This window comes from Serinus canaria, chromosome 2, assembly GCF_022539315.1.
Source record: "Serinus canaria isolate serCan28SL12 chromosome 2, serCan2020, whole genome shotgun sequence".
Taxonomy (NCBI): Eukaryota; Metazoa; Chordata; class Aves; order Passeriformes; family Fringillidae; genus Serinus; species Serinus canaria.
This window is the reverse complement of record NC_066315.1, coordinates 95,719,223-96,175,329: the sequence shown is the minus strand read 5'-3', so window position 1 is coordinate 96,175,329 and position 456,107 is coordinate 95,719,223. Positions and strand designations below refer to the sequence as shown.

Below are 456,107 nucleotides of genomic sequence, written 5' to 3'. Positions count from 1 at the left end.
AGCCTAATTAATGGTCAGTATTTTTGATGTATTCTCAAACAGCAGACTTATACTATGACAATTTTGTTTAAATGTCAGGAAAATCTCATACAGAAGTCAACACAATTATCCCTTTCCTAGAACCCATCATTATCTCATGCATAACAGGTTTGACATCATCTTAGCAATGGTTACCACATGATTTCATCTGAGATGAGCAGGGTCTGCTTTACAGTTAGAATATCTAGACTGCATAGTGAAGTTTATCATAGCAATTAATATGATTTAAAGAGGATATGAGTAAAGAATAAGAAAAGTCTCATTGCTATGATGCACTTTGGTTCATACCATAATATTTATAGCCAAAATTAATAATCCTAAGCTCAAAACATAGCCAAAATTCCATGATTCCCAAATGTCATGAAAATAAAGTTTTCCTCAGATAAAAATTTAAGTGCAAGCATGAATAAAATAACTTCAATTTTTAATACATTTCTAACATTAATGGTTTTGTCATAGCCCCTAAGACTTCCAGCTTATCTCTTTCATTTAAGGGTCTCAGAGCTCATTACTAGTTTAAGAACCCAGGCATCTTTACAAGGTGAACAAATGTTATCTTCATTTTGCAATAGGAATAGTGACAGAAAATTATCTCCCAGGAAAGTCACTGAAATCTGTTTCAGGCTCTGTTCCTTCCTTCCTATTCTAGATTTCTGCATATTTTAACTATCCCAGCACTATTGCTTCAAAATTGGAAATGTTTCAGCCAGTAAGAATCCAGGAATGCTGCTGCAGTTTTGACTGCTTCACCCTTGCAGCTTAGTAGTATACTTCTCAGTCAGTCATTTTCTTGCACTTCTATTTGCACAATGATAGAAGAGTTCTATCTTTGTAACTTAGCATAGTATGTAAATTCCCATGTTCTGACATCCAGGCAGCTACTATTAGTCAGCCAAAGTACAGGGATTTACATTAATCAATGTATTGCTCTTTCCCAGTTACTTTATTGCAATTATCTAATCTCATCGGGAAGGAAGAAAGACCTTTGAGAAAACTGAGTTGAAGTGAACAGAATTTTTGAAATCACCATGTTGTTTATTAAAAACGGCTTTGTGGACCACACATTCTCATCATAAAATTTACACAGGTGGGAAAACTCCTAATAGTAAAGACTACAAAAATCTGTGTGAGGGCACCATTTTATAAATATCTATAAGATAAAATGCATTGCATCAATCTCTAACTCACCTTAGTGGGTTATGTAAAGCAAGCATTATCCCCCATATCTATTTTGTTGATAACTATACCCTTTGCAAATACTTTGATGCCTAAAGAGGCTGACCTGGAACAGAGGCTAGACAAAATCAAAGGATGTATTTATTAAAAGGCCTTCAAAAGGTTCACCTTGGGCAGCACAAGAGCCCTGCCATGGCTTGGCCCAAGATGGACACAAGATGGATACAAGATGGATGACCAGTCATGAGTTTTCACACTTTTATAAGTTTTGGTCCATTTACATATTGGGGTTAATTGCTCAATTACTGCTTCAGGTTATGAAGTCCCGGTCTGCTCAGATTGATTTCCTCAATTTGCTGTTGATTATGCTTCTTGAGCCTAAAGCTGCAGTGGTGTCCTTGGTCCTCAGGCTGGAAAAAGATTGTTTTGTCTAACTGTGAGGAGAACTTGCTAACACTTTATATGAATTTCAGAGTCACACACTAGGGCAGTACAGAATCTAAAAATATGAAAGCTAAAACTTAAGGCAACAACTTGACACTTAAAATATAAAAAAATGAAAAATCTCCTCAAAGCACAAATACTTAAAAATCCTAATAATTATGCCATTAGAACAATTAGAAACATAGGGTCAAACTTCTCAATATTATGAATTATCAATACTATTTTGACTCTGAATGAAAGATGGTCTAAAGAAAATTGTCCAAGACATGTAAGTGACTTACAAGCTCAGCTGTAGAGAACTCTATCCTACTTAGTGTAGGCACATTTTCAACCCTTTGGCTTATTCCTTCTGGGGAAGATTTAAGAATAAGACATCTTTGATGATTCATCCTCCTCCTCAGGAGCACTCAGGGTGATATAATTGAGAGAAAATATTTCACATAAAATAACAGGCACAATTTTTCTTCATAAGAAGACAAATCCTCTCCTTCACCTTGTCTCCAATATGCTACAGTCTAGTGGCTGGGGCACTCCTGGGGAATTGAGATACCCTTGCCAGTGGAAGATTACAGCCAATTTATATCACCAGTTGATTTGGCCATTACCCTGCCAGATTTTTTGAGGTAGCTCTTGCTTTAGACATAGAATCATATAGAATTGTTAGGATTGGAAGGAACCTTAAAGATCAGCTAGTTCCAACCCTTCTGCCATGGGTAGGGATGCCATTAACCAGATCAAGTTGCTCATGTTCCTCACCCAACCTGGCCTTGAACACTGACAGGGATAGAACATCCACCACTTCTCTGAGCAACTTATCCCTTTGCATCACCACCCTCTGAGTACAGAACTTCCACCTATTATTTAATGCAAACCTGTCCTCTTTCAGTTTAAAACCATTGCCCCTTGTCCTGTCAGCACTATCTGGCCATATTAAAAGTGCCTCTCCACACTTTTCATAAGCCTCTTTAAGGTACTGAACTGCTTCAATGAGGTCTCCCCAAAGCCTTTTCTTTTCCAGACTGAACAACCCCATCTCTTTCAGCCTGTCTCCACTGCATGGGTATTCCAGCCCTCTGATCATCTTGGCAGCCTCCCTGGACCTGCTCTAACAGGACCATGTCTTTTGTGTAGGAAGTATCCCAGAGCTGGATGCAGCACTCCAGGTGGGGTCTTGTCAGAGCAGAGGCGAGGGACAGAATGCCTTGACCTGCTGCCCACCCAGCTTTCAATGTAACCTAGGAAGTGTTTGGATTTCTTGCCGTGAGTGCACACTGTTGACTCATGTCCATGTCTTCGTCCACGAGAACCCCTGAGTGCTTCTCCACAGGACCGGTCCCAGTGAGGTCTCCCAGTCTGGGATTACCCCAATCCAGGTGCAGCAGCTTGCACTTGGACTTGTTGAACTTCATGAGGTCCACATGGGCTGACTTCTCAAGACAGTAAGGGTCATACACACACGCACACACACACACACACACACACACACACACACACACATGCACACACACACACACACGCACACACACACCTCTCCAGCTCCTTGGGCCTTATTTCCCTCCTGCTAAGCACAGTGTGCACATGCTGCCTGCCATTGATTGATTCCATCCCCTTCTTACACAGCTGTATTTTGGGTGTGTTCTGGTTACACCCAAAGTTAGACAGGAGCACATGGCGTGACTGAACATGAGGATGGAAACAGCACAAAGTGGAAAGTTAGAAGATTCCAGCATCCTAGCTATCCTATGATTTTGAACTTGGGATGAGTGGCATAAGCCCATTATGTAACTGTGTGCTACAGCCCTCCTTATGACAGCCACAAAGAACTGTTTATTTCAGACTTAAAAATCAGGATTAGTAAATGTATTAAGAAGTTCTTGCATTTGTGTGACTGCACAGAAGCCATCACTCAGGAATTTTCTGGCTATGGCCAAGGTGTCAGGGATGACAATTTAGGCTAATCCAAAAAACAGTGCATGGGAGAAAACAGAAAGGTAACGGTGATCTAATTGTTTTGATTTCCAAAGTATTAAAACCTGATATTCTTATCTTGCTGGCATTGTCTTTAATGATTTAAACTATTGTTGCATGCAGTAGTTTTTCTTTAAATATTCTCCTTGCTGCGCACATGCAAACACATACACAAACACATCAGCTGTAAAATTCTCTAATTCCTGTTAGCAGAAAAGCATAAGAGCTGTCACTGCCTCTTGAATAAAAGGTCTGTACAACATAATTGTATACTTCAGATATAAGCTGGAATGTGTTTTTAGGGCAACTATCCATTAGCTGTGTTTAAGCTACACAAATCAACTAGAACTGGGATCCAGTCCTGTCCTCAGTGGTTTTAGTTTAATTCCCCAAACTTTGAGCTGTAAATATTTGTAATTGCCTGCAACTTTGCAGCAGCTGAAACAAGGCACTCACTAAACCTTTCCTTTCTCTCCAGTTATCTTTGCTTTTTTCTTTTTTCCTCTCAGGAATGTTTTTGCTCTTGACTAATGCCAATAGTGGGAAGTTTTTGCAAAACAATTGCTACATAAAATATACTTACATTTGATATTAATTTCCTAGTTTCTCCACAAGCTATCAGGAGTGACATGAAAGTTATTCCCTATATTCCTAGAAAATATAATTTTACAGTACTGATACATATTATTGTGAAGCTATAGAGACCTACATTTGGAATTGCTCATGCATGTGTTTATTCTTTGTGAGTGGAACCCTGGAACTAAAATATAAACACATGTAGAAACATGGTAAGATTTTGTTCTGAAGTTGAAAGCTCTGAAAGTACAACAGCTCAATTATAAAAAGAATACACCTCATAAAGAAACATATCCTCAATCTCAAATTTATAGAGTTAGAGACACTTAACAATCTCTGGAAACCAACTGAAAATAGCTTAAAGTAGTAGCAGCTCAAGAGGTGGGGTACTTAAACAATTTCCTGCTTTTTAAATCCAGAATATAAGTTTGGCATCTGATCTGTTCCTGTTATATATATATATGTATATATACATATATATATTCATATGTACAACTTACATATGTAAGTATATATTTATGCATGCGTGCCTGTGTGCATGTATAAAAGGTGCTTAAGAAAGAAAAAGAAAACCACCAGTAAGCTGTTTTCCTGCTGAAATAAATCCTGATCTACCAGAATCTTGAACACAGGAAGGCCCTTCTTTCCAACTTCAATGAACATCTTTCAAAAATAAATTTTCAGAGCTGAATTCCTAAATATGGTTCAGGCTGGCAGGAGAGATAGTTCAGATCGCAGTAGAATCTCTTTCTTCACAACAGGAAAAGACAAAATATGAAATTTACTGTAAGGTAAAACTTATGGTCCTAAAGACATTTTTAATTCTTCCCAGTTTGCTAGCTACTGATATGGAGTTTTAAACTCCCAGTTTTAAAGTACCTGAAATCCATTTTCAGCTTTTCTGTGTCTTATTGCTCTATATTCTCAACAGGATCTCAATTAAATTTTATTCAAAGCTTTTCTAAATTAGATTCTTATTACATAGAAGAAAAGTAGTATCTCTGTTTACCATTACAAATAGGAAAATGTTTGACTGAATTTGTAGTCATAGTACTTTGGTAAAGAATGAAAGACAATTAAATCTAACTGGGAGATCTGATAAATAATTCACTACCAGGGCTGAGAGATGCACTGATGCCATTTAGGTTTTGCCTTTTTTCCTATGTTTTCTGTATTCTTCACACGAATATTTGTAGCTCTGTACTCTATTGTGTTACTGACTAGTTTTCCCAGTACTTTTCCATGGGCTTTCCTTAAGCAGAAAGACAAAACAAATCCCAGAGCTCCAAGCCTCAGGGGGTACAAGGCCCCAGTGCTATCTTGGCCCTTCCTGGGAACCAAGGCTGAGAACAACTCTTGGAGAGACCTTCTCATGGACAATGTACATCTGGCTCTGAAGGGGGAATCTAGAGAAGGGCTTGGCCCGGGGGGAATTTCATCACCACTTGTCCTCCTAATTGGTGTTTTTTATCATTTATTCTAATTTCCTAAAACCTATAAGAAATATTCACCCCTGGGGGGGGGTGGTGGGGGGGTGGGTGCTTTTGTGGATGTTTTTCCATAACTGCTTCTGAAGGCCTTGAAATAAAGATCCCTTTTTATAATATTACCTCATTATTAAAATTATCTATAGTTTCGTTTCAAGATTGTGGAAAAGGCAACAGAACAATAGTTTTTCTAGTAAGAAATTCTGAAAGATTTGTTGTCTTCTGGAGCTGAACAAGCCTAGAATAAAGGTGAGCACCTGAGAAGAATTACTGCTTCTAATCTCAGCCAGTTTCTCGCAGTCAGTTTTTGCCAAGAGCTTGTGTTAGCTTTTTCTTCATGGGATTCTGAAATATTCTGTGTATTTTCTTTAGCCTCCCTATTGAGGTCTTTGAACAAACGTTATGAGATCTTCAATATAAAACTTGGGTTGATTTTCAAACTCAAAGAATATAGTGATCAGTGAGAGAATTACTGATTGAGGCTGAGTCTGTGGTAGATGTATGGTTTTTATGTCTGTCAGCTAATGCTGAGGTTTGTGTGCTACTATATCATTATTCCAAACCAAATACAAATCTCAGGGGGTACAAATTCAACCTAAACAAAACAAAAACCCATAAACCTAATAAAATCCTTTCCCACATGAAGGAAAAGAAAAATATGCTGCCATTATATTAGACAGCAAAATCACAGGTTTTTACAAATATCTGTGAAAGAAATAACAGGCTAGCATTTAATGAAAGTTTGCTTTGAGATTTAATGGAAAAGCCATGCTGTTGTTGATGAAGCTGCAATTTTAATGAACTACATTGTTTGCTAAATAGAATTAAGATGTAAAGAGACAGATTGCTAGGAGAGATGCAAAAGTGAATTTTGAGGATAATAATGCTTTCATCAGAGATATAATCCTAAATTTAGCTAGGTCTATGGAGGTTTTTCTTTTCTTTGCTGCATGTTTTATAGACACATTAACACCAAAAAAAAAAAAAAAAAAAAAAAAAAGAAGAAGAAAAAAAGGGATAGTGATTTGTAGAAAGTCTGGGGGATCTTTTCAGCTTTCTTGCCTAATGGCAAATATTTGAAGTTTCATGATACTCCCCAAAGCTTCACGTTCCTCTGTTTTCCCATGTCAAAGGATTAGTCTTGAGTCAATAAGAAACATTCTGAAATACGTAGCAATTGCAAAGATTATATGTGTTTGTTAGTTTGTCTTTTTGGACATTTTAGACACAAAAACTAGAATGAGATTACTGTTATTTGAAAAAAAAGGTGCTTTTTTATAAAACTTACATTTAAATTATCACCATTTAAGACTATCCATGGACTTCATAACTTGATCTGGTATCACTTAAAGGTGAAGACCCACCCACCCTTTTCAAAGGAGACAAGGCATAAAAGAGATGGAAAGCAGTGAGCTGGGTTTGTAGTTTATTAGCAGCAGCAAAACTGTTAATGCATTACTACATAAGAATTTAAATATTGCATGTGAGCCCAGCTGCTTATAAAATAATATTAAATTAATTCAAATGGCAACACTAGGATGCACAAAATGGTGATAGTATTCTTTCAGTCTTAGATAGATATATTGACCTGGTTTGTTAGGCAACTACATATACAACTTTTGACATGCAGAACTGCCAGTCTACTCAAAATTGCCTCAAGTGTGGTATGATATTTCTTGATAAATACAGAACACCAGTGCTATTATTCTCTCTGTTTAGCTAGAAATTTTTCTGGTAGAGATGGTGTTGGGCTTAAAGTGCTTTTGATAACTTTCCAGGGAGATAGGTTTTATTAAAGATATGCCATAGATATTTTCCCATCCTGCACCTGCTCACAATGCTGCCCTCTGTCCTATTATCCAAACTAATGAATTAACTGAGAGTTTGGGGTTCAAATTTGTATGTTCAAATCACTGTTGATTTTGATTTCAATGTTTTTATTTGTGTTTCAACTGAATATGTTTCGATTTGCATTTTGATTTCAACTTTTACTTTTTTCCTTGATATCATTTCAAGGCCCATGAATTTCAGGCAGGACATATTTTATATCTGATTTCTAAAGCTCTTTAAGGATTTCTGTGAGGTTTCAGATAAATTATCTTGTTTTGGTCTGTATTTTTGCTTGTTAATCATTACATATTGCTGTTGGCAATACTTCTTCCACAAGATTTTTGCTGGGTTTGATGCAATCCATATTCAGTTGGGTTATGTTTCCCAACCCAGGGACCATTAGCCTAGTTATGTGGATGTTAGCAGAGACATTCTCATTAGCTTCCATAAAAGCAGCCAAAGCAGAAAACTTTTGCAAAGTCAGCAAATTGCTGTTTATGGTCTCCAACAATGCTCCAGCTCCCTAAATCAGCAGAATCACTCCAACTTGTTTCAGGGGGAGTCTGGCCAGCGTGTGTGTCATCACAAAGGCTTTTGCAGAACCCAGCACTATTTAGACCAGCCTCTAGGATGCAACAAATTTGTAAGGCTTGTTAACAGCACCTGTGATAGGATCTTTGATATAATTTCTGATTAAAAGCTCCTCCTTGAATAAGACAAACTGCAATGAATTAGAAATTAATTCCAATTGATCACGTATAAGGGTTGCCAATGGTGAAGAACTCAAAAGAAGAGGGGGGAAATTGTATTAAAATGAATTCATTTTTCATAAAAAACGAATAAAACAGTTAGAATATTTATACCACTGAAGATAGATTTCAGATGCTTTCACTTACTCTGAGAAATCTCTTCTTATATAATGAAACACAGTGATGTCATAATCAATCTGGCAGATGGGAAAAAAAAGAAAAGTTAAATTTTTCTTTCCATGACAGCAAATATGCACATTAATGCATACAAAAATCACATAATTTAGAAAATATTCTCTTCATCAGATATGCTTCAACACATGGCATTCTAGTTAGAAAAGAAAAAAAAAACAAGAATAGGTGAGGAAAAATCCCTCAATGTTCTTTTCACAGAATATGATTTTCTAGTGTCTGTACTGATATTCTTTATTCTCAGTTATTACTCTTACACATTATTGTCTTGTATATAAAAGATAAATCATACCAATTCCTTTCATCAGGTATCCACTCCTATACTTCTTTTTCAATCCTTAACTGATTGCTGTGTTTAAATTTTACATAAACTTCTATCCTTCCAAACTACATTTTTTATAGAATATCAATCTTCTGTAAGGAAAGAAAGAGCTTCCCTTTTGCTAAAGAGATCTAAAATGTGCACAGCACAAGAAAAGAGGAAAAAAATTGTGTATTTATTTGCCTTATCAATTTTGAACATACATTAGTTGAGTATTCACACATTATTTATCTTCTTTTCTTTTTCTCTACAGTGTGGAACCAAAGGACAGTGTTTAAGAAAGGCAGTACTCACAGTTCAGAGAAATAATGTTGAAGGTCATAATTGCAGCACTGAAGCATTTGCTTTCTCTTTGTGCATCAAACTGACAGTTTAGACGACAGATAAGAGTTGTTGTTTCTTCCAACTTCTTTCTCAAAATAATGGGGTTTTTTTCCTTTTAAGCAACTGTCTTTCACATTTACTTAATTTAATTGTGAAAACTGTAGAATTGGACAGGAAAGAAGGTGGGGCCTAAACTTGTAATTATTCACAAAAATCTTCAAAGACAGTGAGGAGAAAGCATTTGATGGACGTGATCAATGTAGTTGTCATTTGGCAAACAAATGTCATTTTAAGAGATGCCTCTGCATAGTCCTGGTTAGTTTGCTTCTGTTAAAGACAAAGTAAGAGTATAAGATAAACAGAATATTAAGTATTTTTCTATAATTTATGAGATTGAAACTTAAAATTATTGCAATGATCTTCAACAAACTATTGTAGAAATAGTTCAAGTGTATTTCAGAAAGCCAGAAATTCTTTCTCTGATCTGAAATAATGCAAAAGCTCTAATATTGAACTTGGAAGAAAATGAAATAAGTCAGCAAAATAAAAATCTGAAATAAAATATTAGAAACTAATTTTCAAACATAAAGGTCAATTTCTCACATACGGCTATGAAAACAAGAAATGTTGTACATAGGAAAGAATTAGAACCCAAAACCTTTCTGAACATAATCATTGAATATAAAAAATTACAAATTCCAAAGCAGCAGCATATGGAAACAGCAGGGTTTTTTACACATAGTAGTGTGATGCAAAAACCTAAATGCTTTAATTCAGCCTGTACTGATCTGATTTCAAGGTCACTGAGAGGTCTGAAAAGTGTTGAGGATGGCTGCACTTATGAGAGAGCAGAGGACTCAGATGAGCATAAGCCTTTCCAGAAGCAAGGATCTGGCACCAGAGTAGCTCTTGTAAAAAAAAATCTAAGCACACAAACCAAAACCAGGGAGGTGTGCACACATGTACATGTTCAAGTACATGTACACACAGTGGCAGCTACAGCTGTGACACACCAAATGGATTTGGGGAATAATTCTCGTGATTCTCATCTCTACTTTTTATGAGTCATTTAAGAACCTTTTCACTCATTTCAGAAAAGGTAATCTCTGATTTTAGTAATGATATCTGGTTGAAACCAGGGCACCTACTTCACACTTTTGCTGCCACAGGCAATCTGGAAGACAGTCACACAAGTGAATCTCCACTGGCACAATAAATGGTCACTAGACATTCGCTGCCCTCAATATTTTGCTCTCCTTGGTGACTACCTGATCTGCCAGTGGGGTAGGACCTGCTCTACAGATTGCTGATGCCTCACAGATTTCTTCTTATCTTCCTTGTAATGTTTGACTGCACTACAGCTGACTGATGAGCTAAAATAGCCTTGGTTAGCTGGTTATCCAGCATCCCTTCCCAAATGCTTTGAGTAGCACAATATTCCTTGCTTTCTAATAACTAAGTTTCATCTGACTGCCTAGCTTGCTGCTGGATTTCATTTTTTGGAAGAGAACTCACTGTTTAGCCTTTTGACTTGATTTCTGACACTGTGCTGAACCTACATTAACCTTTCTACCATTTTTCCTCCCCTTGTATGTTCTTTAATTCACTATCTTCTTAGCGTCTCCTTCCTTTCCTTTCACCCTCTGGCAGGCTACCACATTCTTGTCACTCTGACTGCCCTGCAATAGATGGTGTGTACTCTCATAGCTCTCAAGCTACTGATAACTACCATATTTCTTTTTTTCATGTGGCAGGAAGCCAGAATTAAACATGAAACAAATAAATAGCATAAAGAATTAGAAAACTGCAAGCTCTAACATTTTTTTCTTTCTTGTTTTCATCTCCACCCTGATCCCTAGAGCAAGACTGTTACACTACTACTTAAGAAAAATGATGTAATCATTAAACCTTCAAGTGTGAACTTCTCCAAGTTCAGTGCCATTAAATTTGTAAAGGAATATAATTTTGTTTCATTAATATTGACATTTTGTCCCAGTGGTCAGAGAACAGACTCTCCTGAAAGACCTTTATTCCCTTTTATACTTTTAATCCTGATCAACTGTTATCTTATTCTAGCCCAGAAAACAACAATGAGGAATTTTTTCTTCTGCTTATAGATGGGGAATTTTAAAGAGAGAGCTAAAATGCTCATGACTGGAGAAAAATAGCATTGTATATAGTATTATCATTTGGCTCATGTTGTTTCTAATGACCCACATTTGATTTTTCAGATTTTTAAATGTTAGGATTAAAAAATATTATATTCCTATGCAAGTTATATTGTAGATTTCTTGAGCAATGTTCAGTGTAAGTAAAGTATAGACTCAGAGATTAAGTTTTTTAGTACCTTTGTTAGCTGTTCTGCAAGCCACTTGCCATCCTGGAATATCAGAACCTTTCACCCAACCCAGAATTAATCATTTCACTGTAGAAAGGTTATTTTTGGTATAAACACAAAGGGGCACATGATGGTTTAGCTGCAAGTATTTTTTCTTCCCTAATTTCAAGTACCCAAAATAATTGCTGTTCCTGAATATTTCTGAGGCCTTCTTTATATTATATACATACCATTACACTAACTAGAGCAAGAACAGGGAGAGGGGCAAAGATACTGCTGATGGTTCTTAGTACAAGAATATGGCTAGAAAGATAGTGTAGGGGAGATCGGGAAATTTAAAACTTTTTTTTTTTTTGGCAGTCACAGATTCATGAGAATCTTTAAGGTATGGGCTGACTAAAATAAGATCAGCTGGAATCAGCTGGAATCAGCTGGGATGAATGTGTTTTAACTTCTTCCCCATACTGAAATCCCCAAGACGAAATGACATAATTAAGCAATGGATGCAATCTCTATTAGAATTAAATTAAAACATGAAAATTCAAACTAAGCAGAAGAAAGTTTTGATGAACTTTACTAGTACAAACTTCAACAAATACTTTAGAAAGCCCTGTCACTTAAGAGTTTTCCTAGCTGCTGTGTGCTCCCTTCAGCAATTTCTGTTTGTGCTGCAAACTTCCAGCTCCTTGCATTAGATCTTCCTGTCTTCAAATCCGCTGTCTGAAAGACTGAGTTTATTCATTTCCTTCCAGGAAAGGAAAAAAGGGTAAAGCTCCTCCTATTTAGGGAGTTTCACCAAAACAAGTTTCTCCCATTTTAAAGGAATGTAAATATTCTGTTGCATCCTGTAGGAAGTTTTGGGTACCACAATATTAGAAAGGCATTAAGCTATTAGAGAGAATCCAGAGGAGGCCCATGAGGGTGGTGAAGGCTCTGGAGGGGAAGCCACATGAGGATCTGCTGAGGTCACTTGCACTATTCAGTCTGGAGAAGAGGAGACTGAGGGGAGATCTCCTTGTAGTTACAATTCCCTCAGGAGAGGAAGAGGAGGGGCAGACACTCATCTCTTCACTCTCATGACTGGTGACAGGACCTGAGGAAATGGCATGAAGGTGATTTGGAGGAGAATTAGGTTGGATATGACGAAAGAGTTTTCCATCCAGAGCGTGGTTGGGCATTGGGACAGGCTCCCCAGGGAAATGGCAGGTCACAACACAAGGCTGACAGAATTAAAAGAACATTTGGACACTGCTCTGAGGCACACAGTGTGATTCTTGGCTGTCCTGTGCAGTGCCAGGAGTTGGACTCGATGATCCTGGTTGGTCCCTTGCAACTCAGCATATTCTACAGAGCTATTGTCCACCAGAGATTAGAAAAGTATAATTCTATACCTTGCAGCTCTTAAGAATATGTCTCAAAATTTGGTGTGCCATGACCTGTGCACTTTAGAACTGCTGTTTATCTCCTTGTGATTACCATGAGGGAGTTCCTTGCATTCACCATTTGGGTAAGTCCAATTCATAGACAAAAATCTGTGTGTGTTTTTCCTAATCTTTCGTATTTTAGAATCAGATTCTTTTTTTTTTTTTCTTCCTTACAGTAATTAATCTCAATAAATGTTGATGAGTTGTTTATTTTTAAAGCACTATATATGCATATACATGTAAGTATGTGTATATATGCATATAAAAATGAACATACACAAATATATTCCAGTCATTTGCCTTTGCATCCCTTAGCAGCAGTACCTTTTTGAACTCCCAACCCCTTGCTGAACACTGACTGAACATTCTGCAGTTCATCTCAGTGCTACTGTGCAGTGTCAGAACACTTGGCTGCAAATCAAACATTTTCTTTTTTTCTTGGAGTTCTCAAAGAAAGTTTTAAAAGGCTGAAGGTGACACTTTGGCCTTGAGGCTTACTTCACGTCTTTGAGGTACAGAATTTTTTTCCTTTTGCCCTGAAGAAAAATTTCTGAATAAGAAGAACAGAAATAACATTCCCATGTATGCTGATCTCTATACAGGAACAGACTGGTGTAATCCACAGTGGGCACCATTACTGCCTACAGCCAGTGGTATGTTTTGGGTTCATTGAGAGGGTGTCCAGGTACCATGCTCATGATATGATTTAGCAGGTTTTCTCCACTTGTTTGGAACTTCCTTAATGTTTTTCATTTGAAACAATTGCAGGTAAAGCCCCTTACCCTCATGAATTACTGTCAGGTGTAGAAGTTTGGCAGCAGTGCTATTCTTCTCCTTCCTTCCTCTCTCTTCCCCTCCCCTCCACTCTTATCCTATTTATTAGCACTCAAAAGTACTTGTTACTCCAAGACTGGAAATTTTAAATTTAAGTTGGAAGTGAAAGAAGGAAAACACTGAAACAGAAATCAAGGAGCTCACAAAGATTTTTGTGCTGACATAAGGTCTCACGGGCCTCAAATTTTTTCAGCAGAATTAGAAAGAATTCATTATTTTGTTCAGTCAGATGCTGCAACTAACTTTAACAAAAACAACAGATTTTAAAGAGTTGATGTAAATGCAAATAGACAAATTCCCATGGTCTACCTCTTCCTCATGTACTGTCTTGACAAACCTGCTGAGCTTTCACTTCTAGGACAAAGTTGGAGTTTACCTTTCCTATCCAGTGTTTTGTATGGTTTACACAATGTCTTTAAGAAATCAGGGCTGAGGGTGTTTTCTCCCCTTTGAATTACTCCTTTTTGTACAGCCTGTTTCTTTTTGTAGATATTTTCACTGTTGTGATGTGATAAAATAAAATGCTGGTCCAGAAAGATTAATACATGCATTTATATAAATACATTTCTATTTCTTTTCATTTATAAAGCACTGATGAAAAAATGTTTGCAAAGAATTAACCAGAAGAACTATGCTGTGGTGTGAAAACAAATCTTAGAGAGCCAATCAGCACTGCATACCTATTTAGTAGGTATCTGCAAATTGGTTTTCAGCCTGAATTCCAGGATTTTAGATGAATAGGCAGGAAATTTAGTTTCCTACAGGGTTATATTGCTTCGTTTGGAATGCCTTCTGGGTTTTTAGTATTAGAAGACAGCATCTAATTAAACAGATTAGTGTTGCTGCCTTTCATTTCATAATTCTTCTTCCTGATAGTCTTCAGATGGTCCTGTGTGAACTGCAAAAACACAGAACAGTGCAATTTAGGTTCAAGATCTTCTGTCTATGGACAGCATGAAGTACCTGTCATGATAACACTAATGACAGTAATAGCAGTGGTCCCTACATCCCTGTTCAAAACTCTGTAAGCACCACCTTGGCTCACAAGAAAAAAAATTGTTCTGACTCTTTGCTCAAAAGTTGAACAAGACATGAGCTGCAGATGACTAGATGTATATTTTTTGTCTTTAACAGGTGTCAGGCTCCTTCAAATATATCTTAAGCCTGTATACTGTAAATGTGACTGCCTTAATTTCCCTGAAATCTGGAACTGCACAGTTTTACATGAAGTAAATGATGACATGCATTGGACTCTTCTCACAAATGTGAATTTTTTTCTCCCCTCCAGTATCTTATGAACAACAGAGTGATTAAAGTTACGAGTAGACAGGTTCTGAATAGACTACTAATGTATTGTTTTCACAGTAAATATCCCACAGCATGAAAGCACAAACCAATAATCTCTCCTCTTTACTTTTCCCAAAAAAGCTTTCTTGCATTCCCTTTAGCCCACTTATTTGCATCTTTATACTGAAGTGAGCAGATTGCTCATTGCAATATCTGTCTACATCCTCTCTCATCATTTATATTCAGTGTCTTTCTGTCATTTGCTACCTAGAAATTTACATTCCAATTCACTTGCTCTTGTATACCAAGCTCAGTCTGGAAAAGTCAAATTTTGCTAGCCTGGGATATACTGGTCTGCAGTTCATCCCAAAAAAGCCTTGGCACTACTCCTTCTTGCTGATTTCCTTGCCCTATTTCTGTTAGTCTAACTTAGGACATGTAGCAGGATATTACCATTACCTTAGCCTAAGGAGCACATAGTTGTTGCACCCCAGTATCAGTCTCATGGTACACAACAAAAGGATCTACATTTATCTAGGACTGAAGTCAATTTTGACTCCTAGTATATATGTGCAGTTATCTGTTCAAATGCATATTTTAAGCCTTTTTTAAAATATGCTTAATTTTTATTTTTGATACTTAGAAAGCAGTTGTTTTCTAAACCACTTTTTTTTTCCCTATATAAATGCCTTTTAATATATATTCACCAGTGAAAAAGATAAGAGTATTTCTGCTGCATAGAATTTATAAAGTGCCATATAAAATCACATAGTAAAACACTGGAAATTAAATAATTGGAGTTTTTAAAAAGTTTTCAACAAAAATATATTTTCTTTGAAAAATGCTGGTTTGTTGAATAGTTCTTCAAAAGATATTGGTTTTGATTTCTCTGGATTTTTTCTTGTATCTGAATGAAGCCAACAAAATTGATCAATGCCTTCTTTGCAGTTGTTTCTGTTCTGTTCCCCTCACAACTGAGAGCAAATGGCTGAAATCTGGATTCAAATTTCAGAGCTTGGCTCCATCTTAGAGGAAGACAGGCTTTATATTGGATGTCCCAGAGGCAATAATTTTCTCTAATTTTCTCCAGGTTAAAGGCTTGTGGGTCTCCTTGACTTCAAAGAGACCTCCAAACTCCAAAAAGTGACCACTGTAAACAAGACACAATTGCTCTTTTCCACCCAGCAGCTCACAGGAAATTGGCAGTGTTGTGCTTTCCTATCAGTATAATGGAAGTGTTTGCTCCATGCACCAGACTGTGATAAGGATAAATTAAATATTGCAGAGCTGAATATAATAGAGGAGTCTAAATTTAGTTATTCTTTTCCAAGTTGTTGTTAGAAGGCTGTGCTTGAAAAACAATACTGGATTGTAAACATTCCCTTAGGACAGTGCTGACAAACTACTATCAAACAAGGAAACACAACACCCACTATTCCAAACACCTCTGTAAGTGTGACTCAGATGCAGTCCCTGCTGATGCTAGTGCCACTGCCTTCCCTGATCTTCCAACTGGTCCCTGCTGGGAAATATGAATGAGAATTTATCACAACTTCATGACAAACTGTGTGGGCTCAGAAATACTTATTTTCTGTCACAGTGTTCATTAAGGGAATGTCACAGACAGGAATGTGTAGAGTTCCTAGTGCTAAACTATGCTTACAGTGATTGACCTAGAAAGGAGGTTACTAAACGAGCAGCAATCAGTAGAGCAATGGTGGAGTTGAAAATAGCAGTGATTTTTTCATAGAATGAATAGAGGGATACCCATTCCTCATATTTACAACCTTTCCAGGATTAACTTTTGTCTCTATATCCAAAGTATTAGGTAATTACCATTTTTCCTTGTTTGATTATCATTGTGGTAGTAATGCTCACAATCATACCAAACAGCCCAGTGGAGCTAGTAATGTTTTACAGTAGTGTTCTTAGCAAAAAATCTACATCCATTTACACACTTCAATAAGAAATCTCATTTTCCATAAAAATTTTCGAAGCATCCAACTACCTTTTCTAAGCTTTCCCAAGCCCAGCTCCCTCAGCTGCTCCTCATAGGACTTACCCTATAGACCCTCCACCAGTTTCTTTGCCCTTCTCTGGGCTTGCTCCAGCAATTCCATTCCTGAATTGGGTGGCCCAAAACTGAACGCAGGGTCTGAGGTGTGGCCTCAGCAGGGAACTATCACTTCCCCAGTTCTGCTGGCCCTACTATTGCTGATCCAAGCCAGGATGCCACTGGCCTTCTGGGCCACCTGGGCACACGCTGGCTCATGCTCAGCCAGCTGCCAACCAGCGCTCCTGGGTCCTTTTCTGCTTGGCCATTTTCCACACCTAGCTACAGACCAGCTAATCTAGATGCATTAATTTTCTTGGTTTTAACCATAATTGTATTGTATGAAGACTTGCTAAAATTGAGTAAGCTCTAAAATTTCTTTTAAACCCCCAAACTTATTTTTATTTTAGTTTTTAAGCACTAGAGGTTGAAAAGATGTCTTCCTTCTTCTATCCTCATAACATTGTGTTTGGGGGTTTTGTTACGCAGGCAAGAATTAGGAAGTAAATACAATTAACGATCATTGAAATGATTCTTCTCTTTACTAAAATTAAAATTCTATCAAGTGTCTCTTAGATCTGATTTACAATGGTAACACAAATTTCAAATTTGACACAACGTTAGTATTAACTGGCTCGTTCAGGAGAGGTGAAAAAGTCTTATTCTTCTAGTACCACACACTATAAATATATTTAACCTCAGCTGCTGCTCTTGCAGTAATAAATCACCAAAAAAAATTAAATTATTAACTCTCTTAAAGACTAGTCACTTACCTTTTTAGTTATAAAGAAGGTCTCAGGGTTTTTCCCAGGTTTCAACTCTAATTTTCCATATGTCCTTTTAGGAGAGTTTGGTTTAGAACTGATAATTGAATTTGTCTCAAAGTATTAGTCACTGACATCGCATCAGTGATGGGAAAGTTAGCACTCTTTCTCAACAATTTATTCATGCCATTGTTAACAGTTTTCTGGTCTAAATGCTATTCACTCCAGCAGTGTGACAATATATTAAAATGCTTGAAGCTCAATTTGCAATGGTGCTAACACTGAGGTAGAAAAACTCTGAAAAATTTTATGACTGAAAAATAGTAATTAAAATCAGAAAAACAGTTAGGCCCATAGCTTTAAAATTAGTGACATCTCACCATAAATCTAACTCTATGGTAAAAATTCATTCACATCCTTTCTAATTCTCAATGGAAATTCTTTGAACATTTCCTGATATAAGGGCTTCTTTCTTCACAGATGCAGCTGTAGTTCATTTATTGTTTAAGAAGCAGCCACATACGAGGCAAGTACTTCCATTGCTGCTGTATGGACAGCATAAGACTTTATTCAACAAGTAGTCAGGTAGGGCAGGTAAGATATGGCAGCATTGTGTTGAGTATGTCGAAAGACAAACACAGTATACCATTCACCAGATTATTTACTCCTTACACCAGATCCTACAGATAAATAAATGACTAGCAGTCTCTGTCCCCGCTCATTTGTTCACATGAAATATCCTCCAGAGTACAGAAATAAGGTTTGGATGACAGAGAACCATTTCCCTGTTCCTTTAACAGCGCACATCTTGCCCAGTCCTTCTGAGAAAGACTCTCATCTCCTTCTAAAGTCAAAAGATTAAGATTTTTTTTTTCTGCTTTTTTCTTTCCAGGCTGAAGAGTTTTAACATATGCAGTTAATCAGAAATTGTAGTAATGCTCATTTTAAAGCCCAGCTTGCAGGAAAACAAAAATTACCAAAGAAAGAACATTTGACCTCTGTACTTTGCTTCAAATGGAGAGAATATACATACATGCATACCTGTATACATATATGGAAAAGGAAACGATATCACAGATGTTTTGATCAGTATCTGATATCTCTGGGGAATTTAAGATGATTACCAAGGTGCCATAAATGCTGGAGAAACAAATAGTGAAAATTAATTCAGCCTGGTGGACTCAGTAGCTTAACGCACATTTTGTGCCTCAGTCTTTTTATGTCAGTTTCTACTACTGCAATGACCACAACAGGATCTTTACCATTGCTGAATGCCTGTCTGTGTTGTTATCCCCTCACAAGAGATTTGAACTTAATTTTTTTCTCACTAAAAGGAGTATCCTTAATTAAAGTACACATTCTTTGCACTTAATTGGTTCTTATCTGAACACTTTCCATTCTGCAAATGTCATCTCTCTTTATCTGTAATGGAAAATCAGAACTTTTCTATTAGCACCTAAATACTGGAATTCAGTTTACTTTCAGACTTCTGATTCTTTTGTCTTAAACAAAACAAACAAACATAAAAGAACTATTATGCTGGGCATGTTGGAGCATTTTCAATGACTGTACTTAATGAAATATGCCTCTTATCAACACATGCATATTAGGTCCTCAATGAAAATTTATACACTGTAATCTTTACATTATGATAGTTACTATACAAATAGTTCAGGTATTTCGGTTTTTCTATAAGAATATTTTTTTATTTCTATGATAATAAAATCTAAATGTGACATTTGAACATATGAGGACATGATGGTCAAATGATGCCATTTATCCACATCACAGTGCGTTTGCCTCTGTTACTATATGTTACAGAATGATCATATAAGGTCCAAAAAAGACAAACCTATCAGGAAATTATTGTGCTTTATTTTTGTCACAACAAAAATAATTTGACCTGAATTATACTTGATTTAAATATTTAGTTCAGCAGAAACTATTTTCTGCTGAATATACAGTTTAGGATGGCTACTTAAACATCTGGCTATGAATAACACAGAGTGGTACTTCAAAACATGCTTCTTAGTATTCATAAAATTTTACTCCTACCATTCAGTGCCAACCTGTCATTATTATACTTGTTATTAACAGACTATTTCAGCTTGTTTATTTTGGAGGATAATGACTTTTAAGGATATGTATTCATCCTGTTGCATGAGAATCATTCTTGTAATTCCTAATAACATTCTTGGGAGCTACTCATACAAATCCTTACTGAATTAAGAATAAAGGCCAGCAAAAATGAAAAGAGCATTGAAGGAAATGAAAACAATTGTTACAGAAGATTAAAAGTCAGATTTTGGTGCTCAGTGGCCAATTAGCTAATTTAACAGTGTCTCAATATGCACATATAAAATAGTTGTGATTTTCATTGGCATTTCATCTTGTATGCAGGACTATAAGATTGTTAAAAACATAATTAAAATAGATTTAGAATAATGCATGAAAGCTATCACCTAAAGGCCACAAGGAAAGTTTATTTGTTATTTATACTTTGGACTTTTTCTATTTTCTCATCTCTGGAAAAAAAATTCCCTCATAATTCTACATTTATCTCTCCAAAATATGAAGAGAAATCAAGTGACATTTAGCTTCTGTAAATGTCATTATGACCTGTGATGTGAACAAGAAGGAATTGAAAGTTTATTGATTAAATCCTATAAATGTCTAGCAGATGTCCAATGCAAATAAGAGAGGAGTGGAATTTCAGAGCTCCTTACAGTCAGTGACCTGACTTTTTCTCCTGTCAAAGAGACACACATATGACCAGCCCAGAGTAATTAGCAGACACAGCATCTCACTTGTCTTAAAAATGACCTTCAAATTTATTAAACATTTATACTCTTACAGGTATATTAGCAAGAAATAAGCCTTCATATATGATACCCACAACAATGCTACACCTAAATTTATCCAGTTTAAGGTGCATGTTCTTTGCACTTGTGTTTTGTCATCATCAATTGATAAATAAAAATGCTGCATGATTCATTACTTCGAGGAAGAAAAAAAAGGAAAAAAAGAACAGACTGGGATTTATTATCCTGTCTTATAATCTGTGTACTCAGTGGAAAACAGCTGGACTTTGAAAAAAAAATACTGTTCTTCTGCTGTGTATGCAATCTTTGTTTGTTACATAAATTTGTGAAATTATGCCAGTCACTAGAAAAATAAGAATTTGCTTGGAATTAAAATAAGTTTGGGTGAGAGAGAAGTTGGAAATTTTCTTTAACATTTTCAGACAGGTATATATCAATTTGTCCTATGAATTGCCTGTAAAAAGTAGTTTCATTCCATCAGGATCATTACATATCTTTTTTCACTTAATTGTTGTTAAATACTAATTGGCCTTTGGAGAAAATCCATTATCATTTGTCAAGGACAGAAATGAAATTTGTGTATTAACACTATCAAATCCAATAAGAGAAAGTTATTAATGTTTTATCATAATTAAAATTTTATTCAGTGCTTTAGAAGTCAGTATGCTAACCTTTGTATCAGTGATATCACAGACTGTGTAGCATCTCCTTGTTTTCCATTTGTTATGCAATCTGAGATGAAGACTGACTGTGGAAAGTACAGGATGCCACAGACTTTGTGTGGTTAAAAATTTAATTAATGTCAAAATGGTTAAAATGTTGGATAATGACTTTAGAATATTAATGAGTACCTCATTAGAAATATTAACAGTATACAAACTAGATTATCATTATGGTTCACTACAGAGAGCTGTAGTGAAAGCACATAGCCACGTGCTCAGTTATCATACTTCTCTTAATCATAAAATCAATTGCACGGGAAAAAAAAGGAAAGTGCTCTTTATGTACAGCAGGTAACTCATCTGGGTTAAACATCATCTGAAATAAAAAAGGGAAGCTATTGAACTCAGTAAAAATGAAGTTAAGAGAGAAGATAAATAAGAGTGGCAAGTGTGAGTGGCTAATTTGTAGATTTGGGTCTTACCAAAATTATCTGGCAGTGACAATGATCCCTAGGTGTACTATTTTCCATAGGCTTTGTTGCTGTTACTCCAGAAATACACATAATCAGATAGTGTAATACTTGCAATCTACACTCTCCTTTCTCCATTTCTTTTTGGGGTTGGAGGTAACTCAGCAAAGCATCTACTTAGACTGGTTAGATTAAACAAAGAACTTCATCCCTTAGCTTGGCTGGGAACTAGTTTCCAGAACTGCAAGGAATAAATGATCAAATTTAATGAGTAGGAGAAAAATTAGAACGCTGGTGTCAGAACATGGTGTCTTCTTCTAGATGGCAGTCCAGGGCTCATTGGACTTTAAAACTAAGATGCTTTGGTAGGGTAAAACAAAGCTGAAAATTAGAAGAGGAGATAATATATTGAATCCTATAGTTTCTAATATTGCTCTTAATTTTAAGATATCTTTCATGGCAAGGAGAAGAAGAAAAAAGGCCCCCCAGATGAAAACAACTTAACAGAGCAGGGAAAGGATACACAGAGCAACAGGAAGAAATGCAACATAACAAGTGTGACATAATTGTGGAATAAGAACAGAGAGTGGAAAAATTTTGAATGTGTGGATATTAATTAGAATGTAATTGGAATGACAGGATGATGTGATATGACGGCTTCATTGTAAGTGGTGGGAGAAGCCTTTTTAGTGAAGGCAATTTAGATACCTGGCAAATACGCGACTGAAAAGTTCAACGGTATCAAATGAAGAAGAAACCGAAGCTGTGAATCTGAATCCAGCTTGCACCAACTCAACTGTGATGACAGAGCCTCTACACCCCCCAGCTACTTCCTTCCTAACAGGGGAGCCCAGGTGAATGAGACTGGGCAGGTCCCCTGCCTCAGGCAAAGATCACCAGCCTGTTTCCAGTAATGCGTCATTCCGGCAGTGAAGTGGGTGATGAAACTCAGCTATTCTCTCCCTCCACTCCAAAATGAGACAAACCCACAGGTTAGGTATTAATCACTGCCAAAAGGACACAGGTGGGTAAGTGATTATATTGAGACAGAGGAGCACTGTCCCCACCACTTGTTACTCAGTTTAGAGACCTTTGACAACACTGATTCTCTCCATTGCTTTATGCTTCTACTTGAGGAAAATACTTTCTGCATCTTAATCATTCAGTTTTGCTTTCCTTTCTTGATGGAGTCTTGAAAACAAAACAAGCAAATATCCCATGAAAGTAGGTATCAAATAGACAATGCAAGACTGAATATGAGTGAACAGAAAAGTTAAATTGAAATTCTCCTTAATTTATTTTCTGGAGAAGAGAATGTTGTGTGATTCTCCCCCCCTATTCTACTCTTGTAAGACACCACCTGGAGACAGGTCTGGTGTCCCCAAAATAAGAAGGACAGAGAACTGTTGGAGCAACTTCAGAGAAGGGCGAAAAAGTTGATAAAAGAACTGGAGCACCTTCCCTAAGAACGTGGGCTGAGAAAGTTAGGGCTGTTCAGTCTGGAGAAGAGAATGTTACATGGAGAGCTCGTGGCAACCTTCCAGTATCTGAAGAGGTTTGCAGGTAAGCCAGAGAGGGACTCTTTATCAGGAATTGTAGTGCTAGGACAAGGAGTAATGGGTACAAGTTGAAAGTGGGGAAATTTAGATTAGATGTTAGGAAGAAATTCTTTTCTGAGAGGGTGATAAAGGGCTGGAAAAGCTTGCCCAGAAAAGTTGCGTGTTCTCCATCCCTGTCAGTGTTCAATGCCAGGTTCAAAGGGATATTGAGATTCTGGTCTAGTGGGAGATGTCCCTGTTGATGGATGTTCATTAAGATCCCTTCCAACCCAAACAGTTCTATCATTCTATGAAATTAGAGACTAACAATGTAAACTTTACATAGAAATAAAAATATTTTGTTAATTAATTTATAAGAATTGAAAGGGAGAAGGAAAATTCAAAGAGTTGTAAAGACTGGTTTGATGCTAATGAAGTAAATATCCAATTGAAAAGACAGAAATTACCAGAAGTTTAAAAAGTTTTGTAATATTTTTTTTAAAGACATAGAAAAGTATTTGGTTTGATTTGTTTGGGATTTTTTTTGCTTTTTTTTTTTATTACAGTTCTGAAATAAATTGAATTGAAAAGGCTTAGAGATAGAGAAGAAATCACTTAATCAAAATACTGTGATCTGAAGACCAAAGAAGTGAAACTAGACATGTAAGCGCTCACCAATGGAAATAAAGCAAAGAAAAAAGGAATGTTCCTGGACAAAACACTGGACACTTGATACAATGTAGCTGTCTGGGCAGTTATGATTTTAATGGGAAATCATTTAGAAGAGGTGTTGCATAGATTAGAGATGATGATAAAAATCTATGGAAAATTAAAAGGTCCTCCCTTTCAAATCTATAACATTACCAGAGTGAGATTACTAACCTTAGGAAAGAACCTAAATCAAATAGTCCCACTCAAGCTACAAGAAGAAAAGTGGGTCCAATTCAAAAGCAGATGCTTCACAAAACAGCATTTTAACAGACTGAGAGTACCTTGCTCATGATGTCAAATTCTAAAATAATCTTCTTGAAAGGAAGGGATGGAAACCCTTCCAAATGTTGTTAAAAAATCACATTCATATCAAATTGCTGTTCATCTAAGTCCCCTTTAAGTGAGGTAGTTAATGAGGTTGGGAAAACACTAAAAAAAATCATACCATCAATGCAAGTAAATGATGATTTGTGTGTACAAAATAGTTAATTCCTTGGAATGCACAAAAATGAATAAGTATAATACTTTTGGAACCTCTTTTGCATAGATATTTTCCACATCATTCTGTTCCTTTTTGCTGGCTCCTGAACTTCAGTCCTAAAAGTATTTGGTATGACTGTATCTTTCCATTTGCTTCTTCCTCCCAAGAGGGTATTTTATTACCTTCATTCCAACTCTGGGCAGAGTAATACTTTTTGAAATCTAACACCACCTCTTTAGAGGTGTATAAGCAGCATAACGTGCAGTGATATGGAGCAATGGAGTTGGCATCCATCTCTTTAAAATCTGAGGTACAATTCAGAGCCCAGAGTGCACAACAGTATCAGCAATATTGGAGCATTTCCTCCATGCAAATACTGCAGTTGCTTCTCTGACCCCAAGAAGTTGCTCAGCAGATCAAATTACTTATTTTCAAGGTTTAATTCTAACCTAACTCCTTTCTATGGCAATTATTTTCCTTATCACAACTCACAATTACTGTGAAAACATTTTTCTGAAATTGTTTTCTCTGCTGCGAAATAAGCGAAATCGCTCAATTGTTCTGAATAACAAAAACATTTTCTGAGGAAATCTTGCTATCATTTGTAAAAACATTCAAATCTGTCAATTCTCCAAATTAACTGAATGAATTTGAAACGGAACTATTCAAAGTAATTATGAAGATGTGATATGCTTGTTTTATCTTATTAAGCAGCAAGTTTTACTTTTCAATGTCATTTATATTACTCATTGAAATGAAAGTCAACTGGAGTATAGTTTAAAAAGTCTGTCGACTATTTTCAAAATGGCCAGTCTTCCATGAAGAATCAGATTTTTCTTCTGAGCAATAAAGGTTATTAATATACAACTTGGGTGTGCTTATTAGTCAAGGAGTCGTGAAAGTTTTATATTCTCATTAGAAAGATAGTCCTGTCCAGAAATATCTGCACCTTGCCTGTCCTTTCTCCTTCACTAACAGCATTGAGATCTTTCCCTAGTTAAGCAGCAGCTAGAACTCAGAGCAGACTATATGTTTCATCCTGGCCCACTGATATTTATTTCTGAGTTCTTATGCAATGTTCTCTATTCCTCTGTAGTGAAAATATTCATTCCTCCAGCATAATTTCTGAAATTTTATTTCTTTAACATTTTGCCTCATCACTATACTTGCATAAACACACATGTATGTATACTAAAAAAATTTTGATCTTTTTGATGTTTCCTTAAAACACCTGTTATCTTCAAAATATATCAATATTATACATTGCAATGAAACTGTCTTCTTCTGTTCAACACTTTTCATTATTCATATATATGGTTGAACATGACAAAAATTCTTGAACAGCCATTGCACATCTCAGTCCAGCATGCTTCTTCAGATGTGGTGAAAATATCACATTCTAAGTTTGCAAAACTATTAAAGGGAATCATTGACTTTTACTTGCAGTTCATTTGATTTCTTGTGGAAGAATATTCGGTCCAATGACATTTATCTTTTTGGTTTCAAGGAAAAATTATTCAAAATGTGACTACTCTTTATTCTTTTTTGTTCTTAGCTTGTGACTCCTTGTCCATACACATGTATTTCTCCTGAGAAGAGATGCTAGACTTAAAGCTACCTACGTGATAGACCTGTCAGCAGTCATGGATTTCCTCATCTATATCTCATGTCACAGCTCCTCCACTGGACTCTCAGAATCAAATGCAGTCATTTGCATGCACAGTTCCATCTTCATTCCAATGGCTTAAATCTGCGTGTCTGGAGTGTATGTACCTTGTGATCCTAATTATGATTAGGTGATCAGGCATTACAGAGAGTGTGGAAATAAATTCTTTTTATCCTACAAGCTTTGCTCCTCCTAAGAGCTGATGCCATTTTTTCATAACTGAATTGTTTTTCAAAGCAACACATTGCATACTTGATTATTGATCATCTTTTTCCCTTGCACTGAGAATATTCTGGCCCTGTATGACAATTAAGTATTGTCAGCAGTGTGTGGCACTGCTGTGTGTTAATTGCTACACAAAGGGATAACATCTCTTGTTTCCTGTCTTTCTTACTGACAGACCACATGCACCCGGTTGGAATAACAACAGTTGAATGAATGGCAGCTTAGTTTCCTTGAGAGTAATGAGAGAGTCCTTTGCCCACCCTGAGGGTCATGAGAGAGATTGCAAACATGCTACAATTATCTTCCCTTTCACTGGAAATTTCTGCATCCTCTATCTGTGCAAGTATTGAGTCTCTTTAGATCTTCCTGCTGTACTTTCAGCATAGGGAAATAAGTATTCCTGCTTCTTAAAATTTTTCCTCTACATTATCATTTGGTCTGTCTTTGTCCTGTGGTCCAAATTAATTCAGTTCTACTCCAGTTCCTTGTGCTGAATCATAGATATGCAATTTTTATTCCCTTTTATGGAGAAATCAACTGCTGCCTGTATCTTGGAAGCATGACACCTGAGTTAAGTCTCTGTCTTTCAGCTGAAAATTTAATTTAAAAATTTTAATTTATTTTTAATCACAGGATTTTTTCACTATCCATAAAGTAAATCAGTTCCCGACTCAAGCAAAAATGTTTTTCTGATTCTCAGTATCAGGCAACAAAACCCTTTGCATCATTTCATTTTCTAAGGGTGAAGTAATTAGAATTTTATTAGTCGTGCACATGTTTCAGATACAATTGCTGACAGTATTTTCACAGGCATGTCAATTCTTATGTGTCAGACACAGTAGTGATTCATGAGACTCCATTCTGAGTTACTTGAAGGCTCAATCTAAAGTCTCTGTTACATGCACATGTGTAACCCTCTTCTAGGTCTAGGTACCCACTGACCTATATCTACTAATATATACAAACACATTTTTATCTGTAAGTCCAGAATTCTGTTCTGTTTCTATAATTTTCTGATACCCTTTTCTCTGTGTTTTGAATTACTGCAAAATTTGCTTATTAATCAAGATCTCTTGTTCTGTGTCCTTAAACTGGTAGCTTCCATTGTATTTCACTAATTTATTGCTAGGAAAAAAGTAAGATGAGATGTTCATGAAAATTTGTGGTCTTTGTCAAGACAGACATTTATCCAAATATTAAAAGTAGGCCTAACTGCACACCCCCTAACACTTTCTCTGGAGCATTAACCAAATACATGCCTTCATAATTTTTATTTCTTCATCCAATTGTTTTCATTTTAATGACATCATTAGAGCAGGCTGGATAAGTCAGCAGTGAAGAGGTCTAAGGGATGGGAAGAAGGAAAACAGTATAAGAATTGAGTCTGAAGAATCTAGGATATCTTAGTGAGAATTTAGAGATTCAGAAAGAATTAAGTGGGAGTCAGAAAATATGGCAAGATGTGTATATTTGAGGGGAGGGTGTTTCATAAAAATAAACATCACATTTCATAAAGATAAGCATAAAAATTCCTCCCCCTGCTCGTATCTCAGTGGAAGGATTTTACAGCCCTTTCCTCAGGCTTTCCCTTCCTTCACATAAGACCCTGTGGTGACCCATCCTCTCCTCCCCATGTGTTTGTTCACCTTTCTGCAAGTGTGTATTTTCTCACACAGACTGGCTTTTCCAATTATTCATTACTAACTACAGTGTCTGCCAATGCCAGACCTTAGGATGCAGTAAAGTATTATGCATAAGAATATGGATTTCTTATAAAAATAGATTTTTCAGATGGGATACAAGGGTTTTGGAGAAGCAAGTGATGACCTAAACCGCACAAAATAAAATGTCAGATTACTAATTTCTAGCTTCTCAGTTGGACAATAGACCTTTTACCCTTTGGAAGTTGTAGTGAGAAGTCTGAATGCAAACCTAACCATGATTTTCTTAGCTGTACACTAAATCACAGGAAATGTGAAAGATAGAGTACCCAGCAGGAAGATCATTTGCTGGGCAGATTATGTTAGGGGCAAGTCAATTCTAACTGTGTTCCCTATTATTGCAAGTAGTGCATAAATAGAGCTGTGTGACCTGAGAGCGTACATCTGATTTTGTTACTGCAGAGTAACACTACTGACAGGATGTCTGTAAGAAAATGAAATTTATAGCTCAGTTGGAAAAGACAAGAAGTAGATCCTGTCTTGTTGTCCTTGCTACAGCTAATGTGATAAAAAAACCCTGCTGTCTCCTCAGCCAGGAGGCACAATCCTTCAGCCAATTTGCTTGAAGGTGTTGAAAAGCACTACCAGAAACACTGGTGAGAATAGCAGTTAAGTTTCAATAGAAATAATGTATAAAATATTCACAAGAAGCCAAATATTTGGCCATTTTTTCAAAACTGAAACTTTTGCATTAGGGTCAGACTTACAGTGGTGAATGGAAGTCCCTTCAGCAGAGTTCCCAGTTTAGGACTGGGAAAATATGTGAACTGGCCCATTCATTAAAGATCAGCTACATTACTTCACACAATTCAAATCCAGTTGGATGTTTCAAATCAGTCATGAATTAACCAAGGTGACAAAACCAGATATTTTAGCAATTGGACATAGACTCACGAATTTAAAATCAAGTTTCAGTTTTACAACACCCTTTTCTCTTTATTACATTCTCTGCCCCTCCATCTGACATATTTATGAAAGACAGTATTTATAGAAGCTTTGGAAAAAATCAAGGATAGCCTTCTCAGTGTTATAGTATTATCACGCTAAATTTTAAAGTGTGTAATGATGATAGAAAACATAGTGCTTCAAACGTAAATACCAGATTATATACCACTGTTAAATGGGCAGAGATTCCTGATGGAAAATGAAGCAGTGTTTCTGGGGTTAGATTAGATTTGGTCTGTATAATGTAGAAAGTGAACATACTTTATAGTGTAGGCTTGTTAATCTGGTTGGGTTTTTTTTCTTTGTAATATATATATGCAAGCTGAGGTAAGTAATTTTTTTATGTACCCATCTGGAACCAAAGCCCTTAATGATTCAAGAACAAAGCAGATTTGATGCACTATTGATTTTTCTACCTCAGCAATAGAAAAACAATTGCTCTATGCAAAGATCTGTTTTCCTGGGCTTCTGCCATCAGTCTTTTTAATGCTTATGTAATGTAGCATTTACATAGAAAAAGAATTTCACACAAGGTTGAAAAGGAAAAAAATACTCTTTCATAGGAACTTTAGGCAAGTCTCCACGTTGCAAAATAACTTTTAAAAGGTATTTAATGCCTTTTCCAGTATTAAGTATTTGCACTTCTCTGGAGTACCTAAATGCACTCTCACTTCCCTGGTCTCAGACCACACGCTGGTCCAGCTGCCTGCAGTGGTATGCTAGTTTCCTTTTGCAGAAGCCTTGAATAAGGGGGGCTTGCCTTAAGCTTTCCTGAACCAAACCATAGTTTGTGTGAGAGGCATCAGTCAGACAGCAGTTTGGAAAATCATTCCAAATGCCCTTAAGGAAACATAACAAGCTTATAAAGGCAACTCCTGGCTGCAATGCACCTGAGATCAGAATGAGTTTGTCTCTGTTCTAGGATTTCTTTGCCTGTGATGTGCAGACAGTTTGGAGCTCTTCAGAAGTGGAGAACAAATCACAGAAGCAGTTACAGGGTAACCTTCCCGTGATATATTGTGCTATAAGGGCTATTTTACAGCAGCATTCACAAGTCACTAAAAAGTCCAAGACAAAGCAGTGATTTAAGTGTTTATAGGTGCAGAAAACAGAACATTTAAGGCAACAATCCCATCAGTTCATAAATCATTAAAGGTGAAACTGCCTTCAGTCCATTACAAAGTTCAAGAGTAATACCCTGAAAAATAGTATATGACATCATTACAGAAACCTGAAGCATTTATGCATGCTGAAAATAATAACTACCTTTCTTCAAAAGGTCTGTTGCAAAACCCCATGGAAGATGTGTCATTGCATTCCACTGTCAGGTCTAATCTTTTTCATTTATTATGGATTGCAAACAGAAATATGTTCCTTTACAAGGCTGATCAAAATTCAAACTGAACATTTTCTAAATTATGTGTTTTATGGAAATATTAATAGGATTCAACTGACTGTTTGAGCCATGGGGTGGTGTGAGAGAATGAAAGCCTGAAATAGTTAATGTAAACCTGAAACCCTTAATGTCTCTAAACACTGGCAGAAGAGAATGTTACCATGCCAACGAGATAAGGTATGGTTTGAAAAGAGCATCTTGTGGAGGCAGAATGCTGCTTTTCTGGGACCAGCTTCCTTATTTTGGGCAACTACAGCTAAAAACAAGTTTGAGACACAGTGCATTTGAGTCTATTTTTGGGAGAGGAACTGAAATCATGGGACCCTCCAAGTCCCTTCTGAAAAGTTTGAGAATAAGAAGATGCACCTGCATGAGGACAAGTGTAAATAGCACAGCTAAGAAGGGCTGTGGATGTACCCACCATCAGGAGGAACTGGACCAGGGATGGCTTTGGACCCCCGGGTGGTGACCTGGATATTTATTCTACTTTTCTTTCTTTCTTTCTTTCTTTCTTTCTTCTTCTTTCTTTCTTTCTTTCTTTCTTTCTTCTTTCTTTCTTTCTTTCTTTCTGTCTTTCTTTCTTCTTTCTTTCTTTCTTTCTTTCTTTCTTTCTTTCTTTCTTTCTTCTTTCTTTCTTTCTTTCTTTCTTTCTTTCTTTCTTTCTTTCTTTCTTCTTTCTTTCTTTCTTCCTTCCTTTCTTTCTTTCTTTTCTTTCTTTCTTTCTTTCTTTCTTTCTTTCTTTCTTTTCTTAAAAGTTTAATTTGCTCCTGCCAGGAGCAGTTCAGAAATCTCTGTTACCATGTGCTGTTCAGAAGGTTTACTCCATGAGCTGTTCAGAAATGTTTAAATTGTTGCTGCCACAGGCTGTTTGATGTATCACAAGTTTTCAACCATTGTGCCATAATAAAAACTTTTAAATGATTGTTTGGTGTTGTTTTACCTTAGTTTAGCTCAAGGGGATCTGGAATGTCAGCTGCCTCTGAGTAGGCAGTCCAGGACAGCCCTTGAGTTGACAAGGCGGTGTTTGGCCATAGGCTGGACTTGAATTTTGCAAAGATCTTTTCCAGCCGAGCTGAGACTGTGATTCTGTGATCACAGTTCTGATTCATTCCTTCAGCAGTGGTATTGTGGTATTCTTCTACCTGAAGAGAGCTCCCATCCTATAGTCTAAAATTATAATACAATGACTTTTTCTTCCTCTTTTTCTTATTTTTATATTTTCTCACATTATACTTCTGCTATTCATATTTTTCTTTGCCCAGTCTCTACCTCTACTCTCCAATCTTGTTTAACTCTGTCTCTTCTCCATACCTTCTGTCTGACAATGCAAGACCATTTGGTAATCTCTTCTTATCAGGATTTCAACAATTTGGTCTATAACCCTTCTTCAGAAGTACTTTATCTACAGCACCAAGAAAAACCAAAACACCAGTATGTTTGTTCCTATGAAAAAGTATACTTATGATTTTTTTTTCCTTTACTCTTGGATTTCTTTCAAAGACAAAGAATGTCATTGGCAGTCTTTCTATCTATTTTCATATGCTTGGGTTTCAACATACATGAGTCCAATGAATAAAATGTGTGTCTTACGCATTCAACGTGTGTCTTACATGGTTTATTTTTTTATGAAGGATTCCACAGAAAAATATAAGATTAGGGAGAGGCAATTTATGCAAAGTACCATTATTCTACTAATTTCAATGGAACTATACTGATTCATACATTTTGAAAATGGCTTGTCCCAGAAACAAATTTAATTAACTTGGATCAAAGATCAGTGCCCCACAGAAGAAATTTGGCACCTGTTGCACCCACATTATGGGCCACATGGCTTTGAAGAAGAAGTCATCAGTAGAGTAATATAAGAGCCAGTATACTGAAGAACTAAATAATTGATTCTTTCAATTCAATTTTACAATTTCATGTTTACCATGTAACCTGGACAGTTCACAGTAGATTCTGAACCACAGAATTAGATAATAGCAACTGCTAAGTCTTTCCTCTGTTCCATATTCACATGTTTTTCATTTTATCTCCTTCCAGATAATTCTGTTTTGCAGAACTGCAAATGTGTCCTAAAAGTGCCTCATTGCAAGATTTGGCCCAAAGGACTAAGATAATAATAAATATAACCAGAAAAGGATTAAACTGATGCTGTGACCTGGAGAGAATACTAAAGTTTTTAATTGCAATCTGGTTTTACCAGACTAGTACCATTGGCTTCTTTGCAAACCTTATTTGAAGACTGATTTTCCTATGTATTTTATTCAAAGAATGACTTTCATATTCTGGAGGATGTTTATGATACTGATAGATTGTATTCACTGTCAAGAAAGCATAGCTATGGAAAAGACAGGCACAGTCAAATAGTAAAAGAAGTGTGAAGTATGTTCATGCAAAGTGTGCCAGAGACAGAGTGACTAATTGATTGAAAAGACAAAATGTTGCAGCTAAATGTTCATTTTTTTTCTTATTTAATTAAAAAAGTAAGGAACATTTTGTTATTTTTAAACTGTTAAGCTTCAGTGAGATTCCAAGAGTAAACAATTCTCATTTCTCACCTAAAAGAAGTTGAGTAAGGTCATGTCAAGAGCAAAAGCTGTGAATGAACCATAACAATTGTCTGTCAAAGTCTGTAGTTCACAGCTTAGGTGTTATAAGAGGTTACTGATAGGTTTCTTAGTATGAAACAAACTTTTTTTCTCCCTTTATTTTTGAGACATTTTTGAATTTTATAGAGTTCTCCAAAGTTTCAGCAATGTTTCGGCAAGACTGTGGTGGTTTATGCGTTTGTAAGTAAAGTCATAGTAAACCAAAAGTATCAGCAGAAATGTCCTAGAGCCTCAATGTATGAACAGAAAGTTTTCTACAGTTCAACTATAATGAATCTGTATTTGGTGGGTAGAAATTTGTTGCATCAAGCAATGACATCCACTAGGGTAAAAAAAGCAAGAATTGCACCCCTTAGGCATAAGGTAATCAGGAATCATTCTCAGCTGAGTGTGAGCAATAATGAAATATAAGTCTATTTATGAAGTATAAAATAACATAAAATTTCAAATTCCTGCATGCACATTTTTCCCATCCTCTTCTGCTTTTCTTTCATTTCAGGAGCAGAAACGAGACAGAAAAAGGTGTGAGAATTTGATTCATGCATGCTCCCTTTCTTAAAAAGGAGCAATAGCTATAAAGAAAACACTCAAAGGTTTTGAAGTTGCAACAATTTGATCAACTTTTGCGCTGAAGTTTAGGGTTTAAAAAATCAAGTTAATTTTCTAATACGCTATCAAATCCAAAACAAATATAGAAAATGCAGAACTCATTACAGAACACAGGTTTGTAACCTCAAGCATGAAAAAAGATGTCGTATATTAGTGCAATTCTAATGGATTTACACAAAGTGATGAGTCATCAGAATATCTAATACCTTTTGTTACATCTTCACAAAACCAATCTATGTTTGAAACTTTCCTGTTGCTGAGTTTTTTGTGAATCAGTCAGGTGTGTTTGATTGGGACTATACACTGCCTTGAAATGCATATGACAAATATATATTTGTCATAGCAGAAAAGCTATACCTTGATATCTTGTAAAACTCTACCTCAAAACTTCTAATGCATATTTGTGCAGTCTGAACAGCTTTGTTTATTTGGTGTTATGAAACCTGCATGCCTGCATTTTTTAGCAGCCATTAATTGCTGTCTCACACTGTTCTTTCTGCCTTCCACTTCATTAATCACAGGACAATGGTAGGCCAGGGGCTGCCTGATAGGAGCTTCTAAACTATAAGGTGTAAATTTTCTGCTTCTGCTCAGAATTGTGCAGTAAGATGCCCTTCCAAAGTTCTTTTTTTACAAAAAATGTTGTTTGAAAACCTCTTGTGGAAACTGAGCTTTCTCAAAGTCACTGTGAAAGGCACTATATTATGTCTAATATGTACCCACCTTGTCTGTGGATAATCCATGCTGGGATAGAAGCACCCCTGAATGACTGGCTTCTGGTGGGGGGGCTCAAGTATAAAATGCAACAAAACTAATGGGAGCTGGGAACCTGGGAAAATGGGGATGAAAGGCTTCCTAAATATTTATTGAACAGACTATGTCTTTTTTTGTACTGGAATCAATAAAGAAACATGGCATTAATTGCCAGTAAATTAAATTAAGTAAACTTACCCAAGTTAAGATCATTTTGCCCAAAGTAATGTGTTAACATGACCAGTTTTCCCTGGTGTTTTAAGATATATTGTGGTCATAGAAGTTTTGATTTAAATTATCCTGACTTAGTTCCTCTCTCAGTAATTTGACAATTTATGTTGCTGACCATGTGGCTATAACTAGAACCATAATCTCTTGTATTTAAACTGTGGAACAAGGTGCCAAGGACAAATGATAACAGAATAATTCCTTTTCCATCTCCGCTATTCCCTGCAGGAATATTTTGCATAATGAAAACAACATTCTAAATGAAAATGGTTGCTTTTATGCCAATCAAGATTCTTGACCTATTCAGGAGATTTTCTATACATATTCAATGTTTTTTTAATGCTATAAATTTATATTCATTTTCATTTAATGCTAAATTTCTAGTAGAAATTGAATTCCTGGAGTCAGAAAAGAGTAAAAAATGCTGAGTTCCTGCTTTCATTGGTCAAACTTCCTGTTAAACATTCTGTGCAAAGTGTGTAAAGAAGCATTGGATTTTCAGCACTTAATTACTTTAGCCAGTTGCCATCTGTTCTTTGAATTCTGACCTTTCTTTCCAAGTTGCAGCTACATGGAGTGTCCGCAGTCAAGCCAATTAGATCATGGATGTTTCACGCTGACATTACAAGAGATTTAATGTCCACCTGCAGAACCCTGGTTGATAAATTTAATAGCGATGACACAGTGGCCTTCTGCAACCTTCATCCAGCAACAAAATAATAGTTTATTCTGCTTGGCATTCTTCGTTTAAAATGCGGCACAACGAGCAGTGGCAAAATCACATTTTGATTTGTTTCTTCAGCCCATGACATTAATCATATACTGTCAAAATCTTTTCATGCTAGTTTCTCACAAAGATGATGCAGGTTAACTCTGAAAAGCAACCCCATAAAATTACCCTTTTCCGGCCTAAGAGGAATAGTCACAGACTGAAATAGCTTTAAGCCACCTATTCTCCCATAAAATTCTCAGACAGTCAAGGCTGGACTTTGTAGGAAGTCTGCCACTCTGATATCACCTGTCATCTTTGTATGAAAATTATAGACTGTCTAAGGAGTTCTCATACTGGAAGCAGAAATGCATACTAAATACTAACATATTTCCTATAGCAGTTACATTAACAAATGATTCACTATCAGCATATAATAGGAATACAATAATATTTCAATATTGTTTATTAGTAAATGGTACCAAAGACATTCAAGTCTATCTCAGCATTTAATGGGGACCAACCACTTCTGTTAACCTCAAAAATGTCATAATTTCTGAATGTAATATTATCATTGACAAGTACCATTGACAAGTCCCATTTCTATGGGACTTGTTACATAAAAGCTTCTTTACAAAGAAGCTTCTGGAAAAGCATATAGCTTCTTGTCTGAAAAAATAAGGAGAAAAAAAACCCTCTTCCTTGAAGAAAATTTTGAAGCTGATTATAAGTACAAAGGTGAGCTGTGAAGCCTATTCACATCAGTGACAGTCAGCCCTTGTATTTATTTTAATGGTCTTTGAATCAGGTCCTAAGTGTGAGATTCTGAAAACCCATTAAGGCACCCATATTTTAAAACTGAATTTCTTGTTTTGAACCTCTAACTTTGAGGACAGAAAATAAATGCTGCATGAAGAAACACAAATCCCTATCGTGGTATGAGAACACACTACTTCAGTTTTTCCTGTGCTCACAGAGCTGAGCCAGATGGCAGTATATGTAAAGCACTGTGGTACAGAGTCTCAGAAGCAATTTTGCTGAGTTTCAAGGAGCCTAATCTCTTAATAGAACTGCAGATTATCTGTGTGCTCTTAATAGGAATCTTTTGTTCCTCTCTCTGCATCCTCGACGCTGAAAAGTGCAATAAAGCCAACTGCATTTTCACCGAACAGAATCCACTCTATTTCCATGCTAGGTGGTGACGGAAATTCTAATGAGCCACTTTGCTCGTTATGTTTATTTGGCAGCATCAAACAGAAAACTCATACATCACAGAAAGAAGTCTGGCAGTTATGTCATCTTGCTGAATTTTTACTGCTAAATGAAACATTTTTAGAAGTCTCAATAAAGAACTAGGTGTTATTTCATCTTAAAAATTGAGTTGAAATACTGAATTTCTTCTGCAAAGATTCTGAGATGCTTCAACCATTTCACAACATCTGAATAAAGAGACAATTAAACTGAGTTAAACAGCATAAAACATCTTTGTCAAAAGTAAACACATTACTTTTACAGTGTCACACAGAAATTAACTGTATTTTTAAAGTGATCTGTGATGCATATACATAAATATTACATTTTTCATTTGAAATAATTAGTTATAATAATGTGCTTCTTTCCAATAAAAACTAAAAATCACAACAGTAGACAATGTCTCATTCCATAATTTACTAGAGCATAACTGCTACTTCTGTGATCCTTCTTCATTACCATTTAACCATGTCTGTGGCAAGACAATCTGGAAACCAGGAATGATGTCCTTTTGATGCTTTCAGCCATTACTTTCTACACACTTCTTTTTCAGTTAAATTTGGGCTAAGAAAGAGTAGCATGCTCCATGAATTGTGACTTTTTTTGTCCTTTGCAATAATTAACACTTAAACTTAGTTTTGTATTTTTATTCTATGAACATAGTTATCATATGTCTGTGCAAAGACACTGTCATGCATGCTCAGTATCAGTCTTGTTCAGACTTTCTACTGTCCAGAGTACAGCAGACAATATTCAAGCAAACAGAAGTACTATTGTTTTGGGTTTTTGTTTTTTAGGTTTTTTTGTGATGCCTTCATATACTTATTTATGTCCTTATTCTCACCTGCCTGACATTTTACGATTTCTTCAAAGAGCAGACTTTCTAACAGCATGGTTGCTATGGGTTGCCTATGGTGTCTACTCAAGCTTTTGTCTGCTGTTACCTTTCATTTTTGGGCTGCAGACATCACTTCCTGATGGAAGGATAAGACCAGCTCTAACCTTCTCTTTTCTCTGAATTTCTCTAGCAAGGGGATAGTTCTACCTACTACAAGGTTGTACTCACAACTGTTGCAAAGCTGTAGACTTTGGGTGAATTTCTCCAACAAATCTAAAACCCCTTTCCCTTCTCTCCTTCCCTTCGCCTCCCTCAATGTTGTCTTTCCCTTATTCCTCACCACCCCAAACTCTATAGCTCACCACCACCCTATAAGCAAATAACAAAATCTATATCAGACCTCTCTTGTCTTTACCTAGGCACCCCAATTGTCCTTCATCCTATCTGCACTCTTAGCTGTGAAGCCTGTGCCATCCTGGACTTTCACTGTCTAATATCATGCCCACTTTAACTCCTAATCCTTCTGTCCAAAGATATGGCTTGTATTAATGGCTCCCTACTTTTGTTTCTGCTCCATCTTGGTGAGGTTAATCAGCAAGGTCATTGTGCTTTCTAAAGGGCTCTAAAAGCCTTGCTCTCAATTCTGGATCCTCAGCATCTCTGGATTAGATCTCTAAATGCGAAGAAAGTCTGCCTAGCAACATCTCTGTCAATTCAGTATGTCAGCCTACAACCAAAGAGAGAAAATGTGCTGCATGAGAACAATTACCCTGTTCTTCTTGTTCCTTGTGCCACCAGGTGTGTTCTGCTCTGTCATTCATGCCATCACTCGTTAGTCCACTGTGGTACTGGCATTAGTGTGATGCAATCATCAGAGGTGACCAGGTCCCTAAACTTCCGATGTCTATTTTCCAGAGTGTGCCAGCTTGTTTTTGTCTGTTCACTTGCCATTTTTGGAAGGAATTATTCAAGTTCAATTAGAAGACCACAAAGAAACATTTGACCTCCATGGATAAGGCCAGATTCATGCCGTGTTTATAAATTTTTTATTACTCTACTCTTGAATTCACAGTGATACTACAAAGTGAATTGCCTCTAAGCAATTATGGATCCATCAAAACTAATGTTCTTGCTATTTTTGTCTTTACAAACAAGAAATAAGTACCAGGGAGCATGTAGAACAGACCATTTTTAGGAATAGATTACTACCTCATTAGAAAGCAGTTTGTGCTGTAGAGTATTAGAACATTCTTGCTCTCCATTCAGATCAGGCAATCATGGAGTTAATTGCTTGCTGCCTAGATGAGCTTTCATTAGTTCTGAAGTCAGCTCATCAGTTACAGTAGCTATGACAGTGGAAATCACTGAAGGGAAAAAATACTACATCATATTTTTAAAAAAAAAATTAAAACAAATCAAAGCACCAAAACCTGATCGATCTGTATCCTACCAGTGGCTATGAAACTCATGTCAATAATCAATGATATACTGAGATACAGCAGCAATAGTCATAACATCTAGGAATAACAGGAGATACTGAGGAAAAAGCAAGAGGCCACTGTTCCAAGAAATAATGTCAAGAAATAATAAAAACCACTTTGCTGACATTATACATTACATATTTTGATGGAAAGTGGTTTGATAAAAGTAAAGGAGATAGAGTTCATGCTGCTGCATTAAAGAGCTAACAGAATGTTATGGTCAGTGAAGACTAGGAGAATTATTGATTATGTGTACAACAACTCAACCATTAGTAAAATTCCAAAGGTATCTCTCAGTCTCAGTCCTAAAACCAGAAGCTGACATGGGCATATCTATCCTACTCCTGTAAGTCATCCATCATTGTTATAGCCAGCCAGAGAAGAACCTGAGTGATACCCACAGTCATTCCAGCTGAGCTGTGGATTTAAGGCTTGTATACTTTATATACACTACATAAATGTTACCAATGACTCCTGGGATTTAAGAAGAAACTGAGCACTCTGCAGGAACAAAGCCCTAAATAATCACCCGTATTCTATTTTAGTACAACCTGAAGCAGAAAGCTAATTCACATTTGCTCATTGATTTCATTACAATGTACAAAAAAGAAACTAGTCAGAAATAGCAGAAATATTCCATTTCACAGCTTTTTGGTATAACCACCAAATTAGACAAGAATAGCAAAGAAAATTTCCTTATTTTTAATGTCTGTGATCCTTTCAAATTTTTGAAGAAATTGATTTTGCTTTCTTGAATTAAAGATTATTTTTATCCTTTTGAAAACAGTTAATGTTGCCAATTATTTCTTTTCAGGCATGCCTGAAACATTTTAATGGGGAAAATTAATCCTGGTGACATTTTTAAGAAGCAGATTCATGCATTCTTAGTTTAAAACTATTCTTTATTTAGATTAAAGGAGCTGGGAAGTTGTTAATATTGCAAGATATTTAAGACATTTACTACAATTTAAGGCTTTAAAGTTAACTATTAGGAGAAAAGATTAAGCAGATAAATTTTATTCTCTAAAAATCTGAAAATTATCCACCCAGCAATAAATTACGTGAAGCATTTATTGAAACAATGGAAATAATTTCTAAAGATAAATTTTTTAAATTTCTTAAAATACTATTTTAATTTAATGAATTTGGGGTATTAGAAAGTGTCAGAGGATAATTTTTTTCAAATTAAAAACTAGACTAGAATTAATCTGAAGATATCAAAATTAGAGTTTTGAAGTTTTTTGGGGGATTTTTTGCATTTAGCTGGGTGGCAACAGTGTTCTTCCTGAACGCTGAATTTGATTGTGATAAATTGACATTTTCTGAGAAAAGTCATCTGACACATTTTTCCTTACAAACTAAAAAGCTGATGTTTAACCAAGTAGGGGCAAAAAGTTTGCTATTCATGATCATTGAGGACAATCAATTCCCAGCAACGAATAACTAGAGCAGCAGTATTATTCTATTTGGTCTCAGAAAACCAGAAAAAACTCTCCTAATCTTTACCTTTACGAAGACTGCTTTGTTCTTTGACACAAATCAAAGTAGCTAACAGAAGGAAAGTTGACTCCAGAGTGAAGAAATTTACTAGAATTTGTTCAATACTGAGAGAAAAAAGAATGTTTTTTACAATAGAACTGGGACAAAATTCTATGCTTGGCTAATATAATATGAACTATGTTAGAACAGGAGAGTGTTAGAATAGGTTTCCTGGTAACCAGGGTATGAGCTAGCAACCTATATCATCACAAAAACCATATAAGTGATGAGAAATTTTATTGCCCATAGTTAATTTACATGAGTCCAGCTTGAAATGTCTGGAACAATCTGTAAATTATCTGAATCTTCTTCAAAAGCTTTAATGACTGAGCAACATGAATTTCATACTAATACTTATGTTTCTAAATTACAAATTAATTTACCTGTGAACCAAACTTTATTTGTGAATTAAACATTCCAAAGCCTAGTCTAAATTATTCAGATATTTTCCATGAAACCATGGATTCCATGGAATCATAGAACGGTATGAGCAGAAAGAAACCTTAAAGATCATCTAGTTCTAAGCCCCTCCCAATGGCAGGGACACCTTCCACTAGACCAGGTTACTCAACCTGTTTTAACATCTGTAAACCACAGAAGAAGAATCTATTCCAGACTTTCTGAAAAAAAGTAGTGAGATGGGGGCTGGTTTCTTCTGCCATGTCTCACGTGAAAGGATGAGAGGAAATGGCTCTAAGTTGCATAAGAGGAGGTTCAGGTTCAATATTAGAATTTTTTTTCACTGAAAGAGTGGTTAGGCTTTGGAATAAGCTGACCAGCATGGTGGTGGAGTCACCCTCTCTGGAAGTGTTGAAGAGGTGTCCAGATGTTCAGAGAAGGGCAACAAGGCTGGTGAAGGGTCTGGAATATAAGTCCTATGTGGAGAGGCTGAAGGATCTGGGGCTGTTTAGCCTGGGAATAAAGGAGTCTCAGGGGTAAACTTTTCACTCTCCACAACTGCCTGAAAGGAGGCTGTGGCCAGATGGTGATTTAATAAAATTATGGATATTGATCTAGTACCGATATACAACTGTGACAGACAAAGACTCTCTAACAGTTTAAAGTTAGAAAGTGTATGTTCATTGTGATGCTGGGCAGCCTGCGGGATGGCTCTCAAATACACACCCCAATTTACAGGTGATTACAGAGTCCTCTTATCTATACAAGTGTTGAAAACTCAAAATACAAATGCATATTCATAACTTTGGTACATCCCATTCCCCACTCGGTTTGGTAATTAGTTCAAAAGCTATGAAGCATGTGCAGTTTGTTCCTCAAAATGGGTCAGTGGCCCTTTTCATGGGGAGGGGTCCCAAAAGGAGGAAGTAAATGAAGTCTTCCTCATTCTGACCTTACAATCCAAATATGACAAATGAACCCGTGGTAGAACTCCCATTCCCTGACTTCAATTGTTTTCAGAACAGAGGAGGCCTACAATTGTCTTATGTTCCTAAGAGCTATTTATCAGTTTCTATATTCTTCATTAAAAACCCAGCTAACCAAGCATTATGTTGACAACCAATCAATTATTAGTTAACTACTAACTCTTAACCTCATCAAAGCCTACCCATTTATTTTGATTAACTCTAATAAAGTTCATCTCCAGCTAAAACCTCAGCTCCTCTAAATTCTTTTAAAGTTTATGTCTCAATAGGTATCAGCCTCTTCTCCCAGGCAACCAGCAGCAGAATGAAAGGACATAGACTTAAGCTGCACCAGGGTAGGTTCATGTTGGACATCAGGAGGAACTTTCTCACAGAAAGGGTGCTTAGATATTGGATTATTGCCCAGGAAGATGGTGGAGCCACTATCCCTAGGGGTGTTCAAGAAAAGACTGGATGTGGCACTCATGCCACGGTCCAGTTGTCCTGGTGCTGCTCTGTCAGAGATTGGAGTTCGTGATCTCAGGGATCTTTTCCAGCCTAATTGTTTCTTTCTGCAGCCCCAAGCAAACTGCAGTCTGGGCCAAATTTCTATCACATATTTCAGAGATGAAATTTTATTATCAGAACTTCTTACAGAAATGGTTGATTAAAAGAAATTTTGCTGAAACACAGAATTTTTAAGCTTGCCAAATAGTTTAGTCATGGACCTGTAGAAAAAATAAGGTTGAAAGAGATCTAGGAGGCCCTCTAGCTAAGAATATGACTAATTTGGATGTTGGATCTAGTTAGAAAGTTAGATCAGGTTGTTCAGCCCCTCAGCCAACAGAATTTTGAGCCTCTCCAAGGAGTTAACGAAACTGTCATTATATTTTCCTGACTTTGTCACTCAGCTTCCTCTCTAGTTCCAGCATATCCACTTGGTGAGGCTCCTTAGGTTTGAAGTATTTGGATGGTGCTTCAGAAGCATTTATTTCAAGACAATATTTGTGAAAATTCTTTTGTGCCAGTTTTACATACAGGGCCTTGTCCACCAGCTGGCTGTGAATGTGGGATTTCCAAACCTTGTCAGGGTTAGGCTAAACAAAGTAAGTGGCTCCTAGCCAGCTCTGAATGAGAACAGACCTGTCTCATGTCTATCTGTAAAACTGACTTTATAGAATGAATATCCCTAGTACGGTATATCTTATTTGCCTAAGGAGCCTGAAAGAACCATCTGGTCGGTTTTGATCCTCAGAGTTATTGTGATGAGAAACTCATTCAGGCAATTCTTCCACAGCTGCAAAAAAAAGTGGTGAGACAGGCTTTATTTGTGTGAGAGGAAAAAAAAACCCTAAAAAGCTGCTAAATATGTTTCAGGATAATAGCATCAATAGCACATCTGATGAGTATTTAGAATAAGTGAATGCTGAATGCCTTATCAGTGATAACACAGACAAAGGTTATCGCCATGTGCCACACTTCAAACATTGATCCCACTGCAATTAATCTAAGTGAAAAATTGCCTCCATCAGCAAATGCTTTTGCACAACATCAAAGCCCATTTCTTTTTTGTTCCTTTTCTTTTTTAGTGGGAAGCTTCGACCTGTCCAACTCAGTTAGAAATCTGTATCTTTTAATTTATTATTTTCCCATGCTTTGCAATTACCCTCTCAACCTTGGATCTTGAATGAAATTTTCTTTCCTGAAGAAATTTTCACTGATGTTTTTGGTAAATGAAGGTTTTTTCACCTTCTGGGATTATTTTTATAGAAATGTAAGTGTTGTAATATACATATGGTCCAAATCACCTTCCGCCAGTTTTGAACATAAGAGACCTTCTACTGATTCTACTATTTACTATTAAAAAAATCACTTGAAGCCCATTTTAATGAATGTTCATACTCACTGGAATTTTGATTCTATGTTGATGCTGCTGTTAGAAGGTACTAGTAACAAGGTGAGTTTCAAAGAGACAACAAGAACCTTTTGAAACATGACAGCAACTTAGATACCACACACTGATAGAGTCAGTGTGCCTTTGCAAAGACACTGAAGAAAGCAAACTCATAATGGTAGAGAGGAAAAATTCTGTCAGCAGTTTCTCGAGCACAAATAGAAACAATGGGCCACCTTAGATATTTGTTGAAAATACCAAGTACAAAATGTGCAAAATAGAAACAGTAATTAGAGCACAGGGTAACTTCATTGTGCTCAAAATAGATTTGGGGCAAATTCTTTGAGCAACAATTATAGGCATAATAAATCAGATTTAGCGGTCACTAGAGGCACTGAACAGTGTGAACACAAAGCGTGAATTTCATACACACTTTTCATTTTACTCTGCCCAAGTCACATCATGGAACTGATTAATTGGTTCTGGTCAATGCCATAGGATTGACTACAGAAGGACTAAGGCAAAAAGTAAACAACTTTGCTGAGCAGAGCACAATCAGACAATCCAGATTGTGTTGTTACCCTTATCTTCTTTTTAAATTATGGCAGAAGAATTATTAATATAAATGAAAATCTGGCTGACTTCTCAAAAGGACAACAAAAAATATGACTAGAGGACCAACAGTAGAATTATTATAAGACATTTGCAAATTATATGTATCATATATAAAAATACAGCATTTCTGTAATTATTCTGATTAGTTCAATATTCAATTTGAAAAAAAGTTGCTCTCTTTAAAGAAAAAAATTACATTGATTTTTCAGTATCTAAGTGTTCAATACCTATATACGTATTAGCTTTTTAATACATTAAATCTTTTCATGCATTTTGCATGGAGATTGATTATATTACAGTGTTGTGAACTAATATTCTATTTTTATAGCATTCACTGGAATAAGGAATGTTTCATTTAAGTTTGCTTGACTTTATTCTAATTTGTAAGGAAACATGCAGAACCGGTGAGGAATGCAGAGTAATAAATACGCTTAATTGCAATTTATGCAGTTGACACACCATCATCCAATGTTATAAAATTACAGTTTGGCACATAAATGGATCCATAAGAAATTTTAGCAAGATGATGATGTGATTGTTGGCTGACAAGGACCCACGTAAGTGGCTGAAACAGGTATCCTGGTGAAAAGCAACTCAGCTTGCTTTTGGAGATACATGTCAGAGCCTCTGGACAGCCAGAGCAGTCCACAGTCAGAGCAGTCCACAGTCAGAGCAGTACAGATCTTGTGGGAGAATTTCTAACTGATTATTTGAAAAATTATAATTTCCATAGAGAAGAAATGCTTCTTATGCTCTGCAATACTGTGTCTCTCTTGCATTCACAGCAGATACAGGCAGAAAATCAGGATAAATAGAGACCAAGGAAAAAGGTGAACAAGGCAAATGGGAGGAGTGACTAAAATACAGGCAGATCCCTAGTCCACTAGTCACCTGACAAGAAAAACAACTGGTGTTTTCTCTGTGCTTGCATAGTTCTGTAAACTTAGAAAGCAATATCACTGTGCCTCTTTTGTCCCCTTTTCTAACTTTTCCCTGGTTTCAGAAGTCCTGCATTAGGAACAGAGATTATATATACTTGCCTGGAGACTTTATACCTTTCACTAGTGCTGTCCCTGCCACAGAAATACTGTCAGATCATTGACTTCATGACATCACACATTTCTAGCCTTGCTTGGTAGTATAGCCCATAGGAACCTGAGACAGTGTCTGCTGTGTAGTTAAACCACCTCTTTCCAAATTTATAAATCACAAATAAAAGCCAGTTTAGAAAGATTTACAGTAAGATTTAGAAGGCAAACCTAAATAACAGAGCAATAGTTATCCAGATTTATATCAGAGCCTACAAATTGTAGAGCTACTAAAATCCTTCCAGTTCCTGACATCCAAGTTATATGATTTGCTGAAATTAAAGCATCCAACTCATTTTCATAATGGCCCACAGATTTTCTCTCCCTCAAGCTTATATATCTTTAGAAGGCAAAATAGTTGTACACCTCTACCAAAGCAGTAAAACATTTATTTATTACCAGATGTGAGAGGAAGGTCTTCTGCCTTTAAAAGCAGCCGCACTGAATTAATAATAACAACATACTGTAATTTTAATATGATACAAAAAACCTAAGTAAATCACCTGATGTTGCTTTTGCAAATGTACATTTCCATGGAGATGCAGAAACTGGATTTATTTTGAGCAATACATGACATTAATTCACCTAGAAACATGGCTAGGACAAAATATGTATTTTAAATATTGCATATGAAAAAAGAAAAACATTTAAGGGTCTAGCATTCTCATAGAGAGGTTTCCTTTGTTAGAAGAACATATTCTCCTGTCATATCATCAATGAGCTATGTCCATAGAGCTGAGTACTAGCATCCTTAAATTATTCTCCTGGGTTTAGACACACTGCAATGTTACCTAGGACTAACTTGAAAGTGCAGTGTAGTATAATATTGGCCAACAGTAGACAAAAAAAGAGCAATATTTAAAGTGGATTGAATCTAAGCTCGTAACCACACTAGTGGCTGGTGGCTATTTCTGGTCTACAATAATAAAAAATATTAACGTTTCCAATTATGAAAGAATTGACAAATAAAGAATATGTCTGTAATATTCTAGAGTATCATGTAAAATATAACTTGACCACCCACCTTAGAACTCATTCTCAGCACATTTTCTTTAAACTATTTTTTAACTGATTGGGAAAAGCTTTTTGTCCTTTTTAGTGTGACGGTATCGTGCCATCCAGAGGCCAACTGAGCTCATTACAATGTTTGGCTCCTAGGATCATACAAAAGACAGCCATCTTCTGGTCATCATAAGGTTTGGTCCCTAGTTCATCATTACAAAATCTATTTTTTGCTACAAGACCTGAATTTGGACTGAAAAACCATTTATGTCTTAAATGACTCTCAACATCTTCAGAGTTGTCTGTATGCAGTGCTGTTGAGTTGGTGACAGGAAGCTCAAGAGGAAGGATTAATGTGAAGAGCTCATTAGCAGAATGAAAGTTAAGCATTAGGTAACTAATAAATTAAAGCATTTAGCTTCCCAAAATTCCCAGTTCCCTCACCTCCATTCTGTCTTGCAAATCAGTCACTGAATCTCACAAATTGGGAGCAGAACATCCTCTCAGTTTTCAATGCCGAAAGCAGAAAGTTTCTATTCAAAAATCCTTTAGAGTTCATTCTCAAACAGAATTCTGGTCACTTACTGAATATTTAACAGTAATCCAGAGCAAAACAAACACACAAAACCTCTAATGCCAGACTATTTATCTTTGGATCTAATATCAAGACAAAGTAAAGCATATAATTCTGGTAAGTTATTTTCAAGCCTACAATATAAATTCATTATAATTAGACCATAATATTTTCCTCTCCTAGATTAAAAAAAAATTGAATAATCAATTTCTTCTATGTACATAAAAGATTAATTACACTTTAAAAAAATTTGTTTAGAACAACATTTTTCTCTTTTTCCTCATAAAATATATGTTAAAAAGATTTATGTTGCTTTACACTGTGACAAAATCACTGCTTGTTCATTATAGAATTATTTTCATATGAAAAAATTAAAAATGCTTTAAGACAAGGACACAATAAAATAAATTCTCATTTCAAAGATTAGAGAAAGGAAACCGGGTACTGAAAATAATTAATAATTAAATGGGAAAAAGAAAATAAAATTAATTCAACATTTTACTTCTCAGAGTGACAATATTAGACTTGGTTCACTTTGTTGATAAACCCCGAGCAAAGATTAAAAACTTGACCTCTGTGACAAATTAGTTATTTTCCCAAAACTGGAAAAGCTATCCCCAAAGATTTCTTTAAGATATGAGAGAAGTTGATAGGAAAAATTATGACCATGCACCAGTCAACTCCTACTCACAGATTTTCTGGGAATCATCAAGTTGATTCTTTAACTGTGGATTAGGAAGTAGGTAATGAGTAGCAATAAAAGCAAAGGATAACCTGGCAGAGAGAGACTCAGCCAGCAGCAGAGAGCACCCCTGTAGGAGTTCAGGAAGTGGGTGAGTTCGAGGAGGATTATCAAGGAGTGAGAGACAGATAAAGAGACTTCTGGAACCACACCCTGCTCTCCCTGGGACAGGTCCTAGAGACAGACAGGATGCATGATATGGAAGATTCCCAGTTGTCCCATTGCCTGACTGAACACAATGAGTGACTGAAGGGACGGGGGGTAGAAGTAACAAGTTCCTTTCCATCACAAGGGACAATTGTGACAAGCTCCTTCCCAGTGCAGCATGTGTAGCTCTCCAGTGACCACTCAGGTGCCCTCACATTGTAGGTATGTGGGTCTGCAAGTGGAACCAAGGAATTGATGGCACATTTAGAATGGAGGTGTCACTGAGGTTAAGTTGGCCTATGCATTGTGTCAAAACTACTCCCATAAAGAAAATTAAATGGGTCACTCTCATAAGAAATTTCCTTCTGAAGAGAGCAGAGAGCCCAATATGCAGCCTGAACCCACTTAGGGAAGTCTGCCTCAGCAAGCTTGCAGATGACACCAACTTGGGTAGGAGTCTTGATTTGCTGGAGGGCAGAAAGAATTTTCAGAGAGATCTGGACAGGCTGGATCAATGGGCTGAGGCCAAACATAAGGGGCTCAACAAGAATTGCTGAGTTCTGCATATGGGTCACAACAACCTCATGCAGCACTACAGGCTGGGGACAGAATGGCTGGAAAATGGCCTGGCAGAGAAGGACCTGGGGGTGATGTTTGACAGCCAACTGAAGATGAGCCAGCAGTGTGTCCTGATACAGGCCAATGGCATCCTGGCCTGTATCAGAAACTGGGGGGCCAGCAGGACTGGGGAAATGATCTGTACTTGGCACTGGTGAAGCCATGCCTTGAGTACAGCATACACTTTTGGACTCTTGACTACAAGAAAGACATTGAGGTGCTGAATTTTGTCTAGGAAAAGGTGACAAAGGCTGTGAAAGGTCTGGTGCACAAATTTTATGAGAAGTGGTTAAGGATGCTGTTTAGCATGGAGAAAAGGAGGATTGGGGGAGACCTTATTGCTCTCTACAGTTACCTGAAACAAGATTGTAGAGAGGACTCTTCTCCCACGTAATAAGAGACAGAACAAGACAGAATGGACTCAAGTTGCACCAGGAGGGATTTAGAATGGATGTTAGGAAAAATATCAAAAAGAGAGGGCTGTCAAGCACTGAAACCAGCTGTCCAGTGAAGCTGTGGAGTCAGCATCCCTGGAGGTATTTAGAAGATGGGTAGACTTGGTGCTTAGGGGCATAATTTAGTGGTGGACTTGGCAGAGTAAGGTTAATGGTTGGAATCAATGATCTTGGAGGTCTTTTCCAACTTAATTCCATGATCATCACAGACTCCAGAAATGTGTACAGAGTATTGATGGCTTGCACAAATCATGTCAAAATCAGAGGTGTTCATAGTTCATGGCCATTAAATTGCTTAAGCCTTCCTGTTTTTCACTTCAGAGATTCAATGTAGAAAGGGAAGTTTGCTTCCTCAAGGGCCCATAAGAAACAACATTTTTTGGAAAAAAACTTTGGAGTCTTCCTCATATTTGCTGTTTGGACTCGGGCAAAGACTCAAGAGATATCATTTCACTATCCCAGCTCTCTTCAGACACTCCATTCCTCTTCTTCAGAAAGTTGTAATGGAAAGGTAGCTTTGAGATTAATATGTTGTTTCTGGTGAAATAATATAAAGATCAAGTGTTTACTGACATTTGCCACGTAGCACATGGTTTCCTTATGCTACAAGGGGCAAAGGCCCATATTATTTACTCCTCCATGAACAAGCAGTTGTAATCATAACCAATTGTAATCATAAGCAATTAAAGAATTTACAATTTACAAGAATTTGTTTTCTTTGCAATATTCGAAGTTCTCCATTCTCTCATATAGCAAGCTTTAAGCAGTGAAGTCAATGGAGTTTAGATCTGTGACTTACATTAAAATTTTCAGATTAGAATTTTTTTTTTACATTAGAAGAGAGAAAATTTTTAAAAATTCGAATAGAGATAATACTTTATGTGGTTTGGATAGGTAGTACTAACATTGATAAAAAAAATCTGTGGAGACTATTACATGATCTTTTATGCTGTAACAAATTCAGGAGTAAAGAGAAGAAAAAAAAATGAAATTAATAGATTATCATTATTGCAAACTCTGTCAGTCATTGAATTTTTTCCCTCTGTGTTATTCTATGAACTGAAAGACTTTAAAATGAAAATACCACTAAATTAAGCATCAATTAGAACTTCATTAAACTGGTCTTCTGTAACTAAGACAAAATTAGAATTCACAATCTGTTATGATAGATTTAAAAAAACAGCGATAATTAATCTCAATCAATCATCATACATTGTAATTTAAGTACTAGGTAAATACTGGAGCTGGTTTTGTAAAAGTATGGAAAACCTTTATCCCAGTCATCAAATAGCAAAACTCATATTATAAAATTTCATTGTCCTGTTGTCTTTGCATATATCAGTGGTTTTATTATAGTTCATTAGAATTCTTACTGTCTTTTGATGTATTCTCGTCAACTTGCCTGTGTTGGAAAGAAAAAGCTAATACCTTAAAGAAAAAGTTCATTTTCTAAATAATCTTTTTTTTCCTCTAAGTGACCATGGTGAAAACAAATCCAAAGAAATGTTATTCTGAAATTATTTTAATAAAAAAGTGGGATTTCCATTTGTAAATACTTTAGAAGGGCAGAGGTGTGGTCCTCTCTTTACTAATCTCTGGGCTATTGTGGTTATTACATTAAAAACACACTTCAGCACCCCATTCTGCAGTCTTGCTTCTGTAAAGGTTTATTCACCCACTTGATTGTGTACAACACAAATGATCAACAATGCAAGTAATCAATACAAAAGTAGGTTTTCGTAGAATTATATATTACAGGTAAGGTTATGGTTCTGGCCATTCACTAGGAAGTTAGAATATAAGTGCATCAATGAACAGTAGAACAAAAGCACTCTGGACTTCAAATGAGCATATCTATGAATTTACTATTTACAGTTTCATCCAGAATTTGAATTCTCAGGCTGGTCAAATGGCCAAATTCATAACCCTCTGTATCTGAACAAGAAGGCACGGGAAAATGTGGGGCTGAAAAGAAAACATGAACAGGATCACTTTTTAAGCACAGACTACAGCTATCCCCAAAAATTGTTATGGATAACAGGGCAAATCGTGTGGTATGCAACATGCAGTACAAAAATTGAATTTGGATACATTCTGCATCAGTTTGTACTTTTTTATACAGTGCAAATGATGTATCAGTCCTTATTTTTTAAATGGCCAGTTTTTGGGGTGGGGGGTGTTCTATATTCCTAGTTGTACTGTTGATTACCTTAAGCAATATAAAGCAAACTGGAAGTTGCTTTCTATATGAGAGCTGAGCTGCTTCCAATTATGCCGAGAATGTCAGTTTTCCTTAGAAGGGTAATCAGTCCATAATGCTGCATTGGAATGTTGACTTCACTTGCAATAAGATGCAGTTAATTAACTTGAAGCAGTATGAAGTTCATGTTAAAGAGTCATTTGAACTGAGTGAAAAAGTAAATTCAACTGAAAATCAAAAGGTAGAATTATCTTTTTATCCTATATTTTGACTTACTCCAAAGTCTTAGAAAATAATGTGTCAATGCTTTATTACCTTCTTTTAATAAATTTTCTGTCCTTCTTTAGTCTTTTCGTTTATTTAATTTTTGATAAGGTTAACTTTGTTTAGACATTTTATTTTTAATTTGAATATGCTAGAGTTGAACAAACAGAAATTTGTCAGTGAAGTCCTGAATGCCACAGCATCCCAGCTTCTGTCTCATGTTTCCAGGCTCTTCTCTGAGCCAATATTTGCATTTGAAATGCATTTTCTGTGACACACTGGTCTCGCCTTTGGTTGATCTAAATGTTAATTTGTGGCATTTTCATCAGGTAGCCTCATCTCCTGAGGAAAAAGAAGCATTCAAAATTACATCCCTGAATTTATCTTACCATTGTTATAAAAATTTCAGTGCATTAAGTAAAGGCAACCATTTTTTGAAATCCTAGAAATTAAAGAAAATATATATCTGGCATTGTATGCTCATGTGAAATGGATATCTCAATATTTGATGCCTTTGATTTTGGAATTCTGTGGACAATGACAAAATTCAATACTATTTAAGACAAAAATAAATGTTGAAGTGTTTTAATTTATTTCAGAGCAGAAAAATCCAAATTTTTAATCAGATTAATTCATAAGAGATGGTCCAGATTTCCTTTTTTTTATTTTCATATAATATCTGTCTTCTAAGTACGAACTGAAAAGACCAGCCCTAATTTATTCTAACAAACTATTTCTATGGGACAAAATTATTCCTTGTCTCATTAGCTTTCACTATTCAGTGAACTTGAACATATTTCAAGATTAATTTGAAGGATGCAATTTGTTTGGAGAAACTTGCAGGCTGGAAATTAGTTCTGTTTCTCCACATTCCTTCTTCTCAAACTGGAACTTCATTAGAAATGGTGATTTGGTCTAACAAACTATTTCAATTACTCATAGTTCAATTTAAAAGTTTTACAGTCCAAAGGGAAGTTCAGTCACATGTATCATCAGATTATGAACTCTGAAGTGTTTTTTATTTTTCCACAGCATTTCTTAGTCTCTAGGTAGAAAATGGAAAGAGCATAAAGGACATATTTTTATATCTTTTGCCTATAACTGTGATTCATACTTGGGTAAAAGTTAATATTGACTCAGATTTTAAAACAGGAGCAAAGCTAGAGCATAGTACCAAAAATGTATGGATGGCAGAACCATCATGGAGTGGGTGATGCTGGAAGGGACATCTGGAGGCTCTCTAGTTCAAACCTGCTGTTGAAGCAGGTTCACCCATACACAACACCTCCTGTGCTTCAGTATTGCCCCTGGTCCTGTGCTGGACACCACTGAACAGAACATGGCTTTGTCTTCTTTGTACCCTCCTTTCAGCTCCCTCCACCTCCCTCAGGTGTGGTTCACCACTCCTGAGTACAGGGGAAGGATCACTTACCTTGACCTGCTGGCAACACACTTCTTAATGCATCCCAGAATACCATTAGCCTTTTTTTATCACCAGCATACATATTGCAGGCTCATGCTCCTGCTGAGCACCAAGACCTCCAACATCCTTTTCTGGAAAGCTGCTTCCCAGACAATCTCCTGCATGGACCAGGGCCTGGGGTTATTCTTCCTTGGCTGCAGGACTTTTTACTCCCCCTTGTTGAACTGCACAAGGTTCCAGCCAGCCCATTTCTTTAGCCTATTGATGACATTCTGGATGGCAGCACTGCTCTCTGGTGTGTCAGGGGCTACCACCAGTTTTGTGGCATCAGCAAATTTTCAGAGGGTACCTTTTGACCCATCATCCAGGTCATTAATGAAGTAGATGAACAGGACTGGACCCAGTACTGACCCCTGGAACACACCACTGGCCTTCATCAAGACTTCATGCCACAGATCATTATGGGTTCAGAACATCTTTTTAGCCATTTTTTCAGCCTGCTTCACTGGGCTGCTCCTCCAGCCCATGCTTCACCAGCTTTTCTGTGACAATCCGATGGGTGGCATTGTCAAAAGCCTTCCTGAAGTAAAGGTAGACAATATGCAGTGCTGTGACCTCATCTACCAAGCCAGCCATAAAACACAATGGGCCAGGTAATATTGAATTTTATAGCCCCTAATAACTATGATGAGAGAACAGTAGTTTCCTCATGTTTTTACTTAACGAATGAATAATTATTTCAGCAAAAAGTTCACAACAGTGGCAGCAGTAGGAAGGAATAAAGGTACCATAAATGCAAAACCAGTATCATGATAAGTAGGCAGTTACCAATTAAGCCCTTCAGAATAGCTCCAAAGTAATGATAACTCAAAGACCATAAATAGTTAAAGGCAAAGCAGGCCATGTGGGGTTTTTTTCTGTAAGCCAGAAATAAATAGATGCATTAGTTAATACTTTTAATATCTGCAGAATTTGGAGAAACTCACCATCATCATCACCAGTCCTACATAATATCTGATTCTGTAATAACCTTTTTCATTAAATTAGATTTTTCAATTAATAAAAAATTTAAATAAATAGATGTAATGCTAATCTCCCTAAAACCTTATAAAATTCTCAAAAGCACTTATATGGAGTAATAAATTCTAGCCCAAGACCTATACAAATAGGTCACCACTATGTGTAATGTATAGATATGTATATATGTCTCACAGCTAAGTGTAAAACAGTGGTTTCTGAAGGCTGCTACAGAAGCTGAAATGCATTCATAATTGTATCTCTAAAACTAAGGCTATATTTCATATTTGTTAGTGTACATAAACCAGTGGAATTGATAAATATATTGAATTGTTAGGTATGATTTTATGAAACATATTAAATGAGTTAGTAGCACAGCTCATATTACTGTAGAAGTCAAAGACAATAAATCAGTAGCTTTTATGCAAATGCAGCATCTGAAATAATACCAGCACTTAAAAGTAAATCTGTGCTTTAAACCTGGAATATTAATGCTAGCATTCAGAATACAATGTAAATCTCTTTTTATTTGAAATGCATTCTCTCATTCCTAAAATTTCATATTATTAAACTTCCTCTAAAACAGGTAGTTCATAAAATTCAGGAGTCTCCAGGGCAATTAATTCCCTGGTGGCTTTCTAGTTTCACCATATAAGCTTATTCTCTAAATACAGCAAGATAAAGTAAAAAAAATAGATGAAATGTTATTATCAATATGTCTCATGCTGAAATACCAATAAATTCTCACGTTACAGAGTGAGGAAACATGCAATGTCCTCATTTAAGGCCACATCTGCTTACATTCCTGAGAAGACATTGGATTGAGTGTTCTTTTGTGACCTGATTTACTGAGCGATTTGTGCAGATAATTTAAAATTAAAAAGTAATGCAAAGCCTCTGGTACCTATTTTTCTTGTTTATAGAAAAGTAAGTTTGTGACTGCTTTCATCTTGTTGGAGGGAGAGTGTTTGTGTGGAAGGTACTGTGAAGCTTCTACTTCATTTATAAAACAGATAAGATTTCACAAGAGTAAAACTGTCCAAATATTGATAAAATCTTCCCAAAGGAGAGAAACCTAAAAGAGTATCTGAAACCATCTTAGAGAATTTATGAAGAGAACTGAGGAAGAATTTAAAATGAGATTTAAACTAAGCATATGTCTGAGGAGTGGCTCGTAGACAGATTGCAGAGCCACAGAGCTGGACTTAAAATATTTTTGCTCACCCAGAAAAGATGCAAAGCATCTGAAAGACCCTGAAATTCAGTTCTGTGTGCACATCAGATTGAAGAACCATCAGCAATTTCACTGTCATAGATAGGTGAGAGACAGAAAGAAAAAAAATTAAATTAGTGGAAAGCTTTGGCCATTGAAGAATGTCTTGCTAACAGGGAGCTGAGTAAAGAAAGAGAGAAAAAATTGTCAGGAGGGAGAAACAACTGTGGAAATTATCTGTCTGAATAGAAAGTGAGGGAAGCCAGAGCATTTAGGACAAGAAATATCAAAAACTTCTATTTTTCAGCTCAGATGAAGAAAATAAGACTCAGTCAATGGAAAAGTTTGCTTTTACTAGAAAGCAAAACTCATCAGATTTTCTTTAATCTCAATATCATATTTCTACTGAATAAATTGAGAAATTAATAGGAACAAATATTTCTAGTAAGGGCTTTGAGGGGTGCAATAAACAATATTATGCATTTAAAGAAAAATCTTAGTTAAACAGATCTGGCACAAACATTTGATATGTAGCTTGGATCCATAAAGCATCTTCTGTAACTCTGGTTCTTCTAATAGAAATGAACAGCTGTCTGGGGAAATAAATCTCTCTTGAACTGATAAAAGATTTGAAAAAAATCACAGAGTCACAGAATTGTTAATCTTGGAAGGGACCTCGGGGGATCATCTAGTGCAACCCCTCAGGCAAGGCAGGGTCATCTGGAGCACATTACGCAGGAACGTGTTCAGGTGGGTTTTGATTGTCCCCGGAGGGGAGACTCCACAATCTCCTGGGCAGCCCCAACCAGCCCAGCTCTGCCACCTTCAATGTGAAAAAGTTCTTCTTCATGCTGAGATGTAATTTCTAGTGTTTCAGTTTATGGCCATTTGCTTCTTGTCACTGGGCACTAATGAAAAGAGCCTGACACCACGCTCTTGGCACCCACCTCTGTGATATTTATATGCATAAGTGCAAATCCCTCTCAGACTTGTCATTTTCAGACTAAACAGGCCCAGGCCCCACAGTCCTTTCTCATAGGAGAGATGCTCCAGACCCCAAATCATCTTTGTGACCCTCTCCAGTAGCTCTTTGTCTTTCTTGTGCTGAGGAGCCAGAACTGGACACAGCACTCCAGATGTGCCCTGGCTAGGGCTGAGCAGGGGGGAAGGATCAGCTCCCTCAGCCTGCTGGCCACGCTCTCCCCAGTGCCCCCCAGGGTCCCACTGGCCCTCCTGGCCACAGTGGCACTGCTGGCTCCTGGCCAGCTTGTCACCCAGCAGGACTCCCAGGTCCTTCTCTGCAGAGCTGCTCTCCAGCAGGTCAGCCCCCACCTGCACTGCCTCTTGGGGTTGTTCCTCCCCAGGTGCAGGACCCTGGGCTTGCCCTTGTTGAACCTCATTTGGTTTCTCTCCACCCAGCTCTCCAGCCTATCAAGGTCCCACTTAATGGCAGCAGAGCCTCCAGCTGTATCAGCCACTCTCCCAGTTTTGTATCATCATCATCATCATCATCATCATCATCATCATCATCGTCATCATCATCATCATCATCAGACTTGCTGGGGGTGCATTCTCTCCACTAATCCAAGTCATTGACAAACAAGCTGAATTAAGCCAGTCCCAGTATTGATCCCTGGGCAATGCCACTGCCTGCAGGCCTCCAGCTGGGCTCTACTCCACTGACCAGAACCTCTGAGCTCTGCCATGCAGCCAGTTCTTGATTCACTGTTCATTCAACCCACATTTTCTGAGCTTACCCATGAGGATGCTATGTCAAAGTGTCAAAGCCAAGGTAGACAACATCCACTGCTCTCCCCTCCTCAGCCCATCCTGCCATGACATTGTAGAATGTATTAGAGTATAGAATAGATGCTATCAGAGCATAGAATACTATTAGAGTATAGAATGCTAATCAAGTATGATTTCCCTTTGGTGAAGAAGAAATGTATATTTCTGATTTACCCAGATAGCTATGTACTGCTTCTCAGCCAGATATCGATGCTGAGATAGTTAAATCGAAATTGCCATTTTTGCTATTCACCCACAACCAGAACAATAGAACACAAACAGACAAAGAACTAGTTGAAAACTGTCTCCATCATGTGCCCTGCAACAAAACTAGGAGAAGCTGTGGACTCCCTTGAAGGCAGAGAGGTCCTCCAGAGAAATCTCAAGAAATCAGAGGGCTCAGCAATCACCAACTGTATGAAGTTTAACAAGGGCAAGTGCCCAATTATGCACTTGGGATGGGGAAACTTGTCACCGACATAGTTTATGAAAAATCCTTTACTTAGGAATTTTCCTCTCCTGAGAGCTGAGAAGCCTCAGGAACAAACTGTAAAAAATTCTTATCTGCTGCTGTGGAATGCAACGGGGAGAAATCTGTGATTGGCCCCGTCAGACTGTTTGCAATTAAGAGCCTATCACAATTCACCTGCTCGGCCGGTCTCGGGCTGAGAAGACTTCAGTTTACACATTCTTTTCTATTCTTAGGATGGCCTTGGTAGTGAAATCTCTAGCTTTATTCTTTTAGTATAGTTTTTATATCTTATATATCATATCATAATAAATCAAGCCTTCTGATGCATGGAGTCAACTGTCTCGTCTCTTCCCTCATCCTGGGACCCCAGAAAACCATGTAACAGAAACTCTGAATATATATACAGACTGAAGAACAAGGGGCTGGAGAGCAGCTCTGTGGAAAGGGACCTGGGGGTTCTGGTTGATGGCAAGTTGGACATGAATCAGCAGTGCCCTGGCAGCCAGGAGGGCCAAGCGTGTACTGGGGAGCATCAGGCACAGCCAGGCAAGGGAGGGATTGTCCCACTCTGCTCTGCACTGGGGAGGTCTCACCTTGAGGGCTGGCGGCAGTTTTGGGAGCTGCAATATTAAACTGTTAGAGAGTGTCCAAAGGAGGGCAACAACAATCAGGAAGGGCCTTGAGGGGGAGCTGGATGGGGAATGGCTGAGGTCACTTAGTCTGTTCAGCCTGGAGAAGAGGAGTTTGAGGACAGACCTCACTGCAGTCTACAGCTTCTTTGTGAGGGGAACTGGAGGGACAGGCATTGATCTCTTCTCTGTGGTGATCAGTGACAGGAGCCAAGGGAATGGCCTGAAGTTCTGTCAGGGGAGGTTTAGGTTGGAAGTGATCACAGCACCAAGCCTGACAGAGTTCAGGAAGTGTTTGGACAATGCTCTCAGGCATGTGGTGTGACTCCTGGGGGTAGTCCTGTGCAGAGCTAGGTGTTGGACTTGATGATCCTTGAGAATCCCTTCCAACTCAGTTTATTCTGTGGTTCTGTGATGACAAACCATTGGAACTGGTTACTAATTTCCCTGTCTTGTAAGTATCAGTGCCTTGATCTCAAATAAAATGAGAGGGGACCATAGGGCTCTAACATGCAGGGTGCTCGAGTGCCCCTGTGTCATGGGAGCACCAGGCAGGTCCCCAGAGTTGGCAGCTGCTCTGAGCTTGCACACCATCCTGAGGGAGCACCGTGCAGCAGCACACCAGGGATGGGTGCATGTACAGACCCCAGGCATTAACCTCCTCTGAGGGCATCACACTGCCACCAAACCCTGGTCTGTGACTGATTGAGATCAGCCTTTGATTCACCACTGACACTGTCAATAAAATATGCCAGTTTCCCAATGATGTTTTTTTGTGCCTGGCCTAGTGGGAAAACAAATTTCTGGGCACAGCCAGGAAGACAACTATATCCTAGGCTGCATCAAAAGCAGTGCAATCAGCAGGCTGAGGAGGTGATTCTGCCCCTCTACTCTGCTCTTATGAGTCCTCATTTGGAGTACTGCTCCAGCTCTGAGGTCCTCAGCCAAGAAAGACCTGGACATGTTGGAGTGATTCCAGAAAAGAAGTGGTAAGATGATCACAGGTCTGAAGAAGATTTCTGTGAGATGTCATTGCAACATTTCAGTATCTTAGAGGGTAGATCTAAATGCAACTTCTTGCAAGGGCATGCAAAAAAAACCATTCTATGATTCTATGATGTAGTAGAATACCAGCTGCTGAAATCCTCTAGCAATTAAGTAAACAAAAGGTTTGAATTCAAAGACAAATGAAAGCCTAAACCAAAATAAGAGGATTAAAGTTTCAAGACAAACTGGGAGAAGTATCACATATGTGTAGTGCAGTATCTTAGCCTGCTAGAAAACTGCCAAAAATACCTCTCAGGAGGGACAAGATCAAACAAATATCACTTGTTAGTCTTATACAGCAATATTTGGCACCTGCTTATCTGGAACTAAAAGTAACATATCACAGACTGTTTTTAAGGGATGATTTTTCCCATCATTTGGCAAGAAATAGGGAAACTCTTGTGTATGTCTGCATGCCTTTGAGCATGTGTGAGAGCATGTGCATCTATGAGTTTGTGTGTGTGCATTCACTCACACACACGTGTTTGATAGAGGATGGGTACAGGAGCCACTTCAACATCTGCAGCTGCTTTGTAAAGATGGGCAGCTGCTGCTGTCTCAGGACATGAAACACATCTACTGCACCAGAAGGTGCTAATATCCCTTGAGCCATGTCAGACACTTCTCTCTGGCTCTGCATTTACCACCAAAGATACAGTGTTGTCATAATATAAAGGGTGCAATTACCTGGGCATTAGAGTTTTGAAGTATTTAACCACTTTAAGTGGATAATTATCCATTAATCTGAAGATAACATCTGATTGCCTACTGCTGAATTCTGCTGTAATTATATGTTTATCCATATTATAAAGTAAAATAAACCTTTTAAGATAATAGCTTGTTTCTTAATAAGTTTACAAATGCATCATCCGCTATAATTTCTCAGGCAAGATTTTAGTTTTTTTCTTTGTAGAGCAGGATAAGTTTGAATGAGCCAAAAATTTAGTGCTAATGTCACTTTTAGCACATTGCAGTAGAAAACAATCAAGGGGAAGCCCCATTCATTCATATTTTGATACACCAGGGATACTGAAAATGGTAGTCTGTGTAATGGATCTTATGGGGAATCTGCTCCTTGCTTGATCATTTTGTCAACTGCTCTGTAAGTTCCAAGGTCAGTGACAAGTTAATGTTCTATCACAGCTGTGCTATGTTTTAGTAAGAGACATAGCTCTGTGATGCAAGAATACATTTCCTGATTCTCCTTATGAAGCTTTAGCCATCATTGAGACAGAACTTATAAAATTCTACAACTGTAGGAAATTTTAGTTGTACCAAGAAAGATATCTCATAATTCACATTTGGCATTTTTACCTGCTTCAGTGTGAGAGAAAGGGTAGCTGGACACAAAGTAGATATGACATTGAACAACTCAAAAGTACAATACAAAATATGGATTATGCAAAACCATTGCTCTTATTTACACAGCTGCATGAACACACAAGTAATGGCAAGAGTAATGTTAAAAGTTTCCAGAATTTTATCATTTATGCTTCACTCAGGACAAAAAAGAAACATAGGAGGGGAAAAAATATGAGAAAAAATGTTATTAATATTTCTGAATAACTTTTCTCTTTGAAATTAAGAAAAGCTTTAAGGGAAAAGTTCATTTCATCTGTTAAATTAAAATATGTACTTTCTTAAAATAGAAAAAATCTTGAAATAAATTTCTTCCAAAAGCAGCAGTATTGATGCCTACAAACTGAGTGTACATAGAGCAACAGAATGATTTTCTGCAAGCAATTAGATCATATTATTTTTAATAATGTACTGAATTGTGTTTATGAAATTCAAAGCTGTCAGCGAGATAAGATGGACTAAAAGAAAAATAAAGATATCTAATAAAAATACCAAGAGGTCTTGACTGATAGAAGGAAAAGACAGTCTTGGGTAGGGACAAGCGTGGTGCTTTATGATGAGCACAAAGCAGCTGCATAAAGATACCATGTAAAAATCTGGATACAGGATCACAAGCCTCTATGAACCAGTAATGTCGTGCTGATGCAAAAAAGGACAAGTATGTATATATCTTCCTTGGGAGCATAAAGAATAATATGGCCACAGAGAAAGGAAAATATTCTTTATGTCTGAGGTTGATGATGGAGAAGATTTACTCACATCCTAACATGAGGATTCCAGTTCAAGGAAAGTGGTGCCTGAGAGAGAGAAACCAAAGGAAGGCATGGTTATAGGCTATAGAGCTGCAGGCTTTTCAATCAACAAGAGATATTTGGTCTGAAAAATAATCTGATGGAGATGCAACAATCTTCTCCAGGATAAAACATTGCTGAAAAGACTACTGCTCTCAGGAGTCAAAGGACAAGAAATAAGAAGTTTAAATTCCAGCAAGGGAGGTTCCAGATGGATGTGAGGGACAAGAACAATGGAGTATGGAAAAAGAGTTTGTTCAGAGAAGTTATGGACCATAGAAAACTCATGTATGGAGTCATAGAAAACTCATTAGAACTGCCTATCCTGGGTTCCTAAGGTGTTCAGTCATACGTGACAGGTCTGTTCACATGTCTCTGATCCACCAGATTTGGCTGAAGAGTATAGGTGTCCCTTCCCTTCCCTTCCCTTCCCTTCCCTTCCCTTCCCTTCCCTTCCCTTCCCTTTCCCTTCCCTTCCCTTCCCTTCTCTTCCCTTCCCTTCCCTTCCCTTCCCTTCCCTTCCCTTCCCTTCCCTTCCCTTCCCTCTTTCTTAATTTAGTTGTCAGCTATAGCTGCCTATATATATAGAAGGCTTCTCATGCTAATGTGATACATTTAGTTTTATTTCTAAATCAATAGCCTGAAATCAGAACAGGCTGAATTAGCAGTATTTTGCTCCCAAAATGTAACAGTTAATGACAGCATTACAGAAATTTTGTATTATACCAACTGAATTCTTTGTCACTTACTCTTTTATAGAAGAAAAATAAAACATACAAAATGTTGAAGGCCAAATGGGAAAAAATCAAATTCTTATGTTTAAACTAGTTTTCATCTGTATACTATTAAAAATGTTTGTTCTCACAAACAAAAATTTTCCTTTTTATTTGATAGAGGTAAGAATAACCTGCTGCATATGTGAACATGACAAGCCATTTCCTTGAACTTCTGATTTAGGCTGTTCAAAACTTGCCTTAAGCAGAAGATGTGGTGTCAAAATTTGAAGCGGCCACTGGCAGTTCAGAAGAGAATACAACATGTGCTCCAGGTCCCTCAGCCAAGTCCCAGGGCCCTGAGGTCCCTCTTGATTGTTTGAAGCCTTCTTGATGCTGCCCACCTGGAAAAGCAGTAGCAGGTAATAATCAGAGGGCCATAACAGGCTGGGACATTTCTTGGTGATGTCCCTTACCCAGACCCTAGGAAGGCAGCACACCTTCCCATGGACTGGACCTGGTTGGCATGTTGGGACCTCTGCTTGTCTCAGAATGCAATCAGCAACGACTACTCCCTTCTTTTTGCCTTAACTGAGGAGGTTGGGATGCAGGGGATAGGCTGTTCTGCCATGGGTGACGCTTCCAAAACATTCAGCCACATTCTCATTTCCCTGGTCCTCAGATTCCAGGGCCTGGCACCTACTGCATAAACTCCCTTGTGAATGTGAGGTGGGTTGGAAGGGGATGCACCTGGTAACCCAGGCAGACACCAGTTTCATTCCCCTCCATCTCTCAACGTCCCCTCTTTCTGCCTGGTGCTGAAATGGTAGAGGATCCATTGCTTCTAGTGAAGCAGATGGCAAATGAGTTTCTCTAAGGCATGGTAGAGTGTGGCTCCACCAGTCCGTCTCCTCCTCAGAGTCCCCAGTCCTTCTTAGTCTTTCTACGTCATCTCTCAGCTCCTCCACTAGGCTGAGCAGGTTGTGGACCTGGGCACACCTCACACAGCTGTGGCTCTGCTGTCCTCAGAGAGTGCTCCAGGCTCTGGCACTCTCTGCAGCCTGAGACAGAGCCTTTTCAGCTGCTTCAGAGCTGCCTCTGAGTCCTGACTCCACCTCTTTGCTCCTGGGAGCAGGGGGCTGGGACACCTCCCTCTGCTCTAGTTTCAAGGTCTTTCCATGTGGGAAAGTTTAGCTTTCTTCTTCAGCATGGTTCTTTACTCAAGAGAACTTCTGTCTGTGCAGTTCAGAGAAGAGCCTTCACTGAAATGGTCTCTTCTATTTCCTAAGCAGGAAAAAAAAAAAACAGAGACAGGATTTCCACATTGAATGAACTCATCAGCTCTGCAGGCATGGGCACAGAAGTTGTCTGGTGAAATGTCCATTGCAGCACCAGGCCTTTGGAAGCACCAGGTAACCTCAGCTCCACTGACAGGGACGTGTCATGTCACCTGAAGCACAGGTGGGTTATCAGTCCTGAGAGGTCTGGACCCACACCTGCAAAAGGGTGTCAAAATCTTTCCCTCTGCTGTTTGCAAACATAAATATGTGATTGAGGGTTTCAAGCACACTGCCTTAATTCTTGAACAAAGAGCAAGAAAAATGGATGTGATAGACAAGCTCAATTTCCTTAAATATAAATAATGCCCATCACTCACACTGTATGGCCTCAAAACTTGTTTTGTTTGTAGCAAAGGATTTCAGGCCAAAAAATTATGACTAACCCAACCTAAATTACTTAGAGAGCGCTGAAAACCAGCTTTCTTCCTGTTTAACACTTGGATAGTCTGCCTTTTTCTTCCATAAGGAGAAAAAAAAACCCAACAAAACCAAAACCTTTTGGTGGAAAATAAGAGTTAATTTATAGCTCTGTATTTAGTTCAAAGCATACCTGAGATTGATGACTAAAATATTTAATTGTACTGAAATAAGCTTGATTATATTCAGTTTTCTAAATTTAGAAAAATAAAATGTATCTTCAAGCATCCTGCACTATTTGTTCGCAGAACTGTAAGAAACATGACAAAAATAAAGACTTCTAAATATTAGGTTTCCAGAACACTATGCAGCTCCTTGTGATGTTGTTTCTCTAAAATCCCTATTCTTCCAGCCTTAAATGCCTGCCAGTTGACACCTGAAATACAATATTGCCATTGGGGATACTGGTAGGTGAAGCTACCAACAACACAGTGGAGTAACTCTTGTAGTTTCAACTGTGACAAAATTTCTGCTATCGCCATTACTTTTTTGGCAAAGCATAGAAATCCCTTGCTTGCCAAAGTACTTTCAAGGTCAATGACAAAGCATTTACTGTGAATTCCAGAAGCTGTTTTTATTTCACCAAAATTTCTTAGAAAAAAATAGCCTAGTTGCTAAGCTTAAAAAACTCACAGGTGGAAAAAGTACAGGACTAATAGTTTGGAGTGAAAAAACAAATAAAATATATTAAGAAACAAGGAAAATTTATAGAAAAAGTATTTATGACTTCACTTGTCATTTGCTCCCTCTACAATTCTCTCTAATCTGTTCAAAATATATAATTTATCTTTTTTCCAAAATTTAAAAGTCACAAAATACAATATCTATTTATAACAGTATGAGAATGAAAGAGAAGATTTACTTAGGGCTTAACATACTTTTGGGACCAAGTCTTGAACCAAGTCTTGAACGAATGCTCTGGAGGCATATAAAAACAATTTTGTAAAGCAGACATTGCTGTGTCTTAGTACTGCAGTTAGATATATAATGCAGTACTGTGCTCCTCAGAAAGTGATTAATAACAATTTTCTGATCTTTGAAACAGTACTAATTAGTACTATTGTTTTTACACACAAAAAATTGAGAATTTCTGTAGCCTGTTAGCTTGGAGACTAAAGTCTATGAGGATGTATGTGGATAACTCTATGCTTGAAAGGCAACCATACATCTATACATTTAAATTCTTTACAATTAAAAGAAAAGATAATTTTTTAAAGCAGAATACACCTCACAGAATACTTAGGGGCCTTTCCTCACTCTTCTTTTAGTAGATTCCTGCACCAGAAAATGGTGGAATTTTAAGAGCTTGACCTAATTTTGCATGACCATAACTAACCCTTCTCGGCCTCTTCACTGACATTATCTGTCTTTAGAGAGACCATTTTACTGAAGGACATGCATGCAATTGCAAGAGACAGCCTTTTCTTTAGTGGTGATCAGGGATCAGTGTAAAGGAACTTCTCTCAGTTGTTTTCTGGAAAGATTTTTATAAGCTCTGAGGTTGCACTGAAAGGCACAGTACTAGCAGGCTACAGTAGTTTAAGTGTGAGGGCTATGCCCTATGTAGAGAAATATTTACAATGTTTTTAATGTGTTTATGAAACCACCTATGAAGAACAACGTGATATGATGGAGATGCAACAATATGAGTTCTGCTTATTCAGAGACTAGAGGAGAAAGTAAGCTGTATAGGTTTTCTGAGTCTCCTGCAGGTTTGACTGAGTTTTCTTAATGAAGAAAAGGGGCCCTGTGTGAGATCTTTAAGGCAGCAATAGGGAATGAGACAGGTGATATAGCTCCCTAAGCATGAAGAGTACAGAGGTGCATGCAGAGAGAGAGACAGCCCAGACTGAATGCTGCAGCAAGCAAGAAAGCAAAAAGTACAAATTTCCTAGAGGACTCTAAGAGTAGGCAGTTATTCAGAGCTGTTGGTACAACACTAGATTATCAATGATGTTCAAAATAAAGTCAGCTGGGATATACAATGGCAAAAATCCCTTTGTTTGCAAGAAAGATCTCATATGATCACAGTATTGTATTTGCATAATGAGCCTGGATCTTGTTGGTTCACACTGTGCTTTACACTTTTCTTAACCAGGAATTATTTACTTCAGCTTCCAATAAAAGGCTGAGAATCTGAACAGAAGACCACTCAGTAATCTTGGAATGGAATAGATCTTGCAGATGAGTACGTTGTCAAAACAAAAATATCAATTTATCCGTTTTCCTACATGGAGATTTTGAGTAACATTATACTTGACTCCCAGCATAACTTCCCTACAGGGAATGAGTTACAAATGTGCTTAATGGAGTCTGGTGGCAAGAATAGTGCTGTAGGAAGCACCCTTGAAATATGTGGTGCTCCTTTGCTCTCAGTTGTGGAGGAGGAAGACAGTGTTCAAGGCTTGTCTGTACAAAAGCTAACACACTCTTGCTTTTTCACTTTTGAATACCTTCAGCATTATGGTGGAAGCTCAGTGTACTGTTCTCATTTTACACCACCTTTGTGAGCTGATAAAGGTTGAACCTGCGTGGAGTTTTAACAAAAAGAGCAGGCAGGGGTGGGAATGAGATGATTTCAGAGACTCTAATTGTGACTTTTCAACATCAGGATAATATATTTCTGAATTGTGTAAGAAAATGCTGCCTAAAACTTTCTTCTGAAAGAAGAAAATCACTACTTCCTCTAAAGGAAAATGTAGTTTCATTTTTACAATAAAATACTCCCAAACCTCATCACCAACAACATAACAAACCACATTCAGGACCTGGAAAATGTAGCAAATTTCAGATGTTTCTCCTATAACTGGTTGGGGTTTATTTTTTGTTGGTTTTTGTTTTTTTCTGTACTGCTTCTTCATGTAAAGGCAGAATTAATTATATATTTTATTTTGGAATGCTGTGAAGGGTCAGTATGTAACATGTCTGCATTCAGTGTAGCTTTCCCACTGGGCAATTCCATCCCTTTGATTGCAATTTCCTACTTCATTTCACTCAAAGCAGATTTCTCCCTCCTCCCTTTCTTTTTACTGCTATTTGGCCTCTGAACTGAAAAAAACCCCATCAATTATTTTATTTAAGTCTGTAGTTTACCCACCATTAATTTTCTTCAAGGTTCTTCTAGAAAGTGTCTTGGAGATAATCTTTCTGTCTAAAAGATTCAAATTACTTGTATAATGCATTTGGAATAGACAATACATAAACAGAGAATCACAGATGTGATATGCCTGGTGGTGTCAAAGTCCTATTGGTCAAAACAGAACAACAAAAATAGAGAAAAAGAATTAATAAAGAGAAGGTATTCCCAGCTTTCCCCTTCAACCACTCACCACTCTTCCCTCTCCCCTCACTCCTATTTCAAAGGAAAAAAAAATTAAAAAAAAAAAAAATTAGCATGTATTCTTTTTAAGCAATTACCTTCTCCAGCTGTGCTGGTCAGCCTGCCAATCACACAGGTTCTCTCATAACCTGCCACTGCTCTTATCCTATAGCCACACACTAAATCTTTCTCCAGGACAGTTTGTCTGTAGTTGAGTTACATGAAGAAATTTACAGAAGATGGTCCAATGAGAAAGAGGGAATTACATTCAATGCTTATCATCTTCTCTCAGAAATGCACTTGGCTTTCAAAAGCAGCTTCAGCCAGTACTCCCAGTAAACCTCCTTCTCCAAGCAATTTCTTTTTTTCTTGTGTCTTTGTCATCAAATTATGGGCAAAGTCCCATTCCTCTTGTCATAGAGGCTCTGGCATCACGGATTGTGCTTGAAACAAAACCAAATTACCATTCAAGAAATGCAGCACCCAAAATGTCCATCCAACACAGTAGATAATGGTACACTTATTGCATGCTTTTGCTGAAGTCTTTGCAAAGCCATTCATATTAATAAAGTTTCTGCTTAGTTCTCATTCCATGTTGGTTTGTTGAGAGTCTCTGATTAACTTGGCACTCCCTGCTTGTGTGAATACCTGGTGAGTCTGAACGTAGCAACACCTGACAGAGACAGAGAGCATATCTCCCCTGCAGCACTTCCATGTGCCTTTTCTGCTCTAGATGGATTTCACACTCACTGAGAGTTAACTCTCTCTTCTTTTGGACAAATTTGAAATGTGGGCTCTCTCAGGGTGTGGTGAGATGGTACTGATTTTCACTTCTCCTGACATTATACTCAGAATGCTTTCTAGACCATATGCCTCTATTGCAGTTTTGCATGTCTCTTCTTCTTCCATCTACTTGCTCAAAGGTTTTCTGTTCTTGCTCTCTCCAGCTCCACCACAATGTGTCCCTAAGTGGCACTATCAGGGAGCTTTCCAGGTCTACTTCCACCATTTCAGATTTAAGTCATGGCAAGATCCCTCCCACCTCCAAATGTTAAAAGGGATGTTAAAAGGGTGCAGCAATCTCAGAGACCGATGCAATTGTATTATCTACATAGAATCATTTAAATAAAAAAGTGATAGTTTATTTTTACTAAGAAAATGAACACCCTTTTTTTTGTATTATAAATGCTTATTCCTGTGGTTCTTGGCAGGCTGCTATGAATATAAGCTACGCCAGACAAAAAATAAGAACGAATCCTTATCCAAGTTTCTCAATTAACTTAATGAATCAATTTAATGTTATTTCAGTTATTGTTCTCTTTTTTCTCACCCCAACTCCCAAAAAAATTAAATACCAGTTCTTGTTTTATCCACAGACTGGAAGGGTTGTATTCTTGGGTCTGGGAAGACTGAATTTAACATTGTTTTAGTTAGTTAGGGTCTACTCAGTTTACATTTTGAAGTATCATTTTCTCAATCTTCCTTAGTATGAAGAGCACATCACCCTCCACAGGGGCTAAACCTGAAAGACTGGAAAATCTTTGGAACAAAGTGCTTTTTTAGTTAGTTGGTTAGTTGGTTGGTTCACTGGTTGTTTTGTTTGGGTTTTTTTTTTCCCTACCTCGCTATTGATGGAGCAGATTGAATGCAAAAAATAGCAAAATTTTAAAAGATTATTTGTTTTGAAAATTTTGGTTTTTTGGCTAGGGATGGTCATAACAATTTTCTTACAAGTTTTGTATTGTAAAAAGTCCAGTAGTTATTCTTAAGAGACTTTTTCCACCAAAGTGTTATTTCTATATTTAAAATAAATAATCAGAAAATATGCTTATTTTTATCAAAACTTCTAATAGCACTTTCTTGCATTACCCTCTCTGTAGGAAATAATATTGAATTATCATAGTAAATGTATATTGCATCTAAATGCAAGCTTTAAAGTCAGATACTCATAATGAACAGAGAGCAGAGCTGTCTGCCAAATTTGCATTTAAAAAGTTCTTAAAGTTTGTTATAAATTTTTTATAAATTCTTTAAAAGGTGAACTGTTCTGTTCTGACCATTCACCTTGAGAAATGAAAAGTTTTAGGCCTTGAACATGAAAGTCCATGCCCATTTTTCTGATTTATTGTACTACTGTGTAGCTAATATTAACCTACACTGCTGTGCAAGTTTCACTTTGTTCAAGGTTAGGACAGTATTAAAGTCAAAACATGTAACATGTAAGAGACACAAAAGAAGTCAAATTAAGAAATCTTCTGTTTTCACATTCCTTCATGCTACTTCAGGGAGTCTTATTCTGTGTTTAAACTGACCAATGACATATTTAAATTAAGGTTTTAGGTCAATTCTTTCACACTAGTAAGTTCAGTACATGCTAAAAAACTTCCAAAGTAATCCTCAATTGAATTATGCAGTAGGGTAATTAATGTTCCTGCTTTGATCTTCTCAAAATTAGGCAGAGGTTAAAGTAAATGCAATCTAAAATGGATGCAGTAGAGAATGAACAGAAGCTCTTAAAATCTCAACTTTTTCCCCAAATCCCTAAGTCTCAGAAAAAAATTTCTATTTCTTATGGATGCTTTAATATCCTGTTGACTTCCTTTGCACATGGATTTTTGGAAGAATAATAGTGGGCTTTTGTTCACTCATCACACTACGGGAAAAACTGGAAACAGAAGTTTCTGGAATGCTTTTTTATGGAAAATATGACTGAAAAAAAACTTAGCAGTAAAACTATAAACTATAGATCTATAAAACAATAAAACTATAAAGCAGAGGAAAAGCAGAAAAAAATTTAACCCATAATTAAATTATTTTACACCAGTATCTGATGCGCTGATTCGGAGTTCCTTTTAAAAAACCTGTTAAAAATGTGAACATAAGCCAATGCTTGCATTCATTTGCTCTGTATCAGCCTTGTGTTCTTCAGGTTACAGAGTGAAATGTTTGAAAGTTAACACAAGGTACTGTCACTGCACATAGTCCAAGGACAATCAAACCCCCCCTACAAAAATCCACAGTATGCCAAGCAACTGAAGGCTGAGTTACCAAGCACTTCAGGGAAGAGGTGGCTTGAGGACTGTGTAATCAATCTGAATTCTGTCATCTCCAAATCCATCTCTCAATTCTCTTCCTTCTCCTGCTTTTGCAGTAATGGGGTACTTCCAGGCAGCCTGGGGTGGCTGCTTTCTACATTGCTTAGCAGTAGTATAAACCTGGCCTGGGAATGTGCCAGGGTGAATTTAGCATGCAGCCAAGATTTTTTCCTGAAAAACACAAGTTAAGAGAAGATACATTTCTTTTCTTTGTACCTTCAGTCAAATGTGAATGTGATTCCACAGAAAGAGAAAATTCAGTCTTGTCAGCTTCACGGATTTCCTCCCTTCATGCTCCCCAGTCTGCAGCAAATAGCAGAAATGTGGACATTTTTAAAAACTTCAAATTGGAAAGCATCAGACATTTTGAATATATAAGCTCTAACAAGCTCTTATTATAATATTCAGGAAAAGATTTTCTGAACTCAGGCCTTGACACAAGAAAGAATATGTCATTCACTATTAAAAATCAACTAAGAAGTAAAAAAGCACTGAAAAGCTGAAAAAAATAGTGCCAATAGATTAAAAGAAGTCCTGTTTGGTCCCTCTTTCTCAAAGCATCTCTATAAAATAGGTTTATTTTTAATGCAAACATGCAAGGCAAAAAAACCCATAACCAAAAGGGAAATTTTATGAGGTAAAAATCCTCAGTAACTTCCTATATAGGACATAGATGAGGGACTGCACATTTTTCAGCATGTAAGTGGAATTATCTTTTTGTAAGTTATACATTAGACCCACTCAAAACCCTAATGCATTCAAACACCTTGGTGACAGCAGAATAGGCCTCCAACTGCACAGCTTTATTAGAAAGAGATGTGGTAGAGCACTACAGGGCTTTGGAACTGCTGTGGAACAGAGAGGGAGATTTTCACCTGCTGCTGTATGGCTGAGCTGTAGTAAGACATGATCCTTAGCAAGGTATTAACACATATAAATATATACACACTCATAAATCTATCCTTAAGTACATAGGCTGTTTAAAATGCATCAGGAAAATTATGTAAAAGCATTATATAATGGTTAAATAGAAGGAAAAAAAATGAAGAAACCATAAAATAAATGCAATCAAAAGAAGAAAGCCAGCTCACACTATTTAAAACATTTTTACAAGATTAGAGAAAAACCAGTAAAAGAGCCAGTTCATATGTTGGACCTGTTCATTCAGTTTTTTGCAAAACCCAAACTGATTATGCCTTATAAGAAAACAGGAAAGTGTGAGGAGATTCATTCCTCTGACACTACACTGTGACTACATCCTAACAAAGATTTGTTGGTTTGTTTGGTTTTTTTTTTTTTGTTGCTCTGAGGACCCCTATTGAAGTTTTCTGAGTACGTGGCTAGCTACATGTCAACGATCTTAAGTAATTTTTGGGAGTATTCAGAGGAGATCCTCTGCTGCTTTTTTTAGAGTTAGATCCAATGTCACTGTAGCCATTGAACACTTGTTAGACATTGGCTGATTTAGAAAGCCTAGAACAAAGAATGCCAGCAATTAAAACTTATGGTCACTCTCTCCAGAACACGAAGATACCTCCAGGAAGATTTTGAAATGGTGAGTTTTTCTTCTTAGCTTCGTGTAGCACTCTACATCTTTTGGATGATACATAAATAGGTTTTATATTTTTATGGTTTTCAACTGGCATTCCTAAGTCACGGGATTACATGCAATTTCTGCATGAAAACCTAATGTCATTGGTTTTGTAGGGGAATGCTGAAGAACAGACTGTGTATTTCTCACTGCTGCAGTGACCCAGCTCTATGCAGAGGCAAGAAGTTTCCTAGGACTGCTTCATCTCTGGTTGCTTCTATTTGGCTCGCTCAAGATGCTATGTTTTGCCTTTCTTCATTAAAAACAAACAAACAAACAACCAAAAAACCCCAAAACCACTACTTCTAATAGTAAGCAGTAAATGACATTATTTCAATGAGTTTCCTTTAAACAGGGTAAGAGTGAAAAAGAGACTTTGTTTTCCATTTCTCATTATTGGTTGGGATTGTTTGGTGACAATAAGAGCATGGTGTTGGGGTGAAGAAAGTGTGTGAACCTGCCTTTATCATTTACCTACTGTGGACCTAAGTTGCAAGTTTTCATATTGCAGAGGAGGGAAGATTTAGTTTCAGATGTCTATAATGTTTTATTATTAGAAGGTAATTTTCTGTAAGCATACTTATCTAGAGAAACTATTCTAAGTACCAGACTCTCTCATAATAAATACCAGTGAATTTGTTAAGTTTAAAATTTAAAAAAATTCCGAAACATAGTATTTTGTCAGAGGTAGAATGTTATTGTTTGTGAGATATGTTTTTAATTGGAAGGGAACTGCAAGACTTAGCTGTAATAATAGTAAAGCCATTACAATCAAAGCTGATCTATAGTTAATATTTTTTGTGCCAGTGTGCAGCAAGTAAAATTGATAGCTTAATGTATGAAATAAAACTCTTACAAAAGGAATATTAAATAAGATATAAAAGGTACACTGAAGGAGTTTGAAGGTCTTGCTTCAAAGGTTTCACCAAAATGATATTTCTGGGGGTTATATGACCGCTAAAGCACAGAAAGTAAACAAACAACTTTTCTGATTCTAAGGAGAGAGAATGTTGCATTTTTCACTTGATTTCTGCTAAGGTGGCTTTCTGCTGGGACTTTCCTTAATAATCTTAGTGCAACCAGTCAGGAATGGAATCAGCAAAACTATGAAGAATTCTTTAATTAGGATCTTTTCAATGTAAAGTCATCCAGTTGTTAAGGTTATTATGTCATCCACATTTAGGGTTGTTCAACTGCCCACCAGGCTCTGAAAACATCACCTAAATCTCATACTCACTATTAAAATTTATTTATTGAGTTCTGGGAAAAGATCAAGAGTGATGTAATTCAAAAGCTTTGTTTTAAGTTCCCCTTCTTTTTAATCTTGGCAGATGCTTAACCACCACTGTGCCTGTTGTCATTTCAAACTGCCATGACCTTCATAGAGAATGAAAGAAAGCTACTTGTAGCAAACTTCTTCAGTATGTTTAAAATTACCAAGTTGGGGACTATAAAAGAGTATCAAACTTTAATTAACAAATATTTTCTAGCTAAAAATGCCTTCCAGAAAAGGAGAAATTCCAGAAAGTGCTGGTCCTAGAACACAAATTTGAGGTCCATAGGAGGAAGAAAAAAAAAATCTCAGTTTTCAATAAAGATAATAGCTACTGGAATCTATGTATCAGTTGCAATTATTGCAATTTGGAAATCAGTAATAATGCTGGTTCCTGATTAAAATAGTCTGTCATATTTAAAAGGTAAAACTAGGATCATCTTCTAGCAAAAAAACTGAGAAGAAAAATAGAGGCAGCAAAGAGCAAGCATTAAAATCACCTTCTAATAAAGGATGATAGGCAAGTAACAGAATTCTCAAATTGACAGTTGCAAATAGTCAACCCAGAAACTTCTATCAAATTATTATCGTTGCCTGAAAATAAATACATTTAGTGCCTCAAACTGGTAGGTTTGTGGAGAGTGCTCTTTTAAAATTACTGTCTTTGGAACAAAAGCATGAGTTAGGTGCCCAGGTCTGTATAACTAAATTGAAGCTATAAAACAACAAACAAAAAATTGCAGTCAAATAAGTCAGATGCTGATGGATTCCTGGATGATATTTAAACATTCATAAAATGTTTAACTCCATTTTACAGACATACATAAGAGCTTTATTGCACTGTTAGGGCAAGAGAGCAGATAACAGTCCTATTATAACTTACACTTTGGACCCTATATTTATTTGTGCATGAACACATCCTAACATGCATATTTAGAGGCAAATGAATGCATGCTAGAGAAGATTTTCTCATTCAGCCTAAAATGTCATATTTTTTTTCTTTCAAATGTGATAAGAGAGCAATTTTTCAGAGAAAAATTATCTCAACTGAAAAGCCTTTTTTGAACTCTTTGACCTAGAAAAAAATTCATAAATTCCATTTTTTCAAAACAATGTCCATCCATTTCCTATTTTCTCAGGCTGCAGCTTAAACTGCTCTATACAGGGAAAAAAATACATTAAATAATAATTATTACTAATACATTAACTATTACTAATAAAATAGTAATAGATGTTAACATTAAAGGATAAAGGATTGGTAATTAGCCATGTACACAATGTTGTAGTACTTCTAAAGAGTTACAGAAAGTCTGTGATGTTAATATTGAACCATTCTGCAAAGGTATCCAGGTAAGATTAAGTGGTGAAATCCTACCCATATGTGATTGAAGATAAGTAGGGAAATATTTATGGTTTACACTGTGCATTCCCTGAAGGAGTGCCTACCGCCTACTCCACCTGATATTGCAGGCAATGGAGGGTGAGGAATGACGATTTGGTAACACATTAAAAACAGCTCCACTTCCAGTGGAAAAGCACATGGCTGTGAAGACTGAAATAGATTTTCCCTCCTGCTACTCCCCACCTACCCACGCAAAGGACCCAAGCTGGAATTGCCGGGGTTGTGCAGAGCCGAGCAAGCCAGTGTCAGCCCAGGGAAAATACAGACTGCAATCATGATTTCTACAGACTTCAAAAGAGTCATGCTTGGTTTCTCTCTATATTTGAAGGCACAGCCATTTTCAGGATTATGTAAATGCCATATAATCCCCAGATCTTGGGCTATTCCCATAAAAGTTAGAGCTCCCTATGATCTCATACTTCTGTGAGTCCCAGTCTTGTCCTGTGAAAGTTACTGACAGCAACCACAGAATGTCTCTGCAAATCTGACATCTGTTTCTTAGAGTCAGTCCAGATACACTCATACAGCAGTGGAGTATGCACAGGTTTGGGGTATGGTTACCCAGGATGTTCTCAGACCAACAAAGGTTTGTACACTCAGCCAAAGGAGGTGTCCCATCCTGCTCTCAACAGCTTCAGTACATTTTGCCATAAAGTAAGTAATGTGAGCTGTGATGCTGAGGCAAAGATTTGCCTCCTCCTCCCCTGCCACTAATACTGCAATATTCTGAAGTATGTGACCAAGACAACTCTTTGAACAAGTGAAGGCTGTGAATACCTGGAAAAGTTATGTATCCAGACACCTTTCTCTGCTGCAGGGGCTGCTTGCAGTGTTAGGGGCTGGTGTCAGTGCAGGTGGATTTTAAGTAAGCCATTTTGTGAACATAACCAGTTAACTCTCAACTGTTAGAAATCTGTGATTTTCCTCCTCTATTAGACATCCTGGCCTCAGTAATTACATCTTACCCACTGTCTCCTGCAACATCTGGACATAGGAAACTCACACTGTGTATAGTCCAGAAGCATGATGAAAAGGATTGACTGGAAGATCACAGCAATGCTGAGTAAGTGATAGCTGAACATCTATTTTCCTTCCCTTACAGAGAGGACGAGCCACAGTCTGTGCTCTTCACCTGACATCAGTTTTCACAGAATTTCTAAGCTACTACCCACCTTTCAATTTTTCTTACTCCCACCAGAGTGGTCAGCCTGCAAGGCTGTGTCAAGCTGCACAAGGATCATGTGCATGTTCTCAAGGATGGTCCCTACTTACACATGTTTCCCCGGACCTTCCTGCACACCCAAACCTTTCCTACACAACTCTGGTAAATTTCTTTCTCTTAGATCTCCACACTGGCACCTCCCAGCTGGTCTAGAGTTACAAATGGAGGCGCGTATTTGGATATTTTGGAGCACTATGGGTAAAAGCTGGATAATAAAACATTTGAAGTCCTGTGTCTTAACAAAAAACTCATGAGGGCTGTCAGAATAAAATACATTAGTTTGCATATTACCACCAAAGTCAGCCTTCTCAACAGAAAAAATTGAAGGCTATAAGAACACAGTTTTCTTAAAATATGAAGTTGCAACAATACAGCAAAAATACAGAAAAAAAAATAAAGCAACAAAATTTGTGATGATGGCTATATTTAAGAATAGTCACACTTTGTTCCTCAGAATTTTGGCTAGATTCCACCCCTCTTTTTCTTAGGTCAAGCTGAAATCTCCTTTCAATTTAAGTCAGATCTATCTTCCTTCTATTTTCGCAGGCTCTTGCTGTCTTCTCTCACAGAAATGGGTAAGAATGGGAAAGGATGGGTCAACTCTAATGCAAAAATATGCTAAGATATACTGTCCTAGCTTTCATTTGTGTTTTGGAAGACTTTGACTGTGAAATTTGACACTGAGACACTTCCTTGTGTCACTACCTTTTCTCCTCGTTCTTAAGGTTCTTCCACTGACATTTCTGTGCTCCTTCTTTATTTCCACATTCTTTGGTGTAGGCTGCTTTTTTTCCCCCTTGTGTATATTGCTGTACACACATTTGGAAAAGATTTTCTTTCTATTAAAAAAATATAAAGTGAATACACCTCTTTTCTACATTCATTCTCAATATCACAAGGTTTAGCTTGCAATGAACTTTATCTTTTTGAAGACTCTATCACAAGACCAGGTTGAAATGCAGCCTGAGAGGATAGAATTGGTGGAAAACCAGATAGGAAAATCAAATATTGTAACTTCCCTATAAGACAGGAGGGATGGTAGGAAGAGAAAATGCTTAGAATGCACTTGGTAGCTTTTGATCTTCTGCAGCTGTTTTCATTACCAGACTGTAACTCTGACTGTTTATAGACTAGAAACTCATACAAAACAGAAAGAAAGGTAATAAATAGGTGGAATATTTTTTAATGCAGGACTTCCCATGGCAGACATGCTAGAAAACTTGGATTAATTAGAATTCAAGTTTGTCTTAAGTCTTAAGTGCACTTAGCTAAGTTTTAACCTACAAGTCTTTTGAGATAATTATAATGGAAAATAATATTTTTTACACAAAATGGGATTTCATTCTCTGAAAGTTTTCATGGAGCTTATTCTGAAGATTATTGGAGTATTTTAGGTAAAATACCAAACATATTATTTTCAATAAAAAGCTTATGTGCTTTCTATTTCTATTCACCATGTTTGTTGTTTAGAAATTGGCAGAAGCCAGTCAGAAAATGAATGTTTTTATAGTTATATTTGTTTGCAAGGGGATTAGGTCTAATGGGATGCCTAAGATTTAGCTGCCTTAATTTGAAACATTACTTCTCCACAAGCAAAAACTCAACACCTTTCTCTTGGATAATTACACTTCACGGTCAAATATATCAGCCTAAGCCCTTTATGATAAAGTCAGTATTCAAATTCTTCTAATATCACTGCTGCAGGGTGTTGCTTTCCAAAACCAGACTGAGGCAGATATCTGGGGAAGGAAATGCCTCTGGCTGGTGTAGTTACCTCCAAGAGAGCACAACTGCCAAGATAAAGATAGTTTGACTACACGGTCACAGGGGCTCCCAATCACACCCACAGTACTTCTTGGTTTGGGGCAACGTGAAAAAAGCATAAAATATTATTTCTGTCCAAAGTGGGAGTCTTGGAGGAGCAGAAATTTTGACTCTTACTGGTCCTCTGATAGAAAAGCAGATGTAAAAATATTCCCTTTTCTGATCTCCAAAACCAGACTAATCAACTATAATATGTCACTCTATAAACTAGGAGATGACACATTTTAAAATTTACCTTTCTGGCACAGGTTGGGAGCAACAGGGTAAGGTCCAAACCTAGATATTAACCTTATAGTTGGGGGATAAAAAAAAAAGGTACTATTGGACTGGATAGAAAGCCAATAATAAATATGTATGTAGTTTCATGCAGGAACTAATGGCTTTGCTTTTTACAACGCCCATGGAAAACAATAGCTTTTTAATATTGTCTATCTGCCTGATTTATATTTCATGCTAGTTCACAAAGGACTCCGGTTAGTATGTGATTTATTGTTGGAGCAAAATAATTGTCTGAAGCCTAGCTGAAGGTAGGCTTTCAACACATTAATAATACATTAGCTAATGTTTCTTTCTTGGCAGTGCCTATGCAAATTTCTTATATCATAATAAAAATGATTGTTTATTTTAGATTGGAAACAGCCTTTAGGTGAGAACATGCTTTTTATCAGGTGTCTTGAATAAATACTAACTGCTATTCTCCAATAGACTTTTAACCAGAGCTTTTCCTTTAGTCTAAGCTGGTATTTGGTCAGGGGAGTAGAGGGAGAAACAGCTAGAAATTGAGAGGCCATCTCTGTGCTCCTCTTTGACAAGTGTGGCAAAAGTCCACCCTGGCTAGAAACTTCAAACACTGAAAACCATCACTGGAAAATGATTCATGAATGTGAATCGTTCCCAAACAGCGGACATATAATTTCAGATTTAAAATATATACCGCCTAAATGTGTTCATTTTGTCAAATAAGCACAGGTAAAGATAATTTAATTCAAATAAATTACTTTCTGTAATAAAGACAGCAATAATAAAATATTGCTGTAATAAAAAACAGCAATACATATTGTCTGTCCAAAATAGTATTAGATTTGATTGCGTTTATGTTAGGTAGATCAGAAATTAACTTCTCTGCTTGAAATAATTTGTGACTTGATTACCTGCTGCATCATTTCCCTTTCCAAATGATGACTTCACACTAGCAGCCATATAAAAAACCTCATATTTTTGTAAATATATAAGGCATTTATTCGTGGCAATGTATTCTTCAGAAGGAATCATATTCTGTCTTCCCTGACACTGCCCACTGACTTTGTACCTGTTGAGTTTCTGAGACCATTTGACTTCCTGGGATTTCTGAAGAGACAGAGCATTGGCATGACTGCTTTGAGGAATCTTCCCTTGTAAGTTGTGACTCTCTCAGTAAATAGAATATGTGCATGTCATGTGAACACAAGAGTGTTTCTGTGGGGGAGTAACAAGACAGTTTGTCTGTATTCCTGGGATTCAGAGAGGCCTTGCTATGCATTTGTGCCCCAAGCTGCCCATGGGACTCATATGCAAATGAATATTTGATTATTCTGTCTGGTGCTATACAAAGCAGCTGAAAATAAATATCATACTGATCATTTTATAAGCTCAGGCTGGCTAATTTACACTCTGGAGACTGTAGAATGAAAATACTTTGTATTTTACACATATTTTCCTTATCCTTTATTGTATTTTTGTTGTATTTTGTTGTAATAAAAGAATGCAATTCATGGATTTTAAAAAAAATACAGAAAAAATAATAAATAATTGGAGAAAAATCTGTTGAAAATTACTATTAGCTATACGATTATTATAAACTAAAATAAATTTCCACTTTTGTTATATAATAAAACAATATGCTTAAGAATAAATGGATGATTATCTTTGGAAATATAGCACCGTCTTCAATTTCATTGGCAAGAAATTTTCCACTGTAGAGTTCTGACAAGACATGCATGTTATGGAGGTGACACAAATTCTGCTGTCTCCTTACTGCAGAAATTGGAAAACTTAAGAGTGCCCAGGAATGCTGTGTGTTCTGAAACTGCTGCTCTTTCTGAATGATAAACAGAGCAGTCACAAGAAAAAAAAAAAAAGATTAAAAGATTACATTAGCGCTATCTCTGTTTGAGAACACATATAATTTTTCTCAGATCCTACAAGTCCTTTTTTGTGCAGCTGAGAGGTGGTGAAGAGGGGGCAGGGACTGTATGTGAAACCAGTTCTACAAACTTACAAATCATTCAGGGTTAATCTGTAAGGAAAATGTCTTTTTGTCAGTTAATTGAATAGGATTATGTACTTTTCTGGTTGGCAATTGAAAGGAAATGTTCCTCTTCTTTTTGATCCTTCAAGAGCTTTCTGTACTTTAAACAATCACTAGTCTCATCTTGAACAAAGCTTTTGTTTAAGATGTGGTAAGGTGTCTTGAAAGAATTCTCTCATAGGCATATCCCAGTTTTCTCCCTAAAAATCACTGAATATTCTGACTTGGCATATCTTTAAAAAAGAAATTAAGGAGAAAGTAATATTCTGCCCAAAAGTAGTTCAAACTCATCCTTTTGACATTTCACTAGAAATACCAAGGTAGCCACAATTATATATAGGCTAAATATTTTTCTCTATTCCTTCAGATGACCTTATCTTCTATTAAAAAATGCATAATTATATAGAAGTTTTTGTTTGGATAAAAGTAATACAGAGTCTCTATTCCTAGCAGTTGTTCCAAAATTTGCATAATTGGGAACTGAGTTGCTAGAAAATAAATGGCTAGGTAAACTTCCATGTGCTACATTAATTGCCATTAAATTAAGGAAAAAAAAAGATTGGGAACACATAATAAGGGCTATTCTAGGGAAAGGGAATTCTCTTGGCATAGTCTTGTAAATTTCACACTCATTAGACTTGAAAGTAAATCTAAAAGCAGTCAATGAAGATGCAAGATCATGATGTTAAGTTTCTGTTATCTTTTGTTATTTTTAAATGGGATACCCTACCAGTTGATAGGGAACAAGCAAAAATAATTTTGTACCCAGCAGTACTCTTTAGGTACTGGAAGAGTACTACAAGGTCACCCTGAAGCCTTCTCTTATCCAGGCTGAACAACCCCAACTGTCTCAGCCTTTCCTCATAGGAGAGATTTTCCATCCCTCTGATTGTGTTCATGGCCCTCCTCTGGTCCTTGTCTAACAGGTCCATGTCTTTTCCATGCTAAGGACTCCGGAGCTGGACACAGTACTACAGGTAGCTTTATAAAGTTACAAAGTTTTTCCTTGTAATTCCATCACCCAAGCACTGTAATAATTTTTCTAGATTGTATCTTTCCTATTTGCTGCAAGGCTAATCTCTAATGTTGTCAATTGATTTTGAAAATCAGAAATAAATCCTAACAAACTTTCAACTAGAGAGTTATATTCTATCACCCCAGCCTGCAGCACACCACACTGCAAATTCCTGTTTCAGAAAACTTCAGGGCAGTGGTGCAGTAGAAGGTAGATATCTAGCAAAAGAACACATGAAGCTTTCATTAAGCTTATCATACTAATCAAACTTTTTCCACAGAAGGTGTTTATTGAGCACAATTTTATGTAACAGTAGTCATGCACTACCCATGTCAATTCCATATATCTGTAGTTTTTCTTTCTCAAGCAGCTTGGATCCATTCTTGTCCCTCTCTACTTTACATGTAGCTGAATCAAACACAATTTCTTTCCCTTCCTAACGCCTCCTAAACATTAGGTTTTCTTCAGAAGTCATTCTTCTGCTAGGTCCACCACAGTGACAGTAATTAAATACATGGTCATCACTGCCGAGAGCCTGTGTGTGACAATTAATTTTTCAACTTCAGATGGATTTGTGCTTTTTTTTTTCTTTTTTTTTTTCTTCCTTCACTTCTGTAGCTTAGATATTGTTTCATTAAGTTTGTTGAACTGACACAACAGTTCCGCGTTTGCTGATGGGAGTCTACGCGGCTTCCCGAATGCACGAGGCTGAAAGATGCCCCCACGGGCCGTGTTCCCGATGGGATGTGCCACCGGAGCCGAGAATGCCGCGGCCACAGCCATCCGCCAGCCTGGAGAAAAGTGGGCAAAACCGGGGCGGCCGAGGAGAGCACCCGCCCTGTCATGCCCGGGCTCCCCATGTCATGCCCGGGCTCTGCCGGGCCGAGGCGCCCCGCGCCCCCTCCCCGGGGCCCCGGCGGCGGGCGGAGGGCAGCGCCGGCGCTGGGGGAGGCTCCGCGGCCGCGGCGCCGGGGGCGGTGTCCCCGCTCCGCCCCGCCCCGCCCGCCGCGCCGCTCGCTCCCGGCCCTAGGCGCGGGCAGCCGCGAAGCCGCCGCCGGGCGGAGCGGAGCTGGGCGAGGGGCGGCGGCGGAGCGGGGCAGCGAGGGGCCGGCGGAGAGCGGGGCGGAGCGGCCGCCACCCGCCCGGCGGGGCGGTGCGGAGCGGAGCGGAGCGGCCGCGGGCGGAGCGGGGCGCGGGCGGAGCGGAGCGCGGCGACTGCCGCTGCCTGGATGCCAAAAGCGCCTCTGGAGCCAGCGGCCGGCGGCACCCGGGAGGGCCCGGGAGAGGAGGAGGAGGAGGCGACGGCAGCGGCGGCGGCGGCGACTGCGGAGGACTCCGGGCGCGGAGGGGAGGAAGCAGGCAGCGCTTGCCATGGCCTCCAACTTTAACGATATAGTCAAGCAGGGCTACGTAAAAATCCGCAGCAGGAAGCTGGGGGTGAGTTCTTTTTCCTTTTGCCGGCCCTGCCCGGGGTGGGGGCGAGGCGCTGAGCATCGCCTCGTCGGCCCGGGGGGCGGTGGTGCCCCGGGCCGGGGCCGCCAGCGTGGGGCGCGGCGACCTGCTGCTGCCGGGGCTGCCTGTGGTGCTGCTACCGCTGGTGCTGCTGGTGCCGCTGCCGGGGCTTGGACTTCGCTCCCGGCTCCGGAGGGGTCGGTGGGGTGCGCTGCCATTGCGCCGCGGAGAGAGCCGGCTGCTCCCCTCTCCGGGAAGGCGCCGCTTCTCCCTTGTGTCTCGGCGATCGCCCGCCAGGGTCACTGTCCGCGAAAAGCTGCGCCCCTTGCCGCTGTTCTCATCGAGTCCCCCAGCCCAGGGATGACACTCCCCTCTGGCCGTCCCTGCGCTCCCCTGTCCTCGCCTTGCTGCCTCCGACAAGGGCTGAGGTGGGGAGAGGAAGGCGCAAGCAGGAGCTGTAAACTTTATGTACAGATTCTCCCTTTCTCTATCTCTCCCATTTCGGAGGGGGATGTTTTCACTCAGGGCAGGGTCAGAAAACACTCTGCTGATACCGGAGTAACAGAGTAACAGAGAAAAGCAGGCGTGGAGGAGTGATGGTGCTCTGCCTTAGGGCACGGGGAACTGGGGAATGGGAGCCTGCGGCGCGCCGGGGATGGACAGGGAGGCAGCGGGGTGGCAGCCTGGTGAACCTAAAGGCTGATGTAGAGGCTGGCGGTGATTAAAACTAGGGACAGTCTCTTAGGTGGGGGTGGCTATTCGCAGTGCCCTCCGGGATGCTCAGCGACGCCCCGTGTGCTGTCAGATTGGCCATGGGCACTTTCCCTGAAGGTGTGCAGCAAATCTTGAAAAGGCAGTGAAGTTGGAGCAGAGTGTGTGCAGAGGTCAGGATTTTCTAAACTTCAGTCGGTGCGGGGAACCATCGGTTTGGGCTGTCTCCTACCCTTTGTGAGTGAACAGGAATGCTTGCTTGCACAGCTACTGATGTTGCCAGTAATCCTGAAAGGTCTAAGTCCCTGTTGGCCTGAGGCTGGGAGGAGGTCTGAGGTTCTTTGTGTTCACTCTTTCAGTTTTTCCTCAGGTGTGCAGAAAAGTGCAGGGTCTCTACCAGCTCTCCCTTCCAGGGAGGTAGTCCCTGCTTCCCCTGAATCGTAACAGCAGGGACCATGTGAAATCTGCCCTCCTCCAAGTCGTGCTCTGTGAGCTTATCACAGTGCTAATATTTATCTCCTCGTCCCCCTCTCTCCCTTCCCCCCAGATGCTGTACATTGCTTGCAGACACAGTGTGCAGGATGGTGGGACACTAATCATGAATTGACCTTTGGAGCACTTTGGTGACTTGGCAGGGTTGTTAATTTCAAAAGAGCACAGGAAAGTTTGGTCCAAACCCTTAATAGCCTCAACTACAAATGTTTGAAAGGTGGTGTAAATTCAAAGAGAATGGATGCTCTTAATGATTTTGCAACCCCAAAGTTGCTCTGTGCATCAGTCAAGCATTAATCTTATCTGAAGAAGCAATTTCTAAGCCTCAGTTTGTTTCTGGCAGTCCTCTGCTTAACCTTTGTTCATCAGTTTTTCCCCTGCTCAGCAGTGTATTGGATGGGCCCAACACAAAGCAGACAGATGATGGAATCCCATCACCTTGGTGTTAGTAGCTGGAAGCAGAGTTAATTTGTTTGCTTTGCAAATCTGGCTTTGAAGCTATCTCAAGTGTCCTTTAAGTGTGAAATTATGTATATGCAAATCTCTATGTATGCAAATACTTTTATATATCTATGTCTATGTCATAAGTGCAACAAATGTAGAGTTCATATCGCAGTAATCTTGGATGATACTTGCTGACCTGTGTAAAAAAATTGTGAAGAGAGTGATATTTCATTGCAGAATATCTTATGTAGCTTGAATATTTTGTTTTGAAGATGTTATCTGATTTTTTTAAAGGGAGACACATAAAACCTTTTTTTACATAGATGCCTGCCGTGGTCATAACGATTATCGTACCTCTACACTAAGCAGAAGGGAAATTGTTCAGATGGTGTCTGTGGAGGATTTTCTCCTACTGAAGTGTGTGAGGGTGACAATTCAGACTATACAGCCTCAGGCAGGTGGTAGTATAAGCTTAAATATGACATATGGAAATGCACATCTGAATAAATCCATTAAATACAATTTAAAAGGGATTATATTTTATAGAAAATAGTATCAAAATTCAAATGAATGTGATGGTTGAAAGGTATGAATATGTGTGTATATATCCATAGCTAATTGGATCCTTGTGACTGAATATCTAAATTAATGCAATTTTTATTCACCCAGTGAAACATTAAAGGTTTGTCTTTTTTTCGTTTATGTCTGTCTCCAAGTCCAAACCTTAATGACTTACACTGGAGCCATCATTATGTAGGTGAATACATCCATTTTCAGGGATATAAATGTCTGTTAGCAAATGAATATTTTTAACCTTCAAAAATACTGAAAAGAGGGAAGAGAGTTATAGGTTCTGGAAACTAAGGCTAAGATAATTTTTAAACATGGCAATAGAATTTTATCTCTTGCTATGTTATGTTTCATTCTTATACACTGGAAGTTACTGGGTAGTTTTTTTGGGGCATAATAGTCTACATTCTTTGAATATTTCAAAGTCTCCTGAAAAGCAGATTGATTAAAACTTGGAGAGCTGAGGTGTCTAATACCAATTTTAGTGCTAGACTTGGGCAATAAAACTAGTTCTAACCTTTAGGCTGGTTGCCAGTTCGTTATGGAAATTCTTCCAATTCAGCTTTTATTCTGTTTTGTTTTGTGACTGAAGGAGCCCTGGCTATGAATCAAATGGAATATACTTCAATAGCATATTTATATTTTATTGAGAAAAAACCCACAACAACAAGCTTTCGTTTGGGGAGACCTTTCTGGTAGAATTGACTTCTTTAAGAATTTAATTTACAGAAACTGAAGTAGTAAATCTTCATCTAATTGTACAATAGAAATCTTTATGATTTTTTTTTTTTAAGAAGAGGAAGAATGTTTGCTTCTGATGTTTTACACCTATGCCTTGCTTTAAGTACTTGTTACCCTTTCTGCCTACTCTCCACGAACCTTCAATTCCCATTCATTGTATTCATGGAGCCAGGACTCAAGCTGGTTTCCCGTCAGTAATTGATTCTGTTCAGAAGAGTGATTTGAAGACAAAAATGATGCCTAAATCATGGAAATACATGGCAAGAAGAACTACGAGAATTTGTTCTTACTTTTTTGTTTAGTGATACTTGATCATTAACCTTTATTTTGCCTGCTTTTCACTGTAATCCTCACGTGCTTGTTTACAGAAATTCATTAATAAGTCAATTGAATGGTATATTCTTCCAACAGTCCATTATTTTCAAGAAGATCTCATTGTTTTGATACATTTATGATGCTAAAGTTGGTTTTGTTCTAAGGTTAGAGAGTCAGCTGAGGAGGTTTACCAGCCTCTCTGTTGTTGTATTCTGACTGGGAGTATCATGGTTTCTGCCATGGAGATGTCAGGCCACAAAGAGACATCCAGCCAGTCTGAACACTTAGTCTGTCTCCTTGCTTTTGTTAGGCATGAACTGTGCATGAAACTCTTCTCTGGTGCCTTGAAATGTCGAATATATGTTCAAGGCTATGTAGTAGGCAAGCTCATGTGTGTTTGTCACATCTTCATCAAGGTATCACGGTGACTTTGAGACTTAGAAACTGTAGTCATTGAGGATGACTGTAATTAAAACATCTTTATAAAATCTGTTTCTCTGCAGCCTAAATATGCCTTTCTTTTCAGTGCCCTGGCATTCCCACATTGTTTGATATTTTGCTTTTCTCTAATACTACATAAAGGAAATACTCATTCTAGCAGCCATTACATTTGATCTGTGTGACCCTTCTTTGAAATAAATTTGATTGTAATGTGGTGTGCTGTTCAGATCAGAATAGGTCATTTGTGTAGTGTGGAACAGGACTGTGCTGCCTTTGTTCTTTTGGAATCTTTCATACTTGTGTCACATTAAAATTCATATGATACAATTTTGTACTGTACTGGCTGTGCTTATAGGCTGAAACTTTCTTGTAGCAGATTGGAATCCCTTTGTTGCCTCCTAATAATGTAAGCTGTGAGTATTTCATGCCTTGCTGAAGTGCTGTTTCTTAGAAAAAAAACAATTTGATGTCACATTAGGAAGTCTAATTAAAAATGAATGTTGTGTCACTTTGATAGTCTTGTTTTGACCCATATCAACCTTTGAAGTCATAATCTTATTGTTTGTTTGTTTTTGTCTTTTTATTTTTTTGTCATGCCTTGGCCATAGAATGAAAGAGTCCTATGTCTTGGAAATTTTCACTCTGTTTGTAATAATTACTAATTTTTCCATGTTTCCACATACTAAGTGTAATTATTTTCTGGGCTCTTCAGTTAATACTCTAATACACCTATCCGAAGAGAAAATTGTACCTTCCAGTCAGTCTTGGTTGAGTAATAAATAGTATTGCTCTTAGTCACCAAATTAGAAGTTTTACCATATAACCTCCCCCTATTTTTAACCATATTTTTAGATCATTACAGGTAGCTTTTCTGTAAATGAACACAGTGTTTCTCCTTCTGCATTTTCAATCAATCATGACTAACAATGCTATGAATATGAACCACTGATTGTAGTGTGGTTCCTCTTGAAGTAATGCAGCATGTGCCTTATAAAATCCTAACATTCAGTTGATATTGTGTGTATATTTTGGGTGAAGAAAGAAAAGGGACCTGCAAAATTTCTTGGATTTGATATTACATTGATTGATCGCACTGGCTCAGCAAGTGGGTCATGTTGAATACAGAGGGCAAAATAAAGGGTCTTCTATTTCTTTGAGTTGCCACAGCATATCCAAAGAAACAAACAAACACATGAAAAAGTAGAAACAAGTAGTGCACCTGGAATGGATAAGCTTACCATAGATTGTTTTATATTATTATTATGGGAAAGGTGCTCAGCCTGATTGTAAGCACCCAGACTGCCATTTTTATAACGGCATCCTGACTGGTGATATAAACTCTGAGTTACATCTTGAAGTATGAAAATAATTCAAATGAAACTATCAAACCTTACTTCCTATTAATAATAAATTCATTTCCATTTTTATAAAGCTCCAGATGGACAGGATTTAGATTGCAGATTCCTTCCTTGTAAAGGAATTTTTTTTTCACCATAGTTCAAGGCAACCTGAGATATGGAATTAAAAGGATTTCACCACAATCTGTTAAAGAAGCTAGTCACGTTTGCTTCTTAATACTGAAAGTATAATTTAAAATACCAATAATTACTCCTTTCATTCTTCTTGCTGCAGTTATGTGAATGGATTTGAAGAATTAAAAGGAAAATACATGGATTTCCAATTCGGTCATTATGGAAAGAACAATCATCTTGAGCTTCTGACCAGTTTTTATTGATTAAGCCTATTGTACAGGAAATTGAAAGAAATATCTTGCAGCCATGGTAAACAAGGACAAAAAGTCCCACAACTTCATATACAAACGGTTGTGTTAAAGCAACTTGTGGGTCAGGTTTGTGGTAAGAACTTTGAAGTTGCTGTGCTTCCCAGTTATTTTCTTGATGTGCTTTTCTACCTCTAATTCCCAAGAGGTGTGATAGCCAAAGGGCTAGTAATTTTCTAATGGATAACACTTACTTAGAGTCCAAGAGTTCTCTTTTGTAGATAGCATATCACATCCATGTTATCTATGGATTATAGAAGCTTCTATTTTTACTCTTGTGTGTAATACCATTGGCCTCAGTGAGATTACACCTTAGCTATGTGAAGATTACACAAAGAAGTGTTTGTACAGACTCTCTCTCTTTCACTTGCATGTTGTGAGATGGTAGAATTTTACTGAGAATTTATTCTATCTCCTGCAAGGACCTCTGTTTTTCATTTAGGAATCTGTCATTTTTGTCTTATAATGGACATTATAACCTGCTGAAAAGACCCAGCAAAAAGACCCTGAAGTCGATTTAAGGAACCCATTAACTTTGGTGGCTTTGGTTCACTGTCCATATGGGAACATTAGCCACATGCATAGAACATGAATTTCCTTGTTGTAAAATGCCTTTCAAATACTACTCAAAGGAATTGTCCTTTTTGAAATTGGTAATTATGGAAGGAACATGCTCTATGAGTCCTTGAGATATACAAGGAATTATTCATGTAATTCCAGTAGTGAGTTTTCTTCCTAGTTTTTTAGAAATAATTTCTCTTTGAATCATTCATTCAGATTTTTGCAAGCAGTGCAAAATGCTTTATAGCTGTTGCCTGGCAACAACATATTCAGGCAACAGCGTATGTGAGTCAGTTGTTATATGTTTATATATGTGGCTGTGTATAGAGCATATATTTTAGTTAGATACTAATGAGACATTTTTAAAAAAGCGTGCTATGAAATGCTCTTTTTAAAAATAATAAAATTCAAATAAAGATTTTGGGGTCTATGTTACCCTGGAAAGTTTGTCTTTTGTTTTAGGTTATGTGAAAGATCATTTAGCTGAATAGCTTTTCACAAATGTCATGATGTAGTTCATATACTTCCATTCAGTCTGAGCAAGCAGTGTAAACTATTCTCTTTGTTGAAGGCAAGCAATGTTTTATATGTATGGATGCTAAATTATATCCCTCCCAGTTCTTTAAATTAATAATGTGTTACTGAGCCAAAAAGTGGGTCTTTTGCTGTGTACTGTAGCCTTTCATGTATACTATATTTGAAATAACAATTGCAAATGTTGCACTGCAATTTTTGTTTTAAATCTTTGCAACGTGCAGTACAACTCTAAGATTCAAAATTATTTTGGTGCATTATTGTAATGAATTATAGTTTGATTTAATTTTTTTTCCGGAAAAAATACAGACTTCAACTCTAAATACTATGACATTTCTTGAAAAAAATCTATAAAGAAAAACAAGGAAACTTTTGCTGCTGTGGAGAAAGTTTCTATGTGGTAGGACAAAATTGCAAACTCAGAAAAAAAGATTTTAGTGAGAGTAGAGTGTGTGCAGTAACTGTCTTCACACTTGGGCACATAAATGCTTACTTTCAATTAATGCTTTTTTAGTATTCAGAAAACATGTTCACACATCATGTCTGAGGAAAAAAAGTCTGTGTGATTGATAGATTCAGCTCATAAACCACTACATCTGAAAACTTTGTACAAGTCGAGAGAGTTCCAAAGAGTGAGATTTGCAGCTGGCATCAGAATTGAATCTGCTGTCTCCAGGAGTACTCTTACTGGCTAGGATAGGATAGGATAGCTTTCTTGGAAAGAGTTTTGAAGATGAGTGTTAATTTTGAAGTCTACTTCGAAATTAAGGAAAAAAAAAAAGCCTTTTGTAAGGTAGTTATGAAATATGCCTCTTCTCAAAAGTGATCTCCCCTGCAAAATAAGTCTTCCACATTCTGACGCTTTTTAACAATTGCAATGTGGGAAACATGGCATCGCTGTCATACTGAGAGGTTACAAGCCCATGCAAATGGAGCCTCACAGGAATTACTGTTCACTTAAGATGCACATAAATTAGGAAGATAATTAAGGGAAGTGTGTAAATCTTTTAAAAGATTGATCTTCTTTCTCTCTGTTGTTCAGTTGCCAAAGTGTCCCTCATCATCTCCAGCTTATCTGGGCTGAACTTTGGAAAGGCTGTATTCATTAACATGTCAGTGAGGAATTAGAAGCACACGGCATTGACTAGACCTGGAGAAAAAAGTTACACTGTGTCTGCTGGAGGAAGGGCTCTTTGGCACGTTTCCCCTACCTGTTCATTGCAAAAAGAATTAATAGCAAAGTTTAATATCGAAAGGCTGTCACCACTGTAGAACCAAATTACTGCCATTTCTGAGAAAGAAACCCTTGATACTTTCATTACTCTTTGTTTGTCCCTGGACTTTGTCTTGATTTGAGACAGTTTGCTCTGAGGTACCCTGCCCTCAGAGTGAATTGTATATTCTCATTCCCCATGCAAACACTTTTTTTCTTGCAAAGAGAAAAGAGTGCATGAAATCTTATAAAACAAGAATGCAAAAGAGTTTTCTGAATGAGTGGTCGTAATTATTGGGTTTGTACGGTGCCTAAAAAGAAGAGGAAGCTTCATTTTAGCTGAAGTTGACATGTTCAGTTATTAATTGCTAGATTAGTATGATGATAATAAGGTGTATGATGTGTATAATATATATAAAAAAGCATGACAATAAATCCCCTAACAGCAAAGGATGGAGGTTAATTTTCATAGCTGTAGCAAGTTTATAAAAATAAAAGTTATATTTCTGAGATTTATTTTCTGTAGTTCTAGTATCTTAAGCTAGAGAATGAATTCTAGAGCTTTTTGCACTGTGGGTGAAATAACCTCTCTTGAGAAGACAAAAATCTTTGTACTCATCTGTTGGACTCAGTATTAGAAAAGTTAAATTTTAGTCTTTTGTAATCTTGAGCACTTTGATTCGTTCCAGCCTTATTCTCAATTACACTAAGCCCACTGTACACGACATAAATTAAATCTAAAGCTGTGTTAAGGTCCCTTATACCAGCACAGAGAATACTTTTAGTGTAAATGGGAAACAGGCTTTCTGAGCTTAACTTTTCTGTTTGCAAAATTAGTATAATCTCTTCTCACCCATGATTGCTTTATTTTGTTTGTCTCAACTATAAATTCATGTTAAGTTCTCCTTTAAAATGAATATGTTGGCTAATGCTGACTGTGGTCATAATTTTTTAGGTGCTACAACTCTATAGAGAACATCGGAATAATTGATACTTCGTTTTTGATTTTTGAATTTCATAACTGTGGAATGGCTGAGGTTGAAGGGGACCTCTGGAGGTCACCTGATCCAACCTCTCTCTCAGGCAGGGTCACTGTCTATTTTAATATGATTTGAAGAGTTTTTGGTTGAAAAGAAACTTTTGGTTGTGTTTCATTTAATTCTTCTATGTTTTTTCTTTTTACAGTCAGGATTTGTTCTGTAATTTTTTTTAATATAAAGAAGGAAAATATTGTGCATTTTCTACCCAGATCTTACTGATAGAAATGACTGCTCATCAGTTTTCAGTTTTCTTCTTAAAAACAAGTGTCAGGAATAGGAATGCTAGAAGTCTGAAGCTGGTAACTTTGATAGGCCCTATGTTTCTTTTGCCCTGAGACAAAATTAGAGCACAAAATCTTAAGTGTTGTAGGGGGATACAATATAAGAAAATAAAGGTAGTATAGAAAGCAATCTTACCCCTAAGGACTTGCAGCTTAGCCAATTATTAGAGATTAGGAACAAGCCTGACTTTATCAGGCCACAGATGTACCCAATGAGAGGAAGAGTGTTATAAAAGAGTGGATTGGTTGGTTGAGGGGGAACTGGAGTCAGCTGGCTCCTGTGAGAAAAAGGAAAAGTCTGTGCTTAGAGGAGCTGCCTACGAGAAATATTAAGGAGGTATAAAACTCTAGCAATATGGGACCTTTGCAATATAATGATAAGAGAACCCCTGCAATATACCAAGTGTCGGTAAACTTCACTATTTAAGAAACATTTATTCAAAGGTTGCAAAAAAAAAAAAAAAAGAAGAGAAAAATCAAATTATTGTTTGCCCATAATAGTAATACTAGTCTGAAAGCTTCCAGAAGATTTGTACCATTCAATATTTTCAGGGTACTGGTTTGCCTAAACCAAAAAAATTTGGGTTGCTTTTTTTTTTCTGCAAAAAAGGAGTAATTTTGAGATCACTGAATGATTGGTATCTTCTTCAGTGTGTCATAGCTTAAAGGAAAAGGTTGAAGATGTAGTGGGTAGCCTTTGCTAATAAGAGTATTTCTTGAACCTTTTTCATTATCAACACATGTAGGTGGTGGTGTATTAAATGAAGTCAAGTTCCCTCATGTTACATTTTTCCAATTATTGAATAATCTGGATGTCTGGGGTTTTTTTGATTATGTAAATTCTAATGTAGAACCATTTTCCAAAAGAAAAAGAAGAGAAAGGAAGCTGCTTTTGGCTTTAAGTGTGAGCGTGTAGATGAATTGGATCATCTATTTCAGGTGTAGGTAATAGTTACCTTGATTAGATCTCACTGCTCAGTGTAGGCACATCTTTCGTTTCTTCTAACGAGTTGTAAGATCAAATGTTTTTACTGGGAAAGCTGTGCAACAGACAAAAAGTTTCTCAGCACTAAATCTGCATTTGCACATAAATTTTGGCCGGTGAGTATTAGTGAAAATTATTGTTGCAAAAAGCAGAGTGAAAAATTCTGAGATCTGTCTTCCCCAATGGAGCAAAATCTTGGACAGCTGTTAATTCCCAATAATGAGGTGTGATGTAGTAAATTGACAAATATTTTAAAAAATGTAGCAGAAGGAATAAATGAAAGGAAGGAAGCAGTCTGCTGTAGTCTGATGTTGTTGCAGAAAAACAAGAATAGAATTATTTTATGGTCCCAGTGGTCTTAATAAAGAAGAACACTGCAGTTTTTTGAAGGTGAAGTAGGTACATTAATGCAAAAGCTCTATTACTAGAATATAAACTAGTACACATTATAGGAGTTGTCCAAGACCCAGGGGCCAAATGGAATATTGCGGAGTCACAGCCATTTCAGAAGGTTCAGGTTGTTTTAAAGAATTAGGTCTGAATGCTTGTAGTGTTTCATTAGAGATGACTCTTTTTAGACACTTCCTAATCATTTGGGATGAAGATAATGCTTACAAATCATGAAAGGGAGCTGTAACTAATGGTAACCGCTTAGCAGCTGGCAGAGAACATTGGCTAAACTATCGGAATTAGGAATCTGAGGTACGTTGAAAATGGAAACCTCACAGTGAGACGTAAGGAGGAATATGTGGAGCAGCCATGGAATATATTTGTGAGATTTATGGCCAATGAGAGGAAAATTTATACTGGTGGACCTCATAGTGTATTTATTTGAGGATAAACTTTGCTGTAGCAGCTTTTATACAATAATATACCTATAGCGTTTAGATGTATTGCTTTGGGATTTTTTGAACTGAAGAAGAAACTGGAAAAGTAAATGCTACTTGTAAATATATTTGACATGATTTTGACATGATTATAACATAATGCAGTGTATGTTCCAAGAGACCCCAGAGGTTAAACATGTTTCAAAATGGTTTTGGAAGTGTATTTTCTAGAATTCTGCATGTCAGAAGTAATTTTTGCCTGGATTTTTTTTCTCCTCTGAAATGGAAAATCAGTACTTTCCACTGTGTTTCTGTATAACATTGTTTTATGGCTTACAGTCATTTCACTTAAAAATTGAATATCCAAGGTGAATCTATCCTATACTGCAATCTAAACAAAATGAAATTTAAAACTAGGGTGGTTGTGCCTCTTATTCAATTCTTCAGAATCATTTCTTTCTTCCACCCCTGACTTACCTAAAACATTTCTTAGATCAGCATAACTAGTTGGTCTTCAGGTAGCAAAACTAACAGTTTTTCTTTCTGTAATTTGGAAGTTACAGAAAAGAATATATTCCCATTCTCATTTAAACAAACAAGTTTAACTCAATTTACTTGTACTGATCAAAAGGGGCTGAACTAGTGGGCCAAATATCTGCTTGTGTGTAGAAAAGCATATGAAGGAATACAGTGTGCTTCTGTACATGCCAGGTTTTTAAGTTTAGGAAAATGTTAGAAGTAGTAAATGACATTGATTTTGTTGACCTGAGCTGACCTGCAGTGGTGGCACAGCAGCACTGTCGCTGGTGCTCAGGGCTGAGCCGAATGCACGATGGATGAAATGAGTTGAGCAGGAGATCTGAAATGGGGAATGATGCTAGCCACCCTTTGAAGTCAGCTTTAGAGAGCTATAAAACAAAGCAGAGCTGACTGCAGAACCATTAAGATGATCGTGACTGAAATAGTGAGAATGGAAGCTCAACTGGCAATACATAATTACCAAGAGAGTCTTGATTTTTGTCACTAGTGTTTGTTCATGAAGTTGGGCTTGCAGTGACTTTATAAACAAATACAGAGGAAAGACCTCTGGTAAAGAGGGCCAAACCTTCCCTAGTTTGTGCAAGTGTCTCTGAGAGTGTGTGTGTTTGCAGGTATCACACACCAGCCTCAGGGCTCACCATAGCAGTGCTTTGGCCAAGCTTTATTCGGTCCGTCCTTTGTTACAGCAATTTCATAAAATTCTGTCAATCCCAGCAAATGCTATTCAAACCTAAGCCAGGCAGAGCAGATCCTCATCTTCAGAATTCTTTTTCTAGGCAGGCAGGTAGTTTTAGGACTGCATCCCATGTAAATGGGATTTGTTCAGATTTCATGCCTCAGCTTTTCTTCAGAATCAGAAGGGTTAAAAAGCTCAATTTCTGAACCCAAAAATTGAAATGCTTGTGTAATATTTTGTCCTTAGGACCAGATGCCTTAGGCATAGGCCTTTAATCCCTGTGCCCTAGTTACAGCAATTAAGGTTCATGAAATATAAATTTTGTTACATATGCATCTTGGTTTCTTCTTTTTTCTTCAGTTTCAAAATCAGTCTGAAATATTAATGATCATATTAAATGGACTCCGTTATGTGAATTGCTGTTAATATTGCATTCTAGTTACCCCTAACAGATGCAGTGAATGACATTTTCTAACATTTAGACCTAAATGCACGTTCTCTTGCTGAAGGAAATCTTGTCTTTAATAAGAGTTTCTTTGTAGGCCTGCCTCTTTATCTGCATTTAAGTAAAAAGTTGCTGAAGGTATGCAGCACTTTGGAAAACCACGGCTTATAATTGTTCATGATTTCTGGTGCTGCAGTGCAAATTAATCATTGTGGAACTGTGCTGGGGAGAACAGAAATGCCCAACAGCATTGTGGTCCCTGCCTGAAAGAGCTTGTGCTCCAACATCTGAGATGTTAAACCTATCCTTCAAAGTCTCATGGCATCTTTTATTTTCACTGAAAGATTGCTCTCAACCTAAATCAATCATCCATTTCTGCTATCCTGTCTATGCAAATGGGTTTCTCAAGCTTGATTATGAGAGTTCCTTTCTCCCCCTACACTGATGAAGAAATGGTCACTCATTTGAATGAAGTGCCCATCAGGGCAGGTTTTTTTGGGACCAGTGATAAGTAATGAGGGAACAGAAGTGGAAAACCAATTTCATTTAAATGGTTCAATAAAAGAAGTGCTGCCTGCATAGCAACAGGTATAGCCATGCAAGATTATATTTCACTTATAGAGGTAGTGTAGATATGAAAGTCAGTATAGATATGAAAGCTCTCAAAAGAAAAATTCACAGCCTTCTGGGGGGTTTGTTTTTGTTTTTGAAGGCAGAGGCGTATGTCACTGTAAAACAACTATATGTACTTTAATGTGGCCAGAAAAGAGGCACTTAGCTGTTCCACTGCAAAAAGAATGAGTTAATAAACCCGGCACACAATCTGTCTCTGCTGTAGCTCTTGGCACACAACAGCACTAATTGGTGGAAGCTATTGAGGCCTTAATTGCTGATTTTGCAGTACTGCCATGTTTACTGATAAGGTTTAATGCAAGCTAAAATTTGTTAACTAGAGAGAAACAGCCACACTTGCGTGAAAAGTGTGAGGACAAACAGCAGGCTTTTCTGAAGCACCAGAGGATGACGAGGTGTTTCAGCACGTGGCATCATTAGATTTGTCCTTTGGGACTCCTGAAAGGCTTTTCTTTGAGCAGAAGAGCAGGAAAAACTTTGTGTCATGCATCTAGTGCTGAAATAAGCCTATAGTTGAAGTGATAGTATTCGTCTGCCTGATTTACATGATGTTGCTCTGTTCTGAATAGGTGGAGGACCACTGTATTTAAACATGAGGACCTTTAGTTCTTGAACTGAGATATCCTCACATTTTATTTTTAACATTATTACTACACTATAATACAATGGCCTTTTGAGCTACTAACCTGCTGTTTCATTTCTGAACTATTAAAGTTAAAAATCATTGTTACTTGTATTTGAGTTTATGTAGTAGTAATAAAAACACCAAGAAATGATGTTATATGGCTGTTTATGTCCAAAAAGCTAAAAGGGAAAATAAATGGAAATGTGTTTTGTACTTAACATAACACTCTGGAAGTGCCATTACTTTGTGTCTTAGCATGTTTTTAATACACTGCATGCATAGCTTAGAGCAGAGGAAAGTGTAAGATGCTAGCTGAGTGAAAACCAGATGCTGCTGTGAGCTCCTAATGAGTTTTTCATTCATGTTGGAAAAATTTAACAGTATTCAAAGAGATTTTGTGCTTGCATATGATTAAGATCTATTTAATACTGTTACTGGACATACTGTATCTAGGGTATATTCTCCAAGCATCTCACACAGTTCATAAAATGTGCATCTGCATGGGTATAAAAGAGCAGATATTTGAAGTACCTTAACACAGTGCCTAAATCCAATATTAATTAATGTTCAGGAGGTGAGAAATGTCATGTTTGTCAAGTGTACTGAGAAAAATAATAATAATTAGCATTATATTATTTTTTTTCTGCAGCTTAAATGGAAATTTTATCAAGCATACATTAATTATGATTGTAAATTTTCTCTTCTCCTTAGACCAATTTTGTTTCAAACCGTATTCGGTTAAGTAAGTTGTAACTCCATGTGGATCTATGACAGTATAAAATAATAAGATCTGTATTACATAGTGGTTTAGGTACATAACAAAACAGCCTTACAGCTGTTTAGACACAGAACAAGACAGGTTGGTTTTGACATTCCTCAGGGCTCTGCACTTCTGTAGTAGTCCTTGTTGGTTCAGTAGTTTTAGCCTTGAAAGGCTGTTAGACAAAACAAACCTATCATCAGCGAGGCCATGGTTAAAACTTATCTGTGCTGATGTGAGAGGAGCTCGCAAGTCCAAGTCAACAAGGGCTGTATCTTTCTGATTTTAAAAACCTTGGGGGTTTGCAAGTCTGGCTTAAAAGAACAAACCTTCTTGCCAGGTTGTTTGGCAGACTTGTGTGGATATCCATGAAATGGGTAGCACTTTGTTCTATAAGCAATCTGATTCAGAATCCACTAATGTCTGCTGATGTTCTGTTACCCACAGATGCAGCAAAATGTATCTAAATCCTGTTAGTTTTACTAAAATTAGAATAGCAATGTATTTCCAAGAAGAGTTATGGAAAATGCAAAATAATTTGCAGTAGCACAGATCCATTGTCTCTTTAACTCCAAAGCTGTGTGCTTCCTTGTGGGGTTAAAAAAAACCCAATCAAAACCAACCAAGCAGACAAAACCACCAAAAACCAAACCAAAAATAAGGAAAAAAACCAAAAAACCCTAAAAACCAGAAAAAAGCAAAAAAAAAAAAAAAAAAACAAAAAAAACCAAAAGGAAAGGAAAAAATGTCACTTTCTTTCCGTTGCCAAGAAACAGTTACAGAAATGAATCCATCTACGCCCTTACCATAGGAAAGGGTCTTCTGTCAAATACCAGTGGCAGCGAGTCATGAGCTTTTCTCTGCCTTTTCCTTTCACTTCACTGAAGTGTGAAACAAACAATCTAAGATAGTAAGTTTTTAATAAAATAAAGTGGGACATAAACTAGTACCTTCTTGAACTAGGTAACATTTTAGAAATATTAACTGTTGCACTTAATCTGGATGTGAGTGCTGGCAATATTATGTTACAGTTCTGTCTTTAATTTCTAACAGTAATTTTGAAATAGCATTTCCTGCATGGACTTAATGAATCCCACTTGTGCTAATTCCTGGATAGTGTTTTACTGTTAATGGTCATGTAAGTTTTTGTTTTATCTCCTGGTCTAATTCTTTTCTGGGATACCTTTTTCCCCTTATAAATTGTGATGCAGAATTAAAATTTGGAGGACAAAGTTTTCGATGAATAAAATGTGACTTGTTTTTATCTTTCTATGATATATATTGGCACAGACATAATGATACTTTTTCTGCCTGCCACTATGCTGAGAGACTGTAATTCCAGTGTTCTGTGTAAATAGCAAATCAAAGTTATGAAACATAAAGTATGGAGTTTAATGCACATTAAAATTGTGTGTTAATAGACATTATTATTTGCTTTATATTCTACAATAATAATTTCACAATTTGGTCAGTTATTAGGCTTTAGCTATCCAGAACTTTTATTTGCTTTACCAGAAGTAAATGAATTTCAAATAGAAAATTGCCTTTGTCAGTAATTGATACTTTCATATTTGCCTAATCTGAAATCAGTGGTGAAATAAATAGTTTGTTATTATTCCTTTCCTCTCTGTAATCAGTAGAGGGCTCTACCAAGCTAGTCAGTTTCAGGTCATGATGTTTGCATTTGATTGAGGGTATTTGAGTGATTTGAGTAAGTAGTTAAGATGTTTGCAGACGGAGAGAAGGAGGTTCTTGATAGCTGGTGGTTTTTTGGGTTTTTTTCCCCATGTAAATTAAGAAGGAAGCTCATGGATAAGACATACAATGTAGATTTTTGCCCTTAAGTGTTACACTCCTGTAATTGACAAAGTCATATCCTGGGGCATCTTGTACTCATTTACTTTGTATGTATATTTTTCAGCAAAAGAGAATTGGACTAAAGAGATTCAGAGAATTTGCTGCTTGAAAAAGCAGTGGACTAAATAGTTTAATTTGAATAAAACAGAAGATTTAATAAGAATGAAACAATTGTTATTTTCATGTCTCTATTCCAGTTGGATTCCTCAATTCCTTTAAAAAACTTTCCTGTGAGTTCTTGTCCAGTGTATTTTTCTATTTGCTGTTGTCATTTGTATAAGGCAAACAGAATGAATAATAACTTATATTCTTTTCTGTCATGTCTGGTTTCAGGGCAGACATCTGATGTGATCTAAGCAAATAGAAGTTCTTCTACTCCATGAGAAATTCTCCAAACTTTCTGTGGACAAAGGCATGCAGTCTAGGAAGAAAAAAATAAAAAAATAAAAAAGAGGAAAAAAAAAAAGGCCGAAATGAAGAAACAGTTTGTTTCCATATTTGCATTTTCCCCCAACTCTTTGATGCATCATAAATGTAGCAAGCATGGCTATTAACTTGATTCCCTCTCTTTCACAATACAATGTTGCTACTCTGGAGGGAGAATTCAGACAGTGCTGGACGAGCAGAAAATAGATGTGGTGAAACAGAAATAAGCTGTGGAAATGAGCAAATGAAGGAAACTTTAGAAACAGTCAGTATAATGTATGAAAAACATTTTCTAAATGAGGAATAAAGGAATAAAAGCTAGGTAGCTAAAATTGCAGCTTATAGTTTCCAGCATTGTTGCGCTTGTTATAATGGGACTTTTAGCCTGCAACACTTGGTAGTCTTGTGTAGGAGAGATTTTGCTGCAGGAGAAAAGGTTCTTCCTGACTCCTTACCGTGGGGCTGATTTAACTGCACATTAATATAATGGCATGTAATAACAGGATAATATATAAGCTGCACACATGTTGCAATACAGTCATTAAATTTTAAATGTTCAGCTAGATCTGCCTTTTGAATTCACTTTCTTGCAACTGCAGTGGTTACTAATGTATTATTGATGAAACTGGGAAAAAAACCCTGTAAAATTTCAGGCTGGTCACATTTGAAAACATGGCTAAACACATGATGTCAGATAGAGTTTTCAAAGAAGATAAAGCAAGCCTGTGTTCATCCAGTTCAGTGATGCTTATCATATATGGTCAGGATAAACATAAAAGGGAAAGAATAGGGAAGATAGGTTCATGTTTTAGTTCCAGGCTTCAGTTGGCCCTTTACTACCTACACTGAGGCAATTCAACAGTCATCTATGATGAATAATAGAAAATAAACAGCTACAATTTGTGTTTTGCTTTCTCAAACTCTCTGAACCTTTTTCTTTTACACATCTGCTGCCAGTGCTGTCGAGTCAGCAGCTTACTTCAATTCCAGTAATCAAAACTCTGAAAAATTTCATTCCTGCTTTTGTTTGCCCCACAAAAGCAACTTCTGTCAACATAATCTCCTTTCATTTTATAGAACCATAGAATTATTAAGGTTGAAAAAGACCTACAAGATCATCAAGTCCAACTTTTTACTAAACACCACAATGTGAACTAACCCATAGCACAAGTGCCATGTCCAATTAGTTCTTTAATGCTGCCAGGAATAGTGACCTTACTTCTTCCCTCTGCAGCCCATTCCAGTGCTTGACAATACTTCCTGTGAAAAAATTCTTCCTAATGTCCCACCTGAACCTTTGCTGGCACAGCTTGAAGCCATTTCCTCTTGTCCTGTCCCTACTTACCTCTGTTCTTCATCTTTTCCCTCGTGGAAATCTACCCATGTGTCTGCAAAGATTTAATTTCTGTCCAAGGTCACAGGACTTTGGACTTATCAAGGTTTGGCAGCTGGAAAAATTACATTTGGCAGTATGACCATTTTCTTTGGAGCCTAGTGAATGCCAGCACACTGCTCAAGCTTTGCTCTTAGCTAATATCTTCTCTACTGGAGGCCTTGAAAACTGCAGACAATTAAGATAATGTTTCTCTTTGTTCCATCTCTGCAAACAGCCATCCTACTGCCTCTTTGTCAGTTGTAAATTCCCTTTTTCATATTAGAAGCAGTAGTTGAGGTGATACACAAATCACAGCTGGTATTGCTGGTTGGGCACCTTTTATTCAGTGTACCCAGAAGCAGGGGACTGTGCAGGCATGCCTGGAGGGGCTTCTAGTTAGGTATTGAGGAAGAGCTTCAGGGGGCTGTTCACTTATCAGGTCTGCAAATGATGCCTTTGTCTGTGTGTACCAGGAGCTGCTTTCTTGGGTGGCATGAGCTGTACAACATCTTGTTGTTGTTTGTGTGTGCCTGTGGCCTTGTCCTTCTAACAAGCCCATCAGCATCATGAGTGTAGCAGCTCTTGCAGTCTCAGTGGGACAATTGGTCTCCAGAGCTTATCAGTCCTTGGGAAACTCTCACATGCTGCTTTCTCAGCAGTGTTAGAGTTCAAATGTGTTTCCTCTCTTTGCACAGTTTTTGCTCACTAGTTTCTCCAATCAAACATTTAAGAGCCTTTTGATGGCACAGGAAGTCCCATGGTTTGATTTTCTGCTATGTGATTCTTGTCTCATCAGTGATGAGAATAATCTTTTTGAAGCTCTGTGTTCATATTTCACACTCCCTTTTGTGCCTGTCATCTTGGTAATAATCATCAGTATTAGATTAAATCTGTGTGAGAAGCTTCCAGCAAGTGGAACTGATGCAAAACTAACTGCTGAGTGAGAAGACAGCCCATGCAGAGTGAAAGAATGCCAAGCTCTTCATTTGTAAAGTGCAGAAACATGTGATAAGAGTTACAGTCTCATTTATGGAATTGAGAATCAATCTCCTCTCATGTAGTTAATGTGGCTGCTCAGCAAAATTCACTCTTCTTTTTTTTTTTTTGATTGTGTGTTTATGCAATGATGCTACACTGATGGAAAAGCAAGCAGGAGGTTGATTGAACACAACATTTAAAGCCCAGCTTGTTTTGAGAAGGTATGTAAGTGCAGACATCCTCAAAACATTCACTGTTTTTCACACCAGTTCAAACACTGTGTAAGTCTGTTGATCTCTGTAGTCCTCCCTCTACAAGTTGCTAGACAGATTTCATGATACCTTAATTTAGGCTGAATTAGCTGAATGTTTCTCTTTACTGGTAATGTTGTTGGAGAGGTTGCTGCACAACCAAACATGCATTTACACTTGTGAATATAGAAGTAATTTTATCCTTTTACCTTATAGTCTGTGGCCTTTCATACCTGAATAAAATGGTGATTTATTAAATGAATACTTCTTTCAATTGTTTCATGTAACTTCTAGCAAAAGCAAAAATAATTGTAGCAATTAAAGGACAATGTTTGACATTTACAACTTCTTGTTGCCGTTGAGTTTAACAATAATAATAATTTTTTGTTGCAAAAATAAAAAAAAAGAGAAATTACCCATGTGAATAATAATAAGTTCCATTAGATAGAGTTGTTATCTGACATTTTTGTCTAAACTCCAACGTTACTTCCTATAACAGCTATGCATCTAGATTGTGAAAGAGATGGCAAAGGAGCAGGATTCAAGTAAAGGAATATATTTAATTTCACCAAAATTACTTTAGACAAATAGCTGAATGCAATTTAATTTATTTTAAAAAAAAATTCTCTAAGGTATGTCTCTGCAACTCTGCTTAGATGATCATGCATAAGTCATATAGTAAGAACTTCACCTATCTAAAGTATTTCTGAATTGTCAGTCAGTGAATAGCAAGGCATCGTACTGATTTGAAGTTATTATGATATGTACTATGACAGAAGCTTCTTCTTCCATGCGTGCTTCTGTAGTGTTTCTCAGGACTTCTATTGAAAAGTCACCTCTGGAATGACAGAAATGACAGTATTGGTAGCTTAGAGTCAGATTCCAGTATAAAAGGAAAATCTTGATTTCAGTCTGTGGGATTTTAAGCTATTTTTATCTTACATGAAATAGGATTTTCTTTCCTTATGTTATGCGGTCTTTAATCTTTCCATCAAAAATGGGATCATGTGTGGTTATCTTCTCACAGAAACTTGAATCTAAGAACTTACTAAATAACACTGTGAGAAATTGAATTATGTGGGTTTAAGACTGACAATTATGTGAATGTGTGCTGTACACTTGTAGGTCTGGATTCAATATTTTTCTGCATTTTCTTCAGGAGCATTGAGACCTCAGGCGTTTCCTGGCCTTTAGATAAAGCAGCTTCACAATTTTATGTCTGAAAGGCCTTTGAGCAATTTCTATGCAGTATTGGCCTGCAACTCTCTTGTATTATCAATGCTCTAAATTCTTGGAAGACAAGTGCTCCTGAAATGTGTCTCCTATATGGAATTGTTTTGTGGGTATTTTCCTTGAAGCTTTATGGAATGATGCAGTACAATCTTATGTCAGACTCTGGTTTTACATGCTATTTCTGGTTTCTGTACTATTTCACTACTCTTTTCTTATAAATACATTAGTCTAACACACTGACATAAAAGAGAGCTGAGCTGACTACAGTACATATCCAAGTACATGGCAAAGCACTGAGAGGACAAAGGTGTCTTTTGTTTTACGTATGATGCAATATGAGGAAGACTCTCAATGTAGAATTAATGCCACGCCACTGTTAGTGGTCCTGCAGAAACCATACAGGAAGGGAGAGAGGTTGTTCTTCCTGTACAACAGATTTGGTCACCATGAGGCTGCAGGGAGAATTTTGCACAGGATAACTAAAAGTCTTCTTGGTTTGAGAGAGCTTGGCCATCCCTTCTCTGACAGACATTTAAAGGTCCTGCAGCAGCAGCATTCAGAGACTGCTTGCACAAAGTGTTGTGCTGGAAAACGTTTTACATACGTTCTATGTGTTGTGTGTAGTACAGTGTGGCTCAGTGACAAGTCATGCAGTAAATAATGTGTGTCTGTATGCTGGAAGCTTTGCCCTAGCACTGAGCAGGTCGTCCTGCAAGGAGAATGGCATCAGATGGAAAAAGGCCCATTTTTGGGAGGCATTTTTGTCTGTGTGTATGTTGTTGCACCATCACTGTTGGAGAACTGTTGCTTGCATTGTTTCACATTCCCACGTACCTGAGGCTGCAGGGAGTGATGCCCACTGTCCTCATGGCATCAGGCTATGTATTGGGCAGGGAGCTCTGTGCTGAGGGTGCCAGTGGATGCTGGATGTAATCCTGTGTTTATCTGCCAGACAGAATTCCTTAGCATGTGCAGGTCGTGTTTCAAAGAGCTGGCAATCCTCTGCCCTGCTTTCAACAAGGGTGGCTGAGCTTAGGCATACAAAGCTATTGAGACTTCATGTTCTTTTGGGTTAAATCTCACTTTTCCTTCAGGTTTTTCAAGAGGGTCTAACCCAAATTCTAAGATCTATCGGATGTGTTTGCTCAGTATCTTTTAAAACCTGTTTTTGTGTGGAAAGCACAGCTGTATGAAACAAGTCTTCAAGTGTTGCAACTCTTTTCCTTCCTTCACACCCATAATGAAATGCCCTACCATTTCCTGAGATCTTTTAGAGCAGAGAAACCAATTTGTATAATATAAATTGGTTTCATTTTGTGATGTCTTGTTACTATTCAATAACAAGATTAAAATAATTTAGCACCTATTTTTAGCTTGGTTAGCATTCATAGGGCTGTTTTAATCTACCTGAGTTCAGAAAGATTCCATTATGTTAAGCTTATCCCTGGCTGCAGATGAAATAATTCTGGATTAATGTCATCAAGGTGTGCTTTGAAGGTGCGAGAGTGGGCCTTACATTGATAGCAACTGAATTAATAGCTGAAGGTATAATTTTTCTTGCAAAAATTGGAAAAATTTTACTTTGGTTATGCATTCACATGAAACTCATTCTTTATTTTTTAGCATGGGTTAGGTGCCCTGAGAAGAGTAAGGATGCTGACGGAAGAAAAGGAATCAAACTATCGTCTTCACACTTGAGATTCAATTTAGTATTCTACTATTTCATCTGAAATTAGTTGCCTCAATACTAATAAAAGTGGGTTATTTTAAGGGTGGTGTAGAACTTCTCTAGCAAGTCTGACTTACTTTCTCACTCTTTTTTATTTGGTTTTATCTTGACTTCTCAGTGATGCTTTAACTGATTTCATATCTTCTTTTCCAGAACTCTGTATCATTTTATCTCTGTTTTCCTCTATAATTACTCCATAAGTTATCCTGAAGCCCTTGTGGTCTACTTTATGCCTTGCTCATGATGTGTAAGATTACCAGAGTTGACCTTTCCATTTTATTTTTCATTGGTAAAATGGAGATGATGTCAGCCAAAAACCACACAACATGCCTTTTGTCTTTAACACGATTAGGACCTGTACTCACAATATGAACCTTATATCAAAAATTCTGAGTGCCTGAGATTCTTAAACCCTCTGCAGATCTTTGATTAGAAGTGTAGATTTTCATGTCTAAACTTAAGCATATAAAATTCAGTGAATAAATGTGCTATGATAGGGCAAACTCAATCTCTTTTAATAAAGAGGTGCATATGCTAATCAGTGATATAATATGTTGGATTTTTTTTTTTTTTATTGTGAAATGAAATTCTTTCATTCATGACTGCCAAAGAGTCTGGTCCAGTAGTCACATTTGGGAGTGGACATCTTCTACCAGTCTATAGTGCTTTTGTAACTACAAATTGTTTTTCATAACTTTTTGTACTGACAAAAAATGCAATTAAAATTTATCCTCCTGGGGAGAAAAATCTTCTTAGGGGATTATGCCACTTATGTCATGGTTAGACAAAGTATTTCAGCCCTGTTTATTGGTTTATTCTAGTCATTATTAGGACAATACAATTTCAGGTGTGCTAAATAGTAAGTATTTATACATTTTCACATTGTAAATGTGTTTTTCCCTTCAGAAAATACAATCTAGCGTCTTTACGTAGCTTAGGTCTTAAGTTGCACTTCCTGTAGTATGTAGAAATCCAGCTATACATACAGAGATAAAAGTGTAGAGTTATAGCATTATGACTCTAATTATTTTGTTTCAGTGATCTAATTATTTAATGGTGCAATATTCTATATATAAGCCTAAAGCAGAATTCCAGTTTTGAACTCCTGGAGTTTAGTAATTGCTCATCATTTTCAATTTCCACTTGTTCTGGACAATAGATATGTTACTCACCAAAACAAACTTTTCCATGTCTTTTGCTTCACTGTTAGAGGGCAACTGAGGAATAGTAGCAGAAATATGTTTGCATAAGGCAAAGAGATTACAAAAAGACAATAACTGGTAGTAACAAAATATTTAATAATAGTATTGATGAAAGGTTGCAAATGCAAGTCTGTGATAGGCTACAAAGTTCACAGTTGAAATATTATGCATATTATTTTCTTTAAAATGTTGCTGCCATTATTTTGTTTTAAAATGTTGCCCCAAAAAAATTTTAAAAAATAAAATCTGACATTGTGCTTGGAAACAGTCTGTGCTTCAGTTTCTGGTGAATTCTATACAGACAGATTATAAAATTACTTTTGTGGGGATGTTTTTGTTGTTCCATATCTCTTTTAAGGTGGCATAAATATAGCAAGTCTGTGGTGTAGGGGAAAAAACAAACACAAAAATAAGATTTCTAGCATACAAGATTAAAAGTAAATTATTTTAACAGAAATATCTAATGCTGGCTTGATTAACTGCAAAACATCAGAGAAAGTATAAATTAAAGCTAGGAATAAAAGCATCTGTCTAATATCTAGGCACAAAATTCAGACAACTCCATCATTTTAAGCAGCACACAAACATAATTACCTTAGTTGCAGTCTTTGTAATAGTGGGAGAGGCTTCAGACAGGTTTTTGGTTTTTTTTTGTTCTGCTTTAAACTAGGCACCCATCTTATACTATGTCTTTAAAAACTTTGCAATTAGTTACAGAGTAAAAAAAAAAAAAAAAAAAAACAAAACTAACAAACATTTTCAGCAACCCTAAACCTATTCGACCTTGGTAACAACTGGTTTCTGTGATAAAGTAACAGTATTCTACCTCCAATTAATGTTTCCACATAAATCACTGTGGTCAGAAAACCAAGACTTCTTATTTGAATGTGACAATTAAACACAGTCCTAAAATTCTCGTTGTTCTGAATTGGAATGAAAATAAAATTATCTGTTGTAAAGTGTCTGCTTAACTTTCATGTTTATCAGATGTCTATAAAAGTAGAAACCTGAATGAATATATTTTAAGAGGAAAATATGTTGGAATTGGAGAGTATAAACAATGCAGACAAATGTTTGAATAATTCTGCAGGATTTGATTCAGTAAGTTCACTTACTGAAGGGAAATATGTTATTCAACAAACACTCTTTTTACTCAGACTGCTTTTCAGATTACTGCCTGAAATTCATAAAATAAGGGAGAACGTTTATGAAATATTAAGATATCATCGTGACAGTTGAAATGCAGTGCTACAGGGCTCACTGCATAAAAATTATATCATTCTGCTGGCTTTGAAATGTTTTATGATACTTCTTGAGGGCCTCACAACATTAATTTTAAATCAAAAAATTTTTCAAAAATTAAGTGGAATAGCATGTCTTTGCAAATGACAGAATTAACTGTTAGAATAGGGATGAAGCCATACAAACCCAAATCCGTTTCAATTCCCTGGTGTAGTCAATAATGCTTATCAATATACTACTATCAGAGTGTAAGATTGTTCTTCACTTTAAATCAGAATTTCCTTTAAAGAAGAAATTATGAATATCATTGCAGCGCAATATTAATAAGTATTTCCCATCCTTAATGATCAACGAGGAGTACTTATACAGCAGTCTTTCATGATCAAATACTGTCATGTTTTCCAGTTCCTGTTCTCTCTGCCATTTCTTTTCTTCAAAAGCATCTCTCCTGAACAAGTTACTGGGGAGAAGATGTGGCGTAGTAACAATGGATGTCTGAGAGTGCCTTTAAGAAGCACAAAATTGATGGGCTTGTTATGAATCAGGGGATGGCTGTAAGAAAAACTAAATTTTTTTTCTGAAGCACAGCTTGCCCTTTCATTATGATTCATAGGTATAAGGGTAATGTCTTCTTCCACTTGATGGAGGACTTGAATGACACTTCCTGTTTGGCGGGCTGATCTTAATGTGACCGTCATGTTCTTGAGAAAGATAGCACCAGCACTGCTTCTCTTTTAGCACCGCTGTGTCAGGGATGAATCGTAGCATTCCTTATCCTTCCTTTGCACTGGTAGGTACAGTGATCATTCATTTCTGATCTTCACTTAACTCGGGACTCTAAAGCTGGGCAGAGAAAAAGCAAGCTGTCATCATTAGGAAAACAGCAGGTTCACGAGAAAAAACAATTCTTTCTTATTTGGAAGGAAGGTGGAATAGTTTTCCCTTAGGTGAGGTTAAAGAGATTGCTTGCCCCTTGAGTGAAGGTTGCACACTCCATTTCATACTCAAAAAGATTGATCCTAACTCCCCAGAAATCAATGATTTTAAAATTTTTCCCCGCCTTAATGGACACTTCCTTGTGTCATAACTTTACATCTTGAAAAATTTGATCGATTTTTTAAGCACTTTGAGTAAGTCTATAATCCTTCCTCGTTTACCATAATACATCAGGCACATTTGAGACAGGGGATATATCTTGCTTTCAATCATAAAATAACTTCTTATTTTGCTCTATAGAAGCCTAATTCTGATGTCTGTGTGGAGCAGATCCTACAGCTACTTACTTCCTGAGTAGCTGGTAGCTGTGCAACCACTTGTGTGGGGCTCTGCACGATGTCACAGGGTGGCCCCGAGTCCCACTCCGCTGGCACCCTTTGTTGAGGCAGCGGCCATCGCTTATTTCACTGAGCTGTGCAGCAAATGGCACTGGGGGCACTTACAAACCCTTCCCACAGAGGGGATGCAGGAGTTGGAGTTTGGATGCTTTGTCATCGTACGCGGCGTTTTTTCGCTGCTGACACTTTGAATGAGATTTGGATATGTGGTTGTGAGGGACACTTAAGTGAGAATTTAGAGTCTCCACTTCTCAAGAACATTTTTATAAAATTAGTGCCTGTTTTATGACTTATGCCAAGGTTATTTTTTAAAGTGTTTATTCAGTGTATTAGCTTAAATAATGGTAAGCCTTTCCTCCTCACAGCTTTGTTCAGTCTAGTTTTTTATTTAAACACTCCATGAATTGTCATGCCTATGTTTCAATATATTTGTGGAACATTTTATGCTAGGTATTATGTGATTAATCCTCAAAGATTATGATGTCCTCAAATCTGTGTATAATTCAACAAATGCAGATTAAAAAGCTTTTAGGTATTGAAAATCATGGATCTCTTGGGGACCTGAATAATTATATCATTATTTTGCCAAGGAAACCAAGCCATTAAAAATCATGTGCTGTAAGTTCTCTGAAACCAGAGGGCTGAGTGACACTATTGCCTGTTTTTAATTTGCTTGATCATTTATTTCTTTCCAGCTGGCTCCTTAGAAGCTGATTTTGAAGAGCTCTTCCCACACCAAACATACTCATTTAAATGAGAAGTATACAACCAGTTTGCACAGATACCTAAACTTTGTGAACAACAGAATAATTTATCTTTCACTTGATTGCAACCCTTCCCTTCTCATATTTTTAAAGAACATCTGTTAGAATTAAAAATGGAGTTAACAACTTTTGCCAGTTATATGGAACTTAGCAGCTGTAAAATGAGTTGTAAAAATTATGTTTGGCCTAACCAGAGATAACCATTTTCTGTTTTGAGGTATGAATTCTGAATTATGGTTATTCTGATTAGGAAGGCCTCCAAAAGGTGGGAAGTTTCAAGTAAATTCAACTGATACAAATTTATCTAATTTGGTGTGTGAGTTTTGTGGAAGTTAGATTCTTGTTACCCAAATACTGACTGGTCCAAATTTTTTTTTAATCATTCCATGTGTACAGTTCTACCTGAGTTTGCAAATGGGTTATTTCTCTCAACTTATCTATCTGTTTTAGAGGAGGCTTTTGGGTTTGGTGTTTTGCTTTGTCCTGTTTTTTGGTGGTTTTTTTGTTTTTTTTATTTTCTTTTTGAAAGGAGTATCTTCAAAATGGCTTACAGTAAGAATTGGGTTTAACACCAGTAGGCTTGGACCATGATGTAGTAATGACTTGGAGGGACAAACTGCTGTCTTTTACAGGTCACTTAGAGCCCTCCAAAGAAAGAAAAAAAACCAGTTTGATCATTAATCAGTGGTTTATCCTAGATGGTAGATCATGTGTATATATGATCACTGAAAATACTTGGAGTTATACTAACATACTAAATTAGGCAGATGCATTTTTTGTTGGCTATTCGTTGCCATAAAGGTTTCTTGCAAAATGCGAAATCGTAAGCTCTATTTATTGTCCCTGGAGACACAGAATGATACATGATTGCCCAGGTTTAGACTGAAAAGATCTGATTATTCAATCCTCTGTTCTTCTCACTGAGCTACTTGCATTTTGTTGAGATGGGTAAATCACCTGTCAGGAACTCAAGAGAATTTGGAAATGTGCAATCAAGAACTAGGGACAGATACCTCTAAAGTATAACATCCCAGATCCCGTAGAGATCTGGGATGTTGGGTCATGGTTCTGAGATGCCCCTCTGCAGGTATGGCTTAGAAGTCAAGGATGCAGAAGATAATACTGGGTGATCATGAAATCCTAGATGAAATATTGTTAATAAGACTGTGAGACAGAAAGTAAACATAGTAGGGAAAGAAAAAGTATTATTCAAAGCTTCTGATTTTCAGAACTTCATGCTTCTCTAATTCACCTAGGATTGTGATACTTGGCTGGGTGCTTCCTTACTTCTCTTCTGCTTGTTTTGTGTTACAGTAATAATTAAAGGTCATTCATTCCCCACATTATCAGGAATTCTAATGGTTGTACCAAGGAGAAAATTTGCCAAGAACAATACCCTTTGAATAACTTAAAGATAATTAGCTTTTTTTCCCCCATTCTGTTCTTGAGACTTTTTTTTTCTCTGTAGGCATTTAGAGGAAGAAAAGATTTTTGCCATTAAAGGACTAAAGGACTTTTTGGGATAAATTCAATGGTGGGCTAAGATAGTATTTCTCATGAAGTTTTGTACTTATTTAAGTGTATAGTACAGTATATGTTCTGTCTGCAAGACTTCAAACTAAAAATAAATTTTATCATCATCATAATAGTACAAGGTTTATAATTTTTCCACTCAGGTATGATACCTGACCCTAAGCACATCACTTATTCATCACCAAAGTATTTCAGTAGCAATAAGCAACAGAAATGGCAGAAATATTAATTACCTGCTTAGAAGACAGAAAACATTGGAAACTTTTTTCAAACCATTGTGGACATTTTCTTAGACCACATATACTGACTATATTTTCCATATTATCACCTTATATATTCTTTCATCTTGTCCCAGTTGTTTTGTTCTTACATTTCTCCAAGACTCCAGGAGATTTATTACATGGAACTGAAATATGCTTTTAAAAAAGCTAAAATTCTCCTGAGATTTTAGGTTTATACAAGCTCTATTTTTTTGTCTAAGAATTTAGAGGCTGACTCAGTCCAGTGTTGCTGCTTTGCTTACACAACATCTTCTCTGCTGGAGCACTCATGAGGATGAGAGTACAGGCATGTGAGCAGGTTTAAGTACTAACAGAGGGATGCTCTCATTACAAGTATTAACTGATTCCAGGAAGGAGTCTAGTAATTTATATCATAGAAACAAGGCAGCAAATATAAACACTAATTTTTCTTACACAATTAAATTGAATTCAATTAAATTGAATTCATAATGAAAGTCATTGTTGATGGCTGAGTGAAAGGCCATTCCAATTCACAATGCAAAGTCAGGATAAGAAGAAACTTAATTCAGGCAGATTTAGTGTCTCTTCTTCCTCTAGTATTTCTCTTGAAAGGAGCTATGAAAGTTTTTAGCCTGTATTAGAGAGCAACCAAACTACAGGTACAATCAAGATGATGCCAATTTTATGATGTCTTAAGTGTCTTCTGCTTTTTCTCATTTTACTGCTACTCGTCATGACTTCTGGGCTCTCAAGGCAACAGCATATTACAAAAAGGTTAAAAACTTAAGCTAAATGTGCTAAAAGCCATTCTTGGAAGTGTATTCATCCTTCTTTACGTATTCCAAAGTGTGATGTGACCCATGGGCAGCCTGAAGAGCTCTCTCTGAGTCCAGCAGAACATGCAGCTGCTTTGCATTGAGAGATATTCTAAATCCTTGGGTATGAAAGGGAACCTTTAATTAGACTACCTACCATGTCACTCGTTTTTCCTGAGTTTGACTTCTACCTGCTTGAAAAGGATGTGGCTGTACTTTTTGCAAATTCTAGCACCCGCTCTACTTATTGTGCAAGTGCATTGAATAAGGGAATGAAGGGAGAAGAAAACTCAGTGATTGGCTCTGTCATTCTTGATCATGTGTCAGACTTAGTCCTGAGGATGAAGTTCAGTGCTGTGGGGTTTTGAGGTGCAGCATGCCTCAGAAAACTGCAGCTTCTCTCATTGTGTGTCTGGATACTATTCTTGTGAATTTTCTTTGTCTGAGGCCATTCCCATTCCCAGGTACTCTCATGTATATTCTTTCTTTGGTGGCCTAGCTGGTTTTGCACTGCTGTTTATGGTTTGTCTTGGTTCATGGGTTGCTAGAAATCTATAGGAATTTTGAACAAGAATGCTGATTTGACTGCTTGTGTGACTAATCTATTAACAGCAAGTCTACTGACTTCAAACACACAAATAGAGAGACAGTCACTAAGATTTCACTATATAAAGTGAACTTTTCTAGATTGTTAGTTTTATCTCTTTAAGGAAAGTGGGATGCCTTTGTTAAGTACTTTAAATACATCTAGCCTTTTCTTTTAAGGGCCTGCATTCTCACAAGGGAACCACTCAGTGCTGTGATTGGATTAATGCAAATTGGATGGGAAGATTGGGCTGGGGTAGAAGCAATTGAATTTGGAAAGTTTATGAGAGCTGCTAGTTCAGGGTGAATAATAAAATAAAGACAGCAGTTTTGCAATTTTGAAAAGCTCTGTGCTATGTAATAGACTATAATTTAATTCTGAAAGACTTTTTTATTAGATTTTTTCCCAAGTAAAATCACAATTCCTATTGTTCCTTATCATATGTCTCATTACTGCTGCAAGTATTATCCTCTTTATATGATTAGAGTGACTCATACTTAGCTGTCTTCGTTGTTTTGTACACAATTGCAGGTAAATAATGGAAGCAATTTGATGCTTCTGAATAGACCAATAGGTACTTTGGGTTTTTTTTTTTTTCTAAACAGGGATGTATATTTTAGCAAAGGAATGATGATAAGCCTTACATTGATATCATCAACAGATGCATACCTCTGGTAAAATATCTCAGCACTGGTCAGAGTAATAAGCCTGTGCCAAGCAGTGGTTCCGAGGTTCCCAATAAAAGTGCATGGAGTTTGTCATCATTTACCCTCCTTATCCTTTGTAGATACTTCTGGAAAATATGTTATTATCATTTGTACTTTTAAACATAAAACTGTCATAAGAAATGTACCTAACAAACAAAATAATTACTCTTTGAGGGAAGTTGGCTCTGTGAAAGAAGGAACACTTTTTGTGCTCTGCTGACTACTTCCAAACCCAGACAAAGCCAAAGAGAATTGGAACAGTGAGGTTTCAGTCCACTGCATTGTGGAATTGCAGGGGTTTTGTTGGTTGGGCAGAAAAAAGCACTCGGTTCCAGTTCCTGAAGAAGCAATGGTTTAGGAAATCTAAAACCAGGGCAGTGAAAACATAAGAAATGTGGTGTTGTTGAAACTGTATGATGAGGTGAGGCTTCATTCTTACTGTTGCTCTGAGTTGTGTGTGGCTATAAATTCTGCAGGGTGGCAGTGTCTGAAATTATCTTGGTGTTGATTGCCTGGTTATTTTTTTACTTCAAAAATTTTAATTAATGCTTACCTGGGGTAAGAGATACTGCATTTTAGCTTCTGGATTTTACTTGTGGATCAGAGCACAAGTTTAAGTTCTGCTCAAAAAGTATAGTAAAACTTTCACAAAATGGATCAAAGGATATTGGGTATTACTTTTTGCCTGGCTTAGGGCATCTCAAGAAATTTGGTTTAGTTACTGCATGCCCACGTTAATTATTGTGTGATAGTGCTAGAACATTTTTTATTTATTAGCTTTTCTACCTCTTGAATTTTCAATTTTAAACTGATGATTAATACTTTACTAGAGCTACTGACTCATATTTTTACATTTCCTTCCCTCTTCACCTTCCCCTTTTCCTCTTTGGATTCAGATAGTAATTAACACAGAAGATGTCATTCAAACTAAGTGGAAAATCAGTTGAAAGCATTATACTGGGAAATGTTCTAGACTAAGTTCTAAACAGCATAATTAAAATATTGACAAATAACTGAGAAGCTGAGTTGTAAAATAAAGGAAAAATCCTACCTATATTTTCTTGTGAAAATACTAATTTTAATTTTTTGGGTATGTAAATAATTTCAAGTGATTAGTTGGCCTAAATATCTTGAGAAACCAAGTATTACATTTTTTCTGTAGAAGTCAGTGTCACCTCCTTCTTCATCATGGAAAGGTCCAAATGGCTGAATCTGCCAGACAGGTTTCCACTGTTAGATCTATTCACTAGATCCTGTAATAAGTCCACCAATTCAGGATCAATAATTTGTTGAAGTACAGAGCTCTGTTAAAAAACTAATGCTCCTTCACCTTGGAGTGTTAATTTTTTTTTACTATCAGACTATTTTTTTTTACTAGTCAACCAACAACATGTACAAATACACAAGCAAGTGTATGTATCATACTTGTTCTGAAAAATTTAGATGCTATTTGCATATTTACAATCTGAGCTACTTTCCAAGGTGGAGGTAATTTTTTTTTAGTGCTTTATAAAGCATAAGACCCAGACACTGTTGTTGTTTGTGACAGTTTTTCTCCGTATCTGCAAACATATGCTTTAAAATTCAAAACACAAACTATGGTGAAATTTAAGTGGAAGTAAAAGGAGACAGTAACAAAGGAAATATGATAATTACAGTCAGAGAAGCAAGAGTTTAGGTATCTATATATATAGGTTCAAGGTGCTCTTCTTCAGCATGTAAATAATACATTACTATCTAACTATTATTTTAATTTATTGTGTTATGTTAATTTGACTTCATTTCTTATGAAGAGCCTTCCAGGGACATTTTTCAGAATATATTATCATAATTTTTGGGTTTTAGTATTGCTTAATATTAAAATAAATATTAATTATTTTTATTAACCCAGGAAATAAATGTAATAGCAATAATGGGCTCTAATAATGGAAATAATACCTGTCAGAAACTTAGAGATCATCTTTTAACATTTGTGTAATGTCAGTTAAATGAATGTGAAAACCATGGATTGGTAAGAATGCAGTGGTACTTCTCCAAGTGGAAGTAATCTTTAAAAGCTTGTCCAAAAATGGTTACAGATGCTTTAAGTGGCATTTAATTATTTTAGCAAGTTTTATGGATGTTTCTGTTGGGTTTTATTAGCATTTCCACTTCTGAGCTGTGGCTTTTATTCAAACCCAAGATGTCATGATTTCATGATGTCTGTGTTTATGAGACTGCCACATGTTGCTGTGGAAATTATTAGAAAGTCATAAATAGAAGGCCTACTTCTGTATGAGGCTTTGCTCTCTTTGCTTCTCCTTATTTATAAATTTACTTAGCTATGCATCTACTACAAATAGTATTTATTATTCAGGATACAATTATGGAAGTAGCAGAGCCAAAAGTGCAAGAAATCACCAGATGTTTGGAGAAAAGACTGGAATAGTCAATAGGAATTTCGTATCCCTTTTCTACATGAATCCTGATGTTAAAAACAGTTGGATTAATATATTCATTCCAAATGTCTTTTGATTTGTAGCAGTTATATTAATTTTACTTGTAAGTGCTTTTCATCTGTTTCTAAGCTTTGTTTTCCCAAAGCGTTAATTAAATTAATGTTCTGATGTACAGTAGGGTAATACAATTTTCAATTTACAGATGAAGAAACTATATCTAAAAAGGTCACATTTCATTTCAGTGACAGATGGAGGTACACAGCACACTTCTGCCTTAGCCACTGAGAAAAAAAATATTTCTTCAATCTGTGTATTTGCAACTATTACCATAACCAAACAGAAATGCACAGAAATTGAACTTTTCCCTCTAAGACCACATATCTGCCTCAGGTGAAGGAGGGGAAGAGGTAATGAAAGCTTTAGGAGGTAGCCAAAGCAGAGGAATAGGTGGATCAGTCACTAGACATTGGACAAAAATATGTACATAACATATGTGTTTATGTCAATAGACATGAGTGTATGTGTTTATGAATTTACATATACTTAATGTATTTTTCAGCTAATTTTCAAAGAGCTGTGGAAAATATTTCAGGAGATTTGCAGTCTAATTTTATCTTGAGGGATATGTCAGAAAGTATCATAATTTACAGAGGTTTCTATTTCCCCAGAGTTTGAAAGGAAAGTGCTGCTCAGTACTCCAAACCAGAAACTAATAATAAGAAAAAAAAATCTGTAGTGGAAGGAACAGCTGGCATTTTTTGCAGAATTGAAATTCTCAAAGTTTAATTTTAGAAAAAAATGTTTCATTTCAAACTTGTAAATAGGCTTTTGAGACCCTCTCTTTTCTTGAAAATCCTACACATTCCTAAATCCAAGCTCCTGGGAGTTTTATCTAAAGAGCATCTTTGTCAGATTGAAGACCTGGTATCTAGGTTTTCCAGGATTTCTAGGTTGTTCCTGAGATTTTGAGATTCTAAATGTATTTCTGGGTTGAATCTGAAAGCTTTGATATCTATATCTCCTCACCAGGCTAGCTCGAGACTGAAAAAAACTGTTAACTTTGGCTTCAGGATGGTTTGAGATGCAGGTAGGATGTTTCTAGGTGACTTGGAACAGTCTTCTAAAAAAAAAAAATTATGATTTCTTATGAAGATTGAAATTTTCCATTGTAAGTCATGAACACACACTTATGGAATACACATTTTCTACCCAAGTCATTGGCAAAAGAGTAAACCTCAGCCATTTCCAGTAGGGCTATTAATGATTACTGAAGACACTAGAGATGCATGCAAAGAAAACTTGTTTTTGTAATTGAATATAGCAGGCTATTTTAGATGGTGAGTAATTTGATTACCTAGAAATGCAGTTAGATACATATTTATCCAAATTTAATTTTTAGCAAGATCCTGAGATAAGTACCATTGCTTGTAATTTTTTCTCTCTATCCAGAGTGAATGGCACCACAGCAGAAGATCTGAATAACTTCATCCTCGTGAATGCACATTCTGCTGTATTGTTGCACTTAACATTTCATTGTTCACCTGCATAGACGATCTTCTGTCCCAGTCCTATTTTCATTTATGTTGCCAGGGAAGCAAGGAGGAGCTGTTCAGCAACACGTGCACAGGACATGACAAGTCTCTCCTCTCCCGTACCTCGTCTTAGACTCCTTACCTGTGCTGTAGATGACCCCTAGAACCTCCATCTCCCCACTGCAGCTCTTGGGCCTGTGAGCCCCTGACATTCATGGTCCCACTTGAGTTGCTGCCACTCAGACCTCACCCTGTGCTTGCAGACTAGTCCAGCTCAAAGTTCAGTGGCTCCCACATGTGCATGCTCAGAGCTGAGAGTGTACCTACACAAAACAGAGGCTTAGTCAAGAGATTGGGTGGGCCATGGTGTAGCACAAGGTTCAGGCATGCTGAACCTCTTTACATGCAACCAACCTCTGTCCTTTTCTGTTTTCCCACTTTTATCCCTCCCAGATCCATCTTTATCCCTCTTTCTACTTATCTTTGGTCCTGTCCCTAAACATGTGTTTTTAAGTGTTACAGAGTATCAAATATTTTCTCTGCTTTATTCCCAAATTCTTTCATAAAAAGTCCTATACCCTGATGACCCTATTGAATGAACATGGCCTCTTGGTGAGACTTTCCTTGTTTACCTGCTTCAGTGGGTGTCTTCAATAGGGACAACCATCTCATTGTTTTCCTTCAGCGGCCTTTGGGGTGCCAGTGGTGTGCTCCATTTTCCTTTCTTAGGTTACTGAGGATCCTACACATATCACTTCTCCTTTGTATTCATGGTGGCCAGCTGTTTTTCAGAAAACCTAGCATTTGCCATAAGAAAAGATCACTGTTAGTGATGTTGTTCAGGAGGCCACATAAAAAGTTGCCTCACATTCCTAAAGCAGAGGTTGTGTAGGATTAAGGGTTCTCATGCAGAACTGTGATTTGCACTACTCCTTCTTGCAACTGCTTTGTGTGTATTCTCATGCTCTCTTATGTCCAGTAGAACTTTAGTCCTAAGGTTTCAGAAATTGAAATTGCTTCCATTTTTACCTTACCTAGATTTATGAGACATGCTCAGGTCATTTTTATTAGATTGAAGCAGAAGTTGCCAATTTCTTTTTGTAGCATAGCCACTGCACTCTATATATTTCCTGCCCTAAAGCAGTACTTCAGGCAATTAGTGTAGTTCAGATCTAGGTGGAAACTCACCTCACCTGAAAGTTGTTAACACACAGAGGGAGTGGATTTAAAGAAGAGTTCATCTCTTTTATCTTTCTGCAAGATATGCTCTGCAAGATATTTCTGGAAATATGATCAGGTAGCTTCTTGTGTATAATAACTTGGTTTAGGTTTCTTCTATACAGAAAATATAAGATTGTAACCTTCCCCCTAATTTTCTGGATAAATAGGTATTTTAGTTAGGACAGTTACTTTTTGTGGGATCAAATGTCTAAAAATAGAAAATGATGGATAGTCAGAATATCCAAGGAGTTTATTTCTTTATGGAAATAAGAGTAAAAAGGCATAATCTAAGTTACGGTTTTAAATAACCTTAATGACAGCTATTACTGTCATCTGGGAAAGAATATAGGTAATCATAGGAAAACTGAGATTTTCAACAACTACAGCTTTAAAAGCATTTATATATATATATACACATATATATATATATATATATATATATATATAGACACATATTTAATTTTTGCATGTCTTAGCTGGATTTATAGCTGGAGTTTCATTTGGAGAATGGTGAACTCCTGGAACAGTTGCTTTTTCCCAGGAATTATTTTATTCATAAAAGAATTGGTATTGTTTGGTGAACTTGCTTGATGCAGCTTTATTGGAATAAATGCAGTCATCTGTAATACTCTATTGGTTAAGCTGAACTACATTTCAAGACAAATAGTTCAAGCTCCTTTTGGAAAACTGTATTGAAATCTACAATGCCTCCCCACCTTCCCTTGAAAGTGACTTTTGTATTTTCTTAATTTAAAAAAAGACATGCAGAAAAGTAACAGTAAAGGGATTTTTACTGTTAGATGAACAGTTGTTAAGGACAGAGATATAAGGGGACATGTGCCTCAGACAGGTAAATTGTTGAGAGCTTTGTTTTGGTTTAAATATTGACGTTTACTGATTTTCTAGAGTTGGACCTATATCATGCCTTACTGGTTTTTTTGATGTTTCTTCCCTTTGGAGATTAGGAATACATTTTTCATTCTCTTTTGAATCTCTCTTAGCCAGTTTCTGTTGATGTTCTTATTAACGTGTTTTTCATTTTATGTTTTCTTGTATTGCACATTTCTTCAGAAACATTTTGTTTGTTGGGGTACAATGTAAGCTGGTGGGCTAGGTTAGTCTTGCAGAGCTCTGCTGTCTTGCCTGTTTCCGAATGATGCAGGCATTCCACATATATGGTAATGAAACCTCTGTGTCTTATGATACTGCAATTTTGTCTGTGTTCTCTGAATTCGCGTACAAGAGTAATTATAGTGTCAGATGAGATGGTAGGGTAGAAAAAGCCCCACACAACAAACAAACACAAAAGGACAGCTGATAATCATCTGGTTACTGCAAACTTCAATTTTGTGACACTTACTGAACAGCTAACGCCATTCACTGATGTGGCTTTTAAAGATGTGGTGTTTATATTGTCCATATAATGTGTTACTGAGAGAAAGAAGGGCTGATATGCTTTAATGATATCATTGAAGGAAGGAGAGGTGACAGAGTTCTTAGGAAATGATTTTGCAGTCAAGTTACTAATATCCTTGGATATGAAAAGCACAGTGTTGTTGGTTGCATGGAAATTTGCACTGTATGATTGTTATGTGATTTTCAGCTCTGTTCTGCAAACAGAGTGTGCTAAGATCCACATAATATAGGAGAGCATGTCACTGTGGGCTCTGTGGAGTAGCAGAAGGTTCTCTTAAGAGAGTTCTGCTGATGTTTTACATTAAGTATATAAATACCGTTTGAATTGATAGCTACATTTACCTAGCTTTGTGTAATGAGTTGGCCCTAACCAGGTATCCCCACAGCCACTCACTCACTCTCCTCACCCAGCAGGTTGAGGGAAATAATAAGAAAGATGAAACTGAAAAATCCATTCATTGGATAAGGACAAATTAACAGATGAAGAAAAGAAGGAGGAAACTGATTCAAAGAAATCACCTCTTATAAGCAGACTGTTTCCAGCTGTTGACCAAGCTTCAGCTGCATTTGGAGACAATCCCTTCCTCTATCTCAGTTCTTACTGCTGAACATTATGTTACATGGTATGGCTAATTTGGGTCAGCTGTTCCAGGCTGTTTTCCCTCCCAGCTTCTTGCCATCCCATGCTGGAGACAGAGTCCAAGTAGTCAGAAGAGAAAACCTTGATTCTGTTCAAACACTGTTCCAAGAATGGCCAAACCATTGCTGTGTTACTAATACGTTTGGCTACAAATCCAGAACACAGCATCATGCAGGCTGCAGTGAGGAAAATTAACTTCATCCCAGACAAAGCACACCTTTTAGAAGACCTAGGAAATGGAATATCATGTGCTATTTTTGGAATCATATCTGAAATGAAGGGAATTTACAGCAGTCGGTAGTAAGTAACACATTTGGATGGTGTGAACAGAGATGTACATGACATAGGAGTGATGGTGGTTAGAGGTATATGAAAAACTTGCAACCCTTTAAAAGTTGCTTTATTTCTGCAGACATCTTTGCTCATTCTGCACTGTTTTCCATGATTTCTGTTTGAAGTATTTGCTATCGCTTGTTCATGGCAGCTTACAATGAATGGTTTCATTTGTTTCCCAGTACAGTCAGGCATTAGATGCTGCTGACCTTCAGCAATGCAGTGTTAGTCAGCACAGTCATGATTTTAAGTCTGGATTGAATAAGGCCAAAAGTAACTGGTTTTATATGTTCTTTTTTTTTTTTTTCCTAATTCATGCTTAATCTCTTTGAAAATGTATAATTCACTGTATTAGAACTGTTCATTCTATAGCTTACAAAGGCAGATAAAAATGCAAAGATAAAGGAAAAATGAAGTACATAGTGAATATGAGATAATTGTGTTGTGCAACAGAGAGGGAAGAAATTAATTTTATTGTAAAGATTTGAGCTCTGCATTTTATTTTATTTTACTCCAATCTCCATTGTTATAATAATTTGGCTTTTTTGCCAAGCACATTGTTGAAGCAGAATTTAGGCAATAATTAGTTTGTACATCACCATACTTGAGATTTGAAGAAGTCCATTACATTCTTTATATAGCTAGTTTTATAAGTCATTAAAAAGGGATTTTTTTTATAAATCACCTTCAAAAAATTTCAAGAATACAAAAAAATAGGATCTAGCACCTAAATTTCAACATTTACCACTGTAAAAAAGAGAGCTGCCAATAAATATTCATGTCTAAGAACATGAAGTAACTGAGGACATACATTGTGTATTTTCAGGATGACTGGTAAATTGGAAGCAGATTAAGGTAAACTAAATCCTGAGGAACTGGCAAGGCATATTGCTGGTCTGTGTGGATCTTCCTGTATGTTTGCAAAAATTAGCTTTATCAAAGGTTTTGCTTGGTGGTATCTCCAGTTACATATATTAATTTAAGGATTTATTAATCCTTATAAGGTAGCCTGAAACATTCCAGTCCTCCTTTTGGATTTTTCTTTTACCTCCCCATTGGATATTTTCTCTAAATGCAGCCTTTTTTTTCTCTCTACAAAAAGTCTTACATAAATACACATTTTTAAGAAGATATTCAAATGTCCATCTGTTCCCTGAAACTAATTCTATAAAAAGCTGACAGTAGACACGTTTTTAAACAAATTTCAGATTCAATTCAGAATTTATATTTAAAACTGATTTAATGGAAAGGTTAGAGAAGTCCACTTGATGTTTCATAATATCATCCATACTATTCTTTAAAAAGTTTTTCTTCAAATAAAAGCCTATGTTTATCTGTTTCTTAATAAGAGAAATGTAGTGTTTTCAAATATTTTTGTCTTTTAGGGAAGATTCAGCTCTGTGAAAAATAACTGGGTTTACCAATGGACAAAAGATCAGGGAGTTAGCAAATTGTCATGTAAAACCTGAGTAAAAATATACTTACTTCTTTGTGGGACGTCTATTGGACTTAAACCCAATTTCTGACTCGTATGTGTCGTTAATTATTTATAATAACATACACAGAGAAAGTTTGAATCAGAACATAAATTCTAACTTCACAGTGAGGCTTAGCTTTATTTCAGCTATTGGATTTTTATCTGGTTATATATATGCATATATATCAAATGATACTGTTGCTGTATTAGAAATGTACAATGTGTTGCACTTGATGCATTCTTGATGCAGCCTGTAATAACACATACTCTCAAGTTCAGTACTAGAAAAATTGAAAAAATACAATTGTTTGAGTAGCACAGTAAAGAAAGTGTTGTTTTCTAAGTAACTAATCTTGTCCAAAACTACTATCTGTTCTTAAAAATGTCTTGGACATATGGACTAAATACTTGATAGCAATGAAGGAATCTTTGTGTATGAGTGTGTAGGAGTTTAGGAGAAGGAAGGAGCAGTAGGTGTTAAACATGACAGTAAGGTGGGAACAAGTGACAATGGGGGAATGAGAAATTTAATGCAGAAACATATCTTGTGCAAGTAATCCTTGACACTTATGTAATTTTATGTATGACTGTATCTACAAGCTATATCTGATTCAATACCTCTGCACTCTTATTCTGCTGTGTGAGGCAGCTTATTCCTTTTTAATATAAGACAATTTTTATACATAAATTTTTATGCACATTCTCTCAAAGAAAATAATCTTGGTTACTGTCTTATGTGTCTTACCAGGATGCTGGTAGCCACTGGCATAAGTTTCTTTTTATACAAGACACATAAAACTTCTGTTGTGGCTTGGTGGTCCTTGAGTACTTATAATGAAAATTTGATGTCATATCTTTACTTGTATATTTACTTGACAGAATTCATAGCTACAAAAAAGGTGACAGATTTCATATTTGTGTGGAAAAAAGTTGTATTTATCACGTACCTGATACTTTATCTTTTCAGGTTACATTCCTATCAAGTGTTTATAGAGTAATTGAAAATAATAGTTTTTTATATATTGAAATAAAATCAATTTATTTATAATGTGTATAGAATGTGGAATATAAGAAAGAAACTATTTACTCTGCTTAGGTTTGGGGAAAAGTTTTCTAACCTTTAACAGCTAATTAATTTAGTTGCTGAGTGATTAAAAGAGCAGCGGATTATATTAAGAAGTTAACAACTCTCAGTAATGACCTGTTCCCCATTGGTATGCCTCTAACTTTATTACCTCTTGTGATAATTAAATAAAAACAGACCTGTGTAAGCTCCCAGGAAACACAACAAATGTTAAATTATGATCTGTGTGTCATGCTGATTTTTGTTGCATGATTAATGGTTTTGTTTTCCTTCTGATTGATCGCAACAGGTTTTCTTCATTACAAGTGTGTGTTTTAGCATGTGGTTCGGGTTTGCATATGGAAGAACTAAAGATGAAAGGTTAGAAAGGCTGCATTAGAAGCTCATTGTCATAAAATAAACTTGACAAGGGATTAAGTTTAGTTTTATCAGTAACATAAGATTTTAAAAAATAGCTGTTGTGGCTGATGGACAGTTTACATTGTTAAGATCAATGGTTCTCTCTGTCATATTAACAAAAAAGAGCAACTAAAATGATCAAGCTCAGACTTGTGTATAGATAAGAAGGGATATTTTCAGGAAATGCAGGTTGCCTTAATATAAACACATCTCTCCTTTAAAACTCTCGTTTCTTCAGGCCAGTCTTTAAAATGTGACATTTTCAGTTGCGCTGGCACATTCCTTCTGTTGAACCCTGTGCAGGAACAGCACAGTGAGGGCTCCACTGTCTGTTTCATCAAGAAGTGACCTCATAAAGTGAACTCACAAACCTGAAAGAGCTGAGAGAACCTGTCACCAAGTACACCAAAGTATCCTGTGTAGGTTCTTAGGTCCTTTTATTTAAGGCATGTGCATCCTCTAATAGTTCATTAATTATCTGACCACCACTCAAAAAAATTTTAGACTTTTTAATGTATTTTAGTTTTTTTTTTTCAGTTGTTTTAGGTTCCAGAACAAACATGAGTAAAGTATTACAATGTTAAATCCAGACTTGTATCATGCTTTGATGAACCCACTTCCTTCAGCAGTTTATATACCTACACAGAGTATCCATTAAGTGTGAGAAATAAAACTTTTGACCTTGGTCCTATGTCCCACTGATTTATATATTCCTCTGGTGTCCAAGACCTAATTTATTTATGAACTTGTAGATGAGAAAAAAGACTGTGTCCTGTAAGCAGCCAGTGTGGGGATGTGGTATATTTTCAGTTTCTTGTATTTCTGAGTATACTCCTTGCTTTCTTGTGAAAGTGTTATATATTCCTGAGGGTTGGTGGCTTCATGCCCAGGTGTGTTGCATTCCTGGAGCTAGGAGGCAGGAAAGTATACTTTATATGCTCTCAGTCTATAATCTGCTAGGATGAAAGTAACTGTCTCAGCCAGCTGTAGATAATAGAACACCTTCTTTACATAAACTATCATCATTTTGATATCCTTAATTCAGAAGCAGTTCTACATTTTAGCCTGTGTCAAACAGTTTAAAAACATAAATTTTTAAACAAAGGAGATAACATTATAGATAAAATTCTCAACATATTTTCCTTTGCTAAATACAACCATATGAAATTTATCCCAAGCTATCATCAGCCAAATATTATTCATGCAGACAAAATATTTAACTGTAGTGAGGATTGTTTTGAATCATATTGTTTATGCAAAGAAGGTCTGCAATCAGGATATACATAACTTGAATATGTAAAGCAATACTTTGTTACCTGATACACAAGAGAGAGGTAGGGTCTATTGTGTTCTTAATTTAAGCACTAGTGTGCTCACCATTCTTATGTCTTTGTTGACCAGTCAGAAAGCCTTTTTGGAGAGGAATAGTTGGTACCTGCAAATCCCTGGAAAGGTTCTTCATGGCTCCTATGTGTCTTTCCTATACTGTCAGCACTGATGTGGATGACACAAGATATGAAATTCTCCTATGCTGGCATTTACTTCCTTAAGCCCTTGACCTACTGATAATTAATAACCCTACTTCAGTCTATAATTGCAGCTAAATTTGGTCAGCTGTTTTGTACCTTGCATCCTTGGTACACAACCAGGGGTTTGGAGCAAGGGAGGGCTGTAGTGGGTCTGGAGAAAGAAAAGGTGACAAGTTATAGATTGTGGTTAGGTATCCTTTGTATTTGTGTATATTTTTTATACATCATGCAGGTGTAATTTTCCAGACCTTACGGCTCACTTCACATGTTCGTCTGTATGTGAAATAAAATAAGAGCGGTTGCTTTAGGATTCTGAAGTTGAAGAAATTTTAACCTAGGTGATGATCCCTAGCAGAAAATTTCTGGCTTTTTGCTCAGAGCATTTATATACATTCGGTAGATTGCTCTGCCACTGTCACCAGTTGGAGTAAGAGTGTCACAGAGCAGTACAGGACAATTAAAATTAATGGATTCCCACCAACCAGTGACAGCAAAGGACTGCTAAAAGTCATCCAGTTCTGCAGACTGCCCTGAACCTGCCTTATGGCCATCTAAAACTGTGAGCAGGCCTGAGGAACAGGACTTGGTCGATGAGAAGCTGGACGTGGGCTGGCAATGTGCGCTCACAGCCCTGAAAGCTGACTGCATCCTGGGCTGCACCAACAGGAGCTCCATCAGCAGGGCGAGGGAGGGATTCTGCCCCTCTGCTCTGCTCTTGTGAGACCCACCTGGAGTGCTGCTTCCAGCTCTAGGGCCTCAAACACAAGAAGGACATTGACCAGCTGGAGCAGGTCCACAGGAGAGTCAGAAAGCCAGGGATTGTAGCTCCTGTCCTGTAAAAAACCAGTCTGAAAGAGTTGGAGTTGTTCAGTCTGGAGAAGAGAAGCTTCAGGAAGACCTCAGAGCAGCCTTTTTGTACCTAAAAGGAGATTGCTGTAGGGATTCATGCAGCATACCATGTTTATTTTAGGTCACGTGTCTCTGTGTGTATTAGTCCTTGACAAGGCCTAGCAAAGAGAGAGTTAGTCTATAGTTCCTAGGACTCAGCTGGCCAAGTGTGTAATAGAAAAATAATTACTGTTTAGAAAATGGTTTAATGTTTAGGGTGAAGTTCATCTATTTTTGTTTTATGGAATCTGACCCTAGATATTTAGGGAAGAGTTTGAAAGTCTGTGAAGAATTGCTGTGGACTTCCAGCAATAAATATGAAATAGCAGTATCTCAATAGTAAATCTGAAAATATATGTTTTTATATGTCTGAGAAAAATATAGCAGATTTAAGAGGCAATGAAAAGATAACATAAAATAGTATTGTGGCATTTAGGGATAGACTTTCCTCTGTTGTAAGCGTATTAAACTGCTATCTGCTATTTATCTTTTCTGACTTCAACAGAAAGGGCAAAACTATCATGTTTCTACAATTCTAATGCCTTTTCATTGTTTTAAACTTTTATTTCTCAATTATTATTTACGTTGTGAGTTTTCTAGTTTATTAGTCATGCAAAAATACCTTTCAGTAATAGCCTGGTCTTTTCTGCTCTTACAGTCATTTCACTATAGCATTGATTGATTTATGTTACCAATGGCAGTGTGGTGTTGCAGCAAACTAGGCTTGAGTTCAATTAGAAAGTGTAATTTTAGCTAAGTCCATGTCCAAAACTCAAGGGAAAAGATTAAAGTACTCTCATTTGGATGGATAGGATATTTTGCTACCCAGAAGGAATGTATCATGAAGAGCTACTTAAGTAATTTTTAAGTGTATTAGATTACTGTTCTACCTCAGGTACTGCTGCAGGACCACAAATAAACAGTATGTGTTATTCAGCTCGAGTTTAATGCAAGTCCCTGCTCCTTCGTAAAAGGAAAATATAGTATCAATTTCTGGAAGTTCTGCAGTTTATGGTCTATGGAAGGTCAAATGAAATGAGATCCTTTTCAAATTCTAAACATTTAAAAAAGGAGTTTCAAGGACAATGCCTAAGACATTGAACAGAGTTTCAGAGTTTCTGCTTTTGCATGGTTGTGTTTATTCAGTAAGATAATATTTTTTTACTTCAAAAGAATCAGTTCCTTTCAAACCTAACTTTTTTTTTTTTTTTTTTTGTTAGAATTTCAGTACCTATAAATAGAAGCTCTTGACATTTTGCATCATTCTCTACCCTTGCTCTTTATATAGAACTCTCATTGATTTCAATTCTGTATATTGAATTAGACTAGGGTGGATAGCTTTTCATTTGTAAAAGATGGGACAATATTAACCTCTGTGCTCATAGAAAGTCTGTTAAATCTCCTTAATTACTAAATGCTTTAAATAACATCTCAGGATTAAATGTTACAATTTCTAGGCCATCACAAATTGAGATGCCATGAATTTATGAAGGAGAGTCCAATGAGTTCTGAACATCTTTATTTAAAATTCACTGTTCCAAAAGTTGTGTGAAATTCTGCTTGTTTCTGCAATGGACATTTGGAGTCATGGTGACATTCGGTGTCCATCTAAGAGTATTTCAAATCACAAAAATGTTATAATAATCACCTTCTATGGACTCACAAGGATGTATTTTCATTTACTTCCCTCAGAAGCTTTCCCACAGTATTACTCTGGAGAGGAAGAAAATTGTCCATGCAGTTTTGTCCATGACAGAAAGGGTCAATGAATTTTTGTCAATCCAAAATCTCTACTACTGAACTCTGCTCTAGACTGATTTAAAGAGGAGTTGAACTACGAAGTCTTCCTGGACATTGATGTTCCTTAAGAGTTGTCTTAAGAGGAAGGTGACAGTGAAGGAAAAAAGTACATGGAAATATTTAATATTTTGAACTGTAATATTTTTCCTTTTTTGTTTACTTCTCTTTAAACAGCTTTTTCATAGTCTAAGCAAAACTGTCTATGATACCTTTGGATTGCTGCAAACACGATTCTTGACTATCTGAAACTTCAAGAGGATGAAATTTTTTACTGGGGAAGTTAAGGATGAGAGTGGAATGGCAAAACCCTGTGAAAATCCAATAAAAGGAGTTAATTGTTAGGAAATAAAGGGGATTAATTTCTATAATACACATTACTTCTGCATATACTATCTTGGAAGATACCAAGGCAATACATTTTATGTCCAAGCTATTTGATATATGGAAATAGAAAATATAATTTAATTCCCCTAACATAAGTAAGCTAAGTCCTTACGATGCCTCAGTGGACAAAACCCATGTTTATAAATATAGAGACACTGTAGAGGGTGGTTTTTATTACATGTAGAACTTCTGATAACAAAGGTATCAGAATTAAAGGTATCAGTGTTAAATGGCTCTTCTGTTGATTGAGTGGATATTGGATGTGCCACATGGACTCTACAAGTAGTAAAGAGAATACGTGAGTCAAAATAATTAGTAGACTGCAGAAATTGGCATTTCCATTATGTTTGAGTCTCCAAGTTCTGCAAAAGGCAAAGTGACTTGAATACAACCCTTCTCCACTATGGAAAAAATTACCCAGCTTTAAAACAAAGCATAAGATCCTTTTTTACTATTTTGCTATTGATTTTCCTGTTTTGTATTTGGCAGGTGGAAAGATATAGCTAGCATCTCTAAAAGCATTGTCTTGAAAGGAGTGTGTGTGGTTTAAATAAAACATTTTTCTGTGGTAAAAAAAAAAGAGCTGTTGTGAATATGTTGGAGGGATAATGCACTGTACTCCTTCTGAATAGTTATTTAATGTCACAAGCCTTGATTTTAAAGCTTTGAGTAGGTACAAAATGCTGAAGACTTCTTCTGCCATAGAAACTGGTTCTTTAGGAACTGCTCAGAAACTGTTTTTCAGCTACAAACCAAACTGTGTTTTCCCTACAGAAGTAATCCAGAATTTTAAAGGGATAAAGTGGAAAATACTGCAAGCCAGATACCCAGAAAATGAGGGCCTATATTTGATGTATCTGTGTTTCCTTTTGCAAGGTTGGTGATTTTTCGAACTAGAAAACTTTTAAAAATTTCTGTATTACTTCTTTGTTTGAATAGCTTTTTTAAACATTGCCTTGAGAACTAAGAATCATCTAAAATTCCTTTATTCAGATATTTCTGTGGAACAAACAGACTTATTCCTTGTTACAAGAAAACCAAAATAATAGAATTTTGCATCAAAATACTAATTGGGATTAGCGTTACAAGGAGGAAGTCTAACAAGAATATTGTTTAGTAGAGAGATGTCTTTATTAATTGCACAGGCTGTTCAGTTTTTCTTTGATATATTTTTCAAAAAGAGTTTCTCAATTAAAAGTGTGGTGGTGAAAGGTTTTATAAAAGGAATGCCGTAGGTAGGTGGATTTTTTTCTGTTATTCCTGTGAACAGAAATTATGCAAAAAAGAACAAAGAAGGAAATTAATAGAGGTCCTTATTAAAAGAATTTACCCTTATACTCAAAGTGATTTAAAAATTTGTGGCAGATAATTAGTGTCTAATTCCTTGTGTGTACAGTTTAAGAGATCAGGAACTTTGGCTACTCCGTTATTTCCTCTGCACTATGGTTGAGCAGATACAGAGTCAGAATAAAATTTGGGGTTTGTTTTGGTGGAAGAGGAAAGACGTGCTATATCTTTTCATTCAGGGACACAGGATGTCAAGATATCATTTAATTTAGAAAAGTTGGAAATATTGATCTCTAGTACATAACGCTTGAATTCATAAAGTTTTGTGGTTTGTTATTTTATCCAGGCTTCTGCTTCAGGCTTAAGGTATATTTGCTCCATTTTGTCAGGAGAGTACAGACTGACACCTGACTACCTACTGTCTGATGTGTGAATATATGTTTTTAGGAAACAGTGGAGCCTGTCTTGAGCATGGAGCCATATGAAACATTGGCCAAACAAAGCAAAACAATCCAGCATTTTAGGGTCCATCTGTTAAAAAAATATTGCAAAGCTGTTTTCTCCACTGCTGAAGGAACGTAATCTGCCCAGTATGTAGTTTCTATATTTCTACTTCAATTTATTATAATTTTGAATGCTTGCTTTTCCCTTGGGAAAGAAACATGAATTGTTTAGTTTAATCAATTACTTATCAAGAAATTCAAAAGAGACTGCATGTGATTGGAATTAAATCTGTGTTGTTAAAAGGCAGATATAAATATTAATTCAATTTTACTTTTAATTTAGCTTGGCCTGTAGTAAGAATTTTCTTTGAAGAGAAATAAACTTTTTAAACCCCTACAAATACAAATATGCAGTCAAATGATTATGGAATTATGAACAGCAAAGCAATTGTTATGTTGGCTCTGACTGAGTGAAGCAACACCATTTAACCAACCTTTTTAGCAGAACCAAAAACTGGGGTAAAATATGAGATTTTTTTCTCAAGCGAAGCCTTTCTTGCAGTCACTGATAGAATACTTTAAAAGGGTCTAAGTTGCTGGAAAGAGGACACTGAAAAAGAAATAAAGTGTGGGAATCAATAATTTAGGTTATTAGTTATTAAATAATTAATAAATGTTGCACCTGCAAAGAAGTATCAGAGTGTTTTATTATATAGACACAATTTTTTATTAGTTCTTAGTTTACTTTAGTACTTCATAGATTTTCTGACATTTCTCATTACAAAAATTGGTTTTAAATATTTGTGGCTTATAGTATTTTTTCACATCTTTTTGTAATATTGGTCAGTCTAGCATTTAGCCCTTATTTTGAATGACTTTTTTCAACATTTTCAATTCGGCCTTTTGGAAAAGATTGTTAAAGGAAAAACTTGTTCCATTAAAACAAAGAAACCGTCACAGATTACTGAGTTTGAGGAGATGTGTCCAAGGCTAATAATATGAGAAACTCTTCTGGCTTCATATTTTTAGGTGTACATTTGCTACTGGGAGCATTTCTGCCGAAAGTGCAGAGAAGTCATAGGTAGAGAAACTGAAGTTTGTAGAAGACGAAGAAGAAAATGGTTTTCCTCTGCATGGTGTTCTACAGATGCCCACTTTGTTAACCAGATAGAATTATGGATTTCTGTCATGGGGTGCTGCTATTCTAGAAATAATTTCATTTGTGAAAATAGTTAATTGGCATTTACTCATGATAGAATCACTTTTCTGACAGAATTTAAAAAGTCAGTTTCGATTTGAGGAGCAGTAATTTATCTTCTGTATTTTCAAAGCAATGTTTCTATCAGATTTTGAATCTGAAAAGACCATGTGGTATTTATTTGGATGGTTTTCGTTCTCTATTTATTTCCTTTCTTGAGTTTGGAAAATTTCTAGTAGCACAAATATTCTATGTAGCCTTTTTTAATTGGGATAACTATTGCTATGAATGCAAGTATTAAAAAAGCCGGAATCTAAACACATATGGAAGACCTAATATTGCAATACTTATAATTGACATGCATCAATTTGTTAGATAATTTTATCTTAGTAAGTGACAGTCCTGTGGATATGGTATTTTAGGAGAAAAGAAAGAAATTCAAGAACTGCTCAGAAATGTATGACAGGCTTCAGGAAAATCATGGGAGAAAAAGTATAGTATAATTTGAATATTTTTAGCAGATTAACAAGAATGAATTTCTATGTGTGCTTTTTTTCTAAAGTTTACGTAGTTTCAACAATATAAGTGAATTCTAAAAACTGTTGATCTTAACTGGCATTTGTGAAAAAATAATCATATGCTTATTTCTTCCACCATTCAGTCTGTAGAGGTGGGAGACCCTTGGGTGCTTTGAGCTGAGTATCCTTTTATTGCTGTGCAAATATTCTTTCCAATACTTTATAATAAATAAAATAACTCTGTTTTATCTGGAGTGTTAAAGCTCTGTTGCATAAACAATTCTATTTTTATTATAACTCATGGTATAGTAGTCTTTGAAAATTGAATCACATTTGAATGATACCTCACAGCCCAGAACTTTCTCTAAATAATAGTTGAAAAATATGCATAATAGTGATATTCATCTGAACATACTTTTTTCTTCTTCATTCTAATATGCTACACTTTGATTATGGAGAGCTGAGGTTATGAGACAAACATTGTTTCATTGGCTCTGCTTTTATCTTTTTGAAGCTAAGGTGGTCTTGCTATCAGACTTTAGGTTGATTTGGTGTACTGTTTTCACTAGCTACTCTGTCAGGATTAATAAGGTATGAGTAAAATAAAACGTGCCTCAAAATGAAATTGGAATTGCCAGAAATGCAACAAGAGAACTGCTGATATGGAAGAAATGCTCAGTTAATTCATTTTAATATATAAATAAGTTATACTTTCGGAGAGAAATCCAGCTATGTTTGCTGCTGTAGTTGCATGATACTGCAGATCATTAGCATATTTTCAGAAGAAGCATTCTCTCCCTTCACCATTATAAATATTTATGAATTATATTCTGATTTGATTTTGCATATATTTTATGAAACATATTTGGGTATAACTTAGTGTATTGCATCCAAGTTACAACCAAAGTTGGAGTACCAGACACAAACAAGCAGATATATGCAGATATATATAATAATAATTGGTTAAAACTTACTGTACCTGTGTATCATTTCAGGATATTAGAATGTTCAGTTCTCTATAACTGTTCTGAAGTTTCCTGTGTATATAGATGGGGTTTTTTAGCTTTATGCAGTCTAAAGACATTTCTGTTTAGGCTGTCAATCACGAGCAGCTGCACTAGTTTGTTACACAGTTCTGTACATGGTTTAATTATACCTTAAATAACCTTTCTTTGCACTTCTCGGTAACTAATCTGTTATAATTTGCATTGCTGCCATTAGACATTATGCTTTCAAGGTTTGTCCTGTCTTGTGTTGCTATTTTGTATCTTTTAATACAGTTTCTGTTTTCTTCTTAAGAAGCCTGTGAGATGTTGCTTCCTGATAGGGAATAATAAGTTACATTTATTATTACTGTGCCATTAAGATTCTACAGTTAATCCAGGGTCATTCAGTCTACAAATATAATGGGGGCATTAAGAGATTTCTCACAGATGGAGACAAAGTTCATTCATAACTGCTTGTTACTAATGTCTATTTGTTATCATGTTATCTCTAGTCCTCTATCAAAATTGTGTGGTTTCAGTGATAGAGAGATACAGTTCTTGTATTGGTGGGTGCTGTTGTTGTACAAGAAGTAGCTGATATCTTTTTAGACTTTCATAATCCTTTGATACTGTCTAATGCTTTTGATTGTGTCTCATAAGTGAGGAAAACTTACAGAATCCCACAATCATAAAATGCCAAGTCCCTGAGCACCACATCCAATTGTCTTTTAAATACCTTCAGGGATGATGACTCAGCTGCTTCTCTGGGCAGCTGGTTCCAGTGCTTCACAACCCTTTGGGTGAAGAGCTTTTTCCTAATATGCTATTTAAACCTTGCCTGACACAACCTGGGGCCATCTCCTCTTCTCCTGTTGCTATTACTTGGGAAGAGAGACTGATCCCCACCTAGCTTTCAGGTAGTTGTAGAGCAATGAGGTGTCCCCTGATCCTCCTTTTCTCCAGGGAAAATAACCCAAACTTCCCCTGTTGTTCTGCACAAGACTTGTGCTCCAGACCCTTCCCAGCCCCACTGCCCTCTGGATACACTCCAGCACCTCAAGGTCTTTCTTGCAGGAGGGGGCCCAAAACTGAATACAGAATTCAAACTGCAAATGAAGGCAAAATAATTCAGGGAACTAAATTATTAAATTATTAAATATTAAACAGTGTTTCATGGACTATATAATGAAATAAAAGTGGTTGGAATTGTTATAGATACAAACTCCCAAAGAAGTTCTCTGGTGACCTAAATGAAGTAGAAAACATGCATATTAGACTTGCAATGCAAGGTGCTACTGCAAATACCTTGTAATGTATGATTAGAATTTGATAATTTTTTTTTTAGACTGAAGAGGTATTTTAAACAAATATGAAGGATCATGTATACAAAAAAAAAAAATTAAATGTGCAAACTTACTTTGAAAGAATTGAAGAAAGCAAATATGATTTGGTAGCTCTTAACAAAGGTTTATGATGTAGTCTTTTTTAATTGCTGTGAAATTTCTGATGTGGTGTGAATGCACATTCTGGCATGAACCTGAATGGGAACTTCCTCACAGACCTCGGTTCCTAAGCCATGGTGATGACTGAAAAACTTTGGAGCTGTACGTTTTGCCGTCAACTTATAGCATCTGAGGGACTGTGAGAGCAAACCACAGATTTTATCAAGAAATAGTTTTTTACATATTTTATACTGTAAGGATTTGATAAAATTTTAAAATTGCAGTAACACAGAGCTGAGACCAGCACTTTGGAGTGGGACAGCACAAAAAAACCTTTAGGTCATTTGGAAAGTGTGTATTGAGGAACAGTGCATATCTAACAAAATATATATTTAACAAAACTTTATTTAAATAGGTTTGTATGAAAGCTAAATTCTAGTTACCTAGCATTAGAATGGTTTATGATCTTGTGAAATTGCCCATATTCAGGGAGACAGCATAGTTCTTCAAACAGATAGCTTTTTTGAAGAGGGTGGTGACACTTCATGTAATTAAGTGTTCAGCTGTTTGCCCCCAGGGCTAGGAATGTGAACACTCAGCAAAAATATGGCAATATCCAAGAGCTGGAAAACCACTTGAAAACAAAGGGAGGAGGGGATTTGTCACTAAATGGATCTATCTTTCTCTCTCTACGTTTCCGTGTTGAAATTTGTACCTCAGAAGACATTCAACCACTGAGCTGAAGTAGGGTGGCACTGAAGTATCAGATGAATATCAGCTCTAGCCAACTTGGAAATTTCCCAGAACACATTTGGTCTGGCCTACTGTTTTGGCTTCTAGAGTGTTTTATTTGCATAGTTTTGATGCACAGTACAAAGACAACAAGAGCCCAACTTTTCCATATCATAGAAAACTGTGTCCATAGATTACTTTTCAGTGAAGAGTCCAAATTCGGACTGTATTTTTATCATTTCTAAACAATATAATTCTTCCTTTTTAGCATAAAAATTACTGAATTGAGGAAAAGAATTTAAGACAGAGAGACTGATGTAGTGTGTACTGCCAGCACATCTGGAAGACAGTTATTCTCTAATTACCCAGGAGACAGAAGAGAAAACTGGCAGCTTTGCTGCTGTTATAAATCCCATCACTTCTAAAGGAGTTAATGGCTGCCCAGCTAATCAGTCTTTGTTATCTTGTAACATTCAGAGACAAAATAAAGGCCATAAAATAAAAAGCAAAGAAAACTCACTGGTCTGTTACATTAAAATGTGTGGTTTTGTCTTTCCAATGCAATCCCAACATATCTGTCTTCCAGTGTTTAATTTGGTTTTAAAATGTGCAAGCATTTAGTTGTGTGGATGAAAATTGGTTCTGTAGATGGAATGGCTGTTGTTGTTTCTAAGTTCCCATCTTTCATCTCATCTTTTGAGCTATGTGCCTGAGCTATGCTTAAAGTGGCTGTATCAATTTTACCAGCAGCTGCAGAGCAGGTCTGCCTGTAACAAGCTTGCTACTTTTATTCTAAATTTGACTGTAAAAAAAAGAGAACACATGTGAAAACCCAGAGTATTTGTCTTCCTTTTCTTTGGAGGCAAGAGCCACAAATTACTTACCTGTCAGTAGAACTAAATGAAAAAAAGACAAATTCTATTAGTGTACAGTGCTCTCACTGGGCCAGATAAGCTGAAAGATAAATTTTCTTAATGACATAAATAACAAACCAATTTGGAGAGGGTCCTGAATATCATAGGGGACATTTTAACATTGCCAGCATGTCGCCAAAGTTCACTAACAGAATAAGGAGAGAACTTCATATCCCACAAGAAAATTCTGCTTATATCACTTTCTTAGTCAGGGAGTGCTTATGAAATAAAAAATGTATGGTGCTTACAGAACATTCCTCTCTTGCTGATAGATGAAGTGAAAAATAATGTTAGATGGAGATGATCAGTGGGATTTCTTCTGTAGTTGATAAAACTGAGTGATGTCTCACTGGGTCTGAGACACATTACATTATCCCATACTTCATAAAAAGGCCACTAGTTCTTCTCTTATGTGTCCACTGAATAGCTTTCTTCAGGGGTTCCTGTGTCCTGAGCAGTACTGGGTCGTAGTAAAGTTCATTAACTATCTGATTTTTTTTTTTTATGTATGAAAAAGGTCTGATGTAAGTAGATGTAGTCACACATCCAGAGTTTAAGGAGAAGCACCTGGTTTTCTATTGGTAAAATTCAGTGCCATACCATTAGCTTCAAGCTTGTCTTCCTAGGAGTTTAGGATTTTGGGGTTCCTATGTCCTGAGCAGTAGTGGGTCACAGTGAAATTTATTAACTATCTGATTTTTTTTTTAATGTATGAAAAAGGTCTGATGTAAGTAGATGTAGTCACATGTCCATAGTTTAAGGAGAAGCACCTGGTTATCTATTGGTAAACTTCAGTTCCATACCATTAGCTGCAAGCTTGTCTTCCTTGGAGTTTAGGATTTTGTACACCCAGCTCCAGACACATGCATTTCAAGTTGTAAGGCAATATTGTAATGTGTTATTATGTATAGAATCTCCTGCTCTGAATTTCGGATTCTCAGATATTCATGAGTGAGTGCACCCTTGTGCTGAAGAATTCCCAATCATTTGCTGTAGTTCTTCTATTGGGATTTTATTTTTTTTCCCCAAACATATTTTAGCTGCCATATAGGAGTCGCCAGATTTAAGATGACAGCTATACCTGGCTTGGCCTAAGAATCCCCATCCTACAGCAAGAGACCTCTCAGTCATAGATTTTCTCAGTGCAGATACAGCAATGTATCTTCCTTCTGAGTGGCCTTGCTGCTCTGTTCTGGTGTTTTCCTGGGAAGGTGGGACTGTCAGAGCAAAGCAGCATGGCTGGGACCATAACAGATCTGCAAGTGCAGCTGAGGTTTGTCTCCCCTGTTTGTTCCTCACAGGAGTGGGATGTGAGTAATAGCCTCACGCTGCTCTGAGTCATAGCAGGGAACTTCATCAAAACAGAAAACTGCCAGGGTGTTTTCTACTGTGCACCTTGTCATCCCACCTTGTTACTGTCTCGTGGGAAGGCTGGTCTGTGAATAGATGCTTTTTGCTTGTACCCTAAAATGGTAGGAAACAGCTCTAGAAGACTCTTCCAAAATAGCTGACTGATTTTCAGTTGATCATTAACATGAAATCTGTTGATGCTACCCATCCCTACTCAAAAATAGCTAGACAAAGTAGTCCAATTGTATTTCTCTCTGCTTTGCTGTCATGGGATACTTCTGTGTTGAATTGTTTCAGGGAACCACATGGGGAGATTTGTCAAACTGCCATTTAGTGAGTGTGGCCAGACTGACTTTAAATGTTCTGTTTTCCATTTTGCAGCATTTTTGAAGTCTCCAAATCAGATTTTTTAACAAGTATTATTTATGGTCAACACATGACAAAAAGAAAGGCTTATGCTATTTGAGTTTGTAATAGAAAGCAACTTCAGGAGAAAGCAAAGGATCTAACATTTCTTTTTTGAGCTCATGCGTAGCTCAGGGACTAGCTAGGTAATTACTTGAAGTCTTAATTCATGCTAAGCACTCTCAATGCCAAAAAGAATGAGAGACTTGTCTTTGGGTTGCATTAATTGACTTAGTTCAAGAATGATTTTCCCAGATTTGTCTGTCTTAAAAATTCAGAAGTCGCCTCTCACAATCCTGGTTTACTAATCTGAGATATTTTAGCCATTGAATTCTTAATAGTTTACTTTAAATGCCTTTGGGAATGAGAAACAGAAAGAGTTCCAATTATTTTTTCTTCTCCTTTATCCACACAGTGTTCCTGTAAGAGTTTCTCATGGCAGAGAGTGCACAGAAAAAATACTGCAAAAGAATAGATAATTTTTACATATAATCTGGAATACCCTTGAGAATTTCAGTTTCTCTCTGTCCTATTTCTACTTCTATGATCATTAAAATCATGTCATAACACTATCCCCGTTTTCTTCAATTATATACTAGTCACAAAATCAGAGTCCAGACTGCTCACAGTGGAAGAGGTATTTATGAATTTTACAGAGTTCCTGCTTGTGCATCTGAATCACGTCCTTTCTTCATTTTCTACAGATTTCTAATAGAACAATTTCTTTATAGTGTCTTGCTTTTGAGCTTTTTGTTTTGGTGCTTAGTGTTATGCAAATACACTCTGAGCTATTTTCTCACATTTCTTCAGAAAAAGAAGTTAATAGTTCATTTTAGCAGTAGTAACTATTTTCTTTTAGATGGTCATCCCTGTACATCTTTTTGAATTCTAAAACAGCAGAATATTATTAGTAAGACCTCTGTATTCTTTGCCACTATAAAATAGCCTTCAATTCTATGCAAAAGGAAGGGAGATGACTGGGAGGGAACTGATAAATTACTACTAAAATGGGTGTGCAAGAACCTGTGGCTGTGGATTGATGATAGAAATGGGTCAGTGCCTTGTTGATTCTGGTCAGAAAGCCTCCTGATTTTGTTCCTTCCCTGTGTTTTCCTCCTCAGGAAGCAGTGGAACAGCCATTTAGTTGTGCCACCTGAGAGACGGCTGAGAGAGCTAATCCTGCTCTAGCAATACATAAATAAGAAATAAGTACAGTAGCCCTCCACTTTCTCTTGCCAGCCAAAATGATTTATTATAAGGCTTTAAATCTGGTTCCACAAACAAATATTCCTGTATTCTGGCACCAGCTGTGCACTGAGGTAGAGGTCACAAATAAATGGTTGGAGCCAGGGGCACCTAAAACTAGTTTTGTTGCCAAGGGCATCTTAACCTGAAAACACAGCCTTAGAATAATATCAGGAACAGAAATATTTATACTCCCTGCAGAGAGCTGGATCTGTTTTCTCTTGTGTTTGGTTAAAATAAATTCAAAAATAGAAAAATGTATGAAACCATCAATGATTCTCTCCATTTGAAACTAATGAGAGAGAAAAGAAAGCACAATTTCATCACAGTGTTTACAGATTTGAGGCTTGAATCCCAAAGCTATTTTTTTTCTCAGTCTTAATGTTTATTAGGGCATTTCATTTGAATATGTAAGATTTTAACCTCTGAAGTAACTATTTGCTTTCTTAAGACTTATATGCTTTACACCCATTCCAAGGTGGCCATACTAGAACTGTGGAGCAAAAGCAAGTCAGCATGCCCTCCTGAAAGTAAATTTCTTTTCTATAAGAAGGTCAGAGCATCCATTTTTTGTGACACTAAGTATTACATATTTTGGGCACCTGATGAGAGAGTAGAATAGAACATTTTTTCAGGTATAATCTCTAGGAATCACAATATTTTAAAATCTGATCACATTCTCAAAAAAAAAAAAAAAAAAAAAAACCAAACAAAACAACCCCAAACAGTCCTGATGTGATTTTTTTCAGATAGTTTGCTTATAGAAGATTTACTTCTTGCCAGCATAGATGCTTTAAGGATTCAACATAATTTTCCTCAGAGACACCATATTAATCCACAAATGTCTATACTCAGGCTACATAAAAGGAGCATTATTGACCAGCCAAAGGAATCAAATCGTGACTTCTTTCTTCATATATTCCATGAGGAAAGGAAGGAGCTTCCAATGAAATGCTAGGAATGCTTTGTAGAAATGCTTCTCTGTCTAGCTGTCTTTCACCTCATGGAGGCTTCAAAAGGGACAGTGAGTGAATCACACTCAGGACTTGAAATGAAGCTGAAGTTTCTCTTCCACGTAGTGAGACTGAGTCCTCATTCAGGATTTATCCTTTCTGGCTGTATTTCTGGATTCAGGAGCCCTTAGTATTACCTCTGGTTTCTAGCGTGACACTTGTGAAGGCTAACTGATCTCTTTTATTCATGAGATCCAACAGTTGCACGTAGGAAAATGTGGGTGGAAGATTTCAGTGTGGATGTTAGAGTGCAAGATTAATAGAAGCAGCTTCAATGGTTTATTTTTTCTCAGATTTTCTGCTCAAAATTTCATAAAAGAGTGCAGTTAGATTCAAAACTCAAAATCCTTTAAGAGTCAATGAAGATATTTAAAATTAATGTATAAATGTATTAGAAATGGGTAAATAAAGACAAGAAATGGCAAAGGAAATGGATACTGGGGATGGGGATGGTGGGGAAGCTGTTCTGCAATGTGCTTTCTGTAATGGCCATACTGTTTCCCCAACTCAAGTGTCCAGTGAAATTAGTAGAGGACTGCTATATTATCAGCAGTAAAGCACTGGAGCAAATTCAGAGTGATACTTCTTTCCTTAGGCTGTAATATTCAGTGTTTCCTGACCTAAGGAATTAATTAGTAGGGTCATAAGTGCTATTCCCTTGTAATCATTTCCCTTCTGAGTTTGTCTGCATTTACATGTGGTACTTATTGCTAGAGCAGTAAGTTCCATGAAACTATTTTTAAGGATATGAAGGATATCCTTTATTATTTTATTTACTGCAAAAGTTTCCCCTCATGCTAATTTTTTGCATCATGAAGTTGTGAGCACTTATTCCCTGTCCATCTTTGCCATGGCAGTCATGATTATATGTGCTTGCACAATCTCCTCAGACATGCCTTTTCCAGATTGAGGCATTTCCATTGTTTTAGTCAATCCCATTACAGAATCTGTTATACATTTTTGGTATCTATTCTTTCCCTTCTCCATGCATTTCTGCTGCTCCGTGTCTTTTCTGAGAAGCGGTAACTCTGGTTCCAAAAGCCACGTTGACATTTCACAATTTTACAATACTTATTCCTTTCCTATTCAATATGGTTTTTCTTTTGTTTTTGACTAATTTGAGTGGTATTGCAGCCAGGCTTACTGCTCTTAATTTCCACAGTCCATATCCAGTCTCTTGGAGAAAGCATTTTTTTGGTCAGAATTCCTACTTATTGCACTAGTAATAGGGCCAGTTTAAAGGCTAATTCATTCACTTCACTTACTCTTTGAATTTGCATTTGAGTTGTTCAGCTCTTGTATAACTGCTGTTGAGTTGTAGTAATCTTTTTTTATTCATTTTATTGATTATTTTCCAAAGCCTCTTTTACTAATGCTTTCACTGAGAGAGCCACTTATTTGATGCCAGGGAAAACCCAACCAAAACCAAAACAGTGGTTTAGATGTCACTCAAGCTCCTTGGTAGATTGATGCAAAGAATTAATTTAATTGCTTGTTTTATTTTTTCTCTTATAGTCTTATGTTCTTTTAGCATTTCTTTGACATGCTGATAATCTTTTGGCCCTGCAAGCTCCCACTAGCACCAGATACTCTTGTTTTTCAAGATTTTTGTGTCTCAAAATGTTCTTTGGCCTGACTTTACATTGAACATGTTGAAATTTATGCTCATCTCTGTTTTCTTTAGCTGCATACAGATTTCACTTTTTAAAGAACACATTGGAAAAATTATTTCTGCCAGTTTCCAACTGTTAAAAAGCCAGGTTTCTTTTGGTCCTTCATGTGTCATGTATATTCAAACTTATGTTTTATGACAGTGTTTATGAAAATTTAAATCATGCTTTAAAAGACAAAACATCTCCATTTAATTTCAGTTTACTAATTTAGATACATACGTAGCTGCTTTGTTTGAAGTGAATGCTACTATGTTAATGCTTTAATTTATTAACCTCAATTATCTTGTTTCTTCATTAGAACACCATGTATCTCCTCCTAGGTAGTTTTTTTCATTTCTATAGTAGAATGTATTCAACTAATTATTTTAAACACAATTTCCAAGTTGCCTAGCATTTCAGTGTCCTCGTTTGTAATGATATAATTAATTTGATTTATTTTTTAATGGTGTCACCTCAGAGGTGTCATGTTGAAAGCCTTTTATTCTTTTCTTTTTTTTTTTAAATAAGTCATCATTTTTACTGAGAAGAGAGATTGCCTGTGATAGGTAACTGTGCTTCTTTTCCTCTTTCCACTGGGACTTTGAGAGATCATTGCTCAAATACCTCCTTTCCAGATAACTTGTGCTACCATTTGCTCGCAGAAGGAGTTCCAGTTCCTTAAAACACAAAAAGATTCACTATCCTTTTCCATCTCTCTGATTTCCTTTTTACTGGAGACCTAGATCTCACATCTATGTTTCTGCTTTTATTTCTATTACCATTCATGCACCCTTGAAAGAAAAACAAATTCCTGCCTATAGGAAGTACAGATTGAATACATGGAGATTTCCAAACATGGACACACCAAGATCAAAAGGAGAAACCTAGTTCCTGATTTTATCCTGGCTTTTATATATCATCCAATCAATTACCTCAATACCATTAAGCTAAAAGTACAGCAAATAGGAGTTGAGGGAAGATGAGAGACTAATTTGGAGCAAGATATAACTCCACAGGCATGAGTTCTTCTCCTCAGATGTGGAGTAAGGAATCATTGAAAAATAAAGGTATATAAACAATAATGAAATAATTCAGCACTAAATAAGCATGCAAATACATGCTTAGTTTCTGAACTATTTCAAAGAATGCCAAAGGAAGCTCTGAGATATTTTTGGCATTCAATTTTCCTTCTTTGTATCCTGTGAAAATTAGTAAGATTTTCTGGCCAAGCCAAGCCATCTCCCCCTCTGTTCCTGTACATCCTATGTCTCATAAACAGCCAAAACTCACAACATCTGGTTAACAGTTTGTTATAAAGACATTAACAGGTTACCTGTACAGTATCTGAGCTTGTTTGCTAAAAATAATCCTAATTGCAGTGAATTTTGGAACTTTGTTATATGAATATATATTAATTTATCTTCCCAGATAATTTCAGCAAACAAGTAACATTTTAGCTTCATTAGTTGAGAGAAACTATACATAACATCTCTTATAGTTTGGAACACTTGTGATATTTTTTCCTTTTTTTTTTTGATCCCCAAGGAAGATTTTTGTCGTTTCTAATCACTTTGTTACTGTAAAGTTTTGTTTGTTTTAGATAATCACTATTTTGTTTATGCATTCAGTAGTAACACTCTCAACCGAGAAGAAATAAATAGCAGAATGTCAGCTTCCTTGCATGAACATTCCCTCATAATATATGTGTTGCACATAAATCTCCTTTTTCAAAACTCTTGAAATTTCAAATGTGCATGAATCAACACAATGTTTTGCTTTCTAGATGATGAAAAACACATTATGAAGATTGAAAGTGTAGTTTTTTGCTGGGTTTTTTTTTCACTGTAGATATTTTCTAGGATTAATTGTTGGCAAGTTGTGTTTTAAGAAGATGCACAGTGGGGTTTTTTCTGTAATTTTCTCCTGAACTTTAAAGTAGTCACATTTCTAGTCTCAACTAGGTATCAGCACTATCATTGTTCAAAAAATCTGCATTAGTTATAATATTTTATATATATATACATACACACACATATATATATATACATACACACGCACATATATATATATATATATATATATATTTATATATATTCACTGTCTGCACTTTGGATGAGAAGTTAGGAAAATATCCATGAAAATTATGATTCCATTGAAAAAAAGAAAAAGCTTTTTACCTTACTGTTTTCCAATCTGGTTTTTATCACCTTCATGTCCCTGGAAAGAGGTTTAAACCATCTATAGGGTTCTCTTTCAGGTTATTTTGTATGCAACCAGTGTATGAATACCAACTTTCTTCATTAAATACAGTGACAGTAATGAGGTACTGTTTACCTGTTTTCTCATGGCTGTCAGCTCACAAATGTTTTATTCCATGTGTTATTACTGATATTTTTCAGGATGCTATTGTTAATGGAAATTTGTGACTGTTCACTCATGCTTGTCCTTAACTTTAGCTCTTAGTAATGAAAACTTTCTCAATCAATTCACAAACTGCAGTTTTGCTGATGCTGCTCATTTCGTGCTGTGAATTTCTGCCAACGCTAAGCTTGTGAAGCCCTGAGCTAATTGACTTTCCAATTTCACAATTGAAGTAATATTGTGCCAAATTTCTTGGAACATTATTTTATAGAAGTTCGTGCACGAAATTGACCCACATCAGTTGTTTGCCATCTGTTAATAAAACCAGAGCAAACAAACCACAAACCAGAAGTAAAAGAAATTTACAATATCCTTCATGCAGAAGTTGACAAGTTGGCGTGCAAGAGCACCATAGAGAAGCTTACATTGAGAATCACACTTTTAATGACACTGTAGGCTAAGGAAGAAAGAAAAACTTGTAATAAAGGTTATGGAATAAAATATGGTAGGAAATTCTTCCTAATACACACTTTCTTCTTTCCTCACCAAATCAAACATGTCCTGTGGTTTTGTTTCATGGATGACATTGTAGATATCCCCAAAGGTTATGATGGGTGTAGCAAAGTTTTACAAACAATATTTCCAGCTGGAATAAAAATAGAAGATGCAGAGATACAATATTTTATGTGTTAGAAACATAAATGCCAATTTTGACAGGCTTTTTTAATTTAAGTCAGCTGAAGAAGAGTTTGCCACACAGGCAGGCTTACACTTTTAATGAGCATAGTAACATCTACAATACAGTGATAAATAATAGCAAATGAGAATCAGATTTTTTGCTTTGTTTTCCTGTAAAAAATATCCTGTCACTTCACTTTTACTTTGTCCTTTTTCCTTTGACATTTCCACCAAGCACTTAACAGTCTTTTTCTTTTCCTGATTTACAAGGAAATTTTCAAATGTGCCTTGCATCAGCTTGTAACAAGTCGGCATATTTGAATTTGAGAATTAAGGTTAAAACTTCTACTGTAGTATGTTTTTGAAGGCTAAATTGGGAATTTTTCTAAACAATGGAAAAGTATAATTTCATCTCTGGCTTCTGCAGTGAAATGCCAAATTTTAGAGCTAGTTTCACTGGCTTTCCCTTGGGAGGCTTGGATTGCTCAGACTGGGCTCCAAAATGTGCTGACTGAGGAATGGTCATAAGGGCTCAGAAAAGAAAATTTTAGCGTAAGAATAGTCCTTCTCAATTGAAGGGTTATTCAGAAACATAGCTTAACAGTGTTTAGTTGGAAAAAGCATTTTAAATCCTTCCAAAACAAAAATCACCCTTTTCTCTTCTAAAAAAGTCAATAGCTAGGTTTTCTGTTACAGTATCCTGAAGAAAACTTTTCTTTGAAGATCCAGTCATGGCTCTCCTGTATCATAGGTGTCCCAATATCTGCACAATCAAATGTAAGAATAGGAAAGAACAGCTCCTATAGTTTGTTCTACCTTAATTCTAAGCAAGAAAAAGGTGTACTTCTGTCTGTAGAGTTGTTAATTTTTTTCTTGTTGGAAACTGGAATGGGCCTTGAGGGTTTGTCTTGCCCAGGTCCAGTGACTCTGTAGGATCAGGTGTTCCAAGGAATTCCCTAATGTTTCTCTAAGTTGTTTAGAAACAGCCTTTTAGTCACTGTATTTTAGTACTTTATGATCAGTTATTTATTTTAGGACTGAGAAACTTACAGGATTTTTTAAGTCATAGGTGTGGATGTATGCACTCACTGCATTCAAGATTTTCAGTTGGAAACTAAGTACTTACTTGGATCTGCTTTTAATAATATTTTTTTAAATTATATTTTTTGTTTACATATCTTGATGTTGTTGATGGCATTTTCTTTTATTTTTTACAGTGTGATGTTACCTTATATTTGCTATGCCTTCCAGCTTGGTTTTAAAAGATATATGAATAGATTTGTAAGATGAGGCAGTGTCAGGAATGATATTTTATTTTTTGATGTCAGAAGAATTTATAAACAAAGCCATTTACCTACAGGAAAGTGATAAATGGTTGTCACTGACTTTTGGTTGAGAATGCACAGTATGCACAGTGGTATTCCTCAGCAACTTTCAAAAGGGAGGCTAGTCAATGAAGAAATATACTTCTGCATATTTGCATTCTCTCCTTTCAATGTCATTGCCTTCAGTCTTGTCAAATTCTGCAAAAGGTAACATTTAGCACAAGAAGGCATTTGGAGAAAAAAATAAATTACTGCACAAAACAGGATGTTGCTTCTTTAGAATTGTCATGGACACAAAACTCAGCCACTGTTTTGTCAGAAGTTGTGCTACAAATCTTGACTAAATACAAAGCCTTAAGTTTTCATTTTGTTTTAATGTCCCTTTGAAGACTTTTGCCAAGAGCAGAGAAGCAACTGCTTGAGACTGACCCAGTTTATAAACAGAAAGTGTGTTATGGGTCATAAGAATAACAAGTGCATCTACCTCAGTTGTTTTTCTCCATCAGTGCCCATAAGCTGATATGCAGTGAGCACTAAAAGCAAAACTAATTCATGTGTTTTTCACAACAAGTGTCCCAGCTTCCAGTGGTTTCTCACCCATGAGCTTTCCATGCTTTCTCTGCTTGGTGGTTCTTAACAGATCCTTCTTCCAGCGCCTGTCCAGCCTTTCCTTGAGTCCACTGCTGTATCTGCATCTGCAATACTCTTTGCCAAAAATACTTGCATGGCTTCCTCCCCACTGCCAAACAAACCATCTCCTGTGGTTAGATGGTTTAAACCTCCTGTGACTTATTTGAATCTGTATCTTGCTCTCTTCATTTCATACCCTCAGTTCCTCTGTTAGGAGAGTTGGTTAATAATTTACCCCCAGCTCTCTCACACCACATTGCTTTTTGATCTGACATCTGTGCTTCATTCACCTTCCCTGCTGGCCTCTCCACCCCTTCTCCAGGCTGAAGAGGCCTTTTTGCTCCTCTGACATGAGATGTTTTGTACTTTTTCCTCTCTGACCCTTCCTATTCTCCCTCTTCGAGAGGAATGAAAGGTGGGGAGAGCTCAAGTGTGGGTAAATCATGGTCATAGTGGCACAGAAATGCTCTCCATTTTTCTTTGTTGCTTTTGGGACCAACCTTAGCACTTGATTTACTCTTCTGACAGCTGCTGAGGACTGAGCAGGTGTTTTTAGAGAACTCTCTATACTGTGCTGAGGCATGAAGCCCCTCTTTTCCTAAAATAGATGGTCTTAATTTCCAGACTTGTGTTACCTGATGTGTTTCTGCCCTGCAATTTCCCCCTGTTTCCTTAATATCCAGCATCAAAATCGTTAGGAAACCCAAAAACGTACTAAAAATTAATTAAATATGGACAATTATACTTAGGTAAATCGCCCTTGTATTTTAGTGTCTCTGTTATCTTCTCCCTCTGTCATAATGTGAAGTCACTGTATATGCTCTTTAGTCATGCACCTCGTTTCTTCTGAAATGCAGCTTCATTACAGGGACATTAAAATGCATTAATGACATGAGCTATATGCCTATATCCAAGTTCAAACTTCTTATCTCATTAGAACTGGAAAAAATTGGCAGAAAACTTTACAATTTTAAATAAATCTTTCTATTCTTTTTAAGGGAATGGGTTGCTACTTTCATCCTCTAAGATCAATGAATTAAATATGGGTTCAGTATAAATTTTGTGCCCTCCTAATCAAATGATATTAATCTATTGCATAAGCAATTAATGCAAATTCAGTGTCTCAGGTAAAGATAGTAACCATAAATCTGTGGTTTAGATAGAATATTCTTATTTTCTCTAAATGATGTTACAATGAATTAGCTGAAAAAGTTATGTTTTTAGATTGGCCTATTGTGAACTCTTTTCTTCAGATAAAAAAAAAGTAAGATTTTTCTCCCCCAAGCAGAAATGGTTTAGATAAGCGAAATAGTATATGGGAATGTACATATTCAGCCAGCTAATAATTTTTAAAGGAAGTATCTATGCAATTCCAATAAAATTCCTTGTACTCCCAAATTCGCTATTGCAATTCAAAATTTGAATTCGGGTGCTGATTCCTACACATGAGAATATATTTTATGTATAAATAAGGTAATTGTAGCAGACTGCTCAAAAGACAGGAATTTTTTCCCTATTTCTATTGTTCAGTGAAGCAATAAGCAGCAGCAATCATGCTCTCAAGAAAGATAAAACGAGTAAAATCCTGTGTACCTTTAAAATAATTGGCTTTGTGTTTGTGCATGCACAGCAGCCAAGGACTTAATGAAAACTTTTAAATCTTTCATTCATACAGCCTCATAGAGTGTAAACAACCTGGTAGAAGACTTTGATAGACTGCCTCATTATAGTGGTGCCTGTGCCATTTAATCACAAAGCAAAGGCAAGCCAGTGGCCTCTTACAATGTAGAATGTAATTTTTCTATTTGAAAACTATTTTGCACAAGCCAAACTCAATTGCTTTAAAAATAAAAGCTGAGGCACCTATTCCAACCTACTTATATTGACCCATATCTATTTTCCTTACAACTCAGGATGGATATGCCTGGATGATACTCAAACCTGTCAAAATATTAGCATACAACACTAAGTTTATTTATAAAAAATTAGCTTTGACTATGGAAGTTTTTCATAATTCCTCTCTCTTTCTTTTCCTTCTTTATTTTATCATAATGAGCATAAACAAAATCTCCATCTTTGGTGCAGCTGTTGGGATTTTTTGTAAATTTTCTAGAACTCTGTATTTTTTCACAATACAGGCCAGAATTTCAAAATACAGGTAAAAATGTGTTAGAATCGGGGTACAATTTAAAATTCTATATTCAAAGTGTTTGGATTTTGATACAAACTGTTTTGTCATCTGCATTTTAAGAATGAAGTCTGTTTGAAGATATTAGTCAAATCCATTGTGTAATGCTGTCTTATAATAGACTTAATTTTTTTCTTTTCAATCTTCATTTAAAAGTACCTTGTTTACAGCAATATTTGAATATTTTCTAACTACTAAATAATTTGTGTCTTCCTAATCATGAACCTGCTCTATCTTAATTATAATACTTCATCTTACCAGTATAATTAAAGTGTAAGAAAATATGTAATTAAACCTTCCCTGATGGAATACAATTTGAAATTGTCCTGGTTTAGCACCAGCCAGCAGCTAAGCCACACACAACCACGCACACGCTTTTCCCAGTGGGAAGAGGGAGAGAATCAGAAGGGTAAAAGAGCAGAAACCCATGGACTGAGATAAAAATACTTTAATAGGCAAAGCAAAAGCAGTGAGGGCAAGCAAAGCAAACCAAGGGATGAATCCACAGCACCCCATGGACAGGTAGGTGTTCAGCCATCCCCTGAAACCAGGGCCCCATGGCACATAATGGTTACTGGGGAAGACAGAGACGCTCCAAGCATCTCTGTTCCCTGTTTCTCTTTCTTCTGCCTGCTCTATATGCTGAGCATGACACCATATGGTCTGGAATGTCCCTTGGGTCAGCTGGGGTCACCTGTCCTGGCTGTGTTCTCTCCCAGCTCTTGTGCACTCCAGCTGCCTCACTGGTGAGGTGGGGTGAGGAGCAGAAGAGGACATGACTCTGTGTAAATGGTGCTCAGCAGTGATGAGAGCATCAGCTGTGTGCAGCACAAACCCAAAACACAGCCCCACAGCAGCAACTGTGAAGGAAATTAGCTTTGTCCCAAAAAAAAAAAACAGCACAGCAATATAATACTTAGCAGGTAGAATCTCTCATTAAGTTGCACACCATTTTGTTAGTAGTGTAAGTGTCTTCTATGTATTTTGTCATCTTTTGGTTTTTGGGGTTTTTTAAAGAAGGATTTAAATACTGGACTACAAAGTTTACAAAGCCTGTTAGGCATAAATAACTTTATACAAATGTATGCAGTTCTTCAGACCAAGAGTGGAATTCTGTGCTATGAAAAACTGTAATGAAAGTCTGTGCAAGAACTTAACATTCCAAACTGCTTCAAAGTGAGACCAAAGAGTCTTGAACTGTCAGCTTTCTGCATAGAGATGGATTCTGCCCTACAATTACAGCAGGTTGAAGCACGAATTACTTCTGCCATGACATTTTCTTGCATTTTAGGTGAAAGTTTGAGTCAGCAGATATTTGCACAGCTCTAGCTGCTTTTTACAGTCAATCTCACTGAAACTAAATGGAGCCTGCTTATGTCTGTCAAGAGATTCTGTATGCAAATATATGTATATGAGAAGAATAAGGTAGCTAGATAGACTGAGTGATGATATTGACAGGGACCTTCTCTACGGCTTCCATTGTCTGAGGTGAAATAGGAAATACAGATACTTTTTCAGGTTTTGAAACTGTTCTACATTATTAACTTGATACTTAATATATTACTAACCATGTGTCAAAGGGAAGCAGAAAAATACAGGGCAGAAGGCCTTCATGCAGTTACAGCAGGAGAAAGAGTGCTGTGAACACTGAGGGCTGTCGGTGAGATAAACCTTCTGCTGCAGAGGTGACGAGTAAAATATGCAGAAACTACCCCAGGTCAGAGTAAATCAAATTGATGAAGTAATCAGGTTGCCATCTCTACTTTTCATTTTGACTAATTAGATGCCTAACTAAAAGCCTGTACAATTTACATAGTCATTTTTCCTTGATGTTGTCTTTGTTTTGCTGATTCTTTAAAGAAGATACCCAGTGAACTATAAATTCTATGTATTCTTCCTCAAGGCTTGTCTGTTGTGAATACTCAACATTTTTATTTCATCTCGACCTAAGTTTCACAAGACAGAGTAAGTAATTTCAAATGCAGGAAGCCAACAGTTCCTTTGCTGTATTTTACTTTCTACATATACGCATAATTTTTTAAAATTATGTGCATTTTTTATTATTTTTAATTGTATCTTAAAACTATGTAGGAAACATGATGCCTTTTTCTGGACTGGACTCACAGAACTTGGCACAGTCATTCTTTGTCCTGTCCTGGAAAAATCTGCATTTTTCAGTTTCAGTGAAGAGATTTGTGGCTTGTGTCATGATAAACCAGAGTCCTAATAGTTGTCATTTATCATCCAAAGAGGGACATGGATCTGAAGAACAAGATGATTCCTATTAACTCTTTAGAAAAATGAAACTTGACTTTTCCTTCCTTTTCTTTAGGAAACCATACTCATAAGCTCTGTAGACTAAAACTCTTGGAGAGTCAACCTTTCTTAGAAGGTTTCAGGGTTTCTACCCCCTTCTTGGAGGATTTTCTCTGCTTACAAACAATAAGGACTTGATTGTGTTCTTCTGGAATAAATGGAAAGTTGATTTAAATGGAGATCATGCAAAAATAAAAATCACATCCTTATGCAAGAGACCAAAGGAAAACTACTGAATAGTTTGAATGCTTAAAACCTATATGAAAACCCAAGAAAAACTTCAAATTTACTACTTGGAAAAAAATTAGATTTCAAATCTGGCTGGTTTTTTTTGCTTATTTACCTTATAAAAGACTGCTGAAATTAAATTATTAAAAGAAGACATTTATGGAACTGACAGATACAACAATTAGAGGTCAGCTGGAAAGTGTCTCCTAATATTAGTTTAAAAGAAATACAGTTCTTATAGGAATTATGTTTGTATAAGGAATTAAAGAATGGCTGTAAATTGATGTTTCTAATTAAAAATTTGATTGAAAAAAAATTGTTGTTTTAGGCATGGAAATAAATACTTAATTTATATTTTTTTTCCTGTCCTGTATTTCCTTTCCAAAATTTATCCCTTATAATACAAACTTCAGTTTCACAAAGAGATACCTGTTTCTGGGGAAGTCACACAACAGGCAGTGTAAAATTCTGACCTTTGGAGAAAATGGTAGCAGCCTGAAATCCAACTTAAATGCAGCAGAAGCAGCTCATCACCAGTGGGAATTAATTCTGAATGTCTCTTTGGAAAGTGCGAGATTTCCAGTTGTTTACTTCAAAATTATTTTTATATAACTTAAAAAACCTCCAGTTTTTATCTGTTTTGAAACTACACCACTTTGCTAGTCTGCTCTTTGCATAAGTTAGTGCTTATTTCACAAAACAAAGATATATCTGCAATAACTGAGATGACCAAAGGCCACAGGCCTGTTCACCCAAAGGTTAATAGTAAGAAATCTGGTTAATTAAATTTGTAACTCTCCTTGTTATTGTCTTCCTTCTTATAGTGGTTACCTGCACAGCTGCTGTAGGTATTATAGAAACTGCAATAATTTTTTTGTGCACACCAAAATGGTTCTCTCAGATTCTGAGTACAGCCATGTTAATTATTGTAACTGTATTTTAACTGTTAAAAATCCCTGTTTAAGATAAGAAAACATAAGCTTTCAGAGTTTAAAAAATGGTATTACCTTTTTACTTCCTTGGGATTTTTAGTTCTAGTGAAATTAGAGATTTAAAGTTTTATGCAGGTATGTAATCATCCATATTCAGTGATTTGGCAGAAACACAGTGAAAAGTAGGGATCATTCCACCATCCTGTATCTTCTCAAAGCATGGCTTGGGTAGACCTCTTATACCAAATTACATAAGCATCTTGGTTGTGTTTTTTAAATCTTCTGCATCTTTGCTGACATTGCTTAAAGGTGTGGTAATTACTGCCAGTTGCTGTTGTACTGGACACCTGTGAGCTTGGAATTAGGCAAAGACAACCAATTCATTTTATGTAGGGCACTGAACAGGGAGCAGATGGTAATAAGCTTCAGTCAACATCAAGCTGGGGAGGATTCACACCACCAAGCTAGATGTGGAAAACTCAAAATCCTTTGGCTAATCCCATGAGCCAGCCTTTCTCCCTAATTGTGTCTTTCCATAAGAAGATGTACTTTACATGTTCCAGTCTCAGCTGAATGAACAAACATGATTTAATGTACTGACTGTAGGATTTTACTAATCTATTTATTAGTTCCCCTTTCAAGGGAAGTTATAATGATGTGTTTTCACTTAAAGCAATTAGAATGTATTTTTAACAGGGGAAATGACTTAGATTATAATTACAGAGCATTATGCTGCACTTTTAATGATTTTGCTCTTTAGAAAAATGAACAGTGAGAAGCATTTTGCATAAAGTTATTACTTTGCTCTAACAACCTAATACTAAATTTCCTTCTCAGGCTGTTGGGTGACCACAACTGTTGGATCAGGGATATCTTAGACTGAAATAAAATAGAAGAACATGAATGAACATTTACAATTGCATCTGTAGCAGCTGAATATTTGAGTCTTTGTATAGTTTTGAGGGACAACCGAAGCTAATTTTTGAAGATTTTAGTGCTGTTTTTCACATTTATAGTTCCCATTGTTGAATGTTCTAAAATAGAAAATTAAATCTAGTGCTATAGCAGCAACAAATGTCTGAGACAGTAAAAGCAAGCATGCCTTGTCCTATATGTTCAACAGACAGCAAAAATAAAGCAAAATAAAGGACAAATGCAATTCTACCCATTTGCCAGGAAGAAATGATGTGACACAAGGGCTTGGCAAAGAGTTGGTTTAATCTCATGAGAGAAGTGTGCAATCACAAAATAGATATGGAGCATGACAGATAGTTCTGCAGCCTTCTGCATCCAGTGGTTTGCGTGCATTGTGTGATGGGGGAAGTGGCAGCTGGGAGAAGTGGAGTTTGGACCAGTAGTACAAGAAAATGTCATCCCTTTTCTTTTCAGCTGCAGTGTGGACTCTTCTCTCAGAAGGCTATTTGGCTGAGCAGTTTTTGCAATGTTTATTCTCAAAGTACATTAAGGAAGCTATATACATTTTCCTAACCCTGAGTCTTTCAGCCAGCATAGAAATTACTGAAATAATTGATAGTCAATAAAAGAGACGTCTCACATTAGTGAGGTTATCTCAATCAATCCTCTGTACAGAGACCTAACTGAAAAGTGAACTATTATTCTTCTCTTTAATTCTCTGAAACTACCTCACATCAACAAACCTTCCTAGGCCCCCTCCTGTGGAAGGTAATTTTCTAAAAGCATGCAAATAAAAAGCAGAAGTGGCACTGTGCTATAAAAGTGAGACAGAATAGGAAAAGGTTAGATTATGGGTTTACAGTCAAATGGTTGGAAACATTAGTCCTTTGACAGTATTGCTGTAATCTCTTAGGTAAATACTTACCCTTCTTAGAAATTTCACTGCACAGTGTACATCATTAAAGGGTGCTTTGGTGATTTGTGCAGCCTGAAAGGAGGGAAGTTCTAAGGACTGGGTATTTCAATTAAGAAAGGGGGGACAGCTGCTCACTGCTTTCCTAGACAGGAAATGCATTGGAAATAAGTGGGGATGAGTTGGTAAAATTTGGACCTTGAATGCATGTCTGAAATATGGGCCTGGGTGCAGTGAGAACAAAAGTAATGAAATTGAACAAGTTCTTAGTGCAGTGAAACTGGACGAAATAGGAGGCTGAGATGGTGGGGAGAAGTAGGGCTCAGCAGATAAGGGGAATAGGAAGGGTGCAATAAACAAGTTGATTCATAACGCAGCTCACATCTCTTGCAGACATGTTTCTGATAAGTTAAAAACTAATTTTAGCTTCACATAAAGTTTTTGTTGAGGTTCCATCACCATCAGATAAAACATGGGTTGTAAATTATGACCTACCTGCATCTCAAAATACTTGAGCCATCATACCAGTTCTCTTTTTCTCCACACAGGTAGATACCAGACACTGTGAATCAAAGAACTAATCAGGAGTTTGTGTGATACATAATCCTGGAAGATGATCCATGTTGTTCTTTAGCCTTCTTCGGACTGTTCTGAAATATCTTATTTTGGTTATAGACCCATCTTATAATGTTGGTCTTTCCTTCAATCACAGCAGTTTTTTAAATCCTCTGGGTGTGGGATTGGTGCTTAAGATGAACTGGCTGGGTGCCACTAGAAACATTTGGCTCTTGTAAAAGTCTATCAAATCTTAACGTTTGTGTTGTGAATCCCTGAAAGAGTTACAGGATTTGAGAAAAAAGCTGATGCTGGCCCTTGGGGTATATGGGTGAGCTGGAGTTTTTAAGATGTGAGTGAAGAACAAGGAAAGCATGGAGGTTTGATTCAGGGCAGTTCTGTCAAAGATAGGGTGACTCTGGAAGACAGAGCATGTGTTCAATGCGTTATTATTTTTTCCTCCTTTTGCTTTTTGCTTTCCTATCACAAGGCTGCTATTCTGTAGCATCTTGCCAATGTACAATATATTTGAAATAGGAGCAAAGTGACTAATTGGCTTGACTGTATTGAAGGCATAACAGTTTGTAGTCAAATTATTTCTTTTGTCAGCTTTAAGATCTGTTCTGAGAAATATACTCCATGGGGCATTCTTGGAAAAAACATTCTAAAATTTCATCAGAGTTTTGTATCTTGCTAAAAAAGACTATAATAGAGAGTTCTTTTTTTGCTTGTTTTCTCTTCATGAATTATGAGCATTACTAATGTGGTAGCTTTTTTCCAGAGCTTTTTTGTTTGTTAACCAATAGTGAAACCTATGCTGTTGTGAATATGAATTTACTATTAGTGTTGTTTAGTAAGTAATAAATGGTGGCAGTGGGCAAAAAATTTTCAATCAACTTCATGTGTAAAACATAGTGTATATTGCATTCCTCTATCTTCTAAAGGCTTTATATCGAGTACTGCTGGGGTAAGGCATGTGAAAGGCTCATTCTTTATTTAGATAATTTGTGTTTTCATACAAATGGTATAAGGAATGGGAATGGACATTAAAATCAAGTGTCTATTGTGAAGTATACATCCATTCACTGTTTGAGATTTACTGGAAGTAGCTAAGGAACTTTGATGTCATGATTGATTTAAAAAAAAAAAAAAAAGGCAACACAAACCACAGAAAAAAACCCAAGGATTTGAAGGATTTGTTGGATTGTTTGTGTTTGTGTTAGTATTCTAGCTGAACATGGTTTGATCCACTTTAAGAGGATGCTTGAAGCTAGGTCCATGTTTGAATGCTTAGCAAACATTTCCTCAGCCTTTCTTTTCTCTCAGCTTTCAGTAAGAGTAGAAGCCATGACTTGGGAAATTGGTGTGTTGCTATGGAAATAGATGTGATACCACCAGTTTATGCTTCATTGCCAGATCCAATGTGAAAATATAAATGAGAGAGAAATCTCTAGGACACTGTTTCTGTACAGGGGAAATAAAATAAAATGCACCAAATATTAACCATGAGTTAATTGAGGTGTTTTTAATACACCATGACATTCAGATTTTTTTTTTTAATAGCTGATCCGTAAAGCACTGGCCAAAATTTTGAGAACTTCAGGTTCTGTGCCTGATTCAAACTGGTTGGACCCAAACTTATTTCAGCCCAGGTATTAGGGTGCTCAACATAGATGTCAAATTGCAGCAGATCTTACATAAATACACTGTTGTTCTGCTCTCCTGGTTTCATCTGGAAGAGTTAATTTTCTTTCTAGTAGCTGGTACAGTGCTGGGTTGTAGATTTAGAATGAGAACAACGTTAATAACACATGGATGTTTTGGGTTTTGCTGAGCAGTGTTTACAAATGTCAAGGCCTTTGCTCCTCACCCCACCCCCCAGCAAGGAGGGTGGGGGTGCACACGAATTTGTGAGGGGCACAACCAGGAGAGCTGACCCCATCTGACGAGATGGATATTCCATATTTTATGGCATCCTGCTGGGTATATAAGCCAGGGATAAAGCTGGCTGGGGACCACAGCTCAGGAACTGGCTGGGCATTGGCCAACGGGTGGTGGGTGAGCAGTTGCATTCTTTGTCACTTGCTTAGGGTGTTCTAACTAATTTCTCAGATTGTTGTTCCTGCTGTAGTTTTCTCTTCCATTTCTATCCTATTTAACTGTTGTCATCTAAACCCACAAATATTACCTTTTTTCTGCCCCATCCTGCTGGCAGGAGACAGTGAGCGAGCAGGTGTGGGGTGTTTAGCTACGTGCTGGATTAAACCATGGCACCTACATTTTCAGCTCCCTGAAACAGGATCATTGTTCTCTATTAAGCTGTAAGCAAAATCTCTTTACTAAATTCAATAAATTAACCTGTTAATTGATGAAGGAACTGCCAGCAATCATGTTGAAGTTTCTGGTTGGGTATCTGTGTGCACATGCAGGGGAAAAGGTTCTGCCAGACATTTATTTTGCTGGGTTTGGAATGAGTAAGTAAAGAAATTGGCAGTAGAGTGGGGGAAGTCTGGAAGGGGAGAGAAATTGTCCTTTCGGAGACTTTCCCACTCTGCTTGTTTTACTGCAAAACAGGAAATATCTGTCCTGTGGGTCTGAGCAGGATCATTCATGTATGAGATGAGTGATTTTTAGAGGTTGTCCTTTCTTGGACCTCTCTTTCTCTTCTGTGTTTTAGTCATTGCTGTTTGAATAGGTGCAAAGTTTCAGGAGCAGAGGTGAAATTCTTGCTCATAAATGAGACAGCTGAAGTGAGAGCTTTTAAATCACAGCTGCCATTTGCACTGCTAAAATTCCCCTGTTTTCAGATTTTGACTATCCAGGAGTCTCCTTTGGAGACTAAATGCTAATTATTTCATTCTGTCTGAAAAAATGGTTCTTCAGTGACATGAGAGAGAAATTTATTTCTCCTTTCCTTCGAGTTCTCAGAAATCAAATTATTTTTTCCAGTTTGTGTTTAGCTGTGAATAGTTGCTTCCCTTAGGTGTGGTGAATACCACAGCAAGAGAAAAGAAGCAGGATAACATGAGAAGAAGGATAGTAAATTTCACTTTATTTATGTATTTGCTACTGCCATCTTTTCTTCAAGGAATCTACTATTGGGATTGGAAAATGGATTTTTTTTTTAAACTTATTGCTTCTGGTGTATCTGACTACATGTCAGTAGGTTGAAGCAACTTGTTCTGCCTGTTTTCAGCAGTACTTGCAGTTGTTTAGATAAGAATGGAAAGACATAAAGTCTAGTTATTCATCCTAGGTTTCATCACAAAGAAGTTTCTGCCCTGTTCATTCAGATAGCATTAATTACAGACGATGTGCAGAAAATCAGATTTTTTGAATACTTAGCACTATTCAAAATTACATTCTCTATTTAAGCAGTAATTTACATCTGTGGAATTACACCAGTCTCAAACACTTAGGACTCCTGGATTGGTAATGTAAAATGTGTGTAAAATATAACAGAAGAAGATTTTAAGATCAGTGGAATTTAAACAATGTCCCTTGTAGTTTGCAAGGTGGTAAATATGCTTTTGAAATTGTCAGAAAGCTGTTGATTTGAGCCTGTGGTCCCTCTAGCCTAGGTTGTGATATGATTTCATGATGGATGCTGCCATCAAAACCACTGCTGCAGCAGTGGCAGGACTTAAAACCTGATGTGGAAAAGAGGAGTCATTATGGAAAAAAAACTGCCCTTATTTAAAATCCCATATGTTGGCCACATACTAGTTCTTCTCTAAAATTTAAGAAAATTGTCATACTTAATCTGTGCAGGATGCTGGTTATCCTAGACTGGGAATAAAAAGTACAAATTCTGGACTCCCCCAAAAACATCATGGTACAAACGTCTTGATGATGTGATCAAAACTTCAAAAACTTGTGAACAAAGAGTACATTGGGTCGTGGAAAGTAAAAACACACCTTTTTACAATAGTGCAATCCCAGATACAGGGTTATTTCTGTTCCTTCTTCATTTCAGAAGAATGGAGACCACCATTCCTGTTTTTTTTCCTGTGTTTGCATTCTAATTTCTATTCAGCTTCTGTTCAGAGCCTGACATCTGCATGGATGTTTTGATCTGTGCTATGTTTTGACTGAAGGGATCAGGGCAGAGGGTTATGCAACTTGGAGGCATAAAGCCTGATGGGTTAAAAGAAAATGCATATTCTTACTCTAGACAAAGCAACACTAAACTTATCTCTAGAAATTACTGAACCTTAATCCTGAGACATTGTAATAATATTTTACCTCTATATAGTGGGCCAAAACCTTTTTTAAAAGACTCTTGCTTTCGCTAAAGTTAACATTACATAAGCTTTTTAGGAAATCCTTTATTTGGAAGGGAGAAAGTTGAGTTTCAGCTTGGAAGGAGGAAGAGCTCCCACCCTAAATTACTTGTTAAAAAATGCGAAAGAAAATTTATATTGGTTTTCTATAGCAACATAAAAAATGGGGAGGCGAAATGGGAAGAGAAGAGTAAGGAAGTGGAAAGAGAAAATTAAGGGAAAAGCACACTGTGTTAATGCTTTCTAGAGTTTCAGAAGTAGTCCTTGCCTTTGCTTGAGAACAATTGCCTTTGCTTGAGAACCCTGCTTTTAGGGTGTGTAAGTGGAAAAACCTCTCGTAGGCTCTGTGGACCAATTTTGCTTCAGCTCATTGAATTCCAGTTTTAAAAATAACAGAGGGCAGAACTGAGAAGAAGAAAAAGGCTGTGTGTTTAGAGAAAGAGATCTCCAGGTTTTTTTCTCTCAGAAATTCCTCACAGAGAAAATGATAATTCCAAGAGAAAATTTGAGCATTTATGTTGAATTTAGTCACTAATTCACTTATTCATAGAAACATGGAGGTCAGCTAGTCCAACACCTCAGAGTGGGACTGTTAACTACTGGTATGTGATTTTAAAATAATCTCAGCCATCACATGAAGTTTTCCTGTTCACAGTTTGCAGGAATTCTCTGCAGCAGTAATGAAAAGGATACTAAAATAGATTTCTTAATGTAAGCACTCTTTTAAAACACATGCACCATCTCATATGTCAGTTCTAAGAAATTCTAATCACCTGTAGCAAAATAGGGGAGGACTGCTCTAGAAATTAAGAGCTTCAGCCAGCAATGCTTGCAAGTGCTTATGTTTTTTAATAACAAGTACTTCATTTAAGTTCTCTGTGCTAATAATTTTCCTCTTGAAGTGCCTTCAAATGAGTTAAATTAGTTTAACTTTGACATCTTCTGTACTGTCATTTTCAGGGTATACATTCCCCGCTGTACACTTATATATAAATGTATAAAGGTGTGTATAAAGGTATAGACACACACACTGAGATATTTAACCGTGGGTGTATTTTTAGAACAAACACCCACTTGTATAATTGATTTGAATCTCTGGAGAAGGGGTGTAGTGTTGTTAAAAAGATCAGTGACAAGTAGAAAGACACAACATGCACAACCTTTAAGGAATTAAATATGGGTTGCATTGTGTTACTGAATTAGCTTATGGTCACTGAGGGATTTTTATTTTTATAGTTTGCCTTGGTTTTCCTGAAAAAACCATCAAAGACTTACACTTCAATAAATTAAACTATTCTTTTCTGTTTATAGGCATGGGGGAAAGGAAGAGAACTTATAACTTCTCTTTTGAAGTAATCCCATTGTAAATAAGCAGTAAGACTCTCAAAACAAAGCTGAGAACATGGACCAAAGTTTGTGCCAGACAAAGAAACCATTATCTTAACCAATTAAAAATATTCTAGTTAGTCCTAGGCAAAATTATTTAGCTAGTCCTAGGTAGAATTATGTAGCTTCAATTTTAATTGGAATTGATTTAAAGACTTCTAAAGCTAAAGATTGAAATAAAAAATGTTTGGCCTTCTTAAAATTTCTGGATGCTGTAGACCACAGAAAGACAACCTGAATATAAGTGGGCTACCTTGCATAAATTCTGTCAGGGAAATTCTAATGCTTCTAAAATATTAATAATACTGTGCCTATAGAGAGAATTTGTCGCAAAAATCAGCTCTAGTATTGATCTGTGTAGTATATCTCGTAAAAACATTTTTTCCTAATTTTCTACTATGTTTTGATTGTGATTTTTTTGTTAGCAGTGATCAAAAAAGAAAAATCTGATAAATAAACAGGAAAATATTTATGTAGACCTGTTAAGAGTACTTCTGCCCACCCAACCTAATGACAATATTTTGAAGCCTAGCTTGGCTCAGTTTTATGAAATAGGCCATTGCTCTCTTTTCTTCTGGTTTCCACCTGTGGTCAGTGGGAATATTGCTCTCTCTCCCTTTTGAGCAAGCCCTTCATCTGCAAAAGATGTCTGGAAAAGCTTCATATAAATAAGATATGAAAACCACGTAGTGAACTCTGCTATTACTTTCCACAAAGACCAAATTTTGAAGTAATAAAAAACCCCATAGACCTCCTGTCTTACAATGCTTGTACCACCAAAAACTACATTTTAGTTTCTTCAGCCTTCAGAAACAGGGATAGGAGCATCAAAAAGATCTACAAAATATTTTAAAGCACATTACACTAAATCAAGTATTGCAGGATGATGTTTGCTAACGATTAAGAATAGGAAACTTCAGCAGTGTATGCAGAAAGAATCAGACAGACTCCTCTACGGCATTGCACAGTGTATCTGGTGGAACATATCCTGTGAGACAATTACTAATGCTAATAATATTCTTCAGTTGCTGTGCTGCTAATAATAAAAGAAGAGGGACAGTTCATAGAAGAAAGGAATTCCTGTTGTATGCAACAATAGAAATAGCAGCAGAAATGTAACCATAGAGAAAGGTAGAATTCTGTGAACAAGTTAAAAAAAAATCACTGTAAATAGGGCTGATCTTTCAATTATACGCCTTCTCTGTTTATGTAATCTTTTATTAATTTATGAAGTCTTAGAGCTTAAATCTATCATAAACCAAGACTGAACTAATTTGAAGTGATTATTGAAAGATATTTAAATGTCCAGCTGGGCAGACTTAAGGAGACCATAGGGAAAACAGTAGGAACCAGGGACTCGTTAATTTGAAAGGTAGATGAGCCAAAGGAAGAATTACATATTGTGTGCTGAGAAGAGTAGAGCTAGATCCTCCTAAAGAAAAATGGAGCAAAAGCCTCTGCCGTCAAAAAATAAGATGGTGCAGCATCCTCAACTGCTGGGTGTCACAGTGACTGTCTTGCTGTGACCTGATGCTGTGAGTTCACTGGTGAATGCTGCATTGGTCTAACATGTCTTCACCTGAAAAACTCTCTGTTGATAGATTCCTTATATGTTAAAAGTACAAAAGCCAGTTGTGGAATGTACCATAACAAGTGATTTGGAGTGAAAGGCAAAAATCCATTCATGCAGATGTTAGCTGCAACAATTAGAATTTGCTCTGTGTCAAGGTTCATAAATTAAATCACTATTAACAACAAAAATCCCTCCAAAGCATGGTGGCTATGTATTAGCCACTGAACTCCTATGAAAAAGAACCATGAATGTGGAATGTCCAGTATTTTCTCTCCCTGTGGCTCCTCAGAAAAGAAATTATTTCAATCCTAGCGAGCCAGTACCATAAGGACAAGAAGAAAAACTGTCACACTTCAAATATCTCCTTAGATATAAATTGTGTGATGAGTACAGAAGGAGTAGCAGGCACCTATTGCATGGCTCTCTGCAGCTGGAGGAGGCAGGGCTCAGTGACTTGCACATTTTCTCTCATACATCTATGCCCCGCTCTTACCTAACTCTCTTTCAGTTCATATGCAAGGGTCATTTAAGTGCACACTTTAAAGCAAAAAGGAATGTGTAGCAATTGCTGCTCTGCAGTGCTGGACTTAGACCTGAATGTATAGAGGCAAGAGTTTTAATGACCACATGTGAAGAGTTGCTTAGAATAATTTCTGAGATACTTAAATATACCTGTGATTTGAGAAACCTATTTATGATATAAATCTGTTGGGGAATGGCCCTAGTCTATGTTGATTAACATGTAGGGACAGAATTTATCTGCTGCTGTCAGCATGTATTATCCGATATATAGATAATGTAAATATACACCTAATATAAAACACTTCTCAAACTCTGAATTCTTCAGTGAGGATGACTGAGATTTCCAGTGTTTTTATTAAATTTTTGCACTGAAAACTTCCTTGCCTCTCCTCCCTACCCCACTTCCAAATCAGAAACTTTAATTCTAAGGCGATAAAAAACATTTGAGAGTTCTCACCCTGACTTTGTTCTAAATAAGATCAGTCAAGAAGGTGCACTTTCTGTGGATGCTTGATGTGTAAGACAGCAACTGTGGTGACATATTCAATAGCAACCATAAATTCTTGAAGATGCTAAGGGTTGGTCATAATACTCTGCTTCTTTAGATGTTCTAATACTAAAAAATATTATAATGTTGTTAGTCTATTCTCTCACAGTATCTCAATTTAGAGAATTCTGTATCATACAGAATTTGGCAAACTTTTTGTAGTTCATGATTCATAACATGTTCTTACTCAGAGTGGTTATTAATAAAGATAATCATTCTATTAAACCTACTGGGTATTTTCCATAAAATCTGCATATTTTATATTGTAACCATAGTTTTCTGCTGACTTTTTACATAGAAAGGTTGCTTAACAAAAAGCCGACTTGCTGTGATTTGTGAGTTCACTCACTACAGTCACTATATAATAAAGCTGTATCTGTAACAAGCTACCTGTGTTTTCAGTCCTAAACTCTAACTAGGACTTCACAACTAAGATAGAAATTATTACTGCAAAACCAGATGTTGCTTCTGGTAGAAATAACACTAGTAAACACACAGCATTACCACCCTGCTTCTCTTCTATGTTAGACTGCACGCTGCAGCTTCACATCTTATATCTGAGACCATCTCAGCAGTGTCAGGAAGTGAGAAAGGAGCAACACAACTTTCTGTTCTTGTCCTGTATGCCCTTCTAACACTGCAATGAGAAAAGTTACTTGTGTTAGGTACTCTTGAACCAACATTCTAGATGCTTATGCTCTGTTAAATTTGACCAGAAATGCTGCAATGTTTTTTTTTTTTCTCTCCTTCCACCCCCTCATGCCCTCAGGTGGTCCCCAGAGCACAGAAAATCAATGTGCTTTCTATTTCTAAGCGGCTGATGAGACTATAAAAATAAATAGCATCAGTTGGGTAGACTAATAATTTTCTGCCCATGGGAAATAGTTATAGAAGGACAGTCTTATCTCCTGCAAGTTCTGGAATGCTGGTGAGAATCAGTGAAAGTAGGGGGAGGGATGGGAAACTTGTTTTGAGAGGGTTTTTCCCTCTTAGAAAAAAGAGGATTCTCTTAGTGGGATGACCATAAGTCCTTTAGCAAAGAAATTCATGTTTGCTCCATGAGACCTTGAGTGTTACCAGTTTGGGTCTGAGCCGAAGCACACTAGAGCGTGGCTTCTCTGGATTCACCTGGATGCATTTTGGGTGAATCTCTCAAACATTTCAGGACAGATTTTTTTGGACACCCATCACAGGTACAGAGCAGGGAATTCAAAGTGGTCTTTTGGATTTAGGAAATTTGGGTTTAGAAACCATCTGCTTTTCCTCTGCTTTTTTTTTTTCCTGGGGTCATAAGAACGTGGTTCCTAATCCCCTGTAGTAGCTATTTCCCCCCAGGACATGCTGTCTGAGAATGTAACATACCAGCTGCATTTGTGTTCTGAGGGAAGCTATTTCATGCTATTTTTCTTTGAGGAAAAGCTGTCTTTATCTGTTAAAAATTTGCTGTTGCAACAAAAGCTGAACAGAACTGATGTTGGTATTTACAAGAGCTAAGGGCTATAGTTTTTTCTTCCAAATCCTCTTAGTTGTGTGTAAAAGCATTTGTTTTCTCATCCTGTTCTTGCTTTGGATTACGTCTTTATTCATTACAGCATTGATGCATTGTAATAGCAGACTGGTAACATCTTTAAGCAGAGATTTTCTGGAAATACGTAGCACAAGAGTGGCAGAAAGCAAATCACTTAGAGAGATCAAGCAAAGTTTGAAATATGTATCTTTCTGTCTGCATTTGTCTGAAAGTTACAACACCCAGAGCAAGTCCTGGTTGGGGTTTTGTTGGGTGCTTGGTTTGATTTCTTTTTGTTTGCTTTGTTTTGTTTTTTACTTCAAGGTAATTCTGTGCATAAATATTGCAGGAAATTTCAGTGAATTACTCCATTTTAGTATCCATTTAATTTCTGTGACAGAGGATTCTTGCTAACTCAGAGCTTTTAACTATTTTCACTTACCACAAGCTGTGAATTCATCTTCCTCCCCTTCAGTTAATTTAAACATGAAGGTCTTTGGGGCATGACAGCATCTCTTACAACTATGATTCTTTGTCAGGAGGAGATTTAACCTGTGGGTTACAGTGATGCAGGTGATCAAATGCCAGAAAAACAGCACTGAAATTAAACATCCTCTTGAACATTACTATTTGTATGGTCCTACTCAAACCCTGCTGCAGCCTTCATTTTGCAGAACACATTATTTTCTATCTAAGATTAATTTCTCTCTAAAATCTAGTGGCCATATCATAGTACTTAAAGTGGATTCAAAGTGGAATATCTAACTACATTAAAAAATAAAAAAGGGATGAATTTGGTTTGTAGGACACCAACACAATTGAGTCATGCAACCTGGTATTTCAGATGTTTATTGAATATGCTATAGATAAATGCCATTTTTAAAATATGTTCCTGTTCTGTGGTACAGTGTATCAAAATATGTTTGAAGAGCTTTCCTTCTACACTGGCATTTGTATATTCTTTAGTCTCCCTGCATAAACATGATGCACACACTTCTTGAGTGCCTGTGTGCCAGGGGGAGTGACCAGGCATTATCAGAGTCACTGACAGATTACAGTGAGCTTTCACCCATTTGCTTCAAACCATTTGCTTTTCACCCATTTGCTTGGGTTTGCAAGGCTTGCTACATATATGCTGAAATGACAAAATGTGCCAAAGAATAAAAGGCTCTAACTTTCCTATACTTCTCTGAGGATCAATTGCTGTTAGAAATTATACTCCTACATAAATATACAGCAGCACTTACAGTCAGCTCTCAGTGTTTTTTCTTTACAAAAAATGCTTTTGACTTAGTGCTTTGCTCAGCTATGTTAAATCCCATGCAAAGCAAACTTTTCACTTATTTTATCTGTCAAAACAACAGCATCCTGAGGACTTTGATGCCTTTGCTAAGTTATTGCAGAGTTTCTCCGCAATAATGTAGAGAAAAGATAAATGATCAGAGGGCTGGAGCACCTTCCTAGGAAGATAGGCAGGGAGTTCAGGTTATTCAGCCTGAAGGAGAGACGGTTCTGGGGAGACCTTAGAGAATCTTCCAGTACCTAAAGAGGTCAAGAGGAATGGAGCAGGACTTCTTACAAGGACACATAATGATAGGACAAGGGGGAGTGCCTTTAAACTGAAAGAGAGTAGATTTAGATTAGATGTTAGGAAGAAATTCTTTATTGTGAGGATGGTGAGGCACAGTGACAGAAAAGTGGATGCCCCATTCCTGGAAGTGTTCAATGCCAGGTTGGACAGTGCTTTGAGAAAGCTGGTCAAGTTGGAGGGGTCCCTGCCCCCCATGGGGTGTGTGTGAGGAGTGGGTTGGAACTAGATGATCTTTAAGGTCCCTTCCAACCCAAACTGCTCTACAATTCCATGATGTGTTAGAAAATCTAGCTGATGTAAACCTGACGAATAATTTTGGATTCTGAAGATAAATTTGAGCTTATAACCCTCTAAATTGGAGCTGTAAAAAGTATTTGAGTTTTTCCCCTTGGTAGTATAGAACAGATGTCTGTGATTACTGTTTAATTCTGAAGCTCTGCTTCATTTTAAGGTACTCAGTTGCACGTGTTTGATTTTTTTAACACTTACTTTCACAAATCCCTTCATTCCTAACATAAAGTGCTGAGGATCTGAGGTGATCGATACCATCTTTCAGTGTGTGTAATTTCAGCTTGTGTGTAATAGTCTGAATTTTCTTTTCAAGAGACATAAATAAGAATTCTGTCTCAATAACTTGTTTGTTTCTCAGCATTAGGTTCCCTTGGTGGTACAATAAATACCTTTAATTTTTTCAAGAAGTGATGACTGTCTACGAAATATGTGTAAAAGATACCATGTTTCAGCTTAATAAGCTCATCAGTGGAAGAAAGATAGTGATATTTCTATTATTTGTATATGTATTTAGAGCAGTAAAAATAAAGGAATCCTAGTTTTCTTCTCTAAGTATTGCTTTGCATTGCAGTATATCAAACCATTCTTTGTGATTTTTAAAATTCAAGTGGGCTATGTTTACTTGTAACTAATGAGGTAAAATATTTTTTAAAAAGTGAGGTTTTCACTGGAAAAAAACCCCTTCAGATGATTTAAGTAAGGTAACTACTCCAGTTCAGTTTGAGAACTTACTTACTCAAATTTAATATTAAAATATTGCAAAACCATAACTTTCTCTGCTGGTATTTTTTTCTGATTACATTAAAAAAAGTATGTGTAGGAAGAGATATCAACATACATGGGTGCATAATTATTCCTAAGCAGGTGCTGCACATTCAGCTTAAGCTCGGTGAAATGCTTGAGATTTCTTAAAAAATATCACAAGCTCTGGGATTGTTCTGCTGGATGTGTGCTACAACTCTTGAAACCAATTTTTTTTCTTCTGGTTTCGAGGACATTTTTTTGTCATCAGCTCAGGGGCCAGACATGAAGTGAGCAGTATTAGTTTTCCTCCAAAAGGATCACTGCAGTTAGTCTTGCCAAAGCTGAGTCAGAGATGCAGAAAGCCAAAAGAAAGGGCTACTAGAATGATTTTTTGAAGTAACCATTAGATCAATTCAGATGGAAGTTATAAATTCTACTGACCTGCAGACTGCTGAGGAGTCAGAGGGTGTTATTTGTGTAGGCTGTCTTCCTGCCCTTGAATTGCCCTAATGGTACTTCAGAACAAAGCAACAGTGGTGGGGCTGTACGCTAGGGGTGCTTAAGGATTGATGGAGTCATTTAAGACTTCTCACAGGAATACAAGGTGCAGATCTGTTCAGATATGTATCCTCTGCTCTCTTTTAAACACATAAAAATAACAAGCCTTCAGATTCCATAGCTAAAGTGTTTGCACAGATTAGTTTAGCTAGTAGAGGAATAGTTGGAAAATTGCTATGGTGTACTTTGATTTCACATAAATCCCTAATAATAAAATAAATCCTTTTATGGATTACATGTATAGCCTGTGACTATAACACCATAAATTATAGTATATTATAAGCATCTATATGAATCTATAATGGCATGTTATGGCAGCAAAAAGATGACGTGTGTATACTATAACTGGGTGAATTGTCCCTAATCATCTCTCTCTAACCATCCTAATTGTCAGACTGCAATCAAGCCCACAAGGATTGATCTAATCTTAGATGAAACAGTTTGTAGCAGATGTTTCTTTATTTCTTCAATTCCTAACTTTAAATGCCAGCAGATTTGCAATGTGCAAAATATTAGTAATAAAAAAATGCTATCAGAAATTTTAGGATTTGAGCTATGATACTAAAATTAGGTGACACCTACTTGTATTGTTGCAGAAGGTCATGCTCCAAGCTCTGTAAACTAGAAGTTTAACCTTTCTCCCTAATTTGGATGATGAAATGAAGCTCAAGGGTATATGCAAGGTTATCATCTATGAGGAATGTTTCCCTGCTGGATAGCATTCACAGCATATCTACAGACAATATTTCTCATTGAAGACACTACTAGTCTTTTTTTCTGGTATATATTTGTGGGATTTCTTTAATCCTGACTTGACAGCTTAAACAGCTTTGCTTTTATTGAGGTTACTTTGTGGTAGATTGGTAACATTTACATAAAATATGTTGAAATAGGCAAGAGGAGGTGGAGAGTTATACTCAATTAAAAAAAAAAAAGAAACTAAAAATTGAAACTACCCAGGCGTATTGTATATTGTGGTAAAGTCTAAGCCCCACATCCCAGAGCTGCTGACAGGAGCAGGTAAGCTCTTGCTTCTGAGCAGAGCTATGGCCTCTCCTGTTTGGGTTCTGGATATCAGATGGCTGTGGTGTATCTCTGCCCTGCTGCTGGGAGAAAGGTGAGTTCCCAGCAGTGGGGTACAAGAGCAGGAGCTGGCCTCAATTCCCTGCCACTCTGCACCCTCTGTGCCCATTGGGGTGCTCAGTGCTGTGCAGTGGTGCTCCCCCTCTCTTGCTTCTTCATATGAGTCCAAATCTGCCACCCAAAAGGCACCCAATTAGTGCAGTGGGAACTGGATTTGATTTCTATTGTCAAAACGGTAGACAGGAAAATCAGAGCTGTTCAAATGTAGCTCAGGTAAGTGGATTGCAACCATGAGCTGTTTTGGTTTGTAGTTCAGGCTTTTTTTTTTTCTGTTGAATTGACTCAGCAGTTATCTTAGATCCTGTAACTTGTTCTTTAGGTGAGGTCTAGATCCCCATTTTCCTCCTGAGCCTTTTTACAGATAATAACTCTGTTTCAGCTTCTCCCGAATTTTACTTGAATGTGTGACAAGTGTAGTTTCATTGAAGCAGTAAGGTGTCACCTCTTGTCTCTTCTCCCTTAGCCAAATGATGCACAGAATCAAAAAATGGTGGGTGCCAAAACAATCGTTAAATATGACTTTACTGTGACAACTATTGTTATTTTGCTCATTATGAATGCCATATTTTTAAGCTGTGACTACATTTTTTAATTTAACAGTAAACTGCATTTCTCTTGCATACCCCATAGAAATATCCATTTAATGGAGATACCTAGTGAGGTAAACTTGAACACATTCATATTTTAGTGCTTTTAATGCATATGCTGCAGGTGTTGTCTTGTCAAACAGGAGAGAAATGCACATGGCAAGTCAGGGATGAGGAATCAAATAGCCTTTCCTGCAGATAATGAGATGTAAATGCTGAATGGAATATTATTAGGTTGTTGTCTTCCTGGGAGAAAATTTGATAGGTTATGCTGGCAAAAAGCTCCATGAGTGATGCTTCAGTGCCTGTCCTGGTCAGTGATGGTTTCTGTTAGTAATTAGGAGCTGACTCATTGCTGTTCCTCTCAAGAGACAAATGTTTCTACAGCTAGTGGCAGAAAATTAGATGGTTTTCCAATATACCCAAGAAAGCTGCCATTTGTACTGTCCTTTGGATAGGTGCAGGGAGATTTCAGAGCATCTAAAGTGATTTGGAAAAAAAGCTTATCGTATTGTAACTTTATTAAAAAAATAAAAGCATGGGGGATTTTTTTTGTATTGTTTTGTTTCTGTTTTCTGTTTGGTTATTTGAGTGTGAAATTTCTGGAGTAACGTGTAGAGAGTTGTCAATAAAAGTCCCTTCTCTAAATATTAGTGATGACTGGGAAAGCTTTATTTGCTACAGCTGTGGATAAATAGAAATGTGAATCTCAAAAGCATTTATTGTAAATGATGAGGAAAATGCCTTCAAAGTTTTTGGAAAATCATACGGAAAATTTCCACTATAAACCAATTATTTTAAATTATTTTTTAAAAGAGGGAAATATTTCCTTCTCTCTGAAGAAAAAACTAGCCAGTGGATTTCCTGCAATATTTATTTTACTGGATTTGTTATGAACAGCCATGGCAACAATAAAACAGAATTGTATGATGTGATCCTGAAAAGTAATGGCCCATTCAGAGGCCAAATTTTTGCACATACAAGTCAAGAATATTAAAAAATATGATCATGCTGGAAATGTGAGCTGAGCAGTATACTATATTAAGCAGAAGAAAAAGTATCAAAATAAGATTATGCAGAGATTTCCTAATTAATTGATCTGTTGCAGTGTTTCAAGTAGAATATAAAAGAAAGGATCTCTGAAGATTAATAGAAGTGTATCAGCATTAGAAGTCAAATTTCTAACTGGAAAGATTTCAGAAATCATTTGATGGGGGGGTGATAAGGTAATACTGTTCCAGGTTCTGGAATCCTCTCTGTAGCAAGATGAGGCTGCTCAGGGTCCATCCTGAGGAAAGAGGCTCCTCTCCCCTGCCAGCTCGTACATTGTAATCAAAATCATTCCCATGTGCTATCACAAGGGGCCGCCTAATCAGCTCTCACCAGACCACAAGTGTGCTGAGTTATTGCCCTGGCTTACTGAAACAAAATTGCACAACATCCTGGGTAGCAGAATCTGGAAGAATATTTTTTTTGTGCTTTGCCCATCTTGTAAAACCGAGATAGGAAGGATGTTGTTTAAAGAGGTTCAGCTATGCCTTAGGCTCTGCAGGTAATTTCAATAGAATCCTTCTCAAGATTGTAATGAACAAGTTTTTTTTCTAATTGATAGAGTAATAAAAGAAAACCTAAGCCCACCAGGTACTTAATGCCATCTTCCTGAATTTCTCCAGTAAAAAATGCAATGGCATGGGACAGACTTTGTGCTGTTTGCCCTTGATACAAAATTTTAAAATCATATTTGTTGAACAGTTGAGTGCTCATCCGAGGATGTAACCCTGATTAAATGATCAAATATTTGGCATTTCTTCAACTAAGCACATGTGGAAAACAGTCTCACTGGAAATACTAAGTATTATGGAGACAACACAGCGAGTGGTTCTAATTCTTTTAGTTCTGGAAGGGCTGATGCTGATTTCTCTCACAATGGCTTCCCCAATTATCTGAGGACTTTAGAAGTCTTTCAGAAGTTTTGCTTACAGCCAATGGCATCCTAAAGTAGGCCAGGGATAAAAGAGTATCTCACAGTTCGTGAATAATTGAGTAGGCTTTTGTATAACAATGAGGTGCCTTATGAAAGGCAAATGTTTGTTTGCTGTGTGCTCACATCTGCACCTATTTATTCATATTTATAGGTAAATTCATATGCTAATGCTTTTCCAAGCACTAAGATACAAAGTGTCTGTTGGCATAATAAGGTAAAATGCTGCTGAAATCCAGTGGAACTGTACATGTTTATACCAGTTTTAAAATTAGGTTGCAGAAAATAAAATCCAAATGCGAGGATGTATCTTGGCATAAGTACATAGAATATCAGGAGTCCTCTTTGGGCCATTTTATTCTTCAGATCTCTCCTCTTCTTAAAGGTCTGGAAAAAGCAGATGCCAATAAATTGGAGCAGTTGCAGTCTAAAGGACAAACTTATGTTTCTCTCCTCTTGCTATTCAGAGTTCTCTAAAAGCAAAGGCTGTTCATTCCTGCAGTCTGTGTGCTGAAGCCTTTGAATTTATCTCGGTTTTGAAATGTGTGAGAAGGCTGATGAGCATCCTTAAAGATGACTAGCATAGAGCTCTGGTATTTGATGGTAGTTCCCAGTAATAAGGAGGTCAAACCCTTCCTCTAGAATTTCATCAGCTTATCTGCAAAACCTCAAACTCACTTTCACACTGTCCCACATTGATATCCAGTGAAAAAAAGACTGAAGCCATCATTTGTCTGAACCTGCTCATTTGTCACTAAAGGAAGTGCTTTGGAGTGTGCATTAGATGACCTTTGATCTAGAAAATGTTCTCATCCTCACAGGGAGAGGTCTGACTCCAAGACTGGGATGTCTAGTTTGCCTTTTTTTAGGAATATTACTAATGTACTGGATCTAGCTGATACTTCTCATTGCAACAAAATATGACTCTCCCATATATGCACATACAAAAATATATTTTAAAAACCACAAACAAACAAAGAAAACAAAACAAAGACCCTCCACCAACCTTTGAAATTCTTCTGTTAATCAACACAAATTATCAATTTCATTGTCACCAGCTGTCAAAAATTCAGGTCATCTGCAAAATGCAGATTCCATGACTATGCTAAAGCCTACCACCGAGATGATGACTTGGGTTGGTATGGATTTTCTTAAGAGAATTTTTAGAGGCATATAATGAAAATAAGGAAATCAAGAAAACATTTGAAATTAAGATAGTTGTGTTCACCTTGATAAAGCACTTCCTAGGAAAAGACTTTCCTCAGAGGAAGAGAAATGAACTGAAACTACACATAGATTAAAAAGAAAAACACCCAACATCCCAGAAGAGACAGAAGTATTATTAAAAGTGACACTTTTATTAAATAAATAAATATGTCCCTTTCAGACAGTTGGTACTGCTATTTTTTTAGTAAGGTCAAAATAGTGTGAATATTCTATATCTTTGTGTGTGGAGTTTTTCACACCACAGAATTGTGTAGAGCTAATATGTTTAATCAAGGAATAACTGTGGGAGCAGTGCTGTAGTTTTGGTAAAGTCAAGTTGCAACACTGCCAAGATGTTATTTGAAGAAAGTACTATCTAATAAAGATAGTTTATGATGTCCCAAAGTGTAATGTCATTTTTTTTCAGGAAATATGATATTGTCTTTGCTTTCCCTCAGGATAGGTGAAGTAATTTCTGAGACAGAAAGTACAGTTGTACAGTTGCCACTTTACAGCCTTAGTAGAAAAAGCCTAAAAGTTTTACACTTTGCAATATGTATACTGGCAGAGGATTTAATACCATGTTTTCTTCTAAAAGTCTTCATAATTAAACATGTTGATCCTGTAGCCCAATGGTAGGCTTTTAAAAGAAATCACTTACTTTGATAACATTCATTTTAGATAGTGGCAACAGGATAGTGTCAGTTAGTATTATGTCATAATGTGGTTAATTAAGCCTAATTATTTTAATGACACTACATTTTCTGCTTGTATTCTGTTTACACAGCAGACTGAGGGGAAAACTCTTCCTGCCCTAATTTCCTTGGGGTTTTTAATTACTTTTTTTTTTTTTTTGTAATGGGAGGTATGGTTGATCCAAATTTAACAGTACTTTATTTCATGCATTGTGTCATTAAATTTTGTAGAATTTGTACTGATTTAAGGCTCTTCACATATGGCCAGTGGAATCATTGAGTAGTATTGGGTTTGGGACTTTTTTCAATGTATCCTTGAATTAATAACATAAAATTGCATATGGCATTGTTTATAGAGCTGTCCAAGTACTGGAGAGAAGAATGAAGTAAACTGCTGTCATAGATTATAAAACTAGATTGATATCTAATCTCTTACTTGCATAATATAGTCTAGAGGATTGTCATTAATCAGCTTCTCTTTGAACTGCAAATTTTACTCTTAAAGTAAACCACTGTCATTTTAAAATTTCTTGCTAAGCCAGTTCTGTAACTGAATGCATTTGTAATACTGTCCACCTTTAAAGAAAAACTGATAGAATCCATTGATTTTGTTCACAGATTTTTAGGCGTTGTTGGTTGGTTTTCAAGAAGGCTTCCAGTAAAGGACCCAGGAGGCTAGAAAAATTTCCAGATGAGAAGGCAGCATATTTCAGGAACTTCCACAAGGTAAGTCATGCCTTTCTCATGAGCTGAAGCATTGCCTGTTTACCACTCTTCCTTGGGAAGAGTTTGCTCTTGCTCTGTCTGGTTTGCAAACAATACAGTAAAAGCCTTGTTGAAAACCTAATCCTGTCAATAAAGCAGAGTAAAGCATCTGTAAGTCTCAGTGATGCAGGTGAGATATCAGACTGGTTTTTGTCCAGATGAGCACAAAACCCTCAATGTATTTGAAGCAATAGAAAGATGTTTTTCTGTTAAACACTCGTAGTTTGGAAATGTGTCAAAGTGGCTGCCTATTTAAATGTTTAATCAATAGCTAAGTATTACACAAATTCTAAAAATGCTAAATGCCTCAGTTGTAATGGTGGCACTCTTCAAATGTGTAAGGTTCTTCCCAGAACTCAAGATTTGCAAGCTCTGTCAAAAAAAAGATTTTTAGCAGTAGCAAGTCAGGATTCACTGAATGAGATACTCCCTGCTTCCTCTATCACTCACACTTCTGTGATGGGAAACAAGATATTTGAGCATGAGTTCTTCTTTCTGTCCCATAAGTTATTGTTATCAGCCCCCCCAAGTCTGTCAGGAGACTTCATGCTGCCTAATCCTAAAACAGGGTGGGGATCTGTGCTTTGACTATTGCCTTCTATCAAGTCACTGTTAGCTTTATGACATATCAGTGTTAGATATTCCATTAAACCTGTCAAGTTGGAACACAAAGATGACTTGACTTAACCAAGGGCCATGCAGCAAGCAGTGATAAAGCGTGAATGTAGATCTCTTGAAGGCAGGTGTGATTTTTTTGCCATAAAATTGCAAATTGGCCCTTAAGTTCCAGTAGTCAGACTGCTCTAGCATGGGTTCCCCTGTGGGGACACAAGTCCTCACAGCTAACCATCTCCAGCATGAGCTCCTCTCTCCATGTGTCCAGAGGCCAGGAGCCTGCTCCAGCCTGGGCTTCTGATGCAGCCACAGCTTTTTTGCAAGGCTTTGGGGAAGTTTTTTGTGCTGTTTTCTTTTCATTCTTTTTTGAGCCTGTTATGCCTATAGCATACTTAATGTGTTAAAGGACTCAGAAAGGCTTTATATGTTGCCTTTCAACTGTCCTGACTGTAGAAAAATAATATGAAATGCAGGAATTGTTTGAGAAGCTAAGAAAATGGCGTTGATACTGATGCAGCTGCATGTTGTAGTATTGATGGAAGAGTCACCATTTGCAAATGGAAAGGAGGGGTGTTACTCTTTGCTATCTGTTTTCCCCCCTCTTTTCCCCTCTGTGAGGATAGGATGAAAAGAAAAAGAAATGGATACTCTTTCCTATTTAAAAGGATAATGTGTTTCTGGCTGCAGAGAAAGAGGAATTGTATCTCTTCACTTGGATTATATCCATTTTTCAAATAAAGCCATGAAATAATTTCCGAAAGTATATTATCACAAAATAGAAACCCAGAATCTTATTCTCTGGCTTGATTTTTTCTCCCAAGGTTATTTTATTATTTCATAGTGATTATTCTCCTCACTTGCCTCCGTTCTGATAAATAAAATAGTGGTGAAGCAGATGTGCATGGGTTGTGAATAGTCAAGCGTGACTATTGAGGGAGCAGTGCAGGTTGTTACAGGATCAAATATAGTAATTTGATTGCTAGTGCTGGATGGAAATACCCTGATTTTCTTTCTTTCTTTTCTAGAGCTCTTTATTGGTTCATTATATTCTGAAGTTGTTCAAAATACATATTTATCTCTAGTCAGTGCAAACTATTAGCCCTGTCTTGAAATTCTCCATTTCCTTTCTCACCCACAAAATATAAAGAGGGTAAATGGTATAAAAAGTTGAAGATTAACTCTGAATACTAATCACCAATTAAAAAAGTAATAAATATTGAAGAACTGAGACTTAGTACTTTTAAAGAAAGATTAAAGTTGCAAGCCTGACTCCTTATGAAAGGACAGCATGCATAAAGGGACAAAAGGCTCTGTTTCTTTGCTAATATTGATCTAAGACTTTATATATCGACCCTGAGATCCTTTCCCCTATACAAATTCTTTGTAAGATTTAGAAGATGTTGGTGTAGAGGGGTGCTCAGAATGCACTGTTTCTCTAGCAACTTTTGTCCTTCAGACTTTCATATCTGTCAGGGTTACCCTGGGAGAAGGCCTAGGAGTAGCACAGAGTTAGATGGTGTTCTGCAATTTTTTTTTTTGCTTTCTTATGGAGAGATATAGAGGAAAAATTTGCATCTCAAGTGGGAATATGCCAAAAATTAATATCTTTGATTTATCTGCGTTCAAATCAATATTCAGGACAAACTGTACCCCAATACAAGTAACTCATCAAGGGCTCCACTTTTCCATGTTTGAGCTTGAAATGAGTCTCAAATGAAATTCCTCTTAAAAATAATTTACCAGGATGACTATATATATTTTCCATACCTATGTAACACACTTGTGTACTGGGCAATATGATTTATAGAAGGAGCTAAACAAAGGAAAAAACCCAGAACTGGTAACACAAAGATAAGATAATTAAAAATAGAGATGTTCTGGTTTACATATGCTAAATAAATAGTCAGTAATGAGTAAAAAAGCTGACCTCTTAAGAAAATTTATTTCCCCCCCCAAGTATACAGACTATTTATAGGGTTTTTTTGCTATTCTGTAATTCTGTAAATTGCTGTTGTGTATTGCTTTAGTGTTGGGGATTTTTGCTAATAATTTTCTTACTATAAATAACAGTAATGATCTTAGTTCTGGACAAGTCCCTCCTAACAGCAGCAGTGCATATTACATTTGTTAGCCAAAATGTGACCTCATCTGTTCCTTGCAGTTTCTGGTATCAAATTAAAACTTCTCATTACTGTAAATTTAGACCATTGCAGTATTGCTCAGGTAAGTTTATAGCTTTGCTGTTCTGTTTTCCTTTGACCATTCATTGTGGAGGTTGTGCAGAACAGCTGTGCTGACTCCCATTGCTCCCTCCAAAACAGCAATAGCTCTGCATCCATGCCAAGGGTGGGTATGTTCTTGGTAGCCACCCCTGCATTGTCAGAAAAGACCAAAAAGAGACACCACAGCTTTACCAACTTAGAAGAGAGCAAAAATAAAAATAATTTTTTGCTTCTGTAATAGAAGATAAAAGGTATATAAAAAGTGATTTTTTCATGCTTTGGAGACATACTGATCAGGCAGAACCAGTGCCTGCAATCCATTAGGAGTGGCTTTCATGAGCATTGCAGCAAATCAACACGAAGATTTCTAGAAATGAGAGATCAAACGTCTAAACCTGGACTGTATCCAAATGAACTAGGAAAAGCATTACACAGTTGGCCAATTAATTGTTAAAGCAGAATTAGAAAGAGCAAAGTAGAGCTTGAAGAGCAACTAACCAGAAGTGATTCTGACCCATCAGGATCAAAAACCTTGCCAAAGACCCCAGAGCATGAAGCAAATGTGCAAGAAAGAGAGTAGGAATGAACACTTTCACATTAGGGTTTACTGTAGAGAAAAGTGACGTGCTCTGGTGTGGATATGTGAGGAGAGGTTCTGTAGACATACCTCTTGTTATAAATTTAATCATGGGTACTTCAGGCTCAGCTACACAGAGAACAGTTACTCAAGAGCCCAAATGCCACTTAAATGAGTTACTCAAGAGCCCAAATGCCACTTAAATGATATAGCTGAATGGTAGTCCATGAAATGAGAATCAATAAACCAGGGTTCTTCCATTCCTTGTAAAATGTCCAGTTCCATTCATGCATGCTTCTTCTTCACTTATAAGCTAAATAGCCTTCACATGAAGTGAAGATGTTGGGGATTGGGTCTGTCTCTGACAAGATATAGATGTCTTGGATAAAGACTAGCTGGAATCTGTCAGTGTTAGTGTGCTTACCCTTCAAATAAATAAATAGCTGACATCTGGCATAGAGATCAAGACTTACTGATTTAATCCCCCCCAATGTGAAAGATTGTTCTGTTAAGATTGTGTAAACAACAGCTATCTCCAAGGATTTGAGTTTTAAGTGAGCAAGATTAAAGTAGAATAAGATTTTTAGATTTATGTTATTTGTTTTTCCTGTCATTATATTTGATTATGATGTGCTTTATATAAATCTGCAAATGCAAAAGGAAATAAATTGCAAAACATTTTAGCAACAACTTCTGATAGTCAAAAATGCATATGGGACAGATGGTGTTAAGCACATTATATAATATGTGTCCACAAAAATAGATAATAATCAAGAAAAAGAACAGCAGTAGCCTTCTAACTGTAGTTTACTGGATTAAATTTGTGACCCGGGCCACACAATGGTAGGTACTTTACAATTTTATTTCATAGTTTGATTGTCCTGAAGAAACTCGTGGAATGCAATCCCAGTGATTTATGCTAAGTTCTTGTATCAGCTGCAGCCGCATCTTGAACACTTCTTGGCTTTAAGGTCTCCTGTGCACATGTCCTCACAAGCACACACCCAGACAGTCCTGTTTGGTAACAGGAAGGAGGGGACAGGTTCTATCTGTGCAGTAACACACAGTATGCAGGAACAATAAGGTATTTATCCTTCTACAGCTCATTCTTCTTCTCCTGGTCTCTAACTGAGATAACCTTAAACCATGAGGTGTTTATTTGGGATACATGAATTCCTGATAACTTTGAAAACCACTGAATTTTGACACAGTCGTATATGTGCAACTCCCACAATTCTCAAATGTAATTGCAGCCCTGACATGAAAAAAAAAAAGCTTATATATGGTAGCACTATAATAATCATAATCATAAGAACTTCTCTCTCACTGATCCCACTTAGCTGCTTTTGGGTTGTTCTGGTTTGTTGTTTTCCTTCATGTTCTCTAGCCATTGCCAAGTTGCCTAAATAAAGGTTCTTATTGCTAAAGGAATGTGAACTAGACTACTTTTATTCTAGCTTAGCCCAAGAATTCTCCTTTACTGTGGAGTATTTCAGATTCTTACGTTGCTCATGTTCACTACAAAGCAGAAATTGTGCAATTTTCCTTATAATCTGGCATGTTACTATTATTTCTCATGACATTGCATGGTTTCTCAGCTGTAAAGGTGTTCTTAAAAAGAAAGGTGGACAGTCACCAAAATGTGTTAGGCCTAATTCTCTAATTCTTGTGCTTGTTATACTAAGACACTTGATTTACCTCTAAATTTAAATATTTAAATATAATTCCCCTTCTGCAGTTTTTTTTTCTTGATATAATTGTGCTGTTTTTCACAATCTCAAATGAAAACCTGCCTGGTTTTGCTCTGTTGACCATTTTGCTTCTACTATTTGTTAGTTGATCTAAAGTTCCTCAATAAGTCTTTGTTTCCTCATCTGGTTAAATTCACTCAAAAATTCGTATTTGATGAAAGCTAAACAGGAATACCTTATCAAGATCTGAAAACCACCCCAGATTTAGAACACTTTTTCCTTTCACTCTTCTCCCCTTATTAAGTATGGTAATTTTTTTTCCAGAACTTCTTTCAAAAAATTCAAAATAGTGATCTCAGTGTAGTATTTTCTAATGAGCGCAATGAGAGTGTGTGTGTCTATGATAGTTTTGAATAATATATTTTAAGTTTTTATCTGCAAATAATTAGGAATTTAACAATTTTTTTTGTAATTCTTTGCTCTTTGAGGTTGAAAGAGGTGTCCAAATGTACTTTGTATGGTTTTACATCCCTGTTTTGCAAAGTCTTCTACAGCAGAAGTAACTAAATATTCCTGAAAACTATGTTCTTATTTTTATGCATTTTGACATATAATTATCTTCAAATATTTGTTTACACCACTTTCAGGTAATATCTTGTAGCAAAATCATGTGGCTGGTATGGGAAGGTTATGAAGGACATTGCTTCCATAGGCTGCTATTACTCAGCCAATGAAATTAAAATGAGCCCTATTTAAATGAATAACTGTTAACAAAATAGCTACAGTGCTGTCACCAAACAAAAAGATTTGCAGTAATTATCAGATGCCTCTTAAAATACAGAAGTATTTGAACAACATGGTTGTTCAAAGCAAGCATTTCGTGTACTAGAAAGCAAATTGCAGGAATAGTTGGAGCTGTGCTTGTAATAAAGCCATTAATAGAGTCTGAGCACATCAAAGGGCAGCATACAAACAATATCTTTTTTTACAAAGTTTTTATCAAGGCAATAACATCTTATTTCCTTAACAATGTAATGAAGAAATCTACAAGTTGAGCATGCTGACAGGACCTTGAAATCCCACAAATATGGACCTAAAATGTATAAGTGATCCTATGAGTCCCTTCCTGTGTCCATTCATCCATCTAAACCTTTAAGTCACAATGTATTAATTTGAAGTGTAAATTCACAGGTTAAGTAAGGGTCCATGTGTGGTGTTGAATTCCTCAAAAGTGGCATCAGTGGCTGAATCTAAGTATCAAGGGAGGAAATAACAGTAGGAAAATTAAAGACGATCTTTACTTGTACCACAAAGCAACACCAAGACCTGTTAGTGGTGGCTCTTATATGAAGAGCCATGTACAGTTTAGTACAAAAATTCGTAATAATAGTTGAGTTTGTATGTACAGTTTTGCAGCAAAAGGGACACTCGGCTCTTACAAATCACTTGTTTAAATAGAAGAATATATTCCCATAATATTAAGTATTAAAAGAAGCTGTAAAACTAAACCTTTTTCTTTGAAAAAGTAATTCTGGGTAGGGGAGAAATGTTTAAACATTTCAGCAGGAGGAAAAAAAAAATGATGTAAAAAAAAATATATATAATGTAAAACTAAATGTAAAATGTCATTGGACCACAGAACAATTCAGGACCTCTGGAGCCCATCTAGTTCAATCCCCTGCTCAAAGCAGTGTCAGTCAGATCACGCTGCTCATGGCCATGTCCTGTTGTGTTTTGAGTATCTCCAGGGCTGGAGGCTCCATGACCTCTAGAAAGCTAAAGAAGAATCCTGCACCGCAGCCTGATAACTAAAGCAGTAGAAGAGGCTGGGAGCTAATTGTCTGGAGTGCAGCTCTGCTGCAAAGACCCCGAGGATCCCCCTGGGCAGTGAGCTGAGCTGAGCCAGCTGAGTGGCAGCAATGAAGGCAAACCATGCCCTGGAAAGCCTCAGGAGGAGGATGGGCAGCAGCATGAGGACTCTCTCCTGGAAGGCTTCTCCGTATTGAGCCCGACCTTTAATATTGTGTCTGGTTCTGGTCCCCTCACTGCTCTATTCAAGATAGGAAAAAATCTCCAGCGAGTGTCAGTGAGGAAGTTGGAGTTTGGAGAACCTGAGGCAAGACTGAAGGAACAAGATTTGCACTAGTGAGGAAAGGAGGCCAGTGGGCAGCTGCTCACAGCCTTCCAATTTTGAGAGGGTGGCTGAGATGTTCTCAAGGATCCTCGGGGGAAGGACAAGAGGCAATGGGCAGAGGTTGCTTCAGGGGAAATCAGCTTGATACAAGGAATAAAAAAAGAATAGCCAACTAATATTTAGAGCAACTCAATGTGAGAGCAGGCTAAGCAGAGAGGTCAGTATTTCCTCACTGGAAATCTTGAAGACATAGCTTGGCAAGGCCTTTTGTAACCTGATTGAAGAGCCTGCATTCAAGGTGGACCGGATGACCTCCAGGGTTTCCATCCAACACAGACTTTTCTGTGACCTATGAAGTTTGTGTCACTAAAGTTGCTGCTACAGTTGTTGGGATAACTCTGTGCTGCATGTATTGTGTCAAACTGGTCTTGCCCTCTCCTGAGTGTATTTCAGTGGTGGAAAAAATGTACTTAATCTTCCTAGTGTCTCTTCAAACAGTCTCAGGAGAACTTTTCTTTGATCTGTTCTAGTGTTATTGCTTTATAGTAGAGGATATGATGGTCTGCATGTCAGCTATGTATATTCTGGTTTTGCCATGGAAACCTAGCCATGTTTTGGCAAAGTTCAAAGCCTTGCAAACCTGCATTTTGTGCGTATTTTTTGAAAGCACTTCTGACTTTGACAGCTCAAATGTTTCATGTCATCTGTAAAACTTTGAATATGATGGAAATTCAGATAATTTTCTCTCTTGAGTAATGGAATATGTTTCCCCCAGTTCATTCAGGGCTAAGGACTGGTATTCATTGTAAGAACTACTTACCATTTTTATAGACTAGTACAGGGACAGGTGTTTGAGGTGAGATCATGGAGCCATTCTCTGTATGTATCTCCTGGCACTTGGTCACATGAAAAGGAAAATGGTTGAATTAAAACTTAAGAGAAGAAATAGACCAAACGTTACAGCGTGGGAGAGAAATTAAGGAATAAATGTACTGGCACTCTGTGAAGCACCTTATCCTTTGGAAAGCCGTGAGAGACTCCAAGGTCGATGGAAAGTTGGCTGCTCAAATAATTGCTATGAGAAATGCTGAGGTGAAGAATGGGATTGGGAGATTTTGGTGAAAAAATAGATATTACTAAAAGTAATAAATCTATTTTAATTGACTGCACAAAGCCAGGGAGACTGGTGAGAGATAGCAATCCCAAGAATGAGAGGGAGGTGAACAAGCAAGCAAAGAGCATGGACATGGTCTGTCACTTCAGCACAACTATACCTGGTAAAAAAGGTCTGAACAGTGGGGATGTGCACATAAACAGAAAGCAAGGAGAGATTGTTCAGGTTTTTACACCCAAGAAAATTGCTCTCCAATAACACTACCTCATTTGTTCCAGCAACTGGGAGATGTTCACTTCTCAGACATGGCCCAGGAGAGGCCAGTTCCACAATAAGAGGAGCATGTGTTTGGAAGAGAGGGTTTCAGTAGCAGAGACCCTGATGAAGCTGGGAGATAGGTACTTAGGAGGGGAGAGACTGGAATTGAGGTCTCTGAAGCAGGTCCTTATTGGTCCTTGGGGGAGAAATCAAGAAGAAAGAATGGAGCTAGAATATAAAAGAGCTGAGCTTGCTGTGGAGATTTGCACTAACCAAACTCCCCTTTTCAATGTAAGTGAAAAGCAAAATTTGGATATGTTAAATTCAAATCAAAAATGTATAGGACTTTTTTTTTTACTTTCTTTTGCTTTCACCATGCAATTCCTTGTTTTTTCCCTGCTTATATAATCCACACATCTCAGAAGCAAGGAAGGTGTGAATATTTGTGAAACTATATGTGTAAAATATACTTGTGTGATGACCATTACAGAAGAACCTTGAGAAGTCAGATCATACAATTAGGTCAGAAAAATATTATGAACTTATGACAGTCAAACAAATTTATAAAGCTTCTGCTTAGCAGAATGGTATTCACCATTTATTCTGACTGTGGTGAAAAATAGTTATGGAAAATCATATGCAATCATATCATTATGACAACGTGTATCATAATGAGTACAGAATAGATACCAATAAGCATAAAGATATTTATTTGTTGTAAAATACTGGGTGGGAAGGCCATAAATCAGACCCAGTGGGGCCCACTGTCATAAACAACAGGAAAATGGTAAACTAGGCCTATGGAACTAGCAATCAAACATTGAGATCTTCTTTTCCTAGCCCTCAGCACTCGACTCTGCATTTGTATTTTTTCCAATATTTTGTGCATCTATTTTCACTATTCAAGTGTAGAAAGTAGGTATACTACATAAATAATAAAAGTTCATGATGAAAGTTAAAGACCTAATTATCTAGACTGCAGTTTACAACACTAGTAAAAAAATGTGTTATGTGAGGGTTTTTTTTTTCCTAATGACAACATTTTCCCTTGAAGCTACTCAGAATTATGAGTCTGTGTTGCTGGGGAATGTTTACCAGATTGCTGTGGAAATGGGAAGAGGCATGGACCCTTCTGCAGTTGCTATAAAAGGAAGCAAACAGGTACAAACAGAAGGTTATGGTGTATGAGGGAGAGCCAACAGGTTTGTCTCTGTAATTTGTTTTCTATTAATAAAGGGAGATAAAATATAATAAGTCTTAGGAGTACTAAGTTTCATTTAAGGTTATGGTTTACTTGGAGTAAGGGAGGTTTTGCAATGTAAATAAAGAGCAATTTATTATGAAAATTAGCACAAAACTATCTAATTTTTTCTTCTTCATAGAGGGAAATTTGAAATTCAAATCACTGGCTGATGAAGGTTATTAAAAATGCATTAGAGTTGAAAATGTAGCTGTGTCTAATTGTCATAATAGATACTCAAAATTAATTTATCCCAAATGACAATTAAGCTAAAAGAATTTTCAAATTATCAGCTAACAAACTTCAGTAGATTTTAGAAACAAATGAAATTAAAACATTTTAAAAAGTTTGTAAAAAATCAAAACTATTTTAAAATAATCCTAAAAGAAGGGTTACATTTCTGTTTAGAATAATTCTTTTTCTTCTTGTGCAAATTACTTCACTCTTGCAATTTTCTTTCACCTCAGTTTCTATGGCATTTTTCTCTCTTTTTCTCCCAGAGATGTCTGGACCACTTTGAATGTATATATACACACACGTGTACAGACACTGTCTGAATTTAGAGTAAACTAAACTCATTCATTTTCCCTCTATACCTGGTAGTTTTTCATCTAGTTGATGCATTTTTCTGATGAGGAATCTCATAGGTAGACTGGTGCTGTTAATCCTACCTCAAGACTATCTGAAATGGCTCTAATATAGATGTTTCTATTTAAGAACAGAACCAAAATGCCAATTTTGGCATTGTTGGATTGGGATGGGAGTTGTTTTCATAGACACTGAGGCATATTTGCAACCTTTAAAAATCAACAGAGGGGAAAGCTTTTCTAGATAGTACTGCTTTTGTGGTGGGTGTGTAAGTAGTAATGTTTTCTAGAAACAAGACAAGCCAGGAGCTGTCCGCTAGTGGATATGTCTGTGGTTGAGCTTGTAGATGTACACAGATGTGCTTGCACCACTTGTTGCTGTCCATGGCCAGCAGTGTATCCAAGCCCCCAGCTGAGTCCTGTGCTTGATTGTGTATTTCTCCCCTTTGGCATAAGGTGAGAAAGCCAAGAATGAGGACTGCAAAGAAAGAGATGTCTCTTTTCCTGGCTAATGTAATTTATTTTTTTCTGAATATACCTCTTGGTAGTTCAGCAGATACTCAGCATTCTAGAGGTCCTTAAAATCTGCATCACGAGTTTATTCTCAGCTGTGATTTTTTTCCCCTGTGAGTGTTAGGTTAGAGGTGAGCCAGCCTTTGTCACCTGCTTCTGACCCCAGCCTCCCCCACGGTTTCAAGATCTGGCTAAAGGGAGCTACAGCTGAAATTAAAGGCTTGCACAGATTGAAACAGATAAGAAGAGGAATTACACCTGGGGCTCGGCCACGGGCATCCTGTACAGCACAGATACAGGCATAATAATTGATGTGCATGGAAAGCCTGCGGTTACTTGGATCCTCCAACACTCCTGACCCAGTTTGTCAATGCAGTGAGAGATTTTGTGGTTAGGGTTTTAACTTGCAGCTCAGCAGGAAGAATTATATATACACATCACTTACTGCCTTCAAGTGATTACTGCATGTAAGTGATTTGTTTTCAAATTTAGTCTATGTTAATAAACACTTATTTTTAATTGAGCTGATCTAACAAGATAATTTTGGAAACTAATGCAAGTCAGCTGATGTAAGTAAACTGAGAGGAAAATTTAGAGGAAGTTTTGGAAAAGTATGTTCCTCCTTTTCTTTCCACTCAAAGACCAGCAACACGTTCCTTTTAATTAACCAATACCTTTGGGTCAAAAATAGAACAGATCTGAACATAATCATGTACTTTGGGAATGTTAAAAGTGAAAACTCTGAAAACTGGAAAAGGTTTCTAAGTGTCCAGTGTATTTTAGTTACTCCACAAGGATATTAGCACTCATCTAATGATCTAGTGTTCATAGTGAAATATTGCATAAATATGGGTTGCATGCCTACTAACTCTAGCAGGAAGTTTGATACTGGAAGCATTTTTTTTAATTGCAGCTGAAATTTGAAAGGATAATTGTGAAACCTATTTTATTTCAGCTGTGAATCATCTTCCCCCTCTGCTATCTCTCTCTCTCTAGCATGATGTTATTTTTCAAGTGTGCACCTGGGTTGCAAATTAAAAAATTTGTGTTGTTTTAGTATTAAGGCATTAGTTTAAATTTTGGTAACACTCACTTTTACAGAAGGCTGTATTTTTCCCCTTTTATTTTAATGCATGCACAGTAGCCTGGTATTCAGTTTGCTCTTCAAAATGAAAGGTTAGATTGGAAAACATATTTCAAAGGATCTTTAGGACAGCAAGGAAATGAGATTGAGGAGAACTGGGATTTTTGTTCTGCCAATGGCTGTCTGTACAATTACTCTGTGAAGTGTGAATGCATTTTTTTCAGTATGTATTTTAAAATCCTAATTAAAATGTTTGTTAAGGGAATAGGTCCATGTGCACATGAACTGATCAGATTTCAACTATCACTTTCAAACACCAGGCTGCCAGCCAGAACCAGAATAATCCCAGCAGGCTGGTTGATTTTATGGGTTAGGCAGCAGCCCAATCCTGACAGTATTACAGTAGCATGGCTTGAGAGAAAGTAACTTGGCTTGGAAAAATCCCTACATCTTTGCCTAGTAAAGGCAGCTGACTTTAATATGCTTACTGTGCACTGGTAGGTTTGATTTACCAACACTGTCAATCAATTTAGCATTTAAAGTAGCATAACAAAAGCTAGTCAAGGAAGATTGTTTTCCATCCCTAATATTTTTAGAGCTTATTGAGACAAAATTAAGAGTTTGTAACTGCTTATGTGGTAAGTGATCAGTTATAGCACACCATGAAACTGGGTACCCAGGTTGTAGCCTATATGAAAGTCAGATGTTCTAATACTTAGAAATAGTTAAGACTTAAAGAATGGAGAGAAGTTTTCTTTATACCATTTAAAATTTTGAGTTTGCTTTCCCCTTCTTCTAATCCTAATCTCAGCCCCAGCTTTATTTTAACTGGATTTTTCCCCTCCTCTGCTCAGTTATAGCAGAGGAAGATGAGTAGATGATTTTCATGAGTGTGCTGGAGTTTGGCCAGCGTCAACCCTCTACAGTTGTAAATAGTAATAATTTTTATTTCTCTTCCATTTATTTAAATTTTGAAAAATTAAAATCATTATTTTATTTTGTATTGAGTCTAAATTTACATAATATCATCTAGGTTTTCTAAAAATGCTGAAAAATTCAAACGTGCATTTTTTTTTAAATCTCAATTTTATCTGGAGGATAAGAAGGAATTATTCATTATCCTTCTACTATCAAATCTACACATATTTCTTCCCATCAAAGTTTTCTTTTTTGCCCTGACATTTCTGCCTTATACTTAGCCTGATTTGTTTTAAATATATTCATTAATTCTACCCGGTTTTGTGTTTGGTTTTTTTTTTTTTTTATTATGTACTTTTTCAGTTAACAGACAAGTTTCTTACTGTTGTTATAGGCGTGGTTTCTTTTTAGCACTTAGAGGAATGAACGTTTACTTGGTAGAAGTTTCTTAAAGACTGACTCCTCTGAAATAGCAGCTGGAGACCTGCCCTAGAGGTGTAGTGTGGAGGTTGATATGCCACTCTTTGGCAATAGTCCTGGAGAGTGTTGTTACCATAACAACTCCTTTTCCAAGGGTAAATCCACATGCAGAGATGGGGAAAACTCTTCTGTTCTGTTTCTGAATTGTTTTTGCTCTTTTATGATCCATTTATTTCACTTCCCTGATCTTGGGATTTCTCTTCTCGCTTATTATGTTTCTCTTGTAATCTTATGCTTTAAGATTTGCTATTTTTTCATGAAATAGGGTTTTTTTTTCCTTTTTTTCTGCCTCGTAGTACATTTTAACCTTAAGTTTAACCTTAAGTCCTGTTTTCCAGTCTCTTGCATCTCCTTGTCCTATTGCTGGTTTTGTGCAATATATGCTGATGTCATGGAAATCTGTTTCATCTTAAATACTCTGAATGGCCTAATACCATAAGGGTTTGCCCAAGCCCACAAAGGTCCAAATATCCTTGCAGGTCTGTTAGCATCCCTTTCTTAGACTTAAAAGGTATTTCTTATGAAGAGTTTTCTGGTCCAACTCCTGCTCACAGCAGAGCCACCTCGGAGGTCCAAGGTCTGAGCAAACGTGGTTGCACAGGGCAATGTCCAGTTGAGTCTCCAAGGATGGAGAGTGCAGAGCCTCACTGGAGTCTCCAAGGATGGAGACTGCAGAGCCTCACTGGGCTGCCTGTCCCACTGCTGCACTGTCTTCATGGTGGGAACATCACTTCTCATATGCAGCCTGAACATCTCTTATCTCAGTTTGTGCCCATTGCTCATCTTCTCCCCCCAGGCACAGCTGTGAAGAGCCTGGCTCTGTCTCCTCAATAATCTCCCTGCTGGCACTGGAGGAACTGCATCTAGATGATCCCAAAGCCATCTCTGCTGCAGGATGGAGCAGCTACTTCCTTCAACCTCTACACCCCACAGGGCAAGAGGTGCAGCTCTGGCTGTCCTGGGGACCCTCTGCTGAACTCACTTTGTCATTGGAGTCACATTTTCATTGGAGTCCCAAAATTGGGCAAGATGTGATCTGATGAATACTGAGTAAAAAAAAAAAAAAAAAAAAAAAAAAAGTCACTTTCCTTGATTTATGGCCTGTGCTTCTTTTAATGCAGCCATTTCCCCAGTCTCAAAGGTCTTTATGCTTTTCAGACAGCACACTGCCTTTTCTTAAGAGCCCAAATCACATCCAGCTCCATCCAAAGCTGTAACAAAACTTCTGCTCTGTGGTAATTGGATTTAGCAGTGTTAAAGGAGCCACTGCTAGCTGCAGATAGTGTCACTGACAGCTGAGCTGAAAGCAGATGTTTAGGTGCTTTGAGATCCTGTCTGTGGTCCTCTGATCTGTACTGAGCCAACATGTTGTGTTCTCTTTGCAGACTGGAAGCAGCATATTGGTGCCTCCTTTGCCCTTTTCTTGCTGTGATAGTTGACATGACCCTTGCTTTTTATATCACTCTCTTATTGTTGCCTGGCTGGTTTTGGTTTGGGGTGGTTCTTTACTGTCTGGGCATCCCTCACTGGAGTCCCTGCTCCTTGCCCCTGTGTTGGCTCTTGCTCTGTCACGTTACTGCTTGTGTGGTATTACACAACAGATGGTCATAGGTGGGCCATGATTAAGAAATGAGAGGATAAATAATTGCATTTTATAACTTTCTCTTCTGCTTCTATTTTCTTCTAGTTAGAACTTAAATGACAGGAAGGTAGTGTGCAATGCAAAACAGAAACCCATTTATGTAAATTCAGACCTTTTCTTCTGCCCAGGCAATTTCCAGGACTCTGCACAGCGGAAATAACATTCAGTAGATGGAATTGCAGAATCATTTCCCTCCCCAGTTTCATATAGGAGACACATGTTTGGGAGAATTCAAATAAGATATAACCCAGAATGGGGCACTTAAGGTTTTATTCATGATTTTTGTGGTTTTCATCTCTTTTGGACCTCCTTTCTTATTTACCACGGAATTGTAATTTTTGTAGAGATGCAAATATAATAAGTGATTTGGAAGTAATATTTTTGTAATTTTGGAAGAGTTATCTCATCTATTTGAATGTACAATTCTAGCACCAGACCCCACAATGTGTTATATATGTACAAGATTTACATGTCCATGTAATACAAAAGGAAATCCTCCATCTTCAGATGCATGACTAGAACAGATTTTTAGTACAAGAAGGAAACAAAAAATGTCCACTGTTTGGCAACAATGAAGTGTTATAGATTAAAGAGAAACTGTATTGAATTGTTCCTAAAATCCTTCCTCTTTGAAAGAAATAAACATAGCTCCAAAGAAAGTAATCAGAAAAGAAGAAAAATGCATAAATACTACTAAGAAGCAATGCATCTCAGTTAATACAAGCCTTTGTTTATATTAAGTGTCTTTTGGAATTTAATAGCTTTTCACATCTAGGAATATAACTAAGATACTGAAATGATAATGGAACACCCAAACATTTTAAAGGATAGGTGTTTTAAGATGCATTGACAGTAGCAATTTCATAATATAAAATATTTTGCTAGTATAATGAAATTGTGATCTTGTAATTATTTTCTGTTATTTACCTGGGTAAAAAATGCTCTTTCAAAAAAAAGACTTAAGGTTGATAGGCAAGGGCTAAAGTATTTCAAGAGAGACCAGAAGTTTGTTACTAGGAATCTATTATCTGATCTTTTCTGGCTAGACAGATGTAACTGATCTGTGTGTGCTGTTCATTGATTTTATTTTCCATAGAAGAATCCTAAATAATTTCCTTGACCATCAGCCTATACCTGTGTATCCTGCTATATGGCTACAAGGCACTCAAGGCTTTCTTAAATTAGTAGTTTTCCTACACTTGAATTATTTACCAGATATCTGCAGCATGGCTTTACTGAAATTAAATTCCAATTGGTGTAGCTAGGGACAAGTGGAGTTAGACTTCTGAAATCTATCAGGATGCTTTTCAGACAGTTTCCTGGTCTCTTGGCACAGACATGCACGTAAACTGAAACAAACCAATCATTTAGTATTTCTTGTAACTCAGTCCCCTGGCATCTGACAATGCTTGTGCATTCTGGTAGGGAATAGGGAATTGAAAGAATTTGGTATTAGTGTCAAATTTAGGATTTTCATGCAGAAAGGTGACTTCAATTTTCTGTGAACCTCTCAGGTTAAATATTACTATCATAAGACTTCAAGGAAATGAAGATTTTTATTTTTTTTTTCAAAGTGAGGGCATAAGCTAAATACTTCCTCTGATCCTCTTGTCTTTTTGACCATATAGCATGAGATTTGTTAACTGTTGGTTCCTTCAGAGGAGTCCTTTGCAGTTTCTTCTCATGTTTTTAAGGTTGATGCACTGCTCCGTGCTGGGTTGTTGGGTTTTTTTGATGGTTGATCCACCCAGATGTGGCTAGACAGTATTTACAAGGTTTTGATAGCTATGGACTTTATTATTCCTATGTCACTTTTACTAAAGGAAGCAAGTGGAAGCTCTGAGTGTGGCTTTCTTCCAGATGAAATGTTATACCAACACAAAACAAGTTAAAGTTTTGGGATTACCTCCATACCAAGATAAAGATAAACAATAAGGATGAGAGGAAGTGCATTGCATTACTTGAATCCATATTGAAATGATTCACGAGTGACCAAGATATATGAGCAATAGTGTCAGAAACTTTATTATAGGATCTTTTGCCTTCTTGTTCAGTGCTTGATGTATCTGTAAAAAAGTATTACATTTTGGTGAACAATCCAAACATCCAAAAATGTTTGTTTCCAGATGAAGTGTGTTTCTTTTCATCTGTGCTTACAAGGAATCTTTGAGATGAAGCAAATTCCTGGCTGTGAGAGGAACCAAGCCGTAGTAGCCAACACTGATGTGCAGCCTTGAGACCCTGATGCAAGTCTAGCCTAGTATAATTTTGCAGGAGTGAGGTTATGCCTTTACCAGTCCTAGAAGTTATCCTACCTAGCAGCTCTTCAAGGCCGTGTCCTTTTATCAAATATTGATGAGAAGTAGAGGACTTGGATGCCTCTGATACAGCTATGTCAAGCCCCATCCCCCCTCCACCAAGAAAGAAAAAAACCCCTGTATAATAGATGAAAAATAAAATCTAAAAGAAAGAAAGAAACCTTGGCAAATTTTGGTAACATGTAAGCTTAGTAAGTCTTCCACATCTTTTCATCAATCAGTGTTAAATTTTCTTTCTAGAGAAAAAGCAAAAGTGGCTTTAAAGACTGATACAAAAAAAATTCAAGAAATAGGAAAAAAAAACCCCAAAAACTAGGAAATGTGTGTGTGGGCTGCTGAGTGATGGACATATGAAGCAGGAATTATTGATGAGGAGTAGGAGAACTGAGAAATGGTCCAGGTGCTAAGAGTCCCTAGCACATACCACAGTGAGCAACATATGGAGAACAGCACTATATGTCTAGGAGAGAAAAGAAAGTCTAAGCTAACATGCTAATGGTAGTGGAAATTTGTATACTACAAAATCATAGCTTCATAAAAAAGGATTTATTTCACCTACTGGAAGAAATCAAAGGATAAAAATTAAGAAAAAATCTACTTGCACGTTTGCTCACTAAGGAGGCAATATTAGGGATTTTATTCATTGTTGAAATTAATTTTGTTCTAGACAGTTACAATTGGGAGAAATAGGAAAACTGATTCACAAAGTTTTTGTTGGTTTCAGTGTTAATAAAGTTTTCAGTGAAGTAAAACCCCACAATGGAAAAATGTTCTTTTGTTTTCTTTTTTTTTTTTTGGAACATCTAGGTAAGATTGTTACATGTGTAATAGCACAGAAAATTTTCCCTTTTTTACATTTCTCTTACTGATGTAAGGTAATCAGTGGTCTAGGTAGGTTCAGAATGACATTTTGTTGTTGTGAAGAACAAAAATATTTTCAATGTAATTAACTGAATTTTGTAAACAAGTCCATTATGATACCACAGGGAGCAAATTTTGGCATAAAGCTCCTTGCTTAAAAAAGTAGATTTACCTAATGTACTACTCATAAAAAATTGGGACTTTTTTGTACTTTTAAAAAATGTTATTAGTCTTTTAAAACATTCTTAAGAACTGCTAAGTGATGTTTTAAATTATTTCAAAGTAGCATGATTTTTATAAGTTTTCTATTTGCCTTTTCAGTAGCTTTGATACTTTTCCCCTTTTAAAAATGCTTTTTTATTTTTGTGGTTTTGGGGTTTTTTTAATAATAGATAAAATTTAAGCAACGGTTTTAAAAATCCCTAAGATAAAGCAATCTGGTTGCCAAGGCAAATTTCATCTTTTCCTTCACACAAGATGATATACTCTCAGGTGTTTTTTAATTGCACATGTTCAGCAAGTAGAGAAATGACTCATGCTTAATTGGCATTAAATCCAGAATTCAGAATTTCATTAACTTAATTCTCTATCAATGGGAGGATAGACTTTCACAGTTTTGCCTCTATCTTTCTACTCTGAGCGTGGAGGGAAGCATACAATACAATTTGAAAAGATGAACATTGAAGAAAATATTCATCTCTATTAGATATTGAAAATTATATAAGCAATAGAAATACTGAGGGGCTTATTTGATAATTTGGGCCTTTCTAGTTGTTAGTGTAAATTTGTGTTCCTGAAGTGTTCTCATTTCTTTTTCTGTTAGCTTGCCTAGTAAAATTATACTTCCTAAAATCTTTATAAGTTTCCTATGTCCTCAAAATGTTGTAGCTAAAATTATTTCCTTCAGTTCCTGTAAAGCAAAGCATTCTAATGAGAATGATATGATTTTTGAAGAAAAAAAGCTTACCTGGCAGAAATGCTTTGGCCACACATGTTAAACCACTAAAGTATTTGACAAGGATATAAGTGTCTTACAATATCTCACAGTAGTTTCAAATAGGTCCATTTTTATGAAAATTGTAGACAAGAGGGATATAATTTCTGTGTCAGACTACAAATGGCTCAAAAAGTTTCTCTTAAAGAAAGAAGATAAACTCAGGGAGTTTGGAAGAGGCAATTTGTGTAGCTTTGTCACATCGGAGTTACAAGAAGTTCTGTGCTGTCTAGAGAGGTCCTGTGATTTCAGAGACAAAGGAAAATCAAAATGTGTCTAAAACAAATACCCTTTTTCCTGCATGAGACTATTTTTCTTCACTTGCCTTGCATGTTGTTCAACTTAATCTCTCATATGGGTGTCAAAAAGCAGCACATAAGAATTTGGCAGTGTTTTCATTGTCTCTTTCAGACATTAAATTCCCATCAGCAAATAAAAGGAACTCTTTTGTATGTATATTTTTTGCTGACGGTATTTTTAAGAGTGTGATGGATGTTGCATATGTGACTAAATTAAACAAGGCAGGATTAATCTACTGGTCAATAAGAGGATTCAAAAAACATCTTTACAGGTAGTTGTGTGTGTGTTAGCATTCAGGAACACATAATCACTAGAAATGATTATATGCAGGTAGTTGTATTGAAGAGCTCTGGGTGTCAGGGGTAAAGACCCAAATCTGACTCCAACTTAGGTTCGGGATGGATATGCTTTTATATTCTATCATTATATAACTTTCATGTTAATTATTAAACTTACATTGTTCTATAGTATACATAGATTTCAGCCAAGCATAGCCACCTGAGAATAGGAACATACAGTTTCTCACTGTTCTTCTTATGATTATGCAATAATTATTTTAATTACTACTACTTACACAGGTAAAACACAAGGCTTAACATTTCCGAGTTTATCTTAGCATTTTCCAGGGCGCCACTATCATGTGTACTCGAGTATGTCTGCATTTATGTTTCAAACATAAATTACTATCAAAATTTTGTAGTTTTAGTGCCAGGAATGTAAGATTTTTGGCTCTATTGTCATTATTTTCTTATAAGCATTGCAGGATCTTTCAGTAATCTGTAACACAGAAGTATTTTAAAAAAATAGACCTCTACTATATAGCAGGGACTAGAAGAAAGCTTAATATGCCTTGTTGTCACTATACAAAGCAATTCTATTTCCTTTTCTGCTATGTCAGAGAGAGAAATTTTTCTTTTAAATGCAGCAAGATGTAAGGCACTTTTATCTGCATGGTGTGCAGTGTCACGCATGCACACACTTGTGAAAATGTCACTTGCTGAATTAATTGCTTGTGTAAGAATCACTGGAGCTTTTTTCTCTTATCAGTGTTTTCCCTTTCCTTTTGCACCACCAGCAATTTTCTAAATTTTCTTTAATAATAACCTGAACTTTTTTGTGTCACAAATAATCTTAAATATTTTGGTCCTATATCTTCTTATTTAGCTATGACTAGTAGATCTGTACCCTGTCTTCAGCAATACTAGTAGATCTGGACCCCTGACTTTGGGGACTTCTGTGTCTTCAAAATTCAGTAATTACTTATGGATTTGGTATTGTTCCCTCAGGTTTTGAATTCTAGAGTCTGCTCTCTCCTCTGCCTACTAATGCTTTTTTTCCTCTCTTTTGGGGGATTTCCTTGAGATGACAAGAGCCCTCTCACACATTAGTTCATTTACCATGCATGGATCAAGGAAAATCAACAGATGTTTCAGTAACTTCTTTAATGGGACAGGGATATTTGTGATATTCAGCCCTTCTCTTTCCCCCAAGCCAAAAAGTAGTGCAATACATGGATTCTTACAAAGCCCTGAAAATGTATGACAAAAGTTAAAATTATAAGGGATTAGGAGCCAAATGGTGAGGCAAATGCACCTGTGTCCAAAAAAAGGTCAAAAGGTCAACTTGGAGAATACAGAGAGTTCTGGCAGTCAACCAAAAGTCAGCCTGGAGAATTTCTGGCAGTCTTACTTCAGCCTATAGGAAGAACTGTGGAGTAAATATAATATTTGTGAAAGGCAGCATGGATTTACCAAGGGTAAGTGATGCCTGACCAGTATGATCACCATCTATGGTATGGTATGAGAAGAGCTTTAGCAAGGCTTTTCACATTCTTTCCCGTGACATTCTCAAACTGAAGTTGGGACTTTATTATTTATGCAGGTGGATGTCTAGATGATGTAAGGATGGTCAGCTACTGAGACACAGAAAGTTGTGGTTAATGGGTTGGTTATTATGTGGTTATGTTGGTTATTAATGTGGTCAATGTGGTTACCTGCTTGGAGGGCTGTAGCCAGTGTGGAACTGCTGGGGTCTGTACTGGGACCTCTCTTGATAGTGTTATCAGGAACCTACCTGCAGGAAATAAGGGAGCTGCACCAATGTGCAGAGAGCAGACTGGGAAGGATCTGTTGATTGGGTTTTGGTAGTCAAGATGCCTTTTCAGCAGCCTGAACAGGCTGGACAAATGGGCTGACATGGACCTTGTTAAATTGAATAAGGGCAAGAACCAGGTGCCAGCCTGGGGATAGAAGAGCCCCTGCGATGGCACGGGTTTGGCATTGGCAAGCTGGGAGCCAGCCTGCAGGCAGGGCCCTGGATCTTGGTGCTTCAGCCAGCAAAGCTCCGTGGGCTGTATGGACAGAACCATGGCCAGTCAGTGCAGAGAATGAGTCTTTTCCTCAGTTCAGCACACATTAGACCATGTTTATAGGTACCACATCCATTTTTGGGCCGTCTGTTACAACAAAGATATTGACAAACTGGAGTGAGTTCTGCTGAAGGCTGTCAAGACAGACTCTAGAGCAGTCTCCAACTGGTCCCAAGTTCATCAGCACGCAACACATTCCTCTTCATGCCTTGTCTCAGTTTCTTTTGTTGGCGTGATGCCTTTCACTGCTCGTTTGCTATCATTATTTTATTGAAATGTCTTTGCCCCAGTGTGTTCCATTTTTTTAATGCACCATATAAAATCTCTTCTGCTTTAAAATTATTTTCAGCATGTGAAAAGAAATGCTGGAACTGTACACCAGGAGCATAACAATTACAAAGCAAAACAAACAAAAATCTCCACCTACATTCGGTCCATTTTTTCTGTAGTCATAGATGTCCAAACTTATAGGGTTGACATTTTTCTGGAAATTAATTCAGCCAGAGGCAAATGTCCTGCCTGAGAAAAACTAACTCTAACCAGATAAAGTTTGCCCAGAGGTCAAAGAAACGGAGAAAATATACATATTTCAGAAAATAAAGTGTTAATCAGTTTAATACAGGCTGGGCCACCAGATTGGAATAATATATTTTTCTTCCATTTTTGTTAATTGCAGTTATATGCATGCATCAAAAGAAAATGGAAATTTTATTGTTCATAAACTTTTCAAATACTTAGAAAATAAAAAGTTTGAGTTCTTTTGAGGATGACAGATACATTTTAAAGACACATGAGGATCTAGCCTTACAAATGTAGTGATGCTATTTGACATATTAGTTAAGTTACCTTCCTTAACTAATGAAACACTGTTCTTCCAAAATTAGGTTTTCTATTTGATGCAGATTCTGAAACTGATCCAAGTTGTATGAGTATAGAAATTGAAAAATAGATTATACAAAATCCCAAGGCTGAGTTGATGTCATTGTAAATTATTTCCATGTAGGACTTTTTAAAGAAACATAATTTTGTGGAAATCTATTAGAGAAATAGAGTTATTAGAGTTAAGTTTTGCAACTTAAGACTCTACCTATTTATGTGGGTTTTTTTTAACCAATTACCAAGCTTATAAATATAAATAACCCTAGGGGATTAGGAAGGGTACTCCCCAGTTTAGTTCTCCCACGGAGACTCAGAACCACACTGCTGCTCACTCTCTTCCCCCTTCCCCTCCCCTTCCCACTCCTTTGGAATGGAGTTGAGAATTGGAGGCACAAAAGCTGAACATCATGGGTTGAGATAAGAATGATTTCCTAGAAACAGCAGTGAGACAGAAAAATGAACAGTAGCAGCAGCACAAAGAAACAATTTACATGGAAAAGCCTGCAACAATATCCAGCTCTTCCCCACCATGCTTTCTCCCCAGTGGAAGAAGAGAGAGTTCCTTACTTCTGCCCCTGGCAATGAGTGAGGTGGAGTGGAATAACATCTGGGACTTGCCACACACCTCTCCTGCTTACTGTGAAAAATTAACCCTGTCCTGGCTGAAACTAGGACAGGGGAAAAACAGTTTATAGTAAAAATTGAGCAGCTAAGGTTAATATTTTTGTTTGTACTATTTTTACACTGGTCTAAAATACTTTTCTTCATTTTAAGGTAACTGAACTGCACAATATCAAAAATATAACCAGATTGCCTCGAGAGACAAAGAAGCATGCAGTGGCAATTATCTTTCATGATGAGACATCAAAGACATTTGCGTGTGAGTCAGGTAAGTAATTGGTGCTTCATCTCTAGCTTGAAGAAATCAAGTTGCACATCAAAGTCTGGCTCAGATGAATTAACTCGCAGTGCCAGGAAGAAATTCTTAGCTTCAAGAAATTTGTGGTAAACAAAAAACTTTGGAGTTTGGGGTTCAGGTCTTTTGGGGTTTGGTAGGGTTTTTTTAATATATGATGGGAGGTGTTGGGGGTGCCACAGAGCTCTTTTTCCATTATTTTTCTTTGCATGCAGATGGTTTAAAGACTGGAGGCTTCCAGCTAAACTTGTAAATCCTAGTAAAAAATAACCTGTAAGATGTTATTAAGTCAAGATGTGAAATATTCTTTTTTAACAAGCTTTGCTATAGGCAGTTACTAAACTAATAATTATCATGCCATTGCAAATAAGTAGCAAATACCAGCTAAAACCTCAGGATATTTTAAAGCAGGGTGTCAAGCAGTCTGTGGTTTGAATTACTCCATAGCATAATGACTAGGCTAGCATAGAACAAGACTTGGGCATTAGAGTGCACAATGGCAGGCAGTTACTTGTGAGACGCTGAGCACTGTACAATTAAAGTGCACTATTTTCTTATTTGAAAGTACATTTGTACACATCTGTGTCCTAGGGTATATTTTAACAGAAAAAAAATTAAAATAGTAGGAAAATCTTGAATGATAAAGTTTGTGCTTTTTTAGTGACATATTTGAAACTTTACATTTTAAAAGTATATATAGATACTAATATATATATATATATATATATATATATATGTTGGTTTTGGGTTTTTTAAATATATATGTATCATTTTGTATATATGGTGAAGGGCCTAGAAGAAAAGCCATATGAGGAGTGACTGAAGTTACTTGGTCTGGGAAGAGGAAACTGAGAGGAAACTTCAATGGAGTCTACAACTTCCTTTTGAGGGGAAGAGGAGAGGCAGACACTGATCTCTTCTCCGTGGTGATCAGTGACAGGACCCCAGGGAATGGCTTGAAGTTATATCAAGGGAGTTTTAGGTTGGAATTAGGAAAAGGTTTTTCATCCTGAGGGTAGTTTAGTTCTGGAAAAGTCTCTGCAGGGAATGATGACAGCACCAGCCTGACAGAGTTCAAGAAGCATTTGGAAAATACTTTTGGGCACATGTTGTGACTCTTGACAATGTCCTGCACAGGGCCAGGGGTTAACTCTATGATCCTTGTGGATCCCTTCCAGCTCTGGATAATCTATGATTCTATATCAATATTATCATATAAGCATTACATCATGTATGGTCTAAATAATAAATTAAATACAGTGAAACAAAATCTGAGAAATGTGGAGGAGGTTAAAAGTGTGCAAGGTCATGAATTATGTAGCTTTTAGATCAGGTATTGCTAACAGTGATATGTATATTCCATCATGAAAGATAGATTGACTTTTTTTGTTAATTAATTTAAGTTTGTGGACACATATAGAAAATCTATGTCTGTCTACAATTGGTTTAAGTGATCATTAGATAAGTAGTCCACATTAAAGATTTTGAATTCTAATCTGTAGAATTGATAGTGATTCTATATTATGATTAATAATTGAATAAAAACATTTTAATTCTATTCCAAAAGCACTGAAGTCAGTCCTGTGGAAATTTTTCCAGTTGCCTATGCATGCATTCCCCTTCTTTCCTAATGAGATCTTGTTCCTTCCCTAGAATTACTGTGGTTCAGGTATATTTGAAAAGAGTGACAGCAAGTCATGACTTCAGAACATTCTTTCACCAAAGAAGGGACAAACCTAGGAAAGTTCAGCATGTCTGGCCCACTCATCCCTTTCTCCTTAACCTTGAACCCAGTTGCAAATACAAGGCCCATGTAGTACCATAAGATGCTAGCAGGGTGTCAGTATGAGATGCTCTCCCTTTATGCCCTATATAAAATCTGTTTTGAGTGGACAGACCCCTGGGTGAAGTGACAAACAAGTGGAGAGCTTGTGGCCAGAGAGCAAAGTTCAGACCAAGATAGGTGATGTAGTAGGTGTCTGCTCTAGACCTTCTCATCAACAAGAGAAGGCAGATGAAGCAATCTCAGGGCAGGTGAAAAAAGCCTAATAGTCCCAGGCACTGGTATTCCTGGGTGACTTTAACCTCAGCAGTAACTACTGCAAGGCAAATAAGGCTGAACACAAGCAATCCAGATTTCTGAAACAGATTGAAGACAACTTCTTGATACAGATGATCAATAGTGTGATGAGGGGAGATGTTTGTTCAGGGACATGCTTGGCAGGATCCTGTGGATCCTTGAAGGGCAAAGGAGCCCAGGAGAGCTATCCAGTCTGCAAGGACAGCATCCTCTGAGCACAAGAGCTGTTCTCCCCATTCAGAAGACAAGCTGTACAGAAGATAAGTGTGAATGGGTGAGGAGCTCCTGACTTGCTCAAACACACACAAAAAAGCTACAATGAATCAGAGACTGACTCCTTGGAAGGGATACAGAAGTATTGTCTATTTACATAGGAATGGAGTTCAGCAAGCTCCAGCTCAGGGAAGTCCAAGATAGAAAAGGTTTCTTAAAGTACATCAGGAGTAAAATAAAGGCTAAGTAAGCGTGGCCCTATTGCTTGATGGAACAGTCGACGTAGTGACATGGGTCATGAGAAAGGCTAAGGTACCTTTTATACTGTGGTTTTTACTTGCAAGGCTTGTCCTCAGGCCTCCCAGGTCCCTGAGCTCCTGAACTTGATGAAGTATCCCTGGCAGAGGAAGACATAGTTAGGCATCACTTAAATCACCTGGATTTCATACAAAAGTACGTGGAGCTTGATTGTGAAGAATGACAAGAAGGAGGATCCAGATAACTGTACTCCAGTCAGCTCACCTCAGTCCCTGAGAGCACTGCTGGAGCAAATCATGGAGGACAGCAAGGTGAATGGGAGAAGAAAAAAATACTTCCCATATGCAAATCATGTTTGTCATGATGAGGTGTCTGGCAAAAGAAAGGCAGTGGTTCTTATACACCTTAATTGTAATGGTCTTTGACACCCTCTATAGCTTCCCAAAACTGGTGGGGCATGGGATGGATAAAGACACTAAAATGGACAGAAAGTAGGCTGGACTTAAAAACCCAAGGTTGTGAAGCCAAGCTTGCAGCCAGGAGGTAGTGGATCCCTCAGAGGCAGTGCTGGGACCAATGCCATTCAATGTCTTCATTGATAATCTGCATGATGGGGTGGAGGGTACTGTCAGCTGGTTTGCAGGTGACAGCAGGTGGGGGTGACCCAAATTAGGAAGGCAGGGCTGCTGTCAGAGGTACAGGCTGGAGAAATGGGCTTACATAAACCTTGTGAAGTTCAGCAAGAATAAAAGCTCTTTCCCTGGTTTGTGTTAATCCCAGCCACAAGGCAGGCTTGGTGCCAGCTGTTGGGAAGCAGCTCTGCAGAAAAGGCTCTGAGGTCGTGGTGCACAACACTCCCTGGACAGCATTAGTAAGGGCCTTCACAGCAGGTTCTAGAAACTGAGCCTTGCCTTTTACTCAGCACTTGTAGGAGCACATCTGGGCTGCCCTGTCCAGTTTTGTGTGCTCAGCACAATATTGACATACAGGAGTGAAGCCAGGGGAGGGCACCAAGAGTCAGGGGCACATGACAAATGAAAAGAGACTGAGGGCTTATTCAGCCTGGAGAAAAAATATTTCAGAGGATCTTATTGCTTATGTGATTTGAGAATGCAGAGCCATAAAAACCATAAAGCCATAAAACCATCAAATACCTTGCTGTTTCTGAATGACTACAAATCTTGGCTGTGAGCATAGTGGAGTTTCAATCAGTTTGCCTTTCTCCATGCCTTCAGTCTGTCTAAGCAGTACAGATTGCATCACATCTATCAGATGAGAAAGATACACAGTTTTGTTTCACTAAAATCTGACTCTCTTTAGCTCCAAATTTTTGTTTTCTGAACTAGGAAGATAGAGTCCAAAAACAAATTTAGTTCCCAAGTCATTTCCACAGTGAATTCTGTCTTCTCACAAGGAACTGTTACCATTTTTACTGCTGTTGAAATGTGCCAAGTACTTGGCTTTCCTGTATGAAACTTAACAAAATTTAAGGAATGTTTGAAGAACTTGCTTCTTATTTAAAATGGGTTCCTTTTCTTCTTTTGTTTAGTGGCACTTATTTATATGGAAAAATACATGGACTTTTACAGCCTTGCAGTGTATAGAGATGTACATACAATGGTGTTTATTTTGGCAAATCTCTTGCCACTTCTTTGGTTAACACAATAACTTTACTAATCCCTCTTCATTCTGGTGGCTTCAGTGTCAAAAAAACACTCAAGTGGTTTTGACTCAAGGCAAAAATCTTCTAGAATCACAACTGCTTGACCTTGAATTTTTTAGGACTCCAGAGTTTCATAATGTGAAAATTTTTTTACCATGAAGCCTCTGAATATACAGAAGCAGATACCTTGTTTCTTATCATCTTGACTTCCAGAGGCAGATGGAAGGAGAGTAATATTAAACCCTTTGCAAAAGGTCTGCTGAGCATAGAGTCAAAAATTATTTGGAGACAAGGAGAAAGGAATACTCAAAGTTAAGTTGATTTTAGGGATTGAACAATGTGAGGTAGGGGTTTTGTCAGTGTTGTACCATAAACTGATTTTAAGGAAAGGTATCATTTTGGTTTTGATAGTATAAGCTGATGCCATCTCCTCTGCACTGTCTAAAGTGCCAAAAAGCAGCACATTTTTCTGGCACATAGCTTTCTTAATTGTGGAATAAAGCACAATAAAATACTATTCTGTTTTAAAATAGGTCTCTAAAGATGCAGAACACTTTGGCTCTCCACAGAGAGCCTGAGAGCTGTGATACCAGCCCACTGGGTGTGCTGGCTCAGAGCCTGCGTTTTTTTCCTAAGCTCCTGCAGCTTTTAGTCCCTCATCTTGCTTATTGTCTTCAAGACAGCTACTGGCAAAACTGAGCTCTGGGTGGGCTGTAACTCCTGTATTTCCATTAGAATTTCAGCAAATTAGTAATCTGAGATGCATCTAATTGTTGGTAATCTTCATTTGCTAATGAAAACATTCTGCAGAAAAACAAATCAGAATCCTCCATATGCTTTTGTTATCACCTGCCCATCACTACCACCAGTGCTCCCAAAATCTACAACAGCTGTAGAAGTGTGCTCCATTCTGAAGCCCTATTGAAATAATTTGAAGAGCACATCAATCTCATATACTACAGTTCCCTGAATAAAAGCATGGGATAACAAGTCTTTAAAGAAGAATTATCCCTCTTCAGGAAGAAAGGGAAGCGTCTTGCTGTCACTATATCTGTTTCTGACATCTTCTCTAAGGGGCAGAAACTTGTGACTTTGGTGATTAGCAAGCAGCATTTCCAAATTCTCCATTACCATGAGAATTGTTTCAGTGGAAGTAAACTAATGAGAAGTCAGGGCTGAATAACTAACATGAAAAGTAGTCTATAACTCAGTGAACCTACAACAGACTTTAAAGCGTGGGAATTCTTCTTCAAACTGTGGGAAATTGCTGCTGCCCTAACAAGGAACATGCTATGATCTCAATTTGAGCCTTCCTGAATATTGTGTCAAAGTTATTGCCATTGAGGAAATTTTTGTGTGGTTGTTTTTTGTTTATTTGTTTATTTGTTTTTATTAAAAATTATGAAAATCTGGGGGGTTTTGTCTTCATACTGGTGTATAATCAAGCAAGTGGAGAAGGTATTTTAGCTCTGGATTCCAGCTGCTGGGTTTGACATGCTGACTTTCCTCAATACCTTTGCTAAAAGAGTTGTTGGGTTGAGTCTTGTTTGGTTGGGGACCCTTTGTTATTGTTGTTGAGGTTTTTTCCTTCAGGTAGCTGTGCTGTCACTTGTTGTGTAGTTACAGCCATGCCTGGATGCATGTATCTGTTAAGATGCTCTTCTTCCTGCAAGCCTGGTATCTGTAATATGACTGTAAGACAAGTGTCTGAACTGAGACAGGTGTTCTGAAATGCCCTTTAAACTCACAAAACTTGTAGATGTGATGCAGTGAGCAATGGTGGCTGCGCAGGACCAGCAATAAAATGAAATTGGAGGGCATGAGTACTGATTTAATCTAGAATTTTATGGTGCTGTTTTGGAAGATGCTAGCGTGATGATGATTGTGCCTGAATAATAGCTAGCTTTTAAGGAATGCTGTTTCTGATTTGCACTAGTCAGGGACAGACCATATGGGGGCTTGATTTTTCCTTTAGTGATGACAGCAAAATACTAAGTGATACCAATCCCTGGGCATTTTATGCTTAGTGGCCCCTCCAGCAGAGGTTTGTGTAAAATCTATTCTGATGTCTAAATGACAGAATGTGATGAAAACTGATGAACTTTTAAACCTAGTTCTTAAAAAATAAAAAATAAAAAATTAAAATGAGGGGAGTTAAAAATATTATGGAGATAGAGATAAGACAGACAAATAGAGCTGAGAGGTGATTCTGGTGATTTGAGAATAGAATGAGTTGTAACATAAGGGGCAAAATCACATTTGTGACATAAGGGGAAAAATTAAGAGAAATCTTAAAACTGCTACTGTTAAGCAAAGCAGACACCCCCTAGGATATTGACCTTTTTCTGTGTTCTCTTCAGTACAATGCCCCACTCTGTATAGAAGTAGATTAATTGAAGGGGTTTCTTTCTTCCCAGGCATGCATGAACTGCAGCTCTAGAGTCATTACAACCAAGAAACATCCTCATTATTTTTAGGAGGTTATACTTTGGCTTTTCCTTAAAACTTTTGCTGTTCAAGTCCTGGCGAAATTAGAGTTGGGTTATTGCAAAGTGTCTATCAGTTACTCTATTTGAAATTTCTGGTTTAGGGGTTTATGCATTCATGTAGTTGTTTTGGCTCAATTCACCATTTTTATTTATTGAATGTCTTGCTTCTGTGATGGTTACTTTGATAAAACTCTTTTTATACACCATCAACATAAACAGGCTTTTTCTTCTGTATGCTTGTGTTTCAGCTTCTTTTGAGTGCAAACTGTGATAATCAAGTTTTGTCATAACTCTCCAAAAAAGTTTTACTTTGTTGAAATTCAGTCTGTTGGTGTCAAGTGCCGATGTGGGTTTTTTCTATGTTTGTACTTTTTTTTTTTTAATATGTTTTTTCCATTTGTTGGTGTTGTTTTTTTTTCTTAAAAAAATACAGTGGTGGCATCATTTGAAAAGAAACATGTTTGTTTCATTTCATGTTTGAAAAAGCTTTTGGACTATTAGCAAATTACTACTCATCATGAGTTGGGCTTTTTCTCCTTGGTACTTTTCACAAGCAAAACCACTGTGTACTGAAAGAGCTTAACAGATATCAGTGGTGTATTAGATGCAATTCATATTGCTGTATCCTTTGAGAGTTAAGCCTGGAGGTTTTGCATTAAAATGACTGTGAAACTTTTGAGACTTTGAGATGAAGCATCGGTGTTCGTACTTGCTGTTATGACAATACAAATGGCTATATAAGCTTTAAAAATAAAACTTAAAAATAAAATTAATAACTTTTTAAAAATAACCAGATTTAATTTCCCGTTTTTGCTGTTATTTTTGTGACTTTGAAGCTCCAGGATTATGGGGGCAGTGAAACTGAAGAACAGCTTCCTAAATACTGTTTGGGCAGTAGGAAGAAGTTCACATTTTGGATGCAGAAAAATAAACCCAAGTAATTGAAATTATTCTGAAACATAGTATATTTCACTTTTAGTGTGTCAGGGATTGTTATATGAAATTTTATGACCCCAGCTTTTCTATTTTCTGGTTTTGTTTGTTTATACAGAGAGAGAAAGGAACCTGCCCTCTCCAGAAAGCATATGGCCCATTGGAGATCAGATGCATGCTCTCACTTCCAGGTGTAGCACATTGTCTGAGACCTAAAAAAGAATGAAAAGACAGGAATTTCATGAAGTTGGATATGTTGCTCTGGATTCTTACATTTTTCCTTTTTTATCACAATTTTTGAAACACTATCCACTTTCATGGCAAAATTCAGTCTGAGTCATGATATGTTAAAATTTACTAAGAATGCATACCCTTTTGTTCTGGGCAAATAGTTTCCTTTTAAGTATTGATGAGGTTCAGTTTCTTCATTTTTTTTTTTTTTCATTTTGCCTATAAATAGGCATCTCTGTTCTGACTTTAATATATATAAAGTTTAAGTATTTGGATTCTGCCTCTCATTGCTGTTGCTTGCCAGTTATCCTCATTTTTCTTGGTTATCTGTCTGAACTACAGTGTTGCAATTTTCTGACACATACTGGTAATATGTATTACTGGCAAATGGAATGAATGCAGAAAATTATGCTCCATCTTCCAGACATAGCTGTTGATGGATCTGGTTCTACACTGTTGCTTTCCATCCTTTTCAGTCACTTCTAGGTTATAAATTGACTGCAGACTTAGTTCTAAAATTATTTAAATTATATTTTGGGAAGACAAACTCATATTTTTATCTTTTTTTAGTAGAACGCTAAATTTGAAAACAGTAGACACACAAAATGGTCACCATCTTTTCAGTACTTCTTCCATGTAGGGCCCTGAGCTAGAAATGCTGCAGCATTCTCAGTTTATAGGGCAATTGTGGGACAGAAAGGAAATAAGGTTAACTTCCAGCAGGAGCATGCACAGGTGCTGTGACAAACTAAGGAGGAAAGCTGTAACATTTCTAAATGCAGGAACTGGGAAAGGTAAACTTGATCTAAGACTGCAATACAGGAAATCCTAAAGTTTAGAAAAGTCAAAACTTTGGAGACTGAAATCTGTTTTGTTTCCCTAAATTTTGATTATGTAGTTGAGTAAATTGCAGAGGTGATAAGGATTTAGTTGCTCTTGCTGTTCACATTCTGTAAACTTGTCTGGAGACTCTTTAATAATGTCTAACATAGTGGGTCTGTACAGGTGCTCTCCGCATTTGGAAAGTCATGACAATCAAGTCCCAGGTGACTGGGGGAGTAAAGAAACATTGTATCCATCTTTCCCAAAGGTAGAAATGAGAACCCTGGAAGCAACTGATCACCCAAGGCATTCCATGATCCTAAGTAGAGAAGTATTATTCATTTGTCCTGGACAAATTTATTGAAGTGTAGACACCATAGGTGCTTTCCATATCACAGTTTTGCTTGAAGGTATTGAAATCTATATGAAATAGAAACTGTTCTCATAGGAACAAAAGACAAAGAAGGTAGCTAAGATAATGATGAATTATCTATTTTAGAGTGCATGTAGAACTTCTTGAGAATAAAAAATTAGGAAAAAATCTTCCTGCCTGCAGAAACTCAGCAAGTTCAGAAGACAAAGAGAAGAGATCAAGAAGATTTCAACTTCATCTGGTAGATGATGCAAGGTCAGCACCAACTTGAATAGTGAATTTAGAGTGACTAGGAGAAATGCATGAGTCTCAAAGCCTCTGCCCTGGAAGTTCAACATACAGTTGCCCTTCCAAGTAAGCATGGAATGGAGGTGGGTTAGTGATGCTGAAGTCTGGGATTTCAGGCATGTGAAGTTGTGGAATAATTTTTTGGACTTTACTAGAAAGTATCCTACTTCCTCACTTGTTGGTTTGGATTTTTGTACTGGAGAGGGAGGGTTGTAAACTGTTAAAAATCAATGAACATTTTAGTATCTGCAAGCTCTATACTTTATACTAGAGCAAAGTATGTGTCAGTGAGATGACAGAAGCCTATAAAAATGCAGAATAACATGGTCTAAGTTTGGCTAAAAAAAAAAAGAGGTTTTCCTTAGCCTCTGGCTGTTTACCTTAAACTGAAATCTGAAATTGCTAGTATGTTGTGCATCTCTGTACAACGTGAATTCTTTCTGATCTCATTTCGAGATTCTTGGTGGTTTTGATAAAAGTACCATGCCATAAATAGCTTCTGGTCCTATGAAACAAAGATATGGAGACTGTTTGTATAATTCATGCCATAAATTAAGTTGGAATAATTTTTAATCATGTTGTAAGTGTGAAAGTCCAAATGTACTTCCTCCCTTGTAAACACATTTTATTAGAAGGTAAAGTAATAAGACATGACCTACTTTAACATGCCTTCATGCTATCTGCACCTGGTTTGTAAAAATATTGGCCTGCTCTACACTGCCAAAAGGCATTCACATGCAATAATTAAAGGATTACAGAAAACAGTCAGAGAATCTTGATGAGTTTTGTGCATAAAATTTCCTCATATTCTGAGCTGTAATTGGTAGTTTGCAGATGAAGGACTGGTATAACTTCATTAACTGGATGACAAATGAATGTGTCAAAGTCTGGAAAAAAATCTCAGGCAGAGAACTTTTCTCTATAATAAACATCTACTAAAGGTATATATGTGGATATAGAATCTAATGTTACTGAAATATCCATGTATGGGGTTGTAATATGGAGTCATGCCATGAAACAGCACATTGTGCTTGATAAGGATGAAGTTTACAAGCAAACTTTTATGTCTTCACTTTTTAAACATCCATGTTACTAAACACTCTGATGTTTGTAGAACAGACTACAATAAGTATTTATTTCTGTGCACAAAGCAAGGTAATTTCTTACTTCCCACAACACAAAAGGTAGTGGGATTTTCTAAAAGTCTTTTTGCCATCATCATTGTACTTAAGGTTTCTATTTCTACAAGCTGTTCAGGTTTTGAAGAACCTTACCCTGATTTTTTTAGGCTGTTCATAGAAGCGAATTCTTAACAAACAGCACATTTGAACTTCCAGGGATGGTGATTTCACCCTTTCCCTGGATAGCATATTCCACTGCCTGATCACCATTTCGGAGAAGAAACTTTCCTCATATCTAATCTAAACCTCCCCTGGTGCAACTTGAGGCCATTTCCTGGTGGATTGTGCCTTGCCTCTTTAGGGTGGTTTTTTTGACATAATTAAAAGAAACAAAAGTGTATCAGGAGTTTTATGTCAGGTTGAAAAGAGAATGGCATATTGCATATAGTTGAAGCTAGAACAAAAGCCTGTCTTTCCATCTTGGTTAGTCTGTCCCATGCATTATGCATGTGGTGTTCTTTAATTGAGTAATTTGTTATAAGGACCTCTGCTGTGGTAGGTACTTGGGAAAAAAGGTGAATGAGAGTTAGTATTTTAAGAAGGGTGGTTTTTTTTTTGTAAAGCCAGAACAAATGGATTCAATTTCTTTCCTAGACTGATACTTTCTAACACCCAGCACTACAAAATGTAATAGTGTATATTTGTATGCTTTCAAATCTATAACTTCCTGTGCTCTAACGACTGCAATTTAAAAATAGATTTTTAAATTGTTCTTGTTAAAGGGAAATTCAAACAAGACGTTTTCCTTCAAAATTCAGGCAAGACTACAAAGCTGCATCATCAGAGTAGGTATTCTTCCCCAGTCTTTAGGCTTCTGACCCCCATTAACATGATACGACTGCACCTGATGCTGAAATTGTGGATTCTTAAGCAGCCTGCCAGACAGACAGGCAGATGGGTTGTTTTCTGACAGTGCATTTAGATCTTGATGCATCTCGATTTACTCAGAAAAGTCTCAACCAGCTCTAAGAATAACCCGTTTTAGAGCAAATAATCACTTGTCTTCAGACTTATCCCTTAAAACTGTGCAGAAATGTTAGCACCTTGTTAAGGTGTGTAATCTGCAAAGGGTGTAGTTTTCATTGCCTGATAATGAGAAGAGACAATAAAGGATTTTTTTTTTGGTTATGTCTTCATGCCTAGATATAACCAGTCTTGGCTGCAAGCCAGCTCTAGTCTGAAAATAGTGCAGCTTTGTATTAGGGAGGCATCAGGTCTTTGCAAATTCCCTGTGCTTCTCATCTGGTTGGCAGGAGAGTCAATACAAAAACTCCTTAGCCTGCTCTTACTGGCAAACACTGTGACAGACCTGCAAGGAGGCAGGGCATTTCAGTGGCAATATCCATATCCAGGCTGTGTTGTTAGGTAGAAGAAGCCTGCACCACCTCTGTATCCAATATTCATATCTAGAACACAGAGGTTATGTGGTTATATTGTAGTGATTTCACTTAGGCTGGCTGTGCCCACTAAGCTGCTCTCTCCCTTCCCCTACTCAGCAGGACAGGAGGAAAAGACACACTAAAAAGTTAATGAGTCAAGGTAAGTACAGGGAGTTGTTTGTGAGGTACCAAAACAGGCAAAACAGATTTGGGCTAACTAGCAACAGAGTAAGATAGTGAAGGGCAAAACAAAGAGATCTGAAAACACTTTTCTACCATTTCTTCTTTGACAGGCTCAACTTAACTCCCAGCTGCTCCCTGAGCAGCACAAGGGGATGGGGAATGAAGGTTGCAGTCAATTCATAATATTTTGTCTCTGCAGGGGTCTGCTCTGGCACCTGGAGCACATCTTCCCACTCCTTCTTTCACACTGGTTTCTGCAGGGCTGTTTCTGGTGTGTTTTCTTCCCTATCATACATTACCATTCCTTGAATGTTTTTTCACACAGGCACTACCAGCACTGGTGATGGGCTCAGCTTTGGCTGGAAGCAAGTCTGCCTTGGAGCTGGCTGGAGTTGTCTCTGTTCAACATTAGGGCAGATTGTGCTGTTTTCTTACAGAAACCACTTCTCCAACACACCTCACTACCAAAATCTTGCCATATAAACCCAATGCAAATATTAAAAAATATTAGTGTATCAAGGAATTGTTAGCAAGTTTAAGATAATGATCTGTGACTGTGTATGACTTGTCGTCCTTTCCTTTCTTGCTTTCTTGCTTTCTTTCTGTTCTTTCTTCTTCTGTCCTGCCTTCATTTCTTTCTGTTCTGTCTCTTCCTCTTCGTCCTTTCCTTGCCTTTCTTCCTGTTCCTTCCTTCTCTTCGACTTTCTTCCTGTCTTCCTTCTCGTCCTTTCTTCCTCCTTCTTCCTTCTCTTCCTTCTTCCTTCCTTTCTTCCTTCCTTCCTTCCTTCCTTCCTTCCTTCCTTCCTTCCTTCCTTCCTTCCTTCCTTCCTTCTTCCTTTCTTCCTTCCTTCCTTCCTTTCTTCCTTTCTTTCTTCCTTTCTTTCCTTTCTTTCCTTTCTTTTTTTCTTTCTTCCGCCACTTCCTTCCTTCCTTTTCTCCTGCCTTCCATCATTCCTTCTGGTATTTTTTTTTTTAAATTTTTGACACTAGCAGTGAAAAGGCTCTCAGGTTTTTAATGTATCTGTTTGCTTTGGTTATCACTCACTCAGCCTCCTAATCCTTTCAGTCTTCTCTTCTGGAAAGCACTGGTATGGGACCTTACTGTCCTGGTACTAATGTGCCAGTGGAGACGTACATAGGTGGTGAAATTCTAGACTGTTTCCTTTTTTCCACTTTTTTTTTCCACATTAAAAATTTCTCTAAAGGTAATAGAAGATACAATTGCTTAACTCATAGCTACTGTGCTTGGTCATATTTCTACTTCCTTTCCCTTTGGGATTAGTGTAAAACCTCATTTGATGTCCACAAGTTTGCTGTCACTGGAGTGGAATCCAGGTATCAGATGAGATAAAAAGGCTTCTGATCATCTACATGGAATATAGGTCAGATCTCATGGGATTTGTGAATATGTATCAACTCATAAAATTAGATGATTTCTGCAGTTCCTGACCTCTCCTGAGAACAGCATACATTTAGTGACAGCACAAAAATCATGGCATTAATTTATAGATTGAGTTTGAAGTATTGACAAATGATGTATGGTTGGCTGAGCCTGGGGAGAGTTCAATGAAGAACATGATAATTTACTGCTCCAAACCTAAAACACACATGCTATTTTTCATTCTCTGTCACTATTCAACTTGCATTGCATTTGGCTACTTATGGTGTTAAGGCATATGGGACTGTTGGCAGGTTAACTGTTTCAGGTCTTTTGAAACCCTTTTGTCACTGAATGAAAGAAACCTGAGAAGAGTAGTGGGTGTAAAAGAGCACACAAAATTTTGTGTGCTACTTATGTGCACTTGTATTCAGCACTGGATTATTCTATTTCACGTAGAGTCTAGGCATGGAAAACTTGGGCACATTTGTGTACATTCAAAAAAATCAAGCCAGACCATAGCCAAACAAAAGGTAAGCATTCAGTGTTCACTGTCCTTCCATCTTCATAACATTTTGAGTTTGTCCCCAGCCTCTAGTGATATCAGCATTAGCACACAGCCATGGGCTGTAGAGTAGTCAGAATGGCCACTGCAGCCAGGGTGATCAGTAAAGCTTCTACACTGGCATTTCACTGCTGTCTAGTTGATGAGAACTAAAGCAATTTTAAGACTGAACCACGTGTTGGACTGCTGCAGGTACGTAGTGATAGGCAAAGACAAGGTTTTACGTGACTCTTGTAAGATTTTTCTTGAGCTGTCCCAGTTTTTATACCTGCAGAGCAAAGGTGCTTAATTCATTCTCACAGCCCATTCAGTTTTTTAATCTCTCTGCCAATATTTAAGGGGAAAACGTATTAAACTATGACTTACTTTTAAGAACATAAGTAAATAAATTTTAGGTAGAAATAGCTCCCAATTTCAATAATTTAAGTTGTTCACTTTTCCTGTATTTTAAAAGGCTGCCATGGATATGATAGATGTGCAAATGAATCACTAATACACCAACTGCAGATATTCCAGTTACTAACTAGTGTATTCCCAGGCAGCTGAGATTACTGTTTACAGTAATTGATGATCCTGGGTGTCAGTTCCAAGCAAGATGGCAATAAATTTCTCAGACAGGACTTATCCTTTTCTCTGGTAAATAAATTAAAAATTATTTCCTGTATTAATTTTACTGTATGAGTCAATTTGGGATGTTTAGCCTTAAATTCTTGGAATTCTTATTTTAATTAAGGCCAAGAAGCAAATTGTGCTTCAGATGTCCGAAGTTTAATTAAATAATCCAAATTTATCAGTCATAATCGTTGCTTAATGTAGTTTAAAAGGGCTTTAAAGACTGCCCCAAAATATGTTGCTTTTCTTCAAATCAGTATGGCATTTATTGCAATTCAGTCTTCTCTACACAAAGATTGCAATGAAGGAGGAAAATATGAGTGTGTTTTCTGTAACTGCAGAATGTTCAAGAACATTCATACAATGTTTGCACTATCCATACAGATAAATTATCCTGTTTGCTTTAAAAAAAGCTTTCTTTTTTTCCAATACCTTTCCTAAAGCAGGTCTACTTTTAAAGCTTTAAATTGTTTCAACTGCTTCAAACTGCTTCTAAATCTTCCTTGCAAAATCTGAGGTTAAAGCTGAAATTATTCAATGGAAAACAATCATAGAGAAGCTGTTGTTGCCTTTGAGCATTTAGTCTTTTAGTTAGCTCAGTTTTTCATTTTGTTTTCAAACTTATAAAATAGTGTATTAATGTGAAAATAATGCAAGTAAGGTGTTAATAATTACAAATATAATAATTTCCCTCTCCTGCTGAAACAACTACAACTGGTATGAAAAATTTATATAATGATAGAGAAAATGTATGTTCTGATTTGAGAACTTCTTTGCATTTTGCTTTAGACTGAGTTTGTATCAATTTGTAAGTGTTCCAGAAGACAAAATAGACATTATATTGGGTTTGAGTTTTGCAAGTGTTTGGTGGATCAAACTTGCAGTGCTGTTTGATGGGTTTTGATGACCATCTCTTGTGACAGTTTCTACTACAAATCAAGCAGCTTTAGGGTTGCTTTTTATTAGATAAGAGTTGGTTTTTTTCTGAATTCAAATTGACCAATCACTCATTTCATGCCATAGTGAAGTCAGAATCAACAATTCTGCTCACAAATGTAATGCAAATAATTCCAAATGTGTCCAAGTATATTAATAACACATACATATAGTGTTCTGGCATATGTTAGGCAGTTAAGATTCATATTCAATAAAATTTATATGACATGCACTAGTCTTCTAATGTCTTATGAAGATTAGAGCTTTACTTTGAAGTGAAATCTCCATATTAACTGGTATTATGAGGAATCTTGGTCTGCTTCTTAAGGATAGAACATTAGATCTATTAACTTTCAGAACAGCTTTACATTTTGAAAATGTGGGACATTTCTTATATTTTTTTTAAAAAGGATCTGTATGTGAACTTAATTTTGCAATGAATTTTTTTTTAAATCCAGCAACATTAAATCATTAGTATCTCTTGTGAGACTGTAATTTTATTGGATAGCATTAAGGAGAATTTAGCCTGCATTTTCATGATCATGTAAGACAAAGTTGAAAAACTGATCTAAAGTTCCTTGTTTTTTCTTAAACCCAAGCCTTTCCTTAAAAATGTGTAGAGTTTTAACATACATATTAACATACATATGTAACATACATATTATTGTTACTTTCCTAATAATGAAATTATATTAACTGGTCCATTATAAATGATAATTTGTTTGTAAACTAGACATATTTTAAAATATTCCTGTATTTAGGATTAAATCATAACCCTATTGGCTTGCAGAAAAATTAAGCAAGCTTAGAATTAGTGAAGTGGAAAAGGAAATTAAGACCATTTAATCACGTTCTAAATAAGAACAATGGCTTACTAAAATCAATTATCTGTGTTTCATAAATGGGAAGTACTTTACAAGGTATCCCCCAAAGGTAGCCCTTTGGAGTGCTGTTGGAAAACAGCTCCATTTCAGAATGGTACTTGCCCAGTGACATTGTGAATTTGGCTTTCTCTATACAAAGTTCTTCACTGGCCAGACCTCTCAGTAGTTTACCATTTGGTTTCAGTTTCAAGGGGGGAAAAAATGAATCCTGTATCTGAAGTTTATATTCCATAAATAAAACATTAAGTCAATATTACATCTGTTACTGATAATTTTGACTGGACCTAGAAATTCCAATAATCAAATCAGAAAATTTGCTGTGGGTTTATAAAATAAGTATGTCCATAAATGTAAAATTAAAGATAATTTTATCTAAACAGGACTCTAGATAATTAAGTTAACCTGTCTAGGAAGACAGTTATGTGTTAGGTATGTTCCTATAAAAATGAATCCAGTAAGAATGGCAAAATATCTTACTATGTAGCTTCTGCTTTATATTTTAAACATCAACAATATTGCCATGGTAAGTTTGTTTAAATGTTTAAGGGGGTTAGCCTAAACCTTGCTATGGCTTGCAATCACCTTGCTGAAAAAATAAGGGAATTAAACAGACAGCCTGACATTTATCTCTGCTTTTTTCTCTAGTGATGGAAATGAATGAATGCAGGAAACTCAAAAAGCCAATGTAACTCCAAAATGTTGCTACTCAGTGACAGTGTGAATCTTTTCCCGGTTTAGTACAACTAAAAGTCCATGACATCTGTGTGATGCAAGAAGCAGTGGTCCTAGCATATGTCACTGAATATAGCAGTACTTTCTTGCTAATAAATGCTGTCCTTGCTGCTGTATCATCATGCTCACAGCAATAAAGTAGAAATCAGCAATATTCAGATATGTATGTAACCCCTACCTTGTGTTTGTTTGACAATATTTCCTGTGTGTGCTGGGTATAAATAGTTTTCTTCTCATATGGCATTTCATGTTGACAATCATCTTGGTTTTTTCTGAGTAGAGTTTATTATTTCTGGGAAGTGTTTATTATTTGTCTGTACAAATATGATTTAGATGAAAATTTAGTTTACTGTGGTTAAGAACCAACTGGAAAGGAACTCTAAAAATCATATGTGTCATTAACTAGTCCTTCAAATGCTATGCCCTGCATTTCTTGATGTCTAGATACATCCTTGGGTTCATATCCTATGCATATGTGTAATTTTAATTAAAATGTAGACATGATTAAAATAAGAATTTATATTGTAAGACAGCAATCTAAGTTAAAAGGCTTAACATCTTAATATCTGAAGGCTTATTTATAAAGTCTATGATCATGGTAGGAGAAATGTGAGGAGGAAGAAGTTGGAAGGAGAACTGTATGTTTCTGCATGTTATTATGTTGATCTACTTTATAGGCAGTTTGTAACTGCGTGCCTGCTTAGTTAAGAAAATAGTGGTAGCCCATGAATTATGAGAATTTAAGTAATTTTATTTTTTTTAAGGTTGTCACAGCTATATTTATAATCTCCATTGTGAATCAAATAGCTGACAGCATGTGAAAATTTGTGTGTATGCTGATGAAGGCTATTTTGAATTCTAACAGGTATTATAAATGCTTTCTTTAATGGAGGTCATGATGGAAAAACTACAGATTTATAACTCTAGGTAGCATATTTGTGAAAATCTTTATTAAGATTTGGGAGTTTGTACTTATAAACATTATACATGTATTTGTTGATATAAACTTTGGGCTTCATGAGGGATCAAATCAAGGCAGTAAATGAAGTTGTAATTTTTTTCTGATATAAAAAGAAAAGGTTTCTCTCTTTCTAGCTCAGTAAAGGGTTACTTCTCCAAAATGTCACTGTCATTTGTATAACAAGATTTTTTCAATCATGCTTCATTCTATTATATTGCAATACTAGTTTTGGGCATGGAAATTGATTCCTTAATTATATATGTTATCACAATTCTATGCAAAGGCATATATTAGGTTTTATTGTGAAAATGTAAAGAATAATGTCTTCCTACCTTTATCCAATTCAGGAACAACAACAAAAAAAAAGGACAGAATTATGTAAATTGTGTATATAGTTGCTCTTTATTAGTTACTTGTTATTATAATCTCATTGTAACACTCTGATCCAGGGAAAAAAACCCTAAAGTCATACTTATTTGTTTTGACTAAATTAATAAACTTCTGCTCACACTCACCACAAAATCAAGAGGTGCTTTTTTTTCCTTTTTTTTTTTTAAGGCAGTGGAACTTTGGAGGAAGCCACTCCAAGCAGAAGGAAGAGCAGCATTTAAGTCAGCCATTTTCTCATTTCAAATCATTAATGCAGAAAATAGGAAAGGTATATGGCAGCATAAGAATTGTACTTTTGCCCATTAGTTGAATGTGCTGATGGTGCTGAGTAACTCCTTTCCAAATGACAGTGATCAATTTTCTCATCCCTACCATTAAGACTCTTTTCTCTGCAGAATTTTCTAGGTTGCTTTCTCTGTTAAAAGGTATCAGCCATGGATTTGAATTTAGCCTAAGTCATGAGAAATTGGGAAATTTTGCCTAGAGTCCCAGTAAGGAGCAGAGAAGACCAGTATTTGCCAGTGTATGACTTCATCTCCTCCATAAAGGAAAGGATAATCCTTCCCCTCCCCTCTAGCTGGGTGTGTGCCTAAAATTCACTTCACAAGTGAGCTGTTAGTGGGCAATTAATCACCAGTGTGCATTAATTACAGCTACATCTTCTGTAGATACTCTTTCTCACTGTAATCAGCCCCCCTGATTCACAAACCTAAATCCTAATCTTTTGCTGCAGTTCTTGCTTTATACAGATCAAAATATTAAATTTAAGCAATTTTTATACTTTCATGGTGAGTTGTTTACCCTTAAATAAAGATGAAAGATTTTAAATAAAATGATCTTTCATCTGTGAGTCTCCAGTTAACATGCCTTAAACCATTTCAGCAGAGCTCTTGAAGTTTCCAATGATTTAATCTTGTTTTTTTCTGTAAGATTGCATTCATCTCAACTTATTTTCTTGGAGAAAAACAGCACATAATTGAAGATGGATCCGTTTACTGTTTTCCTGGTTCAGCAACATGGTTTTACTGTTCTGAATCTTAGAAGTCTACTGAATGAAAAAAGAAAAAATGTCCTATTAATGTAATGAAAGTATAGATTATGAGTTTCAGCTTCAAGCAACTGTATCTTCTCTCAGGTAGTCATTTGTGTCTCCTATGTATTCATCATGATGTAGAGGTCTCAGTGGTATAAAAAACCAGTAATCTAAAATTTCATATTTTAGATACAATTTTTTTAGAAGACTATTATTTACAGGAGGTTTTACCTGATTGGAAAGCCTCTATTTCCATAAACATTCAAAGAATGTCTCTTTTCATTAAATATTCTCTAATTTAAATAATGTTTACATGTATCAAATGTAAAACCCCACTTCATACTGGGAATAAAAGATACAAGTTTAAAATGAGAGGAAGAAATTGCTAATGAAAAAGTAATCCCCTTTGGGTTTAAATCCTGTAGATGTGAAATTTGAGAAAGACTTTTCTAATTATATTTCCTTTGGTACTTACTCCAGACTATGAACTTTTAAGATTTATTTCTTTGCAGTAGCACCTCATTAAAAACCCCCAAGAATAAAGTGGAAGACACAGAGACATCTCGAGCTAATACTTTGTTCTGTCTCAGAGTAAAGTTTTATGCAACTGAGAATCAAGTAGAGCACACACTGCATTATGATCTTACAGATGATTTCAGTCAGTAATTGCTTTGAATGAGTTTCTTTACACTTCCAATGCCATAAAAACCTTCTTGACTCTCGTAGTAGCTAGGACTCACATCTTGAAAACAATAGTTTTAGAGTTTGGGGGAAAATTTTGCATTTATTGGACAATGGAAACAAAGAAAGAAAAAAGTATTCTTTCAGGAGATTTCTTATTATGAAAGTCATGTATAGTACCATGCAGGACAAATTTCCTAACCTCCTTACATTAGAAGAGGGCAACAATAACACTGCCCTCTGTGCTCAACCCAAACTGCACAACTTTTAATAACTCTTAAGTATTCATAGCTTGAAGTCTTGCTTTAATTAGTCATGTTCAGCCAAAGAAAAAATGGGAGATTGCAAAAACATCCAAGTGTGTTAGTTACTGTCTGCTCCTACTGATTTAATGCAGAAGATATTCAGATGGCTGGAGTGAAAGTCATATGTTCAAAGGCATAAGGGCAATGAAGCATATAGTGGAAATAGTATGCAGTTTTTCTTCTGTTTATTGAAAATAGTCCTTTTCCCGTTGATTTTCTAAAAGAAACTAATACTCTAAAAATTATTTATCTAATCTAACAATATTTCTGATCTTCAAGTGACAAAATTTGCCAATACTTCAAAGATAAAACTGGATATTTAACATATTGAAAAAGAAAAGTGAAGGGAACCCTGGGATTTGTACCAGTTTATTTGGGTATTGGATTCTTTTACTAGACCATAACATAAACACTAGAAAATGGAAAGGAGGCATACTTTACATTTGCATAGAAGGTATTAAATTTCCCATTCATTTAAAAACCAGCACTGTAACTTTCCCAAGAGGAATAAAAATGTTGTGGGAGTAGACTAAGTCTGAAATACTACCAATTTTTAAGATAGAAAAATGCTTTTGCTGACTGCCAGTAATGGGGTAGCAGCAAAAGTTGATGTGATAGCATCCTCTTTGTGTTATGTTCCTGGTGACAGACCTTTTTTGGACACTTGACTGATGGTGTTTATGCCATTCCCACTACTGACATGCTGCCTGAGGTTATTTTACTTTCATGCCATTGCAATTTAACATTAATAACAGTTGAAACAGGTATGAATTGACAGTCCTGGGGAACTGTATAATTCCCACGTCAGATTCTTGTTGCTGGCCCATTAGTTTCAGACAAAATGTAAATGTTTCTTCTATGTTTAGGCAGGTTTTCTTAATTCTTTCTTTGCACTTTAAAGAAAGTTTGAAAGTTAATGAAAGTTTGAACTGAGAATGAAATTTTGCCAGGCATATTTTTAGGTAATGGTGGCTGCTCACTTTTGGTCTGTTGGACATGCCAACACTTGATAAACATTTGTGGTAGAATGAGAGCCACTAGTCTCCAGCATGAAGCAGAATACATAATTTTTAAGAATACTTATAAATCTACCCTCAAGGACTAATTTATCCACTGAATCACATTTTCTTCCTGGAATGGCATCATTCATTTCTCTAGGACTAATCACAGACTAAGGTGATATACACTTCTTTTTAACAGCAGAAATTGCCATTTTCATGAAGAAAAAAAGGAAGACAAATGTCCTATAGTTACATTAGCAGTAGTATGGAGCAAAGGAAATTCCTTCCTTGTAGGCTATTCATTTTCCCATATACTCTGTTTTTCCAACAAGTTGTCAGAGTTCTGTTTCTGTATGAAAACTTCATTTTCAAGCAGCATTGCATATGGGGAACTTTGCTTCTTATTGCTTTAATGGACAAGAGTTTAATGGACAGTAACATCAATATGACAAATCTTTTAAAATACTATTCTTGCCTTCAAAAGGACTGACTTAACACTGTGCATGTTTATACTATAGACAGGACAATAGACAGACTAGCAGCTGAGTGCTGGTTATATGAAACTTCTTATCAGACCTGCAGAAACAAATGAGATGTTTTCATGAAAATGTCAGCTTTGATATATCTCAATAAATACAGACATATCCAGCTGGCTATTTGCAAACACAGGTACATAATTAGATTAATTATCAGAACCCTGTTCTTGATAAATCTTGCATCTCCAGATAAGTGTGGCAGAAACAAGAGTTTTAAAAGCTAATAAATGTCCTTTGGTAATTATTGCAATTAACTGTACTGCCCTTATACCAACTCAAGTTTAAAACAGCAAATAATTGGGAAATGAAAGTTTCTTTTTGTATAATACCTAGACCATATCTTTCCTCACTTAAAAAAAAAATAGTGCATTAGCAAAATATACCAACGGATAAAGCATTAAGTTACAGAGTATGTGTTCATGTTCTGTAATTTTCATTTATCTTGATTGCTGCATTATTTAGTATTTGTTTAAGGAAAAAAAAAGTAATGCTCAAATGAAAGGTGTGTATATCTTTAAACTAATGGTATAGTCAAAAATACGCATGATTTTTAATGGCTGTTATTCATTCCACAGTAAGGGTGTTATCATATTAAAATGTGGAAATGGCAAGTTTTTTAGGAACTTGACTCATCAAAAGTATTTCCAGAGAATATTTTCAGGCTTCCTTTAACAAGTTTTGCCACTGCTAGAATATGTAGCATTTTCAGTGGGTTAATATGATTTAACAGTGTATGTGGTTTTCTGTATATGACTTTCCTTTGTCTTTTGGTTCAATGATTTACACTTAAATAATAGTAAAACACTTTACTTCAGGTGAAATATTCAAAAATCACCATTCAAGAAAAATATGAGAAAGTTTCCTTAGAAGTAGTGTTATTTGAAACACAAGGAAAAACTCTATATATGAATCCCACGTGTCAATAAAATACCTTCAAATATAGCTGGTCAATAAAAATAATTTTAATAAACCAGTTGCTCTCAGAGTTGTAGCCTATTATCTCTGTTCCTTTCTACTGGAAATCAAGTTTTAATCTACATACAGAGTGATTTTCTCTTCTTTCAAAATAAATACAACATATGTCCCCTTCGTTGCTTCCCAGCTATCACTTGATAAAAATTTGCCAATTTCATGTATAGGCAGTGTTAATAAGTAATATATTATTATACAAAATAAGCTCTATCCCTCTGTTGCTCTGGGCAAAGATATGAAATATCTACATTGCTTTAGATTAGTATCTGTTTGAGTGTGTGTGACGTGCTCTAGATAAGTACCCAAACTAACAGAGACATGGTTAGATAACGTATTTTAAATATTTATAAAATCAAATTATTTTCAAATCATCAAAGGATGATCTATGTCCTGATAAAGGAAAGGTGTTTTTGAAGTATTATTGATTTTGATAAGAAATTACATGCCTGCAGGCAATAGTATTATTTGCTAGTGAAAAAAAAAAAGGATTAAGTTGCTTCATATATTTTATGTGGTGCAGTATAATAGCACATCAATCCTGTGGGAATTCTGTAATATTTTTTCTTATTAACTTCTAATTAAGCCTGAGTGGTTTTTAGAAGCATTAAACTGTCCACGTTTTTCAGTATCATCTTTCTTTCTTTCTTGGTAGAGAAGATCAGGTCTAAATCCTACTAATCTAGCCAGGAAAGAACCTCCAGTTTCATTCAGGGTAACAATATTTAGTTGGATTTATGCCTCTTGTAGACATCATTTAGAAGGAAGATGAGCTAAACAATTTGTACAGCAAATACATAAAAATATTTCATAAATTAAGAAACTAACATTTCAGATTTATACAGTTTGACATCTGGTAAAACATGAAGATGTAAGTGAGGTTTTTGGATTTGCACAAGGACTACGTTTGTTATCCCCCTCTAATATTGTGTACATGCTATTTCCAACCTAAATTCTTAACCACATCACTTTATGTGGGCTGCATGAGAAGGGGGAGAGGCCTGTCTCTAGGAGGTGCATATAAATTGAGCCCTTTTATTTACAAATTCCATAAACTGAGGCTTATAGTGGTGGAGTGGATCTCCCAAAATGGAGGGCACTGGACTGAGCAGGAGGGGTCAGCATTTCAGGGCTTTAGCTCAGCCTAGAGGCATCCAGCTGTGCTGGCAACTTGTGCTGGTGGGAGATGGAATGCTGCTGTAGGATTCTGCCACCTGAACACAGAAGGAAAATGTGAAAGAATGTGAAGTTACCAGGATTCAGAAGGTGTTTGGTTAAGTCCACACACAAAATGCTTCCTAAGTTAGGAGTGTGAAAACAATCTCTCCTCTAGCCTTAGAGATCTGGAGGATCTAGAGGCCAGATAGAAAGAGATCTAGAGGGTTTCTGTGGACAGTGAATTTGAAATGCATCCATGTATATGCTTCGTTGCCACTCACCCCCTCTCGGCAGAGAATCTTGTGTATAATGATTTCTTTTAAAGTGCAAGTAGCTGAAGAACACTTTTGCTATGACAAATTCCTATCTCTAACACAATTTGCTGACATTATTTCATCATTGCTATTGTATCAACAAACCAACATCATCCTGTGGTATCACCTGTGTCCAAGTCAGTGGTCAGACTAGGTACAGCACCACTGTACCTAGTGGTCACCTGAGAACTGAAGCAGAAATGACACATAGCCTCAGGCATGACCTAAAACTCAGATCAGATGCAGGAAAACATTGCCAATAGCAAGTCGAGTAGCAAGCTTACAGATTTGTTCCCAGTAATGTTTCGTGTGCAGTAAACAGTTCCTATTTAAGGTTGCCCATCTCTTTGCATTTTATCTCACCTCATCAGATTTTTATTGTAGAATTTTATAATTAAATAACAGTAAAGATAAAAATGCAGGTATTTTGATTTTATTTATAGCTGTGAAAGCATGCTTTATAATTTATCATTCAGTCCAGGAATTCAGTTATCTTAAGCGGAAAATAAATTTTTCAGTTGCAAGTACCAGTTATGACTAAAAACTCTGCATTTACCACCAACAAATCTAATCTACATGCATTAAAGAGGACAATTTTGCTGACATTTTTTTATTACTTGGTTCTACTGTAATATTTCATCTGTTTCAGTATATGCATGTAATCAAAATAAAGAAGTCACTGAGATATCTCTGTTTTCTGACATGGTACCTGGCATTCTTAAAGATTGCTGTTGTGACACATTTATGTACTGTAAATTATAATAAAACATTTTTTGTATCATAAATAATATTTAATTTGTTACCCAGAAACACAAGACATTCTGTAGACATTTTACAAAAGAATGGCGGGTTGCTTTATTGATGCACATGGTGAAGGGAGAGTCAAGGGTTTGGTTTTGAAGAGTAACTCACCTTCTTCTAAAAAAAAGTTTCACATGTCCATCAAGGAAAAGGTTGAAGGTAATTCCCTGCAAATAAGCACTAGCTATCAGAATGCATTAGGCAGGACTAACTCCCACACTACCTTCATACCCTTGACCTTCCAGACACATTTGTAGATAGCGTTGATTCTTCTGACAGCAGACACAAATCCTCACAGTTCTGTGGGCAGATATTTCACTTCTGCATTGAAACTATATTTCCCGTAGCATCAAGTCAATCATTTCTGTAAGACAGACATTTTGAGCTATACAGCAATACAATGCATGCTATAGCCTACACTTGCAAAATATAGCCATGATCCTATAATGCTGGTACCAAGATAAGTTTCTTCTGTGTGGCAGTGGGAGAATGGTCTAATCTGGGCCCAATCATCAGTGTCTGGAAGCAGTAAGGCAGCAGCTTGAAATAAACTGCCAGTCAAACACTCTGAAAGGGGGTTTCTGGATCCAAACTTTCAAGACCTAGATGTTCCTGTAAAAGAGATAAGTAAATAGATTGTGGAGACAAAACAAGGACAAATAGAAGAAACAGCTTCCTAGAGCACTTTGTTTATTTCCAAAAACATCTACTGGAAATTTGGTGTGAGAATACATATAAGTTGAATTTGTAGCTTTTACATGAGTCCTCTTTTGAATATATATTGATGTTAAACTGGATTTATGGGATTATCAGTGTGTTTCACTTTCTTCTCAGATATTTGTAATATTAGAAAGGTTAGGTAAGTGTTTTTTTACCATCATTTCATTCTACATTTTCAGTACAAGCCCTTGCAGTCTGGGTGCAAGCACAACGAAAAAAGTAATAAAATGCAAACTTTGTAAAATACATACAGATTTTGTAAAATACATGTTATATCCTTGCCACACTCCAGGAAAAATTGCAGGCTTTATATAGACCTATGCATTCTGTCAGCATATATATTGTTCTGTGAGACAGTTTAGGCAGAAAAAAGCCAAAAAAAAACCATGGGAGCATTTGCCAAGATTTGCACTGTCACCTTTGTGCTACCAGCTTTGCCCATCGATTGCCCTGCCTTTATCTATAATTAGAAGCAGATGTTGGGTGACTCAATGGCACCTCAGCTCTCTTACCTGTCTGCTGGCACCCTGCTCCCTCGCCCCCTCCACATGCTGCCAGAATAGAGCAGCGAGGTTTGGGATCCAATTCTGTCATCTATGTCCCTAGCATGAAACCCTCTCCTCAGGAAAGTGGGATTTATAAGGCATGGCTTCTGTTCAAAAGACCTCACAAGTATCCAAGGAAATGGCAAATGCTGAAAGAGGGGAAGGGAAAATATGTGGGAAATTTATTATGTATGAGTAGAATAATTTTGGAACTAGGTGTTTGAACAAACTCATCTTTCTTCTTTTAAAAGCTGTAAAAATTTACTGCTGTCTAGAGATAAGCCCATCCTTTCCTTACTTCCATCAGGGAGGATGGATCCATAGCAGTGTTGAAAAGACAGTGTCCTGTTACTTCAGTATTTTCTTTTCACCTCTGAAGCTAAATGTATGTTACTGACATAATGTTCTGTCTCTTACCACTAGAAGGTGAGGATGTTATGAGAAGACCAACTTTGGGAATCTGTGTCCTGAGGCAAAGACTGCAAAAAAGCAGGAAGGGTTAAGGAACACCACTTTCCTCAAAACACTCTGAAGAAACACCCCTAAAATCTTGTGGCAACAACCATTTTTGATTCTCAAAAATTTCAAAATGGGCTCTGTTATTTCAGCTGTTTGGCTGGGAACTTAGTCAGCTGCTAGCCAGAATAGCTCAGGAACTATATGGATCTGTTCCTGGATTATTCAAGATGCTGAACAAAAGAAGGTATCCAAAGGTTCTTGGAACTGTGTGTCTGTCTCCCTTTCTTGTCCAGAAAATGTTTGTATGAGATCTATGTCTGACCAGGCAAGGATTTGAGGACTTTACCAATTAGGCTTAGAGGAGTTTTTCTCAGATAAAATATTTCACTAATTCAAATGATTCATCATCACTAAATGCTTTGGGGCTTGCATGCAATATTTTTCTCTCTCCCAGTTTTAGCAGTACATTAGAGAGATTGTCACAAAATTATTTTCCCAATGTCCCCAGTAAAAGGATTGGAAACACTGGCAGTTTAATGCAAACATTTCTAGATTACTAGAATCCCTCACTGTTGAATATGATCAGATAGAGACTGACTGTGACCATGGATGCTCAGTGAGTGCATGGTGCTGAGCCTGCTCTCCTGGAACTTTCCCTTAGGTGAAGTCTTTCCTGCAAATAAAAGACAATCTGGGTAGTTGCATGATTTTTCTTGGTTGTAGTTTCATACTGTGTTAGCTCCAACTTGAGATGATGTGTGTTTGACCAATGCCAGGGATTTCATGATGTTAAATTTGGGAAGTGGATAAGATGAAGCTGCAGTTGAATGGGAGGATGTTGAGTTGTGTGTGGGAATTACACCTTGGAGTATGTGGAATCCACATTTTGGTGGACTGGCAGATACAGAGCTCTCATGTTGCTTCAATGAGAAAGTCAACTCAGAAAGGACTGGGAGGTTTTGAATCTTATAAATGTTTCAACCAATGCCCAAGTTGCCCTGAGACCAAAAGAAGGTGAACAGAACTGAAGAAATTAATTATTCAAAATACCTTGGCAGGCATAGTCCTTCACTACAGCAGAGAGGGAAGTTTGGCATTTGAAGAGCATTTTATAACTATTTTTCCTTTGCTCTTAGAAAAATGCTCTAACACATTTAGAAACAGAAATTACCTTAAGAGTTCAGACTTGTCTAAAAATCAGTAAAGAATATTTCAGCTATTATATATGAAGTTTTTCTAAATTGCATTTTTTCTTTCAAGAGGGCCCACTAGAAATAAACTGCCTTGAAAATTCACTATTCCTCTTCTTTGTTAGCTCCACCTCCTATCCTCAAATTTGAGGATGAAAGATGCAGTCCTAATAGTGTAACCCTTTTTAAAAGTTCATAAATTGAGGTAAAGAAATTATTGTGGGACTTTATGCTAATAATTCATATTTCAACATAAGCATATTGTAATAAACCTTGTCAGGAAGAGGAAGTATTGATTTAACTTCACACCTTTTTTTTTTTTTTTTTTTTTTTTAAATATCAACATGAATGGATTTCTTTCTGTTTTCTCAGAATTAGAGGCAGAGGAGTGGTGCAAGCATCTTTGCATGGAATGTCTAGGGGCCAGGCTCAATGATATCAGTCTTGGGGAACCAGATTTGCTTGCTGCTGGAGTCCAGAGAGAACAAAATGGTAAGTAACTTTTTATGTACTCCTAGATCCATTCTTAAGTGAAATCCCATTTCATCTTTGCTTGTGCCTGTTGTTGTGAGGCCTTTTCTTTTGCTAGGAACTGGAAGCACGTCCTTAGTAAACAAACATTTGGATATGCTTTTGAAACTCAAGCCTATTTTTTTTTTTTTTTTTACAAATAATTATAAAATTCCATGCCAAATAATAGAGTGACTGTGTTTTCATAGTGTTCAGATTTCCCTGTCATGGGAAATGATGGCCATGACCCTTGTGTTTCTGGAAAAGATGGCTTCTGTGCAGAGGAATAAAGCAGCAGCTGTTGTTTGGCAGCCTTTTAAGGACAGCGATGAACATACCAACAGCAATTTGGACTACAAAACACATATTTGCTTTAAACTCCTACCTGTCTTGAATATTGAAGTCAGGATCATCTAAATGCTGTCAAATATGGGTGAAAAGGGCAGTGACAGATGTTAGTCAGCACTAAGCCTGAGTTGTAAGTCTTCATCTAAAGGCTATTTGGATTAGACACATGCACAGGAAGAATGCTAGTGGATGGAATAGGCAATAACAAAAGAAAATCTGTGATTACCCTGTCATTTAATTCCTATTAATGAACACGAGGGCAACACAAAATGTGCTCATTTAGTCCTCCCTAAATTACAGCTCTCAATGATTATTACTGTCTTGATGCTTTTATAAGATCCAATAGCTTTCAACAAAGTAATAACACACACTGCCTCAATGGTCATAAAATATCAAGCCAACTATCATTATAAACAAAATTACATAATTAAATTATAGAATGTATGGCACTATATTTATTATATTATTTCCCTGAACCTAATAGCGCCCAGCATGAAATATACAGAAATCTTAAAGGAATTCTGTTCAAAAAACAGACACGTTGAAATGGGATTTAAAAGAAGTTCAAATGTTCATGAAGTTGTTTACCTGCTATGAGACACAGAATTCAATTTGTAGTCTCAAGCTACTTAACAAAGGGAGAGCTACTAATGTTGTAGGAGAGTGATAATGATCACACAGCACTCAAAGCACCCCATCTGCTATATGTTCATAGGCTATAGGTATAAAACTCATCTGCATGCTACTGTAGAGAGACCTGTGTGAACATGTGGAGGTCTTTCACAACTGTGAAAGGAAATAAACCTCGTCAAAAAGCCTGGGATGTGAAGAGAAAAGTAGTTTGAAATTTGTCAAGCTCTTTCTGCAGTGAATTCATGTACTCTCCAGCAGCTTTTGGACATAGATAGAAAATATTACATTTTATAATGTTCCTGAAAGAGATCCAGTTAGACACACATGACCTCCAGGAGGGATATATTAGTTCTGTTGTATGAAATAGTCTTGATTCAATTGCCTTAGTCTAGAAATTAATTGCAGTGTTACCAACCAGCATATATGAACATAATTAACATCTTTATTGTTCTTAGTAAATAAATGAAAGGAAACAAAGAGGCAAAGCATGTATTTGTTGTACAAATCACATGAATAATAATGCATGGAGGGTATCATTAGCTGTATTCTTTTAAAACAAGTGACTGAATACATATAATCCAATATTTGACGAGCATGCTCTTCTAAATCATTAGTTACAGTATCTCAAACAAGTAATTCTGATACCTATCCTCATCCTTCCCTCATCCCTTGATGCACAACTTTGCATTTTAATAAGCATGTTTGAAATTCAAAGTTGTCTTGTTCGGAGGCAAAACAAGTTCTGTTGTGAATGTCTTGTAATCAACCTGGAAGAAGGAAAAAGTGCAGAGATTCTGACTATAGGTATGAAATTTGACATTTTGTTCATTTATCTGTGCTGTAAGAACCTGCAGTTGCGCTCAAATTCCTGTAGCAGATTTCTTCAGTTGAGTGGAACCATGCCTTCAGTTTGCACTGGTTCTCTTATTGTGCAAACCTGGCAGTGTCATTCCCCCCATGACAGTGTTTTTGAGAAGGTGGCTGGTTCCAGGGTGGCATCATTTCAGATATTTCATTTATTTTCTTGCACATTTTCCCCATACACAGCTTTAACACACACGCTATCAAAAACAGTCAGTAGTTCAAAAGATACCTCAAAAACGTTTGGAAGTCAACTGAGCTTTTGCTTATAAATATTCTTGTTGAGCTTTTGTTGACCTGAAACTGAAAGGTCAAAGTTAATTTTTCAATTGAAAATTCATGGACAGTGGCTATGTGTATGAAGCCTCTAAAACTTTGCTCTTTGTGAAAATGGCAGCTGTTCACTCTCTGGATAATTTTTTTTTTTTTTTTTTTTTTTTTTGTGTGTGTGTGTGTTACATAAAAACTGAATAGCAGAGTAATACCTTTGAATGTCATTTCTTCAAAACATGTTGCCAGTGTGTCAACTTCACAGAATTCCTCTTGAGTTAGTCCATTTATTAATGCTTACTTGAAACAGAGATGTGAGAACACAGTTTGTAAGACGTGTAACAGAGTCTCACAGCCTCAGCATCTAGTTTTATGCAAGCTCTGCTGCCTGACCTGTACAAAGGCTTTCTTTCAGGTCACTGAAAAAAAGATGCCTCTTACTGTTTGAGCAAGACCACAGATTGTAATAAATATTATAGTGTTAATGGGTTTTCAGTTTTGGATTTTTTTTTGCACTTTTAAAGGCTAAAAGACATTGAATAATGGTGTCATACTGTTCAGATCGCCATGATAAAACAGGTGTTCATGCATTAATCCCCAAAGAACAGGTGTATTAAGAATTAATTGCATCCCATTCCACTGAGGTTTTTCAAATAGTCACTTTTCACTAAAGATTTTCTGAAATGTGTAAAATTTGGTAAAGATACCTCTTTGGACTAGAAAAACTAGCTTAATAAGGTGGGTTTTTTTCATGAACTGCTTTACCTTTTCCAAGATATAATATTTTTAACATGCAGTGTTCTTCATGTTTTCAACTACTTGCCCATCCTTGTTCTTAAAGGACATTTTAATGATGTAAGGGTATTCACCAAACATATCAGATAAATAAATTGGCTCTCTCTCAAAAAAAACCCCAACTTTCTGATGTGTAGATTTGTAGGTTTTTCCTGTATGTGACCACCAAAGCCACTAACCTCAGTTTGCAACATTTGAAATAATGTTTTGTAGTTGTTATTGTATAGGTCCACTAAAATTGCTGCATGCTACTTTTATTTTTATACACAAAAAAATTAAATTTCAGAAAATATTTGGTAAAGAAAATATGCATGCTTTCTCTCATTTTTAATACATCCTTTTATTATTTCTGAGCCTGTTTATCCCCCCAGTCTCGCTCTTGTGGTCCTTCTGAGATGAGCTCTAGATTTGAGAAGGGAAGACACCTGATTCTCTGTGGCAGGAATGCACCAACATGGTTTGCAAATAATTTGCTCCAAAGGCTGGCTGGCAAAACTGTTATTTGGTGTGCAAAGGCTGTTCTGTCACATGACCATAGAAATCTAAGGTACCACCTGAAAGAGGCATTTACAGCTCTGGGGTGGTCAGTAAGTGCCAGTGGGATCTGTTTCAGCATAGCTGAGCTGTTGTTTGAGCCTCCAGCACCGAGCAGTTCTGCAGTGGTGACAGCAAAATGAGGCAAACTGTAGAGCTGCTCTGCTTATAGCAGAGGGCTCTGCTTCTGTAGGAAGGATAGAGAAGACATCTAAGCTGCTCTTGTGCAAAGCACATCAGTAATAGGAAGCTTCTCACTGGATTTCAGCTCCATTATTGCTTTCCAGAAGGATTACCACAAGTCTGCTGCGTAAACTCTGCTGCAGAAAATGACTATTATGTGGTTTTCTTTTGAAATTTAAGGCTCACAACTAATGGCTGCTTAGCTTGGAATGATGCACAAATTCCAATTAAATTGACATGTGAAATGAAGCTTCTGGTGCTCTCCAACTATTTTACCTTCTCTCTCCTGCAAATCTAAGTGATTTGTTGGTGTTCCTCAGCCCTGTAGCAGCAGCCTTGTTTCTGTTTAAGTTTCTTTTCACACTGAACATGGTCTCTAGCATTTATGAATTTCCCTTTAGATTATTTGCTAAAGAAATAAGATACAGTATGAAAGCAAAAGCAGCAGAGGCCTCACTTCAGAATCCTACCCAGGTAATTTATGTACTATAATGGCAGTGAAGCTTAAAATGCAATCACAAGACAAATAATAATACACAGTTATAACTCCATGAAAGAAAATCTGGACTAAGTTGGATCTGATTACAGTGTTGACAAGTCTTCTAAGCAATATGCTGTGATTCTTTCATGCACATTTCATAATCCTTAGGTTTCTCAAGCTGCTGCTAGATGAAGAAGTTGTGAATGTAGAGTGTTGACTTCACTTGGAAAAACTGGAAGCTTCCAGCTCTCAATGCATTTGGAAACTTTTGCAATACACCCCAAAACATAATGACAAAAAAAAATTTTGGGGTTTGCGGTTCTTTTTTCATTTTTATCTTCCAAGCTGATGTCATATCTAGAATTTCTCCATTCTCATAATGGATAGTGTGTCCAATGTGTTGCTATTTTCATTTCTTATAAAATGAAGCCATTTGAAAGATGTAATCCAAATGGACAATATACAATAACAGACCATATTTAATGTGAAAAAAAAATCAGAATATTCAAGATAATGTTGGTTAAAAAAGCAGCATGTGTAGACCATTAATCAATTCACTTTTTAGGAGCAGGTACATCTGTTTGGTGAAGATTCTATTTCTACCAGCTTTAAATACTAAATAACAGCACTAAAATAATTGAATACTTGTACTAAATAATCTTCTATTAAACTTTTCTTGTACTAAACTATTTTCTATTAAACTTTACTTGTAATCTTGATGTAAAACTTGAAAAAAATGGGCAAATGTTAAAATGCAAATTTTTAAACTGAAGAAAAGGCCAGATCCATCCTTTGCTGCTATATCTTATTTACTCCTAACTCAGTCCTATGATATAAATATGAGCTTTTTAATTATGTGTTTTGAGGCTTTATTTTTGAAAAAAAAATTCTCCATGAGAAGCATAATTTTTATTTTCAAAGTCTGGAAAAGTTGGAAAGATAATTGAACTTTTGCTTTTACTCCCTGCCTAATATTTAAATTAGTATTTCATAAAATTACTTCCTTTGTAAGGTTTTTGTTCTTTCATTGATTTTACCTTCCTTTTGTATTTAAAAACTTTCCACAGGAGCAGCAGCCTTGCTTCCTGGATTTTAATTGCAAGAAACTCATTAATTCTTGTTAGTAAAAATGTAGCTTCTCATAGTGAACAATGTCCTTGAATCCTCAGAAGAGGATTATGAGGCATTTCTTTGTACTGCATATTGAGATTACAAACGACAGCCAAAGCATAGAGACTTTGTAATTACATTCTCAGAGCTGACTTTTTTTAGGGCATTTTCTAGGGTCTGTAGAATATCTATAATTTAATACATAAAAGTACTTTGCATGGTTTTTGTTTATCTTCTGTTATCCTTAATCCATTTTTATACAATAGATATGTTTTTAGGGGTTTTTTTTTAATAAATGAAACACAGACAGTTTTATTCAGAAAAGTAAGGTGTTAACTGTTTTAATGTTAATCCAGTGAGACTTCAGATTCTTCTCTACCTTACTACTTACCACTGAAACAATTTGAAGTATTTACCTACCTTTATATTTTTATTAAGATGCTTGCATTTTTAAGGAATGCAAAGCAGAATATTTATAAGAAATGGGAAAAAAAATTCTTCTGAAATCCTGGTTCCTCACTGCATACAGCAGAAGGGAAACATTCTAATAGCCCTGAGATAAGAATAAACACAAAATCCTGCAGCTTCCAGACTTTAAGCTCTCTTTCCACCTGAAAATTAGCCACAGTTGGTCAGCAGCAGAAGTCTCACAGGTGGAGAAGTTTCTTTCACATATAAATTGAATATTTGCTTTTGAATCCTCTACTTATTTATATAGGTGCCACCAACGTGACTGTCACCTTCTATAAGTAATTTTTTACCCATCATTAAAGCTGAAATGAAACCAAGCATCTGGATTGCAAGATTGCAGTGTCATCTGCTCAGTTTTCCAGCTGGGATGATTTAATCAAAGGAATCCAGTGATAAAATGGCAGCATCAGGATCACTGGGCTCCCATCATTTTGCTCCCCCAGTACAGCTGGAAGGCCAAGAGCATTTTGGAGTTGCTGCCAAGTCTCTGTCTCAGTCAATATGCTCATTTTCATAAAGACTTTAATGCTCCTATGCCCTGGAAAGCATTATTAAATGTGGTATTCTTGCCAAGGCCCAAATGTTAAACACCTTTACATGCACTAAGTGTATGATGAAGCATTGCTCTGCTTATTCAAGGAGATGGGAAAGAGCAGTCACATTGAGTGAAATAATAAATGTAGCAATATATCAGCATTTTTTTCTCATCCTGGCTTCCCTACTCCCTGAACTTTGCTCTCACCTGTTTAGAGAAGGGAGGAGGATAGGGATCCCGAATGCTGAGGGATTGGGCCCGTTCAGTCCCAGTCTTTTCTTGTCCAAAATCCCATCTTCTTGTTTGGTTTCTTCCATCTCCCTCCTTTCTGGGTCCCTTATTAACTACTATTTGCTTAGTTTTACTAGCCAATGGACTGTTATTATCTCATCCTACTCATATGTAGATGGTATCTGAACCAAAGAGAAGCAAAATTACCTATTCAATGTCATTCAGAAGACTTGGTGTCAGAATTCAGCTGGGATTCCCAAACCTGGCCTATGATGATTGCTTGTTTTTGCCTGGATAAGTGTAAGATCAAAACATGCCACTAAAGATGGAATGACTCTATTACCATTAACTAGATACCTGCTCAAATATTTTCTGAAATGGAAAAATTTGACCCTGCCTGTTAATGAATAAAAACATTTAATAGTATCTACACTTTTCCATGTCCTCAGCTGCCCATTATTCAAAAGTATAGGTTTTGTTCCAAAAGCAAATCTATCCATCCTCACTCTTCTCCAGCACATATGTTTGTAAGCTTGTTTTTCTTGCCAATTTGATTCAGTTCCAAGGGTGCTACGTTTTGCCCTGCAGCTGATGTTCACTTTAATCAGACATACTTCCTTTAATCCCTGACATCTCACCTTAGACACTGACCTCCCATGCAAAGTCAGCAAATGTCTCCTGACAGTTTGAGAATACCATATGTCCTGAATGCCCTTCATGCAATAATATCCTCAAACACATCAGAGAAGTTGAGCATTTCATGACTAACCTGGAAACATCGAAAGCATGTTGAAGTATTTTGTGCCTTCCACACAGCAGTTTAATGTTAACTTCAAAAAATAATTGTACCTTTTCATTTCCTCTGCTGTCTGAGGCATTCTGTCGGTGAAGATGGGGAAAGAGAAAGATTTTCATTCTCACATAGTAACCCCATCCCCCATAGATATACGGTGTTATTTCGTGTCATGCAAAAGAGAAAGAGCTGACAGGCCAGTTACTGCATCTTTCAAATAGAGGAGGGAAGGGCAATAACTGACAGCACAGCAATACAAAGCTGGAGTCCAATACATGATAAAAGTACACTGCACAGCCGCGAGGAATTTCTGCCTGATGATCCCAGTGACATATGGATACTGAAAGGTGTATATACTACATATACATACATATATATAATTGCAGTGCAAAGTGAAAATCCTCTTGTTCACCACCATTCCCTTCCCAATGTGGTCTTTGACCCACTACTCCCAAGTGTGAGTCCTTCCATTTAGTTTAGAAGGAATTACATTACACCCCTGCCCCATGCACTCCTCTGAGCATCCGGGGGAATTCTCCTCAGGGATCTCAGCAGCCTCTGCCAATCTACTCATGCTGTGTGTCACAAAGGCTTTCACAGAATGTCTGGGGTTTCACACATGGGATCCTAGCCATAAAATTAAACTTTTAGGGCTAAAACCCATTAGTTTGACTAATGAGAACTTGGGCCTGGGAGAAGAGGTTGTGACTAAATGAATAATTTGGGAAGCCATTAATAGGACAAAATTAAATTGACTGAAACAGAACAACATTAGGGATGACAAGTTTACTTATAGCTATGCAGCAATTTTTATTGCTCAGCCAGCAGTTCCTTGCTTTCTCTAATCCTCAAACTTTTGCCACTTTATTCACAAACACACAAACCCACATGCATTCACATTTTGTAACAACTCACTTGCAATATTTTAACTGTTTTGTCAAAAACATATATATATAGATATATATATATATATATATATATAAAATGTTTAAAAATTAGAGATATAATGCCTATGATAATGAATTTCAAACAGGATGGGAAGCTTGATTTGAGTGTTGCAGTAAATTTCTCTCACTTAAATTTAAATTCCTTCCTGATTTTGAGGACACTGTGAGAAAATTCAGTTCCAATGGTAGATTAAAAATACTCCACACCAAACCCTTTTTACTTTATCAAGTAATTGGAGGAAATTTTCCTATCAGTTGTCCCTCTAAAGAACATTTTCTTAATATTGTTATTGAATAAGCATTGTTCATGCTCGTACTTTGAATTGTTCTTACCCTTTTTCATCAACACCTTCAGGCAGTAGAGTTGACATTTTGCGTTTTTACCCATTTCAAAGGTGAAAAAGAAAACAGTGACAGGAAAGTTGTGAATATGCTGCACCCTTCCCTATGATGCTATTAAGCCCTAATATTGCAATGCATGTAGCATTAAAATATAGGCTGGCACTTCAAACTGTACAACCAAAAATTGAACTGAGTTTTTCATTCTTTGTAGAAGCAACTCATGGAAACATTAGTTATTCTTCAAAACAAATTGCATTTGTATTTAAATTTCTCTTCCTAATAATGTTTGCTTCCTTCCATGGGAGTTAATGGTGTTTTACATCACCTTGTTTTTTTTCTTTTTGTTTTTTCCTTTTTTCTGATTTTTTTTTTGCATTGCTTATTAAATCCCATGCAATTCAGGCACTTCAGAAAATTATTAATGCCCTTGACCTCCTACTGCACTAAGTGCACTTTGCAAGGAAAGTGCAGCTGATAGTGATTGATGTCATGACCATAATAATATATCATGTTGAATCAGATGTTTCAAGAAAGCAGCAGATGATTAAAATTGTTATTAATTTTGAAAATATGAATTACTTTGGCAAATAAACAGAAACTGAATGCAAGGAATGTGATTATTTACAAACTTCAGCAAGTAAATATGGATTTGCAATTTCAAGGACAGCTTTTCCAAGAGGCAGTGGCCAGGATATCTTTAGTTCTGTTCTTTGAGAGAGGAGTCTCTGTCAGAGTAGTCATCATTGTGAATTTTGATTTGTAAAGAGTCATGGACCTTAATGTAAAGGTAAAAAAGGACTTCAGTAAAGTTGCTGCAACATATGTCCAAGAGGACCATGCAGATCATCTGTGAAAGATGTTCCAGACTGCTGCATCATTTGTAAGGGGTACAAAATGAAGATGATTCTCCTCTTAATCCTCTTTTATGCACTAGGACAGCTTCAGTACCAGTGGATTCTCACCTCTGTTAAAGCCAGAAATTTGGTTTTGATTTCTGGATCATCAGAACTAAAGACTTTATTTCTTCTTTTTTTTCCCCCCAGTATAAAATCTTACTTTAACCTGTGATGTCTTTGTGTTTTTTTCCAGAACGATTCAATGTATACCTTATGCCTACACCAAATTTAGACATCTATGGGGAATGTACAATGCAGATCACACATGAAAACATCTATCTCTGGGACATCCACAATGCCAAGGTCAAGCTGGTCATGTGGCCTCTGAGCTCTTTGAGGAGATATGGACGTGACTCAACGTGGTTTACATTTGAGTCTGGAAGGTAAGAGCTAAGGAGATGCAAAAAAGGAATAAATGAGCAGTAGTTTTTTTTTTTTTTTTTTAATAAGCAGTCTGATAAACTAAATATGCCTCTCCTTATAAAGCAAGATAGAAGACATGGCCTCTCCATAGACTTCCCTTTGCTGAATATTACTTTTCAATATATCCAGGCCAGTGTTTGAAATAAACGTTAATATGTCTCATATTAAAAATGAGCTGAAGCTCCCTCTGACTTTTATTTAACTGTGATTGAAATGTCATTCTTAAGGTTTATGAGTCTCACTGTGCTTAAACACTAGTGGGGTGTGATTTGAGTACTTTTGATGTAGAAGAAATTAATTCTGGATCACGGAAAAGGCTCATCACACAAGTATGAATGGAATAACTTCCATTACAGTGGATATTACTCTTTTTGGATGTTCCTGATGACTGATTGCTACCCTAGAGTATAATTGCAAGCAGGAATACAGAGAACATTGTGAACCCATAAAAAGGCTAGCTCTTTTTCCTGCCTGCAGTTTTAATCCTCATTGCCATTTCCATCTTCAGATCAGTTTTTAATTTCCATAGAGTTCTGTTTTGTCTCTCTTTAATGCATTTCATATCTTGCCATTAGGTTCACTGCCTTTTCTGCATTTCTGCACAAAAATAATTCTGCATTTAACTCTCCCTCTGGTAGTGTTTCAACTTGTATTTTCTGGTTCTAGACTATTTTTTTTTTATGGTTTGGCTTGGTTTTTTTTATGGGTCATCATACTCCTTTATGAGGAGCCTGAATTTTCTGAAACAATCTGTGAAATTACAGGTATCTCTACACTCTTGGGTTAGACACACTGTCTTTTCAAAAAAATCTTTATATGCCTTTTGATGTTTCTTTTTTCAGTACTATTAACAAATATTCACAAAAGTACAGTTTGTGATCAGAAACAAAACCATGGGTCACATGGACCCTACTGTCTAAGGGGATAATGGCCAAAATTCCTCTGCCATTTCTATAGCTGAGAGTTACCATTTTACCAGTAATTTGTATATCCAGAATGCTGTCACTAGACCATTTTGATTCTCTGTTAGTTTTCTGTGATGAGTTCACATGAAGACATCACTGGAGTTTTTTATTTAATTTTTTTTTTAACTAGCAAAAGCTGACCCATGTTTCAACTTGATTTCAATGATTAAGCTGAGGGGCTTATTCAAATATACAATTTTAGCATGAATTAGCATTTCAAGCCTCCTACAGTATTTTAATTCCATTTCAAGCCTCCTACAGTATTATAATTCCATGCTAGTATCTGAATATCATCTGCTCCTACAGTCCATGAACCACATGACCTGATGAAAAGTGGATTGTTTTCCTGTGTATTATTATTATGAGATAGCTCTGCCTTTATCTGTCATGCTTTATTGTCTTTGATCTGATTCCTCCCTTTTTGCTTGCTTGGGAGTGCTTTATCTATCTGATTTGAAAATGCATAGAGGTAAAAAAAATAGGGCTAGAGAAAAGTTTGTATCTTCAATAACATCTGAAGGCTATCTAGGGCAATAATAGCACTCATTTTAAAATCTGTTGTTGATTTGCTTGGGGTTTTACTTTATTTTTTAATCAACAAATCATCTTTATCATCTTTCTGAACACGATTTTCTTTGTCCCCTGATCTGCTAGTACCTTAATACAATAAATTCCTGATGCATGTTGTTTTATCAGAAGTGAAGCACTCATCCATGTTTTATGAGAATGTTATGCAGTAAAAGTGTTGTTGCTTTAATTTTTCCCTAAGGCTTAAATATTAAACGTAGGCAATTGCTTTAAAGGAAAAATTTTTGAATAGGTTATGATATTTTAGTGTGTTTTAGCAGATATCCACTATATGTGTATGAGGTTTGCATGAACATTAGAAGCTCAGTTTTATATATTTATATATTTATTTTACATCCTGAGTTTTGGTATTACTTTGGTTGAGAAAACAAATCCCTTCAATAATAAATGGGCATATTCACAAAGAGATACTATGTTAAATAAATTGATCAGAATTAAGCTTTTTGACAAATTTATCTTTTAATAAATATATTGCTTTTCATTTAAATGGAATATGAACTTGGATGTTTAAAACTGAGCTGCTCACTTGTCTAATGAAATGTAATGACTACACAATTTGAAGAATGTCTAAAATATTGGAGGAGTGAACTCAGATTCTTTTAATCTGCCAGATTTTTCTGTTTAGTTTTGCACTGAATTGGAGTAAATATGTGCCTGTGCACTACCTATGCAGTTAGACTTGTCCTTATTTTTTTATTATTTATTGAACCAATGAAAGTAAGTATTCCTTGTTCAGACATTTCCTTAATCTGTCTTTTTGTCTATCCAAACCCTGCTGAGATATGGGGAAAGAACCATTTTGTGTGGCTTTGTTCAATGCTGGATGGAGAGATTCTCATTACCTAAAGTACCTGATTAAGGCTAATCCCATGAAATCTCTTCACCTATTAGAAAACAGCCATTCACAACTCCATTAGGCACTACAATAGCTCTGTGTGGATGAATGCTGTTTATCTAACACAGTAAATGGATCAGAGCACATGAGGTAAGAGCATAGCATTTAGGTTTTTAACATCAAGGCTTTCCAACTAACCAGCCTTGTTCTGGATCTGGGAGTTGTGCTGGGTTTGGAAGGGTTAATGTTCTTCACAGGAGCTGGTACGGGGCTGAGTTTGGGACTTGAGCTGAGCACAGGTTAGTAACCCAGGGATGTTTCAGTTATTGTTGAGCAGAGTTTACACAGAGTTAAGGACTTTTCTGCTCCTCACCCCACCCACCAGCAAACAGGGGGTGCACAAGGAGTTGGGAGGGGACACAGCTGGAACAGCTGACCCCAACTGACCCAAGGGACAATCCTATACTGTATGGCATTGTGCTGAGAATTTAAAGCAGGGGGAAGGAAAAGGAATAGGGGGGACATTTGGAGTGATGGCCTTTGTCTTCCCAAGTCATTGCTATGTGTGGTTGAGAAAAGTTTTCCTGGGAATGGCTGAACACCTGTCTGCCCATGGGAAGTGGTGAATTAATTCCTTGTGACATTTTACATGTGCACAAGGCTTTTACCTATTCCACTGCCTTTCCTCACTTTTACCCTTCCAATTCTCTCCCCCATCCCAGCAAGGGAGTGGGAAAATGGTTGTGTGATACTTTGTTGACAACTGGGATTAAACCACAACAGGCGTTTCAATGTTTAATCATCAATGATTCACAGGATTTCCTTAGTTTATGGATGTATATAATGTGTTCAGACACCTCGTTCTCCTTTTCTGGATATTGGATACATGGGAGGCACTGTGCAGCTGACCTGCATGAGTGCACTTAGTTCTACTCAAACTTTTGGAAGAGCTGCACCCTGTAGATGGGTTAAATTAGTCTTTGGCTGTCTCTGATTTTAAGCCACTGGAACAGGAGGTGTGTCCTTACAGAGCTGCCCACCCTAACTGTCCAGATGAAGTCGCTCTTAATTTGCAGGGGATTGCATTAAGTACGTGCAACCTAAGAAAAGTAGTAAAGCAGCTAGAGGTGAAACATTTCATTGCTCTTATCAGGTGTGAAGACATCTTTTCAGTCTCTTCTCCAAATTACAGGATTCATTTTGCTGATGTTGTAAACCAAACAATCACCTTATTCTAACTAACTAACTAACTAACTAACTAACTAACTAACTAACTAACTAACTAACTAACTAACTAACTAACTAACTAACCCCTTACCATAGTAAAGGCCATAAACAATGTTTAAATTCTGCTCTCTGGTACAAAAGGCAGTTGTCCAAGCTTTCCTTTTAGCAAAACAAGCTGTCTGAGGCATCTTTTTAGGTCCATAAGAGGAGACTCTCAAGAATTCAGAATTGAAACAGAGAGAAAATTAAGCACATATGGACTCCTTGTTCATTTTGAAATGTTTTTTCTTTCACTTTACTGTAATTTTGTCTTTTACATTATTTTCTATGTATGGAAGCTGTCTGGTCAAGTGTATTAACGGGCCAGAAGTATAAAAAAAAAAAAAAAAGAAAAAACTGAAGTCACGTTAAACATGGTGAGAAAATAAGGGGATGGGCTGTGGAAGCTCCAGCCAAAATTTGTCAAATGTTGTGAGTTTCCAGCAGAGATTTTGAGGCAGAAGGGTTTTTTTTCTTGGATTTTTGAGAGCAGAAGGAGCCACAAATCTATTACATACTCTTTTTTCTGAAATACATTTACTTTTACTTTGTAGACAAGATGTTGAAATTTAAACAATTTCAAGTATTTCCAAGTAATTCATGCTGTGCATTCAAAGAGACTCATTGAACCACACTAAACTATTCCTTCTTTATCTGCCTTTGATTTGGTTTTTTTGTTCATCAGAGAAAATTTAGTGAAATATGGTCTTCTCTATCACTTCTGAGATCTGGAATCTGTTGCTTTGGTTAAGAAAAATATTAAGCTCAAGCATTACACATTGGTGACATGAGACTTTCTCAGATTTTTTTCCCAAGACTGATATATTCATTTTCTCTGTGGTACATACACAGATGCTAGGGTTATCTGAAGCAGAAAGTTCACTGTTTCCTTCAGGCACTACATCTGACTGAAATGTTTCATGTGTCTGTCAGTCCTCTGTGATGATTTTTGGTGTTAATATGAAATGTATTAGTCAATTAACCCTTAAAGCTACAAGAAACATGCTCTTCTTTGCTTAAGTGGGAGGAGGCCCCTTCTGCACGTGCCTTGTGAGACAGCTGTCATGGGACTTCATACACTGTTGTACATGTTTGTACCTCCCTGAAGACAAGCCTGCAATTCCTGATTGCTGGTGGATTATCTAAATAGTGGATTAAATTTATCTATCCTGGGTTTACAATAGAATTATAAATCATGTATTTTTAATCATTCTAAATATCATTAAAGTCATAAGCTTGTGATAGAATTTGTGAGTCATTTTGGGTTGAGCAGCAGTATGAGCACTTGAGCAGCTCCAGTAGATAATTTATCATTTCACATAAACATTAGCTCAGAGCTCTCAGCATCCCACAGTTTAAATAGTTAAGTTTGCTAGGATCTTTTCCTTCTTTTACACCTTTTTGATATTTTCAAAAAGCCAAATTACCCATGATATAAATTTTCTGTGGTTTTATGTTTCCTCATGGTCCCTTCACTTCTTTCTCATATCCTTCCCACAAGTGGCATAGAACTCTAAAATCTGGAAATAAAAAACTTTCTTGAAAAAGAAACACTAATCTCTTTTATGTATCCTACCCTGGCTTTTTTCTCAGTAATGATGCAGCTCTAATTTTGGGTAAAGTGGCATTTCTTACCACTGAAAAGGTTTCTTTAGTTCCTGTTCCTTAGCAGTGCCAAGGTTATACTGTAATATGTCGTAATTGTAGTTCCATTCCTACATTTTTCCATTCCAGCTCTCAGTTTGCCTCTTGCCAAATTCCTGACCTGGAATAAGTTCTGTGTTAGTCATTTGATTCCCTTAAACCCTACTTAAAAAGGAGTTGAGTGTTTAACTCATCTACAGGACCCTTACTCTGGTTTTGATCATGGTACCTAATCTAAGAACTGTTTTACTACCAGAAACCAATATAGCTCATTGGAAGTGATTTATAAAGTGCTCATTGCATTCTCTCTCTGCCAAGGCTCCTCTCAGACTGCTCTAGCATTGATAAGTCAGAGCAAGTTCCACCAAAACTCACATAGCAATGAAATTCTTCATCATATAATTGACTATGGGAGGCAGAGAGAAGAAAGGGTTGCATTGTACCTTCTAAAGCATTCTGCTTTTTTTAAACCCTTTTTTTGAAAATTCGCTCTTGATATACAAACCTACAAAAGATTTTCTCCAACTGACAAAGAATACCTGAGCCATTTCACTTCACTGTGAAAGCTAATTTTTTATGTGATAAACAATGACAAAAAAATCTTAAAAAGAAATATATTGAGAGAATTCCCTTTTTTAATTTTAACAAAAATAGATTGAAAAGTCAGCGACTCTTAGGACAGAGCACCAAGCTTCACAGATGACGTTGTGTAGCATAATAATGGATAAATTTATAAATACTAAATTGATAGCAATGAGCACATCACCAGCTAATTAACTCAGCATCAACCAAGCAATTTTCTTATGAATTTGTACTGAGTGAAAGACATGCAGTTAGAAAGGCAATCACCCAAAGTTTGTCCAGCGAACACAGCAGATATGCAGCTCAGAAGGAAAGCCACCATCTCTAAGGTGTCTGTAGAAGTGGGTTATATTTACAGATCACAGAGGGATCAGTGTGAGGTGTCAACTGATCACCAGCTGCCCAGTATAATTTGTTTATTTGAAATGCTGCAAAGGTTTTTAATGGACTCAATAAGAATGGTGTTGTACTTGACTAGTGTATTAGCAGACAGCATGTGAAGTTCCTCCTATGATCTTGGCATAATGTGAATTGTACCTTTCAGCTGAAGTGCCTAATTTGCTTTCTCCCTTCATAACACAGTCACCTCATAGTCAAATTAGGGCTTATTTGAAAATATTTTGAGACCAGCCACCATTTAGCTTTCAGGAGGTTCTACATCCATGTGTAAGCCCAAAAGATTTATTTACTTACCACATTCTAATAGCCTCTTTTTCTTGCCCATGCTCTGCTGTAGGTATGCATTGTTGGATTAATATTCCTGAAGCTGAATATGGCTAACAAGGTTATAGCTGTGTAATGTATGAGTGCCGAAGACGCAGACAAAATAATTCATACATTCTTAATCACATTAGGATTCACTTATTGTTTCCTCTCTGCATTTTAACCTTTGAATTACACAGTCAGCAACAGCCATAATTAATCTCATATAGCAGGTCTGGATAACTTGAAACATCCCAGCAGCAGGTCCTTTTATCTCCAAGAGGCATAATAACCTTTAACTTCTTACCAGAAAATACAGGAGGGCTAAAATAACTCGGATTTGAAACCCAAAACAATTTAGTCAAAAAAAAATTATGTCAAAACTCGAAAGCTTTTAAATAAACAATACTAATAGATTTTGCAATGTTCTTCATTTAATATATAGATACCATTTACAATAAAAGTGTCTGGTTTAAGCACTGAAATACTGTTGCATTTCTCCCCCAGCAAGGCTATTTGCATGAGCTAATTAAAAATGCTGAAACTTGATGCCTAATTATCTGTACAGACAGTGGAAGAGTGTTAAATGCCTCACAAAGAGCAATCCAGAGGGCCACATTTTGCAGGGAGAACCATGTAGCCAGCAAGAATGCTAATCACAAATAAATCCTTTTCTCCAAGGCTTATAAATGTAGGATCATCAGTTGAGGAGGAGGTTTGAAATGCCCATTTCCTAGGGCTGTGTACTGTACCAACATAGAAGGAAGTAATCAGAATGCAAAAGCTAGAATTTGCACAACAAAAGAGCCTTGTTCATGAATATGTAGGAACCTGTGCAAGCCCATGGTTGCACATGCACACGTGGAGCATTGCAGAAGCATAAAGGGGCAGGGTTTCATATGTTTGTGGCCTTCACCGATTGTCAGGAACTCTGGTTCCTCTGCTGGCATGTAGGTTTATTCCAAAGGTCATTTTAGTGTTGAATAGCTGTCTCCTGTATGTCAGATGCAAAAGCAATTGCAGTGGAAGTTTTATTCTTCTCTCAGGCTTGAGTCTTCATTACAATGAAACCACGTTGAGCATAGCTTGGCTGTTGTTCGCTACTCCTGAACTGAGAAAGCTGCTCTAGCAGGCTGGTTTTGGGAGGCTTTGCCTAATATCTGCCTAATTCCCCCTGTTCTTCCAGGCAGTGTTGATTCATTGTACTCAGAAATAATAGCCTCACTTATAAGTAGCAGCTGAGGCCACTTGGTCTGTTCAGCCTTGAGGAAACTGAGGGGAGACCTCCTTGCAGTCTTCAATATCCTCACAATGGGAAGAGAAGGGACAGGTGCAGATCTCTTCACTCTCATGAGCAGCGACAGGACACAAGATGAAACTGAGTCAGGAGAGGATTAGGTTAGATATCATGAGAAGGATTTTCACCTTGAGGGTGCTGAAAGAGGCTCCCCAGGGAAGTGGCCACAGCACCAAGCCTGACAGAGTTCAAGAAGAGCTTGGATAGTGCTCTCAGACACATGGTGTGTCCTGTCCAGGAGATGGACTCTATGATCCTGATGGATCCCTCCCAACTCAGCATATTCTATTATTCTGTAAAATACCTATTGCCATCTTTTTGTTTTGCTTTATTAAGGTGCATTCTGGAAAATGTGGGTACCCAGTAACTTCTTTGCCTCCAAAAGAGGTCAGTAGAGTGTTTTTGACTGTTGCTGTCAGTCACAGATGGATAGCAGTTCCAGAATTACTTCTGTGTTCTGGACACAGTAATTGTGTGAGAGCAGAAATTCTAGCTTAGAAATTTCCACGGTGATTCTTTTTTTTAGTAGCTGTACACTAATTTCATTAGTAAGTTGAATGTCCTTAAGAACACGAGCTTTATGTGCATGTAAGTTATATTTACACATATTTCCCAACATATTTATGGTATATGTGATCTCATGGCACCCAAGGCTGTGTTGGAATGTATCAGTAACTGTGGATGCTACTAACTTTTTTTCTTAATTGGTGCAGGGTTTTTTTTACATTTTTTGCTTTAAAAACCAATAAATAATAACAAAAATAATATTTCCATCTATTGACTAATTAATTATTAATTTCATTCATTATGTCATTGATTAGAAAAAAATCTGCTCTTCCATAAAAAGCTATTGATAATCAAAACCAAGACAATAATATTGAAAAAAGCCACAAATGGAGACAACATTAGTTTGCAAACCAGACAATTTTCTTTGAACTGGTGAATAACTAGGATATTTTCATTAAAACCTTTAAAACGTGGTAAATAATTCTGATAATATATATTCTTCATCACTTCCATACAGCTTCACCATTAGTGAAATCCAAGTTACTTTCTGTCAACTTTTACTACTGAGACAAATACCACACACACAGAGAAATATTTTAATAATGTGTGTAAAGTAATATAAATGTTTTCTTCCCAAAATATGTATATAACTAAATATGAAGACCTGAAAGAACTGTCCAATTGACCATTCTTGATTAATTGTTTTAATTTTATAAGTAGTGCCTGGATACAAATCCATGTGCTAAATTTCAAGGGTTTTTATCACACAGCACTTTGCTAAGGAGAAAACAAGGCTAATAATTGAAAACCATGTCACAACCCTCCGAGCATTACCATATTTTATACCCCCCCCTTCAAGTCTTTTATTGCAACTAAATGTCCTCTCACTCTAATTTAAATTAACTAAAGAACTATTAAAATATTGTCACATAGGGGAGATGGAGAGCACTTTACAGGCAGTGCCTACTCAGTAGCATTCTGGAAAAATCAGGCTATTTGGTCCCACTGGCTCCTTTAATCTTCCACTTACCAAAGGAAGGTTTGCCCCTTAGCCCCTGTAGAGGAAATGCTATTAGCTGCTGTGTCCCTCTTAATGGTTCTTCTTTGCTATCACAGTAAGTTATTACTATTATTGCACTATTAATAATGCTGTACTCTGTGGAGTGTGATTTATTTCTGCTGTGAGTGGTCATTTGTCACATATTTTCTAAAAAGCTTCCATCTTATTAGAAAGAGGGGAGGGAGAAGTAGCATCTAATGGAATCTCTCAATCTCGGCTGCTCCAAACATCATTTGATCTTTCTGACTTTTTGGAAGAGAACTCAGTCAGTGCTATAATTCACTGAAATCTTTCATCTACTTGATTATCCTGTCAGTGGCCAAAAAGTCAAACATAACATTGTATTCGCATGGCTTGCTTGAACCAGTATATCTAAGCAAATTTTCCCATTTCTTTACTGTTTTTTTAATAATTCTCTGTCCAACTTGAAAAATATCCCCTCTTTAAAATGATACTTTAAATGGTTCCTGGTACACTTTCTGAAAACAACATTTTGAGATGAATGACAGGAGGGATTTTATTTACCTGAAATGGCTGAAATTTCATCATGTTGATTATAAAGGTAAATAGAAATCATCATCACTTATTGCAGTTTTTAGTATGCAATGCTTAAAAACTCAAAAACATTTGAAACTGCTTTACCATGAGTATCATTCAGGTTCAGGAATGGGATTAAGGGCAGAAAACTATATAGTCTTGGGAATGATTCAGTGGAAAACCCTGAAGTTCTTTCAGATGAGCCAACCCTTTATTTAATAATAGGAAGGCTGGATCATGTGTATCTCTGCTCATATAAGAGCGCTGCCACTTCCACTAGAGAACAAAGAGCAACAGCAGTGATCCAAACCAACCTCTGAGTTGGTCCTGACCCTGGCAGGAGTGTGCTGAAGCTGGTTGCCAACACAAAGCAGCAAGTGGACCAGCTGGCTGGGACCAAGAGAAACTGAAGAGATTGGTGAAAATGGAAGGGAAAGTTTGTGGGGGTGGTGCAACAGAATGGTCTAAGCACGTGGAATAGGAAATGGGAGTGTGGTAATTAAATACAAATGGGCTGGTAAGACAGAACTTGAAAGGAAGAACTTCCTAAAAAATCCAGAAGGTAGCTGGGTTTGGAAATGTGTATCATTTAAGGAGCAGTATGAAATCACAAAGTGGGGAAGATATGAGCACAAGTAGCCAGAATACATTGTCCAGGATAAGTGTTTGTCATTAGCAGATGTTGACAAAACAACCTCAAATACTTCATTCCACAGGTACTTTGCCTTTTTCACCAGATGCTTCTTTAAGGCCCATGAGACCAATTTCTCAGAGAGGACAGGGAAAAAAAAGAAAAAAAAAAGTATGATTAGCTCTCAGCTTTAGAAGCACAGATGAAATGGAGGACAGCCAAGAAAAAGTGTTCTGTGCATGTGGAAGTAGTGTCAAAAGCTGGTAAAAGGCACCATCAGTGAAATAAAAGCAGAAATGGCAATATACAAAAAAATTAAAATGTATATTAGCATTCATCTGGAGACTAAGATTCTGTCTATGATATAAAGAATACCTATAATATAAATGTTCCAGATTGACAAAATGTAGAAATACTGTAAAAGACTTTTCCAGTGTAAAAGACTTTTCCAAGGATATTCAAAGTGGTTTTAATGGCATATGTGGAATAGCCACAAACATACCCTTGCTATTATGTGTAAGGGTCCGGGAAAGGCAAGGCCACCTTTTGCTACAAAAGAACCACAAATATACATTGTGTATCATCCTGCACATCAGGGATTTTTAATCCTTCTCTTTTGCCCCCAGTACTGATTTCTGCTTGGGTAACTGTATATAAATTTTTGGTGAAGCAGTAGGCATTGCATCTATAGTTCATGAGGTTTTTAAACCTGGCATACAGGATTGTAGGCAGAAGGGATTGGCACATTCCAGTGCTCTGAGCAGTTCCATGTTATAAATTTCTTATAAAAGTATTGCTAAGTCAGTGTAGAACACTAGAAGCCCAAACTCTGGAATATTGAACTAGACAAGTAAACTCCAGTGTAAAAGAAGCTTGTTAGTTTTTGGTTTTTTTTTTGTTCACAGCAAAGGATGATTGCTTTTTTCATTTTGCTTTCAAACAATGCCCCGGGTTCCCTGGGCAGAGAGCAGGCATGCTGTGCTTAAAACTTTTATGCATTAAACAAGATGGATTTCATACTTTTAGATTTTACTATCCCAAATTTGTTTTTCAGTCTTTGTTTTTCTTTTTTTCTGGCAGACTTGTTAAGGTGCATTTCTTGTCAATTAACAGTACCTCGGTGCTCTGCAGAGAACTGGTCTGAGGGAATATTCAACAGTGGCATTTGAACACAATGACCACAGTTCTCACCATTCTTGATTAAACCTCTTCAGTTTAAGCAAAATCCTCACTAAAGATAGCATAAAATATGTCTTTATACAATACATCATCAGTATTTCACACAGGATTCATAGTAGATACCACAAAAAGAATCTAATCAGCATAACTGCTTGATACTAATCATGTGGACATGCACTTTTATCAAAATTTCAGAAAATGCCCATTGCATTCCATGAAATTTTATAAAGGAGATATTATACGTGGTACTATAGGAAAATATGTAGGGAGCTCAATTATGTAACTATAAACTGTAAATAATGCTTTCTGCTTTTTTATTTTCATCCTTTTATACTCTTTCCCATCCTTTTCCAGTATGATCTAAGCTCTGTGATTATTTGTGATGATTTTCTTTTGCAGGACTATCTTCTTCCATTTCTTTGTTTCTACACCTCTTATCCACTTATACCTTTTCCTTCCACTAACCTGTGTGATTGTAACAAGTCCCTCTTTTTATGGAATGAAATTTTATGTAACTGTTTGGAGGATATGAAATATTTTGAGGATTCTCAAGATGTTATCATGCCGCCACGTACCTGAACACAAACTAAAATTGATTTTAGCTATCAGGCTAATGAGAAAACCTTACAGAGGGTTTTTCCTCTGCTGGAAAGGACTAGCACAAGAATGTCTTATACACAATCAAACTTGGAGTCAGAGATGCCAGGTGAATGCAGTGGGAGTGTTTGATCCATAACAGAATTGCTGCTGTTTGCAATTGAGAGAACAGGGAAAATCTGTCTACTTCACTTCTGCCTGGCTTGTGTCAAAGAGGAAAAGTTACAGCAAGTGGGAGTGAAGTCATGTTTCCTCACTAAATTAAATACCACACATAGCAAGTCGGTGCAACTTCAGTGAATTTTTAGTTTGTGGTGGGGGTTGTACATTCTCTGTGATTACTTTTTGATGTTATTGCACACTCAGTTTCCCACTGAAGGCGTTATTTGACCACTAGTGTCAGTGTAGATGTCTAGCTAAAGTTCAGGCCAGAACCACAGCCTTCAGCCAAGATCTTCAATTCTAATTCAGTGGCTGACAGGTATAGCTTTGGGGTTTTTTAAACAAATCTCTGCCTTGTCTCACACCTGGCACTATTGCCTATCCCTGGGGCCACTGCTGTTGGAGTTAACCTACCACTTCTGAGATTAGTATTGATGAGTCCTTGGATGTCATTAGCATATGTTAATTACTCATTAGTGTATGTACATAGCATGGTGAGTGGACAGCCATGTGTGCCCATGATATTTGCATTTGACTTTCTGAAAATTCCTCTATGGCCACGATGGTCAAAGCAGTATCTTTCACACCTTGAAGGTGGACTGACGTTGAGAGAAGTCAGCAGTGCTTAAATCCCCACCACAATAAAATCACAATGTGCTGAAAGTTTCAGAGAAATGACTGACCATAAATGCTTTAATGGATGAAATCACTCTTGATGGTGCATTTAAATGGGGAAGTGGTGGGAGGAACACTTGAAATGCTTATTTTGAAGTACTCAAAAAACTCAGCATAGAATGCTCAGGGTGCTCCTTTCATCATTTCTTCACACTTTTTGTGTCCCACTTTTGAAATGAGAGAATGCAGCATTCATTCTTCATAAACTGGGGAAATTGATGTTTCGGATGCACGTTAAAATTATGCCTGTGACTACTTCATCTCTTTTGCCTGTCTTTGTGTCTCTAAGTGTGGCTCTGTATTAGTTCCTTCATAATTTTTACTTCTATTTTTCTGCTATTATTCATCAATCAAAAACATTAATTGCATTAGTTCATTCCTGTTCAGCCCTCCAGAAATTTTTATTTCTCTCCTTATGTGGATGCACTTTGATCAGGAAATACCTACTTTGCATGACAGCTGTTAGAATAAAATGGCACAAACACAGCATCTGCCTGTGTCACAGAAGGGACAGTTTGTTTCCAATATCATTCAATGCACAGATAAAAGGTCAGTGAGATATTATAGAACAAGTGCACTTGTAGATGATTTCAGATTCTTGGTATCTTACTTATAGGTATGTGCAGATGCAAAACTGGGGATTATTACAGAATTGGAATTCCAGGATCACAGAATGAGTGAAGTTGGAGGTGACCACCTTTTTCTAACTTTAAGTTGACCATCATCAGATATTCCAAATATTATGTGCAGGGTCACAGCTTCTAAATATCTCAAGTCTTTCAAAGATGAAATAAAATTAACATATATACCTGTACAAATTCAATCCTTGGCTGTTACTGTTCTAACATCTGTTAACTGGCAAATGTCTTCTTAAAACAGCAGTTCCTTTCTGAGAAAGGATTGAGGTAACTCCAGAATTATATCTCATTGTGTTCAGAATTAATGCAGACTCTAGGGAGTATCATCTGACAGAATTTCCATCGCCAGCACCCTGAGCAAGGAATAGTCCTGAAGATAACAGTCCTGGAGGGCTCTAAAAGAAAAAATAAAAAGGGAGAAAATAAAGATCTTGGGTCACTAAGTTTTATTGCTTTTCTTATAGCAAGTAGTGATGTGCTGCCACAGGGCTCTTGTACCATTACACTATCATTTATTTTAACCAGTAATGGTCTTATTTGGGTTTTATATTTAACATTTTATATTTGTCAAAGTCAACAGTATTAATGTAGATTAAATGCTGTTTCCCCTGTGTACTGCTCCTAAAGACACAGAAAGAAACTGAACAGCATTGTTTCTGGGATATTTGTCTTTGTTGGGGAATAATAGCTCTTAACAGGATTGCAGAAGTCCTGTAGAAATATCTGTACTTGCATATGACCCCAGATTCCAGCACTGGGAACTTGGATCTTTCTTGTTCAAAAGTGAGATGAAAAATAATAGCCAAACCATGATGAGTGAAAAGGTTTAGTCGGACAAATTTAGCTTATGGTAGTCTTTGCAAACTCTTTACAGACCAACGTTTTACATTGGTGTGTTGTACAGCCAGCAATAACTGCTCCTTCTGTACTAAAATGAAAATAGTAATTTATGAGTTCTTGGTTTATCTTTCACAAAGCTGGTAAGAATAGATGCTAGTCCAGTAGTTAAATAGTATTAATTAACAGTGTTAAATAGTATTTCATCATTACCAACAAAACCTTAGCTCTTCAAATTAACAGAGTTAATTATCTAACAGCATTTTCATGTCTGTTCTATTACATAAACTGTGAAAAATGCAAATGTGTTGTGTATTTAAGAACATGTCAAAAATTTTCTTTATTATCCTCTCTTTGTTTTTTTATGTGACTTTTTCTTTAAAGAAAATGTTGCAGTGTCAAAAGTCTCCATAAAGTGGGTTATTTTATATATACATATGCATTAATTACATGCACTGATTTCTTAAATAATATGAACTGAATACTAATGCAAGAAGATAATTTGCATGTACAACTTTGAATATTTCTTACTTAGAAGTGATGGAAGCACAAAGAGCATAGTTCAGTTGCCCCCATCAAAGCATCTAGGTCATACTTTATGAAAGTAGTCCACAAAGCAGGAAGAGACAAAAAATGTAGTTATGGTAAATTATTTGGTTTCTACTTCTTAGACTCCAAGGTATTGCTTCTAGTAGTTAGGAACAATGTCTTGGGTATTGGATGCATTGGGTTTGTGTGACAAGGCTTTGGTAGCAAGGGGACTACAGAGGGGGCAGCCAGAAGCTTCCCCCATGTCTGACAGAGCCAGTGCCAGGCAGCTCCAAGGACAACCCTCTGGAAGGTATCTGTGCCAGAGCAGTTTGTGAAAGACTGCAGCCTGTGGGACAGACTTATGTAGCATAAGGTCATGGAGGATTGTCTCCTGTGGGAGGGATCCCATGCTGGAGAAAGGAAAGAGTTTAAGGAGTCCTCCCCTGAGGAGGAGGGGAGGGGCAGAAACAATGAATGGACAGCTGTCTCCTTTTCCCATGCCCCTGTGCCATTGGAGGGAAGAAGGTAGAGAATCAGGAATAAAATTAAGCCCAGGAAAGAAGAAGGAATAGGTGGATGATATTCTTAAGATTCAGGTTAACTTCCCATTATCCTGTTTTGATTTGATTGGCAATAAATTCAAATACTCTCCCCAAGCTGAGTCTGTTTTGATGTGACAGGAACTCTCCCTGTCCTTATCTCAGCTCAGACACCTTACCTCATATTTTCTCTCCCCTGTCCAGCTGAGAAGTGATAGAGCAGCCTTGGTGGACACCTGGCTTTACACCATAGCTTAGTTTCTAGGAGATAGAAAACAGAGCCTCTGCACAGCATGTTTGCTATTACATATGGACATATTTCATAATTGCACGTCAGTCTCCACATTCCACCCATTATGCATGATTTTGAGTCCAGTTTGCTGCTTTTTATACTGTAACCAGCACAGAGAGTTATTTACTATCTTTGACTCTTCAGCACTAGCTAATTTTATTCTGCTATATCAAAGTAATTAATATAAACAAGAACATCTTAATGATAAGAGTATGGATGGCTTGGTAGCAACCAAATAAAAGTTGTCTGAAATAAGCCCCTATAGAATCCTCCTTCTTATCAAAACTGAAACTCAGGAAAAAAACTAAAGTATATATTCTTCCTCTGTGTCCTATGATAGACAGAGGTAAACCCTGTGGAAATGAAATAGAGGTTTATAGTGCTGGTGGACAATCATTGATGCAGTCCAGACAAAGTAACAGCCCACTTTCTGCACTTCCATGAAGCAAAAAGTGGAAATATCTGGCATGCAGAAATGGGTTGGTAACCCTCGTATGCCCCAGTGGTCTAAAAGTGCTATCACATGGGGCATCACAGAGACAGTGGCTGTAGAGGCAGCACAGTCAAGGAAAGAAAAAGTATCCCAAGAGGCATAATTACCACCAGTACTGTAGAGAAATGTGTCCTATGTGTCCTTTAAACAAAGAAAAACGTTTTCATGAGAAAATTTTTGTTTCTGGTATATTATAGGACTTAATGGTTTCTGGTTTAGGCAGAAAAATAAATAATCTTATAATGAGAAAATACTATTCGCTCACAAATTGAGACCCCCTATAAGTCTCCCTAAAAAAGAGAAAATTTTTAGGGTATCACATCTCTGCTCAGAAAGGCTAGCAGAGTATTCATCAGACTAGCACATAAGATTTTTGTTACCATGGCTGCATATAGGCTCTTTAAAAGATTTGCAACTCGGAATGCATTAAGATCCTCTAGGTAATATTAGAGAAGGACTGCTGGATTCCTCTGAGTGGTGGAGTTCCACCTACCTGGCAGCAAATCATCATCAATCATTTCCACTCCATCTGTGAATGTTTTCCTTCTCAGAATTGCAAAATGTTTCTATAAATGGCCTTAGTAGGAAAGCTACACTGATAGTGTGGAGATCCCTTAGTGCATTTAGTTGAAAACACTGTGGATGACTCAAGAAGCACGAGATCTGACCTTGAACAAATCTTCGGGGCTAAGCTCCATGATCAAGTTACTGAGCCGTATCAGAGGTGTGATAATATTCAAACTTCCCTCTATTAACTCAGGCCAAATTCTAAGATATTCAGGCATATTCAGGAGCAGTGTAAAGTTTCCCACCTCAGTTTAAGTGCAAAAACATGACAATAAGTGTCATGGTGGAATGTCTATGGCTGCAATTAGTAGATGGCATACATAATTGTTTTTTCTTGTTGTAGATTCTTGCTGGTAAATAACCATGATGAAGGGGGGCAGGCAGACACCTCGTATATCAGAACAGTTTCATGATTTGTTTCTCAGATCATAAAATTTTCAGGTTATCCTTTTGACATTCCAGATAAAACTCTAAAATCCCGACAGTGAGGCATGGCAGTTTAACTCTTTATTCCCTTAGGGAATGTGTAACAGAGCACACTCAGATTCTCTGTTTACTGCTTCTGGGTGTTGCACTTTGCACCATTTCTGTGCTTCCCCTTGGTGATCTTCATTTCCCAAACACAGATTTTTCACAGGAACTATTTCCCTGCTTTCACCACACTTGTCCCAGCTTTGGGTCTTTCTGACCATGTCTGCAGCCAAACTTGCATACCTGGATCATTTAATAGAAAATGTACACTTTGTGCACATTTTCTATTATTTTTTTTTCTCTCTGCTTCCCCCATAGAACTTTCCTGGGTCCCATACATATTCTGTTTATGAAGATACCTTTTTTCCTTATGGATTCCCCCTGCCAAGTATCCTTTTTTTGCCTTTTTGATAGTAAGTTAGAAATTTTTATAAGGATTTCCTTTTTTCTGCCTTTGTTTTTCTATCCTTTCAACATAGAAGCCGACTTACCATTTCATAACAACATGCATAGTTTATTTTTCAGTTGTCTTGATAAACATTCCTAGGCATAAAGGGAGCTTTTTATCTAGATATGCTCTTGCCACAAAGAATTTATTTGCTTTCCTTACTTTTTTTGTTTTGTTTCGTTTTCTCAGAAAAGACCAACTTTGGCAGGAAGCAAGCTAGCATGTGTTGAAGGCTGGAATGAGCAAAGAATTTGGACCCTCAGGGAAGCTTTGTATTCATTTTATAGTGAGGTCTGCTGCTTAGCTGGCCTGTCTTTAGTGTATGCTGTGTGTATCGTCCTTGCACACAAAGAAGAAACAGGATTTCTGTCAAAATGGCTTAGCTCAAGTTAAGATAACAACAAACAAGGAAAGAACAAAAGTTAGATATCCACAAGAGAGATAGTGTTTGTGTGTCTCCACTGATAATCTAATTAAATTGGAGGCAAAATTGCTAGTTTCCACCACTTTTTAAAAAATCAAAGCTGTAGCAACACAAGAAATAAGTGTCTGAGTTCAGAGTTAGATAGTGCATACCAATTAGTTCTTTTTCATGACTGACAGCCACAGCTTCAAGGGTTTAAAGAAAGGCTGGCTTTTATTTATTACTCATCTTGGAAGTGACAGGGCTGGTCCCATATGTGCCATCTGACTGGCTTCTTTGACATACAGAAAATGAGCATTACCTAGCTAAGCACTTGTGAGGTGGATCAAGGCAGAGCTCAGAGGTCCTGATCAGTGGAGTAGAGCCCAGCTGGAGGCCTGCAGGCAGTGGCATTCCCCAGGGATCAATACTGGGACTAGCCTGATTCAGCTTGTTTGTCAATGACCTGGGCGAATGGAGAGAATGCACCCCCAGCAAGTTTGATGATGATGATGATGATGATGATGATGATGATGATGATGATGATGATGATGATGATGATGATGATACAAAACTGGGGGAGTGGCTGATACAGCTGGAGGCTCTGCTGCCATTAAGTGGGACCTTGATAGGCTGGAGAGCTGGGTGGAGAGAAACTAAGTGAGGTTCAACAAGGGCAAGAGCCGGGTCCTGCACCTGGGCAGGAACAACCCCAAGAGGCAGTGCAGGTGGGGGCTGACCTGCTGGAGAGCAGCTCTGCAGAGAAGGACCTGGGAGTCCTGCTGGGTGACAAGCTGGCCAGGAGCCAGCAGTGCCACTGTGGCCAGGAGGGCCAGTGGGACCCTGGGGGGCACTGGGGAGAGCGTGGCCAGCAGGCTGAGGGAGCTGATCCTTCCCCCCTGCTCAGCCCTAGCCAGGGCACATCTGGAGTGCTGTGTCCAGTTCTGGCTCCTCAGCACAAGAAAGACAAGGAGCTACTGGAGAGGGTCCAGCAGAGGCCACAGAGATGATCTGGGGTCTGGAGCATTTCTCATATGAGGAGAGACTGTGGGAGCTGGGCCTGCTCAGTCTGGAGAAGAGAAGAATGAGAGGCATTCTCATCAATACATATAAGCTTCTCTAAGGTGGGTGCCAAGAGCATGGTGCCAGGCTCTTTTCAGGGCTGCCCAGTAACAGGACAAGGAGCAAAGTGCCATAAACTGAAACACAGAAAGTTTCACCTCAGCATGAAGAAAAACTTTACATTGAGTCTGGCAGAGAACTGGAAAAGGCTGCCCAAGGAGGTCATGGAGTCTCTGTCTCTGGAGACATTTAAAACTCACCAGGACAAGTTCCTGTGTTACCTACTCTCGGTGCCTTGGAAGGGTTAATTGGTGGAGATGATTTCCAGAGGTCCCGTCCAATTCTAAGAATTCTGTGATTCTGCGATTTTATGAACTTAATTTTTGGGCCTTGAAGTGTCTGAGTAAACAGCTCCACTCTTTTAATGAAACCATTTTTCAAACTCTAGCTGTGTAGTATGCAACAACAATTACATCCAGTTTGGTACTGGACATTACGTACTCATGATCTGTTCTCATTTGAGAATTTAAAGTCTATTTCTATTTCAAGAACTGGAAATGCTAAAGTAAGATAGTTATTTATTACCTAATAGTTATTAATATTTATCGTTATTTGTAGTAATTAGTTATTAATAGTAAACTTTTTTATTATGTATTTTCAGTTTCTATTGGAGGATATTAGCTCTTTTTAGTTATTTGTATGTAATTTGATACACTTTTGAGTATATAAATCAGCCATGTTTTGTTTAATCTTGAATTATTTGTTGATAAAAAGAAATCATTAAAATTCATTAAAAATTAAATGTAGATATATGAAGAGCTAAAGTTTTTTCTACTTAAAATTGTAAGCTATCTCTTATTTTTAAACTAGTGAATAATTTTTCTGGGCATTTCAGTTTTCATTCAACATTTTTTTTTGTGGAAATAGGTTTTACCTCTAGTGGAAATAGTGAAGCTGATATGTCAAATTCTTGTCTTCTCATGCAGTTGTTGAATACTGCACTGTTCAACTTTTAAGATATTTCACCAGTGACGTGACAGCATGAACTCCTATCTGGGAAAAAAGTACTTTTTACAAATGGTGGTCAATTTATAAATTCCCTTCCCTTTTTGAAGGGAGTTCTACATAGTTTATATACTGTATTGATTCTTATCTAAAAGGCAGAAATTGCATAGTGAGCAAAGGCAGTGGGAAACCTTTGTATGAATTTAGGACATGTTGAAAAATGTCTGGCAATAGTGGTGGGAAATCTCAATGAGTTGAACAGAAATTCTGCCTTCAATGAAAGCAAGAACTTTCACTGCTGATCTCTGAATCCAGCTTGTCCTAGGCCAAAAGCTGAGCTCCCACATCCCTCTCTATTCTCTCTCCTGGTTCTTGAGCCAGATCTGCTGATGGTGATAGCTGTGAAAAGCTGCTGCAGTATTTAAATAGTTTTAAAATTTGCAATTATTTGCAGAACTGTTTAGCTAGTGGTTTCTCTGTCTGTCCAGTTATATCATTCTGTAATAATGTATGAAAAAAAAAAAGCACATTCCTATTTCAGTAAAAGCACTTCATACATTTTAATGCATTGATTCCTTAAATATCTTAAAGCATAGGTTAATGACATCTCTGTTTCAAAGTTGAAAAACACAGAAATAGATCGGCATTTTTCAAGCACCCGCAGACTTCAAGCATCTCATAAAAAAAATGGAAGTATACAAAATCAGTGACATTTTTCTGACAGTCAAGGTCATACCAAGTTGGTAGGACTGCATTGCTTAACTGCAATAGTACCAGGAAAAAGGAGTCCCAGACCTTTGTCCTGCCTTTTCTCAAAAGTGATTTTAAGGCATGTAAAGTTATGAAAATGATATTAAATTGGCAACTGAGCAACCATGTATGCTTTGAAGATAGAGAAATTAACAAGACATTAGCTAGGCTAAACCTCCTAAACTGGAGCTTTATAGGGACAGTTATCTGACATCTAGAAGGGCCATAGAAATAACAGCTTTTTGTCCTACTGACTTTGTTTGGACTAGAAATAGAACAAGACAAGTCTTGTTTCAGCTCATGGGCTTATCTGTTCCTGTTGGCCAGATATGTAAAGGTTTTGCTTTTACGGCAAAACCCTTAAGCTTCAGAGAACACCCTTTCCCTGTCCCCATCTTCTTCATTCTTAGGAGCACTTCAATTTTAGTCTATGTTTCCTTGTTGCAGAAAGACTGAACCTAACCCTAATGAGGGTAATCATCTTGGTTTATAACTAGAATAGACTAGAACAGAAAAATAGATGGGACTAGACTGGACTAGACTAGACAAGAAGGTACAAACTCAGATTTTCACTTTCCTTCAGAGTAATGGAACGGTGCTCTGAGGAGATGAACAGGAAAACCTTACTATGGCAAAAGGATTCATCTCCTTGGGAGACAGATTAATTAGAAGTTTAAATGGAAGAAAGAAAGTTTTATGCTAACAATTTCTGCTGCTTTCACTTGGTTCAGATGAGCCAAGTAACAGCTACTTAATTCTTCGGGGCATTAAGTCCTATTAAACTTCAAGTCTAGCTAGGGGAATTCAGCACTTTAAAAAATGATGCCCACAATTCTCCTTCACCTGCAATTTTGAGCAGCTGTGTGCAGACCATCCATCACTGGCCAGGGAAGCCCTCACGGGGAGGCTGGTGGCAATGGCTTTCCAACCCTGGTGTGACACGTCCAGCACAGCTGAGGCTGGGATGCAGGGCAGTGTGCTGTACAGGGGGACAGACCCTGTTCTGGCAGGCACTGGGGGTGGTGGTGAAAACATGCAGCTAAGTCCGTCAATGTTAATCATGCCCCATTGCCTGTTTTTCCCCCACTTCCTTGTTTTTATCTCTGTAGGATTTTTTCATCCTCTGAAACCAACAAAAAGATCATATTTTCCTTCAGTTTCTGAAACCCCATCCTTTTTCCCAGACTTTCCATTTCACGCTGTTTGAATTTTATTAAGATCTCTTTACACAAAAGCAGAGTACTGGCTATATGATGCCCTGAGGGATCTGAAAGGCTGTTGCCATAATGTCACAAAACTCTAGGGACATTTTATTTCCACCAGAAGCTCTTTGGAGGACTCTGTCTAAGGATATAATATGTCTTAAATGTTTACAGCAGGGATCTTGATCTCCATTGGAATTTAATACTAAAAGCTCTTTTTTAAATCTCTTAATTAGCTCATCACATTAACACTGATTAAATAATACCTATCTATAAAATGGATTTTATTTTTATTTTTCAATGAAAAAAAATGGTATTATTCCAGAATTATGGATAATATTGTTAATCATGTATTCTTAAGACTGCGAATTTTGTTTTTAATACCTCAGTTGATCACATGAAAGTATTTTCACCAGGTATTTTCCAGAAACACCTCTGTTTACTGTTTCTGCCTCCAATACTTTCTGTTCTTCCCAAACACAGACATGCAAAAATTCTTTGTACAAGGCTCACGGTATCATGTCTCCTCCAGTGAACAGGACAAGATTTTGTAAGTGTTAATCAGGGTTTTTTTTCACTGGTCAACCTTGAAATCAGAAGCAACTGCTTAATTCTCAGCCCTCCCTTATATAGCACAACAGCCCTATTCAGATAACTTTTTAAATGAAATTGCTTAGGAAGCCGAATCCTAATTTGACAAAATGATAAGTCTCATGAAAAAAAGTATTGTCTTTTCAAAAAGCTGCAGTATAATTGTGTGTGGGCATGTAATATACTAGGACATTTATTTAAATCATTATTTAATTAAAATATTATAGATCTGTATGTTCATTTGATGGGAAATTTTTTTGGTAAAATTTAATGCATGAATAATCATACAGAATATGGGATGCAAATTCTAAAGATAGCATTTAAAAACCTGTTTGAATGTTGAACTATTTGGGACACATTTTTCTATTTTTATTTTTTTAATTCTGTAAGTTTTGGGCTTTGTGAGACCATGCTGAGGGTGCTGGGATATTAACAAAATTTGATTTCCTTAAAAATGATGTAAACAACCAAAACAATAAAGGAATCTGATGTTTTAAGGCAAATCAAAATCTCTCTATTGTTGATGCATGTTATGCATCAGTTACTCAAGTCAACATTTTTCTGCCACAGATAACTGAAAATCTTGACAGGAGGTATAAGAACAAATAAAAAGGATTTTTGAAATTCCATTTCTGAAACTGCAAGTAGTCTATAAAAACTATGTAAATCAGATACTGATAATATAATGGAACTACAAATATAAATACATTGCATTGCACCACTGGTTAACAGCATGTACATCCTCCAAATAATGGTCACACAACAATCTAACATCATTTCTTATTCCTATTTCCTGTATTTCCCAGACCTTTTGGTGGTTGTATTTACTATGCACCACTCTTCTTTCTCCGAACAATGCTGCACTGATATCACAGATAAGGATAACAGCAGTTGCTCCCTCAAAAGAAGAAAGAAAATTTTATTTCTGGAGGGTTTTTTTTTCATTATTTAATCTTCTTTCACAACTGTTCTTATTCTCAAATGGACTGAATGGCTTTTGTGATTACCAGGATAACTTTGGATGCTGCCTCACATAAATATACTGACAGAGGTAGTAATAATTTAACCCTTTTAAGGCTGTCTTTCTAGACATCATCTTTGTAGTGATTAACCATAATGGCATTTTTAGTTGGTCAGTGTTCTCTTAAAATATCAGCTTTCCGAAGTCACAGTGTACTACGTATTTCTGGCATCAATTGGTTAAAATAATTAAATTTAGCTCCCACTTACTGGTGCAGACATTTGCAAAAAAATTTGGAAAAAATGACAGAAATAACTGACTCTATTACCTCAAGTTTTTATTCCATGCTAAAGCTTCTTTTTCCCTATCCAGATGATGATTAAAACTGAATTTAAAAAATATGCTAATGAAGTTCTGCCCATCTCTTGGAATATATTTTTCTCCGATGCTAAAAATAACTGCAGATGTTTGGTGTTTGGAATTTCAGAGCTTAACTACATCTCTAAAGTTGGCATTTGCTACTGTAAGGGATGCACTTTTTATAATAGTTAGATAAAAATGACACAATACTCATTTTTTTTCTTTCCGTTCTTAACTCTCCCTGCAGGATGTGTGACACAGGAGAAGGGCTGTTCACCTTTCAAACACGAGAAGGAGAAATGATATATCAGAAGGTCCATTCTGCAACACTGGCAATAGCTGAGCAGCATGAAAGATTAATGATGGAAATGGAGCAGAAGGCAAGGGTAAGGTCCTTCTACCAAAAGTCTTTAAACTTATAAAAATTGGTAAGAAACCAAAGTCAGTGGATTCAGCAGTAATGATAGTATCAGCTCTGTGGCTAAGACAAAACAGTTTCAGATTTATGTATTTCATGGTTAGGGATCCTTGGTGTGTTCTGTACAATGATCTTTTGTAGGTGTTTTTTTGGATCAGGGGATACCATTAGGCAAGAGATCCATGGTCACCTTCTCTGAAATTGGGGCTTTGTTACTCAAGGATTAAACCTTTAGCTGTTGTGTTGACTACTGATGAATGAGTTTTAATTGCTCCTCATGGCCTCACAGGTAGAAAAAATCCTAGTATAAACACTTCTAGGGGACAGCAGACATTTTTTGTTTTTTCTTAACCCCTGAAAGAAATTATTTTATAATTTCTATGTTATAAGTAGCAAAGTGGTTGAGTTCAGTAGGGCTATTTTATTATTTTGTGGTCAAAATTGCCAGTTTGCACAAGTTGTGTTTTAGTGGTTATTATGGAAAAAATTGTTCTTTTAAGACAGCAAGAAAAAAGCTTTCTGTGTTTGCTTAGAAGTAGAAATGGTCTTTAATGGTTGCTCTGGGAAATTGACTTTTAGGCCAGGGAACCTACTCTGCATGTTTTCCTTCTGAGATGACCATGAGTCTCTGCATATCTTCTTCCAAAGACAGACATTTCAGGTTGTGACATTTCCTTCTTTTCCTCATCCACACTGCCCATGCCTCCAGTCAGGCAAACATGACTTATATGGATCTATCCCCCACATTCCACCAGTGCCAAAATCCCTTTCTTACTCTGCTGAGACCAAGGCTCTCGCAAGGAGCAATCTAAGACCCCCAGTGCTCAACTTGTCTTAATTACTCCTCAGAGAAGTCAGGGAACCGATCAGAGAATGTTAAGGGATGGAAGTGGACCTTAAAGATCATCTACTTCACCCAAATTCACCCACTGTGGGCAGAGACACAATTTTCCCTATTCATTGAAAAGTAAACTAGAAAAAGACTTAGATTTCCATGTCAAAAGTCTGCTGTGTTGAATGTTCTTCTCAGACTTTCTGTGTCTGTTAGGAGAACCTGAACTGGGAAGCCATAAAAAAGGTCTGGTTTTGGTGCTTTATGAAAAAAGAAGATGGATTTTTACATAAAATAAGACAAAGTAGAAGCCTGAGCATAGTAATCGAGTTGCACAAACTTTTTACAGGAAATGCATGAAGAGGAGAGTTTACAGTCAAGATCATAAAGCACAATTGCTGGAAAGTCCAACACAAGGTAGAATAAATGGAAGACTATTTGAAGAAGTAGATCTGGCAAAAAACCCACTGCATTCTGCTAGGTAGAAAATTATTGAATAAGGGGAAAAAGCCAGAAAAAAGCATTATTTTAAAATGTGTTTGCTTTTAAATTGTCTACACCAGTAACAGAAACAAGAGCATTTTCATGCTGCCGTAAAAAATGCTTAGACCAGGATCATACAAGATTTTCCTTTTACAGAACCATCACTTTCAGCTCTTCCACCCATCCATTAGCAGCTTTGCTGCTTTACAAAGCCATTTCCATTCTGCCATCAGATGACTTCTTGAAACCATATTTATGAAGGCTGTGGCCATATGGTAGGCAATATCAAACTCTGAGTGAGAGCAGCTGAGAAGCAGAAATGACTCATCAGCCACACCGTGTGTGATGCACTCGTCTCCTGGATGAGGGTGAGCTGTGATCTGCTCAGGGAGATCAGGAGAGGCTCACATGGGCTGCTGTGTAAAGAACCTGAACAACCTGTTGATTTTATGCTTCAGCTAATAAACTAATGTTAGGTTGGAATTGGAAACTCTGCTGCTTCTGACTGGTTGGGGGCTGAACATTTAAGGGATCTGTCTGTGTCATCTGTGACATTTGAGTTTTATTCATATTAGAAACAAAATCTAAAATATCAAATAGACTAAGTACATGTTGCATTCCATTTATCAAGTGTTATTGTACCTAATTCCAACAATTTCACCAAACACCTATGTGTATTTTTTCCATAAGATCTGAAATTGAAATACAAGCAAAAGAATATTTTAAATCAGGGATTTAGTGGGTCTTCCCAAAGCTTGACATTTGATCTTTTTATCTATAGATCTACACTTGGGGGATTTTTGTCTTTCCTGGCCCTTTCTGTAATGAACAGCTCAAGTTTTACAGTGTTGAATTAAATCACATATATATATATATATATATATATATATATGTAAATAAATATATGAGAAAATTTTTTAAAAGTAAAGAAAAGGGAATGATACATCCATTCTTGCGCAAATCAGAAAAAGAAATGATATGCAACAGTAATCATTACTTCATCCTTCCAATCATTAGAAGTAATACTCCTGTGAACATTTATGTTCTGTCCTAAATGGTAATAGGTTTTAAGTAATTAATACACTGAAGTTTCATTTAATTTTTATCAGATGATTATATCTAGTATAAAAAAGTAGTATAATCTACTATAAAAAATGAATACAGATTATAAAAGAAATAAAAGTGATTTTTTTTACCAGAGCAATCTTGATAAACTATATAGATTATGATTACCTTTCTAAGTAAATGTACATTGTACATGACTTTGAGAATACAAAAATAGCAAAAAAAAAAAAAAAAAACAAAAAACCCACACAAAAAAAAAAAAAAAGAAAAAAAAAGAAAAAAAAAGAAAAAAATTGTGGTAGAAGAATAAAGGTATTACCTTTAGGCAATTGCATGTATTTAGGTATGGCCTGTGCCTGAGCCACAGGACAAATTTACTCTATTTATGGAAGTCCCTCCATCCAAAAATTCTGTTTCAGAATGCTAAGCAATGAATTTATTTTTATGCTAAAAAATCTTTTGCTCGGGCCAACCAACATGCTGTATAACTGTTAATAAGAGAGAGACATGAGAAGAAAACTAATTCTTCCCATTACATTTGAAAGGGCATGGGCTGGAAGCAGAAATTTTCTGTGGCAGCTTGTAGAGTACCAAATCTGCCTCTGTCACCTCTAGCAGGAGAAGCCAAGTCAGTTTAAGCAGGCAGTCATGTGCACACTTTCATCTTCTGCCCATTTTCCTTCCGAATTATAACTCTGGAAGAAAGACCTGAAATATGAGATCAGTAGTCACTGGCATGGGTGTGGATTTGAGCTGGTTATTGGTTTTACTGAGATCAAAGCAGACTGGATTTTAGTCAAAAAATTCAGCAAAGTGGACATTGATCTAATTTAGCTCAGGTGGTTTTCTTGATTGAATTTGAAATGCTGCATTGGCAGAATGATAGTGCTTTATGCTTGCTTTGTTTGGGACAATAAAAATTTTGGGTCAATGCTAGTACCTAAATTGAAATTATTTTCAGGGAAATTGTTACCTGTATAATAATTTTTTTTCAGTCTTTGCTTTTTCAATGGATCGCTGTAATACAGATGATAATTCTGTTTTGTAGTTTTTTTGTGGGAGAGAGGGCAATATTGCAGTGGTTTTAGTGATTTTAGTTCCAAGATAATAAATTAAATAGAACAATGACAGTCCTTTTGTTTACATGCTTTTATTTTGTGCTGTTGTGTTACCCACATGAGAGTGTCAGTAACTTTCCTTTTATCACCTGAACAAACCTCCTGTTTTTTTCCTCTGTCCCTCTCCTTTCCTGCCCTCTGACCCCTTATTTGTTTGGCTTTTTTTTTTTTTTGCTCTGTAACATTTAGAAATCTGTTTGGATTGTTGGTCTTGAAATTACTGTGCAAAAAAAAGTGTTATCCTCAGGAATGACCTGTGTCCCCCCACTGGCTGTAGTCTGATGTTGAGCATGGAAGATGCATGTCTGGGTGTCTAACAGCCAGCTCCATCACCCCTCCCCAGTCCCTAGGCTGGACTGCAAGCTCCTTCCACTTCCTTTCTCTTAACCTAGGTGCTTATCTGACTGAGCCAGTTCAATTTGCTAGTTTGGCAAAAAAAATCAAAAAAAAACCCAAAAAAACCAAAATAAATAGAATAAAACTACCTAGATAAAAGGAGCAGGCTTCTTCAGTTTAACCAAACTGGATTGGCTTACAGAGGCAGCAGCAAACCATTGGATCTTCTCAGTTGTCCTGTCCTAAGGAGAGAGAAAAAAAAAATCATTCATCCCCCATAAATGCTTCATCTAAAAGAAGGCTGAGTACCCTCCTCTTTGCCATCAGGAGATGATGTTGTGTTTGGTGATCTTTTCTTAAAGGATTGGTATTCAGATGGTTTTTACACACGAGCATATGAGCAGTTCTTCTCAGCAGCACTTGTCTGTGTAACCTCTACACCAGCATGACAACATGGCATTGGAATTTAAATCTCTGATTTTCCTTTCTAATGCCAGCTTTGATCTTCTGCCTTCTAACTTCCACTGAAAACACTTCTAATGTAGCTTCTGCCCTCACTATTGTTGAAGGGTAGAAAATGAGAGGTTAAGAGCTGTAGATTTCCTATGTTAGGAATGCACATATGAGGGAGGAATTCTGAGGAAATACTTATACATTTGTAGCTCTACAAATCACTTTTTTCAAGAGCTGCCAGTAAAAACTTATTGTGTATTCTCAAAACAACAAAAATTTACAATATGTAAAACAATAAGCCTAAATAAGATAGCACTAAAGCTGAGGTTAGCCAGCTGAACTTAAACAAACATCAGTGAGACTGAAGTGTAAATGCAGGAATAAATTATAATGGCCCACATTTCATAACTTATCTTTGGAAGTTTCCTGTAACATTTATTTTACTTTAGACAGCAGAGCTAAAAGCCATTTCAGATTGTGATCTTTTTAACATTTCCCAGAAGATAAACACCCTTATGAAACACTGCATCGGTATATTTCTATTCTCATTATTTACAAGCCTTGTCTTTAAAATTCAACTTCATATAAGTGAAAGAGCCATCATGATAGATTTCTGTTATTTTAAAAAAAAAGATGGTAACAATGAGTTTATGTATTATTTGTTTAAAAGACATTATTAGCAGGGAAATAATGAATCTACCAAAGAAGACAAATATCAGGCAATGAAACTGGGCTTAAGATGTTGAAGAGGAAGGTAGTTAAGAAATAAAGCTGAGAATAATTTTATTTTTCTTATAAGGAACAGGATGAGGAAGGTATTTCACAAGACTGGTCTGATAAATTATAGTGTTGTCAGAGTATTAATAAAAATGTAAACAGAGTTAAAAGTATTAATGCAACTGTCTTAGAAACAGGGGGAAAAAAACTGGGAGGCTGGAAGAAATAACAGCATGAGTTAATTAGTGAACTTTTAATTTTTCTTTGTTCTGTAAGTCTGTAATGTCTTTATGTGTTTCAAAACTGGTCACAAGCTAAATGCACACTCATAATACATTGCAGGATCAAATATCAACAAACACATCAAATATACTAAATTTTAACAAGATAGTTTCAATTTGAAGCATTCTACTTTGCTACTGCATCTTCAGAGCTTTGACTGGTTTATAGTTTTTTTTGATGTCTTTTTGCAATTGTGTGCCTATCACCTACTATTTCGAGTTGTGAAGTAGAGGAATTTCAGAGAGATACTAGTGCATGCTGCTGACCCAATGAATATATCATATATTTAGCTAAATACATTTTATATATCTTTTGGACTTAATTTCACCACTCTAATTTACTTAGTATAACAAAGCTCTTTTATGTTGTTATTCTACCTAAGTGTGTTTAAGTTGATTCAGTTCCTGAAGGAGAAACAGGAGAACAAAATTCTCCAGTTCATCCAAAGATTATCCCATGTCATGACACATTGGTCCCTTAATATGTTTTCTTCTCTTTCCAATTTATGTGTTAGCTTAAGTACTGAGATTCTGAATGCATATGATGACTCATGAACTCATGTGCTTTATGCAAGTTAAAGCATAGCCTCAGGTCAGCTATTCATGCACACTTAGCTGAATATTGCTCTGTACTTCCCATCTGAAACTAAGTATGGTGTTGCTGTGTAATGTGTGCCTAGAAATTTTATAACCCTCTAAAACCTGGCTATTTATTGCAATACAGGGCTGGTGAGTTGCTTACTTGGTTTTCATGGGTGCTGTGAAGCTTATTTCTGTATGAGGGTAGGGTAGGGTAGGATAGGATGGGATAGGATGGGACGGGACGGGACGGGACGGGACGGGACAGGACAGGACAGGACAGGACAGGATAGGATAGGATAGGATAGGATAGGATAGGATAGGATAGGATAGGATAGGATAGGATAGGATAGGATAGGATAGGATAGGATATTTCTATTGGAAAGGATCTACAGTGGTCACATAGTCCAACTGCCTGGTCACTTCAGGGCTGACCAAAAGTTAAAGCACAATTTTGAGGCGTTATCCAAATGCCTGTTAAAGACTGACCATCTTGAGGTATTGGCTCCTTCTCTAGGAAGCCTGTTCAATGTTTGACCATCCTCCCAGAAAAGAAATGCTCCCTAGTGTCCAGTCTAAGCCTCCCCTGACACAGCAGAAACTCCAGTGTTCCACTGGAGTAGAACAGTGGAACACTCCAGTGGTCAGTCTGTTTGAGACCATCTATAAATTTTGACAAGATTAACAAAACCAAGAATTTTAAATTTTTTTTTCCTCATAAGTCAGAATCTGTGTACTTTTTGGTTTTAGTTTTGTAAACTGAATTCCTACAGGTAGCAGTAATTTTCCATAGCATTCTTGGTTCATTGAGTATATAATTTTATTTTTTTTTTATACTCTGATTCAATGAGAATTTTTTAGAATTTTTCCAGACTCTTTGTTAGCTTTTAGGCTCAGAAAACTGTGAGTACTCAGATGAAGTAATCCCAAAACATACATTGCAGGTCTATTTTCAACATTCACCACTTAATAAGAAAGCAGGAAATCTGTGGGTATTCAGACTGGGTGATAGGTAATGATTCTTTCAACTGGACTGCTTTTACTTTCTGATTTTAAAGAAAATATTATTTTGAATGTAGACTTATTTCATTGGCATTTTTTCAGGGGCTAATAGTCCTATCCAAATAGTGCAGCAGCATTCTAAAACTATGCAGAAGGTGTCATTCACTTTCTAAAAGAAAATACCTCAGCCCACTAAGAAATTAAAACTTCCACAGCCACTGGTCTCCCATTTATCCTTTCCTTACCTTTTTTACCCATCTTCCTCTGTGAACTGCAGGATTTCATTGTGCCCCTATATGGCACCTTGCAGTCAGCCAGAGGTGTAAAGATAAAGTGTAAGGTCCAGATTCTCCAAGGAGCTCTGTAGGTTTTTGGCATTCCTGGATCTTTGCTGTGTGTTTGAATGAAACCACAGAATAGGGAAAGTCTTTACTATGGCAACGAAGGGTTTGTGCAGCTGCTCCTACAAAGTGATGGGGGTGGGACAAAGCTGTTCCTCATGTCAAAAACACTGCAGACAACATAAAGGTTTGTGGGGTGTGTAGGTAAGTGGTGTGGGTAGGTGTGAGAGCAGAGCTGGGAAATCCTTACATAAGAGTGTGTCAAATATTTTGGTAGCTGGTGATGTAATTTAAATGCTGTTTTGCAATTTGGAAACTAAACTTGCCCTGGACTTTTGAATGTTTTTGAAATGGTAGTAATTATGAGAGTTTTCATTCAGAGTATGATGGGGAAAATTGAATTCTTCCTTTGTCTGACACAATTTTGAAATTTCTCTTACGCATAGCCATGGGGCTGGATGATCTTGAATGCAGAAAGGTATTTTAAATCTCTCCTATGGAATAAACCCCAAGTACCTTAGCACATGGGTGGGTATCCTCACTGAGAAATTACTCTCATTCTTTTCTCATTAAAAATTTCTGGAATATTTTTTATACTCTTACTACATTCTTTTAACTATTTGTCCATCATGCTACCTCAGACTCAGATTGAAATCTGCCTTCCTGCTAATATAAACTATGAGCTCAGCCAAAGTTTGTATGAAAAGCAAAGGTGTCTCACGAGTGAGATGATACAATTTTTTATCTGCTTGGTGCTCACTCCATCCTATGAATCCATCCTGAAGCTGCATACATGAAACCTGTGAACACTGTTTTCCCTGTCCTGCTCACCTCAGTTGCATGCTTGCATGCAGCTGGGCTGCACTGTGAACATTTCTATTTAGGTCACCACAGTCTGGTCAGCTTGTTTGAATGCAACAGGGCAAAGATGTTTTCATAGTAAGATATCCAAAGATGCAAAACCTCCTGAGAATTTAGCATGTAAGCACTTTCAAAATCCCTGTAGCTACCTATTTACATTTCTGGGCTCTTTGTAAATAGCTATTTCTTAAAAGTCAGATATCATTTATTTCAACTTTACAAAGTGAAATTTGAATATAATAGCATTTGAAGGTTAGTGGCATGAGTAAATTTGTAATTTTTTTCTTTACTTTTCTTGTACTTTGCAAAATGCTGCATGTTAACCGAGATAACAAAGTAGTTGGAAAGGCACTGTCAGGCTAAAATTCGCATTTTTTTCCAAAAATGCACGGAATGAAAAGCCAAAGAACTTTTCTCTAAACAAAATTGATGATTTGTTTAACAGTTTTGCTTGCTAAAAGCTGTGGGTGATATGAGCTATAAATTAGGAATAGCTCCTGTAATTATGTGGTGGTTGTTGCATGTCTGACTGAAGCCCAGCCCTCCCCTCAACTAACCTCAGGGAAGCATTTAATATGGAAGGGAAGTTTTCTTTTGTATTTTGTGCCTTTAAACAAGCTCGCTTGTGTAACTGTGCTGGTAGGTTCACGTCATTGAACTCTCTCAACAGAGAAGCAGGTTAAGTTGACTGAAGTATTACTAAAAAATAATCCTCAAACCACCTCACCAGGGGGCTTAATTTAGTATTAATCTCCTATCTGCTATTTTCAGAAAACTGTTTCTTATGAAATGAAGCAACTATAGAGCTTCTATTATTATTAGCAAAAATAATAGCTGATGAAGTTATCCAGTGCTCTCGGGAGACAGGTATTATTATAATATTAATAGTAATGAGTAAAATGAGGCACAGAAAGATTAAGGCCAAACTCAGCTGTATATGAATTGCCCAAGGTCATAGAATAATCAGCTGTATGCTAGGCACAGTAAAAAACAAAACAATAACAAAACAAACCCTGAATCATAGTCAGTTGCTTATTCGCAGAAGAACGATCTTCTGAAAAAGGTATTTTTCACATGGTTTTCATCACTCTTATGAATTATATCAACATTTTCTGTCTCTTGTCAAGCAAGACCTTCCTCTGCTGCAGTAACTCTGTTTAGGAGTTCTTTATATCACTCAAGGGAATAGTTAAGGCTTTGTCTCTGATTAATAGAAAACTTCTTTATCGATGATTTACAGAGGGGCATCTTGCTTTTCAGAGAATAGGAGAATTATAAAAAGTTATAATCTGAGAAGGGATCAAAAATTCTCATAACAGCTCTAAAGTTACTTTGTAATTCCCTCCTGCGCTTTTTGTGCTTTGCCTCATCAGGTACTTGTTGGTAGGACAAAAAATAGGGGAAGTTCACCCTATGCCTTCATTTTGTGTTTTTTCTCCACTTCTGTTCCTTTTTATGAAGATGCGAGGATTTTACCGTGAAAATTATTTATGATCTCTCTGATTATGTTTCTAAAAAGCCATATCTGATATGTAGAAACTTTCCTGAACTGCAAGTTCATGCAGTCTTTCAAAATGTATTTATAAGAGCCTATCCAGATAGGGGTTGGTTATGTTCCTTTTTTCTCTCAGCTGTGGGTTGTTGTTCTAATGCTACTGATGTCTTATATGATGCCAGCCTTTCTAGAGTTTTTATTTATTAGCTGTGCAGGCACCTTGTTGAGGAGAACTGTTAGACAGTAGTAGAGACTGTAGACACTGTGATGTTGGTTTGACACTATTTCACTGACCACAGTAGCTGAGTTAAACAAAGATGTGCAGCTACTGCAGCCAGCAGAATGTCAGTTTGGCTCGATGGCACAGCACATCTCACTAGCTCTCAAGTTTTCAAATCCATTGAAGATAGGATCAAAAATACTGGCATTGGAAGGGTGGTCAGCTCACCTACTTGCCTGTTCAAAGCAGGTATGGCATCAGAACTAGATAAAGCTAGCCAGGGTCTTATCCAGTCAAGTTTTGAATACCCCCAATGATGCAGATTATGGGCGCTCATTCCAGCACTTGGTTGTTCACACTGTGAAGGATTATTTCCTTAAGTTTGTCTCAAATTTCCCTTGCCACAGCCTGTGACCCATTGCCTCTTGTCCTTTCACTGTGCATCTCTGATAACAGTCTTCTTTGCAACATATTTTTCAGAAGAGAGAGAAAGAATGGGTTTAGATTTATTTTAGCCTTTGCTTTCTCATGGTGAGTAAACATTAGATGTTTAATCCAGCGTCACTGATCATGTTCGGCTTCTTAGAGGTTCTTTGCCAGGCTCTCTCCAGTTTGATATTCCTCTTGTGCCTGAGCCTGGACTTGAAGATTTTGTGAACATAGCTAAACTTCCAGATGTAGTTTCTCAATTGCCAGACAGGGGGAAAATGTGATTTCTCTGGTTGTAGAGGCCGTGCTTTTGCTAATGTGGTCCTGTGTCATTAGCCTCCATCACTGCATAGATACTCTGGTCATTTCCATTATCACCAGGACAGCTAGTTCCTTTTGGCAAACTTTCTATCTAGCAAGTCAGTCCCACGGCTGTGCTTGTGTGCAGTTGCCCTGGCCCAGTTGCAGCATTGACATCTCTCATTGCTGAACTTCATGACAGCCTTTCCCTCTGCTTTGCTGAAATCCCTCTGAATAGAAGCCCTCCTGTCTGGCTGTTTGACTGTTCCCCCTGATTTGATGTCATCCCCAAATTTTCTAGGAGTCGATTCTGTCCCACTGCCCACGCTGGTGATGAAGATGTTAAATGTAATGAAGTACTGTTCCATCTCAACTGCAGGAATAGGTTTTTCAAAAATATTTCAATTCTGCAGCGTTCAGCAGCAAGGAATTAATGAAGATTTTCCATGCGATGGCAGAAGCATCCATTTCTCTGTTTCCTATGACTGTCTCAGGGTAAAAGCTGCTAGTCTCATAGCATATTCAGTCTGTCAGAATCCATTTCCATAAAGACTGCTGCCAGGCAAGATTCATATGGTTTCGTATGACTGGCTGTTGAATGCACATCTCTGCAGTCTTTGTGATTCAAAACCCGTTGATAAATCAGCAAAGGTTCTTCTCTTCATTATTCTTCATCATTTCCTTGTAGAATATAGTGGTAAAAGTTGCAATTGCTACTACCTGGGAGATTTTATAGAATCCTTTGCAAAATGATGGTATTTCTGTGATGTGTTCCCACATATTGTTTGGTGTTCAGTTTTCCATACGTTTTGTTTTACAAGGAAAAAAAGCAATGGAGTTACAGATTTCCATGGCAACGGGTATAATTCTATTTCCTTTGTTTTGTGAAGCTGAAACAGGCAAAGGATTGTTTCATTAAATAGCAGCTATGGATTTGAAAAGACTTGAGTTATATGGCATGTGGTCATGTGTTTGCAACTTCTACTGTGCCAAGCAACTTTTGCCAGCCGAAAAAAAGCCACCTGGTTTTTGTCTGAAAATGAAATTAGGTGAAGAAAGGTTGCTAATGGTAGGATTTATTGAGCTGATGCAAGTATATGGAAAGGTAAAACAATCTATGAACACTTCTCTGTCTCTCACCTTTCCAAACTGAATTCCTTATCTGAAGCAACTTCTACTATGTTAGTAAATACACATCAGTAAGGAAGCAAAAATTTCACTGGCTTCTTTTATAAGCAGAAATTTGAATTGCGATTCAGAGAATCATGTCTCTCACTGCAAGCTGTTTCTGGGCCACAAAACCCCAAATACTTCCAAATATGCATGATATATTTTTATTTAGAAGTGTATGCATTGCTTTTTAATGATTGCTCATTTCAGTTTTAAAAGAACAATGTCAAGAAATCTCTGGCTGTATCTGTCTATATATGTGATCATGGTGTGATCCCTGTGTGCAAGGACACACAGTGGAAAAGAATAGCCCTTTATTTTTATATAGCAGCTTCTCAGTTGATTTTAGATGTGTAAAATACTCATTAAAGGCCATGCAGCTCCTGAAGTAAATATTTAATTATTAATAAAATAATTTTTTTAAAATTAAAACAACAGGTGTTCACAGGTGTAGGCATACACCTCCCTTCCCCCCCCCCCGCCAAAAGAGTACACTATGTTTCAAAGCTAAAACAATAATTTCCATTCATGTGCATTGCATATCTATAACTAGCCACAGTATGTGTGATTCAAGATGCACTTCAGATGTCTAAGAGTAAATAGTTAAAATGAAGGAACCGTGGTTTTTGGAAGATATGGAAGAGTCATCTGAGAAGACTTTACTACGTAGCAGTAATTTTAATGCATTCTAGGTTTGCTATTTCTTGTTTTTAATTGAAATGTCTTTGTATGACATATAAAACTAACTTCTGAAAATGTCAGAAAGTAGAGGTCAGCCAGACAATGTGTGTTGCTGAATACTGGAGTCACGCACTGATAAGCTTAATGAGGAATATTCATGAAAAGTTATTGATGATTACTGTTTCAGAAGTATTCAGAAAATTGTCTTCCTGTCGTTTTATTAAAGTTCATTGGTCACTAATTTCTGTATACCGAAATGAAGAAGCTAAAAGAAATGTGATTTCCAGAAATATGTGTAATTGGAAACTACTGATTTGTTTTAGGCAATAGAAGAAAAACTTTTTTTGAGAAATCTCAGGAGATCCAAGTAATTTGCTTTATCAGAAATAATGGAAGCCAAATAACTGTGCAGGGAACAGTGAATGTAGATTGCTGCATTTTTTAGAAATCCAGTTTTCAACCCCAAATTTATTCAGGTGGGGTTCTCCCAACTGGGGACAGTCTGTGTTCATCCCAATTTCACCTTTCTTGCCACATGCTAGAGAGAGGTTTTTGAGTCTGATTTCCACCGAGAGACATTTTTCATACCATGGCTTCTACCACACCAGTTCTAAAGCAAACTTCTATGAGGTCAGAAAGGCTGTCCTTATAGCACACTCAAGTAAAACACTGAGACTTCAAGTGTCCCAAATATCTGCTTAAAATATGTCATATCTTTTGGCAAGTAATTCCATGAAAAAAATCTCATACTTTGAAGACTTTGCCAGAGCTCTTCAGGCTGAGGTTAGACTCTAGTAGCTTTGTAAGAGAGAGGAATACTCAGCAGAGCAAGGAGAGTGAAAAACAGACAGGGAAATGAGGACAGAGGAAGGACTTGCATGTCAGCACTGATAGCAAGCCTCACTATTTTTGGGTCTGGCTTGACAAACCTCATGAAAGAGCCACTTCTAGAACTCCATAACTCTCAGGCTGAATTACCCAGAAAACACTTGCTCCAAATGAAGAAGACAAGTATTTGTTGAGGGTCTCTCTCTTTGATCTCTCTAACTGATGCATTTCAGTTTGTTCTTTTCCATCTCAACTGACTTATCCTTACGCTGTTCAGAAGACAGATCTGGGACTCTCCCTATTCCGTAAAACCTTCTCTTTATTTTTGGAAATGACAACCACAGTCTGGTTGAGGATGGAAGGGATCTCTTGTCCAACCTCCCTAGCTCAAGCAGTGCCATCGAAGCTGGTTGTCCAGGAACATGTCCCAATGTCTTTTGAATATCTGCAATGTGAGAGACTTCACAACCTTCCTGGGCAATCTGTGCCAGTGCTTATTCAACCTCACAGCAAAGGTGTTTCCTGATGTTCAGCAGGAATCTCCTGAGTTTCAGCTTCTGCATGTTGTCTCTGGTCTTGTCACTGGACACCACTGTAAAGAGCCTGGTTCTGTCTTTGCCCTCTCCCATCAGGCACTTACAAACATTGATGAGATGAAGCCTTCCCTGCTGCAGGCTGAACAACCCTAGCTCTCTCAGCCTGTCTTCATAGCAGAGGTGCTCCTTCCCTCTCATTATCTTCATGGCCTCCTCTGGACCTGCTCTGACAGGTCCCTCTCTTTTTTGTGCTGGGGCTCTTAGAGCTGGATGCAGTGCTCCATGTGGGCTCTCACGAGGCAGAAGAGAGGGAGAGTCACTTCCCTCAACCTGCTGGCTCAGGTGTGGCTGGCATTCTGGGCTGCAAGCATACATAGCTGGCTCCAATTTCATGGCAACAGAAAGGACAATCAATATCTGCAAATAACTTCTGTGCAATACTGGATTCTCTATCATGCATATATATATATATATATATATATATATATATATGTATGTATTTCTTAAATAGCTCAGTTGTGTTTGTTTCCACTAAGACCTACAGTATAGCCAGGCTTGAAATAGTCTCAGCTCTTTCCATGTTGGCATTATCTCCCAGGTTATTAGTGAATGGTTTTAAGCAATGAAAAATGGATAAAGTGTTTCTTGTGTATATTAGAATGGCTCAAACCTTTGAAAAATGCAAGAATCTGAGCTTCTACCCTCACACTAACTATTACAGTTTCCAGGAAACCTCTTTCACAAAAGGAACAAACCCACAATTTTGTGACAGAATATGGGTGAAGACATGCACCTTACTGACATTCAACAAATATAATCCCAACGTAAAATGCATCTAATTTTCCTCCAACATTAATCCCATCTGTCTGGCAACATTGATCTATTATGAGCTTCTTTTAGAAGAAAGAAAAAATAAAAGAAAAAAACTTTTTCAGGAGACTTATGAGGTCATATATTAGTGGGGGATTTGCCAATATTATGCCTTCCATCAGGAGCAGCAAGCTGGATAAAAGTGTAAAAAATAAATAGAAAGCAGTGCATAGCAAATAAATAGTATGCTGATACCAATAAATGATTATATTAATACTTGGCATGTTTAAATAATTAGCACAGTTCAAGTAACATATATAAAAATGAACATAACAATGTTCTAAGCAAGTGAAGTGATTGTGAAAAAAGGGCTACAGAAAAATTGTAACCAAAGAGGATTAGTAACACATCACCAAAGGAAAGAATTTTCTCACTGGTATTTCATAGGACTGTATCTGCATCCAGTTTTATTAAGTATTTTCAAAGAAGGATCAATGCTTAGTCTAGTAATTATACTTCCAGATCTTACATGTATAACAATGTGGAAGTGGATCAATGAAGAGACAGAATTCAAAATGACAAATTGGAAAATTGTTTGGAGCAGGAGAATCGATTTAAAAAGAAACATGGGCAAACCTGTGCTGATGAAAGAACAGTCTGCTTTGCAGTACTGGATGAAAACTGGTTTTTGTAAAATAGATCTATGTGTCATAGTATAGAAGTTGAATCCAGGACAAAAGTTGCTGCTTGTGCAAAAAAGACAAACATGATACCTTTTTTTGGTCATTATTAGAAAATGAGAAAACTCATTTGAAAAAACCCAAAAATATTTCTCCTGCTTGTTCTCAAGTGATATCTGAGCTGATGCTACCTACTAGATTGTGTGATTCTTCAGCTCTAGTAATTTTTTACTGTGGATACCAGTGAAATGAGTCTGTGTCAGCTAATTGACACTTGTGAGGTGAAATATATTTCTTAAGCCCTCTTTCTCTTCAAGGCGTAACACACAAAGATCTTCTTTAGAGTTAGAAAGGAAAAAAAGTCTAAATAACCATATTCTATTCATATTTCTAGACTACAACTCTCGTTAGTCTTCTGTGACCTAGTTCTCTTGCTATTTGTTTAAAGACACTAATGAGAATTTGAAATGAGACAGAGGGTTTTATCCATAATAAACTAACCTATTTTCAGAGCATATCTGTAAAAAGCAAACTGTCCTTATTGTAGACTAAAAAAAAAATTATGGAATGAACTATAAATTACTCAGTTTGTCTCCTCAAGCCAAATGTATTTTCTGTCACCTTCAGTGTTTTGAGTTTTTAATGAAAAAATAAAACAGAGAGAATAGCATGCTAAAAAGATCAAAGCTCTGAACCCTAATACAGTTAACAGGCTCCATTTTTGTAATTGTATTCATTATTGGTATCAGAGTAACAAATCTATGGAAGTCAATGGAGATGGCCTATGGGAATTAAAAGAAAATTTACTCTTTAAGACTTTCATAAAAGAGCAATAATAAAAAATATGGGAAACTTCTTATAGTGACATATTAACAGACTTTTTTTTTTTTAATTTCTATTTTAATCAAATAGACCTGTAAGAATAATAAAGTTGTCACTGGAAAAGCAAAAACTTTACAGAGCTCAATACGTTGGATTTTATGGCTTTGGATATTAGATTTGGCACAGGAAAGAAATTTATTGTTCACTGTATTAAAGGTATTTTATCAGACAGATTCTGGGGAAATGGATGAAGCCTACCTACTATGTGTTTCCTGTCAGGTAACAAAAATGCTTCAGTGATATTTGGGGGTTTTTATATTCCCACCACAAACTCCCTGAGTTAATATGGTTTTGATGTGTGCATTTCTATTTTTCATCAACGTTCTAATTCTGTTCTCACTTTCTACCTCATAAACTGGCAAAAAAATTCTAGATTTTGCTTTTATTTTCTGAAGTCTCATCAGATTTGAGAAATATTTGTAGCCAAGTCATCCTAGATGCATGTTTAATTTGGTATATTGCTCTTACTTTCCTCTATTAAGACCAGAACAGGTGCAACACAACAAAACAACCCTCAGTGAAATCAGAGAATGCTTTGGGTTGGAAAGGACCTTTGATGGCCATCTTGTCCAACCTCCCTGCAAAGAGAAGGAACATCTTCAACTAGACCAAATTAGACTAGTCTAATCTGACCTTGAATGTGTGCAGGGATGAGGCATCCAAAACCTCTCTGGGCAACCAATGCCAGTGTTTTACCTCCTCCATCATAAAAAATTCCTTCTTCATGTCCAATTTAAATTTATCCTCTTTTAATTTAAAACCCTTACTCCTTGTCCTGTTAAAACAGGCCCTGCTTAAAAGTCTGTCCCATCTTTCTCGTAGGCCCCTGTAAAGTACTGAGAGGTCGCAAAAAGGTCTCCCTGAAACTTTGTCCCTGACCATCTCCAGTCTGAGCCCAGTTTGTCTTCACAGGAGAGGCATTCCAGCCCTCTGATCATTTTTGAGTCCCACCTCTGGAAGTGCTCCAGCAAATTCCTGTTTTTATGCTAAGGACCCCAGAGCTGGACACAGTACTCTGGGTGGGATCTCACCAAGTGAAGTAGAGCAGCAGAATCATCTCAAATTCATTCCCAAACAGAAACATTTACTTCTTCTCTGTGTCTTTGCTACCTCTGTCGTGATGGGCCCTTTCTAATGCATCTGAGCCTGTTTTGCCAGCTCCTGAGAAAAATGTGTTGGTGTTGGAAACAACAGCTGAATATTGGCCTGTTATGTAAGAACAAATCCAGACCCAGAGATGTTTTAATTTTCTGCATGGTAAACAGACTTAATGAGATAGGTGAAATAATTGTTAAATACATTTTTAACCATTACATTTCTGTTAAATGAAGGACAGTAATAAATCTGCACAGAATGGTCTACCTGCTTTGAGAAAAGAAGAAAATTTAAAGGTTATTTACTTGATTTTCAACAGTGAAAAGTTCTCTGTTTGCATTAGCTGCTTCAAAAAGAGTGTAGAGTGCCAGTTGTTTTTTAATGAGGCATAGTAAAAAGACAAAAGGGAAGGGTATGGAGGACAAAGTCTCTGAAGTTATAAATGTGTTCTCTTTCACTGGTCTGGAACACCAGAGGTCTTGAACCTGAGAGCCTAATTTTTTAACAGTTAGACAGTTTTGTAAATCTTCCCTGATTTACAAGTTGTTTGTTTGTTTTGTTGCTCTCATTTAACTTTATTAGCTACCAGAATTTAATTTACAGCTGGGAATAAGGGATACTGAAAGAGTAGATCTCTGTACTTTAAATGTTAGTTTAGCTTGTAATTATTAATATAACAAAGAGCAATCTGGTAGAATATGAACAATTGCTAATATGTATGTTCTTATGTATTTTCTTCACTTTGGTTTTCAAGGTTTTTTTTGTCTGAAACACCCACAGTGTAACATATAAGATGTTCTCCAGAGAAAATGGGTTTCAGTCAATATATTATTCGATTTTCTTTGAACAGAGGAATATTTTTGCTAACAGCAGTTTGTAGAAGTAAGCATTCTGTCATTGTCAATTATATTTGATCAACAATGTGAGTTTTATGTGGATTAAACAGATTAAAAGAAAAATTATAGCTGATGGTAGTCTACTATTCAGTAAAAATAACTTCATGGATAAATTAATATTATCATCCCTTACATGATATACAAGGTAATAACCTTCAAATCCAAAGGTTTATGTTTCTATTTTAAAGTTGCAAATGAAAAACAAAATTGATATTTTATTTTATTTTTTTTTCTGGAGATTATATTGTAATAATCTAGAAATTGCATTTTTTTCTCTATGGAGTCCCCAGAGAAATATGGTTCATCTGGTCCTATTGCAGTTAGCATATGGTGATAATTCTTACCCAAAAGGTGATATCGGGGGATGTTCCTTAGTTAGAGAATCTGAGGAAACAAAGTATTGTGAATGCTTGCAGCGCAGTCTTCTGCACTTAAGCAGTTCTTGCGTTATTTTATAATGAGAACAGATCTTTTTTTATTCTCTTGAATCTCTAATGTGTGCAAATAGAGTTCTTCTGCATCACTATTGGTCAGATCAGGCAGGAGCTTATCACCTCAGGTCAGGAATGATGATACCTTTAACCATGTATTCCATTCAGTCCGTGGATTTGGCTTTGAGATAATAAACTGCAGTCAAAGTGGTTCTACTTACTGGAATTATTTATTTCAGAATGCATGCTAAGAAAATATTTTGCCTTTAATTTACCTTTTGAGTCATTAAATTATTAATAAATAATTGGTAAACTAAATTTAGATGAATTGATGTAATTTTCCTCTTTGGCAAAATTACTCTTGTTACCCTTGCTATAGAAACATGGTAAAATAGTATAGAGGGTTAGTTACTGTCCTGATCTCTACAAAAAATGAAATTCTGTGTATCAATAAAATTTAAACTCCCAAGCCTCCCTAAAGTAGGAATTCTTGTGATAAGGCTTTCAGACTTCTTTATAATGAACTAAATGCTTCTGCAAGCTCTTTACTTCATATCAAATAGCTTCTAGTGATGATCTGCACCACTGACAAATGAAATGTAATACTTGGCCGTAAATGAGCAGAAAAGACATTAACTGTAGACTGGGAGTTATTTTGATGACAGTTCTCAAGAAAACAACCACAGAAGTAATTACAGTAGATTGATCTGAAGCAAAATATATTCCGTGCACCAGTTTGTGTTAAGACTCAAAATTTAAATAATTTTAGGTTTTTGGGTGGATGCTGTCTCTAAATATATTTTGGGGGGAGGAAGAGATTTAAATTACAGAATAATATGAGTTTGTACAGTTACAAAGGGCTTTTTTAAATTTGGCATTATGATTCTCAATGAGGAATCCCTAAGAACTAATGACTAAACCTGCAGTAAATGATCCAAACCTTGAATACCTTCTGCTCTGTAGCTGAACTCTCTGCAAATGAGTTTCTAGGCACACCCTCTCAGACTACCATCCTGGTGCCTCCCCTGAAACTAAGAGGTTTTTCATTCTAAATATTCAGACATAATTGATCCGTCAGTATTGATATTTTCATAATTTTCTCCTCTGAGAAAATTATGCTTGCAATGTTATGGTGATTTGTTAGATACCAAAAATTATTGATCACATTTTATATACTGTAAAGCCAGAGATAAAAAATATTTGCAGGTGCATTCTCTTTTCTTCTAGACACAGAAGACATAACAGGAATCTCCAAAGAGGTTGCCAGAATGCACAGTCCTTCATCTTTCTTTTTTCTCTGTAGTGTTGCTTTGTCTTTCACTCACATCAATAGTTTGTTGGAGACAGAGATCTCTTTAATAAAGTTGACATTCCTCCTGTCAGGTTTCTGTGCTGTAGCTCTTGGTCACAGGGACACTTACCATGCAATTCCCAATTTCAGTCACATAAAGTCCCCCTGACCAGGAAAATCTGCTCTTGAAGCTGGAGCCTGCTACTGGTGATGAGATGCTTCCCCTTCAAAGGACGATTAGGAGATTAATGACTCTCCATTGCTAATTCTCTGCTGGTTGTCTCAGATTCTCTCTTAGCATCTTTCTGGGTATTCAATCCAATATGGAGGCTAAATGACCAAAAGGAAATGTGATTCCAGAGGGGTATTAGAATTCAGGCATGTATTAATCTATCATTACCATAACGTTAAAGAAGAAAATAACAAAACCCTGACAGCAAGAAGAATAGCTTTAGATAAATAGGGACATTTTCTGATGTCCTAATATTAACCCCTGCTAATGAACCTATAGACCCAGGTATACTTTTGCAGCTTTTTCCTGAGAATTCACAGTGCTGATGCTTGTAACACAGAAAATGGTATGTTCATGACAACATAGATTCAATTTATAGTTTTAAGATTATTTATCAAGTATGCTTATGTGTGACCTTCCATTTATGTTTGCTTTGGCTTTTAGCTCCAGACCAGTCTGTCTGAACCAATGACTTTATCCAAGTCGATCTCCCTTCCTCGTAGTGCATATTGGCATCACATCACCCGGCAGAACAGCGTTGGAGAAATCTACAGTTTACAAGGCAAGTTGCTTACAATGCCATACCCATTAACTTCTTTCCATTTCACCAGAATTCATGCAAATTGCCTTTTTATTTGCACTGGTTATTTTCTCTCCATTTCATTTTATCAATTGTCAGGGACCTCAGCAGGATTCCCAAATTTACATAAAACAGGTTTCTTTTAGTCATTTTGTAAACAAATGGTGAAAATTATTTCTAGAATCACCACATAAAGCTGGATAGACTATTTGGCTCAATGTAGCTTCTCAGTAGCTAATGAATGTCAGGTTGTTTTAGTATTTTCTACCAATGAGATGAGGCAAGTATTTGGGCAACCTCAGGGTGCCTAATCAAATCTACATAAAGTGGCTATATGAGTTGCAAGATTAAAAGAGAGTAATTCTAGGAAGAAGAGCTATTCTTGGTAAATTTGCTTGGCAAATCATATATGTGAACTGTTGACTCAACTAACTTACAGACCTTCAACAAATCATCTTCTGACTATGGTTTTCTTTCATATGTTTAGATTTGCTAAAGCCTTTAAATGCTATAATTAGCATAACTTGATGATGATGATTCACTGCTCTTAAGATGAAATTGATTTGTATCTTTTAAGAAAATGAAATTATTGTTACATTTAAAGTGCAGACCTTTTAAAAATAGCCTTTTGTAAACATATCTCTTTGTATTATTTCTAAAGGATTATTTCTTAAGGATTTCATCTTAGTTCTCTCTTAATAATCTGTTCGCATAAACAATTTAGATTTAGATAGGACCTTAGAAACTGCTTACAAGCAAGAGTACCCAATGCAAGGAGACAGTACATATTTTCATTAAAATAAGTGAAATCCAGTATATAGATGAAGGACATTAAATGCTTTGCTTTGTGAATTATCACATAAATTAAAATCAGCAGGTGAACTGTGCATTCAGTGTGTGAGTCATCAAAGGGTATAAGCATTTGTTTCCCATCATTCTCCGTAGAGCAAAGTTAATTTTTAATCATGGTTATAGACTTTGATTTAAATACCAGTAATAGAAAAAAGAAAATAATCTTTCAGAAGCTGTTTGTGAAAAAAGTTATACTCGTACATCACTCTATATATATTCATCACTGATTTTTTTTCATGGACACAATAAGAAGTTTATTTGTAGAGAATGCAAAAAAGAAGTTTATTTTTAGAGATGTTAGATTTCTTCTTCTTGTGTTCTTGATGTGTCTTTTCTTCATCAGCAAGACAGTAGGTGTGTTATATTCACTCTCAACAATCTTTTCTTCCTTATAAATGGCTTTCAAAGTAAAGGAAAGCAAAACTTTATATGTAAAGTAACAATAAAATATCTATACCACCAAGCTGTGCAGGATTCAACATATTAGAAGTGTATTATTAAAAATGTAAGAGTTTTTCTTTCTGGAAGTATGCAGATTTTAATCACATTTCCACTGAAACATGGGGCTAATAAATATTTCAGAACTTAAGATTTTCATTTTTCCTACATGTACTATGATGACTGAAGCCTGAGAAAATGTAGGTAATTTCAGGAGAGACCGATTCAGTCTTGCCAGTGGGCAAGGAAGTGCATCCAGAAGACTCTGGTTGCAAAACTTTTCCATGCTGGATTACCATTCACTATCTGTAATGAAAATCTCTTTGAACCTTCCTCTGCAATCACTAATTAAAAGCAATGAATTTGTGCATCAAGCGAAGCGGGTGCAAAGTACACCTTTTCCTCCTCGTACCTTGTCATAGCGACAGCCTTTGCACTGCAGGGCTGTCAAAGCATCAGCCCACAGAAGCTCCATAGAGGTGGGTGGAAGGTGGGCAGCAAGGAAGCAGATTGCAAGCATCACTTCAGCCCTCACCTTCGCAGAGCAGCCAGCTGAGAGGAGCTGGTGCAGAGGGGAGAATCACCTTCTGCTGCTATCATCTCCTCTGAGCTTCAAAAGGTGCCTTGCACCTTCGGAGAGGAGACGTTTTCTTCCTAGAACAGGACACTGAACTTAGCTCTGCTCTTCGTGGGCATTTACAACAAAGCTTTGAGCATTCAAGAAACAAATCTGAAAATTCCCCACGTACTTCTAACTATCTCACAAACTCTAAAGTGAAATAAACAGAGTGGTGTCTACCTGTATCCAGGTGACTGTCAGTATCAGTAGTAGTAGCCGGGCTCACTGCTAAGTACAGGTGCTTCCACAGTGGCAATTATGTCAAACTTGCAGCCTGAAGTGACTAGAACTTAATTAATAACAGCTGGTGATGTATAAGGAGAAATGAATATGTGCTCATGCTACCTTAGATAAATTGGCTCTTTGGGAGTTATTTAGCAGTCAAATTTAACTTAATTAGTAGTGTGTGTTGATCTGATAATGAATATGCTATGGAGTAAGAAGGTAGTGGTTTTTGTGGTTTTTTGGTTTTTCAAAAACTACATTTCAGATGGAAAAAGGCCCTTCAAAAAAGGAGTATTGAGTCTATTATGCTCCATTAGCCCATGAAAGAACTTACATGTAAAGACCTGTAGAGATTAATACATAGAATAATAGAGCTGAAGTAGCACAAGTTGCACAAAATATTATAAAATGAGATGGGTTAGCTTCTATTGATAATCCAAGTTTGCCTTTAATTACAGTTCAAAAATTAAATAGTCTCCTTTAATATTTATCATCAAAGAGTAATATAAATAGCAGTGGAAAAAGACCTCTGCACTGGTTTTGTGCATACATGAGTATGACATACAGAAATTGTATGTTTTCATAAATAATTGACAGCTCTAAAAAAAATCTGAGCCAAACGGAAGGTAAGCATTCATTGATATACTATGCTATCATACATCAAGATCTAAAATTGATAAAAATGAGAAGCCAAGAGTAACGTTATTAACTGAAATCATTATTAAGAAGCAAAATATATAGGAGCCATATAAGCATGTAAAAAAATTACCCTGTATGTTTCCTTGTAATTCTGTGTTTACTGTTTATACCTACCATAAAATTTAGCATTGTTACATACAATGTTAAAAATTGACAAACAAAACAAATGAGTTCTTATACAACAAAAGATATTAAGGAGAATTCATCCTTTTTTGGTTTTTTGTTTGTTTGTTTTTGTTGTGGTTTGAGTTTTTTATTTGTTTTGCATTTAGGGCTTCAAGTGTGCTTAAAATGAAAAAAAAAAGATTGCAGACTGAATTTTCATCTATCTGAAGAATTCTAGTTCTGAATTTTCATCTTTCTGAAGAACTCTAGTTCTTGCCCTTTGGAGTTTGGATGATACAAATGTTAAACACAGTCAGTTTGTGTATTATTATATAAATAAAGCCAAATAGAATTTTGGTATTGAAACACGAATTAGCTCTTTGTATTGCAGTTATTGAAATCCCTGAGGAAATTATGTTCAGAAAATCTAATTACAGCCTGGCCTTTCTCCAAGAAATTCAAAATTAAGAAATGCTTTCAGTCACTTCTGTTGGTTTTGATCTGGTTTACCCTCATTTTTTGGACTTGGGTTTTTGCTAACCATACTCAAAATAATGAACACCTACCCACAAAGGCAATGCTACTCATTCTGTGAGAGTACTTATGTGAAGGAACACATATTTGTGTAAGAATTATACCAGTAACATTTTTTCTTCCAAAAAGAGAACACTGAAGGGTTGGGGTTTCTTTCCACAGTATTGCTTATACAATTTGCTTATAATGAATTTTATTTGCTCTATCACAAATTATTGCCACAGTTTGTTGCAAACCCATACCAAATTAAATTACATGGAAAAATACTAAGAAGCTCACTAAGAGCCATATTTTTAAATGTAGTGAGGAATTTTGAGAAATAAAGCTATCATCTGAACAAATAGGACTTCAGTTTGTAAGCACATGCCAAACCCATAAGCAGACAGAAATAAAAAATGGCCCTGATGAAGTCTGAAGGAATTTTGCTGTTAATATACAATTACTTTTTGTATGTCACAATAAAGATGCGAGAAACATAAGGTTGGTTTTGCAAACCAAAATGGAGGGAAACTGTGGTCCTTCTGTGGCCTTGGTAAGCAAACCTGCAATGCACACAATGCACATATTCTTTTGGTCTTGTTAGGTGAGAACTCACCCTTTTCTTTTTTTTTTTTAAATATATTTTAAGCAGGATAACATGTAGTCTTAATCTGGGTCAGCTAAAAGAAAAGGTGTTGTGCATAAAAGGAGACAAAGTCACATACAAAAAACCCATCTACACAGTTTTCCAGCCTTTCAGAAGTAGAAACTCTGATATTAACTAAAAATAATCTGAGAATATTCAAGTTACTAAATATTTAGAGGGGTTTGAATCATCCAGTTCAACCTTCCTTAAGCTAATCCTGCAGGAAATTCTGATGTAGGCTTCGGCAGCTTTCTGGAAATTAAAGTATGTAAAATGAATGGGAGAGCATTCGTCATTTTGGCATTTCCATTGTTTGTTCATATGCCCAGCAATAGAGTACAGAATCCATTTCCCCATCTAATCTTGGTGCCTGAACAATGTGAATAACACAAAATGTTAGAATATATCTGTTATATAAACCTGAGCGCTCAGTAATTTTTCAGTAAGTGTCTACCAGCGGCTAAAGCTGAAATGCTTTATAGCCTTCCACATTCCCATTTCCTTTGCTGAATCGCATCAGGACCTTCAAATTAGTAAATGAAGCCTATAAAATTTGAGATATGAATAAAGGACACCTGGAACAAGATACTTACTGAGTAGAAACTGCATAAGAGCTACATTATTTCAAATGACTGTATTACGTGTCTTCTCAAGTCTTATGCAGTAGATTTGATCCTTTCCTTTTGAGCTTTGAATTTCTGTGCTAAGTAGTGCATCACTAGACTGATTTTAAAGTGGCAGATTGGAAGTGGGATATGTCTCACTCAGAAACCAGTAAAGAACTTCATTTTGCTCAACAGTGATTGCTGCCTCTAACTAAGAGCGTTACTGACAAGCTCTAAAGAGTATCTTGACATATTCCCATTCATTCTGATAAATCACTGCAGAGTTAAGAGGTTGTTTCAATTATGAGCCATGAAAAATAGAGGAAGGTGGGAAGCCAAATACGATTAGTAAAGCATATTTCGCTGTCAAAATCAGACCTCCTGGTTTCATTTAAGCCCAATGCTTTGGTGCCCTTTCTCTCAGGAGATGGCCCTTCAGTGAGGTCACTTGTCAGTGGGGTTGTACAGAAGTCACTGTACTCTCGACTTCAAACTGAAAGCCCAAATGGTGTAAGGAGAGCAATTAAATGTTGGCTGATTGCCTTCTCTCCCCTCCAAAACCCAACAAATGTAAGTTCTTCAGTGCAAACTGCACAGATTCTTAGCTATAAATCTCTTCCTATGTCTTAGCTAAATGACTTCACAAGTATGGGATGCCAATAGCTTCTCACTCGCTATTAGCATGAGAAGCAAATGAAGCTTTGTCCCCAGCTTTATGTAAGTGACATCAGGAATCTTTACTCTGACTTTGCCTGAGACTCAATGCAGTTATGCTAGAGCCATTTGATCTCTCTGCTGTATTGCAAGATTCAAGGACCTGCACTGTGCCATGAGAGCTGCAGTGCTATGAAAGAATGTGTGCACTGGGAGAACTGGCATAAACAGCTCCATGGATGCTTTCAGCTGGCACCGGGCTGTCTGAAGAAGAAAGGTTTGGGCTGCTAGATCAAAGAGAAAATTGAAATACTTGTCAAAGATCAATTTTGTGAAAATTGCTTCTTTCTATTAAATTGTTTCACCAATAAATCTGGACTGCTTTAGCTATGACTATCTGATTTGGTGTTAAGTATGTTATCATGGTTAGAATCCAAAAGATTGTCAGTTCATTCTTGTAATTTCAAATAAATTGAAATACTTTTATGCTGACAAATCACTCAAATTATTACTCAAAATCATGGATGATTAAACTCCCTTTAAGACAACTTGGGGTGAGGGGAAGCCTGCACACTTGAGAAAAAATACCTTGGCAAAAATATGTGCTTTCTTTGGTATTTCTTTGCAGGAACAGTTTATACTTCTTTTTCTTTGATTAAATATTTTTACAAAAAGCAAAGAAATTATTGAAATTGGCACTTCAATAGAACATGTTCATAAAATATTTTATAAACCAGAAACAATGTAGACTTGAAAATAAGCTGTGTAACTGGAAGAATGGGGGAATGTTAATAATACCAGCTTTGCCAGCTGCAGCAAGGAAAGGATCAAGGCCCAAGGATGTCAACTGCAATTGAATGTGTTCTACTTTCAGAGGAAAAAAGATCCTCCCTTCACATTATAAACTGTATGACATAAAATAGGAACCCATAAATGTATAATTAAGGGCTGGTTTAAACTGACACAGCATTGACCTAACTGACTCTTGTTCAGTTGTTATGAAGTTTAAAATGCATATTTTTATTGAAGGGGCATCATTAGATCTCAAATACGTTAACTTTAAGTATCTATAAAATTTTCCTTTGCATGTATTTCATTTTGCCAAGGAACAAAAAAATTGTGGTAACAACATTTGTGGCACATGGCATATGGTCTGTTGCTGGTACAGACCTATTTATTTTCTTGGTAAGGCCAATTTAAGCACAATGAATGCCGTACTCAGTATGTTCAGTTTAATCAAGCCATAAGAATATGTTCCTTATAACTCCATTGTGCATTTGAGCTGTGCAGAACTGATTAAAAAGTCATAGTATCATTCAGTAGAGACAAAAAAAATTTCAAAAATTTTAGAATGTCTTTCATTTTCTATTTGTTATAAAAAGCCTTTTCATCTTGGTGAATTTTTATATCCTGCCAACTTTTTATTTGATCAAAATGATACATTGTAAGAAACTAAGATAAATTTCACAGAAGTCAGAACTATGAATAACAAAGGAAATGTCCTGCCAATGCAGAGTTAGCAAGATTGCTCCAAAGTAAAAGTTTTATCTTTTCAAAAACTGAAGTCTGCAGCTCCTTGCAGTTCTATGTTTAAATACTAGAAGCAAGTTGGCTGTTTAGCTGCTGGATAGTTGTTTATCCTTCAAAATCCTTTGACATTTCCTTTGAGGAAATGATTTTAATGAATGGTTCATTTCCCTGAAATGAAGTTTAAGAACAAATGAAATATTCTGTTATAAAGCCACATGGAAGAAAAAAAAATACAGCACCAGATTTGGTGATAGATAAGAGATAAAGGACTTGGTAGACACCAGAGTTGCATACTCTGGAATTTACATGATAAATATCAAAATAGAGAGATGACAAAATTATAAGATTCCTACTACTCTCTTTAAAAGCTTGATTATTTATGTTATTGTTGGTAGGTCAAGTTTACATGCAAAGGGACAGTGCCATTGGTGTTTTCTCTGAGCTGGCTGTAGTGAGTGTGACGTAGCATGGCTGGTGTGGTTGTGTTCCCATCAGTGTCCTGTCTCCTCCCCTGTGCTCAGCCAGCACAAGGAAATGAAGGGAACCAGCAGCCTGTGGTGATGAGGCACAGCTTGTTGCCCTGTGCCTGAGAGGCTGTTCTACCCTGGGTGTGTTGATTGAGAGGTTAAGAACGTATTTTCTATCTGCCACTTGTCCTCCTTGTGCTTTCATCCTCAGTCAGGATAGCAAGAAAGTCAGAAGTTATTCTTTTTTTTCTCTCCAAAATCTGTTCAGCCTAATACAGCCAGTGCAGGATGTTCCAAATCTCCTTGATATGAGTTGAATTGGTGCCACTAGCTTATAGTCACTATTATCATGCACTTGGGGTAAAACATCTCTTTATCACTTGAATATTGAGCTGAGAATTGTGCAAAGCTGTGGTTTCAACCTGAAAAAGACACATTGCTAGTTAGCTATAGCTATACCACTTTTTATCTTTCCTGAATTAAATGTAATTAAAGTAGGAGTTTTATCAGCTGTTTGGTTCCAGCTTCCAAGAAAAATTCTCTTCTGACTTGCAACACTGCTCATTGTTTTTGCATTTCACTAATTAAGCATTTACTAACAGCCTTATTCTTTTCTCTACTGAAATTCTGTAAAGTTGTCATTACTGGATATGGATCTTTTGCATGGAAGTTAGTGAAAACTGCATGAAGCAAGTTCTCATCTTTACCTCATTTTGCCACTTTTCCCCACATCTGTATAAATAGATAACAAAATCTTTTCTTCCTAAGTACTGATAGAAGCCAGTGTAGCACCTTTGTCTCCATATACTTGCCTGCCTTTTTGCTAAAATAGGAATGAGGTTTGGTTTTCTTATTAAGTTTCTCTATGCTTTATTATGGTTTCCAATGGGAGGTTGTCAGATTCCCTGATTTCTTCATTGTGAGCTGAAGGCATCAAACCAGGAATGAAGGTATCCAACTGTGCTTTCTATTTCTTCTTTTAATATGTGGACATCCCAGGTTTTGGAAATAATCACAAGAAATGGTGTTGCTGAAAATTTGTTTCAGAGTCAGTTTCTACATGTGTTGAAGTTTTAATTTTAAAAATCCTGATCTCATGGTAATTGTTATAAATGCATCAATTTAAATGATTGGCTGTTGGCAGGTTGTGGCCACTCATTTTTGTCTGTTATTTTTATGATGTTCCAGGACATCTCAGCGGGTTTGCAGGGCTTCTCTTTGTGGGGTGAAAGTTCTATCATCACGAAACATTTGATGTCACAGGCATTTTATGATGGAAAAGATAACCTGTTCTGGGTTAGGAAATGCAAATGTGTTTCATTCAGTCTTGTCAACTGTCTCATTATTCCCCATTCATCATAGCAGGTATTTAATTCTGAGACATAGCTCAGCAGTTTTTCATCCCTTTCATGCCTCTTATAAAAACACTTGCCTCTGATCAAACATGTGTGTTTTGGTTTAAATGTCAATCTGTTTCTGGAGAGTCTTGTTTTTCTCCTGTCACCGTGTATCAACTAACACAACCCAATTTTAACAAATAAATAGGGGGAAGGGCTGGCAACAGGATCATGGACAGCAAATGCCAGACATTACCTGTACCAGTGTGTGATTCTTCACTCCTAATAAATACTGGTTTTCATGAGCTAGTCATTTTGACTCTCCAGGGTACCACTGAGAAGATCTCTTCTCAATGCCTATGGCTGCAAAATTCCTGTAACTCCTAGGCCATAGATCTTCTCTTCATCTAGTATAAGAATGAGGGGAAGGAATTTTTCTTGAGCTTTTTTGTAATTTTGTACCTGATTCCCTGGCCAGCATTTCAAACTTCTCCATCTTGCGCTCATGGACTGGACCAGCACCAAGGTGTCTTATGACTGAAAAAATGTAGAGAACAGCTCAAGATCCCTCTTAATGTATTCTTATTAGCTTAGTTATGCTTCAAATCTTGTACAGAACTGTAGGAATTAGTCATATATTTTTCAATGGTGTTTATCATGCAGTAAACCACCTAAGAGGGAGACAATTTAAGCTTCTGTCTTTCTAGTGGGACTTGTTTTTTGCTTATGTTACAGTAAATAGGAATCTTGCCATGGACAGGAATGACATGCTAGTGCATAGGAACTGTCAAATGGAAAAATGTACAGAGAAATAGAATACTATCATTACTATGAATATAAGATGCTTACCCATTTTTTTATTTAAATATTCAAAACCATGCATGATATAAAAGAAAGCCTTCGTCACTAGACAAGAAAGAGACGTTAATTTGTTTTTAAGGCATTGGTCCTCAGCTATTGCCAAGTCATCCTTGCTCATGAAAAAAACCCAGCCAAATTCTGCAGACCTTACGGGATGACAACCTTCCTCTGTATCTCATGTCCACAAGCACTATAGCATAAATGAAATCCCCACCTCTGAGCATTTCTTCAGTGGCCCATGTAATTATGTAGAGTCTTTTTGATGGAAGTTAATACTTATCCTGATAGTTATGGATTTCAGTGCATTATATGTGATACAATATCTGCACATTTGCTTTGGCCTTAAAAATTACCTTTATGAAAGGCATTTCTTTGTCTTATTTTTTTAAACCGGAGAGGTTGGACAAAAAAATAAAAAAAGGACAATATCATTGCAGCTGTGGAAATGGTTAAATGGTTTAATAAAGCCTTCTCAGTACCATCACACAGCATGAAATTGTCCCAACATTTAGCACTGCAGAACAGACTAATAACTAGAGAATGGTTTATACCTTTAGACTGTCAGCAAAGCAATATTCAGCCTCAACAGTAGGGGAGTCATGATGCCCTTATCTCCCTGAAAAACAGCCCCTAGTCAGTAGGAGCTCGAACGCTAAACTCGGCTAGTTGCTGCTTGAAGCTATTTTTCATCCTGAAGTGATAGATAGAATCAGCTTTGAACCCTGTTTTTGCTGACCTCACAGGAGCAAATTACCTTACACTTTGAGGCTGCATGACTCACTGTCTGACTGTTTGCACAGCACTTGCAGTTTTCACCTACCTGGGAAGGAATCATTGAAATCTGGCAATTATTGTGACAGCTCTCATCTGACAGCCAAGCATTGGTCTTCAACCAAGATGCTACAGTTTATGTACCTACTCTTTGAAATTTGTTGTTTCTTTAGGTAGCCACTAAAGCCATCAATCCAGAGTTACTTTTCCAGAGATTTTTTTTTTTGGGGACAAAATTATTCAAAATTAGTTCACAGCATTTTGTCTGAAATGGAGATACTTCTATGCATTTTGCTGACACATATTTATTTAGAGGACTTTCTACTTTTCCAGATAATTACAGTTGGAGCTGGGGGGTTGGGAGTTTTACTAACAGAAACTGAATACGAAGCTCACTGATATAAGTGTGCCACTCATTATAGATATCTCCAAACATCTTATACAATAAGGTCATACAAAAATGTTAACAGGATTCTTTAAACTTTGAAAATATTCAAAAATATTACATAGATCAAAATTAAATATATAATCATAGATAAGATTTGAGTTCCATATATTGTTACACAGTATGTTTGGATAAATTATTGTAACAAAAATGTTATTTCAATGTGAAATCTCTTTCAAACTCATACCTGAAATGCCTCTAAATGTGCTAGACCTTGCATGTGTTCATTATATATCCTATAAATTATATATTCAGTTCTAAATTCCTGAAAACTTAAATAACTCACATCCAGAACTTTTTCCTCACAAAAGTGTGTATTAGAGAAAAAATATTATTCAGTCAAAATTGGACTTGAACAGAAAACCATGCTACCTATCAAATTATCATGTTTTTATTTTTTAAAGCATATGGCCATGTACAGCATCTTGCAAATCTCCTCACGCTGTCTGTGTGACATATTTCTCTTTTTTGACCTGCCCAATGAACATTGTATTTCTGTTAAAACTGTTTCTCAATTCTCAATTTCTTTTTTGAGTTGCCCAATGAACATTGTATTTCTGTTAAAATTTTTTCTCAATTCTTGCCTGTGTAACATTGTTTTCATTTCTTGTAGATCATACAAGATTATTATTGCCTATTATTCAGGTGCTTCTGATGTACTGGTGACAATTAGGTCCAGTATTCCTGATCATGTGTCAGAAGATGAGTGCCAGATCCCAATCTCTTCTAGGTTTGCCAAAGAGATCTCCAAGGGTTTTTGCTGAAGAGATATATATTTTATGCCTACCCAACATGAGATATCAAAAGTGTTTATTTCACCACAGTTATTATTCTGTGTTTGTAAGACCGGATACCATAAATTCAGTGGTTCATATTTACCATTCTAATGTGCTAAAAGTGGTTTTCATTTGAAGATAATTGTTATCATTCTAAATTTTCTTTTGCTTAGCAGATGTTTTGATTTTTATCCCAAGCTGTGACTTAATATTTTTAATGCTGGCATTAGGGCTATGTGCACTAAATCTAGTGTCTTTGAAAAGTGCAATAGACACATTTGCTGCCACATGATAACTGGAAGCTTCTTTCCTGAGGAAAGAAGCACTTTGGGCACAAAGACATAAAGGAACAGTTTCTGGCCTGGATGGTCACAATGGAAGAATTATGGTTACACACTATTGCACCATTGTACCAAATGTAGATGCCTTTTACAAGTTTTCCATAAGGTGATAAGCAATTCAGGTCTTCTATATTCACTATAATGAACACCCTGCTGTGTTCTTACCTGCTCACTGTAAATAAGCTCATATTGGGAGGCCTGATCTAGATTCAGTCTGTGTGATCAACTGGTGCATCCATGCCCAAATGCACAGATTTGGGCACCATGACCCAAATCTCCATTTTGACTTTTTCTCCTTGCTGTGGCAGCTGTGGGGCTCGGGTCAGTGTTCAGCAACGAGACCTCCAGCAGGGATGCAAGAGAGGACACAGAAGTTTTGGAATAAAAATGTGATTGGATCCTGGATCTGAACCAATCTAACATTTAAATTGGCCTAAATCAGTCAGTCTTCCTTCCAGATGCAGCTTACTGCTTCCTCAGTATTGCAGGGGTATGTTTCCTTGGGGCTCTGGAGGCTTTAAGCCCTTAAATAGAAGTCAGCACTGATACTGATATGATTATAGCAGTTCATGCAAGCTGGAGGTGTGACTCCTGGGAAAGCAGATAAGTACCCAGGATTCACACCAGCTATGAGAATTATTAGTACAGGAAAACTTTAAACATTGCAACATAGCTCTCAGTCTTTCTTGAGACCATGTGTCTCAGCAAAGGCTTCATAAAACAATGTGAGTAGATCCAGATAGCCATATTTATGGGGTGTTTTTTACAGGCCATTTCCAGGAAAATTTGAATATTTAAAGAATTTTGTGGGATTTTTTTTTTTTTTTTTTTTCCTAATAAGGGGTTTCTGTGATAACCTTTCTTTCTCAGTTCTCAAAGCTTACGTTGTGAAGCAGGATCAATGAACTGGCACAGACATAAAACAGTTTCTTGTATTATGGAAGAGAGTGGTATGTATGGTCCCATGGAGATTCTTTGGAATAGCTATTTTATCACTGAAATTAGGTTTTTTCCTCACTGAGAAACAGGATGATTTGGAAAAATATTATACATAACCACCACTGTATTTTTTTGTACATGACTGAGCTAAAGGGTGTTACTCATTAAACATTACTAATATCTGATTATAAAATCAAGCAAATAATTATTATTTAATTTCTTATCATAATTCCTCAGAAAACAGGTAATATTGATGGTTTTGCAGTTTCATTTTTACTATTCTCACTTCTTTCACTAATGTGAAATCTCAGTTTCATCACTTTACTTGAAAATCTGTTTCCTTTCAAGAAGCCAGAAATAGACAAAAAAAACAGATACCTGAGAGTAGGAGGGTGAGAGAGAAAGGGATGTTATCTGAGATTCTTATCAGGAAAGTTCACTTTTCAAAAAGTGAATTATCAGTATTGTAGTATGTCCTTCCCACTAAAGCTGTGTGCCAGGATTTAAACTTGTTTAAAATAACTGCTGTATTTTCATGGCTTGAGAGTTTCAGTTTGGTCTTGGGCTTGAGTATTTTAGGAGAAAGAGGAAATTATTAAACTCTTCCTTCTTCTGATTGATAATCAGTCAAAACTAGTACATTGTACCTACAAGCTTATCTTATACATACTAGCAATGAGCAACTTTACTTTTTGATCCTGCTGTAGCAGGGCTATATAGTCTCTTATTTATTTGACCCAGAGGAGGAAGTGTGTTTAATATCATAGACTCTTCCAATTCTATGGAAAATAAAGGGAGAAGAAGATGAGGTTATATTTTATAGTGGCTCAAAAAAGAAAAAAAAATGAAGCATCTTGTTCTCTGCCCTGGAATGTTAATAAAAGCACTGTAGTGACAATAATATAGCCTTTTCCAGTATGGGAGGAACAGAAACGTATGTTCTGCCTTCTGGCAAGAACAATGGTGAGGCATTTTATCTGTCAAATCTATCTGTATGTGCAATGCTTCCAGAAACATGGTATCTGTGTACTGAAATATGGGAAATTTAATACAACAGCTCCACAAACCAAAACTGATGAAAACAGAAAACATGTTCTAGAGAATATGTGTAGACTTTAGGAAAAGGAAGAACATCAGAGATGTTGATTTTATATCCATTATCTAAATGTTAAAAGTTTCTTAATGTGTTTATAAAATATAGATGGTGCCCAAAGAAGAAATGGGCTTTTTTGAGACACTATTAAATTGATTCATGTTGATAGAAGGTTTTGAGTATTAAAATCTATTATGGGATCTATTCCAGTAAGTTAGAATTTTAAATTTCCTAATTTTTTGGGAGATGTTAATCTATTGCTTTGAAATTATGTGATAGTGATGAGTTATGACATATTACTTTTCTAAATTTTTTTATTTTAGAGAAAAAATAATCTAGGCAAAGATTTTTATTAATATAATTTGATTTCTTGATTCAAATTTCATTTATTAATTTTAAAAATAAAATTAATTTAAGAAATTATAAGGAGGTTTACTCCAAACTGCTTTTTAACTTGGAAAACTTCGTGTATACATATCTGCTCATAGCCCTATTTTCTCACAGTGCAGGCATAAACTAACTCAATCCTGTTAGTTTTTAGTTCTGCATCTGTTTTTGACTTGACTTATGTTATATAGCATCATTTTGTTGTTTGTTTACATAAGAGGGTACATATTTGAGTGGCCTCATATAATTTTGCTTTGATTTTATTCACATTTTTTACCTTACATTTCTTCTAACAACAGCAATCAAAACCAATTTTGGCCCTCTGTACAGATGGATATTCTTAATCTTCTGCTAGTATAATTTCTGGTGATAACTGCTTTGTTATTTTCAGGATTGCATTTAACATGCCAAGGAGATTAAGCACTATTATCAGACAAGAGCACCTAACTGTGTCTCTGAACAAATTACCTTATCTGTAATCATTCTTAAAGGATTAGATCACACGTATAGATTTTAGTGAACATCTGGATCATTAATCAGCTTTGGTTTAAATACTTCCATTATTTTGCTTTCCACTTGAAATTTCCAAGCAAAAAGGAGAAAAAGTCATACTGACCTCCAAAATATGTCCTCACTATCAATTTAGACACATGGTCCACGAATCTATTCTGTAATTTCCTGGTTGTGTGAATGTAATGCATTGTAGAATTATAACTCTGTTCACTGTGTTAGCAAAGGCCATCACTGTGTATAGGAAAATTCAGGCAAAGACACTGGCAAAAACATAAAAAAGACAAACCTTAGAACTGTCACAGCACATTCAAACCTTTTAAAGAGGAAATAGAAAAGATAAAAGTGTGAAGGAATGTGGGAATAGTCATGCTCATTTATGTGCAAATTTTATCTTAACATTTAGCCTTTTCTCTATGTTAAGCATACTTTTTTTTGTTCTTCACATCAAATAGCCATGCAAGAAACAGCTAATTATTTTACTTTATTTGCATTTCTGTCATTCTAAATATGAGCTTACAGTGAGATGATACAATATATTCCTAAATGTCATAAAGACTAACCTGTCATCAACATCTCTGTGGTTTCAGACAAAAATATAGAGGGTACATATGATAAGAACATCAGTTTTTATCACTAAGTCTGATTATACTGCTGAATTGGCTAAAACTAGTGGCACATAGATTTTACCTAAAGGACATGGACATTCTCCACTCACCATGAGACCAGTAAATATGAGTTATTTCTAGAAAAAGGAACATTTTAGCTGAAATTACCTGAACACTTCCAGGAGGCATTCTAGTTTCACTGTCCCATGCACAGTATGTAGCTATGGACTACAATTAAAGGACTTTAGGAGCTGTTTTTATTGTTGTTGTTGCCATTGAATTGCAAAGAAGTATTTGTCATTGCAAGAAAATGTTTTTTGCCCTCAGGAGACCACATTTTCTGTGAATAGAAAAAGGTCAATATTGGGTCAGACATGAATATGCATACTTATGGGTGAAAATTCTGGGATTTTTGATGGAATAAGAAGGAATAAGAAGGAATAACCTCTATCAGAGCTGTAGAAGTGCAATAGCAGTGCAATTTGAAAATGCAGGATCAGTATAACTTCTTAGTCGACACTTTATCATATTACTTTTACTAGCAATGGGGTAGACTATTCATTCTCATATTTAAGAGAATGAATATTATACTTTTCTCATAGATTTTATTTTCCTTCTCACCAGCTCAGCTGGTCTCAGGCCTCTACTAGAGCTTTATTAAATAAGTGTTAGCTGTTTCCTTTGCTCCCATAAGTAAGGCAGGGTCCTAAGTAGTGTCAAATATTTTAGCCACCAGATCAATGTATGAAAGAGTTTCTGAAGCCTAACTTGGTAAACTTAATTGGCTTGTAGACCAAATGCCATTCTGTGGTCAACAGTTACAAGACTTCCTAGGTGCATCCCTAGACACTGTTAAAGAAAAAGGTGAGTGACATAAATACTCTTCCAGACATATCTTAGTGCCACTAGGCACTAGGTCTTTAAAAGAAAACTGGATTGGATAAGCCAGGGGGAAAACAGCAGATTTTTGTGTGTGTGAGTGTACTCAAATACATTTACAAACCACAGATTAGATCTATTACACAGCAGTAGAAATACTGCAGTGCAGAAACTTCTGCAACTTCTACTTTGATTCCATATTAATCATTATTAATCAGACTAATTCATGAACTTGATTGGATTTGTCTATCTAGGATGCTGAAAAAAAAAACCTGTGGTGATGAGTGCATACAAATAATGTTTCTGTCTGCCCCTTCCCAGTGACAAGAGGAAACTTCAAAGAAATGCTTTAGCACAAGGATGCTGTATAAGAGGAGTTAGGTTCTTGCTAAAATGTTGTGACAGAGGAGCAGGGCTTTAACCAGTGTTACTGGTCTAACAAAATTCCACCCAGACCTTTCAGTTCATTGAAACAAGAGTATCTGTTGAGATGGGCTGAGTCTCATGTCTGTACATATTTTTAGGGTTCAGAATAACTTTCCAATGTTCATCTTTGTACTTTTCTTCTTCTCTTTGACACGGTGATGGTCTAAAGTGCAGCACAAATTCTTTCTTCCTGAAAAAATTATTTACTTTACATTTTTACATGAAGGTAAGCATTTCTTAGAGCAGGCTTATCATAGTTCTGCATGTAGTACTGACAGTTGGAGATCTGTTATTTCCTGGGCAAAATTAAACCTAGGGTGCTGGGTTCCTTTTCCATAATTTTAGCATAACAGCAGGGTGGAGACATTAATTTGCTAGTGAAACCTTCAGAAGTTTAAAAATTTCTTTCTTCTACAGTTTTTTAAGTCTAAATCCAAATGTATGTTTTGGTTTAAATTCAGAAAAGCAGAGCATAAAAGTGATAATTATAATTTCTTAGTATTAGAATTCTTTTAGCTGTTGTGAAGTTCTCACATGAATTGCTAAATGGTTTTTTTTTTATTCCCACTCTGTTAGGAGGCAGTGTCACTGTTGTAACATTTTGCTTGTATGTGTGGCCATACAGTGCTCCTGCTCCAGAGTTATTCTAAGGCAAAGTATGTAGGGGGAAAACATCTATGCTACCATTCATTACTTTCCAATTACACAATTCATTCTAATTGTTCTTCTTGCTTGTTTAATGGTAGAGTAAAAAATAAATATTGTTATGCTGTCAGTCTGTACTTTTATGCAATATCTGAAGTCATATGGCCAAATTACCCCTCATTATTAATACTAGAAAATGGGGTAACTCATATATAAATATCAATTTATATATTAATACTACAATAATATTAATACTATGAAAATGGGTTTAAATGTCCTCCTTAATACACTTTCAGACTTTTTAACATCTTTCTGGGACTATGCATGGTGGACGAATCTACATAGGCCTGGATGAGAGAGTGTGTCCTAGAAACATAAACACATTTTAAATTGGAATACTCTGTCATGTGAGAAAAAAAGGAACACTTTCTAGACCCTTTTTTTTTCCTTAATGGATCCAACTAAACATGGTGCAGCTTCAGACCCAGGCAATTAAGGTTTGCTGTTCAGTTCAACACTGAGAGGATCAATCAACACAGTGAGAGGATCTGAAAGTATCCTTGACATCAGCAGAAGTTGGAGCACAGCATCTGCTGTGTTTAAAAACAATCCTACAGCAAGAAACCATACTCCCATGCAATTTCCATTTGTGTGAGCTAGGTTTGGGAAATGAAATCCCACCAAAAGTGCTGATTTGGAAGGGGGGGACACAGAAATAAAGCATTCCCAAGTCCTTTGTTTTTTTGTCGAGGCAGTGATCAGCACTTTGGCAATTACCACATGAGTAAATGGCAAATATTCTTTCAGCATGGTCACAAATCTTTGAGCATGCTCACTATTTAACCTGCTATGAAAAGGGCAGCTTGAATTGTAGAACTGTCAGTGCACTGTTTCTTCCCTGAACCAGCAGAGCTGGCCAGGAAAGAGTAAAAAGTTCCCTGTTCTGTCACTTTCTCTGCTGAGGGAATCTTCATTAAACTGGATCCCTGGGCAGCTGCCAGCTGCACCAAGGTACTGCAAAGGCATAGATTCAGCACACAGATGTATAATTTTTTTTCAGGCTGTAATTTTTTCCCCCTGGTGAAATTTCCAGAATTACTTCAAATATACCATTCTCCCTAGGCTATTCCTGATGGAAGGGTAGTATTGAGTCCAGCTGTTGCTGTTGTTATAAACACAAACTTTGCCCCTACACCAGTAGTCTGAGCATGCAGTAGCTTAGTGAATAAAAAGTGTTCCTTTGCATTCAGTGGGTTGTGTGAAATACAGGTAACTGCTCCCCTCAATTTCTGAAGGGAAAATTCCCACAAGATACATCAGTGTGAGATATATCAGCAATAGTTGTTGTATATGCTGGAAGTCTGGAAAAATAAATGAACATTTTGTAAAGAGTTTGAAGATAAAGTTCAGTTTCTTTTTAAAAGTCTTCCTGCATTTAAAGAGAAATGCCCTTCAATGGGAGATTTAATCTGTGTTCTTTACTAAAATATGTTGGAGCTTTTCCCAGCTCATAGGGAGAATACTGAGGAAAAAAAATCAAATCATTTCTCTATTATAACACAACTGTTTAATAATATGTATACCTCTCTTGGGAAGATATTATCTAATTCCTTGAATATTACTTGTATGATATATCTAGAGAGGAATTCATAGTCCAGAGGCTGCCAAGACCTGCCTATATGACTGATCAATCAAAGCAAATCACCTTGTCAATAACTGATCCATTAAACTCTGTGTAGATTGTCTGTACATTTACTTGGGATCAAAATAGAAACAAGTGGGGTTTTGGCCTTTTTTGTTTGTTTTAGAATGGCTATAAATATCTCTGCTGAATCTCAAAACACTGTTTACACGTTTCCTGCAAGCTAAGTTTCTAAAGAAGTATGTTTTCAAGTATTTCTAAAGTGAAAACATTCTTCACTTCTGAATGTGGTCAAGTACATGTAACAATGACCAAAAATGTCAGTACATCTTCCCCCTTTTGAGCTGTGATTTGTTAAATTTCACAGTCATATGAGGCAGAAATCTGCGAGACTGCGGAAATTAACCAGAACAAATGAGCCAGATATGAAAGAAAAGTTTTTATTTCTAGCTGTTTCACATGGAAGGATGACTCTTCACTCTTTGATAAGCAAAGGATATCTTTGTTTGAATTTAACCTTTCCAACTTGCATTGTGTTCCCCAAAAGTTTGCTTTCCTAGACTCTGTAAGCCATAGCACTAAGTATGTAGGATAGACAGACGTGAAATCCTGTGCTTGTCTAAATGTGTCATCAAATTTAAACTTTCATTAGAATACAGAAATTTAAAAACTTCTTTTCCAACATTACATATTTCCAAAACCATACATTGGCTGTGGTCACAAGATTCCCACTGAGGAGCATTGGGCACAAAAGGGGAGAAGGCCTTGCTGGCAGCTTTTGAGAACTAAATAACAGGTCACTTTGCTCTTTTTGCTTCTTTCTGTCACCAGTGTGGTTGTATCAGTCCAGAACTTATCTTGCAGCTACTTCATGTAGCTGTCTGTGCTTCAGCCCTTAGAAATTGTGTATCAGCCCCTGAGTGGATTAATGCAGAAAGAAGTCTTTGATTAATTCTCTGCCACCTTCCACTCTTTTCCAGGACTCAAACAGAACTAATATGTTCCACAAAGATCATTCAAAACCTACAGCTGAAAGGAGAGAACATGGCTTTAAAATGCACTCACAGCTTTTCTGTACCTAAAGAAGATAACCATAAGATATAAAGAAAGAATAGCAATAAGCAACTGAGCAGGTTGTGGAAGGAGTACTATGGCAGTTTCACATCCAACAAATCTTCTTGTGACTGAATGCCACCCTTAATGTATAGGTTAAAATATTTTTGTGTAATCAATTTTTTAACTTTGTTTTCAGAGCTTTTGCTTTTGCATTTGTGTGTATGTTTTCAGAAGAAAAGTAACTTTTATGGATCGTCCATTAGATATGTGGTTAGAGATGAGACTTCAGGGACTAGATTTCATGAGCTTATGAGCTCATTTCTTATCACTGCTTATATGGATTGTGAGATTTTTTCTCCCTGGTCTTTGTCAATGTTACAAGCTACTCCCTCAATCTACAAGAACCACTTACTCTTTCTTCTTCCTTACTTTTTCTTCTGAACACAGTATCAGGTATAGTTATTCTTCCTGGAGCAGGGTAGAATGCCTCAAACTGCAGGACTGTTATTCCTACGAAATTCCAGCAACCTCTTCAGTGCTGCAAAAGGTTTTCACCTAATACAGTTCTGCAGCTGAACGAATCACAGCTCAAAGCCAGGTGGCATATGTCTTGTGACTGTGCATTCTCATAAATACAGTACAGCAGAAGCCTAAATGGAAACACATCTTTTTGAAACCATCTGTTCTTACAGATATCTGCAACAATAAAGAAAATAAAGGCTTTAAATGCTGCTATGCTGTTTTAAACCTTAGAGGCATTTCCTATTGGTCTTTCTTATTATTCTGAGATGCTCTCAATTTGTTTCACTTGGAAATAGCTTAGCTGCCATGTTTGTTGCTGTTCTGTTTATGGGCTTTGGAGAATCTGACTATAGCTGGCTTATAGATATATAAATATTTATAAAACAGAGCATTTACCATGGTGGAAAGTGTCGGGTTGCCCTCTGGTGAATGTAACTTGTCTTTGTACATTTTATAGTAGCTTATAGGCTAAAGCCTTTCCCCTTATTTCTTCTTTCTTTATTTGAGGGAAGCTGTGTGTGAAAGACAATACTGCAGCAGCTCCCATAAAGTTGGTACTCTTAACTTCTAATTATTTATTTAATTCTATCACATCACTCTTGTGATGTCTTGACTGTAAAAATGCTCAGTTGGAACAATTTTCATGTTTCTTACTTGGGTTCAATCTGTTGTCTTGTTGAAGATGTAATCTTTTTTTTCTGTTGCAGCCAGTGAATGCTAAAAAAAGGAATACTATGTCAGTTTCACATCCAACAAATCTTATTGTGAGTTAAATCTAATGCACAAGGTTAAAATACCTTTTTGTGCTTCATATTTTAACTCTGTTTTCAGAATTTCTGTAGTCCTTTACATTTTTATTCAGATATCAAAATTCTCCTAAAGTGAAAGAGAGATGAAAATTCTCAGAAATTCAAGATATAAACCAGAATATGAAACTGAAATGCAGTGATATAAGTTGTCCCATTCCCAAGGACTAACAAAGAGCAAAAATGACAAAGGGAGAAACAGCAAACAGAGCTACAATTTCTAACCTAGAAGGTCAGTATTAATCCACTGGTTTATCTGAAATATTTAAACCCACGGGCCATGTATTTGGCAAGAAATTCTGCTTAGGCATCAAAATGGGCAGGAAGGAAAGGCACCCCAGGCATCATCCCTAATTATCCAACTGGCAGGTTTTTTCCTGCATGTAACTACCTAACAGCATGAGTTTGCAGGAAACACGTTCGGTCTCTTTTTCTAGCGTGTCTCGTTGTCAGCAGGGTGATGGAGAAGGGGAAGGCTGCTCTTGACCAGCCTGGAAAAGGTGTCAGCCTCTGAACTCTGAAACATCATTGTCCTTTATGCTCGGGGCCGGAGGCACGGGCTGGAAGAGAGAACTTGCTGCCCGAGTGTCTTCTCCTGGCAAAGGGAGAAATGAAATGTCACACCAATTATCTGGGCAGTGGACAGTGTAAGGAAAACTGGCTGCAGCTCTGGGAAGCTCCAGCCAGATCCCCAATTACTGGGTGAGGCTGAGGAGGTTTTTTATGCTGCTGGCCCCGTACTCGGCTGTCGCGCCGCGCACGAGAGACCCCAGCACACACGGGGTCCCGAGGTGTCCCTTGAGGCTCTGAGCCATCCCTGGGCGTGGACCAAGGTGTTGGGGCCTCAATCAGCTTTTTCTTTCAAAGCACAAAGTCATTTTGGTGGCATTTAGGACCAATCCCCCTGAAAGAGGTGAATTTGTGTGTCTGCAGCTGATATCTGGACAGTGATGGAGCTTGGAGTGATGCCTGTGTGCACAAAAAGCTGTGCTCTGCTTCAGGGTTGTTTTGGTGGTGGGAGGAAAAAAAAAGTAATTCAGTGCATCAAGAATGCCTAAACAAGAGAGGGATTTTGACTAATTATTTCTCAGCAAAACTCAGTCTGGCAAAAAGTACAACTGAATGTAAAATATAATCGAGTATTGTTTTATCAGGAAATTAAATCTCTTGGGGGAAAAAAATTTCCAGTTTTTAGGTCAGACCAGGTCGTTCTCATCCAGATGCTTTATATCCAAATTATACACTTTTCTGGTGCATGAAAAAAACTTGCATTGTGATACAGTCAATTAATATTCACAGTTTTCAGCAGGTGTGCTAACTTCTCATATGACAGTGGGACGTTCTGCTAAGTGCTGTGACATGACAGCAGCTGTGATAAATGGAGCTGAGATATTAAAATCTTTTAAGCAGCAATGGTATTCCAGCTGATAAAGCACCAGTTTAAAAAAATGGATTTATTTAGAGTTTCTAAGAGAGGTAAACAGCCAAAGGAGTCCAGCAAGACACATTACAGGTGATAAAATAGTTAACGGTGTGTCACAGCTTGCTCTACTTCCATATATTTCTCTTCATTTCCCTCAATAATATTTAGTGTATGCTCTATAAAGCATCCTTTTTTATCAAGTCCCCTTTTAGATGTATGGGCTCTTGAAGAACACATAGTAGAGAAAGAAGGGGTTTTTCTACCTAAGACAGTGTAGGTATATGAAATAATCCAACAAAGAAATAAATCCTACCTTCTATGGTAAAAAATAATTAAACAATAAACTTCAAAAACATTCAAGATCTACTACAATATTTTTAAGATTTGGGACATTAGATCTTGCATTTTCTGCAAATCATTCTCTAATGCTTAATGAAAAACATTTATGCATGATATTGCTGATGAACTTAAAAAACATGATATGGAAATATGGAAATGGGGGTTGTAGGAAGCCTTAGAAAAGTTATATCTGATCTTCTCATCAAAAAGCTTTCCACCATCTATTGCTTAACAATATTTAAATTTTTTAATTAAAATAATATTTAAAGTTATTAATGAAATTAATATTTCTCAAAATTTAAAAAAGTCAACTATATCTCTTTTTTATCATTTATCAAATTAAAATTATTTGTAAAAAGGCTCTCATCTGCAAATAATATTTGCGGGGGTGGGTGATTAGGTTGTTTTCTTATTTGCTGTTTAATTTTTTTTCTAAAAACAAAACCAACCTCTCTAATTTAGTATATAATATTAAATGCTGTTTATAGTGACAAAAATAAATTAAATAACAGAATTTAGAGAGAGATGGGAAACAAAATTTGAATAAATGCTTTATATCAGCCATCGTGATTTGAAAAAATCATCACAAAGCTCACCTCGCTTTGGGAATGCACATTTAATATCTTTTAATTTGCAGACAAGTCCTACTGTAATAGCTCTGCTTTCTAGTTGTTCCTAGTTAGGCAGGAGTTAGAGCCATTACAAGATGATGCTAATGGGAGGAAAGTAAAAGAGGCTCTCTTTGAAGAGGTGCTCCCTTTTGTCACTAGAAAAGGACTGTACTCCATCCATGTGCTTTTACCTTTGAGCACAAAGCAGGTAGCACAGTGACTGCTGTTACTGCAGAATAATGAAAGGAGTGCTTTACCCTCTGCATGGCATTCCAGGCAGAAAGATTAGATAGCTGGAATCCTCCTCTCCTCTCCTCTCCTCTCCTCTCCTCTCCTCTCCTCTCCTCTCCTCTCCTCTCCTCTCCTCTCCTCTCCTCTCCTCTCCTCTCCTCTCCTCTCCTCTCCTCTCCTCTCCTCTCCTCTCCTCTCCTCTCCTCTCCTCTCCTCTCCTCTCCTCTCCTCTCCTCTCCTCTCCTCTCCTCTCCTCTCCTCTCCTCTCCTCTCCTCTCCTCTCCTCTCCTCTCCTCTCCTCTCCTCTCCTCTCCTCTCCTCTCCTCTCCTCTCCTCTCCTCTCCTCTCCTCTCCTCTCCTCTCCTCTCCTCTCCTCTCCTCTCCTCTCCTCTCCTCTCCTCTCCTCTCCTCTCCTCTCCTCTCCTCTCCTCTCCTCTCCTCTCCTCTCCTCTCCTCTCCTCTCCTCTCCTCTCCTCTCCTCTCCTCTCCTCTCCTCTCCTCTCCTCTCCTCTCCTCTCCTCTCCTCTCCTCTCCTCTCCTCTCCTCTCCTCTCCTCTCCTCTCCTCTCCTCTCCTCTCCTCTCCTCTCCTCTCCTCTCCTCTCCTCTCCTCTCCTCTCCTCTCCTCTCCTCTCCTCTCCTCTCCTCTCCTCTCCTCTCCTCTCCTCTCCTCTCCTCTCCTCTCCTCTCCTCTCCTCTCCTCTCCTCTCCTCTCCTCTCCTCTCCTCTCCTCTCCTCTCCTCTCCTCTCCTCTCCTCTCCTCTCCTCTCCTCTCCTCTCCTCTCCTCTCCTCTCCTCTCCTCTCCTCTCCTCTCCTCTCCTCTCCTCTCCTCTCCTCTCCTCTCCTCTCCTCTCCTCTCCTCTCCTCTCCTCTCCTCTCCTCTCCTCTCCTCTCCTCTCCTCTCCTCTCCTCTCCTCTCCTCTCCTCTTTCCTTCTCTTTTTCTTTGCTTTTGGGGGAGAGGAAATTCAAGATATTGTAATACATCTCTGCTGCTTTTTCAAGGCAATTAATCTTTGAAATGAAGACAAATAATGGCTGGTCGGTACAAACAGCAACACTGCATTTTGTTTTCCTTGCTGCAAATGCTTCCTCATTTTTGCTCTTAAAGAAACAATTTAGTAGGGATAGGATGAGTCTGTAATGGATCATGATGGTCCAGTTGCCTGAGTCATTGCTATTTAGTCATTCTCCCAAAGACATAAAAATTGGATTTCCCCTTGCTCATTGCTTCTTTGGAAATCCCATGGTATTGTCTGAGAAACACATTTATAGGCACAAAGCATATGGTTCACAGCCCTCAGAAGCAGGTCTGGATATCTTCTAAAATTTAGATAGCTCCCCAGTCACATTTTAAATTCAGTTCCAGATTATCCTCTAAGGTAAATGGACAGACAGATTTCATATCCCAAAAAATTTCCTTTGTTAGTATACGGTTGTTCTCGAAAAGCAAAAAATGCTTGTTTCATTTTGTTTTTTCAAAGTGCATTTATGAAGCCAGGTAGTGTTGTACTGACTGACAGACATTTTGAGGTAGTACCTCAATTTCTGAGCTGCTTTGGAGGCTTCTGTAGCCATTGCTGTGTTTCATTAAATATTTATGGCAAAGAGACATAAGTGGAAGTAACTAACTGGATCCCATTCTCCCACTTATGAAGGAAAATATAAAATCTTAAAAGAATACAAAAATCATGTGAGAGACAAAGCTCTCCAAGAATCACAGAATGCTCCCTCTTCTGTGTTTTAGTGGTGCTCATGTCTGCAGCTGCAACACTATATAAAGAAAATTATTTTAACTGCAAGTTCTAGCAATAGGATGTAAATATGGTAATTTTGTGATGCAGAATCAGTGTCCTGAATAATCAGGATAGTGCAGTCATCACTGGTGTGAGCTATAACATAAAAGACTTTAGTTCTTTTTCTGATTGTGGAATAAATAATATACCCATCTATATTTTGTTAATAGCATACCTGTTCTATAAGAGCTATCTCACACCTCAGCCTGAGGACTCAGCTAAGGAACACACATTACTGCTTTGTTCTGCATTAAAAGTAGTCAGTAAAAGTCCTCACAATTTCTAATTTTTAATTATTATTGCTCCAGGGAGGAGTAGGCTATGAAGACATAAATTGGAAAAACTTGTAAAAGTCATTTGCTTTATGAAATTGTTTTTTAGTGGGGTTGAGGTTTTTTTATTTGTTGAGGTTTTAATTTTTTTATTTATTTGGCTTTGTTTATTTTAATTTGTCTTATTAGTTGTTTCCCTTTAAACTGCACTGTTAAAATAGAGAATATATATATGTTTAATTTTATTTTGGCTTTACTCTTACTCTTTACTCTTTATTCTGAAGCTGGTACCTCATACAACACAGTTTTGCAAGCTGCCACTTTGCCTTAGTGTAAAAGTATGGTATCATGTTTCACCAGGTATGGTACCTGCAGAGTTGTCATTTACTTTAACTTCCTTTTAAACCACAGCTGATTTTCAGCTCTCTAAATTCTCATTTCTTTGTCCACCCAGAAAGCTACTTGTATTCTATTATTTACTTCCCTCCTTTTAGAGCTGTACTAGTAAACCCAAAAATTTACATGCAAGGTAATAATTTTTGCAGTGTTCATGGAGAAGTAGAACCATAACTCAGGAATACTGTCTCATACTGTATGCTTCCACATTATGTGCTGCTCTGCTATAATAGGCACTGAAAGGAAAAATAATAGCATAGAAAGCATCAAGCCGTGGTGGTGGAAGCTGGTTGGAATCTCTTTTGTGTCTAAGCTGCAGTTTCTGGATTTCACATGCCACTGTGTGACCACCAATAGCTGAAAATGACTGGAGCACTGGATGGTCTAGCCACATGTAAAAAATTCCAGAGATTTCATTCAGGAACTGTGAAGTGGATCCTCTATATTACTTTTCTTTCTACTGCTGATGGCTCCATGCTATCTGTCTTGCTGTTAGCTAAACTGCTACCAACCACCAATATCTGAAGCATTCAGCCCTTCTGAGAGATTAATTCCTCTTTGTTCTCCTCAGCATCTCTTACCTGTGTGCTACAGCTGCAGACGATCATAATGAATTTAAAATCTGTGTTACAGTTCTTTCCAGTTAAAGCCAATGGCAAAATCGCCATCAGTAGAGTGCCTCGCTTTAATGTCACACTCTTTTCTCCAAATGTCTTGTCCAAATGTAGGAAGTGTAATTACTTTGTACATGTCATGTTCTGATATGATTGCTGCTTATTGTCTTGTGCTGTGGGCACGCTTTTTTGTCATTTCCTGGCTTGCTTTAGTAACACTGAACTAACAGGCAGTGAGAGAGGACAGGATGAATGTCATTTAAGAGGTGATCATTCTCTACCCCTTCCTGCTTCAGCAGATCATTCCATTGGGTTTGGCAGGACTCTTTTCCCAGCAGCTGGAATTAAGGAAATCTTTTGAAGGGACTGCTGCTGAGCTGCTCAAACAGCTTCTGTGATTTGTGAGGCCACAAAAGGAATGCTAACAAAAAATCATCCTCAGTTAGGGAATGTAAAAAAGCAAAACACAGGACAGAATATTTACAATTTTAATAATGATCTTCCAGGGAAGGCTCGTGGGTGGTACTTTCAGTGTTTTTTACTATTATCATTGGTTTTCATATTCTGCTTTTTTGCTTATTGTGGAGGGGAGATGGGTGTGGAAGGAAGTACCTCGGTTGAAGCTGTTTCTTCTGTTGTCTGAAAAAGGAAAAGGGATTCCTCCCATCTCCAGAAACAAGCAGATCAAGTTCCTTGATGCCCCTTACCAGATTTACCCCTGCTCATTTCCTCTACTTTTACACAAGTGTGATAAAAATGGCACAGTTTGTTCACACTGAATTCCCTTTCAGGGAAAAAAAAAAAAGTGAAATAACATCACTTGCATCCCTCAGTGAATTAGAGCCATTGTTTTTGGTTTCCTGGTGGGTAATTGAAGGCTTTTACAGCTAGAAGAAATTATTTATAGAGACATGAAAAATGGATTAACTTTCCTGAGTGCTTCATTGATGTTTTAGACATCTACTTTATTCCAATTAAACTTCTATAATCTAAAAATCAATAAATTCTTTATTTTAGAGAATAAATTTTAGAGGAAAATAATTTGTTTCATCTCTGTGAACTGCCTTATTGCCACATATTTTATATATGCAATCTCTGCAAGGAACAAAAGAACTCAGAGTGCTGTTGCTCTCAGTAAAGACAGAAACCTTTCCTTTATTCCATCCATTTCATAAATTGTTCAACCACTTGCAACGGCTACCACCAAACACCACAAAATATACCTCAAATGCATGTCACAAAATCCATTTCTGAATTTTTTGTGTACTCTGCCTGCTGTCTCAAGTTTTATTAAGGACAGTCTATAATTTCAAATTGCACTCTAAAAAAAACCAAAAATCCTTTCTCCTTTAGAATTGGTGGACAGGTATGTTTTCCTGCCTTCAAGTGTTTCAGGAAACTTTTTAACATTTCCAGGGAGCTAGTTATCAGCCAATTCAATATTTCACTTTTACATGGCACCTACTATTATCTAGTTTCAGTTGAAATAACATTAAGGTCTTCTAAAGAGTACTTCTAAGGACAATTTCATAGAAAATTATTTCATAGAGACCCCAAATCTGAATAACAAATGGTTTAATAAATGTTTTTAATATATGGGTAAAAAAGTAGGTTTTGAAAGAAGTTCTGAAAGCTGTGTTTCATCCCTGCATATACTAATGTGAGAACTTCTCTGATATTTTCTCATTGGTGGCAGAAAAAAAAAAGGAAAATCTTTAGTCAGTTTAAATAGCTCCTTTTATCAAACTGGAAAAGGTGGTTTTTATATTCCACAAACCACCCTCCTTCTCTTCCCAACAAAACACACACAAGCAAGGCTAATTCCCTGTGTTACAACATAAATCCAAAGTTCCTTGAAGGAAAGGCATTTTACCAGAGCCCAAGACTTTTTCCTGTTCTTGGAGGACATTGTCTGCAGTTTGAATGGCACTTTGTCCTCAGGGAACTTCCTTCAATGGAAGAGCAGTAATGGGATGACTCTGAGCTTTGTAACAGAGGTGGAGGAAAATGATCAAAAACAGATGATGAATTCTGCTGCTTTTGTGCAGTGGGAAGCTCTAGCATGGCTCAAACAGTACTGAATCTGCAGTGCAACCATTTGCTGAGGTAATCTCAGGCACAGCTGATGCTAAAATGATGGTCCTGTTACACCTCAGAACCAATTCCAGCAGCCAGGCATTCCTGCCTCTTTGAACAGCCCAGAAGTGGAGTAGGTCTGACCCCACAGTGGAAACCAAACATGCATAAAACATGTTTTGCAATTTGATTTGCCTTCTTTGTGTCTTTGTTTTTGATAAGGGTTAGTTTTGCTAACATCAATCTCCCTATATCCCTGTCCCTTCAGGAGTGCAAAGAAACTGGCTGGGAGTGCAAAAGGAAGGGCTCAGATGAACCACCTGCATGTCTCAGACTTTGTTTTAAATGTGTTTAGTTCTCATGTTCTACATCCATAATAAAATTGTCTTTTAAATATAGTTTTTGTAGAATAGATATCCATTTCAGCTGGAATAAATCCTTTTTCCCCATTTCTCCCTGTGTTAAGCAATGTAAGCTCTGCTGCCTGCCAATTTTTCTCTATTTTTTATTTTTCCAATCAAGGCTGTATTTTACTTGCATAAAATGTGGTAAAAAACATATTCCCTCTATCCTGTCAGACCGAATTTGCTCTCTGCCTGTGCTCTCAGACCTCATGTGCTGAGTTTCATTTTATGGCAATATTTTTTATAGGCTAGTGATAAATCTTTGTGAATGGAGTGTTTATAATGAAAATACTACCGGGCCAGGAAATATTGGTCAATATAAAGATCAGCAGAATTATAACAGCCACAAGATTAAACAGTACTGATCAATCAATAGTACCTGCAATAGTGCCCTCTTTTCAAAGGCAATATACTCTCTCCACACTACACACTTTTTATGGATGTAAGAAATTTTTTCCTTTTATTTTGCTTTAGATATTCTAATATTAAATTAGAAATTCACTGTTTCACTCCATCTCGGTAGTATCAGTTGAATTTCATCAGGCCTGTGTAGAGTTTTCTGGAATAGTGTATCCAAGGGGAAATGTCAACACGATTTGAAATGCAATAAATATTTAACAGTGACATATTCCTATCATCAAAGTGATATGCAATGTATAAATTTGCATTTTTACATTGAATTTTTCAGTAAGATGTTTTCTGTTACATCAGTGATAGATTTAGGCATTGATTTTTTAACAAACTATCTGAAGAAAATCTCTCTTTTGAAGGGCCATTTAGTTTGGCTGTAAAAAACCCACAACATTTTGAGAAAGGGAAAAGTGAACACTGAGCTAACAAACTGGTAAACCAGGATGATTACACTACACACATAGCTACCAGCATTAAATTATTCTGGTACATGTACTTTGCAAGGAGGTAAAATAAAATTATACTCCAATTTCTGCCCAGAGATCTACCATCAGTTGGCTGTCATAATGACTTCATGCTCTACCCAGGAGTCAAAAGCAGACAGCCAAGTGAGGAGCTCTACCTACTTAGACATGGTAGAAAATTATTTAGGAAAAGGTAACTCAGTCCACACTATTTTATCTATCCTTCACATTTGTTGGTTTGTTTTTTTTTTTCAGTAGCTTTATATTCTTCCTGTTTTTCTGTTATTCCAGGAGCAGGTTGATTTTTCAGAGTATTTTCTTTTTTTGGTTTGTTATGTCTCCATGATACAAAATAATCACTAAAATAATTTCTCTAGCTCTTGTCTCCTCCCCCCACTTTAGCCTTTCCCATATGCACTTGGAATAAGAACATTCTTTTCTTGTTATTTCTTGCATTTTGCAATTGGATCTCATTCAAATGTTCCTTGGAGTGAAGGAAATTGTCACTTGCAGAAATTTCTCCTCTACCTTTTTTTTTTGTTGTTAGTATTACCAACATGGAATGTCTGCTTTGTGAAGTTTCTGTTCTAAAAAGTTCATTGAGTTTTGAGCTTGAGTAGGAAAATGAAACTATGTGCATTATGTATAAGAATGCTTAGTCTTTGTTTACTTTTGCGGTGAATGAAATAAATTTACTTGGCACAGGCACAAGTTCAGAAACAGCCAGTATTCTCATTATGAGCCTTGATTTTACAACTTCTGTGGAGATGTTTTATATTAGGTTTTATATTAGTTTCTGGCTGACTGAGCCTGTGGTTTAAAGAATAAATTAGGCCACCTTGGACAAAGTACTCAGCCTTTTCAGGTAGCTTTGTTAGGGCACTCATTCAAGATTTTATTTGCTGTTAATTAACTTGCTGGCATTTTTGATACATTTGAGTGCTAAACTGCCCACATTTCCTCTCAAAAGCTTTTCCTCAAGGTCGTGATGCCTCTATCTTTCAGTACAAAACAAAACATTTCTTTGACCGTAGTAACTTCTCCATACACACATATTTTGGATCATCTGTGTAATGGTTCAGGGAAACCTGCAACTCTCCTAACTTAGTGCAAGTCAGGAAGAGCAGCTCAATACTTTCTTTAACTGATTTTTTAAAAAATAGGGGATTTTTTTCCTCTCACAAGTAAAATGACTGAGAAGAAAGTATTTCATTGTATTGCAGAAAAGTTTGGGTAGCAAGATGAGGCTTCCTAATGCCAGGCTATCAGGGTTCCCTGAAAAATACTTTTAAATCAATAAACTAAAAATTCAAATTATCACTGCAGAAAATTTCACTTCTATAGAATCCATGAAACAAAACTCAGAAATCCTTCTTTTTGAGAGTCTTCAGCTGGAAAATGATGTTTGTTTTGTAGCAGATTTGGACCTTAGCCTAATTTTGTGTCAAGTGGGAACATGATTGAACCTTTTTTGACTGTGCTGGCATAGTTAAAGAGCTGGACTCGGGACAGAGGGTGAGAGGGGGCTGGTTTAGTGCTCCAACATTAGCACAAGTGCAAAAAGCTGCAAAGACAAAATGAATTAATATCAACAGCAAGGGCTGCTGTGGTCTTTATATGGAAGACAATATAAGAAAGCTAACTACAAGCTTATTATGCTTACCTGCACGTGGGCTCAGAGCACAAAACTGCAAAAATTGCTGTTCCAGTTTCTTTTAATTAATCTCCTTGAAGTTCAGGCACACAGGCCTACAGTTACAGATAATAAATAGAGGGGCACCAGTCAAAGAGATATCATATGTAAAATAGATCAGTTTTCCAAATATGTGTCAGATTTTGGCAGCAGAAACATGAGCAAAAATGGAAAAGACTATTGGGTAATGTGAAATGTGTAAATAATTTCCTTTTCCCTGCCCTGGGTGGAGATGTTAGGTAGTAGGTATTTATTAATGTCTCCTCCCTTTATAAACACACCTAAATGCATTATCAGGAAAAAAAAAATCTTAATGGAAACCAATTAAAAGTAGAGAGCAAGTTAAACCTACTCATTCTTGAGAAAGATGTGATTGATGTTCTAATATTTCTACCACAGGAGCTACATCAATTTGTGATAGTCTAAACAGGTAATTCACAGGTTAAGTGCAGCAGGACAGCAAGTATTTAAAAACACTTCCCAGAAAAACACAGCAGCAATTAAGCCAACCCAGTCTTCAGTCAATACACTGGCTTTAATTACACATTTCAAGATAGTCCGTTTAAATACCTGCTATTTTTGGTGGGGATACAGATGAAATAATGCTTGTTTTTCCTGTGCATAATATTTACAAGCAATTCACATTGTAGGTATTGAAACAATTTTTCTGTGTTTCAAAATATTGACATGTAGACACGCTCTTCACGAAACTCCAGCATTATTGTGCCAAAATTGGAATGTTGAAAATCAGCATATTGTAAATGTACTGGTCTTAAACTGTCAATCCTGCAGTCTCTTCTGTATGCATATGTAAAGCTCCTTCTTTTCTTGAGGAGGACTTGATGACAATGCTGAAGACTTTTAAGTTAAATACTAGTTTTCCAGTTCTGGAAAGTGTTATGGCTCCATAACAAATGTGTCTCTACTCAGGTACTTACTAATCTTGATGCTGTACAGTTCAAAAGTTGCTATTTTTATTGCAAATTCTGAGGAAAATGAAACTATTTTTCAATTAAGAATGGAAAATAAATATTTTGAAAGGGGGGGGGGTGGGGCTAAGAGTTTGTAGTTCATTCTCTTCATATATTTCCCATGTATTTTATCCTCATTTTAAATTAGTTTTATTCAAAAGCATTTATAATAAACAAACTAAACCATTTTCTTAAAAATCTTTCCCAAAAATAAGGTTTTTTATATTCTTTCTCCCTTCAGAAAGATATATGTATCCGATGGAATTTAATCCAAAAGAATTTTAGAATACATGGAAGTTGGAGCCCAGCTGTGTTCTCTGGAGTTTTTATTCCAACTGCAGTTAAATTCAAAGGAAAATTTGTATTTCTTTATTTGGAACTGAAACAGGCCCACAGTTTCACTTTCAATAAGTATATGGAAATCAATATGCTGTAATGTAGTTTATGCTGTTTTTCAGTTTCCATCTGCTGCCTTCCATTGCATCTTTTTGTGAGTGACAGCATAATAATTGCTGTACCAATTAATGCCCTTCCAATCCAACTGCATCATTACTGCAAAATAAATGTTTTGCTTTGTAGCAGTTTGTCCTGCTATGAAACTTTGCTTTAGTTATTCCATTCATCTAACAGCAGAAAAGGAAAAGCTGCTTTGTCATCAGTAGCTCAATAGAAGACACTGTATATTCAATACAGAGAGTTGGCAGAATTTTAACCAGTATCAATTTATAAATAGGATAGCAGCAATCATTTTTTTTCTGCCTTAAATGAAAGTATCCTTTTTGATGCAATAATAGCCACTTAACTGATTTGAGACTGAAGTAAGGGGTTTTTTTGGAGAAATGTTTTTTCTTTATCCAGAATAAAATATGAAGTCTCGTTCTTTGCAACAAAAGCTCTTAGAGGATAAAAGCTTCCATCTGAAATAAACAGTCATAAAAATTTAGTTCTTTTCAGTAAGAGTTTAATTTTCCCTAGTGGGATTTCAGTGCATAGCTACAGTGCTTTTTCCACTTTGTCCTGTGTCCTAACAAAAATGCTGCAAAGAGTTTCAGCGGTTGAAGCACTTTGAGATGAGCTTTCCCATTCAAATAATATCCTCAGTACAATCTCTGGGCCTCCTCTGGTATAAATATGAGCTTTCTCTGCTGTTGGGAAAGTCCTTGGAGAATGCACATCTAGATTAAAGACTGGTACTAGTTTTGGGAACTTTTCTGGCTCAAGAGTTGCATTTAGTCCAGGGAGAATTTTGTGAGGAAACAACATAGAGCTAACTCCTTCTTACTAACGTTTCATTCTTGAAACATCTGTTAGCTAATTGGGTTTTTTCCACCTTCTTGCACTATCCTGTTGTGCGATGATAAAATCTCATCATCTCTGTTTCCCTGCTTCCCAGACGGTTCTGTTTATTGTGAACAATAAAATTTTACAATTAATATTTCTAAAAAGAAACAACTGCTTTACAAAGGAAAAATTGATTCATTTTATTTATTCTTAGCTTGCACTGATTGATTCATAGAAATTTCTTTTGAGCACACATGTTTTTCTGTAGCATTTATAGAAACAGTTATAGCAATTGAAGAATTCTAGCAATCATTAAGTCTCTGAGACTCCCAAATACAAAACACAATATTAGTAAAGATATCCAATTGGCTTTAATTTAATGAAATCAATTTTGTGCTCATAATCTTGGAAATGGAAATACCAAATTTTATTTTCAAAAATAAATTTATTATTCTTACCTAGAAAAATAGAAATGCATTAGAAGTACATACTTTTGTTTGGAAAGTCATCTGTTGAGAGGTTAAGAAATCCCAGATGAAAGCTTGCTGTGCAGCTGCAAATGTCTTTATTTTTACCTAATGGCTATCTCATATAAAGTAATTAAAGGCCTGCAACAGAAGCTGAAACACAGGAGGCTCTTGTTCTATTAATTTTTAATCACTGTACTGCAGAAACATAAACTTATATTAGATCTTGTATGGGAAAAGCTTTGTCACGGGATTTCAAAAGTGCTCCTGCAGCAGAGCTGTGAGCAGTCTGGTGGCGATGGCGCTCACCTGCGTTTGGTGGCACATTGCTCATGGGTCATCATTTGCCAAACAAACCATCTGGCAGGAAACCAGCCTGAGGAAAAGTCAGCCATCTCTTCTCCTTGGCTTCTTGTTCCTGCTCCTCAGCTTTGCCAGTAGAGAGATTTGTAGGGCTCTTGCAAACCAGATGACCAAAGCGCTTTAGTCTACAAAGCAGCTTTGCAGTCTCAGTGGCTCAGCTGAGGGACCGTGAGCAGCAGCGTCAGTGCAGAGCAGAAAGGGAACGATTTCAGCTGATTTTCCACAGAAAGTGAAATGTTGAACCTTACCCACAGGCAGAGGGGAATTTTAACGCAGGACTTGTACATCAGAGATGAGTGCTCTAACCAATGAACATCAGATGAGAATCTCTTGAATTCTTGTATTTGAAAGAAAAGAATGACCTTTATTTCATTTAGAAAAGAAAGATGGTTGGCACCTGCCTTCTGGTTAAGAATTTGAATTCTGAATCTAAAACAGAAACATCTCCCAATAAGCAGCAGTAAGGGAGCTCTTAAAGCTTATCCCTGGATCTGTTCTCTTCTTTTTTTTTTTCCTTTCATTTAGCTTAGCACTGCAAGTTTTCTCTCAGAAGTTGTGATCGATCTGCTTATATGTACATCAGTCACTGCTGTTACTAGGAAACCACTGGGTTTTTCCTCTAAAGAATTGTTATAAATAAGCACCATGCCATGAAATAAGATCCTTGTGTATACTTCCTCTGCTTCTAACATAATTAAGATCAGGAAAAATCTAATTTAATGTAATTTACTGGGTTACATTAAATTTTCTTGATGGATCATTCATACCTAATTGCTTTGAAATGCAGCTTCATTGCATTCTATAATCCTGAGAGTAAATTTGAATAAAGGATGAAGCGGGCTGAATAATACTTATGTTTCTAAGGTCCTGTGCTGGAACAGAAAAAAAAGCAACTTTTCCTCTGTAAGCCATGAGGGAAAAAACCTCCCCCAGCTCCATTGGTGTCTATAGGTCATGAAATCTGTGTGAATCAAATTCATCTTGTGCTGACTTCAGAAGAATTGTAGAGAAGAGTTAGTTTTGTGAGAGCTGCAAAATCCACAAACAGGGTTCTTATTCTTATTCTTATTCTTATTCTTATTCTTTTATTCTCTCTTAACCTTTTAAGGTCCAAATGTGACTGAAGCAGGAAACTTAGAAAGCTGTGGACCTTTAATCCTTCACTGCAAAAACTTTACCTGTATCTTTAGTTTCAAAATCCTTACTGCTGACATAAAGTGTAACTTTGGAGACACTGCAGTACCTAGAGCTCCATAAGACTGATCAGTTGTGTGAATCTTAAAATAATGTTTAGGAATGAAAATAAATGGATTTATTGTAATATAGATTTCCAGTATGTGATATGCTGAGTTTTAACAAAAAGCTGAAAAGTGCCCCAGATTTTGGAAATTTAGCAGTCTTAAGTCAACTTGGAACCCTTTTGACTATTTTATTATTTTGCCAATATCATTTTCTTATTCATTTATTGAAGTATATTAACATAGTTAATTGTTTGGGGGTTTTTTTTAAATAGAACTTGAAAGTAAATATATTGCCTAGATCCATTCTTTCCAAACTTGTGACATTTCTATTACCCATAGCTCTCCCATTTCATTTGAACCAATGTCCTCTATTCTCTTTGTTATTATTTTCATGGATTGATGTCATACTGTTCAGCTTGAACCTCACCCAGACATCTTAGACCTCTTGGCTCTGTTTAGTGTGCCTTAATCTTTTCAATCTGTCTGTCTCTCTTCTATTTCACTACATATCCCAGAAGTTAGGAGAGAAGAACTCTCCTCCTTAAACTCTTTGGCTACCAAATGGCAAAAACTAGCCCTGTTGTGACATTTAGCATCCACAAATTTTCCTTTAAAGAACAGCAAGGGATGTGTTAGCTTTTGGAAATGAAAAACCTGAATTTAATTTCCTTTTTAACCCTAATAAGTTCAAATTCATCTTCTACATTCTACAACACTGCCTAAATTCCTTAGCTAGAAATTAGTGGCTAGAATTTAGTGTATTAGGGGCACTCTTCATCACTGTAAAGCTACACTATTGTACAAAAGGGGATTAAAAATTGATTATACAAGATACAGCAGATGATGCAAATAGGCCTGAGTTTAGGGAGCTCTGTGGTTAGTAAGTGCTCATTGTCACAGGGATTGTTTAATACTCTTTGGATAAAATACATTAAGACAATGAAGGAAAGTTATACTCGACATATTTTATTTATCTTTATTAGTAGGAAAGAGACAAATTTTACATGGGAAATCATGTGCCTGGTTTAGCAGCTCCTTATGGCATTTAAAACACATATAATTCATATAATTCTCTTCTGAGTAAAAGGAAAGCAAGATCTTACATCCTGGGAAGGAAATGTGGCAGATTTGCAACAAAAAATTAAAATCTAGAATCATGCATCTTCTCATGTTTAGGTTTGCATTACATTAAGAAATAAAGTAATAGTAATTGTGATGTAATCCCAAATAAAAGTAAAAAACTAATAATGGCCTTATATAATATCATGGTTAAAAGTTGGTTAAAGCAATAAAACCTTTAAGACTATTCACAAACATTATCAGCTGCTGTGTAGCTCAGAGCTCACAGTCACCATAAACTTTACTTCAGTTTGATGCAAAAGCTTCTTGAAGCAGAAGACATTTCAACCTTTCATCTCAAGCAAGTTTTGGTAGCCAATGTCAATTTAACGCCATGAATGAAGAGTAAAAATACACCTAAAAAATTCATCCTGCTTTCTTGTGCTGTGAAACTGATTTTATGATCATTAACATGCCACTGGGAATTCAGATTCTGTTTTTGTTGTCTTCAGTGTCACTAAGATTTAGTGACACTGAAGACTTTTATTCTATTTTTCATTTTGTTGGATTTTTTTCTGTCTTGGTTCCAGTATTGGTCTGATAGTCTCATGTTCAGGGAGAGCCATGGGCTTTTTTTTCATGAGGAAGTCAGTAACGTGTTATGATCAAACTTTTCCAAATGCAAGTGAGGAAAAGTTTTCCCAAGTCTGGTGAACATCATCCTTGGTTCCAGTACTACTGGGCCAGCTGCTAACTGTTTTGAAACATGTCAGCATGAGCTGAATTCTTTTGTATTTGAGTCTATACCATTGCAGCTATTCTTTAATATCTCTGTGGTTGACATAAAAATATGATTCTGCATTCCTACAGATAATGTGTATCATGATATTTTTTAAAGCATTATGTAAAACCATTTTGAATCCAAGCTTCAATATATATTTCAAAAAAAAATACATTGCATGAAGATATGCATTTTGGAAGTTTGGTTTTTGTTACTTAATAAACTTTAATTTCAAAAGGAAATATGAGGTAGGAAAACTATCAGGTTATAAAATTGGGTCATCAGGGTTACCTGAGTTTCATCACTGGCTTTTCACACGTAGTTTCCCATCTTGCTGATTAAAGCAATGGTTATATGACATTCACAAGCCCATCTGGAAAAGCACACATCCTGGCACATCCTCCTCCCAACCAGTATTCTGCCATGTGCACCATATCCCACCGCCAGTTCCTTTTGGAATTACAGTGGTGCTGTGCTTACCTGACAGATTGGCATCATGTTCAAAGGACAGTAAGTAAATGAAGTGGGATTTGTGGGACTAATCCCTTTAAAACCCCTGGCATTACCTTCATGGGCAGCACCTCAGGTAAAAAAGATGTGCGCTAGTTATTTGTGAGCTCTAACTGACATCACTAAGACTTACTAAGTAGAAAATACACAAATACGACACTCTGAAATTTTGAAAAATAATTCTGACCCTAAATTATAGCTGAGTTGGGTCCGGGGCCTGGTGCCTTGGCTGGGAATCTGCCAGCCACTTGCACCCTCAGCCACAGGGAACACGCTCTTCTGCAGCCCCAGCAGGGCCCAGTGAAGGAACTCTGCTCTCCAGGCACCCTGGGACAGTAGGAAGTTAATCCACTGGGGTCTGTGTCCATGGTGAAAAGCTTGAAAGCCCACTTACACCCTGTGTGTTCACGTCTCTCCCCTCCAGGCCACAGCCTCGGCTCGGCGAAGGTGTCCCGGGCGCAGACATTTCCCAGCTACCCGTCGGAGCAGGGCGAGGAGCACCAGCAGCCGCTGTCGCTGGCCAGCAGCTACGCCTTCAGCTACGGCTCGGGGCTGGTGCAATGACAGCTGGGGGCTGGACATGGACAGCTGAGCCTGGAGCCTCCCGCCAGGACCGCGGAGCCGCTGGCCCCCCTGCCCCCACCATTTGCCGTGAAAACTGATGCCTACCAGCTCCAGCCGGGGCGCCGCCCGTGCGGGAACCTGGAGAGGCGGCTTTCCCGAAGCAGAGGCTAAGTCTTTATTTATTTATTTTGCCGTTCCTTTTGTCGATATGTTCAGAGAGGAGGGGGTTGGGGGGTTGGGGGGAGGGAGGAAGGGGGACATGTCTGTGTTGTAAGAAAGTGGTGGAAACAAATGAAACTGTGTTGGTTGGTGTGAAGGTTTCTGCATGACCGGAGAAGGTCCCTTCTGGGGCTCCGTTGCAATGGCGCGTTTGACACCGGGGCCTTCCTTCCCGCCCCCACCAGCAGGACAGCCTGTCTTCACCCACAACCTCTGGAGGTCCTTGCCACAGCCTGCAATTCCCGCTGGAGGCACTGAAATGTCACCTACCCAAGATACGGTGTCAGTGCTGCCGGGGTCACCTCCAGACCCGAGCAGGTTCACTCGCTGCCCTAGAGGTGGTTGGGTGTTTTTTGAGCCAGATACCAACAAATACTGGAGCAGCAGGCTGATATGGTTTGTTGGGAATAGGGTTCAGTGCATCAAGGTAAGATTATTGCCTTGTCCAGCTCTAGTCTTAAATTCCTGGGGCACAAATTCATCCCTTACACATGCAATTTTCACCATGCCCCTAAGAGCTGTGAACATCCCAAACAGCAGCACAGTCTAGTCCTCAGAACTGCTGCAAAGTCTTCTTGTTCGCAAGTTATTTAGTTAGCCATGCCTGCAAGCCTAACTTTAAAAAGTGGGAAAACTGTTCTTCAAACAAAAAAAAAAAGTGGGCCACTTGCCCAGCTGGAAACTGCCCTTGCCACAGCTGGGCCAGACATGGTAGAGCTGAGCTCTGGTCTTGTCTTTCTGGTCAGCGTTACTTTGATTTTCTGTGTTTCCTTCTCAGACTTCTGTTCTAGATGCACATTGTATCTTGTATGCTCATGTGTCAAGCATCTGTTTACTCTCAAAAGGAGGATGAGTACCTCTCAATGGAAATTTTCTGTCTTTGGAAGAGGTCTTTAAAAAACAAACTGTAGTAGATGTTTGTAATCAGTAATGAGGGAATAAGTTGGAAGGCATACCTGTAGGTGGGGAATGAATTTTATCTATCCTGAACATTTAGATTTTTGTAACTGTTATCAAATATTTATGTACTCCTTGTGATGCCCTGAAACGTTTGAAATTGTGAGGAGAAAAATTTGCCCTCTTGTATGATCTGAGGAGCCTTGTGTTCTGTTCCCAGTGTGAAACTATTGCCATGATTACCAGAGGGATTCAGTTCATTGGTTGTTTCGCAGGACAGGCTGAGGAAATGTATCAAGGAGGAGACACATAGACTCTTTTCCAATTAAACAATCGGTTTTATGTACTATAATTGAACTGAAAAAGTGCTGTTGGGTTGTTTTATATATGCACATTATATATATATGTATTAAAAGATATGGAAGAAACTTCTGCTTTTGATTAAACATTTACGATACAGTATGGTCAGCTTTTCTCCAACCATTTTCCTGGCTAAGAGACCTTGCAGACTTACAGCTTTCAGTGAACGGCTGCTGAATAAAAAAGCTTTGCAATCCACTTGAATGAAACGGTTCTACCCCACCACAATCACCTTTATTTATTTTTCCCGTTTTTCCTGGTCTCATTCACTACCTCTTTTCCTTCTCACAGCGTTGCCATACTCAGGAATAGAATGGCTCCCTGCAGAGAGTATTTTGATGAGCTGAAATAAAAAACTGCTCTCCCACGCTGTCAGGGCACTGTACCCATGGTGCTCTCAGAGCTGTACCCATCAAGGAAGCTTCATTCACACTTTCATTTAAGAAAAAGATTCAGTTGACATTTTGCTTAGGGAAAATTTCCAAATTGCAAACTTTAAATGTGAAATTTAATACAAAACTATGATGGTGTAATTCTGTTACTCAGTGCAGCTTTGCCAAATATTTGCCTTTTGGGGAAATGGTCAGTTATTTTTATTCATTTGCAACTGGGATTCTTTCACTTGCCCTAAAATGATAAATATTTTCTTTGAAACTCCTTAGATTAAGTTTTCAATATGTTCTACAGTTTTCAATGCTGTGTCCAAGTAACTTTCTTCCTCTGTGACTTAAATAGTAGTCATTTAATAATTACATATTCTACATAACCCCAAAGTGGGGAAAAGGCAAAACAGGAGAATGTGCTTTATGGTTCCAATGTCCATATACTTTAATAACCTATCTAAATCCTCAACCTAGTACTTCAACTAGAAGTACTTCAACTAGTATTTCTATAAAAATCATAAAATCTATATAACGTTCTCTTTTTGTTTCCTGGGGAGCAGTTGCTGTCTGTGGCTTTGTCTGCCTATGCAGTACCTGAGTATTGTCAAGTTAATGAAAGTGTAGATGCTATTTTCAAAGAAAACACACAGAAAAAAGGGAGGGAAGAGGGCATTATAGCATTTGGTCTATATATATGGCCATATATAGCAGGTTTACTAATATTTTTTTTCCTTTCATTGCATAATGCAACCATCTTCTCAGATCATACATTTATAAAATACCTGTGAGGTCTCTCTCATACAATACACAGGAAATTGAACGAAGCTGCAGAACACAACCAATCCATAGCAAATCTGACCTGTTGGGAACCTATTTCTTGTGGAGACCAAACACAAGCACACTAGAATTTGAAAATGAGGATGCAGCTTTACAATGTACTGTAACACAGTCTGAGACAACTGGTAACCCGAAGCACAAAAGTGTTCAGGAGTCAGTGGATGCTGCCACTCATTAGTGCCACTCCAGAACAGCAGATGATATCACTGAGCACTGATGTACTCACACAGCTTCCACAAATGTTTCTCAGAAAAGCTCCATGAGAACCAGTCAGACACTGTGACAGCAGTGTGCCAGAAAATTCTGTTTTCATGGAATTGCTTTAATTCCTGGCACATGCCTGTTGATAACCTAAGTGATGGCCACTGAGACTACTTTGTGCAGCTCCTAGTGCTTCCACCAGAAGGAAAACTCTCTTTTGGAACCCACGGTAGAGCTGCCTGCCTAGAGACTACAGTGGCCTTTCAATAGACCCAGGGACCCCATGGGACCCTGTTCCAGTCTCGGCTTTCTTCCTGTGCAAGACACACAGACTACTCCTGACCTGAGAGTTGCTCTCTCTTTTCAGCTAATGAGCTGTGAAGGGATGGAGGGCAACAAAATGTCTTCAGTGGTAACCAGGTGCAGCTGGTACAAATGGAACAGCATTAGTACACGATAAAATAGAAGAAATAGATTAAAGCTTTTGCTTCAGAGGTTGTGATATGAATCTATAATTGTAACTGTGATTTACATTTTTTGAAATCACCCTTTGATAACAATATATTCACCCCTATGAACCAATAACTCATGGCATTACTAAATATAGTTACTAATATATCTTTACTGTGAATATTATAGATTGATGCATGCTGGTACTTTTGATTTTGAAGTCACTTGGTGCAGAAAAGGTGAAATTGAAAGAGACTGCTAATAAATCAACAAATGGTGCTAAGGAATTTGAATAGTCCCATTTTTTAAACAGCCACATGTCATTATTTATAGTTTAAACTGTCTGTGAGTACACTCCTTTGAAACAATTTCATCTGCCCATGTAAAGGAAAAAGAAAGGAGAATCTCTTGTGGCAGGGACTTTGCTGGTTTACTGAGTATCTATTCAGACATTACTTTTTGTGGCAGACACAGGTCAGAACTGTATCAAGTTTTGTCCTTGGGAGGTTGTGCTGTGTTTGTTTTCTTCTTTTTTGGTTCCACAAAAGCTACAAGTAAAACTTGAAAATCTATTGACAAACCAAAGGAGTGTGTCGAGATATTGACAATAGCTGCTCTCTTTTGTTTTGTCAAAAGTCTACCATGACATTTCGGAAAAAACACTTCATTCCACAACACATGTCTAGAAATCCTGTTGGGATGCAGAAAACTATAATCAAGTTTTGTTCTAACTTAATAAGACTTTGCTGGAAGAGGGGTTGAAATTGAGTGTCTGAGGGCAAAAGTGTTTTAAAGTGCTCTCTATAGCAATAATTTAAGTACAAAATACAGCCTTCAGGCACCCATTTATTTAGAAGTTGCTAAAGTGCAGGCAATCTGTGACGACCCTTACCTGCTTACGGCAAAGAGAAAGAAAGGTCAATCGTTAATCATATCTATGTACTGCATTTATCAGAAAAGGAATTAACTTCATGCTTGTTCAGCTTTCCAGTCTAAAAGGCAATACCATGAGGAGTAGGGTTTTTTGAGATATTTGATCTCTAGGACTGACAAAGCCCATCAGCCTGTAGCATATAAACCTCTACTCAGCTCACCAGCCACGTGTGCTCATTCTCATCTGGTAACCTAGACACTGCAGGGTGGTTTTCCATTGGAAAATATACCTGTCTTGAATGGCTGTGCATTTTAGCATGAACTATAGAATTATTACAAAATACTAAAAAGGAAGGAGTAATGAGTGCCAATTAATCTCTGCTTTAGTGTTTAATATCAGTGTATTTTGGCTCTTTTTTATACCTACTGCAAAGGAATAAGTGTGGCTTTTATCCACACATGAAATGGAGTGAACAGTGGAAAAAGTGTGAAAAGCTGCTCTTTGATTACACTAATAGATCCAACAGCATTGGAAAATTTCATTTTTCCATACAACATTCAAATACTTGTGAGTCTTTCCAAGCACACTTATTACACAACAGGATATATTAGAATTTTACATTTTTAACCACAGAGAACTGGTCAAAATGCCTGCCTGTGTTTTGTAAGTAGAAGATAATGACTGTGCAACACCACTGTAGTGACATAACTTTAAAATCAAAGGGCTGGATATATGAATTCTGCAGTTATAAAATCTTGCACTACATGAAGGGTACTGTGTTTGTTCTTGATATTATAAATAAATGCTTTTCACTTTTTATTTTAGATAAAAAGGTGAGGTATATTGGAAACAAGTATGAGCTTATGGTGGTATGAAAAAAACCTCAAAGAATATTGACTCCCTTGTTGTAATAAGAAGTTTTTCTCCCTGTCCAGATCCTTAGAAGACAGTAAAAGGTGATGGGTGATGGTCCTGTGTATTCAGCAATTATTCAAATTGCATTGTGCTTAGAAACCTAAATATTAGGATCTGCTGGCAAAGTGGTACTATTGAAGAAAATGGAAGTTTCACTTTGCAAAGATTTTTACAAGCTTATGCAGCTCGACAGATTTTTACAGACACAATTAAAACACATATGAATGTAACTGTGGTTTAAGTATTATTAAATATAATTAAAGCATTTGACAGTGTCCATATTGTTATGAATATTGCTAGGTGTAATGGAGGCAATATTTCCTTTTAAACTGAATGCAAGCTCAGAAAGAAATAGGCTCCCTAATAGGAAAAAGTTAATCTTTTTAAACATCACATTTAAAGTCCCCAAGAATGAATTTCCTTGCTGTTTTTTGTTGCTTTGATGCAGAAATCTTCATGATGTTCAACAGATTTACTACGTTCTCTTACAATCCTGAGATTGTCAAGTGCATTAATATATTTTACTGTAAATTTTTCCAGTGAGAATATTTGACATGAATGAAGTTAATTTTTAATCAGCTGACACATTGTTTTCAGTCTTTTTAAAAATTGTATGATAGCAATTCAGAGTAAGCATAGAAAGTAGCACAAAATTATTGACTGATTTGGCAACTCCATACCAATAACCAAAATAAGGGTTTCAGTTAAGCATTTATTCTCATCACTGCTCCTATACTTAAAAACAGAATAAATTACATAAAATAAAATTTTCCTTGCAGATGTTAATTGCCACATTTCCTGAGTTTCCATAGATGACAGCTGTGGTGGGAGATATCCAGAACTGCTTTTTTGAAATTGTTCTGATTTGAGAGAGTTGCAAGGAAAAACAGAAAATACATGAAAAAACAAAGTGTTATGACTTCTTACCAAAGAATGATACATGCTAACCTTTTATTTCTTTGAAAGTCATCACTATAGAAAGGTAGAGAAATTTGTGAAAGGAAGTGAAAAATGTGGTAAGAAATCAACAAAAATAAAACCAGATTCTGCAATCTTTAAAAAGATTAGGAGAAATTGGCAAATACTTAAGCACACAGGGCCATGTTGAGCACAAAACACTTTCCCAAAGCATTCAGCTTCTTCTCCTTCATCAGGAGCTGGAAACGATGTCGTGTGCTCAGTCTGATTCACAGCTCTACATTACATTCTGTACAAAATGATGGGCTCATTTTCCCTAACCTGGCTGGAAGAACCAAGCACCAGTCTGCCTGACATGCATTGTGCAATATAGAAAAAAACCAGTATTTTGCACAATGCACCGCCAATGTTATCACACAACTTTGTGGAATTCACTGCAGCCAGGTATTGTCAAAAGTATAATTTAGACTATTTCACAGCTCATTGAGTTCTGGGTGAAATCTTCCTTTATGATCCATAAAAATACATACAGAGGTGCTCAACCTTTTTGCTTCTAGTTTCAAAATGTTCTGACAGAGTTCTGTAGGAAGGTTCCTCCCATTCTAACATTGTTGGGTAAATTATAGACATTTCAAAGAAAATAATAAATGTCTGCTTAAGATAGTTTTATTTCAGAGGGGAAAAAGAGTATAAAAAGAGATTAATTTTAATGCATGCAAATATTTCTAACATACAATCCTCTTTTCAAATACACATTATAGACATCAGCATGAACAGAGAAAAGTATTGAAGTATAAAGAAAGATACTGTGCTTTTGTTTATATCTTAGTATGACAAGCTATTGATCACTTAAATAATTGTAAAAAATTTACTGGCTAATACTACAAATGAACAATCTAATAGCGTAACAATCTAATTGAATACACTGTTAAGACAGGTGTTAAATACCCTTTAGAACCACTGAAATGCTTTTTTTTGTAAAATTACAAAGTTGTCTTTTAAGTAAGAATAAGGTTAGATGAAATGTGTCAGCCATGGCTAGTAATTCATATTAATTATTTTCTCTAACTATACAAGCTATCAATGTGGATAGTGTGGAAATAATCTTTTGAAATTTGTGTTAGATAGTTTTGTACATTTCCTTTGATATTTCTAGCTCAAACATTATATCCTAAGTTATATGTAGGGATGTATATATAAGACTATAGCACAGATAGTAAGGTAAATCTACAGCTTTATAAGTCAAGCCTAATCAGGGCCAAGAAATTAGTCAGAGCAGTGGCACTAGTGAGTCCTGTAGCATGATGGCAGCCTGCCCCAGTAGTATCTGAGCACACACAGCTGAGGCTATTTCAGCGTTCCTGAGGCTCCCCTGATTTAAAGGAAATGTTGGCAAACTCATCACTCATTTATCCCGTGGTTATCCAGGTGCTCATCCTCTTCTCATAACTCTCAATACATTTTAATATTAGAAAAGAGCAACAACATAAAAAAAAGGTATGGACAAAAGCAGAGACAAGGACCCTCTTGGGAGAAGAGTGTCCTACCAATCCCTGCAGGCTCTTCTTCATCCTAAAAATATGAGTTGTTTCTGTGCAGGAGCCCAGCTTCAGAGGGCAGGGAAGAGAGCGTGCTTACTTGTCTGACGCAGGCTGGGAGAGAGCTGGGAAAGGTCTCCTGTTTCCTGAGTGATTTGGCAGGTAGGATGCTGGATGAACCAGCATTTCCTGTGGCAGTGAAAAGCCTGGCCCAGTTTAGTGTTTGGAAGATTGCTGTGGGTCTCTAGCCTGGGGGTGGAACCATTTGCCTGAGATATCAGAGGAGCAGCGGTCACCCTGAGCCCACCTGTACCCTGACACCACACCCCAGCAAGGCACAGCTGTGAAGGTGTCTTGTGCTCGAGCCCAGCAGGGTTCTCCAGGAATGTGTGTGTTTGGGAAAGGCCTTTTATGTTGCCTTACTTACACCTTAAACAATACAGCCTGAGAGCCTGGCGGACAGCTTCTACTCCTGGGCTCTGCAGCCTAAAAGAACATTTTAGCACCTATCTTGTAGACAGACAGGCTGGCTTTGGAAATAACCTTTAGTGTCAGACTTACAAAGCTTTTCAGAGGATTAACTCCTATTGAGCATCTCAGCTTTGAAGGAAATTGCACTAGGGAGTACTCACTGAGGCTGAATTTCAGCTTCTGTAAATAATAACATTGATTTGGGCTTTCACAAAGCTCCATAACAGAGCATATTAAAGGAGCATGATGCACATAAGATTTAAAAGTAAATTGGAAAAATCAGAGTCTTGGTGCCCTGATATCTTTATGATTCCAAAAATAATAATCATCATCCTTAAAAAAAAAAACACACAAAAAAGCACACAAACAAACAAAAAACCCCACCCCTAGAAATGAAGCTGGTAGTGAGATCAATCCTCTGAACAATCCTCTGAATATTAAATCTTTCCTTCTTCTGAAGTAAGGTTTCTTATTTGGAACTCTCAGGAGTAAACTAGCAAATGCTGGTGGCAGCTATACTTCAACTGTTCTGCCTGCTGTATTTCCTTGGTCCTTTCCTCCTGTCCCCTAGTCCTGGGATAAAACCTAGAGAGGAGGCAGGTGGTTAAGTTGCCCAGTATAGCTAGAACAAGCCTTATCTGAGCATTCTTCAAAATATTTAGGTGCCTAACAGAGAAGGTGGGTAGGAATTTAGGTCAGGTGGAGGTCATAAAGAAGATTAATTGCTGAACTACCCCGCCAAAGGAGGGGGTGTCCAGCTTCTTGTGTTCCTTGGTGGGTCCAGCCCTTAGAACAGCCTGTTTCCTCCCTGAAACATTGTTTTACCCTGACACACAGCCAAGGGAGAGCAGAAGACCAGCAGAAGGAGCAGTATCATGAACATATTACAGTCAGAGAAGTTCTTTAAGGTAAAGGAATGTGTCTGAGAAAATAACAGGTTCTAACTTTCACCTTCTTTCATATACTGTGAGTTTCTTTTTCATCCTGCTGATCCAAACTCTGGTGACTGCCTTTCCTACATTCAGAAGTCTTTTTCAAAGAGAAGTGAGTTTACACCCTTTAAAGACTTATTTGTACTATTGATCATTGAATATTCCTTTGAACATTGAATTTAAACATTTCCCTTTTTGACCCAATGAAAAATATTATTTTTATTATTATGGAAAAGGTTTTATTTTTCTTTAATCTCCTATATTCATTTTCAAATCACACAGATGGTAGTTACCCTAGAATACCCTTCAAGGTATTCAAAACTCCATTTTTTAATGAGAGTACATTTTACTACATTTATTTCCTTTCAGCAAAGTTTCTAAGACCTTAAAAAACCCACAGAACTATTTTACAGTTTAGATGGAAGGCTGAGCTGGTTGCTATCCATGGTTGTGTCATTTTGCTTCATTGATTCTTTTTTTCTCCCTCTTAACTATTTGAGCAAGTGATACAGCTTGAATTAGCACAGTAACTGTACAAAATAAAATTTCCAAATTACAGTTGATGGAGTTTATTTTAAAGAATTTTTTAAAATTCCAAAAGGAAAGGACAAATCCAAGGGAAATATTAAAACTAAGCAGCAATAAACAATGGTTTGTTTACATTGGAAAGTCTACTTACATAATACAAACAGCAAATATTGGGTCCCAACCTGCCAGACTCATAAAATATTTAAGGAGCTCTAATATTGCCTTTCAAATTGAGCTTTTGGAATTTTCTCTTGTGTGTAGCTTGCTAGTTTTTACCTCAATAAGAATATTGATAAGTTTGGGGTTGTTTTCTTTTTGGTTTTAATTTGTCACTTGTTCAGCTGCTGTTCACTGATATTACTATGGTACAAAAATGAAGCTGTTGTTTTGAGATTGTTTAAAAAAAATAACATATTGTTCTTATTATGCTATGTGTGATGTAATTTTCCCTGTGGATTATCCTACTGGTAGAACTAATATGTTTACGGAATTTGAATTAAAACAGATTACATACCTGCAAAGGAGTGCACTATAGATTTTGTTTTGTCTTCAAATCTCAAAAATAAGCAATTGTTTCAAAAAGACAAGCTGAAAGTACCAAGAGAGAAAAGAAATAAGGGCAGTACCACAAATAATCATAACAATCTGGTGTTCCAGATATTTAACCTCAACCTCTCCCCCTTTTTTTACCCTCAGTAAAGCAGGGATGTATTCTGATGGTCTATAAAAGCAGGAAAACAATACCATCTTCTCAGCTTCTGGATGTTTGTGTATCTCCAATTTGTCTCTCCAACTGAGACCTTCTGTGTAATCAAATCCATTACATTGTTATTTTGGCATTTTACTATCAGGGGGACCATAAGAAATGACCTGATACTACAAGGCTTCATTTGTAAGGTTTCATTTGTAAGGCTGTGCACAACTTAGAATTATCTGCTATAACATTTGATAACTCAGGAAATAAACCAGCTTGTTAGTAGTACAGTTCTGTGTATCCTCATCAATTTCACATTCAAGCATTTGTATATCTGGAGACCTTCAGCAAGTGAAATTTAAAAAAAAACCAAACATCCATTGCAATGTGTCCTTGTTCAGGAGTACAGAAAACCAAAACAAGATGTTTTTAATGGTATATGACATTGTAAACAACATAAATCTTCAGCATAAGTTGAAAGGACACTTTACTTTAGGATTTTAGAATTTTAGCTGAACTGTAGGATCACCACATGATGCTATTATTGCTCAGATAGTGAAGAGAAGCCTTGTGTCCATGTTATTCTCAGAAGAAGCTAGGTTCCCATTTTCCTGTGCACGTGAAGAAAGCTTTCCACTGGAGAAGGCTGCTCAAAATGTGCTTTTTGCTGTCAGACTGTGATGCTCCTCCTAGCCAGCCAAGTAGAACCAGTACCTGATCTGTAGGCAGGCTCATGATGCCTCCACCACTAACCCCTTTAAAAAAGAAACCCAAACAAAAACCCCAAACACCATATCCAGCAACATTTTTACATAAGCTTCAAGTGAAAAGTGGAATCAGGTATAGGTGGGCCAGGCAAAGTTTGCAGTATGCTGACATAGATGATTATCAGCTGTCATGATAACACCTTCATTTACTGGGATTCTGTCCTCAGTAATTCAGCAGATTTGTAAAAGGCCAAAAGATGCATAGATCCTAATTCTCAGGTCTGCCTTCTAGTTCTGTTTGTTTAGGGAATTTTTTTTTGTCTGTTTGTTCAATTTCTGTGTGATTTCTTTTGTAGGTTTCAGCAGAATATATACATATGCACACATACACCACATATGTATGTGTATTGTTTTGTAAATGTTCTCAGTCATCCTTTCTTCTGCTTTGCACCATTTACACATATACCTTCCATGTTCTCATTTATTTTTTGCGCAACTAAACCTTATAATAAATTATTAAATATAACCTGACAGTGACAGACTCTTCCTGGTTTGTTTTCTTCTGGGCATGGGGGGGAATGAAGGGAATGAAGGAGTCGGGGAGGAGAGCAGGGGCTGCACTTCGATTGCATCCCCAAAAAGAAAACACTGAAATTGCTGTGGTGAGTGGCAAGAAGCCTGTAAAACCACAAAGCTGTCAGATACCAAGCTGCTGTTCATACTTTTAAATCTAGGTTCAAGGAGCCCTGATACATTTGCTTTTGTCAGCTGAATAGCACTGTTTGCCCGGCAGCAAAATAACACCTCCTGTGTGGAAAATCATGGGTATTTATTATTCCACAGAGCTCTCAATTTGAGATGCAAAAAGCCTGAACACAGACAACATCAAACACATTTTCTTTCTCACCCTGTCACATAGGCTTCTCATACACATAGATTTCTCAGACCAAATTAACTTTATGTAAACATATGCAGCTCCATTCTGCATATTAGAGATGTTCTAAAATTGATCCTTAAGAGTCCACCTACAAGGAAAAAGTGTTTCTATTGCAGAAGGACAAATAGTCTCTAATCCTGCATGTGAATTAAGGGATAGAGTAACTCTGCAGGCTGCAATACAACACCAACACAGCCAGGGTCTCATCGCTGTCCTGCCAAAGCAGCTCAGGCCATACCAGCACAGCCAGTTTGACCTCCCACATCTTGCCAGCACAGAGAAAATAAAGTCTATTCTGTAAATAAAAGGCCTGTGCTTTGATTTCTTCATTCTTAAGAAAGAACCTAATGATCTTTTCTTGTGTTTGTGTGAGGCATTTTTGCAGTTGACATAAATCTCCTCTGCCTGCCTGAGTGATGATTCTTCTCCTCTCCTTTCTCTGCTGTGCTTGCCATGAAAATTGGATCTTCCATAACTGTTAGAAGGAGGGTAGAAGAACATTAAAAGGAAGAAAAATTTTTTTAAAAAAAGAAAAAGTTGAAGGACTTTTCTCAAAGCAGCTACTGCTTTGAAAAAGCAGAAAAATTTTTCTTCAGATGCTGACCTATCATTGGGAAGTATGAAACCATCAATAAAAGTGTTCTTTTATCTTCTTGTTTTCTGTGAATACATTTCAGATCCAAGTCATATGAAAAAAAGTAGTTGCAGCTTGAATATGCTTCCCAGCTGTCTCACATCTGGCCCCTGGTAAAGCAGCAGTGAAATGCCCCTTTCCCCTCACACACACTCTTCAGGTACTGACACAGTCTCTCCTATACCCATCTTAAAACATGAGTTATTCAGAAGCTATTGACTATGCTAAGAATTAGTCATTTCATTAAGACAACTAAATTTTACAGTGCCTGGGTAAATTGGTATGCAGGAAAGGTGGTTTCTGAAGCAAAGACTGGTCCCTAACCCTGGCCACTCTAGGAAGAGCTTCATCCCGGTACAAACAGTGACCCAACAGTCAGAATGAGAGAAATCGGCTTTTTCAGGACATATTGACAGTGACATTGACAGTGGAGCTTGTCCCTGGATCATACAGGAGTGAGATCTGAGAGGAGATAGGTGGAAAGGCAGAATGTCACATCCACTGTGAAAATGGGGTCTCACATCCACTGTGAAACACTCACTTCCCTAAACACACCCCCGATTAAGGAAGTAAAAGGACAAGACAGAAGCAGTGAAATTGGCTCCTGTCTTTCCACTTCTAAACTTCAGGGCTTGAATAGGATCATTAAGGGGAAAACAGAAAGACTCACTGTTCCAAAACACAGACTGCTACACTACAAAAAAAAAAAAAGAAAAAAAAAGAAAAAAGGAGATGCACCCCTGAAATGTCTATCCCATCTATCCTAAAGAATTGCAGTAATGCTGAACTGGAAAAAAATGATCAGACAAAGAGTATCATACAATATGATTTTTTGCCTCAGTTTTACAAGGGATGACTTGAGGAAAAAACCAAAGACACAAATAATAAAAAAGCTATCAAAACAAAAGGGGTAATTTGTTAGTAACATAGACCAGAGTAGTCTCTAAATGTAGCTGTAAAGCATTAAGGGGTATTTATCAAAAAAAAAAGAATATTAGTAATCATATTTTAAAATCTTCAATTTTTCCTGTCTGTATAATTTAAGATTAGACTATAAGATTCAGGGGATATAAACAGTAGACACAGAAGAGAAAGATCTTAATAAATACACAGTGCAAGCCATGAGAAATCTTCATCTCAACAGGTGACCTTACCCAGATCTGAGTAGAGTACAAACTTTTGATAAAGCGTCTGTGACCCTCCTCTTCTTTCTGAAGACATACTTTTAGTCAGAAACAAAGTGAAGGAAACTGCACTATCCATGATAGTATAGTCTAAAATATCTAATTCCAATATAATGCTGATATTCCTGACTTTCCCACTGAAACCAATAAATACAATAAACATCCAGGTAGACTTGCAAACTGAAACATGCCTAAGACTAGCACTGTATCATAGAAGCCTGAAAAGGCCCTTTGATTTGGGGAAACCCTAATATGTTGCCTTGCCTGAAATTCCAGCAGCATCATATATTGTGGTAGGGGAAGGAATTTATTTTCTGCTCACTATTTTTTTTTTTCCTTTTGAAGAAGAGAGATTCTTGATCAGACCACTAGAGATATTTGGCAGGAAATACAGAAATCTTAGGCAATGGTTTAAACCATTAATTTGGATCCAGTTGTAAATCTGGAACATAAAATCAGAGGAAAAAAAACGCTAGGAGATGTAGAAAACTTCAAGATATCACCTGTCCTCTGTGCACAAAATAGGAATAGCAATGCCTATCTTGATGCTGCTCCTGACAAATCACCCTTAACATGTTGTTTCAGTAAGCATTTAGTTGACAAAGGAATTTGAGTTAGCCATTTGTTTTCCCAATGTGAAAAAAGAGGAAAAAAACCAAGAAAATACCACCTTTTCATGGGCTGTAGAACTGATAGTTTTTTTCAAGTTTAAAATATTGGTGAGAAAATTCAAGTTTTTACGTATACCTTTTTTGGTTTTTTTCGTTCTGAGTGGGATAGTAGGATGAGCTGTTAACACATCCATCCTTACCTGCTTCAGTATATTATGCAAATTGATTTGTCACTCACTTTTTGTGATAAACAGTGGTGATGCAGAAGATCAGTAGGAACTCTAACACCAAAACAGCAGCAGAAATCCTTTCAGCTAGATAGGTAATAAGCCATTTGTGACCCCAAGCTGCTAAAATATGATTTCAATAAATACAATTGGTAATTTGTAAAAATATAAATCAGCATGAACTTTTTATTGCAAACTAAGCTGAAAAATCAATGATTATATAAAGACATTATTCCATGACAGCTCATGCTCAATATGCAGACTTTGCAGCAATTTCCTCATTTCTAAAAAGCCTTTGTTATGCTGAATCATCTCTTAACAAAGTTGTGGCTGGGATGACCAAAGCTGAGTGAACATAGCACAGCGGTATGAGAAAAAAATAGCTGTACTTTGTATAATCTTTTTCTATCTCCTTCCCTCACCAGTGAGAAAGCAGCCAATACATACGTTACTCAATATATGGTTAATAAAAGTTCTCAGTCTACTTAAGTGAATGCTCTTGGCTAACACAAAGCTGTGAGGAGGGGCCAGAGGGTTGTCTGAAAGCTGCCCTTCAGAAGGACCTCACGGGGCTGGGGAGATGGGCAGTGAACTGTCTGGAATTCAGTGAGGGCAAATGTAGGGTCCTACACCTGGAGAGAAATAGCTCAACACACCAGTGCAGGCTGGGGCTGATCTGCTGGAAAGCAACTCTGCAGAGAGGGATGTGGTGGTCCTGGTGGACAGCAAGCTGCCCAAGAGCCAACAGTGTGACCTTTTGGCCGAGAAGACCAGTGGGATCCTGGGGTTCATTGGGAAGAGCATTCCAGCAGGTCCAGGGAGGTGATCCTGCCCCTCTACTCAGCCCTAGTGAGGCCACATTTGGGGTGCTGTGTCCAGTTCTGGGCTCCTCAGTGAAAGAGAGACATGAAGCTCCTGGTGTGGGTCCAGCACAGGGCAACAAAGGAGACCAAGGGGCTGTAGAGTCCCTTTTATGAGGAAAGGCTGGGGGAGCTGGACCTGTTTAGCCTCTAGAAGAGACAACTGAGAGGAGTCATCATCAATGTCATGGAATCACAGAATCAGCTAGGTTGGGAAAAACCTTTGAGATCAGCAAGTCCAACCTGTAAGTCCATAAGTATCTGAAGGGAGGATGTCAAGAAGATTAATGAATCCAGGTTTTTCTCAGTGGTGTTAAGCAATAGAATAATAGGCAATGGGCAGAAACTTATGCACAGGAAGATCCACCTAAATGTGAGGAAGAACTTCTTTACGTTGTGGATGCCCAAGCACTGGGAAAGATTGCTCAGAGAGGCTGCGGAGTCTCCCTCTCTGGAGATATTCACAGTCCTGTGCCACGTGCTCCAGGATGACCCTGCTTGAGTGGGGAGGTTGAACCAGATGACCCACTGTGGTTTCTTCCAACCTGACCCTGTGATTCTGTGATGGTAAAGGCTGTCCCATAGGAGTTACCAACATTCAATCATTCAATATTTCCATGGGCAGCAAGTTATTTTTCAGAGTATCAGGAACATCATCTCAATGCTCAAGAAATTTTCTGTTCAGTACTGCACACAATGGTATCAGTTATTTTCTGGTTTAATTCAATAAGAAATCTGTTCTGTTTTTGACCAAAAAAAAAAAAATCACAAAAATTTCTCCCACCTTCCCCTTCATTTAATCACCTAGTATTGTACCTGCCTTGATGACAGATATCAGCAAACCTGCCCCATTTTTTGTAGCCTGAGAAAAAACACTTTTTTTGAAAACTGCCACCTAGACAGTTGCAGTTTTCAAAGAAAAGTTAAACTTACAGTAACTTGGCTTGAAACGCATAGATTTCTTTGAAATGGAGTCATATCTTCAAATGAAACTAAATAACAACCTGTAATAACTAAAGGTAGAGACAGACAAGAAAATGGCTTCAAGGTATAAGCCGATTTATTCTCATAGTGCTCAAGTCTGTGGTGAGGTAATACCTATTTTTTACGTGAAAAGCATTGGACAAAAGAACAGAGGTAATATTATCAAAGTCACACAAGTAATCCACAGCTCAAGCTCTCAGCTATTCATTGGTGAATGGGAGCTAAAATCCGTCTTCAGGTGTACTCCCTCTTTAATGTTCTGCTCACTCTGCAATGAAACCACAGCTGCCCCAAAGTGCTGCCATTGGGGCAGACAAGTTGTGTGCTTAGTTCACTGGCAAAGGAAAACAATCAGTGCCACTAGTAATCCCAGCCAACCAGCTGCTGAGCCATCACCAGGTGGCTTTCCTCTCCAGGATCAAAAAGGTTCACATCTATCTTATCTGGCTGTCCTGAATCCCTCATGAGACTTGCTTAGGTACACCTCTTTAGTGTTAATGTCATTGGAAAGGATAACAAAAAATACTGATTGCAGGAGAGTCTTGTCCTTGAATCCAGTGCTATTTTACTGGAAAGAAAAAGGAAAGAAAATTCTCTCAGAAGTTTACACTGGTGAAGGTATGTGACACTATAGAGAAGGCTACCTGATAACACAAACCAGCATCTTTTGTCTTATAACTATGTATGAAATCACTCTACTGCACAATGATTTCATCTTATGAGTACTTTAAATGATAGAATGGTTCATATACCTACCTCCAAATTCAGGAAAAAACTATAATGTCTTTTTTTACCAGCTGTTATGCTACCCACCAGAGAAAGCCATTGTCTGTGCCAGAGAGTACTAAAAAGAGTTATACAAAAAAACACATCCTATTAGTAACAAGGGAAAAACAATTAAATATTTTATTTGATTGTCATCAAGGATGGGTGACTCTGGATAGAGTTGCAGATTTCAGCAGCATCCCCACCCTTCAGTTTAATTGCTCCAGACTTCATTTTTTTTTCTGAAGTTTCACCTTCAGTTTTATCAGGACATGGTTATAATCTCTGAGTTAATGAGTTTGAGAGCTGAGATTATCAGCTCTCAGTTAAATATGGATGAGAAAAATCATTAGATTATTTTTCTTTTAACTAACAACAACTGAAAGCCCATGTGCCTTTTCTCATTTGAAGTGAGCAAAATGCCTCAGCAAAATGCCTCCCTTAGGCATTTGTTTTCTTTAACTACACAAAACCTTTTGTAATTACTGACTTTAACATCCCAGTCAAGATTTTGCAGAAACATGTCAGAGGCTTGTCATGTGTCTCTTTCATTCTTATGTTCTCAACAAAGGTGTTAAGCTGACAGGAGGTTATTAAGTATATTTTCAGCATCAGTACAATTTCTGTCAAGAATTAGTATTTCTCTGCAAGTTTGAGAATTTATTTTTTTTTTGCAGGACACTTCTCAACCTTCAGTGCACCAACCTTGGTTTTGAGGAGGAAGCACTGATGGGCCACAGAGCTGTTTTAGCAAGAGATTCGAACTGCTCTGTCAAGACCTTCATGTATTTTGTCATGTGCCTTGCTGGACTGGCATGCATGGTATCCTAACTGGGTAGCATTGAAATAGTTTACTCCATGGCTGAAAGGCAGAAATCCAGCAGGAATGCATTGAAGCCCAGGTGGTTGGTTGCCTGGAGACCCCCAGAGATGGTTTGATACCTAGTGCTCATACCCAATGACTTCATGAAGGAAGAAGGAAGGTGATTTCACTCCTATCCTGGTTCCCCTCACCCCCTTAGTGCAGTTCTTGTTTTCTGTCTGTTTCCCATGGGCCAGAAGCACTGCTGTCTCCTTCCAGCTCTCCAGGAATGTATGATAAACCCCAGCAACTGTACAAGTGCTTCCCTGCTTTTTATCTGGATGCCAATGAAGATTATCCTACTGTATTCAGCCATGGTGTGATCTCACCCTGAGCACTATGTGCAGTTCTGGGCCCCACAAATTTAGAAGTAGGTGGAGGTATTTGAATGCGTCCAGTGGAGAGCAACAAAGCTGGTGAAAGGCCTCGTACAAACTGTAATGTAGCCCTGACCCTATAAACATGCATGTAAATACAACCACTAACCCATTTTTCAGATCTAGTGGGACCACACAAAAACATGTTTCTGTTTTAATCTGCCTAAGAGAACTTGCTACCCCGTTTTCTGCTAAAGTTGGAAAAAATTTATTAAATCTCTGAAAATGTCTGTGTATTCTGGAGGGAATAAGTACTTCTTTTTCAGCCCTGGCAATTTTTCAGTCTTTTCATATGGCATGCCCCATTCTTTCCCAATCATCTACCAAAACAATATGTGGATTGCAAGTCTGCTTCCTTTCCTCAAAGACTGTCTCAAAGAAAAAAGCATGGTAAGAAAAGCACAGAAAATGGGTTCAGATGTGGAATCTGGTGTCATGACTGAGCTCCAAATTGAAAGAATTTTTAGAAGGAGAGATATGGTGAAGAACACATCAGAAATTAATCCAAAATCTCTTCAACATGTATAAATATGTAATATTTAGCTGTTGTGTAAGAGTCATCCAACAAGAACTGCACTACTTTACAAATACATTGCTTTAAATGTTCCAGGTTTTGAGGTCAAAAAATATTTGCAGAAGTCCAATTTAACCTGTAAGTCCCTGCTTCTGGAAAACAATAGTCACAATTTTTAGTGGGATATAGTGGATAAACTTAGTGATACTGAATTAATCACTAATTTTTTCTAGCATTCAAAAACATTAAATGCAGCTTGCTGACTTTTACTGATACAACTACAAAGACTGCTTTTATGATGCTTGAATATCTATTCCTTCCTCTCTCCCTTTTTTCTTATCAAGAATTCCATGCTGTTTTCTTTGCAAAATTCATTCACCTCTAGACAAGAAGTAAGCTGCTTCTTTGTACATACCACCTCTCAGAATCAGCAGTTTCTGGACTGCTACCTCTTCTGAAAATAATCCTGTGCTCTTAATACAGCCTTTCACCGAAGATTCCTGCTCTTCAAAAGTTCTTGAGCTCCTCTCAGCAACAGCTTAAAAAAAAAAAAAGAGGGGGTTCTTATCTTTTTTCTTACTCTTTCAACCTAAAACCTAAACAGCAGCTCTCCTGCTCTCCTCCCACCTTCTAGACTCAGTATTTCAAAATAACTCTGGAACTGGGCAAGGCGAGAAGAATCACTTCACCCATGCAGAATCACACCAACAGGCTTAAAGCGTTGGAAGAGTTTGGTAGAAAATCCGAGCTGGAGCGTGGCTTAGCTGTAATGCTAAGCCAAAGAAAATGACATGACTGAACTGGTAGAACACACACACAAAAAAAAAAAAAAAAAAAAACCAAAAAAAAAAACGATAGTGCAGCAAGTTTCTGGCAGCAGTTTGTTTATTCTAGCCACAACTGTTGGATCAAGCAAAGTCACTCATGAGTTTGTGAGAGACTTCACTGTTTGTACCACAGGGTGCAGTGGGAGCTCATGCCTGACCTGCTGTTTCTCTCCACTAACTGTTTTTTCCATATCACACCAGAAATATTGATTGTATCTTATGAAAAAGTTCCAAATGTTGAAGAGAAATAATAAGAAATCCTTGATATTTCACTTTCTTTGAAATTAATGAAGACTCAACAAAATGCTCTTAATAATACAGGGTGAAGGCTTAAAAGGGATACAATGGAGTATTTTCTGAATCATATTGTCCTTCATATTCTTCAATGTTTTCATATTCTTTTCTCCAATAAACAGCCCCAACTATGCTACTGTTGCTAGGACTAAAATCAGAAATTGAATTTGTTTCAAGAGCAAAAGAAGCATGGAAACTAAACTCTCTACTTTTGGAGAAGAAATATTTTGTATAGGTAGAACTGATCATTCTGAAGGTTATTGTATTTTTTGCAGTTATGTTTTAATTTTGGTGTTAGAAGTACTGCCCTTGGGAGTAGGAAGGAAATATTTCTATTGTTCCACAAGTAAGACATGCTTTATTACATCAATATAGTCAAAATTTTGAAATTTGAATGTTTAAAATTGTTAGAGGTGAGGACTTTTTTGTCCCGTTTCCTGTATTTTTATCACATTCTGCTCATTTTAATGGATTTTTGTGATCAAGTATTCAAAGTAAAGCAGGTCATCATGGGTTTTTTTCCCAAGCATATTCTCCTCTTCTCAATTAACCATATCACAGTTTAAACATATTCTGGAGTTTTAGACCATGCCACAGCACTACCAAACACTCGTGTATCACCAGGAACAAGGACAGAGCAATAAAAGCTGGACTGAATGCTGCAACAGAAGAAGGTCTGGGGTGGTGCAAGGATCAGATCTTCAAAATGCATTCTACAGAGAAGAAGCAAAACCAAGTCTGCTTTTTTTTTTTTTAACAAAAAATAGAAGTAAAGGCAGAATTAAACCCACAGTTTGAGAAATTTCAAGTGTCTATGTGTTGGGACATGTAGGTGCCATTATAAGCAAGCTGTGACAATAGTAACAGCAAAACCTAGAGAGCTTCTCAGCTCTCCATGAGGAAACCCCTTACTGGAATAAGGTGGAGCCCAGTTCACAAATGTCTACACCAGAAATACTACTGTGAGTGTCTCTTTGCCTTTCTTGGAGGACAGGTCTCATCCCCAAGGCCCTGCAGTACATGTGCTGATGGGGAATTGTCCTCGTGCCTTCTTTGGCAGAATTCCCACCTCTTCCAGCAAACTCTGGCTCCCCTTTCCAAAGCATCTCCTTCTTGTAAGACTTATGAGGAGCTGCTGAAGGAACTGGGGTTGTTTAGCCTGGAGAAAAGAAGGATCAGAGGAGACCTTATACTCTGTAGTTTCACCTGAAAAGGCTGTAGCCAGGTGGGGGCTGGTCTCTTTTCCCAGGCATCCAACGACAGGACAAGAGACCCCCTGAAGCTTCACCAGGGGACGTTCTGGTTGGACACCAGAAAAAGTTGGTCAGGCATTGGAACAGTCTGCCCAGGCAGGCAATGAAGCCACTGTCCCTGGAAGTGTTCAAGAAACAGCAGGAATGATTTTGTTCACAAGATGGTGCCCTGTCAAAGTTTGGGCTTGATTATCCTGGAGGTCTTTCCCAGTCTAAATGATTCCATGATTCTGTTCTATTCTGTGATTGTTAATAACAAAGCAGTTTCTCACAAACAGGTCTCAAGTCCTGCAATGAGATCAGACAAGCTTAAACCCAGCTTATTTTTGAGAAAACAAGATTTATTGTTAACACTGTTATCTTTTACATGCTGCTAATTGGAATGTGGTATTTAAATAAATCCTCACTTGTTACTGAAGAGTTATTTGTGTAAAAAGTGCTAATGCCTCAGAAGGTCCTTTTTTGAAAACATTTACCATTTTCTCTTTTACTTACCAGCCATAGTAAAATTCATCATATAGTCTTTGTTTCTCCCAGCTGCTACACCAAAGTACATCGCAAAGTCAGAGGCTGTAATGTTTTGAAAGACAATCCTGGAGATTTCCTGATCAGAGCAATCCAGTGGTGTACATTCTTTGAAACCTAAACCAAAGCTTTGCTTTCCTGACGAGTTGCACAGAATGACAAAATCTACCCAATCTGCTTTAATCCTTTCCCACATCGCTCTCTTCACTGAATCTCCAATTTTATCTGGGCAAGTAAAAGCAACATTTCCTCCTGGCTTGGTAAACATGGGATTATTTTGTTTCTCAGACACTTCAAAAGCATCTGTTGAAAAACACAAAACCCAGCAAAAAACTGCTTATCATTAATTCAAGGGAAGTTTAGTATCCACTAAATTCCAGTACAGCAAATATTAATGAAAATGACTTATAGCAGGATGATATTGAAATCATTTGAAATGCTGAAAGATGTAATTTATACTTACCTATGACTTTATTTTTGTGCTTGTTTAGACAAAACAGTCTTTATGGAACTCTGAGTCTGTGGTGACATTGCAAGAAGGCTATTTCTGTAAACTTTGAGTATATGAATGTTCTGTTAACTGTTTCAGCAAATATTCAGCAGCATAAATTATAGGGCCAATCTAATTAAACTTGGCGTAATCTTGTTCTTCTTTCACACTATTTATAATAAGAAAATGGTTTGATGTGACCCTCAGGACATGCTTTAGTAAATTATGTTAAAAGGCATTCCAGCCTAAGAGTTGCAATTCCCCCATTCACAAAACACGCACCACCTTAATTTAAAAAAAAATCTTATCCATTCATACACTCTATTTGAGAAAAATCTGTATAGTCTGTCTGTCTGCGGTATGAAAGAAGACTTCCAGACAAATTTAAGACTTCAACCACATAGAAACCTTAGATATATCTTAAATAATTTTGAGTAAAATCCCTTTGAGTTATTCTTTTTATTAATATAATTTACTGTTTTCTACTTAAGAAAATAAATGTTTAAAAGTCTGCAATAGAAAGATTGTCAATTTCTCTGACATTCAGAACCACTTGATTTCTAAAGTCAGCTTTGTAATGCCCGCATCCCATAAGGTAGGATGAGCACTGTCACCTTGCTGAAGACTTTATTGTTGGAAAAGATTAATGATCACACTGTTTTTCTTACACTATAAAAGGATCAATCTTTCAAGCTCTTCAATAAGATTTTTTAAAATTAGATGTTTTTAAGTAAAAAGTCACTACAATATAATTTTAATGTGTTTGTCTCTCTCTGTGGCAACAAGAGGAAGGTAAGTAGGCTACCTAGGAATAAGTGATTCCATTCATGTTGGCAGGATGGAGACTCCATTGTGGGAATCTGTAACTTCAGAGAGCCTCTCAGTCTCTGTGAAACTGAGAGTGAAAAAGTCTAGCCTGCAATTTTTTATCAATGGAACACAGCACAGAAAAATTACATTCCCTCTGCCTTTGGAGACCTGAAATATGATTAAAATGTTGAAATGTAGAAAGACAAAAGGAACACTGCCTAATGAGTTTACCTAAAATAATTAATGAAGAACCTGAAGATCCATGTAGACTGCAATCAAGGAGACTGAAAGTTAATGACAGCCAAGGACAGAAGAGAGATACATTTACTAAACCAAACAGAAGGTATAACAGTGCAGTTAATTAACTCTTTACACAGCTTGCCAGAGACAGCTAAATTTCTATTACTGAAGTTGACTGCAAAGGCTGGATAATCATTTAAGTTATCATGCAAATTCCAGCAAGAATTTACTCATGGAAGTCTAAGTATTATTCAAATTAAACTGAAAGACTGCTATGATGGGACTCTACAATTAGAAAATAGCTTTGTTAAAGTGCAGTCCCTCAAAACTCACTACATTAAATCAGGTAAATTTTTTTATATACATTGCAGATACAGATCAGCAGATTCATTCAGATTTGCTAGGAAGAGGGGTAAATGAAAAAGTGATCAAAACCCATCCTCTCCCTGGAGCACTGTATTCTTAAAGGTCAGATCATTTCCTCAGACCACTAACTTCCAGCAACAGCCTGCTTTACAACAAACCACATATTCTTGCCAAAGAACTCCTGCCCTTCATTGTGCAGTCTTTGCTCTGGTTTTCCACCAGCAGAGCAAGCCTTACTGCTACCCACATTCCCCTCAGGCGAGTTGACATCTCCCCATCTTCTCCTGGGTGCATCCTTGCTATCCTAGTTGTTTCACTACAGTGTCACCCTGAACTCCAGGGGTTTCTCCTATGTAAACATGCTTAATAGGGAATTTTGTGTGTGATGCTGCTGCCTCCCACCTTCCAGAGCATTTCCCCCTGACCCAAATGATAGCACCTTATAACAACCAGCCCTCTTCCCTGCTGCTTTGCTGGGTATTTGCTAGAAAATTGCACATTGCACCTATGGTCAACTGGGACCAAAGAGATAAAACATTTCCACCAAACAGGTGAAAATCCCTTCTCTCCTAAAATTTATTTGTTAACTCCTGTGTTATATTTGCCAAACAATATATCCCAGTTGCTTGATAGTATATAATACTACAACATTGTATGATACTATAACAGGTACATAACAAAGCTAAGGTACATTGCCTTGTGGATTCAGTGAGGATTTTCCATGTAGAAATCTGGATATAACTGTATAACTTTCATGCATACAAATAATAAATGTTATGTTAATAATGTGAACAAGGTACAAACAGCCAAATTAAAATAGAAACTATTTGGAGATTCTTTGCTGCTCTACATTCTATCATGACCATTTCCAAACACAAACATCATGACTTTTTTTTTTGATTCTTTATTTGTTGCCATATATATTTTATTTGAATATGTGCAGCAACATTAATGTATTTTCAATCTTGATGAATAATGTAAATATCTCCCCTTATTACAAGATGGTACCTTGAACAATTTATATGATTATATAAAGCACAAACAATGGCAATTCAGGCCTACGTAGTTCTAATTAAATCTTCCAAGTACATCCCAATATTCCAGGCTTTTGTTTTAAGCGATTGTCCCATTTTATTTTGACAGCAGCATCAGCATAGTTCTTCCATCCTCCTTCTCCTCTGTTCAATCACTTACTTTATTTAGCACCTTTCTAAACACAGTTTCTTTGCTTTCAGCCTGGTACGTGTGGGATGAAAACCTCCCTCTCCCAGAAACCCTTCTATGGGGAAAAAGCACACCCACACTCCCTCACCCCTGCACACGCACGGCTCCGGCTGACACGCCACGTGTGAGCTTTGCAGAAATGTTAAATGAAAATCCATTGTTGCATCTGATAAAAATAGACTCTGCCTTTCTGCTCATGCCAGACACTGCCACTGCTGTCTGCTCTGCCCATGGTCACATCATCTTGCTTCCTGAACAGAAAGTAGGAGGAGGTGACAGCACTCAGGAGAGGTCCATAGGCCTCTCCTTAGGAGGGAAGTGCTCATATGCTTGTTATCCTCCACCAGCCTCTTTTGTCAGCATGTTACCTCCTCATATTTTGCAGTTGTACCCGTGGTTATCTGATATTGGGTCTTTAAAGGAGAAAAAATTACAAGATTTCATATTTTCAAAATTTATTATCTTTCAATATTTTTCTTGGAAAGCAAATATCAGGAATACAGAGGCATAGAAGAGTGTAAAGAAACTCTCAGAGATTTAAAAAATCAAGCAACTAAACTGAAATTCTGCGGGCAGAGAAATAGCTGAAGTTGAGAAAATCTTCTGAAGGAATAATAAAATAATGGTATAATTTCTCCCCATCCCCTCCTGCCCTTGCTACAAGAACTTAGAAATCAAAATAAATCTTACGTGAAAGTTTGGTCCCCATTCATTGGTAGAGTTTTTCAGACTTTCTCCATTTTTTCACGTCCACTTCATTTTTGTTTAGTGTGGGGTTTTGGATTTGTTTCAGTTTGGGTGTTTTTGTTGTTGTTGTTGTTGTTTTGGCCTCCAATGGTTAGTTGATACTGTTTCTTCAGAAATTCTTTCATTCCCTTAAAAAGTAATGTCCTCTATCAGAAATAACTAATGACCTTAGCAAACTTTTCAAAACTGCAAAGCTATCTCAGCTCTACAGCAGAGAGAGGTTACCAGGTTCCCCTCGGTTTGCTAGAGCTCCACACACAAACACAGTTTTCTTCCTCTGCTTGTAATGAGCAGTGACAAAAAAAAAATAATTGCACACAAAAAGGAGGCTTAAAATTTTAGGAAGAAAAATTTCTCTGGGGCTCTTCTTTTCACCAAGTAAATCAGTTTTCAGAAGAGAAAATATTTTGAGTGACCCTTTCACCCATCCTGAATAGACTAAATAAGGCATTATATTAAGCTCCTAAACTATTGTCTTCCAACTGTATTAGCACATACTACATGGTTTTGTTAAGTTTCTAAATTCACAGGTTTTTAGAAACTATTTTTTTCAGTTTTAATGAGTTTCTGACACCAGTTCTACAATTAGACCAGAAACTAGCAGTACTGTTGTGTTTGAAGAATGCATTTTATGTAACAGCAACTGTTCACATCATGAAAGGTGAAATGAAAGTATTCATAATCCTATATCCTTAAAGCATTCCTTTAAATACATATTAAATTATATTGTGAAAAATTTGGTGACTCTTTGTGTACAAATTATTAATTCTGCATTATACACTAAACATTGAGCACATAATTTAATTCACCTGCCTACTACAGTTGTTTGTATATATTTTATTTTTGTTTATTTTTTTCCTGTTGTAAGCTGAACTTTAGTTGCCTAGAGTGCAAGAAAAGGGAGAAGTCAAAGAGAGGGAGGGAGAAAGAGTACAGTTATAATAAGAATGAGAAAATCATTCTCTCTTCAATTATAACAGTTATGAACTTCCAGTAAGGAGAATTTGGTTGCTGGGGAAGAAGTCATCTGTTAAAATCATATAGAGCACTATGACAAGATCTACATGCAGAAGGTCTTGAAGATCTGAGAGGTCAGATTTCCAGACTTTTATCCCACCCAGGAATTTCATTGGTTCAGGATGAAGAGAACTTTACCAGCAGCAGGAGTTAAAGGAGCAGACAGGAGTTAACACAGGACACTGTGCTCAGCCTTCACCTGCTGTTGATGACCTGTGCTGCCGGTGTGTGTGTGTCAGTGTGTCTGTGTGTGTCAGTGTGTCTGTGTGTCTGTGTGTCTTTGTGTGTGAGTGCATTTGTGCCCAGCTACTCACGCCTGCCACAAGGCTCTTCAGGGGTGTCCAGCAGGCAGAGCAGAGGATGGCACGGCTGAAGCCACAGAGAAGAAAACAGGCAGGGGAGAGGGGAAGGCAAGGGATGTGAAAAATCAGGCTGGATCCTAAGGGTGACTGCTGGAACCAGTGTTTCTCAAGAGTGGAAGCCACAGGTGGCAAGGCAATGGCTAGGGTACAAACCCAGTCTGCCCAGCCCCAGAAGTGTTACATGACAGGAGTGCAGCCTGAGGACACACTAGGGGGAATTTGCTGTCTTACTTCTCAGATCCACTGAATGGATTGTTTTATGGGATGAAGGTATACTGGTGAAGAAAGAAATACCTAATTTGTTTCATAATAAGTTTGTCATATAAGTTGTTATACCTTGGTACCCAGCAGGAAAACGGAAAAAAATCAATATATCATCAGTATTCTCACTATATTCACATTTCTTTTTGTCCTTATTAAGTTATAAATTCTATTCCTGTCCTAAAGGCCAGCTGAAAGGTTCATCATTAGAAATATATGCAGCTGCAGGAGCTTTTGCAGATAGGAACATTTCAGACATTAAATAGTATTCACCTGTTAGTGATTTCCTTTAGAGTGTTTGGAAGTTTAAATATCTGAATCTGTAATTTCTTTTATCCTCTGCTTTTTATCTGCCTGTGTTAATTCAATAAGTTAACTTGCATTACCCCAAATAAAATATTATTCCATCTGTCCTAGACAAAACTATCTCCTTAATTGTGAATACTTTTAAGCTGTCACTGTAGACTTTCTATTTTCCCATGCAATTCCATCCTGTGATGATTTCCAAACTGCATTATCTCAACATTTCATCCATCACACTTACTATATGGGAAACAAAAAACAGAGTTACAAAACTCTTGGATCTGGATTTAACTACTGGATGTCACAGCAGTCATGTTGGATAGTAGAGATAATACCATACTTTATTTAAATTGAATTTCCAAGTGGTGGCTGCAGTAGCATAAAATTATGGAAGAGTAGCTGAGAAGATGAAGTATTTTTGTCTTACAGAATACTTGCCCTCAAAAGAAAAGTTTAACCCTTTGCATTCCACTTGTGTCCCCTTAGCATTCCCCTGCTTCTGTAGGCATAATTAGGATGATCATCCTTGTACCCTGTTTTCTTGTTTTCAGGGTGTTTTTCTGTCCGTATAATTACACACCTTTCACTTGTCAGCCCAGTCCACTCCTTGCTCACTTGTGGGTTGTCATCTCACTTTCCTATTGCAGCTCCCTTCACCAGTCTGTTGTCAAGGATTCTTTTCTCCTCTGTCCTCAGGGGGATCCTGTCTGTCTCTAGCATTCCTTGATCAATAAAAGAGCCCATGGTGATAAAAGGCAATGTGCTCATGACACCAGCCATGCAATTCAGTCCTGGCCCATGGACTTGTCCTTCTCTTCCCAGGACTTTTCCCTTCCTCAGTAGAATCAAGAAGACACCACCTAAGCTGCCCATGTCCTTGATCACCCCCTCTAGCACCAGGTAATCGTGCCTGATGCGCTCCAGATCTCTCCTGGACTGATCCTTGGTGTCCATGTGAAAAAGCAGCAGGGCAAGCCTCAGCAGTCTCTCTGCAGCACCCTGAGGTCTACCCTGGCAGCAGCAAATCTCCCCAGACAGCAGGATGTGCCAGCAGAGGAACAGAGGGAACGTGAGGGTCATCCCCAAACTGTCACAAAAGAGATGAAGGTCAAGTAATAGCCATAGCAGCCACCTGACACATGTTCATCAAAGCAGTGCTCGTATGGAACATATAAAACACACCTTCTAATTTTGTCTTACTTTGGTAAAAGCACAGCAGTCCTCGTGGGTACTGAATGTTACAACTTTTTCCTTAAGATAGCTCATTCCAATGCAAACTAAGTAACCAAGAGTACCTAATAGCATCATTATTCTTAGTAACAACTGAATGTTCGAAATGTTAAGAATTTAAAAGAAGAAAAGGGAAAAAAAAAAGTAAAAATCCTCCCCAGAGATGAATAAAAGGATCTGGATCCTCTGACTGCTAGCCAAAAAATATTGAAAATGTTATCACGTTGTCTGTTTCCAAAAGAGAAATTTTCTCAGGTGTGTCAACAGAGACTTACATACAAGACAAAAGAGGCATTTTTTTGCTGCCTTTAGAAGTGGTAAGACCTTAGACGGAGTATGACTTCATACTATTTATCTTATTGAAATAAGGTTTTACACAAATGGGAGAAAATTCAGATGAGAGCAAGAACTAAATAAATTTAGAATCATGAACTGAGAAAAAAAACTGAAAGAACTGGGTTTGTTTAGTGCAGAGGTATCACAGAAGCATAGAATCATAAATGTCTTGGGTAGGAAGGGACCTTAAAAATGCTTTAATTCCAACCCCCTTGCAGTGGGCAGAGATAAGTCCCACTGAACCAAGTTGCTCAGAGCTCCTTCCAGCCTGGAATTGAACATTTCCAGAGATGAGACATTCTCTGGAAAAAAAAAAAAAAAATGAAGGATGAAGGCTGCTAACACAACACTTTCTTTCTCTTTTTTTTCAGAGAACAACAATTAAATCATTACTAACCAAGAGATATCTAGGTTAGATATAATGGGAAAAAAATCTCCTTGTAAGGCTGGTTATGTGCTGTAGTATGACCTCACAAGAGTTTTATGACTGCATTTCCAACGTTGGAATTTCTCAGACACATTAAGGATATGCTTCTCCTGCCTCAGAAGGCAGAGATGGATGAAATTAATTTGGAACGTCTCTTCCAGCCTGAGTTTTCCACAATTCTATAACTGTTTTTGATCTAAGCTTTTCCTTCAGAAGGGAAGAGGAGCTATCTCTTGTACTCCCAACAGAGCTGGCTTGGTTTCTTTCTTTTTAGTGTTTTATAGTGAAGGGCCATCCAATCTTTAGCTCATCATAAAAGATAAAAAGTAAGAAAAGCAACATTTAACAGGTCAATAATCACAGCAGAAGTGTGAAAAAGGCATCTTCACCTGTCTCCATCTTCTTGCTTTCTAATTAGGTGCTGACAATGTGGCTGACACCGTGTAAGATACAGAGATAATTCTGGCTCTGGGGATCTCAGCATCTAAGAGCCAAAGAATGAAAGTCCCTCAGGATTAGTTCTTGCTTCCATGGGCTTTAAAAGTCTGATAATTTTTCTCTGTAGACCTATGAATCACATTCTAAATTGAGACAGAGATAAATAGAAAGCAAGTTATTTCAGGTGAGTAGGGACTTGAAAAAAAGCTGTGCAACGTGCTGCTTTGGCAGGCAGAAGAGCATTAATTTAGAAGTGCTGAGTGGCATGGATATCATCACACTAGCCAAGAATAGAAAAGCTCTGTCTCTGCTATCACAGAAGAGGTTGATCACTCTATTTAAAAATTTGGAGTACTTCATGGTACATCTGGCATTTAAATACTCTATTAATGAACTTCCATTCTTATTCTGAGTTCCTAGCAAAACATATCCCCTGAGAAAATGGTCCGTTGTCACTGATTGACAGAAGCAACAATTCACCCACAAATTAAAAAAACCCAAACCCCAAACCTGATAATTCCCAATTAAAGAACAGGAGAAAAAAATAAAAGGGAGACCCCATCCCCCAGTCCCCCAAAACCAACAAAAACCCCAAGGAATTATGCAAGTCTGAATAATTCACACTGTGGATAAAAAAGCCACTACATCTAAATAAATTTTTCCCATTCTACTCAGAGCATAGCATGGAAATTTTAGTGCCAAACTAACACTATTTTAACACCTAACCAAAATAAAATTCCTGAGAAAATAAACAGAGTTTTCCAAATATATAGAAATTCTTGTTAAAATTAACATTTCTGAAAAGGCAAATATACAAACACAGGACAAAAATATTCCAGGTAATTATAACTTCATTTGTTTCTGATGTAAATAAACATACAAGTTTCTGCCATAAAGGCCAGCTTTTAATTCGTTTATATATCAGATAATTTTTTACTACTAAAGACTCAAATTTCTATCTAGATGTGTAGCAAAAGCATGGTGCATTGTAGATCAATATCAATTTATGATGTCTCTAATGATGTTTATTATATTTTATATTTTGAGTTAAATTTGCATTGTAAATTTGCTCATCGTCCATTTTAAGATTTCTGATCCAATTTTAGCTGATTGAGTTCTGCATCACAAAGCTCTTTGCAAATTGTCCAAACATTTCTGCTTCTGTTAAATTTGAAATAATCAAGATTCTAATTACATTTCAATGAAAGCTTTAAAACTTTTAATTCAAGGCCTACTGCATTTTGAAGCAATGCAGCCTAGAGAGCTAACTATTAATAAGGCCAAGAGGTTTTGGAAGGATGTGAGAAGCACTTGAAGCCAGATGAACTTACCAGTACTTCTCAAGGCAGCATGAGTCAGAGGAGAGTTTGTGGTTGTGTAGGAGGCATTAATGCTGTGGTCTGGAAATGGGAAAATTATTGCACTGAACAGCAGCTGACAAAGAAAATCTTCATGCTTTCAATAAGGGCAAGGCAGAAAAGGGTAAGATTATCATTATGGGCAATGACAATAGAAAGGTCTAACCAAGCAGTAATGGTACATCATGTATCATCACAGATATGAGACTGCAAGAGGAAGAAACTTGTGTGTGGTGTCTGTACAGGGAGCTTAAAATATATCTGTCAAGTTCAACAGAGCCTTGGACCTGGACGACATTTTGCATGTAAATTATCACTAATGTATTTTCCCAGATTGGGAACAGGAGTACACTTCAGGTTTGAGAATTCTTAAGTACTAGATGCACAGATATTAATGGAAATCATATTTTTAACCCAATATTTGTCTGCTGACATCTTAGCTTTTCTGTTTATACAGCCTCATTATAATGCTCCTTGGAGTCAAGTACAGCTGAAAAACAACAGACTAAGAACTTAAAGGCAGATATGTAGATGACATGAAAAAACCTGAATTTCCTGGCCAGAATAATTCCTTAAACTCTTTTTCTGTAAATTGATACTTTATTCATACTTTTAAAAAAGCCATCACAGATGAGTAACTTTTGTACTGATGGCTTTAACAGAGCAGAAAAGAACCAAAAGACTAAAGAGAGGTCTGGAAGAGGATAAAGTAAATAAATGTATCCATACCTCGAGTAAGGTAATCAAATACCAAACAAACCAGATAAAGACAATGCACATCATATAAATAATAAAGGAATTTTCCCAATACTTCTTCCAACACTTCTTCCATATAAATAATAAATGAATTTTCCCAATACTTCTTCTTTTGTAAATTAAAGTCATTCAGTGTTTCCTTTTCATGTTCTAAAGACTGTGGACATACCTTTTTTCATATCTTTTCTTATATACATTTCTTTGCAAAACTTAATAGTTTAAAACAAAAGAAAGAAGGATGCAGGAATTCCTGCTGCTGCTTTGCTGCTGTTAGATACATGGCTGGCAACTGGTGAAATGTCACTGTTGTTTAATGTGTTTTGAGTGGTCACCTGGGATGAAAAGTATAAGATGCACCTCCATGCAGCCCTGTCCAATGGACCGTCCCACTGCACTGCTCTCTTCCATTTGAAATTTTTAAAAAATTAAAGTTTCAACATCTGCAGCTTCAAATACCTTTTCTTCCAATCAGCAAGTGCATGAATTAACACCTCTTCAATGATCTCTTCACACAATTCCTGTGTGACGTCTTCAATTGTGATGCTTCTTCTATTAATAGTGACATCAATCTCTGCTCCTCACATTTTATACTGAACTTGAGATCAGTCTTCAGACATACATCCCTAAGCATTGTACCTAAGAAACTACAGATCACTTTTAAACTGTTCATTAAGAATGGTGGAATAAAGATACTGACTATTCTTACATAATCAGTGTATCTTAGAAAATATGTAAAGAATTTTTCTCTGAAAGTAAGTGTTTTGTCTGCTTAGTGCAGGAGGATTTGTGACTCATAAAATGTGGGAACACTGAGGATAAAAAAAAGTCCCTTGAATTCACTTCTGAAAACTGTTGGATACGTGCTCACTCTGCAAAGAGGAAAAAAAAAGAAGCCTCAGATTCACCCAGCTGGCAAGTATCTTCCTGTGGGATAACTAGAGTGTTCTTTACCCATACATTCATGTGTAAAAGAGGCAGCACGAACTCTCAAGTTCTTGGCAATTATGGTGCAGGATTTCAGCACTGCATCCACTTGTAAGAATATCCTGTAGCTACATAACCTGTCAAGTTTCTGATATAATATCCTGAATATTATTTCTTTTCTGTCAGTCTGTTTCAGTAACTGCTTCAGTCACTGGGCATAAAGAAAGCATGGATAATGTTGTGCAATCTGCAAGTGTTCTCTCTCACCTATTTCACAAATGTCATAGGAAACCTTCAGCCAAAATTAGCAAAAGAAACAATATTTGCCCAAGATTTTTATTTATATTCTGATAAATCTCCAGGACTAAGTTAAGACCACATTTAGTTAAAAAAAATAAAAATCTATCACTAGAATGATTGCATCAAAAAATTTTCTATAAGTGGTGATTTATCAACAGTTCTAGGGTCTTCCATCTACCAACAAGGAGGACAGCACACCAAGAGAAGATCTTTGTAATGAGAGTTGTAATCTCCTGTGTCTCCCAGGATCTCAGGTCCTTATGCCAGTTCAGTCATCATTTTTCTTTTTTTCCCTCACTTTTGTCCTTGATTGAAAAAGAGCTGTGTTCACCCCACCCAGAGCATGGTGGGCTGCATTGCTGTTCTGTGACCAGAGACTGAACCACAAGAAGAGTCCTAAATAGAGTTTCTCCAGTATTATTTTGACACCTCAGACACTCTAAATCGGTTGTGGTCTCTTATTCATTCAATACATCTTTACCCCACATGGAAGGGTGCAACAACCATGGACATTCTTTTTATAAAGGAAAACAGAGATATTGCCAAAATACCAAGAAAAACATGCTTAATGTATTTCAAATACCTGATTTCTTTCTTCTTTTTCTGTTTTTGTTTTGAAAAGCAAGCCATGATCCCCAACCTTTTTGAACATCTTGACCTTGTAGTGTCAGGGTTTTGTTACCATGTGAGTTTCTAGATCTAGTGGCACTGCTGTCACCATTAGATACTCTTTGAAATCTTTGCTCATTAAGGGTCAGCACTCAAGGATTCGAACTATGCAGATCAGAATCACACTAAATTTACTCACTTTGAATTCAAATTTTTTAAAATTATACAAAGAACATGGGAAAGCAGAATCAGACTCATGACTTCTGTTGATTACCAGGAATGAAGCATTAGAGCAACTTGGAACAGATTGAGTGCAGAAACATTCATTGTTTTGCAAGACAGTAAAAGTTAACCCAAGATACTTTATTCAAATTTATGTAAATGCCAGCAGATATGATTGACATGTGAAGAACATTTCACATTTAGTCTAGTTAAGAAATCTCCATCATGAGCATAACGCCATATGGCATTATTTCCATTTATTTCTGCTATTTCCTTTCAATGGAAATTTTGAAAGCCAATCATATATTCTATATCTATAGTCTCCTGTCAGCTTTCATTGAAGTATCCACTGCAGATTCCTCAATGGCATAGTTACCTGCTTAAGTCGGTGCAGGAATGTCTCTGTGTCCAACAGTAACAGGTCATTATAAATAAATCCTAACAATTTTCAATGCCTTGGTGGCATGATTTAAATTATAAACCAGGCTTCAGTTTTGATTGACACAAAAACCTTAATAATACCTACTTAACTTCACTGTGCCAATTCACAGAGCAAGCTTGAGCTTCATTTTGAGTGTATGTGTCCACAGAGTTGCATGCTTTTACAGGCACACACTTCACAACTTTAGCTGAGCCACTCAATATTTAAAACTAAAAGCACTAATTACAGAGCATTAGACACCATGCAAATCACAAGAAAAAGAAATTAGTCTATTAAATTTTTGTTGATTAACTGAAGAAGAAGAAATGGATTTTGCAGTGAGTTGTTTATTTGTCTTGGGGACTGTAGATAAATTAATGCTTTTAGAAAAGTAATGTCTACTGGGAATCAATTACTTATAAATCCAAACAACAAAAAAAAAACCACACTGTAATTGGAAAAAAGTTTCATTACCTATAAAATGATCATTCTTGTATGTTGGCCAGATTTCTTTATTCCATGAAAAAAAGATACCTTAAAAAGCACTTAATATACCAGGACCCCAATTATTTTTTATGTGAATCTCTTAGAACAAGATTCATATACAGTAAAATATGAAACTAACACTCAGCTTTCTCAATGGTCTTACCCTGGTGCAGAGAAAAAAACACTTTAAAGATGAACATCAATGTCCTAATTTTACAATTTGGAAGACAAGAAAAAACATGTATCTGGTGTCAGCAGCAAGCTAAAATACTGTCTACATGGATGTGAATTTTACTGTTTATTTAGTCTCAGCAACATGTCCTGGAGTTAAAATATTTGGCACTGACAAAGGTGCTGGTAAAGTAAGATAAAGTCTGACTGAAAACAGTTCTGCTATGACTATTTCATAAATAAATACATTCTCTAGAGTCTGGTTTTAATAACATATTTAATTTGCAGTGTAGATTAAAGCTGTAATATTTATCTTTACTGGCAATACACTTCTTTTTCCTCAGATCAGATCATGTTTATACATATCTACCAGGAACTGAACAGGATTGTTCTCAGAAATCTTGATTCTTTAAATGGAAAAGGAATAATTTCTATTCAAAATTATTGTCTACCTTCATAGTTGATTTAAATAGACATACTTGAAACATGAGGGGTTTGCTGTTGATTAATGTTTCATTTTTAGTGTGCTCCAACTGAGAGAAATCCCACATGCTGAGAATACTGAACCCTACAGAATCATTTCAAAAAAAACTTACCTCTGGTATTCAATCCACTATTTATGTGATTTACAGGGTACTCAAATCTGTAAGGTGATTGCCTAAGAGAGGCGCTGGACACAAGAGAATCATTCCACACGAAGGTCACTGCCTTGTTTCTTGCATCACTCCAGATTAACTCTAGCAGAGACATCCAGGAACAAACAGCTGGTGTCAGTGCTGCCTTGGCCAGAAAAAAGACTGCAAGAACTTCCACATCTCTACTGCATCTAACTTCCAGAATCATATAGAAAGTGGACCCATTGTGTATAAGGGCTTTGCACTGCCAGAAGTCAGGTGGGATTGAACCAAATGAAGATATCTCTTTTGCCTGTCTTTCAAATGCTAGGAACTGAAATTTCCTTTTGATCTTTTATTTCTAGCTGGGAAATGCAATCAAATGTTGAACGGCATTTATTTTCACTTGGGGGAAAGGGAAAGAGGAGTATAATTTTTCTACATTGTGACTAACAAATCAACAAAACAATAAGAACAACTGCTTATCTTTTGAAGGCTATTCTGTCATATGTACATAATGATTCTTCTAAGTTTTTGGTTTTCAGTTGACCCATGTTGATTAGGCATGCATAGAAAATTACTAGAAAAGAGTTCTTTCTCCTCTTAGTCATAGGACTGAAAGGGAAACCAAATGGGATGAGTGGTTAGGTAATTACAGGGTTTTTGGAAAGTACATGGACAGCTACACAGAAAGTACATGGGCATAGCTTAATCTTTTTCTCTCCTTCTTCCCTTTTCTGTTTCATAAAAAAAATTCTCTTAAAGAAAAAGCTGCAATACTAGATGCTCCCTGAATTGGCACAGATTTCTGTCTTGCATATATCTGAAATTAAAAAAAAATGAGATGTTTGATGACCTGAGTAATTTCTATTACCTTTCTCAAAATTCCATCTGGGTTAGTCACAATGGAGAAAATGTTGCTTATAATGGAGACCATCACCTTCCAAAGTGCTCTTGATGAAGAGCATTTTTTTAAAAATAAATTCTATTGTATTTGTCTTTGGTCTGTATGCCATAGGTTGGATTCAAGACAGCTGTATTTTCTCTAAGAGTTACATTAAGTCTCATCCAGGATGTCTGGATTATCACAGCTTTTTTTTTTTTTTTTTTTGATATATGCACTGCATTTTCACTTTCTCAGTAAGCTTTGCAGAGGAATCTGCAAACTATGCTTCCATGTTGGCTAAAGCACACACAGAAATTCAGTTTCAGTATTAACATAACTGAAAATTAAATTCATAGAGAAACCTAGAAAAAACTTTGGTGGCACTACAAGCAAAGCACTGCAAAAAAAAGTTGCTGAAAAAAACCCCAAAACTTACAAATTATTATTGCTTTTAATTTGTGAATTTCACTGAACTGTTAAAATTTGTCCAAGCCCCACTAGTGAATTTTGATTATATCTGTTGTGATATGATAAAAAACCAAAAGATGCTAACTAGGAATAAGAAAGCAACCTTACTTCCAAAAAGCTGCAGGCCTGTGTAGTCCCTTTCAAAGAACATGGAATCAGTGACTACAGTGTGACATGATTTGATTCAATCTCTGCATATCTAGTACCCCCCTAACAGGATATTTTCACTTTTGGAATCTGAAAAACACCATGTGCTTTTTACTTTCACATTCTGAGAGACACCAAGTTGGAGGTCTCAGTGCAGTTACATCAGAAATTGTCTAAATTCCCAGCAAAATCAATCTCAGAATAAAGTTTTCATTAGCAATGAATCTATTGCAAGATGCATGGATGGTATAATAAGTGATGAACCAGGGATCTTCAGGGTTTATCACCAGAAGAAAACAGAAATTTTCCATGCTATGTATCCAGAATGGACTGGTTTTTTTCAGACACCACAGTTCAACATTTATCTATTACTCAGGGATTAAAATAATCTAAAGAGAAGACAAGACAGTTTCTATAGGTCATAAATTGGTGACTGGCTATAAAAAGTAACATCTTAAGGTCAGAGGATTTATTTGTGATAATATGTCATGTGGTATTATTTTGGGATCAAAATTATGCAGCTTGAAAATTCGTGTTCAAAGGTGTAAGAATCCTGAGTATTCATGACTCATGTTGAAATTTGTCAAAACAAGCCTCACTCTTACATTTTTAATGGATTTTTCCTGGGACAACTGCAAGTATTTTTGTACTTTGGCAAACTACATTTTTATGGAGCTGCTTGAAATTGGAACAATATGACTAATTTGAAGTCAAAAGTAAGCTCGAATCAACCCATTAAAATTCTCTAATGAATAAATAAGTGTAATTTGAACAAAAGCTGACAACAGAAGTTAATATTTCAGGTGAATAATAGCCTGCACAAGCTAGAGAAGGACTCATCATCTCAGCTGCTCCAAACACCTTCCACAATGCAGCAACCTGACTGGAAATCAGAATGTGCATATATTTATCTGTACAAAACCAGGCATCTTTTAGGATGATACAACATACAGTTCTTTTCCAACCTAAATGATTCTACCATTTCCAATTTTTCCAACGACTCCATTTTGCCACTGTAATTCCACATTATTACAGTTACACTTATTTCTACTTCACCTTGCCTACAAACAGAATCCACCAAATGATGAATAAGGAAATTCATCATCATCCATATAACTTTTTAACTCAAAAAGCTGCACTTCCTGAATTTACTTACTTTTAGAAACAAAAGCTAATATATTTATATAAATATATGATTAGTAATGTGTCTTTTTTGTCAAAATTTAGAAAAAGCTTGTATCTCTTAAGCTGACATGATTCTTGTCTTCCTGGTATCTTCAACAATTTTCACAGAAATTTCAAGTATTTTTTAAATTTTCTTCTTACATAGAGCAACTCTGTGGGGAAGGAGAAATCTGAGTTTCAGTGTGAGATGTCAATAAATCTTGAATTTTTTTTTCCTTTTTCTTTCCTTGTGATTTTATTTGCTTTCGCAAGTGATTTTATATTTTCCCCTCTGTGGGAAATCAGGTTTACTGTTGTAGGTAAGTGAAATTGTGAAATTGCAGATGCTGTATTCCTCTAAACAGGACTTGGATTTTGTTTTATGAGGAAGGGGTATACTTTGAATTCATAGAATCACAGAGTCATGCAATGGTTTGGTCTGGAAGGGACCTTAACATCTGGTTCTGACCCACTTGCCATGGGCAAGGATACCTTCCACTAGACCATGTTGCTCCAGAGCCCCATCCAACCTGTCTTTGAATGTTTACAGGGATGGGACATCCACAATTTTTCAGGGAGAACTACTCCTGTGCCTCACCACACTCACAGATTCACCAGATATGTTACAAATTAAAAAAATTCTTAGAATACATAGAAATATTTTATGCTAAATATTTTGTTAAAAGCCTGAGCTTATTTTGCCAAATTATTTTACTGTCTTTGTTTCTTTATTTGTGTATTGTTTTTATTGCAGTTACTTCAATATTTTGGGAATTTCCTCAAGTACTGGAACTTCACTGAAGTGCAGGCTTTGAGGATTAAGAAAGTCTTATGACAGGACACAATTTTTCTAAGCAGCTTCCTATTTCCTAAGAGTATTAATTACTTACATTTTAATTGAGCAATCGAAATTGTCATGGACAATCCAAAATCTGGATTCACAAGGTACACCTAGATAGTCAGTAGTCCCTCTGATGCTCAGCATAAAAATCTAAATGGAAGAGAATAGAACTGGAGACTGAGCCTCATTTATTTGCATGACAAAGTTATCTTTTCAAACAGATGAAAAGATTAACTTACATTTAGCTTGTCTCAGGAAACACAGAAGCATTACTGATAAGAAAAGCAGGAAATGGGTAGCTTCAGATACTGTACTGCAGATTTTGTATTTGAAAGGATTTATGAGTCAAATTGGTCAGATTCCTGGATGCTCTGTGGCATTACAGCCTTTAAATCTGCTACATTGGAGCTGTATGGATCCCACATTTAAATCTTCAACCTTCTGGTTAGCAGTTCTCACACTGCAGTTGCAGAAGAGACAAAAAAAAAAGAAAGTGCATCTCTAACCTGAAATATTATTCTTTATGCAATAATACATGGGCATTTAGTAGTTTACAGATGAGTGGTGTTCCACAAAATCTAAAGTGGAATGAAAAATATAAGCATATGTTAATTTCTTTACGATTATTATTACAGATGAATTTTTTCCACACATCTGCTTTCTCAAACCAAAGCTAAGATATATTCAGGACATCTCCAAAATGAAGACATATTCCCTTAAATGAAAATTATTCTTCACTTATCTGTCTATATAGAAAATTGCAATTTTATTGCTCTGAATTTCTTGTTCATTTCTCTCCATCTGGCATTGAAAGGAAAACAGAAGTTAAGAAATAAATTTCTAACTCCTTATGATGACTAAGTATTGATGATATGTTGATGTCTAAGGAGATTTGTTTGCTCTACAACAGACAAAATTACTACAAATGTCGAGAATTCTCGGGCAGCTGCCCCCAAGGACAGGATCCCTCATCATACCTGCTAGAAAAATACCCTGAACCAGGGCATTGCTGGGTCTCCCCCCTAAAGGCTGCAACTGAAGTCCCTCTGGACACCAGCACAAGTCCCCTGGAGACACAAGGGCAACATGCCTGCAAGACACAACTCAGAAAGCTGCAGGCACTGTGAGAGTTGATTCCACTCACACAATTTGGAAGCAGACACATAAAACATCATACTTGTACAGAAGATGTAGCCTGTGAAAATAAATATCTGCCATCTCCACACTACCCACCTGGGCAGTGGACACACCAGGGCAGGTAATGTCAGGAAAAACCCAATGTGCAGCTGCCTCACAGCCTCTCTTCATTCCCCCTTACCTCTAACCCTCTTTTCTCCCTACCCCACTCAAACTGAAAAGCTGGAAAATCCGTGTCACACTGACCATTTGTGGATACAAGACTCACAGCGCAGCAGCAGCACATCTCACAGTCAATCCATCACCTGAGCAGTTCTTTGGTCTCTGCCTCTCCATTTCTCTGCCCATCCTTCCCCACAGCCTGGCTGTTCTGTCCCAGCTATCCCATTTTCTCTCCATGCTTTGAACTCCCAAGTAGAGGGAAGGAATGCTCACAAACAAGCCACATTTAACTAAAGTAATTGGCTAAATGCCAGTTATCCTTTGTCAACAAAAGCAGCACAGTGGAATTTTCCAGCTAAATGTAAAACTGATATGGTTTGAAGTGAAAAAGAGAAACAGCAAAAAAGGTTGTGCAGCAAACACAATGCAGATCTACAGCTTGGATTTTAATCATGAGTTGAACATACATCTTCAGAGACCCTGGGTGAGTCATTTCATTTCCTGGTGCATTAATTTCCCAAATTCCAATACATAGATAATATGTAATGAATGCTGCTGTTTCAAAGCATGTCACAATAATCTCTGTAATGAGGTTTTTAATGGAAATTGCTATAAAACTGTGAAGAATAAGACACACATATAGGGCCAGCAAATATGTTAATACCCTTTTTAATGATTCATTAGTATTTAAGATTTAACAGATAGGCCTGTAGCAATCATGCAGAAAGAGTGGTGAATATTCTTGCAGAAGGCTGCTACCACCAGAAAGAAAGGCCTTTAGTGTGGCAGTGCAGTGAAGGAGGAGACACCCAGAAGGGGAACAAACCCCCCCAGCCACCATCTCTTTACCAGCACATATGACCAACTGGAAAAAGGCCAGGACAAAAAGGCTCTTGAGTTGCACTGACTTTTCAGTGAAGGTAATGAAGCGAGTGGGCTGGGAGGAGGGAGGATTTAGCAATTTCACACCTGCTGTGAGCACCCCTGTAGTTTAGCTCTGACCCTGCAGAAGCCAGGTTAACTAATCCAGAGCAAAAATTCAGTGACAAGAGATGTTCCTTTTTCTCTGTGGATGAGGGTCCACTGTCAAGAAAAATCTTTTTCCATGCACCATCGTCTGTTCCTTTAAGTGGGATGGCTGAATGGCACAGATGGATAAAGGCACAATAATTCAATTTGCCTTTTCCTATTCTGCATCTAATTTAATTGAACAAGCAAACACCCCAAACAGGATTAATCTATAGGCATGCCTTATTCAGTAACACTAGGGATAGGATTCTTCAGTATGTATTCCTTCATCTCAAAGGAGAAGTTAAATTGACATTTAACATTCCTACAAAGAGAAAGAAAATATTTGTAAATTAAATGTGGTCACATTTTGGGGATATCTTGATAACGATGATTCAGAGAGGGAGAAAATTGAATCTTAAAGACTTTTCCAAATGTAAAAAATAAAGAAAATAGAATCTACCTGCTCAACTTCTCAATAATTTTTTTATTCCTAAACATACTGGCCTGCAAGAGGTAATGTTACATAAATCATAGTTTTATGATAATATGCTTCAAGCAAGAAAAAAAACCCCAACATTTGCAAAAGGGTATGAATTCAGGAATCTTAAATAAATGTCGAATCTTCTGCATTTTTGGAACTGGAAAATTACTTACATTTTTGGCTATTCATCCTAACATAACACTGAATACCTCAGTGTGTCAGTGTTGTGGTTCAGGAATGTATTCCTGAGCACTAAATTAGTGTTCAGGAATGTATTCTCCAATTTAGTAGTGTTCTCATCCCCCCTTCCCCTGCATTGGGCTGGAGAGGAGAATTGGAAGCACAAGAGGTAAAGATCACGGGTTGAGCTAAGAACATTTTACTGGAACCAGCAAGGAGATAAGAAAACAAATAGGAGCAGTAACAATATTAATAGCAAAAGTGTACAAGAGAGGTGAGCAGTTCACGTGCAAATGCTCACCAGTGCACCTCCCCCTAGGTCTGAGGGAGCACTCAGACTGTAGCAGCACCTTTAGGTCATCTCTCGTTCCTGTCACAGCTGGTAGCCTACAGCTCCAGGTATCCCCAGAGATCTACCCAGAGGGAGTGGCTTGGTGGGTGCAGATGGCATCAGCCTCCCTCAGAGCACTGGGAGTGCTGCTATGGAAAAACTGCCTCCATCTCAGCCATCTCCACCTGGAGATCCATCTCTCCCATGCCTGCTGTGGGAAGTGGGGAATGGACCCCTTGATTTCCTTTGCTCACATACACATCTGCTGCTTTTCCTGTTAAACTCTAATCTCAGTCCATGGCTTTTCTAGCATTTCTACCCTTCCAATTCTCTCCCTGATCCCACTGGCTGCAGAGAGAGCAAGTGCTTGTGTGGGGATGAGCTCTGGGATGAGGTCAAGCTATGACACTGTGATGTCAAGGTTAGAGGGCACTAAGAGAGGAGCATTTTCACAGCTTTTCCAGGGAGACTATACATGTGTAATGGGTGTCATCTGAACCTGTAAAAGACACACTTAGTGACAGATGGCTCCTGGTGAGATGTACCAATGGTACAAACGTCTGATTTGAGCAGAGGAAGAAGCACCACAGCTGAGCAATTTTTGAACACCATAAAGCACTACTGCTACCAATTCTTGAATGAAAGGTGTGTTGGTAGGAGGTAAGAAAGTTTGTAAAACTTTCAAATTCAATGTGTAAGTAACATTCTTTTGATGTGTTCATGGCTGGAGTGTCTGCCTGTGAGGACTTTCAAACTTGAGGGAAGTTCATGTGTCTGAGTGTGAAGGGAAAACCCCTAAAGCAGCCATTCAGCTTATTCCTCTGCATTTATATAAAACAAGAGTAAAAAATAGAGGGAAAAGTGAAGATACTTGTGAAAACAATTAATAAAGCCAAGTTGATCTACTTAGAAAAGAGAGAGAAAACCCCAACAAACCAACCAAATAAAATATCCACCTAATTTATTTTGTTTATTTACATGACTTCTTAATGTTAAAAATTATCACAACAATTTTTTCTTCAATCTAAGCTTTTTCTCTTCAGTGATCTTGGCTGTAAATGTTTGCTAGGTCAATAAGATAGCAGAAATTTCCTTAAAAACATTTTATGAACTCTTATATTTTTGTAATTGGAAGATAGTACTGGATTTTTATTCAAAATCTGTTGACAAGTAGCTTAAGAATTTCTATTCAGCAATAACGTGAAAGAAAACCTTTGAAAAACATGAAAAAACCTAATTCACAAAAGAAAGTAAAGTACATTTGGGTCTCAAAGAATTTAATGTACCAATTCTGCATAGTTGACTGTGCTTATTTCTTTCACTTGAATTTTTATATTCCTGCTGAAATCTCTCATTTTATTAGTTTGCAAAAAGTGATGTTTTTGCAGAGACATGAAACTTTAATTTTAATGAAAGAAAAATCAAAGCAGAAAGGCTTCAAGGTTCTCACAAAAATCTGGTTTTGGTAAAGGAAATGGAACTTTCTGTTTCAGAGGATAGCCATCCTTGTACATCTATTATTTTCCCTGAATTATTCTTTTCCTAGTTCAACTCTTCTTTCTATGTCCATCATGCTGCTAAAAAAGCCTGTTAAAGGTCTGTTTAAGGAAATGAACGTTGCTGGATTTTTTTCTCTTTCTGGCAGAGGCTGACAGAGCTGTTTCCTAAACAATGCCCTCAAACACAGCCTGAATGTGAAAACTTCCTGCAGAGGCAGTTCACTGAAGGTTGAGGCTATCCTTAATTATAGGATGTTGTCAGCTCAGAAATTTCTCAAAGACCTCCAACTTTTATAATGCAAAGAAGCTTATGAGTTTTTAAATAGCTTTCAAAATCAAGCCAGAATGTTGAAGAGAGCACACAATGCATCTTTCCTATATGGCATCCTTAACCCTTTTTTGTTGATGCATCCAGGACCTGACAAGTACCTATCTAGCTTTCAAGTTATCTCATGCATCTGCTTTTTCTTAAGCCTTTTTTGTGGACCTTTACTGGGAAAAAGCTTGGTAAACAGCAAAGTGACAGTTAATCATTTTCTGACAGTGCCCATCTCCCCTACAAGATCAACTCAAGCAGAAAACGCTATCTAAAATCTCCCCTCTACACACACAAACACACACACAAAGAGAAAATGAAAGCAAATAAGACCACCCCAAACACCAAATGCCAAACACAAATATCCTGGTTTCCAGACAAATGCCCTGGCAGAATGCATGGCCACTTCCTTCTTTTCCACTTTTTGCTCTTGGACTGGCTTTAAATGTTGGAAGGGGTACAAAGCCAGCCACTCAATGCCCCTTGAAAAATGCATTCTTCAGAACCAACAAGTGAACTCTTCTCCTAAAACTGTCCTGCTTCGAGGTATTGAAAACAGAAAACAAAAAAACATTTGCTAGGAAACTTTTGAATGAATCATGAACCAAATGCTGTCCCCAGTCTAAACCTTGGAAAGGGTTTAAGAATGACACAGAAAGCATGTAAAAACAACTATATCCTACCAAATCTTTACATATGCAATGAAATTTAAAAAAGAACCAAAATCTAAAGAAGAAATAAAAATTCTGTTCTGTTGCAATGAATTAAAATGGATATTTTTGGCTTTAGTTTGGGCTTTTCTTTACCTTTCCACCCCCAAAATACTGCTAAATAACATTCCTCAAGAAAAATTCCATTTCCTACTAAAATTCAGAACAGATATTTCTTATGCATGTTGTTCTTTTGCAGAACTTCATTTGTTTAGATAAAGCCAAACAAAACAGTAGAGCTTTTACAAGAAAGGTATCACAGTCAACTGTGAATAAAAGGAGCCAAGGAATATCTGCTGCAATCATTTGTTTCAGTAGAAGTAACATAATTGTGCCATAAACTCCTGCCTTATCCACTGCAACACATTACATCTGTTTTATGCTAATGGATTTCCAAAGAAATCAATGATATTTATACTGACATAAAGCTGTGGTGAGTCATAGTCTCAATTAGTGTCTTCAGTTTGAGAAGGAATATCAGAGATTTTTCTTGATTTTCCAAAATTTAGCCTGTAATTTTGTTCACCGATTTCTAAGAAGCTGAAAGTTTAATTACATCTGTAGGGCCTCAGAGAACCCCTGAAAAATCATCACAGGTTATTTTAGGCAGATTTTACTTCTAAATTGAATTACTGGGACTGCATAGATCTTTTGTTTCATTGGTATGTTCAGAACAAGAGGCACTGATCTGCGACAGATTTTTAAAAAATTACATCTACGACCCATAGGAATCATAAAATGCCTGTGAAGTAGCATATCTGTCAAAAATGCTTATCAATTATCCCAACATAACCATCCTAACATATTGATGCTGCCAACAGTCCAATGTATTATGTTCTTATTTTGATGGTTGAATTGAACTTCCCTCAGTCCAAATCACGTGCGAAGCCCCTGTCAATCCCACACACAAGATTTCTAGAGACTAAACCAAAAAAGGAGCAGCTGAGGGAGCTGGGGGTGTTTAGCCTGGAGAAAAGGAGGCTCAGGGGACACCTTATCACTCCCTACAACTGCCTGAAAGGAGGAGGTGGGGGTCAGCCAGTCAGCCCCTACTCCCAGGCAACAAGAGGCAGGATGAGAGGATATGGCCTCAAACTTCACCACGGGAGGTTCAGGTTGGATATCAGGAAGAATTTCTTCATGGAAAAGCTTTTTAAGCATTGGAGCAGACTGCCCAGGGAAGTGGTGGAGTCACCATCTCAGGAAGTGTTCAAGAACTGGCTGGACATGGCACGTACTTGCCATGGTCTAATTGATGGGGTGGTGATGGGTCAGAGGTTGGACTTGATGATTTGGAGGTATTCTCCAGCTTAAAGGATTCTGTGATTTTGAAACACTCAAAGTGGAAAAATTGCAGATATTTCTTTCTGTACAATTTCATCTTTCCACTTTTAGTGGATTTTTTGTTAAAGAGATTTTTTTAAAGGTAGTGATCTGAATTTATGATGTGTGAGTGTTCAAAGGCTTACCAGAATAATCTGATGTATTAGACAGACAGGAATTTCAACAGATAATCTGAGGTAAACCTTGCTAGGATAGTTTTAAAGAGCTGGTTGTCTGCATTTAGTTTGACCAGAAATAACAAGAGACCTTGACTTAGCAGGCAGTTAATTCCCAAAAATCTTATGGGAGAAGGCTCTTCATGCACATGGTGAGCTGTTACTCACACAAATTCAGGTTCTGGTTTATTCACGTTAACATCCCAGATCCAGAGGTCCAAGATAAAAATTGCATTTTTCAGCTTACTTGCACCAGTGTTTGTATCCATTGCAAACCATATCTCTTTTGTAATGGGAAATGTGGTTATATGGAATTATTATTTTGGGTTTTTTTTTCAAAACATAAAATGAAAGATACACTGTATTTTTATAGCTGAATTTTGTTCCTGGATTCCTGGGATTAAAAGTTTTGTATGCTGTTTTTTGTTGTTTTCGTTGTAGATAACAGTAAATGATATTTTTGGACACTATTTCTCAGTCTCCATGGATCTTTTTTTACACAATTGAATCAACTGCATTCTTTACCAAGCCTGAGACAAATACATGTGTGTCCCCCTTTCAATGAAGTAGAAATTTTACTGAGTGAAATATATACATGTAAAATAATTTATAGAAAATGGCAGCTAAATGACTTCAGCAAATGGTGAATAAGTACTTCTGAGAACACAGGGATAATTTTCTGGCATTCTGATATTAGTCTTTCTTTGTATAGGACAGGTAGCATTAAAAGCATCTTAAATAGCTCAGTTTGCTTTTCTGAAAAGATTTTGACAGTATTAATTACTTCTGCTAACAGAAATTTCTGACACTTACATGACCTTCTGCTGCATTTGAAAAAAGGCTGTCATGGCTGGTGTACTGATATATGCAAGGAAAATCCCAGGAATAAAAATTAAACAAAACTAAAAAAATCTTACCCTTAACATTATCAAGTAAGAATTTCCAATGACTTCACCAAAACATAGATAATAGTTCTTCTGGTGGGGAAGGGGGGATTTCTGTAGGAAGAAAGGAACTCCTTTGGAATGCAGCAATAAAATGCACTGATGACAAGACAGAACCAGCCAAGAGGAGCCAGCCTGGCTCACTGTTTCATTGATGTATAAGAAGCTGAACACACACATGGAAGTCACCTCTTTGTGGTATGTTTGTGAGAGTGTCACTATTAATAATGTTACACTGGTGTTAAAAAACACCTTAGCCTACTACAACCACATTGGCATAAAAAGATACAACGTTCAAGTGGTTGGCACAAAATTGCCATTCTTAAAATAAGAGCCAACGAAAGTTTCTAGAACAGCAGCAGTGGAACATCTCTTAGGTTGTTGCTAAACACAAAAAAAAAAACCAAAAAGAAAAGAAAGGAAAATAAAGATTAAATAACTGCAATTCAAACAAGCTATGATAGCACAGTGAGCTGCTGTTTTCACAGGTGTTTATAGCTATGGCCCTTTGAACTGATTTTCTACAGCACCAGTCTATCTTACCTGTTTTAAGGCTTATTTTTCTCTCTTTGTCTCCCTTACTTCTTTTCTGTTTCTTTAAATGTTCAGTTTTAGTTAGATTTCAAATCCTTAGTTTAGCACTTACCACCTACCACTCCTTCCAAGTGGCCATTTTGTCTCTAACTGAATATAAAGTTATTCCAGCATGTTGGAGAGAAAGCACAGAACACTTTTGATAATCATATGAAAAAGTGTGTAGGCTGTTAAGGATCTTTCTTCTAATACATTATGGCAAATACACTCCCAGCACTGGATAAGGAGATTTGTTACCATTAAAAGGTATTTCAGTTCAGAGAGAGAATAAAAATAATCCACCCCGAAGAGCTGTGTTCTGGGTGATTACATTTTGACCTCAATTCCTGCTATATTCCCTAGTGACTTTGTCCATACAATAATGTTTCCCCTGCTGGGACCTAGTCGAACACCACCTAAAATTAGATTTTTCTATTGATTTTTATGGTCATTTGCTTCCTAAAATCAGTTGTTGTTACTTCCAAAAAAAAAAAAATTCCACGCTCCCTGTTTGTCATAGTATATTTTGTAAAGTATATTGGAGAAATCTCACAATGTTAAACTGCATGTTTAGCCCCACAGAGACTCGGTAATACTCACAGAAGAATACAAAACCTTATAATTCATTGCTGTGCTACAATTTTTTTTATCCTTTTATTTTTACAGTGTGCAAATTTCTGCTGCTAAGAAAGTTAGCTTTAAAAACAGTCCTTAATGTGTTCTTGTGACACCTCAATCATATTGCCCCATAAAACTGTGTAAAAATGTTTTATTCAAAATAGAGAGGGAAGATTGCTGTCATTAGATGATAAATGTAATAAATAGAAACAAAACAATGGCAAATTACTGTCAACAAACACCCAAAGTGAGCAGAGAGAATTTTTCTCCTAGAAATCTCCTGAGACAGAGAGACAGCCACAGGCTGCACAGAACCCCAAAAGCTCCCCACAGGCTGTGCCAGCTGCTGGCAACCTCCTGCTGTATGTCTTCACTCCTTCTCTTGTATTAATAAGCATTTTTTTTTCAGGGATGCTTTGCCAACCTTTAATTATCGCAGAATAATTTTGGACAATGCAAGATTTTTCACTCCAGAGTAGCAGTTATTAGGTCAGAAACCAGCATGCAGGCAAATTTAATATTCCTTTTTTAAACTTATTTTTAATGCTGGAAATGGCACATCTTGAAGCCATGAACAGCAACACCAGAGGTTCGAAGGAACAGTCTCCTGAGCTGTGGACTAATGAGCAGCTGATGTCTTAATTTACACAAACAGATGAAAAATCTCACCAAAACTTTCAAAAAAAAATGAGAATTCCAGTAAAACTGCTGTTACCTGCAAGAGCAGCTTGTGTTAGCCCTTGAAACTTCACAGTTATTTGCCATTTATGAAAAACTTTGAGACTGCAGAGCATTTAAGCATATATGCACTAAAGCCTGTTAGTAGATCTGCAGGACTCACAGAATCATGAAATTGTTAGGGTTGGACGAGACCTCTAAAGATTGTGCAGTCCAACCCCCATTTACCAAACTTGAGATTCTGGAAGTCTCTGAAGTTCAGATAAAGTGGTTTAAACTGGAAGCAACTAAAAGTTTTTATTCAGGTACTGTTACTCAACTGTGAAATACATCTTTCTGGAAAAATATCCTAATGGGCAAGAAAAACTCTGGCTGAGAAGGAGTGAGTCACTCTCCAGCTGCCACAGCAATGTGAGAAAGTCCTTCTGCAAATCCTCAGTTACAGAGTCCTAGAATGGAAACCAAGAAGACAAATTTCTTTATCCTGATTTGGTGAAATCCACCTCAGAAGTGTAATCACTTTGAGCTTGCCTACAAGACTTTTAGCTTGTATTTATGGGATGAGCACTACTATGCTGGTGCTTGCACGTTGATTAGTGTTGCCCCAGTTGAGAGTGCATCCTTCTCAACTCACCTAGATGTCAAGAGAGATGAGAACTGTATTCTCTCAAAAGAGTTATTTTGGGGTTCATTTGTTTGTTCTTTTGGTTTTTTTTGTTCAGATAACTAACTGGTGTCTGAAGTCAGTAGCAGCCTGTGATGCAGCATAACACAGAAAATAAACTGAGGAACTATTTCCTTGTTGGTAAACTCAGCAGACATATCTAGATTGGCCAGAAAGCTCTCAATAACATGCATTTTATTACCCCCTGGATCTAAAACACAGACACAGGTGATCCTGTAACTCCCAGTATGTTTGAGATAGAAGGCCACAGGCTGACATCCTCCCCATATTCTGTTCTGCTCCGTCCCTCTGAAGCTCTGCACTGCCACTCAGGGTTAGTGAAGGATATTTTGGCGAGGGAGAGTATTTTGGTTTAAATGCATTCCCCCTGTTGCTGCTGACTGCATTTGTATTTCAACTCCAGGTCAGTATTCTGAAGATATTCTCAATTAGGAAGCATTACTAAAACTGAGGTTTTAAAGAAAGATCTGCGACAACATTGGAAATTTGGGAGTCACATACGTGAACTAAATCATGTATTACCTACTGTATGTGAAGCACTGCGTGCCATCTCGTGTTCTGCTCAGCAAAGGCTTACATGTACATAGTAAATGCTAAGGATTGGGATCTAAAAACATACAGATTTATATTACAGGCCTGTTGGCAAGCAATCAAGAAGCTGGAATGATGACATAACATCCAGACTGATCATTCAAAGCAGGTCTATGTGTTTTGTTTATGAGGAATGAGGACGTTTGTGAGCCTAAGCCTGTAGGTTGGCTGTAAATTCAACAGACTGATATTCCATTTTGGATGCATGAAAGTGGGCACTGTAAGAATTCTCCTCTTCCAGTGAAAATGCAACCAGTTTTTCCATTTTCTCTTTAAGGTTGTGGTGGCTCATTGAAGGAAGAGTGGAGGGGAACATACCCTGAATAACAAACTTAATTATCAAATCACTACTACCTAACGTTCTGCACCTAAAATACCAGTAATAAAAATAAAGATGTGCCCAAGAATAGCTGGAACTGAGGCCAGAGGGCACACACTGACCCTCCATCATGGGGCCAAACCCTTATGGGTTACAACACAGGTCTTAGGAAGCTCAGAGGCCACACTGAATTCCTGAATGAGGTTAGGTATTCACAAAAAGATGGTGATGATGAGGTGATAAATGTAGAATGCACATCTTCCACAAGGCAGCCCAGGAGCCAAGACAGGAGCCTAGAAGGACTGCATTGTTGTGAAATTGTATTTCCCACAACTCCTTGGCCATCCCAAAGCAATGGCAGCATGACTGCTATCTCAGCAGAGGAGGTGTAAGTATTTACTTAAGGAGCCATCTTGGAGAATTGAAGGAATAATTTTTTTTTTTGCACAACCACAAGAAACCTCAAGTGAAGTGTGGCATGGCCCCAGACTCCCCAGTGGACAGAAATCTTTGTGTGGCTGCTAATATTTTTTTTTTCTCCCCTAGAAGACATTAAAACATTTCTCTGAAAGAAAGCAGATTTGAGAAGCTGTCACAGCAGCTCCTACTTTACTGTGAAGGGAAATCCTTAAAAGAAGCTGGGACAAAGTCTCAAGTATAGAAAAATCCTCCCCCCAGTCTGGCCAGTACTGCTGCCACAAGCCCATAATTGCTGTAATTTGCAAGTTTGGTATGGAGGGGAATCAATGAAAAACATCATCCAGGGATGCATAGTTGCTGAGTGAGGAGAATCCGTAAGTCCAAATTGCTGTAAGAGCAAAAAACAGTCCCTTTCTCATAAATGAAGTATTTTTCCTGAGGATTTTCAAGTAGGCTTGAAAACCTATTACTCAAAGGTTTGAAAACTTCATCAGTAAGTCATGAGTAAATGTCTCTATTTGCATGAACACACACAATCAAAACTAAATTATTTAAGCTTAATCTACAATATTATACCACTTAAGTGAAAATTATTTCTGTGAAAGTTTTGAACACGCAGTAGATGACACATCCATCTTAAAAAAGAATCTGAAAGCCTTATTATTAGTGGATTTTATGCACTTACCTCTTTTGAATTTAATAACTTCTTTCTTGATTACAAGCTTATCATAAAAGATAAAGCAACCAAGTAAGAGCATGATATATCTGCAGTTAGCACAAATGGTAATTGAATTCTCCTGGATAAGGATTTTCAAGAGACTTCTAGCTTGCATGCCTGGGCCTTTTATTAGGGAAACTAGATGAAAGTTGAATATTACCTTTTAAATTCTGTAGCTTATTCAGGAAATCCATCTCCACTTTAATTGCTCTTTCCCCTGTAAGGCAAAAAATTATTTTACAGTTCTTAGAATTTGAAGGTATTTAACCGTTTAATTTTCTCTGAAAACACAACCATGACAAATACCCCATCCTTTGAAAACATAAACATGACAAATATCCCATCCTTCAAGATAGATGGATCCCCAAAATCTGAAAATTAACTGTGAATGAAGTCTGAATATGTAGATCTTTTTTTCGTGAAATTGATTAAGACTAAAGGTTATTGTAAGGCTATTTACGGTAGTCTATGTGCCCGTGAACAGGAAATACAGGGTCATTTACATTTTATAACTCACTTTGTTAACATGCAGAAAGGCAGGATGCAGCCACTCTACGCTCCCAGCTTTCAAGAGAAAATTTGATGGAAGGAAGTGCTGTCCTTTAAATAAAGACATAAAGCCCTTTCCTTAATCTTGAAGGAGGAAAGCTTATTCACAATATGAATATAGATTTTAGTCCTTAGAGTTTAAAAATTGTTTTGATTTTCCAGAATAGCAAAACCAAATATAACTATTTACTTATGACATTGCTACAATTGCTTCCCACAACTATAAATTGTTGCAGAATACTGAGAAAATAACTCATTTTGGGATAAGCACAGCACTAAGGCTTACTGTAACAAGAAATGTATTAGCAATTTCCCAGATTTTTCAATATGAATAGTTTCTTCAAGAACAAGCACAGCTTAGTAAAATAGAAATGTTTAATAGAAAATAAGCATCCAGATCTTCTATGGCCTTATTATATTGTACTTGCACTTCATGGAAGTCATGAAACTGTAGCCCTCATTCTCCTCATGAGATCCATGTGTATTTCTATGCTTTGAATGAGATCTTGCCATCCTTGCAGGAGTGGTTACTTCCACTAGAATTCATTTGGCATTGAGTGCTCTCATTTTTTGTCCTCTTGAAACAGAAAACATGGCAAACAATCTGCATTTTGACTTAGTGACTGATTTATGAGAAAGATCATTGGGGTGAGTATGCTGAAATGTAAGTGAAGAGACTCAGCACTTGGTAGTCTAAGGGGAAGAGACCTCACACTTCCAAGCCCAGTCAGCAAATGCTGACTTGCAGAGCTGTCTCCTGCCCTGCAGCTGAGTGTTCTGCAATAAATACCATGGAATGAGCATGACAGCATTTAACAACTGCTTTGCAAAATACAGTAATTACACAATTCAGTAAGTGGAAAAGAATCAAGTCTTGGTGGTCCATCTTTTGCTCTTTGGTGGAGGGATGGGAGATCAGCCAATAATTACATTTCTAGTAATGAAATGTAAACCTGGCAATAAGCATCACACTTATGGTCAGCTGAATTATATCAAGTCACACATAATTTACAAGCACTGCTAAACAAATAACCAAAATCCTCTGTCAGCAGAAAATACTTTCATCACCTGGTTAAGAAGAAAAGACTAATTACAGGTAGACACGGCCTTGCTATAATTCTCAGAGATGTTATTTGGGTTTTGCTTTGAATTAGCTCACTTCTATCTGACTCTGACATAAAAGAAAAGCTTTATGTGTTGAGAGAAATTAAAACACCCTGTTAGATACTCCAGAAGCATGGCCAGAAAAACAGCTGTGCTCAGACAGCAATGTATTTTTTTCTCAAACTCTTTCAGCAAAGAATACTGAAAAAGTTAGAGCAATAGTTACATAGTAGCACTTCAAAGGCAACACAGGCCTGGATAATAGTGGTGGGGGGGGAATTTGCCCCAAGAAAAAGATTCAAAGTCTTTAGAAACCAACAGATTTTGACTCAAATATTTTCTACATTGTTGTAACATAACTAAAATGGAAGAACACACCCCATATCCTGAATAAACTGCTATGTTAACTTAACTGTCACCTCTAATATCAGCAACTGAGAGCTCTTTTTCAATTGTTAACATCCTAAAAAACATGCAGCAATTTGAACTGAAATCTTCGAAACCACAACACACACCTTGCTGTTCTGCATCTAATATGTGTAAGACACCACAATTATCAATATTTTCGTGTTTTGAATCTGAGCATACACTGTGCACACCTGCAATCTTAAAAATTCTACGTCACTCACAGCAAATGCTGATCTCTGTTAAAAACCCCTTTATTAAGAACAATCCAAACCAGAAATTCTAATACTTTACAGTAACAATTTCAATGCATAATTTAAGAAAATTACTAATTTTTCAAATATTTTCCCCTGTACATTCCTTCTTCTGTGTACATACTTTACATAGTAGAATAATTATAATTTCCCATTGGGATTACAGTACAAACAGTCTGAACCAGAAACAGTGCAATTTCTTTGGTTCAAAGAGATGAACTCCTTCCTCAAAGGCTTCATAAATTTCTTTCACAGCAAATCTGCTGCTGCCATAAATCTGTGAATCAGAAGTGCTTCCTTCAAATTTCAGGCTCTCATTGAACAAGCTATTCAATTTCAACATGAGAAGTCGACTGATGACCATTAACAATCAAGAAGCTGCACTATATTCTCTAAACATTTTACATGATAGGCATGTAGCTCATTTTCTTCTGTCTGAGGAGAACCTGAAAGGAAAAAAAATCCCAAGATTTGAATTTCTAGTTGATTCTTAATACAAAATTACTTTTCCAAAGATTGCATTAAATGCCTTGCAAGAATTCATGCTGGTTTATGACCTTAACTTCCATATTAATGAGTAGCAAATAAAATACTTTTACTTTATGTTGCAAAGTCTTTTTTGGTTTTACCCCTGGGTAAGACAAAGCAGGAAATGTAAAATAACAATAGCCATGTTGAAATACTTCCCCATGTGTACTCAGAATAACAATCTACCAATTTAGCCCAATTATCACTGTTAAGTGATCAAAGCTTTACCAGCACAGACTAGTTGGGATCCTTAATTTAGGAATGCTTTAGTGACAATATTGATGACTTATTACACAACTGTAAACTGCAATAATGACAGTTGCATAAAATCCTTATTTTGATATGTAAATTTTTATTGAATTAAAATCAATAGTTCAGTCTGGGACTTCATGTTCTATAGCAATACATAAATAAATGGGGATTAATGTTATGAGGTGCTAATCTGTAAAAAGTACATATTTCTACCTCGTTGATTCAATAATGTAGTAAAGTCTGATCTGTGGTAGTTCTGCTATAAGGAACAGTACAAACTTATTAATTTATTATCAGTATATGAAATGTTGTATTGTTATGTTTAAGGATTGACTTAGTAAAGGCTGAGTTTGAAACAACAGTAGATTCACAAAATTAATGAATTTGGGTGACAGTACAGGAAAAATGATGAGATGTTCTATCAAAAACACACCTCCTCCTTATTAGGATACCAACAATTGCCAATGTAGAGAGAAAGTTTGTGGCAAATATGTTATGCAAATACAATGGAAACCTTGTTTTATAAGCCCCTTAATCAATAAACCTATTTGAGTACATCCATAGAACAATTTAAATTAGTAGGAAAGCTCATTAGTTTAAAAAGACATTATCATGTCCTTTCAAGATTAACCTAACTTGATGTGACTAACAACCAATAAACCCATTATCAGCTACTGAAGCTCCAGATCAGTGTTTGAACACCATCCATACTGAATGTTCTTCAGCTGAATCTATTGTATTGCAGCCATTCAAACAAGAGTTACGTTCAGTTACTTAAGCAAAAACGTGAAGCTTTCAGAATGTCAGTAACCCATGCCAGAATACTTTACTTTGGAAACAATGCTCTGTTCTGATCCCTTCTCTGTGTGGCTCAACACCCTGAGGCTGAGCACTGTTAGGCAAAGTCATCACTAAAAGAACAATTTTTCTTATCACTAAATTTAAGATTTAAAGATTCACAGAACTGTACTGTGAAAAGGCTTTTTATTGCAAGCATGATCAGACCTATGCTTCAAAACTAAACTTATTAATTACCTAAGGTCTTCACCTAAGGCATTTTTCTCCATCTCTATTTATAAGATGCCTAACCATAAGCCACATTGCTAATTGTGATGTTAGGGACAAAAGTATCCTTTCAAAAACTTGTAGCACAACAAAAACTTACAGTGATGATATAAATTGAAATGCTTTAATGATGGAAAAATTAAGAATTTGCATTAGGTAGAAATAAGACCTACTTTTCTTCACTAAAGAATAAGCTTCATCTATTCTTCTCCTTATAGATGGATTCTTCAAAGTCACTTTTGCCTGTAGCACACACAAACACACAAAACACAATGAGCTTTCTTGCCCACATGATCACCCCTTAACACAAAGCTTAAAAAATTACAATAATTCATCAGAGCATGAGAGGTAGGAATTTTTAGAATTAATATAACTGTACCACCATATAGACTGCATTCATATAAGTAGTCACAAATTACAAAGGACAAACTGCTTCTATACCATGTTGTTTAATCTCCCAGCCTCAGCAGCTATGCAATTAAAATAAAACAGAATGATTGTAAACCTTATTATTATTTACTTAGAGATTACTCTATTGTTTACAGCATAGAAGAATAACATTACAGTTTTTTCAGAGATTTCTTAGATACTAACCTTCTGATAATTGTGAAGCAAAGCCCAGAGTGAAGCTGCTCCTATTCTCTGAACAGCAGGACTGTTACTTTCCAAACAGGCAGACAGCACTGCAATAGCTTGATCTAATGAGATAAATAAAAAAACATGAAACAAAATGCATCTAGAAAATATAATCAAGAGCAATGCAAATATATTCACATGCCTCAATAGACTGATGCTTGGAGTATACTTATTTTTATGACAAGTACTGGTATGGCAGAGGAATTACAGAAACTTTATTATCGATTAAATTTCAATATGCTCATAAAATCAGCACAGTACATTGAGAGAAGTGTTAAAAACAATATAGCAAAACAAAACCAAGTAATGCTAAAAAGTTAAGCCACCAGTAATAAAACATGAACATTATGTAGAATGAACATTATGTATAGCTATCAGCTATGCTTAGGGACTAAGTAAGCTGTGAAACTGTTTTATAACTCCCAGAAGCCACAATTAGAGCCACATCAGGATGGATATTAAGATGTTTCTATTTCCCTTCATACTTATTATGCAGATGATTTGCAACCAATGAGAAATATTTGCCACCCCACTGTAGGTGCCTTAATTTTCTAGCATTGCTCTGAAGCCAAACTCTTCCACTTCACTTCTTCACTTCACAACAAAAATTCATAGATTATGTAACTAAATAATGTTTATTTAATTAAGGCAGTAAATCCACATCTTAGGAAAAATAAAAAGCATGGACACTGTGGAAAACCTGCTGAGAATTTGAAACAAAGACAGGAGCATTCGCTCTGCAATTAAATGAGGGAAAGAAACATGCCTTCTACAAACAACCAAGAAAAAAGTTCTGAACATATTGTTATGTTAAATATATATATGCCATGACACACCTTTATCACGATCATAAACATTTTTTGTACATGACAGGACATATAATAACTTATCTCAACATTCATGATTTGCATAAGCTAAGGAAGTTTTGTCCAGCTGAAAGATAGGAACTTCAGTTCAAACTGACTGATACAAAGAATCCTTCAACCCTCCCTGAAAAACTAGCTGTTTGAGAAAACTGCAAAAATCCTTTCATTCATAATCTGTTATTATATCCAAATGATCTGCCTAACAATGAATTTTGATTTTCTTTTGAAAACTATTTATTTGTTTTTCCTTTCATTATGTATTACTGTAATTGTCTCTCTGCCAAAATATGCATTCTGTATTCTAAAAATTATTTTTTTATTAAAATGCTCTTCTAAAATACAACATTGAGTTCTTGGTCAGTAACCCAAACTGCCATGAAAATATAGTATTCTGGAAGCCATGATATTCTCAGAGAACAACAGTTTGCATGTTCTTCAGATACTTACCATTACCTAATATCTTTGGTTTATTAGCTGGACTAAAACATATGTTATGTAGAATAAGAAGTGCTAGATGTTGGCTGCTCTTGTGCTTGTATTTACACATTTCAATGATTTGGTCTAAAAAGCCATTTATCTTCATAACCATCTGTTGTCCATCTTCTCCAAAAGATATGTTCAGTAGCAGCTTTAGCCACTGAGTAGACACGTTACCAGGATTTTTATTACTTCCTTTTGGCAATGAAAGTGATAAAAAGTTCTGCAGGAAGTTACTCTGTGAGAAGGAAGAAAAAGGGTTTTAGAATTTATAGTATTCCATGCCTTGTTTGCTGTTGTTTGACCTTCCAATCTACATACTAGACCAAACACTAGTAGTATTGTTAAATTTACACATTAAAGGCAACCCATTATTAGTTAAGGATTTTTGAAAAAAAATTACATATTAAAAAGACTCTGCTGCATGGTTAAAAAGTTAATATGGTAACATACATTTTCTTCTATAATAACTTATGCAGTGTAGATACATAAAAGTTGATCCCAACACAATATATTTCTTTAAAGACATTCCTACCACTACATAAGCTTTTTGCTTTGCACTTATTGTTTTTACCCAAAAAAAAGCTAGCCACATTTTAAGTGAATCAATGCACTACTTAGATAATGTATTCCTTACTTATTACTGCATGCTATTAACAAATGTTAAAGGTATCACAGAATGTCTCCAGTTGGAAGTGACTTGTAAGAACTTACAGCACCACTCCTCCCTGCACTGACAGCTAGAGGAATGCCCTCTATTTCTGTAAGCTTTGAAGAAAAAGAACTGCATTGATATGACATGCACTATCTCAGCTTTGCCTCCACTTTAAGGAGATTCTGAGAAGACAGAAATCAATTCCCCTGTTGCAAGAGGGAGGTGTTCTAACATTAATTCCTCTAATGAAAAAGTTCTTTACTAAATCTTCCCAGCCTCACTGAATCTTGACAATATATACAAGTATCTGGTTGAAAGCAAGCAACCCAGCATACAAACTCATTGGGGTTTTCTTCATGTGAATATAATATTGGTAATTTAATTTTCACAGAGGGAATTGGTTATTCAGCATTGCTTACACTTATGAAAGCAGAGCCCAAGACAGAGAAGGAAGTACTATCACACTAGAGTGAAACTCTGAAGAGACTAAAAGCAAAAAAAATTCACAGAATACAACAGCTACTACAGAAGAGATCTCAAACTCTCTGTTTCTATCAAAAAGTTTGACTATTAGCCACTTTGCAATGGTACAATCATGCTTTACATATTTAGATCACAAAAAGATCTATTTCTCCCCACATTTCTAACAGGTAATTAGGTCCAAGAACTGAACATTGTTAATAGAGATCAAAAGAAATTTTTGCACTTAATAAATTACTATAAAAGATGCTAGAAACAAATACACTTTTTATAATTTCTGCTGTGTTAGCTCATCATGTCACTACTATAGATGACTTTCTACATGGTCTATCTTCTTTTCTCAAGGTTTGAATTTATTTAAATGATCAAAGTTTACGGCAAACAGATTTTTCAAAGCACATTTCATAAAGCAGAGTAAGGATCATTCTATATTCAAAATGTAAAAAGGAAAAGACATTACATACATTTGTGTAATAAGAATGGATTTTCATCCAACATTCAATCATTGTTTTTTTCCTAAAACTTTTACAAAGGTTATGTTTCCCAAAGCATACTTAATGATTTACACAAAGCTTAATTTCTTGTTCTACAGCATACTCACTTGCATGATCCACTAGTGATTGCATCAATATATATGGGTATTAAAAATGTTACAACCCACTGAAACAGAGAGGTTACAAAAAGCTCTAGCAAAAATTGTCCAGACTATTAATATATAACTGAATTACACTCTGCTCTTAGGGAACAGTAACACAACTGAGAAGACACAATGGATTTGATTCCCACAGAAGCATGTCTACATGATCATAGGACACTCCATATTAAAATTTGAGGGCTTATTAAAAAGGAAATTGCATCCATTGCTAAAATACAGGTTACCATTTACTTACCTTCTGAATAATGCCTTTACAGTCATGAGACAGAGCAAGGTTAGATATTAGAGAAAAGACCACCTGCTGAACTGGGCTGTTATCATTTGACACATGGGAAGCCAATTTCAAGATGTAATGCATTAATGAATTGCCAGCTGCACTTCGTGCAGATGGAAGTGATGATTGTCCACCACTGCCCCAGCAAAGTGAAGCACAACCTTAAAGCAATGAGACATTTATCATATTAGAAATGAAGATACATATTTAAAAGAAAAATCTATAGAACCAACAGTGCAACTGCTCAAACACTGAGATGGAACTTTTCTAAGGATTTGTTAGGTATCTTTTCTTTGAACCCCAATGAAGTCAATCAGACATGCTATGAATAGAATTATGGCTGAATGCAGCACTTTACAGGAATAGGCATCTACTGTTCTATTGTTCTAGAATGTAAGAGGTGATTCTGTTGTTAAAAGAAGCTATTTCTCCTTAAAACCCAGAACATATACCTAATTATACAATTATTTGGAGGTTGAATCTGAAGGGATTCTCTGAAACTGGCTCATAAAAAGAGGTTTCTGTATAATTTGAAAGGATTAATATAAGTTTCTTAGAATATTTTTCTGAGAAATATAAGCGCTGTCTGCAGCTGTCATTACATTGTACAACAGAAGAATGCACAATCCCATGCTACAGAGCTACAAGTTTGAATTAATACAGCAGCAGGGAACAGCTATGTTACTGACCTAGTACAGATAAATGCCTTCTGCACAAATATAGATATTTGTCTTTTTCTTTAGTGGCACTGGCCATCAGTAATTTCTTTACGTGGCAAAAGTAAACAAAAATGAGACAATGCTTAACTGTGACAAATATTTATATGCATTTCTTTGACTACACTGAGGAGGAGTGGTTAACCAGTTCAGAGCAGGTAAATTTGGCACACAAGCCTGCTATTCCAAACAGAAAGAAAAACCATGATTGATCAGAGAGCACTTGCTCTTATCAGTAAGGAAAATAATAATGCAGCCTAGAGTCACTTCAGCTTGATTTCTTGCACATGGACAGGATACCACATTTTTATTTTTGAATCTGTAGCTGACTAATACACATCTTTCTTCAGCCCATATTAAAAAATTCTTTATGAAAAAAAGTAATTGCAAGTTCATATAAGGTCTGGAGACATTAACTTTAAAAAATGAGTCATATTTTAACCGTAAACTATTTATTTTAACAGTTTTGGTATGACAGGGAGAAAGGAACAGACACTTTTGCGTCTCTTCAAGCTACTTGCAAATCATTATTTATGATTTGCTAAATCTAAATAACCAGGATATGGAAAGAGAAAAATCCATGCTAGAAGACAGTTCAGGCTTTGAGTAGTGGGGATAATTATCAATGGAAATAAGAGGTTTGATCAAATGAAAAGGAGATTCCTTATGAAAAATATACAAATGCAAGCTACTGAGTCCAAGGCATAAATAAATTGAAGAAATTTAATACAAAATTGAATTTGATTGGCTATTTCAAAACTAGAATGTTCTCAATAAGGACTGATGTACAACCCATACAAAGTACTGATACACTGTTCTCTATTAAAGAATTCCTAGAATAATAGTTTTGTAATATACTATTCAGCTTGGCAGGATATTCAGCAAAACCTTCAAACATAATGGTTTGAATTAAATGCTATTTAATCCTTTAGTACAATTGCACTCTTGCTAAAACCAACAGCTTGAACCAGATCTGAACAAAAGTCTGGAATGCATTAAAATCAAAACTCTTGATGGACTTTGATGGACCAGGGCTTTTACACTTTCCTCTCACAGTAGCAATAAACATTCTTTTCCTTTTATTATGCTTTTCTGTCTTAAATTATTCTGGTAAAATATTTTGATGTATTCCTCCATAGAGTGACTTTCATACCTGCAGGATAGTTTGCAGTGTAGACACAAAGCAAATGCAGAGCTATTTCCATTGAGGAATCATCTGCTAAAAACCATGGCCACAGAGAATGCAGAACAGGAACAAGATGAGCTTTGAGTGCTGCCATCTACAACAACATGAGGAAAAATTTCAAATGCAATCAGTCCTTTGAAAATGAAATATAGAATGGGAAAACCATATTTTTATCTTATGGTTTAAAAGACTGTATGGAGAACTGACACCATCATTTCAGCCACCAATGAATTTAACTCTACACCAGTCAAAACCAGCACCTATCTTAATTACTGAAAGACATGCAAACAAAAGTAAAGATTTATTCATTCCAAGTGCTCTTTTTCAAGAGCTCTCTAAAGTTTTATTCAACTCCTTCTAAAGTAATTATTAGAACTCAAAAAGCATGGAAATAAAAGAGTGCAGTTGTATAATTGTATATATTCAGTTATCAGCAGCAACCTCCTTCAATCCTCCAAACAATTCTTTCTGCAGATCCTGATCAAAAGAAGAAAAACTTTCCACAATAATCTTAGCTGAGATTATGGCCCAACCAAGTTATGGGGACTTCAGGAATAATCAGATGCCTTATTCAGCCCCAAGTGTTCTGCATACAAAAAGTATGTTAATACATGCCCTGGAAAAGGGGCACTCCTGGAAAGTCAGGAAATCTTAGTTCTACCACTGCATTTTCTAAAGTAGCCCAAGTTGTATAAATAGCACAAATGCCAAGAAAAATTAAACTGTGAAAGTGGAAAGAAATCTGTGATGGTATCAGCAATAAGAAAGAAGAAGAGCAGTGATCAGAAAGAATAAACACAGGAAAAAGTGAAAACAAGTAATGTAGTATTTTCCCCATGGAAAAAAAAAAAACAAGTAGGCAGAATGGAAGTTGGAAAGAAATTGAAAAGAGAAAAAAACAAGAATAAAATTAAAAGACATTCAAGATTCTGAGCAAGAAAAATGATTTTATAAAATATGGATATGAAAACAAAATTGTGTTTTGGAGGATTAGTACAATTTCACTCTGATAAAGAAAAATAAATAGCAAATTATCTTTTAGACTTTTGAGTTTTCTTTGATTTTGCTTGTTTTGTTGGGGTGGTTTTGGGGTTTTCTTGTCTTTCAGAAAGGCAAAAAAAGTAAAGAGAGGAAATAACTTTCTAAGATCCGAAATGTATCTTTATGCGCCTTTCTGGTGGCCCCACACTTTCCTCCACATCCATTTTTCATGTTGTATGCTTTGAAAATTAGAATTATTGACTTACAAAAAGCAGCAGTGGATATTAAAGATAACAGCCATCTGAAACCACTGGGAGATGATGTTTACCAATGGTATGAACACTAATTCCTGATAGATGTATGAAGTATTCTTAGGAAGTGGGAATAATACTGAAATATGAAGTATTTCTTGCCATTAATATCAAACTTAAATTTAGCCAGCTTGAAAATAACTCCAAAGTAGAAAAAAAATTATCTTCATTCAGTAATTAAATGTGCTCATATTACTTCAGTATAAGAATACTTACTTTGCATTCTTCATTTTGAAAGAGGCAATTTCTAAGGAGCTGCATAGAACACCTTAACTCCTTGATAAGGTTATCCTCCTATCCAGGGAAAAATAATTGAAGATGATCAATGTAAGAAAGAATGAATTTTGTACAAGGAGGAAAGATATTTCAAAAGAAGAAGTGCAAATCTAAGGTATCAATGTTTGGGTCACATCTGCTCAGCAGTTTTCTTCTGATTTCATGTAGAATTCATCTCAGCTAGCTTCAAGCACGTTTACTAAAGACATTTATAACCAGTAACTTATTATCCTTATCTCTCTTTATAACCCACAGAAACTATTTCTAGGGGCACCAATGTGACCAAATGCAGAAATCTGTAATGTTGAGCTCCATTTACTTACGACTGAAGAAGAACGGGCGGGAACTTTCCAAGTATTTGTTCCATCCTAAAGCACAAGTCTAAGACAAGTCAAATGAATCATTGCCTAAAAGCATTTATTTTTCTTCCTTGGATAAAAACAAGGTTAAATTAACTCTGTCTTTCAGACTCTGAGATGAGCTCAGTTGGAGCATGGTGCTAATAATGTTAAGGTTGCGGGTTTGACCTCAATACGGACAATTCATTTAAGAACGGGATTTGATGATCCTTGGGAGACCCTTCCGACTCAGAATATTCTGTGATCTCTACAGCAGGTCAGGCCAATCCATCCTCATATTCCCAAGATCCTAATTCCCATAACTATAAATATAGTAGATATAAATAACTTCTAAACTGATAAGAATATTACAAAAATAAATTCAGACCTTTGGACAGTGAGGTGCTACCCAGAGATTCAAGTTACAAGTGAACAAAGAATCTATCTTCCTGACAGAGCTGTGACACTACAGGGCAGTGATGGCTGCCCTAACTCCTATAAGGGTGACACACTAAACCACTTCGGAAAGATCACCAAATTTCAACAAGCTTATTGCCACAGGATACTATTCCTGTCTTACCAAGCATAAAGGAACAAAAATGTAAAATAGGATTCATACTTAATCTCAGACAAGGTGAAGAAACAATGCATGCTTATAAATCATAATGTGTTTATACATCACAAATCATGTATTTGATGACATTTAGAGATTAACTACTCTGCAGTACAGCCTACTGCAAAAAGGTTAATGAAAGCCAGGTGTAGTAGATCAAGAAGAAACACACAAGTCATTATTACAAATACATTTTATAACTGGTTTGTCTCATCTCCAGTCAAATAAAATGCTAACACTAAGACAAGACTCTTAAGACAAGAATTCTTTCAAGGAATTCTGTATGTATAATTTAGTTAGTAAGTAAAATAGCATTAAAATGCCACAAGCTACAAGTCATATTTAATGTACAAACTTCTAGGAGGCTGAAAAAGTTATGGATTGCATTGATAGCACTGTTTATTTATTTTAGGATATCTTGCTTTTTACTACAGTAGTATTTTGACATGATTTTTTGAAAGCTTGACTACTTCTAAATACTTTTCATGCTCTTTATTAGCATCACACCAATTATTGTGAAAGAAAAGGAATATCAAGTAAAACACCTCAGCTGACCTGAGAATGAAGCTAAGCAAAAGACATTTTTCCCCATAATTAAGAGTCAGAGAAAGGAAAAAAGAAAAGAAGCTGTCATGAATTTCCTCTGAGGGTTGTGCCCTGAAGTCGGTGAAAGGGCAGTTTTGTGAATGATCAGCTAAATCTACCATGAGAGCAATGTCTCAATGTCCCCCACAAGAAACTGTCTTTATGTACCACATATGATGAACAGCACGCTTACACGTGATACAGCAACCTACAGTCCCAGCTCAGCAGGAAATCTGTCACAAAATCTTTTGCAAATCTTTCAAAGAATTTTCAATTAAACATAAACTGTTTTTCTGAACTTTCTCAGAGGCTCCTTACCTCCAATTTCATTCAAGTTTTAAATTTCTCCTCAACCCAAAAACTACAAAGAACCAGCTGACTTCAACCTTATAGGACGTATCTAGGGCAGGACACCTTTCAGCCTCCAGAACTTGAAAAGGTAAAATGAATGTGTTTAGGAGATCTCGAGAAAAAATGTGGTAGCCTTCAAACCTCAGAGTCAAACTTGAATTTTTTAAGAGTTCATTGTCATAAAACATGATTCCATATTCTCACAAACCAAGGCTAATGTCTGTATCAAAACCTCAGAGAAAAATACTATTTAGCTGAAGCAATGCAGAAATACCCTACAGGAAGGTGTTTTCTGCAATTTCTGATTTATGTGGGAGTGGACAAGATATCAAACTTGAAAGCAGAGGTTACTGCCTGTATTTTATTAATTCTCTTAGGTGAAAGTGGCAGAGAACAAGCAGATTGCAACAAAAATCTTATGAAACTGTTGTATGATGGCAAGACATAATTTATATCTATATGTGGTAAAGAAGACTTGGGTGACATGAGAGCCTGGAAGAACTGGAAGGCAGGTTGAAAAACAAAGGCTAAATAAATAAACTGTGAATGGAGAGAAACTACTGGGAATGCAGGCAGTGGAAGGACCACAATTATGAAGTTATAAAGACCCAAAACTGACAAGATGTTAAAAAACAGGGACAAATGAGTCTGATGACAAGAGATGTCCAGACCAAGTTCAAAGGAGAAGAGAAAAAAAATAAAACTGAAAGCCAGATAATAGGAAAGTAAAAAAGCCATCATTTACATGCACAAGCAGAATGGAACTAGTTTTGGGATGGGATGGAGATTGACTGATACAAAAATAGACAAAAGCAAATAGCTAGCACTTGTTGAAGGACATTGAAAAAACAACTTAAGAAAACCAAAAAATATTATTGTGGAAACAAGATGGAAAAAATTAGCTGGATTGGATAGGGCCATAAAGTGAAGACTGAAAGTCCAACTAAGTTTGAAAACAATACTCTGATATTGCTATAAGATAAATATCATAAATTACAAGCACAACAGATTACAAAAGGATGAGATGTGTATGTGAGTGGATGTCTGAAAGTGAATTTTGAACTCTCAATCAGCCTGCTATTTGCTGCTTTCAGCCAGGATGGACTAGTTGCTAATTCTGATAACCTAGACTACTAAAAGTGGGAAGTCCTGAATCCTCCAATTAATGAAAAGACATGAGACAAAACCAGTAATTCAGACACTGATCATGTTGCACTTCTCATGTAGACTACTGAGTTTAGGCAAACAGAAGCTTGGAGTTCTGGAAAGAAAAGTTAGTGGAAAAAAGAAGGATTCCAGAAAAGAGATGGTACCACAAAGAAATATATGATGATCTTGGTTGGAGTAACAATCTGGCAAATGGGAGAAGATTCTGAGGACCAGAGAGAGGCATGGAAAAAAAACATCAGGACATGCCCAGGGTCTTTGTCTAGAGAACAACCAAGACTGGGCAGCTGCAAAATACGAACTGAGGTGATTTTCTGCCTGACATTCCTGAAGTAGCAGCCATCTCTATGTTGGAAAAGGTAGTTGAGATCTAGTGAGACCTGTGGGTGGAAGAGTATGTGAGGTAATTAAGTTGGTAAAAGCTCTAAAATCATTGAATTTTATAGAAGCTCCAGTATCTGGATCCACTACAAGCTGTTACTTCCTTGGTCTCATCTGTGACACATACAAATAGCATCTGCCTCAAGAAAACAAACAAAAAAAGCTGGAAGTGCCTTATCCTATCAGTGTTCTGGTTTTTATAGCTACCTTTTTCCTCTGTGCTTTCCCAGGCTTTAGGGAATCCAAATTCAGCTGTGCGTGAATGTGCTTCATGTTTTCCATACAACTGTCGATCAGGTCAGCTGGAAGACAAAAACCAGTATCATATGTTTAATTACATTCACAATCAAAAATGTTTTATTAAAAGACAAAGTATCTTTCTGGCAACGATTTCCTTGTTCTCTTCTTGATATCAGGAAGCAGCAAACAGTCTCTGAGATTAGGTGCATCTAGCTTAACACTCTCAAGGAGCAAGAATATATTTGAGTTCTCTTGCAACAAAGTCCCATTAGAGGAATGCCCAAAGGAATGAGTGGTAAGATTGAGAGGGGAAGATGATTTGGGTGGAGAGGATAATAACTCATAATGCTTCAGGATATCTTCAAAGATGCTCCTTAGAAGTGTGAAACTTGAAGAGATTAGGGCATCCATTTATTTTACCTAACCTTTCCCTAACAACAGCAGATTTGCTGTGTCTGTGGTGAGCCAAAGGAAAGCAACTGTCCAGGTGACTTAAAGGGCAAAATGTTGAGTTAGGCTCTTTTCTTTGGATCTAGAGTCTTAAGTCAGTATAAGATGATGGAGTGACTACGTAAGTGGAGAAGGTAAGAGCTACAGATATCTCTCTGGATTTCTGTAAGGATTTTGACACGGTCCTCTACAACATCCTTCCAAACTGGAGAGTTATGTGGACAGGTGGACTAGATAGTGGATGAGGAATTAGATCGTCACACCTAGAGGGTAGCAGTCAATGGACCAGTGTCCACATGGAGAGTGGTGACAACTGGTGTTCCTCAGGGATCCATACTGGGACCAATACTGTTTAATGTCTTCATCAACAACATTGTGGGATTGAGTGCACCTGCAGCAAATTTGCAGGTGACACCAAACTAAGTGCAATTGACACACCTGAGGTCTCAGACACCACCCAGAGGGGCCTGGACAAGCTCAATGTCCAGATGGACCTCGTGAAGTTCAACAAGGTCATGTGCAAGGTGCTGCACTTGGGTTGGGACAATTCCAACTATCAATACAGATTGGGGGATAAAAGGATTGAGAACAGCTCTGCCAAGATGTAATCAGGGCACTGGTGAATGAAAGGTGAGGTGGTCAGGTAATGTGAGCTCACAGTCTGGAAGGCCAAGTGCATCATGGACTGCATCCAAAGCAGAGTGGCCAGCAGGGCAAGGGAGGAAATTCTGCCCCTCTGCTCTGCTGGTGAGACCCCACCTGGAACACTGCATCCAGCTCTGAGGTCCTCAGCAGAGAAAAGAGCTGCTGAAGTGAGTCCAAAGGCAGATCACAATAATCCTGAGAGGGGTCTAATATATTTATGAGGACAGGCTGAGAGAGTTGGGATTGTTCAGTCTGGAGAAGAAAATGCTCCGGGAAGACCTGGTAGCAGCCTTCCACTTAAAAGGAAAAGCTTAAGAAAGACAGGGACAAACATTTTAGCGGGGCCTGTTTTAAGGGGTAATGGTTTTAAACTAAGAGGACAAACTTAGACTAGATATGAGGAAGAAATTTTTTACAATGAGGATGGTGAAACACTGGAACCAGGTTGTCCAGAGAGATGGTGGAAGCCCCACCCCCTATCCTAGGTTGGATAGGGCTCTGAGTAACCTGATAAAGTTGAAGCTGTCCCTGATTCTTGCAGGCAGGTTGACCTAGATGGCCTTCAAAGACCCTTTCCAATGCATTTTATGATTCCATGATAATGGGATAATTCAACTTGGAAGAGATGGCCCCCAGAGGTCATATACCCAACCTTCTCCTCAAAGCAGAGCAAGCTCTAAGTAGGCAAGGTTTGCCTGCAGCTTTACCCTGCATGGTCTTGAAAATGTTCAAAAACAGAGACAGCACTCTATGTCTAGCAGTGCTTTACTGCCTTCAAAGGGCAAATGTTTATTTACAGGCAGTTTGACTCTCATGTTTCAATTTATGCCCATTCTTTCCATCCTCCTATACCATGCACTGCTGTAAGAAACCCATCTCCAACTTCTTCAAAATCTCATAAGTCCTCCCAACGCCTTCTCTTCTCCAGGTAGAACATAAGTCAACTCCATCAGCTTCTTCTCTAACGACAAGTGAATACAACCACCCTGACACCCCTCTGGGGAACCTGCTCCAGTTTGTTGTTGTACTGGGCCAAAACTGGATGCACTATTCTAGATGTAATCTAAGGAGTGGTAAGTAGAGGAAAGAAACTTTTCCCCTTGATCTAATAATGGCTGTGTTCCAGTTAATACAGCCCAGGATGCTGTTGGTCTTCTCACATTCAGTTTGCTGCCTACCAGGCCCTTTTTTCAGCTCTCCAGTCAGCCTCTACTGCTGTAAGGGCTTGTACCTTTTGAGGTGCAGGACTTTGCATTTTTAACTTAAAGTAGCCCTTAAGTGCTAGAGCTACAGGTATCTGTAGGACACTGCCTTGAGCCCCAGAAGTTGTCTTCCTCTTTTCTAAGGTCTGTGTTGCACAACAGCAAGGATGACTTGACAGCTCTTCTAACACAGAATGATGCACTTCCTGCAGTGGAAGTGCCTTCCCAGGAAGCTGGAACTTAGATGATCTAGTAAGTCATCAACAGAAGGAGAAGCCTGACTGAAGTAAGGGCTGAGTACAGAACCAATACACTGGGAAAGAGCAAAAAGTGTAAGACCTGAAGTTGAGTTTTCTACCACTATAGGGATCGGACACTGAAGAGATCTGTCTAAGCTATCAATGTCAGTACAGCATAGGTTACAGAGTGGAAAAAACAGAGATGTAAGTCACAGAAAGCACCAAAGACAAAGTGCACTTGGACAGATCAAAAGATGTAAAACAAATGATGCATGAGAAATGCAAATTCACCATTCTCCCATGTTCTAGAGGGCACAAGAAGCCTGTGATTAGAAGCTGGTTTACTACTGTGAACAGAAGAAAGTCCTACTTAAACTATAATATGGGACTAAAGAACCAGGGAATAACAAAGCTGAGAAAAAGAAGTCTCCTTTTGTCCAGGTACAGCCAGAACTAAAAACACAGGGCATACTTTCACATACACAAGTATTGGAAGATACTGCCAGTGAAAAATCTCCAGTTTCTAATGGATAAATATACCATTAGTACTAAAAAGCTAACAGGTCTCTTCTTACTCCAACACAGATCTGTGACTTGACCGCAGGTTTTTAAACTGGCTGTAACATAATATTTCATCTGCAGCTGAAAACTTTAATTATTAATAAGACTTCTTAGTGAAAATCTGAAAAAAACCCTGCCACTGAATCCTAGGTCTTCTGCTTTGAAAAAAAAAAAAATTCCAATCTAAAGGTAATATGTAAAACACCTGCAAGCATTTGATTCACATATAACTTTACATACATTTTGAAATGCTCACCTTCCAAAGCACATTTCTGGGCATTTTTACTGACAGCTAACAAAGACAACAGAGCATTTGTAGTAACTTCTTTCAGCACATCCTTTGAAGATTTTCTTTCACAGACCTACAAAAATGCAATTTCATTACTGAAATGAAGAAGTGACCATATTAAAAGTAGTATTACCAGCTAAAAATAGATTGTCAGAATCTATATGTTAATTTGGATAATTTATCACTACATTTCTAAATAGAGTTCTCCCTCTCTATATTCACAGTTTACAGTCAGTCTGCACTGAAGGATTTCGGGGTTTTTAAAACTAATTTTTTTAAAATTAAATCGTTCTACTTTTTCTACTAAGCCCACTCCTCTTATTCTTTTCCTAAAATTCTACTTTTCTAAGGCCTAGATTCCAAACCCTGGCATTCCATTATTTTAATTCAGGATTAAGCTTGGTATTGCAGACAACTCACTGATATGCCTTTAGTGCAATCTCATTTCCTTCTACACAATGATGATGAAGAGATTAAATACAGTGAAATTCCTTAAAAAAAAAATCACTAAGAGTTATTTTAGATACTCTCACTAACCAGTGAAAAATGGTAGTTTGTCTTAGTTTTGTGAGGCCTTTGTGAGCATCACCACATTTCTAATAACCTAAGCATAACCTCTGTGTTCAAAGGAATATTTATTTGGAGACATATAACAAGATAGTTGAAAGACAAGGAGCACTCTGTGCTTCATATATTATCCACTACAGAATTATGTCTCTCTAGCAATTTTCCCTAAAACACCATGCCAGTTCTGACATCCAAAATAATAGAAAACACCATCCATTGCAATCAGAAAAATATAGGAAAATAAGAACAGTTGTAGGATCATAGTAAAGAGAAAGACATATTTTGAAGCTAGCCAATAATACAACATCTTAAGAAAACCTTAATACTTTAGACAGAAATCTCATGAGTACCTATCCATATCTTAAAGAGTTTAATTCTACATACACCATATATTAATGGACTAATAATTTTTTCAAATTTTCATTTGCAATAAAATACCAATTTATGCTCTAAGGCCATAATTTATTGAACTGTTCACTGTAACTAGGGGTGAGAAGGTCAAAGGATAAAGAATAGTTAGTTAATAACTAGAAAAATCCCAACACCTCATTGGTGAGGAAAACTGACATCAAAAAAAAGCACTGAAGTGTGGACTGGGTTCTGCACTTACAACCAACAAAAAAAAAATTACATTTAGACTACAACAGTTTTTATTAGATCTGGTGTGAAATCTCAAATCTAACAGCAACACAAGAATGTTCGAAGTAAATTAATTGTTTTTCTGTTCTGATAGGAGATGGTCTCTTTTAAAATTAAAAAATTTAGATGATTGAGTACTTAAATTTTAAACTAATTAAAACAAGCTAGGAAAGAAAAAATTGTTGAATTCCAGCAATCTTGCATAGCCTAAGATGTAGGTTTTGTGACTTATCCACTCAAAGGCTTTTGCCCTATTAAATTGCTAAATGTTTTTATTTTTTATCAATACTCATTAATACTTTAGTAATACAAAACATCTTTCCCTATCAACCTCTTGGTATTTTCCTGTAAATATTATGCGGCAAACTAGAACTGATCCAATTATTAAGGTGAGTTGTCTTATATTTGTATCTTTTTCAAAAGTTTTAATTTCATCTTACTGTTTTCTAAATTTTATCTTGAACACTAGCAAAATTCTGTTCTTTCTTGAAGCATGCTCTTCTATGCATTTTTTCTTACTCTGCCATCAAGAACTGCAGTTCATAATAAAACAGGAAAATTTATGTCAAGCATAGGGAGCACAAGCAATTAAGAATTAATTAATGATTAACTACCAGTTGAATGGAAAAAATAACTCTAGAAATTTATAATGCCTTGTGCCAAAAGATTCTATAGTTTTAAACTATAATAAAGTATTAAAATGAGAATGGATACTGAATTATTTTTTGAAATTATGTTGCATAATAAATTTAAGATGTCCCATAAATCTGGCTATGTTAGTCTTCACCTACTGTAAGTTAGTTGCAGGGGAGATGACAGTCTTTCTATTTTACTGTAAGCTTTATGTCTAGGAAAAAAAAAGGTTAGGGCCAAAATTTGAGAGTTTATATATAGATTATGATTTCCTTCTTAATTTTATTTTTGATCTTAAGCACATGTACATAAAAGTTAACATTTACATACACAAAACAACCAAAACTTTTCAAAGTCAGCATGTGCACTTACTAGATTTCTTGTATGTGATAATGAATTCCAAGTTGAGATCTGGTCTACTAATATTCACACCTGTACACTGGGTACTAAATTAGCATCTGCCACTCCATATATCAGGTAGTCTGTAGGTTTTATGTATTTAGGATGATTAATGGAGATGACTGTTTGTTTGAAAAGTCTCCCATCCCCTTCTATGTTAGCCAATTATTTGCTTGACTGCTTCTCTTTAAAAGTGTTTCTCCTGAAGAAAGTCCAGAATGTTTTGGGTTGTTTTTTTAACGGTGGTTTTGTTTAGGTGTTTGTTGTTTCAATAGGTTACTATACGCATGGGCTCATTCCACTGTCCTCTCAATGATCACTGAAAAGGGGGTGTAAATAAATACATGTACTTTGACCAAAGAAACTGAAGCTGTTTCTTTCCTAATTCTGTTATCCTTTTGGGGAGATCAGAGCAGCCATTTAAGAACCCAGAAAGCATAGGCTATCTTTCAAACTCTTTTATGAACACAATGCAATGTCTGTCTACATCTCTGAACATTTAAAAAGCATGTTAAAAGCTGATGTCTCTTACAATACTCAAACTATGTCTAATGTCCTTTCATTGACTGGCTGCAGTTCATTCTTCATTGTATCAACTCTTTCTGCTCTCAGCATAAGAATCATCCCCTGGCACAGATTGATAAGCAGCTATGTACACTTGTATGAAAATAGAGGACTGTTACAACATGTCTTTATCAGACAAACTCTCATGCAACCAGACTTTTTGTGCAAGAGCCAAGGAGTTTTGTTTCAGGCACATATGCAAGCATTAATACAAAAACACAACAGGATATTTAGCAAACTATGGGATTTGAAAGAAGTGCCCCTGCTTTGAGTCCCTGAAAATCATGTCCTCACAGGAAAACACTGTGCCCTGAAATTATCTCAAGTTAGTTGCCAAGGAGAGGTTATGTGGCCTGTAGAGAGACCAAGAAAGATCCTATTGGGAAGTTTTTTCTCCCTGAAAGACAGCAGGTTCTCAGTGGACAGAACACCATGCCCCAATAGATACAATAGAGCCACAGTGGAGCAACAGAGCAGGAAAGAAGCACAAAGTTTGTGACAGATACCAGTACAAGTTTTGGTAGGAGTAAAAAATTCAGCATCCATAGGAAGAGAGGAGATGAATACTCAGAGATCATTCTTTTGGTCACGCCATCCAACATACGACTAATAAATGTCAAAAAAATATGCTTTACATAATAAAATAGTACTAAGATACTTATTAAAATAGTTGTAAGACAATGACTTCAGAACAACAAATCATAAGTGAAATTTTATATAATGTGCATCAATCAGGAAAAAAGCTACACTTCTAATCATAGTTCATTATGATTGTTACAGTGACAAGCTGCACATAAATTAAAGAATATAGATAAAAGAACAAAGTTGGAGGGAAAATAAATAAGACAGAAATTTCACATATAATTTGCTTACTTCTACCAACCTGTAAATAAGAGAAGGATCAAATATAAAAGAAGTGAAAGAATCAAAAATGCAAAAATATATCCTGCAATCACATAGTCATATTTTAAATACCTGAATAATTAAAGCAGTAAGTTCAGTTACTGGTGCCTGGCATTCTTCAGTATGATCCAGAAGAAAGCTAATAGTTGGATTTTGACATACACTCTGTTTATCCTGGAGCTGTTTTCTTCCTTCCTCATTCAAAAGGACAGAGAGGAACTGTAAACTAGCCACATATAAAGCAGGATATGTGGTAGACAGATGAATACAATCAGAAATGGTATCTAAAGGTTAAACAAAAAAATTAAAATTTTTACATTTCATTATGAATAAAGTTTAAGTATACTTTAGAACACAGAAAGACTTCTCAAAGAAAGCACATGAACCCAGAAGCAGTTACACTGTGCACTGTTCAAGGAATTCTAAAAATTCTATGCATCCTATAAGTCTTCTAAATAATCTAAGAAAGAAATGTTTGAGTTTTATAATAGTTGAATGAATTAATTGCTCTGCATTCATTTGACAATAAAACAATAAAGCAATCTCCCTTTCACTCAAATCACTCATTTGTCCAGTAATTTTTTGACCTCTCCTCATTTTATCGACAGCTTACATCATAAAACCAACAGTATGCATTAGCTGCTTTATTTGCAATTAGATTTGGGTTCACTAGATGTCTTAACATGCACAAGCTTGTCTGGACTGCATTCATTCTCCAGTATTGGAGCATGTCACAGAATCTTGCCTAACTACGCAAGTAACAAATGTGAGAATAATTAAGACACAAAAAACAAACTCCTGTATAGTAATCTCCCCACAAAACTTTGCTTTCCTTGTATGCAAGATATTTAAAAAGAAAGAAGGGAAAAAAATGAAGTGCTAATGGATCATTTAACAAATGCCACTTTTGGTTAAGGTTTACAACTAAAATCATTTATCCATACATGTGAAGAAAACAAAACAAGTCAGTCAAGCTCCGGACACACTGTTTTTCATTGTGGGTAATCTCATTAGTAATTACTTAATAGCATCTAAAGAGCAATTATTCTCTTTTCTATTTGTTTATTAGTTGCTAGGGAAAAAAACCATGCAGGAATAGTCATTACCAATTATTGCTGTACAGTGATTTGCAAGGGCTGCTGTCACAGATGGAAAAGATATCTGACCACTTTTCCACAATAATGTAGCTAGAAAGCTGAAGGAGTCTACCCATGTTTCATGAAGTGCAGAGGTTAACTCAGGATCTGCAAAGATAACACAGAAAAAAATCAAACCACTTGAAAATGTGCCCAAAGCTGGAAAGCTGAGTCTGACCACACCTGTCCATTTACCTCAAGGTGGTACCTTAATGAAGACCTGCCTCTGTCTGGTTATAAAGGAAACAAAGTACTTCATTACCTAAGCCATCTTTGGGATGTATGGTGAGAATCCTGAAGGTATTCCCTAAGAGAGGTTTCAGCAGCTCATCCTGGCTTACAAGATCAGAGTCCACCAATAAACATGACTTTAGAAGCCTGGACACAGATGACAAGTACTGAAGTAGTAACAAGACCTGTTAAACATTTTAGAAAGATAAGAAATATTTACACCTTCCACATTATTTTAAGTTTACTCACATTTCATAATGTTTTAATACATACCATTTAAATAATAGGACATGAATTTAAAATGTTTATCTTAATTTTTACTGTAAAAGATGAAACAGAATCCCTAGTCTGGAAAAACATATGTGCAATTAATTTTCTAGCAGCAAAGCAAAAAGTTCCTTGTGAGAAGGTCATGACTCTTGCTACATTTACAGCAGCATACTCATTGGAAGGTCACAAAGAAAAACACAAAAATGGTCATTAATACTGAAGAATACATGTATCTTCTTAAAAACAGAAGCTGACATATTTATTTATTTATTCTCATAAGTTTTCTGCAGAAACGCATTTATTTAATTAGAAAAGTAACTTGCTCCTAAGTAAATCTAAATGCAGAGCAGCAGAAGACACGAAATGGCTGTGTCATGAAAAAGCATGTTCTATACATTTTATATACAGAGTTGAATTTGATAAAAAGGTAGCTCTATCAGCAGTAACCCTATATGGTTTGCATACATCAAAATTAGCTGAGAACTATGTAAGTGTCTGCAGGATCAGAGACAAAGCAAAGCAGCCCGGTTTGTTACAGACAGTAAATATTTAATGTGGCGGTAACTATATCTGGCTCTTACTTCAGTAACATACAAAAAATTCAATTACATAATTTCTTCAATGGCTAAATTTAACCTATACTTTTAAAAGACAATTCATTTTCAGTTCGGCCCTTCCAGTCCTAACACAGAAATTAATTCTTCTGTGTTGAATAAAATGATTTATTTTCACTTAAGCTTTGTCAAAAGCACAAAGATTCACATGAATGTAGCCTATAACAGTGTGTCTGGACTGTGTTAATGAAGATAAATTATGCTACCATAATTAAATTCATAACTCCAAAAAATTAGGAAGTAACAAATGCTTCTCAGACCTGAGCTTTTACATGTTCCATATGACATCGATGACCCCACGGAGCTTTCAGTTCCAAGATGCATCTTTCAACCAGATTTGCACTTACAAGACTAAACCAAAATATATTGGTTAGAAATATCGTTGAGTAATTAAATAGTCTATTAACTTAACATTCTATAGAAGAGAATAATATAAATAAACCAAGTAGAAATAAAGTAAGATGCACTTACTGCTAAACCACACAATTTTAAGGAAGTCTAGAGCTATGGCAACTATAGCAGCAGTACGTTGTTTCAAAATAGCTAGAGACTAATATAATTTCCAATAGCTGCTACTGCACTGGCAAAAATCAATTTTTTCTATTTGATTTCTTATTTTCTTTCCTCTAAAAGAATAAACAGCTCTGCAATAATATAAGCTATATTCACACCAGGGTTGTTGGGATTTTATGTTTGTTTGTCTGTGTTTTCTTTTTTCCATTAATTGCACTATGAAGAGCAACTACAAACGCTCTTGAAAACTTTTACCAAAAAATGAACTAATTTTTCATGCTACACTTCAGGACTTCCAAACATTTTTTATAGACAAAAGAATTTGCTACAATGGAAATGGAAACATGGCATTCAATCTGAAGAATTCTTTGAAGTGGTTCCTCCTTTTAAAAGGAAGTAAAATACTCAGATCCTTCATCCAAATTTGGCCAGTTTTATTTACTCTCTTTCAGTGTGCAAATCCTTGGCTCATCTTCAAAATACTTGATACAATTCAAAGAAGAAAAACAAAATGAGCTGAAATTATCTGCCATTCCAAATACTGACAAAACCCTAAAACATCATGAGAGGAACACAGTAGTCCTGTATAAGACATACACCACAAACAGAATCACCAATATGACTACCTATTCTGTGGAAGGAAAAAAAAAAAAAAAAAGAGTAATTCTGATTAATTTCTTCAATTGATTGTATTTTTCTATTAAAAAAAAAGAACGTTTCAGAAGCAAAAAGTGATCAATATGTTTAACAGCTTTAGTAAGAAACATGGGTAGATCTCATTCAAAGATTTTTTAAACTTCTATTGCTACACCTTGTTGGTAGTTCAACAGTTATCGATCTCATACCTGCTGAGAGTTGTTAGCAAATGTGTTTGTTGAAGGGCAATTCCAGTATCTTTAGGCATGACAACCAGCAGATTGTGCAGAAGGCTGCAAACAGCTGACAAAAGGGCAGGTGTGACTACAGCACGTTGTTTAGACAGACCAGCAGACATGGGAGAATCATGTTGACTTGGAGATTCTGTTATGGTTGTATCACTTTGACCTAGAGTGTGTTAAAAAAAAAAAAACACCAAAAAACAACCTAAATATTAAATTACAGCAGTTACATAAACCAAGCTTAGTTTTATTTTTCATAAAAGATCCAAGTTCACTCTATATTTAAACTGTATATTCAGGAAAAAATGGGAAAAAAAAAATGAAATCAGATACGGGAAATAGTTCCCAAATAAAAGGCTCCCTCTACCAGGCATTAAATAAAGATAACTAGCAAATTTGGAAAGACACAAATTACCAGTCCTTTCTTTAAAATAAAAATATTTTTATTTGTACAAAGCTCTCTCTACATGATTATAAATATATTATTTATATTGTATTAATTTTTATGCTTCTACATATAAAAAGAATTATATATAGATCTTTGTGCATGTATGTGCATACACACTCCTATGTATGTATATGACAGCTCTACCATGATGTGTTGAAAGCATGACCAGATACCAGGAAGAGAACCTAAGTCTTGAGTTACATTTCAAGAGGTACCATTTTCACTTGCTTCTGTCAAATTTCATATTAAAGAAGTGTTTAATATTTGTCTTCTAAAACAACCACTAGAAGCATCAACTGCTCCAGCAACATGCAAGCTGTACAATGCACAGCATGGACAAATTCTGAAATATGGGCAGGTGAATACACTGTACTTAGCATCAGATACAAGACTCAAGCTTGATTTACCTTGTGCCGTAAGCCGATCAACCACAGCTTCCGGAATAAAACTGGCTGAACTTGGAACTGTTGCCTGAAGCTCAGTAACACTCCCCAGTGATGGTGATGCAGACAGAATCTAGAAAGCCATAAAAAGGAAACCAGTTGACTCCAGCTTTTACAGACTAGTCTTTTATTTATATTCTGCTTGGGAAGGGGGAACAACACATCATAACCAACAAAATCAAATACTATGTAAATATTACTGTTCAAAATCAATTTGATTTTGTCCACTATGTGTGTGCATATATATGATATAGAACCCAATAATTGAAACTATTAAAAGATGGGCAATATGAACAGTCTGAAACACTTCAGTCAAAAACTGATCAATGCCCATGCTACTGGAAATTCATTCTCTTCATCCTTCTTTTTCATCCATATAATTGACTCAACCTACATTTGGATAAAGATAGAAAGACATTACTGAAGCATTTAAACTCAAATTTTTCATGGACTATTTGCTCTACTGAGAACATCAGCACTTGTCCCTTTGTACTAGAACACACTCAGATAAAAATATCACAAGTGCATTTGTCATTAGTCAAAGTTGATGTCCCTGAGTCTTCTGAACTCTGGGTACTTCTCTTAAACTTAATCCTGTGATCCTTAGATGTATTCATTTCATAATGAAGATTTGAGATGTTTAAATGACAGTAGATAACTTTACTGACAGAATACTACGCTTCTCCTACCCATTATTTACATTATGAATGTTGTGTGTTTTCAAAAGCTCCTAATGCTCTTGCTACTGTGTTTAAAACCACAAGCCTTAGATGAGAAGACCCAGAATCCACCTAAGTGATGTGCTTTTGAAACACAAGACCTGCAACTTGTTTCAGAGCACAGAACAAGTATCTATCATGTCAAGTCACTCTTTCATTCTGGTTTTTCTCTTCTAGATGGAATAGTCACATCAGACAATTTTCTTCAAGAGTGTAACTATATAAAGCAAAGAATACAGAATATAGGAGAATCCAACGAAATCCCAACAGTTACAACTTGAAGAAGGGTGTTATTAGAATTTTCCTCACAGTGAGCTTTCTAAGGAAGATTGAAATATCTCAAAGGTTTCCATCAGTTGGAATATATTTTTAAGCAAGGAAATGATAAAAGTGACTTATAAGACAAAAAGGGTGCAGGGAAGGAAATCACAGATCACTCTGTTCCTAGCTATTGTTTCTTTGCAACCTCCACTTCCTTTTCTCCTGCATTCTCCACTGGTCTCCCACTACTGTTCATCCTACAACCATGAGTCTTTCTTCTTAAGTCTGCTCAGTCATTCCTCTAGAAAAATCAGAGGATTATTGTAACACATAAAACAAGCTACAGTAAGATCTGGGGGTGTGTCCAAAACACAGGGAGCACATAGAGCTCATAGAGTGAGCACACAGAGTATCCAAAATATAGAGTACATAGACAGAGCATATAGAGCACACAGAGTGTCCAAAACACAGAGCTTGGACCACATAAACACTAAGACAATGCTTGGCTAAATTATTTTCTTATTAGCAAAATGCAGTACCAAGCTGTACTGAGTGATTGAAATTCAAATCCTATTTTGATTGCGCAACTAAAAAGCATATTTGCCAATTTAAAAAAAGTTACTTGAAGTTCTATGCTTGCTAATTTAAATAATTAGTAGAATCCATTATTTATATTAAGCTAATCTATCATGACACATGGCAAACTCTGCATTTTTTCAGCACTCCACGTCAATTACAAGCATTCTAATAGGTGAGAAAAACCAGAACACTTTTCCTTAAATAGTACAAACCCAAAATGTAATTTCTATCAGTCCATATGGTTCTTCTGAAACAAGTAAAACCCTTGGGGGTTTTACTTTAACTTTAAAAAAAGGACTTTAACTATACTGAGAGTCATCTTACAGATATGATTATGAATTATACAGCCTTTCACATATTAGTAAAAAGTGTCAGCTACCTCATACAACTGTTCTTTCTCCATCTTCTAAGACTCTCAAAATACTCTGGGCAAGAAAATAAATAGTTCTCAGTGATGTTAAAAAAATTTTTAAAAATCAGCAAAAGCATTATCTGGTTAGAAAAATATAATCTCCCTGCACTGATGGAACATTTATTGATAATTGCATCACAGTGGGAAATGTGTTAAACCCCAAATTTTTCTGCCGTCATAACAGAAGACATACAGTAACACAATGAAGTTGTTTCCACACTATTCTGCCTTCCAGGGTGAAAAAAAAAAGATTTTGCCACTTCTATAAATCACCTTTGATAAGGATGAACTGGAAGTTTGGCACACAGTATTTAGTGAAGGATATTTACTACTGCTACCATATTGTTCCTGGGAGCAATGAAGCATTGTGTTGCTGAGCAGAGAAACTTTGGAAGGAGGTGCAATAGGGGAAAAGGTTCTGTGTGTGTGGAGAGGGAGATGACAACTCTAGATTAGAATTAATTCAAAAGAATACAAAAATTGTCAGAGTGGAAACACAGGAGAAATGTGAGGGTTTTGCCATTTATCTACTAGATAGGAATAAAAGGTCTTTTCTTAACCTCTAGTACAAAAATCCCTCTGGCATTGCTTTAATAGGCTTGCAGTGATTAATTCTATTCAGTTCCCTTTTCAAAGGTTTAAATCACTTAACTGTATAGCACTCTGGTAACCACAGTTCCAGAAAATAAAGCACACATTTTTATAGAAAATAGCAAGAAGATTTCATAGGAAAGAATGGCCATGACTTAAAGCTGTCTGGGAGATGTATATAGGTCTTTAGATCATTTTTAGCTCAAGTTTTTAAATAACTGCTCATTTTGCTAAGATTTCCTGGACACACAACAGCCCTAGCATATTTATGCAGTGTAAAGCAAGTCAGTATCTCCATGCAAATTGGTGATCTCTTATCGCATCTACGAAACACAAACCAAACATGTTGGTTAAAATGAGAGTAAGGATTTGTCTTCTCTTATGATAACCTGAGTTAACATTCAAACTATTTATTCCATAAAAGACCAAGATTATTAATCATCTCAGAATGACAGCCTTTTTGCACTATCCACATTCCAGTTCACAGAAAAATAAGGATAAATTTGACAAAATCTGTAATCCACTGGGATATTAAAGACACAAAATAGAGCTCATACGAGTTAACACAGTACAGACAATCCAGTTCTGCTGTCTTTTTCTATTACACTGAATCATTGATTTCATCCCCACACAACTATTCTTTACTGTATAAAACAAACAAAATTTAACTAATGGTCTTTGCAAATTTCTGACTCTCTTTTTACTTATATCAATTTTCTTTCTCCAAATTTGGGAAAAATATTTGGGGATGGAGGAAAAAAGATGAAGCCGAAAAGTAATTTATTTGCAACTTTCAGTTATGGTCATATGGCTCTATGTGAAATCAGCTCATGATAGCAGACAGCTCAAAAAAAGTACTGGTTACATGAAATCTGGAAGAGGAGAAAACTAATAGAATGTTAGGAATAGGAAAGAATATGGATCTATCTAGATCAATTTTTTCAAATTTTATTAAAATCTGAGAGAAGAGTTTTCAGCAAAAGCAATTTTACTTGGTTTGATTGCTCGTTCTCAAATATTTGTGGGCGTTTTCATCAAATCTGTGGCACACGACTAAAACACATTTGTCCCTCCAGTGAGACCTGCAGATTCCTTTCCATCTGTGATGGGGAAAGCACGCCATCTGGTGGCCTTGGAATAACAGTATCCTCCCGGCACCATCAACATCCAACATTTAGCAACAAACTTCTACAAACTTTTTGTAATGATTTCGTAAATCTATTTCTTTATTCATACATCAAAACAGAAATTGGGCCGAACTGTGACCCAAAAACTTGAAGTTATGTAGGACTAAATTACAAATGCCTGAGATTTTAGGACATGTTTTCAGAAGTATTTCCTAACGTCACTAGATACTTCAGGTAACTGCCCTCTGAAATACAGTTTACAATCAGCCTCCATCAAAGTTCTGCTCATCCACCTTTTTTCTCCTAATTGATAGTGGCATTGGAACATCAGACCTCTACATCTTGCAGCTTGGAAATTTTCAATATGTCATGTCAGCACTGGCATTTTTTAAAGGTAAGAAACTTAGTAAATAAAAAAAACCCAAAAACTTCATAAAGTTTACAGCTGCTAAAAATGCCCATGAAGGATAAATGGTAATTAAACTAACTTCCAGAAATGACAATCAAAGTCTTAGTGTGGCTAAGAATCTTCGTACATGTCAGGGAAAGAAGGAAAACAAAACAAAACAAAACACAAACTACTATAAAACTCACATGGTTAGCTGTAAGAGCCTAATCTTAGCAAATATGAAGTCTAAAATATGTGGAAGACTGATACAAATTAGTGCAGCTTAGTAGCTCCACAGTTAATTAACAGCTCCAAAGTTAATTAATAATTAGTTGTGTGTCTGATGAATGGAATAGTAGAGCTAACTGTTCAACTATGTTGCCATTTTACATATATAAATATGATAATTTGATCTAGTAGATTCCACATTATTTTTTCCGTTTTCTCTTTTGTTAACTACTGAAGCTGAAGAAATTTAGTGTTATGAACTTGTCCAATTCTTCATAAAAACAAGATTAGACACCAAGCCCTAATAAGAATTGTTGCAGTTTAATTTTGTCTTCAAGTAATGTGAACAAAACAAGACGAAATTTGGTCAATTTTCATTCCTCTAAGTAAGTGGCATTCAATTTATTCAGTAAAAAGTCATCTGGGAACAGCTGCTTTTCAAAAAATCTGAGATTCTCATGTAAATGTTTTTCAAGGAGCAGTCATGATTGCATGTACTTCCTGATTTACATGCACTTTCATTTATTTTAGTTTTGATCTTCAAATTTGAATATTTGTTTATAAAATTACCCTAAGGGACTGGGTGGTTGTTGTTCTTCATCAATAAAAATAAAATTAATTAATAAAATTTCTGAAAATGACAAATCAATTTACAACTAAAGTGCACTTTTTCCTCAATTACTAAAAACATGGAAGATAACATTATCAGTACTAGACAGCAATAAACTTGTAACAGAGAATCAAAAGAACATGGAAATTATACTTGTGTAATACTTTTGAGACAAAATTTCGATACTGGCTTTCTGTTTTTATTTTTACCACGTTCCACAGCAAAACTGAGCATAGAAATTTTTGTCAAGAAAAAAATATAGGATCTTGGGATTTATCAGCCTTTGTCATACCCACACATGCATCTGTTTAAGAGAAAAGAAACTTTTAAACAATGATATTCTGGATTCAGTAATAGATTAGATGGTCATTCATAAATGAAAAATTTTTGAATATGAAACTAAAAAATAAATTTCAGTGCAACATATCAGTTTTCTTGGATCTATACTGCAGTCTTTGAAAAATACATGATTTTTATCAGATAACTAATGAATGTTCAGGCCTCCACAGCCTGAACTAATATTGCAAATCTACTCTGGAACTGAAAGAATGTCTTTCATTTTCTCCTCTGCATTTGCCATCTTGAAAGATGCAGCTTTATATTGCCAAAGTCAGAAATTTTTCAAGCAGCCACCTGCTTTCCATTTTCCATGTCTGCAAGCACTCGTGCCACTTTTAAATTCTACAAAAGCATTTTCAGAATCCAGAGTTTATTGTGGCACAGAATACCCAATGTATTTATGTGGCTTTGATTGATCCAATTCTGTAGCTGTGTTGTGTAAACACAGGTTCACTCTGAACAGACAATTTGGATAAAAGCAACAGAAGTGACAACCAGAAATGGAGACAACTGCATTTTGTCAATAAAGCCAATTACAGAGTAATCTCTAGAGAATATGTCTTGTTGTGGGAAGCTATAGAATTCAATACTGCCTTATGCATTTAGCCAGTCAAGGCAAGCTACCTTATTTATTTTTGCTCAGGTTAAGAATCACAAAAGGGTTTTTTCAGCATATTAAAGCCATATTGAGCAAATTTCAACTTAATTTCACAGCTAATTTCTGACTGATTTCAGGTTTGGAGTTTTGCTGGAGTTTTTTTTAACGATTTTAAGAGTGCTAATTTTCTTGAAAGCAGTTCACAAACAAATTTATATTTAAAATGAATAATTACTCTGCAAGTTACCATAGTTTCCGATGTTGAGTGAGAATGTGAAGATTTTCTCTGACTAGGTGGAGCCTTCCAAAGATTGAGAGAATCATCAAAATCTGTAGGGCAAAAAAATAATAATCAAAATTAGTGTAACAATCTTTTTAAAGGACTATTTGGTGAAAAAATAGCCAACCACAGCTATCCTTCTGAAGATCACAGAACACAAGTTTTCATACATTGTATCTATAAAATCTTACACATCAAATTCCCTGAATAAACAGAAATAAAAAATTTGCAGTGCAACATAAAGTAGTTTGGAAAAAGTACACTCAAACTGCAGTTGCATAGGCTTCAGTCATTTCAAATAGTTCAGATTTCATTTTAGTTAAAATGCAAGAGTACAAAAGTACTGAAGTACTATTCTAGGGTCTCAAAGAACACAAAATAAACTGATGTCCTTCTCTTCCAAAAACTTCAAATTCTCATTTTAAGAGAAATAGTTTCAAGAGGACCCATATTCATAAATACAACAAAGGCAGAATTATTATGTAAATCTATTTCAGAATAAAAAGTGCCAAAAATGTTATAGCACAAATCTGTCAGCAGTACTGTTGAAGCTGTCATATACTTAAAAAAGAAAATAACGAAGAATAAAGTTACACTTCACAGTTTGTGAGTGCAAACCTACAAAAGTAGATGTCCTGCATATGTCCTCAGTAATCACTAAACTGAACTATCTTATTTTTAACATTACATTGAAGAAGACTTTTATACTTTCCTAAAAAATATGAGAAAACTACATAGGGAAAAGCCCAATAAGGTTTAGGTCCTGTTCTCCCCTTTCTAAGGAAACAAAAATATTATTTCTTATTCCTGAAATACTGTACTTTCTGGCTTTGCTTTGCAAAGACTGAATAAAATGTATCTGAATTGCTCACTGAAAAGTTGTACCATTCTACATTTTAAGTTACTCTTGGATACAATATTGCAGGAGCTAACAGAACTACCAAAAGGCACATATTAGAGGACCATGGGAGCAGTAAAATGGGTTGGATTGAAAAATTACACTTATAGATTAAAAAAAGCAGACACTGAAGAAATTGCCTCTGGAACAGCTTAATCAAATGCAGAATCCAGCAGGATGCTTGGCCTGGCATGTGCAAAACACCTCAAACAATACTTTATATTGCAAAGCTGTAAGTGGTGAACTGAGAGGGGCGTCATGCTGAATTATACTAAACCAGCCTGACTCAGCAACCCCAAAAGTTAAACATCCTGATAGGGAGCTGAAGGATACTTTTATCATGTCTGCCACTTCTTATCCAAAAATCCTGAGGCCCAGCTGGCCTGAGACATATGACTGACAGTCAATCACTTTAAACTCTGAAAGTCCAGTCTCACTTGCAAACAGCAGGTTTTCTAAAATACCCCTTGGAGTGTGTGTGGAGATTCCTCCCTGAGGTGGGGATACTGCTCATGGTCACTCCAGCCTGAGCAAAAGATTTGCCAGGGTCATTGGTATGGGTGAGTAACATCAATCTCTACTTAATAATTGCTTTTTTGCCAGCTTTAATATAGCTGCTTTAACATAATTCCTTTGATAAAGTACACTAAACTACAATAGCTGTTTTAGCTTCTATACCGTGTAGTAAATAAGGCTGATTATGATCTTTTTGTCTAGTCATTTATCATAGTAAGTAATTAAATTTTATATAAATATATCTGGTTTGCCATCCTTAATCCCACAAGATAAAGTTAGACAAAGGTTCAAACACATCTCTACAATTCCTAAGATTTAAACTATTAATAAAGTCTGGGTCTAGGTTTGAATCCAGCTGCAGCCAGGCTCCTCTCTAAGAAGACATTTAAAGAGCAAGGGGGTCCTTCCTGCTCCTTGTGACTCAGTGGGAGGGCTTCTCTCAACAACTTCCTCTGAAGCTCCCTCTTCAGCCATGACACGAACTTAAAAAGAACTATTTAAATCAGCAGCCTTAAAAGATGGAAATATGGAAACTTAGGCCCACAAAAATAGCTAAGAAAAGAAAAAAAAAAACCCTCATTAATTTTCTACCCCGTGAAAGCTTTTACTAATTCACCTCTGAAAAAACCCCTAGCTATCTAAACTTAGGATCATCAGATATATTTGAACATGGAAGTGCTCCCACAATGCATCACAGTGAGCCTTAGAAATATTGCTCAATAAAGGATCAGTAAATATAAAAGTTTGATCTGAGATATTCCAAGGGAATAAAGGTTAAAAATAAACAAATAAATCCAATCTGAGTATTACCTTTCATCAGTCTAGGAATTAAATTATATCTGAATGTCTTAGAATGCAGATTATTAGAGTCGATTCCTGCTCATGTAACTTTGAAGCTGAACACATCAAGAAACAGAAATCTAAGGAAAGTTAATGTATTTCTTTTTCCCAAATTTTCTTTTCATGAAAGTTGACTAGATGTCATAAAGTGGAAATTGTTAAAATAATTTACCCCCAACATTTTGCAAGAAAATTTACTGCAGAACCAATTACGTCTTTTCCATTTTCTGAAGTTGTAAGTAACAGCTCTGAACTTTTTCTGAGCTACGTTAAACTAGAGATTAACTACTTAAATCCTCACAGCAATCTTTTGACTTCACAACATACTTAAGTGCAGGGTTTATATACATTCCATTCCCCTCTTATTAAGAATTATTGGAGGTAAGTTACTCAAAACAACACTTTATTTAAGTAGGTTTCAAATACCAGAAGATTACATCAACATCACTTACCAGTCACACCACCTTTTTCTATGTTGAGCTTGTCTTCCTTGCAAGAATTCAAATCAAACATGTAACATCCCAGGTAACAGTGCTTCACCATCTGATTCACATGTTCATAGAACTGGCAGTGATACAAAAGGGCTTGAAGAGCAGGTATTCCTGTCTGAGAGAGGCCAGATTCTTCATCATGTACACAAGGACCCTAAAGACATGAAATCCACAGATATAACTTTAAAGAAATGTTTTACATAGAATAAACTTTCAGAAAAACCCACCCTAACTAAGGCTAATGCTGTGTATACATGTGTACACTGGTTTGCAGGCTGTAACTAATAAATTCCAAAAATGAAATGCAGATTTTAACGTTGAGCTAAATCATAATATTTTACAAAAGCTGTCATGACTTAGCAAAATCAAACAGCTATTTATCTCCTGAGAAGTGTGCTAACAGTTAAGTAAGAACTCATGAAAAGCTGTAAATGAGTGGCTTCAAGACAGTAAATGTATCAGTAGATTTTACAATTTTAATGTCTCATTTATTTCTACTTACAGATATTAAGCAATGAAAACGTTTTCCTTAGGCAAAAACAACACTTAGATAAGACTAAATATCCTGAAAAAGTCCTCCTGCCCTAGAGTATACTGTCATTATACTACATCTAGCTATGTCAATCTTCTATGAAAAAAGATTACTTTAGAAGGCAAGACATAACCAAGAAAAATTCTCTTTGAAGTAGGATTTTCAATTATTTCTTTTTACGTACTGACATCAGGGAAAACTTCCTAGAGCAGTGGATTTATACCTAAAGATAATGGATTCTAGTCATATTTCAAATAAACAGTTAAGTTTACTACCAGTAAACTTAGTTTACTGGTAATAAACTCAGCTGTTTAGGTTGACTTAGTTTAAGTTGACTACCTTTGTTAGTTTCATTGTTGTCTTCCATGTTAACACAAAAACCAAAAAAGTTTTATTAAGCTACGCATAAACTGGTTTAGACTGACCATAAAAATTAGAAATGCAAAGAAGGCAGAAGAAATCAAAAATTCAAATCAACTACATTCAGAAAGGCAATTTTAGAGGGCATCCTGCAGTAGTTAAAAAATAAATTAGTTAAAATAATGGAAAGAAAAACTTCTAGTGCTAATTAGAAACTTTCTTTGGCAGTCAGGAAAGAGCAGAGCTGGATCAACTGAAAATAAGGAATTTGAAAACACTATCTATCCTCAAGGGACTCTCTCACAAACACTTAAGTTACACTGGACACAAGTTTATTTTCCAATAAAAAACCAACTAAACCCAAAACCAGATACAGTAGAAGCAGTAACACTATTTTATATTACAAGATAAGTTATCACCAAAATTTTAGATTGTTACTCTCATTCTTTTTGGTTTCTGTAATACAGAAACTATTTTCACTATTTGCCTTTTACACCAACTAGTGGAGAATGAGATATGATGAACAGTTTGAGGCAGAAAGTAGCATTTCAAGGACACTATTTATGATGAATTATAAAACTCTACTCATACAGTCATCAATAGACTTAGACTGTATTGACTACGGCAAGTGCAAACTAAGGAAATACTGATAAATTTAGTCCAAATTTTACTGCCCAGGATTGTCTTTGCCAGTTTCAAAAGCCATGCCAGATTCTTTATTGTACAATGGGGGGCCTTGAAAAAGTTTCTCATCAATTACATTGACAGAGTGCTTGACTTCAGCAATCTTAATACAACACAGTCTGCTGCACTCTTGGAGTACTTTCCACAGGTTGACTTTACTCATGACTAAAGAGCAGCGTAGGAAATTTTTAAAGTGACATATCAAAATGAAATATTATAAAGCAGACCAACTAGACAAAAGTAACACTAGAGACATCCTCATGAAGATACTGGCCTACAAACTCCATTTATTTTTCTTTTTCCAGTCCTATTTGCCTAAGGAATAAAATGGTAATGTCCTAATTTGGCTATGGCACAGTATTCCTACTATTCACCAAGATCCATTTAACAGCCCTCATTTTCTTCCTGGCACCAAAGGAAGCAGAAAAATCACCTTATTCAATGCAAGGGAAAAAAGTTACTCTGAAATATAAAATTTTATCCTGGTGGTATGTTACAATTTTAATTGTTGTTTTTATTTTGAACAGTTTTAATTTACCAGTAACCATGAAGTGTTGTTTGATAACATCTTTCAGCGTGAACACTTTTTAAGTGATGAGCAATTTCCATTAAATGAAGTTCTTAATAAGAATCACATTGACTCAATGCTTCTTTTAATTGCACTGGAATTCATCCAGAATTGTGCAACTGGATTCAATTTTTGTCACCTCACCATAGTAATTGAATTTTTTTATAAAAGGCTAAAAAGCAACTTTTAATAGAGTCTATATTGACAAGCTACAACGGCTGCCCTCTTGTTACCCCCTACTATTATGAATTTAGACAATTACTATTTATATTGATAAATTAGAATTAGCAAGACTGAAACAAGGGTCAGATGTGTAAAATTCCTTCCACATCTTCTTTTATGATTACATGTAAAGAAAAGATGAGACATGCTGTACAATTCATAAGAAATAGCATAATCAATTTTGGGTGCAGCTGAATCATAGATAACTTATCCTAGGAAAACAGCTGGAATGCCTTTCAGCACTGACTTGATCTTTTGCAGAAAGGAACAGATTAAAAATAATATTGCTGCATCTGCAAATTTCTTCAAAAACTAATATACACTGTTCCCATATAGGTAATCTCACACACTGAAAGGAGCAAGACAGGAATTAAAAACAGATAAGAAGGTCACAAAAAATTTAAAAATTGCAAGCTAAGATCCAACATCCTGATGTACAATGAACCAGACTTGCTGAGAGTAAAATAAGATGACTGACTCAAGAACAGAACTATAAAAGTCTCCAGGGCATCTTATCAATTTTAAAAATATCTGATAAGAGAAGGTAAAGAGAGATAGACTCCTCTCACTGGCATCCACTGACAGAAGAATAGGCATTGAGCAAAAACAAAAATACTGGAAATTCTATTTAAACCTAAGAAAAAACTTTCTATCTGAGGGTAGCCAAACATGAGAAGAAGTTGCCCAGAGAGACTGTGGAGTTTCTATTCTTGGAGAAACTCAAAATTCAACTGGAAACAGCCCTGAGCAACCTGGTCTAGTTCACTGTGCTTTGACAAAGTGGTTGTCTTCAAGAAGCATTTAAATTGACCTATGTGACAAACTGCTTCATCTCTCCTTCAAAACATTTTATAAACATCACATTACAGAATTTCCTCTTTCTCATGCCCCTCAAATCATGTTTGACCTGCATTCCAAGTGTGAGTAAAATAAATTATCAATTTCTATCCAAAAACATTAACAATATACCATATAAGTAAGCAATTTCCTAGCAACCCAAAGATACTACATTCATGAAATGCAACACATATGTAATCTAAATTTGGTTGTTTTATTGAGCTTGCCAAAAGTTTGAGAGAAGTTTGTCTATTCATTTATTTCTCTTTCCAAAATGTAACCTTAGACATGTAATTTTTTTAAATTCATATTTTATAGGTATTCTGACACAACTTTTCATATAAAATGACATCTCTCTGCAACACCATGACTTTTGTTATCAAATATAATAGTCACTCACTTGCCAAATACAATCTTTTGTGTCTTCTGTAGGCATTGGAATCACAAGCAGATTTTGTAGAATAAAAGCAGCCTGAAATAAATTAAAACATCAATATTGCCATCTAGCCATCACAGTTCAAAAAACCACATAAGATTGAAAAGTACTGTCTACACATTATCCCACTACTTCAGATATATGCTGAAATACACAGAATTCCCATGTTCATGCAGGGAAAAAATAATTAGAAGGATATAACTTCAAAGCCTTCAAACTTCACTTACAAGAGACGTCATTAGAGCATGGAAAAAGAGCAGGCTGGTATAAAAAAAGACAGGGAAAAGATGGGATAGAAACGACAAAGAAACAAATGTATTTATAAAATACTTTCATCACTGTTCCAGTACAGACAATAGTACAGAACAAGCATTACAAGTACTAGGGGAAAAAAATCCTGAACAGAAAAACCTAGATAACTGTTTATGATCAGTCACTCCACTGTCCTTTTGTTTTGGGGCTATTAATTATTAAAAAATAATTGGGACAATGTGGTGAACCCATTAGGACAGAGACGTGTTTAAAATATTTCCTTTTTTATAAATACACATAGAGCATGTTTGTTTTTCTAATTTATATTACACACACTTCACATGTCTGTGCATGGCTTGAAATTCCTCTTTTTAAATATTTTGTCAATCTTTTGTCAATGATGTGAATCTTAAGAGACAATAATTTGGAGTAAAATAAAATAATCAATGGCACATTATCAAAGGCATTTTGAGACATAATTTCAAATATTACTTTGAAAAATAAAATTAGTTAAGCAGTAGAGCTGGGAAAAAAACCAAGTCACCAAGTGTCAGAGCTTTTATTTCTTATTGATTAGAACAGAAGGAAAACCTTACAACTAGAGCTGTAAAAAAATTGCAAATAAAACGTACAGAGCTTAAATCCATCTATATACAATCCTAGTGTTATTCTACCATAGTACAGACCTTCAGTTCTCACCAGTAAAACTTAGTGCCTAGACAAATTAGATTAGTTCATGTCTGCAATGAACACATATTTACTGCAGATCAGGTAATGAGTTCGTACCAAAGCATTCATAAATGTTACAAACCAGCGATTAAAATCAGGCCGATTAGTTATGCTTTAGCAATTTATTTATCTTACTGAGTAAGCCTCAGGAGTTTTTATGAGTTCACTTGTATTGTTTATGTCATTTCAGATTTGAAATAAGTAATCTGTATTTGCTCCTTCTTCTGCAATTCCTAAATAAGCAGCTAAACATTTCTATTAATCAGGTAGTGTTTAACTCGCAAAGCAGCAGATGTTGTGCAGTGTCAGATAATGGATATATACTATAAAAAATACAAAATCTTTTTTCTTCATAATCAAAATCTACAAGTTAACAATCTACAACAGCAGGACACAAGAAACATACCTCCCTGCGTACCATGCTACATTCAGATTGATCCAGAAGGATGTTTATCACCGTTCCCCACAGGCCTCCTGAAATATTCTGGCAGCTTTCTGCTAAAGCAATACATCCTGTTTCAAGAGATGTAAGAGCTGATCCTATTCCAAGTGCTGTAAATCTGACCTAGTACATATAAGCACAACAGAAAGTGGCATTTCTTACAGTAGTTAGCAATACTTTATTATTATTAAGTTGTATCAACTGAATTTGGAGCTTAAGGGAATAATTTCAAAAGTAACAACCTCTTTTCCAATATTTCTCTTGCTCTCTACTCACAATCACATCAAAATTCATTCTGTGTTTATTCACAAAGTAAATAAACAAAATTATGTTTAAGTATTCAAAACTAAGCAAGATAGTCTTTAATATTCTTCATATTTTACCACTTGAAAATAGGTCCATTTAGCAAACTCATATAATTTAACAGATTTCCATTAAATACATTTGCTCTGAATTTTTAGTTCATGTAAATGTTTCTGTTTTGCAGCTAAGTTCCAACAATGACAAGGAAAACTGCCAGTGAAATCATGATAGTGATGACTAATGAAAGCATACACAAGATATAAAGAAGGATTTCTCAGATGATGCTTATATGTAAACACTCTCCCTACTGTATTATTACTGCTATTTAGGATAGAGTTAACATTTTAAATAATACAGAACAGCAGTTCTACTATTAAATACATTAATGAATCAAAAATTTTCAAATGCTTAAGGGTCAAAATAAGATATGAAGTTAATATCACAGTAACAAACCTCAGGATCTCGATCTACCCATAAAGGAACCAGCCATGCCAGACCTAGAGGAGATAGAACTTGTTCTTCACCACTATCATACGCCAAGGACCAAAGAGATATCCAGTCCTGATTAGCAAACAGAAAACAAATTAGAAAATTATTTTATAAATCTTTCAACCCATACCACTGTACTAACAGTGTGAGATACCAACAACTACTACAACAGTTCTGTATAACACTAATTGCACAAAGGAAGAATAATTTTGTACTTCTCTTTTCATAAGGATTTGACACTAAATCACATGGTTGTAAACAACAGCCGGGTTTTAAAATTTCTTTGAGACTAAAAATTATTAGTACAGTCTAAACAGTAACACTGTCATAAACACAGAGCATGACTTAGAAACACAAAAAAATAAAACTTATCATTATGCTACTATGCATATTACTCTATAAAAATGATACTAAAAAAATCGAGTCCACACCTTCATCTATACATTTATGGTCTAAGTCTTTGGAGGCTGCTGTCTCCCTGCAGCTCTGTCCCCTCCCAATTTTAATAAACTCTTCCAGTACCTAGTATCTTGAAAAATCAGTAGAGAACTGAAGAAAGAGACACCTGGAATTTGGAGAAGCAGGTACACTGCAATTTCTAGTCGCATGCAGGCTTGATCGTAAAGAAAGGTTTTCATTTGTGGCTATCACAGATATCAGTAAGACTGTATTTTAATTCTTTTAAATAATACTTAATTGTTGAATTTGCTTCAATTGCTTCAGAATAAAGGCTATCTTACTAAACTGGCAAATCTAGCCCTCAAACATGTACATGAACACAAAGCACAATATGAATTTTGCTATTATGTAATGATAGCTCCTTTTATCTGGTAATCCTTTTTCCATGTATGTACATATTTTTTTCATTTACATACATATATATACACACACACACACAATCATGAAAGCCCTATGTACATGAACTTTTAAACATAGGTTAGAAAATCTGCTGTCTGTGAGGCTGAAGAAATAATGATGCTACAAATTCTTAAATTTTTTCATCCTACAGAAAATCCCGATGCTTCAATATTTTTATAGAAAGGAAATTATATTTATTCTGAAGGAAGGCCTTTCAAAATCCACAGAATTATTTACAAAATAATTTCATTTTGTATACTCTATCCTGTACATTTATCTAAGATTATATACCAAATGAGATCAATGTGGGGTTTTTTTGGTCTTTTGTGCTTCCAGTTGGAGGGGAAGGAAGAGTAAGCAGTGGTGTGGTTTCAGCAGTTCTACTCAGTCAGAGAGTACCATTCCTAAACCATGACAGAAAGTTAGCATTGAACTTCAGCAGTTAAAATCTCTCTGCATAGCCCTCACCTGTGATGAGATAACAACTGGAATGCACTCACCATATCCTTGGCTTGAGCCATCATTTCATGAGATAAGTGAAGCAAGCAAAGGACTGTGCTTTTTGTCACCCCTTTTCCCATGAAGGACATGGCATTTCCCCCCCACTCAACATAAAACGATGAGATGACCTAAGAGTGGGGGTACAAATTCATAACAGCTTTACTGTAAACAGCACACAGAGTACAAACTGTCTTACACACTAAATCATAACTTAAACTCATGAAAAGTTGATAGATTTCTAGCTGAATTGTAAGAATTTCTTTATTTCTGAGTAATGGGCTCCTGTACATTTAAACTTTAGAACATCTGTGTTTTTTTGATTTTTTATTCAAATGAAGATTACGATCACAGCTTAAAGTTGAATAGAAACCTGAAAATTTCTTTTCATGGACCTGAAAGTTCAGTTATTGCACCCTGGTTTTCTTTTGCTATGTCTGGAATTAAAAACAAAATTTATTTTCAAAATTCAAGAGTGTTCAAGTGTTCAAGAGAAAGTGTCATTTATATATTTCATTGTGATTTGGAGAAATTTATCAGCTTTCTATATCAAATACTAATAAACAGAAATGAAGGTCAGTGGATCCTAAGATAAAATAAATTGTCTGACCAAATAACTAACCATGCATATTAAAAGGCATGCTGCTTTCAACAACATATGCCCCAAAATACTTGAAAAAAAAAAATCTTAGAAGATAGATGTCTAGATTTACTTTTCTCCACAAAACACAGTGATTTAAACCTCTGTATTTTTGCTGTTGTTCTTCCTTTCAGTGTCCCAGCCTACAGAAGTTTTTTTATATCCACTTTCTCCATTCTTCTCCAAAAGAAACCCACATTTATTTTCATATTTAAGTCAAATAAAACTGCCTAATTCTTCTGAACAAGAGTTTACACATCACAAATTGATTGCATGCCATATTATTTATTATTATTTTTTCCAGTAATATTCTTTCATTTGCATGACAACATCTATAACCTTAATGCCATTTTTAGTCTAGACTTCAAGTGACAGAGCTCATCTAATCAAACAGGTCTAAAATGTTTATTTCCTTCTACTCAAGAAATCTTGGCAAGTTAAGGCCCCTAAAACACCATATCTTTTCTTCATCAGATGTATTGGTATTTGAACTTAAAACTTCTAAAAGTATATTACTGAATATGTTAATTCTGTTAAACAAACAGAAAGTCAGCATTATGCTTTTCCTTTTAAGAAGGCTGCAGTTTTCAAAAGACATCATTTTAGAAGCAAAAGCTAGCTGTCCACCACATCCATGGATTTGGAAAACATAGAAGAACACTGAAAATAAAAATGAAATTTTGTCTTTTAAGCAACTGCAGCAGCTTGAATTACTTCTTTTCTGCTTTCTCTGTGTTAACAACCTACTCAACAAGCTAATCATCTTCTCCGAGACCACCTTTCATATGTGGATTTTGCCTGGGGGAAGTTACCTTGGATTTTTCCTCTTGGAGTTTCAGTTATTAAAAACTCCACATATATTTTTTATCTTGCTTAAAACTACAGTCACTTTGTATTACCTCTTAAACCACTGATGGAAGCACATGCAATACAACCAATCTTCACAACTACAGACACATCACTCAATCTAGTCTCCATAGCATTCCTATTTACTTAGCAGGAAAAAGCATCTTTCCCACACCTATTACTACTGACAACATTCACCAGAAGTACACTGTAAAAAGCATAGTGTCATTAGTTACACAGTTCTTTACCAGCATTCAAACCAAAAGCTAAGTAAGAACATAAGCTACTCACCTCAAGAAGACCTGTTAAATATTTCTTACAAATTGTGACAGGTTCAACTGCAGCAGAATAGGTACTCCAGCCTGGAAGAGCAGTAACATGAACCATTCCTTGTAAGGTTCTCTCCAGTGATGGGAGTCCATAAAAATGTGGTGCATCTGTTAGCCTTAAGCACTGAAGCAGCTTCAGAGCCAGCTCTGTTCTGAATGAGCCAGCAAGTTCCAAGCCCTCTCTGGATTAATTGTAAAAAACAAAACAGATGAACCATCAATACAAAGCTATTACAAAGAATCATTTTGAATAAGGCCAGCGGCTCATTCTTCTTACTGTTAGCTTGGGAGGCTCAGCATCTCAATTACTTAATATTACATTATGCAAAGAGTAATATGAAATCAAATTTGACATTTCTAGCATTACCCCAGTTCTGAAAGCATTGCATCTGATTACAATGAAATTGCTTAACTAAAAAAAGACAAATGAGATATAACTTATTATTAAGGAGCATGCTAAATAAAGAGCTAGAGATTGAGGACAATGGATAACACATTGAGAAGAGCTGCAAAACTCAGTAGTTCCAGAATCACACAGTGTCTAGAATATTCTAAGCTAGAAGGGACCAACAAGGATTGTCAAGTCCAACTCTTAAATGTATGGCCTGTTACACTTAAGTTTGTTCTGATTCAAGAGACAAGTTTAAAAACATGTCCTGCAAAAAACCAATAAACCTAGATTTAAGCAGATAAAAAATACAGGAGTGTGTGATACATACCTACCACAGATTTCTATAATATGCCCTTTTCCCACTGTCAAAACTTTTAGAAAATAACCAAGTGGAAATAATGAGAAAGATAACATTCTGAAAATATTTTCACAAAAAATATTGTGACATTAAATAATCAAATATTATCTTGAACTACAATTTTAGTAGCTCTTAGGATACATGTGGATAGAGAGATTTAGGATGGGAAAGGTTTTATGAGAAATGTGAAGAAAATATAATGTAAATTAATTTCTGTGTTTGCTCAATTGACAGAAAAAGGTTGGAGCTTCATGCCAAAAGTAGCTGTTGCAAATAGGCCAAAAGGAGTTCAATGAAAATAAACATTCATTGCTATTTCATATTCCAATGTTTTACTTTGCTATAAATACATGCTACAAAATCAACAAAGTTACCATTTGCTCATACAAATTTGCAGCAGCAAAAAAGAAATAGCCCATCTTCTCCATGCAATCAATTTAATTATGCATTTGCTAAGTGACCACTAGCACATTCTCTTTCAAATTTCCTGGTTAATTTCCTGACTTCAGAGTCAAAGGGAATGTCCAATGCTGATCTTCATTTCAAGAGTGTATATTCACGGTTCAGAGCAATTGAGCCATGATGTAATGACATCCAAATTGTGACCAAAATTCAGCAGCAATAGGTGTTATGATGCCCAGTCAGAATGACAGAGGCAGGTCCATTTGCACTGTACCTGTCAGTCACAGACATGGAACAAACTAACAACAGGTTAAAAAGACGAATGAGTTCTTTATCCAGTCGTTGCCTGACAGCAGCCTGTGTTTCATCCATTTCATCCTGCACTTGCGATTCTGGTCGCACCAGGAGGCCCGTAAGGGATTTTGGCTGCTAAAAGAAAAGAATAAAAAATACAGTCACATAATGCATTTTTAAATCCTCTCTTAATGCCTTCAATAAAGCAATTTTTTTTCTGTTGAAAACTTACAAATCACATACATTATAAACCAGAAATTCCATGATTACTTAACTAAGCAGTAACTGCAAAAAGTTTAGTGAAAAATTCCTATAATTCCTATAATCCTACCACTAACTTGAATCTACTAAATGCCATAAAAGAATCTACTGTTAAGGCCTTTCAAATATCTTGGCATTAAGAAGACAGTGTATTATGAAGGATGAAAGAAAACCCGAAGTAATACAGTAATAGCCAGCAATAAAAAATAGATCACAAAAAAACCAGAAAACACAGTAACAAAATTAGTTCAGACTGCATTTTGGACTTCTCAGCTGCTTGAAAGACTTCAAATCAAATGGCTTTAAGGTTTTATATTAATGTATTGAATGGGTCATACTTAAAAAAATTGACAGGCTTCCCAGATAGCGATATAAATTGAAGTACCAGTACTCTATAAGTAATTGAAATTAAGTCTCCATTTTTCCACAAATGTTTAGACTGTATTTGCAAATGGAAAAATACAGTCTAAACATTTGTGGAAAAATGGAGACTTAATTACAATTGTCTCAATGGAGACAAAAATACAAAAACATCCATTGTATACAAACATCCATTTGTATACAATGGATGTTTTTGCATGTTACTTAAGTTATACACTTGTAGCTAGGTAGCTAAGCACACCCTCATGCAGCTCTGCAGGTAGGCACATATGTGTGCAAGTACAGTTATGTGGTCAATCAAATCATGTAAGTATGTACAACAACCCCATTCTTACATTTTTAAGCAATGATTTCAAGATCCACTTTAGATGGTCTGACTCCAGATTTGATTTCTGCTCTCTAAGCAATTTGTTTAAAAATCTTATGACATCTACCAAAAGCTTTTCATCCTCCACTGAAGCTGGAAGCACTTGTAGAAACCTGCAATACAAATAAAAGCTTTAATAGTTGTACCTTTTTTAAAGAGCACTTAAAATCTCATGCTAATAGGACTGGAGTTACTGCAAAGGTTAAATTATATGAAGTAAATTTGTATATCACACATATAGCAAATATGGCATTGTATTAGCCCATGATACACAAATATATACAATATACTGTTAATGTTGTTATTGTTATTATTATGCAAAATAGTTACACATATTTTAAAATCTGTTTGCATATGGTAATAATGGAATTCTGTTTAGTAAACTGTAGAGAAATCTGAGCAGGGTCACAAAGGAAATAAAAAGTTAATTATCTATTAAATACTAGCATTTGACAATAATAGCAAAGCTTTCCTATGCATTTCAAATAGCCCTTATTTTAAATATAGAATTTTAAATATTTGATGGTTTTATTTATGTAAATTGCAAGATCACAATCTTAGAGATCGCAAGGGACTTGCAGGGATCCCCTGGTCATGCCACCCTGCTTCTGAAGGGACACGTGCAGCTGGTTGCTCAGGACTGTGTCCAGGAAGCTTCTGAGTAACTCTAAGGACAGAGATGCTACAACCTCCTGTCTGGGCAACCTGTGTCTGTATTTGGTCACCTCCACAGTAAAAAAGTGTTTCCTGACATTCACAGGGATCCTCTTGTGTTTCAGTTTGTGGCCATTCCTTCTTTCACTGGACACCACTGGAAAGAGTCTGGCCCCACCTTCTCTTCTGGGACTTGTACACATTGTTAAGATCTTCACTCAGAGTATTCTTTACTTCACATTTATCAGTCCTAGCCCTCTCACCCTTTACTCAAATGAAAGATATTCCAGTCTTTCATCATCTTTATGGTTCTTCATTGGATTCTCTCCAGTATGTGTGCTCCATATGATTCTCTCTTATATTGGCAAGTCCAAAATGGGACCCAGAGCTCCAGACCAGCATTGAATAGAACAGAAGGATCACCTGCCTCAACATGCTGCTAACACTCCTCCTAAAGCAGCTCAGTGTAACATTTGCCTTTTTTTATTGCAAGGACAAACTGCTGGTTTATTTTCACCTTGATGTCCCACAGGACGCCCAGGTTCTTTTCTGCAAAGTTGCTTTCCAGCTTGGGTCACCAGCATGGGATTGCTCCTCCCAAAGTGCAAGACTCTGCACTCCCCCTTGTTGACCTGCTTAAGGATCCTGTCAGCCCAGATATTGATACATAGATATTTAATATATCAATAATATATCAATATATAGAAATTATAGATAGATAAATAGATAATATAGATAGATGGATGTGGGTATATATGTATATGTATATAAATATATATATATATATATATATATATATTTATTTATATTTAAATCAGAATCAGAGATCCATTGACAATCAATTCCCTGAAGTTGAAAAACAAAAAGTAGAAATGTTACCATTTTAGTATAACAACCTTTAATGGATTCTTATAGTCAATAGCTTACCTGTTCATTGCTTTCTGCCAAACAAAGCTTTTCAAAGTGGCTCCACAAGGCCCAGAACTGCATTTTAATGCAAGTCTGTCATTCAGGACATAGAAGCTAAGCCTAGTGAGAGCAGTTCTAACATCCCTGTGGGATGCTGCCTGAATGATCAAACTAAGACAATCCTGCAGTCCAAAGCTTGTGTGAGTTATTTTCAATATAAGAATGTCTTCTGAGGAAAGTTTTAGTGAGTCTAAAAATCTGAAAAGGCATAGAAAAAAATTATTAACAGACAGTATCTTTACAAACTATTTCAGAGAGTATGGACTTCTTCCCCTTCCTGCTTAATTGAGAAAACAAAACAAAAATTGGCTGAAAATATTATTTTTGTTAGCCAATTCTTTCTTCACTAAACCTTCAAAAAAAACCAAACCAACCAAAAAACTAAAAGAAAACCAACACCACCACATGTAAATCATGAGGTGTTTTGATTACTTTGGAAAAATGATACCTAAATACTAATTCTTAGTATTACCATTAAGAATATTTATTTGAAATTTAAACCATCAAGAAAACCAAGAGAAAGTCATGCAACTTTATAGTTGGGGGTCTACCTAGTAGGAAAAAAGAGTCAGTTCCCTAAGAAACCCTAATGACTATAAAGAAAAACAGCCACAGAGCCCATTTAAAATTTTCTGGAATTAGCCTGACTATCAATAAAAGTTAGATCAAGCTCTAGACTTCATGTAAAAATGCAATTTAGGTAAAACATTAGTTGTGACAACATACCTTCATCCTCTTGGGATGTGATCCTTTACATTTAAATGACAGCATTCTCAAACAAGTAACAGCCTGAACTGCTGTTTGAAGTTGAAAACCTATTTAAACCTCATGAAACACTAATTTAATTGAGATATATTGGGACTTTAAATGAAAGATAAAATGGCTCACGTTTCTGTTTCCTTCTCATAATTTGCCAGCTGCAGTAGGTTTTCAATCCCGTGGTACCATGACAGATTCCAAGCCATCTTAAGCATATCTGCCACGGGTTTCATAGCCAAGCACTCAGAAGACAATGGCACCACAACAGTATTAGGGCTAACTACATGATGAGCAGTGATCCTGACTGGGAGATGATACCTAAAACCACATAAATAACAAGAACAATATTTTTGAAAGTGGTTGGAGAGAGTTTTTTTGTTTGCTCATTTTTAAATTAAAAGCTCAATTACAATCAGCTTGTAAATTTGCAAACAAAGTTTTTGAAACTCTTTTACAGAGAACAAAGAGAAAAAAATCCCTATTTAAAAATGCTGATTTCGTCCTCATAAAAATGCTTTGATCAAGGTTTCCCTTCATTCTGCCACTTCCACACTTCAGGAAGGAAAGCAAATGGAAATCAGCAGTTAAGTGTAAAACAATGAAAACCAATGAACCAAGCAACCAACCAGCCAGCACCCACACGTACCTTCTAACAATAGCAACAGGTAAACTGAAGGCAGGTACCTCAGCATTATTACTGGCTATGCCATCAGCCCTGCAGGAGATTAAATCATAGTTATTACACTCTACTTTAACATTTGATTTTCTCCTAATACTCCACACATTATTTCCTTCTTATTTCTCCCTTTAGCTAGATCTTTCGTAACCCATTGGTGAATATTTTGTATTAATGAACAATATTTCTTCATGATTATCCACTATTAAGATATTTTTTACATCACACCGATATGGAATATTTATTGGAGATATGCTGTACATTAAAAACTCTGTATACTTATTTCCCTTTTTCTGTTAGGGAAAAACCACACATTATAAGTATTTTCAGTATATTTCACATGTGTGAATTCTAAAAGCACATTTTTCATGCACATGCAGGTTTTAAATAATAAAATATCATAAGCTGAGGACTGTTGCTTTAAAGACAACTGCTACACTTAAAAGCTAAAGTAAAGAGAAGAATTCTAATTAAGTTAAAAAAACATTTCTAAAGCTAGCTATTTGATTTGTATAGTTTCCATTCATGGAAAAGGTTTTTTGAAAAATAAACTTAACAATAAGGTATTCATAGTGCAAAAATATGTCATGTAGGCCTCCAGAGCATGTAACCCAATTATCAATACAAACCGGACTATAAATATGTGATTTTGGATCTTTAATAGTTTGGGGCATAACTTGTCTGAAGATATAAAAAAATTTATTTCTATTAAAAACTTAAAATTTGTCTAGACAATATGCTATTAAACAAGTGGATTTTCATACCATGTTTCTGTTCTTGCTACTTCATCAAACAACAGAAGACAAAGCAATACTGCAGCTTCAGTTAAAACAGTACAATCACTTTGGAGTATCAAGGAAACTGAATAAAATAAAGATATTTAAAACATGTTAAGAAAAAACTGATACCTAATGCTACATAGAAGAACACTAATTATAAGAAACTGCTTTCCACAGTTTCCTGCCAACACTTTCAACACATGCCACAACATGGGAAAACTAGCACACAGTGATTTATCATTTAAATATCAGAATCTGATACCATGAAGTGATCCAAAGCTCTTAAGAAGGTATTTAAGAAGGTATCTAACCATCTTTTGACAGGGGTATTACAGTGGAAATACAATGCTCACCTCTGAACAGCAAAAGCAGTAGAGAAGGTTGGTGTGCTAGGGACAGGCGAACAGCTGGGTCAGCACACACCATTTTGCGTAGGAGTGTCAGACACGGTACCACTATGGATTCCATTAGCTGCAGGAACAGAGAAAAAGATGAAATAAATACAACTATCAGTAAAATTTGTAATGATGCACTTTACACAGACTGTCCCACTATTAAGTAATATATTCCATCATTTGTAAAAGAGAAGTCTAGAACTTCCTTAGACAAGCACATTTCAGCTAGATGACAATCTCATATTCTTAAAGAAAAATATTTGCTTGTTGATTCATTTTATTATTAATTGATGGTAATTTTATTTGTCTTTATTTGGCTTCATAACAGAATTACAACATTTGCTTTCAAATTATAGAATTTTAAGACATATATATGTAAGCTGAAGGATTTAAAAAAACACCAAGTGTTTACAACCATCTAAGTTTATTAATAAAAAAAAAGGTAAATAGTTTATCATCTCACACTAATTTTCTGGGTCCCAGTTTGTTAGATCATGAGAATAGAAAGCAGTTTCCTAAAAGTTAAAGTACTAACAATGGCAAAAAATACAACCAAAGTCACAGCTCCTAAGAATGAGAAGAAGAGTATTTCTTTCACAGTATCATTACTTTAACTAAGAGTTTCTGCCTTTAAAATTTGTTTTGTAAACAGCATCAACAAATACATTTTATTTTCATTCCACATGAATGAAACCCCCAACTTATTTAGTATAGAAAGAATCTTTTGCACAGTTATATATAAAGCCTTTCTTAGATGCTGATTTTTATTTCTAAAACTTCTTTTATTTTCTTTTCTCAATGACCACTTTTCTAAGAACATGTAAGATTTTTTTGTTGATTTTTCTTTGATATTGATTCTATTATTAAATAAAAAAAAAAATCATTCAAGGGGAGAACCAAGGATCTGGACTAGATTCCCTCAGGATAGTGTCCTAATGTCACAGGCCCTAGAGAGTTGTTGCCTGAGCCCTTCCTGGATTAAACTAAACTTTAAAATAATATTTTTAGCCCTTTATAAAGTTCATCCTAGACCCTTACTTGATTTTGAAGAATCTGCTCAGGGCAATATATTTCCCATGCTTGTCCTTCTTTATTATTGAGCAGTATCTACTCTATACCCAAACCAAACCAAGAGTTGCATTACTTTCTCTCTCTAAAGAAGATACTATAAAACTGACCTTAAAAAAAGAAAAAAATCAATATTCAGAAACCTGAGGAACCCAATATTTCAATTTCTTCAACTGTATTAGAACAGTTTACTGAAGTACTTCTATACAAGAGATTGTAAATTGGACAAGACATTTTTTAATGCTATAGGGATAATCTTAGCTACCGATAATCTGGGGGAAAATCTGCTATTTCTGAAGAAGTAATTTTCATTAGTTTGACACAAAAAAAAGGAAGTCCACTAAATATCAAGAAGCTCTTTTCTCTAGAACATTTTTGGAAAAAAAGTCATTACTACATGAAAATTTTCATGGTTTCTTAAAAAACATCAAGGTTTCGACGGCTGGAATGCAGTAACAATAATGCCAAGAAGCCAAAAAACTTTATCCACTGAAGTTACATTGAGCACCTTCTAGTTTAAATGTGCTTACATGAAAGGATTTCATAGAATGAATTCCAGGAAAAAAAAGAAAAAAAAAATCAAGCATCAGATTACCCATATATTACAAAAACAGAAAGGTCCATCATCTACACCAAGAGATCCTCCCTGGTTAGGTGATCTTCTATTGGTCAGAAAATTATTTACACCTGAAATTCAATCTGACACGTTTACAATAGCACATCATACAATTACATCTTATTTTTAATATAATTTCCTTCAAAATTTAAGTTTAATAGAGACTATTATACATAACATTTTGCTTTTTAACGGTCATTAAAATGTTCTTGTACTCTACTGAAATAGTTTTCAGGGAATTTTTGGCACATTCCAGAACCTCACTGTACACAATTCTCTGGCTAACTCTTCTCATAGGTAGGGAAACCAACCTTCTCTCATCAAGAGAGATGCATCATCAAAACTAGAACAAAATACATATTTTAATTGTAATTAAACACTTGTATTCAGTGCAGCATTAATGCACAAAGACCAGTGTTGCAAGTCTAGATAAAGGCAGACTCTGCTGCTGTCATGCTGTGCAATGCTTGTAGAAGAACCTCTAATAATACTTTTACCTTGCCATCCACGTGTACACACTCATTAAGGTAGGCCAGTATCTTTTCTATCACACCTAACTTTTTCAGAATGTCATGCATTTTGGTATCTGTAGGAAAAGCAAAAGATAGCAAGAATGACTGGTTCCACACAAATTTAATATAAAAATGCTTAGATTACAAACCCTTGCTATCTACAGTAAGTTTCTAATATTACCAATCAATCAACAGTAATACAGATCTCTAGCAAGGCAAGTCTTCTCAAAGTATTTTTACCTGACTATAGGAGCCTCTTGAACACCAGATTTTTAAATACATTACATAAATTCCCACAAGAATTTCACATTGAAAAATTACAGTAATCCCAATGCAACTCAATTTTAGTCAAACAAGGATGTCACTTCAAATATTTTAAAACACTTTAACCGTTTATTATGGAATTGAAAATGGTATTTACTTAATCACCATGAGAGTATTTTCCACTGATATCACCATTTAAAGTTGCTGGTTTAAGAATATTCAACAACATAAACAGCAAAATGGTATGACATTTGAATGGTTGGGTTGGTTTATTTGCTTATTAATAAATAAAAAGTGATCCTTCATATGAAATTTGTCCTGATAAGACTGCATTTTTTCCTTCACAATTTCATCCTATGTTTTGTTCAAATTTTGAAACATCTGAAATTTTTTGCACTCATAAGTACTTATGTTTTATGAGACAAAGTAAATACGCTTCCTCATTTTTGTGGCAATTTTTCTGACTATTTTTAATATTATCTAAGATTTCACCTCCCATGGTAAAGAATTTATGTGCTCTCATTAGAATCCAAATATCTTGAAGAAAACATTACTCAATTAGAGTTTGAGTATATAGAGTAAAGACATCAAGCTGTCTTTGAAACTCTGCAGTTATGCACCAAGTGAAATAATGCTCTAAAATTGCTTACTTGCATTGTAATTCAATCACTTCTTTTTACCAAAATTCATGAAATAAAAATTGCAAAGAGGACCCTTAGCACAAGCATACAGACAACCTAGCAAAACTTCAAGCTCACAAATGACCAGCACATGAATACAAATTTTCTGAAGAATTTTACCTTCTAAAATAACAACCAGCTGCTCAGCTGCAGACTTCCGTAAAACTAGGTCAACAGCATCAGAAGTCAAAATATCATACAGCTTTTCAACAGTTTCTGCCTAAAAGTAAAACAATATTAGATTTGCATCCAGTATGCTGGATGCAAAACAAGGATACAAGGATACCAGCCAAATTTCCTAACAGGAAGTAGAAAAGAATATCTTAATTCTTTATTAGAATGTATTTGATTAGATCCTAGATACATATAAGGAATGGTTACAATCTTTTTGCAACACATCCCTAATAACATCGATGGAATATGAAAACCAAACCATTTCTAGTGCACCATAGCTGCAGACTTCGAATAAATAATGCCTAATTTATATAGGACTACAGAATCTTAACACTATACAGAAATGCTAGAGCATGCTTTAAAGTCTGTAAAGGGGACTGACTTTTTGATGGCAATAGAGTCAAGCATCTAATCATTTGCTTATCATACTGTTAATCGGAAAGTATTGAGGGGAAGGAAGAAAGGAGAATAAAAGGGAGATGAGAAATCAGAAAGAAAAAAAGAGAGGTATTTTCTTGAGTCATACACTCATGATTTGCTTTACACTTTGCAACAGCAGTAGTATTAATTAAACACAGACATAAGTTTTCAATCTGTTTTAAAATATTTCTTATTAAAAATTATTTGTGTCTGTTTTAGTCAAAATTGGTTTTGTGGAGAAAAAATGTAGAAAAAAAATCTAGAAAAAAATTAAACTCTATCTATGCAGAATGAAATTGCTATGAACAGACCAGGCCTGTGTTCTCTGCAATCAAATCTTTTCTGCAGAGAAGAAAAAATGGAATTATTTTTTTTCTTAGTGTTGCAAATGGTAGCATAAGAACTACTGTTTCAGTGCACACAGAAAGAATACACAACAGATTTCTTTTTATGAAGCAAGGCAATTTGTATAAAATATTGCAACCTTCTGAAAGTGGAAACTCAGAGGCTGGACAGGTAGAAGAGCAAAATTTAGAGAGTTTACTAACCTTAATTATTGAGTTCACTTTATCATCCAATTTTAGCTCCATAACTCCCTCTATAATAAATAAGTTTGAAATGCTGGAAAGGACATTACCATTCAGGCACGGGCGTTTCAGGTTTGCCCCTTCTTCATTAAGAACATGAAATGCTAAATGCTTAGCAGCTACAGAACGAACCCTAAATGAACAAATACTTAAAGTAAATACATAAAGCACTCATACTGGAAAAGTGGAGCTGTATAGTTAGAGATTATTTAGTTTTAAAAGTTAATATGGGGTGGAAGTGCCAAATTCAGAACTGGTTAATCAACCTTTCATATCAAGACACAGCATAACATTTAGGAGAAGACACTGTAGTCATCAACATGAGAAGATGTGCTGAAATGCTCCAGAGCATTACTTACAGCTGCTTTTTTGAGAAGAGAAGGCGCAGAGCAGCCTGTAGTCTGGGAGTTCCTGGGAGAATACTCTCTCCTTTGTCAGAGCTTGTTTCACTCAAAGAGAGGATACATTTACCTAAAGTATCTTTTGTGTCAGCATAACCCTAAGTGAAACAAACAACCATCAAAAATTTCCAGAATTATAAAAATCCACTCACTAACTTAGCAAATTAGACCAGGTAATTAATTCCATTTTAGGGTCTAAGGAAGGGTGTGGAAGGAGCAACATAAAAAAACAACTATGCAGTTATTTTTAAGAAAACATTCAAATTCTGCAGATTAATATTCCTCTGTGGAAAAAAAAATGACCCTTTATATAAATGAAAGATTTCTTTACATGGTTCAGAGCTGCTTTGACTCAAAACTCTACCATTCAATCTGTTAAGATGATTCTGCTCTGTAAGGCCAGTTTCCATTTCAATAAACAAAATTTAGTCCCTACAAGAAAATTGTTTTAAAACATTAAATTCTATCTATTTTCAGATCTTCATCAAAGCATTTTCACATACAGACAAAACGGAATCAGTTATATAATGTAATGATATTGCAAACATTTTAAAAGTAGAGCAAAATACAACGCATTTTATATGCATCTTGGAAACACAGACCTCTGGCATACCCTACTCTGGAATCTATTGTAAAAAGCCACTATAGGCTACAGAATAGAGGGAAATTCTACTCACAAAAATTTCTCACAAGTTTAGCCTACATCTTATATTAAATCTTCAACTATTTAATCTTGAATGTCAATCATTTGTAGGCTATATATGCAGGAAACATAAAAAAGCTCTAATGACTGGTTGAGAAAGCTCTGTAATAACCCTTCCCCCTTTCTCTTTCAATTCTCAGTGTATTTCCTCTACATATTTTTTTTCTGCGCCATCTATTTCATGGCCCATCTTATTTGCAATTTCTCCCTATTTTTGCCTTGATTTTTGTGCAACTTGCATACAGAGTAAAGTTATATAAGCTACTTTTTCAAATTAGGGCAATACTGAGGTGCAGGCAATTAATGAACACATAGCAGGGAAACAAGTAAGTTGGTATAATTATTGAGTGTGATTTTTTAGGGAAAATAAAGACAAAAGGCATACTTGAATTTATCAGCTAAGAGAGGAATAAGGCAAAAAAACAGATACCAGGAAAATGCAGCAAAATAATCTGGAAGACTAAGGGCAGACCACAACAAGGAAATTTCAAGTACTAGTAAAAGAACAGTAAAGAATCCAGATGAAGCAATTACACTGAAAAGCCAACTGAGAAAAGCAAAAGTTCCATTTAGGTCAAGCTGAGAGCAAAAATAATGAAAATTAAATTTGTACGTTGCTGGATACATGAAGACTAAGGCTTAAGGGATACTTCTATAATATTGGAACCAAACCACCAAAAACAAATATCTAAAAAAATAACTTAGGCTGATTGCTATTTTTTGAGCGTGTATTAGATCAGAAAACTATTACTACAGAGGAGCTGTTTTCCAATTTTCCAATTTCAAACATGGGGGACATTCCAGTAATTATGAATGCTTTAATCTGTACTTGCATTATCCACTCATATCTTCAAACCTTTTAAGCCCCAGTTGGTACTGGTTCATTTGTGCTACAACATTTCAAATTTCATGCACAAGTAATAACAGGTTAAAATGTGTCTACAAATTCAATGTACTAACAAACTTTACTGATATGAGGACACCTATAAACATTTCTCCATTTGACACCTGATAGAACAAATATGTAGGTATTCTACTGTTTATCTATTTTCCATCTGCTACTTCTATCTGTTATTTAACCTGATATACATGATTGCATACATCAAATTCAGATTAAAGCACTTAGAAGTACCTGTAAAACAGGAATAACAGGACAGAGGGCCTCAATAAACTTGTTCCAAGTCAATGCTTCCATCATTAACCGTCCTTGCAACAGATAGATCAGAATAGCCTTGGCTGTAGAGTTCACCTGCTCAATAACAAAAAAACCAAACCACTAATGCAACCACCAGTGTGTCGAAGTCAGTTTGTCAATGCTGTAATTAGAAATGTTGTACAAAAATGTTTCAAAGACAAAATATTGTTACTGCAAAACGCTACACTTAAATTATCAGTTCAACTCCATATTAAGTTGTTCAAAAAGCCTCCAAGAAAAAAACACAAATAGTTCTGCCTAAAGAGCACGTAATCATTTTCTCTTTAAAACTCTGGTTCATCTTTTCTGAAATAAAATAAATAATTACTTAAAACTTCTACACCTATTGGTCCCTCTATCCTGCAGGTAAAAGAAATTCTGTCTCTTTTCTTTCCTGACCTTGCCTTTCTGGGGCATTTTATTCCCTGTCCATTATATCCTTCTGAAGACACAGAAAGACAAAGAGACTTAAAGCCTGTTATGTGGCCAATTCACTTTCCTGAGGCAAAGAGTCAAACTAAGAAGGCTACTGAATATTTCAAGCTGCATTATGATTCATCTGAAGTTCTCTATCAAAACCAAACAAGCAATATGATACAGCACTTACACTGTGTTAATGTATCCAGTATATAATCTACATAACATGTAATATTAGTGTATTTACAAGCTAAAATTATTAATGCAATGGGAACATAGGGAAAAATGTCCCAGCTTATCAGAATCAACTCTTCGTTATATAGTATGAAAACACCTACCTTCAGCAGCTAAAACCCTGCATTTTATGCCAGAGCTAAAAATCCTCTCACCCCAGGCAACAAGGACAGCCTTTAATAATATCACTGTAGCCTATCTTTAAAGACTGGCTTTATAGAATCATATGGCAAATATCAAGCCTAACTTAAAATACAAGGTTCTTGTCAATTTTTTTCTCGATGTCACATGCCTAAAAGATTAAACTGATACTTTATGAACATTTAAGCAGCAGCTATACAGCAAGAAGTAATATAAATTAAAAATTACTTGGATACGATGTTTTTTTATCTATTTTGTTAGAAATATAATAAAAATGCACTATGAGGTAGAAAACAAAATGTGACAAAATTTGTAAATAGGCACTATCTCTGATTCTTTTAATTCAGCATCAATTAAAATTTATTTCTTTTGCTTGAACAACCACTAATATAAAAAACTGTCTTTTTAATAACCTATCCAATAGAGTAGCCAAAATTAATGCTTTCCTTGCAAAAGATAAATTACATTCAAAGCATAAACATAAAGCACATTCTCAAAGACATTTTATTCCTCTCTTCAAAATGCTTACATCTAAAAAAATCACTTTTAAATTGAACTGTGCTTAGTACTGAATTAAAAAAAAAATCTCATTGCAGTAGAGAAGTTAAAAATATATAAATAATTTGGTAGTCAATGTTCTTTCTGACTGTAGGGATGTTATAGATCAGCTAAAAAGGAGTTGCTATAAAGAACATAAGTAACATTATTGTCCTCTCACAACTCCCTACTTAGCTCTATAGGCTACTGGACATATGTTAAGCAGTCATGCATATAAATGAACCCAATGGAAATTTGTTCCTATTCTACAACATTATAGAACAGTTCTATAACAGTCCAGTTACTATATTTACATACAGATGTTTGTGGTGGTGAAATACAATTTTATAGCAAAGACTTGCATATTTAAAGTATCTTTTTGTTCCTCAGCCATTTCAGAGGTTACCCCACTTTTACAAAACTTGAGACTTCAAAGTTCATGTTTCCCATAAATGTGAAGCACCATACATACTTTTTTATCATACAAACATTTTACTAGGGCTGAATATTACAGGAAAAAAGTAAAAAAACATATTTCATTTTTCATTGGTCTTTATTACAGTTAATCGCATCCTATTCACATCCTACTATCCTGTCTCTGAATTAATTGTATAAAAATAAAATCCTTCCATTTACTACAACCTTACTATTTGCATATCTTTTCTGTATGCAAGAAACCATATTTGGTCAAAACTTCAGGTAAGCATTAGACCACTATGAAGAATATCAACACTGACTCTGTGTGCACACCAACTTACAAATGCAGCCAGCGAACACCGTACCTCATTCTTATCTTCCTGAAGGCCAAATGTGCAGATTTCATACAACACTTTAGGGTGCAGAAGAAAATGTACTCCTTGGCAGACTGAAGGCACAGGCTTTGCAATATTATGGATACCTAGACAGTCCTTCAGTAAAAATAAAGTTGGTTAGTTTAAAAATTCAAGTCAGTCTCGACTACCACATCTTGTTTTATAGACAGACCGAAGTTGTCATGCAGTAAAAAACTTTTTCCATGCACTTTGGAAGACTAATTTTGAAATCTAAACATGACAGCCCTGGAAGAAACACAATCTGTTTGGATCACTGATTGAAAACTCCTGTTACTACACAGGACTAAGAAATAGAAAATAATTTTGGTTTTATTTTGAATAATTGTGAAAATAAATTTGAAAACCTGTATATTACATTAAATAAGACAGTGTTTGACATTAGATTAAAATAAGAAAAAGGGAAAACAGGCTTGTAAAACTTTTGCTAAAAGAGACAAGTGTCATTCAGTGGAGATAGGCAGTTTTCAGAGAGACCAGCTCCGGCATATTTCTACATTAGTGGATTGTGCTACAAGCACACTAAGTATAGATTATATCCATTATAGGAAATTAAAGTTTCATTCAAGTATTATATCAAAATACAAAAATTATTTTTATTTTGTAAGCCGATATTACGGAATACCCAAAATGACCCAATAAATATGACATTGCCATTCCCAGCATAGGGTACAGCCATACCTTTAGGAAGTTCATGCTCTTTATCCCTTGGGCTATCAGTACAAAAAACTAAGGCTATACAAAACACCCATGTAAAAAAAAAAAAAACAAGACACACACAACACAGCTCCAGAACAGGGAAAAAACCCCAAGGAAAACAAAACAACAAACAATATTAGGAGTGTATAAAAGAATTTACATGTTCTTTACATATCATTTTTAAGTGCAGTACCTGAAGCCTAACCTAACCAAGCAGATTTAATACCAAGAATGTAACAGCAAACTACAAGCCCAGGCTTATGCTGATTTTTCAGCATAACACAGTAAAGAGAATTTGTATTAAAAATGCTTTTAATGACAAAAGCATAGAACACACATTATTGAGAGCAACACTAAGAGTGTTAAGTAAGAATTAATTCAAACCTTAACCACTTCCAAACAGCAGTGATAGGCTTCAGCTTTTATATTCAACAAAGGATGAGACAATAGATGGAGAAGCAACTTCTGACCCTTCACCTGAAGCAATGAGTTGGCTTCGGCAGATTCCAACTAAAAATGAAAAACAGTTAATTAAACCAATTTATTTTACAGTACCTAAAGATGCTCCAAAAATTTTCTTGTTACATTTCAGGATAATCTCTGAAAAACACTTCTTGTAACAGTATACATTCTGGAAAACAGTAAAAATTTCAGAGATGACAACATATTTGTCAAAATCATAGTATCAATCTTTGTGTTTGTATATTTTTATTTTTATTCTTTTAAACATGTAAGTAATCAAAGACCATACTTTTTCAAAACTCTCTCATCAAAATTAAGAGCCTAAAAACCACTGATGTTCATCTGAAAACATAAAATTCTATTGAGCTTCAGTAGACATATTTGATCATATATATGACTATAAAAACATCTGTGATTTTAGAATTTTTTCAGTACAGAAGTTAAAGTCCATCTCACTATCATGAAGGGAATTGATATAATTGATATTAGTTAAATAATTGAATTTCCTATTGCCTGAAACATCAACAAAACAATGATAAATTCTAAAAGTATTAGAACATTGAAAAACATTTATACATTTCATCCTTTAGAACATTTACTGGACAGCACTTAAATGCAGTCTCCTTTGAAAAAAACCCCAAAAGTCAAGTTCTAAATCAGTATATAATTAAGTTTTTGTTCTTCAAGAACTTTTCCAGGCACCATAAGGTAACTTATTCTCTAACTAGAGGCATGGAAAAATCACAAAAGCAATAAAAATATGATGTTTAATAAATGAGAAGCCATGTTACATATAAAGCATCTACAATAAAGGAAGTCCTTTAGGATTTCTAAAAGTAAAATAAAAAAAGTAAATGACACAAATAGGGCAAAGGGTTTTCAAGAAAACTGAAAGTCAAACTGTTTAAGATTGCTTCCTTATAAATCTAAATGAAATGTAGTTTTCAAGAAATCCACCACAGAATGGCACAACCAGCCTGTTCAACGGCTAAAAGAAAATAATTGCTCCTACAAGGAATAAAGGAGTCAGCTCCTGTTTGAGAAACCTTATCCCCCCCCCCCCAAAAAAGGTCACATTTTCTCAAGCAGAGTTTTAAATAGTAATGTACTCACATATTTGAGCATATGTGAATGCATTCTTGAAGCAAGGGAAAGTGTAGGTGGAAGGGAAGGCTACTCAAAGCCTGATCTGCCAATTCTAGTAATTCAGAAAGATTCTTGTCCCCCTGTGAAGTAAAATGAAGAGAAAGATAGAAACTAACAAAATTAGTAAAATTAAAAGTACCCAAAAATACTGCACAATATTTCCAACTGTATCATAATTGAATACTAAGTAGGTTTTTGTTCAGTCTTTCACAGAGAAGTTTATAATTAACTAATCCAATACATTCCAACAAAAAAAAATTTAGAACCTCTTCTGGGGAGCTGAAAGCCCTTCACCTGCTGAGTCCAAATAAACTTCTGTTAAACTCAGTAGGTATAATGTGTCTAACATTTCACAGCATTAACACTTTAACACTATTCAAATCACTTTGAATACAAAACACTACAAATCACATTTTTTAATCAATATGCATTTTATGTGAGAGAAGCATAATAAAAGATTTAACTATTAAACTTTAAACATACCACTATTAATAAACAAGTTAGTTTTTTTTTTCAATTTAAGTACATATGTCTTCATCATATTTGCTTACCAAATACATTAAATATGAGCCATTTAAATTAATTTGATGGAGTAAATTTCATTGTAAACGGAGTTTTATGAGCAAAGTATTGCTTCTATTAACATCAGAATCTGCCTAGACAAAGGATAGATTAACTCTGATTTAAGACAGCACTATATTTATATTCTGGATGTTATTCATTTGTATTAGTATCAATGGAACCAGTATTGTGCAAAATTGCTTATCCATTTGGATAATAGAGAATATTTCAGTACTGTGCTAGAATCTCTTAACTAATAAAGCAGTTGTCTTCATAACAAAGTGAAACACAAACCTCAGCCAGTCTAGTAGTTGTTTATTAAAGCTGCAATTGCCAAACTGCTGGGGATTTAAAATTTTCTGAATTATATATTTAACTCCTGGACAACATACATACACCCACATTATATATTTTAATAGATGTTAAAAAAATAGTCTATTATATGAATAAACATGTATTATATGTCAAGATATATACTGATATATATATGTATATGTTTGTATAAATAATAAAAATAAGCAGAGTATTTCCTCTTCTTCTTTCTTTGCCCATAAAAGGTTGTGTGCCCACTTCCAATTTCCAATTGTTTATTTCTTTGTTTTTACTTCAGATAAGATTTGTTACCAACATCATGACTAGTATTAATGAAAACAAATATAAATTAACTACACCTCGCATCATACAGAATATGGGGCTCTTCTTCTGCTATGTTAGACTTTAATTTTTACTAGAGAGAAAACAAAGTAAGGAAAGAAATTTGCCTACAGGAAATATTTTATATAATAAATTTTCACACCTCCTTATGAGCTTCAACCATAAAGCTACAAGTGCATTCAATCGAATATGCAGCTTCTGAAACTTGCTTATAAATACTGTAGTTCTCGGTACTCATCTGCTCCAGATAGGCTGCAATGGATTCATGCATGCTTGGGTATTCCAAGGAGAATGACATATCCAGGGAGAGAAGGAACAAAGCATTCAGCAAACTCTTTTGTGTAACTTTACTCGCCTTTGAAAAAGAAAGCAACTGTCAGAATAACAGCCTGAAAATATAGTGAAATCAACAAAAGCACTTGCAGTCATTCAACAAGTACAATCACTATTGCTGCTACTTAAAATTTAGAAAACACATTTCATTAAATGAGTTTTATAAGAAGAATTGTTTTTTCTTCATTAAAAGTGATAGTTATTTAGATGTCACTTCTAATATCAGACCTGCAACCAGTCTCACAAGTTGTGTATGATCCAGGCACGGCACACTGCTGGCCGGAGTCAATTCACTGTCTGACCACGAGATGGCAGAGAGTACACAAACCACCATTATTTCTCTATTTAAAAAAGCTGTCTACAATTCCACATGGTCATATTGCAAACTAAGGACTGGGATTTTTCTTGTTGTTTTGGGCTTTTTCTTTTATTTTTAATTGCAAGTGTACATGCTTTCAACTTAAATTTTGACCTCAAATACAGTAACTTTGTTCAAACTGTTATATACAGAATGGAAACTTTGCATTAGGTACACAAGAACATAAAAGACAAAAACTATGAAAAGTCATTAGATTATTATGTCTGCACTTATTTTCAGGTACAAAATTAATGGAAAATCTTCTAATCCGATTAACTAATGTCTAGGAAAAGTTACACTCCACTAAAAACTGGTCCAAAAAATTAAAACCAATTAAGGTTTACATATCTAACTCTTTCCATCTCACAAAATCTTCATCAGACCTTCCCAACTGAAATAAAAAAAAAAAAAACCACTAAAAACCAACAAAAAATCTGAACCCCAAGAGCTACAACAGAATTTTAAAAGAGCACTGGAAGCAAAGAACAGTTAAAATCACCCAAATTTACAAAATGTAATTGATTACTACATTCCATCAGAATAGAGTGATGATTTTACATAATCCTACTCTTACTTGCATGCATACTACAAACAAGCAGGGGGCAGCAGAGCCTTGCAAACCATACATCATATCAGAAAAAAACACTACAGAAGGAAAAAGAATAGTGAATTTCAAAAATTCATTTAAAAACTGTATTAAAAATGTCCTGGGATTTATTTTTTTTTTAGATTTGTAATCTGCAGAATACACTGGTAACCGAAAAATGGACAAAGTTGCTATGTGTGGTCATACATCACCCAGTGCAAATCAGATTAATTTCTCTGTCCAAGGGCCTATTTTCTCCGTATTCATCCCTGAGGAAAGTATCTCTTACTGCTCTCTTGAAATGCAAAACCACAAGACAATCACTCATAATTAGTGATGACATACCTTTTCTACAGGGAGAAGTACTTGGAGCAATCTAACAGTGAAGAGTGAAATACTAATAAACGCCATTCTGTGATGCACCAGCATCACCTTAGGCTGTTCTGCACTTATATTGCTTTTGTGATATAATATAGTTTCTCCAAGCAAACCCAAGACCAGAAGCAATTTGTCTCTCTGAAAACAAAATCAGAAATACAATAATTAGAAAAAAATGAAACATCACTGTTTATTTACAGTGTTTACACAGCACCTGCAGGATCATCAGCACAATTATGCCACGTAACCTAAAATTGAATAAATGCTACAAAATACATAGCAATGTTTTTGTCACCTATGCATTAGTCCTAGACCCCAGTCTACTTTCACTATTAGTTCTAAATACTTTGCTCAATAATTACCCATTCCTGGTTGCTCCTTTCCCTTTCCTCTCCCACTTTTCTCTCCCCCCACCACCTTTATTTCTGCTCAATACACTTTTTACCTTCTGAAATTTTACCTGTTTTGAAGTTCAGTCCTGAAATATTAGGCTCCTGTTTTCAACCTGCTAATAAAGCTTTACCTTAAAATTTAAAAAATTTTAAAAAAACCCTTCCCAAACCAATTCACAGTAAAAACCATCAAAGAGTTTTTTATCCCTATTGATTCTCAAAGGTAACAGCTAAACCTTTTTCTTTCTCTCCCCTATTTTAAAAAAATCAATAGAACTGTGTATCATTACCCACCTTATTTGCAGGGATTTTTTTATTAGTTGCCTAGAAAACAAACAACATACTACTAATAATAATCAATATGGTATACATATGATATATTCTCCTGTAGTTTGACATATTTATAAGCAATGAAATATACTGATTCAGATCATAAAACAAGTAGATGTAGAGATATTAAGCTTCTGAGATTAAACGTTCTGCAAGGAATCTTCAGCACTTAATATGATGTTGATCAGTTATAATAGATTTTCACAGACTGGAAGATTAAATTCAAAGAAAAAAATTCTCATTCACTAATAGGTCCTATAAATTTAAAAATTAACAATTATAAAACAGAGAATAGGAAAACTTAAAGCAATATTTTAATTAATACTGCAGCTGTTATTGCTCCATATTCAGTGGTATTTTCTATGAATTCTAACAAGTCAAGTACACGTAAGAGTATGTTTAATTCAAGTCTTTAGACAAGTTTCAGTCTGCAGCTCTGGTATGTTTGTTACATGCCTGAGCCATGCCAGCTTATGCTTCAGCTTTCACTTGTCTTCAAAAAAGCAAGGCATAATCATTTTATCTGTTTTCACTAATTTTATAATTCATGTATATAACTCCCAACTGTGCTCAGCAACTTAAAATATTTAGTCAACAGGACCTTAATGGTTTTGCTGGGCCAAAAAGGCCTCTCTTTTCTTTCCCACCTAAGCAACATTGTTAAGATATCTGAAACTTGTGCAGGAATCTATAGCTCCTGTGTAGGAAATGGACAGCATGACTCTTAGAACTCCAGTCTTCGATCTGAACAGTTATCTCCCTAATTTTAAACAGATAGTTTATAAGGAGTAAAGAAAGGGAAAGTTGTTATGTACATCAAATTGGTGTCCAACATTTGTAGCCAGTGCTTTTCCCTCAGTTTCCCTTTCCTACATGTGTTTCTCTCAATGGCTGCTTATTTTCTTGCGGTGAAACTTACCTCATTTTAAAATGCAAGTTCTCTTAAAAGAACTCACATTCCAAAAAGTGCCATTAATAGAACTAGCAATAAACCACTTAAAATTTTCAAATGCACAGCTTAGCAGAAGCTTAGCTATATGAATTGCTGCAGAAGGTGTCAGAAGCTTATCAAAGGAGACAAATATGGCTGATCAAAACTTGAAGAACCTTACCAATTCCAATGCAAAAAGGCTGTCGTCTTCCCAAACATTTTCAGAAATAGAATCACCAATAAGGGACATGTCTTCAACAAGCAATTCAAGAACTTCCATTGTCACTCTTCTACTGCCTACAAACAGAAATGAGAGGATAAATTCAAATATAGACAAAATATTATGTTTTGATATTCAGAAGACACCACTGTAAACAAGAAATTATTCCTCATATGAAATTCTGGTATTTAAATTCTCCTATATGCTTCTATAGAACTAATGCTAACTGTCCTCAACCACTAATAGCTCTGAATCAGAGAAGACAACAACAAGCCATAGTCACAACAGATTAAAGCAATTGTATACTTAGAAAAAATATGAATTTCCCTAAAACCTATCGCAAAATTATTTAAGAAAATAATCATGAACTTTACTACACTTGTAAATCTGATTACAGACTTTTTTAAAGTTCAAAATAAAGTCACTAATTTCTCCCATCCAGACAGCATTCATTACAAATCTTCGGTATCCATTACCTATTCCCACTGATCTGCATTTTTGGTATAGGAGTGACCTTCTTCACAGATTATTTTGTTTGAGATATTTTTAAAAAACAAAGAGATGAATACCCACTTGAGCTACTTGCACAATTCTCTGTAACAGTTTCTCCTTTGCTTGTAGACTGGTATTTATTAATTTTCTTTTCTTCTTCTGAGTGTCTCTTAATAACAAGGCTAATCTGGTCCATCAGTAACTTTTATCCTTTGTACAATTTTAAGTTTGAATATGTGGCCACAAAGAAACTTGGCCTCAGCTTAGAAATCTACAGCCTACATTTACTACAAATATAAACCTCCTCCTAATGTACCCAGATAATGAGAAAACAGAGGAGTTAGAAGGTTTTCTGAAGAACAAGGCAGAATATCTGGAGCCAGACCAAATATTTTCAACCTCATACAAGTGAAGATGCCAAAACTGTCTGACATCTTAAGGAACCATACGGCGACAGTTTCCCTTAAATAATCACTGTAGTGCAACTGTTGGCTTAGTTACTTGTTGATGGTATGTTTCTATTTAAAATCATAGATGGATTTCACACAACAGCATTGAATTCTCAATGGATCTTTTAACTAAGATAAAAATTTCTGCATTCTTCAAAATGCTCAAAATGAAATCTGTTTAAAAAAGATAAAGCTCTACTTGTTTATTATAATTAAACATTAATTTTTTTGTGGATTTTTCTCTCTTGTAAATTTTACAGACTGCAGAAGCCTTGTTGATATACTTGAGGAAAAAAAACTTATCTCTGTATGTGACTAGATGTGTAGTGATAACGACCACAGCTTCTGCAATTTGTAGCTTCAGTGATCTGCTTTGGGTGAGAAATGAGAGAAAATGGCACAAAGACTTTTTGAAAGCTTGGTTTTACTTATCTCATAGAAGTTCTGCTTTCCACTGGTTTTAGGCCAATTAAACTTAATAACTCTCTCAATTTTTACAAAGAAAAACCAAAAAAATGAAACCCAAAACAACCCCCACAAAACCACGACTGATTTCTGCAATGACTTTGCTTACAAAGCAGATCAGCACAAAGGAAGAAAAATTTCAGGAACATCTCCACAAGGAACAGAATTTGAGCTTAAGTAAAATACACAACATATCGCAAAATAAAAGGCAGCAAATTTTACAAAAGTTTACTAGTTTTTTCTTTACCCAGTAATTAAAACATCTAAAATCTACACTACACCATTTATGTTGATAATAATGTTCATAAAAATGCCTGTTGATTTTACTAAAGATAACAGCCCAAAATATAACCACACAAGAAACTGTGTGTTACTGTCTCACAATATCACACTGTCTCACAGTGTGCCTTCAGATCACAGGCTTTCAGATCAACAGGAACAGAATAAAAATACTAGTTTCCTTACAATCTGTGTCTCATTACAGCACAGTGGAAGAATGAAGAAATATCACCAAGGAGAGTTTAAGAAGTGTAAAAAAACTAAGAGTAAGATAAACAAAGACAGCTTCACTTTTCCAGAAAGTCAAACTATTTTAATTCTATGATAAGATTGAAAGAAAGAACCTTGAAATGTGGAAAAATTATCTTTTTAACTCTGCAGATTTGAAGTGACAGGAGCCAGAAAAGGAAAAGATAGAAAATAAAATTTCTGCAGTTTTACATTATAAATAAAAGATGCTAGAAGTCATGAATGTGCTTGTGACTAATTAATATTTAAATACCACTACTATGAAAGGGAAAAACAAAACTTTAATTCTATTAGTGGTTCATAACAAAACAAAAAGAACTGAGTAATTTTCATACACATTTCATAGAATTTTTATAAGTTGAAGCCTGTAGCTTTTAGTATTCTAGTCATAGATAGACGCACATTTCCAGCTCCTATATTTGAAACCCTGACCACATTTACCAACACCTGTTTTGAATTATGTTACATTTTACAGCTAAATACCATTTTAGACAACCTCAGAGCAAAAAAATTGTCCTCCAAAAGGGCTTTGCAATTTAGAACGTCTATAAATTAAAATGTGCAATTAGACTGTCATTACTTATGCTCCTTAAACCACTTGTTACTGTATTTGTAAGAATAAAAATAAGCCTTTCACCAGAATTTTTGTTTATTATTTCTTCAACAGGAGGAAAACTCTATGCTTAAACAGATCCTTTGGAGAACACCTCTGGTTAAAAGTGGTTATTTTTTCATCTTCCTGAATGACATTTTATCCTGACACACCATTTTTCCACCATACACTGACTTCCTGCCACTGTCAGTAAAAAACACTTAAAACTTCTGCAGCAATTCTGGAAATCAATCAGAAGATTCAAGCTTTGTGACCTGAACAAAATCCCTAGAAAAGATCTTTTGCAACTAGCCACAGTACATCAGTAGTCATTTGTGCCTTATTTATTTGAGGCAGTCACCTCATTGACCAACTTCTCAAGAGTATCTTGTACTAAGGATGGGAAAGATCTGCAAGTTAAATACTTAACTCAAAAATTTCTCACCTGTTCTTAGAAGAGGTATTGCATTTTCCAAGATGGAAACACAGAACTGAGGAAGGCTAAGCTGCTTCATCTGTAATTCCAAAGTGTCCTCATTTTCAATATCTGGTAGGTCAATATGTCCTACGTCAAATGGGGAATGCAGAGAGATTCTGGAGTTTGCATTTGCTTGAGTACTGTTTCCACTTAAAAATTAAAAAAAAAAAAAAAAAAAAGAAACATAATTAACTCTTGCAAAGAGGAAACACGTACATACAGATGTTAAAAACAGCATGAAGTATTTTCATGACTCCTGCCTGAAGTGTGTCTTTCCTCCTATCCCAAACTTTCTCTGCTATCCACCAGTGTTGCAAGAAGAGGGAGATTTTGTTTAGGTGTTTTTTTTAAATGTCAGAACAGGTAGCACCACAAGTGAATGCCAAATGTTTTGGCAATCATCTTCAGAATCACTTAGCACTCTGTACTGGAAGAAATATACATGCAACGAACACAATATTGCACGAGAAATATCAGTTGATTTGAAATTCTTTCTCTTTTTTTAACAAACAAAATTTATCAGTAGCTTGAAGCAACACAACTTACTAAATCAAATTTCAGCCTGAATTATACTTACTATATTAAAATCATTCTATATAGCTAGCCACAGGAATCCTTAGAAGGAAAACTAAGAAGCAGGAGCTCTGTTTACTCCTTAGGACTATCTTATCCACTGTAAAACAGGAAGTATTTCCTTATCTAAGAAAGTCTTAAATGTAATCCAGTATATACTAAAAAGTACATGGAATGCTATTAAATTATAGACATTTAAAAATTTATTAAATATTGATCTATTGTGTATGAATATATCATTAAATACAGTATCTATGGTTCATACATTATGAACAATATATAGTTCATACCTGTATTTGTTTTCAACAATAATTAAATTCCACTATCAGCATTATAATTAATAAAAACCAGAACATATCTTTAAAGTTTTCTTATCTCAAACAATGTTTAGCAATCTTGATTTCCTTTAAAAACCTGTATGACTTATAACTGGGGGGGTTCCCTTTTTTATTATTAAACAAGCTGAAGAAACTGAATTGTAACATGACTGTGTTACATTCTATTGTCTAATAAAATGTAAAAGATGTCTACAAGAAGTTAAATGCCAACTGATTAAGAAGTCAACAAAATACAATCAAAAGAGAAGAGTTCACCAATATGTAGTTTGGGTTTGGCTGAACTTACCAGAGGAAAAGGAAGGAGAGGTATCAATCACAAAAACAATTCAGAAGAGGAAAGGTTAAGTTTCCAGGCAGAATTTGAAACAGACAAACAGATAGATTGAAGAGTCTCAAGATTAAAGAAGAAGGAAAAGAAGAGTTACATATAGAATAACAATATACAAATAAATAGCAATAAACAAATTTACATTACAATTATGTAAGAAAAGACAAGATTCACTAAAAGCAGCTGCTCCTTATCAAAATCAGAAATGTCAGAGCAACACCACTGTCATTTATCTCTATCATATCTTCTATTCAACATTATGTTGTTCTTTGTGCTACCTCTGGGCTAGATTATATTTTTGTAAGAAATGAGATTCGTGGGCAGTGAGCAGGTCTACTGCAGCACACAGGATGCAAGAAGATTAAGGTGTGCAGTCATAAACAGCTCATAAAACGATCCTATTAGCTAGCACTCCCTGGTTTCTAGAAGTCTCATCACTGCCTGAACTGGCACTTATTCTTATGCAGCTTTCATTTCTAGACTGACAGCCAGGCCATCACTCTCTCTTGCATAATATACACCAGCTGCTACTAAACTGTTAACTGTTCAGCTTCAGAAAATGGCCGGGGCTTAGAAGGCATGAAGCCTGGAATTCACTGACAGCGCCATATTAGTTACACAATAAAAATTAATATATTAGACTTCAATAAATGTAACTTTTTTATATGACTGTCAATATGTATTTGCAATTGAGCTATTCTCATCACAGCCTATTTGAATACCTAGGAGGTACTCAATCACTAAGCCCATACATCACAGAGACTCCAATGAACTACCAACAAACACACAGATTTACAAGCACTTTTAAAATCCCACATACTAGAAGACATTGGTACTTGAACAGTAGCTTTAAGTTGGGCAAAGACAAGCAACAAAACCACACACAAAAACTTCTACATTTTGAGGGTATACAGAAATTTATCATTTCATATAAGAGTCAAATATTTACATGTTATAGAACTGAAATTTGTTGTCACATTTAACAACAAATTTTAAAGACTTCAATAGAAATCTTTATACAGCATAGCATTTTTTACAATACTATATACTGTTACCTACAGGATGGCCATTCCACTTAAAAGAACTTATGAGGTCATCTGCTGAAAAAAAGAAAAATCCCTGACTTTCCAGCAATAGACTGAATATATGCTTTTCTGTGTCTTACAAATACATGCACAAGCAATAACAGTTGATAGGAAGAGACTTTGTTTAAAATGGTGGTTGAGTACAAAACGTGGCAATGTTTTGATGTATTCTGAACACTTCAAGAAAGATTTAATTCATAAACATGGTTTGAATCTTCACAAGTTACCAAAACCATTGCATCAATCCACACACTGACAAGGAGCTGATAATATAATCCTATATTAAAATGTTTCTAACTGAAGTGTAAGTTATTTTCTGTTTCATTCACCTAGAAGATACTGCATCCCAATCTTGACCATCTCCTCTAGGACGCTGCACTGTCCGTCCAATTACAGAGGGCCGAGGACTGCTGCTTCCAGGTGATGGATTCTGAGACCGAGGAGCACCTCTTGCTTCTTGACAGTAAGATATAGATGAATTCTGGGAAGCTGTGCCTTTATGTAACACAAAGAACATATTTTCCCTTAGAAGTATCCATTATTCTGAAAGATACTACATAGTAAACAGTAAAAATAACCGAGGCAAGATATGGAAAAAAAACCACCACGTAAATACTGATGACCTAGAACAACTGATCACCAGCAAGAAGCAGAGTTTGGAAACCAAATTCCAAGGCAAACACCACTGAAGATTCCAGCTGAATCATAAATCTTGAGTTTTAAAAATAGAAACACAGTGTCTGGGTAGGGCTATTGGACTTGTTGATGTTACAACTGAATTAGCAGCCAGTACCATTTATTATGACACCAAATATAGGGGCAATCTTATGAAGAGAACCAGACTACCAATTTATAGAAATGAAGCTTTGACTCAATTCAGATGACAAAATAGAAACAAGAAGACCATTATAAATAATCTACACCATTAAAGCTACATTTAAGCATTAAGAGCATTATGAAGCAGCCCTCATGACTGCAAAATTAAAAACAATGATTAAACTATTTTTAGCCATAAGCATAAAAAAAAAAGAACGTTCACAGAGCTCATGAAATTAGTAACTACATTGTTAAGTACTAATAGCTTGAAAGCTTTTCTGAAACTTTGCCCACTTTTATTTTACAGATTTAATTTAGTTTTAGTTAAAAATCCCTCCCCTGCTGACATACAAACAATTGGATACTGGGAGAAGTTGATGAATGGGGAATCACAGGAAAGTAAAACATAATAAGTACTTTAAAACAATGAAAGTACTCAAAGTTTTTAAATTAATATTAATAGCACTGAACACCAAAACAATTTCACTAGATTACATTTGCTATAAGGTTCTAGTTTTGGGTTTTTTCTGTCATTTTAGACAATCTCATCTGTAGTAAAAACAACAGTATCTCAAATACTTAAAAATACCTACCTTGCTCTGAGGAAGAAAAACTTGGATCTCTATGGAAGTTAAGCCTACTCCTCAAAAAGATGCAGAGATGTTGCAAGCATGACACAGCCTGCAAAGCCAACTGGTGTCTCCCATCCCCTCCAAAAGCCAAGTTTAGAAGAGACAAAAGGCTCTGCAAAGAGCAAACCACCAACATCAAGATCTGATCATTAATCATCATCATGAACAAACATGCCAGCAAGTCTTACACTAAATATAGTCCAAAAATGGTTCCAAGTGTTTTACAAAATCACAGCAAAAAATAAATAGGCTCAACTACTGTTTCATTACTGAATGCAAGACTACCAGGCCTAAGGAAGAAGCTAAGTTTAACATTGTATTTCCAATAAAGTCACCACTTTTATTATAGGAGTCCATCAGAGGGTGTGCAGACAACAGCCACACAGATTTATCTTATTCAGAAGAAACAAAGTATTACTTCAGAAAACACTTCATTAGTGATTAGCAATATACATTGTTAGAAGCAAAAAACTTTAAAACTGCAATATACAGACAATGCCTCCTTTCCTATGCACCTGGAGTTAGCATGAAGGTACTTCTGTTTAACTATTTTGTTTAAAACCAAACTGAATCATTTGCATCAATTCATCCTTGGCAAAGCTTATACCAATAAAAACTTTAAACTTTATGTGAATTCTTGCCTGTACAATCTTTGGCCTTTGAAGGAAGATCTCTGCAGGAAAATCTTGCATAATCACATCCTGAAGAAGCTCACATGTACTCCAAATTAAACTTTGGTTGTTACTCCTCAAAGAGCTACAAGTTCATATTTAAATATGTATTAAAATGAAAAGAAAACCAACCAGTAATTATTAGCCTGAACAAGACTTTACAAGAAAGTTAAAATCACAACACTGAAGAATCTAAAGAAAAAAAATCTCTGTAATTCTACTGTCATATCATTTTTTCAGTTGAATTATTTCTTAGCTATATATACAATAAAGAACAAACTCAATTCCCACAAGTAAAATTTGGTTACAAGAAGAGAAATAACTTTATTGATTCTGAATTTGAAATTAAATAAGAACTACTGGAAATTCCTTGTGAAGCTAGTGATTATCTCAGTGGTATACAGCAATTAATATAACCCATACCAGTAAGAAAGTTTCTTTCATTACTAAGGTTCAGGTATAACTTAAAAGCACTTGCATTACATAAATGGGAAATTCCGTAAAACGGAGAAGCTCATTAGCTATTCTCTAAGACGAATATTAGTAAATTATAAGAATCTTTAGGATAGTCTATTTCACTTTTTCCAATTGTTTCCACTGTTTCTGAAACCACTGTAAAATATCAAATATGTCCAGTGTTACAACTCTGTATTCCTCTTCTGTACTCTGGCATAAAGGAAATTAAATATTAAACAGGTCCTCCAGCTTCAGAAATCTTTCAAAAGGAAAAAAACAAACACACCCAAAAAAACCCTCATGCTAGAAATCTATCAGAGATCTGTGACAACTCATAAGGAATCCCAACTACAGAACTCTCCCTTGGGGCACTTCAAACACTTTTTCTAAATTAAAGAAAAAAAAAAGTCACTGCAGAAAGACAGTTGGAATGACTCAATGCCTGGATAAGGCCCTGTACCTAAAGTTATTGGCCTAAAGCTACTACTGAAAGTAGGGATTTTCCTACCAACTGGTCATGGGGGTAAAGTAAATAATTATTTTATTTCAGCTTGTTCTATTATTAGCTGAAAGAAATCTTTGATCCACTTAGGAAAATACAGACTGAAGTGTCACGAACAAAAGATCCAAAGACACTCTGATTTAAACACAAAAAATGGAGAGTGATATTGCCCAGCTTCAGCCCAGATTTTAGGAGCATTTATCAAAAATTAGCTCATTGGGGTACTTACAAGAACAACCTCATGATGCAGAAGGACAGAAATTTAAAGCCACTATTCCTGAAAAAGAAAAACTACCAGGAAATTGTAATGTTTCTATTACTATACCTTTCATTTGATGAAAGAACGTGTCTATCTGTGGAAGTCAGAGTAAGCCAAGGAAAGGTGGAAAATTTCAAGCACTTCACTGCAAAAAAACAGAGTGGATGTCTTGAAATATATTTTATAGAAACATTATATTGTATACATTCAAGACAAAGTAAAAAACCTATAAAAATATATTATCTTATACAGAAATATCTTTTAGTAAACACAGGCTTGCACAAACTCAAATGCTTTAAGGCTTTTCAGAAATACCAAAACATCACTATGGTCATACCAAATCCAAATGAAATATGTTTACTGAAGAAAGCTTTAGCAAATAATGAACACATTAGTGGAAGAATACTCAGTCTTCCACATCATGCTTTCAATAAAATTGTATTTTTTTTATCTGCTACTAAAGAATATTTTATCCATTAGCATGACCTCTAAAATGGAAAATTCACCTCATGGTTTTACTCTTCAAGCAGCAGAAATTATTGTTCTTACAAAATTACGATAAATAATAACTTTGTAATGAAAATAACTTTAAAGCTATTTCTAACTTAAAAGTTTGTACTAATTATTGTGCAATTCCTAAGATAGCTGATAGGCTACTAAAAACTCAACTGGTGATTTACCTACAGTAACTGCAAAGTCATATTTTAAAATCTAGATCTCAGCACCATACTGTATTTTAAATAAGAAACTCTCCTGTGAGCTGTTATAAGTATACTGGTACAAGCAAAGACTTGCCAGAGACTTATTGATCTGTGGTTGTCAGTGAAACACTCCATATCATTTGACAAAAAAAAAAAAAAAAAAAATCAAAGCATAACACTGGTTTTCATTTAAATACAAAGCAGATTCCCCCTGCACTTAAACTTTTCTAAAAAGTAGAAAGGTACTAAGTTTTGTTGAAATAAAAGGTACTTAATCCTTTAAGCCACTTCTAAATATGCAACACAGATCATTTGGAAAACAGTGGCAATTTAAATAATTTTTTAAATTGCAGCAATTTCTAATGTACTTTAGATATTCCAAAGAGCTACACTATTTACTGGAAAAGGGAAATATCTATTAAGATGAATGTCATTTTTATAAGCATTATAATTGTAGCTTCTGTGGTGTTAGATTTCACAGAATAACAAAAGGAAAAAGAAGAGCCAATTTTGCTATCCACATTTGTAATGGAATTCCATCTAAATTACAATTCTAAGCTCTTTCTGTAATTAACATATTCTTTTATAACTACACATACCAACTGTTCTTTTGGGAGATATTTCTAACTGCGGCAGATGACTTCTACTTTGACAAAAATATCCAGTGAATAATTCCTCTTGAGGCAGAACTAAAATAAAAAAAGGGGTAAGTTTAAAAAACGCACACGCACAAAAAACCCCTCAATTTTTTTCATGCTTTTCCTTAACTACCTCCTTCTTGCCCTTGAGTTTTAAAGCAGTTTCCTTAATAGATTAAAACGGTCTCAGATGATCAGAAAAATGAAGTAAAAAAGAATGTCAATGTTCACTTTTTTTTATAATCATATTCTGCAACTCTAAAGGGTGCATTTTTCTCCATTTTGTTACACTAACTAGCATACCATACAAACAATAGCAAAAACAATTAGCCTGATGGAAGACTCACAGCCAAATAAATGGCTTTTCTTTAATCTACCTCTGTAGTAATAAAATTAATTTTTACAATTAATTACTTGAAATCTTTTTCTACCAAACTGCTGTTTTCTTAGGTCACCTAAAAAGTTGCCCTCTTCTATAAATGTATTTTGCTCCATGTCATTCATATACAAACTGTATTAAAAAATACACAGGAAATGTTAACACTAAAAGAAATCTCCCCAGACCATAATGTTTGGTTCAAATGATCAAACTAGATAATGCCAGGTTATTAGTTTACTGTAATTTTTTCCAGTAACTGAAGGTGAAAGAAAAATACAACACTCCTGCTAGGAAGCATTAGGATTATTCCATCCACACATGCATACAATTTACTGCATAAATAACTTCAGCTAAGTAGTTTCAGAAATATATAATTAAAGAATGCACATGTAGAAGACTATTCTTCTCCATACAGTAGAAACATTAAGTAAAAATCTGCCCCTGTGTGGGTATAGGAAGGAAAAAATATCAAAAATTAATCACCAGACATATAGTTCTAGTGAACTAAATCTCCAAGCATTAGAGAGGTGGCAGAAACCAGCAAAAAATTACTTTTATCTCTGTGACTGCACAGCATGGGTGACAGAGGTGTGGTCATTAGTGCTACACACACTGTGTAACAGCACTGTCTTTCCCACAACAAGCAAGGGGTAATATAATATGATATGTAATTTTCTCCTCCAAACTCTGTTCCAAAATTTTTAAGGCAGAAGAGGAGAACCAAATGGGTTAGACTACATCTAGGAGGAAATGCAAATCATTGTAACAGACAGATAATGAGCGAGGTAACAGATGCAAGCAATAGCACTTCACACATTATGTGACATTTTAAAGAAAGTTTATGTTTTCTTCTATGACAAATACTTATCCAATACTAAGTACACAGAGCATACAGCTACTGTAGTTTCAAAAATCATTCTATTAGGACCAACTACTGTTTTTTCCTTTTCTTTTTCTCCTCATAGAATTTGAATTGCTTTCCAAGCTTGAGCCTATGAAAAGCAGCAAAGCATACTGGCTAAATTACAGATTTATATGAAGTTGCTACACACTTGCTGCCATAAAGCTGTCCTTGGAAGTTGTGTCATGATCTTTGTACATTACAGAAAACAGATATTACACACTGAGGAAATGGATACTGAATTCCATTACAGGAATGCCACCAGGTGATTTAGCTAAGGGCACACTGTCTCTGGCAGAATCTGATTAGCACACACTTCACTGATCTCTCAGGAATAATTCACCTGCTATGCCAGAAAACATCAGCTTCTCATATTCTTTTCATTTGCTTTATTTTAATATAAAATAAATTGCAGTTCAAAACAAGTAATTTACCTGGTTGATCTACTGAAGGCTGAGACTGAGCTTGATAACATACTGAAGAACTAGAAGGGAGTTCAGAAGAAATAAAGAACAGTCTGTCCACAATCCCATCAATTATGGCCTGCAAATTTGGATCCACATCGGAGCGAAGCTGAGAGAAGAACTCCACTGCACCAATTCCAATCATTTTCTGGGCAGCAGGTGGATGCTACATTAAGACAAATAACTGACAAAGTTAGTTTGAAGAGTCTTAAAGTCTCTGTATGGGGGCAGGAAATAGAGAGCAGCAGGGGAAAGAAAGAAAATAACTGAAATTCTTAAGTTATATTTTGCCTTTATTCATTTAGACCATTGTGCTAAGGTAGAGTTCATTTTCTTCCCAGTGACTGGCACAGGGATGTGTTTTGGACTTGTGCTGAACACAGGGTTGATAATAAAGAGATATTTTTGTTACTGCTAAGCAGGGCTTACACAAAACCAAAGGGTTTTCTGCTGTCCCAGCAAGGGATCTGGGAGTAGACACAGCCAAGACAGGTGACCCCAATTGACCAGAGGGATATTCTATATAACAGAATCACAGTAAGGCCTGGGTGGGAAGGGACCTTAAAAATCATCTAGTTCCAGCAGCATGCTCAGCCTATAAGGGGGTGAAATGAAGAGGAGAGGGGGGACATTTGGAGTGATGGTCTTTGTCTTCTCAAGTCACTATTCCGTGTGAGGGTGCCGTGCTCCCCTGGAGATGGCTGAATACCTGCCTGCCCAGGGGAATTGGTGAATTTATCCCTTGTTTTGCTTTGCTTGTGCATGCAGCTTTTGCTTTTCCTATGTAACTGCCTTTGTCTCAACCCATGAGTCTTCTCCCTTTTACCAATCCCATTCTCTCCCCAGTGCCACTGGTAGGGCACGACCAAGCAGCTGTGTGGGGCTTGGCTGCTGGCTGGGGTTAAACCCTGACATACGTTCGTCAGTATCAAGGATAGGTGGTTTTTTAACTCTGCATAGTTGCAGTTTAGTGATTAAAACACAAGAACGTAAAAATCTGAGCTATCTGAAGTTTCTGTAACATTTTCTCAAATGAGTTGCATCAACGTTCAAATCCTTACTTTCCAGGAACAATGAAAAATGCTAAGCTGCAAAACACGCTCCAAGTTAAAAATGAAGCACTAGGTGAGAAACTGAAGAAGCTGAGAAATTGAAACAGAAACCCAGAAAAAACAATTCTCAGCTCTATCACCCATTTGAAGTCACTGAAATTGTTTTCATTTTGGTCTACACACAGTGGCTTCATTATTCCTGTCTTTGTAAAACACACTGAAAATCTCATTACGTGGAGATATGAAGTCAAGTAATATCCAGTTTTATTTAGCTTCAGCCTACTAAAAACATACAGTTTAAAAATAAATGAATATTAGTATGTCATACCTTGATCAAACTGTTCACAAAATTTAACACTTCCTCTTTTATGGGTACGACTGGGAAATTGAACCACTCCAAAAGGTTACGAAAAAGCGCTTTCTCATTGACCAGATCAGCATAGGAAATCAAGTTGTGGTCTAGTTTAAACAGAATAGTCTTCAAAGATCGCTCTCTTATCTCTGTCAGTTCATGACCTGCCCAAAAAAAGGGATTAAAAATCCCACAAGATTATTTGACATAACTTTTTTCTTATTTGAGGAAACAGAATGCTGCCAGAGATGCAGTGAAAAAAAGCCGGCTTACAAGCTGCCAGTATTATGTCTATCAGGAAGCCAAATACGATTAGCACTCACCAGCGACAACCTCATCAAGTGTGTTTGCATGACTATAAAGCGGTGAGACATTGTAAGACATATTGATACAACCCGGTGCCAAATGCGCCTCTACTGATTTAACGTGGTACCGGAACCTCTACCAGAGTATGTGCTGGGTACGGAAAGGTGCCTCAAACTCACCAACCGAACAAACAACTACCCAAGCCCCCCGAATCGAAAGGCACCGTGTCTGAAGGGGAAGCCTTTAGCATTTCCTTATGGAGGCGTGTCCCCCTAGGGCAGCGCCGCCGGCCCCTCCACGCCGGCCACGGGGAGCGGAGTGGGAGAGCAGCGGGCAGAAGAGCGGCGAGGGGCGGTGGAGGCCGGGCAGAGGCGGCCGAGCTCCCGCAGAGCAGCGCTGGGCCGCAGACTGTCGCTGCCCGCAGCCCGGGAGGGAGAGGAGCCATTACCGAGCTTCCTGACGAGCGCCGCCAGCTCCATCGCGCCGCTCCGCCCGCCGCATTCAACCGCCGCGCCGACCCGCCGCCCGCCCGCCCGGCTGGAGGCGTCCGCGGAGCACCTCGGGAAATGTAGTCCGCCCGCTTCCGCCCCGGGTCTGCCGCCCGGCGCTGCGCGCGAAGCACGCCGGGATCTCGCATCGCCCCGCGGGCCGCCGGCGGGAGCACAGAGAACTACAGTTCCCATGAGGCCCCGCGCCTTCCGCCCCGCCGCCAGCGCCGGGTCCGCGGGCCGGGATGGCGCCGGGGGGCGGCAGAGGGACCCAAAGGCTCCAGTGTCTGCGCCTTCCTGCGGGGGTGTAGCCAGGTGGGACCCGCCTCTCCTCTCCGGCAGCTAACCAGTGACAGGATGAGAGGATGTAGCCTTAAACTACACCAGGGGACTATTTGTTCATCCTAGTACGGAAGGGAGACTGCTAGAAAGATAGCGAGGGACTTTTTGCAAGGGCGTGTAGTGACCGGAAAAGAGAGAATGACTTCGAACTGAAAGATGGTGGGTTTAGATTAAATGTTAGGAAGGAATTCTTTACTCTGAGGGTGGTGAGACCCGGGAACAGGTTGCCCAGAGATGATGTGGATGTCCCATCCCAGGAAGTGTTCAAGGACAGGCTGGATGGGGCTTTGAGGAATTTGTTCCAGTAGATAAATAACCCCTGCCCGTGGCAGTGGGGTTGGAACTAGATGGTATTTAATGTTCCCTCCAACCCAAACCATTCTTCTGTTTTACAATTAAATTTAGAGTGATAATGGAGTGTTTGCTGATATCACTTTGATGTGTCTGCCAGCACTATGGAAATAGCTCTTGCTGACTCGTGTAAAGCAAAGCGATGAGGGGGTGAAGTAGGAGGTGAATCATTAGAGGGTTTGGGTTTCCTTTTTTATGTAACCTAGACCCTAGGACTGCATTGCTTTGTCTATGATGCGAGGCTATTTCACAAAGGAGTTTCTTAAGCACATACCAAAGATGGATGTACGTTGTTGCTCATCTGATCTGAGGGCTGATCTTATTTTTGAAAATTCATACTTGTCATCATAGTTAGAAAAAATAAATTGATGATAGCTGGACAAATGAGAGATGTTGTGTGTATATGCTTGTGAATTTTTTTGCACATAACTGCAGGTTCACAAAAGGAGATGGCCTAATAATAGTCATGGGGGGGCAGTTATACCATTTATTGAACAAGAAACTACATTTTTATCAGCACCCAAAAAAAATGTGAGGGTGCAGTGCAGCACATGCAAATGCTTTCCAAAGGATATATGTCACTTGCCTCTCATTTTGTGGCTAATTGTTTCTCCATGTGGTCACCATCACTGTGCTACTCTTTCACAGTAAATTCATATTAATGTCCTCCATCTGCTTTATCAAGATTTTGCTAAATTCTTAATTGTAACTCAAAACCGTCTGTCATTTTGCAAGACAGTGTTTCTATCCGTAGAACAATATAACAAAGGGACTTCATTAAGCTAATTATAAATGTACTGTGTTTGCTGCAACAGGGGTTTGTTTAGTAGAGGAGGTTGAACTTGCATGGATCTCTCAAGAACAATTGCATGAGAAGCATCACTTACTAAGTAAAAATTCCTTTTAGCTGTGCATGACACACTTGTTCAATGAAATATGAAGAGCTCT

General features: G+C 36.5%; 3 protein-coding genes across 3 annotated transcripts; 1 reads left to right on the top strand and 2 right to left on the bottom strand.

Annotated features, from left to right (window-relative positions):
- The first annotated feature begins 81,894 nt into the window (after positions 1-81,894).
- DOK6 (docking protein 6) lies at positions 81,895-321,076 on the top strand. The gene is made up of 8 exons (XM_030231203.2): positions 81,895-82,101; positions 173,604-173,711; positions 197,320-197,434; positions 226,097-226,216; positions 235,858-236,047; positions 260,712-260,850; positions 281,371-281,488; positions 320,728-321,076. The coding sequence occupies exons 1-8, from the start codon at positions 82,036-82,038 to the stop codon at positions 320,865-320,867; spliced, it is 996 nt and encodes a 331-aa protein (XP_030087063.2). The 5' UTR covers positions 81,895-82,035; the 3' UTR covers positions 320,868-321,076.
- A 12,952-nt stretch (positions 321,077-334,028) lies between these two features.
- Positions 334,029-357,935, bottom strand: CD226 (CD226 molecule). Its single transcript, XM_050971024.1, is given in 9 exon segments — positions 334,029-334,056; positions 334,517-334,573; positions 335,396-335,507; positions 340,162-340,284; positions 342,616-342,956; positions 357,615-357,682; positions 357,684-357,732; positions 357,734-357,867; positions 357,870-357,935. Coding segments are annotated over 9 exon segments (978 nt in total).
- Positions 357,936-374,625: 16,690 nt separating this feature from the next.
- On the bottom strand, positions 374,626-454,495 carry RTTN (rotatin). Its single transcript, XM_050971382.1, is given in 49 exon segments — positions 374,626-375,893; positions 377,466-377,535; positions 377,887-377,990; positions 379,242-379,509; positions 381,297-381,496; positions 383,205-383,331; positions 384,746-384,823; positions 388,448-388,542; positions 391,834-391,939; positions 395,644-395,855; positions 396,678-396,815; positions 396,970-397,123; positions 398,083-398,173; positions 399,181-399,379; positions 400,069-400,177; positions 406,204-406,286; positions 408,943-409,135; positions 412,585-412,656; positions 414,008-414,166; positions 414,800-414,907; positions 416,194-416,322; positions 417,969-418,188; positions 419,432-419,586; positions 420,429-420,573; positions 422,042-422,281; positions 422,972-423,160; positions 423,489-423,557; positions 424,283-424,379; positions 424,651-424,768; positions 426,874-426,962; positions 427,953-428,052; positions 428,975-429,146; positions 429,373-429,512; positions 431,250-431,366; positions 433,424-433,549; positions 434,555-434,680; positions 435,742-435,858; positions 437,136-437,348; positions 438,616-438,786; positions 440,483-440,598; positions 443,493-443,674; positions 446,179-446,344; positions 447,259-447,409; positions 447,939-448,053; positions 449,252-449,330; positions 450,486-450,575; positions 452,239-452,434; positions 453,649-453,836; positions 454,427-454,495. Coding segments are annotated over 49 exon segments (6,696 nt in total). The 5' UTR covers positions 454,458-454,495; the 3' UTR covers positions 374,626-375,810.
- Between the last annotated feature and the right edge of the window lie 1,612 nt (positions 454,496-456,107).

Bases quoted from the DNA above. Each gene is read 5' to 3' on its own strand.
- DOK6 (XM_030231203.2), top strand. From the start codon at position 82,036: ATGGCCTCCAACTTTAACGATATAGTCAAGCAGGGCTACGTAAAAATC. The intron at 82,102-173,603 runs GTGAGTTCTTTT...TTTTGTTCACAG, and splicing joins TCCGCAGCAGGAAGCTGGGG to ATTTTTAGGCGTTGTTGGTT. The intron at 236,048-260,711 runs GTAAGAGCTAAG...CTCTCCCTGCAG, and splicing joins TTTACATTTGAGTCTGGAAG to GATGTGTGACACAGGAGAAG.